The sequence below is a fragment of the Mustela putorius genome, unplaced genomic scaffold (genome assembly GCF_011764305.1).
Source record: "Mustela putorius furo isolate JIRA1106 unplaced genomic scaffold, ASM1176430v1.1 tig00000174_pilon_pilon_pilon, whole genome shotgun sequence".
In the NCBI taxonomy this organism is placed as follows: domain Eukaryota; kingdom Metazoa; phylum Chordata; class Mammalia; order Carnivora; family Mustelidae; genus Mustela; species Mustela putorius.
This window is the reverse complement of record NW_025421304.1, coordinates 37,407,968-37,825,774: the sequence shown is the minus strand read 5'-3', so window position 1 is coordinate 37,825,774 and position 417,807 is coordinate 37,407,968. Positions and strand designations below refer to the sequence as shown.

Below are 417,807 nucleotides of genomic sequence, written 5' to 3'. Positions count from 1 at the left end.
GATGAGCCCCACGGCGGGTGTGCAGGCGGCCGGGGCCCAGGCCAGTCTCCCAGGAGCCCCCAGTAGGCCTCGCCAGGCGATGGGGGCCACACAGTGCCTTGAGGCTGGGTGCTGAGGTAGTACGTGTGGCATCTGGAGCCCCTTCTCTTGGCTCAGCGAGGAGCCTGTGAGGGAGGCGGCCGAGCTGGGCCCCCGCGAGGCTCTTCTTGTCTAGAGCTGGCCATGCCTCAGAGGGGAGGCTCTGGCCCTGAGCTCTACCCAGGAAGGAGCAGGGCGGTCTGGACTCTGGGAAGCTCCCTGGAGCCTGGGGGACAGGTCTGGCTCTCTTGCAGCCAGGGCCAGCTGGCTGTGGAAAGTGCTAGTCACAAAGGCTGGGTTAGGAGCTCCCAGAAGATGCCTTTTCAGTAAATATTTTCAGGCTAACAGGCTGGGAAACAAGAAGAGGGTGTTTTTTTTTTTTTAATTTTATTTATTATTATTATTATTTTTGTTTGTTTTGTTTTCCCCTTTCCCCCCCTTTCTGGGATACATACTTTATATGCAGTTAAAACCCCTAGTTGGGACAGGTGTGGGATGAGGAGCAGAGGCAGGGCGGGAAGGCCAAGCAGAGGGCGTACGTAAGAGGACCCTTGAAAACAAGACCAGAATGACCTCTCCCACCCTGACTGAAGTCCTAACTGGTGCAGAGAGACGTGTCAACTGAGGACGAGCCTGCTTCCTGGAGACCCTCCAGCAGGGTCTTTGGGCAACCACAGTGGGACGTGGGGAGGAAAGCCAACACTGGTTCAAACAGAGCTTATTAGTAAGCCAAGACGACTCGAGAAATCAGAAAATACACCCAAGAGATGGGGGAGCCCAGACAGCCCCCCTCCACCCCTGAGGACCTGGGTGCACACCTTGGCTAATGCTTGGTTCCTCTGTTTTGGGGCAGATCTTCGCCAAGACCGGGGAGGGCCGGAAGAGACACATGGAGTGAGGGGCAGCCTCCCTCCCCTCCAGGACTAAGACTGCCTTGTAGCTTCATAGAAGAGGGAAAGCAAAATCACAAGAGGAATCAGATCCCTTGGAAACTCTTCTCAAAGAACGATAAGACTTCATTGAGCTGGAAAGGGTCTGGAGAGGTTGGCCAGCCAGGGGGCCCAGCATACAAGCCCCCTCGAGAGCATTCCTGGCCTTGGTTACCTAAGTCCTACTTGAAAGAATGCAATTTTTACTTATCAGTTTTCTTACATCTGCAAAGATACCGACAGATTTCAAGCAAAAAGTAGATAAAAAGCAAGAATCGTGGTTCCAGTTAACAATACGGTTTTAGGGAAATCTCTAGAATTGTGCCTATTTCTGAAAGTTCTGCTGAAGAAGGATGTGGCTGTCGGCCAGAGGCCACAGTCAGGAGGCTGTGGACAGGAGGTGGCCAGGGAGGAGAGGAAGAGGGAGCACAGGTTGAAAGGAACAAAGGCTCTTCTCCCCAAAATCAGTGCAGAAGTACAAACTCACCCACCCCAATTTTTTTTTAACTAAGCTGTTTGTCTGCAAGGAGCTTTGGAGACAGTGACCCATATCTAGCCACAAAGCACTCATGCACAGACGTGGTCATGCCGCTGGTCACAGCTGCAAGGGCTCTCCTAGGTGGCATGTTCAAAGACAAGCGCTCAGTGCCACGGAGGGTTCCTACCTTACCGTGAGGCCACTCTGTCTCAATGTCCACTGTTCGCCTGAGCCACGCACACCTGCGTGTTCTAAACAAGTCCTCACAGGCCTGCGTCTCAGGCCTCTCCAATGGTGGCACCTGGAACTGGCGGCTAAATGCCATGGTCCCAGTGTCCATCAGTGCAGCCGGGGGACCAAGTAGTACAGACACTTCCTTTTCTGGCTACCAGTCCCACACACAAACACTATTCTTTTTTTTTTTTCCTTTTAAATTTATTTTTTAAAACTATGCTCTAAGCCCAAAGTGGGGCTTGAGCTCACGACCCTGAGATCAAGAGCCATACGCTCTGCCGACTGAGCCAGCCAGGCGCCCCATTCTTGTTTTTCAATACTTGGCTTATGTTCAAATTATCAGTGATTCCCCGCCCCACCCCTTTTTTCTTTTTCATTTAGGAACTACCTTTTCTAAACCTGGATATGAGACTATTTAGCCATCTATCAGATTGTCACAGCGCTGGGGGAGCCTCACACCCAACAAACACTTAATCCCTCCGAGCACTTTTCTCAGCCTTCTAGGTCTTTAAACACGTCGCTAAGAAAAGTGTCACAAACGGCCAGGGCACCTGTGGCCGTTTGCAGCAGCGCTGTCATGACTGTGTCGTCCACTTCTCAGCCCTGTCAGCCCTGTTCCTCCTTCCTTTGCTTATTCACAGAGAGAGCAGAACGGCTTTACAGAATGCCTCTCATGCTGCCACATCTGCTGGTCCCTGGGTGGGAACCAGAGAGAAAGTGACCGTATGGAAGGGTTTAAGGAGCTCACTTTCTGAATCATCTACTTAAATAGCCCTACTTTATTTGAAGGTGCAAAAGTGCTACACATACACACACACACACTTGTAACACAAATTTTGTTTGTTTAAGTTTCACATGGCATCCAAGTTGAGATAGAACAGGTATACTGATCTGGAGCAGAGATCTAAAATATCTACAATTTATGTGACCAGTGTAGGTCACTACCTGTGACATCTTAGGGGAAAAACAAGAATTAAACTTTGGTAAAGAGTTTTAAGGGTTTCCTTAGGCAAATTCTTAATTGAGGTTTATCTAAAACAACTCTCAATGTTCCAAGCACATATTCTAGGATGGTTCAGCTCTACAGAATCACCCTGAATTCAAATATTAGAGCAGCGGAAGGACAGCAGCGGCAGAGGTCCAGAAAGCAAATCATTTTATCAACACAAATGTTCGTTTACTTATAGACCTCTTGGCAGCAGAGGTTCGAATGGGGAAGTGCGAAGGCCAGGATACACAATGAGGGCAGTGCTGTCCCCCTCCCTGGGGCTCACCATCAGGGACCCGAGGCTGAGGTGAGTGGCCACAGTGGCCATAGCTACGGGTGAAACAGGGGCTGCCAGGTTCTCACCTTCATTATGTGCCTGATCTTCGAAGCAGCCCAAAGAAGTAAACACCCCCGTTTACCCTACATTTGCATGTAAGGAACCGGACTCTAGGGCTGCGGGACTCCTGAAGGTCACAGTCTGCAGTCCTGGTCTTTGAACCCACCCACACCCAGCACCATGGCCTGGATCCTTGCAGCTACTAGGTTTGCCTGGGAAAGTACATCAAGTATTTATACATGTTTTCCTCAAAATAACTGAAATAAAAAGGTTGGGGCTCAAAGGCCCTAAGTCTCGGTTCGCTCGGAAACCACTTGGGGAAAGTCTCACGCCTGCTGCTAGCCCCAGGAGATGTGGATGTCCTGTCATGTGGGGGGAAACTCCGCCTTTCGTTCTAAAAAAGTACAGGCTGGAAAACTAGATCACGTAGAGCACAATGACAGTTCCGTTGTTAGGTCTCACCTGGTCTATAAGTGATTCGTACACTAGGTCTTTAGGAATGGGCGTAACTCTTTTGGGCACTGGGGATGCTGGGTCATTCCCGTGAGAAACTACTCTGGGAAGGGAAGGTCTGACTGCAGGAATCGGTGGACCTCACGGCTCCCCCGAGCTTACGGACCAGGGAAGTTGACAGACACAGGCGAGAACAGAGCCACGTGCAGAAGGCACGTTCCACTGATGCTCAAAGCAAATCCACTCACGCATCATTTTAAGTAGAACACAATTCTGTGTTGTGTGGTCAACCTCAAACCTGTACTTCGGAAACACTTTTAGATTTCATTTTAAAACCCTAGACTGGGGCGCCTGGGTGGCTCAGTGGGTTAAAGCCTCTGCCTTCGGCTCAGGTCATGATCCCAAGGTCCTGGGATTGAGCCCCGAGTTGGGCTCTCTGCTCAGCGGGGAGCCTGCTTCCCCCCGCCGCCCCCCACCCACCTGCCTCTCTGCCTGCTTGTGATCTCTGTCAAATAAATAAATAAAATCTTAAAAAAATAAAAAGAAAACCCTAGACTGTGAGAACCAAAAGAGAAGAGGAATCTACTAATGAACCTCAATTTTTATCAAAATTAAAGATTCTTGGGAAACAAATTTATGGAATTACACTTAAGAGCTCCTTAAGCTGCTCGCAGTAGCACCTTGTAGACAACGGAGCACAACGGCCCCGAGCAAGTCCACTCCAAATGCTGGGTCTGATTCCACAGACACCTTCTCCCGTCTGGTCCTAGCGGGATGGGGCGCAGGCCCTCTGTTTTACACAGCAGTGCTGTTTCAATATACTACTTCTCTACGTTATGAAAACACAGTCTTTTAAAGACTCTTTAAAGTTCAAGTTGAGTTTCAAGTAATCACTTTGCAGCAGCTCTAGGAGAATGATTGTTCCTCCTGATTAAAAGTGCCTATTAAAAAAAAAAAAAAGTAGTAAAATGGAAAATATGCCTTAGAGAATTGTATTCCTCAAGGCCGCCCGCTGCTTGCTTCCAGGCTTTTGTTAAAGGACAGAATGTGTTGAATTCTCCTAAATTGGCAGGGGATCAAGCACAACACTACATAATGAGGTAGCCGAAAACGGAGTTTTTCCTATAAACACAAAGAACAAGGGAGTAAGTGCAGGTAATTCTCATCCCCCTAAACAGGAAACATGATAAAGAGAGCTACGTATAGTCATGTTTATACCAAGTTCACAGGTTTAACTGGAAAAAATGTAACTCAAGCTTCTAACGTTCACTTTATTCGTAATTGATGAGGAGGAAAAATAAAAACAAGGTATTTTCAAATCTATGATTTTTGTGGAAATGCTAAAAATAAAGATCTAATAAATGTAATTTGCTGACCAGAAAGAAGGATGAGCCTGCATCTGCTTGGGATCCGAACGATCTGGAGTGGCCGTGTGTCAGTACGGGTCACGTGAATGGCCGGATCCGAACGAAGCCACGTGTGCACTGACTGCGCGGGCTGCCTCCCCGCTCTGGCTCGTGACTTCTCTAACACAGATCACACTGACGGAAGCATTTACAGCAGCTTCGCTGGGCCATGACGACATCAATATCGAACTCTATAATTAGCCTAAATTTCAGCTGAGCAGCAATTTTAAAGTATTGGTTTTTATCTCAAAAAAGAAAAAGCGAAGGTGACAGTGTTCTGCCACAGGCCATGATGCAAGGCTGTTTTATTTGCAGATATGTGATGTGATGAGGAAGGGGGGGAGTTTAAAGACCCAATCGGATCAGTTAGAGAACTTCGGGGACAGAAGGGAACGCAAACACACTCTCCTCAATTGCGCACACTTACACCAAGGAACAGAGTCGTAACCGAGCTCCTTAGGTGTCACGTAAACACAGGGACGGCCCCGGGACAAAGCTGAGATAGATAGAGTTAGGATTCAAAATAGAATCGCTTCCGAAAAATACACAAATTTTAAATGTTTTACCAGTTGGCTTGCCAAAAAAAATCGCAGAAGTCTCTATTTCCATAGTATTGACTTGACCACCAGCAGGCAGCAAAGCCTCAACCTGATTTCATGTTCTTCTTCCATATGGGCAAATGGGTTACCCCTCACCAGCATACCACACATCTCTCATTCCTGAACCGGCTAGAAGGAGTACTTCAGGCGTTATTAGCAAGCGAGCAAAATACCTTCTCCAACACTCTAAGACACAATCCCTTCTCCCTCGCTGATTTCAGATGTGGTAAGAAAAGTAGTATAAATGACGCTTCAGATCTTTAAAAGGAAAAAGTGCTTCTCTGTCAAACACGAATACTTAGTACTCCTGCTCTTACGACCTTCATAAATTCTTAAATTTCCTCTGGCTAATGGACAAAGAAAACCAAACACCTTTCAGCTTACATCTGGGTAACTTGTGAAGGACATGTTTGGGGGTTTAAGTTATACCACAAAAGATTATTTTACGACTAAAAATACTTGTACACCTAGGGACGCCTGGGTGGCTCAGATGGTTGAGCAGCTGCCTTCGGCTCAGGTCATGATCCCAGCGCCCTGGGATCGAGTCCCATATCGGGCTCTTTGCTCGGCAGGGAGCCTGCTTCTCCCTCTGCCTCTGCCTGCCTCTCTGTCTGCCTGTGCTCACTCGCTCTCTCTCCCTCTATCTCTGACAAATAAATAAATAAAATCTTTTAAAAAAAATACTTGTACACCTAAAAACTAAGTGGGAGTCTCAAAGGCTGAACAGTGAAATGATAATGGTTTCTGCTCACATGTGAGGTGGGGAAAGAGGCTGCATCTACTGGGCCTGAGAGACTGTTCCCTGTCCGAGGGCGGGAGGCGCTGCACCCATCACAGAGATGTGAGGATCCAAGCAGTATGTTCTGGAAAAGGCTTGGAACCACATGTACAAAACAATAACTAAAACCCAACTCTAAGTGTGATAAACGGCATTACGATTGCTGAGGATAGGGTCCCCAAATCCTACAGAACCATATGGACACCAAAGACGTCTGCATCCGTATGTCAGGCACTTTACATTTTTTTTTTTCTTCTGTACTAGGTTCTTACCCTACAACATGAGGCCAGCCCGTCCGTGCACAAAGTTCCAGCGAAATGAGTCGCTCATGGAGAGGACTTCTCAATCCAGTGATAAACATCATTTTGACAACAAGAGTACTGTAACGCAGTGGCCAACCATTTACTGGCTGCCTGGTGTGTGCCAAGCACTGGGATTAGCAGATGGCCAAGAGAGGGTCGCTGCCCACAAGGAGTTGACCATCTAGAGGGAGGGCAGCATGAAAGCTCTCCAGAAATCCCAACAGAATTTTTGGCTGGGGTGCTAGAAGCATTTGCTGATTAAACCCAGGACAGCTTTTCTGTAATAATCGGGAGTCTCCTCTCTCCTTGGCTCCCGAAGGCTCCCCAACTTTGTGAGGGGCAGCCACAGAACAAGGCAGTCTTACCCTTCCCCCTAACCAGGTGCTTAAGGGGGTTCCAGCGCCTTTTAAATCCATGCCAAGTGCCACCTCATTCTTTCCCCAGATAATCAGATGTCTTTATCTGACCACAAGAGACTCTCTGGAATCAAGCAGGCCAGCAAGAAGGCAATACTGCAGTGTTTTCAGCACTCCTTGGAAAACTTTTTGGTTGGGTACAGTGAAGCAGGAATGCACCAAATGGAACTCCAACGGACCAAGGCAGCTAAAGAATGTCTCCAAAAAACCCAATTACTACCACAAGTAATGAGGCACCACGGCAAAGACAGCCCTATCTCTACCAGGTCAGTGTAAGGATGTGCTTCCTGTATGTTGCCTAGGGAACCCCACCCTCCACTTATAAATTATAAAAATGGCACCGTCAAAGCATTGTTGAAGTGGTGACGTAACCAGACCGTTCAGTACAAAGAATATACCATCCATCATTGCCCAAATACTCTTTTTTGGTTGTTGCAGTCTGAGCAAAGCCTACTGTTAGCTATCAATGCCTCACAGCAATGAAATAAAGAACTGATGAAATAAGCAATGAATTTAAAAATTTCTTAGGCCAAATCTTTATAGCCTACCGACTATACCAGTTGGTGAACACTGTTCTTAATCCCACTAAAGAAATGGAAACACCAAGTAAGATTTCCTACCAACTACAACTCTATGAATATTTACACCCAACGTGAGTCTAACTCAGTAGTATAAACTGAAGGGCCATGGGCTCAAGAATTTATCTGAAGCACCAGAAGACAGTAATATATGTAGTCTTGCTACAATTGAAAAAGTAAACATATAGAAACACACTTACCAAGTCACATAACACACACACACATTCTCCCCCTCTCATGCTTCTCCCTCTCCCAGGATACAAGCACTCTCACACACTCACAAAAATAAATCCCAAACAAACCACTTCATCTTAAATTAAACACTTACCTCTTCAAAAAATCTATATTTGGATGCATTAAACAAACAAACGAACAAACAAACAAGCCTACCTTAGACAGCAGCCTAGGAGAGATCCTTTAAATATTCACTGACTCTAACCTGAGACAACTTTCCTTCTGTTGGAGGGATAATGAAAATACATTGCACTTCCCCCAAAGGTATTTTATTTAAAATTTTAAGATCTATCCTCAACTGCCAATTCCAACCTATGCCTGGTACAAGTGCCTTGTGAAAAAGAAGTATTAAAAAATTTGTCAAGAAAAGATGTTTCAAGGCATAAGCGGAATGTTAAACCTGCATGAAATGAGTTAAAATTTATTTCACAATACCGAAGTCACGGTCATTTACAAAAAAAGGTCATAATTAATTTTCGAACATAATAAAATTAAATATATTCCTACACTTCAATGTAGTATTTTAATACATATATTATATATAGGAAAATAACAGTTTGGCACTTAGCAGCTACTGTTGGTGATAGCATCCCATATTATGTGGCAAATTTATTTTAAAAAACATTACCTAATTTCTGCAGCTACTGTGTCAATGAATTGCATAAAAAACTTAAAAAAGAACTGTTTTTATAAAATGAATTGACCAAGTCATGCAGGCACTGAAAGTATTGCAACAGGGACTCATTCACTCCTAAACAATGAACTGTCTCCTTGGAGAGGCCTGGCGTAGACTGGGAAGAATTTTAAGCTTCAGAAATTAAAGAAAGAGAGTTGCTGACTGTCACGGCTTCCATAGGACATCAGTCACTGCTTTAACGTACCCCAGCTGCAGCTTCTGAAGGCCAAGGTTCTGTTCTGTACAGGATATGCTACCAAAGAAAATTCACTTTTTCAGCGATTTGTTTCCCCTAAAAAATGAATCTCTAATTGGAAAAAGAAGTTTGCTTTCTCTGCTGTGGTCGCGTGGCTTGTTTTGATAAAAAGATACCCCAGGCATCACTGGGAAGGTGTGCAGACTACAGCTGACTGGTACACAATACAAAGAAAAAAAGGTCAGCTTTGCTTTATACACTGGATTTGACTGTGTTACAGGAACGTGTGGCAAATCTGGCCTAGTGCCTCTGATACAGAAGATAAACACCGCATGCCTTCTTCTACTAGGATCTCCTGCCACACACAACACTCTTTAGAACCCCCACAGGCAAGGCTTCTCCCGGCAACTTTTATAGCATTGTACTGACTCCTAGTAGGTGTAAGAAAAAAAAATCTGCAGAGATGGGGTAACCCTTTTTTCTATTCATGGTGCTGGGGGAGGGGAACATAAGCCATGTTTCATATGCATGTTGTTAACAGCATACAAGCATTCCATCTAGGAAGTTTCCAGAAGAAACTCCTATTCTCAAATTTGTAACCAAAGGATACATTTATACATTTATTAATTATTAAGACAAAATACTGCTTCTTACAGCCATTTACCAAGAGGCGGGAAAAAGCTGCAGGAAACAATTAGAAATGAAGAGCTCTGTATTAAATTGATTAGAAATCTGATATTGCATAAAATTCAAATTATGATGTCATCAAGCACTTTGAAGTCTCTGATTGCACACTAAGGTGGCATAATTTGAATGGAAAACAAAGTATCTTATAAAATAAGTGCTACTAACAACAGACTTCTTCCCCCAACGGGAAGTGGGGTGACATGGGAGTGGGGGGGGCAGGGAGTGGAGGAAGAGATAATTCGCTCTACTATGAACAGAATGAAATTAAGTTGAGGTAGTTTATTCTACCAGCCAAACTTTACTTATAACATAATTTGTCTAAAACTCTTGCTAGTAAACGGCACTGAGAAAATTCTGCTATAAAGACTAGATTCTTACGCAGGTGTGCGTTCTAAGACAAGTTTTCAATCCTAAACAGTAGTAAACAAGACTTTGTGTGCTTTCGGACAGATTGGTTTTTGATCCCTATATATTTTGTCCGGACAGTTTTTGTAGTCACAGCAGACCTTTATGATGTGTCTGACTTATGTCTTTCTTCTAGAAAATCTCCTACTCTGCTTAATAACCTCGTGTTTATAAAATGGTTCTGATTATTTGCAGGGAGGAACAGCACTGCATGAATCCTTCACAAACTCCAGGAGAACTACCCCAGAAATTATGGCATGATGTATCTGAATTAATACAGAAGTTAGCAACTTCTCTTAAATTCACATGAGGGCTGCAACCTGACTCATGGATTTACTGAAACTTTAGATGACTAAGATAGAATGTCGTAAACGAGAAATTTTATCTTAGTTTCAATTCATGATAATATAGTTTAAAAAAGAGTCTTCGGACACAGTACTAGTAGTAAATGGACACTAACCGGCATACAGTCCAATCTAACATTTTAGGCACAAACCTTGATCGGTCAGGCAGGGTTAGGCATGACATTTCCTTCCAAGTGCAGTAGGAAAGCAATCTTGGTATGTTTGGATATGTTGATTTGCATATATGGATTTTTGTTTGTTTACCAAAGCCAGGTACTCGAACACAGCAGTCACTCAGATATGAGTTCCCTTCAGGGAAAATGCACCTTAGGATTTTAACTTCAATATTTTACATGATATCGATTCCCACTTCCCTTCTCCCTTTGACGGTGACTAGCCTCCGTCTGTCTGCAGACACATCTAAGTGGAGGACAGGATTCCTCCAAGGGAGCTATTTCCACAGTTACGGGTTCTCCCCACCGAGAGCGGAACCTCAGGCTTCTAAGCATGACAGTAAAACCACCAGAGTTACCATACAAAGCCCGGCACACAGAGCAAGTTTCGGCTGCCACCTCTGTTCCCCTCGCAGAAAGCTGTGTCACGGTGCACTTGGTTGGGAGCTTTGCCTCTGCTCCGGCCCCCTCTTCAAGGTGAATGGACACGGATACGGAACAAGCCTTGCTGGAGCTGCAGGCGGAAAAGCTTGCAATTTGCAATGCGTAAGGCTGCGCACCCGGTGCGGCGAAGGTCAGACGGAAGGAGTGGCTTCGTGTGGTGCCAGGTCCCTGTGCTTCTTTTAAACTCACGCACGTAGTCGTAATTGGTACCTAGACCACGAGAAGCAGCAGAGGTGACACAATGTGACTTGGAGTCACTGGGAAACACATCCAGCAACATTACCACGAGGGTCTTACCTGTATCGAGGTCTCCGATAACGTAAATACTGGCTCCTATGGGTACAGCTCCGTACACAAAAGAGGAGCTGGCGGGGATGCACAAGTTCTGGTCGTTAAGATAGATCCATCTGCAAGCGAACACACGGGCAAAACCAAGGACGTCAAGAGGACGACCGCAAGGTCTAGGAAGCTGACAAAACTCGGTGAGCCAACAGTACTAGGCACCGTGCCAGTGAAGCTCAACCCAGGTAACTGCTGAGTTCCTTCCTGCCACTCTGGATACTAGTCTGGCCTGTGCTAGAATGTCACCTGTACTGAAACATAAAGAGCAAGCACTTTTCAACCTGCTTCTTTTGCTCAGCACCATGTTCCTGGGATTCATCTACACAGTTGCTTGCATCGTTAATCTGTTTCTTTTTAAGTGGTATTCCATGACAAGGAGAGACTAGAATTTGTTTATCTGCACACCTGCCCATGTTCATCTGGGGAATTGCCAGTGTCTGGTTATGGTGAATAAAGCTGTTGTGGGCACTGGAGAGTGAATCGTCTTGGTGGATATCATGTCACGGAAGTGACTGGTTATATGGTTTAACGTATATTCCACCGGATAATAAAATGCTGCACTGTTTTCCAAAGGGCTGTGCCATTCTGCCTTCTGATTAGCAGCATCTGGGAATTCCAACCGCTTGGCATCACCTCCTGCTCTCACTCCTGACGGTGTTTCTGACTGTGGCCGTGTTAGTGGTGTGGGCTGAGAAGAGGGAGGCCGGCGGACTCCGTGTGCGCTCCCTGGCCATGACTCCGTGTGTGCTCCCTGGCCATGACTCCGTGTGTGCTCCCTGGCCATGACTCCGTGTGTGCTCCCTGGCCATGACTCCGTGTGCGCTCCCTGGCCATGACTCCGTGTGTGCTCCCTGGCCACTGCATCTGTCTTCTTTTGTGAAACGTCTGCTCAAAGAGTTGCTCATTTTTCAAATTGGGGTTTTGTCTTCCCACTGAACTGTAAGATTCTTTGTCTTTTTTATACAAGTCCTTTGTTAGATACATATATCATGAATATTTTCCTCAGCTTATCAATTATCTTTTCATTTTCTTAGTGGAGCCTTCCAAAGAACAGCTTTTAATTTTGACAAGTTCCATTTTTTGTTGCTGTTGTTGCTGTTGTTTTGTTTTTTAAACAGTTCTTGCTTTCTGTGTCCTTCTAGGAAATCCCTGCCTATCCCAAGGTTGCAAAGGTTTTCCTCCCTATACTTTTTACTGGAGATTTCATAGTTTCGGCTTTTATGTTCAGGTCTTACAATGCATTTCAAGTTGCATTTTGGGTATGGTGTAAGGCAGAAGTTCACTGGTCCTCCACACAGATATCTAGTCACTCTAGCATCATTTGCTGAAGAGATGTTTTTTCCCTCACTAAATTGCCTTGGCACTTCTGCTGAAAATCAATTTAATAAGCCCAAAAAGGATCCAGGGCTCCACAAAGAGGTGGCTGATTCCCCCGCTGAGAGAGAAAACACGAGAGGCGTCTGAAGCATCTTATGCTGCCAGACAGGAAGTGCTTACAGAAGGGTGGTGTGTCCAAGGGACACGGAGCTAATAGGAAGGTGTTCCCAATGGCCAAAGTTGGAACAACTGAGCAACAAAATAAATAATGAGAGTACTGGATTTAAAACTCACAGAATAAAATAAATATTCCTGAGTCTATACTGATACGAGTAAGTAACTGAATACATCAAAAAAATAAACAGGGAGAAGGGACAGGTCTTTTCTTTACAGAATTCCAGTTAACAAATGCAGACAGAATGAGGGAGATAGACTAGCATCAGGAAACCACCACAGTTATAGGGACTGCAGCGTGGGTCCACCGACGGGTGCTTAATTAGTGGTCAAAGTTTGAGAAGAAATGGTGCATATTCTCAATGATCGCTTCCAGGATTTTTGTAAAGTAAAAGGAAAGAACGGCAATGCTATATGTTATGGTGGCAGAACCTGAGAGACCCCACCTTAACCAGGTAATCAACGTTAGTGTCACCAGTACTAAGACATGGAGACAAGCACGTCCTCCTCAACGGCGTGCATCACCTCGGTGGTGTTCCTGCCAAAAATGCCCAACCTCAGCCTGATCATGAGAAATCATCAGACAAATCCAAATGAAGAGATACATACACCCATTATCTTCAAGAATATCGTGGTCATGAAAGGCAGGGAAAGACCAAGGGAACATCACAGGTTAAAAAAGACTAAAGAGGGGCGCCTGGGTGGCTCAGTGGGTTAAGCCTCTGCCTTCGGCTCAGGTCATGATCTCAAGGTCCTGGGATCGAGCTCCGCATCAGGCTCTCTGCTCAGCAAAGATCTGCTTCCTCCTCCTTCACCTCCTCCGCCTGCCTCTCTGCCTACTTGTGATCTCTCTCTCTGTCAAATAAATAAAGAAATAAAATCTTAAAAAAAAAAAAAAAGACTAAAGAAACACAACACAGTGTGTTTTGGGATCCCGCAAGGCATTTCAGAGCAAAGGGAAAAGAGAGCTGAGTGGACGAGCTGGTGTAATTGGAGTAAAGACTAGGGGCACTTGGGTGGCTCAGTCGTTAAGTGTCTGCCTTTGGCTCAGGTCATGATCCCAGAGTCCTGGGATCGAGCCCCGCATCAGGGAGTCTGCTTCTCCCTCTCCCTTCTGCTGTGTTCTCTCTCTCGCTGTGTCTCTCTCTGTCAAATAAATAAATCTTTAAAAAATAAAAAGACTATAGTTTACTTATTAATACTGTACCAACAAATACCTTGGTTTTGATGTTGGCACTATGGTTACACAAGATGTTAACACAAAGAAAAGTTGGGTGAATGGCTTAATCGGGATTTTATTTTTGCAACTTTTAAGTGTAAAAGTGTAAAATTAAAAGTGTAAAATTAAGTGTAAAATTATTCCAAAATTAAAGTGGTTTTTGTTTAAAAAAACAACCTTAACAACCGTAGATTCTGCTTTGTGATTAATGTTCACTTAAGGTAACTGGACCGGGCGCCTGGGTGGCTCAGTGGGTTAAGCCGCTGCCTTCGGCTCAGGTCATGATCTCAGGGTCCTGGGATCGAGGCCCGCATCGGGCTCTCTGCTCAGCAGGGAGCCTGCTTCCTCCTCTCTCTCTGCCTGCTTGTGATCTCTCTCTGTCAAATAAATAAATAAAATCTTTAAAAAAAAAAAAAGGTAACTGGACCAATTTCCTTTTAACAGCTAACAACACAGCTGGGGTATAGCAGCCATCTCAGACTCTGGAATGTATCTAAATCCTCCAGAACTACCAGTGTCCAGGTCTACACTCGGTATTGGAGCAGACAGAATGTGGGCGTTATTCCTGTATCTCTAACTCTGCCATCAAGTGTCCAAGAAGCCAGCGGCTTAGACCCGAATCAACTGGCTGTTAAATATAAATGTGAAACTCTCTTATTAAGCACAGCACTTTGATTTCAAAGAACTCTTGCCAGATTGTTATAAAGTAGCAACTTCCATATTTTGAATTCTAAGAAACATGGAAGCAAAATGATTCGAGATCACATAACAACTCAGAACACAGCTAAGGTACAGCTTCCATATTTGAAACACCTTCACTCAACTTCTGAGTCACATTCCATCTGAATGCTGACTGGTATCCAGCAGTTTGCTGGAACTGGGAATACAGTTTGGCCGCTGGTGTCAAAATGACTCTAAGAAATAGGGGAAGGGAAACATTCCAGAACTATCACTGAAAAATGAAAATAGGGACTTGAAGAGGCCTTTGAAAGAAAATGTTTGAAAATATCAAACTGTAACTGGCTTATTCACATTTTATTTCTTCAGGGCTAAACACAAATATCTAAACCTTGACATTTAAATTCTTCCCAGGTTCTGAATCAAACAAAGCTGATGAGAGTGTCCCACGCCTTGTCTGCTGCTGAACCCTACACCCAGGCCCAACCCCTGTGCAGAGGCACACAGCTCTTCTAGGCAAATCCATGATGGGGCCATGCGTATGCTCATCAGAGTTACTGCCACTTCTAAATGAGCATCTACAACTAGACTGTTTACTGAAAGGCGTATCAGAATACAACAATATTTTGGCATAATTTTGTAGAGTTGAGAATCTCACATTATTCTTCCCTGGAATAATTAAACAATGCTCAAGAAATCAGGCTATGTAGATGATCTACCAAATTTGTTCCAAAGCAGATCAATGACTCAGAGTTCCTGAGTTCCAGAAAAACAATCCTAGATGATCTATTTCATATGACGCTGAAGCTTTGAATGAAATGAAACTAACACAAAAAACTGAATTGCAGCATGTCTTTAGCTGCAGTTTTTGTTTTTTTTTTAAACAGGTATAAAAGGCCTATGGTTTTGCCTTCTTTTTCTGCCATCTATCACCTCGTTGACCTTGGACAATTTAGCTAACCATCATCTGTGAAGTGGGGAGGCCAAACACCACCACTAACATCCAAGGACTTGCAGGGATGGAAGGAAGCGGCCACTGTATATTACATCACATAGCACCCAGCACCTAGGGGACGTCACTAAGTGGCAGTCGCTTTTGTAATGGAGGAAGCAACAGTATGCCTTTAGTTACAATGTTTTCAAACAGAGACTTCTCAGGACTTGAGACTACCAGGATGAGTCCTCTGGTCACTTAGAATTAGCAAGGAAGGAGACTTCAGACTATAGCCTGGCTTGGAGCAGCGAGTTTCAGCAAGAGCAGTGTAGGAGGGAAAGACAGGCAAGGAGAGATGGCACAGGGCGGGGGGCAATCAGCTGGAGAGGAGAAGTAAAGACAGAGGGAGCTTTGGTGAGGTTTCTGTTTCCGGCGGGGGAAAAAGAAGCCCTCCCTTAACAAGCAGATCACCCTGCGAGGAACTCTGGATAAGAGTTCCAGCTACAAACTCTGGGTGAGATACAAAAGACAAGTGCCTGAGGCCTCTGGAGACTGAGCAAAAGCAGGCAGATTTGAGAAAGAAAGGAAAACTAGAACCAGCAACCCAGGAGGAGGAGTTTCTGGATCTTTGGTAGCTTTGGCCAAAGGCGGCATGACTCTGGCAGCTCCAGGGGGCAGAGACCCCATGAGAAGACCTGCCATCTTTGTAGCCGCTAGAATCAGAGCAGCCAGAATTTCCAGAGCGTATGGAAGTCTCAGAAAGACGAGAGGTAGAGAAGGATGCCCAATTTTACATGCATGTGCTGGTCTCAGGTCTTGGACGGACCCTGAACCATGAGTGCTTGTAACTGAGACTGGCTTACAGAACCGGAGACAGGCTTGAGCTGCCGTGCGCTGCAAGCCTGACAGCCTGCCAGGAGCCGAGCCAGGGGCATGGCCTGCTAGAACTCTCAGTGCAACACTGAAGCATGGGAAGAGACTTCGGGTCCCCGACAACACGCCATTCACAATGTTCGGGTGCAACCCCGAATTACTCAACAAAAGAAAAGCCAGAAAAATGAGAACCGATTCTCGAGGTAACAAACCATACACAGACGCCAGCTCCAAGATAACTGAATGCCGGGAGATCCATCAGCTGGGGACCTGAATGTGGCCACTACAACTATGTTCAAAAAAGAAAGGGAAACATGCTTATAATGAAAAGATGAAGGTTTCAGTAAAGAAATGAAGAGATCTAAAATTCTACCTGAAGAAGCTGGAAAACAGAGGGCAGGATAAACCCAAAGAAGGTAAAAGAAGGAAATAATATAGACAAGAGCAGAAACCAATGAAACAGAAAACACAATGGAGAAAATGAACCGCCTTGAAAAGGTAAATGCAGTGGTGGGCTTTGCCAGTAGAGGGCGCTGGAGGGACTACGAGGCTGGCAGCACAAAGGGCTTCTTTGCCAGGGTTGGTGTGCTTTCCTCCTTCCCAAGGGCTTCTGTCTGCAGTGTGCTGGGGACCCAAAGGGGCCTGCCCTCAGCAAGGTCTTCTGCCACCCAACAGGCAGCGTCCTGAACCCAGTCGCCACACCATATCCTTGCAGGGCAGGGAGGTCTCTTCCCAGTTTGCCCCTTCTTAGGGTATTGCCCTCAGCCCTAAAAGGTAGTAGTAGCTGCACTTCCTACAGTAGCTATTTCTGCACTCATTGTTAACCACCTCTTCCTAGTAAATAATTTTGTGAATTCCATTTTCTCTGTTCAGATTACCGGTGTGGTTTCTGTCTCTTGACTGGGCCGTGACTGAAACAGATGTGGTCAGGAGCAGGTTCAGCTCCCCATGACTTGCAAAGGTGTCTGTAGTACTTGTAGCACTCCTAACCGTCAATCCAAACACCACATTGTCAATGGAGTAGACCAACATGATGCTTTCATGGGACACCAAGGTGATCAAGATCTTCCTGGACTAAAATATGGAAACAGCAGAAGTGATACAGCCCTGAAGCCAGACAGTGCAGGGGGCCTGTTGGCCCTGACAGGCAAAAGCAAACTGCTTCTAATGGCCCCTGCAAACTGGTACAAAGAAAAAGCACCAGGGGTCAAAAGCTGTGGACCAAGGCCAGAGTCTGTGTTGCATAAAGATACAATATTTGCAGAAAGACACTACATTCAGGACTAAATCTGTGATCAGTGTAACCACTGAATTATGTTTATGAAAGCACATGGACATTTTCCAAAATCCATCTGACTTTTCTACTTTTTCTAAATGACTTAAGTGGGGATATGAAAGGTAGCTCCATTCCTGCATTTTTCAAGTTCTTGATGGTGGCACTAATTTCTATAAATTCCTCAAGGATGTAGAACTGCTTTTGGTTTTCTGTCTTGGTAGGAAAGTTACAGACACTTCCAAGCAGCCTCTCCTACCATAATGCCCACACCCCTCCACCCCGCAGGCCAGAGAATCAACATGGGGATTCTGCCCATTGTCAAGCATGTCTGCTCAATTACACATTCAGGGACCACAAGATGAAACTGGCAGGTCCTGATTTCAGCAGTCACCATGACTGTTCTAGAGAAACAAAGGCGGGCCATCCAGGCTGAGCATGTGCATGGAGGCAATCAGACACAGGACGGATTAAGAAAGGAGCTGGAGTGCAGGACATGGAGGGAAGAGACTAGGAAAGACTGAACATTTCTCTTAACCTCAGACAATGGAGGACCCCAGCAGCGGGCTACATACTGTTAGCTTTGTTTGGTGAGCAAAGGGGAAATACCAAGAATTCAGAAGGAGAACGAAATGACCAGAGTCAGCTTAATCTTTCAAAAACACAAACAGACCAAATGCACAGGAAAACTAGTTAGAAGGCTAATGCCATTGCACACACAAGGAAGTGAACACGGTAGGGCAGGAGCAGAGAAACGAGGGTGAGTGATCTGGAAAATATTCCAGAGTCTACAAAAGACGACAAGACTTGGCAACCGGTAAGATGTGAAGGATGAGAGAGAATCAGGATAAGCCTCACTGAGTACGGGTAACTGCGAGGATGCTGGTATTAGAAGAGCAGGGACACTGGGAATCGAAACAGAGCTGCCTGTCATTCTGGATAATATTATTAAGTTGTTACTATGACGTGATAGAATTTATGGCAATTTCTTTGCTTTCCTTCAGTTTTGCTTTTCATTAGAAACACAGAAAATAAGGTATGGCATTTTTCCAGGAAAGTTTTAACCTAAAAATAGGGAACAAAGGCAGGAAAGACAAGAGATTACTTAAAAACAATAAATGGTCTCCAATCTAATACAGATTGGTCCTCTGGCAACAGTTTCCACAATACGCAAATGTAACATACTTGGAAACATCTGCTCTTTTGAAAAACAAACTACTGCTATATGTTATTTTCTTCCTATAGATTTTTACAGGGAAGCCTGTATTTCTAATGCAATGTAGAGTGGTGGCTGAAAAGGTGGCCTCTGGGCCAGTGTGCCCAAGTTCAAATTCTAGCTCTGCTACTTGCTATCTGTGTGTCTCTGAACACATTATTTCACCTCTCTGTGTTTTGTTTTAAAAGAGGACTAAAAAGAGCACATAGGGACTGAGAGGGTTATTTTGAAGACTGAATGGCTTACAAATGAGTTAATACAAGGCCCTTAGAGTTATGTATGCCTCTAGAGTCACTCATACAAGTAAGAACCCTATAAGTTATATTGATGAAATAAATTAAGCTTTCCTCATTCTATTATTTAAAAACTAACGTGGGTGGGCTCCTGGTTGGCTCCGTTGGTAGAACATGAGACTCTTGATCTCAGGGCTGCGAGAGCTTACCTTAAAAAAGTAACACTGGACAGCTCAGAAACAAGGAGACTACTGATCCATGAATTTATTTGGAAGTGCTTTTAAATATCAAGGAAGGAGACATATTCTTATGTCTAATACTTATGAACTGAAAGCAAGTACTACACCTACGTTTAAGCTTATTAACTATTAATATAAAACAACCTGACAGAAATAGAAAAGTTCTAGCAATTGATAGCAGACCAAGGGCAAACTGAGAAACTCTGCAGCCAGATTTAAGTCCTATCAACAAACAGGGACAGGGACGGGGGAGACATACATGGCCTTGATTGCCCCACCAAACAAGTGGCAGTCTCTAGCTCACACTGCCCAAGCAGTAACTCATTATGAAGACGGCACAGGTCCATATTTTATCGGAGACCAAACACACTGACCACTGCTTATAAATGAAGTTGAGCAGACAGTCTCGAGAGTCACTTGGGCAGGAATTAACAAGCTACTTTGCACCTTGGATGGTGACCCCCACAATAATCCACGAAGAGAAATGGATAAAAGTCTGAAATGCTGCCCCACTCCCACCATAGCAGACATTCTCTAAACTGTTCTCATACTTTGTCTAATAAATTCTCCTACGGGGGTCTACCCCTGCAATTGAGAGAAAGGCTATGCAAATATCCTCACTTTGAAATACACTAAAAGTTAGGTAACATTTGTATGTATCTCTAAAGTCTCGGTAGCTGCTCATTGTTTGTTCCAATATAAAATAGTATGAAATTAAACGTTGCCTTATGGCACCCCCTTCTGGTAACAGGACTGAACTACTGTAACAAGATGAATTTTCACATGACCATTTCCCTCTATGATTTAGATAGTGCAGTTTAGTGGTTACCATAATAAAATGTGTGGGAGGAGAGGAGGGAAGGAGGTTGGGAGAAGCGCGCCTAGTCTACCAGACCAGTACAGCAACGTGAAACAGATGTTTTGAGACTCTGTGACACCACACTTCATTCACCGACTCAGCCTTCCATTGGGCATCTAACACAGGCCAGCTACGATGCTGAAGTTAAGATCCATGGACAGCTGAGCCCAACCTTGCCCTCAAGAATCTTATGGTTAGGGCGCCTGGGTGTCTCAGTTGGTTGAGTCTGCCTTCAGTTCAGTTCATGATCCCAGGGTCCTGGGATGGAGTTCTGCGTCAAGCTCCCTGCTTAGCGGGAAGTCTGCTTCTCCCTCTGGCCCTCCCCTCTGTGCATGATCTCTCACGATCTCTCTCTCTCTCAAATAAATAAATAAAATCTTACAAAAAAAAAAAAAAAAAAGAATCTCATGGTTAACAATTACAATGCAAGAGACATGACCTGAATGTTATGGGATCACAGATGGAGGAGCCTAAACCAGACTGGGAGGTATGAGGAGGCTTTTTTTAGGCAGTGATAATTACGCACAGTTTTGGAAGAGACTGTATTAACTGGATAAATATTGAAAGGGGATTTTAGGTAAAAGGAATAGTATAAAAGCACAGAGCTGAGATAATCAATAACATGTTTTAGGGAGAAAATTTTGCTCACTGTGACTAAAGTGAAGCATCTGTGTTGACTACAGCAGAAAGAATAGAGAGAGGCCATATCACAGAAGGCCCCACTCTAGGTTAAGGAGTTTAAATTTTCTCCTAAAAGCCATTGGGAGCTAATGAATGATTTTAAACAACCAAACAATCAAGGTCTGATATAGATTTCAGAAACACCATTCTACGGTTTTAAGCTACGAATACTTCTGAAGTCTCTGATAAAATCTCTAGTAAGCACTAGGCATATGTCCCAAATAAACAAGATAATTCAGTCAAGTAGCTTGAAAACAAAACAAAACAAATTGAAGACATGACTCTGAAGGCAGAAAGGAAAAGTTCCACAAGTTATGTGAAACCATTCAAACTCACCGTTTAAACTCGTCATGGTAGAACTCGGACTTGCAAGTGACCATCTCATTCGACCCCTGCATGTCCTCACGACTTCTGACACCCCCAAACACATACAGCTCCATGGCCACGCCACAGGCCACAGCTCCAAATCTGAAAGGCCACACACAGCGTATCAGCTACTGGATTTACAACTCATGGCCCAATTCCCTAGCTCCTCTTCTGCTTGTTTTAACTCTGCAGTGTTCAGGGTTCCATGAATAGGTGGGTCTTCCTTTTCCAGAAATGGGTTTTTTATGTACTTTTATAGAAACCAAATGCCAAGACAAGTGAAAGGTTCATTTGAAAGAAACAGGGCACCTACATGGTCCATGCCCGCATTCTCGTACCTTCTCTCCTTCAGCGGACAGATAGCAGTCCACTGCTGGGTCCTTGGGTCGTAGCATTCCACAGATTCAAAGAGTTTTCCATACGACCCTCCACCCATGGCATAGATTTTCTTTTTCATAGCTGCGTAGCAGCCGATCTGGAAGGAGAAAGCGAGAGGTGAGGAGGCAACACTTACTACTCACGTTAGACAAGTACCCACTTGAGTCTAGAGAGCACCACAGGGTGTGTGGGAAAGGATTTGATTTCTAATAGTAGAACTATGGTATTTTCCAATACTAGGAAGACAGGATTTTAAAAGCAAGTGGAGGAAGCTGTACACGTAGTGTTTGTTAACTCCATCCGATGTGACTGTGCTCAGTGAGATATGTAAATGACCCGAATTTTTAAAGGAACTTTCCAGTCTCTCCATTCTTCCACAACTCTTTGAAGATTCCAAGATTGAGATTCTGTCGAGCAACATGTCATTCAGTTCCTGCTCCAAATGAGTTCAGCATAGAGAGTGGGAGCACAGCACCCAAGGTGTAAATACGCACAAGACTGGAAGCTTCGGTGTGAAGAAGAGCCCTTCCCTCCCAGCCCAGAAAACGGGAATAAGGCAGCCCGTGCTCTGAACGGCTAATGGAAGCCATGTTTTCGCTCTACTCTGGATGCAGTGGCCGTGCTTACCTGCAGGCTGTCCCTCCTCAGGCCTGCCTGATCATTAAGACAAGAGGGTTGGCAGACCTGGCTGCTTCCTAGGTTAGCGTGCTCATGAAGCGTGTGTCAAGCACAGGAGGGGGCACAGCGGTGCATCGCAGAGCCCCCGTCAGGGCGAGCTCTCACACGCACTCCGTCTCCTGTCTGGGTGTAGCGCTGATGGCAATGAAGGCAAGCCACCAAAAGTGACAGAAGTCTGTGACCTTCCCTCTTCCAACACTATCGATTGTAGTGAAAGGTGGATGTGGGAAAGGAAGAAAGGCTAACTTTAAAACCCAATCTGTAATCACAAGAATGGTTCTCACCTTTCTAACCATGGTCAGGTCAGGTTGCTTCGTCCAGGTTTTAGAATAAATGTCGTAACACTCCATGGAAATTAGCTCTTTCTCCCCATCCTCTCCCCCTAAAATGTACAGCATTCCGTCTATCTCCACAATACCAAAATTATGTCGTGGCTGAAAAGACATCAAAGATCTCTTTATATAAAAAGCCGAACACCAGACTGAAAGCAGATATCCACACATTTAATAAAAACTACAGATACCATCACATTCCAGACTCTCAGCAAAGAGGTGTGATGCTCAAAACCATCTCTCTCAGACATGTACGATTTTCCGAGCAGCTCACCTTTCTATCATGAGACAGAACCCAATCTAGGAGTTATTCAAAACAAGGGAATTACATGCGTGATAAATTCACTGGTGGAGTCACCATTTTGTACTCACCATTGCTCACACCAAGAACTATTACCTTCTGGTTCAATAAAACTGTGTTTAGCAATGGGCTAAAGTGCTTCCAAGTTGCTGTGTGAAAGACAAGGAAGAACCCTAGCAAGAGCTCTGCCTTAGAGCCTGGGAGAGGCACGGGGAAGCCCGGCTCCTGCTACGGCCAACTAGAATGACAGAAGCCTAAGGGGAGATTTGTCAACAAATACTTGCTTAGCGTCCTGCTGTCCCCTCTGTGCCCAGTGCTGCTCTAGTACTAAAGACGGAGCCCTCAGCAGCCAGACAAAATCCCCAGCCATCAAGGAGTTTGTGTGAACAATTAAAAAAAATCCAGTATTTGAGAAGGTTATCACGTGATACAAAGAGAAAGTACATGGGCGGAGACAGAAGAGCTGAGGGGCAGGAGGGAAGGCCTCCCTGGAAAGTGCCACATGGACAAACACCAGTGGAAGCAGAGAACAAGCCACAAGGGTATCTGGCAAAGGTTCCAAAGCAAGAGTGTGTGTAGGTTTGAGGAAACACGAGGAGGTCTGATGGACCAAAGAAAGACACCAAGAGAGAAGCTGGGATGGTGGGCAGTGAGCACAGGGTGTGGCAGGGTCACCGTCTCTCTCCTTACATACACACAGATGCAAAATAAATGAAAGTGCTCAAGGGAAGACAGACACTCTACCGAACAAATGAAAAAGAACGTTTTACCTCATTCATTGGTGGCAATGCCGTCCAAGTGTTCGCATCTGGATCGTATTTTTCTCCTGAACTCAGGGTCTGCTTATTTTCATCTTGGCCTCCAAATACGAACAAGAATCCCTCTGTAAAAATCAAATGAGACACACGAGAAAGTTGAAACTTCAGTCTTCAATTCCCATCTCCTGCTGAGTATAAATGGCACAGCTGTAGAGACAGTATCTGGAGGTAACTTCTCTAATGACAACAGTAGATTTGAGGTTTTCATCACAATTCAATCGATCCTTGGTGAGCGAGGCTAATTCACATCTGTGGCTCACTTTGGCCATTTCACCTCACTCAGCATCTGAGTGGATTCCCACTACCCTATAGCGTGCAGCCCAGACTGGCACCACCTACACAGACACCAAGCAGCTCTATCTATCCTCATCCGCCTGTGATTCCCAGACAACCTTTCATCCACAGCCCACATCTGCTCGTTCAAGACCCAGGAGCACTCCGACCGGGGGCACCCGTGCAGTTCATGTTCAATACAGGATCTAAGAGTCACTGTTGAACTTCCTATTTCAGGTAATGGTGGATCAGGTTATTCATACCAACTCTTGTGCAAAACAGCTAAACTGCTGGACAAAATTTTTTTGTTTTATTTTGTCCTTTTGGACAAAACATTTTTGAAATAAAATAATCTTAAAAGAGAAAAAGGCAACAGGGCAATATGGCAAAGCTGAAAGGAAAAGGGGGATCTGGAGAGGTCACCACCCACGGAAACCATTTTGCTTTGAGGGCATTCACCAATCTGGGAAATTTCCAAACTTTCTTATAATGGCTTTGAGGGCATGAAGGGACAAAAATCAAAACCCCAGGCCCACAGGAAGTATGGCTTCTGGCAGGGGAGCCTCTCCAAAGTTTAACCAGCACCAGAAACCAGATTTAAATCTCCTCACTTGTCTAGGAGATCTCCAGGTTTGGGTTTGATTTACAGCAATTCAATTCCAATTGTGCAGTGCTTATAGGCAACTGGAAGAAACAAATGTAAAACTTGTATGGAAGAAAATATCCTTATCTAATCTTTAGATTCTAATATTCTAAACTTTTAAAGCATCAAATTATTCCTACACTTAATTCTTACTAAAATGATCACCACCCAACCAAAGATAGTCGGACACAGAAACTAGACTCCGTGAAGAACTGACAATAGAAATTAGTCTTACAGAGACTTTAAATTTCACATATTGGACTCTCCAGAAAGATGATAAAATGACAATGCCTACTATGTTTAAAAATGGAATGACAAATTTTTTACGAAGATTTTATTTATTTATCTGAGTGTGAGAGAAAACAAGCGAGTGAGCGAGCTTGAGTGTGGAAGAGGGTCCAAGGGAGATGGAGAAGCAGGCTTCTCACTGAGCAGGAAGCCCAAGGTGGAGCTCAATCCCAGGCCCCTGGGATCATGACCCGAGCCAAAGGCAGACACTTAACCAACTGAGCCACCCAGGTGCCTCCTGAAGGACAAAGTTTAAGAGAACTCTTAGAAAAAGGGGACTGTAGAAGAGACACAGCAGATCTGCAAAAGATTTAAAGAGAATCTCTAGGAATAAAATAAGAAAATAAAAACATAGGGGCGCCTGGGTGGCTCAGTGGGTTAAAGCCTCTGCCTTCGGCTCAGGTCATGATCTCAGGGTCCTGGGATCGAGCCCCGCATTGGGCTCTCTGCTCAGCGGGGAGCCTGCTTCCTCTTCTCTCTCTGCCTGCCTCTCTGCCTACTTGTGATATGTCTGTCAAATAAATTAATTAAATCTTTAAAAATAAATAAATAAATGAATAATAAAAACATAAAATTTGAAAAGATTAACAGATGGGTTTAATGGCAGATCTGTCACAGTTAAAGAGAGAACTCATTAAGCGGAGGGTAAATCAAAAGAAATCATAAAGAGGGCAACACACAGAGAGGCAAAAACATGGAAAACAAAACAAAGCAGAGGTAGGAGGCTAAGGACAGAGCAAAAAGGTGTAGCCATGTTTAATCGGACTTCCAAAAAAAGCAGGGGAAAGAGGACAATGGAACAGAGGCAATACCTGAAGATGTAAAAATGAGTAAGAATTTTCCAGATCTGAGGAAAGACCAAGCCACAGAGTCAAGATGCCCTAAAATTCTATATCCAGTACAAGCATCCTTTAAGAATGAAGGCAAAACAATGACATTGTTAGACAAAGAAATCAATGTTTGCTCCCAGTAGACCCACAACAAAGGAAATTCAAAAGAATGGACCTCAGGGGCACCTGGGTGGCTCAGTGGGTTAAAGCCTCTGCCTTCGGCTCAGGTCATGATCCCAGGGTCCTGGGATTGAGCCCCGCATCATCGGGCTCTCTGCTCAGCAGGGAGCCTGCTTCCTCCTCTCTCTCTGCCTGCCTCTCTGCCTACTTGTGATCTCTGTCAAATAAATAAATAAAATCTTTAAAAAAAAAAAAAAGGATGGACCTCAGAGAAGGCAAATAATCCTAGATGGAAGGTCTGAGGAGTAAGAAGGAAAAACAAAGAAAGTGGTAAATATGTGGATAAATCTACACACTTTCCCTCTCTCTCCGTGTGTGTGTGTGTGTGTGTGTGTGTTCAAAACAGATGAATCGAACTCATTTATATGTAGATACTTATTCATAAACAGTCATATATTTTAATACTGCAAGACTGTGAAACAGTAGAAATGCACATATAACTTTTATAACTTGAGAATACAGGCTAGGGTATCTATGATGACTTTCAAAGGAATATAGACAAAGAATGTAACTTCTAACCTGGAAGAGAGGGCACAAAGTGAATGACCGCCCCCCACCCCCAAAAATCCATCAATTAAAAAAAAAAAAAAAAGGCAGGAAAAGAAGAACCACAGTACTGGCTGGACAAATAGGAACCACTCAATCACGTCACAGCTTTGCTCAGTACAACCAGACACGACCCCATCCTCATTGTTCAATGTTTCCGAAGTACCGACCCCTCTAGGAAATCTCAGAAAATCTGTGACATAGGAAACGTTGTGGCAGGTGTGTGTGTGTGAAAATTTTGAATAGGTGTACATATTAAGGGAAGGAAATGTAAGGAAGCTAATTCTGAGAAGAGAGAGCAAGAAAATCAGACACATCCTGTCAGCTCCACTACTGCATTCGCTGCTTATATTATTATTGACAATAGGTTCAACCATCTTGGAACCCCAAAAATGATTCCATTTCTGTACTATAGTATAGCTTTAGCCATTTCTATAATATGGAATGGGATGGTATACCTTTCAAACTCTTTAAAGTAATGTTAGTGAGCAAGCAAAGACTATATGGTATGAAGGATTCCAGGAAGACTGTTGCAAGGTGAAAAGGGAGTAGTCAGAAGGCCACAAATACAACCTCTCCTATCACCTCCTTGAGTGAGAGCTTTGAATAAGGTAGAGCGGTTTTCAAACTCGTGGGGGTCAAGTGAAACACGCATTCTGTAGTAAAGTAACTTAAACCATTTCTAATGTTAAGTACTGTTTTATAAAGTCTCACACGAAATGTCTGCTTTGACAGAACACCTTTATTTTTCATAGTTACTGTAGTTCTAAATTGCATGAATTTAAAAAAAAAAAGGGACTTTTATGGCTCAAGGGAATTCTGTGTTCCGGGTGTGGCCACATAGCTAACGGTGGTAAGAGTCACTGAATGTTGCTCTTCTATCAGTAAGTCATCAAGTGAAATGCTCTTCCACTAAAGTCTTAAAAATAGCTACATATTAAAGATTCAGGAACAATACAGACTGACAGAAGACACTTCTCCTTACAAAGTCTTGAAAGCAAGAGCTACACAGAAGACGTCATCATGGAGATAATAAAATTATCTCTTAAAATTAAATCTCTAAAAGGTTTTGAGTCATTCCGTACAACCCTGAAATCACATATTTACTTGATCTCGTGTTTAAGTAAAATTGACCGCAGAATGGTACCTGCTGAGAGAACTCCGTGGTTAATTCTTGGCATGCTTAAAGGGGCCAGTTCAATCCAAAGCTGCCTATTAGGGTCATAAAGAGGGCACATACATCGCATCGCTGCTGTTGGTTTCCGTGAACTAAGGAAATAAATAATTGATTAGCAGTTAATGTGTTTTATATAGTTCTGCTTATAATAACTATGACTAGTTTTCTGCTCTAAAGAATGCTTAAAACATTAAAAAAAAAAATCTATTGCTATTATGCTTAGACACCAAAAACAATACCACGAATTCCTGTTTACACGGAAAGAGCTCTTCCCTTCTACGACCTTTGAAACGAAGCACATCCATACTTACACTCTCTCTTCTCCGCCAACAGTCACAATGCACTCCGAGTAGCCCCGGGGCTTGAAGTTTGCGAGCATGGCCTCCCCCTGCTGCGGCTGGCTCAGTGGTATGTTGTTGCACTCTCTGACGATTTCTCGTACTAACGGTTCATTGAGCATCTGTTCCCGTAAGTAGCTGGAGTCTAACCCTGAAACCCACAGCGCTGACATCACGTCCTTCATGTGAACCTGCACAGGAGGGTAGGAAGGATGGGGAGAAAAAAATGTAGGACGCAGCACACGGGGTTTTAGAACATGCGCTTTCTGACTCACGGAAAAGCCGAAATTGTTTAAGGATCAGCAGTGGGCAAGTCACCAGCGCCAGCGCAGCCGGACTTTGCATTACCAACCAACCCCTTTCCTTTCTATTTCCCCATGGCCTTGATAAAGACAAGCTTAACTTAAAGAATAATCAGTTCAGATTTATATGTGAGGTATCGCAGGAAAGTTCCAAGCAGCTTTCTTTACACCCAAGAGGGTCACTGGGCTGCAGGGGCCTTATTTCACAGAGTTGGACATGCTAGGAGTTCAATCGCATTTACGGGAACATTATACACAGCAATAGCTTAATTTAGACCGGGATAACAGAAAATCAAAATCCATCAACATTAACATTACAAGAAAAACAGAAAAGCGAGAGTTCAGAAAAATTCTGAGTACTATGTATTTCTTCATTATTATTGTTAAAAAAATACCTAACACATATAACATGAATTATATACCTTCCATGATGGCTCATTAAATTTGATCTCATGGGCTACAGCATTCCACATACACGAGATGAAACTCCTTAGTAGACTAGTTTTTCTTGGTTTTGGAACAGTCATTTGAAGGTATACTGTTCCATGTCCTGAGTGGTAAAGCCAAGAGTCCTTGAGGAATGAGGTTCAGATTGGCCAGAGGTTGGACTGCCTCTAGTTTCTGCGGCAACCTCACCGGGACAGCTAGTGACTGTGGTCTCTCTGAGCAGCAGTGAACTGAGAATTCTCCTATCTCCTCTTCTCATCTACCCAACTAATGTGGAAAACCAAACGCGAACTGTACTGCCTGTCCTGAGATTACAACCACACAGGAGTGTGGATTTCTTTTTCATTCCTGTGTCACAGTTTCCGTCTGTATTCTGTCCACAGTTTCTACATAAGCCTACAGAATTTTAAAAATTACAAGATAGTCACTAAAACCCAAGTCAACAGTTGCTGAGAACCACTAACAATGCGATCAGATTTTTTGAAAACTTCCCTGACACCTAACATGGTTCTTTCTTCACATACAGCAATTGAAGCTGGTGTCTATCAATACTGGTCTTCAAGCTCTGTGATTCTGCTCCCTCCCCCACTGCAGTGACAGTTTGGATCTAAAGCCTGGTATTCTCTGAGACCCTTCCTTCCCAGCTGTTGCTCCCAGAACCTTCCCCTCTGACTGCACTGGCCCACCGCAGAATGCTCTCCGGCTTCCTGCTGAGTGGTGTCGATCACTCCAGGGAGAGCCCACACCACAGACGTTCCTGATGTCCACTCCCCTGCCCCCTCTGCCAGAGCTGTGTGGGCCCCTCTCACTCTGCTGCCCGTGTCAGAGTCCTGAGTCCGCCCAGTCATGGTGCAAAGATGGGTACTGAACAAGAGAGTGGGAACCCTGAATTTCTAAACTCCTCAGCTTAAGCTTGAAATGCATCTTCCTGCTAAAAGGAATGCAGAAAGGATATTATGGTCCTTACAAGTATTAATATTCCCACTGGCATATTATGAGTTTCATAAGCTTTTGTAGTCTGGTCTGAAAGAAACAACCACTTGATCCTACGCAATGGCCCTAAGTAAAGATGTACCACAGACATCTTTTATCTTATTTTTGTTGAAGATTTTATTGGAGAGAGAAAGCAAGAGAGGGCATGGGCGCAGGGGCAGAAGGAAAAGGAGAGAGGGAAGCAGACACTCCTCTGAGCACGGAGCCCGATGTGGGGTTCGATGTCAGGACCCCGAGATCATGAGCTGGGTGGAAATCAAGAGTTGGAGGCCCAACTGACTGCGCCACCCAGGCGCCCCCAGACATCTTTTAGATCACAACTTGGTAAGCCTTTCAAGTGGAAGGGGAAAAAGAAAACACCCACATGGCGGAGCCCATCAATAAATGAATGAGCGAACGGAATCAGGAAGGAAGCAAAAAGGCAGTCAGACCACGCTATAAACCACAGGTACCTTTCTCAGTTCTGTGTCATGTGCTATCCATCGAATTACCGCTTCGAACACGTATCTTTCGTTGCCGACATTTAGCTTCTCGAGAGAAATCACTTCTTTAAGCTTCTGCGGGCTGAGTTCTAAGAACTCTTCTGTGCTGCTGACGTCGCGGAAATGAGTCTCCAGGTACTCCGTGGCCAGGTAGTGGACGTGGTGCAGGCAGTAGTGGAGGGCGAAGTCACGGATGCCGATGCAGTTCTCGGCAGCGATGCAGCCTTCCAGAAACTCACAGCACAGGGTTTTGAGATCCGTCAGCAGGAGCAGGTCTGCTGCTTGTACAACATCTTGGATCGTATCTTCGTTCAGCCGGATCTGCAAGAGTATCATAAATATTTCATGCTTCGATGTATGTATTTAGAGCCCAGACCGCTAACCTCCTGGCTGAACCACATGAAAGCTCCCCTTCTGTGGGCAGTTTCACACACTCTGGCCTGGTGCTTCTTTTTCAAGAGGAGCTTCGGGGCACTGGCGAACAGAATGTGGCTGCTTGACTTTTGCTTGCATGGCCCTTGCCTTACCCACATGAACGATCACGAACCCTTCCCGGGTACACGGTCCACGTTGCACGCTTCTAGAACTAAATGGCTGAAATGCTTGGGAGGTGGACCGTGCTGCCTTCTGGGGTAAACTGAAGAGGGTTTCTTTAAACACCATCAGCCAAACTGTAGCAAATCCCGCCTCCAGATACGCCACGTTCTGTCTTTCGCTGGATGGCACGGCAGACACACCACACCGGCCCCTTGGAGAGGGGAGGGCCCCGTCATTCCGAATGCCAAACATCGCATTTGGTACAACACGTACACCCTGGTCTCACAGCGACTTTCTGGAAGAAATCCCTAAGGTAAGATGGTTTATCATGGTTTATCATGATGAACTTCACTTTTCCTTAATCTTCTGCCGCTTCTTCCTCCCCTGGCTTGCAACACACAGGCGATGTGAAGAACCAAGCCTCAAAAATATGCCACAATCACAACGCCCCAGACTCTCCTCTCCCACAGAACGGGCGCTGGTCCTACACTCGGAAATGAGGAGGGGCTCCAGAGTACAGGACAGCAAGTAAAGTACTGTCCCATTTCGCACACTGTGTACCGCAGATACAGAAAAACAATGTATGACTAACAATCACCTTATAAAGTGAGCAATAAAACTGTGGAAAGAAGTGTGTCGAGTAAGTCACAACTAAGGGAAAATCTCCCGTTTACTTGACATATTAAGTTCAGCCACAGGACAGCAGATGGCTGTACATCGGTCAGATGCAGACATGTGAAAAAAACCCCACATTCCATCCTGATCAAACTGAACTGCCAGGTCAGGAGTCCGTTCTAACTCACATTGCAACTATGGCTGTAAACCATAATTAATTTTTTTTGTCTATTTTTCTTTTCTTAAGCCGTAAGTAATTTTAACTGGGAACTAAACACAGAAGTCAATCTGTAAGTAAGGTTTCAAGATTCAAATCGAAGCCTGAATGGGAGTATGTTCTTACTGGCTTATAACTTGTTATAATTGCTGCTGAATTGATTTTGAAAAGTTAGAGGACAGACTGCTACTCAGCCTGGTTTTATGATGCTTCAAATTTATAGTTTTATGCTGCTTCCAATTATCTTTAATACTTTAAGGACTGTCCCCAAATCAATCTAAATTCATTTATTTTTAACAAGCATACACATAACCGTACATGCACCCCCATCCCCATGTTCAGAGCAAAGAGAAGGGGTAACATCATGAAATTAACCCAAAAACTTCAAAAAGAATGGCCATCACTGAGGTTGACTGAACGAATATAACCAGAGAAGGCAAGCGGCGTGTTCGAAAACAGGGAGGAGGCGGCTCTTACAAACAGGAAAGGTAAACTAAGATGAGGAAGGAATATGGGACAGAGTAAGAAAGAAGCCCTCGAAAAGAGTAAAGATAAAATGCATTCTCACATAACAAAATGTAAGATACACTAACTTCTTCCTGTTAAAAAACTAGAACCAGTTGAACCTATGATTATTCATAAGAGCCCCCATGCTACACTTTAAATCATGAAATCTGGGGTAGGGGCCTTGAGGATGGTAAAGGAAAAGAAAGAAGTCTAATCATTTAACACCTTCTTCCCTGGGCTTCGTTAAACCCCAGGAATGTAAACAGGCAGAGAGGTAAAGGGACATCAGCAAGAGCGGGGTGCGACAGCGACGTCAGTCCTACTGACCCAGGCATCATGAATCCAATGCAAGGGCCTGTCATTGGTGTGAACCTTAAACTCTTTATTTCTATAAAATAATTTCCACTGCCCAAGGAAGCTCCCATTTCCAGGTGATGGGGTACAGAGCAAGATGGGAATTAAGGTTTGAAAACATAAAGACAGCCATGAAAGGAGCATCTCAGGCCCCTCCCATCTCACAATGGAAGGTGGAGATCAGAATGATAAATACAAACCTGGGACTGGGCTAAGATTTTACTCAGTCTGCTCTTCTTTTAAGAGCAAGGCCCCAGAAGAACAGTTGGGCAGCATTCCCAGCAGGAGAGATGCGTCACGCAGACAATGACAGATGAAGAGGACAGTGTTGCTGGGTCATAGAATGGATGACAGAGACCCTCGCCCTGAGCCTGAGCAGCTCAGGGTAGACTAAGTAGACTAAGACTACTTAGTCTTCCTCCCTGTGAGTCTCATCATACCTGCCCACTGAAGATGTAATCCAGGATCTCTCTCATAACCATTACCGATATCCCTTCAAGTTCAATCTTATAGGTTGATCCATCATCTTTTGGAGGATTATAGTTTAACTTTGTCCTAAGAAAGGGAAAAAAATGTAAAATTTCTATGAAAGAACAGAAATAGCTATAAATATTTATGTACTAAAACTCTATAAAGTAGATATTTATCAGCATATGAACCCCACCTAGGAAATGTAATTTGTTAACTTTAGATTAATATACATATACATATATTTATAACTTCTGACTACAAAATACTTCTTCCAGGATTCAGAATGCTATTTCTTAAAAAACAAAAGAGACAACCATAGCTAAGAGTCACCTGAGTAAGGATCTCTACTTCACCCTGGGAGCTCCAGCTCTGTTAGGCTTACATTTTTTTTTCACGTATTTAATTATCCAATTATTTTCAATAACGTAACAAAGACACCATGAACATCGCACCCAAAACACAAGCTAGGATCTTGACAAGAACCTGCTTCTACCCGGATGTTCCTTCTAACCATCCATCCCTCTGTTCTCCCCATCTGAAGTAACTATTGTCCCAAATCCCACGTCAGATTTTCCCTTGCTTCTTTGTTATTCCTGCACCCATTAAACCACTCTGCTTGGGGCTGTGATCTGTACCGCCCTGTCACTCAGGTGTGGAACACCTCTTCATGTCTGTGGCCATATGTGTTCCCTCTTCTGTGAAACACATGTTAAGTTCAAGTCTTTTGTCATTTTTAAAATGGAGTTAATTGTCTTCATATGGAAGTGTAGGAGTTCTTTATTAGATTGATATTAAACCTCTGGCAGACTTGGCATGTTTGTTTAAGGCAATGAATAATTTGAAGAATCATTTTTCATGGTGAATAAGTTTTTTCTGTCTTGTTGAAGAACTGGTACCTTAACCAAGGTATAAACAATGTTTATGATTTAGCAGTGAGGAAAGGTAAGACACAATCTAAACTGCACTTAAGAACCCCCCATCCCTTGAGGCTGGGAATTGGTTAAATGAGGCAGCTGTGGAAGGAGGGCGAGAGATGAGCCAAACACAGACACAGGCTGACAGAGGTAAGAAGGAGCTGAATTCCAAGGTCCTGCCTCCCCATATACACACAATTCCCATTAGGTCCTCCCCACCCAGCTCCAGGGCAAGGTAAGCGATTTACATTGTAAAGAATATAAAACAGAGGGTGGGTCTCTGGACAGGGGGGATATCAGACACATTTGAGGTAAGACTACTGCACAAAACCAGACAGAACAAATAGAATGTTTACATAGTGAATGCTGAGACCATCAATCTTTTTTCCCTCAATTCTGTTCTTAAATGTTGAAAGCCAGAACTACATCCTCCAGGCAAGAAACTAGAAGACTCTTTGGAGGATCTGACCAGCCCTGAAAGGAAAGACCTAAAGCTACGGACATAGGTCTTCCCCGAGAGCACATGATCTCAAACTTCGGGAGGAAAACTATTTCAAATCTAGATTTTGATAACCAGCCAAACTACCAATCCAATGTCAGGACAGAACAGATATTATCAGCTACACATGGTCCCCAAACAAATTATTTCCCTTGCGACCTTTCTCAGTGTGCTGCTGGAAAATGTGCCTCAATAATCAAGGGAGCAGATCAAGAAAGAGGAGGATTTCACTAACTAAGACATTCTCCAACAGGGGAAAAAAGGTAAGTCAATGTAGGGAATGGTACGGAATGTCCCTAAGCCAGCAGCTAGTAGAAGTAGAAGGAAGCCAGTCCACCCTGCTGCCAGGAGGAGGCCGTGGGAGACCCTGAAAAATGAAACTGATGGGATGAAATTGATGGGATAATGCATCTGGAGGTACCAAGAAAGTATTTAGGCAATCTTGTTTCCTTCCTGTACTTGTCTGCTATTCCTGCCTCTACAGTTTGTACTGTACTAAGGAGTTTCACTCAAAAGATATTTCATTTCTGCTCACTGCATCATGGGTTTATCTCTATGCCTGACAGTTAGTAAATGAGGAGCAAAATTTCATCAATTCCCAACCAAGAGAGAAAAACCATTTTAGTGGTACAGCTAAGACCTAATCTGAAGTGCACTGTGTAGTCCTCCTGGCAGCACACGTGGCTCTTTTCACTTCGGATGTCATGACTATCTGAACTTCTCAGTTCGCTGTTGACACACTGCCTCTCAGCTCCAAATTCTCCCTTTTTGTATGCTCTCTGAAAATGGATCTGAGCCTCTTAAATAATTTTCCTTTGTCAGCTGGCATGACGTGAAGCGTTTCGTAGGGAGCGCCGGAAAGACGGTGCTTCCTGGTTCTGGTCTAGCAGCTTGGAAGGCTCCCACAACACAGCCAGACTTCCCAGCATGGAGCGCCTGTGGTGCACGGCTGCTGGCAGCACACGGCAGTCTCCCAGGAGCTCCCACCGGCAGCTCCGACCTCTCATGAGCAGCTGTCCCAGGCACCTGCGAGGACAGACTTCTGGCAAGTTCCAGCTGTGCGGCTTCTGCGCCATGCAGGTAGCTGTGCTGTGTCCTGTCCACAATGTGTGGAGCTCAGCCCAGGCTGGAGCTGTTCCTTCTGTGGGCTGTTCCTGTATTTTTTAGAGTTTTCCTTACCTCTTACTAGCTAATCCCTCTTAACTCCAACCTCTTGCTGCAGTTTTTATTCTTTATATTAGGCTTTCATTTGTGAAGTTACCATGTGGACTTTTTCTCTCTACGAGATCCAGGCTGAGGAAGTTGCTATTCAAAGGCTGCAGGCCTTTGACCGGAGGAACCGCGCATGTTGTGGACGGTGGAAGGAGGAGCGGGACTGGACTGGGGAGAGAAGGGGCTACAAGCAGATCTTTCCTTGCTGCCCCCTTTCAGCGTTCAACCATGCGACTGCATCGTTGCTGTGTTTGTGAAGTTGACTACATTGTCCTATGCTTTCACCATCAGAGCATTGTCTTCTCCCTCAGCGCGAGATGGCTAAGAGGACAGAAAAGGGATTCCTGTAGATACGAGCACTGGCCATTTCGGTCTTCTCTAAAATCAGATCCTTTTCAAAGCCCAGGAAAAAATCAATCATTGTAGATGTTTAGAGACATCTAAACATCTAATTTAAGCCTAAATTACAGAAGTTTAATTATGGTTTAAATTCAGATCCCTACACCTGCCCCCAAACTTTCCCGTCTTCTAGCCCACGTCGGATCTCTCCGGGTACCATCTGTGCACGTTCCGCTCCTACCCATCTTGTCAAGACTGGCGAAAATGACAGTTCCACAAAGAGTTACTCCTTATCACTCCACCCTGCCACAAGCTGCACCTGTACCCTCACCTCCATAGTGCAGGTAAAAATCATTTCTCCTGCTACAGATTTCCCAAGCCCTTTATATTACAAGTTCATCAAGTTCTGCGGTGAGTATGGTATTTAGGTACATATCCCATTCCCTATCCCCTTTATTTAACTGTAAGTTCCTGGAGGCCAGAGTCCTCTTCATCACTGTCACCTGACAATGGAGCCCAGTAGTTCACAAAGAACAGAAGTTCAACAGTTATTTGTAAAGTAAGTGTTGGAAGTGATAATGGTCTTCAAATAGTCACAGTACTGTCACATGAGATTTCCGTCCTACTTGACCTCAGGTACTGTGAAGTGGAACCAGAAGTGATATGAGGAAGAGCGTCTCATAATCGCACCTGTCCAAGGCCGAAAGGACAGAAGTGCAGCGTTTCTCAAACTTTAATGTTCATCAGGGTCATCTAGGGGTCTTGATTCAGAAGGTCTTGGTGGGGCCTGAGTTTCTGCATTTGTAACAAGGTCTCATGCAGCACAGATGCTGCTGGTCTCCAGACCCCTCCGGGCAGCAAGGGGTTAATCGATGCTTCCCAAATAACCCACGGTGTGTTTGGTACTTGTAATCCATCTCAAATGAATACTTTGTAAGATATAATAAAAGTTCATTATAAATAAAGCAGAATGTACCACATGGCCACTCCAGTTATTAAGACTAGACTGTGTATTTGAAAGCTGCCAAGACAGCAGATCTTACAAGTTCTCATCACAAGAAAAAAAGTTGGGTAACTATGTAAGGTGACAGGTGAACTAGACTTACCATGGCGGTCGTTTTGTAATGTATACAAATATCCGAATCGTTATGATGTTGAACACCTGAAGCTAACACAAGGTTATGTTGCTTATACCTCAATTTAAAAATGAAGGAATTATGAGAAAAATGAAATAAAAACACACATAAAATGCAGGCCCCAATCATTTTATCATCAGAGTCAACAGATACAAAATTACTCTGTCAAATTGCTCTAAGTGCCTAAATGCTTAACCTCAGTGGGGCGCCTGGGTGGCTCAGTCGGTTAAGCATCCACCTTCTGCTCAGGTCACGATCCCAGGATCCTGGGATCGGGCTCCACATCGGGCGTCCTGCTCAGAGGGAAGACTGCTTCTCCCTTTCTCTCTGCCTTCTCCCCAGCTCATGCTCTCTCTCTCTAATAAATAAAATCTTAAAAAACAAACAAACAAACAAAACACACTCTCAACCTCCAAGCCTGTACTTGTATTACGGCGGCTTGTTTTTGGAACAACCCCAGTGTGCAGACGTTCCTCGTAGGCTGGCTGATCCCCCATCTGTCAAGAATATGGGGAAGGCTTGTCTCGAGTCTCTTCCAATCCTAGCTGGTAAGAGTCACTCAAATCTGTTTTGAAATAGTCTTGCTTCAGAGGCTCCCGTCACTCGTTACTGCCTTCTCTCAGTTCTTGGAGAGCCGCTATCCCTTTCCAACTCGGTGACCTCAAATGTGTCTTATTCTCCCTCCTTTTGTCTTCCCTTTTTCCTGATTCCCCAGCTAAGTCACTAGATCCCTTTAGTTTTTGTCATTCTATCTTACATTTCTTTCCTTCAGGAAATACCTCAATTTGCCCCAAACTCACCAATTGACTGTCCTCAACCTCCAGCCCAGTTTTCTCCATAACATTTCCCTTTCTATCTAGAATTTTCTCATCTTGCATATCATCTCTCTCTCCTCTGCTGCAGAGAATTTGGTGAACTGGACTGAGGGAGTTAACAAATTTAAAAAAAAAAAGAAAAAAAGCTCATCCAAAGAATTAATAACTGACAGTTCTGTTTTGTAAGTTAGCCCATTAAAAAAAAAAAAACAGGAGGTAAATCAACTGTTTTTTTCAGTTCTTCATTTCTCCCCTAGGAAGCCATATGGTCATACCTAAATTTATTGGAAGTAGCAATATCCTTGTTTTTATTACAACATGATGTCAATGTACAAACTCTCTTCTGGAGAAGGCAGCAGTCTTAAAATACCACTTTGAGAATTTCATCACACGTGGAAAACACTAGAAATAATTGAGAGTATCATAAAATTGGGCCTCGGGTGTTCAGATATAAATATCCATGCCTGTCACATTCTTCCCTGGTTTTGTTTCTGGGGCAAGACATTTCCCCTCTCTGCCTCCATTTTCTCATTTGTAAAAAGAAGAGGTTAGATGAGGTGATCTGAGAGCTCTCCCATCCCCAAACATCTCTGGACAGAACTGCCGAAACAGGCCACTGAGTTTGTGCGCGGACTTGACTTTGGAGGTGTCCTAAGGAGTCCTAGAGGGTGAAGGCTGCCCCACTCAATCAGGGACGGAGGACTGATAACATGTGTGCCTGTGGGGCGATAACACAGGGTGAGTTTATTTTTCCTCCAATCACCTATCCTCTGGGCAGGCAAGCATTTATTTTCTGTCCTATTCAAACTGAACAGATGTGAAACAAAATCAATTTTTCTTTTTCTTGGCAGCAGTGAAGAGAGATTTTATTTAAAAAAAAAAATTGTTGGTTCCTAGCTAATAAAGAAGCTGGTATTATTCAAAATTTTGCATCCATCCAAGAGGCCTACAACCTTTAAGTGAGTGTAACAAAGCCAAAGTAAACTGTTGGTTATAAATAATTCTTTCCTCACCAGCTTCCAATTGCTGACAAAGGTCAATGTGTCTCAATGCCCAGGTAACCAGGCCTGGTTCTACTACTCTTCGAAGAACCACTTCAGACATCACTGAATGAGATTTGATGTGAGGGTGACTGATGCAAAAGCTTGTCTCCAACAAAAGCAAGGGCATGTACTCAAATAGAATGCAAGAGAATGTAAGGTCTAAGTCAAGATTTACAGAAATTCTGGGGTGACGCATGGGCATTACTCACATGGCTTTAAGTGATTCGTGTCGCCTCAAACCGTGTAGCTACTGACAGCAGGCTCTGCGAGATCTGAGCGGAGGGGCTCAGGCTCACCACTGCATTTGCCCATTTAAGCCAAACTCCTAATTCATATTCCTTGGGGGTACTCCTGTCTTACAGATGCTCCTCCCCTCCCCTTTCATCCTCATGAGCTCCTAAAAACCACATCAGAAATGGATGTTCAGGGCAGGGGAACACTCTGTGTGGTCCTACAATGATGGACACCTGTCACTGTACAGTTGCCTTATCCTACAGAATGTACACCACCAAGAACGAACACTACCGTAAGCTAAGGGCTCTGGGTGACAGTGACGGGTCAGCGTGGGTCCAACAACTGTAACAAACGTCCCACTCTGGTGGGGGTACTGATAACGGGGGAGGTTATACGTGGTGGGGGCCTGGGATGGATGGGACATCTCTGTATCTGAACCGAATGGTCAATTTTGCCATGAACCTGAACTGCTCTAAAACATAAATTCTATTTTGAAAGTGTATTGTTTTAGTCCCCATTCAACTTAATGAAATATAAATTGCCGGTAATAATTCCATCAACACAGGCACCCTCCCACGACAAGGCCTTTTTCTGGTCTGCTTTTTTATGGATAGGAAAACAGGAACCTGGCTTTCTAATGGTTCCTGTCACCCAAGAACACCACCTACATGATTTACATGGGTATCTGAGACAGGAGCAAGGGTCCCAGAGGGAAGCCCCACGAAGCCCCAAGGACCGGCGGGCTAGGAACCAGGTGCCACAGACCTTTAGGTGGGCTCCCTTCCCCCAGCCCCGGGACCCACAAAGGCTCCCCAGCCAGCCACTGAGGTGCTCTTCCTATAGGAAGAATAGGATCACACAGAGTGGTCAGGATGCAGTGCGGAGAGGAAACCACCGGAAAACTCGGGCACGATGCCGCAGACATGGCCGGGATCTGCCACCAGCCTGACACTGCACACGGAGAGCAGGGATTTCCAAGTGGGAGTCAGGAAAGAACCAGCAGAGCGGGGACATGACCACATTCCTCATGTTATGATTCTAGGAGACAGCCTCACCCGCCGCGTGGCAATGCTAATGGAGCTTCGGCTTCATTTTTCCTTTTAATCTCCCTCTGTTCCTTTCTCTTCACCTCCACTGGGCTCTTCTTGCCTAGATGGATTAGTTTTCCCTGTCTTACCATCAAAACTCCCCTCCTCACACAGATGCTGCAATGACTCATAATTTGAATGGGTTTTAACAGTAGCTCGTGAATCCGGCTTCCCAGAATTTTCTGGCAAGCTCTTCTAGAAAAGCAGATGCCTGGGTCCCATCCCAGAGCAACTGAGTCAGGTTCCAAGACTGTGTACATTTAAAAGGTTCCCCGCTTACTGGGACACATTCCTTCAGCCCTGGAAGCTTCCCTTTACCCTGCCCTCCCCCTAATCACATGTTTTAATACTTCACTCACTTCAGGTCTCTGCTCTCAAGAGCAGTCCGGGTACCACGCTATCCAAAGTACCACCTCTAGCCCCTCCCTGCTTCAGTTCTCCACTGAACTTAGCACCATCTCATAAACCGCATCTGTGTGATGTCGACACCCGGGAGACAGGACCTGTCTTGTGTAGCATCTGATCCCTCCCCTCATCAACTGCCCATACCGATCGGCTCCTGACAGATGCGCGTGGACTTGAATTAAGCCCAGCACGCAGCCCGGCTGGGGGACCCCCGGATTTCACCAGGGCAATGCCAGTCCCTGAAACAAAAGGAGCGCGCCTGCAGAAACGGCATTACCGACCAGCCCAAGAGTGAGCGCTCCTGAGCGGCGCCCCGCTGGTTCACCCACACTGAGGGGAGCGGATGCTTCCCCAGCATCCAATCCCCATGTGTGTGAGTCAGCAGTTCAAGAACTGACTGTCCCCCAGCTGCAAAGTCACCCAAATGTCCACGGTGCCATCACCTGCCCCCGCGCTGAGGGCAAATGGAGGCTGGCCCGGAAGGCAGGCTGGGGGGGGGGAGGGCTGCGGTCCATGAGCGACCCCGCCTGAGCCTGAACGGCCGGCGGTCCATCCCTGCCTCACGGCCCTCTGCTCACCGTCACTAGCGCACTGCATGGCAAAATGCGAAGATTAGGGAAGGTTTCTGGAAAACCAAGCGTTTACTGCTCAGGTGTCATCCCACCAAGAAGCTTTTTAGCAATGAAGCTGAAGCAGAGCCGCCTCAGGTCTGAAGAGGCCCCGGTCACCGCGCCATCGTCCCCGACAACCTCCCGGCCCCGACAGGCGGCACACACGGGGTCACAGAAACGTCTTCCGTTCTCCTCCTGACAGCACGCCATCCACTCTGAAGATGACAGGCAGTGTTCCTATCTACACCTGCTCTGAGTAAGCATGTCCAGTTACATCAGTATCTGCAAGAAACACAACACAAAGTGTGTGCCTTTGAGTCATGTGATCTGAACGAAGGAACAATTTATCTCAAGGGAGATAATGTTTTCAGATAGGAGAACAGGCGAGTGAGAACTACCTTCCGCAGGAGGAGAGCTTGAGAAAACTACCGCAGGGTGTGCGTCTGGGGGACGGGGGTGGGGTGGGAGGCGGTAGACACGGCACATCCCAGGGCCTGCGGACACGCACAGCTGTAAATGACCTCACTTACTCTCTTACACCTGCACAAGCACGGCGACCCTGAAGGGAGAGAGAGGCAGGGGGACCAAACCCATAAGAACTGTGGTTCTGGGCCACTGACCTTGCCCTGAGTCCCTCTGCTGGTCCAGGCACGGCATCAAGCACTAGGGATGGGTTCAGAAATCAGATCTCAACTAGCTGTTGAGCCCCAGTGTCGAGGAAATGATAAATCATCGCTTCTAACCTTGGGCTTCAGGTCAGTAAAATGCAATGTTACAAGTTGTTTCCGGGAGTCTAAAGCCTCTAGCATTATGTCCCAGAATAAATCTCTTCCCCAGCCCGCTGGAAGTCTGTTCCTCCCCAGGCCGTCCCCATCTCAGGACAGGGTGCTATTCTCCATGCAGCCGCGTGAGCCTGACATCAGGAGTCTAATCAATAACAGTTACAAAGTTACAAAGCTTGATACTCAAACTGGTGAGTGAAAGTTGATGAGGCATGGACTACTTCCATCATCTCCAAGCGTCGCCCTGTAATTGCTAATCACAAAGAAAACCAGTGGATTAAACCAGTGGACGCCATCTTTAACCATGTGATCGACGAACGTCATCTAATGCTGGGACAAACCGTGGTGGGGCTGTGACGGAGTACATGGAGGAGGATGGGACATCACTCCCCTGCTATTCTTGCCGCAGAATGCAGAACCGCAATCTAACTGGAAGAAATCAAACAAACCCAAGTTCCTTAACTGTCTACCAAATAACTGATCAGTACGTGCAAAGGCCAAGAAAAGGGAAAACGTTGGAACTGTCACAGGAGGGACAGAGGAGGAGGCCAAAGGGACAAGGCAAGTGAATCACTATAAATACTGTGCAGTGGGCGATGTGTTAAGCAAAAGGGAGGCAAAAAGTCAGCTCTCTAGGGAGAGAGGTCAGAAAAGGCTTCCCAGAGGTGGCACCTGCATGGGGCCTCAGGTGAGTGTTTTACACCAAGGAGGAGGGACAGCACAGGCAGTGAGGTATGAGGTATTGTACGTCCAAGGAACGACAGGGGCGAGCAGGTTAACAAGGCTGGAGAGAGAAGCACATGGGGAAGGAGGGTGGGGACAAGCCAGCTTCTGGAGGACGTGCACATGTGTGTGCGCGTGCACACACACACACACACACACACACACACAAGGACTTCACCTCAAGGGAAATGGAACTGTGCATGAGGAATTTTAAAAAAATCTTTTTATTCTGAAATAATTTTAAACTTACAGAAAAGGTTTTAATCGTAGAGTTTCTGTATCCCCCCTCAGGTGGCTTCCACTTGTGTTAGGATCGTAAATAATCTTAGTACAACTATCAACACTAAGAACTAAAGACTGGTATAAAACTGTTAAATAAATTATGGACTTTATTCACATTTCACCAGTTTTCTCCTAGTGTCTTCTCTCTGTTCTGGGGTTCCATTTAGGGTTCCAAACTTCAGCTCATGATTATGTCTCTAACTTGTGACAGTCCTTCAAATCTTCACCTTTTAAGGCCTTGACTCTTTGGTGAGTAGTGGTTAATTATTTTGTAAAAGGTCCCTCAGGTTGGGTTTAATTTCTTAGACTGATAACATACTTTTAGCAGGAACCCTACAGAAGTGAGATCATGTCCTTCTGTGCAGCATTTCACAATGCTGATGTGTATGAGGTCAACCTCGGCCATTTGGCTATGATGACGTCCGCTGGGCTTCTCCACGAAGAATTTAAAGTCACTATTTATCCCTTTGTTACTATTAAATCCACCAAAGAAGATAATTTGGAATATACGAATATCCTTTTTTTAAAAGGATTTTATTTATTTATTTGAGAGAAATCATAGAGGGCAGGAAGAGGGAAAAGCAGCCTCCCTGCTGATCAGAGAGCCTGATGCAGGGCTGGATCCCAGGACCCTGAGATCATGACTTAAGCCAAAGGCAGACGCTCAATCAACTGAGCCACCCAGACACTCCCAAATATCCTTTTTCTCCGCCATGTCTTGCCCACTAATTTCAGTATCCACTGGTGGATCTTGCCTTTTACAATTATTATCATGCTCAAATGATGATTTTCTATTCTTTTATTCCATCTATACTTATTAATGGAAATTCTTTTGTAAGGAAGAGCTATCTCAGGACACCTCGGTGGCTGAGTCAGTTAAGTGTCCAGTTCTTGGCTTCAGCTCACGTCATGATTTCAGGGTCGTGAGATCAAGCCTTGTGTCGGGCTCTGTGCTGGACATGGAGTTGGCTTATGATTCTCCTTCTCCCTGGGCTTGGTTGGGCATGTGTGTTCTCTCTCAAAAAAATTTCTTTTATAAAACTGAAAAATAAAAGCTATCTCTTCTCCTACTGATTCACCCATTCATTCATTTACTCGTGCCTACACATGTGGATATGTATTACATTGTACGATTTATGATCCAATGTTACTGACATTCATTTCCTTGTTCAAACTGCCAAAGCTTTGGCCACTGAGAGTTCCTTCCCATTGGCTCTCTCATCTTTTGGGCACCTCCTTACTTTCTGGCAAATACTCTAGGCTCATGGTGTATTTTTCCTGCTCCAGTACCTGCATCAACCTCATCACGGAAGCCATTAGTTCTAGGCATTATCTAATTACATTCTAGAAGCATCAGCGCGGCAGGAGCAGCATGGAGGACTGATGGGGACAGAGCATGGAGGCTCCGTCACCTTTCAGAAGTAGTAACAGCTGGAATGTGAGCAGCAGTGACGGTGAAGAGGAGAAAGGCTGCAGATGTGAGAGGCCAAAACCACTGGCTATGGCATCACGTATGTGTGTAGGGAGGGCACATCCCCAAGGTCTCTGAATTTCTCCCAGGGAGTCTGGCAGTATACTGACCACCCACCTGGGGGAGGAGAGCTGGCCTGGGGGTGGGTGGGGCCGAGCAGCCCCGCAGCAGGCTGTCAGGGATATTAGGCCTGGTGCTCAGGAGAGAGGCCGAGGTAGCTGCATCTCTGGAGCAGATGATGTTGTCAGAGAGCGGAGGGGAGGCCAGAAGCTTGTGCCACATCACGTATAGGGACAGACAGGGCGGAGAGCCAGAAAAGCCAACTGTAGGGGAAATGGGACAAGTCGGGTCACAGAAGCCTGGAGAGACCAAGTGTCAAGAAAATGACCAAGAGTGATAAATACAGCAGATGGGTTGAGCTGGATAAACACTTCCAAGTTTTCACCAGAGCGTTGGTGGTATAGTGGTTAGCATAGCTGCCTTCCAAGTTTTCACCAGATTTGGCAATCCTACTTAGCAATTTGGAAAAACGGGTTTAATGGAGTGATAACATAGGAGAAGAGATAAGGAAAAAGAGGTGGTAAGACCGTGGACAAGATAAATAGACACTCTAGTTTGAAGAATTACGCTCTTCAATTATGTGTGGGGCGCCTGGAGGGCTCAGGTGGTTAAGCGTCTGACTCTTGATCTTAGCTCAGGTCTTGATCTCAAGGTTTTGAGTTCAAGCCCCACGCTGGGCTCCATGCTTGGCATGGAACCTACTTAAAATTAATTAATTAATATTAAATTAGATTTTTTAAAAAAGTCATGCACTTGTTAGCAGAGGACGCAGAGATACATCCGCTGGACATCTGCATGTCTGCCACATAGCAGGCAGTGGAAGCGGCCCAGGCATGTCTCTGAGCCAAGGGAAGGAGCCAGAAGGGAAGGGAAAAAAATAAAAGATACAGAAGGAAGAAGACAATGCGACAGAACAACCATCCAGAAGAAAGAGAAGACGGGAGGGTGGGTCAGGGAGAATCAGCCTGGACTGCGGATCTCTGCTCTACCCAAGGCTGGTCCGCAAAGCATTATTCTATGATTTAGACAGCTTTAAAGGTGATCTTCCAAGTTAGTCTCTATGTGCAAATTCTTTAAAAAATTTAATACTCTAGGGTCAAGAATCAACAAACTACAACCTATAGCCTGTTTCTGGAGGGGCTCTGGGCTAAAAATGGTTTTTATATTTTTAAAAGGTCGTTAGAACAAAAACAAAGAGGACTATGTGACAGAGGCTACCTGTGGTCTAAAAAGCCTAAAACACTGGACTCTACAGAAAAACTTCACCAAACTCTCCTCTAAATATTTTTAGAGTAACAAGCATACAACATTTAAAAAAATCTGGTCTAAAAGATAGGCCAAACAGCAATAACTTTGAGAAAACACTTGCAAGAGTGACAAGGCCACAGTGATAGGCCTGAGGGAAAAAACATCAGATACACTGCCAAGGTCTTTCCGTGATAATCCAGTCTTCCTGGACGGTGATCTGGCTTTATTCTCCAAGAAGAAATCTGTACTAGCTTCAGAAACAGATGTACTGGGCACACAGCCCCCAAAGTAGGCTTACATGTACCCACAAAAAATACAAAGAAAAAAGAAAACACCCCCCTCTTTTTTTCCCCTAATTTGCTTATTATAGAGTTGCTATTCGGAAGGAAAGAAGAACTGGAAATTAACATGTCAAAGGGAAAGGATGAAACGAGTTGCATCATACAGCAAGATGACGTAGTACAACTCGCTATTAAAAAGGATGAACAGGGCGTGAGACTGAGCTGTAAGGAGAGGGAAAGCTCTAGTGCAAGTGACAGGTCTACCTGGGAGACGATGATGATGACGACGACAGCAATTAAGTACACTGTTCAGAACCAGAATAAAGGCGCACATAAATAACTCTCATGCGATCTTCCGTGATTTTTTGTGTTAAAAAAAAAAAAAAGATTCTTAAAATTTAAACCTGGTTCTTGTAATTTTGCAAGTAAAGCAATCCATAAAATTTACTTCTCAGAAGACAAGGTTTGAAAATGCATGTTAAAATTTTAAGATGAGTTCAAAGGCAGAATCATGATGCAGCAAACTTGTGAAGCAAAAAATTCCTCTAGAATGAAACAAGCCTAAGCCCTCACTCCGGTCACACCCTGACCTTCTGGAAACGCACATAAAAGACAGACATTTCATGCCACAACCTGTCAGGAGAGCTCCAGATTTTCTGCTCAGGATGCATTTCTAGATGCTATTTAAGAGAGGCGCCTTCTGCGCCCTTTGAAGACCCCATGCCCGCGGTCCTCCCTTTGGTTTGGGGGCACTTCTGACAAGGATTCTCTACGGGGAAGCTGGCTCCTCTGCCTCTTTTCTGCGACAGGATACGAAGTACCACAGAACTTCTGCTTGTCTACTCACCTTCTGTTCCCTCCTTCCCAATGTTAAGAGTTAGAAGGAGGACTTACACTCCTAAATAATATTCTCCTAAAGGAGAAGTAAGAATTTTTACAACTTGTTATTGTGTTTGTAGTTATCCTTTCAAAGCAGTTTCAAACCAGAGTATGAAGTGAAGGTTGAGAAACGGGGTTTTGGGTTTTGTTTTTTTGTTTTGTTTTGTTTTTCTCTTTTTTGAAGAAGGAGATAGTGGAGGTAGAGAAAACCAGAAGCAAAACACAGCCTCCAACACGGCCCTTCAGCTCCCTTTCATAAAGGGTGGGCTGAGCCCCTCTCCAGCAGCTTCAAGCCGCCTTCTCGCTTCTGGCGCCTCCATAATTTACAATCTACGGTTATAAACTTCACCAAACTACTTGAAGCTCAAAGTGCCTTCCAAAATGTTGTCAAGGGAATGAATGCTTCTCAATGAATTCTTTAGTCATGTCGTAACAAAAGCGCTCTCACTGGAGCTGCTCCTTCTGAATAAAGAATTTGGTCCCTTCTTCTCCAGGTTTCTTGGCACCAGAAATGGCTGGTTGGGTTGACTGTGCATCTAAAATGGGGCAAATTAAAGACTCTCTGGTAGTAACTTCTGTCACAGGACGGTTGATTCTGTCTCTCTACACTATCCCCAGCACACAGTCACTCAGCAAAATGTTACAGGAAAGAGTGTAGCCCTGTCTGGGAGCAGCGTGTCAGCATCCTGGACTCTGACCTTCCACGTCTTCGTCAGGACTTACAGACAGCAGTCAACTCAGTGCTCTCGTGGACGGGCTTTCCGGTAATGAGCTTAGGGCCTCTGGCCCTGGAGATAAAGATGAGGCTCTGAAAGCACCCAGTGCCCCTGTCTATTCTAATTGTCCCCACCGAACGAAAGACAGGCCGCGCTGAAGGCACAGGCGATAGGCTAAAGGAGTCTGTAGGAGGGAGCGACTGCTCGGCCGAACGGGGAGAATGCGAGGAAGGGATACCGGAGCCAGGCCCTGAAGGAGGAATACACATGTTATCTGTCACAAACGAGGAGGTACGGACGGCACAGACAAGAAATGCCGCAAAAATAAACATTCATATTCACAGATCTGTGGAGCACTCGCAGAATTTTCAAGAACCAGAAGAGTATAATGAAGATGTTTATTCAGCAATGTTACCCCAAATTCAACACAAAAACAGAATGTTATGCTTCCCACTTTCTTTACGCAGCCGGGCTTGAAATCTGCTACCTCCTCCTCCTCCGTCCCCACATTCAGAGAACGGCGGGCTGCCTTCTTTCCTAAGCCTGGATACTGGCTTCACCCGGTCCCCAGGATGCTGCCATGGCGAGCCGTCCCCATCAGCCAGCAACTCCAGGGCCCCCCGAGCCCTGTGGATATACAACAACCAAGTCCCCTTCCAAGGCTCCAGTCATCGTACTAGTGCTTAATGAGTGCATGAGATCTAAACTTGTTAGCTGGCGCTCGAGAAGCCCGCTCTCACCTGCCTGTCCATCCACACTTGCCACCATCCCTACCCAAGCCTCCAGTCCAGTCCCATCAGTCTACTGACTGCCTGAGCACACACCTCCTGACGCTGTGCTTAACCTCCCTCCTGCCCCACTCACCTGCTAGTCCTTCTCTTCAAGGCTTTGTCCAAAGGCTTTGTTTTCCTGCATGAAACCTTACATGACAACCCAAGTACTCTTCCTCTGCACAACTCCTAGAGCCACAAGCATCTATCTATACAACTAAAATACAATCCCATACTTTGGGACTTGTCTTTGCACAAGTAAGCTGTGAACTTTGAGAACAGAATCTTTTAAAGTTATTCCCAATTTAATACTCACAGTAAGTGATAAGCATTGTTGACCGGTGAACCTAGCTTCTCTTGAGGCGTCTTCTCACCGACAAGTCCTATCCCCACTACCCCTAACCCAGGCAGTTTACTCTGACTCTGACCAGCCCTAGTCCAGGGAGGGACTCCTTATTTCCCGTCCCAACAACGGCAGCACCCTCCTAAGTAAGAGTACATCTCCTCCTTCTTATAAGCCTCAGTGTCTATCCATTACCTCTAAAACAGCACCTCAACCCCTGCATGGACTAAACTATGTTGGGAGATTATATTGGGTCCTGTCTTCAAACCCCAACACCTCCCCAGTCGGCTCCCAATATACATCCAGCAACTCAGGGAAATGCTACAGTGAAAGTTTCAACTTACCGGAGGGCAGTGTGAGCGCCAACCCAGGACAACAGGGCCCTGCCCACCCCTCTCATCTTGTTTCATGCCGTCCTACCTGCTGCTCACCATCTCGTCCTGCTGGTGTTCTTCTGCCCCACCCCCTGCCCCAATCCAGTGTGCCCGTCTGTTCTGGTCTCTGGACCGCAGCACTTGGTTTCCCGCGCCCGCTGTGTTCCGCACCCCCCCCCAACCCCCTGAGGGGTTTGCTCAGGTCAAATCCTCATCTTCCACCTACAGACCCTCAGAGGGGTGCTCCTTCCACCTGGACCAGCAGCAACCATGTCCATCCCTTACATCTCTCTGTGGCAGATGTCTTCACTGTCCGCCTCCTCAGATGGACTCAGTGGGGGCTGGAGCCCCGGGCGCCCAGGGTACAGCTGTGCTGCACAAAAATGCTCAAGAAAAGTTTAGTGAATGAACGAGCCAATTAGGGAACCTTGACGGAGGATCCATGTTCTCTACTTAAAGACAGTTGTTTTTGTTAAGATGATTAACTGAGGTCACTAATGCAGTACTGAATAATCAGATGAGTCCTTTAAATACACTTTTACAGCATTTTTAGAATGATCTAACCAAAAATGAAGTCAGTCCCTTCTTTCCCCATTCTTGAAATGGACAGTACACGCAACATCAGGATATATTTCATCAGTATTGAAAAATTCAGCAAATGTCAAAAATACTTTGACAAGTCTTTGGTCCTAGGTTTATTTCCTTGACTAGCCCCATAGAGTAGAACAAGTAACTCAAGGGATTAGGTCTCCATGTACTCAGTCTCCATTCTGACACTGTGTGTGGGAGACACACTCAAACAGCAGCCGCACACAAAGAAAACCAAGCCTCTGAAAGTGCTATACCCTGTCAACCAGTGAAATGCAAGCTCCTTGTCTGTCACCTGTCACAGGAGTCTCTGCAGCACCTAGCTGTCACTGAGTATCTTCTGGTGCATTTGATGAACAGACGGCTAAACCCATAATCAAGCCCCTAGACCGTGAACACAAATGACGTTAGGTCCCTTTATGGCCAAGTCTAGTTGCGACGAGTTAACACAGTACATTTCATACTTCAAGACAATGCTAACTTTTTTTCTTTTTACAATGGATTTTCTTTTCTTTTTTTAAAAAATTTATTCATTTGGGGGGGGCCCTGGGTGGCTCAGTGGGTTAAGCCTCTGCCTTTGGCTCAGGTCATGATCCCAGGGTCCTGGGATGGAGCCCCGCATTGGGCTCTCTGCTCAGCAGGGAGCCTGCTTCCTCCTCTCTCTCTGCCTGCCTCTCTGCCTACTTGTGATCTCTCTCTGTCAAATAAATAAGTAAAATCTTCAAAAAAAATTTATTCATTTGGGAGAGCTACAGACACAGAGGGAGAGGGAGAAGCACACTCCCTGCTGAGCAGGGAGCCTGACCCTGGGCTTGAACCCAACCTAGAGATCATGACCTGAGCCAAAGGCAGATGCTTAACCGACCAAGCCACCCAGGTGCCCCTCTTTTCTTTTTGACTTGAGTAGAACTGACACCTCATGTTACCTTAGTTTCAGGTGGACAGCACAGTAACTCACCAAGTGTATACACTATACTGTGCTCACCACAAGCGTGGCCACCATCTGTCCCCATACAGTGCTATGACATATCACTGACTATATTCCTTATGCTGTGCCTTGTATTCCCATGACTTACCCCTTCCATGACTGGAAGCCTGTATCTCTCTCTCTTTTTAACCCATTTTGCCCAAACTGCTCCTGCCCCAGCCCCTCCTGCCAAGGGGGACCATCAGTTTGTCCTCTGTAATTTTAGGTCTGATTTTTTGCTTTTTGTTGTTTACTAATTTGTTGCTTTTATTTTTTTAGATTTTGCTTATGCATGAAATCATATGGTATTTGTCTTTCTCGGTCTGACTTATTTCATTTAGCATAAAACCCTCTCAGTCCTACCATGCTGTCTCGAATGGCATGACCCCATCCCTTCTGTGGTTGTGCAATATTCCACTGCGTGTGTGTGTGTGTATGTGTGTGTATACACACACATATATACTATTGTGTGTATACATATGTGTGTGTATATACACACACACACATCTTCCTTATCCATTCATCTATTGATGGACACTTAGGTTGCTTGCTTATGTATCTATTCTTAATTCCTTTAAGGAACCTCTATACTGTTTTCTGCAGTGACTGCACCAATTTATGTTCCCGGCAATGGTGTATGAGGGTTCCTTCTCTACATCTGTGCCAACACTTGCGATTTCCTGTCTTTTTTATTTTAGCCCTTCTAACAGGTATACAGTGATCGCTCATTGCGGCTTTGATGTGCATTTCCCTGATGGTGAGTGATGTCTGATGTTGTGTTGCCTTCTTTGGGACAAAGGACAAAAAACCTTAACAAGATTTTATTTTCCTTAAGTAGTCTATTTTTCTAAATCTCTGAAAAGAGGGGAAAATATTATAATTTATTCCCACAGAGGAATGGAATCAGCGAATATTAGACCACCGTTTTACAGCTAAGTCACTTTTTGGCAGTCAATACCAAGAAAGAAGACTTCACTCTCTGCTCTTCTGGGCACGGGGGTCAAGAGCTCCGGCTGAGCACCGGAGGGCATTGAGACAGACACGTGACTTTCCCCGCCCAAGAACTACAGATGTCACCTTTACCTCAGCCTTTGATCCCTTCTTTGGACTCAGCCTGTGTCAGGGGATAGAGAACCCAGGCGAAGCACTTGAATTCAAGGTTGCAGCCACGGTCTGCCACTGTCACACCCCACACCTCTGCATCTCCACCTTTAACCTAGAATTCTAACTTACAAATTATTCATTTATATTACAGCTTCCATACACAAAATGATAGACTTGTCTCCTGCCGAAGGATCATATGGCTCCCTGAAGGACTAACCTCACAGTACTCATAAGCCAAACGACTCCTTATTTGTCCTAATTATGTTTTCTTTATGGATTATAAATAGATTTTAACCCTCACTTTGATATCATGAGACACACTGATTAGCAGTTTAAACAATGGATACAGTGGCTTTGTAATCTGTACACTTAGGCTATATTACCCAAATCTACATCCTAAGAACCAGAGTTTGTGGAAATCGCTTTACTTGACTCTCTAAATTGCACAAGAGAAATTACTTTAAAAACACTGAAGAGGACTTACCAGGGAAAATCCAAACTGTGAGAAGAGGCAGAAGTTAAAGGCTATAGGTTAAAGAATGAGAACTTAATCAGTGCTCACAGAGATGTTTTACATCTATCATATACACTATTAATCAAAATAGCAATCCTCAGGAAAGTTCTACTGTAAGTATAAACACTCAATATTTCCCTTATATCAGATCCACTAGTCTAACAAGAATTTCATTGATTTGTTTCACCATTTGAAACCTTCCAAACACCTCTCCAGAATTAGAACACTCACTGCTACTAGCAGGCAGCCACTATCTCAGATGAATAGAAACCTTTAAGCTGAAATGAGCAACCTATGTTGGACTTAGAGCTCCAATTTGCAAGTGCTTAGTTTTCCTTAGAAGCCAGAGAAAAGGCTGCATTGGACCTTCTGAAACAGAACATACTTTAATATCAGTTCTGAAAACCTCACATAAGAAAAGGGTTTCTTTGAACACGACTGCAAACACCAGAAAGGAGGGGAAGGTGAAAGAGAAGGAGGAGAAGGGGAGAAGGAAGAAGGGGAAAAAAAGAAAAAATAATAACTTTGCATTGATGACTGTAAGCCCTCAGGACAGACTGCATCTTGTGAAGTCGTTCGGGATGCCTTACAGCGGCTGGACGAAAACAAGGCCCAGAACCATTAAAAGATACTCAGGCCTGACTTACATCCCCAGCACCATGAAGGAACAGCAAGAGGCAGATGTCATCATTTGAATTTAAGGATGCTCACGTCTCAGCAAGAGTCTCAGAACTGGGAGCTTCTAGCTGAACCCTTAGGCACTAAGGAACTTCACAGGTTACAGTCACCATTCAAAATCCCATGGCAGGAGCGGCCGCACCTAGGGGACCAAAAACCCAAAGCACCAGGGAAAGAAAAGGGACTTGGGCACCAACAGCATGCTCTGCACACAGCAGACAAACTAATGGATATTAGTACCGATCAAGTACAGGACAGGTTTTGGGTGCCCAAAGAAAGGATGTTGACAATATCCACGCTGCTCCGAAACTTGGACTTCCTACCGAGATCATATTAGTCTCCTTAAGTAGTTCATCAGCATCATCTATGAGTCAAAGTTTAGATTTAAATGGCCAAACAGGCTCATCGATAATTAGGCCTTGGAATACACCCAGAGTAACAGCATAGAGTCAATGTTTGTTACAAAATAGCTCTATGGGGCTGGATTCCTAGAACAGAATACCCAACCAAATCATGTGAGAAAGGGCAGAGGAAATGCCTTAAGGTCAATGCACAACAAAGCTTTAAATGATACAATAAAGCTGTAAGAACAGAAACAGACCCCTCTCCACAACATATACACACAAAACAAAATGAAAATAGCATGGAGCCACCCAATTCAGACTTAAAGGGGATTTGCTGTTCATGTGGCCTGGCCAACCTCACTTTGCAGATGAGGAAACCAAGTCCCGGAAAAGGAATCCAAGATGACCTAGATTGGTTTCTGGGCCCAGTGTCTCTACTCCACCTTCCCAAGACCAGCTTTCCCTGAAAAAAAACAAACAAACAAAAAAAAAACAACAACAACAAGGGGGGAAAGCTGCCATTCTTACCATTGGCTGACTCAAGGGATCTAAAAATCTTGAGAATCTTTCTTCCCTTTACTCACCATGACGAAGAGCTAAACAATTAACACTCCAACAGTTCCCCAGAAAAAAAACGAAATTCTCATAAGTGAATAGAGGCTTTTCTGGGCCCACGATGGTGGAGGTGGCAGCAGGTGTGCCCTCAACATGCAGAAGAACACGGGCAAGTTCGTGCACCTGTCTGTGCTGTGGAAATACTCCTCTAGCAACTGCATCATCAGCACCAAGGACCACACATCCATCCAGGTGAACGTGGCTGAGGCTGACAAGGTGACAACAGGCTCAATGGCCAGTTTAAAACCTCTGCTACCTGTGAGGCCATTTGCAGGATGGGTGAGTCAGGGGACTCTATCCCCTGACTGGTCAAGGCCAATGGCATCATTTCAAAGAACTTCTGACTGGAGAGGATCATGGATGTGGAGTATTTGCCATAAATAAATAGCAACTCCACCCCCCCCAAAAGTGACAAGATAGGAACATGCACGTGTTCTTGCAGAATCATACCATTCCTTTTCACATACATAACTCCCAAAGAACCACAGCTCTTAAGAGTCTGAACTCTCTATCAGATCAATGGGAGTGTGCCAGAATCAGAAGAGCCTCAGACATGAAGCAAAGCAAACTTTACAATATTCAAGAGAAAGGGAAATTTCCTATAAGCCTCAGGGAACCTTTCCCAGAAGGTCTCAGGGTTGCTGAGAAAGGAAAGATTCTGTGGGTCGTTATACCAACGAATTCAATTTTGTCGTCAGCTACATTTAGATTTAGTTTTCCCAACAAACTAAAGGAAAAAACATCATTCAGGGATCAGAATGGGAAACAGCCAGAAAGAGGGCACCCTGGGAAAGCAGCATCCCACTTACTGAGCTTAATGGTGGACTGTGAAAGGTCTTGCCCTCCTTCCAGTAGCATCTGTACCCTAAAGCTGCACGACATATACTCTACACAATCTTTTTTCAGGTTATCATTAGGATTCTACTGCTAAAGCTGAGTTTTCTGGTTTCTTCCTTTTATACTGAAAGTCCTCCTAGTGTCTGATAGCCGAGAGTAGCAGGAGGAAAAATAAATGCTAAACCAAAGACAAAGCACAGGAAATGATTAAGCCAATAAGTTAGGTTAAAAGACTTTTCTCTATTAAGTAGAAAGTATGCCAAATGAGTTGCTTTAATTCCTATTCTGACAAAGCTGAATTGGTTCCCTTTTTTGAGCATTCAGAAGCAATGTATAACATTGCTTCTAAACCATACAACTTTACTTTGCTTAGGATAGTTAAACCGGCCAACAAAATTTAATAGACAAAACTAAATTTTTATAAAATATCAGAGACTACTAAACTTTTGAACACCCAGTCCACATATTAATGACATCACAGACCTTAATGCTTAAGCTTCAAAAGGGAAAGAAACATCAAGTGCTAGAACATGCAAATTCATTTTGTTTCAGCAAAACTCTTTACAGTTCCTTTCAAACAAAACAGATACATTATAAAAGCATGAAATCACAGCTATAAAATAACTAAAAAGTTTACTTCTAAGTAGTATTATATATTAGTCAAATTACTTTGAAGTAGACTTGGGCTTCCTCATTTTAAAGGACAACCAAAAACATTCCACCACTTCAACAATCAAATAAACTTAATCAGTCACTGACAAAAATACATGGACTGATTCCTGTTTATCTATAAAATGTCAAAAATATCTGCCCTACCTAGTAAATAAGATGGAAATGAAAATCAAAATGAGACCGTATGTACAAGTATTTGGTAAACATTTAAATTATATTGTGAATCGGTAAGTAGTAGAGCTTACACGAAGAACACTCAGGTACGAGTTAATTTCGTAACATGTATGGTTAGAGTAGGAGAGGAGGTACCATTAACTTGGAGTCTAATCTTAGTTCAACCACTAGGTACTAGTAACTTCATTATAATACAAATCACTAAGGCCCACCAAGCCCCATTTCCTTATTTGAAAAGTGACAGAACTAGACCAGAAAAGATCTGAAGTCCCTTTCAGCTTGGCTACTTTGATGAGTAGTATTTCACCCTAAATTACTGCTACTGTAAGTAGGTAACATTTGACATTACTACATATTCTCCTGATTTGCCACCATGTCCCGAGGGGATACCACATCTTTCTGAACGCGGAAGATATAGCAGCGATGACCACTACCTCTGTAGACTTGTGTGTCAACCTGGAGAAGTTCAAAGCACTATTTCATGTTCCTCTACAGGTCAAAGATTAAATGAGACAAAAACACATTTTATCCCTTATTTATCAGACTAGTGAGCTGAAGTCAAGTATAAGTCATCCGCCAAGAGATCACAGCTATACGAGTAAAAGGTAGAAGGAGAAAGCAGGCCTAGTGCTCTTCTCAATGAGGGATAACTGAGCATCTGAAATGAAATAGAACAGAGCCAGTCATCTCAGGTCCAACCTGCCAGGGAAGAAAGGCGGGCCATCATTCATCCAACACATCTGCTGAACCACTAGGCCCTGTTTTTTCTGGCTGCCAGGGATACAGTAATGGACTAAAGAAAACTCCCTGGCTTCACAGAGCTTACACGGTGGCTAGGGAAGATGGGTAAAGTAAATGAGTGAAACAGAGGGTATATCACAGTGGTAAGCGGTATGGAGAAAATTGAAGCATGGGAAGGGGATAGAGAGCATGTGTTTGGGGATTTGTAATTTTCTTTTCAGTCTGCTGGATGCCACTTACAACAACAATTCATCTATAGTAGTTGTGCTAACTCTCTCCCCAAACAGGGAATACTTTGTATACAGGGAAGACTGTGACCTGCCGATTCCAATTTGATACTGACTGCTCACACCTCCCAACGACCAGGTAGGAGCCGTCTAGCAGACTGGCAATCCAAATTCCATTCTAACAAAGACTCCCTGCACCCCACCTTTAAATCCACAGAGCGTGCAAGCAGATTTACAGAACGCAGTCAGGAGAAGTTACAAGAGCACCTGAATTGCTTCTGAGTTGGCAGAGGTATCTCCTAATGCAAAGGTGAAAATGGAGTTTGGGTGCCCAGCGGAGCTGGGACAAAGCCCGAAGAATACATGCCCATCATTTTGCTTTTTCTGACCTGTCAATTCTAGTGACATTCTCTACTATTAGTCTATATTTAACCCGCTTACTGGGCAGTTCCTCCAGCTTTTCGTATTTTTTTTTTTCCTTTTGCTAAAAGAGCCACCCAGTTTGCAGAAAGTTGCTATAAGAAAATAGAGCCCCTCGCAAGATCGGACACACTTGATTAAGCACCACGTTATCGACCTTAGTTAACCTGGTTAGTTGACTTAGCATATCAGCTTAAGCTTTGTTTTACCTAAGTTTTAAAATGCCCTCTGAGTCTCTGAAATCTCATGATCCTGGCTTGTAACCGCATCCTGAGAATTACAGTAAGTGCTCTAAAATTAGCTACAGCTTACTTTAACGTGTGCCTCTAACGCACAGCCCAGCTTTTACACGGAGCTCCCACCGGGCGTGGAAAAAGACGCGTCTGACAGGAACTTCGGCCTCGGGGGTCGGATGGCGGACCCCGGGGAGAAGGTCCCACGGGCTCTTCCCTCGGCCCGCAGCGGGCGAGGAAGTGTTTGTTCGGCTTCTCCGCGGGAGGGGCGCGCCCGGCTCCGTTCGCCGCGCCCGCCCGGCCCACTGCGCGATTTGGAGGCGAGCGGCCGGCAAACTTCAGCCCGGCTCCGCGGGCCCGGCCCGGGCGAGGCTCCGCCCTGCTCGCGGGTGCGGGTCCCCGGCCGGCCCAGGACGGCGTCCCGGGGCCTCGGCGGCTCGGAGGCCCGTGCGAACGCCGGGCGGTGGGCACCGGAGCAGGGAGAACTGGAGAGCTGCGGCCCAGGCTCCGGGGGTCGACTCCAGGGAGTCGGGGGTCCGCGGGGGACACGGGACTGGCCCGAGGGTGACTGAAGCTAAGGGGCCGTCCCGGGGGTCCGGCAGGCCGTCCGCCCGAGGGACCCCGCGCCGAGCGGTGAGCGGGGAGGAGCGGGGCGGCGGGGGGAGTGGGGACCAGGGGCTCCGGGGACACGCCCGGCCCGGCCCGGCCCACCCCCGAGCTCCGGCAGCGCGGCCCCGCCCGGCCCGCCGCGGCCCCCTCCTCACCTGATGTACGGGCTGGCCGCCGCCAGGATGTTCTTCTGCACGGGGATCTCCTCCCCGTCGAGGACCAGGTGCGCGTCGCAAAAGCGGGACTCCTCGCGGAAAGAGCTGAGCGCTCGCAGCAGACGCGCGGCGTGCTGAGGGTCGGACACAGCGCTGCCTTCGGCCATCTCGGCGCCGCCTCGTCAGCCGTCTGGTCCAGCTGCCTCAGCCGCCCCGCCAGACCCTTGGAGCTGCCCGGCGCGCGCCCCGTGTGCACAGCCCGCGCGCGCGCGCGCCCGTCCACCCCGACTGTCTGTGCTCGGAGAAGGAGCGGGAGCCCCCAGAACGCGCCTGCGCCATCGGCGGCGCAAGGGCCTGGCGCCTTTAAGGAGCCGCGGCGTTGCGTCATTTCTCTGCGACGCCCCCGGGCCCTCGGTCCCTCCCTCTCTCCAATGGTTGCCGGAGGCGACCAATCAGAAGCCTAGTTCCTCTGCGGGATCAGCTGGTCGCGGTTCCCGCGCTGCCTGGGGCTGTCCGCCGCCGAGAGCCGTCGCTGCTGCGGTGGAAGGTGTGCAGGCCCCCGGGACTCCTCTGGCTCTGCCCGGGGCCTCTGGCGCCGCGAGTCTGAATCCGAGCCATGCCTCCTCCCCTGAGTAGCTGCGTGGCCATGGGTAAGGTGCCCATCTGCCATGGCTCCGTCTGCGCAATGAAGGTGATGACTTCGTGTTTTTGCGGACTCGTGGGAGCTCACGCTTGTAAGCGAGGGAGCGGTGGGTGTAGCTTTTCCTATTCCTGAGAGAAGAGGCGCTTCCCGGGTGAGAGCCCAGAGACCCGAGAAAGCAGGCCCGCAGAATGAGCCTTTGTTTGCCGGCTACGGAGGAGATGGAGCGGATGAAGCTGCAGAGCTGACTGACAGGCCTTGTATTTTGCGGAGCCCCCTGGTCGGTGGTAGGGAGGTTGGCTTTTGAACAGCCGCGGGATCCCCCAGCTGCGTGCAGAACGAGGAGGGGTCGTGCTAAAGGCAGAAAGATGCTTGAGTATTACCGTACTTGAAGGAAGGGGCCCGGGACCTAAATCGGAGGATGATGGTGGATGTGGTTAATCGCGGGCGGCTGTAAAGGAACGGACAGAATTGTGAGGGAGAGGGAGTCCGGGACAGTGTTCTGGTCGGGTAACTGCGTGGCTGTTGCAGCCTTTCGTGCAGACAGGAAATGCCAAAGGGCTGGAGGGTGTGTGTAGAGAACCAGATGCTCAGGTGCGTCCAGGTTCCCAACCCAGTGAAGATCGAACCTGTGACAGGAAGCAGCTTTGGGTCGGCTCAGTCAGGGCAAGAGCACATTGAGTCTTGGGTTAAGAGCACATTGGAGGTTAAGGGCACATGCGAGTGTGGAGTGTAGCCACCACTTTGTTCAAACACTACCTTGTTTGTACAAACATCAGTTCATTTGTACCACCCTCCAAAAGCTTCTAAATTCAATTAATTCAATAAGCTTCTAAAGAGTTAGCGGTTTTTCTGAAGAATTAGCGATTGGGACCGAGGACCTGAAGAATGGTCAGCATTTCAGATAGGGCAGGAGGGGATTTTCACTGGATCAGTTCCCATCTTCTTCTTCAACCAACTGAAAGGGTCCAATACAGCCTTGAGTCTCCACCCTGAACCAGCTAAGGCTTCCGATGCGCAGCAGGAATCAGGGTGTGTAACTCCGGCACAGCTGCTGGCAGAGTGGACGGGGGAAAAGGAATTTAATAGTGGAAGGTCTAGACATTTCTAGTCCTTCTTTAAACGCAGCATTTATGGGTGAAATGATAAAGACGTCTCGGACTGGCTTCCAGACAAAATGGAGGGGTGGAGGGAAGCGGCGGAGGGTGCTGATCAATCAGAAGTGAGTATGAGTTACTAATTGTTAAAGCAGGTTGTGAGTACATGGAGTTTCATTGTACGAATCTCAGTATTTTTATGTATGTTGTAAAATGTCACAATGAAAGTAAAACAAAAAACAAAAAAACCTAGATAAGCAGCTCGAACTTATCTTCTCCGTGATACTACCTGCCCAGTGTCCCTGGGAGAGGTCGACACTCGTTTCTCCAAGCTGTTGCTGTACCTTGAATATTGCTCTGTCAGGTAACTTATTATAAATGGGTTTACTTATCCATGTCACCGGCTAGCTTGTACATTTTAGTGGCTCGATTTCCGGGTGCTAAGCACAGTGCAGGGCCGTAGTAACGCACACTGAATGTCAGATGGATGGAGAACAAAAATGTGAATACCAAGCACTTAATAAATGTTTCCTGAATTTTATCTGCTGTTTTTACTTTCTTTGTCTTCGTCTTCATTCCCAACTGGGTTGTTGGGGTCAAAGGTGATGTATGTGACAGAGTTATCTGTATAATATAAATACTTGATAAACACTTACTAATTGCATGGAATGCTGGTCTACTCTTGAACTATCAAGGAGGTTCCAAAACAAAACAAGGCTCAAGTAAGAGAATTACCCTCAGGTAACCAGTTTCCCTGGAATGGGAGTGTTGCCTTAGTTGAAATGACTGGAGGTGACTGGGGATTAGTCAGGTAGGCTCTTCCTGGTAGAGGTGAACCTTCTCTGGCATTTTGACAAAAGGAAGGGGGTAGGCACTGCCCCACAAAGGAAATGGTGCCACACTTTTTCTTTTTCTCCCATGCATCTTTTTCTCCCAAATGGAAGGAAGTACTAATGTTGAAAAACTGGGACATTTGACATGTGGATCTGAATTTTCAGATCTTAAAAAATCACTGGATTTGGCCCCAGTGGGCCCTTGTCCCATGGAGCAGTCTGCTAGAGCTGAAGGGCAGCTTCCTGCTCTGGATGGAGTGTTCCTCAGCTCCCTGTCACCCCCTGGCCCACTGGGTTAGTTACATCCTGCCTGCTGTGCTCATTTACCAGACTTGCTACCTCTAATTATGCAAAAGCACTGGAGCGGCATCTATTAAGCACCAGGCACTATGCAAGTCCCTTGAAACATAAGTGAATGCAACACAGCTCCTACCTTGGAGGAGCTCGCAAACCAGCCTAGAAACCAGTTAATTACAGTGTGGTAAGTTCAGCACAGAAAGCAGGAACGTGGCATAGCACAGGGACTCTGCCCTGGGAGGCTGCTTGGAGACCTTCCTTGAACGTCCTATTTGAGCTTGCTTTTGAAAGATGAATGAGTTACTCAGGCAGGTGGGCTGTTGGGAAATATTGCCAATAACAGGGCCATCTCTGAAAGCATATATATGGTCTTCTGGTCTGCCTGTTGCACAGGTGACCCTCTGAAACTAGCAACTACCTTTTCCCCAATTGATGCAGGTCTCTCTAAAGCCTTCTGCCCAGATGCTCCCTGGTAACCAGAAAACCACCTTTTACTGAGAGGGAAGTTAACAATCAAAAAGATGCTAGGTTTTCAATAAAGTTTTGAGGTCAGCTCAGGTGCCCCAAGAAAACACCTCCTGGTGCTGTAGGGAAGGAAAAGGGCCCAAGCGTGGGAGGAAGGATCTGTGTGGCAGAACCTGCCCTCCTGTCGGCTGCAGGAGCCACTCCTGGTTAGACCTTGGACTCTTTTGTAGGCTTCCTTGTTATTGCTCAAACTGAGCCACCCTTGATACTGTTTACAGCCTTCAGAATGGTGTATTTGGTGTTATTGTTTCCCCACATTCCATAGATTTCAGATCTCAGCTGTTGTGAAACCAGTAATTTGAGATCTGGTAGGCTCCCAGCCATTTCAGTCCCTGGTGACTGTAACCGACCCCTGCTGCCTTAGTGGCTAAACAACCCCCAGAGAAAGGATTTTTTCCTTCTTTCTCCTTCTGTCCATCCTTGCTTCCTTCCTCTTTCTTTCTTCCTTAATTTCTTTTTGACTAAAATTCACAAATACTAGCAGCAGTCATTCATTCAATAAATATTCTACACCTCCCCTATGATACGTTGTAGATACAACAATAGCGTTACCTCAGAGGTATGAGTGTAGAGACTTTTTACTCTCTTTGTGCTTTTCTGATCGTGGATTGTTTTCTTAGAATCAAAAAAAAAATTCCAGTTGCAAAAAGGAAAAAAGCCTGCTTTACTTTGGTTTGAAAGATGAGCCCTCATGGAAGAGAAGAATCACCTTGGAGTTCGGAGTTTTGTTTATTCAAAAATGTTGGAAAGAAGAATGAGAGTCCAGCAAGAGAAATAATGCAAAGAAAGAACTTAATAGTTTGAAGGCTCTTTAGAAAACACTGAAACTTACATTCAATTTATTGAAGAGAAAACTGACTCGGGATGAGTCAAGGACTCAGTCAAGGTCATACATGTGACCTAGTCCAAGCAGAACACACAGGCCCAGAGCTTCTGCCTTCCAGTCCTGTAAGCTTTTCCATTACACCAAGTTGACTCTTTGTAAACATTAATTTGGTTGAGAGACAGTCTCTTCTGATTCATTTTAAGGCAGTCTTCGCATATTTTATGAGTAAATCTGTCATTTGTCCAAATCTATTTATAACTCTTTTCTCTCGGAAAATCTGAGCTCTTCCAAATTGCTGAGTCAGAGAGCATCTCAGTATTTATAACTCTTGAGAGTTGATTCTTTGTATTTACACATTTGGAGAAGTGTCTTAGAAACGAGTGAACTAATTAAGTTGTAATGAAGAGAGTGATGGTTTTTGACCAAATCTGTGCTGTACTCCCCAGCACCCAGTAGAGTGTGTGACACACAGTAGGTACTCAAGAAATATTTACTGAATGAATAAATGTTAATAATTAGGGAGCACTGAGATTTTTCTGTCCATAAGAGATTACTTTAGATGATTTCTTTCTTCTTGTTAATTTTTTTCAGTGTTCCAACATTCATTGTTTATGCACAACACCCAGTGTTCCATACAATATGTGCTCCTTAATACCCACCACCAGGCTCTCCCAATCCCCCCCCCAAAAACCCTCAGTTTGTTTCTCAGAGTCCACAGTCTCTCATGCTTCGTCTCCCCCTTCGATTTCCCCCATCCCACTTCTCCTTTCCATCTCCCCATGTCCTCCATGTTATTCCTTACTCTCCACTAGAAAGTGGAATCATATGATAACTGTCTTTCTCTGCTTGACTTATTTCACTCAGCATAATATCCTCCAGCCCATCCATGTTGATACAAAAGTTGGGTATTCATCCTTTCTGATGGAGGCATAATACTCCATAGTATATATGGACCACATCTTCTTTATCCATTACTTCAGATGGTTTCTATGATTCCCCCACCAAACACCAAGCAACAGCCTGCTAACAGCTCCAAGTGAATACCTAATGGACATCTGCAATAAAACATGTCAGAAATTAACCTCCTGGTTTACCCCTTAAACCTAATCATTCCCCAAATCAGTGGCAGCATCATTCATTTAAGGACTGAAGGACAGAAACTTAAGGACTGAAGGACATCCTCGACCTCTGTCTCTCATACTGTTCTCACCAGCAAACCATGTAGCTCTTCCTGCAGACAGTCTCCTGAATCCAGCTTCAACTTAAAGCCTCTGCCAGTACCATCCTGATACAGTTGCTAATTAACTCCCCCTAGACTCCAGCAGTGGCCTCCTGGTTGCTCTCCTTGCTTATTGTCTTGATCCCTTGTGAGTTCTTTCTCCCCATAAGCCAACAGATCAAGTTGCTTCCCAATAGAAAACCTTCCAATGCCTTCCCTGCGGCTTATAAAGACCTTTTACTTTCCTTGGTGTGCACTAACTAAACTGGCCTTTTTCCTCTTCTCTGACCATGTATGCCCACCTCAGGACCTTTGCACTGGCTGATTTCTGATCTTGGAACTGTCTTTCGCCATGTTCTCATAGCTTGCTCTTTTGTTCTACTTAGATCAAAGCTTAAACATCAACCCCTCAGAAAGGCCTCCACTTGCCAAGATGCCCTTCAACAGACGAACAGATAAAAAAGATGTGGTCCATATATACAGTGGAATATTACTCAGCCATCAGAAAGGATAAATACCCAAAATTTGCATCAACATGGATGGAATTGGAGGCGATTATGCTGAGTGAAATAAGTCAAGTAGAGAAAGAGGTAGTTATCATATGATTTCACTTCTTGTGGAACATAAGGAAGCATGGAGGATATTAGGAGAAGGAAGGGAAAAATGAAAGGGGGGAATCGGAGAAAGGAACTATGAGAGACTATAGACTCTGGGAATCAAACTTAGGGTTTTAAAGGGGAGGGGGTAGGGGGATGGGTAAGCCCAGTGATGGGTAGTAAGGAAGAGCACTGGGTGTTATATGCAAACAATGAATCATGGAACACTACATCAAAAACTAATGATGGACTGTATGGTGACTAACATAACATAATAAAAAAAATTTTTAAAAAGATTAGGGGGCACCTGGGTGGCTTGGTGGGTTGGGGTTCTGTCTTCATGGTCTTAGGGTCCTGGGATCGAGCCCCACATCGGGCTCTCTGCTCCGCGGGAAGTTTGCTTCCCCCACTCTCTCTGCCTGCCTCTCTGCATACTTGTGATCTCTCTCTCTGTCAAATAAATAAATAAAATCTTAAAAAAAAAAGATTAGAAAAATACACATACATACAAAAAAAGAAAGTCTTTCACCTAACTAACTTCATTTTTCCTCACGTGGGTTGGGGTTCTGTCTTCATGGTCTTAGGGTCCTGGGATCGAGCCCCACATCGGGCTCTCTGCTCCGCGGGAAGTTTGCTTCCCCCACTCTCTCTGCCTGCCTCTCTGCATACTTGTGATCTCTCTCTCTGTCAAATAAATAAATAAAATCTTAAAAAAAAAAGATTAGAAAAATACACATACATACAAAAAAAGAAAGTCTTTCACCTAACTAACTTCATTTTTCCTCACTGCATTCAATCACTGCCTGGAATTATGTATGTTTATTTGTGAATTGTGTGTCTCCTCTGGCTTTAATACTGGTTTCATGAGGCCTGGGAGGAACTTTCTATTTTACTCATCACTGTATCCTTAACCTCTAAAATAATGCATGGAATATAATAGGTGTGTAATAAATATATACTTGTGAAAAGAAAGAAACAGAAGAGAGGAAGGTGGGGGGAGAGGGAAGTTTCCTGGCTCTTTCATCCCTTTCTGCCTAACCTGACATTGCATGAAGGAAGACAAATTAGGAAGAGTGACTTGAAGTACATGAAATGAAACTCCCAGATCGTAGGAGGTCACAGTATAACAGCTCTTGGGATAGGTTGCCCCCAATATCTACTTTCAAACCAAGTTCAGTGCAAGAAACTTTACTTTCCCCCTTCAAGCCACACCCTTTTGCACACTGTACCCTTTAAATTTAGTTTGGGTATTATATGCTTATATACCTGAAAGTATAAAAAAATACTCAATTTCTGCTCTTTTCCTAGGATTCTGGTCAGTACGCCGCTGGGTGGACAATGAGCTGGTCATTCCTGCAGAATTTGTATCATGTAAGTAATCTGTCTGCTCCTCAGACCTGTTCAAATGTCTGAAGTCACTTGAAATCCTTTCATTCACTGGCTTTCCTACCTGCCTGCCCTGGGTCTTTCTCTGACCCTCGGAGACCCCAGGGAAGTTACTGCACTCTGTAAACTTGGGGTAACCAGAGTAACTTCACAGAGTGGCCAGAATGATTAAAGGAGATGACTCCAGTGAAGCGCTGACAGCAGGGCCTGGCCTGTAATAGATGCTCAGTACTCCTGTGGAGCGCCAGCAGCAGGGCCTGCCCTATAGTAGATGCTCAGTAAATACTTAGGGTTATGTCAGTCATTGCTTTTTAAAAAATTTTTTAAAATATTTTTTTAAAAGATTTTATTTATTTACTTGACAGAGACAGAGAGATCACAAGTAGGCAGGGAGGCAGGCAGAAAGAGAGGAGGAAGCAGGCTCCCTGCTGAGCAGAGAGCCGGATGCGGGGCTCAATCCCAGGACCCTGAGATCATGACCTGAGCCGAAGGCAGAGGCTTTAACCCACTGAGCCACCCAGCTGCCCTGTTAGTCATTGCTTTTAACACCAATGCTCATTCTGATTTTCAGTTCAGGAAAGATGAGCTGCTGCTTTTTTTTTTTTTTTTTTAATTTAATTATTTAGAGAAAGCATGAGTGAAAGAAGGACAGAGGGAGAGAGAATCCCAAGCAGACTCCACACACAGCACAGAGTCCAAGGCAGGGCTCAGTCTCACAGCCCTAAGATCATGACCTGAGTTGAAATCAAGAGCCAGATGCTCAACTGACTGAGCCAGCAAGGAGCCCCAGGAATGATTAGCTCCTAGCTGACTTCCACGCCAGAATCTAGTCTCTTCCCCTCCTGCCAGGTCCCCGGCAGGTCTGGGCTGATGACCTCTCTGAGGGTTTCTTCCTGGTGCTGGGCTCTAGGGCTTGTAGCCATAGTCAGTTTTTACGTGAACGTGACTATACCATTATTGACTGTGCCCCTCTACGGTTATCCCTTTTCCTGCTGATGGTTGTTTGGACTGTTTCCAGTTTGGGGCTGTTGGAACAGAGCTGTTATGAACAAGTCTTTGGGGGCGCTGTTGGCACTTTTTTCTTGCATTGATGTGCCCAAGAGTTGAACTGTTGAGTCCTAGGGTGGGAATATGTTTAGCATCAGCCAACTTCCGGAAAGTTTTCCAAAGTGGTTGTACCAAATTCTACTCCCACCAGTCATGCATGAGAGTTCCAGTTACTCTGCATCCTTCTGTAATTGGTGGTGTTGGTCTTTTAATCACACCCATTCTGGTGGGTGTGTGGTGGTATATGAACATATGTATGTGGGGGTTTTTCTGTTTGTTTTTTTAAAGATTTTATTTATTTATTTGACAGAGAGAGATCACAAGTACACAGAGAGGCAGGCAGAGAGAGAGGAGGAAGCAGGCTCCCTGCTGAGCAGAGAGCCCAATGTGGGGCTTGATCCCAGGACCCTGGGATCATGACCTGAGCTGAAGGCAGAGGCTTTAACCCACTGAGCCACCGAGGCGCCCCCATATGTATGTGTTTTAAACTATGTATATATGTGTGTATGTGTGAATGTATTTATGGAGCGCATGTGTGTGTATATATTAAATACATGTATTTAAGTGCTTATTTGAGCTGTCCCTCATTTTTAAAAACTGGTTCTTCAAAGCGATAGTTAGGAGTTCTTTATCATATACATGGGAACACACATTTCTTCTCTCTATCTGGGGCTTCCCTTTCACTCTCCAGATAGCATCTTTGATGAACGGACATTCTTAATTTTATTGAAGTTCAGTTTTAATGGAGTTTATTACTCTTTCCTTTTATGGCTAGTGCTTCTCATGTCCTGTTTGAAAATCTTGGCACCCACGATGCTGTTTTCCTATGTTTTCTTCTAGGACTTTTTCTGTTTCCCTTTCACTTTTAGGTTCGCGACCCACCCCAGCTACATGCACTTCCTTAAATCCAGCCCACAACTCCGTTCACAACTTCGGTTCTCCTTTACTCATTCACGCTTGTCATCACTCATCCACCTGATTCTTCAGGCGCCTAGACTTGCCCAGCCCTTGCGGGAGAAGAAAAGCAGTTAGAGTCGACATTTAAGGAACTTACTGGCCAGTAGGGGAGAGGGGAGACTTGCACACACACAATATCTAGAAATTTGTAATTTAGTTGGAAAATGGGATATGGCCTGATGATTCCAATGGAGTACCCAGAGTCATTTCCTCTTTGAACCTAGCAGGTAGGCGCATTCCGTACGTGCCAGTGACCCTGTCTTCCTCATCCTTCATTGGTCCTTCATTTCTTCCAGGTTAAAATTCCATATCCCTATGCCTGGTATCTGAGGTGTCCCCCCTTCATCTTCTCGATCATCCCAAACTCTCTGTGCACAGCCGCCTGAATTCCCGGACAGAAAAATCTGTCCATCCCCCAAGCTGTTTGCAGCTGCCTTTTCCTCCTGCCTTGGGCTCCTTCTCTCATGACTGGTGCCTGAGGAATTGCTCAACATTCTAGTATCAGCTCTGTGAAGCCTCTCCTGACTTCTTTCTCTTTCGCTGTTGTGCCTTGAATTCCTGCTCTAGAGTCTGATTGCTGGGTTCAATCCCTTCTTCTTACCACTCTGCCATGCTGTGCCCCCGGGCCATGTTACTTAAACTACCTCTAAGCCTCACGATGCCCCACTGGGAACAGTTGTGGTTCCTGCTACCCACCGTCTTGTGCAGAATAAATGAGTTTATCCAGCTACAATCATTTAGCACAGTATCTGGCCCACAGTAAGCACTCCGTAAATGCTTACTTCGAAAATCGTCGCACCCATCACACGAATGACATTTAACCCGTTAACATAGTGGTCTTTTCACTAGACCCGAAGTTTCTTGAAATTGGAAATTACTTCCTTAATTTTTCCACAATTGCCTTTTATTTTTTTAGGGTTTTATTAATTTATTTGACAAAGAGAGAGAGAGGGAGAGCGCGCGTGCGCACAAGCAGGGAGCATCGAAGAGGGAGAAGCAGGCTCCTGGCTGAGCAAAGAGCCCAAATGTGGGACTCAATCCCGGGATCATGGTCTGAGCCAAAGGCAGTAGATTAACCAACTGAGCCACCCAGGTGCCCCACAATTGCCACTTATTGTGCCCACCTATGTTCAGTTCCTTATGCAAAGAGCTTTTTGTCCATCACCCCAATAAAACTTTACAACAACCTATAAGATAAGAATTAGGATCTCCATGCTGTGGTTTAAAAAGACAAGGCTCAGAGAACTAAAAACCCCATTCTGCATCCCTCAGCTGATTCATGGAGGAGCCAGGATTTTGACTCCCCGTTTCATTGCCAAGTTTGTGAACCCTTCATCATGTACCCCTGCCTCTCACTGCATGGCCCACACAGACATAGTGAGCTCAGTGACTATGTGAGGAATCAGTTTCAATCTAATAAGGCCAGAATCTACCCATGTTTGTCAGAAAGGAACATAGCTTTATCTGTGCCACTGAAGTTCAGAATATGGCCCTCAAAGGCCAAGCAATCAGAGACTGAGACCCTTCCGGCAGAATAGATAGCATCTAGAGCAGGTGACTGTGCTTTCAACTTTTCCCACTTGGGAAACACTCGTTTCATCATCAATAATTTGTACTTTGCTTCTGCAAGGTGTGCTCTCTAACTGACACAATGCTGCCTTTCCAGAGGAACAGGTTGTCACTTTTCACAGAATTTGTCCTATTTAATGACACTTTTATTTGGTGTCTAATTACCTACCATTTCTTCTATTGCTGCATCACAGTCCCAAGCTTTTAAAATGTGGTGCCAAGAGTCTTGGGAAGATCCTTTCCAGGCAGATTCTGGAAGCCTGGCCTCTCCAACTCAGTTGTAAATGTCTTGAGAGCAGTGATCCGTCTGCCTCTCCCATGGCACCTGAACTTGGTTAGGCAGGCATGCGATAAGTATATGCCAAATTCATGGTCTGTGTGCTTGTTTCATGTTGGATGCTGGACTCGGTCTAAGGAGGGAGAAAGGAAGAATCTGATTCAGCTCTTGCCTTCCAGGAACTTCTAGTCCAATGCAGAAGATAAGTCTCAAAAATAACCAACATCTGACATGGAAAATGGTGTTTGGGGTACAGATTGTAGCAGAGCTTCTCAGAGTTGGGGAAGCCCCTTCCCAGAACATTCATGAGACTTAAAGATTGCTGGGAAATTCTTTGATATTCAGAGGAGCATGGGCATAATATAGAATGTACTATAACACGCACATGCATTGTAAGGTAAAACACAGATTTCAAGGTGCCGTCTTTGGTAGACCTGTCCTCCTCCTGCCTTCGGGGAGGTGGTTCCCCTCCCTTCTGCCTTCGGGAGTGTTTTTGGTGGGTGATGCTGGTGAACATTGCCACTGTAGCAGTCAGAAGTAGGTTTTCAATCAGGTTCTGCTCTTTCTAGGTTTTGAGTGAGTAACCCGAGTTCTCTGAATCTCAGTTTATTCCTGATGGATGGATGGATGGATGGATGGCGGCATAGGAAACAATCCAGTCTATTGCCACATAACAAAATAAGGCACATTATTTTCTTTGTCATTAATATTTCATGATGATTCTACAGCATTTTGTACCCTTGAAGAATTTTCATATTCACATACACACACACACAAAAAAACATCAAAGAAAGTAGAGCAATCCCAATTCTACCATGAGAACAACTGGGGCCTCAAGAAATGCCCAGAGTCTTATGAGAACTGAGACCAGTCAACTTGAGATTTGAACCAGTGCCTGGTTCAGCATCTTTAAACACAATAGTTTGAAGACGTGTTAGGGTTTGGGGTGATGAGAAGGGGGCATGCCTTACCTCCCTGAGCTGTTTGCACAACCTGTTAGTTTGAACTATCTGTCCTGAGTCACAGACTCACAGAAACCTCACAGCTGGAGAAGTGCAGAAGTTCTCCAGTTTTCCTGTTGAGAAGTTGACTCAAGCAATGCACTCTACTCTCCTTAAGAGCAAACACATACACAAGAGTTCACGTGCAGTTTCAGGAAGCTCATGGGCACCCTAAAGCCCTTCCACCATGCCCCCTCCAGTGCTTAAGATCCCTCTACAGCCAACCTCTTACACCTGACCGACTGCAGAAACCACAAACTCATTAACTCCAGGTAGACTAGTTAGAAACAGTCTAACTCAGTATAACCAACCCCAGCGGCTTCCGGCAGGGATCACTTACTCTCCCATCTCTGCATCATCTGAGTTCTCAAAAGTTTATCCTTCAGTAAGTGTCCAAGCCAAATCATCCATCGCCCTCCTAGACTTTCGCAAGTCTTGGTAGAGATAAGAATTGAGGTTATGTGTATTTTAGAGATCAAAATTGCCAGTGTGTTAATGGAATGGGGTGGAGACCGTGAACGGGCTAATGCATAGGTTGCCTAGAATCGATTGGCTTCACCACAGGCAATGCCTTCGTTGTTATGAAAGCCTCGATCAAGCACAGAAGATAAAGAACCAGACTCACAGCTGAGAGAAACTTGATGAGGCCAAGCAGGTCCCGTGTTCATTCAACATTCATGCACTGAGCACCGGCTATTTGCTCAGCACTGCTCCAGACCCCTAGGAGACATGTGAGACTAAAACAGAAAAGTCCTTGCCCCAGAAGTAATCCTCCAGTCTCCATTCGGGTGAGGAAAATGGACAGATACCAAAGCCGTGATAAACAAGTACATTTTGTAGTGCTAGGAAGCCGAAAGTGCTGTGGGGAAAATGAAATTAAAGGGATAGGGGATCAGGAGAGTGTGCAGTGGCGGAGTTAAGCTGCAGTGTTAAACTGGGGTCAGGAAATCCACACCGAAGGTGAGAGTTGAGCGGGACCTGAAGGCGAGGAGGCCACGTGTGCTGCTGTGGTCATTCCTGAAAGGTCCAAGCCTGGGCAATGCTTGGGGTAGGCTGGATAATGGCCCCCAAAGATATCCAAGTCCTAATTCCCGGAGCCTCTGAATGTAACCCAGACGCCAAAGGGACTTTACAGATGGCGTGAAGTTAAGGATTTTAGATAGGAAGGATATTGTCGGTGATCTGGTATGCCCTAAATATAATTAAAAGGGTCCTAATAAGAGGGAGGTGGGCGATCTTGACTGCAGAGGAGGAGTGTTGGGATGCCGAAGCAGGGGCATCATGGGAGAGGTGGGGTGAGACCGAAAACCGGGGGGATAAGGAAGCAGGAAGAGGCAAGGAAACAGACTCTCCCCTGCAGCCCCCAGAGGGAGGCTGCCCTTCTGCATCTTCATTTTAGTCCTATGAGACTCATTTTGCACTTTTGACCTCCAGAACTGGAAGAAGAAACCTGGGTTGCTTACACCGCCATGTCTGTGGTGATTTGTTCCAGCAGCCACAGAAAACCACCCAGTGCTATTTCAGACAAGGGGAGGGTATTGAACCAAACTGACAAAAATCCCTCCCATGTGGCCTTCCTGTTTGTGACCACGCAGGTGTGGTGGCCTGTGGCAGGCGCTGGCCTGTGCCCTTGGTATGTAGTATCCCCTTTAGTTGTCACATCAACTCCAGGAGATGGCTGGTATTCGAACTGAAACCAGGTAACTCAGAGCAACCGTGTTCTGCCTGTGCCCGATGAGACTGTTTGTTGTGCGATGGCTATTTGGGGCGTGGCAACAATCTGCTAATGCCATTTATGATGCCACTGGCCAGTGGGGTGTACTGACCCTTTCCTCTTTCAGCAAAGCAGAAAGAAGGCCGTGCTCAGAGAGAGCAAGACAAGCCTTCATTGACGGCTTGTAAGTAGCATCCTCTGCCTGAACTGCTCAAATAACCTCAGCTAACTCAGATTAGGACTGAGACTTGAGGAACGCTGATTTACTTAATACTCACTGTAGCCCTGTGAGGTGCATTCTGTTACTGTCCTCATTCTACAGAGGAGGAAACAGAGGCACAGAGAAGTTAAATGACTGATCCGCTTTGTCCCAGGCACTGTACTAAGCCCCAAAGGTGGAGAAGTGAGTAAGATTCAGGCAATAAAAGTAGTGGTTAAGAAGTTGGACTTTGGAGTCTCAGGAGCCATCTGTGTGATCTTGGGCAAGTCATTTAACTGTTTTGAGACTCAGTTTTCTCATCCAGCCAATGGGAATGGTACCAGGATCTCCCTCAGGGCATCCTGAGGATTGTGTGGGAACCAGAACATAAAGGGCTAAGCACAGTGCCTGGAGAGCATCAGTTGTCAATACATGTCAGCTGGTGTTACACTGTTAGAGTAAGGAAGCTCAGCTCCTGCCCTTACCAGAGAAGATCCGCAAATGAGGAACATATCACTGTTTCTCCCATGTTCATTCCCACGGTAATTTAACAAACCCCGAACTAGGCTAAGGTCTCTAGCCTGCTCAACCCAATGGCAGACGGAAGACAAAAATCAGGGAACTCCTGCTTTTCACTAGCCCCAAAGCCACCACCAGCTCTCCTTCTACCTGGGATAGGCTAGGATCTCTAGGAAGACTAGTCACTCACAGCCTTCCTGGAACACAGTGGATCTACTCAAAGAAAGAAAATACTGGAAAATCCCACCAGAGCTTGTGATCCAAATTAAGCCCACATATGCTGGACTTACCTGGAACTTTGCCAGGACCCAGTGATGACGATGGAGGAAGATAAGAAGCCATCACCAGGGAGCCATGCACTACTGACTGGGCCTTCCATCTTGGTTTCCTGGTTTCTGAACCAAGGCCTTGCTGGGATCAGCCAAGAGCTGCCTACAGTTTCTTCTTGCTGTTTAAGGAAACATCTAGGAAATGATGGAGGAAAAGCTGATACATTTTTTTCTTCCTGCCTGGAAGATTTATCAACCCTAAAAAGTGACTCTTCTGCTGGGACAACTGGATATACATATCCAAGAGTCAAGTAGGACCCCTACCTCATACTGTAAGTGAAGGTGAACTCAAAATGCATCATGGACCTAAATGTAAGTGCTAACTAAAACCATAAAACTCATAGAAGCAAACGTAGGAGGAGATCTTTGGGACCATAGATTAGGTAATGGTTTCTGGATATGACACTGAAAGTAGAAGAAACTTTAAAAAGTTGCATAAATTGAACTTCATCAAAATTTTAAAACTTTTGTACTTCAAAGGGCACCATCAAGAAAATAAAGACTACAAACAAAATGGGAGAAAATATTGCAAATCATACATTTGATCAGGGATTTACATCTATAATATATAAAGATCCCTTAACAACTCAACAATGAAGAGACAAATACCCGTTCAAAAGTGACAAAAGAGGGTTGCCTGAGTGCCTCAATTGGTTAAGCATCCGACCCTTGATCTCAGCTCAGGTCTTGATCTCAGGGTTGTGACTTTAAGCCCCATTGGCCTCCATGCTGGACGTGGAGCCTATTTCTTTTTAAAGTGCCAAAAGATTGGAGTAGGTATACCTCCACAAAGAAGACATACACATGGCCAATAAGCACGTGGAAGGATGTTCAGCATCATTAGTTATTAGGGAAATGCAAATCAAAACCACAAGATACCACCCCATTGTATCTAGGATGGCTAAAATAAAAACAGCAGACAGTAACATGTCAGGAAGGAAGTGGGAAGATGGAAACTCTCATATATTTCTGGTGCAATGCAAAATGGTGCAGCCACTTCGAAAAGCAGCTTGGCAGTTCCTCAAAATGTGAAACCCACAGTGATCATGTGACACAGCAATTTCACTCCTAGGAATACATGTAAGAGGAATGAAAACACATGTCCACGTGATGTACATAGCAGCATTATTCACAATAGCCCGAGAGAGGCGACAACCCAGATGTCCATCACCTGATGAACAGAGAGACAGAATGTGCATTATTCATAAAAGGGAATATTATTTGGCCACAAAAAGAATGAAGTGTTGACTCTTAACAAACCTTGAAAACATTATGCTACGTGAAAGAAGGCAGTCACAGAAACCTCATACCTTGTGTGATTCAATTTATATGAACTGTCCAGAATAGATAAATCCACGAAGATAGAAAACAGATTTGTGGTTTTCTAGAATTGGGAGGGTGAGGCACAGAAGGAGGAGAGATTGCTCATAGGGACAGGTTTTCTTTTGGGGGTGATGAGAATGCTCTAGTGATTGTTACACAGCACTGAGCATCCTAAACAGCATTGAACTCTATACTTTATATGAGTGAATTTTATGGTGTGTGAATTAGATCTCAAAAACATATTATTAGGGCGCCCAGGTGGCTCAGTCAGTTAAGTGTCTGACTCTTGGTTTTGGCTCAGGTCATGATCTCAAGGTCACTGGATTGAGCCCTGCATCAGGCTCTGTGCGGAGGAGGGTGGAGTCTGCTGGGGAGTCACTCTCCTGATCCCTCTGACCCTCTCCACTTCTATCTAAATAAATAAATGAAATCTTTAAAAATAGAATAAAAAGAGGGGTGCCTGGGTGGCTCAGTGGGTTAAAGCCTCTGCCTTTGGCTCAGGTCATGATCCCAGGATTCTGGGATCGAGCCCATATCTCTGCTCTGCGGAGAGCCCGATATGGGCTCAGCAGAGCCTGCTTCCCCCCCTCTCTGCCTGCCTCTCTGCCTACTTGTGATCTGTCGAATAAATAAATAAAATCTTTTTAAAAAAATAGAATAAAAAGAATGACTATTAGTCCTTGATTGTCCTTGAAGAGGCCACTGGAGAGTTCTTTTGAGCGAGTGCCAATCCCATTTCTTACACGACTACAGATAAATTGGGGATCAAGCTGAAATTTGCCTTTTCTGTCCAGCTTCTTCCCCACAGTTCAGATTTTTTGAATTTACTAACTTCTCCCCTGATTCCAGCCTCAGCCCTGGAATCGCCCATTTCCCCTAGTTCCCTGCTGCCATCCTTCCCCTGGTTTCCAAGGCAGCATTGGGTGTCCCCTGGGGTGTTCCCTTTTCTCACCAGCAATCCACTGAATGGCATTGGTCTGTTTTCCTGGTGCTGTGTCCTTCATGGCGCCCTCCGTTCCCCGAGGACAGCTGAGGTGCTGGTTGTGCTCCCCATTAAATGCCAACCCACTTTTGGTTATCACTGAATGGATGAATGAGTGAGGTGAATATATTCCTGGAAAAGAGCAAGTATCTTCCCAGAATGGAAAGATATGGAGGAGGTGGAATAAGGGAAGAAGAGGGAGGGAAGATTTGGATGGAAGTCATATTACCATGTACCCCCTCTTTTTTCTATTGCCTCCAACCACTTTGACCATGTGAGCCTCTTGGGTTTTCTAATGGTTTCTCAGTTTCCTTTGAATCAAACCCAAACCCTAGGCCTTTCAAAGAATACCCAAAACCTTGTTTTTCTTCTCTTTGGCTCAGAAAAACCAAGTTGGGAATCTAGCCAAAAAAAATTGAAATAATAACTGCTTGAATACAGAGCCAGGGGGAGGGATGAGCTCTAGAAATATGTGTGCAGTTACTGATCTGGCATTACCTATAATAGTAAAAAATTGGGAACAACCTAATGTCCAGCAGTAGGATAGTGTACATCAGGTCATGTCCCAAAGATGAAGTAACATGCTCCTTTTAGAAGAATTTAGTACTTTGAGAAAATACCTGCATTATATGTTCCATGAAAGAAACAGGTTATAAACTGGTGGCTAGGTTATAAACCAATTAATTGCTACTATATACGCTGTGCACAAAAATATTTTAAATACTGAAGAAAAACCACACTAGAATGATTTCAGGGGTTTTCTCTTGATAGTGGGACTATGGGTGTCTTTCTCATTTCTTTTTTAATGTAACCAGGTGCTCTATGATGAACATATATGATTTTTATAATCAGACACACACACACACACACACATATGTGCGCCTGCAAAATTTGCCAAATTCTCACACTCTTTCAACTGCTCTTTCTCGGGGAAATCACTCCCCACCTGTTTTGTTCAGTCAACCCACAACCGTCCCCAAATCCTTTTCCTGAGCTATACTATTAGCCTGTAAGGACCAGCACTTGGCCAGGTCCTCCCTCCAAACACTCAGGCAGCTCCTGAAGGCACACTCTTCTGGGAAGCCTTCCCTGACCACCAGGAGGGAAGAAAGTTGGTTCATCCCTACCCTTCCCAACACAGCGCTTCCATAGCTCTCTTTGCTCACCTGGTCCACGAACATCCCCAGCCTCTCTGCTGGGGCTCGACCTCAAGGGACTGTTTCCTGACATGACCCAGCAGCTTTTGCCGCTGGCTGCGTGTGTATGTGTGTGTTTGTGTTTGTGTGTCTGCACCTGGTGGCCAGGCCAAACACCTAGAAGGAAGTTGAGCTGTAGAGGCCACAGGTCTCATTCCTGTTGTTGAGGAAGCTGGTAATGACTCTTCTGTCTGCGTGTCCTGATTTGCCATGGCAAAGACTTCTCTTGGCCATTTAAAAGCCACCCAAACAGTCTTTAAACAACTTAAGAAGTGATCAAAGGTGTTTGTTCTTAGCCTGGATCAGCAACCTTCTTAATGGAGTCAGCCTGACGCTCCGTAACTTTTGGAGGATGTGAGTGTGAACCAGTAATGCGGATGTTGCTGGAAAGCACTTAGATGTTTCTTGAGTTGATCTGTCCAAGTACACATCCAGCTTATTCCTGAACTGGAATCGAATTAGAAAAACCTTTGGAGGAACAAGTTAGTGGGTCAGCAAACATTTGAGGGCTCCCCGAGTACCTGACACATCTCAGACACTTGTGAAATGCTGTGGCTTTATCAAAGCAATAAACAAATTGAGTGATTGTTCCTGTAGAACTTCCTGGTCATGTGTTACACCCACACGAAGCATAACAAGGAAGGCTCAGAGGGGAAGACACGCTGTCTTGAGGTGCCTGAGAAAGCGCATGCGTCTTAGCTCCTGTGGCCTTTTGAGCTAATTACCCTGGCCTGTGTGTAATGAAACAGGATGGCGTTAAGGATCCAAGATAAATCGGGCATCCTGTCATCGACCTGTGGTGTTTTTGAAACTGAGAAAAAAAGATTTGGTGTGCCAGCCTTCCTCATCAGTCTGCTATCTCACCTGTCATCTCAAATGAGGCAAACAAACCACAGACACATTTTTCTTCCCCGCAGAACTGCACCCTTTTTCGTGAGGAGGTCTGGATCTGTTTGGCAATCAGGACTGAGGAGAATGCGGGTGGGGGAAGCACTTCTTAGTTCCACCCTCTTCTCAAATATCTGAAGAATAATAATAAGTAGGTGAGTGTCACATCTGTCGCCTCTTTTCCACTCCTGCTCTGTGAATGCAGACTTCAGTCACGTTTTTCTTAGGCCACCATAGCTGGCATTTCCTCCCAGTAGATCTCGTGAAGGCTGGAGGTGCTGGGATCCCAAAGGAAGCAGAGATGGTTTTCCTTCTGCCATGTCCAGGGGTCAGGGTTTTGTTTAATGTGCTGTGGAAGCCAAGAGTGAAAAGGAAATGCTGGGACAGGAGAGGGGGTTTGAGGAACTGACAGGGAAAGGGAGAGAGGAGGGATCCGGGATGGCAGGGAGAGGGAACCTGCACGGGGTGTCTTGGCTGCTGTCACTGGGTTCCCTGTGAACTGTCTTCCTTGTCGTCCCAGGAGATCATTAGGAAAATAGCCATTTCTTGTTGGTACACTATTAACCAACAACCAGTTTGTTGAAGGAACCCACTCATGCATTCACTCAACAAATATTTATTGTGAGGATAAATGTGCAGCAGGCAGTGTTCTAGGTGCGGAGGATACAGCAGTGAACAAAACCACCCAACACAGAGCAGGGATGAATCTCCAAGCAGTTCTGCTGGGAAAGGTCAATCCTCAAAGGTGATTCCATTTATAAAACAGCTTTGATAAAATTGCACAGAGCTAAATACACACAGCAATGAGTACCAGATGAGAGATCTGAATGAGAGATCTGAAAAGATCTGTGGACTGAATCAGTGTCCCGGTCGTCCTGCTGTACTATAACGCTGCAGCATTTTCCAGGGAAAACCTGGTAAAGTCCTTGCAGGATCTCTTTTGTATTATTTCTTAGAACTGCACATGAATCTACAATTACGCCACTAAAAATGTCCAAAAAAACCCCACTCCCCCAAACAAAACCCAAACCCCAGACCAGATGGAGCCTACATGTGAGTCGAGCTAAGTATGGCTTCATGGTGGCCAGAGGGCAAAAGCCAAGACTACCCTTGAGAGGGCTGCCCCCTCTGGGGTACTCCATGCAGTGTCCCCGGAGATTCCTTCCTGCCCTCAAGACATGTCACTGAATCCATACCGGTGACCGAATGAAATTCAGACTTACGTCAGGAGGCAGGTGCAGAATAAGGGTAGGCTCCCAGCTCCCCCAATCCTATGACATGGGCATGTTGGAATTATCCAGCCTGCATTTGGGTGTCTAAACCAGGCACCCCCTAGACCACAAAGGTGAGACTCGACTATCTGTGAAGCTCCCGGTGCTCACTTGGACGCTTCTGGGCTTGTTCCCAGCTTCCACCGTCACTACCATCACCTCTGTGCAGACCTAGCCCATCCTGGCAGCGCATTCAGCTTGGGGAACCTCCTTTCCCATACAGACAGTGGGATGGCTCACTGCCCTCGTTCTCAGCTAGGCAAGAACTCCTCATGCCAGCCCAGGCCTGGGCCTCAATCCTGGATTCCAGCCCCCTGGCCATGGCAAGCTGGGTGAGTGTCCAGCCCCTCACCCTTGTCCTGAAGAGGGGGATGCCCACACCAGTCTGCCGTCCCACTGGGTGTACACTGGGTGTACAGCTCCTCTATTTTATTGCCTTAGAAGAACTTCAGAAGAAAGAAGCCATGGAAAAATTAAATAAGGTTAGAGCAGACTTCAAAGTTTTTATTATTTTAAATTATGCCATACCTTGCATGGAATGACCCCAAAGCAATATGCCTTCCTGGCCACATAATTTACTAAAGTCACAGTGGAGAAAGCTACAGCTCCTAGATCCACAAGCTAGTCTACTGGCAAGAGGGCGAGAAGGGGCGGCAGGAAGGAGAAGCGATGGATGTTTACTTGTCTCTCCTCTGAGATGTCAGTGGTTGCTCATTCTAAGATGGTTGACTATGTGACTTAGTACAGTTTCTATTCACTATCATTGTCATAATGAAAAAGGCTTTCTTAGAAGGGCTTGAGCTAATCAATCAATATTTATCCACTTTCAACCAAGGTCTTTATGGCCAAAATAAGTGGAAAGAAGATACTAACAAGCACGATTTCCACACCTTTGTCTCAAAGCAACCACAGAAAGAAGAAGTGCAAACGAAGTGAAGGACCTCCCCTTTACCCAGAGAGGAAGCAAGCCCGCAGTCCCTTCACCCAGAGAGGAAGCAAGCCCGCAGTCCCTTCACCCAGAGAGGAAGCAAGCCCGCAGTCCTGCAGGAGCCTGCCAGTGGGGCCCTTCTGCCCCGGGCCCAGGGCCCAGGCCCCACCCCAGTCAGGCCTGCGGGGCCACACAGCTGTCTGGAGCCCGGTCCCGCTCTTCCTGGGAAAGGGCCGGCTTCCTCGCGTCCCAGTCTGTGTCCGGGATGAATAACCCATGGAGGTCCAGGTGCATCTCTACATCAATGGATGCACGAGCCAATTCTGTAAAACTTTTGGCATCCAGAATAAGCAGAAAAGGCAGCTTTTGGGGATCGGTAGAGACGATGGCTGATAGGATAATCCCTTTGGGGAAACAAAAAGAGACACTTGGTAAAAATGCAGACTGAAATTCCCTCCAGCTGGAGGGGCAAGTTCCTCAGCTGTATCTCCCTGTCCTCTTTGAAGTAAGCATGGAGTCAAAGCAAAAGGACTGCAAATTTGAGATTCTGTGGGAGCAGAAGGGAAAGGTCAGGGAAGTAGGAATCAGAAGACCTGATTCCAGCCCTGCCGGGGCCAGTCCCTTTACCTCTCTGAACCTTAGTCCATTCATCTGCAGAGTAAGGTGAATCCTCCCTGCCCTCCCCGGTTGCTAAGAGAACCTCTTGCATGGTGAGTAATGAGCGCGTTCTGTAAAGTACTGCCTGCATTGGAGGATGGCTATTTGCCTAGGACTTAGAAAGTCTCATTAGGGAGAATCAGTTTTGTGCTGCATTGGGCTAACAAATGACACTTGGCTAAACTCAGACGAGCCACACGCAATGACATTTGAAGGAGCCCAGCCCACTGTACGCACATGCAGCACGCTAGCAGCCTCAGCCTTTCCCTCCGTAAAATGGACATATTCCAAGTACTCGCTCTCAAGGGACAGAGGATTAAATGAAATAATGCCCCTAAACTTCCAGCAACTACTCGTGATGCCTCCCAAAGCCTCCTGGGTCTCAGGGTGGTTGAGCACAGCTGACGTCAGACGGGCTTGGATTAAAATCCTAATTCTGTAGGCACTGGGTATGTGGCTTTAGGGAAGTTGCATTCCCTCGGCCTCTGCTTTGGTGCAATGAAGACGTTGCTACTCCCTGCCCACAAGAGAATGGAGGGGAGGCCCTGGGCCGGCCCAGTGGGAGGCCAGCTTCAGCAGGAGGTGCTGCCAACCATCTCCCACCTCAGAGATGACAGGACCGTGGGGTCTGCCACCTGGCGTGCCATGCCATGTGGGTCCAGTAGGAAGACAGGGTCCAGGCAGAAATCCACTCCATTTCACCTAAGGGAAGCAGCTGGCAGCTCAGTGGGACAGCCCCAGCCACGGTTCTGGTGGCCCTCCTGAGCATCCCAGGAGTATGGGCAGGGATTTTTGGGGGCAGAGACAGAATCAAGGAGGAAAAGGATCATTTGGTCATGTGGAAATCTAGAAAAGGGAGGTGGGCCACAAATACACATTTACAGGTGCTCCATGTAGAAAATACATGTTTAGAGATGGTTAAGAATTCTGCCCCAGCCATTGCAATGAATATTAAAGTAGAAAGGAGGTGGGCTTTTGTGTAGTAAACAATTTAATGTCCCCCAAAGGGAAGTCTGACCTTTGCTCCTAGGAGGTGACCTCTAAGCCCTTATAATGTCCTGCCTCATAAAAAAAAGTATCTTTATTTACCTGGGACCAGCCTGATGGTCTATCCTAGCAAAGTGATTTAGATGTCACTTTGACCTCCAGAGAGGCTGAAGGCCAAAGGTGAACCACATAGCCAACCAACAATGACTATATGACCGATCCCCTAAAAAAGCTCCGACATGAAGGCTTGAGTGAGCTTCGCTGGTTGGTGACATTTCATGGACATTGTTGGAGGAGTTGGGGTTGGCCGTGACCTCCAGGGACAACCAGATACTCCATGAATGAAATTCTCCTGGATTCTGTCCCATGGGTATCTTTTCTTTCAACCTATAGTCCTTTCACTATGACAAACCAGAACCATGAACAGAACAGTTTTCAGTGGGTTCTATGAGTCCTTCTATCGACATTGAGGGTGGTCTTAGAGACCCCTCAACTTGCAGTTGGTGTCAGAAGTGAGGGTGTTTTGAGAGACTCCTTAAACTCACTGCTTTGGACTCAGACAGACCTGGGTTTCAAAGCCTGTTTCCATTAGCTCTGTGATACGGGGGTTGGAGAGGGAGGGTCACACTGCTCCCAGACGATGTCTCTGTTTGAGGAGTGATCGCAAGCAGAGTGCGGCAAGTGGGCTCCCCTTCCTGGGGTCTTACCATCATCCTCGTCCTGGGCACCCAGTGTGGGGACAAAGAGGGGTTCTGCTGGCCAGCAATGCTCCTGTCCCCATTTTAAGGATGACTTTGTGAGAACATCGTATTTCAGTATCTGTATATCCAAAGAGGAGAGACATGGGAGTGACTTGTTGGAGAGCATGTGCATTCCCTGGGAACTGGTGACATCAGTGCCCACAGACAGAGGGGATCCAGCCCCTCCAGCGTAGACTCCAAATGCCATCTACCTAGGGTCAGTGTAGCACCAAAAGTGAAAGCAGCGAGCTTCCTCTTGCATTTTTAAGCAAAGGTCCTCCTGTCATCCAATTTTTAAAAAATAAAATTTTTTACATACTGAAGTTTTAAAAAATAAACTGAGCCACCCAGCATTCCTGGATGATTCAGACTTTTAGGGATGACTTCTTGACTTTAAATATCCTAAGAAACACTCATTAAAAAGACCTTTCACATACTCTTTTATAAAATGTTTTGAATCTTATGGAATAAAAATGGTTGTTCAAACAAACAAAAGCCTGAATGTATCTGGTATTTGGCGCTACACTGCCATTTTTGTATGTGTTGAATAAATGAATGTCTTCAATGCAAACATTTAAAGTGTAATACGATCCTTTTGTTGTTTTAAAAAGTGCAAGTCCCTGGACTTCTCTTAATCCCTAATAGACGTGTTTCCCCTTGGGGTGTGGGATTAGTGGGGAGTGTGTGTGTGAACCCTAATTTTTTTGCTTTGCACATTTCTGCAACGCTTGCATTTTTTAGAAAAGATATTCCATTTATTATTTAAAATGATATTAAAGACAAGTTATGTCTGTACATTTAACATAGTCCTTGGGGTACAGAAAGTGTTCAACAAATAGTAACAAGTAAAAATAACTAAAGGGTCTAAGTTTCAGCTCTCTGCTTGAAAGGGCAAGCTCCTTGGGGGCAGGGACTGGGATCACCCTGTTCACCTCCTTATCCTCACTGCCACCATGCTGTCACGTAACTGGTGCTCAATAAACATGTATTGAATAAAGAAATCAATGTAGGTCAGACCTACAGCTCTGACCTCTTTGCTGAGATCTCTCTGTCCATCAGATAGGGCTGCCTCTCTTGGGATGGCCCATCATCACTTCCATGGTATTCCGTCCAAACGGACTTCACTCTCTGATCTGCCCTCTGCCCCAAAGGGACCTCCTTTTTTCTGATCAAGGTCACCCAGTCTGAGAACCTGGAGTTTAGCTTTGCAGGCAGACACAATCGTCGTAGGGCGCGCCAGCCCAAGTCATGCAGGGATCAGTACCTTGGTTGGGATAGGACTCCACTGAACTTCGGCAGCAAAGACGTAGCGATATCGCTTCCCATTGCGAGCATAATTGATCCGAGGCAGCTCTAAGCCTGGAGAGAATGACACAACCAGTGAAGCCCCCATCGCTGAAGACTGGGAGCCTCCACGCTTCATGCCAGACTCGGCGTCCTGTCCACAAAAACAGCTCCCGATCCAGGATCGCTGAACTTGCTTCAGGGCCTGGATTAGATCAAGGTTGTAACAGTGCAGGGGGAGGGAACCTCTGATAATTACCCTGGCTCTATGAGAAGGTTCAGGAGCAAGGAAAGATAGACCTCGTTTTTTAAGTGTATAAGCATCTTTAATTATCCAAGATAGTAATCAAAAAGAATTGCATGATTAGAATCAGAGGCTACTGCAATTTTTTTAAAGCTCTTGAAAAAAAAAAAAGTGCTCGTGTATGTGTGTGCATGTGTGGGGGTGTGGAAAAAAACTCTGAAGCCATGGAAAGGGGTGTCCATTGGGAATAGTTAAATAAGTCTGGTGAATTCACATAGTCACCTAAGTAAAAATAATGTTTGCAAAGAATTTTAATAACATGGGAAAGTGCCAATATCATAAGACAAACTGTAGAAGGCTGGTTCTAGTATTATCTCCACTATGTTACAAATGTAGAGAAAAGGTTCAGAAACATTACTGGGTTAGTAACTTCCTTATAGTTTGTATTTTATATTGTACACTCTAGGTTTCTCATTACATGAAATTTTCATTGTGTCTATTACTTTTATAATAAAAAAACCTAAAAATGTGTGTGTGTGTGTGTGTGTGTGTGTGTGTGCGCGCGCGCATGTGCGCCTGTGGGGGCAAATTAAATTTCTAAGTCTGAGGGCTCAAATGAAAATCCCCCATCTTATAGAATATTCCAGGCAGTCAGAGCCAACTGCTGGGGAAAATGTAATGTCCAAGAAAAGAGGAAGAAGATGTAGAAAATCTGCCACACAGAAGCCTCCTAAAAAGGAGGCATGAGAGGTTATCAGGCTTGCGGGGAGTGCAGGGGAATGGCCTGTTAAGGCGAGGAGATGTCCAGGCCCTCAGACAAGTAATCATGAGAATTTGCAGAGACAACACAGTGACTGTGAGCTGAAGGGACCACCCACATACTGAAACCAGAAAAAGGTGCCCACAGTTGATCCGAGTACCTCTGAGACTTTCCACGGTGCTCCGGGACCTCAAACCCGGTCTGGGGACCGCCAACCCCCCTTACCTCCACCCTGTCAATGATCAGCCTCAGGTACTTGGTTAAGTAAAATGGGCTTTCTCCCCGTGAATTCTGTGAGGCTGGTGAAACCATGCTCTTGAAGAATATTCAGGATCTGGGAAATTCTCAGGCTATATTCACTCAGTGGAAGAAGCCATTTCAGAATATTCTAGGTGGTACAGTATGTCTGCATTTTATAAAACTGTAAGTGCAGAGGTTAAGGGTTTTTGAGTCCAAGAGACCTAGGTTCAGGTCTTGGCTCTGCTGCCTATCTTTGGGCAAGTTATGGAATTATCCTCAGTTTTGCTGTCCTCAGCTCTAAAACAAAAATGACATGTGCCAACACCTACCTCCCAGAGTTGTTCTGATAACTTCTACCCTGTGCTGGACTCTCACTATGCGCCAGGCCCTTGGTAAAGCACACTATGTGTGCGAACTCATCTAATGTCAAGGTTAATGGGGTGAGACTGGCAGGGTGAGGTCTGGGAAGTTCTAGAAAAGGACTTGACATACGCCAAGCAACCCAGACATGACAGAAACACAACAGGTATTTCCAAAGTGTTGCCATGGGTGGAGGGATTATGAGGGACCCATCTATTGCCATACTTTTCAGCCATTGCCTGAGATTGCCACAATGAGCAAGAATTCTCTTCTTGGATATAAAAAAGACCACAGCATTTTAACCCTTTAACCCTCCATCTGCCCCCACCACGTGGCAAGTGAGTGGAGATGCAAATCATCATCTTAAGGCAGCCAGCCTTAAGAACTGGGACCAGGGGGCAGCTGGGTGGCTCAATCAGTTAAGTGTCTGCCTTAAGCTCAGGTAGTAATCTCAGCGTCCTGGGATCAAGCCCCATGTGGGGCTCTCTGCTTGGCTGGGACCCTGCTTCTCCCTTTCCCTCAGCCTCCCACTCTGCCTGCTGCTGCTCTCTCTCTGCCAAATAAATAAGTAAAACCTTAGGGGGGAATAAAAGTAGGACCAAGACCTACATATTCACTTCCAAATCCTCCCAGTGCTTTGGGTGCCACACGGAACCGGTTATGGGATCCTAGGATGCTGTTTTATAGCAGTGGTTCTTATGGACAAATCTGGGGTTGGTCTAACAAAGTCCCCAGGACAGTTTCCGCCCAGATGCATGAACCAGGCAGCAGCCAACGTGGGAGCAAAGCCGAACCATGCCCAGCCACCCTCTAGCGAGTGTCCTGGACAAGTCCATTCATTCCACACCTGTGCTGAGCAGAGGCTCCTCTAAGCCACACTTTTGTCACATCTGGGGATACACTGAGGCTTATATTCTAGGGCAGTGGTTCTCCATCAGGGTGATGGTGCCTCCACTGGACACCCGCAATGTCTGGACATGATTTTGGTTGTTCTAATTCTGGGTGTGGGTGCTTACAGTCAAGGCCAGGGGTGCTGCTCAGTATCCTATTGTGCCCAGGATGGCCCCCAGCACAGAGCATGACCCAGCCCCGAACGTCAGGGGTGCCCAGATTGAGAAGCCTGCTCTCATGGGTGCAACTCTTATTGGAGGGGTTTATACTCTGTGTGGAGCATAGCCTTTCTGAGCCATCTCCTCCTCCACTGAATGGGGCTGATGGCCCCTGTTCTGGCAGGGTGTTTTGAAGGTATAGAAATGGAAGTGCAGACACACTGTCCCTGTTCAGTAAGTCAGCATTCAATAAATCAGAACGTTTGCAGAGACCAGCCGTGAAAATCACCTGATCCAGCACCCCCCACCCCCCCGCCGACCCCAGTGCCTTCCTGGGAGCTGTCTGAAGATATTTGAAAGAGAACTGTCACTCAATGCTTTCTGCTGGGGCACCCCAAGAGTCTTGCTGCTTGTCCTCAGTTTTGCTGTCTGGGCACAGCTCCTCTTCATCAGAATGAGGTAGAGAGAGGTCTCAGGGGAATTCACAAAAGCCTGCCCCCTCCCTAGGTGTCTTGCAAAGAGGATGTGTTTTACCTTCATAAAGCAACTCTGGCTGGCAGTAGACTTGGTCATCTTTTTCCTTCAGGGCTTTTGCTGTTGTAGATGTCAGTTTGATTAAATTTGAGCCCACTTCTGCATTCTGAGTTAAAAAAAAAAATTGAAAACAGGTTATCCAGAGCAAACACTTGTTTTACTGGGTACATCATAAAACAAATGCTTTAGTGGATGTCATCTTGTTCTGGCCTCACGTGAGCCAAAGGAAGCAGCTATTGCATTGCTGGTGTTTTATTCTTACTCTCTGAGACCTCGTAAACTGATAGCTACCTACTGGTAGGAAGGGGTCCCTAGACTTATGGCTCTTTTCTCCAACTCTGGGCTATCTTATCTTTCCCGGGTGAAATTAATGTATTGGCAGGTTCTCGCTTTTTAAATACTTGCTGATTCCCTTCCTACAGGGAAGGCTGGCTGTATCAGTCATCAGAAGGATGTTTATAAAGCGTTCATAATAACATGGGAAATGCTCATGGTAGAATACCGAAAAAACAGTAGAGTAAATTGCATATGCAGTCTGAGCTCAATCAATCTTAAAAAGAACTTAAACTGAAAAGATCCTGGGGGAGACACCAATTATTAACAAGACAGCAGGCAGTGGAATTATGGGGACTTTATTTTTCTACGCTTATCTGTATTTTCAGGATTTTCTCCTGTGAAAATATACCACTGCTGAAATGAAAACAAATAGGCACTAAGAATGGCTTGGGAGTGAAGGATCTGTGGAGGGCATTCCTTAGTCTCAGCTTATCATCAGACTTTGTTCAGTGTCTTACCATCATCACGGTAACCCAGGAGAAGGATTTAAAACAATTGATTAGATATTTACTGGGGTTCTACTACTCCCTGTTTCCCTACATACCAGCTATGGGGCCTCGAGCAAGTGACTTAGTATCTCTGGAGAGTTCTGTGTCCTCATTTGTATAATAAGTTTCAGTGGATGCATCATGCAAAGAGTAGACACATCTCCAAGTTGTTGTGCAGATTAAATAATCATACAGACGGTTTGCAAGAGGGTCTCCTTAACAGTCAGTGCTAAATAAATGTTAGCGGCAGCAGATAATGTTACTGTTGTTGTTGCTGCTGATTTTAGGATTTATTTATTTCACGGAGAGAGAGAGAGAGAGAGAGCATGAGCAAAGGAGTGGGAGGGGCAGAGGGAGATGGAGAGAATCTCAAGGAGGCTCCGTACTGAGCGAGGAGCCCAGCAAAGGGCTCAGATCTCACAACACTGAGATCACGGACCTGAGCCAAAATCAAGAGTCAGATGCTTAACTGACTGAACCGCCCAGGGGCCCCTACATCGATTTGATGATGATGATGATGATGATAATGATGTTACTACCGTTGGAGCAAGTCCAGGTTAGGCAATGAAGAAGTAAGACTGAGTCCCTGCCTTCATGGAGGGACTTTACAGGCTGAGAATTACTGTTATGGCTGACTTCTTCTCATTTAAATTTCTCTCCACTTTCCAAATTTTTCAAAATGGAATTTTATAATTAAAAGGAACCTATTTGAATGAGAGCAGCTTTTTGCCGGGAAGGGGGACAGATTTGCTGCATCCTAGCAGTTGCAGTGCAGGGGCCCTTTGAGATTTGTTTAGTTCAATCCCTCAGTTGACAGAAGAGGAAAAGAAGGCCCAGAGAAGGAAAGAGGCCTGCCCACAGCCACACAGAGGGAAGGAGAGTCTGGGCCCTTCGCTTCGCAGTTCTTCTGCTTGGAAGCAAGAACACTGTAGGCAAGGCAGGTGCTAAGGCCATGAGGCTGGCCCATTCCCATTCTGGAGGTCTCTGCGCAAATTCTCCTTCCCCAGCAACTCCGTCTGCAATGTTGCCAAGGGATTTGTCCTGAGCTGTCATTATCTCCTGTATGGAGCTTCTTCCTTCTTTTATGTTGTCTTCCCCTTTTAGACTGGGACCAGATTTTGTTTGGTGCATGGCACAGAGCTGAAAGCACACACCGGAAAGTAAGCACTGAATGAATGAGCGAATGCATGACTCAATAAGCTTTCCTTCCACTGTCAAGGTGCAAAACATGTACTGTGCAGGGATGGTTGTAGGAATTAAATGAGATGAAATGCGTGGAAAAAGTCACCCGGCACTCAGCACGTCAGTGGTATCTTGTAAACAGCAGCTCTGAGTGCGTCCACCCGTACGTACCGTATCACAGACCAGAGGAGGCTGCCTTGTGCTTTGCTAAGTCACCTGACAGCAATAGGCCTGTTGTGCATGCCCTGGGCTTGCGTCGCAGGGAGTCCGTCTACAGAGACATCTTCTAATTCCAGCCTGAAACTGGTCAGACTGGTTGAGGGATAAACTGAATTTTTCCACACAGCAGTAATGAACATGACTCGGCTGCTTTTGGTGGCCACGTGTTCAGCTTTGAGAAGAGTTTTCTAGCCCAATGTCAACAAGATCCAAGATCCTACAGTTTGCTTTGAAATCCCTCAACTTGAGGGAACTCCCGGAAGCAGCAGCCATCGTGGTAATTCCCCAAAACACTGGCTTTGGGGTTTGGAAGCCCGGTCTGTGAAATCGGACTCTGCGGGTTTCTGTGTGAGCTTGAGCAGCAGCTCCCCAACCTCAGCCCCTAAGCCTCCCTGAGCCTGTTTCCTGGTTTGTAAAATATGGGGGCAATTCATTACTTTTTGATGGGTGGTGACATAAGTGGGATTGCTTTGGCTGATACCTGAAGATTATGGTTACAATTAAATAATAGTCATGAAAACACCTGGTCCAGGGCCAGGCACATCATAGTCAGTAACTCAGAGCCAGACCGCATGCATTCAAATCCCAACTCAACCTCACAGATGTTCTTGCAATGTTGGGCCACTTACTCTGTAGTCATGTAATAAGCAACACAGAGGGATGTCCTACTAACGAGGTGAGAAGCATACAAAGCATTTAACAGTTCCTAAAATTTGCAGGACCCAGGACAAGAGTGGAGACCCACCAACCCTGCGTCTAAATACACTGAGCACACTGTTAAGTGCGACACCGTTCTCTCCCCCATCTTGATACAGAGACCTTCATAATGTGGAACTGCGCTGTCCCATACGGGAAACACTGACCACATGCGGTTATTTACATTTAACTTAAAATTATACAATTAAACATCCACTTCCTCAGCTGCACTGGCCACAGTTCATTGGCCTGTGTGGCTAGTGGCTACTGCATTAGACAGAGAATGTTCCATCATTGCAATGGATTCTTTTGCACAGTGCTGGTCTGGAAGAATGTGTGAATTTGGAATTCTAGGACTCCTTGGAGTTCCGAGCCAGAATCGGGTGGCAGAATGAGGGCCAGCCTCCTCTGGGCCCAGGTTCTTCCCTGCCCTGTTTCTTCTCACTGCCCAGATTCCCCAGCCAGCACCACCAAGCCAATAGCTAACCCTGGCCACCTCATGGGTCTGAGGCCAGTACACCAGTGGCATAGCCTGCTTTTAGGAAGAGAGAAGCAGGATTTGGAAGGCTATTTGGGCAGAGAATTTAGGGATCCCAGTAGCTGGTTCCTGGTTGAGGCAGGGGAAGGTACCTCTCTGGATGGGCACAGGTCTTGGGCCCTCTGAACTCCTCAATATGTGAGGAAGGGGCACTGCCAAGGAAAGGCTGGATCAGCAGCCCCTCCCCCAAATGTCAAGATCAGAGCAGGGGCAACTCCTGCTGGGGTCTAAGAAGAAAAAAGGCATCTAACACAGGGCCTGACACATAAGGAGCTCTCAGTAAATGGCAGCTTCTTCTATTACTAGATCTTTGTTTTTGAATTTGGGGTCAAGACAAAAACCAAATCTACCGAGCCAGGAATTGAAACTACCTGTTTTAAGTCCTCAGTGCCTCCGCCCATGACGGCCCCTTACACATGGCTAGCTGTTGGAAGGGAAGGCGAGTGCTTATGAACCCACCTAGAGGCAGTGCTCCGAGCCCCGCAGGAGGAGGGCAGGGCAGCCACCCGACCTGTCTGTACACGTCCACGCCCCTCCCAGCCCAGCCCCACCTTAGACAACCCTGTGCCACCCTGCATCAACAGGCCTAGAGTGCCAAGGGGCCCCACCTTCCTTTGACCCCAGCTGGCCCAAACACAAGAGAATCTGGGGCAGCTGGGAGGTCCCAGACTTTTAAATATACTTCACTACTGCGCATTCTATGCGGAAAGCACTTCCACTTGGGAAATGTTCCAAATGCTAGAGAGAGACCCGTGTCCTTTTAGGGAACCCCTGTCACATTTCTCACCCACTTACCACTCGTTCATGGATTTATAGTAGTTAGGAGTTTAATGAGAACCCTCTTGAGTGCCAGGCCCTGTGACGGATTTAAGGGATAAACAGCTGACAAGACCAAGAGCTTGTCCAAGCTTTCCCAGGGCAGATGACTGAACAAGCTCATTTACCTGGGACAAATGTCCAGCAAGGAAATTCAGGTGATATCAGAACTTACAAACTCTTCTAAAGGGAGTGATGATCCTGACACCTAATGGCTGAGCAGGAATTTGCTAGACTTACTGCAAATTAGAAGCCCCTGCAGGCTGAGACCATGCCCCGCCCTTCCCCAATCCCCACGGCCCAGCCCAGGTGTGGTCTCAGAGCCCCCCAAGCTGAGTCCAACCTGAAGCCCAGATGGGAAGCGAGGCCTGATACAAAGAGGACAGTGTTGCAGGCAGAGGGACAGTGACTTGCAAAGGCCCTGGACTGATGGGTGCCAGAGAAACGTGGCGTTTCCCACCATCTGTCCTAAAAAGCCTTTGGATAGGACAGAATTAGAGCTGCCAGATCTGGACATGTCTGCCATCTGTTCAGCTTTTCGATTTCAATATGCAGGAGGGCAACTTGAAAGTGAAGCAAGAAGACGTTTTAAGGGACAATAAATAGCAATTAAACAGCGTGGCCAGAGCTACCCTTCCCAAGGTTCACACTTCTTTGTTAGTTTCAAAGCAGTAGATGGCTCACACGGCAGCTTTTCAAAATATACATGCTGAACTTCTCAGCCTGGTTCCAAGGAAGCGAATCATTTTTCAAGCATGATAAAAGGTTATAAAATCCCTCGGTGTGTGGGCAGTGGGAGGGAGCGTTTCCTTTCTCTGTTTCATCCCTGGGCTGAGGTCAGTGTGAGGCAGGGCCAGGCCTCGGGATTTGCCACCTGTGTGCTCTGTGACACCCCCACTGTTTCCTGGAACCAGGAGACCAAGCAAGGCACTGCAGTATGGTCCAGAGAGCAGGCCACAGAAGGCAGTGCCATGTTATGACTTTATGGAAGGTAGCTATTCATTCAATAGCCCTGAACCACGTGGGGAGGAAGTTCATTCCATTTCTCTTCCAGTCTTTCTGACTGGGTCAAGCAGAGCATCTCAGTGAGGTGCCACTATGTCTTTAACACCTCATACTTCTAGAACTTTCTTTTTAACAAAGAAATTAACTCTTGGCAAGCAACAGTATCTGGCTAGATCTTCAGACCTCTGCTAATCATGGCTCTGTCCCTGGGTGCTGTGTGACTATGTGCATATTCCTTAAGTTCTCTGAGCCTCAGTTGCTTTACCTATAAAATGAGACTCATGTGAGGACCTCTCCCATAGGTTGTTTTGATCCCTAACTGAGGCAAGGAAAATAAAATGCTTAGCAAAGTAGCTGGCACATAGAGTGCATTCAGTAAATAGGAGCCATTAAAATTGAGTTGAATTGAATTTGCTTTCATTTAAATTAATTAAGTCATGAAGTCAGTGAGTTCTGGAGCCAGGAATCTCTGAAGCCTCTGAAACCAAGCCCGGAGCCTTGGTAGCATCACCCTAATTGAGGATAATGTCTGGCCTAGTGGTCATTTTTAATGCAAGAAGGGGACTCATCACCAGCAGGCATTAGGTAGGTGAATAGTGATGAATCCCAGTCTGGAACTGCCATGCAAATGTTTAAAACGATGTTGTAGAAGAATACTGAATGTCACGGAGAGATGTTTGGATATCCACATAAGTGGAAAAAAGCACTGCACAAAACAGTACATGCATATTCCACCATGAAAAGGAAGGAAGGGCTGGTGTGCGCTGTGGCGGAGACGGGCCTCGGAAGCACGGTGTGGAGGGAAGCACCTGGCACGTGTGGGCCGTGACTGGAACAGGCAGGGCCTCTGAGACAGGAAGTGGATGAGTGCTCACCTGGGGCTGCGGGAAGGAGCCAGGAAAGGGGCTAGAGGGAGGCATGCCAGGTTTTTTCCCGGGCTAATAAAAAGGTTTTAAAATCCAGTTGCTGGCACAACTCTGCCAAGTTACTAAAAGCAGCTGTATGGTGCATTTTAAATGTATGGTGTGTGGAATTATCTCTCAATAAAGCTGTTAAAAATTCTCCGTGATTCCCTTCTCTAAAATTAAGCAATATATAAAATATAAATATACATTTCTAAGTTTTAGAGAAGTCCTACTACACAGAATTTTTAACAGCTTTATTGAGACATGTATCCATAGGCAGGTGTATCATATACACATAAACACAGACACATCAACATGTGTGTCAGTATGTCTGTTTGTCTATCTACTGAGAGCAACAGAGAGACAGGTGGGAGGCAACAGAAATATATCCACAATAGGTTAATGGGATTTTTGTTGTTGTTGTTCCTTTTTACCTAATTGGTATTTTCTTAGGTTTCTATGTTGAATATGCACCACTTTAGGAAAAGCAATGAAAGCCTGTTTTTGTCTTCAAGAACAGCTCATTTGGGATTTCAATGTCAATCAAGTGAGTATCAAAGTCACTCCCCACTGGGGCTCACGACTCCCTGGGAATGGCAAGGGTCCCCTTCCGAGCCATTACCTTGTCCACACTGAGGGGCACGGCGAACCTCCTGAGGGTGGGGATGGAGGTGAGCCTGCAGTTCTCCTCAAAGTCCTGGTTCAGGTTGGCCAAGTAGAAGAGCTCGTAAAGGCTGCTGTCCTCGTAGGTGATGACGTCAAACAGAAGGCAGCCATCTTCCTCGTAGGCGTTGACGTGATGAAAGACCACCATTGGGTCCGTGTAAAACTTGGTGGGCAGAGGCTTCCTGGTCCTCTGGTCAATGACATGAATGTAAGTCTGAAAGCAGAGGCACATCCAGGGGTCAGCTCTCCCTGTGCCGACATGGCACAAAGACAGTGGGTCAGGACAAGACCCTCCCATGCCGTCCACTAGCACGTGACCCTGGAGCATCCCCCTCCCCCAGAATTCCCTGCTCTCGCCGGTCCCTGATCACCTCCTTCAGATGGAGCAGAGGGAAGCTTTGCTGCAGGGGCCTCTGCATCCCCAGGAGGACAGAGTCTGGGGGAAGCCCCTGAGGGTACACCGTCCCTCCCTTCCTTCACTTGACTGTGACTCCAGGCTGGGATGAGCTTGGTCCCTGGCAATGGCATGTGGGGGAGAAACTGGCCAGTTCTCTAGACCCCCCTGGGTCTACCCACAGCCAGGGCCCCTAAAACCCTAAAATCACACCAGCCCTTCTGGGGCCTGTCTCCCGGTGTCCACCTACTGCCTGGTTGGCCAGAAAGCAGTTGTCACGGCAAACTCCCTTATCCTGGGGGCTGCGGTGTGGAGAGACCTGTTCTAGTTAAGGGGCCCACATGGGTATCTGCTCACACCTCTGGGTGTCAAGAGGCGGTATCGCTCTGGGTGGTAATTAGCCATATCTGCAACCCCAGTTGCCTCATCTAAAGTATGTGTGGGGTTCTTTCTTTTGGCAGCTCTGGACTAACCACCCTCCTCCTGAAAGGCAGGGAGGGACTACTCCGGGCTTCGGCCACCTCCTCCCAGCTCATGTGCCTCTTTCTCTCCTTCCCCAGAATCCAGCTCTGAACATTACGTGGAATTACAGAGGAGGAAGGCTTTGACAGTGTGGGAGGTAGGGGTGGTGGGCAGGTGAATACAGAATTATTTTAGCTCTTTTCTTCCCCCATGACCCAAATCCCTGGGTTGGGCACAGGGACTTTCCAGAAAGCTCTCTTCTAAACGCGTTCCAAAAGCTTTTCCCAGGGCTTTCTGCCTGCCGCTAGCAAGGAGCTCGGTCTTCTCACTGTGAAATTCTCTGAGGGCCAAGGAATGTCCAGGGCCTGAAGACCAAACCCAACTCCAGCTGGTCTCCCTGCTGACCCCTGACCCCAGCGTTCATTCCACAAATATAGACGGAGGGGCTAGGACACATCAGACAATTTTTCAGGAACATTTTTCCAGGAAACACAGACTAAAACCAAGGCACCTCTTTGATGGAACTTTTAAGTCCGGTGGGGGAGAGGCCAGTAGTCAATGATCAGATAATGTGCCAAGGACAGTGAGTACTACTGAGAAAAATGAAGCCCGGCACGGGGATGGAGAATCCTGAGGCGGGGTCTGTTGGAGATTGGTTTATCACAAAAGGCCTCAGGGATCTGGAGATTTAGCTGGGACGTGGATTAACTGAGGGAGGAAGCCATCTGGGGAAGAACCTTCCAGGTAGAAGGGACAGAAAATGCAAAGGCCCTGAGGCAGGAAGGTGTTAGGCTGGTTTGAGATACAGGAAGTCCAGGAGGAGGCTGAGTGAGCAGGGAGCCAGTGGTTGGGATGTGGGCCTGTGAGGATTTGCAGGCTGGTCAGTGACGTTTTTGGATCTTTTTCTTAGGAAGATGGGAAATCACTAGAATGTTCTGAGCAGAGGAGGGACCTCACTCTCCTCCCTGAGAAGAAAGGAGAGGTCTTAGAGCTGCATAGTGGTGGTTCTCTCTGGAGAGGGGACTGGTGGCAGCAAGGGGGAGGACAGGGGACTGACAGGCGACTTCCTCTTCTTGTATACCTTTCGAATAGAGAACACTAAGAACTGCTTGATATTTATCACAGGTAAAAATTTACTCATTTCAACAGGAGGTAAATATATTCATACACACATATCCAAGCACAGATTCAGCCGTATTCATACATATGTGCATGTGCACACACACACTCGTATACAGAGGCATGCACATACACAGCGGGCACACGCACATAGGCACACATCCACACGTGGAACACTCAGATGTGCCTGAAGATGTTTGGTTGTACCACGTGGTGGAATGTTCTATCACTAGGATGTCTGAATCATCTCTAGCACCCTTCCCTGACATTACCCGTTGGCTGCCGGGACGCCGGAAGGGCCTTGTCCATGGACAGTGCAAGCCGCAAGGAGCCCAGATGTGGGTCAGGACTGGGGAGTAGCCCTTGGCTGCCGGGCTGGTGCCAGTGGCCTGGCTGATGAAAGCCAGCTTGCCCAAGGTCACACGCTTTTCAGACAGGGATAGTCTGCTCTACTGACTCAGTGACTTGGGGTCCCAGCGCCCTCACCCCCACCTGGGACCACTCAGCAGGACCATCCAGTTTCAGAACACTCTGGAAGGCTGGCTGATGAATCTGGGGAGACTACATGGTAGCTCCCACCCTAGCTCCCTAGGAAAACTCCTGCATGCCAACCTCCGTGTCAGTCGGCTTCCTGGGCCATCCTCATGTGGCTGGGGGTCCCAGCCAGGCCTTACCTTGTCCTCCTTGTGGAAGGCCAGGCAGGAGGCCCAGTTTGCTCCCCGGATGTACGCGGTTGACATTTTGAGGATATCCAGCTTGAAAGGCTGCTCAAGGAAAACGATGTGGTTCTCGGTGACTCCGAAGCTGTGGTAATAGCTCGGGGAGAGTAGGGAGCGGGAAGTGATGGAGCAGAACACCTCCGTGTGCTTCAAGGGGTTGGTCCCCTTCTTGTCCTCTAGAGAAAGGCAAGCCTCAGGAGCAGCGCGGGACCTGGCCGGCCCCAGGCCATGCCCCATCACCTGCTGCTGAGCCTTTCAAACTGACCGGATCAGAACCTCTGGGTGAGAGCAGACAAGTTAAACCAGTGAAGGAGTTGCTGCCCGCCTGACACAGGGGCTCTGAGTGTTCCCACTTAGGCCCGCCTGCCCTGCAAGACCTGGTGCTACAATCGGAAACCACCGAGCCCCAGAGCCAGGCCTCCGGGCCAGGAGTCTGCACGACAGCCTGGGCGCCCAACCCCTACCTGTGTTCCGAACAAACCCGCTTTTGCATCAAGGTTTGTTCAGAAAACAGGTAGGGGCTGGAGAAACCTGGGCCTTCTTTATGCGGGGTGCATGGCTGCTGCCGCTCTTGAGCCGCAATGGCTCTGCTGAGGAGTAGCAACAGGGACCACGCGTCTGCAAAGCCTCAGATACTCGCTCTTGGGCCCTTTCCAGAAAAAGCTTGTCGGCCCCTGCTCTGGAACAATACCTCTTCATACCCATGGATCACCAGGGATCATGATCGAAGTGTGGAGTCTGATTCAGTATGTGGGGCTGGGGTGTCAGATTCTGCATTTCTCTCAAGCACCTTTATAGGCCGGCTCCCCAGGTTTCAACTTTGGTATTTTGCTGAGGACCAGAATTTGAGATGTACCTCATCACAGGGTTTCCATGAATTTCTCTTTGTGCTGACCATTCAGAAACACCTAGGGGTGAGACTAAGCACCCACTGTGATAAGGGGCTATTATGCCTCCTGTGACAGTGAAAGGAGACTGTGTGATCTGCATTTTACAGGTCGGAAACAGGTGCAATGGAATATGGTCAGTCGTTATGGCCCAAAGCACACGGTCAAGCTGAGAAGACACAGCCCTCTCAGCCCGGCCACCTCCTCTGTTACTAGGGATAATAGCACTCACAGAGTGGAGAGAGAGAGAACAGAATGAAATCATGAAGTAGTCCACGCAGCTCGTCCTGCTTCCGTGTGGCAAAGAAGTGAAAAGTACTTGTTCCCCGTCAGGATGAGTCACTGCTGGCCAAAAGGCCTCCCCGCCCAGGCCTGGGGCTGGTTCATAATGAGTTATCTGCCAGCGTCCGCACCTTTCTTGTGGCCACCTGTGCGCACCGTAAACAGCTGGCTGGTGGGAGGGATGCTATGGGGTTGTGGGGTGGTTCTTTTCTTCACAAAACAAATGGAGCACAAAGCCAACTGAAATGGAAAGCACCCTGGCCTAGGAGGCAGGACACAGGAGTGAATCCCAGGGAAGCCACCAGGAGGCAGCAGGGGCTCAGTGGGGGAGCTGCTGGCATGGTGCTGGAGGCTCCTGTGAGCTGTGTGACTGTGCGACCTTGGGCCTGTCACCTGATCCCCCTGGGCCTATCCTCTTTTGTAATATGATGTGACAAACTTAAATGCCTAGGCTATCCCCAGATCTGACCTTCTAGGAGTCTGACGGGACCCTCTATTCCTTTATCGGCTTAATTCATGGGAGTTTCATTTAACAAGACTACTCACTGGGCCTTCTGACCTTAGGGGCTCACATCTGCCAATAGAGACTAGTAAGAAGCTCAGGAGGTTCTACAGGACTATGAGGGAGGGGACCAGCAGGGATCCCAGATGGAAGCCAGTTTTCCTGAACTGGCAGGTCAAGCCAAGTACCCTTGTCATTCTGCCCCATCTCCTGAGCCCTGTGCAACCACCCTCAGAGGACTGGTGTCCTGGGTATGGTTCCCAAGAGGTTCCTGGACAAACAAGGGTGAGAAGCCTCCTCCTCTCAGGAACATGAAATCACAATTGACTTGGGCTTTGCGCCAGGTTCCTGGCCTAAATGGGGGAAGGTTCAGAAGGCCCAGAGAATGGGGTGAGGGGTCGGCAAGGTCTGAAGGTCTGAAGAAGGACTGAGCTCCCATAATAGCACTAGGAATCTGGCTTTAGGGGCTGGAGGGAAGTGGGCAGTACAGCTTTAGCATACAAAGTCATGTTAGAAAAGTTAAAAAAAAACGGATGGAAGGAAGGAAGATGGATGGAAGGAAGGATGTCTGATGGGCAGGCAGGCGGATGGATGGACAGATGGAGGGACGGATGGATGGATGGACAGACAGACAGATGGGTGCATAAGTAAATGGTGCACGAATAATGGATAAATGAATGAACCAATGAACTGGAGCCTAAAGAAAAGCAGGTTAGAATAGAGAAGGAATTAGTTCTTTCAAAAGGAAGCCTGGCAGCATCTCTTTTCCCCTGAAGAAGAAAGGTGTGTTCATGGTCATCTGAATCACCCATGAGGGAAAGTGTCAGACTGAGTCTTGTGTCATCAGTAAAAATCAGAACTCTTCGGAGGTAGCCACCCGTGGCATCTGTCCTTCAGGATATGCCCAGCATGACCTACCTGGTACAGCGGCAGGGATCCTAAAGACCACATATCTTGTCTTCCCCTTGTCCATGATGGATGTGCCCATGTTCAGAACATTTCCGGCTGCATCATAATGGGGATGTGCTGTTGCCAGATTTACAGTCACGTAATTGCGATAGTCAACCTGCAAAATGAGAGCCACCTGGTTTTAAAAATGGGGGAAGGGTGAAACATATGAAAAGCACCTGCTTCTAGGTTCAGAGAGATGATGGCGACTTTTGCCTATCTCCTGATGGAAAAATAAGGCAGACTTCACCTTAAAAGAGGATGTTTACCAGTGTGACCTGATATAGCCTCATGGGCAGCCTCCTACAGCACAGAGAGCATAGAGGGGGCAGGGGAGTCTGGGAGCTGCGGGTGTTTTCTGCGTTTGTTGCAACCCTGCCCCCTGGCCCTGCTGGGTGTCCTCAGCATGGTGACAGAATGCCTCACCACAGAGCAATGACCTGCACAGTGGGGCAGCCTTCAAGCTAATCTTAACTGCTGCTTTGTGTCTTTCTGGTTACCTCATTTAAATTCTCCCCCTTTTGCATGCCACAGAGGCATAAATCTCCAGGCCTCTCTTGTAGATTATTCTGAGAACAGAGAGTTACAAAAACACTCCAGTCAAAGCCCACAACAGGGCACAGCCACAGAATAATGCCGGGCTGGGGGACCAACTGCTCTCCCCACCTCCCCCAGAATAGCATGACCTCCAGCCAAAAGTCAGGCAAGGCTTCATTCTCTGCTACTATTTCCTCTCTGTGACTTTGTGGAAAGCATACATCAGTTGGACCTATGCCGCCTAGCTTAAAAGGTGCTGGACATAATTTCACAGCTAAGAAAAGCATTCCCTTTAACAGATCTTTAAAATGTACTGAGAAGACACTGAGGCTTTGATTAGCCAGCTAGAGAAAAAATGCATGGGTCTATTGATTTTCACGAAAATGTTGACTTGATTCTGCCCAGGAAAGGTATCTGCTTGGACGTTTATTTTTGTCTGCTTGCTCTCTGCCTAAGGCCTCCCTCTTCAGGTCAATACAAGGTAGGGCTGCTCCAGTCCGGGCAATCCAGTACATTCATTCAAACTCCTATTAAGATCCCACTCAGTGCCAAGACGGTGGACACTGTTATGAGTTGAATTGTGTCTTCCAAAAAGATATGTTGAAGCCCTAACTCCTGGTACATATATTTGGAAGCAGGGCCTTTGTAGATGTAATCAAGTCAAAATGAGGTCATTCTAGATGGAGGTGGCCCTAATCCAATGATTTATATCTCTAGAAGAGACTGGAGTGATGCATCTATAAGCCAAGGAACGCTGAGGATTCCTGGCAGTCACCTGAGACTGGAAGAAGCCAGCCAGCATCTTCCCCTGGAGCCTTCAGAGACAGCATGGCTCTGAGAACACCCCAATTTCAGATTTGCAGCCTCCAGATTCATGAAAGAATAAATCTCTGTTGTTCTAACCTGCCTAGTGTGTGGCACTTTGGTTTAGTAGCCCTCAGAACAAACACAGACACAGAGATGAAACGACATGGCCCCCACCCCAAGGGAGCTTAGAATCTAGTGCTAAGTGCTGTGCTGGGGAAGCTCAGGATCCAATGGCAGTAAAGGAGAGGCTGTCCCATGAATTCCTGCAGGCTACCTGGCCCAACCCAGGGGTTCCCTCCCAAGAACTAGGAACTGATGTGGTTATAGTAGATTCACTGGTACCTTCTCCAGGGTCTCCAGAGTCTGTGGGTTGATTTTCCTGATGTAATTGGTCTCTGTGGTCGCATAGAAGTCTTCTCCACACTTCATGATGTTAATCAGGCAGTTGTCTGTGAAATCGGGGATGGTATGGGACAAGTAGGAGAAAGCTCTGTGGAGGAAAGCGGATCAAGAGGAAATCAATGTTCTGCTCAAGATGGCTTTAGTTTTAGTCTTCCTATCACTTAAAATGATCTACTTCAATTAAGGGGGAAAAAAGTTCCAAGTCCTAAAGGATCACTTGTGGAATCTGGAGGACTTGGAGATTAGGCTGCCTAAAGATACCACCATACTGAACTAGCTAAGAAGTGAGTCATCTGGGACAAGAGGGCCGCCAACTGAACCCTCTTGAGCGCTCAAAGATCCAAAGGTCTCCCACACCAGAGACACCAAGAGCTAATAGGCTGTTCTGAAGTATTTTAAGGAGTTCCACAGAAATCGTATGTACCCTTCCATAATGCTCCCCTAAGGCTAGCAAAACAGCTAATCCTTGCTTTTGGAAGGAATAAGAGTCCACAGTGGACACTCTGAATTTGTCCAGGAAATTAGTTTAGGGGTTTTTTTGTTTGTTTGTTTTTTGTTTTTTAAAGAAAAGCAAACAAATGGTGAGAGGAAAAACTCATCATTACTTTGATCAGAAGATCCTAGATCCATGTGTTGGTTAGTGCTCCCCCTGCTGGCGAATAGTGAAGCAGCAAAGCCGCCCTACAGGTGGTGGTTTTGCGGTTTCCGCCTGCCCCTCCCTGCCTGGCTCCTCCCCCGCCTGCAAATGTCAGGATCTTGGCACTGGATGCCCTAGCACTGGATCCTGAACTGGAAAGATGACGTCAGTCCAGAAAAGCAGGAGCAATCTTCCATCTCCAGACCAGTCTACTGCTAGCACATTTCCTAACTCGTCGATATCCGAAGAGTATCAGGAAGGAGATTCTGACAGCGGGTCTGATTCCCCCGCCAACTGTTTAATTGTCAAGCTTGTAATACATTCATAGTCATCCTAGCCCAGATGATCTGAAATGTATTCAACTAAAAAACTTTCCTTAACTTTTTCTCTCATTTGCCAGTTTCCCACCTCACAGATCCTCCCACTTTCTCTACGCACATACAAGCAAAAATAAATCCAGATTTCTTCCTGCCTTTTTACACAAAACATAGCTTATCATATGCTCTTTCTGCACCTTATTCCGCCCTGTGTCCCCCACTCAACAAGGTACCAGGGGAATCTCTCCATTCAGCACATAGGGAGCAACCTCATTACCCATCCTGCCTTTTTTTTTGCTCCTGCCTGGTATTTTCTTGTACAGTTTCACTCTTATTTATTTAACTATCCTTCTGTTGATGAACATTTGGGTTGTTTTCAGTTCCTCATTATAACAAATGATGCAGCTGTGGATAACGTTGTACATCTGCCATTCCAGACACAAGCAAGCCTATCTCCAGACTGAAGAGAAGGTGCATTTATAATTTTGGGGGATAATTCCAAATTGCTCTCCTATCAGCCATATGGAAAAATACCTAATAATGTGTCAGATGCCATTTGCTTCTCTTGCTATCAGTGATCAAGAACTGCATGGCATAGAAAGGCAAAGCCTGCGCCAGGTAAATGTTTTCATGCACCCTACAGAAAGGGTTGTCAGATGAGTGGATCCTGGTTGTTTTTACCACTGAGGATATCGAAAAACATGACCAGATTCAAAATGGACAGTTACTTGGAAAATATATTTTTGCAGGGGTCCGGATAGGCCATCGTTCCAAACTCTGACACAACAATCCTGTTGGCCTCGATGTTGGCTTTGTAGGTGTCACTTCTTAGGTATTTGCTCCTGTAACAGACTTCACCTGAAAGAGAAGACACAGAATCAGCCCAGGCTGACAGCTTTACGGAGTTTTAAGGTCGATTTAAGGCATTGTAGGGGTATTACAGAAGGAAAGGTGAATTCACTAGGACAGTCCCCTTTAGTGTATACCGGATACAAAGAGCATTTGCGGTGAGCTCTCACACACATTTCCTCACTGGAGACAATAAATAATATGGCAAGGTAAGTATCCTGATGAGCTCCATTTTACACAGCAGGGGACTGAGGCTCAGGCATGTTCAGTTGCCTTGCCAAGAGGTGCTGACCTGGCCCATTGATCATCTCTTCCATCATGGGTCTCTTCTACCATGGATCATCTCTTCCCTCCAGGGAAGGTCCAGATTTGGAGGACGGGTCCAAAGGCCTCATATTTGGGCTGGGTTTCTCCAGGACCTAGTTCTGCCCTGGAAAACTTCCACTGGTCATTTCAATTCCTGGAGTGACATTTGATACCTACTACAACCAGAGGATGACCTAGCACCCAATTCCCTGTACAGTAGAGGATCAGTATCTTTGTGGATGTCTAATTCATGCAGACAACGAAGAGAATCTAACTCACTGCATAAAAGTTGGACCTCTTGACCAGTTCATCAAGACCAACCTGAAAATGTTTGGAGGGTTCTAGTCCAGTATTAGGTTCCTGTGGTTATTGTAACAAATTGCCACAAACTTAGTGGCTTAAAAATACACCAATTTGTTATCTTAGCGTTCTGGAAGATATAGCCTGAATGGATCTCACAGGGCTAAAGAGCAAGGTGTCAGCAGAGAATCCGTTTCTGACTTTTCTAACTTCTAGAAGTTGCCTCCATTGCTTGGTTTGTGGTCACATCACTCTGACCTCTGATTCTATTGTCATGTCTTTTCTGACCCCCTCTTCCCTTGTGATGACCCCTGTGATTCCACTGAGCTCCCCTGGATAATCTCCCCACCTCAAGGTCCTTAACTTAACCACATCTGCAAAGACTCTTCTACTTTGCAGAGTAACATAATATATTCATGGGCTCCTTCTGGAAGAGAGAGGAGATTAGAGCTGGGGGAGAAGAGAGGAGAGAGCTAAGGACGCCCATCTGGAAGCGGATGGATCAGGAAAGGCTTCCCGGAGAAGGTGGCACTTGAAATAAACCTTGGAAGATGAGTAAAACTATTTGCCTACCATAGATTGGGGAGTTGGCAAGTAGGAGAGAGTAGTGCATTTCCATTCACTCTTCCTTGAAAGTGTGGAAGCAAAGGCCTGGAGGTGGGAGAGGCACCCCACCTCCTACAAGAGTTGAGTGAGATGGCCTTCGGCATGAGGCAAGGGCTTGGGAGCAGTAGGAATGGGATGGGGTTAAGGGGCAGGGGCCTTCTTGGCATATCTGAGGACTTCAAACCATTTGGTGGACAATTTGAAACCTCTAGGTTTTTATTTTTTTATTTTTTTTTTTTAAATTTTATTTATTTATTTGACAGAGAGAGATCACAAGTAGGCAGAGAGGCAGGCAGAGAGAGAGGAGGAGGAGGAAGCAGGCTCCCTGCTGAGCAGAGAGCCCGATGCGGGACTCGATCCCAGGACCCTGAGATCATGACCTGAGCCGAAGGCAGCGGCTTAACCCACTGAGCCACCCAGGCGCCCGAAACCTCTAGGTTTTTAAATTTTTATTTAATTTTGCTGTTAATTAGCAAGTGACATGTTGATTTTTCCCCACTCTAGAATACATTGGTTGCTGTAATATAATATATGCTTCCAATGCTGGGACAACTATAATATGCAAAAAAGTAGTGTCCAGGTCATATTGACATTTCATTCCCATAAAACAAGCTGATAAGAGAAATATCCATCATGTATCTGCTGCCATGACGATGGGCTTAGGAGAGAACACCTTCCCAAGAAATTCTTGTCTGGTGACTTTTTATATTTAAGAAAGGAAACAGAGCTAAGAGCTAATATTTTATTGTGCACATGTGTGCTAAGTACTGTGTGGACACTTTATGTGTATTTTTTCTGGTTAAATTCTAAAATATTAGAAATGTTATCAAATACACCAACCAGAAATATGTTCTTTAGGGGGAAAAATAATCAACCTAATGTAATTTGCTAGTGAAAAGCAAAATAAGACAAAATTTAAACAACAGTTGAAGGTTTCAAATTTCTTACCAAATGAAGTATAAGGGGCTTACACAACTTACGGCCCTGCAACCCATCTCCAGTGAGTAAAATCGAGGCAAAGACAGGTTAAGTACCTTGCTTTAAGCCACACAGCTAGGGAGGGGAAAGCTGGGTTTAAAGCTGACACAGCCACCGCCGTCAGTTTGACCATTCCATCTGATCCTGGTTATTAAAAACGCACCTATGGAAATGTGCTACCATTACTGTGTGGCTTGCTGAAGCTTCACAAACAGAACCAACCCATATGAACTACATCCTCATTTACAGACAGAACATGAGAGCCCCCTGGAGGCCCCTCATAGCTTGTCCAGTCTCCGTCCTGGAGAGCTGCTATCTTGACCTCTAATAGCCTTAAGTAGTTTTGCCCTTGGAACTGCGTTTTCATTTCCAGACCCAAAGGACACAAGCATCCGTTTCATTGGTAAGGACTCTAGTCTGTGCACCTAGATGGAAATAATAGCAATAATGGCGATGCTAGTCTTCATAAAATTGGAAGAGACCATGAAAGACCTCCTAGTTCTTTCTCTAGACTTTGGGAGGTAAACTGTGTGCCCAGGGGCAGATAGCCACCTATCCTCTTCTCAAAAGTCTTTTTGAGGGTGACTGCTGTGAAAATAACTATCACTGAGCTATTTCAGGAGTGGGGGCTCTGTTCTGGGGCTGCAAGAAGAAACCGGGAGGAATGGCTTTGGTTATCCCGGCCCTGGGTTCATGTATTCACCCAGTATCTACTGATCACTTCAGTGGGCCAGAAAGTGGGGGCAAGCAGGGCAGGCACATCTCTACCCCTGAGAGGATTCAAGTCTCCAGGTGGTTATGAATTCTGCTCTATCATCTACCAACCATGCACTAGACCTTGTGTCCGAGTCAAGACTTGGTCCTCTCTGCCATGAGGTAAGGATATGATATGTTCCTTATGGAGTTGCTGTGATGCTTAAGGCCCGTAAAGAAATCAGCACATAATAGGTGCTCAATAAAAGCTATATACGCTATTGAGATGCACTGGGTAGAGTGGGTGGGCTTCGGTTCTGGGGTAAGTCCTAATCCAAGCCATGTGACTCTGTGTGAATCTCTTTACCTCACTGAACCTCAGTTTTCTCAGCTAGATATTAGGGATCCCATAGCCCTCTCCAGTATAGGATTGGCAGTTTTAAATGAGATGGGAAGATACAAGGAGTTTGGCCCATGGGCACATAGCATGTTTGAATTGTCCAACAAAATCTTGGAGGCAGGAAGATGCAGCTGAGGGTTGGTGAGGCCACACACATTGGTCTTTGGTCACAGGCTACACAGACCTTCCTTCACGGCCACCCTGATCTCCCCCTGAGCCAGCCTGTCCTTCTCTGGTCACTCTTTCTGTGGGTCGCCACCTACAAGACACTGGAAAACATGGTTTGCTAAAAATGCTAAATTATGTTCACTTGAAGTGTAAACACCCATCCCAGGCTGGCTGTCAGCAGGTGGCCCATTTCCTATAAACAACCAGTCCCAGAGCACGCATGGAGGGCTCAGGGGCCACAGGAAAACGTGTCTCTGGAATTGCTCAAGGCTGACACTCAGCTCTGAGGCTGAGATTAAAGAAGGCCACCACACATTCCCCAGAACCCTGCTCCCTGCTGAGCCCCAATTAGCTGCATTCCTTCTAAAGGGACATGAGTAAACAGATGTGCTCCTGCCTGGAATCTTCTAGAACTGGGTCAAAGTTTGATATTGGGAGATTTTATATATGTATCTACATCTATCTCCATTTTAAGCAAACTTCTAAAAGGCTAGTTTAGAGCTATAATAATTGAAAAAGCCAGCTTCAGAAAAGGCTAAGTTCTGGAGAGCTCTTTTTGTCTCTAAACTTTGGTGATGCTGGCTCTTAAAATTTACATGTCCGAATCCTTGCGGGACAACTACCTTGCCTCTAAATAAAAAATTATTGACCATACTGCTGAAGGAGCCTTAGGTTCATTCAACTCTCTGCCTGCTTTATAAGAACTTTTAGTTTTGAAGTAATTTTAGGGGCATCTGGGTGGCTCATTTGGTTACATGTCAGACTCTTTCTCGATCCCAGCTCAGGTCTTGATCTCAGGGTGGGGAGTTCAAGCTCTGCACTGGGTTCCATGCTGGGCATAAAGCCTACTTAAAACAAAACAAAACAAAACAAAAACAAAAACAAAACCCCACCCAAACTGAATTGACTTTAGACTTATGAGAAAGAGCACTCCTGTATACCCTTTGTCAGTCCGTCTTCTCCTCCACTCTGTTCCTTTAGTTAAGTCTTTATTGGGTTTTTAAAGCATTTACTTTCCTGGTTTCTGCTGAAGGCCACAAACCATTTTTTATCTTTCTGCTTTCTTATTCCAGTGTTTTCTTACCAGTTTGGCACTGATTCCGGTTCTGTGCTGCACTGTCACCTAGTGCTTTGAAACACTGGCAGAAAAACCTGAGCCCCACCTCCACGGCACACTGATGAACTCGGTCTTAGGTGGGACAGGGCAGAAAGGCTGGAGGTCCACTGTGGAGGTTTTCTGAAACCTGGATGTGCTGAGGGGCCATCTAGGAAATGTGTTAGAAAACACTGATGCTCTGACAGTGTCCTTTAGGATTATGATTCACTCAGCCCTGGGTGGGGTATCAGGATTTGCAACTTTAATCCTAGAGGATTCTGATTAAAGGTACACAAACCATCTTTTGAGAAATAATGGCTTTGTGTTATATGTAAATCAGAGAATCCTGCTCAGCCTTGCTTGTCCTCTTGAATCATGTATGGTAGCACTTAACATTTTTGTTTTTTGCTTCTACTATTGTGGAGTAGAATGGGGAGCCATTGAGAGGTTTGTTTGTTTGTTTTTGAAGATTTTATTTATGGGGCACCTGGGTAGTTCAGTGGGTAAAGCCTCTGCCTTCGGCTCAGGTCATGATCTCAGGGACCTGGGATCGAGCCCCGCCTCGGGCTCTCTGCTCAGCGGGGAGCCTGCTTCCCCTGCTCTCTGCCTACTTGTGATCTCTCTCTCTCAAATAAATAAATAATAAATAATATAAGTATTATAATAATTAATATTACTAGTTACTAATTAATTAATTATTAATAATTAAAAGATTTATTTTTAAATTTTTAAAAAAGATTTTATTTATGTATTTGACCCAGAGAGAGAGGTCACAAGTAGGCAGAGAGGTAGGCAGAGAGCAGGGGAAGCAGACTCCCCGCTGAGCAGACAGCCCGAGGCGGGGCTCGATCCCAGGACCCTGACATCATGACCTGGGCTAAAAGTAGAGGCTTAACCCACTGAGCCACCCAGGCACCCCGCCACTGAGAGTTGTAAAGGAGACGAGAGATGAGACCAGGCTGTGCCACAATAATGTTGGCAATCTGACAACCTCGAAAGGATTGGCTTGGAGAGATGAGGAGAGAGGTAGCCAGCAGGAGGGGGAAGTGGAACAGAACTATGCAATGCTTCTCTCATAAGATTCTGGATGTAGAGAGCTTTGGGTTTATATCTGACCTCCACCACTTCTTAGCTGTGTGCCTTTGGGTAAGTTACTTGGCCTCCCTGGGCTATAAAATTGAGAGGTACCTTCCTTAGGAGCTGTAGTGAGGACTGAGTTGTGGTTGGGTATGAAACACTTGGGCCAGTGGCCAGCAAGCACTCCCTGTAGTGAGCGTTAAAGAGATCAACTGGGAACGTATAGCTTCCTTCTCCCCAAATACCCTTTACCTTGTTTGTGTCATTTGGGCTCCATAAATAGTTTCCTAGTGGTCTCCTAGGCCAGGCCCGGTTCCGGGTGATGAAGACACAATATGAACAGAACAAATATTCTCCTAGGCAGGAGAATGGCAAGCTGATCGTTGTAAAGTAGAGTGTGGCATGTACCTTTGACACAGGCTAGATTCAAGAGCAGAATGGGGAAAGTTGAGAAGACTCTCCATACTTCCCATTTTCCAGCCAGTTCCAGATTATGCATAGAATTGAGTCTTTCATGCTACTGTGTACATATTTTTAAAATTTTCTGTACATTATGTTTTGATATCTTAAAAAAACCTTCCTGCTTGGAGGAGAGACTGTCCTTCCCTGGACTAGTCAATTCTTAGAGGTAGCAAAGGGCCCAGCATATCTTTGAGATGATAACCAATTCAGAGCCAGATCTCCTCCCTCTGGCCCATGTACTCCCAGAGGCAATATTCCGCTGCCTTCATTACCCCAGGGCCAGGTGCCAGGCAACCAGAGACCACCCCCGTAGTCCAAAGCCTGCCAACATGAGCCATCCTGAGCTGTTTACTCTGCCCCGTCTTGTCTTTCCCTCAGAAACCCCAGGACAGGCCATAGCCTATGTGCTTCCCCTGCTCCTGTCTTCTGACTCTGGACCACCCTGGTGCTATCTGCTGTGTGCTGGTGTGACATGCTGTGCCTCCTAAGACCTGTGACTATAAGAGGCTTTGTTCCCAAGCCTCCCTCTGCCTCCTTTTGTGGTCACACCTGACCATCCCATAATAGAAGACAAAACAGCTACTTACCTTGGACAATGAATTTTTAGTTTGAAAATCTACTAGAAACTTTTAGAAAGTCTAAGCAGTGTGGGATAACGTTGGTCACATGCCTGTTTAGCTCACTCAAGGATTTTGGTGGATGGCAGCCATGCTTCTGGAAAGACAGCCATGGCTTGGTCATTCCCTGCTGGTTCTCTCGTCTCCAGAGTCTCTATGGAAGAATGTGGAAGCTGCCAATCAGTAAGCTGTGAGGCTCACTCAAGCCACCTGCCGTTTCTTAGGGGATGAGTTTGGGTGAGAAGATGATCAGGGATGATTGCAAACTTGAACCCTAGACAACACAAGTCAGATCCCAGCCCTACCTCAGCGACCTCGCTTGGATAAGTCACTCAGCCTCTCTAAGTTTCCCATCTCTGCATCTGCAAAGAGAAGACAAGTGTGCCTCCCATGCAGCGCTAATCTGAGCCCCTGAAATGGACCACGAGGGATGTGACAGCCCAGCAAAGCAGGGCCTTATGGAAAAGAAGCCAGTGTACTTTTACCTTCCATGCACACTGTCCAGAACAGTGTTCATTTCCCTAGGAATCACTGGTTAACTTCTGTCTAGGAAAGGAGGGGACTGTTAAGGCTTTGGGCTGTCAGGAAATATGGAACCACCACTCTGTAGCTGAGTTTCAGTAGTATCTGTTAAGTTTTTGCAAACTCAGAGCTCATGGTTTTTACACATGGGGTCTCTATTCATGAAATTTTATAGCAAGACACTGGCCTAAAGTCTGCACTCAAAAAAATAATTGCTGACTGGCTTAGAAGAAATAATAAGCAAATATAATGCTAATGCTTACTGAGCATGTGTTCTGTGCCACGCATTATACCAAGCTCCTTGCATATATTAATGCCTTTAAATTCCATGGCAACTCTGATATCTCCATTTTACAGATGGGAGACAGACACAGAAAGGGTCAGTAACTTGCCCAAGGTCACACATCTGAGGTGCATGTTAGTTAGCTAAGATGAAGATGGGATTCAAACCCAGTGACAATGATGGGGATTTTCAATGTGTTTTGCACCTACCAGGTGCCAGGCCCTTGCTAGATACCCGGCCCTTCAAAGGATCGTGACAGCTCTGCAAAGGGGATCATCAAGCTCTTCTTACTGTGGAGGAAACAGAGGCCAAGGGAGGTGAAGTCACCGACTTGTTGGGCTGGAAGGCGGGGGGTTAAAGAAAAATGTCATCAGGCTGAAGCCCTGGACTCGAACTTCCCCAGCATGTGACCCTGAGCCTGCTAAAGCCCCACGTGACCCTCCCAGACCTCTTTAAGAACTCAGAGTGTGCTGTTGTGACCTACACCAGCACCGTCGCCAACAGCAACGAGTTCACCGTTCACTTCGTGAGCCAGTCACCTGAACCCAGAATTCTGTCTTATTCAGTCATTTCAGTCTCCCCTCTGAGAGAACCAATGAACTGGTTGCTTGAGTGACAGGCTCTCCCTTGCTTGGTGAGCAGTCTCCTCAGCTCTGTGCTCTTCCTGTTTTCATCTGAGGCATGTCTGACTCCAAAGCCAGTAATCTCCTCCTGTTCTCACCCACCTTCATGAGAAGGTGTATCATTTGGCAGGCTGGACTCTCTGAAAGAGCAGCTTGGCACCCTTTCCAGGGAGGTTTGTGTTTGTGCTTGGCTCAAGGATGGCCTCTGCAAGATGTCCATGTCCTAATCCCTGGAATCTGTGGAGCTGTTGACTTAAAGGGCAATGCAGACATGATTATATTAACGATTTTGAGAAGGGAGATGATCCTGGATTATCTGGGTGGGCCCAGTGCCATCACAAAGGTTCTTAGAAGAGGCAGACAGGAGGGTCCGAGAAGGAACTGAGATTATGGAAGCGAAGGAATTGGGGAGAATGAGGGAGAGAGAGCAGGTGTGCAAGAGGCTCTGCTGTTCTTTGCAGATGCAGCTGGGGCCACAAGCCAAGGAAGACAGGCAGCCTCAAGAAACTGGAAAAGGCAAGGAAACGGGCTATCTCCCTGAAGCCTCCAACACCTTGAGTTTAGTCCAGTTTTGACTTCGGAATTCCATAATTGTAAGAATAAATTAGGGCTATTTTGAGCTACTAAATGTGTGGTTGTCTTTACAGCAGCAATCACAAACCAAACCAGTACTCTTACCGTCTCTAATTGTGAAGCTGTGGAGCAAGGCCAGGCCGTCAAACCAATGGTTGTATCTGGTCTCCCCCACTGTGTGCATTCCAGGCCCATTGCGGAGCAGGGTGCCCTGCAGCCATGGGGGAATCCTGCCTGTTAAGAGAAAGAGTGGTTTCCAGTTTTCACATCTCAACCAAAAAGCTATGAGACGTGGCCATGGAAAGGAACTGAGGTCACGATCCCAACATGACTTGTAATACCCACTCATTCCTTCAGCACTCATTTCCAGAAAGGGTAGGATATGCCAGCACTGAGGATACGGAGAAGAACTGACGTCATCTCTGTCCTCAAGTTGCTTACCACCCACAGAGCAGATGGATGAACAGACTCCCCAACCACACCACAATAAAGGAAGGCAATGTGACAGGCTCAGCAAGGGGGCTGCGTGGAACAGAACCTCACCCCCAGGTAGGGTTAGAGCAGGAGGGTGGGGAGGCTGAGTCTTGAGGGGGAGTAGTTATTGGCCTCGCAAAGGCATGAGGAAAGAACATTCTAGAACCGTGCCGTCCAATATGGTAGCCACGTGCCTCATGTGGCTACCGAGGACTTATAACCTGGCCAGTCTGCACAGAGATGTACTGGAGACTTAAAATACACACTGAATTTCAAAGGCTGCTAAGTATGAAAAAATATATAAAATATCTCATCAGCAATTTTTAAAATATTGATTACATGTTGAACCTATAATATTTTGGGTATGTTGCCTTAAATGAAATATACTGTTAAAATTAACTTCACCTGTGTTTGTTTTTGTGTTTGTTTTGTTTTTACTTTTTTTTTTTAGTGTGGCTATTAGAATTTAAAACTATGCATGTGGCCTGCATTTTATCTCTGTGGAATAGCACTGCTCTAGAGGTAGCCTGCTGCAGTAGACACTGTCGATGCCCCACCCTTGTCCTCTTGGCACTGACCTCTCCCTGAAGGTTACTTTCTGCCACTACCTGCAGCTCTCTGCCTGAGGGCTTTGTTTTCATGGCAGGAGCTGCTCTGCCCACACACTAGGCAAGCTAGAACACCTTGGCTTTAATGTCCCTTTAAGTGGCTGTCACCCAATGATGGATGGGGAGTTGGACAGCGCATGTGACCACTTCCTTGCCCCCAGTTGGGACAATATGAAGCATGTGATATACTATGCCCAGAGGGCTCAGGTCTGATGGCTCACTTTATTGGTTTTATTGGTTTCCCTCCCAGTGTTTCTTGGGATCATGTCCCAAATTAAACTACTTACATCTGAATTCTTATCGCTGGGGGAACACGAACGGAGAGATCAAAGACCAGCTCAAAGACCAGCAGATGTGCCAGTTGTTTAGCAAGACTTGTCTGTAATTTTCGAGTGAGGAAGCGTAAGTATTGAGGCTTGAGCTAAGCATGAAGCATGACAAAAGTCAATGAGACCACACCAAAGGTGTGGATTAGAAGGTTAGCAGAATGGCACAGCTTGGCCAGTTAAGATAGGGAATGAGAGGATCAGATTTTTGTGCATGTGCAATTTTTTTCTTGAGAAAAAATTCACATAACAAAAAAAATTACACCATTTAAAAGTATGCAATTCAGGGTTTTTTAAATATATTCACAATGTTATGCAACCATCACCATCTAGTTCTAGAACATTCCATCACCCCGAAACAAAGTCTTGTCCTCCTGACAGCCACTAATCTACTTTCTAAAGATCTACCTCTTCTGGACAGCTCATATTAATGGAATATGCTCCGATTTGGGGTTTCAAAAGTTGTCTCTGTGGTGTAGAGCATGGCAGGAGGAGGAGCCAAGAGGAGGCAGGAAGACCGAGCGAGGATGGAGAGAAACAACAGAGAGCTGGAGGACGCGGAATGGGTAGGACTGGGAGCTTGAGTGAATATGAGGCAGAGGGTCCCACGTTTCTTGTCCTGGGCAACTAAGTGAATAGCGGGGCTCTTCACAGAGACCCAGATGCAGGAGAAGGTGCAGGTGAGGCAGAGCAGAGAGAGGGGAATCTGAACACAAAACCCCAGACAGAAGGATGTGCCAGGCACCGGTGGGGGGTGGGGAGCAGGTGCATTAAATCATATTGTCATTGACCCTATGTGGTAGGTACAGGCAGACTATTTTACACAAGAAGGAAGGAGGCAAGAAATGCTTAATTAACTGGCCAAGGAGGTCTCAGAGCCAACAAAGCACTGTCCAACATGAAGCCTGGACATGGCCTTCATGGGCAAATGTGGGACAATCTTTAGTTAACAAGCAGCCAATGGTTAGATTTGACCCTGGACTGGAGGCCTGGACTGAGGATTGGGAGCACGTCCTTCATGGGCCGCCTGGCCTTGGGCAAGTCACAGCCCCTCTCCAGCCCTCAGCTTTGCTCAAGGAGGAAGGCATGATTTATAGCAGTGGTTCTCACACTTGGAAGCAACCAGAGGGCTTGTAGAAACACACATTGCTGGGCTCCACCTCCAGCGTATCTGATTCCGTGGGTCTGGAGTGGGCCCAGGAATTTGTGATTGTAACAGACGCCCAGGCGATGGGGAGGCTACATACAGGTGTGGGGTGGAGGTGGGGAGAACAACTCATGTGGATCCAGGGGTCCACTCAGATCTGTAGGTTCCAGGATTCCGGCTTTCTAAAATTGCCAATGATTTCCGTGCAGCCATTAAACATAAGGCTTATGGGCAGCATGTTTATGGTGTCCCAGAGCATAAAAGGGTAGGTATTGGAGGCTCTCTTTTCTAAAATAAAATATTAATTGTAAATAAACTTGTGTTTTTGAAAAAAAACATTTGTCGTCTATACAATCTCTTTAAGTAAAAACTTAAAGTGCTCCAGTATTAGGAATGCTTGAGATGGAAATACAGCTGATTTTATTGCCCTGTGCTCCCATTAGCATATCCAAGTTTTTATATACGTGCATATACAAAACACACACACATAGAGATCATACGTTATCTTTGTAATCAGAGAAAAACACACATAAAAGCTATTCTTTCAAAAGCCTTCCAAGGCAATTCCTTGGTTGAAAAGTTCCCATGTGACTTCCTCACAGAGAAATGCTCACTTGGGAAAAGCCTCCAGATCCAGGTATCTGAGGATGAAAGCACCTGCGTGCCTGAGACAGCCACGCGCCCTTCTCAGGGGCAGCACAGAAGGGGAGAGAGCCGGAGGAGTAACAGATGAAGAAAATGAGACACAAAGCCCTCTAAAGGACTGTTCTGGTGGAGGGTCCCACTCTGGGTCTGTTTGACTTACGGCTCTGCGGGTACCCCAAGGCCCCGGTCACACCTGTGAGGACATCAAGGTACGCCCTACATATGCCCCAACCCCGCATGCACACGCAAAAGTGGAAGCCCATGTGCGCCTCTCATGCCATTGATAAGGTAACTTAGGGCGCACAGATTTGCACAAAGGCTCCACCTGCTTGGAACGGGCCATGCTCTGCAGAATCACTCCATTGTCTTCATGCGGTCAGAGCATCCTCAAGTAGTGAGGATGACTCTCCCTCTCCCTAGAAACGGTTTCTGTGTATTAGAAGCACACCTAGATTTTCACAGAGAATACATCTGGATTGTGGATCATTCCCTGCTATAGACTGCATTCCAGATTTTCCAAAAATAATTTACAGTAAATATTACCTTTATAAACTGAAAAAAAAAGTGTATGTCTAAATATATGAGAGCCCGTGTCTGTACGAAATGCTTACCTGTCACTTTGGCCCTCACAGGTTCCAGCTGCTCCTTCTTATTTCTGCCAAATATTATATCCATGGCATGGGGCGCTGAGCAGGGGTGATACGGACAGTGCGCAGACACTCTGCTGTGTTCCAGGCAACCGATCTTCGATCTTTGGTTCCTTCTTTTCTTTCCTTTCTGCTCTCCAGCAGCTTCCTCCTACATCTCCTTCCCTCCTGTCGCCTGGAGAGCCTGGTATCTCTTCTCACACAGCGGGGGCTGTGGGAGGGGGGCGCGGGAGGAGGCACGGGCTGCGCTTTGGCTGCTGTTATTTATCTGTGGTCAAAGGTCAATTCCCTAGCAGGAGTCCTGTCTAATCTTTAACCCTCCTACTGTAACCCCAACTCCCTTTCCAGTTCCACATCTGGCTTAAGCAAGAAGAGCTATTCTTCTGCTGGGTTTAAACTGGCAGGATAATTCGGTGGGTGCATTCTGCGCAGGTATGCAGCCTGAAATAATCCAGCCCAGGAGGTGGAGATGATTTATGATCAGAACAACAGGAGAAACTATCAGGGCCTGGGATTAGGGGGAGCCGAGAGCGTGTCAATCGTGAGAATTCCTTCTGCACGTGGTAGGAACTTCTTCGGCAGAGAGCGCTTTTTGTCTTGTTTTGAATAAAGGTCCCTGAGCCTCCCCCTCCTTAAAATATCATATTCAAGATATTATTGAAGTATACCTAGAGTAAAATGCACAGATCTTAACTGTACTTCTTGATGTACTAGAGAGATGTCTATGTACATGCAACAGTCAACCCAATTCATATTAGAGTGTTCCCATTACCAGAGAGCTCTTTTGTGATTCTTTCTGGTCAATTTCCAAACCCCACCCTCCAGAGTAAACCCCGATCTGATTTCTTTCACTAAAGATGAGTTTTTTTTCTGTTCTTGAACTTCATATAAGTGAACTCATAATAAAACCTTTTACCAAGTTAAAAAAAAAGTCATATTCAAAGAGCAACTTAATTTATTATAGGTTTTTTAGGAGAAGTAAACATAAAATATTTACCCATTTAAACCATAAATATAGGGAACCAAAAACGCTTCTCGGAAACAATTAAGAATTGTAAAAAACAAAAACAAAAACAAGTGTCAGTTGGACTTCCTGGTCTAACAGGAGAGAGAAAGGACGCCGATCTGTGATTTCAGAGTCCCCTGTATTTGTGCCTCTCCGTGTGATGCCATTGCCTAAAATCCATATTCAAGTGGCTTTGAATGTTGGATAATGAGTTAATGGACTCCTCTCTACTCCTCTTGCTTAAAGAAAGCAGCAGCTGTTTCCTCTCCGGGTAGACGAAGACAGGGTGTGGTGCTGGTCTTTACAGCTCCTGTCAGGTCTGGGCTGAGACCGCGTTCCAGGATCTGGGAGCCCAGTCCGGACAGCCGCCTGGTCTGGCTGCCCGCCCACCCCTGGCTGTACACTCCGATCACCCAGCTGCACGTGCTCCTGGGTCCCGTGCTAAGCCTCACTTCACACACCCCGACGTGAGACCTTTCAAGGGGGTGCTCAGCTCTGGGTGGTCTTAACCACGTGTTGGGTGATTCTGCTTCTCGGCAGCTGCTGAGGAGCTCTGGTCCAGGGAAGATGCTGTGTGTTTGGGCTGATGCTAGATTCACATTCTTCCCTTTCCTATGTGTCTGCCTTATCCTCTCTGAGCCTCCATTTCCTTAACTGTAAAATGGGGGTGTAATGATATCGAAGTCCCAAAGTACTGTAAATCAAGGGTTTAGTAAAGGCACCTGGCCCCAAACAGCTACCGATCAACACCCTTTCCTCCCCATTCGCCCAGAAGGTCGTTCCCTTGACCCACATTTTCCATTCAGTCCCGGAACTTGCCAGTTTATTCTTCTGTCTGGTCTAAACATGTGTATCCATGTCAGCGTTATTATTCCTAGATTGTGAAAGCTGTGTCCTTGCGGGGATTAAATGAGAATGTCTGGCATAAATGATGAGCTCAGGGGAAAAAAAATGCACCACCAGAGGCAGGAGCTCTGGTGCCGGGGAGGGGGGAAAAAAAGAGCTCAAGGCTTAGAACTCAGAAGACCTATTTGGATCTCTGAGCTTTTGTCACAACCCCTCTGAACTTCACTTTACTCTGTGAAACAGGGTGGCAATACCTAGGCCACAGGGTTTGTGGAGAGGATGATATTGAAATTACAGAAGGGAAAAAACATGATCGTGTCTCCTTTCTTGTCTGTTTTGTATATCCAGCAAAGCAATGGCCCCCAGCCACATCGAGTGCCTTCTCTGAGTCAAGTGCTTTGCAAGGCAAGCACTCTACATGTGCTAGCTCGCTCCGACTTTATACAATCCTAGGAGATGGGTATTCTTAGCATCATTCTAGAGATGCAGAAAGTCAGGAAGGATAACCAACTTGCCTTAGGTCACACAGTCAATGATTGTCACATAGACAATCTATGACAATTCTACTCAGTGCCGACACATGATGGATGTTTGCTAGATTTCTGCGGAATGAAGTAATGGGTGGATGTGTTGATGGGTGGAGGACACAAGAAGGCCAGTCTTGGGCTGATATCATTGCCCTGTTATATAATACAGAGAAACCCAGGCTAGCTTTCTTTATTCAGGCCCCCACTGCATCCCAGGGACAATTAAATGGTGACGTCAGGATTTTGTGATAATGGGGATAATAATTGATCATAGCAATGGCTATCTGTATTAGTTTTCTAGGGCTACCATAACAAAGTACCAGTGGCTTCAATAGCACAAGTCTGCTTTCTTATACCTCTGGTGGCTGGAAGTCAAGATCAAAGTATCAGCAGAGCTGGCTTCTGAGGCCTCAACCCCGCGCCCCGCCCCCGCTTCCCCCTCCATGGGTAGTCATTTCTCTGGGCACACGCCTCCCTGGTTGTGTGTCCCAATGACCTCTTCTTATAAGGGTACCTGTCGGAGTGCATTAGGGCCACCCTAATGGACTCATTTTAATTTAATCACCTCTCTAAAGGCTCTCTCTCTAAATGCAGTTACATTTCGAGGTGCTGGGTCTCCAACATGTGAATCTTGGGGTGGGGGAGGGGAAGACACAATTCAGCCCATGATGATATCATGAAAGTTCGAGTTAAGGGAAGGTGCTTTGGCTGGAACATAATATCTGCAGAAACTCTGAGGATATGTCTTTGTCTCAGACCTCAGGTCAACTGGGGGTCCTGGGTTGCCTGGAAACTCATCTGGGCCATCTCAACAGGCACTACCAGGCCATCCTCAGGGGGTTGGTTTCTTATCCTTGGGCCTGCTCTGTTTTGCTTATGAGTGATAGCCTTCAACCCAGGAATCATGCCCTTCCATAATAACGTGCTAAAGCAGAGACACAAAGTGCAGGAGGGAGGAGGCATTTCCTTTTTATAGCTCCCTCTCTTTATACCAAGGAAAACCTTTTCAGAACCGTCTGAGCAGATTTTTCTCTCAGTCTCACTGGCTAAATGGCATCACACGACCACCCCTAGACTAATTCCCAGTAAGGAGGAACAGGTGTGCCCTGATTTTCTTAAACCCATCAGGTGACTTCCCCAGGCAGCATGTTGCCCCCAGACTCACACTGGGAATCCATTAGCAAGGAACAAGGAGGGAATGGCTTGGGACAGGCAACCTGCAGTGTTGCTGCAGGCAGTGCAACATTCATTCACCCCCACATTCATTTATTCACTCAACGTGTATTTACTAAGCATCTACTATGTGCTGGAAATACAGCAGTGAATGAAGCAGGAACATAATTCTGTGTCTTCTTCGAACATACACGGACTAGTTGCCAAGCTCTGGAGTTACAGAGGTGGTTACTGAAACTCAGTTCTGCCTTCTTCACTCCCATGTTAGGAGGCAGCGTCTTCATATCCCAAAGGACATACATTTCCCAAAGGGTTAGGGGTCCTGCAGTGGTTCCTGGGATAGCCTTCATGTTGACCATCCAGCCTCCCTTTTCATAAACAGAGATAACAAGCAGCAGCTGCTCTCTGTCAAGAAGCTCTGGCATTGCTCTGGCCCCATGGAAGCCTGACCTCTGCTTTCTAGGTCTTTGCTAAGAAGGGAAGAGTGGGATAAGAGCCTTGTAGGAGTAGGAGCTGTTCTCCAGCCTCTAACCAATGCCATTCCCTGGATGCCTGACACGTACCAAGTAGCATGTAAGGTGTCTGATGAGCAGCATGTCGTTTGATTCCTACACACCCCTGCAAGGAGGTCATTAGCAACTTTATTTTTACAACCTCAGAGATGGGAAGGAGCCCAGTTCTGGCCGAGAGCTCGTCAGTGCATATCCCTCCCCACCATACTGCAGTGCTTGCCGCTTGCTGAAGTCTCTGGCTGAGGATCAGAGGCAGAGAGGAGAGCAAATGTGGGTATGCCACAGACAGGTTTTCTAACGCATCTGCTGCCTTCAGGTGGACTGAACACTGGCCAGTGCATCAGAGAGCAGGACAACGGGAACACAGAAGGAAGTAGCTCACCTTAAACAAGAGCTTTGGTCATTGGTTACCATGAAACAAACCACCCCGAAACATAGCGGTTAAAGCACCTGTCATTGTTCTTACCTCTCTGCGTTCAGTTCTGTGGGCTGATTGGGCTCTGCCGGGCTCTGACTGGTTTCTGCTTTTATCACTTGGGGTTCCTTTTGTGGTTGCAAGTTAGCTGGCTGTTGACTGGCAGGCTAGGAAGACTGGGTCTGGGCCTCTCTCCCTTTCCATGCAGTCTCAGGGCCTGGCCTGACCGTCTCCATGGGATCTCTCCAGCAGGATAGCTGGACTCCTTCCATGACAGCAAAAGCCTCCCAAAAGTGTTTCAAGAGAGAGGCAGCAGGAGCTGCCAGCCTCCTGTAAGGCGAACCCAGGATTGGCATCATTTTACTTCACTGCCTGCTGCTAGTTAGCACAAAGCCCAGAACTAGCCAACGTGGCATGGGAAAGGACTAAGTAAGGGTGTGAACGTGGTGCCTGAGCAGTGTGGTCCCTTGTTGGGCCATCTTTGGCCCTAGCAACCCCAACAGACCTATGTGCACCAGAGGCCCAGCTCTTCTCCTTACTAGCTGAGCACCTGTGCTACTAGCCTAAATCTCAGACCCTCAGCTGCCTCATCTTGAAAAGAGGAATTATAATACCTGTCCCAATAGGTGGCTGCAAAGTTTAAATTAAACTGTAAAAACTCTGATCATGTCCATCATGGGGCTTGGAATAAAGCAGGAGCTTATAGCATGTTCCTTTCCTTTCTTTTCTTGGGCAAGAGAGAAAAATCGGAAAGATCAGCCAATATGATATTCAGAAACTTATTTTTTGACCCCGTACAATGTATACATCTCTGGCCTGTCCCTGAAGGGAAAACAGACATCCATAACCTAGTCTAGGATTTGAAGTTTGCTCTAGGCTGGCTGTGAAGACATGTACACGGTAAGTAATAACTAGTTGCCTATTACAGCTGCTCTAGAAGAGGCCCAGATAGCAAGTATTATGGAGTTCCAGGGAAGGAAAGTGTGCTCAGGCTAGGGAAGGTTAGGACAGAAGGCTTCCTGGAGAAGGGTTGCAGAGCTGAGCTCTTGAGAGTGGGAAGCGTTTGGATAGGCAGAGAGGAGGACCAGTGTGAATGATGGTACAGAGCTGGACAGTTCTGGGGTGGAGAGTGAGGGCAGACTGGCTCTGCCAGGGACAGAGAGAAATAATGACAATTATAGGTGCCATTTATTGAGAGTTTCCTATGTGTCGGGCATTCTTCTAAGCCTTCGGCACACAGGAATGCATGTCCTCCTCACAAAAGCCCTAAGTAGGTATCCAACCCATTTCACAGATAACGAGAGTGACACACAGAGTTAAGTAACTTGCCCAACCATGGAGCTGGGCTTCGAACACTCCAGAGGCCATAGTTGTCATCACAGCTCCTCTCCACTACCACTGAGATGGGGATGGAAAATGGTTTAGGGATTGGATTGTGCACAGATGTACAATTTGGGCTTCATACTGTGGATAACGATGTCCTGAGTCAAGAGATCATGTCCAATGAAGGCATTAATGTGGGAGCTTAACTGTGCTGTCCAGTACCGAAGCCACTAACAGCACATGGCTGTCTATATAGATTTAAAGACAAATTAATTACAATGAAATTAAATTCTTCATTCATACTAACCACATTTCAAAGGCTCCACAGACACGTGTGGCTAATGGCTGTCATACTGGTGTGCGCAGACGAGACATCTCCATCATCAGGGAAAGTTCTTTTGACGGTGCTGAGCTAGCAGGAGAGTTGCTAAGATGGCATTTATATATGACCAAGGTGGACAGAGGTAGCTATGGCTGCATGACAGGACAGTTTACTTGGTACAAGCATCAGAGAATTCTGTGGGTGGCAATGGGAAAAAAGTGGATTAGCCCATGTGTTTGTTCATTCACTCATTCATTCATTTGTCCCTCAAATATGGAGTGCCACCCATCTGATGGGAACAGTTGTACATCAGAGAGAGGGAAGAGGGGAATGATCACAGACTTGGGGCCTGGAAGCCGGGGTTGCTGGGAGACAGACAGGAAGAAGCAGAGAGCCAGGGGAGGACGGGAGTACCATGGAGGTACTGCCTGGCAGGGCTCCTTCTCGAGTCAGGTTGGGTATCTCCCAGGCTTCCTCCCAAGTCACACACACATTTGCCACAAGCTGTCCATGTTGCCCCCAGGAGCGATACAGAGGCTGCAGAAGGGGATTCACTCCCAGAGGGCGGAGGACTAGGTACAGGATCACACACGGTCTGCCCTTCGGAGGGTCCGAGAGGCTCACTGGGCAAGCTGAAAGCCTTCATCTCCGCCCTTTGGTGAGGAAGAGAGGAGTTCATGGATGTGTGCCCCCTCCTCTGTATTTTGGACACACCATATCTTCTAATTCTGGCACAGACCTGGCAGGTACTATATTATCTCCTTTTTTTTTTTTTTTTTTTATTAAGGAAGCAACTGAAGCTCCCTGAGCTTATGCTCATGGGCTGTGGATCACATAACATGCGGCAGAGGTGGGAGATTCGAATGTGGGATCCTCTTACCTTATCATTTGGGGAAGGAGCAAGGAAGAGGAGGCTGCCTTTCCAGAGGCCACCTTTCCCATGGGATGTGTTGCATCCATAATGCAGTCATGAGGTATAGAAGTAAAAACTGAATTTGAAAAGTTTTTGTGCTATAAAAAGCAAAACAAAACAAAACAGCGTTATTTTGCAATTCTGTATCTCCTATTACAAAGTCATTGCCAAAAAAGCGTTAATATTCCCCTTTGTGGAAATAAGGTTATCATATCTAAATTACTTTGCAGCTTTCCAATTAAGTTAGCTTCTAAATGGTGCCTTTAATTAGCTAGGGTGATAAACTGAGCAGATAATGTGGAAATCTTGGTTGGCAGGGTTCAAGGTGACAGGCAAAGTCCAGGAGAGGGGCAGCTGCCTCCCCAAGGGAGAGTGACAGTGGTAAGCTCCAGAATGCCATACTCTCCACAGGCCTGCCTGGCAGGGCAGAAGCAGGGTGTAGGGAGTGGTGGGAGGGCTGCCCTAGGACTCCTGGAGTGCACGCTTCACCACTAAAATGGAAGACCATAATGTACCCCATTAAAACTTAGGAGGGTTCATCAATTCCACAAAGGACTACTAGATGCAGAGACTAGTGTCTGTTGGGTATAAGAGATAGAGAGATGGGACATCGTAACTACTGGACCCAAAGAACTCACAGCCTAACATGGGAGAAAAGAAGGCAAATAAGAAGTATTATAACTATGTGCCACGCCTAAGAGGTAGGAGGGACAAGACTGAAAGGCAGAGGGCATTACTGGTAGAGAAGGAAATGCCCTCTAATGCCTGAGCTGAAACTCTTTAATTTCTACTGTATTGTGCTCAGGCCCAGTCAGTGAAGCTTCACAAAAATTCAACTTAAATAACGGCTGTAGTCCTCATGTTTCAGCCTCCTAACTAATCTTTCCCATAGTTCCTCTTTCCTTCAGTCCCCTAGCCACCGTCCGCCCTATTGCTCACCTCTTGGGAGCAGACTCCTCCTGGCCTTCCTGCCTCCAGTCCCACCCACTCCAGTCCATCCTCTTTGCTGCTACCAGGTGACCTGGCTAAAATGCCAGCCTGATCACATCACTGTCCTATTTAAAATCCAGAGTTTAGCACAGTGTCTGGCATGTAGTAGGTGTTCAACAAATATTTACAGAATGAATGAATGTCCCATGACTGCACTGTGCTGTCACCATCACACTGGTTTGCTAGGGCTGTCGTGACAAAAATACCACGAACATGGTGGTTTAAAGAGAAACTTATTCTGTCACAGTTGTGGAGGTCAGAAGTCCAAAATTAAAGCATCAGGGGAGCCATGATCCTTCTGAAGTCTCTAGGGAAAAACCCCTCCCTGCTCCTTCTGACTTCTGGTGTGGTTCCCAGCAATCCTGGATGGTGCCTGCATCCAGTCTCTGCCTCTCTCTTTAAGTGGCCTTCTCCCTCTGTGTCTATTCCTCTCCGTGCTCAGATTCCCCTCTTCCTTATAAGGACCCCTGTCACTGGATTTGGACCCACCCTACACCAGCACAACCTCATCTTGATTACATCTGCAAAGGCCCTAATTCCAAAGAAGGCACATGCACACGTACCAACGGTTAGGACTCCCAATGTGTCTTTTTGGAAGACACAATTGAACCCACAATAGTCACTGAGTAAAACAACTTAAAAGTAGAAATTTAAAAGGTTATACATGGACTTATTTTTATAGACAAGTTCTCACAGTTTCTCTTTCATTGTCTCTTGCTCTCTTTTTTAAGGGCTAAATACTTTTAAACTGTGCTAACACAGAAGTAGATTAAATCGCTCTGAGGACATGGAAGCCATGGAAGTTAAGTCCTGTAAATGTCTGTAGAAGACTTCAGAGAAGAGGTTTATAGTTGAGCTGTTCTTGAGAAAAGGATGCAGGTATACAGACAAGCATATAAGAGGAGACTTTTTTTTTTTTTTAGGAATTTATTTAGAGAGAGAGCACATGTACATGTAGGCATGGACACTGGGACAGGGAGAGAAATCGTCAAGCAGACTCCCCACTGAGCACGGAGCCCAATGCAGGGCTTGATCCTAGGACCCCAAGATCACAACATGCACCAAAACCAGGAGTTGGACATTCAAGTTGGACTGATCCATCCAGGTGCCCCAAGAAGAGGCATTCTTGGAAAGAAAGTACATGTCCCAAACAGCAGAATACCCCTTGGGGGATGGTGAAGGGGGCTTTAGTTTATCTTGGTTCTGGGATACTGCCAAGAAATAAGGATTTGGTGTTATAGGGCTTCTCCCTGAGATACACTTTCTACTAGTTCTGCCCCCACCCCTATCTCCAACCTCACACCTTTCTTCCTGGCAAGTCCCTCAAGACTTAGGTTACTAGCTACCTTATAGAAGCAAACAACTTAGCATAGGTGAAAACATGGACTCACCTACATACACATCTAAAAAACCAAGAAAATACCACCCACCATCCTATTGCCTGAGGTCATTATGAGATGGTCCCCAAGTATAAAATTGAAACCATCAGGAAAGTGTGCAAGACACAACTCACTTGTGTGAAACATGTTCATGGGATCTGATCTGGAAGTCTGAGTCTTCAAGTGGGATCAACAACATGAAAAACCCAAAGATAACTGATCTGGTTCAAATAAGCACCAAGTCCATGGCAAGAATCAGAAGATGTTAATGTGCTGTGGGCTAGGCAAGGATTCAAGTTCAAGTAGCTTAATTTGGGAGCTGAAGCCAGGAAATGCCAACAAGGGCATGGGGAAGTGAAACAAAGAGGGAAAATGTCAACAGTGCATCTTCAAGGCTGTTCCCATCGTGGGCAACTGAAGCTCGATCTGGGCTGTTGGGCTGTGAGATGGGGTGTGAGCATGCTTTAGAGTTCTCTTAAGGGATCTGGGGGATGGATCCACCAACACTGGCCAATCAAGGGTGAGAGTTTCTCCCAAGAAAAACTCTTGGAGTTTCTTGGAGAAACTCTCCCAAGAGGTGCAAACTTCCAGGCACCATCAACCTGTCCATTGTGAGCAGAAGGGGGCAAAGAACTACAGGAGCTTGCATTTAGAAGCCAAACATGGTAAGTGTGAGGTGTCAAGGTGAGTCCTTGATAATGCCTGCCACAACCCTCAGGAGATAGCTTAGGCTAAATGCCAAGAACAAGAAGAATATCATAGCAGCGTTGACCAGTACTGTAATACTGAACACATAATAAACAGATGAGGAAAACCACACAAAGTATCCAGCACTGTGGGAATGGTGTAGTAAATATCTATTGAGGGAAAGGAAGCACAGCTCCCACCATGCCTATTCCAAAGCCTTCAGCAGCATGGGAAAGGCCTACCATCTAAAGCTAAGTGGGAAGTGTCCTATGAACTAATTATGTGAACACTACAGTTGTGCCTGGCCAAACACCCTTCTCCTAGGCAAGAAGCACTTGAAGGAACCACAAAGAAATAAAACTGTATTGGGGTGAGGGGACCATGGGGATTCTTTTGTTATAATGTCTTTTAGCTGAATGGAGGGCAAAGATTCAATTCAGTTTATGACCAATAAAAACGCCAATTCACATAAAGCAATGTACTCCCCATCTCTCCTGCCACTGTCTCCTGCAATCCCTCTTAAGTAAATTGCTTTCTCTAAATTTCTTGTCTCAGTTAACTTTTAGAAGAACCCAAACTAAAATGGTTCTGTTCCCAGGACTGGGATGGCTGGGCCATAGGACATGAACAACTTTATGGTTCTTTTCATGGCCTTAAGTCCCCATTTAAACCAAATCCACTCTCTCTGTTTTCGCTTGCTGGTCTCAAAAATCAGGGTTTGGAGGCCCAGGCAGCTGGATCAGACACTGGAAACAGGCTCACATGGGTCCAGCCACATCCTGTTTCTGTTCTTCATGTACACAGATGTTAAGGCACACTGGGAGCTGACATCACCAAGATGAATTCCGTGCCCAGGAGTCTGGAATTTATCAGAATGTAAAGAATGAAAAAGTGGAATTTAGCCTGCAGATTTGCGTTTGTTATCAAATGTCTCCAAGCATGTTGCATGAGGGTCATAAATTAAGCCTTTACCCAGGAGATACATTATCGCTGTATGAGGCCTTCCACATAGTTTTCTAATAGAATTCATTAGAACCTTGGCCCTCGGAGATAAGAGAGCAATGTTTTCTGGGTTGCAGGCTATGACTCAGCAATGACATCGAGTCCTGCCCTGGGCTACTGGCAGGGCTACTCCAGAGGGCATGGAAGGGCTTCTGGGAAAGCAATGGGGGCCAAGGGTCAGTCCTGGTGTTGGTTTGAAAACTGGCATCTTTACATGTAGGGCAGGGAGAGACCAAAGAAAGAAGCCAATCAGTCCAGACTGGTAGGCGGCAGATAATAAGCGGGGGACTTAACATAAAATGCTTGTCCTGGGTGCTGCAAGATGAGTTAATCTCTGTCCTCGCTGGCCAAATCTTAGAAGTTTATATGGACGCTTTAACTGGGTTCAATCATGTATACTGTCCAGATGGTTTCAACACCATATCATTATCTTAAGGCTGTGTCCTTGGGACAGCTTCTAGAAGTGGGGAAGGCAAGCAGAATGCACGTTCCAAGGACAGGGAGGGTGTGAGGAGCTTCTAATTGCCTGGGTCCCATTCATAGGTCAACTAGCAGTCACATCCTCTTGACCTCTCCCAATACCCAAGTTCCTGGGAGAAGGGACCAGTCTGACAAAGGTTCATTGAGTCTTACTGTGGCCAGTCATGGGATGGGTAGAGATTAAGAGACTATCCCTTTCCTGCAAGAATAAAATGACCCAAATGTCCATCAGCGGATGAATGGGTAAGGGAAATGTAGTATATCCATACACAAGACATTATTCAGCTATAGAAGGGAATGAATTACTAATATACCCTCCAATGTAGATGACCCTGCAAAATAATTATGCTGAGTGAAAGCAGCTAGACACAAAAGGTCACACTTTTGTATAATTCCATTTACATGAAATGTCCAGAATCCATAAATTCATAGAGACAGAAAGTAGTGGTTGCCAGGGACTGGGGAGGAAAAAAAAGTTGAATTATGTCAGAGCAAGGGAATAATTTAAAGCCAGGTGTTAAACAACTGTGTTCTCTAAAGCCTTTGGCTACACTGCTATAAGAAACTATTAGCCTAATGCCTTTTCTTTTTAAGATGTTATTTATTTATTTGAGAGAGAATTCAAGAGAGAGAGAGCGCACAAGCATGGAAGAAAGGCAGAGGGAGAGGGAGAAGCCAGCTTCCTCCTGAGTAGGGACCCTAGGATCATGACCTGAGAATGATGTGAGCCAAAGGCAGACACCCAACCAACTGAGCCACCCAGGTGCCCCACTTAATATCTTTTTTGAAGGTTCTAGAGTCCTACCACATTGTGTAGTCAGTTCTCCAATCTTGAGCCATTAACGTCTTATGCAGACCAGTCAACCAGCAGTGTGCTTTGTTGTAATAGTGCAAACCATACCCCTGGTGTCTCCCCATCCTAACCCAAATGACCTATCAAGATATTTTCCTAAAGAAAATATCACCAAGAGGAACTCTGGTGTTAGTAGTTAAAACCATTTTCCCACCACCAAAGCAAGTTATTGTGTCAAACTCAGTTAATTTGGAAAGCTATCACGAACAACAAACATTACTCAACAAATAAGGAGCTGAGGTGGAGAATGTAATGGTTCTAGAAAACTCTTCATTTAGTTTTATCCTATAAACTTTTACTGAGTGCAAAAAAAAAAAAAAAAAAAAGAGTAAAGTAGTGAAGTAATGGTCCAAGCTACAAGATGGAGGAACCTTGAAGACCCGACGCTACCGTGAGAGGAGCTGGTCACAAAGACCGCATGTTATGTGATTCTGTTTATATGACATGTGCACAGCAGGCAGACCCACACACCCATAAAGGAGATTAGTGGCTGTCAGGAGCTATAGGAGGGAGGTTTGGGAGTGAATGCCAATGGGTGAAGGTTTTCCTTTCTGGATCATGAAAATGTTCTAAAATTGATCATGGTGAAGGTTGAACAGCTCTGTGAGTATACTAAAAATCACTGACTTGTATATTTTAAATCAATGGATTGTATGCTAGGTGAACTCTACCTTAATTTTTTATTGAAAGAAAGAAAAAGGAATGTCAGGAGAGAAAAGCATATTATATGAGGCAAGTTCTACAAAATACATGAAGGAACTGATGTTTGAGATAAGTCGTTTAGGTGAACAGGGCAGGACTACAGAAAAAACGGCTCCTGGCAGAGGGAACAGCATTGGTACAGAGAGGCATCAAGGAAGGTCACCAGCAGTGAACTATGATAGAGAGAGCTGGCACTTTGAGCTGTTAGGGGGATGATGGACTCATGGAGATGTTTTTAAAAAAGAATTTACTATTTTGAACAGGTAAGACGTTCACATAGTACAAGACAGAAATTTTCAAAAATGTGGCCAATGAAACAAAAAGAGTCTTGCTCCTTCCTTTGTCTCCCAGTCTCTTTGCTCCCTCCACCCCTGACCCAGGCAATCACTACTGCCAGTCTCTTTTAAGTCCTTTGGGAGATATATTCCACAAATACAAATAAATGTTCATAGATATTGTTGCATAAATGGGGTCAAACCATCAGCAATGTCTCATACTTTTTTAAAATTAGCAAAAATCTTAGATATCCCTCTAAATTTCTATAGAAAGAAGCTGCTCATTCTTTTGTGCATTTGGAGAATGTACCAATTTTGTTGACCACTTTCTAATCAATAGACATTTAGGTTATTTCCAATCCTTCCTTCTTTCAAAATTCTGTAATACATAACCTTTAACATACAGCATATTGCACATGTATGAATTTATCTGTAGGTAAAACTTCTAGAAGTTGAGCTCCTGCTTTTAAAATATCGTCAAAATCGATATGGTCCAATTGCCCACGATGGAGGTTGTAGCAATTTACACTCCCATCAGCAATGGGTGAGTCTGTTACCCCATACTTGGGGAATGTGTTTGAAAATATTGTCAGTGGCAAGTTCATACCAAGCATTGTATATAAAACTGAGAAGCTTGAACTTGATCCAGAGGTCATGACACCCACTGGAGGGTTTAGGAAGTGGGTGAGGATGGACAGGTTTGAAGTTTTAAGAACTTGTTTTCATGATGATGTCAGAACAGTTTTGTAGAAAATCTGTTTTCTCCAACAGGCATGACTAGTAATGTGATGAGTCAGAGAGGGAGACAGCCATTAGGATTTAAACCATGCTGGGCAGGATGTGATTATCATTTGGGCACAGCCACCACTCTAGACAATAGCACTGGAGATGAGTGCATCTTGGTTTTTTTGTTTTGTTTTGTTTTTGTTTTTTACCATCCCATCACTCTCCCTTTCCTTCCATTTTTCCTTTATCACATACTTCCCACATGCTAACGGCTTCTGGCAAAAAGAGCAATGAAAATCCAATAGCAAGGAATTCTTATCAGAAGCTAACAGCTGATCGAATGACAAGCAGGCAGGTGAGACAGCAGCTATACGTTTTTCTCAAAGACTGTTTTGCAAACTAATTGGACTTGGAACAGGAATTGAACAAAGATCTGGGCAAAGCAAAAATGCAGACACATTCATCCTGAGGCTTTTGTTTCTTAAACAAGAGGCAGTACTATTATTTGATGACAAGAGAGAAGGAAAGATGGATGACAGATGGCTGTAAGGCAGCAGCATAAGAAGGACGTGAGTGCCAGCTCCATCCAGACACTCCAGCGGTGGCTCAAGGATGAGTGCAGTGGGCTTGGTGCTCTTGGGGCTTGCTCTGAGGTTTAGGGCTACAATCTCTAAGCCAGAGGAGGGCAGCTTTTGCTCGAAAAGTCAAGTGGCCTTCAGAGACTCTTGCTATGAATTTGTGCCTCTCGGACGCACCTTCTATGGTGCCCAGAGCTGGTGTGAGGAGCAAGGGGGCCATTTGGTCTTTATTCACGATGAAGACACCCAGCAGTTTCTGCAGAAGCACATCTCCCAGGACAGGGAATGGTGGATTGGACTCACAGGGAACTTGGTTCAGAACGGAACCACAGAAGGTAGGTCCTGTGAAAGCTGTATTTCATGGGAAGCTTGTGGCTGTGATTCTAACTATTGCTTCTTACACAGAACCTCATGGAACAAATTAATATATCCTAATTTTCATGAGGATACCCTCCTCTTTGACTGTTTTGTGGATCAAATGAAACAGCTCATGCACAGTACCTAGTGCAGAATCTGGCACTTTGCTGACACTCTGCAAACTTTCATTGTTTGAATGTTCCTGAAACTAAGACTAACTATGACTCCTCCAGTTCTTTCTGGAATAGTCCCAGGAACGATCCTTAGTCCTTCTCATCCATTATCACCTTCAATCTCTAAGATAACCAGTGAGATAACATTGTTGCTTCTATTTTACAGATGAGAAAACATCTCAGGAAATAATTAGGAAGCTATTTTCAAAGCACTTCCAGGGGACCCCTGGGTGGCACAGTCAGTAGAGCATCTGACTCTTGGTTTTGGCTCAGGTTGTGATTTTGGGGCTGTGATCTCAGAGTTGTGAGATCGAGCCCCACGTCAGGCTCTGTACTCAGCACAGAGTCTGCTTCAATTTCTCGCTCTCCCTCTGCTCCTCCGGCCACCCTCTCTCTCTCAAATAAATAAATCTTTTTTTTTTTTTTTTTTAAGAAAAAGGCACTCCTACATGCCTTTCCCCATTTCTTAAGCATTAAAGCAGGTTTAGAACTTGGCATCATTCCCTTCACATTAGACAGTTTCATCTTAATGGCTCTCTCAGAAACTCTTCCTTACCTTTTACTTTGTGAGGTGTCCCTCCTCCAACCCCAGTACAGTCGAGTCCTTCTCTCTGCACCTGTAGGGCCTTGTCCACAACCTGTGAGGTTACTTCTGGCATAACTGCAACTTTTTACGTGTCGCCTTCCTTCCCAGACAATGAGTTCTTCGAGGCAAGGAAACATATTCTGGCCATTTTGTTTTCCCAGTGCCTGTACATAGCAGAGAATGGACAAATGAACATTCATATTTAACCCTTGCACCCGCCCACGAGGTACACATTGCTACTTTTATCTTATGGATGAGGAACTTAAAGTCCAGGGGGAGGAAATGGTTTGCTCAAGATGATGCTGCCAGTGAAGGGCAGTGAGGACTCTGCCCGTGTCCCGGCACATCACATTGCCCTTTCAAAGCTACTGGGTTTTAGAAATGAGTCACTCGGTGTGGGCTTCTATATCAGAGTGGATGGAAAGGCTTAATTAGGGAACAGTTGGAGAAGCTTGTTTTAGGAAATTCATAGTCTCGGGATTTGAATTCTAAAATGCATCTTCAGGCAAGATCTATGGAATGGTTTCTTGACTTGTAGATGTAGCAGTTATGGATTTCTGTATATTGAACATCCACTCATGTGCAGTTAGAATTGCGTCTGTTCGAAAATCACCAAGAGCTACCACATGGCTGTTACAGAGCATGAGGTAGCTCTGTGTGGGCTGACATGAAACCACTCCTCTAAGATTTAATGTTATTTAAGAAGACAGGGTGCCGGGTACAATACGATGGCATTTGTGTAAATTGATTTAAGGCACTCATAGATGCTGATAGGTGGATATCAGTCAGTCTGGATCAATTCACAAGAAACACACCAGTAATGGGAGTACCTTGGAGGTTGGGAGAAGGGAGATGTTTTCATTTTATATCCTTTTTCACTTTTAAATTTTTTTAGAAAAAAATTTAAAAATTTTTAAAAAATTAAAAAAAAAATCCATTTGTATGGATTTTTAAAAATGAATAAATACATGTTTGAGTCTTCAGAGTAAATATTTTGTTTGTTTGTTTGTTTGTTTGTTTTTAAAGATTTTATTTATTTGTCAGAGAGAGAGAGGTAGGGGGAAAGAGCGCACACAAGCAGGGGGAGCGGCAGGCCGAAAGGGAAGCGGGCTCCCCACTGAGCAAGGAGCCCAATGTGGGGCTCGATCCCAGGACCCCGGGGATAGTGACCTGAGCTGAAGGCAGACACTTAACCGACTGAGCCACCCAGGCATCCCCGAGTAAATGTTTTATATTTAGTGTTTTCTAGATTCCTAGTGTCCTCGAAATGCCTTTGTACTACACGCACATGCACAGGGCATTTCTTCCAGAGCACACCAAGGTGTTCCAGGGGCTGAAGAGTCTCAGAGTAAGGAAAACTGCTTCCATTTTAACTCAGCATGGCCCAGATATATTTGACAAGGGCCTCTGTCTCTCTACAGAACACCTTTGAACATACTTCTGTGCTCTTTTTTAGATTATGGTGAGACAGAGCTGGAAGCATCATATACTGAATCAAACCACTTTGTTTGCGCTTCCTGATGTGGCACCCTGGTTTGTAGGTTGAGTTCTTCTGCCTGGATGTTGGAAGGTAACAGCTAGCAAAGTCCCTTCATTGGCATGGGAAAGAGAGGTGTTCCGCCTGTCAGCCTTGACTGAGCACCTCGTGCTTCCCAGAGTTGAGCTGAGGCCAGCCCTGTCCATAAAAAAGGGTCAGAGAAACATTTCTAAGTCTTGGTGGTTGTGTTCCCATGCCCAGGGTCAGGGAGCTGGCTGGACACCTCAAATGTGAGCTACAGCCACTGGCGCGGAGGACAGGCCTCTCCTGCCCCAAACACCTGTGGTTACATCCAGAGAGACGCTTCCTTTGGGTGGGCGGCCTCAGACAACTGCACGCAGCCGTTCGCCTTCATCTGCGAGTTTGGTGAGCTGGTCTCTGTTGTGGGTCTCCCTCCTTCTGTCTCTCTGTGTTCTCTATGTGTCTCTGTCACCAACTCTGTCTCTGTCTCTTTGACTTTGTGTCTCTGTCTCTGCTCTGTGTTTCCCTAAATTTCCACCCATCTCTGTCCGGGTGGTGCTCTGTGCCTGTCTCATATCATCTTTCCAGCTCACACCCTGCCTCTCCTTGTCCAGTTACCTGCCTACCTGCTTAACTGATTTCATTCCCGTCCCTTTTCCTCTCAGATACCTGCATCTAGGAGCAAATGCCCAGCCCTATTTACTCTCTTTTTCCACTCTTCCAATGAAGGAGATGTGGTCCCAGGAGGCTGTTCTCACTCACCCTTGATTCCTGCGACCCTGGCCGGCCTGGGTCTGAGTCCTGACCGTCCAGCATCCCAGACTCCTGAATTCTCCCACTCTCCACTCTTGTGTCCTTTCTAGCTGCTGTCCATGGTTGAACCCCTTTGCACCCGGGGCCCCTTCCCTGGGGACTCCGTGTAAGAGCCGGCATGAGAGGCCTATAGTCCCACCCTGTGTGCTGCCTGCCATGTGGGCCCTGGTGTAGGGGCCTGGTCTTAGAGCCTCAGGGCCATGGCCTCCTGACTTTCAAGCCAGGCTTGACAGAAGCTTTCAGGCTTCCTGGCTCAGTCCCCTCCTCCAAGCCCCTCAGTGAAGAATCCTAGCTCCCAGGGCCCACTCTGGGTTTGGGTACTTACAGAGCCCCCTGCCTCACTTCCCCTATGTCTGGGTTTAAATAGGTGTCATGTAGGCCCCTAGCCTGGCTAATTCTGAAAACTTGCAGCTTCGGGGACATGTGGGTCATAAAACGTCCCCATTTATCACAGCCCTGCCAAAGCCTGCTCCCCTTCTGCACCCAACCTGAAACGAGTCTCAGAATCTGCCAGCCCCCAGGATCTGGGAGTCAAGCTCCGAGGTCACACCATGAACAGCTAACACGTATCCAGCGGGACCTCCGGGCACAGAGCTGTGCACTCTGTGTGCATTCACCAGAGGTACTCAGAAGTGCCTCTGCTCTTCTGTTGCAGGCCCATTCTAAAGCTAAGAACAGTGAGGCTCAGAGAGGATAAGCTCCTTGCCCAGGGCCACACATCTGGGAAGTGACAACCTGAGTCTGCCTATTGTCAGAGAGACTGGCAAATGCAGGGTCGCTGGCTTTGGGGATGGAGGAGGGGTCACAATCCAACAAACGTGGATACCTCTAGAAGCTGGAAAAGGCTAGCAAGCACACCCTCCCCTAGAGGGTCCAGAAGGAACCACCCCTTGATACCAGCCTAGTAAGACCCACTTTGGACTTCTGATCTTCATAACTAGAGGATGATCAATCTGTACTGGCTTCAGGCATTAGTTTGGTGGGAATTTGCACAGCAGCCGGAGGAAACAAACACAGATTTTGGTCTCATCCCCTACCCTGTGACGTTCCCACCAGGCAGACAGGACTGAGTACGGATCCAGTTTCCTACTTTCTGGCTCTGCTGGTCTGAGCCAGATTGTTCTTTTCCAAAAAATGTTTACTGAACATGGACCACATGCCAGGACCTAGCCTGGAGTGGGGTCTCAACACAGTGACCCCCATGACCCTGATGTTCTTAGTGAGGAGGACAGTAGCCCAGTTTCTAGGACTGGTATAAAGACTCATTCATTCAGCAAATGCTTGTTTAGCATCTATCATATGCCAGGCGTTGCTTTCAGAAAAGGCTCAAGGAAGGTACCCAAAATAGGAGAATATAGGGCACCTGGGTGGCTCAGTCAGTTAAGCGGCTGTCTTCGGCTTGGGTCGTGATCCCAGGGTCCTGGAATCAAACCCCACATGAAGGTGGGGTCCCTACTCAGTAGGGAGCCTGCTTCTCCCTCTGCCTGCTGCTCCCCCCTGCTTGTGCTTTCTTTCTCCCACTGCCCCATGTCAAATACATAAATAAAATCTTGAAAAAAATAGAATATAGTTGCCAGTGTATAGCCCTTACTCTGCAAGTATAAACTCATTTAATCCTCCTACAGGCCCTATGTGCTGTGGTGCCGACTCTCCCCCATGCTGAGGGGGCACAGAGAAGCGAAATAATTTGCAGAGGGTCACACAGCCAGTGCATGGGTGGTGCAGACCAGAGCCGTGTTCATGCCCACCACGTTCTATTTCTCATCCCTGTGGACCCAGCTCCTGCTGTGTCCCTTCATCACAGCCCTGACCCCGGACACCCTTCCACTTCCCATCAACCTGCCCAGGCATGACCGTGATCCCTCCTAAGGTGTCCCCTTTCCTTTGTCGCAGGTGCTGGCCAGAGTCTAGCCTGTGACGGCCTCAATGTCACCATGCACTGCGGCTCAGGGGAGGTCATCCAGATCCAGGACGCCTTCTACGGGCGCCACACCCCGCATTACTGCACCCAGGGTGCTACGGGCCCGTTGGAGGAGGAATGCAACTGGGCCAGCGTCAAGGACGAAGTGGCAGGTAGGACCCAAGGACAGCTCTGGCTATGGAGGAAGGGCAGTTCCTGGTGTCCCATCCTCAGCAAAAGGGTCTGGAAGGCTTGAACAAGCTTCATATCTGGGCCTCCAACATTAGGAAAATAGGCCAGTCTCTGCCCGTAGCACCATACAGGGAAGCAAGGAAGCCGTGGCTCACCTCCTCACAGGACAGCAAACCCACCTGGATGGGTGAAGGGGGCATTTTGCTCCCCACTCCACTTGCACGCAAGAAACATTACTTTTATAAATTTTTAAAACTTTCTAAGTACTCCAAACATATATCATATGTATTATATACAAATATTTCAGTGAACTCGCACAGATTCACTACTCTTCGTTGTTAAATCTTAACATTATGCCATATTTGCTTAACGTCCCCTCACTACAATAGTGAGTATGGCTTTAAATTTGCTCTTATGCACGTTGATACTTGTACCAGTTTATTCATTTAGTCTGTTGTATAACTATACCATAATGTGTCTCTTTCTCTGTTGAGAGCTGAATGGGTTGTGTCTTAATCCTTGCTATTATGAATAATGCTGAAACACACATCCCTGGGGGTATCTCTTGTTCATATGAGAAGGGCTCTGCATGGCCTTGTTTTTCTAAATTAGATGAAATCTTCCTCTAAGCTACACTTGCCTGGTGATAAGGGCTCAGTTTCAGAGATGATGGGGGTTCCCTGCACCCTCCTGGGGGGTGGTACAAAGTTCTCAGAAACTCTAGACACAGACACAGGGGCCTGCCTACTCTCTGCTGTGGTTAGTAGTGTCGGACCTGCAAGGTGCTAGGAAGGCAGGTGGTCTGTTGCTTCTGGGCCAAGTAAGGACACAGCAGTCTATGCCCAAGCTGAAAGCTCTGGGGCCTCAGGCTGGATCTCAACACACGGGCTTCTCAGCAGTTCGCCAAAGGGCTCTGCCCCTACCCAAAGGCCCTGTGAAGCTTCAGGGTAGAATGCCCTGTACTCCCAGAACTTGGCAAGTAGCCTCGTGCTTGGTTTGGGGAAGTCTGCCGTGTCTCCCTCTCCACGTCTGGTCCACATCATCCCTGGACCCTTAGAGCACATAGCGGGGGAAGGAAATGCTGAAATCTGCCACCTGGCCCCCACCCACTCTCCTTGTTGCTCTCACATTCCTAAGGCCGTGGCCCCTCTTGAGAGGGAAAGGCCTGGGCTGAACGGGCTGAAGGGTGTGCCTCCCTCATGGAGACCTTGAGGGGACTCAGTGAGCTATTTAAGCAAAGGCCCAGAAGCAAGTTCCCAAACCTTGCAGCCCTACCCCAAAGAGCACCTTGGAAAGGAGCCCTGCATCCTTCTGGGAAGGGTCAGAGGAACAGAGCTGGGCAGGATCCCAAGAGAATCTGTTCGTATCTAAGTGCCATGCTCACTCATTCATTGTCAGGTGGCCAATAAACATTCGTTGAGCCCAACATTGTGCCAGGCTCTTTCCTGCGCTCTGTGGATAAAGGGAGGAATCAGTCTGTTTTTCAAAGAGCTCGCAATCTAATGGGGAGACAGATATGGATACAAGCAATTACCTAACACTGTGCTCAATGCCACAAAGAAGGGAGAAAAGGTTTTATGTATTTACTCATGCAAAACTTATTTTGCATCTGCTATGTGCTGGGTACTGTTCTGTGCACTGGAGTAGAGATACAGCAGTGAACAAAAACAAAGCAAAACATTCCTTCTCTCTTGGAGACTGTAGTCTAGGGCTGTGGATGCACATAGTAAGGGCACGGAACTCTGACTAAGGAGTGTATCAAGCTAGGTCCCATTAGGAAAACAGAAACCATGCCAGGCCTTTCAGCAGAGGAAATTCAATGCAGGGAATATATTACCCAGCATGGAAGTGCTGAGAAATCAAACAGGGGATAATGATACCACCCCAAGATTAGCAGCAATGGATAGCCACTGCTACTCCTATGGGCCAGAGGGATGGCTGGAGGGGATGGACTTACCAAAACTGGAAGTCAGGGCCCTCCAGCCACTGCTAGAATCATGGTGGAGGCTGAGGACCACGAGGTGGAGGCGAGGACCACGTGGGAGGACCTGTCCAGAGACAGCTGCGGTCAGAGAGAGGATGAAAAGACAGGATGAAAAGCATTATGCATGAAAAAAGAAAGAGAGAGAGAGAGAGAGGAAGGAAGGAAGGAAGGAAGGAAGGGAAGGGAAGGGAAAGGAAAAGAAAAGAAAAACACTGCCCTCTTATGTATTCCCATCTGGGATAGGCAGGGGTATGGCCCCCGAGATTTGCTACCCTAATCCCTGGAACTCTAGGTATGATGAGATATCATGGCAAAGGGACTTTGCAGATGCATTTATGATTCCTAATCTGGATTATTCACGTGGGCACAATCTAACCACATGATCCCTTAAAAGCCAAGAAGTTTCTCTGGCTTCTAGAGAGAAGAAGGGGCTGATGGAGAAATCAGAGTTCAAGTGTGAGACAGATCCTATAGTACATTGCTGACTGGGAGATAAGAGAGGGCCACACACTAGGACCAGGGAATGGCCTCTAGGAGCTAAGGGGGTTCCCAGCTGACACCCAGCACAGAAGTGGGAGCTCAGTCCTACAACCAGGTACCACCTGCCTGTCCTCTTCCTAGGCTTCTCTGTAGGCATGTAACTCATCTGCCTGGGCAGGAGGGAGAGGTGTTGGGATGACCTGAAGTTTCTGGCCTGGGCTCCCCATGCTTCTGCTTTTTGTGGGCACCTGGACAGGATTCCTGATCTTTCCCCTCTTTGCCAGTTCTCAAAACGTAAGTTCCCACGTTAGGCCATCTGACTGGATGCTACTGGACCGGTGGTTCTAAAAGTGGGGTGCCTGGGCCAGCAACATCAGCATCACCTGAGAGCTTATTAGAAAAGTAAATTCTTACACAGCCTCCCCCCTACCTTCTGACTCAGAAGCACTGGGTGTAGGATCTGGAAATCTGTGCCGACCAGAGCCCTCCAGGAGATGCTGGTGTATCGTAAGATTTGAGAACCCCTGTACTAGACCCCTGAGCTTCTTGAGGGCAAAAATCCTACCTCTCTCTCCACCTAGTACCTAGGTCACTGTCTGGTCTTCTGTGGATGCTTGCAGATATTTCTTGGGCGGATGGTGGGTGAATGAATGAATGAACGAGCGGGAGGTCATCCGTCTCTGTCTGAACCTGTCCCTTTTTGTCTTTGACACTGTGCTCCTGCTGGGATTTGGGCACTTCCCAGGCCAGTGCCAGGGGCTGCAAGTATGCCAGGTGGCAGCAGATGGGACCTACTTTGGAGACCTGTGCCCCACCCAGGGAAGCTACCTGTGGGTGCGGTACCAGTGCCAGGAAGGTGAGTCCTCAGCAAGAAACAAGGAATTCCCTTGTTTCTACACCAGGTCCAGCCCCACTTGGAGCAGAGGGAGGAGCCTCCCATGGGAGCCGATCTGTGTGCTAAGAGACTTCCTGACTCACACCTGATTCCCTGCAGCTGAACCCCCTGAAGTGGCCTAGTGTCATGGGGTAAAGAGTCTGAGGCTATTGTTGCAGAAATGAGCTGTCAAGCCAGAAATAAAAAATGTATAATTTTTAATTCCCAGGACCCTTCCAATGAAATATCATGGGTGACCCAATAAACACGTCAGACAAAACCAGTATTGCATGACTGAAAGAAGTTAAAAGAGGTCTCGCTACCACACCCCATGCCCACTCAACCACCACCCTGCCCATAGGCTGCATTTTAGAACACACAGGGACTTTTAAAAACTACAAATTTCGAAAGCCATAAAAATAGCCCATATTACTACACTTTATAAAAGTTTTATAAATCAAGAAAAAAGAATTCCTCCCTTCAATTCTACAGTCCTACTCTCCTTAAGGAAACCACCGTTAAATGTTTAGTTTAGAGTAAGTTCTTCTCTGCTTTTTAAACTGTTTTCATAGACGTGACTGTGTATGAATATATATACATAAAATGTAATCATGTTAAACATATTAGTTTATAGCTCAACATTTTTTTTTTACTTCATAATATATCCTGGATGTCCTTCCCAGCCACAGCCTTATTCTTTTAATGGCTGTGCAGTATCCCATCATAGGACTGTGTCAGAATTCATTGGACTGGTCCCCTGCTGATGGACATTCAGGTTGCTTCTGATTTTTGCTGTTAAGTGTCACTCTGTAGCGCTCATTCTTGTGCATTTATCTTGACATGTGCCTGGTCATTTTTAGAGGCGAGATCCCTAGTAGAGGAAATGCTGGGTCCTAGGGTATATGCTTTTTAAATGTTAATCGAGATTGCAAATTACACTTCAAAACGGCTGCACTGATTTACATTCCCACTCAAAGTGTACATGAGTACCACTTTCCCCTACGCCATTGTCCAGGGAATTAGTCACAACAGCACCAACAGAAAGGAGAGAGCGTAAGTGATGGTGCAGGGAGCTCTGAAGGGAAGAAGTGACTCAGGGAATGCTGGGGTCCCCAAGGGCCATCCGAGAGAGCAGGGTCCGTGGGTGTAGGAGGGAGGGCCGCAAAGAGATGAGGAGAGGACAGGTTTCACCAGCAACATCAGTTTGCTAGACACGCTTAGGTGGAGTAAGAGCAGGATGTCTTCATTCTATTTTCTGGGAAGAAGAGGCCATGGGGTTTGGCAGTGGTTTCCATTTGGTGGTTTTGCTAATGGACAAAGGGTGCCCTTTGGAGGTCCGCCAGTTGCAGTGTGACTGTCATTGGACCAATGTGTTGCTGCAGCTAGTAGGTATATTAGGTCTAGAGACCTTGGAACAGATTTCCTGCCCCAACTTTGATTTCATATATCCTGCCCCCTTGTGAACTAGTGAGTTCTGATCACAGTGTTTCTGATTTGTAAAAGGAGACTTTATCCAGCATTCCCCCATCCCGTGCCCCCCACCACAGTGCCCAGGAGGGCCTAGCAACAGTCCAAGTTTCCTCAGACAGCTGTGAATCAGGACAGCGACAACTTCCTGAGCAGCTCAGGAAAGTTCTTTTCGCTTACATTCAGCTCCTTCTATCTCTTCCTTCCTCGTTAGTGCTTGGAAACTGAAAGATTATGCTGCACAATTAGCCCAGGCCTGTATGAAACCCTGGCAAACTCTACCTCACTCCCCATCCTCCAAGCTAACTTTGAAAGCTCAGTTTTATAAAATTTAATGTGCACTAAATGGCTTACAATGAATCATCAGCTACCTTAGCCCAGTCAATTTTCCTAAAGGTGCTTGGCCTTTTGTCTTTTTAAACATGATAAAATACATTTAGACAATCAATAGAATCCTGGTTAAATAAATTAGGGTACATTGTGCAGCCATTACAAAGAACAAGGCAGCTCTAACTGAATTCATTCAAAACAATCTCCAAGATATACTAAGTGAAAAAAAAAAAAAAAAAGGAGGGTGTCAAATAGTGAATATACATCATGGACCATTTGTATAAATAGGAAAGCATGGATGTGCTTGGGGGGAATGTGTAGATATCCCGAAAGTGACCCTGGATACTGGTAACAGTGATTGCCTCTGTGTGTGGGGGGGGATATGCTGAAGAATGGAAGGCAGGGTTTCTTTACACATTGAACCCTTTACACATTTCAAATTTTGTAACTTGGTCACCTATTACCTATGAATTCAAAACAAAATTCAAAAGAACTTTAAAAAGTAAAAATAAAATTAAGAAACCTTTGAAAGCCCCACCTAATGATGAAGGACAAGTGGATACGAGAGAGTAGGTTTTAAATAGAAGCATGCAATTTTGATTTCTGATGGCACACAGCATTTCCCTTTTTGATCTGCAGGCCTCCAGCTGATGGTGTCCAAAGAGAGTTTCATCTTTGACAATGTCACCATCTCCCTGACATGGCTCCTCTCTCCCTTCATTGGAAACCTGTCATGTATAATCAGTACAGGAGATGGCCACACTTTCGATCCCTACTACCCCCTCAGGTAAGAGGAATCTGAGACTTAAGTAGGGCTATATCAGTCAGTTTCTGCTGCATAACAAAACATCCCAAACTTAGTAGCTTACAGTATTATTTCTCTGGCTTCTTTGGATAAGCTAAGTGGCTTTGCTTATCTGAGCCAGTTCACCCTGGGGGTGGATGTCCTCAGAATTCCTCACTTGCATGTCTGGTGATTAGCTGAATGTTGGTTATGGGTGTGTGTTTCTCATCACACAACAGGCTAGCTTAGCCTCACTGGCATGGTGTCTGAAGGTTTCTAGCAGTAAGTAAGAACAAGGCCTCATGTGCAAGCATCTTTCAAATCTCTACTTGTGTCATGTTTTCTAATGTCTCATTGGCCAAAGCAAGTTCCATGGCCAAGCCCAGGTTCAACAGATGGAGAAACAGACTCCACCTGTTGATGGAAGGAATGGCACAGCCACAACACCAAGGGGCATACATTCAAGAAGGGGAGGAAGTGGCACTCACAGGTTTTCTCATGATGGAGGCCACATGCACAGTCACGAAGAGCTGGGTCCTTTTGGCTTGGTTCTGGGTAGATTCTCTCCCAAGTGACCATCCAAAGAGTCGGTAATGAGGTGAAGAAGCTCACCTGGGTGTGGGAATGTTTTCTGTTGGCAAGAATGATAAAAAAATAGTAGCAACATTAAAAACAGTCCAGCCAAGCAACTTTCACATATAATCTCACATATAATCTCATTTCACCCTCACTGCAACCCTATCCAATAGAATAGCCACCTGCCACATGCACTATTGAATAGTTGAAATGTGGCAGGTCCTAAGATACACTGTAACTGTTTAATACATGCAGGATTTTGGAGATTTAGTTCCCTCCATCTAAATTCCCATAAAAAATGTAAAATATCTCACTAATTTTTACGTTGGTTGCAGGTTGGAACGAAAGTATTTTAGATATATTGGGTTAAAGAAAATAAATTATTAAACTTAATTTTACCGATTCTTACTTTTTCAATGTGGCTATCAGAACAATACACACCTACACAGTAACACGGCTCACACTGTTTTTCTATTGGATAGCGCTGAGCTAGGTAATCATTAACTTGTTTTTACAGACAAAACCACTAAGGCTCAGAGGGGTAAAGCAGCACTGCCCAAGCCATGCAGCTAGTGAGTGGCAGCATAGTGGTGCAAGACAGGACTGTCGGGCATCAAAGCTGAGGCCCTGAAGCCCCCCCCAAGATGGATTACACAGCATGGGGGCACCAGGGCCTGAAGGGACTGTGCTCTGAATCCTCTAGGGGAGCAGAGCCTCCCCAGCCTGATAAGAGGCTGAATCGAGTTCATAACATTTCCAAGTCTTACCTGGGCCTGGGGTAAGCTCTTTTCTGCTCTGCTGGGTGCCTGAGAATGTTCCAGAATTTTCAGATGCTCATTGGGTTTGGCGGCTCCTTCCAGGAGTCCTGAGTTCAACATGAATCCCCAGGGAAATCCTGAAGGCCCTAACTCCACAACATCTGCAGCTCTACCTTGTGGGAGCTAGAGGTTCTGAATCCATCCCTGTGCATGCTCTGCTTGCAGGAAGCCCTGGGTGGGGCGGGTCCAAGAGGGGCCAGCTCTATCCGTGGCCCAAATCTGTCCCACTGAGTGCCAGTTTCAAACTCAACAGTCCTCAGTGGCCTCAGACATCCTTCTGTGCCATCAAAATAAAATGCCTTCTCCGGAAGGTTCTAATGCCAGCAAGACAATCCCTGGTCTTAGGTTTCTATTTCCTTCCCTGTTGCATTTACATTGATGACTGCCTTGATTGTTTCCTGGAGTGAAATGAGAAATTACATGTGAAGATACTCTGGGGAAGAAAATGTTTAAGTGACATAAATGCCCATGGCCTTGTTCTGCAGGTTTCTTCCTGCTTGCTAACATTTCATTGGTAAAACAACAAATGCTCAGCTACACAATCTTCCAGCCCCCAAATTTTAAACAACTTGCATTTGGCATTAGTCAAAATTGACTGTCAGTAGCTCTCTAAGACGTTTAGTTAAACAAGGACATCCCAGTAATGAGCAAACAGTAGCGAAAAACTGGAGAAAATGGGACAAAATGCTAGTATTTGTCAACTCTGGATGGTGAGGCGAAGGGTGTTTTTATCCTGTTCTCTGGATTCTCTGTGGTTTTTTGATAATTGAAGAGAAACAGTAACCAGTTTTACATTTGCAGTCCCTCTCGGCATTAGCTTGAAGCCAAAGTCACTGAAATTTTCTTTCCGAAAGAAATAGGTGGTGACAGCATCTGCCATCACTCCTCTCAAATAATCCAATTTCATCTATTTTAAAAACTTGTTGGACTTTGAAACTACCTGGCCACCACCTTCTATAATTTTTGTTAAATTTGGGAGATGTATTTCTGATGCTTTTTTAGCACGAGCAGCCTCAGCTAGAATTTTAGGAATGGCATGAAGTGTAAGTACACAGAAGTCACATAACTTGTGTGACCATCACTGTGGTTTTCTCTCATGTGTTTGTACAGAACCCTGCTTCTGCTTAACTCCTTGTTAAGCTAAAACCTAAATCGGACGAGCTCTGTTGTAGACAGCATGAACTGACTGGGGAGAATCCAATCTCAAATAGAAACAGTGTAATAAAAGTCTAAGAATTTCTCTTTTAGAAGCTCCTTTTCACCTTGCATTTCCCATGTCTTGTGTTCATTTGAACCTAAGGCTGTTTTGCTTTACTGTTTGTTGTGGAAAACTTTGTTTCTGAAATTTATTATGCACCTTATGGAACAATTTGTGAAGGTGAAAGTTGTCCTTGTCCAGTGTTGGGTAACTTAGCGCCACCTACTGACATATTCGGAGATTGTCGTCATTTTGGGGTCTATTTAGAGCTGCCTCTGCGCACAGTTGAGTCTGCAGGGGAGACTTCCCGGAAATCGGTAATTCTCAAGACAACATGAAACGTAGAGTGACCTAGATGTACACAGAATGTTGGGAGGCTCAGAGGAATTATGTGGAGGGTGAAGTGATGGTCACAAAGGACTGAAGTCTTTCGGGGGAACCAGGCAGGACCAGAGGAGGTACAGCAAGGGAGGTCATGGATGTGAAGGGGTTGAGGTCTCCTCACGGAACTTAGAGCCCCGTAGTACAACAGGATTTCAGAGGTGTGTGGGAAAAAATGAAAGACAATGCTGGAAAACTCAAAAGGGGTATGCTGATGAACAGCCTTGCTGCCAGCCAGTTTAGAGAAATTGTTTTTGGAGAATATGTAGGTTGGGTACCAGGAAACTGATTTGTGGCACAGGTTTCCTGGGGGGCACCTGGATGGAGAAGGGGCAGAAGTTGGACTGGGATACACTAGCAACACAGGCCCCTCTAAAACCCATAGAGAACTCTAGAGCTAGGACCTGACTTGATTGAGGCAAGAGAGTGGAACCTTTGTATTCTGGCCCTGGGCAGCCATTGAAGGCAAGATGGCATTTTGTGGGAGCCAGCTCCCTTTAGCTAAGGGGAATTCCTGGAGATGGATTCAGCTGTGAGCCCTCCAGCACTAACAGGCCAAAGTGCTGGGGGGATGCAGACCTCGGTCTCGGAGGACAGGCTCTCGGTGACGTGCATCCACTACAGAGGATATATAAGAATCTTTAGGCATTCAGGTACATGATCTGTGATTGTTAATATTATTGCAAATATTGCTAATATCACTTGGTAATTTAAGGACTAAATGGGACTAAAAAGAAGAAAAGAACCGGCACAGAGTTGATTCTCAGAAATGAACAACTGTGGCCATTATATTCACATTACATAGAAGTAGACACTACCTTTATTTCTAAGAGGCTAAGTGGCATAAATGTCATCCTATTATTAAAAAAAAATACAATATTTGAGTCCATTACATGCCAGGTACTTACTCAGCCATGGTCTCATGTAAACCCTAGAATGACCCAGCCGGGAATGGCTCTCGCCTTCTTATATGGACAAGGGCACTGAGACATTAGGTTATGCAGGTGGCCAATGGAGCTCTGGAGACCTCACTTCCAGCTTCTGACCCTCTCCACTCCACCACACTGCCTGATCTGTCCACGAAGCTGGCTAGCAACTTGTGAGTGACATGAACAAAATGACACAGACCTTGGTATTCATAACAATTAGACATTATGAGCAAAGATAAAAAATACGAGCTATCTTCTCCATTTTCTAAAAGCCACATCCCGGGGCACCTGGGTGGCTCAGTGGGTTAAGCCGCTGCCTTCGGCTCAGGTCATGATCTCGGGGTCCTGGGATCAAGCCCCGCATCGGGCTCTCTGCTCAACAGGGAGCCTGCTTCCCTTCCTCTCTCTCTGCCTGCCTCTCTGCTTACTTGTGATCTCTGTCTGTCAAATAAATAAATAAAATCTTTAAAAAAAATAAAATAAAAGCCACATCCCATTAATGTCAACTACTAAGCAGCATGTACAAATCAGTGAGTGGCAGTATCTTAAAGTAATTTTTAAACTTTTTATTGAAGCATAGATACATGCAAAAAAAATGCACACAAAGACACAGCTCAGTTAATTTTTACACAGTGAACACACCCATGTCACTAGCACTCAGATCAAGGAACAAAACAAGACCTGCCTCCCAGGAATCCTCCTCAGGCCCCTAGTAGTACTGATTCCTACCACTATCAATCAGTGCGACCCGTTGAAGCTTCTATAAATGGAATCATAAAGTGTATTCTTTTTTGTGTCTGACATCTGTTCAACAATACCTTTTTGAGATTTGTCCATACTGTTGTGCGTAACCATTATTATTTTTTCTCATTCTTATATAGCATTCCATTGTATGGACAGTCTTCAGTTTACTTATCCATTCTAGTGATGGCAGTCCTTTTGGGTGATTTCCCATTTGGCAATTACAAATTGCGCAGTTGTGAACATTTGAGCACGTGTCTTCTGGTGCATACATGTACATGTTTCTGTTGGGTTTGTACACAGGAGTGGAATTGCTGGCTCATAGCGTCGTAACAGAAATGTTTAGTTGTTGCCTCTGTTGCTTTGTACTCTGAGCATATCTTCTCTTTGTTGGCAGCAGTTTCTAAAACCACTTTGTTGTCTTTTCCCTTGGGTGAGCTCACTGGGAGACAAATTAGGAAAAATCCGTTTCTCTGCCTTTTAGTCCTGGGCAATTTCAGTTGGCAGCAGAGTTCAGAAAATGGAACGAGTTGCTTCTTCCAGGCAGATCCCTGAAAAACAGGCCAGATTTTGCTATTCAAAACCATCCTTCACATTTCTCTAAAGAGTCAGTGTTTTCTTGTTCTGAAATCTACATTGTCTGATATTAATAAAGCATTCTCCATCATTTTTTCATTAGTGTTTGCTGGTGTAGCTTCTATACTTGTACTTTTAACGTATCTTTATCATTGTATTTAAAGTGGGCTTCTTGTAGACAGTCTTTGGTTGTGTCTTGGTTTTTTAAAATCCCATTTGGCACAATAATTGCTGTGTTTAGACTATTTATATGTAATTATTGATATAGTTAGGTTTAGGTCTACTATATTTTGTTACTTGTTTTCTCTTCACCCTTGTTTATTTTTCCCTCTGTTCCTCTCCTTTCTTATCTTCTTTTGGAGTATTTGCATATTTTTAGTATTCCATTTTAACATATATATTATTTGGTTCTCTTTATTACCTTTCTAGTAATTGCTTCAGGGATTACTATATATATATATATACATCTAATCTTTCATTGTCCAAATGGAGTTAGTATTGACTTCAGTAAAATGTTGAAGCCTTACTGGCATATGGGTCCCATTGCTCACCCTCCTTTATAATTGTCCTATGTAGGACACTTATATACATCGAAAACCCTTTCAACAGTCATACACATTTAAAGAACTTAAGGGAGAAAAGTAGCCTATTCATTTACCAAGGTAATTAACCATTACTTGTACTCTCCCTTCATTCCTGAAATTCCAAGTTCCCCTCTGATATTTCCATTAGCTGCAAAAACTCCCTTAACCATTTCTTTTATAGTAGATTTTCTGACAACAAATCCTCTTAGAGGATTTCTTTATTCCTGAGAATGCCTTTATTTTGCTTCACTCCCTGGAGGACTTTTCTGCTGGATATAGAATTAAGTGTTGAAAGTTCTTTTGTTTCAACACTTAAAGATGTTGCCACAGTCTTCTGACCACCATGGGTTTCTGAGGGGAAATCTACTTTCATTCACATGTCTACATGTAATGTGCCATTTTTTCCAGCAGTTTGGTTTTTTGATTTATCTCATTAATCTTTGATTTTTGGCAGTTTGATAACTATATGTGTGGGGATGGTTTTCTTTAACTTTTTTTCCTTTGGTGGGGTCTGAATCTTTAAATGTAGGGTTTTCCCAAATTGAGGAGGTTTTCACCATTATTTCACTTTTTTTTCCTTTGGGGGGGTCTTGAATCTTTAAATGTAGGGTTTTCCCAAATTGAGGAGGTTTTCACCATTATTTCCTCAGTATATTTTTCTACACCAATCTTTCTCTTCTCGTTGGTACTCCAATGACACAAATATTTTATCTTTTCATACTGTCACATGGATTGGTGATGCTCTGCTCATTTTAAACAATTCAATATTTTATTAATATTTAAATGTATTTAACACCTGTTCTTCAACTTGGATACTTTCTCTTGCTCTATGTTCAAGTTCACCAACTTTCCTCTGTTGTCACTATTCAACTATTGCAGGCATCTAGTAAAATTTTTTTATTTCAGGTATTGTGGTTTTCTAAATTTTAATTTTTTAAAAAATAGTTTGTTTCTCTGCTCAGAATGTCTAGCTTTCCATTCATTTAAAGAGGATTTACTTTTATGTCATGGAGCTTGGTTATGATGGTGGATTTCAAGTCTGTCTGATAATTTCCACCCCTGAGTCATCTACAGGCTGACATCTATTATGTTTTCCCTTGAGACTGGATCAAATTTTACTCATTCTTTGTATATCAGGCAATTTTGGATTATTCTGGACATTTTGACAGTAGGTTCTGAGACTCTGGATCCTGTTTAAATCCTCTGGAAAATGGCTTGTTGTTTGTTTTGTTTTAGCTGGCAGCACCCCTGTTAGACTCAGACCACACTTCACGACTTGCCTTCTGTGAGCCGTGTTTCCCATGTCCATTCAGTTTCCAAAGCTGTTTGGGTCTGCCCCACACATGTGGCACTCTGGGTGGTGTTTATGTTGTAGTCTGACTTCAACAAAGCCTTGGCTGTGTGTCTTTGGGGCTGTTTTGCACCTGCATAATTTCTGGGTGAGGTCATGGTTTGTGCTGGGTTGTTCACAGAAGTGGGGGGATCCTCCTCTCCAGATCTCTCCTTTTCAGGGTTTCCCCCACAGTTTCCAGCTCCTACAGGTCTTTCTCCATTGCTCCTCTGGCTAGAAAGATGGGTTTTCTCTTAGGGATTTTGTGTCTGTATCCCCTTAAGTAGTCAATGCAGCTCTGAGGGAGGATAGCCTAGGTCAGGGCCAAGAGAGAAACAAGAGAACACAAAACAGATATTTTCCCTGTGCTTTCAAGCTCATTGGGTCCCTTTTCCTGGTTCTCTGGCTAAACAGAGGGTTTTTCTCTAGAGGTTTTTGTTTTCTTCATCCATTGTGCAGTTTCATGACTCATGCTACCCTATGGACAAAGCCAAGAGAGACAGGAGGTTAAAAAATACACAAAACAGGAAAACCCCATCTTTATGGATAATTCTTAAAGTTTTTACTTTCTTCCCCACCTGTCAGCTGTTGTTTGAAATCTGCCCAGGGTTTTCATGGTAATCAATGGAAGAAATAGGCTCTGGTGGGCTTACACTGTGGTAGCCAGCACCAAAAGTCAGGTCACTGTTTTCCATGCTTTTTCACAAATATGCTCATTTGTCAAATATTTCTCAGCATCCACTCTGTGCTGGGCACTGTGTTGGTGTCAGATTTATAACTGAGAATTAGACAGACACTGTGTGGACAACCTTGCAGAAAGAATGAGAGTGACTGAGCAAGCACACAAGGGATGAGTGTCACCCAGGAGAAGCAACGAAGCTGCAGCATTTCCTTCATAGGGAACCAAAGGAAGGTCTCCTTGAGGAGGCGATGTTTAAGCTGAGAACAGAAGGAACAGCGTGAGTGTGAGCAGAGATGGGCAAGAGCTTTCCCAGCTAAGAACAGCACACTTGCAGGCCTTGAGGCAGACAGGAGGTGGTATATTCCAGGAACTGAAGAGAGGTGGGAGTAGGCATTGAGCTAGGGGGCTGTGGCAGGAGATGGGGATGAGTTCAGGAAGGCAGGTCATGTGGGGCTTTACAGGCCCTGTTAAGAGATTTTTAATTAGTTTCATTGAGAAAATGAGAAGCAAAACATACCCATAATTCTGATACATTTGGGCTAGGGTCCCCTTTTACACATGGGAAAATATGGCTCAGAAAGGTAGACTGGGGCATAGTATTTTACAGATGAAGCAAGGAAGACCCAGAAAGGGGATTTATGTGAGCCACAGAAGAAATAAATAGCAGAAAAAAGACTTGTAACCAAATATTCAACTTCCTGGCTGGTTATTGCTCTTTCTTTCACTTCTACCTGCTCCAGACATTCCCACGTAATCTTCATGAACACCAACAGCTTGGCTGAGTAGCATCTTTTTCTTCATTTATCTTTGCAGAGCAGGGGAGTGTGAGGCGGGTGAGTGCATGGGTACACACATGTGTGAATGTATGTGTGTGTGTGTTCCTAACACTGGTAACACTGACTATTGCCGGCAGTTCATCCAGCAACATCATCCACCAGTTCACGGCCCCCGGGGAATTCACTGTGTTTGCTGAATGCACAACCACTGAGTGGCACGTGATGGCTCAGAAGCATGTGACGATCCGAGACAAGATAGGGCAGCTCAGTGTGACTGGGTGCTCCAGCCTGTCCCAGTCAGGAGCCAGCCCTCTTTGCTGTGCTGTCTTCGGGGACCCATTGTGGATTCAGGTGGTGCTTGATGGAGGTGAGTCTGCAGAAATGGTCAAGGTCAAGGCAACCTTGATTTTCCCCAAATCTATCCATCCAACTCCCAGGCTTTGGCACTCAGGTACCGAGTTAGTTTTTTAGCTCATTTACTTAGCACCTAGTATGTGCCTGTAACTGGTCTAAGTGCTTTATATGTACTAGTTTTATCTCCACATACTGTTACACATTACTACTATCATCTCTATTTTACAGATGAAGAAACAGAGGGAACATTCAGAAATTGGCTCAAAGTCTTAAGCCTAGTAAGCTAGTGAAGCTCTCAGCCTTCTGAATGCCATTTTTGCACGCCCACAGTCCCGTAAGAAGAACTGAATTTCCAAGTCACTCCTTCTTGGGGGAACTTGACTAGGATTGGGAGAGCTACCAGCTGGGCCTGAGGCCATCCCAGTTCAGCCAGCACTGCCCAGCTTGGCACAGTGATGCTGCCCCCAGTCAGGGCTGCTAGTCAGTGACAAGCACTGCTCCAGCCACAGCACCTCTTATGGCTGGCGTCTGCTCTGATTGGCCAGTTTCTTTTCTGATTGGTCACAGAGGCCATTCTAATTGGTCATTGTGTCCATTTTGATTAGGCAAGGTGTCCCTTCTGATCGGTCACAGCATCTATTCCGATTGGTCACAGTGTCCATTCTGATTTATCAAAATATCCATCCTATTTTGTCGGGAGGGACCCACGCAATTTCACCTGTTGAATACTCTTGAATATTATCCCTTTTGTCAATAGAGACCCTACCAGCTAAGACCCATCATCACCGAAGGCAGCATCTTTCCTGCAGGCACAGGTCCAATGTGCGACCTGGACAGAAGCCTGTTGAGGTAAACTGCGTTGACGTGGAGCTGCAGAGGTGAGGACGTGACTCAGTCCGACCTCGCAGCTCCCAGAGCCTCACTCAGCAGGGACTTCACGGAGCCATTACAGGCCCTTAAACGCGGTAGTTGGGGCTCCTCTCTGTTCTGGTGTCCTTGTCGGCTGAAGATGGTGCTCTGTGCACCTGGGAAACCTAAAATAATCCTTCATTCATTTTTCATTCTACAAATATAATTGAGTGCCTGCTCTTCGCCGAGTGTGGGGAGAGGGAGCAGTAAATGGGAGAGTCGGAGGGCTAACATTATTCTCTGCAGCGTTAGCTGCATCGTCCTTGCTCAAACAAGAAAATATACTCACTTGGTTTCTATTGGAGAGAATCATAATTCGGTGGTTTAAATCCGATTTTCAGAGTCAACCACAATATTCCGCTGGACAGCCAGTGCCAGCCTGTAAGGGAGCCTCATCTTAATGGGGACAGGCTGCGTGTTCCTGAGGAGCAGGGTTCCAGGCAGTCTGCTGCAGAGGTGGAAGGAAATGGCTTCAGCTGCTCCTGCCTAGCACAAGACTGGAGGCTAACTGTCATGCATAAAAATCAGCCATGCCTTGGGAGATGCTTCCTTCTTAGCCTTCTTCCAAGGCCAAACCTGTCACCAAAATGTTCTCAAATCTTTATTACAAACCTTTAAGTTTATGGGTAACACATGCATAGTATAAATTAGAATGTACAGATGAGCAGAGAGGACCCAAAAAGAAAAATCCTTCATGTACCCATTACTCAGAGATAACCACAGTTAATACTTGGGGTTGGGACTCACACTTCCACATGTCTTTATGGCTATACCATGCCCCTAGCTATATCCAGAACTTGATCTCAGAGCTAGTCTTGCCTACTTTGGTACAGTCACCAGCATGGTTGCTGCCAACATTCTTAAATATTTCTTATCCCACATAGGAACAGGGGTGACTTACACTGTGCTGTCAGGCAACACAAGCCTGGCTGAGTTCACCACACTGAGCGGCCTGCTGCCCTACAATCTGACCCTGGACCGAGCGGCCCAGCAAAGGATTGGCCCCGGGATGCACCAGCTGGAGATCCGAGCCACCAGCAACACCACCACCTCTGCACCCTCTAGAAACATCACAGTCCACTTCATGGAGCCTCTGTCAGGGTTACAGGCCTCCTGGGGTTCTGACCACTTGGAGCTTGGACAAGACCTACTGGTCAACATCTCGGTGGCTCATGGTATCCCAGAGGGGCTGACCTTTGAAGTGGCAGGACTCAATGCAACCTTCACCCACCAAGAAGAAAGCCTCAAGGCGCCATTTGGGATTTACCATGTGGCAGTTCCTCTTGAAGGTACTTGGGGTTGGCAGACCCCCTTTCCAAACTTCCTTCCTCTTCCCTTCCAGACTCAGGTGTCCAGCATCCTGCCAGCCAGTTTCAGTGTGTCCTGGTCACAAACCTGGTTCACAGCATCCAGCCTATGTCACAAAAATAAGGAAGAGACTTATTATCTGCCTTCATAGAGTTCAGAGTCACGGGAGTTCTCAATTCTGGCCCTTCTGACATTTGGGACTGGGTCATACTTTGTTGTATGACCCAATGGTCATACAACATACAATGGACTGTCTCATACAATGGGCTGTCCTGCCCATTGTAGGATGTTCAGCAGCATCCCTGGCTTCTATCCACTAGATGCCAGCAGCTCCAGGCCCCTAAGTCCCAACAAACAGAAATGCCTCCAAACATTGCCAACTGTCCCCTGGACAGCAAAATCTCCCCCACTGAGAACCACTGAAGGAGGGCTGGAGTAGTCCAATTTTTCCATCATTTCTAGAGGAGTGTGTGGTTCAGGAAACTAGTCCATGCCCTTGGGGGAGAGAAAGAGGTAAAAACAAGAGTGGGAGAGGAAGGGAGAAGAGAGAAAGTGTCACGATGTGGCTGGAACAGAGATAGGGTGACAGACTGGCTGGCACCACCAGGGGCAGAGACCACAGCAGACATTTGCATTTAATCTGGAGAGAACAGAGTCCTTCAGGGCAGTGCGGTGAGGTCAGCAGGCAGGAATGTGATGAGGGTCACAGAGCCTCCAGCCCACCTAGAATCTTGTCCCCAGGGTCCCTAGCCCTGGGTCTCAGAGGTATGTCAGAAAGAGGGGAACACTGAGCAGGTGTGGGGTTATCATGCCCTCAGCAGCAGAGATGGCAAAAGACATAGCAGGTTAAATGACAGATTTGAGAAGAAAAACACTGGAACTCTGCCAGGTATCAGAGGTCCAGCTTGAAACAGGGGGAATCCAGAATGGAATGAAATGACAATGGAAAATACATACAACATATAGGCTATAATTCAAATGCAAATTAATTTTTGTCTTCTATAAAAGTTGTTTGGCAGGGGATAATAGATAAAATCTTTGCAGGCCCTATGAGGTTTTGGCTTACTCTTAGATGACAAGTAGTCTTCTCCCCACAAGAAAAACAGATTTGGATGGCTCCAGGGATGAAGGGGGTGAGGAAGAAGGAGAGGGAACCAGGTAGAACAGAAATCCTCACTACCTGGTGGCATTGGCTCAGTCCTGGCTGGTCTTGCTGTCAGGGCCCAGCAGATGTTTGCAGCTGTCTTATGGGAGCTTCTCTGGGCTTCTGAAGCCTCTGCTGTGTCCCCCAGCTCCCGGGACAGGGGTGATGCCTCTCCCTCAGCTGGCCACAGCTGGCCAGCTGCTGCTGCTTCTGGATCACCAAGAAGGTCATTCTCTGTTCTCATTCTTTTTTTTTTTTTTTAAGATTTTTATTTATTTATTTGATAGACAGAGCGAGATCACAAGTAGGCAGAGAGGCAGGCAGAGAGAGAGGGGGAAGCAGGCTCCCAGCTGAGCAGAGTGCCCAATGCGGGGCTCGATCCCAGGACCCTGAGATCATGACCTGAGCCAAAGGCAGAGGCTTAAACCACTGAGCCACCCAGGCGCCCTCTCTGTTCTCATTCTTGCTGCCCTTTCCAGCACTCCCTTTCCCCTAGACAAACATCTGGTCTGCAGAAAATTCTCACCTTTTCCTTGGCCAGCTACCAGTAGTGACTGTAGTTTTTTCCAAAGGCAGGAATGCAGAACTTTTCCTCCCTCCCTCTCTCCCTCTCACTCCACCCTCTGTCATGACCCCCTGTCATAGACCACCCTCCCAGGGCATGAGTAAGGAACACTTCCATGGGGGTCCTCAACCTCAAAGAGCACACATTCACCTTTCCAAGCGTCCCCTCTCATGAGTTTCCCTCTAGACTTGAGAAGGTAGCACCTACCACCCTTCCCCATGACAGAAGAGGGGTGGGATACATATGTACCCCAAATAAGTCTTACAAATTCTTTTCTGTTTTCTACCCCGCAATCTTTTAAAAGTTCTGTCATGTCTTTCCTTCTGCTGGAATCTCTCCTCAAAGGATGGACACTATTTTTGTCCTTTGAACTTTAGTTTTAACCCCCTCCATGAACCATGATCCATGATCCATGATCCATGAAGTGATCCCCTGCTCCATGTCCACAATGCCCCCATACCAATTTCTGCCATGGTTTGGCACTTGGTCTCCTAAATATCTACTAGACTATAAGGACCTTGAAGACAAAGACCACATTTCATTCATCTCTGTGTCCCCAGAGCTTTGCACCATGTCTGGTATACAACAGGGGTTCATTAAATGCTCAGATGATGAAAGATTCAAATTCTGCCATCAGTGGAACTGAGAAGTACATGCTAAGAGAGCTGTCTTAGCAAAAGTCAAACAATTTATTACAACACCCATAATTGTCTACCCTTTGCATTGCAGGTACCTTTCTGGTCACTGTGACGGTAAGGAATGCCTTCTCAAACCTAAGTTTGGAAGTCGGAAGCATCACTGTCACAGGCAAGGAATTTCGGGAAGTGGGTACAGAACTCATGACCAGAGTCTGGGGCATTGCACTTGCTTGGGATCCAGTGAGGAACTCTTCACAACAAAGCTCTGAAATACTTACCTCGCTCTATAGATGTTAAGGGGCAGTGAAATAAGCAGTAAAACATTCAACCATTGTTAAGAATTCTGAACATCCGAGTTTGTATTCATTATGTTGCTTTAGGCTCCAAGCAACAAAAAGCCCAACAAAGGAGGCTTTCTGCTCAAGGTTTTATTGTTCCACCTACTAAGAATTTAGGAGGTAAGTAATTCCAGGGTTGGTTCAGTGGCTTAGTGTTACCACAAGGACCCGGGCTCATTCTGTTGTCGTGTTCTTTTTTTTTTTTTTTTTTAACAATTTTATGTATTTATTTGACAGAGAGAGAGAGAGAGCATAAGCAGGGAGAGGGGAGCAGGCAGAGTGGGGAGCTGGACTCAGGGCTTGATCCCAGGGTTCTGGGATCATGACCTGAGCTGAAGGCAGACACTTAACAGACTGAGCCATCCAGGTGCCCCTGTTGTCCAGTTCTGCCATCCTGAGAGCTTCTGCTTTGTTCTTAGGCTTGCATCTCATCAACATGGGTGCTGCAGTTCCAGACATCACATGTCAGCCCAGCATTACTCAGCAGCTGCTCAAGCTTTTTTCCCTTTCTGTAGCTCTTGTTACTGGGGTGGGGAGGGAGCATTTCCCCAGCTCATCCCTAGCAATCTTCCTGTCAGATACCATCACTCAGGGTCATGCACCCCAGTTGTAAGGAATGCTGGGAAGCAGGTATCCCGCACCTCCAGCTTTGTGGGAAAAGTAGATTCTGGCAACCGGGAAGAGTGGGGAACTGGCTGCTGGATAGGCAACCAACAGTGGCAGTCACAGAGCTGAAAGTTCATCTCAAATGTGTTTGCCAGGGCTCTTTGAGCAGCAATGGAGAGAAAAACAGGTCAAACTAGCTCAAGTCAGAGGAAGTTTTATCAACTCAGAAAAGGCCAGGGTTTAGTCACAGCTGGATCCAGTCACTCAATCATCAGTCATCAGAAATCTGTCTGTTCCCATCTCTTCATTCTATTCAGGCTTCATTGTGATTCCCTCTTCCCAAGCAGTAGCAGGATGGCCCCAGGCTTCAATCTTTAACCCTAGAGGAGGAGTGCCTCTTTGTGGATATTTCCAGAAGTCCTGAGGTTGCCTCTCCTGGTCCAAGCTTGGTTCATGTTCCCTCCAGGACCCAGTGCTGAGGCCAGGGGAAAGTGGTATTGGGCAGACCAGAATCACATGTTCACCCAGAATATGATGAAGGGTCAGCTTCACCCAAACCAAGGACTGAGAGTGGGGGAAGGAGGGTTCCTCAGGGAAAATGTCACCTGTAAGTGCTCCTACCAAGAGAAGGGGGACCCAAAAACCTGGATGGGGGAAAACGACATCTGTCCTTGCTACTGTCCATGGCCCTCGTTTTCCACATATGGAATCTGAGGCTGAGAGAGTTTAAATGACTTTCCAGAAGTCACTAAGCTAATTCATGGCAGGATCAGAGGTAGCAACTACTTTTCCTGATTTCTTCACTCAGGGTTACTGGACCATCTTCCTTCTTAAGGTTAAGAATGGTGGGGCACCTGGGTGGCTCAGTGGGTTAAGCCTCTGCCTTCGGCTTGGGTCATGATCTCAGGGTCCTGGGATGGAGCCCCGCATCTGGCTCTGCTCGGTGGGGAGCCTGCTTCCCCCCCTCTCTCTGCCTGCCTCTCTGCCTACTTGTGATCTCTCTCTCTCTCTCTCTGCCAATTAAATAGATGAATGAAATCTTATATATAAAAAAGGCTTAAGAACAGCTTCTGTGTCTAGCATCTTAGCTTTGCTTTGTATAATTTTTACAGACCTTCAAAGTTGGAGTTCTCTGAATGGGAATTCACTGGGAGAGAATTTTTTACAGATCAATGGTACTCAGATCTTAAAATAACCAGGTCACTGGGGTCTAGAGATACACATGAATCTGCCAGTGCAGATAAAACACATTCCTATCTTAATCACTACACTTTAACATATTCATTGTTCAGTATTTTCAGAGCATACCAACTGCATGTACATTTTCCATTTTTTAGACTTGATATAATAATACTCTTTACAGATATATACAGATGACAAAGCAATTAAGCACAGCATTCAGCCCTTGAGAAATGGGAATTGCCTTTCTGTAAGGGGTGAGAAACCTAAGACTCAGAATAACTAACATTCCGAGGTTCACACAGCCGGTAAGAGGCCAATAGAAGAACCCAGAAATGTACCATGGTGTGCTGAGGCTGGCTGCCAGCAGCTTGTGAGAGCTGGTTCTGTCCACCTCTTGCTCTACAATCACTGCGGTCAGCTTGGCAGCTTGAAACCTGCCTTAGTGGCAATACAGACACCAAAGAAAGCAGCAAACACTACAAATCAGAGCTCCCCACTCCATCCCTTAACTGGTAGTTAAACATTAACAACATACAGCCACAGGCCTGTCTCCAAATTTTGTGTTATCTGCATTATCAACTGCCTGCCTCTTTCCTAACAACCAAAGAGGTGTCTTTAGTCCAATTTTGGACAAGATGGTTTGAGTTTTTACCCATTTCTATGGCCTAAATGTATGCTAAATTTCTGAGCATACCTCTGCCTCTGCCCTTTGGCAATCTTATCAACACTACCAAAGTCTGATGCCTGTTCCCACTGTGTTTATAGCTCCTTCCAGTCTGCAAGAACCATCTGGAATAAATGCCAAGGAAAAGAATGTGAGTATTTGTTTTTTTAGACACTTAACACCTCACCAGAAAAAGATGTCTAAGAACTCTGCTTTAGTTTTGGTTTTGGGCTTACTGGTGCTAATAGCCAGAAAACTAGGAAGCATAGAAGTTTCTTCCATTTGAAAAGAGATCCAGAAGGAATGGAATCAAACCAAGCATATTCTCCAACCACTACAGTATCACAGTACAAATCAGTAATAAGATATCTGGGATAGGTACATACCTTTTAGACATCTTGGATATTCAAGAGCATATTTGAAAAACATCAAGAGGTCAAAGGAAAAATTCACAAGGAAAATTTTAACATTTTTTGAGTGATGATAGTACAACCTATCCAAATTTGTGGGATGAAGCTAAAGCAGGGCTCAGAGGAAAATTTATAGCTGTTGATGCTTAGAAAACACACCTGGGTTCCTTAGTTTTTACAGCAAGACTAAGTCCTCAACTCCTTGCTATTGACATTGTTTATGCATGTCAATAACAAAAACTGTACATCTACATTATCCAAGGCCTGGTGTTAGGGACTATAGCTACAAAAGTGAATAAACAGCCATGGTCCCCTGCCTTCTTGGAGACTAGTAGGTGAAACTACGGAATAAATTAGCATCTGGTTAGGAGTTGTGATAAGTGTCTAACTAGAAGCAATGGGGTGCAGTGACAGCAACCAACACAGGGTGGCCTAGCAAATGTGATCAGGCCTGTCGGAAGGAGACATTCAAGTTGGAACTTGAAGATAAGATAGTCAGTCATGCTAGAAAGCAGAATAAGAGCTTTCAGGGTGCACAGATATGAAGGCCCTGGGGCTGGAATTTGGCCTGAGGCCAAGGGGGCTGGGTAGGAGGAGCATGTAGGAGATTACAGAGAAATGGACAGAGGCCAGATCCCATGAAGTCTTAGGTACCAAGACAGGGACTTGGGTTTTATTCTTAGGCCATGGGAGACCACTAGGGGCTGAGGTCTGCTATGAGGCTTCCTGCTATACAGGCTGTCCTCACAGGGTGGCCGTTTAATAGGTCCTACTAGAACTTACTCAAGGAGAATATCTTATGCCTCTTGATTTCTCCTCCTAGAACTCACAGGCTCACTTACTCCTCCTCCTTCACAACAGCTCTGTGATCCTGTCCTCTGGAGAAACTTGCCCTGACACCAGCTATCCACTTTGTAGAGGTCACAGCTCTGTGCCTTCCTCTGCACCAGATACAGTAGAAAGCATGTCACAACCTCCCCCTCATTTAATCCACAGCAGCCCAGGAATCGAATGATATCAAATCTTCATAGAAGCAGATGTTTTCAACCTACTGCCTCCCTCTTACACATTCTCATAATCCTCTGGACCCCTTCTCTCCGCAGCAGTTAGCACTCTGTATTTTGTCTGTTTCCTTGTCTGTCTTCCCTCCCAAACTTAAGGGCAAGGCCCAGGTCTCTATTCCTGTATCTCTGGGCATCAAGCATGGGGACTGGTCCAGAGCAGGCTCTGTTAAAGGTGGATGCATGGTGGACCCTTAACACTGAGCCCACATTCAGACTAAAGTTACTTACCCTGTGATTCATCCCTGGAGGTGAGCCAGGTGGGTCCCACAGGGTCTGTTTCCATTCCACACCCTATACTGTGGGTACCCTTGGCACAGATTGCTGTGGGGTGGGAGGTGGCGTGCCAACTGTGGATGGGCATCTCACCAGCCAGCTGCTTTTTCTGCAGAGAGAGAAAGGGAACGTGCAGGTATACATGGAACCTGGTCAGTATGTGGATCCTTTCACGACTGTGACTCTGGGCTGGCCAGACAGTGACAAGGATTTACATTTCCAGTGGTCATGTGGTAGGTGTCTGCAGAGTTCTGGAACTATCCTATCTTGCCACAAAGTAATGGACAGAGGTCAGCTTTGCCATTTTTTAACCTTCACACCGGTATCACTTTTGCCTGACCCTTGCAAGTGCCAGATTAAGAATTCCATGTAAATGGCAGGGTCGGAGGAAGCAGTAGGAAACCAAGGCAGATGTAGCCTTGAAGGCAGGCAACAAGGAGATGCACTATCTGTAAAATATGTGAGAACAGTAATTAGTCCTAAAAGTCAATCTGCTTTATTTTCATCACAAAAGTCAGTAATAAAATAAAAACAACAACTGCCCTCCTTTCACTTCCTTGCCCTTGATACATTGCCAGGAAGAGTCTAGAAGTGAGGAGGCATTTTCAGACAAATCAAGAGAGTAGCACCAGTGCCCATTACTTAGAAATGGTTGTCCTCCTCTCTATAGGGATATAGCCTAGGTGGGCAGTCATTCTTTTGAAAATTAATGCCATCCCTACTGTACATATTATTTTTGTTAACTGTTTTTTCTTTGAACAATATATCCTGTATATTTTAATGTCATGATATCTTCTCCATCTTGATTTCACAATAAGTGTATAATAGACTGTCTAGTTAGTATATGATCATTTATTTACTGGTACCCTATTTTTTGGACATTTAGGTTATTTTGAATTATCTGCCCTTATAAACAACATTGTAATGAACATCCCTATAGTTCTATCTTTATTTGATTCTCTGGTTACTTTCATAAATAAATTTTTAGAAAATAATAAATTTTAAGAAATGGGATAGCTGGGTCAAAAGTCATGGAAAACTTGAAGCCTTTCGATATCCACTGGTAAGTGCTCAGTATACCCTTTTGAATATTAATTCTCATTATCAGGATTCATAGAGGATGCACGTATAGAGTTTGGGTGGTTGAGCTGATGGCCTGACCCTAGATCATGTCTCATGAATGGCACTGGTGGAAATAGCAGATGATTGCAAGCACCCTGAATATTCATCAAGCGGGGAATGCTTCAATAAAATGGGTACATCCAGACAGGGAAGACTACATAGCTGTTAACAAAAATAAGGCAGCTGTATGGCTACAGGATGCTTACTAAGATGCATTAAGAAAGTCCAGAAGGGCATAGAGAATGCTGTGTGTGGAACAATGACACACACACAAACACACATACCTATTTTCCGATGCAGGCAGGGATAGGCTCCGGAAGGACACGCCAGAACTCTGTGCAAGACAAAGATGGGAAGGCAATCACCTCCACTCTGTGCATTTGGTACCTATAGGGAGTTAAACACTGAATCCGAAAGGATACATTCATGTCCTCATCCCCAGAACAATGACCTCTGCAATGAGTCTCTGCAGATATAATTAAGACTCTGCAGATGAGGTCATCGTGGATTACCTGGGTTGGCCCTAAATCCAATAACGAGGGGGACGGGGGGAAGCGAGGTGATTGATGGATAAAGATCCATCAACAGAGATGAAGGGCAAAGGATACAGGGACTTACTGAGATGGTATCATAAAGCCAGAGGGGACATGCGGCCTCTCAGATGGGATACAGGCCCCAGGTCCCCAGGTCCCCAGTGTACCCACAGAAACGTACAGCTGAGGTCAGCCTTCCAGGTGGAGTGAAATTACACCAGGGACAAGAAACTGCCTCGGTGCTCACCCAGGCAGAGCTGTCTATCCTCCTGGCCTCTCTCCTGCTGTATGCCTGGCCGCTCATTCTTCAGCAGTGGCCGGTGCCACATGAAGTAAAAGAAGCTGACATCCCCTGCAGGTGTGCTCAGAGTCAGGGGGAAGCACCACTCATTTCCCCAGGAGCATCCTTCCGCAGCACTGTTGCCACACCCTGCAAGTGGGAGTGCTCCTCAAATTCTCTCTTTGGAGCTCCTTTTCTTATCTATGTCTCTTTTCTTCCCCAAAATGCCAAACCGGAAGGGTCCTTGGATTGGTAACAGCATTTTCCCCCTTCCCCTCAGGACGCTGCTGGGCCCAGTGGAGCTACTGTGTTGAGAGGCAGCTGCTCCGCACAGACCAAAGGGAGCTGGTGCTTCCTCCGTCCTGCCTGCCACCGCCCAACTCCACCGTCACCCTGCGCCTGGCCACCTGGAGAGGCGGGGAGCTGCAGAGCCGGGAGGAGCAGTGCCTCTATGTGTCTGCCCCCCCGGAAGTCGGGCCTCGAGTCAGGTGGGGGCAAGAGAGCAAACTCCTGTGGCATTGCCATCCCTTCAGCCACCATTTACTGAAGACCCAGCTCGGGCTGGCATAGACATAGGGACAAGTCTTATAGGAGTGGCCCAATAGACCTGGTCACAGTTCTCACATGGAGTGCTTCCTGGTGGTCAGCAATGATTGGCCCCAACGAATGCAGGGAGGTAGTGTATCCCAATGACAGCATCCTGGACTTGGGACCAGGGAAGGTTTCCCTTAGCAGAGATGTGAAGGAAGAGGAGCTAGCATGGCAAGAAAAGGGGGCAGGAGAGGAAACTGGATGGCAAAAGGAAGGAGCACAGAATAGCTGGAAGTGAAAGAGACAGGTGTGGCTCAAGTATGGAGGGAGAAAGAGGGGCAAAAAGAAACTGGGAGAAAAGGCAGGGCCTGGCTCTGGTGGAACCTTGTGAGTTATATCATAGACATCATTTTATAGAGTTCTGGAAAAGTCACCCAAGAGTTGCAAGTAGGCCGGGGAGGGGATCGTGCCTTACTTCAAAATTCTGTGGTAACAGGGTGGAGAGTGGGTTGGAGGAGGGCAAGAGAGGGCTCCGGGAGATCACTTGAGTTCTTGCAGGAGTCAAGGTGAGAGCTCAAGGTAGCCTGGTCTATCAAGTGGGTCCGAGCAAGAAGTAGATGTCTCAATTATCATATGATCTCCCTGATATGAGGAATTTGAGAAACAGGGCAGGGGGTCAGAGGGGGAAGGGAGGGAGAAAAAAATGAAACAAGTTGGGACCATGGAGGGAGACAAACCATAAGAGACTCTTAATCTCAGGAGACAAAGTGAGGGTCAATGGGGCGTGGGGGAAGGGACAGGGTGGCCAGATGATGGACACTGGGGAGCCATGTGCTATGGTGAGTGCTGTGAACTGTGTAAGACTGATGATTCACAGACCTGTGCTCCTGAAGCAAATAATACATTATACGTTTAAAAAAGAAAAAGAAGTAGCTGTCTCCCTCAAACTGGGAGTTGATGAGAGTTGGACAAAGGGTCTACGTACAGATGCAGGCAGGGATAAGGGAACAAACTAGGGTTGGCAGTGCAGGACTACAATAGGAGGAAGCCACTTTCCTTCTCAGGATTGCATAGGAAAGGAGGGGGGATGGCATTGCTAGGACCACCGGGAGCTGGGGTCTTGGTTAGAGGAACAGCCATTGCTAACTCCTGCCCACCTGTTAAGGCGCAGGGCCATTGGTAAATAAATACCCACCTCCCCCACCTTCACCATCTGATCCCCAGCCAGTGCCTCCCATTGCTCGACCCAACCAGAAGCCAGAGGCACGGAAACTCAGGTGACACAGTCCATGGAGATTAGAGTCCATGGACATTAGTCTCCTAGTGCCCAGAGCCACAAAGATTTGTAGGAGAATGTCTGGTACACCTGTGCTAGGATGGACATGAAGACAGAAGTAGGGAGATTGAGAGTTGCAAAGAAGTTAAAGCTGAAAGGTCCTGCACATGGACTGGACACACGGCAGGCGCCAGAGTGACCTTTTATTGGCACTAGGGAGGGAGTGGGATGCTAGAGAGAAGGCCCAGTGTCTGAATATAGACGTGTTGGTGCATGTTCCCTTTCCCCACTAAGGAGTTATGTGACCTGGGACAAATCACATTGGCTCCCTGAGCTTGCTTTGCTTGTCTGTGATAGGGGATTCTAATACATTGCTCCTAGGGGCGTGGTAAGCCCTGGATAAGCAAACAATGATGCAAATCATTTATAACCTGTGGCATGCATGCAATAAAACCACAGCATTCCTTTATTATTGTTAGAACTAGAAGGAATCACGGCAATATTGTCTGCTCTTATCCCTCCCACGCCCCCCACCACTTTGCAGGTGAGGAAACTGAGGCTCAGAGAGTTAAAGTGACTCGTGCAAGGTAACCACTCTTACGAGACAGGATCTGAGGACCCTAGGTTTCATGCACTTTCCGCACCATTGTCTTTCATCAGGAATGAAGTGGGAATTCAGTCAGGCACAAATCATTCCACCTCCATGACCAACGCTATGTCCTGGCTTTGGCTGGGGCATGGGTTACTTTTATTTCCTCTTTCACTTGAAAAAAAGCCCTCTGCCACCTTCACAAATGACCTGAGAAGAACCAGACAAAAGACGACGAGGCCACAAGGCTGAAGTGAACTTCCACACTCTGTTCTATCTCCCTCTCAGCTGTGAGAACTGTGGACCAGCGAATGCCAGCGAAGATGTCGTGCTCAGAGTCACCATGGGGGATGACTCCTCAGTAGCCATGTTCAACTGGGACTTAGAGGACGCCTCTCTGGGGAAGGTGAGGACACTGGGGAAGGTGGCAGCCACTCCTGTTTTGGCTGACTGACAGCCACATGTGTCACATGCCCAGGACTGAGCTGGGGGTACGGGGATGGGGTGGTGGTGTTCCCCAGAGGAAAACCAGGGCACTGGGCAGAAGGGAGAATGAACACAAGGGAGCAGAAGCCGTGGGGAAACATCACAGCAAGTGCTGCGGGGGCCCCAGCTCAGTCCCTCTGCCCAGGCTGATACACCCGTCCCAGCCTCTGTGGAGGGACTGCTGGCTGGTCACCGATGGATGTGGGGGTCTAATGCCCCAGCCCCCTGCCTCTGAGTAAGAGAACTTCTGTGGTACAGCTCACACTCACTGTGGGATCAGGCTGAGGCTGGCTGGACACCTCCTGAAACCATTTCTCTGCCCTCTGCTTCCCTCTCCGCTCTGGCTTTCCCAAGAGCCTCCCTCAGTAAATGATCTGCACATGAATCCCAGTCTAGGGGTGTCCTTCAAGGGACACCTTTTGTCTGATCTCAGACAAACACCTACATGGGGCTAGAAATTGGGTATTTGGGCTGACTCAGGAAAGCGTGTGGTGTCTTTGCTCGAAGGCCCCAGGGGTGAGAAGCCACTGCCCTGCTGAGTCCAGGAGCCTGGTTGAAGCCTCAGGGTCTCTTAGCTGCTGCTCTCTTTCAGGCTGAGCCTCTCCCAGCTGCCTGCAGATTCCGGGGATTTGGGCTGAGTGCTTCAACCCTCCCTCAGAGCAACACCTCCACACTGCGGCGGAACAGCTCCTTCTTGCAGACCTGGGGCCAGGCCACCCGGAACAGAGCCACAGGTGTGCAGGCCCCCCGCTCAGTTTCTTGTCATGGGTCCCGTCTGCCACAGAAAGTGAACCAAGACAAACCCAGAAGCCCTGAAATGTGGGACTTCGGTGCAGGGTCAGGGGCCAGACACAGGCTCTGGGGTTCATCCCTTTGCCACCACTTTCTAGCTGGGAGGCGAGGCACTTCAACTCTCTGCACCTCAGTTTCCTGCCTCTGAATTGCATTATGCAGGGTGGAGGAGACAGATTGTTCTGGGGTGGTGCAGTCCGCGTGTCCTGCCAGAAGATTCTCACTTTAAACAAGCCCAGTGCTGTAGGAAATGTAGATTCTCAAAACGACAAATGATGGGTGATTATTCTTTTGGGGATGGATTCACTTGACTCAGTTTCTCTCAAAGTGGCCCACGGACCTCCCATACTGGAACAACCTGAGGTACTAGTTCAAAATGAACACTCTGCGGTGTGCCCCGAACCTTTTGGATTAGGTCTACACTAATCATTTTTTTTTAAGATTTTTTTATTTGTTTGATAGAGGGAGACAAACATCGAGAGAGGGAACACAAGCAGGGCATAGTCAGAGAGGGAGAAGCAGGCTTCCCGCTGAGCAGGGAGCCTGATGCGGGTATAAAGGACTTGAGGGTCATGGCCCAAGCCAAAGGCAGATCCTTAATGACTGAGCTACCCAAGCGCCCCTACACTAATCATTTTGGTTAAAATTGGTTAAAAATTGGTTAGGAATTGGTTAAAATCATATTGGTTAAAATTCTCTTTATGCCCAGCTCTTCCAGGTATATACTCTTTTTGAAATACCAGTGATAAAGGATGCTGGTGCAGATGGAGGCCTGGAAAAAGCAAGGCTTTGGGCAGAATCAGCCTGTTTCTAGATTCTGGGCATGGCCCTTCTGAGCTCGGTGACCTTGAGCAAGTCATTTTGTTTCCCAAATACTTCCTCCTCACCAAAGCTGTGAGGAAGCTATTAATATTAGCCCTTTTTGGGTGCCTGGATGGCTTGGTTATTAAGCGTCTGGCTTCAGCTAAGGTCATGATCCCAAGATGCTGGGATGAACCTCACATCGGGATCCCTGCTCAGCAGGAAGCCTGCTTCTTCCTCTCCCACTTTCCTTGCTTATATTTCTTCCCTTGCTATGTATCTCTCTGTCAAATAAATACATATAATCTTAAAAATATATATAAAAATGTGTGTGTGTGTGTGTGTGTGTGTGTGTGTGTGTGTGTGTGTTTGTATATCAGCCCTGTTTTACAGATGAAGGACTGACTCTCAAAATGTGAGGCCCCGGGGCACTTGGGTGGCTCAGTGGGTTAAGCCTCTGCCTTCGGCTCAGGTCATGATCCCAGGGTCCTGGGATCAAGCCCCGCATCGGGCTCTCTGCTCAGCGGGAAGCCTGCTTCCCCCCACTCTCTCTGCCTGCCTCTCCGCCTACTTATGATCTCTCTCTCTCTGTCAAATAAAATCTTTAAAAAAAAAAAAATGTGAGCCCCCAGGATACCCTGCATCAGGGAGAGCTGTGAGATATGCAGATTTCTGGGCCTCAGTCCAGAACCTCCAGAGAGGTCTGAGGCTCAGGGTCAGGACATGGGCATGGGACTCTGCATGCTTAACAAGCTCCCAGGGCAATCCTGAAGCCTGGTGGTCTGTGTGACCCACAGAACCGCTCAAGCACTCTTCGTCTTCACTCCCCAGCAGTAACCGGGCACGCCCACGGAGAGGACACCCATGTGATCAGCTCTCTGCCTCTCCCTGTGGTGCCCACGTGCGCCATCACCCCGGAGGAGGGTACCATTCTGACGAGCTTCACCATCTTCTGCAATACATCCTCGGCCCTGGCCCCCTTGGAGTACTGCTTCTGCCTGGAGTCAGGTACCGGCCCAGGGCTCCTGCTCTCCCTTCAGCTACTAGGCTCCACTTCTCCTAGAACAGGGAGCTGCAAAAAGTGTGTTGCATGTGTGAAAGAGGTTTGCAGAATAAAGAAGCGCCTACACCTTAACCCCAGCCCCAGGCACACTGACCCAGCCACACACCTGCAGGGAGGGGGTGCTATTTTTAAGGTCTCCTCCTCCCCTCTTCCTCTTCCTCCTCCTTTTTGTAATTTGGTTTGTTACCTTTAATTTTTTTTAAACCTGTAAAGAGGGAAACAATTTTTGAAATTTTTTATGGATTCCAGTAAACTTATTCCAAAGTCCTAGCAGCATATGATTACCTAGGGAGGCCAGCGGATCAGTATAGGTGGCTGTCTTCTCTCTGAAATCATGGGGTCCCTGAGTGCCTGCCATGTCTTCATGAGCTGTGGGTTTTGTGTCCTTGTCAGCAGGCTCTACCTTGGTGGGTTTCCAGTCTCCCTGGAGCCTGGGAATGCCCCCTAACTGTTCAGTTTCCATTTACCAGGTTCCTGTCTACACTGTGGCCCTGAGCCTGCCCTCCCGTCAGTTTATTTGCCACTTGGGAAAGTAAACAATGACTTCATGCTGACAGTGGTCATTTCTGTCTCCGGTCTCGCAGGGGACAAAGAGCAGGCCCACGCAGTGGTGAAGGTGGGTGGTGACGGCCTTTTGTTTCTTCACTGAGAAAACTTGTTGACCCAACTTAACCTCACCAAGTTGGTGACCGGATTGAAGAGAGCCAAGGGCATGACCAGATGAGTCACTGAGCCATTCCTTCCTTCAACGAGTATTTTCAGAGCACCTGCTATGTACCAGGCCCTGGGGACACAGCTGTGAACAAAACAGACATGGTCTCTACCTTCACAGATCCTACCTCTCAGTGGCCAGAACTGGGGTAGGGCCTTGGATGAGACAGACCAGTGCCATCAGAGTCTAGAGGAAGGAGGACCCAAATCAGCCATAATGAGTACATGGCTGAGGCTGGATAAAATCACGGTAAATTTGAAGGGTGAGGGGCCAGGTGGAACAGGAAGGGATTGGGGGCACGATGAGGTGCGTGCGTACCCACGATGAGGGTAGAGCAGAGACTTGCCCAAGGTTTGCTTTTAGTGGCTGTTTGCTGTCTGCCTCCAGTGGGCCCAGCTGCCCTCAGCCTCAGGAGAGACTCCGCACCAGGTACAAAGCCTTCCAGCCTTGCTCTGGTTTGCCTCGAGAGACTGACTTCAGGCTCCAGGTTTTGGAACAAGAACTGGTGAGCTGAGGTCTTCCGTGCACTGAATGTGCTTCTGGTTTCCCTGTTAGGTGGGACTTGGAGACACCAGTGTTGAGAACGTGGCATTCCAGGCTGCAGTGCTGGAGAACATCACCGCCACTCTGCAAAGCGAGGGGGACCCTGAGCGGCTCTTCCAGCTGGCCAGAGCTGTGTCATCCGTGCTAGACCAGGAGTGCCAGGGGCAGGGCTGCAGGCGGCTGCTGAACATGGACGTCAGACAGAAGGTGCTCAAGATGGGCCTCTTTCATGCTGTCCGCTGGGCCCCAGGGTCTATACACAGCCATTCAGGGTGAGGAGTGAAATTCACAGAGCTGGGAAGCCTCGGTATCTGCCGAGTTGATGCCTGTTGACATCAGCTCCCTCTCTGGTCCTTTCAAATGATGGAAACCTGCTTGCCCTGCTCGGCCTCATGGAGTCAAAGGCTTCTATGGCAGGGGAGAATTTAAGAGTATTGCTCCAGGCCTTCCTGTCAAAGATGACAAATCCGAGGCTAGAGGAGAAATGTGGCCTGGCCTCACTCATATAGTTAATGGTCTGGAGTTAGACCCTGGAGGTCATCTCACCTCTGCCACTTGCCATCTGTACTGTCATGGGCTGGTGAATGAACTTCTCTAAGCCTTAATTTCTCCATCTGGAAAATAGGGATAATAAATAGTATTTTTCCTCATAAGGTTAGGTCAAGCCATTTGAAATTACTGACATTCAACCAGTGTTAATCCAAAGAGCGGCCATCTCACGTGTTACAAGCTGACAGGACAAACGGCTATTGCAGAGTGGACGATGACTTCCACTCCTGGTATCCACTGTATGAATATGTGTGGGTGCACACACACACACAGCATCACATATACCTGCTGGGCATGGAGAAGAAAAGAAAGACTTCTCTGGTCCCCTGAAGGGTTGGCATGAAAGTACTTAGCATGGTACAGGACATGTGGAAAGTGATGGCTGTCACAGTAATTACTTAGAGATAAATAACTGACATTTACTGAGCACCTACTATATCCTGCCAGCCCCAAGAGCTTCAGGGATATATAATTCTCACTAAAACCCTACAGGGTAAATGGTGAGATCCCCATCTATGTTACAGAAGAGGAAATAGGGCAAGAGAATTTTAAAAGTCTGCCCAGGCCAACATTTCTAAGAAGGTGGTGAAGATGAGGTTCCGACCCAGATTGGCTCTTCCCCGTCCACCTCCTGCCCTCCTACACCTCTCACCCCTACCCTTGTTTTACATTCGCCCCTCTCTACACCCCCACACATTCCTGGTTCTCAGTCTGGGTTGCATTTACTCTGAACATTACCTATGGCAGACTTCCATTTGGATGTCCTGCGGTCCCCAAGCCCACAGATTATGCAGCTTGACCCAAGGTCTCCTCATGAAATACCGGGGCCCTGACAGGAGGAAGGTATAAAATTCTAATGGAAGCACTAAGAAGAATTTAAAAAGGGCTCTGTTGATAAAAATTGGAGTTCAGCCTGAAGTGACCAGAATCTGGAGGGGGCAACTGCATGGTAGGGGTTCCCTGATGGAAGCAATGGTTGCTGAAGAATGAGGCAGTTGACCCACCAGTGGCCCAGGCACCAGGAGAATAGCTTCTAGCTCTCTCTCTTCCTGCCCTCTCATCTCCCACTGAATGAGCGCACTGGCCAGAGAGGCAGAAGCCATTAGCATCTCCACAGAAGCTGACTCCAGGACAGTGATGAAGGAGGGAGGGAAGAACTGCAGAAGCAAACACAATTTCTCCTACCAGAACATTCTGACCAGAGTCCCCTCATATACTGGCCTATTCTCTCCTCCATCCAAGCCAGAGCCTGTTTGCACCCTAAGCTAACAGCAGACACACCCGAACTCTGCAGATCCAGGAAGGGCGGTCAGACAGGTAGGCTGAGTGAGCAGGCCGGGGGAGGGGGACGGTTCACTCAGATCTGTGCTGTGCCAAAAGGTCGCCACTCGCCACATCTAGGAACTTACATCTGAATTAAACATTAAACATTAAATTGAAATAAAGTTTAAAATTCAGTTCTCCAGTTGCACTGGCCACATTTCATGGGCTCAAAAGTCACATGTGGTGAGTGGACAGTGCAGAGAGAGGGCTCTTTCGTCGCTGGGGAAAGTCCTCCCTGGCAGTGCTGAAATTATATTCTTAGTCTTTCTCTGTGGCTGCCAAGGCCAGCCCCCAGCCAGCCCTTCCTAGGGCTCTGTGGCTTAGGAAGCACGGTCCCCAGAAGCCTCTGTGCTCCTCTCCATCTTCAAAGCCAGCAGCTCAGCACCTCCAGATCCTTCCCCCATTCCCTCCTCCTCTCTCCAACGCCTCCTCCCTCCCCTCCCCCAGCTTACCCTCCTCACTCCCTTTCCCTTCCTCCTCCAGCCTCTTCTTCACCTCTGCCTCCATCCACACATCTTCTCTGACTCTGATCATCCTACCTCCTTCTTACAAAGACCCCTGTGGCTACATTGGTCCCACTTGGTTCATCCAGATCCACTCCCATCTCAGAACCCTTAACTTAATTAAAATTCCAAAACAGGCACCTTTAGATAGCTCAGTAGGAGCATGCGACTCTTGATCTCAGGGTTATTAGTTTCAGGTTATTAGTTTCAGGGCAGAGAGTACATAAAAAAACAAAACAAAACAGAAAACTCCAAAACAATTTGATAAAGTGTCTTTTGCCCTATGAGGTGACATACTGGTGTGTTTCAGGGATTAGGATGTGGACATCTTTGGGAGGCCATCACTCTGCACACCACACATCCAACAAAGCAAACAGAGGTCTCTTGGCTTTGGAAAAGCTTTTGGAAAACCCCAGATGAGCCTAGTCCTTTGCCCTGACTCCAGATCTTTCTGAAAATGGTTTCATCAAGCCACTGGAATTACATTTCCTCTCCCCATCTTCCTCCCTCTGCATCAAGGTCAGAGAGCATGTGCTGGGGTCACTGTCTGCGGTCCCTGCCACCCTGGGGGACATACAGAGGATACAAAGCTTGGCCCAGGTGCTAAGAGAGGTGACCCACCCCCCTGAGGAGCTCACGCCCAAGGCCCAGGTAAGTGAGGCCTATCTGCTGTCTCAGGCCAAGTCATGCAACACATTCTTCCTCAGTGGGTAAATGACAACTCATCCCAGGTCGAAGGTCCCTCAATCACAGGGTCAGCGAGGCTTCAACCTTCTTGTTTCTAAGGGTCCTGCATGGGTGGTGCCAAGGGAGGGATGATGTCCTCCTGCAGCTCCTGTATCTTATTCTGGATGCCATAGCCTGTGTACTCATACACCCACTCCCTCACCTACCAGTGGCACCTCAAAGGAGTAGCTGACTCTTATCACTGAGTGACATTTAAGTGCGTGCCCAGATGCTGCTGCTAACCTGCCCATGTTCCCCGTTTCATATGTTCCCATGTTCCCTAGTACATATCAGACTGATGTCCAGCTGCCAAGTCCTGCCTTTCTTTCTTCTACGACCCTGACTCACCAGTCACTCTGCCAGCCCACATCTTAAATTTGTGGCTCAGGCTCAGCTTCTTGGACGACTCAAACTAAATCACCATGCTCCCAGTGTTATTGTAGCTAAAGGTTAAAAAAAAAGAAGCCCTAAGTCAGTAATAGGGGAGACCTTACCCTGGCTCTGTTCTACCTACTGTCAGCAGGTTGTGCCTTTCAGATTCTCCATCCTGAGGCCAGCAAGGCTGAACTTTATTTCTGGGGCCATGATGCTATTAACGTCACACTTGCCACTGACACACCCATTTGCTCATCCATCCATTCCACGTGCATACATCTATTCAGTGCCTGTGTACACCCATTCCTCCACCCTTCCATTTACTTGTCCGTGCATGAATTTACTCATTCACTCAACAAATGCTTCCTGAATGTCTAGTATATACCAGGTACTGGGCACATACTGTGCATCAAGAATATGCACTCAGCATATACTTGCTGAGTGCTGTGAAGTGTGTAAGCCTGACAATTCACAGACCGGTAATCCAGGGCACATAATACATTATATGCTAATAAAAATAACTAATAAAAAAAGTTTTAAAAAGTCACATTATAAAAAAGAATGCCTGGGGGCACCTGGGATGCTCCGTGGGTTAAAGCCTCTGCCTTCAGCTCAGGTCATGATCCCAGGGTCCTGGGATCAAGCCCCACATCAGGCTCTCTGCTCCACAGGGAGCCTGCTTCCTCCTCTCTCTCTGCCTGCCTCTCAGCCTGCTTGTGATCTCTGTCTGTCAAATAAATACACAAAATCTTAAAAAAAAAAAAAAAAAAAAAAAAAAAAAGGAATGCCTGTAAAGTAGATCGCAATGAAAATATTTCTTTTAGTTAAAAAAAAAAAATTCAGCAAGTAACACAGACATTGTCTCTGCCCTCACGGCTCTTTCAGGGCACTGGGGCAGCAAGGCTTTACACGGTTTCACAAATACAGACAGAATTACAAAACGGGAATAAGCATCTTGTCCATCCATCCTTCCATCTATCCATCCCCCACCCGCCCATCCTGCCGCCCATCTCCTCAGTTAGCGAACGTTTACTGCTGTGGGCTAGGCGTTGTGCAGGGCACCCTGGAAAGCCTCCGAGATGGACGAGGCTACTCTCCTGAAGGAACTTAGTACATTGTAGGGAAGGAGAACCTGACCTCAAGTCAGTGACACAGGCAGCCTGTGCAACGGGCCCAGATTTCCCCTAGTTTGTCTCCCCACCTCGCTCCCCTCTCTTGCAGCCCTTGTCCTCTGAATGGTGCAGGGGATGGTCTATCAGGCAGGGGCTCACGCTGCCTTTCCTTCTCCCTTGGGTGAAACCAGCGGGAGGCCATCTGGGCTCTGCAGCATGCCAGTGAAGCCCTGTTGGCAGTGAGTTCCAAGGTCCAGCCTGAAGACCAGAGGCGCCAGGCGGCCACCAAGGACCTGTTTCAGGCTGTGGGAAGTGTGCTGGAAGCCTCCCTGAGCTTCCAGGGACCAGAAGAGCCTGCAGAGGCCAAGGGCAGCCAGGTAGGTGTCTCAGCCCAGAGGCGGATGACATGCCCACATGCTACCCAGCTACCATATGCGCAGCTCACACCAGCCTTTCTAGATGGATCTTTCTCCTCATCTTGCAGATAAGGAAACTGAGGCTCAGAGGTTAAAGTCCTCTCTGGGGAGCTGGAAGAAAATTTACAGAGACCAGAGCTTCTGGAAGGCAGAGCAAAGGCTCTGGAATGAGGCAGCCTAACTTCTCATCCTGCCTCCATCGCTTTCAAACCTTGAGACTTGGGCAGGGTACATAACTTCCCTCCTTCTCACCCCTTATCTGTAAATTGAGGCATTCCACCTCATCCCAGATAAACTGCCAACTGGAGAGATCACATGCCTAGCCCACAGAGAATGTTTTTAGAAGAGAGGCAGTCCGTAGAGTGAGAACAGATGAGGCATGGTCTTGTGCAGCCCCAGCACTCCTCACGGGGTGCAGTGGGGGGAGGGCCTCTTAGGACGGCATCATGATGGAGCAGGACAACCTTTTCTTGCTGCTCCGGAGTCCTTTAGCATGTGGGGAACACACACACACAGTCACACTCACACACTTAAACCCATGCACTCACACATATCCACAGACACTAACACATTCACTCACACTCATACACTCTTACAAGCTTTCACTTATACTCCCACACGTGCTCTGAAGCACACAGTCTTGCACACACTCACAGAGATGCACGTTTATCTCATATCTTCACAATGGCCACACAGCCACACACACTCACACGAACAGACTCACATATGTGAGTCACATACAAAAAGCACATACACTCATTTATGTTCGAACACTTACTACTCACACGCACCCTCAAACCCACATTCACAGTCAGACACACAATCACACACTTAAGACACGCAGATACTCACGGACACAAGATTCCTTATCTTCACAGGTCACCCTCAAACACGCACATACTCACATTCACTCGATCACACACACACAATCTATGCGGACATCCGGCCCTTCTCAGACACTCACACCAGCCTTGGCTGTGGCAAGGCTGCAGCCTCATCTGGGGGTCTGGGTGTAGTGAGGAGCAGTCTGGGTGACCCTGGAAATGGCTCTGCCTGTGGTTTTTTATCTGCCACAAATAAGACCTGGGTTGTGGCTGGCTGTCAGGGCCAGAGAAAGCACCACAGAGGCACACAGCGGGATAGCTCAGCACAGACTCGGGAGCCAGAGGCCTGGTTGCCTGTGAGTCCTGGAACTTGCCTTTATCAACATGTGACCTCCGCAAGTCACTTAACCTTTGTGTGCCTTTGTTTTCCCATCTGCCAAATGGGTATAGAGATCGCACTCACCTCCCAGAGTTGTTCTGAGGATGAAAAGGGATTCACATTCCAAAAGGGGTTGGAACCTTCATAAATGCTTATTTTTCACTCCCCACTGAGTCTGGCACTCAGTAAACAGCCGTGCTGTCCCTTCCTCTCTCCTCTGCCCTGTCCCCGTCTCTGCTGAAGGTCCCACACTAACATGGTGACAGTAAACAAAGGTGGCATACAGAGACAGGTCTCCAGCAGTATCCCCTGCTTTCTTTTCCAGATGGCCTCCATTCCCCAGCTGCTCAGAGTTGTGGAGCATGTGCAGGATGCCCTCCTTCTGGGGACACTGCCTGGGGACCTCCCAATCACTCTGGCCAACCCCTCTATCTCCATATACACAAAGAGGTAACCAGGTGCACTGAGGTCCCCAAGAAAGCTTGTCCCCTGACCTGGCTCGGTCCACACCCACATCCCAAGACGTTGTGACGAGCAGAGCCCAGAAGACCAGCCTTGGAAGTGGGAGATATGAGGGGAGCTGGAAGTGGGAGGGCTTTTCACTGAAAGAAGGTCTGGGTGTTTGCACAGCGTTGGAAGGGAGCTGGTGAGTGCCAAGTCCCATCTTGGAGCCACCCACAAGTCCTGAAAGATGGGTCAGGTTGGAGCCATGCAGGGAGGGAGGCCGAATGAAGGAGGCCTGCCCATTTTTAACTACGTTCCCAGTGCGCCTGGCCAAACCCATTGTTCCACAGAGCTGTGGGGATTCAGGATGCTCTGGCCTTGGCAATCCTTTACAGAGTGCCTGTCTCTCACTATGCCCTCCAGAACCTGAGGATACCCCCACCCGCATGCCTCCACCTGACAAGCAGGGGCAGGCACTCCTGGGACCCCTGCAGTGAGCACCCTTCTATGATTCCTTGTGCCAGGATTACCCTCTTGGGGGCCAGGGACAGTTTCCCAAACCAGCATTCTTATCAGAGCTAGGGTCTGAGATAGGACCCCAACCTAATCAGATGTAAAACAGCAAGGCCAGAGAAGATGGGTCTAGAAGCCCATGACATCAGAATCAAGTAGGTAGAGGGGATAAGCCTGGAGAAATGTCCACATCAAAGCTCATTTATTCATCCAACAAAGTAGGTGCTGACCACATTACACGCCAGGAGCTCTTCTGGGCATTGGGGGCGCAGCAGTAAACAAAGCTAGCTAACGCCCTGCCCTTGTAGAGCCTCCAACCCGGTGCTGGGGGCGTCAGCTGCCTCTCCTGTGGCTCCTACTGATGCAAACACGCAGAACCATCTAAGGGGACTGAAACAGAGCCACCTACTCCGATAGCAATGCCAGGGTTCCCTGCAGTACAGGAGATTTTCCTCTGACACTGGCTTTCTTTTCTCCCTCGGCACCTCTATTCTCACCCTGTGGCCAGAATACAGCCCAGGAGTTGGCGAGGCTCCTCTGTGCACACTGCAGCTGCCAGCTCTGCAACCTTTATCCTGCCTGCTGCCTCCTATCTTGGCTCCATGGAGGACCGCCCAGAGCCTGTGGACATCAGGGTAACAACAGCAATAACCTCTTTGGGAGCAGCCCTCTACAGCTAATATGGCACTTTCACATGAGTTTGCTCAGTTTCGTTAACAACCCTGTCCGTTCTGTAGTATTACTATACCCATTTTACAGATGAGGTTCAGTGACTCACCCGAGGCCACAAGCGAAGTGACAGAGCTGGGATGCAGATTCAGGCCTTCTGATACCCAAGTCCATCCTTCTTCCACCGCATTGTGGAATTTCTCCAGCAGCCTTGGTTCAATTAGTTACTGGAAATAAAGCTCTTCAGACTTTATTCCATAAGCAGGAAATGGAAAACCCAGTGCTCCTTTCGCTCCCAAGTGAGGGCACATCTGACTGTGATCCTTGAACCCCAGAGAAGGCAGACAAGTATCTCTCTCCTAGAAAATCGTTGCCTTTGTCAAGAAGAAAGGGTTGGAGAGCTTCATGGTCCATTGGCTGCAAAGCTCTATAGGTCTGAGTGGGTCCTCAGCCCTGGAGGGCAGACACACACCAGGAAGGCCAGACACAGCTAACAGCAGTGTCCCTCACTCACCCCATTGGGTCACTTGTCTGTTCTATCTTAGGAAACCTTATCATTCACATAAGGACGCATTCACCTTCCAGCCCTTGGGGGCCTTGGCCAGCACCCCTTGTTCTTGGTTTCAGGTGATGAGTTTCCCAAAGAGCCCCTTCCTGGCCCAGAGTCGCTTTGATGTCAGTGGAACTGTTGGTGGCCTCTGCCTGACCAGCCCTAGTGGACATCTCATAGCCATGAAGAATCTGTCAGAGAATATCGAGGTAGAAGTTGGGGGTGCTGTCAGAAGTCCATGTCACTTCTGTTTTCTTCTTCAACTTGGTTGGGACCAGAAGTTGATTAAAGAGGAGAATCATTAAGAATGGTCATTACGCTATGTGACACACTGTATTTTAACTTAAAACTATAAATGTATATCATTGTCAATCTTTGGGTGTACGATCGAAATGTTTCTTTAAATCTGTTGATTGGAATCTTAATCATCTTCATTATATAAACCATCCTTAAAAGGCAGCCTCTAAAATGCCAGATTTTCTTTAAAATGAAGCAAAAACATAAGCACACCATGGTGCAACAGGAGTTCAGATTCTTTTGAGATTTTAGTGAGTTTTTTAATCTTCCAGTTTCCTCACCAGTGACCACTAACAATGTTTAGGGATTCATCTTTCCTATGTCTTCTCAAAGCATTCGACTTAAGTTCTTATGCAAATAATTCTTTTCACACTACTAATCTGCCACTCTCTGTCACTAAAATGGACCTTTACAAGCACAAGTACAATGAACATAAGCAGCTTTGGGATCAAATGTAAGTGTTGGTTGGTGAGCACACACCTCGGCTGGCAGGGGAGAGCTACCATGGGCTGGATTCTCTGGAAGCAGGTACTGAGGAAGAGCTTGGGGTGCTAGATGTTTGCTAGAAACAGTAAACAACCCTGGCTGTGAAGAGGGGGGAAAGACAGCAGAACTGGGCAGAAGAGGTCAGATTGCAATCCAGACCTCACAAAGACTCAGTCAAGCCAGAGGGAAGCGCTGTAGTAACTATTAGCTATTGGGCCTGTATTAATCAGCTTTTTATTTTTTTGTAACTTTTGATATTCTGATATCTTAAAAATCTTGCTGCTAAGAAAGAAACTGGCCCCTACTGAGGCCAGCCATCCTTTCAGATAGCAAAGGGCTTTCTTTGCCAGGGCACACCTTTCATATGCAGACTAACCAATCCCAAGTCCATACCCTCAACCAGCCCCTTTATCTGACTCTCACACACCAAGGCAACATTTCCTATCCTAAACCATCCTGAGTCCATGTTCCAAGTGACCAGAGACCATCCCTATAGTCCCAACACTGCCAAAATTATTCAAATGGGTTTACTCTGCCCTGCCTTGCTTTTCCCGTGGAGAACCCAGTAACAGCCCTGACCTGAGCGTTCCCCTGGGCCTGCTCCTGCCCCCTAACCAGCTATTTCTCCTCTGGCCCTGCATGGCATTGTGGTCTCCTCCTCTCAGGAAACGTAAGTAATAAATTCTTCTTTCAGTGGCATTGGCCCCTCCATGTCATCACTCAGACATCTCCATAAATTTAAATCCCACAGGTACAAATGAAAAAAGTGTCCCAAAGCAGGTCAGTGTGTCAGAGCCTTGTACCTTCTTCTTGACCACTGGATACAGGTGGCCCCAGGGAGGGTGTGCCTCAGACAAGCTAGGTCTCTGCTGCCAGGGCTGACTCTTAAGGAACTGCCAGCTGGAGCCTGTCTGTTGGTCACACTCCCTGTGACTATGTAGCAGGTCCTTCCTGGAAGGGGAAGCAGGGTGGACCGTGCCCATGTCTAACACAGAAGGCCACCAGGAGTAAACAGTGCATGGTAGGCATCAATCAGTCTATTTTAAAAAGGGAACACAGAGCATCAGTTAATCTGGAAAGCTAATTAAATAGAGAGTGGTTAGGAGAACTTCTAATCTACAAGTAAAAGCAGAATAGTAACAGCTGCTAATTTTTTAGTCTTACTGTGTACCTGGCACTTGGCTAAGTATTTTGTATGTGATACCATTTTTAATACCATCAATGAATGTATGTGTTCTTTTCATGACAAGGAAACTGAGGCTCACAGGGGCTTGTTAATTGGCCAGATGTCCCAGGGCCCACATAGGACAGAGCTGAGATCCCAAAAGAGCTCTCTGCCTCTGGGGCCTGTGCTTCTTACGAACACTTTACTTGCTTGACACTGTCATCAACATGACCGCTAGTTCACAAAGCACCTTTGAGCAAACTAGAAGTCTCCCCTCTTTCTGTGCAGATGCAGCCCCAAACCATGGTACATAGCGTGGTAGGTTAATAACAGCACCTCCAAGGATGTCCATATTCTCATCCCTGAGCCCATGGATTTACCACCTGACATGGCCAAATGGACTCTGCAGGTGTGATTAAGGATCTTGAGATAGATGATCCTGGATGACCTAGGCAGGCCCAATGTCATCATGGGTGCTCACAAGAGACAGACAGAGGAAGAGTTAACTACGGATGAGAAAAGGCTGATTTGATGACAAAAGCAAGAGGTTGGGTGATGTGAGGAGGGGCCATGAGCCAAAGGACATGGGCCCCTCCAGAAACTGGAAAAGGCAAGGAAGGGATTCTTCCCTAGAACATCCAGACAGCATAAGCCTGCCAACATCAGCCCCTGTAAAACCGATTTTGGACTTCCGCCTCCAGAACTGTAAGATAGCAAATCAGTGGTGTTGTAAGCCACCAAGTTTGTGGTCATTACTTAAGCAGTCCCAGGAAACTGACAGAATGAGCACAGCACAGAGTGGATCTCAGTTCCCCAGGTGCTCCCCCTGCCCTGCTCTGTCCAGCAGCCCTGAAGATCACTGGCATTCTCAGCCCCGCACACCCCTGATTTGACAGTTTTTGATAACAGATCCTGCTGCCGAGGCTTTCGGAAGGACATGGTGAGCCAACTGTGTTAAACCTGACCAGTCCTGAAGCTTTGTGGGTGAACCTGACTTCAGATGGGGCAGCTTTGGGGATTCAACTGCACTGGAGACCTGATATCCCACTCATACTCAGCCTGAGCTATGGCTACCACCCCAATGAGACCAGCTATGACGCCAGAGCTCAACTTCCACCAGTGGCTACTGCAGGTATTCCAACAACTGGGCCAGCTTCTTGAACTTCCTGGGGGATGGGGAGAGGGTGACCAACTTAAAACGTGAGAATCAGAAACTATAGAGAAAAAGCAAAATGATTTGTTATATTCAGTGCTGATATTTTTGATGTTATTATTACTGCTACTATTGTTGTCATTATGACTTTTTTGGGCAACATTAAGTGAGCACATACTACATGCCCTGAAGAAACTGACAAGCACTTATAGAACCAACCTCATAATCCTCATTACAGTCCTTGGGATAGGCACTAAGGACATTTCCTCTTGCCAGATAAGAAAAGAGAGGTTAAGTAACCAATACAAACTCACACAGCCAAGAAGAGGCAGAGTGAGTATTTGAGCCCTTATCTATCTGACTTGGCAGGTGTGCTCTGCACACTGACCTGGGAGTGCCTCCGCTCCTCTGCTCCCAAGTCTTGGTGGGGAAAGGGATTTCCTAGGACATCAGAGAGACCGTCAAGATCAGCTTCCCTTCCAGCTCACCTTTGTTCCTCTCTTCCATGCCATTAGCCCCAGTCACCATGAGGCTTCAGGTTGACCTGGATCCCTCTTTTTTGCAGATGGGCAGTCCACTTGGATCCTGAACCCAGAGGACCTGCATTTTGGAGAAGGTGTCTACTATCTGACCGTTGTCCCCGAGTCTGACCTGGAGCTGACCACTGGCAGGGACCTCACAGTTGGCATTACCACCTTCCTGTCCCACTGTGTGTTCTGGGATGAGGTCCATGGGACTTGGGACAACTCTGGGTGCCAGGTAAGGAAAGGACACAAAGGAGAAGATAGAGCAGCTTTTTTGGGTATGTCCAGCTCATATAGGGTCCCCTTTCACTGGCTCTGGTGGCCATTTTGCACCCCTCCAGCAATGTCTTTGTCTACGCTATTCCCTGTGCCCAGAATGCCCCTCCTCCCCAATCTAGTTAACTCCAACTTCAGATCCTGCCACAAGTGTCACTTCCTTGAGGAAAGTGTTACCCTGGCTAAGTCAGATTTCCCACTATAAGCTCTCCTGGTACAAACATCCACTCCTCCATAGCACTAAACACAGCACTATTCATTTCATATCTACTCAGGAGGCCACTGAGACCATGTCTGTTCCTTCAGTGAACTGGGAACCCTACAACTCAAGAACAGTGTGCTGCCATTGGGAACAAATGACCATTAAACAAATGGAAAAATAACTGGGAATCCCTGCTGACTCTGGGCTTCTGGGGAGCCAGGGTGTCCTCTCCAGGGAACCGAACTCAGAGCTGAGCCCTTTATTCTATGCCAGGTGCTGTGTTCCATGCTTTACTTGCATTACCTCATGAGATCTCCACAATAATCTCTAAGATGGTATAGGTTCTACATTCTATAGGTGGTAAAACAAAGGCTCAGGAAAGTCAACACATTTACCCCAAATCCCTTGCCCAGCAGGTGGGAGAGTTGGGACTCAAACCCAAGTCTGTCTGTCTCCAGAGCTCTAGGCACTGTCTCACCAAGTCCCAGGATAGCATATGGCTCTATTAACTGCGATCAGATTACTATCTCAGGTCAGCTCAGCTCAGCTCTACCCATGACATGTCCAGACATTGGTTTAGAGGCCATCAGAGACCATCTCTGGGGCATTATTGTTCCTCTTCCCCCTTCCTCAAATGCTGTTCTCTCCCCCGGGGACAACCTACCCTGCCCAGAAAACTCCTATTCACCCTTTGATCTCCCACTCTGATGCCACCTACTCAGTGTCTCCAGACATCGGGGGTCTCCCTCTGCTGGACTTCCACAGCACTTCACACTGTCCCCAAGAACAGTAAGCTCTGCATCTAGCTGAAATTTATCACACATCTGTCTCCATCTACTAGATCATAAATACCTTCTTCCATTTATTCAAAAAATATTCACATGTGCGAGGCAGTAGCAATACAATGGTTAGAAAAATCAGTGAGCTTTCAGTCTGGCAGGGAGCATAGCCAAGAAGCAAATGGCATACAGGATCAAATGACAGTGATCACAAGTCATGTAAGAAGCCAGGCCCCAGGGGCACCTGGGTGGCTCAGTGGGTTAAGCTGCTGCCTTTGGCTCAGGTCATGATCTCAGGGTCCTGGGATCGAGTCCTGCATCGGGCTCTCTGCTCAGCAGGGAGCCTGCTTCCCTCTCTCTCTCTGCCTGCCTCTCTGTCTACTTGTGATTTCTGTCAAATAAATAAATAAAATCTTTAAAAAAAAAAAAAAGTGCTTTAAAAAATTGAAAAAAAAAAAAAAAAAAAGAAGCCAGGCCCCAGGAGAGCTACAAAAGGGGACTCGAACCAAGCTCCTTTGGGGTTTGATTCTGCCACAGCTTCATCTTCTTTGTCAACTCCTGCCCTGGCTTCTGTCCACCACTCAGAGCTCCCCAAGTGCCTATTAGTGCATTGGGCGCTGGGTGGCTCAGTGGGTTAAGCCTCTGCCTTCGGCTCAGGTCATGATCTCAGGGTCCTGGGATTAAGTCCCACATCCGGCTCTCTGCTTCCTCCTCTCTCTCTCTCTCTCTCTCTCTCTGCCTGCCTCTCTGCCTACTTCTGATCTCTCTGTGTCAAATAAATTAAAAATTTAAAAAAAATAAAAATTAAAAAAATATTGTTAAAAAAAAAAGACATGGGTGCATTAACATGTCCAAGAGACAGCATGTTCCCCACACTTGCAATAGAGGCCTTTGTACCTCATTAACAAGATACTGGATGTGCTGCAACCTTCCAGAGCCTTCACTCCCCGCAGCTGTCTGACGCCCACGCTGCTGGCCTGGGATGTCCTACAAGGCTGTCCTCGGAGACCTGATGTTCAGAAAGGGGGATGGTTCAGCAGCTGGGGCATGGGCTCTGCCATCAGACAGACTGGGTCTAATCGCATTTCATCAATATCAGCCAGATGACCTTGAGTAAGTCACTGGACCTCTCTCAGCATTCCCATCTGAAAATGGGGATAAAGGGTGGCTACCACTTACAGTTGGGACAGGGACTAGACGAGACAGGCAGAGAAAGTAGTTAGTGTGGTGCCTGGCCCACAGTTAAGTGCTCAGCATAAAGTGATTGCTATGTTGAACAATCTGAACATAGAGAAGACAAAACTACATATAAAATGGAAATCAGGGAAATAATGAATGTGGGATTTGGGTGGTGGCTAGGAGGGGGAGGACAGACTGAAGGAGGACCATTTAGCCAGATGTAAGTTATTGGAACGTTTCTAGCTTTTGAATAGATAGGGGGTTTTCAGGTCCTTATTATGTTATTGAAATATACACCTACTAATACTAGCATACATGAATATGGGAGCATGTCAAAGACCAAAAGTTATATGAATCCAACAATATGTATTTGATGCTCATTATACAGACAAAGATACGGATATGGATACAGATATAGATATAGATATAGATATATAAAGATCACTGAGGAACCATAAATAAGTAAATGGGATCATCAAGTTTGGGTGGAAAAGCAGCACCAAATTCTCTAAACGGCCGAAGAAAGCTCCAAATCTATCGTCTATAGGACCTTCTCAGAGGGTAAAGGCAGAATTACTGCTTATATATTTTCTCAAAGATACTAAAGGTACCATTACTGTCACAAGAGAATGAGCAGATTAATTCCCAGTGTTCGAGAGACTCTCATGCTGGAAGGGTTGGGAAAGCCCATAGGCAAACATGTGGGCATAAAATGCCTGGTCCCTGAGTTCACAGCACTGACTTGGGTTTCTTCTCTGAAACCAGCTGGCCCCCTCCAGGTGTGCCAGGTGTTCCCATAAGCCCCATAGCTGCATGCAAAATGCTGACCAGGAATGGGAAATGGAAAAACAATGAAGCAAATAAGGAAATAAAATCTATCAATAAACAGTTGGGCATCTGTAGTGCAAAATTTAAAGAGGGTTTCATTCTTGGGGTCACCTAGGACCTCGCCCTAGACACAGCTGGGTGGTATGTGCTGGGATGGGCAAATCCCCAGGGCCCCCTGACTCTCCATCTTGTGCGGACGGGTGCAGCCTGAGGACAGCTAGAGTGATACTGCTCAAAGAATGAGCCTAGGATAGGGGCCCCTGGTGTGTAGACCTAAGGGGTGAAATTTAGAGAATGCTTTCTTTTTTTTTTTTTTTTAAGATTTTATTTATTTATTTGTCAGAGAGAGAGCGAGCGAGCATACACAGACAGAGTGGAAGGCAGAATCAGAGGGAGAAGCAGGCTCCCTGCGGAGCAAGGAGCCCGATGTGGGACTCGATCCCAGGACGCTGGGACCATGACCCGAGCCAAAGGCAGCTGCTTAACCAACTGAGCCACCCAGGCGTCCCTAGAGAATGCTTTCTTAGTGCTGAGACACTGGCTTAGGATTTAAACATCTGTCTTTCCCATTTCTTTACATGATTCCCCCAGCCTCAGTTTTTTGTGGTTTTTTTTTTTTTTTTTTTTTATTGTGAGATGACCAATCATCCTAGTGTGGCTGACACTGGGGGCGTCTTAGGACACAGGACTTTCATGTTTAGAAGAAGGAAAGTCCCTGGGGAACTGAGATGATCTGATTACCCCAGATTTCCTCTCAGCATCCAGCATGTTGCCTGACCTAGAATTAGCACTTGACATGTATATCTGCCCAGTGAATAAGCATCAGGCAGAGAATATACTGGAGTGATACGTATCAAAGTTGTGATAATGGCTGCTCATGGAGAGTGGGCAAAGGGAACTTCAACTTCACCCATATTAGTTCTTTAAAAGGGTAGAGAAGACTGGCCCACTGAGAATGATGGGTATAAATTGCTCTAGATAACATTTCAGCATTTTAAAATTTTTAGTTAAATAAAAAAGCTCAAGGGAATCCTACAGCTGGTCTTCCCAGTGCCCCCTCACAGCAGCGTCCTCCTCCCCTGGGCTGGAGCATGCCAAAGATATGCTGGCATCCCCACCAGGGCCTCTTTGGGGTTGCAGGTAGGGCCACGGACCACCCACTCTCAGACACACTGCCTCTGCAACCACCTCACCTTCTTTGGAAGCACGTTCCTGGTGATGCCCAACGCCATTGACGTCTGCCAGACTGCCGAGCTCTTTGCCACCTTCGAGGACAACCCTGTGGTTGTGACCACCGTGAGCTGCCTCTGTGTGGCCTACGTGCTGGTGGTGATCTGGGCAAGGAGGAAGGATGCTCAGGATCAGGCCAAGGTGAGGCTGCATGACCTTAGGAAGGGGAGGGGAGGAAGAAGCAAGGTGTTCCCTTCAGAATCTCCAGGGATGGAGCCCAGGTGGGGAGCCAAAGGGCTAGCAGCAAACCCGTGTTGTCCCACGCAAGCCAGTTTGCCAGCCTCAAATGTAAAATGGCGTTTCTTATCAAACTGTCTGGACGATTCTGTTACTGATCCTTCATTGAGGTTTTACTATATGCCAGGGATTATCCCATTTAATGCTCCCCCACAGCTCTAAGAAGAAGGTACTGTGTTGAGAGTCCCCAAGACCCTCCTCAAGTTCAATGATTTGCTGGAAGGACTTACAGAATTCAGAAAAGCTGTTAAACTCATGATTATGGTTTATTACAGTGAACAATGCAGGTTATACTCAGCAAAGGGAAGGGTCCAGGAGAGATCCAGCAAGAGCTTCCAGCTGTACTCTCCCAGTGGGATTGTGTGGACATACTTCATTCTCCTAGCAATGGCGTGTGACAGGACAGACGAGCTGCCAACAGGGGAAGCTCAGCTGCGCCCTGGTGCCCAGGGTTTAAGTGGGGGTCAGTCATATACATTTGGACTGCTCATATGACTCAGTTTGGTTAAGCAAACCACTGACCATCACCACCACCATCCAGAGGTCAGACTGTTTCAGGATGACCCAAAGCCCTCACATTGTCAGCAGAGACTTATCATGCAGGATATTCTAAAGACATAGAGATTATCTTTTTGGAGCTGCCCAAGAGCCAGGGCTTTCTTTGAAATGTGGTGAGTTTGGACAGCCCAGGCCTTCTGAGACCCCCCACTCCCATTTACTGCAGAGTAGAAGAGACCAAAAATCTTCCTACAGATTAAAAGAGACCAAAGACCAGAGAGGGCAAGTAACTGGTCCAAAGCCACCTCCTTGAAGCCAGAATTCAAACCCAGACCTACTTGATGATAAGACAGGTCTCAGAATAGAAGTGAGTTCAAACAGCAAATTGCCAACAACAAAATTCTGATTATTTTTCCAATATAGGCACCATGTCTGACATTTAGTAAGCCTTCAATAAAATGTTGTGTGTCTTGAGTAAGAGTGTACCTTGTGCTCATCAACAAATGCAAGGATGCACTCCCCAAAGCTCTGAAACATTCTCCATTTCCTACCCTCCCCCAACACAGCAACACCTCCTAGGAAGTTAAGGTGGCACGAACCTTAGTAGTAGCTGCAACATTTATACTGCTGTCTTCGATCCACTCAAGGGATTAAACATTCATACTTTAAGTGCCTCACCTGTAGGCTGGTTCCCAAAACGCAGACTCTGCCATGGAGTTGAGCATTCAGTGTTGCACAAAGTGCTTAGGATCAGCCCCTGGAAAGGGAGGGAAGGACACAAGATGAGCAGAGAGAGAATCTGAACTGGGAACTCCAGAGACGCCCTGAGTTGGGTTAAGATGCCCACGTCTTGATACCACCCAGACACCACATCAATTTGCCATTGTGTGTCAGCCTCTCCAGGAGAGCAGGAGGTGGCTCTTGCATGCCTGAATCTGGCGGAACAACCCCTCCATTGGCAGGAGATCTGGGCGGCTCATCAATCTACAGAGTCTGGCTTTGTTTTGCTTTGCTGCTAAATCATCCTTATGTTCATTCCCTTTAGATTCCCTTGGAGTCCCAGTCTGGTCACCAATGTTAGAAATTCTCCATAAACAGAATTTGTGTCATTCACCAGATCAAATATTGAACAGAGTCTCAACTTAATGCCAAGTTCATTTCCAGTTTGACTATTTTGAGCTTTATTTAATATTAGATGCATTTTGTACTTTTTCAAAAAGCTTTTTATTTTACTTGTTCTCACCTAATGGAATGAATAAATAACGTACATAATTTTGCTCTATCCCTTTGTCACGAAGACCAGTCCCCTCTTAACTGTCGTGCAGTGGATGAACCCCCTGAACAGGGCCCTCCTAATGCCATCCTTCTGTCCAGGTGAAGGTCACAGTGCTGGAGGACAATGATCCCTTTGCCCAGTACCACTACCTGGTGACAGTCTACACTGGACACCGGAGAGGGGCAGCTACTTCCTCCAAGGTACGTGACCATGCAAGTTGATCAGTATGTCCCACCTACAAAGCACTTGCTGGTCCACTGTTGAGTTGCCTTAGCACAGTGGATTTAGTGTTGTAAATTGTTTTTTTCATTTCTTTTTGTTTTTGTTTTGTTAAAGGAAAGAATCTTTTGCCAAACAAAACATCCCCTCCAAGTCCCAATATTTAAAAAGATAAAGGAGAACAGGTTAAGGAATAGTTGGGGTCTAGCACCGTGCCACCGGTCATCTCCCTTATCCCTACCAAAGAATAACTCAGTTAGTTGGTAACCTACATGCAAATCTGCTCACATATGAAGAACAGTCAGTAAACTGCTATCAATGAATAAAGAGGAAACAGAATTTTTAAGAGAGAAGGGAGAAAGGAAAGAAAGAAAATATGCGTACCGTTTGAAAGCAATGAGTCTTGAGTTACATTTTTCTAGGCAAACTGATTAGCAGGCATCTAGCTAAGAGATCAGGCTGAGCCATCTATCCTTCAGCAGGATGACTAGAAGTAGTGAAGAAACTATTTCACTCGCTTATAAATTCTCTGAGGTTCTTGAGCATTTAGCTGTGGAACATATAGCAGGTTATCTCTGTAACGTCTCACCATTGTTAGTTAAGTCTGGCCTGTGCCACATCACTCATCAGAATATACTGTCCTCTGCAACAGTTTTCAAGTTTCCTTTACTAAAACTGAGGGCCTCGTGGAACACAGCTGGAGAACCACTGGCACTGTGTATACTAACCTGGAGAAAGCTCTATTTTTTTTTTTTTTAATAACAGTAAGATTCATTAGAGTGGAGCATTTGTCTTTTTACTTTTTAAATCCTATTTTTATTTATGCATTTGTTTTACTTTCATTTTAAAAATTGTTTTATTTTGATTTATTGCTGTGTTTAGGGCCCTCAACCAGCTGTCTAACATAGAGTAAATGCTCAGTAACTACTTGTGGAATAACAATAGGAATTAATTTCATCCATCTAATGAAACATTCTTCTCATTTCCTTTAAACATTCAATAGTCCATCTTAATAGGAAAGGAGTGAAAACTTGCAACCCATAAGCCAATTCTTTTTCTGGAGAGTTGCAGTCACTTTTTAATCTAATATTGTCTTAGTATGGGTATCTGCCAGAGGCTAGGGATGCTGCAAAACATCCTATGGCGCACAAGAAAGCCCCCAGAGCAAGGGATTATTGGGTCCAGAATGTCTATTATGGAGAAACCCTGTGGTGGAAACAGAGTGAAAACAAGGATTTGAGTGTGAGTAGTTGATTTGGCAGGGGGTGGTGTTGGATCCTAGACACCCCAGTAGAGGACTGAGAAGATGACAAGGAAGGGACAGAACTAGTGAAGGATGCCAACCCATTACCTATCTGGGCAGCTGAAGCTAATCCCACAATGGGACTATGGAAAATAGTAAACAGCATGGGCCTCAAAGTCATCTCCATTAATGGCTAAGGGAACTGGCTTATTTACCCACCAATCCCATGAGTTGTTGATGAAGGACAGCTCACAGCACCATTAATTCTCTGGCACTTCCAGTCTCCACTCTGAGCCCAAGAACCTCCAGGAAAGCAATGCAGCTGCTGGCAGCTGGACATGGGTGCAGGGATCACTGCAGCAGTGAGGCTGAGGGATGTGGGCCAAGCACAGGTGACAGAACTGCAACTCTTTGGCTCAGGAAATCAGGCATGTTCATCAGCATCACCTGGATAACTGCAGAAAAGCAGATTCCTGGGCCCTGTTCCCAGCACTTTTAGTTGGTAGGTCTGGAGTGGGGCCTAGAAATATGTATTTATGAAATAATGGGCTCTCATGCATTCATGTCTCAGTGCCAGGCACCCAGGCATGTTGGGAGACCCTGGGAATAGAATTGTTGGGGCAGGGGGAACCAGTTCTTACACTAGAGCCCTTATAAACAAACATGAAAGTTTAAAAAGGTTGCCGAGAAGTGTTTTATAATTCATGCTGAAGACAAAAATGCAGGCAGTGTTATCCTAAATCTTCATATACCTGAAAAATAGCTCAGGCAGGTCCAAGATGGGAAGGGAGGAGAGAATGAAGGGGCCTTGCAAGGTTGGTTTTCACTGGGGTTTGGATCCTTCCAATGAAACACGGCCACCGGGGCTTGGTTATCATGTGGAATTGGCCATTCCTCGTCTCTGAATTTCAGGTGACTGTCACCCTATATGGCCTGGATGGAGAGAGTGAACCCCACCACCTGTCAGACCCTGACATCCCAGTTTTTGAGCGAGGAGGAGTGGATGTCTTCTTACTCTCCACCATGTTCCCCCTGGGGGAACTGAGGAGCCTGCGGCTGTGGCACGACAACTCAGGGGACCAGCCATCCTGGTAAGGGCACACCATGAGAACCCACTATGTGCCACACCAAGGCTGGGCATTGTGCATTTGCTGCCAGGCTAATCCTCACAACCCTTCTCAAACACACAGAATGGATCCCCATTTCACAGAAAGAGACACAAGGGGTTAGAGAGACCCAACCACCCATGAGCCTCACCGCCTGGATCAGTAGCTAGGACAAGGACTAGAGGTTGCAAGCCTGGGGTCCAGTACTAGCTCCACTCTTGGCACATTTGCAGCACTGACCTTCATTTAGGCCCCAGTTCCCCATCTGTAAAATGGGGATAGATGCCCATTTTGAAGGTAAACTTGCCCAAGAAGAGGAGACTAAATGAGACATTGGGCTGGTTATTTAGGAGAAGAGGTGAGAACAACTGCCACTCTGAGCATTAAGCTAAGCCTTCCCGTTTCTGTGCCCTTTTCTCATTGGCTCCTCAAGGGCAAGTATTCTCATTCTTGTTTTACAGGTGGGAAAATTTAAACTTAGGCAAGATAAGTGACTTCCCCAAGGTCACAGAGCCAGCAAACCCGGAGATGAGAATCCACCTGAGGATTATTTGGCTTGTGAGGCCAAAACTAGTGACCTAAATGAGTCGTTTCCAGCCTGACCACCCATCAGTGGCTTGCAACTTTAGAAAAACAGAGCACTTCTATTGATATCTTCAACTTACCTAAGGGATTAAACATTACTACCTTAAGTGCTATATGTTGGTTCCTGGGAAGCAGATCCTGAGATAGAGTTCAGGGTGCAGGGTACCTAGGACCAGCTCCTGGGAAGGGAGAGAAGGAAGCAGGATGAGCAGAGGGAGAAGAGCTTTGATGCAGCACAACAGCTTGGCTGACCTCCATGGGGAGCTCTGGAGCATCCCAAGTTGGGTTGGGATGCCCAGGTCTTGATCATACCCAGGCACTGCACCCATCAGTCGTTGGATGTTGGCCTCCCCAGGAGGGTGTGAGATTCAACAGAGGTGTCTTCCTGGAAATGAGAAAATGCATATCTGGAGCTTTCAAGCATAGTCTCTATTACACAGTAAATACTCAGTAAAGAGGGGCCCTTGATACCGCTGTTCTTTTTTTTTTTTTTTTAATCGCTATTCTTATCAGCCATAAGGCAACTGGGGAAATGGTGGCTCCTGCATCTGACATCCCAGCAAAGGCGAGATCATTCCATTTCTTCCCCAGGTCTCAAAGACCTAAATCAGGTTAGATGACACCCATGAAGTCCTGAGTCTAAACTAGATGGCTCACGCCCTGGGTGTGCGCCTGCAGGAAGACCAGCATTTGTGTACCTGTGTTCGTGCCTCCCTGAATGCCCACAATGTAGACAGCTTGGCTTTTCTCCCAGGCCTCTGGACTCTCTCTGGTCCTGGACTTGCAGGCCTGCAGCCAGACTAATAGTTTCAGAAGGCACCCTCTTGCAGCATACATCTGTGAAAACGTGGCAGCCTCCAAGAGCTGGCTCTCCACACTAGCTGAGCTTCCACGTGAGGCCACTTTGCCCCCTGATTGGGGCATTTTGGTCAAGGCACCAAGAACAAGGAAGAAAAATATAAAATCTGTCTTTTCAGGAGTTCTTGTTCTTAAACTCAGGTTTGCAATGGTGTTAACCCTCACTGTATCCAAAGAAGCCTCACCCCCGCCCTCAACACTGTCCTCAGAAGTGTGGGTCCCTTCCCCAGGTATGTGAGCCGGGTGCTGGTGCATGACTTGGCTAGGGACCAGAAGTGGCATTTCCTCTGCAACTCGTGGCTGTCCATTGATGTTGGAGACTGTGTTCTTGACAAAGTATTTCCAGTGGCCACAGAGCAGGACAGGAAACAATTCAGGTACTTTTTTTTTGGTAAGCAAATGCTATTTATCTTGTTTTTTCGTCTCTAGGGAAGATGCATCACAATCCAGCTGAAGCAGAATAAAGTCACGTTTCAGCTCTCGTGCCTCGGTAGCTTCAAGTGTGTGACATTAATGACCAGTTTCTCTTGTTGGGGCTCTGGAGGGATACAGACCCTCTGACACAGAATTATCTTGGAGGTGGTGAAATGGTTGAACACTTATTCATATTTCCTTACACAGGACATAGAATAATAGAATAATATGTTTCATATGAGTGAACAGAGTGGTTTGAATGGTGATTTCATGTCTGCCCATCTGAGGCTCCTTCTTCAATCAATTTTACTCTACATAGGTGTTTCAGCATGTGTGTCCCTTGGCTTTCCTTCCTTCCTCTTACCTCTGGTCAAACACATCAAAGCAGATACAAATGTACACACACATGCTCATGTGCACACACATAATACCACAGAATGCTGCTTATTTTATATCTTTTAAAATGGTATTACTCTAAATATGTCATCTTATTTCTTTGATGACAGACCATGAACATCCTTCCAGGACAGTATGCTTGGGTCAAATGTGTCCTTACTGACTACAAAATATCCACAGACTGGATGTCCCACAACTAATTCAACCATTCTTCTCTCAATGGACATTTAGTCTGTTCCCAACCAATATTAAAAAAATTTCAAGAGACTCCACAAGAATCTGGCAAGTGTGAAGGTGGTGGGCCAGGGTTCCTGCTTGGTACCAATTTGCTGGAGCAGAGTACCAACATTTTTCTTTGAAGGGCCATGTGCTCTCTATTTTACTACAGTCCTTACCCACCCCTAGTACCTCACTCCCACCCCCCTTCATTTAATTTGACTTATTTACATCTATCCAGGCCCCTTTAGCATTTGAGTTTGTGACCTCTACTTTAAATGGCTTCTGAGTTACGTTCAAAACAAAGTCTGTTTCCAGTGCATTTACTGAAAGGTGTCTTTCCCTCCCAGCTGTCACTGGGAACAGCTCAGCCTGCAAAGGGAAAAAGTCCAAGTCAGAGACACTTGGACCCAAGGGCAGACAGAACACTGATGTGGGCACATGGCTCCCAGTTTCACATGCATGCTTCTGACTTGCTACATGCCCTTGCAAAAGTCAGTTCACCTCTCCAGGTCTCAGCTTCCACATCTGAAAAATGAGCTGTTCAATGTGCCTCCCCCAAGGAGACCTGTGCCGGTCCTGTGAGGTGATGTGGGGAGTATACTCAGCACAGTGAGCGGCTCAGGGTAAGTGCTTTATTACATGAGCAGATATGATCCTCCCAATGCATCAGACTTGTGATACTTGAAAACCAGACAAAGAGCTATCTAAAGGCAGGGCCTTGTCATTCCCTCATGAATCTCGGTGCCCAGCAGGACACCTGGCACACAACACCAGGCTTACCAAATATTTGTGGAACTATCAGCAGAATATTGAGTAGAACAATCACGTGGAAATCACTGTTGTTGACAGCCGACCTCTCTCCTTATGCACCTTTACTGAGTCCAGGCCACTCCCACAGCACAGACTGTGGGACAGTCAAAGTACCATGCAAGTCTGAGGGGTGCTGGCATCAGCCACCAGAATGGGCACCAATCGGGAGTATCAGTTCCACACAATCTCAAGGTGAATGGGGGCCCCTTGTAAGTCCTGTGGTTAGACTAAATTCGGGACCAAAATCCTAGACTAACAGAGATGCCTAAGGAGAATATGGTACCATTTTCAGAAACCCTGTCTTGCAATTTTGATTCTCTTAAACTGAGTCTGAAGCTAAAGCCTGGGATTTTTAACCAATATCATCTAATGCACTAGTTATAATAACCCTAATAATACTATAGTTATAGGATTATATTAAAATTACAACAAAAGTGATAATGGCTAACACTGACACACACTCACATAGATGTTGGCTACTTTGCCAAATGCCATACAAAAATCATCACTTAATCCTTTCAGAAATCACATGAGGCAGGTTCTATTATAACCCCCATTTGACAGATAGTAACTGACGTGCAGAGAGAGAGTAAAGTAACTTGCCCGAGGACACACAGCAGGTAGGAGGGCCGCCTAGGATTCCAACCTCCTCTGTTCAGAACCCCCATCACTAACTAAGTGATGTTAAGATGCTGTATGTTTTCCACATGAGAGAAAACAGAGGATAAATCTAGAAGCAAACACCTCCCTCTTATCCCAAGATTGTTCCAAAGAGACCAGTCTTCTCCCATCTCTGCCCCCTTTCACTGCCTTTTCACAGGCACCTGTTTTTCATGAAGACGTCCACGGGCTTCCAGGATGGACACATCTGGTATTCCATCTTCAGCTGCGCAGCTCGGAGCAACTTCACCCGTGTCCAGAGGGTGTCCTGCTGCTTCTCCCTGCTCCTCTGCACCATGCTGACCAGCATCATGTTCTGGGGTGTTCCCAAGGACCCAGCTGAACAAAAGATGGACTTGGGTAAGTCCCGATGTCATGACAGAGCTAGTGGTCAGTGGGTGTCACACAATTCCAGAGGTCCCAAGACCACCTTCAGGTTCAAGAAGTCTCTAGAACTACTCACAGAAGTCAGAAACACCATTATGCTCATTACAGAAAAAAGGATACAATTAAAATCAGGAAAAGAATGAGGCACATGGGGCAGGGTCCAGGGGAGACCAGGGCAGAAATTCCAGTTGTGTTCTCCCAGGGAAGCAGTGGCAATGGTCAGTCGTCCCAACAATGATGTGTGACAACACACATGGAGTATTGCCAACAAGGGACTCTCCCTAAGCCCTGGTGTCCAGAGTTTTTACTGGGGCTTGATCACATAGACATGGCTGACCCCCGCATGCCTGACCTTAGCCAGTAGCCCCTCCAGAGACTGAGGTGACACCGTGTGGTGAAGGCCCACACCATAAATCACTGTTAACATAGACTATACCGTGTGGCCCAAGACCTCGGGTAAACAAGGTGTATCTATTAGACAGAACATCCCAAGAGCTTAAAGGTCACCTCCCAGGAGCCACTCAAGGGCCAGGCTCATTTGGGCAAGGTCAGTCTTTACTGCACACCCACCTTCTGGAAGTGGTGGAGAAAACGTTTCCATGAACCCCTTTCTTCCTCTGTCCTAGGTAAAATTGAATTCACTTGGCAGGAAGTGATGATTGGACTGGAGAGCTCTCTCCTCATGTTCCCCATCAATCTCTTAATCGTTCAGATCTTTCGAAACACCTGTCCTCGGGTCACTAAGGAGCAGAACACTGAGAAATGGGATAGGGGCTCCCCTAGCCTGGCCTCCTCACAACAGCCCATGGAGAATGGCCTTCTGACACTTGAAGTGGTGACCAAGGCATGTCTTCAACCTTGACGGTGTGGGGGCACTCTGGTCTGGGCAGAAATGAGAAATGGTTGGGGGAGGACTGGGGCTTGAGATCTGGCAACCCCATGATGGATGACAGCCTCAGCCTCCAAGATTCATCAATGACACACACATGTGTGCACGCACACATGCACGCATGTTCAGTTGGGCACATGTGTGCACACATGTATACACACTGTGCAGGTGCATGTGTATATATGCACCCACTTATAGACAGGTATACATGCATGTGCACATACATATACAAAGGCATACACAAACACACATATATATGCCTTTGCACACCTGTACATGTACACAGATACATATGCAAACACACCTACCATAGACATACATACACACACGTGAACACACACATACACACACCTACATATATACACACACTTTTTGGGTACATAGTGTGTACACAATATTATACCTTTATCATAGATCACAGCTGGAAACCCAGAGAAGGGACTCCCTCTGCATTCATGCACTCAGTAAACATTTCCTAAGCACCTACTACATGACGCACTTTGAGAAATACAACCTGGAATGCGTCAGTTCGAATCCTAGAGAGAAATGGCTCAGGGTGATCCAACATCATGTCTGTGGGCAAAGCTGGGATTCAAACCCAGACTGCCAAGCCCCAGAGTGAACGCTCTTAACCACGATACTGCCTCCCTCACCTTTGCTCATGTTCCCCTTACCCTACCTGGGCTGACTGGCAGGATATGTGGAGACTCGTCAGCTCGCTGTTGAAAGCTCTGAAGGTGCCGTCACCTGCCTCCGGCTGGGACTCAGCAGCGCTGATGGACATCAATCACCTTCTGGCCTTGGTGCAGGAAGTCGTCTGTCTGCAGAACATGGCAGGGCCGGAGCTCTGGGAGGAAGCCAGACAGAGAGATGACCCTTTAATGCTCCCTCTTGGGTCTCTACGAGCAAAAGGTAAGTCATTATGTTTCTGAGCTGAGAAAGGGGGCACATCTGGACCAGGTGGATACAGGACTCAGGGCCGGCTCTGTATCACTAGGGAGTGAACATGTCCTACAGGGTCTCGTCTCCTCCCTCATCGACCTCCACTGCAACCACCTGCCATCACTTCCCTCTCTCTGCACACAGGCAACCCGCTCTCTTCACAACACCAAGCTGCCTTCCCACTAAAGACCATCCCACATCTTGTCCTTCCTTCTGGAATGTTCTTAGCATCTCCTAAGCATCTCTTGCATTGCTTTTATGCCACCCTGCCAAATCATGACTCGTGGGAAGAGCTGTTTAAAGTCTGCAGCCAACTTTGCTGGACTGTGAGCTCTGTGAGGTCAAAGCCATCTGACTGTTCTGTCTCCATCGTTTCCCTAGTGCCTGGCCCTGTACAACACACAGAAAGCATGCAGCAAACATGCATGGGGTGATGTCAGCATAGGAGATCATTATGGAAAGCACAAAGCAAAAAGGCAGGCTGGTCTTTCCTATATGGTAAGAACAGCATTGGCCAGCCTGGTAACTCTGGGTACTGGCTCTGCCATTAATGGGCTGTGTGACTTTGGACAGGTTACTTCAGTTCTCTGTGCCTCAGTTTCCTTTTCTGTAAAGCATTGGGGGATGCAACGTCAAACCAGATCCATTTCCAAATGTGAGGGGCAGGACACAAGATGATGGACAGGACAGTAAAAACATTAAAGAACACTGAGTTGTAGAGTGAAAAAGTCCCTCCTCCATTCTGTTCCAGACTTTCCAGGAGCAAATCTCAGTTTGGTACAAGTGTGTCTTTAACACCCTTTTAACACTTGTTCTGTTTGGCAGAAAGATCGCAGGTCTCAAACTTGGAGCTTTTTCAAAGAGCATTCAGCTAGAATTTAGTACCATTATTTCTTTCCTGTCCATCTTCCACCCACATCAATGCCACCAGTGTTCAGACCAGGCTGTCCAACAGAACTGCCCACAGTGCTGGAAATGTTCTGCATCTCTGCACTGCAGTATGAAAGCCACAGGCCCCATGTAGCTCCTGAACACTTGGAATGTGGCTGGTGTGACTGGAAAACTGCAGTGCTCATCTTTTTTTTTTTTTCTTAAAGATTTTTATGAAATTTATTTGAGAGAGAGAGAGAGTGAGAGAGAGAGCATGAGAGGGGAGAACGTCAGAGAGAGAAGCAGACTCCCCGCAGAGCTGGCAGCCCGATGTGGGACTCAATCCTGGGACTCCAGGATCATGACCTGAACCAAAGGCAGTTGCTCAACCAACTGAGTCACCCAGGTGCCCCTGCTGTTCTCTTCTTAATTTCAATCAATTAATGGGGCCAGTGGCTATCATAATGGCTGGTGTGGGTTAAGAATGCTGCCATTTTTGATACACCAGGCTGATCACTGTCTAAATCTTCTTTAGAACACAGACATGGATGAGTTCTACAGAATGGGGAATTTGAATTCATAAACTGTTGGCCACAATGATGTAGTGAATTACATTTCTGGGACCGAGGTCGGGATCTGCAGTTTTAACAAGTCACTCAGGTGACTTTCGAGCACACTTAATGTTGAGAGTCAGTGCCCTCAAAACAAAATCCCACATCCTTATTGGCCAGGGTCATGCTGACCCCGTGGTCAGCCCCATCTTGACCTCCATGATCCAGCCACCCTGGAGGATTTGTCCCAGACAGTTGGACTTGGGCTACCCATGAAGGCTGTCTTGCAGGAGCTCTGCTAATGCCTGGACTGGACTCCTGGCCTTGAGTCTGGGGACTTTGGTGTTCATAGCAGAGGCCTTAAAACAGGGACTCTTGAGTCAGCCAGGCCCTAGGGCTCTCCCTGCTGCAACAGTAGCTGTGCAACTTTGGACAAGTTGCTCAGCCTATGACTCAGCTTCCTGCCCTGTAAAATGGGAGTATTGATCCACTTTGCCTCTTGGCTCATTCTGAGGACTGAATGAGGTCATAAGACACAGGAAAACTTAAACCCAGCCTGGTACAAAGCAGGTTATTCAGTAAGCGGTGTTACAATTGATTGGGAGTGATGGTATCTTCCAGAAACACTGCCAGAGGGCTTGCAGCATGAAAGCTGTTGATGTCAGAACCTGCAGCTGTGGCTTCAGTAAGGAGGGTAAGGGAGGAGGCCTGAGTCAGAGGGAGGCAGAGTTGATGTTGTCCCAGACCTTCACTGTCCTCTAACCCGAGCCCAGTTGCACGCTTCTCCACAGTGCTGGTTACCTTCCCACTCATTCACGTCTCACTAGTGACTGCAGAGGAGCCGTGGGGTGAGTGTGCTCTCTCCTGCCACCTCCCATATCTGGTTTCACATTCCTCTTGCAAACACCGGTCCAATCAGCCTGGACACTGACTGCTCTGGGAGGCAAGCCCAAGCTTCCCCTAGAAGGAATCAGGAATAGTGGATATGTTCAGGGGTTTTTTCTTGCAATGAGTAATTTTGTTTTTTTAAGATTTTATTTATTTATTTGACAGAAAGAGATCACAAGTAGGCAGAGAGGCAGGCAGAGAGAGAGGAGGAAGCAGGGTCCCCGCTGAGCAAAGAGCCTGATGTGGGGCTGGATCCCAAGACCCTGGGATCATGACCTGAGCCGAAGGCAGAGGCTTTAACCCAATGAACCACCCAGATGCCCCACAATGAGTAATTTAAAACAGAAAGACACCTTTGTTTGTTTTAAAACTTTTTAGAAAGCTGAAATTTGAACAAACCACTGTATAAAAACACTCATGAGATATTCGGGGGAAACTTGACCTCTCACTGGGTATTTCATGCTATTCAGGGATTATCGTTACTCATTTTAAATGTTGATAACATCATTATGGTTTTAATTTTAAAAAGAGTCCCTACATTCTCTAGAAGCATATTAAAATTAAAATATCAGTGACATGACCCGGGCCTTGGAATTTGCTTCAAAATCATCCACATGATTGTGGATGCCACAATCATGGGTGGCTGGGTGCCGGGGAAACACAACTGGTCATGAGTAGTGAGTGTGTGTGCAGGTTCGTCTCATTACTCTACTTTTCTAAGTTTAACATTTTTCATAATAAAAAGAAGTTGAAAGCAAAAGATTAAGACTAACACTATCTTTGGCACCAGGCAAATCTTGTGTATATTAAAATAATAATTTATTTGCTGGGCTGCCTGAGTGGCTCAGAAGGTCAAGCGTCTGCCTTCAGCTCAAGTCATGATCCCTGGGATCGGGTCCCATATTGGGCTCCTTGCTCAGCAGGGAGCTGGCTTCTCCTCTGCCTGCCATTCTCCCTGTTTGTGCGTGCACTCTCTCTGACAATAATAAAAATCCTTAAAATAATATTTGCTGATAAGCTAATACCATATCTAGGATTTGCTTTAAGGTATTCCAGAAAAAGAAGAAAGTCAGGGGAGGGGGCAGAGACAAAACAATATTGGCAAAAGGTTGGTGCTTGCAGCAGCAGGTGATAGATACTTATTCTGTTCTCTTCTGTCGATGTGTACAGAAATTTTGAGAATGCCCTTGATAAAAGGTGAAAGAGGAACGTATGAATCCTAACTGGCCATGGAAACCTGGTAACTTTGCCCATCTTACTAGATCTCTCATGCCATGGTGCATAGGAAGTGTTCAATACTGAAAGCTGTTACTAACGTTGTTCAATGGCAGGCAGTCGGCTCTGGCATTCAGCACCAGCTAATGTTCTCTGTCCCGTCCTCCAGAACAAATGCGATGCCTGATGCCAGAGGTGGGCCCAAGTGACCCTCAGAAGGACAATGCCTACAAGCAGTGTCTCTACCTTCAGCTGGAGCACATGGAGCAAGAGCTTCAGCTGGTGGGGCCCTGTGGCTTTCCCCAGAGCCAGAGCCACGCCCAGGCCCTCAGCCAGTTGCAGATGCTGAAGGGCTGTCTGGGGGGACAGCTGGGCACCCCACCCCCAGCATACACCAGGTAATCCTCTCCCCTGGGTGCTGAGTGGGCGCTGCCCCCCAGTGGGGTGCCTGCAGAGAAACTATACCCCTGGCCACCTTGGAAGGATGTTCACCCAGATCACATGTATAATATGAATAATATATTTCCTCAATTCTAAAGATCCTTTTAAAGAGAGATAAGCCAAAGACTATACTTTCAGGGATCATTTCTGACAAACCATAAGAGACTCTTAATGTCGCAAAACAAACTGAGGGGGGCCAGGGGGAGGAGGATAGGGGGAGGGGGGTGGGGTGATGGACACTGGGGAGGGTACGTGCTGTGGTGAGTGCTGTGAAGTGTGTAAACCTGGAGATTCACAGACCTGTACCCCTGGGGCTAATAATACATTATATGTTTATTTAAAAATTTAAAAATTAAAAAAATAGAATAAATATGTGAACATGGCGGGGGGAGTGAGATAGGCCAGCAATTTACAGGAAATTTCCCCTCAGAAAAAAACCCAAACACCAAGTTATTAAAACTGCCCTTTGAGGTGGGTACCAGATACAGAGGTGGGTATGAGAAGCCAGAGAATACAGAATAGCCCTTTGAGTGGGTACGAGGTACAGAATCTGAGAGGTCAAGGAGCTTGGCCACAGTCACACAGCTGGGGAGGGTAAAGTGGGATTTGAACTTGAGCCTGGGAGGTGCTACTCTGATCATACCCATCCTGCATTTCAGCTTCCCGATGGTGAGCAAGCGTCCTCGCGGCCTGCCCTGGTGGTTCGTCGTGGTGGGCTGGCTCCTGGTGGCAGCCACCAGCGGCGTGGCAGCCTTCTTTACCATGCTCTATGGTCTGCACTATGGGAGGGCCAGCTCCCTGAAGTGGCTCATCTCCATGGCCGTCTCCTTCGTAGAGAGTGTGTTTGTCACCCAGCCCCTGAAGGTCAGGCTGCCCTGGACCCCTCCGCCCACACTTTCCCTCCTGCCAGCTTCCCTGTCCTTAGGCTCAGCTGTTCTTTGTCTATTCCTTACAAACATACACAGCACCTTGCTGGAGAGGTGGTGCTGGTAGCAGGGAGGGAATTGTAATGAGCTTAATCACTACGATAATCCAAGTTCTGGGACAGGGGTTCTGGGACAGAGATTCTAGGCCAGGCCGAGTGGCTTATCAAGATGTGGCGGTCAGCATCAGAATCACCCTCAGGAGGGTCCCTGCCTCTGTTCTATATATGACAAGAGGTTAGGAAGGGAAGGTCACAAATATCTTGCCCTAGGTTACATGTATATACCATATTTCCCCAATTAATACCATATTTCCTCAATTCTATATTATATTCTATAATATATAATTATATATAATTATAATATATATATTCCATAATTCCTCAAATAATACCATATTTCCTCAATCCTAAAGATCCTTTTAATTGTGAGATAGGCCAGCAATTTAGAGGAACTTTACCTTCAGAAAAACAAAAACAACAACAACAAAAAACACCAAATCATTAAACCTGTGTGTCATTTGGAAGACACACTCCTATTTCTGAAATGTAAAGTTACTGTTAGAGTTGGAGAAATACTGAGCCCCAGCCTGGAGCTTGGAGCCAGGGCTCCCCCTAGAAGGAGTCAGGTGGTAGGAATATACTGTGTGTGTGTTGGGGTGAGGGGGCAGGGGCTGCAGAAAGGAAGGGGCATTGACATTGAATCTTTACACCTATGAGACTCTCCAAATCCCTAACCCCCATTTTACCTGATAGTCCCCAGTTCTTTCCTAAATATCCTTTATCTGCTGATTTAAACAACTCCCGACATCTCCTCCAATCTAGTCTGAGAATAGTAAGAATGGAGACGTGAACCATTCTGTTCCCAACCAAAGCCCAGACTACTACTAAGCTCGTGCTCTATTGGTGCAGAGGTGAAGGCATGGATGGAATGAAGAAAGGGGGAGGGGAGGAGGGAGAGGGAGGGAGATGTAATTCACACTAGAGATAGTATAAGAAATAAGAGGAGACAATCTTTTTTCCACTGTATATTTTTTCCCGTTTTGTCGAAGATTATTTGACCATAGAGTTGAGGGTCCATATCTGGGGGCTCTCTACTCTGTTCTACTGGTCTATGTGTCTGTTTTTATGCCAGTACCATGCTGTCTTGGTGATCACAGCTTTGTAGTAAAGCTTGAAATCTGGTAACGTGATGCCGCCAGTTTTATTTTTGTTTTTCAACATTTCCTTAGCAATTCGGGGTCTCTTCTGATTCCATACAAATTTTAGGATTATTTGCTCCAGCTCTTTGAAAAATACCTGTGGAATTTTGATCGGAATGGCATTAAAAGTATAGATTGCTCTAGGCAGTACAGACATTTTAACAATGTTTATTCTTCTGATCCAAGAGCATGGAATGGTCTTCCATCTTTTTGTGTCTTCTTCAATTTCTTTCATAAGTGTTATGTAGTTCCTAGAGTACAGATCCTTTAAAAAAAAAAAAAAAAAGAAAGAAAGAAAGAAAGAAAAGAAAAAAGAAAGAAGAGGGAGCTCTATCAGCAGGGGAGTGCAGGTGCGAAAGTGCAATGGGAAAGCTCTGGTATGAGAAGCAGGGGGAGCTCAGGATTCACTGTCTCTGTTTGGTGGCCAGGTGCTCTGGCCCTTTCCCTTCACAGCCACATCCCCTCTTGGCACAGAATGGCCTGGTTCCTACCTTACTTCCTCAGAGCACGGTTCTGTGCCCAGGACACAGATGTGGCCTTGATCCTGACCCCTCTCTGATAAGGAGCTGGCAGTGTCTAACCCAGGCCTGGGGTTCATAGTGGGTGTTTTTCAGGTGCTGGGCTTTGCTGCCTTCTTTGCACTGGTCTTGAAGAGAGTAGAGGATGAGGAAGAGCCGGTGGCCTCCCTCCCAGGACGTCTGTCTGGCCCAGGTAATAGTGCATAGGTGGAGGCAGGGGCCTAAAACCCAATGAAGATGAGATGGCCCTACAAAGCCCAGTTGCTGACTTTTTGCCCCATCATTTCTTCACCCCTGACTGAGGAAGCACCCCCAAACCCTCCAAAACTCTCTAAAGCAACCCTGTTCCTTCTCTACCCCAGCTTTTGTCTCTGGCATCAAAGCACAACCCCTTGGCCAGAAGAGGCCCCTTGGGGGCTGCACTTTGCACGGGCGTCATTCTCTGTGTAATCACAAGCAAGCAGCTTTCTCCTCCTAGGCTCAGGGCCTTGGTCTTTAGAATGAAAACCAAAACCGAAGATGCTTACAGGTGGGCTACAGAGTTCCAGGACAAGGGTCTGTAAACTACAGCCATGAGGCCAAATCTAGCCCACTTTCCATAAATAAAGTTTCCATAAATGAAGTTTTATTAGAACAAAGCCATACTGACCCCTGCTGGATGAGGCCACTGAGCAGCCCCATGTCCCGCAGCCTGGTCTCTCATTTCACAGCCTAAACTCCCGAGAATGCCTATAATAAGGTAATCACAAAACAAGCGAACAGAAAGAGTCAACACTCCAGCAGTGTAGACAGAGATTCTGACATTCGGGGAAAATACAACGGGAATAAACAAAAGGCATAGCCATATTATTGTACTGATATTATTACATAGTGTGGTTTCCTCCTCATGGGCTGGTATTCTTCCACTCTAGGATAGGGTTTGAGCTTGTTTTGTTTTGGCTTTGAGGATCCAAGAGGTCCATTAAAATCTTCCCAAGACAAAAGAGTAATTTTTGTCCCAAGAGACGCCAGCTTCGAGAACAATTAAATATTCATTCAGTCATTCTTTTGGCAGCCACTCAGGGAGTACTCGCTGTGTGCCAGGCAGTTCGATGGCTTAGGACCATGATTTACATAAAACCCACTCATTGTGAGTGTGTAACTCATTGATTTTAGTAAATTTCTAGTTGTGCAACCATCCTCCTAATTTGTCATCCTCAAAGGTTCCCTCTTGACCATTTAAAGCCAATCCCTGCTCTCATCCCTGGCAACAACAGCACAGGATAGAGCAGGTTGCCCTTGGAAAGCACAGCCCACAGGGAGACACACATTAAACAAGTAAACAACACAAGCGCAAAATGTGAGAACTCAGGGAGCACACAGGAGAACGCAGGCCTCTCTGCTCAAGTAGTACCTATGTTGGCTACTGGAGCCTGGCGAAGGGAGGGAATGCACACTGGGCCCTTGCAAAGGCCCTGAGGTGCAACAGAGCTTGTCATTTTACAGTGATTACAGACAGTGTGGACTAAGCAAGGGGAACTAGGGGGAGAATGGTTCAAGGTGACGACCGAGAGGTGGGTGGGGAGCAGAGCCTTGTAGCACCTGGGTGGGTGCTGGGATTCCGGAGTGCTGCAGAGGAGAGAGGCGTGATCTATCTTGTGATTTGAGAAAGATCACTATGGCTGCTCTTAGGAAACCAAAAGTACTGGGTCAAAAGTACCAGTGGGGAAAAGACTACTGGAATGGTCCAGATAAGAGGTGACATGTCCTGGCACTGGGGGTGGAACGGAAGGCATGGATTCAAAAGACATTTGGGGTAATATGCCCCTATCAGAATGGCTCTAAGTAAAACGTAAAGTAAAAAATGCTGACAAGGATGCAGAGAAACTGGAGCGTTCACGCACTGCTGGTGGGAATGGATGCCGTCACTCTGGAAAAGTTTGGCAGTTTCTTTCAAAAGTAAAAATGGACTCACCATATGCTGCAGCAATTGCATTCTTGGGCATTTATCCCAGAGACATGAAGACTTATTTGCATGCAAAAACTTATATATACATGTTCAGAGCAGGTTCATCTAAAAGAGCCAACTGCCGGACGCCTGGGTGGCTCAGTTGGTTAAGCAGCTGCCTTCGGCTCAGGTCATGATCCCAGCGTCCTGGGATCGAGTCCCACATCGGGCTCCTTGCTCGGCAGGGAGCCTGCTTCTCCCTCTGCCTCTGCCTGCCATTTTGTCTGCCTGTGCTCGCTCTCTTTCCCTCTCTCTGACAAATAAATAAAATCTTTAAAAAAATAAAAAAATTTAAAAAAAAATAAAAGAGCCAACTGCTGCTCCTAGGAATCTACCCGAGAGAAATCACCTGTATGTGAATGTTCGTAGCAGTGTTATTCCTAATAGCCAACACTAGTAATGATTTAGATATGAATGCATGACAGGAGTGTACCCATACCAAAAAAGGAACTAAATACTAATTACACAACATGGATGGACTCCAAACCGTTATGCTAAGTGAAAGAAGCCAGACACAAGAAACGATGCACTGTAGGATTCCATTTATATGTAATATCCAGAAAAAAAAAATCTATAGAGACAGAGAGCAAATTAATGAGGCTAAGGGTAGGACAGACTGGGAGTGGGGACTGACTTGACGGGGACGTGAGGGAACTTCCTGGGTTGATGAAAATGTTCTAAAACTGGGTTATGGTGATGGTTGCACAACTCTATAAATGTACTAAAATCATCGTATTGTAGATGTCCAGTGGGAAAATTTATGAAAACTATAGTTCAATAAAGTGGCTTAAAAAATAAGATACTTAGACATGACAGGACTTTGAAATATTAGTGACCCTCCTTCTTCCATCCATTACAGCTTTGGGAACACTGGGCTCTGTCTTAGGGTTCAGGAGCACAGGGAGGGGAGGGTGTTGTACTTTCAGTATGAGGCGAATCCTCCAGCTGGAGTAGGGTCAGAATTTTGAGTATAGGGATGGTGGTGGCAGAGGCATGGAGGGCAGCATTGGGAAGTGGCTCCTGAGGAGTAGGAATGGCGGATCCTGTTGGTCCTGGTGAAGACAGGAGGCTTCTGGTTGCAAAAGTTGAGGCTGGTTCCACTGCCTTTTGGGAGACAGTCCTCATGTCCTTGCTTTCACAGACCCCTCTGCCTTGTTCCGAGCACGACGATGCAGCAGAAAGGACATTTACCAGCCGCCTTTGGCCGCTGACGTCGAGAAGATGAAAACCACCCATCTCAAGGAACAGAAGGCATTTGCCTTCATCAGAGAAATCTTGGGTAGGCAACCAAGGTCACCCACAAGCAGTCTCCTCACTCACTGGTTGTCAGCACAGACTTCAACAGACAACGGTATAATCTTTGACAGACCCACACTGTCTCGCCCCAGCTTCTCCCCTATACTTAAAATCCCTTGGTGGCCCCACATGGCCCTTAGGATAAAATCCAAACTCCCTACTGTGGCTCTGCCCACCCTGGGTCACCTCTTGCAGCCCTTTGTGCTCTGAGCTCTGGACACACCATGTCCTGCTGCTTCTGGGACTCCTTCACTCTCTGGACCCCAGGCCTTTGCCCAGACTAATCTAATCTGCCTGGAATGTGTCTCCTCTCCTCCCCATCTTTTCTTTTGACTAAGTCCTTATTCTTTAATTCTCAGCCCAAAGACTATGTCTTTGGAAAGACTCCCCAAGCCTGCTTTCAAACACCACTGTGTATCTTAGTCTGGGTTCTCCCATAAGCAGATTGGGGTACAAGTAGTTGCTTTGGAGGTGATCCTGGGAAACACTGGTAGAGAAAAGGAAAGTATAGAAGAGAAGGGAGGTGAAAGAAGGTGTGGTGATGAGTGGGTTCCGTGTGAGAACTGGAGCTCAGTCCTGCTGGGGACCTCTGTGGGGGTTTATAGTACATACCTCCAGGTTGTCACACAGGTCACTGGTGAAGGCTGCTCTCGGGGAGGACATGGACCCTGCAGCACTCCTGCCCTGCCCTCCCAATGGTTGAGCACATACAGCCACACAAATGCAGAGAACAGGTGAGCTTGCATAGGAGTAGCAGCATGTTACAGAATGAAGAGAGCCTAGAGGTGTGGGCAGAGCCCCAATTCATCCCAGGGAGGGCTTGCTGGGATGCATATTCCCAGGCCCTGAACCCAGAGATTCTGGGTAATACTCTGCACCCCCCACATTCTGGTGGCTGGCCTCCTAAACTAAATCTTTGTATGTAAGGGGCCCTTACATCACACTCACCTGTCCAGAGGTGAGCTCCACGAGTGCTCAGAACACAACTGTCATTTTCATTGCTCTATCCTCAGCATTATAACATGGCAGAGCCCCATTTTCAGAAGATTCTTTTTAAGAAATGTTCATATAGTGTGAACTCTGGGCAAGCCCTATTTTTAAGTGCTTAATAAATATTAATTTATTATAACCTTATGAAACAGAATTATTATCCCCACTTCACAGATGAGGAGAGTAAAGCAGAGGGGCTAAGTACTAGTTAAGTCACTAGTAAATCTAGTAACTAGGGGTTAACTAGGGGTTAAGCAGAGGGGTTAAGTCACTAGTAAAGCACATAGACAGGAAGTGGCGGAGCCAGAATTTGAACCCAGGTGGCAAGCTCATATCTGCGGATTTAACTCCTTTCCACTGTCTAAGGATTGGTTCCACTGTCACTAGGGGGCAAGAAGCTGGTCTACAAGACCTCAACTATTCTGAGTTGTATGCCATTCTGTTTCCTGCCTTGGGCTTGGTGGGATTTGGGAACCCTGCCTGACCGGGGGTTACACCTCCACTTTCAGCATACCTGGGCTTCCTGTGGATGCTGCTGCTGGTCGCCTATGGGCAGAGGGACCCCAGCACCTACCACTTCAACAGACACCTTGAGCACAGCTTCACCCAAGGCTTTTCAGCTGTATTAAGCTTCAGAGAGTTCTTCGTGTGGGCCAACACCACCCTCCTGAGCAACCTATACAGTTATTACCCAGGTACTTTTCCCTCACCTGAGGACAAATGTCAGCCCCCTTTTGCAGACTGCTTTCTAGGAACAGGAGTGGGTCACATCAGCCTCACAGAGAGCCAATAACCACAGGACCATATGCTTTGAAAGAGAGACCCTCAGAAGGCTGTGTGTGCACAAGAGAGGGGCCCTAAACCTCCCCTGATGCAGAGTGGAGGACATTGTAAGTGAGAGATACATGAGCATGAATCAGCTAGGCAGAAGCAGTATACCGGGTGCAAGGGACAATAGGGGGAAAGGTAAGCCTGAAGTAGCACAGCACGTCCCTGGAATTACAAAGTGCTGAGTGTGGCTGCAGTGTAAGGTATGAGTTGAGGACCAATTAAAAGTAAAGCAAAAGAGGAATAGGGGTCAGATCATCAAGGGTCTCAGAAGTTCTATTTTATGCTTAAGGAAATGAGGCATTGACAGTTTCTTCGGGAGGGAGTAACATAATGGAATTTGCACTTAAGAGGGATCATTCTAGAATCATGTGGAAGTTGGAATAGAGAGTAGTTAGGATGCTAGAAATGATGGGGCTGATGGAGGCATGAGAGGAAGGGGTGAATGGAGAAATGAGCATGGGAGCAGACAACAGTGAAGAGGTAGAGTTGATGAGCCTTGACCATTAGGATATGAGCATTGAGAGAAAGGGCACAAAAGGTCTCCAAGTTGATGACCAGGTGGTGGGGGTACCATTCCTTAAGAGAAGTTATGCAGGAAGTAGACCACACCTAAGCGTGGAAGATGGTGATGAATATAGCCTGTGATTGGCCATGAACCACTTACTCTTGACTGTTTTTACACTGGGTACACTGAAGTTCATGTTAACATCCAGGCCAGGATGCACTAAGACAATTTTGATGGCTAGGCTGACCCACCTGTTTTTCATTTCCAGGCTTTGTCACGGATGGGAATTCTAAGCTGGTGGGCAGTGCCCAGATTCGCCAAGTGAGGGTCCGGGAAAACTCTTGCTCTCTTGCCCCACAGCTGCAGGCTTCTCTCAATGGATGCCATGCACCATACTCTCTGGATATTGAAGATCTGTCAGACTATGGGGAAGGCTGGAATGCCTCCATACCCAATAACAGCAGTGGCTTTTCCCAGGCTTGGCAGTACCAGAGCCAGAGCCAACGCCGAGGGTATCCCATCTGGGGCAAACTCACTATGTACCGGGGAGGAGGTTATGTGGTCCCCTTGGGGACTGATCGCAAAAGCGCATCAAGGTAAGACTCACTTGACTCACGTATACCCAAGGAAAGCCATTTCCTAGGGTCTGGGTCTTATTAGCAGGTGCAGCAAAGCTCATTCATGTCATTGTAGGGAGGAACTGGGGGACACAGAAGTATTCAGATTGTATTTCTGGGTCCCTGGAAACTACAATCTCAAAGTCCCTCTCCAGCACCCTCGGCCTGGTGGCTGAGTCTGGTGGCCTCTGCTAGAGCCAGTGTAGGGATATGGAGCTCTACTACACAAAGACATCTACTACCAGGCAGATAGGAAGTGGCTAAGGCTAGTAATCTTAGCCAAGAATCATGCTTTTATGTGCAGCGAATTATAGTAGCAAGGAAGAACACTGAGTTTGGAGCATTCACTGTTTCTATAGTGACAGAAGCAAACCTGCTCTTTATCTGAAGGACATTACCTTATCCCTCGAGGTTTCTCACTGCAAACACAGCCTTAAGAAATGGCTTGGGTAAAGCCCAGCCAGGAACTTGCATTCCTGGAATACTCAACAAGGTGGAGCAGGGACATCCAGGGCCTATGCAGACTGCCTCTCCCAGCATACTCCAGAGTTAGACAGTCCTAAGTGTGAAACCCTGGCACTGCTCCTGTTAGCTGTGTGGCCCCAGGCAAGTTAGTGAACCCATTTGCACCTCAGGCATCTTGAGGAACACAGGAAACAAAACCCTACAGAGAACAACTGACAGGGGTCAACTGACAGGGGTCCCCTGGGATTCAGGACAGGACAGGAATTGTCAGTTTCCGTGTAAGAAGTGTTTTCCTGCCACTTGCAACAACTGATGTTCTCTCTTCTAAACACAAAGCAGGACACAGACCCAGTGGGCACAGGGCATATCTTAAAACAGGCCCATCACTATTAATGCCAGTAATAACAGCTGTCCCTATTTCACACAGACAAACGACACACTGTTGCATTTTCTCTTCACAATGTTCCCAAAGCACTGGTGTTACCACCACCCTAGGTAAGGAAGCTGAGTCGGCTTGCCTAAGCCCCTGATTTTCTATGTGGCTCCTCTCACACGGGTGGTCCTCAAACTTTAAAAAGTATCACACCCACCTGGAAGGCTCATCAGAACACAGATTTGCAAAACACAGATCCCTTAGAGGAATTTGTTTCCAAAGATCTGGGATGGGGACTGAGAATCTGCATTTTTACTGAGTTTCCAGATGATGCGGATGCTGGCACTATGGGGAGAAAAGGTCCTGTAAGTGTGGCCCCCAATGTTCAGGAGACTATGCGTGGCCCCCAATGTTCAGGAGACTATGCGTGCCAAGACACTGCACCATTGGTGGGAAACTGATCACTCCCAGGAGGAGCCCCCAGGTCCTATGGCCCAGGGGACGGAGCAGAGCCAGAGGGAGAAATTTCTATAGGAAACCCTGGTCTCCTTCCTGGACAGGGGGGCAGGGAGCCACTGTAATTGGAGATGTCCCTAAACAGTCCTTTTCCTACAGAATTCTCCAATACCTCTTTGACAATACCTGGCTGGACAGACTGACCAGAGCTGTTTTTGTGGAGTTCACCGTCTACAATGCCAACGTTAACCTGTTCTGCATCATCACTCTGACCCTGGAGACAAGCGCCCTGGGTGGGCAGCCTCACCTGTGACCCCATCTATAGTGTTCTAGAAGACAGACACCCCTCCCTCTGGGCCCCAGGGCCAGAGTTCTGGGTCCAGTGTTGTTTGGCAGACTCGGGGATGGGTCTTGGTTCTTCCTGGGCACCCAAAGGTCGGGTTCCAGCATTGCTCCAGCCTTATTACTAGTTGCCTCCACTTCTCTCTGGCCCGTCCCCAAGATACCCTGAGGGAACCAAACTGAGAGTCTGAAAACAGCTCATCATCTTCAGCTTCCTACTCTGGGGAAGGCAGGCTGGGGGGCTGGCAGTGAAAGGCTGGAGAAGGGGTGACCTGGTAACAGATAATTTCACCTAAAACAACATTTTACAACTTGTAATGATGCAGAGGATAGGAAGCAGCTCTTCCAGCTATGCTTCCTGCATCCCCTCTAATATGTTCATTGCCTTTGACATCCACTGTGCACCCAGTCCCTTGGGTCTGTGGGTCTGAAGGATATTTACCTTCTCTTCTGCCCTTGCCAGTCCTCGGAAGGGCCCGAGCTTGCATCATGTCACTGATGCCTTCCAGTCAGAAGTGGTGGCTCTGAGCGGGTGGGTGACTGGGTGAACAGAACACGTTTTGCTTCCCAGGAACCTTCCTTACACATGTGAACCTGCAGAGCCTGCACCTGTACCCCTTCACTGACGGCTGGCACCCCTTCGTGGTAGCAGCAGAAGCCATCTACCTCCTGTTCCTCCTCTACTACATGGTTGTGCAGGTGAGGGGTAGATGACAGCTCCATTGGATGGAAGCAGCAGTGTGCCTGTCCCCTCTCGTGGACCTCCCCTGGAGTGAGGGCTGAAGAAGGGAGAGGGGCACATTCTGCTAACCTGTTTGCCATGGCATCCTTTTGGTCCTTCTGCAGTTCTGAGGGCTGACCCAGCTCAGGTACTAGCTTTCAGGACCTCTCAGGAACTGAGACTCAGAGGGTGATCCTTCCTGGGTGGGGAAGGGAGAAGAACTGAGACCCTTCAAAAACATCAAAGGTAGCCAGTGGCTCACCTGTGGTCCCTGGCAATTAGGGAAAAAAATCTCCTTTGCTACCTTTAAATACCACCATGTTGCAAAATGAAGGTGCAGATGTTGATAATGATGGTGGTTTGAGGAAGCTGGGAACTCATTCCAAGCTCGGTATATGCCCCTGCCCCACCAAAAATGCAAATCAGACATCTTGAAAGGGCATCCCCATCCCCTGCTCAACAGTCACAACCACCACTTTAAAGTAAGGACGGTACTTTGAGAGTTTACCACGTGAAAGACATTGTGCGAAGAACTTTTAATACCAGGAGGGGGCGCCTGGGTGGCTCAGTGGGTTAAGCCTTTGCCTTTGGTTCAGGTCATGATCTCAGGGTCCTCAGATGGAGGCCTGCACAGGGCTCTCTGCTCATCGGGGAACCTGCTTCCCCCCCCTTCTCTGCCTACTTGTGATCTCTCTCTCTCTCTCTGTTAAATAAATAAATAAAATCTTAAAAAAAAAAACAGGAGAAAGGTTCTATTGGCTCCACTTCACAGAGTAGGAAGCTGAAGTCCAGAGACATTTAAGGAATTTATTCAAGGCCAAAATTGAATCCAGAGAGTGTGCTCACTGAACTTGACACTCAACACCTCTGTTGCACCTCAGACTTATAAACCTGGATCCCACGGGGCCTCTGGGCATCACCAATGCAAAGGGAACAGGGAACAGTCATCAAATAACAACCTAAGAACACCAAAGGAGGCCCATCCAGTCCCCACCCCACCACACCCCCCAGATCGCTCCTCCCTCTCTGGGTTGCCCTCACCCTCTGCCTGCAGGGGCAGCACAACACTTATCTCCAAAGCCCTTAAATCTTTTTCAAAAACGCCACTTAAGCAGTTCTGAAAATCTTACCCTCCTTCATCCCTTTTTAATGGAGGTAAACTTTAGCCTCTTAGCAGCCAAACACTAATCAGTTCTCCTGAAGAGTAGGGAGGAAGAGGGAAATGTAACAGACCTGGAAGATTCTCTTTAGTGGGAGTGAAACGCATGAGGCTTAGAACTTGCACAACATAATACCTTTGACATGTGACACCTGATGGGGAAAGATGATTAAAACAAAGTCTCCTACCAATCTAGAAAACCTGTCCACAAAGGTAGAAAAAAAAAAAACTACTTTAACAAAATTACCCCATTTTTAAAAAATTTTTAAAAGATTTTTATTTATTTATTTGGCAGAGAGGCAGGCAGAGAGAGAGGAGGAAGCAGGCTCCCTGTTAAGCAGAGAGCCCAATGTGGGGCTCGATCCCCAGACCCTGAGATCATCACCTGAGCTGAAGGCAGAGGCTTAACCCACTAAGCCACCCAGGTGCCCCAAAACTACTCATTTTTAATTGTGGTAGATAAAGATATATAATATAGAAGTTACCCCCCGCAGCCTCTTTAAATGTACAGCTCAGTGACGTTGCGTACATTCACATTGTCACGCAACCATCACTACCACCCATCTCCAGAGTTTTTTTCCTCTTACAGAACTGAAACTGTATCTGTTAAACAGTAACTCCTAACTTCTCCCAAGAAAACAACTTTTCTTATTGAATAAGCATGACGCTAAACTGTGGTATGCGTCCCAGGCAATCCAGTAAGAAATTCCAAAGACAGAAAGGAGTCTCACTTTTGCATACTGCAGAGCTAATGGGATCCATTACACATTCATCCTTAAGATAAATAGTAATGAATCCTCAAGAGGATGCATGGCATCATCTGTCCTACTAGTCCACCCTAAATTCAGCTAGTAATTGGGATGGCCACTTTTGTAACTGCCTTTATCGAAAGGAAAAATAAATGTACATGTTCACACTAGGAGGTAATTGTGCAACCTGGAACCAGGTGCCTACCACTTGAGGCTTAGAACTTGCACAACATAATACCTTTGACCCTCCCAGAGAAACTGCAAATGAAGGGTACTACCTTCCTTCATGTTCACCCTTCAAAGAGAAAGCTCCCAGGTCCTTTAGAAAAACATTCCTGAAGCTAGTTTAACTTTCAAGAAGATTTACATACATCTCAAAGGGGCAGAGAAAGATTTCACAATGATAGGTTTTCTAAAGTAAATGAACGAGTGGGATAATTAAATATTTTTCTTGTTAGATGCTGTTACTCTTATGTGCCCCAATTCTACAAACCATGCTGGTGCTGAAAGCAGATGAGGTGTGTGCACAAGGCTGGGGAGAGGCCCCAGGTACTCTGGGGCTTCTTTATTGAGAAGCTTCTCTAGGAGGGTCATCTTGGGTGCTTTGAAGAGCCATGGTGGAAGGGGTGGGGAGGCACAGTTCTGGCTATAGCATGTGGTAGAACCTCCAGCTCTTCTCCCAGGGCAAGCTCATGAGGAAACAGAGGTGGGGCTATTTCTATAGCAAGTGGAATCTTCTGGAGCTAACCATCATCCTGGCCAGCTGGAGTGCCCTGGCGATGTTTGTGAAGAGGGCCATCCTGGCAGAACGAGACCTCCAGCACTACCGGAACCATGGGGAGGAGTAAGTGGCTCTGCCTCGGGGCCCAACTCCCATATTAGACCTGTTTCCTCCAGCTCTGTGGCCCCAGGGTTGCGGCGGGGGTAGGGAGGGTGGTCTGCGGGTGGTGGTGTGGCTTTTGAAATCTTGTTGATCCTCAGATCAGGTTCACTCTTGAAAAACATAACTATAGCTACCACTTAGATTCAGGTTTGGGGCCTAACACATCTGTAGTTGAGAAAGCTCTTTAAGACAAAATAGAACAGTATCTTACTTTTGAAAATCTTACCAAAACATAAAACCATGTGACACCCTGTGAAGGTCCCTGCCCAGAAGATGTAGCAGCACACCAGTCTGCCTACATCTGATACCATTTACAAAGTGTCCACTCTGCTAGGCAAGAGGCACTAGCCCACCAGATGCTCAGGAGAACCCACAATGGTACATGTTGTTACTACTTGAACGTGAGTTTGCCTCTTGGTGGGTGTCCAGCCAAAACACACCACCAAGCCAAAAGAGTAGGAAAAGGCAGAATTTTGTTTGCAAAAAGTGAAGGAGAACACCAAGGATCTTTTCCAAAGCAGTGTCTCCTCAAACAACAAAACTGGTGGTTTTGAGGTAAGGGGGAATGCATATTCGGAATGGGCTTGCAGGCACGATGGGAAATACACCACAGCCTTGGGGCAGAAGTCATCTTAGGGTAATTGAGTCCAGGTCAAAGTCACTCGGGCTGGCAAAGGTCAGCATTATCAATTCCCTGGCTTTAGTTGGTCTGGTATCTGAGTACTCAAGGAGGTTTAGATCCTGCAAAGAGAACTCAAGAATGCACATCAAGTCAATCTTGCTTTTGTTTCAGGCTGACTGTCCCTGATACGATCAGACTATCTCCTGGCCTGATAATGGCTGTTTTATTCTTACATTCACTCACAAGATGGCTGGGGGCCTAAAATGACTTCCTATTGTCAAGAAAGCTAGGTCTTTCTGTTTCTGGGGACACATAACTCTTTCTGCTTACATTAACACTACTCCATTTTACAAATAAAGAAATTGAAGGGATGCCTGGGTGGCTCAGTCATTTAAGCCTCTGTCTTCAGCTCAGGTCATGATCCCAGGGTCCTGGGATACAGTCCTGCATCCGGCTCCTTGCTCAGCAGGGAGCCTGCTTCTCCCTCTGTCTGCTGCTCCCCGGATTGTGCTGTTTCTCTCTGATAAATAAATAAATAAAAGATTTAAAAAAGAGAGAGAGAGAGAAAGAAACTGAAGCTCAGAGAGCTAACTTCCAAGCCACAGAGTTAAAAGGTGGCAGAGAAGTAATGTAAACCTAGCTTATGAGAGGGGCTCAGTCAGTAGACCATGCAGTTCTTGATCCTGGGGGGTATAAATTCGAGCCTCATGCTTACAAAGTAATTTTAAGATTACTTAAAATTAAAATCCTTAAGGAGTACCTGGCTGGCTAAGTCAGTAGAACATGTGACTCTTAATCTCAAGATCATGAGTTTGAGTCCTATGTAGGGTGTAGAGATTTCTTAAAATCTTAAAACAAAACAAAACAAAACAAACAAAAAACCCCAAAACCTAGCTTGTGTGTCTATAGGATCCCAATCCTTACTTCAAACCATTTTGCGTCTTGACTCATCCACTGATTTTATTGATATGGAAAACATTTATTTATTGTTGGATGCTGTACTCTGTTATAAAAACACTTTAAAAGCATCATCTTATATACTTTAATCTTCCCTAAACTTCTAAAAGATGGAATTATCAACATCCACCCCCTTTTGTTTTTCAGGTAAGAAAGGCAGGCAGGAACAAAGCCCCCCACCCCCCAACCAAAGAGGAAAACAGCCTTAAAAGCATTTTACACCACCCTGGAAAGAGCCCTCCATTCTTTCCCACTGATGGATGACAAAAACCTGATTGAATGACAAATGCATGGAGGGTTTATCAGATTAAAACAACTAAGCAAGCCCATAAAGACCCATAGATTTAGAAACTCCTGGGGCAAGCCCAGAGGTCTCCTCCCTCTTCAGGAGCTTCGAATTATCACTTGACTATTGCTCAGGAAACTTTGCTTTGCTGCCCACCACTCTTTGGTCAAAGTGTTGTGACCCAGAACCACAGGCACCAAAGGAAAAGGAAATCCTGTAACAACAACCTGTTCTCCATCCATGTCACCAGATATAGGTCTACCCCATTTTACTTTTTTTTTTTTTTCTTTTTTCCTTAAGTAGGTTCCATGCTCAGTGTGGAGCCCAGCACAGGGCTTGAACACACAACCCTGAGAACAGAGCTGAGCTGAGATAAAGAGTGGGATGCTTGGCTCACTGAGTTGCTCAGGCATCCTTAGTTCTATGTCATGTTAATGATACAACGACATTAAGACTGAATTAAAAGTCCAAATATAGGAAGAGAAGGGAATGAAGGGCAGAGTGAAATCAGACATGCCTGGATTCCAACTCTCATCCTTCCGCCACTAGTTATGTCACTAGCTCTGTGACCTTGAGCCAATCCTTCATCCTTATCTGTAGAACGGAGACCGTAATACTTACCTCATCCAGTGATCTTGAAGGTCAATTGAGACAATGCAGTTGAGGTTCAACAGGCCCTAACTTAGCAAAGAAACTGAATGGTACTTCCATCCCTCCTTCAAATGCAAGGGCAGGGCAGGCACACACTCAGAAAGTGTGAGGGAGGGCAGGGCATCTAAACCATGGACCCCAAACCAGGAGGGGAGGCTCACGGAATGCCCTTACTTCCATCTTCTTGACACTGGGAGGTTTCCTCCTTTGCTCTTCTTCCATAGCTCTGTAGCCATTAACCAAAAATGCTAGGTACTGGTCCCATGACTACCATCAACATCATCATCCCTATCATAGGCATCATCCTCACCATCATCCCCATCATTATCACCAACATCACTATCGTATTCACATCATAACCATCATCCCACCATCACCATCATCACCAGCTCACCATTACCTGGCTGGGGAAATTGGACCAGTTCTATCTCTCAGACCTATTATGGGAAGTGATGGCCTCTGGGATCATGTTAAATCCAATCCAGCCTCCTACGCTGAGATTCCATAGTCTCTGAGACCTAGTCTCCCCTTTCGGTCCCACAGGGAGATCAGTTTTGGTGAGACAGCAGCAGCTGATGCTGCCCTTGGCTACATCATTGCCTTCCTGGTACTGCTGTCCACAGTGAAGCTTTGGCATCTGCTCAGGTTGAACCCCAAAATGAACATGATCACTTCAGCCCTGCGCCGGGCTTGGGGGGACATTTCAGGCTTCATTGTTGTCATCCTTATCATGCTTCTGGCTTACTCCATTGCGGTGAGTGGTTTCTTCAGTAAAACCTTCAAGGCTGGTCTCCTTGGAAGCAAAGGCTTCTCAGGGGTGGGGGGTTGAGGGTTAGGGTTGAGAAGACTTCAGTACCTGAGGGAGAAGATGGGGCTTCTAAGTCCAGGGCTTTTAAGCTGGGAGCTCATAAACTGGCCAACCCAAATGAAAAAGGCTAGAGACCTCAGATGGGTAAGAGTGAGGAGGTATAGTCTCTACGACTGAAATGGCTAACTACCTCCAACAAAGAATTCCCTTCTGTATCTCGACCCTGTCTGGATGTGTCAGGTCTCCTGACATCCCAACTGCTCAGACATGCACAGAACATTCCCTCTGTGTTGGGGGATGTGGAGATGACTTGCGCAGATGGGGAAGGAAGGACAGACACATCTGCAGACTATGTCACTGCCTGATGCCTCGCACATGAGGCATGAACTTAATGGTGCCGAAAATCATTTCACTCAGTCCCTTGACAGTGAGAGGTGTTTGGCAATCAAATCTCTTTTGTGAATGAAAAAAATGTTGCACTATCAACTCTTTCATTTTCACTTAATGTGAGAAACAAAGACCCTCTGCCACATTTTGATCTCCATCTAAATATGCCCCAACCTCTCCAAGTCCACATTCCCCATAGTACCAGGGCCCCCACTCCTCTCTGACCCTTCACCCAATCCTGACCCACTCACTACCCCAACTCTTCTCCCAGTTCTCGCCTTGGCCCCATCCAGTCTCACATTCCATCATCCCTGACCACCCACTGGTGTTTTCCACGGCCTCTCTAACCCTCTCCCATTCCTCATCCTTTTTCTGTCCCTATTACCTCAACCCTGACTCCCTAGTCTCTGAGCCTACTCCATCTTCCTCTCTCACCCTGAGAAATGGGCGAGGTATGTCGATGCAGTGATGGAGGGTATACGCTAAAAAGCTGGAGTCTGGTTTTATCAAAAATACTCCACCTGACCCTTCAGTTGACATGGATTTATTCAGTCCTCCATCTGAAGTGCAGAAGCTGGAGATACTGCAGTGTTCTCTGGGACCAGAAGTCACCCAACTCAGAGCCAAGGAAGTGTTGGGTCTCTGACACAATAGTGGAAATCTTTGGGGGGAAAGGAGGAGGAAATAACTGTGTGGGGGTGTAAGGCCCAGGCAGAAACCTGGGTTCGGTTTTGTTATGCAACCCAACTCCCCGAGAGCAAAAAGGTTGGGGCCTAAAGGAGCCTAGTTTCATTGTGGATTCTTAGAGCAGTCATCTGAGTGAACATAACAGTGGCTTAATGGGTGATGCCTGAGCCCCAGAAATGCATATTCATTCCTTACAGAACTGGGTATGTACACACACCCACCTGCAGGCCCTTGTAGGAACTGGCATTAGGGGTACAGCTAGGCCAAGGATATGGCTGACCCAGAACACTGACTTTACTGTCAAACAATAGGCGTTGGGGGTGGAGTGGGGAGGTCACTTGGTTTCTTTCTGTGTTCACAAGAACTCTTTCCATAACAGTCAAACTTAATATTTGGTTGGAAACTCCGTTCCTACAAAACTCTCTTTGATGCAGCAGAAACGATGATCAGCCTTCAGCTAGGAATCTTTAACTATGAGGAGGTAATGGGGTGTGGTGGGTTGGGGGTGGGGGACACAGACATTGCCATCTACATAAAGCCTTTATGAGAAAGAAAAAGCGCCCTCCTCAAATGCCTCCTCCTGGGTGGATGTTATCCCTTGAGTCCATGTCAGATAAGCACAGGGTAACTTTGGACAAATAAAATTGTTCCCTTTTCTCTAGGCAGATAGTCCCATACTAGGGCCCATAGCTCACCCTGGGGACACCTGCTTACAGGAGAACATCAGGCACTGGCTATTCAGGAGAGGGCTGTGCTGGTCTCTAGAATGTTCCTGGCCCTAGCCAGAAATGGTAGCCATATTTGGAAATGGTGGCAGTAGGGAGTAAGGGGTGCTGGCTGTCCTTTTTCCTAGCAGCTCTTGAGAACACTGCCCATTTTCTCAGCTGCCAGGCAGAAGCAGACCTTCCTAGTTCCAGGCCCTGTCTCATCTGGGAACCAGTTTTTCCTCTGAGGGTGCCTGGGGGAAGTGGCCACTAGGTCACAGGACTCCTGGGGATGAGTCTTGCTTTCTTCCCCACAGGTCCTGGACTATAGCCCAGTGCTTGGCTCTTTCCTGATCGGGTCTTGCATCATTTTCATGACATTTGTGGTGCTGAATCTATTTATCTCTGTCATCCTGGTAGCCTTCAATGAGGAGCAAAAATATGATCAGGTGAGTCCCTTTGGTCTATTCTTCAACAGTCACTGACCTTGAACTAGGAAGAGATCGAGCAGCATTAGACATTATGGGTATTTGAGAGACCATTGTCGCCCAAAGCCCCTGTTTCATGGGAGGGGAAACAAGTCCAGAAGGAGGAAATTACTTCCCTGAGATTACAAGCAAATGAAGGGCAGACTAGAATTGGGTCTCCTGATTCCCAAGGCGGCACTCCGTTCACAACCCCAGTGATTCTGAGCCCTACTTGTACGTTAGAATCACATGGGGGCTTTTGGGACATCTGCCGCTGCTGCACTGGGACCAATAAACACAGAATCCCTGGATGAATGAGTAGAACACTGGTATTTTTGAAATCTTCCCATGTGATTTTAAAATACAGCCGAGGCTGAGAATCTGTTAAAAGATGATTAAAGCAGAAAACTTAGGCGATACAAACTTTAACACTTCATGAAGTGGACAGTCTCCATTCAGAGAAGTACAAATCGGGCGGAACACAGGAAGCTTTACAGGAGAAATAATAAAGAACAAGGAAGAGAAAAACTAAAAAATATATATATCTGATTGGCTGGAGCCACACAGTCAACCTTGTTTGGGGTAAGACAGAAGTATAGAGCCCAGAGGTGGCTTTGTGTTTGGGGACTGGCCGACCTGATATTCTAGGCAGGGGAGCATTTACAGGGACACCAAAAGTTCTGTAAGCTTCAGTTTGCTGTCATGGCATGCCAGGCAGAAGCAGCTCCATCTTGGGCCTAGAAATGTATTTCAACCAGTCATATGGTAACTGGTTTAAATTTTGAGAAGCCAGCAAACTATTTCCCAAAGCAGCTGCACTGTTTCACATTCCCAGCAGCAATGCACAAGGGTCTTTGCACATACATTCCTAAGAGTCTCTGTTGGGGGTGAAAGAGGGAATTTTACCATTTTCGTCATAAGGGAAGAAGGAACCTCCTCGGGATAAAGGTGGGAAAACACACCCTTGGGATTTGCAGAAGAAGGAGACTCCCAACACAAAGTTGACTAAATACCGAAGTGACTTTGGCAGAGACCGAACTGGACAATTATACCATGGTTTCTCCTTAGAAAGAAAGAGAAGCCTCCAAAGAGGATGGTTCTATGTACGTCACATGGTTCTTTTTCCCTCTTCAGCTGTCGGAGGAAGGAGAGATTGCTGATTTTTTGCTGATGAAAATACTAGGTTTCCTGGGGATTAAATGTAAAACAGAGGAGCCTGGAAACAGCAGTGAGCTGCCCAAGTAGCGGGTCAGAGGCCTGGCCCCCTCCACCTGCACCAGCTGCACCCAGTGGTTAAGCTCTTCATCCAAATATAAGCAGTTATAGAAGGGGAAGGCCAAAGCCTCAGACCTATGTTTACTGGTGATTCTACATTCTCTCTGGATGTTTTCCTGTGTGCATAGAAAAGGCATCACATCCGGCAAATGAAAAAATAAGAAAAATATATAGAGAGATATGTGCAATTGTCATTACTGTGATAGACTGTTTGTTCAAATGTATTTCCTTCTAGAAATAAAACGAATATTGTCTGGAGTTTGGGAAAAATAATGTCTGTGAACTATTTAATCTTCTTGGTTGGTCAGGGATTGTTTCTGAATGATTCTAGTTCAGAGTTTCCCAAACTGTGTTTGGGAAGAGAGGTTAATAGCCGTCATATAAATTGGCTACAGTTGCCAGAACAAAGTGGCACAAACTAGGTGGCTTAAAATAACAGATATTTATAGAAGCTCAAAATCAAGGTGTCAAAGGGGACATGTTCTCTTCTGGCTTTTGGTGTTCTTTGGTGTTCCTTGGCCTGAGGATGAATCATTCTAATCTCTGTGTCATCACATGGCCTTCTTCCTTGTATCTGTCCCTGTGTTTCTTTTCCTCTTATAAGTTCTCTAGCCATACTGGATTGATGGCCCATCCTACTCCATTATGACTTTGTCTTAACTAATTATATCCTCAACAACCCCATTTCCAATTCTGATCTCATTTTGAGTATTGGGCGTTAGGACTCCAGTGTATCTCTGTAGGGAGCACAACTCAACATAACAGGTGTCATTCCCTCAGAAATGTTTCTGAATCAAAGAAATGTGAGAAACACACTTGTATAAAAGGTTATACAAGTTCTCTGGGATGGGAATTGTCATTGTTTTTAATTTGCTAAAAGGGCACTGCTGGGATGAGATGAGCACAAGAGAGAAAGTGTATTGCTACTCCTAAACCTCTCTAACCCAGGGATCCAGTACTGCAGCACCTCAGTCAAAGCTAGTGTTCCTAAAAAAAAAAAAAAAAAAAAAGCTAGTGTTCCTTAGAGGACACTACGGGAATTGTTGATCTACACCAGTGGTTCACAACCTGGGCTACATGCTAGAATCTGAAGACTTCATTCCAATACATGAGAACCTCTGGGCTAGGACTCAGGCAACAATAGTTTTAAAGACCAGGTGATTCCCATGAGCAGTCAGACTTGATAACCAGGCTCTAAATTCTTTGAACCACAGATCTAGACAATAAAAGGGTTGGTTTGTGCGACTAAGGGCACATTATCCTTCCCCCATGCACGGGACACACCTCACATATCCTCTCCAGCTCACATGTCTGGGTCCTCCTCTTCACATACCTGTGATAACAGATCCTCCAGGCTGCCTGCCCCAAATCCATCTCATGCTTTCCTCCTCACTGTTGGAACCCAACTTTGTTCTGGTAGACCTCTACCCTTTTCCCACATGACTCATGGGAAGGTGACCCTGTAGCGACCTAAGGTAAATCCTGATTTGTCTTAATAATCCATTCCCTTGATGTGAGAGAGTTAGGGTAGTCACATGACAAGTTCTAGCCAATGAAAACTGAAGTCTCCAGGATACTGCCTGGAAAGGTTTACTTGCTAATAAAGAGAGACACAGAGACGTGGGGTCTTATGCTGCTAGATATTGTCTAGTCTGATCAAGACTCCTGGAACTTTGGAGGCTACCTTGAAATCATGGGGAGCAATCCGAACATAACAGAGCAGAAAGATGAGAGGAACATGAATGCTTGATGACTGACTTAATCAATCCTGGAGTTGAACTACTGCCTTCTTTCTGGATGAGAACTTAAATGTCTTTTTATGACAGGTGAATCAGGATCCCACCCTGACAATAAAAACAAAACAAACACAAAAATACCCTGGATCCTTTATAAAGAGCCATACAACATGGACACTGGGGATTTCATCATCTTCTATACTACCAAAAGCCCATCATCCATTCTTTATTGTGTCAGGTATGAACACTAGCTTTATGTGCACAGATGTTCATCAAATAACCCATAGCAAGGTGTACACACATTCTCAATAGACTGGTACAGAGACCTACCCAGATAGGTACAGTCTGTTTTTGTATTTTTATTTTTTAAGATTTTATTTATGAGGGCGAGGGGAGAGGGATGTGGGGGAGAGAGAGCATGAGCCAGGGGAGAGAGAGAGTGAGAAGCAGACTCCTTGCTGAGCAGGAAGTCCAACTTTGGGCTCCATCCCAGGACCCCGGTATCATGACCTGAGCTGAAGGAAGATGCTTAATCAACTGAGCCTCCCAGGTGCCCCATACAGTTTGTTTTAAATAGGAAAAGTTCTAAGATCTGGAGAATTTCTAAGTTCTTCATCTCTCTCATCTTTCCCATCTACTCTACAGTCCTAAACTGACTGTAAATATCAAACTGGCAACTTCTTCAGTTGTATTGTTATGAGAGGAAAAAAAAAAGCTTTAAGACATGAGTGGGTCCCTTTTGAGGTGTTTGCAATTTTCAGGTGTCTGTACCAAACATGTTATGAGATGACCTTTCAAATCTCAAGCCATGGATGTTACAAAGGTTATCGGTTATGAAAAACAAATTTTTTTTTGGTTATCCTAATGCTTATTAAAAAAATTGACACATTTCCTACTGTTTTAGTGGAAGGACATGTGATATTGTCCACAGACTGGTATGTGACCTTGTTTTTTCCACCAAATGCATTAATCAAACAAGGAATAAATATTTTAGGGCATGGTTTGCAGTATGCTATGATGGCTTACAAGAAAACAACAATAAAAACAGAATATTGACATTATAGAAGCTAGTCAAGATCTGGACTTTAGAGAAAACCACTGTGAGCCATCAGCTTCCCAAAGGGAGGCACATAGTAACAGAGTTTAAGAGCAGTTGACCTTGAATCCAACTAGAGGTCAAGTTCTGCTACTGCCATCTAATAGCAGCTTGAGCTATAAATGCTTTCCCCATTCCACTCTTGGGCAAGTCATTTAACCTTTCTGAGCCTCCAGTTCCTCACCTGTGAAACAAAAGTAATACCTATCAGAAAGGGGTTTGGAGAGGATTAAAAAGGTAATGTTTACACAGTCCCTGGCACATAGCAAGGGAAAGGAAGATGGAATATGACAGATGCGCTGACAGTGCTTATTTTATGAGTGGGGTAGAAGCTCAGTGCAACAGCATGGGTCTTCTAAACAACCCCCCCCCACCAGACACACACATCACTTTAAGGTGCCCACCCTGTAATAATGAAGATGTGCAGCTTGAGGTGTTTCTCACTCTGGTGTTTCTTTGCTGATTCCTGCCCACTCCATAAAATTTGTGTTGAAGGTAAGGTCTCTCCCAGAACTTAATTATTTTCCCCAGAACTTGATTATTTCGTCTCTTGAATGGGAACATGTCTTCTGTTTTTCTCGAAAGGTCTTGGTCATGGGGCTGGCTACTTAAGCAAGGAACTGACCATGGTAGGTTTCAGCTTTTGATTGCTCCTGCATTAGCTAACTGCCTTCCACGCATCCACCAATGAGACATTTCCGACCCTTAGACAAGTCCTTGCACCTCTATGAGCTTCATGATTCTGTCTGTCCCATTTGGGGTACCTAAGCCTCTTGGGATCTGTAAAGTAATAAAGTTGGGTTCCTGGATTGTTTCCAGTATTTTTAAGTGTCAAAAAGACACTGTGCACGGATGCGCGCCCCGAGATGCCATCTCTATCGGGAACCCTTCTCAATGCCCCCTAGTGTCTCTCACTCTGGCAAAGCTGGAACTGCTGACTTTGCACTTTCACTTGCCGGAAAGCGACTCCCGGGGACGAGGTCCAGTCCCGCCCCACTCGCCCCCTCCAACCAGCTACTGAGCTTAGGCCCCGCCCCTCGCCCCCCCACCCCTTCCGGGCCGCAATTCTTCCGTATATCCCCGCCCCTCTCGCGCTTGTCCCCCTATCCAGGGCCGTGCCTGGCCTGGAATCCCCACCCCTGCCCCTACCAAGCACCACCCTCCTACCAGCCAGCTCGCTCCGGCTCGCTCCGGTCCGGGGCCGCCCCCGCCCCGCCCCTGCCGGGCCGGGGTTCCCGCACGGCTTGCACTACGACCCGCGCGCGTCTGTGAACATGGCGCTGCGAGCCTTGCGGAGCGTGCTGGCTACGGCCTGCAGCTTGCGCGTCACGTCCGCGCCCACCGCACCCTGCCTGCTGCGGCCCTGGGGACTGAGGACCGGTACCGTCCGGACACTGCGCACAGGCTCGGCTCTGCTCTCCGGTAAGTGCAGGCAGGCACGTGGGGAGAGCCGGGCTGCTTGGGGCGACGGAGTTGGGCGCCTCCCTGCCCCCCCGGTCGCTCCTTACCTCGATTCCCCGGTGCTGACCACCTGGGTTAAGCGAGGTGTCCCCTGCCCTCGCTTCTCCTGGGATCCCTAGTCGCGTGGCCGATGCTGCAGCCTTTGTCCTGCGGGTTGGAGAGCCAGGAGGAGGAAGCCTGGAGCACACGCGCGGCAGCCGAGTGCAGGCTTGTTCCAGCGGGAGCTCCGGCCGCTCGCTGCTGGAGAACCGTGCAGTCATCGCTAAACTCCTTGGCAACCTTAGGTTATCTCTTGCGCGTGTGTGTATCGTGGGCCCTAAAATTGGAGACATGGTAGGCTTTAGTTTGCTACATGGACTGTCACTGAGAACTCTGTGAAGTAAAACAAAAGCAAGAGCACTTAATAAAATTAAAGCACTGGAGCTAGATTTTTACTAGCAAAAGTGAGCTTAACTTTGAATGCTCGGCTGTTTCCTAAAAACAGTGAGATAAAGTCTTTTGGACCCTTACATTATGCTAAAGTCTATACTGAGTTATGGATGTGTTGGGACAGAAATGATGCCTCACATAGACATGCAGTTGAAGTAACTGGGGGCCCTGCCCACAAATGTCTTAGTCATCTGTGCTACTTTATACTTTAGCACAATTATTGCAGCGGGAAAAGTTTTCTAACTGCGGGCACAAATGCTTGGGATGCTAACTGGACCTCCAAGAACTCGGGGCTTCTTTCTTAGCGGTGCATAGGCCTGTGATGGCTGTTGTCTCATTAAGTTCACTGTTTCTAGAAACCTGTTTGGAAATGGAAGTCTTGATAACATTGATTTGTTACAGCCTGAAACATAAAGATGCTTTTCTCCTGTTGCTAATGTATTCCTTTAGTTCTGCTGGTGACACGTATCAGTAATTACCTATTTGAATACAAAGGGGAAAGCATGTCTCAGAGAAGAAATGAATTTCAAGGTTTTTTTTTCTTTTTGTTTTTGTTATTCAGTGTGGCGCTACTGCTGGCTTTTTGCAGTTTCCAGTTAGCTAGTTAAATATTGTCCAAAACATCAATACCCCTGATCTGGCTGAAACACCAAGGTTTTTAAGAACAGAGAGAGACCCAAGTTCCCATTTTGATCCTACCTCTAATAAGCTATGTGATCTTGGGCAGCGTCACTTAACTTCTGTTTCCCTCATCAGAAAAATGGAAATGATAATAACCTCTACCACAGAGAGTTGTTGGGAGGATGAAATGAAATAATGTAACCGCTGTACATATAGCCTGACACATAGTAAGTACTTGGTAACCCGCTGTACATATAGCCTGACACATAGTAAGTACTTGGTAAATGTTACTCATTTTTAAATATTATAGAATCAAGTAGGTAAAAATTGGCCAATATTTGTTATCTGACTAGTGATTGGAATAGTTGTGGGTTTTGGTGGGGTTTTGTTTGTTTGTTTTTGTTTTGTTTTTTAAAGATTTTATTTATTTATTTGACAGACAGAGATCACAAGTAGACAGAGAGGCAGGCAGAGAGAGAGAGGGAAGCAGGCTCCCTGCTGAGTAGAGAGCCCGATGCAGGACTTGATCCCAAGACCCTGAGATCAAGTAGCTAGAGGCAGGCAGAGAGAGAGGAGGAAGCTGGCTCCCTGCCAAGCAGAGAGCCGGATGTGGGGCTCGATCCCAAGACCCTGGGATCATGACCTGAGCCTAAGGCAGAGGCTTTAACCCACTGAGCCACCCAGGCGCCCCTGTTGTTTTTTTTTTTAAGTAAGCTCCATGCTTGCTTACCCCATTCAAGTGCGGCTTGAACTCAGGACCCTGAGATCGAGTCGCATGCTCACCTATTGAGCCAGCCAGGTGCCCCTTGACTAATGACTCTGAAAGGAGGAAAATGCATACTTTTCATAAATTACTGAAAACGCTTCATTTTGAAGCAAAAAATGATGTTCTTAAAGACTCAGTAAGAAAGTAATTATTTACCTAATCTGTCCACTTTTTTCCTATTGGGCTTGAGGGTTTAAAGGAGAATTAAAATAATCATTGTCTTTTTTTTTTTTTTTTTTTTTTTTTTTTTTTTTTAAAGATTTTATTTATTTATTTGTCAGAGAGAGAGGGAGAGAGAGCAAGCATAGTAAGACGGAATGGCAGGCAGAGGCAGAGGGAGAAGCAGGCTCCCTGCCGAGCAAGGAGTCCGATGTGGGACTCGATCCCAGGACGCTGGGATCATGACCTGAGTCGAAGGCAGCTGCTTAACCAACTGAGCCACCCAGGTGTCCCAAAATAATCATTGTCTTTAGCCTAAACAGCTTGACCTTGTAAATAGTCTCCCGGACTTTGGAATTAGTTGGACTTAACATGGATTTACCTTATGATGTTGCTGTCTTTCCTCTAAATTTGTGGTTGCTGAATCGTTAAACTGAGTGTGTGTGAGCAGCCAGGTGCCCCTTGACTAATGACTCTGAAAGGAGGAAAATGCATACTCCTAGGATTATCTTTACAATTAGGCAAGATGCCAAGGCCAAAATTGAGACAGTAGTCTCAGAGAAGTCATATTTATTGTTGTCTGCCCCTAGACTAAAGAAAGTTTAAAAAACTTTATTTAAAGTTCTTGTAATTTGTATTGTAATCGGCCAGCTCTAGAGTTGTAACAGAGTGGTAGGGAGAACTGACTGTAGCCAAGTACCTATACAGATTATTTTGCTCAGAATCTACTTAATTAAAACCAAAGAATTACTTCACTCCTTAAACCTCTGAGTGCTTACTGTTTGGTAAGCACTATGTTTGAATGGGAATACAAATGAAAATGAGATAACCCACGCTTTTGCTTGCCTTGTACTTCATCTCCTTGCTGGGGAGAATGGATAAAAGCACTAGCTCCTTCAGTGCTGGGTGTTGTAGGGTCAGGATCTGGGGAGAGTGGTACAGAGTGCTGTGGGAGCCAGCTGGATGGCCTGGGAATCTTGGAGGGCTCCAGAAGGCTTCTGGCAAGAAAGAGCTTTTAAACTTGAAGTAGTCAAGAAAAGGCAGTGCGGGGAGAGAGTTGTAGTTAGAACACAAAGTTAAACTTTATGGAAAGATCAGATTGACCTGAAGCATTTTAGCTATTTGAAGTGGAATGAAGCAAAGCAAGTTCCCTTTGTGAGAGATTTTACAACTTCTTCCAGTGAAGAATATGAAATTAAAGTTTTTTAATGATTAGGAGAAAAAGAAAGCAGTAAGTTACATTCTGCTGTGGATCAGAGCTGTGTAATCAAAGCATTTTAATGCTGTTTTAAGGACAGCTATCTTTGGGGTAAGGTATATGAGTGAACCAGAAAGGCATATTCTAAAACAGCATTTGAACTGATGAACCATTGTCCTATTAACTTCTGAGGCACTGTTTTTGGAAAAATATTTGGCCTCAGAAAGTAATACATATATTTAAGAAGATAGTATATGCTTTTTAAAAAATTATTCTTTAAAGCAGGTACTATGAACATTAAATTCTAAATAGCTTTTTTTCACATGTCTTGAACTTTAATCAGTTTTTTTTTCAGGAATCCTTGACTAGCTTGGCCATGTCTTTGAAGAGAAGACGCTCATAAAGCCAAGGGCTAACCTGTCCATTGAAGGTTGAGCAGAGCTTGACTTTCCAGCAGTTAATGCCTTAGCTCTGAGGTGACTGTTGAGTTCTGGTCTTATAGTTTGCTTCTTTAAATAAATGATAGTAGCCACTTTCTTCAAGGGCAGGCTTAAATTCAATGAAAATTGAATCTTAGTAACTTAATCAAATTATAGTTTTTGGTCAGTTTCATTCATGTAAGATTCCACTTTATAACCAAGTTGCAATGAAACCTCTTAGGTTAACTCTACCTAAAAAGGTACTTTTTTTTTTCTTCAGGTTAAGTAATCTGTGCTCATTTATGAACACTTACAAGCATTATGAGCAAATTTATGCCTCCTCACCCCAAGTCTACATAGGGATAGACTACCTTCTGTAAGACAGACCAGTAATAGATGAGTATACAGTTGAAGTACGCTCCAAAATAGTTTGTATGAGTGATTTAGACTGATGTTGGAATAACCAAATCTCCAAAAGATACAAAAGGCGTTCATTCACATCAAGCCATCTTCGCCTAAATGATGGTACTCGTAAGAAGATGTTCCGTCTTTACATGTGATCTGGTTTTTCCTGGGCAGTGTGTTACTGAAAGGCAGTGTCAGTAAATCAAACACAAATACCGGGAAGGTCTTGCCTTTTGACAGTATTGATATGAAAAGTGCTTTTGAAGAAGTGATACCACTGATTTTCTGAAATATTGGTCTTCTGTTTTAGTGCGTAAATTCACAGACAAGCATGAATGGATAACAACAGAAAATGGTATTGGAACAGTGGGAATCAGCAATTTTGCACAGGTATTGGATTGTCTTGAAATACTTAAAACGGTCTCCTCTTGCCTAAATTGGATTGCTCTACCTTTTAAAAAAAATTGTTTATTCTGTCCCTTGTTATTTTGGGCCCTTTAAAGAACATCAATCAAGTAAACAAGCAAAAGATAAGTTAGGGCAGTATAAGGTGTTTTAAGAGATTATTAAAAGGTTAACACTTAGAAGTAAAAATATACCTTATTCAGGAAAGAAATGTGTTTCATGTTGGGGCAGTTAAGGGAGAAAAAAAGAGCAGGCAGAAGGTGTGGGAGTGTTGGTGGCGTTTGTGGACACTGTGATATGTGCATGACCCTGGGGATAAAGAGGGAAAACCTAGACTGGCACAGATTAGACAAAGGCAAACCATTTATGTAGCCAATATTTTTCTCTTAATTTCGCTATTCCCACTGATCCCATATTGAGAAATTATACAGAAGGAAATGAGAAGCCAGATAGCAAGTATGGACTCATACATGATTTCCCATTGGGGTAGGAAGGGAAACTGTAACTGAAATGAGTATATAGTATTCTTCAGAAGTGTTGGAATATCAGGTATTGAGCATCATTGACAATTGTATCTTCACTGACCTGTCTGTGTACCTACTGAGGCCCAGTACACGGTACTGTGTACAATGCTGTACAAGTGTTGTCTTCCCCTCCTGGAGTTTATCTATGAGGGGAATCATCTACGTGGAAAATGACACACAAAACATTACATGATGGATGACCTGAGTAGTACAGGGGTTGTAACTCACCTAATGGAGAGCTTACTTCTTAACTTGGAGTCAAAGTCTTTCAGAGAGTGCAAGGACTATTATGTACAGATCAGTGGGAAGGATTTCAGCAAATACTGCAGGCAAAAGGGCCTAATAAGCAAAACTGTGGAGGTGGAAAAGCACAAGGTGTGTTTGTTTTCAGAGGAGCTAGTATCTGGGGTGAGGGGAATATGGTTTGTGACACTGCTGCTTGTGGACCAGGCTAGCTGTTCTGCATTTTTTGAAGGGTTGTAAGAAAAACTAAAGAATGTGGCTCCTGGGGTGTAAAATACATACTGTCTGAATTATAGAAGGTTAGCGTTTGATTTGTTTCTATTCACTGGAAGGTTTAATTTGATTTCTTAAAGGTTTGTGTTTTGTTTGTTTTAGGAAGCTTTGGGAGATGTTGTTTACTGTAGTCTGCCTGAGGTCGGGACAAAACTGAACAAACAAGGTGAGTATTTTTCTCATCTTGGTATGTTATTCATGCCATATGTTTCCTTTATCTTGAATAATAACTTATTTGCACCTAGGACCAGTTAGAGTGCTTTTTATCCAAGTAACAGAAAACTCACCTAAAAGATTGCAGTTGGGGTTTATCTCCTTCAAGAAGTCTGGAGATAGGTGGAAACGGGATTAGCTCAGTGGTACAGTGGAGGGTCATCAAGGACAAGACCTCTTTTTCATGCTTTTTCTGCGTCATTGTGTCAGAGGTCTCAAAATGGCAGCAAAATCCTCAAGTATGACTTTGTCATATGGCCATATCCAATAGTAGGATGAGAAGGTAATATTTGTTTTTCTTTGGAGCCAGTAAAGAATCTTTTTCTAAATATCTTGGACAATATTGGCCATGTTTTTTCTACTTAAACTTTCCCCAGTCATTTATCTCGTTTGAACTTTTTCTGCTTTCTGGTTCTCATATTATATTAGGTCATATCTTCCTTTTTGAAGGTCTTCTTAGGAACATTTTCCGTTCATAATAAGACCCTTGTGATTAATAATCTTTATCTGTTCATTTTTCTGTGTTCTGGGCATCAGAGATCAGTTGTTCCTTTCTCATAATGTTTTGTACCCACTCTGCTTCTCTCAAGCAAGAGATCCTGATTTGAACATCTCTTTACAAAAAATGAGCAGCATGAACCTGCTTTCTGTGGTTAAAAAACTTATGTTAACGTAAATATCCCTAAGAAGTACTTTAGACTTCTGACAAAGGCTTTTATAAAATTGATGTAAAATTTACATAGTGAATTCATGAAGTGTATAATCCAATGCGATTAGACAAACACTGTAAACCTTGTCAATTAAAACCCTTCTTGAGACAACCTGTTCTCTGATTTCTGTCACCATAGGTTAGTTTTGTGTATTATTTTTCTTCATTAAAGGCACCACACAGTTTTTATATTACGTCTGGCTTTTTTGGTTCAATATTATGACACTGAGGTTTATGTTGAGTGATCAGTAGTTTACTTTTTTATTGCCGAATATTGTACCATTATGTAATCTTTTCATCTTTTCTCCTGTTGATGGATTTCTGTGTTATTTTTAGTTTTTAGCTATTAGAAATAAAGCTGCTGTAAACTTTTTTGTAGAAGTGGTTTTGGTAGATGTCTTCATTTCTCTTGGGTGGGTATTTATGTATATGTGTATGTGTGTGGAATTTCTGGCTTGTAGTGTAGTAGTTGTATGTTTAGCTTCGTAGGAAACCGCCAGTTTCCCAAAGTAGCTGTACTGTTTTACATTTCACCAGCAATATGAGAGTTCTAGGCACTGCATATCATCCCACTGTGAAATGACAAATTATTCTTGAGCACCCATCCATGTGCTTTGCTACTCATCTTTTTTTGTTTGTTTATAATCTCTAGTCAAGCCTTTACCAAATTTATTTGGGTTGTCTTCTTACCATTGATTTTTAAGCATTCTGTATATTTTTTTAATAGTTTTTGATTTTGCCTTATCATTTTCATAACTTTTTTTATAAGCTTTAATTTTTAACAAGTCCAAGTTATTAGTGTTTTTATTTATGTATAGAACATTGCATCTTTTCCAAGAATCTTTGTCTCCCTGGTTCCCATCCTATATACCCTGCAGCTATGGGATATTTAAAATTTTCAACCTTTTTTGGACACCACACTGATAGCTCAGTAGAGTTAGTTCCAATATTAGATTAGATTAGGTGTTATCTTGAGTAATGTGTCTTTGAAGCAAATACTGCATGAAAGTAAACAAGGATCATAACACAGTGGTTGGTGTTCAGTCTGATTCCCTGATGGAGAAGTTGTAGAGTATGCAGCAGACACACATTATCAGTAAGTAGGTGTAGTTTAAAATGAAAAATATGTTACTAAAATCTTAGGGCAGTATAAACTGAGAAAGTTTGACCAGCTGGGGCATATACCAAGTTTGCAAAGGTACTCTCCATGTTTTTTTCTTAAAACTTGTCATAGTTTTTGCTTTCATTTTGGGCCTTATTAAATTCAATGATTCTTAACATTTTCTAGATTCCTTTGGATCTTCTGTGTCAACAGTACTGTAATCCGTAAATACAGAGCTTTAGGGGTGCCTGGGAGGCTCACTGGGTTAAAGCCTCTGCCTTCGGCTCAGGTCATGATCCCATGTCCTGGGATCAAGCTCCACATGGGGCTCCCTGCTCTGCGGGGAGCCTGTTTCTCCTATCTGCCTGCCTCTCTGCCTACTTGTGATCTCTGTCTGTTAAATAAATAAATAAAATCTTTTTTAAAAAGTAAATAAATTAATAAAAAATAAAGAGCTTTATTTCTTTTCAGTCTTTATGCATTTTCTTTTTCTAGCCTTATATTGCACAGCCCTGAGCTCAGTATGATGTTGTATAGAAGCCGTGAGGTAGACATCATTGCCTTGGCCTTGTTCCTGATCTTGAGAATTCATTAAGATTTCATCATTTAGGCATGATAGTTCAACTGGATGCTCATTATCAGAGGAGGAGGTTCCTTTCCATCTAGTTTGCTGACTGTTTTTAATCATTTATGGATGGTAAATTGTTGAATTTTGTCACATTTGTTTTATCCATCTTACTAACTTCACATAAGGGTTTTCTCCTTTATTTTGTTAATATGATGAATAAGGTTATTTTTAAAATGTTTAATCAGACTTGCCTTCCTGGTAGTTGTGATGCAAAAATTATCTTTAAAAATATACTGCAGGATTTGATTTGCTAATTAATCATTTTTATATTAATATTCATGAGAGATACTGGTCTTTTATAAAGGCTTTGTCAAATTTTGGAATTAGTTATATTGACTTGCTTTTTTTTTTTAAGATTTTTATTTATTTGTTAGAGTGAGAGCGAAAGAGAGAGAGAGCATACTTGCATAAGCAGGGGGGAGCATCAGGCTTTCTGAGAGAATGTGCAAGATTGGTATTATTTCTTCTTTAAATGTTTCATATAATTAACAGTTAAATCTTGAGTCAGATGATTTCTTTCTGGGAAGGTTTTTGATACAAATAAGGTTATTCATATTTTGTACACCATTGTTGGTTTTGTTATGTTTTGGGGGGAATTTTTCCATGGTATGTTGTCAGATTTAGTAGTAAAGATGTGGCAATTTGTGTGTTTTCTCTCTTTTTTAAAATCAGTCTTGTTAGCTATTTATCAATCATACTAATCTTAAAGAAGCAAATTTTTATTTTTTATTTATTTTTTTTTTTAAAAGATTTTATTTATTTATTTGACAGAGAGAAATCACAAGTAGATGGAGAGGCAGGCAGAGAGAGCGAGAGAGGGAAGCAGGCTCCCCACTGAGCAGGGAGCCCGATGTGGGACTCGATCTCAGGACTCTGAGATCATGACCTGAGCCGAAGGCAGCGGCTTAACCCACTGAGCCACCCAGGCGCCCAAGAAGCAAATTTTTACTGGTAATTTTTTTTTTATAGTCCATTTATTTTGTGCTCAAATCTTTGTTTTCTTCCTTCAACTTAGACTGAAGGTGTTCTAATTTTTCTTAAGGTAGAAAATTTAGTAAGTACTTTTTACCCATACTGTAAAATACTGTCTCCCTTGTGGTGGGTAGCAACTACAATCTAAGTTTAATTCTTTTAGCCTTAGGTGGGACACCAGGTGTGCATGCATGGCTCAGGCATCATTCAGAGAGACTTGGATAGAGTTTATGCACAAGATTTGTGGCTCTCCCTTATTTAGTCTCTTTCTTTTTGGAATTTCCCACCTCACTTTCCAGTAGTTACAGTGGCCTCAGCTTGTCTTCTGGTTCCTTATGCCAACTAAGACTGAGATTTTCTCTCAGAATTTTGGCTGCCCCAAATGACAGGTTGGTGCCTGTCTTCAAACCAAAGGCCTTTTTTTTTTTTTTTAAGTCACTATTGTCCCTTTCAAGTATTATCTCCTTCCCATGAACTGACTGCTTTTGTTCATTTTCTAGTGTCTTTAGAACCCAGGTCACTGATTTTTAAGATGTTCTTTGTAAATGAGGCCTAACGAATAATTTCCTTCCAAGCACTATTTTAGCTGTATCCCACATACTTGGGTATATGGTATTCTCAGTATCATTCAGTTCAGATCACTCAGTGTTGTCCCACAGGTGACTAAGTCTCTTAAATTTTCAGTCTTTCATTTCAATCAAAAGGCTGAAATATGGTTGAATTCAGGTGCTCTTTGTTGACATTCACTGACCCTTCTGTTGTTCCTGTCTTCCAGTGAATTTCATTTTAGGTATTACACGTTCCAGTTCTAGGATGTCCATTTTTAAAATTTCCATTTCTTTGCAGGTATTCCCCCATGTGTTCACATGTGATGATCTTTTTAAAGTTATTTTAGGTTCTCTCCTTATTCCATTATGTGGGTCTGTGGTCATTTTGGGATCTGTTAACTACTTTTTCTTAACCATGGCTCCCTTCTTTATAGGATTTCAGCCCTCAATTTCCAGCTACCTTGGCAGAGTCATGTTCCATCCTTCGACCTCTCAAGCAAGCGATACTGGTTTTCTCTGTGTTCTGGTTACACTGTGTGCTTTGAATGGGGCAGTGTTGTCAGTACAAATTCTATAAATGAAGATCACACCCATTTGGGGCTCCTTTTAAGGACCAAAGGACTCTTCCTTTGGTCACTCTTCAGAGCCTTCATATTTGTTTTTTGTTTTATTCAGAGTTTATAATTATTATCTGCAAGAAGGGTGGTCTGATGAGGTAGTTCACCAGTACTAGAATCTCCTAAAATTTTCATTTACTTTTTCAGAGCCATGGTAAATTGAAAGAAAATTGAGTTTTACTGGGTTTCAGAACATCTGCTATTCAGATACATCGCCATTTGTTGTTGACTCTGTCTAAAACAGGTCTACTTTATTGAGAATATTTATACTCTAATCACAGGTGCTATGAGCATGACAAAGTCTATGATTTTTAAAATATATTTGGAATGTTTTGGGGCGCTTGGGTGGCTCAGGTCATGATCTCAGGGTCCTGGGATCAATCCCTGTGTCAGGCTCCCTGCTCAGCGGGAGTTCTGCTTCTACAACCTGCTCATTGCTCTCTCTCGCTATCCCTCTCTCTCACAAATAAATAAGTAAAATCTTTAAAGATATTTAAAATGTGCTATCATGCCTATATTAAGGGTGACCACTTCTCCGTATTTTATATTTTCAGGTCATTGACTTTTGATATTTTTTTAATTTTCTCAATTCAGATGAGTTTGGTGCTTTGGAAAGTGTGAAAGCTGCTAGTGAACTCTATTCTCCTCTGTCAGGAGAAGTAACTGAAATTAATGAAGCTCTTGCAGAAAATCCAGGACTTGTCAACAAATCTTGTTATGAAGATGGTAAGTTGTTGCTAGAAATTTTTTCATAGGATTATTGCTGCAGTTAACATTTAGAGTTTCAAGCGAGCTTTAGCAGATAGTAACTCCATCTTTTTCACTTTTTAATACTAAATAGGGATGTTTTGCTTTAAAAAAGGGAAACACAGAAGCTGAATATGTAAGGTTAGGTTTAGATCTCTGTCAAATAAAGCATTGCCTTATTTATAGAGCTCTTAGTGTTTCAGGTGTAGACTTTTTATGAACACTTGCAAGTATTTATGTCTTCACACATAAAGGTGTCCAATCATATTGTGTGGTATAGGTGGTAATAGAATAAAACTTCGCCATTTTGTACACGAATTGCCAAATTAAGATTAGCTTGTAGTTCTGTGTTGCCTGTCACCTAGCCTTTCTAACTCTAGTAGTGCTTTCTGCTGCCAGCTCCCCTTTACCTCAGCCGTTAGAGTGTCGGTGTTCCTTCTGTTAAAGAAAGATATCCCTGGTCTTGTGTGTTTGGATCCCTCAGTGTTGCTGATAGTTAGGACAACTTGAGGTCTTGTTTTTTGTTTTTTTTTTTAATTTTTTTAAAAAGTTAATTCTAGTATTGTTAACATATAGTGTTTATATCAGTTTCAGGTATACAATACAGTGATTCAGCAGTTGTGCACTTTTTACTCATAGCTTATCATGATAAATATACTCTTTAATCCCGATGCCACATTTCACCCATCCTTCCACCCACCTTGCCCTGATAATCATCAGTTTGTTCTCTAAACTGAAGAGTCTCTTATTTTTTTTCCTTTGTTTTGTTTCATAAATTCCACATATCATGGGTGCCTGGGTGGCTTAGTCGGTTAAGCATCCAACTCTTGACCTCACCTCAGGTCTTGATCGGGGTCATGAGTTCAAGCCCCATGTTGGGCTCCATGCTGGTTGTGGAGCTTACTGTAAAAATTTCACATATGATTAAAATCCTGTGGTATTTGTCTTTCTCTGACTTATTCTGCTTAACATTATACTCTTTAGCTCCATCCATGTTATTGAAAATGGCAAGATTTTATATTTTTCTTTATGGCTGAGTAATAATCCATTCTGTACACATCAACACATATGCATAACCACATCTTCATCCATTCATCTGTTGATGGACACTTCGGCTGATTCCATAATGTGGCTAATTGTAAATAATGGTGCAGTAAACATAAGGGTGCATATAGCATTTTGTATTAGCCTTTGGATCCTTTGGATAAATACTCAGTAATGCAATTACTGGATCGTAGGGTAGCTCTAATTTTTAGCTTTTTGAGGCCACTCCATACTGTCTTACAGTGGCTGCATCACTTTGTATTCCCACCAACAATGCATAAAGGTTCCTTTTTCTCTACATTCTAGTCAACACTTGTTTTTTGTTTTATTTTAGCCATTCTGACAGGTGTGAGGTTAAGAGTTCTTAAACTTTTTTAGAGTAGAATCTATGTACTTGCATTCTTTTCAGTTGTGATATGCAAGGATGTTAACTGAATTCTTAAGGCTAAAATATAAAGCTCCTTAAACAAGTAATGAGTGATTTACATAAAGAATACTAGATTAATTATGAGGCTCAAAAATTTCACATTTTGAATGAACTTTTACTCTTTAAAAAGGTTATTTGGAATATGATACTTTTTTTTGGTTGCAGGTTGGCTGATCAAGATAGCACTCAGTAATCCCTCAGAACTGGATGAATTAATGAGTGAAGAAGCATATGAGAAATACATAAAATCTATTGAGGAGTGAAAATGGAACCCCTAAATAAACTAGTATGAAACAACTTAATCTAGCATAGTTGTCTTAAATTAGTGGTACACAGAGGATTTTAAAATAGCAACTATTGACAATAACAGTAGAAAAAGAAACTACTTGCAACAATGCTAATGGAAGAAAATACCCCTTAACTTTATAATGACTGCAGAAAAACACAGTATGCCTCTGTTTTGCAACACCATATGATTTTTATGCTCCAGTTATGATATGCAGAATCCTGAAATTATCTGTGGTTAAAAACTAGTTTTAAAAATCATGTAATTGAAGGATGACATTGTTACATTAAGCCTTAGGGAATAATGTTTAACTTCCTTACATCTATCCCTGGATGGGGATCAAAATACTTAAATAATCTTTCCAGTGGAAATAATTGGCAGTAGAGAAAGGTTTGTTAGTTGTTCAGTGTCAGATAAAAACAATACTACCTTAATTTTGCAATATACTGCACTTGCTGGTGCTATTTTTATACAGTGAAGCAACAGCTTTGCAGGAAGATAAATCGTTTAATAATAAAACATTCAACTTTCTTCATTAATCATATTTTTTTGTTTTGCACTTAATATTTCATTTAATGACTCTGCTACTATTTGTGAAAATGCTCATTTTAACAAATGCTGATTTTAACTTATAGAAAGTTACTTTTTTTAAAGGAAATTTAAGCCAGAACAATGAAAGTTTCCAAGAAAATGTTTCCTTTTAGTCACAAGTCTGGTTTTTCTTAAAAGACCTAATTGCCTGATAGCATTAAGTACCATTTTTGGTGGTCTTTAATGTAATCAAAAAAGACACTGAATGGTGGTTTTGTTTTATTTTGTTTTTTTTTTTTTTAATACTGCTAAATGAGAAGACAGAAGAGGAAGACAAGGAAAGGTAAAAGTTTGCTAAGCACAACACATGGCATCCTTAAGAAAATAAACCACATTTAGGTTTCTGTTTTAAGTAATGGGAACAGAAATGGACATAGTGGAACTTAAAAGCTCACACATGGACTTAGTGAATATTCTTCACAACTTAAGCAAATTCACAGTGCCTAGTGGTGTTTTTTAAGTAGCTAAATAGCGTATTTTCTAAGCCAAGTATACTCCACTGATATTTTGAAGGAGATATTACATATACACACATAACTATAAATATATAAATACACACATACACATAATAAGAGCAGACATACCTCTTAATGTTTTTCCCAGCTAGTGCAGGAAGAGGGATGTGTTCAGATACTATCACCTTCTGATCGTGAATAAACTGCAAATGTGAAAACCTAGAGGAAATAAGAAGGTAAATAAATTTTTCCTAGTCCTTAGGAGAAAGAAGCCATCTTTTATGGCCATGTCACTGCTGAGCTATATCTTTACACCCTTATCAAGAAAGTATCCAAAACAGTTTGGATGACTGTTTCCTTATTTGTATAATTATTCATCAACTTTTAATTATTAAAATTAATTTACTCTGCTTTGGAAATAAAAAAGAATGAGTAACAATTACATAGACTTACTCTTTTGTGAGGCGAACGTGATAACCACTACACTACGGAAACGAAGCACAGACTTACTCTTTTGTTTTGAAGTACTCTCACACATTACCTTCTTTGATGGTTACAGCAATATCCAGAGGTAGGTGGGACAGATCCATAACTACCATCATTTCAGAGAAAAGAAAGGTGGTGGAGAGGATAAGACACTTAAATATTCCTGTTCCATTCTTTATCAGTTCTTCGCTAATGTTACTATAAAAATACTGAAGTTGGAATGGGGTGGTAGGGAAGGAGGATCAATGCAAGCAAAAATGGCAATTCCAGCATGAAAGGACATCAGTGATTATCATCTGAAAGGAGATGGGCAGTTTATTATTCTCTCATCCTTTCCCAAAGACACACATTTGCTTTGTTAGGATCCCTGTGAGCTTTTTCAAAGAGCCAGTTATATGGCAAGTTGGTCTTTTGCTACTTTGTTAGGATCCCTGTGAGCTTTTTCAAAGAGCCAGTTATATGGCAAGTTGGTCTTTTGCTATTTAGAATATAGAACCATTTCAACCCTCATTTCTACTATAGTGCTGTCAAAAATAACAGGCGTTAGGGGCGCCTGGGTGGCTCAGTGGGTTAAGCCTCTGCCTTCGGCTCAGGTCATGATCCCAGGGTCCTGGGATCGAGCCCCGCATTGGGCTCTCTGCTCAGCGGGAAGCCTGCTTCCTCCTCTCTCTCTCTGCCTGCCTCTCTGCCCACTGCCTACTTGTGATCTCTCTCTGTCAAATAAATAAATAAAATCTTTAAAAAAAAAAAAAAGATTTAAAAAATAAATAAATAAATAAATAACAGGTGTTGAACGGCCTTTCAAATGGTAAATCAGAGAATTTAATTTTTCTGACCTCATATTCCTTTTGAATGGTTTTGGTCTTAACAGTTTAAGAAAGGTTTTTTTTTTTTTTTTTAAGATTTTATTTATTTATTTGACAGAGAGAGATCACAAGTAGATGGAGAGAGAGGCAGGCAGAGAGAGAGAGGGAAGCAGGCTCCCCACCTAGCAGAGAGCCCGATGCGGGACTCGATCCCAGGACCCTGAGATCATGACCTGAGCCAAAGGCAGCGGCTTAACCCACTGAGCCACCCAGGCACCCTAAGAAAGGTTTTAGATAACATTTGCTAATAATTAAAATTCAAGAAATGGAACAGATTACCCTAGAGGTATTGCAAATTTTTATCACCTTAAAAATTTTATCACCTCCCAGAGTAAAGAAATAAATGACATTAAGTTTTAAGAAAGAAACTACTTGGAGCACCTGGGTGGCTCAGTCAGTTGAGCATCTGATTCTTGCGTTCAGCTTGGGTCATGGTTCTGGCATCAGCCTGCATGGGGCTCAGCCCTCATCAGAGAGTCTGCTTGAGGTTCTCACTCTGCCCCTCCCCCTGCTTCTGTGTTCTCTCTAAATAAATTTTTTTTTTTAAGATTTAATTTATTTGAGGGGCGCCTGGGTGGCTCAGTGGGTTAAGCCTCTGCCTTCGGCTCAGGTCATGGTCTCGGTCCTGGGATCGAGCCCCACATCGGGCTCTCTGCTCAGCAGGGAGCCTGCTTCCCCCTGTCTCTGCCTTCCTCTCTGCCTACTTGTGATCTCTGTCAAATAAATCTTTAAAAAAGAGAAAGATTTTATTGAGAGAGCATGAGTGGAGCAAAGAGGCAGAGGGAAAAGGAGCAGCCGACTCCCTGCAGAGCAGGACCCAGGCACCCCTAAATAAATATTTTTTTTTAATTATGCTTACTGTAACTTTCCTCATTACTGCTTAACAATCATGGCATTCGGGATCCCAGGGTGGCTCAGTTGCTTAAGCATCTGCCTTCGGCTCAGGTTATGATCCTAGGGTCCTGGGATGGAGCCTGGCACTAGGCTCTTTGCTCTGCAGGGAGCCTGATTCCCCATTGGTGCTTGCTCGATGGCTCTCTGACAAATAAAACTAAAAGCAAAAACAAAGTAGTCATTCTGTTCTTTCAGACCCAATCACACATGCTTTCCTCAGAAATGATCCTCACTTTACAAGGTGATTAAATTCTTTTCCTTGCAAATGGTTTTATTATTCACTACCTATCACCATCAGTATTTTCCCTTTCTAGGCCAGATTTAGGTTCACAGAAAAATTAAATAAAAAATACAGTTTTCATATATCTCTTGCCTCCATCTTTCTGCTTTTGAAACATTCCTGGGCCAACTCTAGGATTTTATTCTACTAGGGCTTCTCATATCTTGATTCAGTCTATAATGGCTTTTTGTAATAATAACTGAACAGTTGTCCTTCAACGTTTCTGCTCAGTCGTGCTATCTGGTTTTTACCTGCTGAACTTCCAACAGTGATTACCACTAGCCCATTTTAAAGGCCCATTTAGGGGTGCCTGGGTCGCTCAGTGGGTTAAAGCTTTTGCCTTTGGCTCAGGTTATGAATCCAGGGTCCTGGGATCGACCCCCGCATCGGTCTCCCAGCTTAGTGGAGAGCCTGCTTCCTTTCCTCTCTCTGCCTGCTTCTCTGCCCTACCTGTGATCTCTGTCAATGGATAATAAAATCTTTCAAAAAAAAAAAAAAAGCCCATTTAAAAGCAAGGTGTGCAGGCAGTTATTGTTAAGGAAATCAGTTACCACCTTCCAACTTTCTGATGTGCTTAATGCAAACATGGTCACCGTCAAGTTTAAGAGTCATTTAGTAAAACTGTTTGTTAAAATGTTTGGTATACTTCCCAGAAACAGAAAGTAGCTTTAGTGAGTTGGTAACAAAGCCGCCTGCTAGTCAGGTGATTTCAAATTTTGTTTTCAGAAGAAGTGAAGGAGGACCTAGCTGAACTGTCAGTAAAAAAATTTTTAACAGATTTCTGTGTGGAAAGGAGTTTTTAAAAACTTGAGAGACTGCTATAACAGAACCTCTTTCATATGAACAAGTTACCAGATTATACACGTTTTAAAAGAATAAAATTGGGCTGAATCGGTCTCATTCTAGCAACATGTGATACGTATCCACAGATAAAAGAATTGTGGAGGGGAGAACAGTGCCACCCATCTCACTGTGGTAACTTCCAGCAACATTAATAACTATCAACACATGTAATACATTCCTACTGTTTGTCAACTTAGTAGGAATAAGGACATTTCTCCATCTGGAAAAACAAGGCACTGCTTTATATTTTAGCCTTAGGGTCTTGAAGTTTCACTTTCAAGTTAGTTTTCTTTTGCACATCAAACTGACACGAGTACTCAGTAAGTCTTGACCATTTGATCATAAGTATGTTAGAATAAAGTTCTGTGTAGAAAGGAGAATCTGAATACAATTACGAATTTAAGAAGAAAGAAGAATTTGTTTTAATCAGTTCATATTTTTAAATAGATGTTGATGGGTATCAAACTGTCCTTAGATTTCAGTACTTTTCAAAGAGGGTTGTAACATTTTATTTTTAAGATTTTACTTAGAGAGAGAGAACATGAGCAGCAGAAGGGGCAGAGGTAGAGAATATCCAAGCAGACTCCCCGCTGAGCAGAGCCCAGTGCAGAGCTCCTTCTCACAACCCACGAGATCAGGACCAAACCCAGACTGGGACGCTTACCTGCCTAAGCCACCCAAGTCCCCAGGGATGTGACACTTGTAAATGCCAACATCTATGATATTTTGCTACCATTTAAATTTATGAACGTTTTATGTTTTAAAAATGCGCAGTGAAGTAATGCAGTTTTGTACAATTGTTCTTAGAAGTCTGCAGGCATACCATTTCTTCCAGGTTGCGAGATACAAGACCCAAATGTGCATCTTTTAGGTAAAGAAATGACACCTAAAGGTCATATCCAGAAAAGTACGTTGTTCTAACTTCCTGTTAGATGTTAACTGTTACTACTGTTAACAGTAGTTTTTCTGTAGACTTTCCAGGGTAATTACGGGGGGGAGGGGGGCTTGTAAAAAAAAAAAAAAGGTAATATATAGCTATCTTTCCAAATGCTTCTTAATCACAGTGCTATAAAAGACATGCAAATGCTTTTACACAACAGAAATACTCAGACTGAGAGGAAAACAACTGGAAAGCAGACCGGCTTTGGGATCAGACGTGAGTTGGGCCCAGGCTCCACCTGAGGAACTGCCTTGGGCCATGGGTTCCCACCCCCGGCTGCACTTCCGAGGCCTTCCAAAGTGCGAGGGCCAGAGGAGGGGAGGAGTGGGGAGCTTCGCCTCGTCTTCCACCAGTTCGCCCTCTGCCTTAAGGGGGCAGAGGCTACTTCCCTTCAGGGCTGTACCGCCACAGGGCAAGTTCCAGGAGCGCGCCGTGGCGCCGTCAGCGGATTCAAACTACCGCCCCGTCGAACAAGCCGGGAGTGGATTCCACTAGGAGGTTTCGGCCCACAGCCGCTCTCCAGAGTAGGGGTGGTTTGGGAACCGCCGGCAAAGCTGGAGACCTTTGTGGCTGCCGGGCATCTAGAGGGTGGAGGCCACGGCCGCCGCCGAGCACCCTACAACGCGCAGGGCAGCCCCCCCTGTCCCCGCCCCAAGCACCCTCCGGCTCGACGGCAACAGAGCGGGGCGTGGCGCCCCGGGTCTCCGAGGGGAAGCCGGTCCGAGGACCCTCTCCAGCTCCACGGTCCGCGGGGCATCCGGCCGCGGCGTCCGCCTCGCCGCAGCTGGGTCTCTCGCTTACCTCAAACGCGTCTTCCGGCGCCCACCGGAGGCGGCGATTCGTCAGGCGCCGCGGGCAGGTGCGCAGCTGCGCAGAGCCTGCCGGGAGCACGTGCCCACAGCCGTCAGCCAGCGTCGCCGCCCGCGCTCCGGCTTTGTTACGCCAGGCGGGCTCTGCATCACTTCTGCGACAGCCCCCCGCCGGTCCCGCCCCCAGCGCGTCCGTCACCCAGGGCAACTGTCGCCCTCGCCTCCCCGCGGAGACTTAGCTGTCCCGGGGCCTTGCATCCCGTGGGGCCCACAGAAGGGTGTGAGCGGCCGCCGCCGCTTCCCCGCCTCCGGGGCGAGGCCCCAGACCACTCCACAGGCGGCAGAGCGACAGGCCCCGCCGGGTCGGAAAGGAAGCTGCGCTCCGAGGCGGGAAGGCGAAAGCTTGAAGTAGTGTGGACTGGGGCTGGCATAAGAGTGGGCGGGCCCCGGGGAGGAGCGGCGAGGAATGGGTGTGGCAGTGGGAGGGGCTGTTGAAAGGGCGGAGCCCTGGGGGGGAGGAGCCAAGGGAGGAAGGGGAAGGTCTCGTAGGTAAGGGGTTACGTTTCGCGGGAGAGGACAGCTCTTGAAAGAAGGGTAGGCATCTTTTGTGGCACGGCAGGAGCTGCTGGGTGACGAGGAGGAAGGATCTTGAAAGAAGGGAAGGAGCCTCGGGGAAGGGGAGGGGCCATTTTGAGAAAGGGAAGAGCCAGGTGTGAAGCGCCTGGGCTTTAGGAGCAACAGGTGGATTGTGTGTGTTTGATGACTTGTGCTTTCATGTAGACTTGTAAGCTGAGAAGACAGGCATTGCTTTACTATTTTATTACCAGAGCTAGGCATCTGATAGGCACTTAGCGAGGGAACGGGTGTGAGTGGAAAGAGCGGAAGGGTTGGAGACTGGGACTGCAGTAAAAACCCAAGCGGCTGATCTGGAGGGATGGTTGTATGAATCACGCCCATAGGATTCCTTCTATGGGTCGTCGAAGCTGCTGTGCACTGTGGGCGCGAAAGAAGCATAAGGAGCAAGATAATTAACGTAGAGAGATAAGATTTATACTCCTGAAAATGTGAACAGACTGTGCAAATTGAGTGGTGCATGTGCTTAACTTTGAGGCAGATTCAACTCCCTGCGGAGCTGTGTTCCAAAACTGTAAATTAGGTTGAAGCCTTCATATCATTTTCCTTTAGAAACTATATGACCAGTGATCAGCGTGCCCAAGACCCTCTTCAAGACCTCTTTAACCACCTCATATGCCTGAAGCTTAGCTCTGTATTAAGAAACTTCGCTTCTACCATAGCTAACGGTGTTTCTGTTCATTGATTTCCTCACCCAACACATGTTGTTAAGGGTCCACAGGACCGCCCATTCCGTATTCTAGTTGAGACTATGAGAAGCCTCTCTTTCCCAGGCTGAAATTCGGACGTAGATTCAAGATTCTTTTAAACCTGAAGCTTCCAGAAAGAAGTGGGCAGGGTGTAGGGCATGGTATAGAGCCAAGGAGATGGCAAGGAGTTTTAAGGGATCATAGTTTGCTTTTGACTTAAGTGTCCTGGGCTTTTCACCTCTCCTGGCCCATTAACACCCCCTCCTTAATTACCTGAGAATGTGTCAACCAGGTGTAGGAATCTAGAATAAGGCATTTGGAATCTGACTTTTTATATAAGCAATGGCAAATAGGTAGCATGTGTGTTACCACTCTTTATTCTCTAGCAGACATCATTAATCAACCACAGAACTCTTTCCTGCAGTGGCCAAGTCTTAACACCCTTTTCAATGCAGCGCTGTAGTTGTGTTGGGACTGTTTGGAACCAACAATCTTCTTCAAGCCTAAGATAGAGAGTAAATATTTTAAAAATTAATAGACATCAACATAAATGTGAATTTCTAAACTCTTGGTAGTCCTTTTAAAAAAAAAAAAATGAAGTTTACCTAAATCGATGGATCACGAATCCTATAGATGAGATTTATATGCATAGGCCAAATAATTCTATACTGAGGTGAATTTGTAGCCGGTTGATAATTAGTAAATGCCCCAGTACAAGGGATAAACACATGGCATTATCCTTTACCCTCTCCTTGCCAATATTTTATCGGGGACTTAGAGGAAGTTACAGGAGGTATGCCTATCAAATTGCAAGTCTTAAAGTGGGAAGGAATGACCAAGCTGTGGGGAGTCACAGTCAGACTGACAAATATCTAAGCAGATTGGAATGATGTCCAAAACCAACAAGAGGAAATTTTGGAAAGATCCGATCCATCCAGAGGTCTATATCTAGTGAAAAAAAGGGGGGGCGGATAAATTTCTTGCTATTTTTAAAAAGGTTTTATTTATTTATTGGACAGAGATAGCGAGAGAGGGAACACAAGCAGGGGGAGTGGGAGAGGGAGAAACAGGCTTCCCGCTGAGGAGGGAGCCTAGTATGGGGCTTGATTCCAGGACTCTGAGATCATGACCTGAGCTGAAGGCAGATGCTTAACCATCTGAGCCACCCAGGTGCCCCAAAAAGAAAAAAAATTTTTTGAAGAAAATTAACAGCATGGATATGGAGTGAAAAAGGCAAGGATTATTAACAATTCATGTGGGAAAAAAATATAGAAGTTATAGATGACCTCCAGATCAGTGTTAACCAGGATTGAGACATTGCTTTTTTAAAAATGTAGCAATCTGGGGTGTCTGGGTGGCTCAGTGGGTTAAAACCTCAGCCTTCCGCTCAGATTATGATCCCAGGGTCCTGGGATTGAGCCCCACATAGGGTTCTCTGCTCAGCTGGGAGCTGGCTTCTTCCCCTCTCTCTGCCTGCTTCTCTGCCTACTTGTGATCTCTGCCTTCAAATAAATAAAATCTTCAAAAAAAAAATGTAGCAATCTTTGTTCAATTAATAGGTGTAGATTTCAGATCAAAGGGAGTCAGTTTTCAAAATAGGCATTTCTAGCCAGACCACATTTGAAATATTACCCTCATTTCCAGGTACTGTATTTTAATTATCTTTATAATTATACATTATCAGTAATTATACATTCTTAAGATGAGGGAATTTGAGATTCTTTTCTGAAGAAATAATAGCTGTCTTCAATTATTTTCAGGATTATCATGTCACTTTTGGGGGGAACACCAGGAACTGAGGAGCATGAGTTTCGGGGTTGCACGTGTCATTCTAATCTTTAGAGCTACTGGTGGAATGAAACAAGATGCTTGTAAAGTAATAAGCTCTCAGTTATATGATTGTAAAGCTCCACAGAAGTTGGAAAGTGGTATAGGATGACCTATTGATTGACTCCAAATCTGTAAACTAGACATAATTTTACTATCAGAAAATATGACTATTACATCCCTACAGATTTCTGCCTTTCAACAGAAAAGTAAGAATGCATACAAGAAATCACATATCCACTCTTGATATTGTTGATCTTTGATTGTTTCGTGTATACTTCTGTTTGTTGTCTCTTACATGAGCCAGAAGATAAGAATGGGCAATACAACTTGAAGGCATGGTTATTGGAGAAAAATTTTAAATGAAGATTGTTCTTTCCACTAACTCAATTCTTTTCTTTTCTTTTTTTTCTGATTAGGAAAAGACCGCCAACATTCTGTTTTAGTAGTGGAGCGTCTTAATCCAGTTTGAACACCAGTGTTACCGAGGAGCACCTAGCTATCTGGTATGCAGTAATCTGGCCATTTGACTAAGAATAGTCTGTTTACTGACTTCCCAGATGATTTTTTAGTGTTTGGTCATAAGGCATCAATACTGTTCCCATGATCTTCCCTTAAATGAATAAAGTACTTATAAAATGCAGTATTTATAACAAATGTGTGAAGTGCTTATAACAATGCCTGGCGCTCTCACTTTTATTATTTAATATTATCATTACCTGGCTTTCTTTTGGCATTTTGGAGTATAATGTGACTGGAACTTCTTCTGGTTTGGGAGTATAATGTGACTGGAACTTCTTCTGGTTTGGGAGTATAATGTGACTGGAACTTCTTCTGGTACCCTCACAGGGTCCAACTTCTTTCTATTGACTCCAAAATAGGGCCTTCCTCACTACCACATCTTTGGCCTCTGCCGTTTGTCTGTCTTGATACAGAGATTATATTGTCTTCCTCTCACATTTCACATATTCTCACGACATGTGAGAAATAGTTGAAGTTGCTGGAGATAGTTAACCTGACAGACATAAGAGTATGTGGAAACTTTTCATCCATTTCAAAGGGCTGGCTGGGAGCTGAGGCAACAGGCCATCTTCAGATCAATGACTCTTCAACCCTTTGCAGTGACAGACAGCTCTGTACCTCTGATGCAAGCCCTTTTCCTGAGAAAAATGCTTGAGCATTTTTCGAAGTGTCCTAGAGCTCCTCAAGTCCATTCATGGATGGGAAGGCTTCCCATCACAGAGCCTTGCTCTTGAGGGCAAAGTGAGGAGGACATGAGGGTGGAGGATATTGAGGGGGCAGGGAAACCTGTATTGGGGTCAGTATAAGGGAGATCTTCCTAATAGCGCTGCTGGATTATATAGGTTTTGAAAGTTGTGATGGCCAGACTTGGCCCAGACCAGTAAGAATCAGAATCTCTGTGGGTAGGGTTTGTGGCGTTATTCTAAGGTACAGCTAAGTTTGAGACCCAGTAAATTAGAGCCACTAGAACAGGTAGTTAGTTCTGTTAGCACCCTGCCAGCAGAGACGCTTCAAGCCCAGAACTTTTTTCTTATTGACTTGAACATTCTAGCTATACTTAATCCCTCATAAATATTACCTATTTCTTTGCTACATTAACCTCAAGTGCTTATTTATTTTCTTATTTAAATAAATGGCTTTGCTTTTGATTCTCTACTTTTTTTTTTTCCTTTTTAACTGTATACTTGTTAAGGCTTTGGGATTTTGTGGTACAAGCAAATGGGTCATCCAGAAGAGAACACGACTGAGTTAGGAGCTTCTTGGGCCTGAGTAGTGACTGAAGTGAAATTTCACAAGATGAAAGGATCAGGCTAGTTTGTAGTCTAGTCCTTAATCATGCTATTCTTGGTAAACAGAATAGCGCTTCTGGGGGTTTAGCCACTTCTTTTTTTTTTTTTTTTCCTTTTGGTTTAGCCACTTCTGATATCATTTTTTTCCTTTCAGATTTCTTTCATTTCCTCTGATCTCATATTGGAAACGATTAGGATGTCCAAAGATATTTGAACTTCCATAGGTAAATGGAACTTTATTTGCTTCAAAATGCTACTTTAAGCCTATGTGAAAAAGCCAAAATGGTAATTAAACAGATAATATTTTAAGAAGTTACTAATCTGTACCTCAATAGAAAACTTAATAAGTGGGTTTCTGGCTGGGCTCATTAGGGTGAGAGAAAGCCAAGTGTGTGGCCTCTGTGTCATTACAGGCAAGGAATCCTCCAGAAGGCCCTGGCTGCCCATCAGCATGCAGCCGGACCCCTGGAGGTCACTGTCTGGGCCCTGGGATTCATCTCTGTGGCTTGTGGGGTGCTCAGAAGGAGCCTCTGTCTGTAGGAAGGTGCTATAATCGTGCCCTTCTTAGAGATGAGCAAACAGACCCGGAAAATTGACTTGCCCAAGGTCATAGAGCTACTGATAGGATTGGAACTCTGGCTTTTGGGCATCCAAGTCTGTGCTCCTGATCAGGATGATAACCTTCCATGGGTGGTTCAGTCATTTAAGCATCTGACTCTTGATTTCAGCTCAGCTCTTGATCTCAGGGCTGTGAGTTCAGGCCCTGCGTCAGGCTCCATGCTGGGTGTGGAGCCTACTAAAATCAAAAACAAAAATAAAAAGGATGACAACTTTCCTAACTCTTTGGCTGATTATAAATGCCAAGCTGCATTTTTCAACCTGGACAAGCATCAGTGAAGGCTGGACAGTATCGCGTTCATCATCATTCCTGCTGAGACCATTACCACTGTGAACGGTACCAGTGTGCTGGGGCTGCCTTCACATAGGACAACAGACCAAAGACCATGGGGAAGCTTAACCAGCAGAAATGGATTGTTTCACCGTTCTGGAAGCTGGAAGTCTGAAATCAAGGTGTCAGCAGGCTTGGTTTCTTCCAAGGGCTATGAGGGAAGGATCTGCTCTAGGGCCCCTCTCCGTGGCTTACAGTCTTCTCCCTTAGACTCTTCCCATGGCCTCCCTCTCTGCATGTCTGTGCCAGATGTCCATTTTCATAAGGACCCAGTCATCCAGGCTGGACTGGGATGCGCACACTGACCCAGCCTAGACCACATGCTCCCCAGCCTCGACCGGTGTCCAGAGTTGCCAGGAAGGGAAAGAAGAGAAAGTGGCCAGGTCACACATGCCCACCACAGTTCCCATGGTGTTTGCACAGAAGCATCTGGACTTTTTTTGGAATGGAGGACAGGGGTGCTTAAACCTATATTCCTTGCCTCGCTCTACCCCATCACGAGGGATAAAGCCTCCACTAACATCTTCCTGTCCTCTTTTGTTCAATCCCAACTTTGGTCTTTAATTAAATCCATTAGTCTTTCCAAATAGCTGTATCTTTTATAGTATCAATATCTGGCAATGGCTGGTTTTGTAATATTTCTTACAGTCTATTCTGGAATGTGTCTTGTTGTTATTTTGCGTGAGTTATAGATTTAGGTTTTTTTTTCTTTCAGTTTTTAAGAAATGCATATTACAAACTAAGTTCAGCCTGCATTTCATGCTACAGGAAGAAGATGTTAAAAACCTTCAGCCCCAATCACAGTAATGGATCTCTGTCAGAAAAATGAGACGGAATCAGAAAATAGTGAAAATAATGAAATTCACAGCCCAGAAGAAACAGAATTAACCTATACTTGCCTGGATGAAAGAAGTGAAAAGAATCATGTTTGTTGTCTTCTCAGTATCAGTGACATTACGCTTGAACAAGATGAAAAAGCCATGGAATCTGTCATTGGAACGGGGTGGGAAGAAGCTGTGAGTATCTCCTTGACCGAGGTGCCTCGGGCATCTGTGTTTCAATGCCAGCCTTTCCTTTTACTTTTGCCAAAACTAGTTACTACCAAAAAATGTATAATCAACGAAACATAGAAACTCTAGGAATAGAGGTAAAATACACAGAATGGCAATAGCAGTACCTTTAATTGGGTATTTGCGGCCCATTAGTGTTGGCAAGTGCAGGACCAAATGCTTCCCGTACACCAATTCATTCAGCCTCTCAACAGCCCTAGGAGGCAGGTGTTAAGAACAGCCGCGATGTCACACAACTGCAGGTGAGGGAAAGGGGTGCTACTGGCATCTACCGGACAGAGGCCGGGGGTGCTGCTCCACATCCCACAGTGCCCAGGATGCCAGGACACCACAAGGAATGACCCAGCTCTGTCTTAGTTCAGGGATTCTCTAACAATACCATAGACTGGGGACATAAGCAACAGACATTTATTTCTCACAGTCCAGAAGGCGGACCTCTGAGATCGGGGTGCCAGCATGGTTGAGTCCTGGTGGGGGATCCTCTTCCTGTTTTGTGCTCACATGGCCCTCCTTGGTGGTGCAAGTAGACCCTTTATCTCCACCTCCTCTTATAAGGGCACTAATCCCATTTTGAGGGCCCCACCCTCTTGACTTCATTAACCCTAATAACCTCCAAAGGCCCACCTCCAAGTACCATCACTTTGGGGATTTGGGCTTCAAAATAGGAATTTGGGGGGAGACAGTCATGCAATCCATAATGTGTCCCGTGCTGAGAATATGTTTGCTGCTCAGTCTGTTGGGGACGATCGTGCCACGCCACCTGCTCCCGCCTGCTGCCGGTTGCTCTTCACTCTCTGCACACCCGTCCTCCCTGGCTTCTCAGGCCACCTTGTCCCAAGTGTCAGGGGCCTGTCCCACCAAAGCCAGCTTCCTGCCCGGGCTTATGGCGCTTGATATTTCCTGAGCTGCTGCCGGGGACCGGTGGGCCAGCATTTAAATGAGGACAGAGAACACTTTGCTGGGAGCAGTTAGTGAGAGTTTCCTATGTTTGCAGAACCCAGGGGCCTCTCAGGATGGGGTGCCTCAGGACTGCATGTTTTTGACCCAGAGCAACCCAACTAACATTTAGCTTACCCGTGACAGCCCAACTGTGAGAACCAAAAGAGTCAGGGGTCATTGATCCCCATCTCTGGACTCAGATCCCCGCCAGACCACCGGAACACCCTGGAGACATAGATCCTCTATAGAGGCTCACCTGGGGTGTTTTTAAATCCACGTGCCCAGGTCCATCTTGTGAGTATGGTCTTAGTAGGCCATGGTGGGGCTCAGGAGTCTGGATTTTTCGGCAGCAGCTCAAGGTCAAACAAGTAGAGAACATTTGCTGGCTCCTCAGGTCCACCTGTTTAACAGATTAAATAGAACATCTGTAAACATCATAGAAAGATTAAAGTTCCAGAATTTAGATTTCCCTCAATAAGTATCCACCTGAATAAAAGCTGGCATGCTACAAAGCAGAGCCAGGAGACACATCCCCCCTTGTCTGGCCAGAGGAAGATGGTGGGGATGGTGCAGGAATGGCGCTCGGGAGCGTGGGATTTGTCTCGTTCGAAGCCACCTAAGGTAGAGAGGCCGGTTAGCCTGAGGATCTGTCAGTTAATGTGCTGAGACCCTTCTCTGCAAAAGCTGGAAAATCACCTGGAAGTCAGGGTCAAGAGCAGTGAGGTCTGAAGCAAGCAACATGGTCCTCTCGAAGACCCAGCACCAGCTCAACAGCACATGAAGGGACAGAGTTTCAGAACAGAAGGTGGAAGAGTAGGCTGGGAGAGGTGTCCTTAGGCATCTCAAGAGTTCAGCACAGGGCAGCGACCTTACAGCCCCCAAATATAATTGCCATCTAAGAATTAGGACTTGACTACGCCAAAGAAAATAGACGGGTTTTTTATTTGTTTGTTTGTTCGTTTTTGGTTGTCATATATTTGAGGTATCCCTGTGGCTTTGATAAGGGCCAGGACTTTGGAATAAGAAAGATCAGTTTCAGATTCACCACTTACAGACAGCTAACCTTGGGGAGGGCTCCTGTCCCCTAGCACCCAACTTCCTCATCTGTAAATTCTGGCCAGAGGGGTGTACAAGGAGAACAGGAATGCCCGATTCCGTGTCAGGCACTTACTAGCCTTTTTGAAAAAGCGATGCTTCCCATTTCGGAGTTTGGGGGACTGAGCACGTGTAGCAAGAGGGTGCAGAGGTCTGGAGTGAGTGATGATGGAGGGATGTTTTTGTGCAAGATGACTAGAGAGGCTGGCCCTGTGGTTAGGCCCAGGAGACATTGTGGTTCTCACAGCCTCTCACTGTCCCCTGCATGGGAATGCACAGACCTTCTGAATGTGCCAGAACTTACCATTGGCTATAGTAACATTTTGAAGGACAGTTTCCAACTCAGTATCCTGGACATCAGGATACCTAAATTACAGTGCTATGGCATGGGTTAAATGAACGAATGTCAATACCAGTGGATCCTTAGCTTGGTGCCTGAAACATGGTAGAAGCATGGGAAATATGTTTTTTGTTTGTTTGTTTTTTGTTTTTTGTTTTTACATATAAGGTTGCCAGATTTAGCAAACGAAGACACAGGATACCTGATTAAATTTGAATTTCGGTTAACAGTACCTATCATGTTTCCTATTAAGTGAGCCTCAAATGTGATCCTGATTTCTACCTGGCAACTCTGTTTAACTGTGACATTTGTGGCACGCTCAGCCAGGGGACTCTAGGTGTGGATGGATGGGGGGGCAGGTTGCACAGGGGTGCTGGGGGTACCTGCCTCTGCTCCTTGTCTCTCCCTCCGGCCCCTCCACACAGCAGTCTCCTAAGGTGTGGTAACAGCCCGGCGGTCTGAGAGAGCTTAGGGAGATAAGTACAAACAGCTCTGATTTTTTTAAAGAGTCCTAACTTTATTTTTTAAATTTTTTTTTAATTTTTTTAAAGATTTTATTTATCTATTTGACAGAGAGAAATCACAAGTAGATGGAGAGGCAGGCAGAGAGAGAGAGAGAGGGAAGCAGGCTCCCTGCTGAGCAGAGAGCCCGATGCGGGACTCGATCCCAGGACCCTGAGATCATGACCTGAGCCGAAGGCAGCGGCTTAACCCACTGAGCCACCCAGGCGCCCTTACATTTTTTTTAAAAGATTTTATTTACTTATTTGACAGATAGAGATCACAAGTAGGCAGAGAGGCAAGCAGAGAGAGAGGAGGAAGCAGGCTCCCCGCTGAGCAGAGAGTCCGATCCCAGGACCCTGGGATCATGACCTAAGCTGAAGACAGAGGCCTTAACCCACTGAGTCACTCAGGCACCCCTCCTGACTTTATTTTAATGTGCATCTGAAAACATAAAGAGTCAGCACATCAAGATGGCCATTTATAGATGTTTTTGCTTAGTATTTTAGTTTTAAATCCAATTGCTAGTATTTTAGATTAACAGATACTGTTAAAAATGCTATTACTATGAGGCTAAAATAGTATTAAAATTAAAAAAAAAAGGTGAGTCAATTTTAAGAGAAATACCAGTTCAGTTAGAATGGCCAAAATGGGGCTGTGGCCACAGCTGGACAGCTTGAGTTTGAGCAGCTCTGCCAGGAGTAACCTGCTGCTTTATTTGCAGGTCCAAGGCTGGGGAAGGACTTCTCCAACTGCCTGCATCTGGCCCAGGAAGAAGCTTAAAAAGGCGAGGGTGGGAGAAGGTGCCGGTAGCTGCTTACTCTGTGGCAGTCTCTCCCAAGGGAGCGCTGAGGCCAGGCCTCAGGTGGAGGCGGAGAAGTTGGGGTCAGGGGCTCCTGCTGAGGTGGGTCTGGAGAAGGATCAAGGCAGCCCCTGCCAGACTCGGGGAAACTCTCTGGGCTCCACCACCGCCACCTCCAGGGAGGTTAGCAAGATCTGCTTTCCTCGCTGCGGTCAGGGAGAGAAAAAGAGTCTGCAAATAAAGGAGTTTATGTGGTGCAAGGAAGACTGGGCCACCCCTGAGGCTCTTAGGGGCAAGGACCCCAGAAGCCCCAGCAGAGGTCCCTCCATCTCAGACTCCTTGACTTCCAGGGCCCTTTTAGTTCTGCCTCCCCTGAAGGCTTCACTCCCAAATGGCTTGGATGTTCTGGGTAAGAAGAGTAAGAACTTCTTGCAGCCGGAGGAGAAGGTGCTGAGTGTGGAAAAGGATGAGTGTGTGGCTTGTGCATATGGATTGAAAACAGTTGATGGGAAAGGTGAAAAGAGACCCATTGAGCTGGCCAATCACCTCAAGGTCAATGACACACTGCCCTTTCCTCCCCGGGTGGCCCCGACATCCCTGCTGGCGCATCAGGAGCGGTGCTGCCTGCACTGGTCCCTCCTGCCTGAGAAAAACCTGGTGTGCCCTCCTGACCCCAGCAACGTGCGCTATCTCGCCACCGTGCGGCTTTTGCAGAAACACGGAGTACAGAACTACAAAGCCAAATTCAAAGCCAGGGAGCCAAGGCCTCCCGTCAACACTCAAAAGTGCATTCTCACGGAGGCCAAGCAGGAACACAGGCCCCAAACGTTGGAGACCAAAGTGTTCCCGAGAACTCTCTTGCCGTCCCTCACCGTGAGCAGAGTTGTCATTCCTGTCTCTGCTCACAGACTGCTCTGAGTTGCCACAATAGAATTCCCTGGGAATCAGCACTGTTTGAATTCATTGATCCTCTCCCTGTCTCTTCCCTGCCCTGTCCCATCCTTTCTTTTCTTCTCTTCTTCCATACTCTTACCACGCACCCACCCTCCCCTTGCCTTTTTTTTTTTTTTTTCCAGTAGAACCAGGGGAAATGGAACTTCATGGTCTGAGTTTTGATTTATTCTCAAAACCCTCATATTTATGTGCCCTGCTTCCGTTGCTGAGCCATTTACAAAATGCAAACTGTAGAGCCAGTGTCAGCCTCTGCCTGCCTTATCTCTCTACTCCCCCTAGAAGCCAAGTGCATGGTGGGGACTCTGAAGGGCCTCCCTCAGTGATGCCCTTGGCAGCCCCGTGCCAGTTGGCAGGGGCTCGCTCTGCCCCACTCTGGTGCCCTAAGCTAAGTGTAAGTGCTTATTTTCGATCAAATTGTATCCTGATCTTTTGAACCAGGCAAATATCTGTCTGTTGATTTCTTTTCTCTTGCAACAAAGATCTGAAACATTGTTTTAATAGAAAACTCCAGCCTGTGTCCAAATAAATATCCTTCTGTCCGAGGCATCATATGCTGATACCCATGGATATATCATATCCACTACTTGCTACATATCTCAGGGTTTCATATGCTTATGTGATAGCCTCATGCTAGTCTCCAGGTCTGCAAAAGTTTTAGCTACAGCTCTATAAGGTCCATCCTGGGAAGCAGGTTAAGAATAATTATTTGAACAGAAAAGTCAGTGTAATTATAACTGTCACCCCACAAGCTTCCTCCAGCCTTACTTTACATCTAATTTCTGGGAACTTACAACCCCACACAGACACTTGTGGAATAGGGGTGTCACTTTCTCCTTCTGCCCTTCTTCTTCTCTCATTTTACCTATTCAATGCCTATTTCCTGAATTTGTATATAAACATTTGTAAATGAGTTATGTTTTAAGTGCCAAGTAAAAATGCTATGTAGAGAAGTGCTCTGAAAAACCATTTTGTAATATGAATAACCATTTAGCCACTCTGTAATTACATAGTTTGCATTTGCTTAAGTAGGTTGTACTTGAACTCTGGACTTCCTGTCCCCTAAATGATGGGTAGACAGAATATATGACTGTATTTCTAAACACCTGCTTTCCACAATTGGTCTTTGTAATGCCTTTTCTCTTAGTTTTAGATTTCTTTATTGTTTTGTGATTTATTTACAAAACACCAGAAATGCAGAAATGATAATAGTACAATGGTCATTAAAAAGGTGTGTTTTGCCTGTTGAGGTTGGTTACTTTTTTATAGTCTAGAAGTAATTTTTAGGTTCTACCCACCTCTTCTTCTCCGAGTGAAGAAACGATCTGGATTTTGCCTACAAGAAACTCTGACTTCAAGGCGCCTGGGAGGCTCAGTGGGTTAAAACCTCTGCCTTCGGCTCAGGTCATGATCTCAGGGTCCTGGGATTGAGCCCCACATTGGACTCTCTGCTCAGCAGGGAGCCTGCTTCCCTCTCTCTCTCTCTGCCTGCCTCTCTGCCTACTTGTGACCTCTGTCTGTCAAATAAATAAAATCTTAAAAAAAAAAAAAAAGAAGCTCTGATTTCCCACTGTATCTGGACCATGAGGTGTTGGATCCCATGCTGTGTGAGGACCCTCCAGCTCTGGCAGCCTGCCCACCTAAGTCAGTGGTTCTTCACGCCCCCTCTTATGAATAGCAAGATCAAGACTAAGCTCAACATGTAAAACAAGCTAGAGTGTCAACCAGCATGAGCGAGGGACAGAGCCCATGAACTCACCCCAGAGGCGCTTACATTTTGAGATCTTGAGGCAGTCTGAAAACACTAAGTTAAAACAAAATATTTTTGTCTTTTTTAAAAGATTTATTTATTTTACAGAGAACGAGAGAGAGAGAGAGAGCAAAAGTAAGGAGAGGGAGCCAGAGGGAGAGGGAAGGGGTGAAGCAGACCCTCCACTGAGCAAGGACCCCTATAAGGGACTCAATCCCAGGACCCTGGGATCATGACTTGAGCCAAAGGTAGATATTTAACCGACTGAACCACCCAGACACCCCCAAAATATTTCTTTCTTTCTTTCTTTCTTTACTTTTTTTTTTAAAGATTTTATTTATTTATTTGACAGATCACAAGTAGGCAGAGAGGCAGGCAGAAAGAGAGGGGGAAGCAGGCTCCCCGCCGAGCAGAGAGGCTGATGCGGGGCTTCATCCCAGGACCCTGGGACCATGACCTGAGCCGAAGGCAGAGGTTTTAACCCACTGAGCCACCCAGGTGCCCCCCAAAATATTTCTTTCTTAAGAAAAACCTTTTTGTTGAGATAAGGGTTATAAATTCTATAGATTTTAGTGTAAACATAATGATTTTGAATTAAGAGGAAGGCTGGTCTGAACAAAGGAACTACCCAAATTTCAAGATGTGTAGTATCCTTTTTTTTGAGCAAATAATTAGTTTGGCTAGCAAAATATTGACTAAGAGTCCTCTATGAATAGATAGATATGAGGGTTTTGCCTTGGGCATCTCTTTTGTTAGTTTTTCAGTTAACCTGATTAAGCCCCGCTGGGATCTTATTTCCATCAGCCTGGGTTTAGCTTCTTTTCTGTTGATAAAATCACTCTAGGTTTTGCCCATTTCCATTCAGATTAAATCAGGATGTCCTTTCAGACGAAATTCTGCCACTGAAGGGCAGTAAGCATGTTATAACGATGGCAACAGCCCTCTTCCTACCTCAGGGTGATGGTCTTAGTTAGGTTTTGGATCCTTTAGTCCTCTCTAAACCAAGCATGGAGAGCTATCTCTCATCTCTCATTCTATTAGTTTTGGATGTCTCATTAATCAAATTTTCCAAACCCCTATTTTTCTCAAAACTTTAAAAAATCATCAAGTGGAACTGTGGCAGCACCTGACACAGGGCTTCTGCAGGGCCTGAGGTCACCTTCTGGGTGAGGTTGGGTTGAGGCCTGGGGGTGCTGCTGGGGGTTTGGGTGATGGCGGGAGGACCTGAGGGGCAGGAAACCTGGATAGACAGAATGTTTCCTGACAGAGATGCGGGGGTTGCACTTCTGAAGGGCAAGAGGAAGACTAAATCGGAAATAAGGTCGGGCTATGTTTGGACAAGTACGTAAGACTCTGGCTACTCAGGGAGACATTCCCTAATTTTTAGCTGTACTCTCTTTATTCTGGACATGGCCCCCTTTCATAAAATTTACCTGTACTTGAAGGACCGTGCTATAAAATGATTGGAACCCAGAATCAAATGGGCTTTCTCTTCCTGCCTCCAAGTTGAAGAGCTTTAGGACCTGGAGAGATCACAGAAGCCCAGCCCATCTCTCTGGGAATCCCCAACTGGCCAAGGCCAAATGCACAACTGGAGAAGGTCTCACATCTAGGGATTTTTGGGGTGTCTGGGTTTGGGTCAGGTTCAACCTTGGTGCTGCAGTTTAGGGGCTACTGAGAAGCAAGGTGGGGAATAAACAGAGGGGCTCCTGTGGCTATGACTGAGGGTGTATCAGGGCAGTCGCTGGTACCCCAGGGAATACTCTACCAGTCGGCCAAACTTACTGGCACGCTGGTGCCAGGAGACTCAGTGCTGGGCTCCTGATGTCCAGACTCAGCTCTGCCCCAAACTCTACTACCAGCCACACAATACAACAATGCCTTTAAAGTTACAAGACACTAAGAGTGCTAGGCCCCTTCTGGGAATTAATTATTCTCTTTATCCTGGGCAAATGCACGAGTGTCAAAGAAAGATCTTTTTCTCCTTCCTTTGTAACAGGACTGAATAATTCTTTGTAGGGACTGTTTTGTACAGGGTAGGATACTTAGCAGCATCTCTGGCCTCTATCTGATAGCTGCCAATAGTATCCCTTAGTCGTGACAATCAAGAATGCTTCCATACATTACCAAGTGCCACAAGGGCAAAATCAGCCTAGTAGAGAACCAATGTTCTAGGGAATTCAATCTCTGTGTTTGCAGCTTCTCTGACAGTTTTACTTACCGAACACAAGCCTTGGCACAGGGACAAAGGAAAAGTGGGCGATGCCTGGATTGCGGCCTCCTGGAAAGCACAGGTGCTCTGAATTTAAAGCCCTCTGGTGCTCTCCGTGTTGTCTTGGTTCTTCAAGGTCTTCTGGTGGTGCCTGCCTAGGTTCCCCATAAAAGGAAGCAACCACAAGCTTTTTCTCCGAGATGATCTCATAATGACAGCGGGCCCACTTAGCCAGTGTCCAGAAAAGTCGTCAATATTCCCATATTCTGTCTTTTGAGAACATGCATTATTGCTTTGGCAAGGTTTTCAAGGGAATTCTATGATGATAAGCTGATGTATTTACACATGCTATTATTCAGAATTCCCTACTATTTAAGCAATACTCTCAACATTCACTGTTTATGCTAAACCAGCATGAGTATTATATATGTATATGCTAATAGCGCATATACCACTCTTTTGCCACTGGCAAACTGATACATCACACATATATATGAATATAGTTCTTGTTCTCGGTTTAGCTCAAACTAGAGAGGTTTCTTCCCTGTGTATTTTTAAAAATGAAACAATCTCTGCTTATGAAAACTTTGTTAACTTAAAAACATACCATGAACTAGTCATATTTTTAATACCATAGGACTGTTTACCAATTTTATTTTAGGCTGCATGTATTCTAAAGAAAGCCAGAAATCAAACATTTATTCAAGATAAATACCACCAGTTCTGATACTGTTCCTGACTCTATGAAGGCTTAGTTTCACTCCTCATGACTGATTTCTCTCATGTAATTCCAAGAAAATGGAAAGTCAGATCCTTATTGTGATAGCTAGAGAACATTAAATCTGAAGACTTACGATTTAGGCACCTATCTCGTTAGAGAACAGTGATTTAAATGGTTTTAAAATAGAACATGTCTTACCAAAAAGGTAAAAAGAACAAACAGCAGCTTACAATTAATAGCACTACACTTTCAAATTTAGCAAAACAAATATTGTTCCCATGAACTGAATGAAGTAAGGCAATATAAATAATCCCATATTAATCCCAAAGCATGGCTGGCTTAAGTTTGGATGGTTTCTAAAAAGTGTACTTTAAGGGGTGCCTGGGTGACTCAGTCAGTTGTGTCTCACTCTTAATTTTGGCTGGAGATCAAGCCCTGTAGGGCCCAGCAGAGTCATCTTCTCGCCCTCTCCCTCTGTGTCCTCCCCCTCCTCACGCTAGTGCGCTAAGTATTTTTTTTTAAGTGTACCATAAAATCTTAATTTCTGAAGGCTCACTTTTTATTTTTTTTATTTTTTTTATTTTTTAAAGATTTTATTTATTTATTTAACAGGGAGAGATCACAAGTGGACAGAGAAAGAAGGGGAAGCAGGCTCCCCGCTGAGCAGAGAGCCCGATGCCTTGATCCCAGGACCCTGAGATCATAAAGCGAGCTGAAGGCAGAGGCTCAACCCCCTGGGCTGCCCAGGTGCTCCTCCTGAAGGCTCACTTTCAATAGGGAGAGGTTACTGCAGGGCACTGGAAGGTTAAATACCCTTTGTGATTACTTAAGATATTTTGACTTCTGCCACGTTTTTATTACAGTACAAGCTCTACATTTTCTGAAGTCACTGAATTTCTCGTTACAGCACAGGATAAAGAAGATAAAGAGGGGGATGACTTTCAAATTCAATCCTAAACACAAACATGTTTGAGAGGCAATCATAAAACCAAACAAGGGATGGAAAAAGCAATGGAGCACCAGAAAGCAGAGAGTAAAAAGCTTCCAGCAAAAGCAGTAAAAGATGCCACGCTTGGAATAACGTCTGACACATGCCATGCGAAGAAGGTCATGCCTTTATGACAAAAACACAAAAACAAAAACAAAAAACCCAAAACAGCAAAACAACTTTGTTCACATTGAAATGGCATATATACTTTTGAGAATGACAAAGTCACCATGGAGATATATTTTTTCAAAAAATATTTCTCAAATATTTGATCACTTCACTGATAAACTAAAAATGAGTATCACTTTTTACGATTGTTTTCTTGTTTCGTTTTTGTAGCCTTCTGTCCCTTAATAGTAACTTTCTTGATAGTCACCATCCAAGTCAGTGGCAGGGCCTAGGCAATGTTTCTGTTATGCCAGCCCTCACTATTTTGACTTTGTGGACTTAGCACAGAGTTACAAATGTGTGTATTTTGTTATTAGTAAGGCAATACAAAATTTAGAGTTTTTTCCGCTGCAGTTTGTTGAAAGGAATGAATATTGGTACTCTTCCAGTTCAAGGGTTACAGACAATGCTTGAATTTATTCACATAGTTTGGATATTTGCTCCTTTCACACACACAGGTTATCAAATGTAGGGCCACAGACGTTAGTCTGGGAACACTGACAACCTAGGAATCCCCTTCATCTTTAGCCTGCCTCTCCCGCTATGTAAGCTAAAACATCAGCGTGTCCGCTCATCAACACTGTTGATACAACTGAGAGAACCCTTCGGGTTGAAACACTGCAAAGCAAGCACATTTACTGGACTACTTCTTGGCCGTAACTACATTATACTAGCCAACATCTTGATGAAACTCCATGTCTTTTGACAGTCTGTTAGATGTTGGGAGTATGAAGCCAGAAGATCGACATGCTCTTTCCCAGAACCAAATCTTACCAAGCGACACTTGAAAGCACTTCCAATGGGAATGAATACTTGAGACTACAAAGCCTTTGTCCCTAAATCCCCAAAGGTATACGTTTCCTCTCCTCTTTAAGAGGCTTCTGAGGACCAGAGTGAGAAGCATTGCTTGAAATAAAGCAGAGTAAATGCTTAGAGTCAATATTAGATGGCAAGTTTTGGTGAGGTTTGGACTGGAATTAAGGTAAACCTTCTAAAACTGAGGCCATAAAATATTACTTGAAAGCATCACCCTGTCAATTTGCCACTACTAAGACTACAGCTTCACAACTGGACTGACATGGATATATTTTCTTCTGATAAAAAGAAGCTTCAAACCTTACTCAGCCTCTTTCAGGTAAGTCTACAAAAAATTTGTTTTTATTTCCCCTTTATATCAAGGAATCAGAAATACATTGACTAAGGAACTACTCATATTCTAACCCTCTTATTTTTGCTCTTAAGCTAGAATTATATTATTTACGAAGATAAACGGCATCGTGTTATAAAATGGTCGCCTTCGGCAAATGCATGAAGTGGAGTCATCTCCTTTGAAATCCTTCCAAAACTTTAAAACCGTAAGGTGTGTTACTTTTATCAGATAAAAACTTCACATCAAAATAGAAAGTTTAGTAATGGCATGTCTTTTCATTTTCTTCTACTAGGAAAATTATTCGTATATTTTCATGAACACAGGTAAAACAGTTATGAAAATAACTAGGCACAACCATTGCATCCTGTGACTATCAGCAGATGATGGGTTTGTGAAAGTCAAGGCAACAAAACAGGTCACATTATGAGTATGTCGAAGAATTCACACACAAAAAAGGTAGAATTCTCACTTCTCTTTAATCACTGAATTTCAGTTATTACGAATAATCTTAGGACAATTCAGGTAACTAAGGTTTTTGGGAGGGAAAACAATTCTTGTACATAAAGAACTATGACATGCGCAATTTTTCTGTAAATAACTCTACTGGCTGGATTAATTAACAAACATTTTTACAGGAACGAATTTTTTAAAGCCAAAGATCACTGCATTTATATTTACAAAAAAGCCATAAACAAACATGCACTTCTCCTTTGCTTGGAGAATTTAAATCAATGTTCAAACATTAAGGCAGTGACAATTCTAAAACAATGAAATTCTAGTTAAGGCTTTATGTTTGTTTTGAAACCCATAGTCATAGGCCACTGTGACCAAAGCAAACTCTTATCTACCAGGTTGGGTTCATCTCTCCAGGATATGTTTATTCACTACCAACTATTCTTCTATGGGACAGGAATTAGTAGTAATATCATCTATTTACTTGGGGTTATTAGTCCACTCCTTAAGTTTTATTTTGAGGATTTAGCCTTCAGCAGCATAAGTGTGCCACAGAAGGAACTTTCTTAACAAACTTTGAAAATGTACAGGCTGCACTGATTTTTTCCTTGGCTGAAAGTTGGACAACAATCCTAAATACAGTTAACCTCCAAAGCAGGTATGACCATGCTCCTATCTAAAAACATGGATGTCCTCGATCACTGACATAACTGGTCTTCACCTCCTTTTCTTTGAAGACTGGTCTTGCCGTCTAAACAAAGCAACAAAATGCAGAATACCATCTCTTAGGTGGATCTCTTCTGTACTTGCTCTCCTCAAGGCACAGGTAACATCCTTGCTAGCTCAATGCCTTTCCTTATTCAAGGAAAAGATGAGAAGTGGAAGGGAAGATTCACTTTAGAGTAACTGTTGATTGCACTCTTGCCCTATCACCTTACACTGAAATTTAGCTGGGGGGGGGGGATGTCCTTTTTCTCTTTCCCTTATTTTTTTTTAAACATTTAGAGAGACAAAACTCAGATCCAGCCTATGGGTACATTTTGAGAAGCAGCTGTGGAGTACCACCCTTGCCTACCGGGGAGAGCAGGAGGGATGTTCCCAGGGCACACTCCAGAATGAGTTTCCACGGCTGGAATGACGTACAGTTACTTGGACTAGGAGGATTGCTATTTACACTAAGTGCTTGCCGCTACTTCTTGAAGCAGTAATTGTACAGCAGCAAGTCTTGTGAGGAAGTACTGTACATGTGGGTTGGTCTCAGTTCATGTAAAGGAAGAATGGCACTGACTACATGGAGATGGTCTCAGAAGCTAAAGACGGCTGTAGTTCTCCTTTGTCTTCAAGTCAGAAAAAAGCGAGATGTCAAAGCAGATGAAGCCGTAGGCAGCATGAGTCCCACACCATCTGAGCGCCGGCTTTTACATCTGATGTGTGGTATCTGATTTCTTTAGACTCACTATCAGGAAACAGGAATTTCTAACAAGCACTGTCAAATATTTTAGGAGCAATTTAAGTTAAGCAAGACACATTTCCACTGAAGTGTTTTGAAGGTCTGAAAAGTCTGTACCCTAGTACCTGGTAAGCTTGGCTTCAGCTAATGCTAGATGGGTTTGAAAGGCATGAAATACACTTGTGTTTTGAAGATGGGAAGACTAACCATGACAGGGCAAATGTAGGCAACACAGAAACAGTATTATTTAGACCAACATCTTACACTTTATCATACACTCACATTTATACACAAATTTCATGTTTACAAGTACAAAAGGCAAAGACCCTCCAAGAACTGAAGTAAATGCATCAGTAACTACATTCAATAGCGTTAACACTGTTGTCTCGCTCTCCATTTTCCAAACGCAGAAGAAAATCGTCAATGCCGTTGCACGCTCGGACTTCACTTTTAGAAGTCAGAGACCCTGTGTAGTTCTGCACATGTCTGGGTTTCTACAGAGCTGAACTGAGACTCCATTGTGTTCCAGGCCAAATCGGCCAGAAGAAAGTCATCCATTGCTGTTTGAGTTTCGTTGCTGGTGAAGAACAAGCTCCCCAGGGTTTCGAAGCCAGAATTCATGGTCTGTGTCTCTGTACTGTTCAACTGAACTTTGCTCTCTACAGCAGGTATGTTTTTAGCAGCGGAGATTCCTTCAGTCTGGGTCTCTGTGTCAGATGAATCAGTACTCATGGAAAAGCTGGAGTGTTTCAGAATACTTCCCAGAGGCAGGTGGGGGCTACTGTCTAAAAAGAAGTTGAAGTCTGTCTGTGTCTGCGTGTCAAACATTTCAAGGCCCAAGAAGTTAGAATTTCCCCTACAACTATAGGACTGGGCAGATGTGTCTGCAAGGAAGAAGTCCGTCTGGGTCTCTATGTCCAGCGATTCCAAGACAGGCTCGGTGGTCATGGTGTTAAGCTCACTCTCTTCAGTTTGAGTCTGGATATTTGAGGCAGACAAGAACTCTTCAATATCAAAATCAATTGCGGGATTCTGGGTCGGGCCAGATGGGAGCTGGGGGTCAGGTCCGGTACTTGTGTCAGACAAAAGACCACGATTGTCCAGTGTCTGACTGGGGAGATTACTTGACAAGATGTTTTCTAAATCGCTTAATAAATCTATAGTTTGGGTCTGATTATCTGTCATGTTCTGTGAAGGAAGCATGCTGTGCTGTGCACTGAAGGTTATAATTGGTGCTGATTTCTCAAGATCTTGATTTAAAGTCTTAGGGTGGGTCTGAGGTAACAAATCATGAGCGACGGTCTCTGCTACTAAGCTGCTGCTTATAATACTATCTGTAGAAACACCGAAGGATGAATGGACGCTCTCAAAAATGTCCCCACCCATAACAGCTTGGTCCATTGGTACTCCGTCATCTGTCAGACTTTGCATCCCACTCGTCTGGGTTTCTCTGGAGATCCCACCTGACTGGTAACAGGCATCCATAAACGCATCAGTCTGAGCAGCAATGGACGAGGTCACCTTGGAACTGGGCAAAAACGTTTGCGTATGAACACTAATGGGAAGGGAGACTTGAGAACCAAACGTCAAATCTGTTTGAGAACAAGAAGATACAGAGGAATCAGGCCCAGCCCACGGCGTGGAAGGTATGAAGTGCTGCGTGGCGTAAGACAAGTCTGTCTGTACGTTGATTGAAGAAATACTGTTCTTCTGACATGTGTTCCCTAGTTCTTGTAAAGGATTAGACAGACTCTTACCCAAGTTCACTTGAACGCCTGTACTAATTGGCTCCATGGCAACAGGACTTACAATTTTTGGAAGAGGGAGACTTTCCTTCAGACAGCCAGCCTCCGAATCGAGGCCGAGGATCAGGGTTCCAATTGACAAGGGCAGTATGTGCACAGCGCCAGGGGCAGAACCCTGGTGATCGACACCCAACACCACAGGCTGGGCCAAGGAGTCAGCTGTAGGCACGAAGATAGGCATGGGAGAAAACTGCATAACAGGAAGTTTCACCACAGCCACTTTGGGCTTGGGTAAAAGCAACTTCTGAGGGTATCTTGGAGGTGTTGTAAGCGTCTGCTTTCCGGCATTAGAGCTGCAAGAGTCTTCAAAAGAAGTGACCAGCTTTATATCTGAAGTTTCCAGTTCTTGAGTGTCTGGTCTTGCAGCTGGTTGGGTGCTCAAGGCCTCAGTGGTCTTACTGGACAACTTTTGGCTGTGCAAGCAGCTCTCCATTTTCCTTTTCTTACTAGGTGGATCCCTGAAACCAAGGACAGAGTTAACAGGAGAAAAACAAGAGTTTAGGCTGCAGCTTTCTTCAACCCTGGTGCAGTCTCTTCAAGTATTTACAAATGCTGTTCCCCACATCTAGAGCAGAGATCAGAATCCACCAGGGGAGGGGAGATCCATCCTTCTGTGCCTCTATGACAACTGGGACTACTATATGGTGGGCAGAAGTGGAGGAGCATGCAGGCAGGGAAGGAGGAAGCCCATCTTTTTCGGGGCATACCTCTAAGTACTCTAGTACTCAGCTTAGCTCTATAAGCACGAGGGAGCTAACAGATTATATAATGCAACTTTTACTGTTCCTAAAGTGGGAAGCTATTACTCCAAATATAAATTTGACCTTTAAGATGAAGTACAGTTTCATGATAAAACTTAACTCTTTAGCAATTTAATAACATCCCTCTGATGGAAAATGCTTCAAGCTGGGCTTTTCAATTGGGAAGAAATAAGGAAGAACTGCTGGGTTAGACAAATGTGGACCCTTTGCTAGTACCGTTCGCCTTTCCGAAAGTTCCCCCCTTTCACGTCCTGTTTTCCGCTGTGAGTCCTTTCTCCCTGCACTAATGGCTTTCCAGGAGTTTCGTCTGAAATTCTTCCCACAGCGACTGACTCCTGGGCCACCGTTTCTTCCCCTTTACCTGTGCTCTGCCGGGATCTCATGGCCAGTGCGGTAGACGTGAGACTGTAACGCAGTTCTGCTGGCGTAGGGACAGCCGCACGTGCACTGGAAGGTCTTGCCGCAGTCCTCGGCGTGCCTTTTCAAGTCCCACTCCGTGCCATAGGAATTGCTGCACTTACTGCACTTATGCTTCTTTTCGGCGTGCATCTTCATGAAGTGCTAGGAAGAACACAGAAGACCAAAGTGGAAAACCACATTGCTCAGAACATTTGAAAAAACCATCCCTGTACGTGCATTAAAAATGAGTCTACAGGACAAGCGAGAGCGGTCTACACATCAAAAGAATGGAAAAGCAGGCAAACTGCAGTTTACCACACGCCCCTTCTCCCTGTCACTGCCGCTTTGTGAAAAGTGAGAACCCTGTTTTGGTGGCAATTCATGGCACCCACTTGGGTTTACAAACTAGTGCTGCAGACAGGAGAAAGTCCGCCAGGCTTTTCTCAGGACCCCTTGAGCCAGCCCTCGGGAGAGTAGTTCAGCTGCCAGTCCCTGCCAGTCCCACGTGACCGCCTTCCCCACTCACTGGGCCCCTCCCTCCTCCGAAGGCAGCTGCTTCCGGAACTCTTCCTGACTTCTGCGGCTTGTCCTTCCTTAAGAGAATTCCTCCTCTGTGCCTTTGCTCCTCGGGCCTTGGAGGCACACAGTCACACAAGAGACGTGGAGCACACATTTCTCATTTGCTGTGGAACCGGTCTTCTCGCCCTTCTCTCCAAACCCACTTCTGGACATCTTCTCCAGAACAAGCCACTTCTCCTTCACTCTTGTTAAACCCCACTCCCGTCTTCCCCAACACGGAGACGCCCGGGTAGGGCTATCCTCACAGGCAGAATTTGAGAATTCTCCAGTTATGGTTTCGTAAGTGATTAGAATGCACATTAGGTTTGTATCACCTGCATTTCACCTTCAGAGAAGTCTACTTAAATAAAATACCTGTTTTACGAGAGAAAATTGAGAAAATGGTCTGTCAGGGCCTCTAGGACATCCTTCAATGGGACAACAGTAGAATTTCGGTACAGTTTTCAAATCCTTTCTTATTGTTGGATTTACTATGCCATCCTGCAAAAGAAAAAATTATTTTACATAATTATTAAAAAACAAAACAAAACAAAACAAACCAGTGGAACTGGCTGGGACCAGAAACAAGGAATGACTAAAGATGGGCATAAGAGATCTTTTAGGGTAGATAAAAATGTTCTAAAATGATTGTCGTGCTGCTGGCACAACTATGTGGATCTCTTGAATAATTAAATTTTTCACTTAAAATGGGTAGATGTTAAGGTGAATCAAACTGTAGCTCAATAAATCTATAAAAATTTTTCAAAAGAGGGGCACCTGGGTGGCTCGGTGGGTTAATCGACTGCCTTCGGCTCAGGTCATGATCCTGGAGTCCAGGGATAGAATCCCACATCAGGCTCCCTGCTGACCAACCCCCTTCTCATGCTCGCTCGCTCTCTTTCTCTCTCTCATTCTCGCTCTCCCTCAAATAAATAAAATCTTAAAAAAAATTTTTTTTTCCAAAACCAAAAACCCCTCCATGTTGTTTAAAAGTTTCTATCCATTCCTTTAAAACTCCTCCTTCTAAACTTAAAATTTCTGTCCTTAAAGCCAGCTTTCTTTGTTTGTAAGTGGTATATTCCATTTCTCAGGCTCAACATTTTGGTACCACCCTAATTCTTCCCTTCCCTTCTACCCCACCCTCAATTATTGGGAGCCCCTAAAAAACCCCTCCTTTGACTCTGTTCTTCAGGCCTTCCTCCTGGCACCCTGACTTCCTCTGATCCTTAAACCCCTGAAGTAGGTGAAGGCAGTCGACACAACTTATATATATATATATATATATACACACATATATAATATTAACTCATATAATCCTAATCATCCTTTGTTATTAAGTATGTGATTGTCTTTTTGGCTGGGAGTTTAAAATACCTCGTGACTTCATTTAGCTTGGAGTGCTCTGTCCTGGTGCCCCTGATAAGCTCACATACTGCAGGTGTGACACACCTATGACCTCCAGCGTAATTCCTGTCTGGCCCTAAAGGGGGGTGGGGTGGGCTGGGGAAGGACCTCTTGACAGGTCACTGGAAACAACTGGAGATGTATTCATGTAACCAGGGCTCAAGGGTAGAAGAGCGCCTGGTTCCGGGGATCCCAAAAGAGACCAACTTTGGCCACTCACCACAAAGGTAGTGAGACAAGTGGTGGTGACACAAGAAAAGGGATTTATTTCAGTGAATCCAGTACCAGGAAGATAGTGGACTAACTTCTCTACGACTGTCTCCAAAGTGCTGAAAATACTTTCAGGTTTATGTAAGGAAAATGTAGGACAAAGGTCAGTGGATACGGGCAGGCAGGCAGAAAAGGTCAGGTCAGTCGCTCTCTTGGGGTCAACCATGCGGGGTTCTTGCTGGTGTAAAGGGAATCCCTGTTGCTGGAGGGAATAGTTTTGGGTCCCTATCATGGGATGCCCCTCCCCTGGATCTTTTGCCTGAGTTAAGAGATGAGCTGGAAAGAAGAACATAATCAGAAAATACAGACTGAGGTCTAAGTGGAAGGGGTAGAACTTCCCTTTGACTCAGGCCTCAGCTGTTGCTGCAGCGCTCAGGCAGGTATCCTGGTCATCTAGTGTTCTGATTAGCGAGGATTCAATACTGTTGGAACATGTCCACTTCCCTCTCTACCAGTAGTGCTTCTGGAGAAGTGAGAAATGAATAATCACGTGGCTAAGACTCCTTCCCTTTGCCTTCCCAGTGGATCTCAAGAGGAACATGTTGACCTTGTTGAGTTTGTGTCCACTCATTTAGAGGGAAAAGAAGCTGTTCTTGTTTTATTTTTAAACAACATAATTTATCTTTCCATATCAAATTCAATTAGTCCTCCATGTCTTCCACACTGGTCCATTCTTTTACAATCCTACTGCGCCATACTGCCCAGATATTCATATTCATTTGGGCTATTTACATGGTCTCTTACATAATTTTCCTTCCTCTTCTAATGTTATAACAAATGTGACATTCTGAAAACTTATTTGTATGTATCACCTAACTGTGTTATGCCTCAAATCTCCCATTATAGCCGTATCTTTTTCTGTTCCCTTTTCATACACCACCCTACTCAGCCTCACATTCTTCCCACTTCCAATTGCACAGTCTATGAAGGCCCAATTTGCCCTACATTCTCCTGGCTCTCTTCAGGCAGACTGTGATGGTGGAAAAAGCACCTGGCATTGAAAAACCTACAAACCACTTCTACCAGTTAGGGTTGTTGCCTTAACCTCTCTGAGTCAGTTTACTCATTTCAGAGATAGATACAGTAGTTAACTCTCAAGATGATCTTGTATTGGATTAGCATAAAGCCAAGCCCAGATCATAGCCTCAATAAACAACACTCCCTTGTTCTGCTCACCACCACCCAGACACAGAGATCTGTTTCCTGTTTGAATTCTGAGATAATGAAACTTAAGCTATTTTAAATATTACCATTTTTTCCCCAGAATTCTTTCTCTCCAACTAACTTTCTTAAAGGGCAGAGACTATTCTGTACACCTCTTGGTATTGTCTTAATGCTTAAAGAAGAGAGCATTTGCCTGCTAACTGGCATTTTTTGAAAGGCAGTCCAGCGTAGGGTGGTGGTTTTCAACCCTAGAGTCTGAAAAATCACAGGAGACACTTTAGTTTGGAGTGGGGGGGATTAGGGATCCATACTTGGTTTTTAAGTCTCCCCACATAATCCGAAAATACAGTCTAGCTTTGGAACCCCTTGCATAGAGGTTAAACCCCTGGGTTCTGGAATGTGGACTGCCGTAGTTTGAATTCTCTACTTTGCCACTTTCTTGTGACCTTGAGAAAATGAATTGCCTTGGTTTCCTTACCTGTGAAGAAGGTAAAACAGGATCTACTTCATGGTTGTTGTGGGGATTTAGTCATTAACACAGTGCTTATCATGTGATCACTCAATTAGTTATTATTGCTATTTGTTATAGAGAGTTTTGTTTCTTCTTTTGCTTTCTGCCAACCAACTTAATGCCAAACCAGAACTTTACATTAAATTACTGTCCTTGTGAAAGTCAGACTGAAAGGCTCTCTGTTAAAATACTGGTAGCTACTAGCTTTAATGACAACTGACATGGTCTCTTATCACCAAACTCATTCCTACTCACCAGTTTACCTAGTGTTTTGTTTCTTTTTAATGAAATACTTTGTTAACTTGATATTTTTCCATCTAGTGTTATTAGCAAGAAAAAACGACATGTGGGGAGAATATTAAGACTGAGAAATTCTTCATTCACCTGACAATCATCAAATTCCTCTTAGTGATACGCCAGGGACATGGCTCCTGTGTATGTTCCAGGCTGTTCAGATGCTCCACAAAATTGCCTACAAGGTCACTACAAAATTCATGCTCACTTCTAATATACTCTCAACTCTGCTTTGCATGCCTTTTTAAAAACTTAATTTTTATTTTTAAGTGTTTTATTTATTTATTCATGAGAGACACAGAGAGAGAGAGAGAGACAGAGGGAAAAGCAGGTTCCCCGCAGAGCAGGGAGCCAGATGTGGGACTCAATCCTAGGACCCTGGAATCATGACCTGAGCCAAAGCAGACACTTAGACTGAGCCAACCAGGTGCCCTAACATGCCCCCCCCCATTTTAAAAATATTTTATTTATTTATTTGACAGATCACAAGTAGGCAGAGAGGCAGGCAGAGAGAGAGGAGGAAGCAGGGTCCTTGCTGAGCAGAGAGCCTTATGTGGGGCTTGATCCCAGGACCCTGGGATCATGACCTGAGCTGAAGGCAGAGGCCTTAACCCACTGAGTCACCCGGGCACCCCTACCATGCCCTTTTATTATCCCCTTTTAAACTCCCAATCATGTTCTCAAAGACATGTTCACTTCACTTTTTAAAAAAAGTTAACGTTTTAGAGATGTTTTAGGTTCACAGCAAAATTGAGCAGAAAGCACAGAGATTTCCCATATATCCCTCCCTCCCCAAATGTGAATAGCCTGTTCCGCTATTAACATTATCCCCTACCAGAGTGGTACATTTGTTCCAATCAATGAACCTAAATTGGCACATCAGTATCACCAAAAATCCACAGTTTATATTAGAGTTCATTGTTGCTGTTGTATATTCTGTGGCTTTTGACAAGTGTGTAATGATAAACATCCACTGTTACACAATCACACAGTATTTTCACTGCCCTAAAAATCCTCTGTGCTTACACCTATTCCTAATATTCCCTTAAACCCACATGACAAGGACTAATCTTTTTTGCCTTCTCCAGAAAGTTATACAGTTGGAATGATGCAGTAGGTACCCTCTTCATATTAGCTGCTTTCATCGAGTATACTCCTGACCTGAATTTCTGCCACGTCGTTTCATGGCTTGATAGCTCATTTCTTTTTAGTGCTGAGTAATATGCCATTCTCTGGAGGTACCACAGTTCATCTATCCATTCACCTACTGGTGAACATCCTGCTAGATTCCGAATTTTGGCAATTAGTCCCTTCTCTTTACGGGTCTTCCACCACCTCCCTCAACTTTCCGTTTTCACTGTTACATCATTAGTTCAAGTCATGATGACTCTGTTTGGACTTTAATCATTAGCCTCTTGACTCATTTCTAGAACTTCAATCTTTTTTTCATTCACTTTGCCAGATTCATTTTTCTAAAGTATAGCTCTGATCATGCCATTACCTCACTTGAACATTTTTAGTGGCACCTCATATCTTGCTGGGTCCAAATTGCTCTAGCTTGAGACATTCAAGTCCCTTACTATAAATACTTCGAATTGCCTTTCTCTTCTGTTACTTACCTGTTTTGTCTAATGGAACTACTTGAAATCCCCCAAACCTTTTCAAGGGGAAGAAAGTATTTGTATCATCTGTTGCATTTGGCAATGTCTGGACAGAGTAAATGTTCAATAAAAACTGGGAGCATTATACTGAACATGTTCACGTGGCCATCAAAGCCAAAACTGTATCATGCACTAGGATGAAACACTAAAGACAGCTGTAATGGACACCAACCATCCCCTGGTGGCCTTTATTACAGGAATGGCAACAATCTGAGAGCGTTCACTTTCCTGCTTTCTGAGGGCCAACTCCTCACCCTCCTTATCACCATCTCCCCATCCCAATTCCAGGGCCTTCCTGTCCTGAGACAATAAACTCAAAAGACAGGATGGCTGGAGGGGGCGCCTGGGTGGCTCAGTGGGAAGCCTCTGCCTTCAGCTCAGGTTTGTGATTCAGGGGTCCTGGGATGAAGCCCCGCATTGGACTCTCTGCTTGGCGGGGAGCCTGCTTCCTCCTCTCTCTCTGCCTGCTGCTCTGCCTACTTGTGATCTCTGTCAAATAAATAAGTAAAATCTTAAAAAAAAAAAAAAAAAGACAGGATGGCTGAGATGAGGATGGGGGAGATAAGAAATGGGGGTGGCACAACACCACATGAACCGCAGTGAGAGTCATGTTTTGTTCTGGCATCCTCTATCTATGTTCAAAAACAAAATTCACCAGACTTCTTGTACTTCATCTTTTGTATGCATGACTAAAAGGAGAACACAAAAAATACTTCATGTTTTGCATTCCTTTTTTGGGTACCTGTTACACAAAACATTTTAAAGTAAAAAAAAAAAAAAAAGCATTTCAAAAATGTTTATGAAACATTTTAACTAAAAGAATTTGGGGGGAAAAATCTGTGAGAGGGAATAATAAAAAACAAGATGGAAAAAAGTAAACACATGGAAGAAGAGAAAACCAGGAGTAAGGACGCACTTTAAGGAGAAAGGGTAAAAGGAAAAGATTTTAAGAACAGTGGCAAAAACTGGTGGGGAAAAAAAAGGCACTTTAACTACACCAGCACCTGACTGCCTTCACAGAAAGCATCCAAGAAGAAAATCAGTTCGCTCTGTTGTCTTCTTACTGTAAATTTAAAAATTGCAGGTCTTTGTATAATATGGCCTGCAGAATGACCTGGAAACTTTCTTTTCCTTTGTTTTTTCCTTAAAACAATTTCCTTGCAAATCATTAAAAGCAAACCCTGGACCGAACATATCCTTTAAGCCAGGTTTCAAAAATAAAAATGCTGCTGGGTTAGAGGTTCTTTAAGGGCCCACCTGTCCCCTTCACTGCTTTCAAACAAGAAATAAAAGAATCTCTGAGAAATGTCCATTTACTCCTACTCTTCCTTTTCCTTAATCCCCAGCTTTCATTTCCTCAGGAATCCCCCTGTAGGCAACGGAAATTTCCTAGGAGGAGATTTCCTACTAGGAGATGAAATAGAGACACGTATCTTAAGAACCCGCATAACACCAAAACACAGCTGTCCCTACACCTTACAATCCAATCCCTATTCTTAACCACTATCCTTCAGAAGGGTTGGTTAATTATTTACATTAAGAAGGGAATATTTGGGGGCGTCTGGGTGGCTCAGTGGGTTAAAGCCTCTGCCTTTGGCTCGGGTCGTGGTCCCAGGGTCCTGGGATCGAGCCCCACATAGGGCTCTCTGCTCAGCAGGGAGCCTGCTTCCCTTCCTCTCTGCCTGCCTGCCTCTCTGCCTACTTGTGATCTTTGTCAAATAAATAAATAAATAAATAATCTTAAAAAAAAAAAGAAGGGAATATTTGTTTGGGGACAGGGTACCCTGTGAAGAAAGTCTAGAATAAAATAAGGACCATACAGCAACTAATGGGGAAGGGGATAAAAGAGTATCATACCCCCCCCCCAAAAAAAAACTAGAAAAGGAACTAGAATTTTACAAGTGCCGGTAACCAAGAGAACGAGCAGGAAAAATTCCCACTGAATCTTAAGCAAACCTGCCAAGCAGCTAAACTCAGACTACCTTCAGAGCAGTAAGTAGGCAGGCACTTGATTGGTACCCGAGTAGCTCCAAAAAGCTTTCAAAACCACAGGGAGCTCCCAGGCAGCTCTTCTCCCCAGGCCGCCTCCTCCCCCCTCCCTCCTCCCAATACTTTGAAAACAACAAGTGTCAAGAGTAATGTTTGAACTCAAGAGCCTTCTCCTCAGGATGCAGACGGTGAGTAAGAGATTCACCCCATTGGGGCACCTCTGTAAAGGTACACAAAGGCTGCTGTGTCACATAGGTCACGCTCGTCAAAGAAAATGAACCCCTTTCCTCCCATATAGCAGATGCTCATGGTTGGCTGAGTGCTGTGGTTAGAAAGGCAGAACAAGGCAGCAAAGTGAGCCTCTCCGACAAGAAAAAGATAAAAAACAAAAATAATGATGGTTCTGGGTGAGATTCCTTTAATTCCTCCTGAAACAGGTCTCCTTAATGATCTATGAAGGAAAATCAGGAGAGTCCACTTTTCCCTTCAACATTTTTAGTTCAGAAAGGGATCTGGAGGGCACTGTCCTGGGTTTAGACAAGAGACATCTGAAAACCCGCTTAGAATTGGGAGAATGACTTCACATAGGTTCTAAGCAAGGGAGGATACTGCCGCTCTGAAAAGTTTGGGTAAAAATTTGACTATCAAAATTTTTATCTGCCTCAAACATACGCCTCCTTCTTAATCTCATTATACTTTGTATGTGCACTATATATTGTACGTTTGTGCATTTTGTAAATGTACGGGTATCTCTAGATATTCCTAAACTTAACGTCTTTTAAAAACATAATTAGAAATAGACCTCCTATGCTATCACGCTCGTCCTGAAGAGTAAATGGTATCTTTGTGCTCAACAGATGCTTCGCAAAGTCTTGAGAGTGAAAGAGCTCCAGACAGGAACTCCAGACAAAAGGACAATAAAACTGTGAGAGTCAATCTCTGGACCAATCCAGTCCTGGCCAGACGGGCAGCTTCTCTTGGGCTCAGAGATGTGAAGTGTCCTGGCTGGTTCTCAGTGAGGACACGGTAGGAGAGGTGGGCGACGGCCGCTGTCTGTGAGCCGAGAGAATCAAGGCATGTAGAATTTCTGCAAACATGTGGTTCACCCACTCAAAATAAAAAGGAAGGATTTCGTTGAAATTTAGTATGATAGAGAAAGCACAAGGTCGAAGACCATTCCCAAAGACCACGGAAGAGGTACTGCACTCGAGGCCTGGAAGAAACGGCCTCGGTTCTGAGGAAAACCGCAGCCCCACCTGCAGGGTCCCCCCCCAGCACACCTCCTGGCCCGGCTCCCTCATCTTCACGGGGGACCCGTGCTGCATCTGTCCAGCTGGTGCCCGACGGGGTCGGCCTCTCATGGGCACCAATGTCTGGGCCACTAGAAACTACAACCTCTGATAAATTCTCCCCGGAAGCCCGATTCTAAGGAGGTCTCCAAGGAGGATCTCCGGGAAGGGCAGACAGAACCTGCAACACGTACTCCCGGGGGCGTTCAGACCATCCACAGCTACATTCACAAAACTGCTGTGAGTGTCACGCTTCGGAATTCCGTCACTGTCGACACGGAGCGAAGCGAGTAAGGAGCGGGGGGAGGAGACTGCCCCTTGTAACGACGGGGAAATTGGGACTTCACAGGTGTCGGGTGGGGCCGGACCTCTGGATTTTCGGGGAGCCGGGCTCTCCACAGACGCGCACTGAGGGGTATAAGTCACGGCCCCACTTCACAGACCGAGGAAGGGACGGTCCCACGACTGTCATGTTAACGTACGGGCTCCCTTTTTAAGAGAAGTCCTGCGGGCAATGCCCCTTACGTCTCCCTCCTGGGCACAGCCGATTCTACCGCACTGGGAAAGCGAGGCAGAGCTGCAGCGCCCTTTTAGAAGCCGGGCAGAAGCCGAAGGCCTCACGCAGGTACGGTGGGTGTGGTGGAAAGCGCTCGGGCTGGACAGGCGGACACCGGGTTTCAACTGCTGCTCCGGTCCGGCTGCGCAATCCGCTCCCCAGCAGCAGGATGAGGACGCGACCGGCCTCCGCAAGTTACTGGAACTACCGAGGTCCCTGCGTCGAATGCCCGGGCCGCGAAGCCAGAGGCCGGCAGTCCCGGCTCGTCCGAGCCCCACCGCGGAGGGGCATGACACAGTGTTTTCTACTGGGTGTCCCTGCGTGCTGGCGCCCACTCTGCCCCGCCGGGACTCCCTGGCCCGTGTGGCCCGTTTTGTGGGTGGACGCCAGCCGGCGAGGCTCCACGCGCGCGCGCGCGCGCGCACACACACACACACACACACACGGCGCAATCCCGGGCGCGGGCCGGGATCCCGCACGCCCCGCACGCCCGAGCCCGCGCCCAAGCCCCGGAGCGCCAGGCCCGGGGAGGCGCCGTTCCGCGGCGGGCTCACCTGCAGGCGGTGGCTCTTGACCAGGTGCATGTTGAGCGCCGGGCTGTTGGGCAGGATCTTGCCGCAGCCGCGCACGGTGCACAGGATGTTGGTCCGCACGGCCCGGGACAGCTCGCTCACCGACGGCTGGATCAGCTCCCGGGCCGGAGGCGCGGGACCCGCCGGCTGCTGTCTCGCCGCCGCGGGCCGCGGCCGGCTGCCCCTCAGCCGTCCGGGGGGCCCCCACGGGCCCGAGGCGGCGGCGGCGGCTCCCCTCGCGGCCGTCGGGGCGGTCGGGACACCCGAGGCCAGAGCCGCGGACCCCGCCGCCGCCGCCTCAGACGCCGCCATAGCTCCCGCACGGCAGAAGAACCGAACGAACAGGCCCCGCCTCCCGCCGCAGCCACTTCCGGCAGGGGGCGGGGCCGCCGGCCTCATTAGCATCCGGCGGGACCGGGACGGCCGCGGCGCCCCCTGCCGGCGATGGAAGGCGTGTCTGCGGGAAGCCGCCGCCTTCTGCGCCTCGTCTGCGGTGAGGCAAGAGGGTTATAAAACTTCACAGGGGTTCTTGGGAACAGGTGGAAGGTATTGGTCCCACTGATTCATTTTCATCTTCCCAGAAAACTTAACATTGGGCATTAATTGTATAGAAGAAAAAGCAATACGCTCAGGAACTTTATTTCCCCAAATATTAGAAACAACCCAAATATTCAATGGCAGGAGAGGCAATAGTATGTTAATTACATCTATTGTTCATTGAGGGTTTACCATGTGCTAGACTTCGGGGAAGGCACTTTTCACTTTGTATCTCATTTTGTCCTCAAAACAGGTGTCACGGGTAAGTACTGTAAGTTTTACCCCATTTTGCAGAGAAGAAACTAGCCCCAGGTCGCATTGTAAAAATAAGTAAGTTGCTATGGTTGAGTTAATCATTTTAAGGGAGACTGGATTTACTTGCCTGTTATCTTTTTTGTTTTTGCCTCTTCACTGCTGAAGACATACTACTACTTAGGAGACAGTATGACTCAGGGCAGGGTTCCAAAACCTAAATACTTGGACGGACTAGCTAGACCAAGGAGATGAGCACAGGAGGCCATGTGTAGACAAAGGAGAAAGTGAGGACTGGTGAAATGAAAAATCCATCCTTTGTTTAAAGGATGCTACTCATCTTTGGTGTTGCTAGATTTATTTTTCAAGGTTTTTATGTGAAAACTGCTAACTTGCATGTATCAGAAGCCGTACTAGTTTTCTATTGCTGTTGTTACAAGTTTCCACCACCTTAGTGCTTAAGTCAACACAGATTATGGCAGAGTTCTGACACAAGTACTACCCTAAGATCAAAGTGTGGGCAGGGCGGCATTTCTCCTGGAGGCTCTACAGAAGAATCTGCTTACTTGCCTTTTCCAGCTTCTCAGAGTCAGTAATGGTGAGTTGAGTATTCATCGTATCACGGACGTGTTCTCCCTCAGATCTCTCCTATTTCTGTTCCACATTTTCCCCTGCTGTTCCACTTTTGAAGATCCTTCTGATTACAGTGACTTCATTCAGGAAGTCCAGAATAATCTCCCCTTTGCAAGTCCCTTTGCCTTCTAATGTATTTACAGATTTCAGGGATTAGGAATATGGACAGCTTTAAGTAGGGGGCATTATTCTGCCTATCACAGAAATTACTTTTGCTTTTAAAAGTACTGGGGGACAAACAAACAAACTCTACAGCTATGTGTGTGGGGGATAGCACCTACAGGCTCTTGTTTCTTTTGGCATGTCTCAGAGTGCAAGCTCTCAAATTGGAATGCCCGGGGTTAATGTGAGCTCAGCCACTTACTAGCATCGGCTTTGGCATTCACTAGAGTGGAATAAGACAAGTAATGCTGCCTGACTTACAGGATTGTGGTGAAAATAAGATAATGCACATAAAATACTTAGGACCGACATAGCAAGTACTCCAAAAAGGTTAGCTATTCATTTTTGGAGACCCTACCTAATGTGCCATAAAGTCCTTTGGCAGTAGAGGTCTTTGAGTCTACACTTACTGATCCATCTGTCCCCAAGGCTGCATCTGAATGCAGTATGTGTCCCTGGATTATCAAGTACATAACAGAAGTTCCTGTGCAAGACTGTGGCCTAAGAAGAAACTGAACTCACCTCCTCCATGGAATACACCAAATTGTATTTAAAGAATCATTCCTCCTAAAGAAGAACTGAGGGCCGACTGAACATCAAGTACATAACAGATAAAGAGTTCCATGTATTCTCATTTCCTTAAGTAGGTACCTCTGTCTGAGAGGGCCGTAGGGTACAGCCTCAAATGATTCTACTATGGCTGGATATTACGATTAGTGTCTTCCTTTTCAGGCTCTAACTGCATATCACTGCCAAGCATCAAGGAGGGCTATGAGCCTGTGAGAATCCATCTAGGAACCTGCAGAGCCTCTGTGCAGACCTAATAGAGGGCTTCAGGTGCCAAGCAAAAATGCCTACCACATGTGTGCACATGGGGACAGATGCTTGATACCATGTCTACGTCTTCAAAGAAATTAGCATTACTGAGTCCCTGCGGACCCAGTGCCTCACTCTGAGATAATGGAAGTATCAATGCTGTTTTTCTAATCATGTCTAAAAATGTATCCTTCCCATATCTGTAATCTATAGACAATACCATTACATTATAGAGCACTGTTCAGCCCTGCTTCTCTGACTATATTTACATATCTGTATTTTAAGCTGGTTTTGATTTTCATCAAAAGTAACAAATGTACCAGTTTTTAAATATCTTCATTCACAAATTGGTGTTCTCTTCTCTGTTTTTTTTTTTTTTTTTAAGAATTTATTTATTTATTTGACAGGCAGAGATCACAAGCAGGCAGAGAGGCAGGCAGAGAGAGAGAGGAGGAAGCAGGCTCCCTGCTGAGCAGAGAGCCCGATACGGGGCTCGATCCCAGGACCCTGGGATCATGACCCGAGCCGAAGGCAGAGGCTTTAACCCACTGAGCCACCCAGGCGCCCCTCTCTTCTCTGTTTTGACCACTGGCTGACTTCAGTCTAACTGTTCAACTTTCTAGCAGCTGGAGGCACCTGACCTGTGTGTTGTTACATGGCTATTTTATCTCTGGCTTTATTCTGTCTTCCTTGTTTTTTGTTTGCTTTCCTATTTGCCCAGAGTGCTTCACCTTTTATCATCATTGTAATACATGTTTTTGTACCCCAAATCTTTTGTGGAACAAAATAGGAACTATATTTTGAAATGTTATTAAAAAAGGACACATTATTTAGAGATGATCACTGAAAAATTTCTGTCAAAAGTAACTGATACACCAGTTTTGCAATCTTTATTCACAAATCAGATAGTATGTGAGTCTGAATATATCATAAAACAGATTACAGAACGTATCATATTTACAATGAAACTATTATTTTATATTACTGAATCATCTGATATGCTACCTCCTGCAATAACCTCATGGACCCAACTCTACCTTTGAATGGACCAATTTTATGATCTTCCTAGAAAGTTTTGAGTTGAGGATGGTTCCTTGATGCTGCTCTCCAGGATCCAAGGTTTCAGACAAAATCCTTGGAAACAAGCAATTAGAACCTGATCTCTCCATGACAGAGGAGAGACAGGAGTGAGAAAAAGGACATGTCACTCTTTAAAGGCCCAGCTATGCTTTGCAGGATATGGGGGAGACGGTACATAGTGGAGGAGGAAAGAATCAGTCCCAACAATTATACTGAATGTTTCTGAACTGTCAATTTCAAGAATTAATTCCTAAAACAAAAGTTCATAAACAGAAACTATCCAGCTAGCTGTTGACTGAAATTCCTAGGAAAGAGTCAAAGAGGTGCTGTGCTTTCAAAACCACATATATCTTATTTATCTCTAATTTTAAAATAATTCATTCCCTTATTGGGTATGCAAGTAAGCAATGGAGAAAGCGGTGCATCTGCAATACCTGAAATTAAAAAAAAAAAAAAAAGAAAAGGAGTCAGTTTAACAATGGCCGAGATTCGAGGGTGGATCACGGACCCCCATGATGTGTGGAAGCCAAACACGAAAAATAGGGCAAGAAGGGATAGTGGACCGGAGCCAGGTGAAAGCTCAGAGGTAATCAGCCAGCAAAAACAGAAGATCGAATGTAGTGTGTTGTTAATTCTGTAAGATAAGCTGACTACTTACCAGCTGGTGCTAAGGCTTTCAAAGCTTCCAGGAGATGCGGGCTGGAAAACTTTATTAGGCACCGGAGGGGCTCTTTTCTCTCTGCCAAGATGTCTCCATTGAGTTCACTTTTGAATTTTGTTTCAAGCTGTCAACACATACATTTACAAATAATTACTAAATATATCAGCTGGAATGGTAAACTATAATGAAATGAGGTTTGCATTTTGTTAATTCTTGTTATCAAGAAATACAGAGATGGGGGGGTGCGGGCCATTTAATTTGCAAAACTGCAAATGCACAAGGCAACCAGTATGTCAAACAGTATCACACACAAAACACGTTGGTGCTTGACACACAGGGACCTGGGAAGGGACCTTTATCTGAGCGTTTAGTTTGTAGTCCCTGTTTGTTTGTTTGTTTTAAGATTTTATTCATTTATTTGAGACAGAGAGTGCCAGCATGCAACCATGAATGGAGGGAGGGGCTAAGGGAGGAGAGAGGCAGACTCCCCGCTGAGCCGGGAGCCTGATGCCTACTCCGAGCAGGGGGGGGCTCAATTTCAGGAACTGAACCAGAGGAAGACGCCAGACCCAGGCACCCCCTAGTTTGCATTCTTCTTTTTTCAATTCAATTCAATTAGCCAACATAAAGTATATACTTAGTTTCAGATGTACTGTTGTTCAACAATTTATCATTTGCGCCTAATACCCAGTGCTCATCGCATCCTGTTGCATTCTTAATGGCAAATTACCACTGTCTATTGTAATCTGTCATTTTGATGTAAAAATGTCACGTCTTCTGAGTCAGGACCATGATTTCTTTTTACCTTATTATGGAAGATTTCAGAAGTACACAAAAATAAGGAGCACAGTATAATGACAGCCTGTGTGCACATCCCCCAGCTGAAACCACGATCAGTTCACAGTTAGTCTTGTTTCAACTATGACCCCACATCCCTGCTCCTTACGGGCCACCACCGCTGGATTATTCCAAAGTAAGTGCAAGACACGATACTATTCCAAAGGCGAATATTTCAGCATGTATCTCAAAAAGACCTAAGAAGACCTCTTTTTTAAAAACTTTACCCCCATAACCTTATCACATCTAAAAAAATTAGTAACAATTTACCAATCCTTTAATATCATAAAATAGCCAAGTATTGATGCTTTAATAGGTATTTGAGTCTTAGATTTTAATTTCATTTTTCTTTTTAACTTAAAGGGACTCTTAAAATTTAGAGGCAATATGCTGAAATATTTAGAGGGTTAGTAATGTCTGTGACTGTTGCAAATGGTGCAGAATAAATCAACAAAAAGTAAGTAAATGTGGCAAAACGTTAACAGGTGGGGAACTGAAGCAAAGGGGAAGTGGGTGTTCATTGTGATATCCTTCCAGGTGTTCTGAAGGTTTGGCATTTTTCTAAATAGAAAAGGTAGGGAGAATTCGTAGAAGGTATGAATCAATGTGTACCTTGGCTTACAGAGTAGCGGTATTCTAAACTGTATATATGGGGAGATTCTTGCATATTCTTATTCCCAATCAGTGGTTCTCTTTAGCGGGCAGAATCACCCAGAGGGCTTGTAAGAACAGATGGGTGGGTCCCATCTCCAGAGTCCCTGATCCAGTAGGACACTGGTGGGGCCAAGAATCTGCATTTCTTACCCGTTCTCAAGCGATGCTGATATGGTGGGACCAGAGACCACATTAAGGAACCAGTGACTTAGAGTATGGGCTGTTCAAAGGAACTGGGTCAAAACTGCCATGTAGGGAGCCCAAAGTGAAAGATACCAACTTTTCCCACTAAAAGAACCAATCAAAGAAAAGAGGTATTGGGCCTGAGTGATCAAATCAATGATGGATTTAAAGCATTGCCTGTGGCTATAGGGGCTACTAAGCAGAAATGATTTTATGGGGGGCGGATGTTAGGAGTATGAGCACAAATATTAAATTAGGTAATCGTGATATAAACCTTGAATTCTTCTAATGGGGGGAGTGGGCTTGCCCCCAAGCTGGGCCTCCTGGAGGGCAGCAGCATACTTCTGGAGTGAGGTAGGTTTGTAGGATTGACTAGGCTACTGGTTTTTCTCCTAGGATGCTGACTGGGCTATGCTATGACATGTTTATTTACTCACTCTTTTATTCAACAAGTATTTGTGCGCGCTGACTATGTTAAGTGTCACTCTAGGTGTCGATGGACTAGAGGTATAGCCTGCAATTTTCTCCCCTCAAAAATACAGATTGTGGCCAGTTCCGCATAACTGAATTAATATGTAAGATAAAATAAAAAGGCAAAGTCGTGATTTCTAAAAGTCTCCTTTGTTAACAGAGGCACTTAATCAATATGATAAAGAAGTCCATTCTAACTCATAAATTCATCATACAAAATTAAAGTGATACTGACTACGCTTATTGTGGTGAGCCCGGACTAATGTACAGAATTGCTGTATGCCCGAAACTACCATAACATCGTGTGTCAACTCTATTCAATAATTAGGAAAGGAATTAAAAAAAGAAAAGAGTGATAAAGGAAGATAAGATAAGTTTCTCATAATTGTTTTCCACTTAAAGTTTTAAAAACATAGGGATAACTCGTAGTTCACATTTATAGCAATGTCCCACCTTATACTGTGCGAATTCTAGTCTTGGTTGAGGATAGTCTCCAAAAGTTTCTTGAGTCACTCTCTGGACTCTCTCTTTTTCTATTCTGTTTTCATGAATGATCCGTGAATCCACTATAAATGGAAGATTTCAAAAGAAAACAGGTATTAGAAATGTATTTCAGCCATAAAATATCCTCTTCTCATTCCTAAGCTTTCAATTTGCTGGCCTCATTTAAAAATAATGCTTACTGTTTCTTCTCTTGATTGCAGTAATTCCTTTTTTTTTTTTAAAAGATTTTATTTATTTATTTGACAGAGAGAGAGATCACAAGCAGGTAGAGAGGCAGGCAGAGAGAGATGAAGGGAAGCAGGCCCCCTGCTGAGCAGAGAGCCCCATGCGGGACTTGATCCCAGGACCCCGAGATCATGACCCCAGCTGAAGGCAGTGGCTTAACCCACTGAGCCACCCAGGCGCCCCCAGTAATTCCTTTTGTAGGAAAGTTGCAAAGTGCAGGCTGATAAATAAAATAAAAATCCTGCATAATTCTACCAAGGCAGAGAAAACACTTAACATTTTAATAAATTTCTGTCTAAATTATGATATGATCTCCATGGGATGCCTGGGTGGCTCAGTGGGTTAAAACCTCTGCCTTCTGTTCAGGTCATAATCCCAGGGTCCTGGGATTAAGCCCCACATCAGCTCTCTGCTTGGCAGGGAGCCTGCTTCCTTCTCTCTCTCTCTCTCTCTCTGCCTGCCTCTCTGCCTACTTGTGATCGATCTTTATCAAATAAATAAATAAAATCTTAAATTGTCATATGATTTCCCTGATATGAAGCATTTGAGAGGCAACATAGAAGGTTTGGGGGGGTAGGGAAGGAAAAATGAAACAAGATGGGGCCAGGAGGGAGACAAACCATAAGAGACTCTTAATCTCACAAAACAAACTGAGGGTTGTTCGGGGGGAGGGGAGTAGGAAGAGGGTGGTTGGGTTATGGACATTAGGGAGGGTATGTGCTATGGTGAGTGCTGTGAAGTGTGTAAAACTGGCGATTCGCAGACGTGTACCCCTGGGGCTAATAATATATATTAATAAAAAATCAAAAATAAAAAAAAATAAATTTCTGTCTAGCCTTTTTCTTAATGAATAGAAAGATATATATTTTCTAAACTGGGATTATAAAATACACACAATTTTGTATTTTGCTCTCTTAAGGTGAAATCACTGGCAGTTCTTGCAACCATCGGAAGGTCATAAAAATGTTTACTCATAATTGCTGTGCCATTTCATTCGATTGCCAGATCACTGCTGAGAGATAGAAAAATGTTCATTTCTAGAAATCTAGATTGTACCCTACCACTCTTCTCAACTTTCTGGTCCGCTACAGCAGTTTTTAGTTTCTTCTCCTGGGTTTTCCACGGAGAGACTCCTGCCATCTGCGGGTAAGAACACAGTCCCAACTCTGATTATTCAAGAAGGAGTTTATCCAGTGGATTCAGAGCTGGGGCTCCAGACTCCCGACAGATTGGAATTTTATGCCTGGCTTTGGCAATTCCTAGATGTGTAACTTCGCCTAGCGAGTTACTAAACTGTTCTGAAACCCAGCTGTCGGCTAAACAGGGATTTTTCAGGGGCCGATGATGAAGAGGAAGGAAGTGATACCTGTAAGTGTTTGATTGTGGTGCTTGGCACACCAGTAATGCTTGACTATTAGTTAATTTTTGTTTTTAAGGGTTATTATTTGATGCTCTCATAAATTCTAAAAGGAACCTATGGTAGCTTATTATCCCTTTTCTTAAAAAAAAAAATTTTTTTTTAAGATTTTATTCAAAAGAGGGACACCTGGGTGGCTCAGTTCATTAAGCATCTGCCTTCAGCTTAGGTCATGATCCCAGGGTCCTGGGACTGAGCACAGCATCAGGCTTCTTACTCAGCGGAGAGCCTGCTTCTCCCTCTGCTTGCCATTCCTTGCTTGTGCGGACTCTCTCTCTGACAGATAAAAACATTTTTAAAAAAAATCTAAAAAAAAAAAAAAGATTTTATTTGAGACAGAGATAGTGAGAGAGCGAGCACAGTGGAAGGAGGCAGAGGAAGTGGGAGAAGGAGACTCCCTGCTGAGCAGAGAGCCCACGTGGGACTTGATCCCAGGAGCCCGAGATCATGACCGGAGCAGAAGGCAGTTGCTTAACCCACTGAGCCACCCAGGAGACCCTTAGTTTATCTTTTCAACAGAAAGTTAATTTTCAATTTTTCTGAAAGCAGTGGATAGTTCTGAATCTGGCTCCAAGTGATTAAATGATTTACCAAGTAACGGAAACCTAGAAAGGAATGATTTTGGTTTTATCTTAAAATACACATACTGTGTATATCCAGCTCCAGCGTTCTGTCCTGCAGAGGTACAGTGGAGTTGTGAGTTTCAAAGGTCTAAAAAACAAAAAAAAAGGAAAGAAAGAAAAAAAAAAGTGAAACTTTGCCTGATTTTAACATCTTAAAACATGAGTAATAAATGGTTTTAGTACCTAACAGTGTGTTGAATCTTTATTTTTTTCAAGCAAAAGAGATTTGAGGCCACATCCAGGCTGAGTTAAGCACTTCTCCCAGACAGGAGACTGGCAGAGACTGCTGGGCCAGCAACATGCCTGTTTCGAATGAGGAGCTCTGTCCTTTGTTAGCATAAAAATGGATCTGGATGAAGCCCGGGTGGTGAATGCAAAAGCTAAAGGAATCCTGGGCAGGATCTGCAATGTGTTGCTTCAGCTTTATAGCTCCGTCTTCATCACTGTGAAATACTCCCCAAGGCTCCTTCTGGAAAAATCACTTTCCTACTGAAGTCCATCAATTGTTTTTCCCTTTGCGGCCGATGTTTTTATAATTAAGTGCGTGACAGTGTGAATTATCCTAGGGATGCAAATGTCACAGCAGAACAGGTGGAAGGGTGGTGGGTAAGAGTGGTGGTTGCTGTGGGCGAAAACCACTAACTTTATGTTAGATTTTTATCTTTAAAGAGTGGCTGGCAGAGAGCTGTCACTTCTTTCTACTTAGAACAGATGAAAATACATAAGTGTAACATACCTAAGGGCTCAAAGTTAGAACCAGAGCATTAACAATCCACCTACAGAAGTCTTAACATGTAAGCACACTGTTGCCATGCATAGGAAAAAATTACCGAGTCTGTAAGGTCATATCCCCTCTTATCATTAAAGGAAATAATGCATTCATTATTTTAAACCAACATTAATTTAAACCAACAGATTAATTATGGGACTTCGTAATAAGCCAGTGCTTTCTCCTTTCCTTCTAACTCTTGTATCACTTGTATGACTGACAGGACAAAAATGAAATCGACTTTTCTCTTGCATAATCGAATAATATAATTAGCTTCGAAAGATAGTGTCGAGTTACTCTAAAGATAAAATAAATTCTAATTGGAATAGCTGACTTGGAAATGGGGATCTGTAACATAAACTCTAACGACTAGGGAACAGTATAAAACAATGCGATCATAACAAGAGGAAAGTGAGGCACTATGATTTCCTTTCATGTTAACTCACTGAAAGCCTTCTCCACTTCAGTAATATCTGGAATGATCTTCTGTCCGAGGTGGACTTTTCCACCTGCTCAGACACGTCTAAGTCAATCAAGTGTGAACCAGAAAATGGAGGTGTAACTTGAAAGAGCATCACTGATAGGCTCACCCGATTATACTGTTTAAAAACAATAGCCTTCAGAGAGTCCAGATACCGGCTTCTGAGGTCCATTTTCACAATCTTATGGTGATTGCTGGCAACTGTCAGCGCCTGGAAGTGAAAATTTGCAAAGACTATTAGGATTACCCAATATTTATAGTATTACAGCCTGATATTTATAGTATCTATAATATTTGGTTGAATTTTTGCATTAAGTACACATTACTTCTAGATGAAAAGACAGTAACAGAGAGCTCCAAACCAATGCTGTGCCATGCTCAGTTTCTAGTAGAACAGTTTCTGCTCCTTATTTTAGGAAATTAAGAATTACATGTGGCATTTTATATAAAATGCTTACTGAGCAGTTTAACCCTATGCAAACCTCTGGGATAAGAATAATAAAAATATTATAGCCTAGGGTACTTGGTTCCCTACCTGACCCAGAAGGGGCATATTGCTTTTCAGAGGACAAAAGGAAGTGAAGGCATAGGGAGTCTGGGAGTAATACACCACATAGACAGGTTTGTACTGGTTTGGCTTTCTATACTGTGTTCCCCAAGCAATTCGAATCCATACGGCATTCTCCTCAGCATCTCGGAAACTGACCGTCACCTTAAAAAAAAAAAAAAAAAACAAAAAACAAGAGTTAAGTTTCCTAACTGAAGTCTGTGGCACCAGGGGCCTTCGCTGACTCAGTTGGTAGAGCATGGGAGTCTTGACCTCAGGGTCAGGAGTTTGAGCCCCACATTTGGTGGAGAGATTACTTAAAGAAAAAGAAAATTCACTTTAAGAAAAAATATATGGCACCAGCAAGTGTTCCTTAGGGGTGAAGGATGTCGCTGTAACCTTGGACATAGACTGAGACCCAGCAGTCTTTCTACTTTTTATTACAGTGTTTGGGGGATCTTTGGGAGAAGATTTTGTGGTTGCTTTGGAAAGACACATTTATGCCTTGCAGAGTCTTTTGGAGGGAAAACACAAATTTTAAATCCTACAATCAGGGTATCACAATTTTTCAACAATTTCTTGGGCTTGTTTCTAAAGAACTCTTCTCTGATACGTATGATTTTATGAAATAAGGCAGCCTAACAAATGACATATCTGTTTAATAATGAAGGTTTTTTAGCATCAAACACAGACCTATTGTGCACTGTAAATTTAATAGTAAGATTTCTATGTAGTAATGGACTCAAATATATTATCTTAATGCTTGTATGCATTTAACTCAGATGCTAACAATTTAAAGTAATATGGCAAGCATATAGAAAATTCTATTTCATGGATAAAACACAGATCTTTCTCAACTAAATGTGACTGCCAGTTGGTTTTGGATTCTTAGATTCTTAGCTTCCCCTTGATTCAGCTTCCCCCAGGGAGGTCAGAACCTGGATGGGAGGCATCTGAGACAGGTGCATTTGGCTTGCCCACACGTCTTGACTTCCTCTCCTTGTACCTGACTCCAGAAAAAGCAGGCTGCAGTGTAGCTTCCAGCATTAGCAAAGAAGGCAGTTATTCCAACGCTGCCCACTGTTTATCTGGCTGCTTTCCCACATTCCCTCAGGGTTCAAGACAATGAACCCTCCCCAGTCCGGGGTGCAGGCTGCTCGGAGTGCTTGCTGTGCGTGGAGCTGTCTGACCTTCCCAAGTGAGCAGCATAGCCCTTGGCCCCAACAGGCACTCAGTGGACCTTTGCTGGCTTGAATGGAAGAGGGCAGGGTCTGATTCTGAATAGCCTCTTTGTGTCACATTATAAAAGCAAAGCCCGACCAATCGAGATTGAATGTGGTATGTGGAGGGCACAATTTTACCAGAGGGAGAAAACTGGTTGCACTCAACATATTCAGGTAATCTCTGTAGCCCATTCTGAGGATAGCTGAAGTAAAGCCTCATGGAGAAGCTTAAAGAGCTCTGTGTCCTCTTTATATTGGATGCAGAGTTGGGCACACATGTCTAAGTGTATACTTGCCCGGAGAGAGGTGCCGTACCACTTATCAAAATTTTCATAAGGCTCTATGATCTAAAAAAGGTCAAATTAAAAAAAAAAATCAATGGGCTAAGAGAAAAGGATATTCACAGAGTTAGTATAATCCTGGCTCAGATGGCTTTCAGATTCTGTCTCACATTCTTCTAGTAAAGATGACATTCAGATCCCCTAAGAGGCAGGGCCCAAATGCAGACCTTGACTATTTTCCCAAGAAACTATCTTAATAGATATCATCCTTCAGTAGCCAGGAGAAAGCATTTTTCATTGAGGATAGCTCAGATAAATACTGTTCAAGCTTAACTGGGACACTTGCTGGCCAAGAGTCCTAAGAGGTTTGGTTAACTTGGGACTGTCCTGCTGGCCAAGGTACTCTGGCCATAAATTGGTTAGAACTGGCCATGACCCACAAGCTACTGACATACCACAAACAAGTTTAGTGTGGGAATCAAATGAAGCTTACAACGAACAGAATTGCTACATATTTAACCAAACTAATATATTTAGTACAGACTATCATATGAAACTACATGATATATAAGTAGAAAAAGGAGAGTAAATGTACTACCTTTTTGCAATTGAAACATATTTTTTAGCTTGTATTTTCTTTCCCTGTAAGTTTTACTTTCTTTTTAAAGATTTTATTTATTTGTTTGACAGAGAGAGAGAGAGTGAGAGCAGGAACACAAGCAGGGGAAGTGGGAGAGGGAGAAGTATGCTTCCTGCTGAGCAGGGAGCCCGATGCAGGGCTCGATCCCAGGACCCTGGGATCATGACCTGAACTGAAGGAAGACATTTAACCACTGAGCCACCCTCTCTGTAAGTTTTCTAAGAACACTGTATTTTGAATAGTTTAGAGTGGTAAGATATACGGTTAGTCTCTTTCTTTCTTGAGTGCAGAGACACACACACACTCAAAGGCTCTGGATCCCATTCCTTGTAGCGGCTCAGACCATGGCTCCCCGGGCAGGCTCTCAGCTCCCTCTCAGACCAGCTTCTCTACCCAGGTGGCTCAAGGGCAGGAAGTTCTTAACCTGTAGTCCCTGCTTAGAATTCAGGGTGTCTCTGAACTAACTGAAATGGAGCATCTCCTTCAGTTGTGAAGGTAGGCAATAAAACAGTAGAATGTTAGGGCCTGTTACTTTATTATCTGTAGAAATCCCAAATATTTTCTTGACACATAACTGTTGAGCCTGCCTCAAAAATACCATTTATGCCCATCACTACTTTGAGACCAGTCGTTTTTAGACCTACTGTGAGATCATTTACTGTTATTAAAGAAGCACATGAATTAGCACAACTTGGTATTTTAATATCTTCATAATGGTATTTTAATATAGTTGGTTTTCCTTACAATTCTATGTATTTCATTATAGCATTTAAAATACTCTTGTAAGAAGGTGTCTGTAACTTTCACTAACAGCAAAAGGGGTCCTTGGCATAGAGAGGTGAAGATGTCTATCCTATAGCAGCAGGCAAGTCACTTTTCAGTCCTGGAGACTCAACGTGGCCTGAAATCACCAGCATCAGCTTTTGGGCTGCTAGTTATGAGGAAAGTGAAGTCGAGCTGGGAGTCCCCGGTCAACTGAGAAATGGGGTTAGCACATGTGGGCCAGCTCTGAGCAGGGGAGACAGAGAAGACACAGGGAGGCGGGCCTTTGTGGCCTTTCAAGACAGAGAAGACACGGGGAGGTGGGCCTTTGTGGCCTTTCAAGCAGGAAGACGTGACTAATAAAAAAAAGCTCCTTTGTTCTCCCAGGCTTTCCCACTCACTAGTCTGCCTGAAATTCATTCAGGAGGCAAAAGCTTTTAGAACACAGCGGTGATAAAAGAGGAAATCTCACAACTGAAAGACGTGGCCATTGAAGCAGGAGGATGTGGGAGCATTTCACTCTTCTCCTAGAATGGCTGGGGCAGGAGGCGTGGGGTTCATACAAAAGAAGTTCCCGGTGCCAAAGAGAAGGGCAGGAAAGACTGTCGAGGAGGAAGAGGGCACTGAAAGCGAGCAGGTCTCTCTAGGCTTCTGATGCGGGGTGAACAGGGCGGGAACACGGTTGCGGGTGTTTCTCAGGAGGAGTTAGCCAGTCATGTTTGGCTTCTACGGAGGCTGCTTCCACAAGGGTCCAGACCACCTATCCCCATTTATGGACAGCTGGCTTGGGATTCTGTGCCAGTAAGGCTCTTTGTTCAAAAAAAAAGCAGGGGCACATGCCATACCCACAGTCCGGATGGGACTCTCCTTTAATCTCCGAAAAGTGTGTAATTTCATGGTAAGAATATTTTTCAAATAATATAATAAAAAATATCAACTTAGGAACAGAGTAGCAAAGAGTGCTTATTCATAAAAGAGAAAAACAAACAAACAAAAAACAAAAAACAAAAACAACCCAAAAAAGGAGAGGCATACCTTCTCTTGGCTCATAATAACCCTTGAATTAATTTACAGATCAAAGTGGACCCACACTCAAAATGATGAAGTTTTTGTTTTGTTTTGTAAACTTGATAAAAATGATTCTAAGGTTCATCTTGAAGAATAGTCAGGACATTTTTGGTAAAGAAGAGTAATTGTGGGTAGGGACAGGGTTGCCTTGCCTTAATGGTTATTAAAATATTTTACAAACTACAGCATTAAAGGGATAAGGACTTTGCAAAGAATGTATCCAATCCATTCATTCCCAGCATTTGTTCCGCCCTCACTCACTTGTGTCAGAGGGGAGCAGGACAGTCGGCTTCCTCTCAGGGAGACTAGGGGGAGGGAGGAAGGCTGACCATAAAAGCAGGAAGTGGCAGGAGTATGGTGACAGGGGAAATGCCATCTGGGTGGGTCACGGAGACTCCCTGAGGGAGACCTAGTTAAGTGGAGGGAGGAGGGAGGAAGAAATGAGCTGTGCAAAGGCCAGGTGGCGGACGTTGTTCCAAGGAGAGGGAACAGCCTATGGCAAGTTCAAGAACTTGAAGATTGGTTCAGTTTGACTGGAGCTTCAGATTAACGCCCGAGAGGCAAGCAGTGGATCAGGAGTGCATGAGCAGAAATGAGGAGAAACAGATCAGGAGGAGAACATAGACTCTAAGAGCATGAACAAATCAGAAGGATCCAATGATGATAAAGCAGTGGAAAAAGCTACACCAGTCAGCAAATGGTGTTGGGACAACTCATTTGGTTCTGGAAGGGAAGAGGGGAATGACTCTCTCTCCTCCTCCCTCCTCTCTCCCACTAAAGTTAAGTTCCCAGAGCTGAAACTCATGGGGGGAAGACTGCAGAAGCTTGGGGAAATGCTCTAGCAAAGGGCAGAAGGAAAGGAAAGGAGCTGGTCGTGGAGACAATGAAGAGCAGTTCAGGATGGCCAGAAGACAAATATTCGGGATCAAGGGGTCCAATGGCCGATTCTCTGACGGCGTGACCTTCCTGAGCATGAGAAACTGATGTTATGTGACTGGTGCATGGCAGTGCCTAAGCCGCGAAGAGCCAGTCAGTGTAGATGTGAAGAGCATGAGCTCAAGCCACCTGCCTGGATTTCGACCCTGGCTCTGACGCGCACCACTGCGGGACCCACCCTGCTTTATCAGTAGGGTTCACTGAGTTAGTGACCGGCAAGGGCTTAGCCCCGGGCCTGGCATGCACAGGTGTTTGCAATCAGCGCTACTGTTGAAAGAGAACCATCCACGGGATTTTGTGACGTCACAGGTCCCTCTGAACAGGGAGGTTCTCACGCTTGAGCAGGCATTAGCATCACCTAGAGGGCTCTGGCCCACTCCTACTGTGTCTGAGGGAGCCCAAGTATTTGCCCGTCTAACATGTTCCCAGGTGATGTTGATGCTGCTGCTCTGGGGATGACACAAGAACCACCGTCTTTCCCAGCTCCGTTTCGATACAGAGGTGAGAGCAGTAGCCTGAATACGAGGGGCTTAAGCATGAAGCTGGCAAGGACGCATCACCCTTTTAAAGAGTCTTTCTGAAAAGGTTTTTGAGGGGGCCAATCTCTCTCCTGTCCTTCTGGGCCCACCGAGAAATAAGGCAAAAGAGTTGGTAGGCGGAGGCCAACGCATATTACAGAGACACTGGTGGTGGCTCCTCCCTGCAGGCAAGTGACCCTCCAGGTGGGAGAATCCAGTCAGGCAGAGCTGCTCATATGGTCACTGACAGAATGACTCCGGGTAGCCTCCTGTGCAGGGGCTGAGCCGGGCCCGGGGCAGGAGCGAAGAATAGGTGTCCCAGTGGGCATGACGGCTCTTCTTCAGGCCAAGTTAGTGGTCCTGCCAGAAAAAGGTTCACGGGATGGTAAGGGGGGGGGGGCAGCGCCACTGTGCCAGTGGACATATCAGGAGCAAGAGAAGAATATTTCCCTCCAAGAGTGTTGTAGAAAAGACAGAGCTGAGGATGAGGACAGGGAGGGGCTGTCCTTCCACCGAGACTTGAGCACGGTTATAAGCAGCAGAGAAGAGACCGCGAGTGTGAAACAGAACAGAGAACGGCAAACAGGGGCCTTATGGGGGCGCAGGGGACGGACTCCAGCTCCACACTGAAGGGACACTGTGAGAAAGGAGATGGGGGAATAGGCCAGGGACAAGGGGTAGGTAGAGGTATGGCAGAAGTCATAGACGGTGAGCTGAAGAGATGGGAAGCCCCCGTCAGGGGGTTTGTGTGTGGAGGGGGAACGCTACTATTCTGCAGAGGATGGCTAGAGCACGGTGACTGGGACAGGTTTTTGGGAGCGTCTTGCTCTGCAAGGAGGACTAAGGCAGACCAGAGTGGGAAGAGAATGAAGTAAGGGAGCTCTTAAAAAAAATGATTGCCTGAACCTACAACAAGATATTTGGTGGTGGGGCGTCTGGGTGGCTCAGGCAGTTAAGCATCTGACTCCTCTTGATTTCGGCTCAGGTCAAAACTCAGGATCGTGAGATTGAGCCTCGCGTCAGGCTCTGTGCTGGGCGTGGTGCCTGCTTAAGATTCTCTCCCTCCCTCTCCCTCTGCCCCTCTCCTCACTCTCCCTCAAAAGGGAAAAAACAAGATACTCGGTGGTACTGTGGAAGTGGAGCGGCAGCTGAAGGTACTAGGGGTGCACCAGGCTGCACTGACCGGTCCTGGAGCCACCTGCCACCCGTGGCTACTGCACGAAAATTCACTACAGTTACCAAAGATTAGCATTCCAGTTCCTCCGTCACACTGTCCACGTTTCAAGTGCTCCGCAGCCACGTGCGGTTACTAGCCGGTGTCCCAGACAGTGTGGATGCAGGACACTTCCATCACGGCGGAGGGCACACAGAATATTAGTAACAAAAATTCTTACACATTAAAAAAAAAAAAACAAAACTGCGCAGATGCCTTGACATTGAATTTCATGGAAATGCAGGTAAATTGTGTTCTTACGTTTTTTAATGCTCTCTGAAGAATTTTCACAAATGAACTTTTGAATTGTTCCATATCAAAAAGGTCAATGTCTTCACCTGTCAGAATGAAAAGAAAAATAAAAGCAAATCAAGGGAGTACAATGTTCAAGAAATACATCTGCAAAGACACCGAAGGTGAGCATTTTATGTGACCTCAAAGAGCTACGGTGATCAAGTCTCACCAACCGATACCTCAGACAGAGCATCACCAAATATATTTCTCATTTTTCCCACAAAAGAGCAATTTTGAAATTACTCATTTGAAATAAGAGACATTTAAGAGGAACATATTGCTTTTCATTTTAAAATTCCCAGAATATCAAATACATAAAATGGAGAACACGGGGGCGCCTCGCTGGCTCAGCTGGAAAAGCATGCGACTCTTGATCTTGGGGTTGCGAGTTCGAGCCCTATGCTGGGTATAGAGATTACTAAAAAATTAGGAAAAAAAAAAAAATGGAAAGCATTACCTGGTTCTTTACTCATCTGAAAAACATCCCAAACTTTCTGGTGCCGATGAAACTGAGTATCTGAGAGAGAGGGGAAGAGTGGATTACTATTATATCCTAGAACTCCCGAGGAAAGAACTTATGAAACATATTTTAAGCATGTATTCAATATAATATAACACCAGCGAAAATACTAGTAGTTTACAAATTAAGTCGTGTACATTTTTATTCAAAACATAACTTTTATATGGATTTAATTTTCTGCAGACAACTAAAATAAATCATGAAGAATTAGTGATATAGTCAAGATTTGGCATTTACTCACACTTTGACCACTTCTCCTTCCACATGACTCTACTCCCCAGACCGTGGCACTCTCCCAGCATGGCAGGGAGGACGCGTTCCCCACGACTGGCCTTGGCACTGGCTGTTCCCTCTGTCAGGAGCCCTCGTCTTCCAGCTGGTGGTACACCTCCATTCTGGTCTTTACTGACAGGCGCCCTATGCGGACTGGCCTATCCCAATCCCCTGCCCAAACCCGCCCGCCCTTCTCCCTGCTTTGGTTTCCTCTGTAGCACTTACAGAGCACTTACTACCTGAAGCCAGCCGTGTTCCTCCCACTCACTCCACCATGACCAAGCCACCAGCAAATCGGGTCCACTATAATCCTTGCAGTTCTTGGTCCCATTCGGCTCTCTCCGTTCCACCCCCCGCATCACCGTCTCACCCAGGCTACATCCCCGTCTTGCTCAGATGCTCTAACAGACTCCTGTAGGGCACTCCCACCCTCCCTGGTCTCTGTCTCTGCACCGTGAGCTCTGGAAAAACAAGAGCCTGATTCTTTCTTGCTCAAGATCTTTAGAAGGCTTTGCATTATTCTTAGAATAAAGGCTGAAATCCTTTGAGAGGCCTCTAAGTCTCCATAGCATCTGCCTGCCTATGCCTCATTTGGTTTGACCCCTCTGGCATCACTGAGCTCCCCATTCCCCGCCTTCTTTCCACTCCTCTACTTAGCCCTCCTACTCCAAGACTTCCAGCTCTGTGCCCTTTGCCCTCCTGCTTCTTAACCTCCCTTCTCCTCTCTGCCTAATTAATGGCACTCATCCTCTGGCTCTCAGCTCATGTCCTCGAGGAAGCCTTCCCCAAACCCTCAGTGTGGCAGATCCCACTCCTATGCTCTCCTTCACAGCCCCTGCTACCGTCTGCAAGAAGGCATTTGTGTGATTAAGCAACCTGTCTCCTCCATCAGATGGTGACCTCTTTATTTATTTATTTATTTTTAAAGATCGTGACCTCTTAAGAGAGAATGAATCAACCTGTTGGAGCCACCAGCACCTAGCACACAGCCTGCCACAGAGTGGTGCTCAATGAACATTTGAACAAACATGTGAGAAATGGGAATTACGTGGATCCACCTTATATGGTCTAGGTATAATCCAATCCCTGAAAATTAGACTTAACCAGAGGCAGATGTGTAAATGAATTCAGTTATTTCATAGTTGGAGCAAAACATAAAGCTGACTTTTGTTACACACCAGGTCACAGAAAGTAGTTAATATAAATTGATTATCATTAGTAAACACCAGGCTTTGTTCTAAGAACTTGACCAGGAGTCTTATTTCATCATCATAACCTTATGCAATATCATCATTATGACATAGGTTTGTCAAATGACAATACTGAGGCACAGAGATGTCAACAGCCTCCCTGAGGACTCACAGGGAGACAATGATAGAGCCACGAACTGAATCCAAGAAATCTGGCCTTGGGGCCTGTGTTCTTAGACCCTATACTCTGGTGCCTCCTGAGGAGGAGAGTAGACGTCTTAAAAAAAAAAAATACAGAAAAGAAAACTAGGACACAAAAGAAAAAACCCAAAGAAAGGGAAGGGGAGGGGAGATAACAAACAATGTAATAAGAAAAAATTCTTGTAAATATATTTTCAAGTTCTGTTAATAACAAAACAAAGCCTAACAAATACCTACTAAGTACATCCAGTAGCCAGCAACTGTGCTAAGAGCTTTCCAAGCATTATCTTAAGCCTCTGAGCTTCCCTATGAAGTAGGTATGACTGCTTTCTCCTTTTACTTAGGAGGAGTCTAGGCTCAGCAAGGTGATGGGACTCAGGCCAAGGACACGGGACTGGTAAGTGACACAGGAGGGAGTGAAACTAGGTCCACCTGACTGAAGAATCAGCCCTTACGTACAGAACGACCTCACTTATGAAACAGGGCTGGGGTCTTCAGGGCACCTGGGTGGCTCAGCTAGTTAAGTGTCTGCCTTTGGTTCAGGTCATGATCCCAAGTTCCCGGGATCGAGTGCCACATGGGGCTCCCTGCTCAGTGGGGAGTTCCGCCTCTCCCTCTTCCTCTGTTCCTTTCTCTGCTCTGCCCCCTGTTCCGTCTCTCTCACTTGTTCACTCTCTCAAATAAATAAGTAAAATCTTAAAAAAAAAAAAGGAAGAAGCGGGACTGGGGAAGTGTAACTACAAAGCACCAACACTCACAAATGATGTCTAGAAGGGCAGCGTCATGGATACTTGCACGCCTCTCCTGAAAGAAGAGAGAAAATACTCCGTGAGCGTGGTGATGGTTTGGTTCTGCTCCATTCACAGTAATCTTAGGGTTGCTTGAGCAACTGGGTACAGTCTATGCTGTCTTGCCGAGTGTCTCGGTCCAGGCACTCCCCACTCTCCCCCCAAAGTCTACACCGCGTTCATCTCTTTCGTTTTCCATCAGCGGTACCCTTCTAAACTTCCTCTGCATCAGGGGCTCCCAACTGGGCACGACTGACATTTAGTCGGACAACTCTGTGTGTTGGAGGGCTGTCCTAGGATGTTAAGGAACGTTCTGGCCTCTACCCACTACAAGCCAGGAGCATTCCCACAGGTCTCACAACTGAAAACATCTCCAGACATTGTGTTCTCCGGGAGACAAAACCGTCCTAATTGAGAACCGCTGCCCTATGACATACATTTATACATTTTCAGGTATACAGTGTTTCTCAATGTTGTACATAAAGTTCTAGTTTATGCATTTTAACGTCTGAAGAATATTTTGTTATATGGATGTGTCATTATTTATTCTCCAACATAGAGCTGTTTCTAATTTTTTGTTTTTTTTTAAAAAAGGCTAACATCTTTATTTATATATAAATATTTATACGTTTGTATCTAGGTATATAAATGTTTATCAATTATAATACATATATATACCTCCTAGTTTTTTATTAACTTTTTTAATATAAATTTCCCGCAGTGGAATTGCTGGGTCATAAAGCGGATTTACTTAAAAGTGAATGAAGGAAGAGTGTACACGAATATGAAAGTTCCATATTGGAGCGCCTGGGTGGCTCAGTGGATTAAGCCTCTGCTTTCAGCTCAGGTCATGATCTCAGGGTACTGGCATCAAGCCCTGCATGGGGCTCTCTGCTCAGCAGGGAGCCTGCTTCCCCCCCACCCCATCTGCCTGCCTCTCTGCCTACTTGTGATCTCTGTCAAATAAATAAATAAAATCTTAAAAAAAAAGAAAGAAAGTTCCATACCACACTTGCTACTTTTCTGGAAATCTGAAATAATTTTAAATTAAAAAGCAAATAAGTTAAAAAAGAAAGTGAAAGATGGGGTCTCTTTCCATATAACTTTACCAACCCATTTGAATATTATTTTTTCATCTTTGACAATCTAATAGGTAAAAAAAAGAATACTGCTCATTCTTTTAACTTGTATTAATTATTTTTTCTCCCATGGTGTTCACTATCTTACTGATTCTTAAGGCTTCTATGGAAGTTGCAAAGGCTAATCAAAAATTAGTTTCTTCCTCACTGGAGTAGTACATAACCCGCATTCCTTCATGGCTTAGCAGCTGCCTTAAATCTCTTTTGGGCTCAAAAAAGGAAGAAAGAAAAAAACCAAAGGGGGAGTATTGTACTTAAGGTTTATCATTTTGATCACTGTTACCTCACAGAGCAGAACCAAGTCCTGAACAAGAGATTCCTTTCTCTGTCGGAAGTTTACAGTCTGCAGCTGCTTTTCAGACAAAAAGTCCCAGGCTTTGAGGATTGGCATCATTTCAGTTATTGGAATTTTCATGATGGTCCTCTTGATAAACTCGACAAGGGTTTCATCCATCTCTTTGGCACTTTAATAAAAACAAAAACAGCACAACAAAGTATGAACCAAACACAAAAGTTTAACTTAACTGAATTTTTCAGCCTATTTTTAGCCAGGATTTTGATTTGTAGGTCAAACACCCAAATGTTTACCTTTTTTTAGGTACTCTGCAAAGAGTGTTTCAACAGGAAGATTTTAACTATTTTATCCTTAAGCTGTATACTTATCTTACTTAAAATTTAAAAAAAAATTTTTTTATTTGACAGAGAGAGTGCACAAGCAGGCGGAGTAGAAGGCAGAGGAAGAAGCAAGTTCCCTGCTGAGCAGAGAGCTGTACATTGGACTCAATCCCAGGACCCTGGGATCATGACTTGAGCCAGAGGCAGACGCTTAACTAACTAAGCCACCTAGGTGCCCTATGCTGTATACTTAAATATGCTTTGGAGGTTTTAAAAATTAGTCTTCTCTCTCCTTGATTGGCTAGAGTATTTTGATCTTTTGATGGTAATGGTAAGTAAATCATTCGTTCATGGACTGACTCGCATAAAAAATCTGAGCACCTGTGTGTACCAGGCACTTTGGTGGGCACTGGGGACAGTGACATCTTTAACCGCAAAGTCTAAACTCCCTCGTGGTATGGAGCATCCATTCTAGTGGGGAGAGAGAGGGAATAGGAGAATCATAAAATGTGATTAAATGCTGCAGAGAGAATGGAATAGAGATAGGAAACTAATAATATTTAAAATGAGCAGGCTGGGAATGATATGGGGGTGGAGTGAGCAGTTCTCATAAAGAAGGGAACATTTGGAGGACAGAGTAAGCCACATGGCTAGCTCGTGGAAGAACTTGCTAGACAGTGGGAATAGTAAGTGCAAAAGCCCTGGGGCTTTCAAGGAACAGGGTGAAGGATGCCTCTAGCACCCCTCTACAAGAATCCAGGGTGTGACTTATTTTTACCATTTGAGTGTTTGTTGAACACTGCATATAATCTATTACCACTGCCCACTTCCAAAAAAGATAATGATAGTCAACAAGATTTTAAGGTACTGAAAGAGCAGTTAGAACAAAAATCAACTATAACGAGTTGTGAAGAAGGAGTAAAACAATTGAATTAAGAACATGAGAAGATAATCAAGATCATGAAAACTGAGACTGATTTATTTTCTTATCCAGATACAGGACCAACTTCCCTTAATGTCAAACTAAAATCCTTACCACACTCTACAAAGCCCTGCATTTGCTTCTTGCATCCTTCCCCATACCTACCGCTTTCTCCCTGGCTTTCTGAGCTCTAGCTACATTGGCCTTGAGTTCCTCTAGTACAAAAGGATCCTTCCAGAGACAGGTCATTGTCCCTGCAGTTACCCCCGGCCTAGAAGTTTCTTCTCGCACATATTCACATGTGTGGCTCTTGTAAGTGAGTTCTTAGCTTAAATGCCTTCTAGTCTGAGAGACTTACTCTGACCACCCATTCTAAAGGTAACTCCCCACCTTGCATTACTTATTGTCTTTACAGAACTACCTAAAATTATCTTGTTTATTGATTACTGTATTGCTTTACAATATTGAGCCACTAGAGTAGGAACTACGTTTGGGTTATTCATGGCTATATCCCGAAGTGTGCCTGAGGACTTAAGCACCCTGGTGAGAATTAGGGCCCAGCAGCGATATATTAAACCAACGTCTGTCATTGAAAACACTGGATTTGGGGGAAAGCTTATAAAAATGCAGATTCCCGGACCGCATCTATTTGAACTGGGAGGTGGGCGGGCACCAGGTAGGGCGTTACACCTTGCCTTTTTTTTTTTTTTAAGATTTTATTTATTTATTTGACAGACAGAGATCACAAGCAGGCAGAGAGACAGGCAGAAAGAGAGGAGGAAGCAGTCTCCCCGCGGAGCCCTGGGATCATGACCAGAGCGGAAGGCAGAGGCTTTAACCCACCGAGCCACCCAGGCGCCCCTAGACCTTTAAAAAAAAAAAAATGGAGATCTTGCATTTTTAGAATGCTTTAGAAGATTCTTAATTCCGGGTAAAGTTTGCGAAATGCCTTTCTACAGACTTCTGGTAGGAGCACTCAATCTCACCAATAAGGCTGGTAAACCCCTGCGTAAACCCAGCTGATTCCCCGTGACTATCTAATTTCTTTTTACTTCTGGCTCTTCGTAGGACAGCGCTTGGCACGTATCAGGTGCTCAAGACCTCTGCTGAGTGAACGAACGCATGACAAAACAGAACTCTTTCAGGATACTTTTCTGTAGCTCTCCTCTTACACTGAGGATCTGCCAATGGACCATAAGTAAGAACACGAGAACCGCACGTACGGAAAAAATACGGAAGCTAAGCCCGATTTAAAAAAAGAAAAAAAAATCAAAACATCCAACTCTGGGGATAGCCTCAAGCCCTGCATCGGAAAGCACAGCAGCCCGTCACGTGACAGCGGGGTGGGGGCTCCGGAGAGGACGTAATCCAGTTAAGGCTCCGCCCCACTGAGGGCGGATATGGCGTCATGTGCAAGCGTCGCTACGCCTTCTTAGCCCGGCCTCAACTGTCGTCCGCCACCCCTCACCTGAGGCCAAGCGCCAAATCCGTACCTTGGAACGTGTGGCAGTCGCGGAAAAGTCACCCCACAGGTCTGGGATGTGGCTTCCTCAAGGCTTCCGCCACATTCAGGGGCCCGATCCCACGCCGCGCGCGGGTCTCTTGCAGTCAGTCATCGCCGGCAGTGTCTTGTCAGCCGCTCTTCCCGCCCGCTGCGCCTTCAAAGCCACCAATTGCAGTTCCCGCCGCCCTCCAGCCCCGCCCCGCGGAGCGCTCTCCTTGGACTGTACCCTGGGCACGGGGGCCGCGTGGGAGAGCGGCAGCAGTGAAACTCGCCGGGTCTTCGCATCACCCTCGTTAGCGGAGAACGTTAGTTAAATACAGTCACTCTCGGCCCCTTTAATCTCGCTTGTCCGTTCGGGTTGCTGTTTTTAGGCCCCACCGGGCCTCGGGACCCTCGCTCTCCCTCCCCGACAGCCCCCGGAAATGGGCTCGTCCAGGCCGGGTGGCGCATGCGCCTCAGAGGCCAGGAGCGGCGGGGGCTGGTCAAGCCGTGCGAGGTCAGCCGTGGAGGGCGTGAGAGCCTTCGCCACCCGGCGGTGGCTCAGCTCCGGCGTCCTGACTGCCGCCTTTTGAATGGGGAGTCTTCGCTGGTGACTGTCGCTTCAGCCCTCCTGTTGTGGCCGCGAGTCCGGTGAGTCTCGGCAGTCCGGGCCGTTCCGAGGACCCCGCGGTGTCCGGGGAGGCCGCGGGACACGCACCCGCCCCTCCTCCCGTCCCCTGCTGGCGCGCGCCCCGCCGTTGCCACCCGCCCCCCCCTGCCGCTCTCCGAGGTGGGGACCTGGAAGGTCCGGCCGTAGGTCTTCAGGGGGGTGGTGGCTCTCGGCTCGCCGGCAGTCCGCGGCGCGGGCGCCTGGAGGTCTTGTGCGGGGCTCTCGGCCCTCAGGCACTTGCTGAGGACGCGCGGGTCGGTTTAGGGCACGCTTGGCCCAGACCTTTCACTCTGCTGCAGTCTGTCCCGCCACTCGCGAGCCTAGTGATCCCGGGCGGGCTGCTCCCCTGCCTGAGCCTCGGCTTCCACGCCGCTAAAACGGTCGAACCCCACGGCATCGATGGTGAGAAGGGAAGCGCTTCCCAGCGTTTGGTACGGTGAGCGCTCAAGGAACTGGAGGATTATTATTGTTACCAGCTGGGGGTTTAGCATTTGTTTGTAGACGGTGGGGGGCTTGTTCCGGCACATCTCAGCTGCAGAGTGGCCCCCAGTCCGTCTTGCGAAGTGGGAATCCGGGGAGATCCTCATCAGTACACCTTTTTTTTTTTTTTTTTTTTAAAGATTTTATTTTCATCAGTACACTTCTGAAGAAAAGGAGACATTCAGATCCCATTCACTGGGTTTAAAAATCACCGTGCCTGTAGGCTCACAGTAGGTGCTGGTAAACCGAGTTCTGGAAACCTAAAATCTTAAGTGCTTAAAAGAAGTTCGCACTGGCCGACTTGTGTTGTGACGCCCCTTGTAGCTCCTTTCCATACATACAGGCTTCTGCACTTGCTTAGTTTATTTCAAATGAGCCTTATTTTCGTCTTTTTTTTTTTTTTTTTTAACTATGTTGAGGTGTGAACCAATTCTCAGATCTATAATAATCCTAAATTCAAGATTTGGCAAACATTAATTGGGCATTTACTGTGTGTATTTAGAAGAATATTCCTTCACTAGCCTGTGTGTTCTTTGGGGGGTATATGGACTGGTTTTATATGGCCTGGTCTGTATTTGGGAGCACTAGTCACTCAAGAGCATATGTTTAGATTTGGTCACTTTGCACCTGCAGATAAAAAGGTAAGGTAGGTATACCCTGCTATGTCTGCTGCCTCTGCTGAATGTGGTGCGTAGTTTGACATAGTTGCAGAAATACTATTTTAACTAATTCCAGTGCTTTCTGAGAAGTACACTTTAAAAAAGATAGGTTTTACAAAGCATTAAGCCTTAAGTGTTAAGTGCACAGTTTTTCCTAGAGAACAGCTTCTTCAGACTTTGCACAAGAGACTTTTCTGGACTTGTTTTTTGTTTGTTTTAAAATGACATCAGAAATTGCAGCGTAGTGTAAATTTCTTTCTGGTGCAGACACCAAACAGCAGAATCTTTTGAAAGAAAACCCAAGTGGCATTAAAATAAGGGGTTTCCTCCTTGTGACTAAAGATTTGCTGAAGTGTTATTAGAATGCTTCCTGCTTTTTCTCTACCAGGGTTAATGTCTTGGTTACTCTTGGTTTATTTTCTAAAATTGTGCCACCTGGTGGTTGAAATCTGTCTATCATGGAATACTCATTAGGAAGATTTTAGCTCAGTGTTGGTAGAATAGGGTGAAGGAGTGATTAAATAAGCCTGTAATTTTTATGCCTTTAGTGAGAGTAACATACTGCTTCTTTTCTCCCAGCTCACCCCCAAATATCAGTTCAGATTGCTTTGCAGAGACCTGTCACCCAGTTACAGAACGATAAGCTTGTCCCAGCTGAACATCTTTTAGAGTTTCAGTGGCTCTTTTGGTATAAATGTGTGCACACTTAATTCAGGCAATGGGTGGAGTTGAGGTGGCGAGGGAGGCATTGTAACTGTGACAAGTTAACCCTTCTGATGTTTTCTAAATGCCGAAGTAAAGGTGGGACTGAAGTTTTGTGTTTAAATGATAACATTTTGAACGGAATTTATCCCTTTTTCTTAATACAAACACCCATGCATGAGGTCTTAGTACAAATGAATGTTCCCTTCACCTTTGTTCAGCAGCTCGCCCGGTGTTAATTAGTTTGTTACTACCCTTTTAGAATTGTTCCTTGTATTTTTAGTGGTGACAAGTTTTTTATCCATTGACTGAATTTTATTTTTGGAAATAGGTTGAAATCATTTAGTTATGAGCTTAGGCTTGAGAAGAAACTTAATGCAATGCAAGAATATGCTGCGGCATCCATAATTGATGTAGCCAGTCTCCTTGGGGTACATGAGGACAGATAACTGAGAACTTCACATAGCAGCCTGTTTCCTTGTTGGACAGCTCCAGGAAGAGGACACCTGCCTTTGTTAACATCCACCCTTTGGTTTCCAGTCCTGTCCTGGAAAGTGCCTTGGAAACACTACTGTAAATTCAGTTCGGGCTTTCCCATCATGTGACAAGAGTATTTCAGATATACAAATAATACTTTACAGATGTCACACTCACTGCTCACTATTTCAGATTCTCCCACATATGTTATCTTAAACCTCAGGACCACCCAGAGATACAGGTCAAGAGCTAATTCCAATTTATGGAAGAAGAGACTTAGTCTCAGATTAAGTAACCAAAGTGTTATAACTTATGGACTGATAAGTCTACAACTTTTGATTGTAAATCCATTGTTTGTTTTACTGAACCAGGTTGTTTATCTGTCTCCTCTGATGTGCACTTCCCTAAATTGGCAAATATTCCCAGTTTCATTAATGGCTTCCTGTTTAAACCTAGAGTCAAAGCCATCTTAATCCTGAGCACTCTCTCCAGATATTTACTTTGTCAATATTTGGACCGATCAGGACAAACATAGTACTGTTTTTTTCTTGAGGGAGACAGACAGGATAATATTACATTGACTTCTTTGGAAGATAGGCCTAGAATTATTGTCTGTTGAACTTGTAACCCACCAGAGTGTCTTTGGGAAATAGTTTTTACTCTCTGTATTTATTTCTTACACAAACTGCTGGGAAGGCATGTCTTTCCTATTTTGAACATGGGAATTATCTGTCCTGATGAGAGATTGCATTGGGTAGTAACTCTACCACTTAATATGTGATCTGGGGCTTAGTTTTACTATGAAAATGTGAGTAATGCATATTTGAACTATAAAAAGGCAATTTCTTATGGTTTCACTAAATTTATAAAGGTACTTACTTGCTACAGTTCTGGAAGGATTGTAAGACTTGTGCCTAGTGTGTGGTAAATGTTTAACAAATTATTTTCAACACTAATAATATAGATATTTTCTTATGGCTTTGAAGGAATCTTAAAAGAATATGGAATATACATTTCGTTTTCTTCAGTTCGTAAGTTACTTCGAGTTATAATAATGCTGATTAGAATAGGCTTTTAAAGATGACTACTGGAAGATACCAGCACTCACATCCTTGTGTTCTAAGAGCGGTGCCATCATTTTATAGCTGTGCTTTGTAGATTAACTCCCGAGAGTCCGGGAGTACACCTGTGTGTGCACCAATGGTTACAAGAAACCAGAGGACATTGGGTGCCGTTAGTGTGGGTACAGGGTCAATTGAGGGAAAGAAGAAAAGCATATATCACTAAAAAGATAGAGTGAAGGAAAGAAGGGAATGATTGGTAAGGCAAGGAATTTGTTAGATAAGGAATTTGGCCAGTGTTTAGAACTGTAAGTTAAGTAGTAGCTTAGTTTTTTACCAAGAAGACTAGGAAAAGGAAACCTTATGAAACCCATTTTCTTCTTGGACGTAGTTATTATGTTGGATAAGTACGTAGAAGGGAAGACGTCTTATTGGTGCCCTGGCTGGGTCTATAGTGACATAAACTTTTGTAATAGAGGGAGGAAAAATATACATCGTGATACGTTTGCATTTATACTTGTATGCCATGTGCAGTATTTATCCTACCAGCCAAGTGTCTTCTAGAGTATTTAATTTACCAATTAACGAGGTCATTTTAGTACATTGTGAGTTCATTTCCAAACTGTAAAAGTGTACATTTGAGGGTTGGTTGATAGAAATATGCAAAAATTTTTTGTCAAATATATTTACAAAATATAAAGACATTTTCTAGGTGGCTAAGCCAGTATACATCTTCCTTCAGAAAAAAGGGAGGCAGAAATCAGATAACCAGATAACTAATAGGTGTAAATGTGATATATTGGTATAATATTAAATGGTTTAAATTGCTAGACTATGTGAGATCTTGTTTTTCTGAGGCAAAAACATTATGTCATTAAAAAGATTTTGTAGTTAGTGGCAGGCAAACCAAACTTGAACTTGGCTGCATTTCCAGTTTCCATTTCAAACACTTAACTGGCCCAACAGCCCTATGTGGGATCTTCATCTGTGGTATGCTGTGTGTGCGTGTGTGTGCACGTGTGTCCTTGAGTGGATGTGCTCAGTTGGAAGTCACTCAATGGAATAGTGATCTATTGATGTTTTTATTAATTGAGTTCTGCAATAGTAGGAATACTGTAATTCTCTGGAATTAATTTGTTTAGATATTTTTAAGGATTTTACTTGTGAGTAGAAGGTAGATAGGCCTTTTGAACTTCCTGAACTTTTTGGTATTAGTTCTATTAAGGTACAATTTACGTATCATAAAATTCACCCATTCAGTGATTTTAGTGAACTGCAATTGTGCAACCATTACCTCAATCCTATTCTAAATCATTTTTATCATGTAGAAATACTACTTTGTGCCCAAAGGCAAATAATCCTCACTCTCACTTTCAGGCCCAGGGAGCCCATCAGCTTTTTTTTTTTTCTCTACAATTTTGCCTTTTCTGGACATTGCACATAAATGGAATCATATAGTCTTTTGAATCTGGCTTCTTTCATTTAGCTTGGTGCTTTTGAGGTTACCCCATGTTGGTGCCTGTATCAGTGCATTCCTTTTCCTCTCCAAGTAGTATTCCATTGTCTAGATACACCATATTTGTGTGTCCAGTTACCAGGTTATTGTATATTTGGGTTGTTTCCAGTATTAGTTATAATGAATAATGCTGTGAATATTCGGATACATGTCTTTGTGTGCCTATGTGTTCTCATTTCTTTTGGGTAGATTCTTAAGAGTGCAGTTTCCGAGGTCCGGGTCATTTGGTAAGTTTGTGTTTAAGTCCTTTAAGACACTGCCAAATTGCTTTCCTAAGTGTGTACTATTTTTTGTTTCCACTAGCAATGCAATGAGGCCTGTTTTCTCTGCATCCTAACTAATGCTTGTTATTGTCTGACTTGTTGATTGTAGCTTTTCTGGCAGATGTGTAGCTACCATCTCATTGTGGTTTTAGTTTGCCTTTCCCTGTGACTAATGGTGTTTAGCATTTTCTCATGTGCTGAATTAACCATTCCTGTCTCATCTTCTATGAAGTATTTATTCAAGTCTTTTGGCTGTTTTTTGGGTCCACTTTTAAATGTTGGGTTGTTTATAAGCATTCTTTATATATTTTAGATAACAAATCCTTTTTCATATATGATTTGCAAATATTTTCTCCTAGTCTGTAGCTTGTAGGTTATTTATTTTTTAGAGCAGTTTTCGGTTCACAGCAAAACTGAACAGAAAGTACAGAGATCCCACTTGCCCCCTGCCCTACACATGTGCGGCCTTCCCCACTGTCAGCATCCCCCACCAGAGTCATGTGTTTTTATAACTGATGAACCTGCATTGACATGTCATTATCACCCAAAGTGTGGCTTGTCTTTTTTTTCCATTTTAAAAAATTTATATACATTATGAAATGCTCACCACAATAAATCTATTACAGTATTATTGATTACATTTCCTATGCTGTGCTTTTCATCCCTGAGTCTTTTCACTTTCTTAATGATGTATTTTGAAGTGAGAAAGTTTTTTTAAGTTTGTAAGTTTGTACCAATTCTTTTCTTTTATGAATTATGCTTTTGACCTATATAAAGAACTCTTTGCCCAACTAAGGTCATTATTTTCCCTTAGGTTTTCTTTCTTGAAACTTGTAGATTAAAAGAATTAATTGTTTTTTTTTGTTGTTGTTGTTAATGTTTTCCAAGTTAAAAACAGTAGGTTAAAGGAAGGAATAGGTAAATAGTACTACATAACTGTGGCAGACATTTCAAAATAATGTTTTTCCTTTGACGTTGGCTTCTGATTTTCTACTTTGTGATAAATTTAATTTCTGGAATTCAGCTTCTTCCTTTCATTGTAATAATTGCATTTTATGGCTATCTCTGCTAAAATGAAAAACTTTTTTCCCCATCTGCTTTTTGTTTCTCTTCATTGTCTAGTTGGATTTTTCTCAGCCAGATGTTCGGAATAAGAAAGCAGTCCATATGAACTGACATTAACATGAGATTGGCTAATGTGGCTTTAGCCCTCTCCCTCAGGAATATGCATTTTAAAAGGATTAATAAACCAATTCTCTTATTTCATAGAATTTCATCTGAACAAAAGGAGTTGTAGTTAGTTTCAGGTATGTGAGGAAAATAATTGAGATTAGGCTTGTTAATATAGGCTAGCTGTTTCTACTGGAGCACTTATTTCCAGGATTGGGTCTCTTGAGGACTTCTGCTTTTTTCTGAACCTGCAGGTTCTCCAAACAACACCTGATGGCTTGCTGAATCTGTGAAATTGTTGGATAAGGAAGCTGAGGCTCAGGTTTAATAATCTGCCAGAGGTCAACATTGTTTTCTGATAAAACTCACTGCACGTTTTTACTGAAATAGTTTTAGGTCGCATTAACAAATAGAGTCACACATATTCAAGACACTCTTGTATCCACAGGTTGCTCTGCTGTGCTCCGTCACCTCCTAAAGATGCATCCTGACTTATCTCCACACTTGCACACTGAAGAATGCAACGTCTTGATTAACTTACTTAAGGAATGTCACAAAAATGTAAGAGTTCAGAAAAATGACATTAAAGCAAAAATGAAACTTAAGTACAACACACTGATATAAAATGTTATCTCCACTATTGGAAAGGAATGTTAATATAGTGGATCTTAGTTTACCAAAGATTAGTAACTGATGCTTGTGATTTTCAAGGCACCATCTCATTTCTTGATTAGTAAAAATCAAGCATGGTGGTTCATTAGGGAACTTCTGAGATAATATATAATAGTTAGAATTCATGTTCTTACCATAAAATACTGTTTTTTTTTTTATTATTATAGGGCACTAGAACAGTTATGTTAAATTCTAACTCTTCTGATCATATTGGAATTATTTTAAGATTTTTCTAAGATTTTCCTTGATGTCTACCATTCTGTGTTTAAAGGAGATTGAAACATTTTTTATAATAGATGTTAGCTCGATTTAAATTATGATTGGCCTAATTTGGCAGATTTGCTCACTTGTTAGTGTAATGGGAGTAAAATTCTGTGGTTTAAACCAAAAATAGAAAGGAAGCACATTTTTGGAAATCATTAAATTAAGCTGATATTTTTACAGATGTTAACTGTTTACCTTTTTTCATATACTTGATATGTGAGATGGTTATAAGGAGAATGTCTGTTTTTTCTTTAACTTTTCATGATGTGTTATTTTCCTCATGATATTCATATACTGTAGATATATCAAATTATACTAATAAGTATTATTTAAATGAGTAAAATTTGAAGACTAATGGTAAGGTAATGAGTAATACCTATGACCTTTGAAGTTAGATATTTTTGTTGGTTCGATGAATGTTGTTGTTTGACTGTATACTTTAGGCAGATTCTTTTCAGCATACATCTAGATCAAGAATTGATACTGTCTTTCTAACGTTAATCATTATATGGGTATGCAGTAGTGTCTCATTTGGTTTTAGATTTACTTCCCTGATGGCTAGTTTTTGAGCATCTTTTCATGTGCTTATTGGCCATTCATATAAAGTCTTTTGGCCATTCATATAAAGTCATATTTTATTTTATTTTTTTTTAAAGATTTTATTTATTTGTTAGAGAGAGAGAGAGATACAGAGCGCAAAGACAGGCAGACAGAGTGGCAGGCTAGAGGCAGAGGAAGAAGCAGGCTCCTTGCCAAGCAAGGAGCCCGATGTGGGACTCCATCCCAGGATGCTGGGATCATGACCTGAGCCGAAGGCAGCCGCTCAACCAACTGAGCCATCCAGGCATCCCCATATTTTATTTTTTTAATTTTAATTTTTTTTTAAGATTTTATTTATTTATTTGACAGAGAGAGATCACAAGCAGGCAGAGAGGCAGGCAGAGAGAGAGGAGGAAGCAGGCTCCCTGCTGAGCAGAGAGCCCGATGCGGGCCTAGATCCCAGGACCCTGAGATCGTGACCTGAGCCGAAGGCAGCGGCTTAACCTACTGAGCCACCCAGGCGCCCTTTTAATTTAAATTTTATCTATTTATTATTTTTTCTCTTTTGCCGATGTTTTAAAATTGGGTTGTTTGCTTTATTATTTAATTTTAAGAATTTTTTTTTCATTCGATATGCAAGTCCTTTGATGAGTGTATTGTGAATATGTTCTCCTAGTCTGTGGCATCATTTTTCATTTTCTTAAGGTTGTCTTTCAAAGAGCAGTTTTTAAGTTTGATGAGCCCTGATAACCAGGTTTTTTCTCTTACGGTTTGTAGGTTTGTGGGAGGGTTTTTTGCCTTTTAAAGATCTTTGTATGTTTCCTGGTCATGGAGATTTCCTCCTAGAAGTTGTAGAGTTTTAACTTTTTTACATCCTAGGGCTGTGATTCATTTCAGGTTAATTTTTGTGTACTGTGTGAGATATGAGCCAGTATTTCTTTCTCTATGGATATTGTTGTTCCAGCACCATTGGTTGCAAAGACCATCCTTTCCGTACTGAATTATCGAGCTGTCTTGGTCAAAAATCAATTGACCATATGTGGCTGGGTCTGTTTCTGGGCTCTGTAGTCTCTTCTACTGATTTATGTGTCTGTTCTTAACACCAGTTAATTCCGGTGTTATCTTACTGGGGCCACCCTGGCCCCCTGGCCATTTTGTCCTCTTCTCTGTCCCCTTCCACTTGACTGGAGTGATCTTCAAATGTGAGCTGAATCGTTGTATCCCTCTAATGGCTCCCTTTGCCTGCAAGTTATCAAATCTGAATTTCTTATTTTGTGTTGTTTCAGGGCCTTCATGGACTTGTCCCCTACTTACCCTGTGGGCCTTACCACCCTCCTGCACCTCTTCTGCTTGCTCCTGTGTGCTCCTGTGTGCAGTTGTGTGGCAACACACTTCCCTCTTCTAAGCCTTTGAGCTTGCTTTCTCCTTGCTGGTCTCAGAGCCCTCCCCACTGTCTCACTTCCTGTGTGCTAGACCAGATTTCCTCCTCCTTCAGGTTTGCTTCAGCGTCACTTGTTACTTCCTCTTCCTTTTCTCCTTTCCTGGCCTGCATTCTCTTAGTGTAGTCACTCTGTACTCCAATAACCCCACACATCACATGGTTCCTACTTTAAGATAGTTTTCATACTTTTTGGTTTCATGACTCCTTTACGCTTTATTAAAGACCCCAAATAACTTTCGTGTATGTAGGCTATAGCTACTAATATTCACTGAATTAGAAATTAAAACAGGAATTAATAATATGTTTATATAAAAATATAAGAATAACTCCAATATGTTAATGTAGTAAGTTTTCATAAAAAACCTTATTTTCCAGGGACGCCTGGGTGGCTCAGTTGATTAAGTGGCTGCCTTCGGCTCAGGTCATGATCCCAGCGTCCTGGGATCGAGTCCCACATCGGGCTCCTTGCTCGGCAGGGAGCCTGCTTCTCCCTCTGCCTCTGCCTGCCTCTCGGTCTGCCTGTGCTCGCTCGCTCTCTCTCCCTCTATCCCTGACAAATAAATAAAATCTTTAAAAAAAAACCAAACACCTTATTTTCCAAAACAGAGTGAAAAGAGTGGCATTAGTTTTGCATTTTTGCAGTTCTCTCATACCTGGCTTAATGGAATATAGCCAGATCCTCCTATCTGCCTTATGTTCAGTCTTTGGTGATATTGCCCTTTGTGCAGCCTCTGGAAAATTCCACAGTAGCCTTGTGAGAGAATGCAAATGAACAAAACAAATAAGATCTTTGATTATCGGGATAATAGTTTTTACCGTGTTTATGTACATGCCTGGAAAGGTCTTGGGAACTCGTGGGTGTCCTTGGACTACACTTGGAAAACTATTACCGTATAGCAATCTCTTTGTTAGTTGGCTCTTCCGTCTGACCATGTACTGTGAGTAGGGCCCAGGTGCACCTTCCTCTTTGCTATATCCCTGCTGCTTGGTACATTGTCTTCAAGTTATCAATTGATTGATTCATTTATTCAATCAATTGCTCAGTTAGTTTGGTTCTCTAGACATAGACATCACACACTAGACGCTTATGCCATGTGTGTACAAGAGAAATGTAGACCCCAGGCATTTCATAAAGCAATTCCAATGGAGCACTTTGGGTTTGTTTTTCATGTAATGTCACAAGAGTATAATTCTTCTTTGGGTTTAAATGTTGGGAAAGAAAAAAAAGAGCTTCTGTCTTGGATTTAAAAATAAGATGTCTGTTTATAGATGATATGAGTCAATGTAAACCAAACTATGAAATACTGCCTTACATTCTGAAAGTCTAATCCTTTCTGTTCTGCTTCACCAGAAGGTGTGTGAAAATGCATGGTTCCTGTTCATTTGTTGCCAAGGAAATAGTTTAGGAAAAATACATAGGAAATAGTTATTCTGAAAAGGTCCTTAGGAGACCAGTAGTAGATCTTAGTTTACCGTAAATGCTTGCCAGAAAAAAATGACCCATTTTTCCACTGTGGACCAGAAAAGGACATTTACAGTGGCAGGGAAAGAAAGGATTAGCATGAGGCACAGCTTATTAATTACGCGTTGTCTGGTTTCCATGAAAGCCTTAATTAGAAAGAAAAGGAGAAGGTGCTTATTATTACAAGTTCAGCACTTGTGGCATGTCATTATAGGACATCACCATGCTGTCTTACCCATTCCTTAAAAATCGTGATATGCAAACACACTAATTATAGCCCGACTAAAATTCGTGTTCTTGACTTCATTCTTCATCTTAATCTGCTTCAGAGCATTCATACTTTTTGCTGTGCTAATTGTCATAGGCCTTGAATTCACTAGGAGATTTTTATTTTTCTTGGCAAAGAAAGCAGACTTTGAACTTTAGATCTAGGTTTTCTTACATTTTGGATTAGTGGCTTACTTACATGGCCCATATAGGCCATTTAGTAACGGTGTTATGTGTTTCTGATATATTTTGATGACATTTTGGATGGAGGCAAATGAGAAAATTAGTCTTGGCCCTGAGCATTTATTGGGTAATTCTTCAAAGGGACAGAATGTTTGCTAGTGAAGAAGTCACTGGTCATGTTAATATGGCCACACCACACTTTGACATTGCTTCCTGTGATAGATGATGGTTGTCCTGTGATTTTCACCTGCCCTTAAAAGGGTATTAGAAAACAGAATTGTTTATATTCTGTCATTGTGAGGTTTGGGCAGGTTAATAGACTTCCATTTTATCAAGGAGAGGTCTTTTTAGTTTTCATTTCTATCTATAGAGCATTTATCCCTTCTTTTAAGAAGGCCAGGATAAGTCCATTTATTTGTATGTTTAATACCTGTGATGGGACGCCTGGGTGGCTCAGTTGGTTAAGCAGCTGCCTTCGGCTCAGGTCATGGTCCCAGCGTCCTGGGATCGAGTCCCACATCGGGCTCCTTGCTCTGCAGGGAGCCTGCTTCTCCCTCTGACTCTGCCTTCCACTCTGTCTGCCTGTGCTCTCTCTCGCTCGTTCTCTCTCTGACAAATAAATAAATAAAATTAAAAAAAAAATACCTGTGATTTAACTCTTTGCTTATTAACAAGGTGGTAACACATTAAATTCATTTCTGTAAATATTACCAAAATATTCCATTTATTTCTAGAATAAGTATTTAAATTCTATGTGCCAGAGACCTTAGTATATTATGGGATGAAATATTTTACCCCTCTTCTTCCTTTTAGCACAACATTCTGAAATTTTTTGGTCATTGCAATGATCTTGATCGGGAGATGAGAAAATGCTTGAAGAATGAGGTAAGAAAAGTGTTAGAGGATGAAAGTGGTTGAACAGTAGAATAGAACCTTTCTGAGCAATATTTAGAATACCCCCATTACTAATTTTTATTCCAAATTTTAGTATAACAGAGAGAATTGACACTTTATATGTATGTCCTCTCCTAAAACCAAATGGAGAAATGAAAGACATTACTTTTTTATTTTTTCCATGCACGTAAATGAAAACAGTTTCCTTATAATCATTGTAACTCCTCTGGATGAATTGTAAGGGCTAGGAAACTGGGTTTGAATAGTAGAAAGACTTCGGTAAACCATCTCTCAGCTATAGCAGGTAACTAACAGGGCCTCTCTTTCCTCGTAGAACATGGTGGGACCTGGACTTGGGCTCCTTACTGGTCTAAAATTATGAATTTCTTCATAACCATGGCATGTACGAGCCATGCGGATCTAGCTTGACTTGGTTGGAAAGACTCATTTCCTGGACCTGGTTTTAGACCATGACTTTGACTTGGGCATATAGCAGAGTGCTTTTGAAAAGAAAGTTAACTCCATTTCTGTTCTGTTCATCCATTGTTTTATGTCTCAAACCTTTAAAAATCTATACTAAAAACCGGCCTTCCTGTTTTCTTTCCTTTTCTGTATTTTTGAATTTTTTCCCTATTAGCCTCATATTGAAAGGTATTAGTTATAATATTTGAAGCTGTGCAGCAATTATCTATCTTCAACTTTTGTATTTTTAAATCAAGCTTTTTTTACCCCTCCATTCCCAGAATCCCTTTCCAATGTCTTTACCGTTTGAAGAACTTTCTAGAGTTCTGAATTCAGAGTTATAATTTTCTTTGCACAAATGTGTACATATAAAAGTGATTTTTTAAAAAAGATTTTATTTATTTATTTATTTGACAGAGATCACAAGCAGTCAGAGAGGCAGGCAGAGAGAGAGAGAGAGAGGAAGAGGAGGAAGCAAGGAAGCAGGCTCCCTGCTGAGTGGAGAGCCAGATGCAATGCGTGACTTGATCCCAGGGCTCCGGGATCATGACCTGAGCTTAAGGCAGAGGCTTTAACCCACTGAGCCACCCAGGCGCCCCATCTAGAAATGTTTTAAATAGATTTTTAAAGAGTTTTTCTTCATATTTACATGTAAAGCTAGTTTGTATGAAAACTGAACCTAGGGCTTTGTTCCCCTTTTAACAGAGGATGAGAAAATGAAGCCCACACTACTTTATTCAGTACAAATGTTTATTTCTCATGTGCTTTCAGTTGTGTTAGATTGCTTTTTTCCTAAGTTTAGATTTTTTTTTTTCTTTTTACAGTTTGCTAATTTTTGCCATTGGTTTGATGATTAGATCTTTATTCAGAATCCCCCCCCCCCCCCCCCCCCCCCCCCCGGTGGTCCTGAGCTCTTAGCAACTGTTTGGTAGAATGCTGTATATCTTTTTCTTACTTTGAGTTTGTTTTCATATAAATTTTGGATTTTCTCCTTGATGTATTTTCTAAGAACTCAATGTGGTTTTTATGTCACCTTATTACCTGATTTATAGATGTTTTTGTCTGTTCTTTCTTCCTCTGGTCCTCTGAACCTATGCTCACGTATTTCCTGTCTGCCTTTAATGCTTTCTACTTGACCATTTCCTGCCTCTCACGTGCTCCTCTAACCATCCCCTTCACCTGCCGTTTGAGTACTTCATTCCTTGGTGCTTTCAACTAGAAAAAGGGTCTGGCCAGTTCCCTTACTAGCCTCTCTTTGCTGCTGTGTCGCTGCTTTTGTTCTTTCTATGGAAATAATCACTAATTCTATTTCATCCCTCTTAATTTTTTTTTTTAAAGATTTATTTATTTATTTATTTGACAGACAGAGATCACAAACAGGCAGAGAGGCAGGCAGAGAGAGAGAGGAGGAAGCAGGCTCCCCGCAGAGCAGAGAGCCCGATGCAATGCGAGGCTTGATCCCAGGACCCTGGGATCATGACCTGAGCTGAAGGCAGAGGCTTTAACCCACTGAGCCACCCAGGCGCCCCTCATCCCTCTTAATTTTTTGATTCAGTTTGGTTTGGTTTTGTTATTCAGTGAAGTTTTGTGAATAACATCTTATTCATCCTTTTTTTTTCTTCTTTTATTCAAAGGCCATCTGGACTCCCTTTGAGAATATTTTAACATACATTTTAACAGATTATATTTAATTTGCTCTTTAACTTATTTTTTTTTGTCTGCCTCTAACATATCATCTTCTGAAGATTTACCCTTAAGACCCTCCTCCCAGCCTGATTACTGGAGGCAGTCTGATATATGTGATTCAAGATCGATACCAAATATTTTTCTCAGAGTAGGTATCCCATTACGTTTTAGAACAGTGCCTTTAAAAAAAAATGGTTTTTAAAATGATGAATGCGGGGCGCCTGGGTGGCTCAGTGGATTAAGCCGCTTCCTTCGGCTCGGGTCGTGATCTCGGGGTCCTGAGATCGAGCCCCGCATCGGGCTTTCTGCTCGGCAGGGAGCCTGCTTCCCTCTCTTTCTCTGCCTGCCTCTCTGCCTACTTGTGATCTCTCTCTGTCAAATAAATAAATCTTTAAAATAAAATAAAATAAAATGACAAATGCCCTTTCCCCCAACAATCTTAGGAGGGAAATTAATGAGTGACAGATAAAAGGGACCTGGTGTTTCATCTGCAATTTGAAGTGGCCTTTTGATGAAGAAGAAAAAAAAGTTTGAAAACTATCATTCCAGAGGCTGTTAGAACTTTTCAGTCAAAACTTTAGATCTAGAAATATTCTTAGAGATGATCTAGTTTAGCTCCCCTTATTTGAGGTTACGAGACCCGAAGATGCAATAAACACAAACCTTCCCAGCATTGCCTCCGGTGTCTGGGCAGGGGGCCCGGTCAAGTTCCTGCTCAGCTCTCTGTTACTGCTTTTCATTTCTTTGGCCTTTTCCCATATCTCTGGCTCCTAAAAGATTTTGATGTCTAGCTGTTCACATATACTTAGTTTTTTCAACTTGAATTTACTTTTATTTTTTTTCCTTTTTCCATAGGATTCCTTCATTCCCTAGTGAATAGTTCCTTTTTTCGTAGTGATTCCTTCATTCACCTTTAAAATATGTCTGTCGGTGTATATAAGTCTGTACATATATCCATACAAAAGCTCTTATATTCACGTTTCTCTGCTTTAAACAAGTGCTTTTTCTAAGTACCAGGCTGTGTATTTCCCGTTACTTATAATCTTCTTTGGCCAGATCCAAATACAAGGCTGGAAACCTCTAAGGCGAAAACTGCACTTAGATCCAACTGACTGCAGAAATGTAGGATTTGGAGAGAATCCTGTTTGATGGCTATTCATAATGAAAAAATCCTGGGAAGTTCAGCCGAATATAGATTTCCGTGTAAACTAATAGGATAATGTGGTTGCCAAGAGCCAGTTACTCTTGATAATATTTATAGATATAAAATGCGTAGGTCATAAGAACTAGAAGGTCCTCTGTAGTCCACATCTGTCAGACTGCATGGAGCACTGTATTTAATTCTGGTTGTGATAGTTTTTTTTTTTTTTTAAGATTTTATTTATTTGACAGACAGAGATCACAAGTAGGCAGAGAGGCAGGCAGAGAGAGAGGAGGAAGCAGGCTCCCTGCTGAGCAGAGAGCCCGATGCGGGACTCGATCCCAGGACCCCGGGATCATGACCTGAGCCGAAGGCAGAGGCTTTAACCACTGAGCCAACCAGGCGCCCCGGTTGTGATAGTTTTTATAAGTTTTTATAAGGGATATTAAAGTACCTTACAAATGGTACGTGGTAGCAATTAGAAGGTAGAGCCTTGTTCTGTGGTCCTTTGTAGAAACCAGCAATGCTCGGCCTAAAAGCAGAGGTAGTAAGTGGGTTTTTTGTAATCAGATATTTGCATGAAGAAATGGAGGGCAGTAGGAGAATTTACAGGGAAACACTTACTGGTTCAACATTAAAAAAACCTTTGGAACAAGTAGAAGTGTCTGACAAACAGCCTACCTCAGGTAGTGAGCTGCTCATTACTAGAAGTGTTCAAGCAGAGATTAGATGACTTCGATAGATTGTGAGTTCCTGCAGAAGAGGGATAAAACTCACTCATCTTAAATATTTACTGAATTCATGGGAGAAAATATGAATTCAGTAAATATTTGTACACCTGTTAGGATGTAGATGCTGTACTGTGTTTGCAGTTTCAGATTCAGTGAAATAAAAGACAAATGAGAATTTTACCAGCAAAAACTATTTTGCAAATATTTTAAAATATTTAACTCAGCTGATACTAATGGTAATATAATCTGCTGTCTCTTTTCTCCCCCCTTCCTTTTATTTTCCAGTACATGGAAAAGAGGACCAAGAGCAGGGAGCGTGGCAATGCGATGAGAAAAAGACTTTTTAATCCCGCAGAGGAATCTGAAAAATAAATTAGAGGCATACCTCGCTTTATTGTGCTTCGTTTTACTGAGCTTCACAGATAATGCATTTTTTCAAATTGAAGGTTTGTGGCAACCCTGCGTCGAGCAAGTCTATTGGCGCGTTTTCCAACAGATTTGTCACCTTGTGTCTCTGTATCACATTTTGGTAATTCTCACAGTATTTCAAACTTTATAATCACTATCATATTTCTTATGGTGATCTGTGATGTTACTATTGTAATCGTTTTAGAGTGCCACAAGCGTGCCCATATAAGACCGTGAACTTAACGTATGTATTCTGACTGCTTACCAACCAGCCGTTCCCTCATCTCTCCCTGTCCTTGGGCCTCCCTCTCCCCTGAGACTCAACATATTGAAATTAGGCCAGTTAGTAATCCTATGATGATGGTCTCTCAGTGTTCAAGTAAAAGGAAGAGTCCGCCATCTCTCACTCTTAGTCTAAAGCTCGACGTGATTAAGCTCGGTGAGAAAGGCACCGAGAAAGCTGAGATAGGCTGGAGCCAGGCCTCTTGCACCAGTCAGCGGAGTTGTGAATGCAAAGGGAAAGTACTTGAAGGATATTACAAGTGCTACTCCGGTGAGCACACAAAAACGTTAAGAAAGCGAAACAGCCTTGTTTCAGTGTTCTGGACAGAAGATCAAACACCCCCTTAGGCCAAAGCTTAATCCAGAGCAAAGTCCTAACTCTTCAATTCTGTGAGGGTTAACAGGTGAGAAAGCTGCAGAAGAAAAGTTTGAAGACATTGGTTTGTGAGGTTTAAAGGAAAGAAGCCATCCCTAGGACCTACAAGTGCATGGTGAAGCAGCAAGGGCTGGTGTAGAAGCTGCAGCAACGTTGAGGCAAGACCCTCCACCAGCAAAGGATTATGACTTGCTGAAAGCTCAGATGACACGGTTAGCACTTTTTAGCAATAAAATATTTTTTAAGTAAGGCATGAATGTTGTTCTTTAGACATAATGCTACTGTACATGTAATAAACTACAATATTATATAAACATAACTTTTATATGTGTTGGGAAGCTAAAGAATTCATTTGACTTGTTCTGTTGCGGTACTTGCTTTATTTTGGTGGTCTGGAAAAAAATCTGTGGTATCTCTGAGGTTTGCTTGTATCCTTTCTCTGGATGCCGTGGCTGAGAGAAGACCTAAAGACTCTTGGTCTTAACCTGCAAGAATCTTACCTCATTTGGTCTCCAGAATCTTTTGAATGGGAAGTGACCCACGGAGAAAGACAGAAACCCTGATTCTGAATATTTGTTGGGTGGAACCTTAGATACGCTCTCTCATCTGCCAACATACCTGACTCCCAACACGTTTCTTCCCTTTGCCAGCAGTCAGTTAATATTTGTGTAACTTTCTCCTTCAACAAAATAATTGACTTTAATTATATTTTCTCTGTTCTCTTAGACTTTCCTGGAATTAGGGCAAAATGGTCCCATTAGACTCTGCTTTTTGACAATGTGGTGATTCTGGAGCTTTAAACATTGAAGACAGAAGTTGGGCAAAAAGAGTTTGGAGAAGTCCTAGCTATGTTAACGATATGAAAATGACCCAACTTTATTTTTCCCAGACTCATTTCCAGCAGGCACCTTCACCCCTTCCCCCAGTGCTCTTTCTGCTAGGTGTTTCTGAAACCAGTGATAATCTGGAAGTCAGCAGCTTCCCTCCACAGCCACAGCAGGAACTTGATCTTGTCAGATGAGGTGTCAACAGACTGTGAGCTGTGAGCTCCTTCTAATGAATTCTGCGTGCATGTCCAGAATGAGGCCTTGCTGACGTCGGTGTTTAATAAGTGACTTCCCCATCATCAGTGGTGTTCAAGAGGCTGGACATTCCCTTAGCAGTTGGTTACACAGGATAACAGGCGTTCAATGAAGGGATGAAGGAAGAAATAGAGTTAATTCTGAGGGCCTTTTCGAGACTGAGATTTATAAATATTTATTTAGCCCCTTCCTCCATGTCCGTATAGGTACAGAAATGAGACATTTTGCCTTTAGAAGCTTGTAGTAAACTGACGAGTTGACTATTACAGTACTGTTGTAGCCCCATCATGAGGTAGCTATCATGGGAAACGCAGAAAGGGTATCCTTGCCCGGCCTTCAGGAAGAAGGAGACATTCTAGGAAAGCTACTTTAGCAAGGGAACCTTTGACAGACAGTGAAAACAGAATACATTCTGGGGAGCTTCAGAGTTGTTTAGCATGACTGGAATGAGAGGGCTGGTGGTGGAGGAAGATAAATGGCTTTGTGAGGCGCCTGGGTGGCTCAGTGGGTTAAAACCTCTGCCTTGGGCTCAGGTCATGATCCCGGGGGCCTGGGATTGAGCCCCACATCAGGCTCTCTGCTCAGCTGGGAGTCTGCTTCCCCCTCTCTCTGCCTGCATCTCTGCCTATTTGTTATCTCTGTCAAATAAATAAATAAAATTTAAAAAGAAAAAAAGAAATGGCTCTGAAATCAGTTGGAGTTTGTCTTTTTTTTTTTTTTTAAGATTTTATTTATTTATTTGACAGAGAGAGATTACAAGCAGGGGGAGGAGCAGAGAGAGAGGGGGAAGCAGGCTCCCAGCTGAGCAGAGCGCCTGATGTGGGGTTCGATCCCAGGACCCTGGGATCATAACCTGAGCCAAAGGCAGAGGCTTAACCCACTGAGTCACCCAGGCGTCCCCAGTTGGAGTTTTTCTTCAATGCTGTTGTGACTCGTTGCAGATTTAATATGGTGATTAGGGATTTGTGGAGGGCTCTTAGTTGGAAGGGTGATATGTTATGATTTGTATTTTAGTAAGATTTTTCTGGTTATAGTTTGGGGGATAGATTGGAGAAGGGAAATTACACCCGGGGAGTCCCCTTTGATTTTTGCCTTAACTTAGGTGGTAAATGAAGGCCTGGAACAGAGGAATGCTTGAGGATCCAGACGAGTGGCTTGATTTGAGGGGAATTTGGACACAGAATCAGCATGGCTGATAGGCGGTCTAAGGCCCCTGTGTCTGCATGCTTTTGGGGCCCTGCCTCGATTGGGAGGGGGTGTAGCAGAGGGGCGGGGTAAAGTGCTGGTTTGAGGTGTGTGCAGAAGACCCTGGGTGGAGGTGGCTTTCCAGCTTCAGAGGATGCAGATCTAGAACGTAGTAGCCTGGACGAGAACGGAGTTGGGAGACCACAGCTTGCATGTGACCCCAGCACCCTGTGGGCCAGTGTTGACAGTGGGCCACCAGAGTTTTATAGAGCAGGATGAAACTTTGGGGTCACTTGATTTTTTAGAATTCCACATTTTGGTGGAACATGTGGACAATCTGTAAGTTTTATAGACTTTGCACCCTCAGCCCCTCAGCAGGATCGATAGCTGCCAGTTGGGTGGGTCTTCTATGTATTTATATCACTGTTTCAGGACAGGAAAAGGAACCCCGTATACGGAGAAGGATGAGGCATAGAGAGAGAGGGCAAACCGCAGAGAATGGGGCCACGGAGTTCCAAGAGGCGTCCAGAGGAGGGAGTGTCACTGGATCAGATAAGGACTGAGGTGCCTTTGAGGCTTTGGTACCTCCGTCATCCCTGACCTGAGAGTTGCTTTCTGTGGTGAGGAGTGGGCGGGAGCTTACGGAGAGCTGGGGGACACAAGTGTATTTGGAAAGGCTCGGCTCTGAAGGGGAGGACAATGTAAGGTCGAGAGAGGGTCTTACAAAATCAAAAGGAAATGGTGAGTGGCACTTGGGGATGGACAGATTTGAAAAGAATGCCGGAAAGGAGGGAGGGATTGTTTTGTGGAGTGAACTGGATGCAGAAGTGAGTGAGACTCGGGGCCCTTGCTGATAAGGATGCCACTTTTTTCCAGAAAACTAATGAGAAACGGAAAACTTGAAGCACCATAGGAAATGGACAGCGTTCCTTTCAGAGAGCAGTTAAGTGCCAGTCAGCATGGGATGCACTGGACCCAAGTCTGAGACGTGCCAACAGGGTTACCAATAACTAGTTCTATGCAGGTGACTGTATAATAACTCACCCTGAGAAACGAACTTAAAAGGCGCCGCTTTGTGGCCTTTGCCATTGTCTGTGGTGTACACCTCCTGCCAAGGCAGGTAGCTGACAACCAAGCTGACGTCACCCCAGTGGAGCTGGGAAGACATGCCCATGGGAGGCTTTCCTGAGCTGGTCCCAGCTGCCTCCAGCCCTCCCGTGGCACACCACCCTGTGACAAGGAATGCAAGGGATCATCACTGGTTGCCCACCGATGGCCACCTCTCCTGCTTTCTGGCATTTTGTCAGTTGGAAGTACCTGTCGCCGAAGATGTGTGCTAACGCGAGACTGCCGTGCCTCCTGCGACAGAGCACCTGCAGGCCACGACGGCTGGTTTCCGGAGTCTGCAGGGCCATGCCTTTTTGTGCAAGAGAGGAACCTTATGCCAGGTGGACTAGGGAGGAAATGGGACCTGCCTGTGCCTTTGTGGCTGGATTTGTGTGCCAGCATTTGACTGTCTGCATTTGTTTCTGTTGCGATACCATGTATGACCTTCTGGTTCAGGACATGTCACCAGTTGCCTGCTTTTCTCAGCTTTCTATGGATCAGTGTGAAATCTCATAATTTTCTCCTTTGCGGGGCAAGTGCACTTTCCTCCTGGGGATTTCTGGGTGGTAGTGGCTGTTGTTTTTAATTTTAATTTTTTTTTTTTTTATTGCCACTTGTAGGAACCTAAGCGGCTAGAGGGAGATGGGGTGGGAAGGAGAAGAGGTCCTGTGTCCTCTCGCCTTTATTGATTTTAAAGATTTTATTTATTTGACAGAGAGAGAGATCACAAGTAGGCAGAGGGGCAGAGAAAGAGAGAGAGGGGGAAGCAGACTCCTTGCTGAGCAGAGAGCCTGATGCAGGGCTCGATCCCAGGACCCCGAGATCATGACCTGAGCTGAAGGCAGAGGCCTAACCCACTGAGTCACCCAGGCACTCCTCCTCTCGCCTTTATCAGGCACCTGGTACTGCATTGAGTGCTGATGTTACAGGGATGAACGAGCTGGACCTAGTCCAGGTGAGGGCTTGGGTCACCAAGGACCACCTAAGTCCCGGTAAATTTCGGTTTCCTTTCAAGGGCTCTGGGGAGACATTGTCAGGTCTAGGCAGGATGGAGAGTGAAATGATAGAAGTACTTCACTGAGTGTGGATTTCTAGTGGCTTTGGGTCATAAAGGACCATCTCTTGAAGAGCTCAGGCCAAGGTTTTCCTGAGAAATCTAATTTTATAGACCGCCGTGAGCCCTGATTCTCTGTTCACAACAAATTTATTAACGTTTTGCTGCAAGAAACAGGACACCGTTTTACTTAAGAGTGAGTATAGAAAGTCGAACCTTTTCTGACCATAAATGGAGTTTAAAATGACTTTAATCTCCATGGGGTTTTTGGCTCAAAGCACAGAGTTTGTTTCCTGAGAAAGAGTTTGGGGTAAACTAATAAAGGTAATGTCATTGGCTTGCCAGGGGGACACACCAGAGAGCTTTCTGCGCTCAGCAGAAGAACAAGTCCGTAAGTCCCAGGTGAGCTGCCTTTGACACCACCCTCAGATGGAAGTTGGTGCCCTTTAAATGATGTTACACCTGGGGGCTCACATGTGCCAGATCCTGCTTTCTGCCATGGTCATGGCTGCTTTCCCCAGTGAAGTCACTGAAGGAGGTGGTCCACAGTGGAGGGCACAAGAGGCGGCAAGAAGAAGGCTTGTTGTCATCAGTCTCGTGTCTTGGTGGCATTCCAGGTGGGGCAGGTGGCCTAGGCTGGAGGCCTGTGGGTACAGAGTACCACTCTTAAGTGGTACTCTAAGCACAGCTGGTCACCTGGGAAGATGGGACATGGGACACGAGGGTTATGGTAGAGAGGCAGGGTGGGAGAGCAAGCTGGCTGTGCTGCTCTCCCTCGTGGAAGACTCTGGCTCAGTGTGAACCTCCTCTGACAGCATGAAGACAAGAGTGCCGCACGCATGTGAGTCACTTTTGCTAAGCTCGCTAACATTGCCATTCTCTTTGTAAAGGAAACATCTCATGTTTGCAGAAGTATACAGACTTGATGAACACCCACATACCCACCCTCGAGCTTTATTAACTTCGACGTTTTTGCTGTGTTCGTTTCGGGTTATTTTTTTAAATAAAACATTACAAATGTGGGTGAAGCCTTCTTGTGTGTCTCACCCCAATCCTATTCTCCTTCCTTTATCAGAGGGAACGCCCACTCTGATATAGTTCATGTCCGTGTATGATTTTGTACTTGTAGTATACATGTAATTTTGTACTTCTAGTATACATGTACTGGTATACATACTTCTAGTATACATATACTTCTAGTATACATGTAAGTATCCATAATCTATTCTTTTGCATGCCTAAATATTTTATTTAGAAGTTGTCATGTGTTTTGCCTTCTGTAGCTTGCTTTTTTTCACAGTTATGTTGATAAATGAAGCTCTTTATTCATTTTAACTGCCATGTAATATTCCATTGTATAACTGTGCCACAGTTTATGGAATTTTCCTGTTGAGGGTCATTTTAGGTAGTGAGTTTTTGCTGCTATTAAAGCACTTCCATTAGTATTCTCACATGTCGTCTTATGCAGTCTGTGACCGTGTCTCTTGATTAGAAACCTTAGATTTTGTTGAGCTGTAAGAACACATTTTCAACTGTACTAGAAGTTTCTAAATTAAACTGCCAATAGTTGCAGACATATAATTAATCCACCTTACCTGATACTGAGTTGTTTAAATCTATGAACATGGTCTATCTTGTCCAGCTTTTCAGGTCTTTTATGTTTCTCAATAAATTTTTATGATTTTTAAGTGACAGTCTTAGGCATCTTTTGCTAGATTTGCTCTTAAGTGGTACTTTAAAAATTGCATGTTTTACGTTACTATTATTGGTATAATGTGGTTGATGTCTTTATATTGATCTTATATTCAGAAGGCTTGCTGAGTTTTCTTAATTCTAATAGTTTGTGGATTATTTTGGATATTTCTGTGTAGACGGTCATGTTGCTTGTGAATATATGAACAGTATTGCCTCTTCTAATGCTTATGCTTTTTAAAAAAATTGCACTTAGTTCAGGCATCTGGTACAATGTTTAATGGAAAGATCAGACTGTTTTTGATCCTGACCTGCGATCCTAACATTTCACCAATATGTACCGTGTTTGCAGTAGGTTTCTGAAGGATGCCTATGCCTGGTTAAGGAAGTTCTCTATGTGGTTGGTTATGTAATACTTGGTAGTAAAAACCTTGCTGCCATTACATGCGTGATATGTGTCACACTCTTTCCCTTTTGGCTTCTATCACTTTACGTCTCTTGCATTGCCTTCTTGGTGATTTTTTCAAATCTGTTTTCCAGTGTATTAGCTTTTCTGCTGTGTCTTCTCTGCTGTTTCAATGACTATCAAGTTTTTACTTTCAAGGACTGTTAAAATACCTTTTTAGAAGTTTTATTTGATTCATTTTCAAATCAACCTATTTTTGTAAAGATTTTAAAAATATTTTTAATTCTTTGTTTTATTTTTCATTAATTTTCCTTAAGGGTTTTTAGAAACAGTTACAGTATTTGAAGTTTTTGGCATCTTACACTTCTTGTTTGATGTCTCTTCCTTAGAGCAGATGATTTCCTTATGTGTTTTTCTTGACTGTTAGGTATCTCTAGTGGGTTTATTTAACTGGACTTTGTGCAGTGCAACTCGAAAGTCTGTCTCTATGCCCTTGAGAGCTCTTGCATTTGACTCTGCTAGGTACCCCAGGGGTATTACTGACTCAGAGCCACCTTTTGTGCTAATTGTGTTTAAGGATTCTTGGACAACTTGAGTAATTACTCAAGTTTAGGTGTGGGAAGATTCATGGTTATGAATTCTGGGTGAACAATTTTTTTTCTCAGAGCCCAAGATAAGTCAGGTTTTACTGTGGTCTCCCTATGCTGGTGAGTAGATGGCTGTTTTCTAGTTACCTTTTCTTAGAGGGGTACCCTTTGGTGGTCCTGGCATGTGTGGCATTCTTATTTCTTGTACCGCACCTCCTACAGACCCCGTGTCTTTCATCTTTGTCCTGTGTGTGAATGAAAATCTCAGTTTCTAGGTTTACTGGGACTGGTCTAGGGTGTCCAGTCTCTGCAGACGCTTTTACCTTTTTGGTTCATAGTTTTCTGGGTTCAGCCTCCAAAGATTTTCTGTAATTTCCTCTGTTGTCAGCTGTGCCTTAAAACTTTCATTTGAAATATGTTCTTTAGGGACACGTGGGTGGCTCAGTGGGTTAAAGCCTCTGCCTTCGGTTCAGGTCATGATCTCAGGGTCCTGGGATCAAGCCCTACATCGGACTCTGCTCAACAGGGAGCCTGCTTCTCCCCACCCCACCCCTCCTGCCTCTCTGCCTACTTGTGATCTCTGTCTGTGAAATAAATAAATAAAATCTTAAAAAAAAAAAACAAAAACTTGTTCTTTAGTGTTTTCAAGTACTTGTTATTAGGAAAGTTTTCAGATAACCCGATCAGCCACATTTTCAGGAGCAGATGTCCTGTGCTTAAAATTTGAACCTACAGAGATGGCCGCTTGTAAGGACTGGTTGTGCTTTGAACAGTTAGAGGTCTAGGTCTTCATTCCTAGAGGACAAGTGGGGAGTGAAAGGAGTTGGGAGGATGTGGGGAAGTGGGAAAGGCATGGCAGAGAGGGGAGTTATAAGGGAACATTCTCTTTTCATAGGTCTTCATCTGAATCTGAACTCTGGCTGGCTGCCCAAACTGTGGTCCATGAACCAGCAATTTCTTCATCAAATGGGAGCTTGTTAGAGATGCAGAAACCCAGGCCCTGCCCCAAACTTACTGAGAATCTGTATTTTATTTATTTAAATTCAGTTAGCCAACACATAGTACATCATTAGTTTCCAATGTTGTGTTCAACAATTCATCAGTGGCTTTTAATAAAATCCCCAGGAGAGAAGTATCTTAAAAATTTGACTTATGGGACACCTGGGTGACTCCATCAGTTAAACATCTGCCTTCAGCTCGGGTCATGATCCCAGGGTCCTGGGATCAAGTCCTGCATCGACCCCTCGCTCAGTGGGAGCCTGCTTCCCCCTCCGCCTGCCACCCACCCCCACTTGTGTGCACAGATGCTCTCTCTGCCCCCCCAATAAATAAAATTGACATAAACTATCTCTGATAGTTTAAACTACCTTCCGTAAAGTGACTACTTCTTTGAGGGTAAGGACCTTCCTCCTGTCTTCTTGGCCACTTCTCTAGCTTAGTTCTCTTTTTCCAGTTCATTTTTTAAAAAAAGATTTATTTGAGAGGGAGAGAGCGTCAGTGGGAGTGGCAGAGGGAAAGGGAGAGAGAATCTCAAGTAGAATCTGTGCTGAGGTAAACTTCACCCTGAGACTGTGATCTGAACCCAAACCGAGGTGGATGCCCCACTGGCTGGGCTGCCCACGCATCCCCTTTCTCTCTCTCTCTCTTTTAAAAAAAAAGATTTTATTTATTTATTTGACAGACAGAGATCACAGTAGGCAGAGAGGCAGGCAGAGAGAGGGGGAAGCAGGCTCCCCGCTGAGCAGAGATCCCGATGCGGGGCTCGATCCCAGGACCCTGGGATCATGACCTGAGCCAAAGGCAGAAGTTTTAACCCACTGAGCCACCCAGGCGCCCCAATTTTTAAGCATTTTTAAGCACTTTTCTGAAGTGGCTTTTGTACCAAAGTTTTTTTTTTCTTTAAACTGTTATTTATTTTATTTTTTATGTTTTAAAAATACTTGAATTTTAAGTAATTTCTGCACTCAACATGCAGCTCACACTAACTACTCTGAGATCAAGAGTCGCGCATTCCACCGCCTGAGCCAGCGGGGTGCCCCACGCTGAAGGTTTTGTTGTTCTGTTTTTCTTACTGACGCTTTTGAGAACAGTTCCAATTGGTAATAACATTGAGGGAGTGTTAATACGACATACTGGCATATTGAATATGACAGCAAGATCTTAACTGGAGAGCAGAGCCATTATGAAACTCTAAGGGCATTTGCTTTCTATTCAGCTCTTCTTGGCAGGGAACAGAGACGCTGAGGCATTCCATGTGGAGAGCTTTAGACCCACCTGACCTGGAGCGTTTGCTCCACACAGACCATTCGTAATTCCCAATATCCCCAAGTGCCAACATCCCATTTTGTCCCCGTCCTACCCCACACTTACTGTCTCTTGTCTTTTTGATGATGACCAATCTAACAGGTGTGAGGCGATGTCTCCTTGTTTTGGTTTGCATTTCTCTGAAAACTGGTGACAGTACCTGTCCACCATTTGTATGTACGTCTTTGGAAAAATGTCTGTTCAGGTCCTCAGCTCGTTTTTTACCTCCATTGTTTTTGGGTTTTTTGCTTTCAAATTGTCTAAATTCCTTCTATGTTTTGGATAGTAACCCTTTGTCACATATGGCTTGCAAATATTTTTTCCCACTCTGTAGGTTGCCTTTTCATTTTGTTGATTGTTTCTTTTGCTGTGCAGAATCTTACCAGTTCAATTTAGTCCCACTTGTTTATTTTTGCTTATTATTGCTCGTGCTTTTGCTTTCGTCTGCAGAAAATTGTTGCCAAGGCCATCGTCAAAAGCTTTTTCCTAATTTTTTTTTCTAGGAGTTTTAGTTTTCAGGTCTTATGTTTAAGTTTTAAATCCATTTTGTGTTCAGGTTTGAGGGTGGGGTAAAATTAAGAGACTCCAGAAACTCAATGAAATGCAATATATTAACCTTGCTTGGATTCTGATGGGAACAAAGTAACTGCAAAAAAGACATTTTGGGGGACAATTGGAGAAATTTGAGTATAATTTGGTTTCGGATGATAAGAGATTACTGTAATTTTGTTAAGTGTGATAATGGATTATGATTACCTTGAAAAAGATGTCCTTATCAGTTAAAGATGCATTATGGAAGTATTCACGGCGCGGGGGGGGGGGGGAGTGGTAGATACGTGGGATTTACTTTAAAATACCAGCAAACAAAGTGAGTGCAGAGGGGATTCGATGAAACAAGATCGGCCATGAGTGGATAACTGTAGAAAATAAAAGGTGGAGTCCTAAGGGTGTATGACACTTTTCTCTCTAATGAATGCTTGAAATTTCCATAAAAAATTTTTTTTGAAAGCGTCTTAGATTTTTTCAGTCAAGAAGCAGTTCATCTAGAAATACAGTGTATCATCAATATGTACTTTTCTGAGAAAAAGACAATACTGTAGCTTCTTCTTTTCCTAGGTAGGATTTATTTTTGTTTTGTTTGATTCTGATGGGTTCTGGGTTTTTCTGCTAAAGGCAGAGGGCAGCCTGGGGAAAAAAATAACAGGAAGATGTTGACGATGGAAACACCGAGTGTGGAATTAGGAATATGTTCAAAATATTATATCTATATCTATATCTATATTTATATCTATATCTATATCCTCATAGAACCCTACTCGTAACTATTTTCAAGGCTTTTTTTCTCCCCAGGACTTATTTTCCATGACAGATTCCTATAAGTCCAAAATGTCTATTTTATACTTTGTTGACAGCCAGAGTACTGCCGTGGTGGGAAGGACTTTAGAGTCAGACCGACCTGCGTTCGGTCCCAGCTCTGTCGCCGATGAGCTGTAGTGGTGGAGGGCAAACTGACCTAAACTCTCTGAACCTTGGTTCCTTCAGCTGTGAAGTGGGACTGATTCTTGTACCCACTGCACGGAGTTGAGGTGAAGATTGAATGGTCGCATTTCAGGCGTGGTGTGCTTTAAGTCATATTCTTGGAATACCACAAATCCTAGCATGGGTCGGGCACCTGGGTGCCTCAGTTGGTTAAGTGACTGCCTTCGGCTCAGGTCATGGTCCTGGATTCCTGGGATGGAGACCTGCAACGGGCTCCCAGCTCCGGGGGGAGTCTGCTTCTCACTCCGACCTTCTTCCCTCTTATGCTCTCTCTCACTGTCTCTCTCTGTCTCTCAAATAAATATATAGAATCTTAAAAAAAAAAAAAAAAAGAATCCTAGCACATGTTTATATATGTTAGAAAAACCCCCAGAACATGGCCTTCGGGACCCGAATGCCTGCTGTCTGCCCTAAAAACCCTTTCTCAATTGTGGCACATAGCTTTCTGTGTCAGTATAACAAACTCGCTTCTCTGAAGTGAATTTGAGCAGCATTCCTCTGTTTCTGGAGTTGACTACCGAGAAGTGCATTTCCAAGTATTTGTTTCACTTCCCTTTGGACTTGATTTGTCTTCTTAACTTCTCCTTGGGGAAAAGAGTGAGATGGGAAAACCAACCTTAAGCATTATTTGATTGATTGAAGAAGGTACAGCTAGATTTCACGGGGGCTACACCAGTGAGCAGGACTCAGCCTGGGTTCTCGAGAAGGAAGAAGAGTTGGTCGTGTGAACAGCAAGTTTCTCGAGTCAGAATTTTTCACTAGAGTCTTGGCTTCTCCGCATATCTTCGGCAAGTCATCTCTCTTTACTTCTTTGAATCTCAGTTTTCTCAGTCATAAAGTGGAGACCTCTGCTTCACTAGTTGTGTGGATCAAAGGAGACCGTGGCATTGCTTTTGAACTTTGAAGGGCCGCACATACACTCTAGAGGGGGTGTGTCAGCCTTCTCTGGGCATCCCAAGAGCATCAGAACAAGTTAGGAGCAGCCCCGGAATGTGCTCTAGACTCTTCTGGGACATAGCTGGGTCTGAAACAGTCTAGCCCCCTTGTCTTATTCTTGAGCTCCCTGTGCTGCTCCCGGGCCTAGTCAGGAAGGCGCACAGGGTGTGGTCCTTGGCCCATGTTGCAGGATCCCTCTAAGCCAGCAGAAAAGCCCTATTCAGCAAAGAGAAGGTGTCAGGGGTAACAACCCCTGTTGTCACTCTGCACCTTCTTATAAGTCCTTGTGGGATTCCCAGGGAAGGCCAGCTAGTGTGCTGGGTGTTGGAAATACAGTATGAACAAACAGACACGGAGTTATTAAGTTTAGTGAGAAGTTGGCTGGGTGTTCCGTGTGTCTGATGTAGCACTGTCCAGTAGAAATTCCCGTCATGATGGAAATGTTTACCTGTGCTGCATAATTCAGTAGCCACTGGCTGTCTGTGAGTGTGGGGCTCTCGAAATGTGGCTTGTGTGACTGAGGGACTGAATTTTAAATTTAATTTTAAGGAATTTAAATTTAAATAGCCACAGGCAGCTAGTGGCTACCATATTGGACAATATTGGAATTGGACAGTGCTGGAAATATTCTGAGAAGGTTAAAAGAGCACCCAAGCAGGCCAGAGGCTTGATTTCCTTTCTTTAAAAAGTGCTTTGAGACAGAAAACCAGGCTCTTAGCTCTGCCTCCCACTGCCTGCCACCTCTTCTCTGGTGTAGTTTCCTGGTCCGTAAAACGGGAACAGAGGGAGGATTGGATTAAATTTTTCCCCGTGTTAAATTTTGACTCTCTTATGATGTACCTTTTATTTTTATAGTACATTAGTATCCTGTGGCCACTGCAGCAAAATGCCACAGACATAGTGGCTTAAAACAACAAAAATTTATTCTCTCGGTTGTGAAGGCCAGAATTCCAAAATTGGTTTCGTTGGCCTGAAATGATGGTGTCGGCAGGACTGTGTTCCCCCCTGAAGCTCTAGGGAAGAATCCATTCCTTGCCTCTATGAGCTTCTGGTGGCTGCTGGCATTCTTCGGCTGGTGGCTGCGCCCCTCCAGGCCCTGCCTCCGTGGCCACGTGGCCTCTTCTGATGGATCTTCATATGCCTCCTTCTGATAAGGGACCCCTGTGATGGCATGTAGAGCCCGCCAGCTAATCCAGGATTAAAGTAGGAAATCGGGGCTTTCCCCATCTCGAGACCTTCCATTTAATTACGTCTGCAAAGACCCCTTTTCCAAATAATGTAACGTGTATAGGTCCCAGGTTTTGGGACCTGATCTCTTTGGGGGCCATTCATTATTTAGCCTCCGATACATAGTAATATTTAGTGATAGTGGGTTTGCTTTAAACCTATGTGATTTCATGTGTGAAAGTTGCTGCCTGCCCACATGTTCTCCCAGGGAGAATTTTCCTCAGCTTTCTGAATAGGGAGTTGAATTTGATTAAAAAAAATTAAAGCCAGCCTTCCCTGCTCCTACCTTGATTTGTTTATGCCAGAGCATCTTCAATAAAAAAGTCAGTTAACTTATGAATGTGCCCCTTTGCCTACACTGTCGCCATTGAGATACTCCCCACAGCGCCCCCAGTCTCCAAAACGTGTGGAAACGGGCTTTGACTGGGATTGGAGTCAGGAAGATCGAGACTATTGCGTGTGCACCAGAGGAGAGAGCATTTGTTGGATCAGCTGGGTAAGTGATGTTTCTCTCATAGCATACTCATAAATTGGAAAATATAAAGGATTGGCCCTGACACAGCCCCAGAACAGCTTGTTACTCTGATTTGGAATGTCATGTTTTAGTGTTACTTAATCAAATCTGAGAGCAGTGGTTGGGGAAGAAGACTTTGTAAATATTGCTCTGAAGCTTTCACATTTCAACAGAAAACAGATGCCAAGTGTTTTCGTTATTATCAATGTTCAGAGTTATTGGAATAAAGCACAGATCTACTCCTTCGTATACAGCAAACTGCCAGCAATGGCCTGGGCTAGGGGGCAGGTGGAGGATGGGGAGAGAAAAATGAACTTGTGAAGTTTGAATGAGGAATAAGTTGGCTGGAAGACCTGCATTTTTTTGAAAATAGACCTAAAAGTGAAATATTTATCACCAGAGGGATATAAAAACGCAATTATAATTTACTGTGAGTCACAAACACTGTTGTTCAACCAGGGAAGAAAATGACTTGGAGGCAGAATAAAGTTAATTCATCTGTGTCTTTTAAGAACAGGGTGTTCTCTTGGTCTGCTCATGTCCTTGGGTTAAATGGCTAAATGTCTGTTTTGTTCTGCAAGGCAGTCATTGGCTTTATTACTGGCTATTTGATGTTGCTTCAAATAATGAATAATAATAATAAAGTAATAATGTGTTAATATATTAAGTGCCAGGCCCTGTGCTTTGTGCCTTATGGACTCTTTCATTGAACCCTCATGTTACCCTATAGGGTAAATATCATTATCCCCATTTTATAGATGAGGAAACAGGCTTGAAGAAGTCTGACACCTTACCCGATGTGTCTCAGCTACTGGGCATCACAGCTGAAGTTTGAACCCTTTGCCTTCTGATCTAGAGCCCAGCACTGCGTTACTTGCTCTCCCCTCTCCAAGTAAGGCGGGCTTAGGAATTCCTTTTACTTTCTCTGGAAAGCCCATGTAACTGCTCTGGCGAATTTTGCTGTGTGGTGTCCATTCATGGTCATTGTCATATGGCGGTGAGGGTACTGTGGTGCGGGGAAATTGATTTACGTATGGCTGCTTTGTAATGTCAGAGCCTATATGCTCGCTCTTTTTCTTTCTTTCTTTCTTTCTTTCTTTCTTTCTTTGCTTGCTTTCCTGTGACTGTATCTTTTCGACTCCCTCATAATTCTTAGTGGGAGAAGAGATAGGATTGTATAGCTTTCTGGGAATAGAGAACAAAATCTTTTCCCCACATCTAAAGACTATTTCACTTACTTCCTGGCAGAGAGGATATTTCCCCTTCAGATTCCTAGTCAGTTTCTGATGGATGAGTTAACACTCTGGTTGTCAGCGTGTGCTTGGAGCGGGCACTTGAGTTCTGTGAGCTGGTGCCATACAAGACTGCATTCACCCATTCTTTCTCTCAAGCTTCCACCATGTGCCAGGCTCCCTTGGGGAGACACTTGTGAATATGGCAGGTCTCGTTCTCAGCCTCCCAGAGCCCACAGCATTTTTACTGGGGGTAGTACTGGCATTTTAGGTCAGAGAGTTCCTTACTGTGCAGCTCTGACCTGTTCATTGTGGGCATCCTTGGCCCTGGCCCACTAAATTCCCAAGCAGGGGGATCGCTGAAAACGCCGGCACATATTTCCATGTGCCTCCAGAGGGCGCTGCAGCCCCTGGTTGAGAGCCACGGCTGGGGAAGCTGGATGCGGACCAAACAAGAAGTTTGGATGCAGTCCCCACTGTCTTGGGTGTGGTGCACATTTGTCTTTTTCTAGGAATTTGGCCCAGACTAAATTAGGACAGTAGAAGGAGGTATTTGAAAGAGGAAAAACCAAATCCATTTATGAGCTCAGAAATTTGTTGGTGCGCCCCCCACCAAGATGGGACCAGGAAAGCGGCTTTTCTCTTTCATCCGTTCCTCCCCACTCCCCCATCCACTTCCCAACCCCCATCGCCAGCAAGGGGTAGGCAGGATGGACCTGAACAACTGGACCTAAGCCAGAGCCTGATGGAGGCCCTGACCAGGAGGCTTAGTGTGGGTGAAGGTACTCAGAGCCCCATGGGAGAAGGAGAGAAGAGAGGAGGACTCCTGACTGATAGATAACTTGAGGGCAAAGGTAGAGACAGCTCTTCTCCACACTCCAGATCCCATGAGTGTGCTGAGTCAGCACGACAGGAAAATCAGTAGGATTTTCCCAGTAACTAGACTATACCCTCCCTCCCTTCTTACTGTTAACAGCCCACAGCAAAGGGTTTATGCAGAGAAGAATGAGGCTAGGAATCTGCCCTAAAAAAAAAGCTCAGCGTCTGCCCCATCCCTTCGTCACAAAACCTTCCAAGTGCTAAGCATTGTCTGGGGTTCGGGAGTGAATGGAGTAAACACAGTGGCTGGTTGCCCATCCGTGTAGAGTTTGGAGACTAGCAAGAATGACAGAGCATTTAAACAAGATTTAGAAGACTCACAAATTTTAAAGTAAGGCTCAGCATGTGTTGGCAAGGGTACAGAGGGGCAAAACTCTCATCCCTAGCTGGTGGATAGAATTTGGTGTAGCCTGTGTGAGAACAGTGAAAGTTAACGGTTTACACACCTTATAACTCAGTGATGCTACTTTTATTCTATCCCCAAAAGAAACTCTCCCAGGAATACAGAGTCACACACTGAGAATGTTCACAGCAGCTTTCTTTGTAGTAGTTAAAGGAAAAAACGTCAACCTAAACATTCGCGGCCAGGAGAATTAATCCATTCATTGGAATGCATCCATGAAAATGTGAGAACTGGAACCTCACATATTCCTGTAGGCGTGACTCACAAATGGCGATGATGATCTGTAAAAGCGAGTTGCAGAATAGTATGTACACATCCCATTTATATTAAGTTTAAAAACATACAAGAGGGTGAAACATATTGCTTCGGCACACAAATGTATAAAAACAGAATGAGAACCATGGGAATGACAAACCCTAAATTTACAATGGCAGGTAACTCTACAGAGGAGGAAGGGATGGAATTGTGCCAGGGGGTGCAGAGATGGTCAACCGTAGCTGTGTTTTGTATTTTAAAGTAGACGGGATAGCGGGCACGTTGGTATTGTTGCACCATCATTTATATACAATGCCTAAACATCAGTGTTCCCTTCCCTGTCCTTCCTCCCGGACCTCCATCTTGGTTAGGTATCTACCTCCCATTTAATGCATTCTGGGGAGGCCATGGGGAACCTGACCCACCTAGGGTGCGGGGCCTCATTAGTTTGAGCATGACCCATCATTCTTATGGTTGGTTCAAAAAAAGGGTGGGCATGTAGTCTAGTTCTGGCCAATGAACTTGGAGAGATTTGCTCAAGTCATCTGGAAAGTACCTTCTTTAAGGAGAGAGCTACAGAAAGTATCTGTCTCTGTCTCTGTCTTCACATTCTCTGACTCTCTTCCTGGATCTAGAAGAGGAAGCATGGAGCCCTGCTTGCCTAGGACAGCCTTCTTCCCACAGTGAAGGGAACACCCTTGGGGAGTAACCAGTGCTGTAAATGGCAGAGTAGAGAGATAATTAAATCTGTCATCTTGATCAGGCTGGCTCTGAAGTCCATCCCAGCTCTGCTCTTCCAGAATGTGAGCCAGTAAGCGTTGAGGTTTAAGGCACTTTGGTTTGGGTTCTCCATCATCCTGCAGTTGAAAGCATTCTCACTGACCACCTTGATTGCTGTGGAAGCACACAATAATCACGTCCTAATCAGCAGAAAAATGAGGTGTTTCTGAATTTCTCAATTTTAAGTTTTTCCCCTGTTTTGACTTAAACATTTGTAGTCTGCTCTGATGGTAGGCTGTCGGTAGTAGAAAGTGTTAGGCATCGAAGAAACCCATCAACAAGAAGGAAACCGAATGTTAATGGACAAGATCTTGAAAAATCTGGTGTGGTGTGTCAAATTGCTTTTTTCTGCGAATATGTATATTAGTGTCCTGTGTCCACTGTAACAACTTACTACAAACTAGGTGTCTTAAAACAACAAAAATTTAGTCTCCAGAGGTGTGAAATCAATGTTTCAGCAAGGCAGTGCTCCCTCCGAAGGCTCCAGAGGGGATTCTCTTCCTTGACTCTTCTATGCTCTCGGGCCGTTGGCATCACTCCAATCTCAACCTCCATCTTCATGTGGTCTCCTCCTTGTGTTACTGTGTCTCTCCTCTACAGCATCCTATAAGGACAGTTGTCACTGGATTTAGGACCACCTGGATACCCAGAATGACCTCAACTCAAGATCCTTAATTATATCTGAAAGACCAGTTTCCCAAATTAAGTCACATTCACAGGTTTTGGTGGTTTGAACATATATGTACATGTGGATGGATAGATGGATAGAGTGATTTCTCGATTTTTCTTTTTTATTTTTCTGTTCAGCCCACTACAATGTAGTTGCTTTTTGTTGTGATTTTGTAGTGCAAACAGATAATGTGGTTCTGTGGTTCCTAATTCATAAAAACAGGAATAAATAGACCAGTATTCACTGGTGTTCTGCAGAAAGCATTCAGTCTTCTCTTTCCCAAGTTGGATAGCTGCTTAGTTAATGGTTGAAAGATTTTTTTCCCCCAAATTTTTATTTATTTATTTGACAGGCAGAGAGGCAGGTAGAGAGAGAGAGAGGTGGAAGCTGGCTCCCCACTGAGCAGAGAGCCCGATGCGGGGCTCGATCCCAGGACCCTGACATCATGACCTGAGCTGAAGGCAGAGGCTTAACCCACTGAGCCACCCAGGCGCCCCTGATTGAGAGATTTTAAAAGAAGATTTTAACAGGAGGGGTACCCGTCTGGCTTAGTTTGTAGAACATGTAACTCAATATTGGGGTTGTGAGTTTAAGCCCCACGTTTGGTATAGAGATTACTTTAAACTAAAAAAAGTCTTTAAAAGACTTTAACAGAAAATAAAGTTGTATGATATTAATGTTGGAAAACATTTTCTTGACAGTGTAAGTTCCTGGATCCTTGGGAGAGAGGCAGTGTTCAGCCTCAGATATGTCCCAGGACAAATGTGGACAAAGAGGCCTAGCACCAGATGTGGATATGCCAGTAAAGGAAAGTATGAATGAAATTAGCAGAGAGCAGATGGGTGTGAGAAGGGAAAAACCAGTCACGTTATAAGGCCATTTAATCTCCTCTGAGAGGTGGTGGATAGATCCCAGGAAGACAGCTGCAGACGCTGGAAAGGAAAGAAAGGAAACCAGACTTGGACTTGGAGAGAACCCACTCATGTTTCTAATGTGTTCCCATATGATCCCTTGATCTGTTTTATCTCCCCTCCATTTGAGGAAAATTGCATTTCCTGACCCAAGTTTATGCATAAAAAATGGGGGAGACGATGCACGCCTCTCAGGGGTTTTATGCAGATGAGTCCAGGGAACCTCGTCCACGTGAGAGCTCGGTTCATGTCTGTTGAATGAGAATCTGAACTAGAAATGTCTTCAGTGAGTGGCTAATTGGGGCCACCTTTGGTGGGTGTTACCATAATTCTTCAGATTCACTAGTTCCTGCAAGGTTTTGATTAGAAATGGAAAGGCCAAGGTAAACACACTGGACTTCACTTTCTAGCCACAATGGAGTCACGGTACAGATTAGCCCTCTCACCACAAACAACAAGGCCTGACAAACTATGTGCGGCAACTTTGGTCAGCCAGTGGACAATAGGTGTAGCAAGATTGATCCCTGAAAGGAAGGAAACTTGAATCGAGTCCTATAATCATTCAGCTCCCTGCTTGGGGATGGTGTTCTAACCGTGGCATCAGGAACTGGAATTCGAGCAGAGCACCATGGTCCCACTGACTGCAGGAGGCATAGGTCAGAGTTGAGGGCAACTGAAGAAGCTAGAATCCATGTGGGGGGGGGGGGCTGTGTGTGGTGGTCCCCTCTGAGTCTGGCTGAGAGACATGTGCAAGCAAGACTACTGGAGGTTCACCAGAGAGTGGCTGCTCCAGGTCAGAAAGGAGAGGATAGGTACTAGAGGACCAGCAGTGCTGGTCTGGGGCTCATTGCATTTTCAGTCCTGCCAGAGTGGAGAGAGCTAATTGATGACTTGTTAATGGCTCCTTAATGGCATCTGGCTGAGGTGCTAGGAAGGTTGTGCCTTAGGAGGAAGGACTGTCCTAGAGCAGGGTTTCTCAACCTTGGTTCTGTTGCTGTTTTGGACAAGAGAGTTCTTTGTTGGGGATGGGGGGCGAGGGGAGCAGTGGGGAGACTGCCTGGTGCATTGTAGGATAGCTAGCATCCTGGTCTCCATCTCCCAGATACGAGTAGTGCCACACCACCGACTTGTGAAAGCCAAAAAATGTCTCCAGCCATTGTCAAATGTCCTCTTGAGGCAGATTCACCCCAGTTGAGAGCTGCTGCCCTTGGGCAAAACCCAATTTGTACCTCCCCTGGCAGAACCCAAAACAAAGTCATGATATGATGTGCAGTAGACAGGTGGCTGGTTGTCTCAGTTGGTTAAGCATCTGCTGTCAGCTCAGGCCGAGATCGAGCCCCACATCAGGCTCCCTGTCCAGTAGGGAACCTGCTTCTCCTTCTCCCTCTGCCCTTCCCCCCAACTCGTGCACTGCCTCTCTCATTCTCTCTCAAATAGATAAATAAAAATTCTAAAAAAAGAAAAAATGAGATTTGCAGTAGAGGCAGAATTTTGCATGCTCATGGTTGAGTCCTACCAGTTGGATGAGGTTGGGAAGCACTGGGCTTTCCACAGATCTACACTAATAGCTCCTAAAACTAAACCTAAAACCAGTTCAAGATGATCCACCAGAACTGAACAGTGGAAGCAGTGCCTTTGAGGAGAAGATAACGAAATCCAGATGTGTTGACAGTCTTGTGTACTCTACGTGCGGATTAATCACGACACCCAGTGTTTAGTCAAGACATGCTAGTGTACAAGCAAACAGGAAATTGTACTGTTTAGTCAAGAAAAAAAGCAGGCTTGGCCCAGATGTTGGGCCTAGAAAAGGAAAACTCTAGGGCAGCTATTATAAATGCATTCTGAGAACTAAAGGAGTGAGCAGGTGATCTGTGCTAAGAAGTGAAGAACACAAGAGCAAGTGGATGTTCTAGCAGAGGAAGTGAGAAGTGAAATGAATACTACCTGAACGTTCTTAGTGCCAGATGTGAGAGAGCAGAAGGCATGATCCAGGAACTGGACGGCAGATGAGTAATAGTCGTCCGCTCTGAAGAACAGAGAGTGAAAAGATGTCCGAAAGTGAACTCAACCTCAGGGGCTTATGGGACAACATCTGGTGGTCTTTTGTGTGTGTCCGTAGAGTCCCAGAACCAGAAGGAGGCCAAGAGAACTCACCTGCGGCAGACCTATATTAGAGGAAATGCTAACGGGTATCATTCAGGCATAAGGGAAATGATACTGAAATGTAAAAACCAACCCAGGGACCCCATCATATTAAAGCAACAACAATAAAAAATTTCATGATCAAGGCAAAAAATATTCCAAGCTTTGTCCCCCAATAATATTCATGGGAATCAAAGTCACAGTCCACAGTGATACACCCCTAAATCCTTCCAGTGATTTTAAAATATGTCCACGAATTCTTCTGTGTTCCCCCCTTTCAAAAAATGGAGGCCAGTTCCCTTCCCCTTGAGAGTGGGCTGGACTCGGTGGCTCGCTCCTAGTGGACAGAATAGAGTGGAAGTGACGGTGGGGCATTTCCAGGGCTGGGTCATGTCCCTCCCGTTCCCTCAGCTGGCCCACTTGCCCTGGGGAAGGCGACTGCCACGTTGCAAAGACACCCTAACAGCCCTCTGGGGAGCCCTGTGGTGAGGAGCTGAGGCCTCCTGCCCACAGCCATGTGAGGGGGGCTTCTAGTCGTCTCATCTTGAGGTGACTTTAACCTCGCCTGGTGTGGTAACTGCACTCTCATGAGAAGCCTTGGGCCAGAATAACTCAGTCTCCCCAGTTCCTGACCCACAGAAACCATGAGATGATACATTTGTATTGCTATGAGCTGCTGAATTTGGGGAAAATTTAGGCAGCAATAGAGAGCTAATTCATCCCCTTTCCTTGGCGCCTCTCGGTTAGCCACTCTCACGCTATCCAAACGGCCCCAGAGTCATCCCAATTTTTGTTTTCCTCTCTTCAAAACTTTCACAGATCCCTCGCTGTTCAGGCCCTCTTCTCTCCTTTCTTTCTCTCTCTCTTCTTGTTTACTGTTTGCTTATTTTTGTTTAGCCTTTTCCACAGCAAATCTCTATCCCCATTTCTTTTGTTCTTCTCCTGCCATTAGCTGATTTTCCCCTAAGTGGGGAAGACCCCTAAGTGGAGGCGAGCTGGGAGATGGGGCAGAAGGAGGAAATGGTGACCAGGTAGCACCAGCTTTTCTTACACATACGTCCATCATTTTGTCTCTATTACATTAGTTATTTCTATCTGAATTCTGTTATTTGCCTACGGTCTGTCACGTGAGGTGCAATTCTCGGAATTTTAGATGTGTGTACTTTATCCCCAAAACACATCCCAATGAAGTAGATGCTATACTGTCCCATTTTTCAAGGAGAAAACTGAGGCACAGAGAGTAAACGACCTGCCAAGTGTTGCAGAGTGGTCATGCAACAGGGCCAGGATTTGAAGGTCTGTGTAACTCGGAAGCCCAGCACTGAGGTCTCTGTGCACATTACACCAAACTGGGCTCAAATCAGCTCAAACTCATTGTTAACGTCCATAAAATCCCAGGGCTGACTGTCTTACACATTCAGTGCAAACTAAGACGTTTTTAAGCCCCTGTGACCTAACTTCCTACCTTGGGCCAGAAGGGAACCCAGGATGTCCAACTCATACTGAACTCCTGGTCGCCTTTCTCTTTCTTCAACTTCAAGTGGGATCTGAGCAGAAAATTCCTGGAACATCTTGGTTGGGGACACACACACACACAGACACACACACCGTTCCCAAGGAAAAAATTCCTGACCATTACCTTTCCATTTGTTAGTCATTACCGTAGGTGGCATTTGCCCCATGGGATTGAATTTACATACCCTTGGTGCATCACCTAACTTTCATACCTCCCTCCACACCATGTGGTTTGGCATTGGAAGCAGTTGCCTCTGCTGTCCATACCCCATTAGTCTTCAGGAAGGGCTCATGGCTTTAAAAAAAAAAAAAAAAGATTGCTTACTTTTAAAATTTATTATTTATTTATTTATTTATTTTAAAGATTTTATTTATTTATTTGACAGAGAGAGATCACAAGTAGGCAGAGAGGCAGGCAGAGAGAGAGAGAGGAGGAAGCAGGCTCCCTGCTGAGCAGAGAGCCCGATGCGGGACTTGATCCCAGGACCCCGAGATCATGACCTGAGCCGAAGGCAGCGGCTTAACCCACTGAGCCACCCAGGCGCCCCACTTATTTTTTTTATAATTAAGAAAATAGCACAATGACTATAGACGGGAAAAGTTCTCAAAACCCAAGGCCCAGAGACAATGATTATCCTTATGGCACACTTACAGGCATTCCGTTGGGCCACTGTATTCTGGTCTTTGGGGAGTTCTCTCTTTGGGTACCAGATATTGAAAGCTTTAGCTCTCAGGACTTTCTGTTTTTGCCACTGAAACCTGGCCTGTCTGCTGCTGGGTCTCTGTCCTTGTTCAAGTCACAAGTCCAATCGCTTTGTGTCCTCTTCCCAACGGCCCTGCTGGAGGGTTCCCTCTGATGAACGGTGGATTTGTCATATGTTCTGTTGTTCCAGCCCATGCTTGTTTCTTGGTCTAATTGATGGTGTTATTGTTTTCAGCCCTCTTCTTCCTCCCTCCCAGGGTTTTGTGTATCCATACCATTTGCCACATGATTTTTAGGAGCGGTTCCAGTGAGCAGAGTAGGTTTCTCCCAGGAGTTATGCCAGTTGGTGGAATATATTGTCAGGCTTGGCCATGGGACTTGTTTTGCCAGTGTGACGTGAGGGGATGTGACTTTATGCCACATCAAAGCAGAAGCTTTTAAAGATATTAGATAGTTTGGGTTGGCCTCTTGCCTCGCTGCCTTCTGCAGTACGACGGGCATGTCGTCGATGGCGGCTGCTCCTTCAGCCTGAGCCCTGGAGTGAGAAGCCGCAGGGAGCAGAGTGGGGCAGAGATGCGGCAGAGTGCAAATCCGAGTGCAAGAAACAAACCTTGTTGTGGGAAGCCGTGGAGATTCTTGGGGTCTTTTGCTGCAGCAGAACACTGACTAATACTTTGGTTCTCTGGGTAAGCTAGGAAATGTCCGTCTTCCGGGGCAAACTTTCTTCGTTGGAAGCATCTAAACCACTTGCAGCTCCGTCTCCAGACTGAGGCACGACATCACTCTGCTTTCACTCATGGGGGTCAAACGCTGCCACACACTTTCGTCATGTTGACGGAAAGAAATGCAACTTGGTGGCTGAGTTGGAGCCCTGCCCCCTTGGTTCTGCTCTGCCTCTCACCTCTGTGTGATCTTGCCAATCTGCTGAACCACTTGGTTCCTTTATGTGGCTCATTTCGTTAAAATGAATAGCACCTACTTGAGAGTTTTGATGTGAAGAACACATGCAGTTAAAGGTGGCTGTGAAGCTTGTTGTTACGGCACTTCCTGTTCACCGACTCTGTCCAGACTGTTATGAGAGAAGATCATAGAATGCAAAGAACTTACGGAACTGGAACTGGGCCTCCAGCTGCTGGAGCTCCTGCTACTTGTCTCTCATCTCTTCTGGTTTCTGGCTGATGTTATTCTCTCCTCTTGAAGATTGGTTTTCTCCAGAACTCAAGAGGCAAAGGGCCTTCCGTGCTGTCTCCATTTACGTAGTCCAGGGAAGATGGCACGGACTTGGGTCATGTTTCTGTCCCTAAATCAGCCTGTCTATCCAGAGCATGTCCCGGGTAGCTCTGTGCCTGGGTTCACATTCCCTGTGGCTTGGGGCAAAGGCAGGGGTCCACTGCTAGAAGCAAGTCACGGGTTGTGGTGGGGGGGATCAAGACGGTAGCGCCACAAGTGAAGTTACCGCAAAGTCCAGTGTGTGGTTACCAGCACTTGGACGTGGTTTGTGGTGGTTGTTGGCAGCACGGAAAAGACATGTCTTGGACGTCAGGGAGCTGTGTGACCCTGTGGAAATTTCTTAACCTCTGTAAACCTCGATCTCATATAAAAACGGGGATGATCATTTCTGTCTCATGTTTTTATGATTAAGTGAGATAACATTTAGGAAAGTGCCTGGAACATCTGCTCAACAGATACTAGTGACTCCTCCCCAGGTCCTGCTGGGGACCCTCAGATAATGTGACTCTCCCCTCCCCTGAAGTAGTTTCTCTTACTACATTGGCAATCTGTAATCTACTTGGTGTAATGAACCCTCCATGAGAATCCGAATGAGGCTATGGATGTATTTCCCTGAAAGATGTACGATTGTACATACAATTTCAGGAGGTTTACAAGACTCCAGGAAGCCCAGCCGTAGGACCCCCCCCCACCCAACCAGGTGCAGAGCCCCTGCACTACATGGGGAATCTTGCCCAAGGGAGCTCTGATACTACCTGTTAACCTGTATGATGCTTGGATGGGTACTGCCAACTCTTCCTCCTCAACCCTCTTTGTCCAGGCACGCATGTCTAACCCACCCTGAGAAGCATTTTCAATGTCAGGTAACTGGGACTCTAGTCACAACATCTGCCCTCAATAAGGCTTTGTTCAACTAGGTTGCAGTCAAGTCTTGCCAGCCCCAGGGCCATTCTGCCTCTTTGAGTTGATCCCATACTTCTATCTTGTGGATTTTGAAGTTTATCTCCCAATGGGTATTCTTATTTCAGTGTTCTTTGGGGCTATCCGGACCCTTCCGCTTGTGATAGCTGGAAAATCCACGTTTAAAATGGCTTAAGCAAAAGGAGGGAATGGCTTACACAGCTGTTCAAGAGTCATGTCTGACTTCAGGCACGGCTGCATCTAGGGGCTCCGGTATCACCAGGGAGACATGGTCTCTTGGGCAAACTGTCTTCCTTTGTGTCAGCTCCCTGCCCAGGCAATGTTTTCTATGTAGCGGTAGCATGGCTGCTAGCCGTTTAAGGCTTATATCTTCGTCACTCTCAGACATGTAAACCAGCTTCCCACAGTCTGCCTGGGAAAAAAGCAAATGCAAGACTATCTCCTTCCCCCATCTCCAACCAGAATCTACTCATTCCCTTATCCTACCCTGTTTGAGATGATGTGGTCGTTAGAGGGGCCAGAGTGAGAGCAGACTTGCAGGATAAATGCAGTGCAGTTTAGCATGTGGCTGGAGTGGACCTGGGGAGCAGTGAAAGTGTAAAAAAGCAAAGAATGTCCTGGAGTCAGTGAAAACTTTCATATGGATGGAGGAAGGTGCTTGGGTAGGAGTGTTGAGAGAGAAGAAATGGGACAGCGTGGCAAGGGATACGAGACCTTGTTTACTATGATAAGGAGCCTGGGCTCTTGGAGGATCAAAAGGCAGGGTCTCGAAGAGCTTCAAGCTCCTGACACAACCACGTGGAAGATTCCAGAAAAATCGCCCTGACTGCAGAGTGAAAGATGAGTTGGAGGAGGAAGGCCCCAACCTAAGAGGTGTCTTCCTGGAGAAGCTGTTGCCATCTTCCAAGAGACAAAGGGTGGAGGCCTGAACCGAGGCAGATGAAGGAAGAATGGGTTTCCAAGCTTTTAGAAGGCAGAGTTGATAGAGCTGGAGACCAGATGGCCGGGGATAAGGTGGGAGGGTCTAGGGTAATCCCTAGGAAACTGGAAGGACGGTGGTGGCCTGCACAGAGACAGGAACGTGGGGGAAGAGTGGGTGGCGGGGTGACAGGGAGACGGTGCATTCCCTCCTAAACCCGTTAGTGCCCTTGGGTCATCATGTTGCGCCGTCCAGCTGTTAGCTGGGGTCCTGCATCTAGAGCTCTACATGGGCAGACATGAAGGTTGTGGGTGGTGAGTGGTGGTGGGAGCATTGAGAATCTAGATGTGGCATCACCAGCACGAAGAAAATGCCCCACTGTTGCTATAGTTTTACGTTTTTATTAGTGTTTTCTTCTGTCTCTGTGTCTTCCCTTTGTGATTCCAAGTCCTGGCGGGGAGGGAGAGTCCCCTTGGCCACATCGGGTCATGGAAATACACCTTAATGTGGGGAGGGCAGGAGACTTCGATTTTCAGCCACTCATGATGGCACAGAGCAGGTGAGATAGTTTTCCCAGAAGGAAACAAGATGATATTAAGCATAAAAAGGGGGGAACAGATGCCACAGGACCCCCAAAATGACAAATACCCATTTATAACTCTGCCACTTACTTCAACCCATTTTCCTCCTGGCGATTGCTGCCGAGGTGCGAAGAGGTATTTCACTTAAAGCGCTGCCACCCTCACTGGCCTTGTGGCAGTTTATTATTTTTTATACCAATGATCCAAAACAGTTCTGTAGGTAGTGGGCGCAGGACCAAAGAAGTTCGTAGGAAATATTTCAGGAAGAACACATTTCCTCAAGCACTTGGTTACTTATACTCTCAGGGCACAAGTGACTATGACACAGACCACTCCTGACCCGTGCGGACCAGCACCTGAGGCCATCAGTGGTGCCCCCTACAAAGCACTTCCTAATGAGTGGATCAACTAACATTTTATAGGGAGCCCTTGGCACCAGTCCCGGTCAGCCCAGGTGGTCACGACCACCTTTTTTATTTACTCCTCACCCCGACCTTGGGATGTAAATGGCGTTTTCTGCAACTTAAAAACAAGAAGGATGAGAGCCAGAGGGGAGGCATCGGGTGACGTGCCCAAGGACATCGTGCGGAAGGTGGCAGAGCTGAGCTGATAACCCTGAGCCCGTCATTCTACAAGTTCTGGGCAGGAGCTGGGAGGCCAGATGGAGCAGCAGGAACTCTATGCGAGTCACCACGTAGGGCTCCCGGCGGCCTGGAGTGGGGGGACACCAGCCAGAGGCTCGGGTCCCAGAGCACGGGGCGGGGAGAAGGGCCCCTTCTCTCTGGCCGCAGATCCCACGGAGCGACTCGGCTTTAATAGACAAGCCGGCTGATCTCTTCCAATAAGGCTGGCCGCACTGTCCGCGTGGGGATCCCCCCTTCCAGGGGGTGCCGGCGGGGGGTGAATCTGACAGCTGCGGGCGCGGAGGAGGCGGCCGCGGCCGGTCCAGGTTGGCCTCTTCCGGAGCCCGTGCGTGTCTCCGAGGCTCCGGACTGGCTCAGCAGGAGCTCTGGACACAAACGGATGGGCTGGAGGAAAGTAGGTCAGCCTGGGGCCGCGCGGTGCTTGCTGCGGGCGCTGGCGCCTCCCGCCTCCCGCGCTGGCTGGGCTCCTCCTCCCGGAGCACCGCCCGCTGCTCTCCGAGCGCTTTGCTCTTCTCCCTGGGCTCCCCCTCTTGCAGCTCCAGGTCCTGCCCCTTCTCTTTGTGGGGGGGGGGCACCCTGTCCACCTGACGCCCTGCCCCTCCCTCTCCTGCACCACCTCGCACGTTCACTTCTGCTGTCCCTGCCTCTTAATACAGCCCATCTAGAGTCTTTCTGAACAGACAACGTGCTTGTTCTAAACGGATCAAAAGATGCACAGAAGTTGACGCAGGAGCAAAGGAAAAATCGCACCGCTCAGAAGTTATCATCGCCGACACTGGGCGAACAACGAACTGTTCCAGATATATTTTTATGGGTTTTTAAAAAATTATTTTTAAGAGGAATGAAAGGAGGAGAGGGAGGGACAGAGGTGGGGCGGGGAGAGAATGAAAATTAAGTGATTGGAGATTTTATTTATTATTTTATTTTATCTTATTTTGGAAAGAGCACAGAGGAGCAGGGGGAGAGGGAAAAGGAGAGAGAGAATCCCAAGCAGGCTCATCACTCAGTGGGAGCCAGACATAGGGCCTGATCACACCACTCCATGACCAGATCTGAAACCAAGAGTCCTACACTTAACAGACTGAGCCACCCAGGCACCCCTATTTATTTATTTATATTTTTTTATCGAGCGGTTGGAGATTTTAAAAAAATACATGTTCCGGTTTTTAGCCAGTAGAATTACTCTTGCTAAGAAACATGAGACCATTAACATGTAGGAGTTTCCTCCTATCACTTCTTTTGTTTCTTGATTTTTAACACTATTTTAAAATTTTCCAGGTTTGTAACATTCACATTCAGTTATTTAAATATATTTTCCCATCGTTCTTTACTCTTAGTTCCCTATTGAAATGGATTCAGTGCTCATAATCACAAGTCTTTTGCATCCCTGAGTTATTTATTTAAGGTCGTCTCTCAGTTGTCTGGATTTCCATGGAGGTCATTGTTTTCAGAATGATTTATAGGTCCTGTATTCCTTGAGCAGCATCCTGAACTGGATATAACATTCTCAGGATACACTTTCTTCCATTTAGAACCTTGTAGACATTATTCCGTTGTCTCCTGGCATTGAATCCTGCAGTGGACCTGTCTGAGGATAGCTAGGAGTTTTCTTCTTCCTTTTAGGAAGTGTTGTTTTTGTTCCTGGGTATGAGAGGAATTCTTTCTGATTCTATATAATCCCAGCTTAACTGGAATATATTTGGTATTGAGCATTTCAACAAAATTTTCCTGCACTAGAGTGTGCCTTTTAGAACTGAAAAGTCATCATCATTTTTTTTTTAATCAGGACAGTTTTTTGATACTATATCTGTAAATACATCTTCCTAAATCTTTTTTGGATTAACAGTTTAAGGATCAAATATCCATATGTTGGAGAATTTTTGTCTTCCATGTCTGTTAGCTTCTCTCAAACAGTTTTAAGATGTTTGTCATTATAATTGTAATGCAAGACTTTCGTTTCACTAATTCAGTTTTCCATACAAGATCAGTTCCTTGCTTGCTGTCTTGAATTATTTAGTGTTCCATAAATTGTCATTTCGGTTCTCAGTTTGTTTCCTTAGTTCTTAAAACTCCATTCAGAAAAATCTCATTCTATTGTTTTTATTCCCATGTTTGGAGCTCTCGCTTTTCTTTTGTATTTATTTATTTATTTATTTATTTATTTCAGAGAGAGAGATCATGAGTAGTGGGGGAAGGGTAGAGGGAGAAGCAGACTCCCCAGGGAGCAGGGAGCCCGATTCCGGGACTTGATCCCAGGACCCTGGGATTATGACCTGAGCTGAAGGCAGACAGTTAATACACTGAGCCATTCAGGCGCCCCTGGAACTGTTGCTTTATTGAGATTTATGTTCTTAATTGTTGCTGGTATGAAGTAGCAATAAGGGATTTCCTCCTCTCTTTTGAGTCATGTTTTCTTCTTGCTCAAGTTCTTTGTTTTATATTTACATGTCCCTCCCTCCCTCCCTCCCTTCTTCCTTCCTCCTTTTTTTTTTTTTTTTTAAATTCAGTAAGTCTGCATAGTTTCTGTGACATTTCTGTCCATCTTTCTTATACTTGGGCAGGTCTGACCAGACATTCTGTTTGCAATTATATAGTGTGGATGACTTCTTGACTCTCTTCCTACCCTATCTGAAACCAGATTGTTTCCTCTGCAAGCTCTATTTCAAGGGCTAAGTATTTTGTACTCCATCCACTTATCTGTGACTTGGGGGAATGGTGAAGGGAGAGAGAGAGAACTAGGGAAAAGGACTAGGTTGCTTTATCCTGCAAGGGCAAAAATGCTGTCTGTTATAATTGGCTGGGCTCTATTCCCTCTTCTAAATTATACCAAATATCCTGGATCAAGGTTCACCCCACTCAGTGGGGCGGGGGTTGGTGAATACTCATCTCCCTAGAGGTTGGAATAAACCTGGTGTTTTTGTTTAGGTTTGGGTGTTCCCTTTTCTCTGTTGTACCTGTGTAAGGACCTATTTAGCCACAGCGATGCCATCCGGTTAAACAGTGATTTTGTTGTTTATGCAGTAAAACTTAAACTGACCCTGCCCCCTGCTTCCCAGGGGACTTACTTAAAAGCAAGTCCAGGAAACCAGTCCCAGGTAACAGAGGCCAAATACAAGGGCGGGTCAGGCCAGAGGGAGACATCCAATCAGTGGGGCATGCATACTGTCTTCCTAGCTACCAAGGAGAGTGGGCCCCGCCTTTTCGGCACCAATTCTGACCAAGGTGATAGGCTAGTTCAAATAGCTACTATGGGGTGAATTGTAATTCAATTGGCCACCCATGTGTGACCTACCATGACTATGCAGCTTTCTCTGTGTGTTACAATCTCATTGGCCACCTGTGTGTGGCCAGGCCCAACCACAAGGCCTTTGCTCTATAAAAGTTAGTCTGTGAGGCAGGGAGGGGTTGCATCTCTCTGTAAGAGGTGACCCTGACCCGTTGGTTTGATTTTTGATGCTTGGCGTGAAATAAAGCTTTGCTTGAGCTTCCCTTTGTATCAGTCTTGCTCCTTTGATTACGGACCTAACACCTGTGCTCTCCCTGTTTCTTTCCAGCAGCCCTTTCCCCTATTTCTCTATCAGACCAGAAAAGGGAAGAGTTGGGAGATTAAGTAAAACTTTCCTGGATTTTGTTGATTTAAAGGGACAGCTTCTGGGGGATGAGGGTGGTTTGAGCGCTGCGCTGTGTTGTACCTCTTGCTTTCCTCCAGAATTTTTTGTTCCTTCCTTTAGTTGATTTTTCATTAGTTTACCTTTTTGGTGTTTGATTGCTGTTGATGACTCTTTTTTAAAAAAAAATTCTTTTTAAAAAAGATTTTGTTTATTTATTTGAGAGACAGAGATCACAAGTAGGCAGAGAGGCAGGCAGTGAGTGAGAGGAGGAATCAGGCTCCCTACTGAGCAGAGAGCCCAATGTGGGGCTGGATCCCAGGACCCTGAGACCATGACCTGAGCCAAAGGCAGAGGCTTAACCTACTGAGCCACCCAGGCGCCCCGACTCTTTGGTTTTATACTGGTTTACCTGTTTTGCTCATTGTGTTAGGTGTTGGGAATGGGGAATTTTGAAATGGAATTTCAGTCACTGTCTCCAACCTCTTAACCTGGCATTTCTGATGTTGTGTTCTGCATGTGACCACCAATTGCCCACAGGCTCACGCTTTCATTTAAAAAAAAGAAATCCTTCCTGGTCCTTGTCGGTACTCATTCAGGGGATCATTCATTCAACAATAGTTATGTTTAAGACACTGGTAATTATACTCTTTTTTACTATTGCTTCCAAATCACACATACTGTACATTCCCACACATCACATTGCTCCAAACAACCTAAATGAGTTGAGAACATTTCCATGTCATGTAAGAGCTACCAAAAAGAAAAGAAAAGAAAAGGAAAGGAAAGAAAGAAAGAAGAAAAATTTAAGAAACATTTTCCAATTTATTAAAAGGTAGCTTAATTTTTAAACACATTCTTTCAATTTTAAAACGTCTCCTGGCAATGTTCACTGTAGAACCAGCTCCTAAACAGACACATGCACCAAAAACAAAAAAACAGAAAACAAAAAACCCTGGAGTTGTTTAAAACTTTCTGTCATCAGTCCTGCTATTTATTAGTCTTCCAACTTCCTGTTGAGCCAATGCCTTAAGTTTTTGCTATTTCCTGATACTTTTGCAACATCTTGTTTATATGGTACGTTATACTTTAGAAAGTATTTTCCATTGCTTTTTTTTTTTTTTTTTTAAACTCAACACTCATTATTTACCTCAACTTACTAATGAAGGAACCAAGTCTTAGAAGGTGTGATTTTCCAATACTGCTGGTAAGGGAGACGCAAAATAGAAATGGAATTTGACATGATCCCTGTCCTTGTTTTCCAAATAGTTCTGCCTCCTGGTGTCTTGAAATACACGGGGGATGTTTCTGCTTACAGGAAATATAATTTAGAACTTGCTTATGGTGAAAAGCCATTATACATACAATTCTGTACATTTTTTTAACTCCAAGACTACATCGTTAGCATTTTTTAATTCTCCTCAGTGTTTCAGACATCATTTTTAGTGGCCATGTCATAATTTACAATGCAGTAGTCTCCTGTTGGACATTTAATTTCTAGTTGTTATTTTCCTGTAATAGCTGAAAAAGTAATCAACATATTTGTGACATGTAGCTCTTTGCTTTTGTTGAGTTATTTCTTTAGTATAAGTTTCCCGGAATGAAGTTATTGGGAATGTTTTATAATGCTGCTTTCCAGAGAGGTCATCTTGATTGATAATGGCATCTGTAATGAACAAGGTTCTAGTTTCGCTCCAACTTGGCCTGCGTTACATATGGTTTATTTTGTGAAATGTTGCCAAATTGGGTAGGTTTAAAATGATATGTCCAGGTTGCTTTAGCCTGCATTAAAATTTAACAGCATGGATATTTCCCCCCCATGCTTCTTTATGATTTCTACTGGCCCATGCAAATTACCTATTTATATTCTTTACCTATTTATTATTGGGTCTTGAAGTGTTCATATAAATCTGAATTACCTGGGGTTTGACATGTTTATTCTAAGTATTTTCCCCTGTTTATTTTTTCCACAGTTAAATTTTTAAAACTTGAGGCACAATTTGCATATAGCAAAAATCCATCTTCTTTAGGGGTTTTGATAAATGCACACAATTGGGTCACCACCACAACAGTCAAGATAAATTCCATGGCCCCCCAAATCCCCTTGGGGCCCTTTGTAGTGAACCTCTCCCCAGACGGTGGGGAGACAACAGACCACTGATCTGTTTTCCGCCCCCAGTTTTGCCTTTTCTAGAACGCCAGATAAATGGAAACACGCACTATGTAGGTAGCCTTTTGAATCTGGTTGCTCTCCCTTGAATGGGCTGTGTTCCTCCTCCTCGCTGAGCCCTACTCCATTCTGTGGCTGGAGCAGCTTGTTCCTACCCCGTTTCTGCTTTAACCCTTCTGTTTTTAGTTCTGTGACAGCTCCCTTTCTAAAATTTTTGACTTTTCAATACTTACCTGTCAGCCAGCCCTTTCCTTTTGCTATCACTTCTGTTGAGATTTTACTTCAACAATTTCTTTGCAAATAGGAGAATTCTAGGAAGACTAATCCATACATTTGTCCGCTGTCCTTTCCCAGAGGGGCTGACAGTTTGTGGACGCCTCCACTTCCACCACCGTGGGCCAATTCATCTTGGATAAAATGGCACAATCCTGGGGCTCCCTTGCTGTGAGCTTTCAATTTCAGTGGAATTTTAATTGTTAGTGGCAGACATGAAAATGCCAGAAATAAAACATGTTCTCCTGGAGGCAAGGGTAGATGCCTGGCCCAGCAGGGATGCGGTAGCACCGAGGAGTGTGAGGAAGCCAGGTGACATCTCACCTGGTTGGGATACTTGGGCACGCTGAGAGTAAGCATCAATTTAAATTCAAGGAAATGGTTTCTTTTTTACAGCTGTTGAATAGTCAAGTAATCAAACATTCTCCTTGGCAACTTCTCTCTCTCTTTTTTTTAAAGATTTTATTTATTTGAGAGAGAGAGCGAGAGAGCTAGAGAGAGAGAGAGCACAAGCTGGGGGAGCAGCAGAGGGAGAGTAAGAAGTAGGTAGACTCCCCGCTGAGCAGGGAGCCCAAGTGAGGCTTGATACCAGACCCTGAGGTCATGACCTGTACTGAAGGCAGAGGCTCAACCGACTGAGCCACCCTGATGCCCCTCTCCTTGGCAACTTCGTAGAGCATCTCACAGATTGCTTCCAGTTCCTTACATGGGCCATTATAGGAATCTAAGCTTTTGGAGCTTCCTTGGAGATATGTGGGAAAAGAAGAAAGCCAATGGGACCTGGTTAGCATGAGGATTCTTGTACCCTATGGGAAGCGGTCCACGTGGCAAAGAATCTGGGGTTTTTCCAGATCTCTGGTCATGGCCGGAGATGCATGAAACACCTTGTGTTCCCTTCGGTAGGTGACCTTGCTGAATAGGAGCAGCCTTTCTGAGTCCCGGGATGAATGCCTGTTGCCACCACTGGACTGTGACCTCCAGGAGGGCAAGGCCATGTCTGTTTTTGTTGCTTTTATATCCTCAGAACACAGTGCTTCCTGAATGTTTTATTAAGTAGATGGATGGATGAATGGATGAATTAATAAACTGAAAACTTTCTTTCTGGCCCATTTCCCAAAGCAACAAAGGCATGCATCGCATAAATCCATTCAGGAAGCTGACCATGTTCCCCTGCTGGGGCGGTTGGAAACGAGTCAGCAAGGCAGACCTTGAGATGGGGCCAGGGGAGCCACCTGAAGGCTTTTGGCTATAGCTTCCGAGAGGCCGAAGATCTGGATGAAAAGGGAACCCACACACCTGTGCTGGGGGGAGCTCAGAAACGTCCAGATTCTCCGTGCAGAGCTAACTCAGCAGCCTGGGGAGCGTCTGTTCATGGTACAGTTTGGCAGTCGAGGCTAGAAGGGCAGGGCTCAGTCTAATGGAGGATCTCTGCCACTTTCAGGGAGCTGGGACAGCGGAGATTCACAAGAGTCGACAAAAGACAGCTCCTTGGCACAAGAGGGTGCCAACACTGGGCTATTGAGTAAAATACTAGCACATTTTCGGAGACTGTTTCCTGAGCCCCGACAGCCTCTGTTCACATCCTGTCTTCCTTTCTTCTAAAGATACCTTGTAACCTCCACCAGGAGGTGAGTCCTGGGACGGCTGTCCTCATGGATTGTTATTCTCAGCCTCACCCTGAGCCCCAGTGGAATGCACACCTGGTGACGTGGGTCCCTTTGATAAGGATATTGGCATGTCCTTGGGTTGGCAGTGCTGTGGTGGAGACCTTACAAACCCAAACACCTCTGTGAATCTACTGGTGACTTTCTATTTGCGCGTTTGTTTTCAGTATTGATACTCTGTCGACAAAACAAGTAGTTTAACTTTTTATTTTTGCAGATCTTAGGGTTACACAGTCCAAAACCCTGTATTTGAGTAGAGTCTACCAATGCGGAGAAGTTTGATAGAGACAGAAGCTATGCAGGGAACCTGAAAACCAGCCACAAATGACAGAAACACAGGCTACAAACACCTCCCCACTGTTCAGCTCCAGCCGAGTATCCCATAGAAACCTGGAGCTCTGTGAGTCAGAACTGAGTACATTCCATGTCCCAGTGACCTCTCTGACCTACAACACCGTGAATATATCCGCTCGTTCATGCGGATACCCATGAGTCACTTTTGACTTCCGTCTTCCTTCACCCGCATATCCAGTCACCCACCAAGTCCTGATGATTCTTCTTCCTAAATGTCTCCCTAGGCTGTGTACTTCTCTTCTCCACCCTTCCTCTAGCATGTCCAAGCAGGGCTACTCAGAGAAGAACCTTCTGACCAGTCTCCCTGACTTCGTTATAAGCTCTCCTCAAATCAGAGCTTACCCCAGGCCATGGATGTTCTGTGTTCTCTTAGGAGAAAGGTCCTTTGTGAACTCACCTTTTCGACGTAGCCTGGCTTTATGCCCTTCTTGCAATCCAGGCTCCTGCCACACAAAGCCTCTCTCAGTTCCTGCAGTGTGTGGACCACTCTCTGTACTTCCCTCCATCCTGGCCCCAACATCTTATTCTTGCTGCATGGCTAATTCCTACCCATCCCTTAAACCAAGTTAGACATCTCTCCTTGGCGTCCCAACATGGCAGAACTGGGAACCTTCCCACGCAACCCTCTAATGCCCTCCCCCCACCCCCGCCATGGCAGACATCAGGCTCTATCATAGTTGCCTGTTCATTGTCGCAGTTTTGTTGTCCACGACAGAGCGTGGCGCATAGTAGGTGCTTAATAAATGTTCGTACAATGAATGAATGAACAAACACAAGAGAGAGATTAGCTTGGCAAAAAAATAAGCATATTAGGACCTAATAGGTAGGGTACCTGGGTGGCGTAATCACTTGGGCATCCAACTCTTGGTTTCAGCTCAGGTCATGATCTCGGGGTCCTGAGATCGAGTCCTGCATCAGTCTCCATGCTCAGTGCGGAGTCTGCCCCTCCCCTCCCTGCTCTCTTCTGTCTCTCTAAAATAAATAAATCTTAAAAAAAAAAAAAAAAAGAAGAAGATCCAATAGGTTACCAGGATGTACTGATGAGAGATGATGACTTTGTGGGGGATGATAGTGGTTGTTTCCAACTTCTTCCCTCTCTTTCCATTTCTCCACCTGCTCCTTCTTTTGGCTACACGCTTTCTAAAATTTCACAATCAACATGTATTTCTTTTCTAGTAATATAAGAAATAAATGATTCATTCATTTTATTGTCCCAAAGAATGAATTTTGCATTCTAGACTTTGAATTTTGCATCAAAAGTGGAGTCACTGAACCGTGGGCGCTGCTCCTCGAAGGTCAGCGGCGGCCCGTGACTCTGGATGCATTTTTCTCATTTAGCTGCATTTCAGCATTTCAAGGACTTTCAGCCAATTAAGATGGAGGCATTAAGATGAAATGGCTTAAAAAAAAATCTTTAAGATGCAAAAACAGGCAAAATAGCAAACCACATTTAAACAGAAGCAAAAACACCAAAGGAATGAAATGCTACGTATCATGGAAAAAAGAATAAATTCTGACCCATGATTGCTACAGATATAAAATTAAGGCAGACATGTCCTTGGACGAACGAGCTGAATGGCTCAAGAGTGCATGCAGGGAACGGATTCCCCCGTGTGTGCGCCACGCAAGGTCATCTGGGTGACTGCACTGTGTTCTGTGTATTCTAGACGGTCCTTTACCGTGAGGCTCTGCCCATCCCACCTGCGGGTAGGTGGCCCTTGGCTGGAGGAAGCCATTCTTCCCCAGGTCAGTCACCTGGGTGCCAGGGAGTTCTCAGACAGGAAAAGGGCGCTGGAAGATTTATCAGGTAGGGGAGAAGGAAGCGTCTTGCTCTTTGGACGTAGACTTCAGGGAATCAAAATGTCCAGGAAAGGGCGTGCATTCTGCATCTGCCTCCTGGCTGGTTCCTGCCCCACATGACCATTTGTCCCAGTTACTCAGGTGCGTGGTGCATTCTGCAGTGCCTAGTGCTGTCAGACAAACAGTGTCTGCATTCGTGCATTCTGTGGGGGAGCAACGCCAACAGGACACAGTGGGCACGGCTCTCTGGGCACCAGTGTTTGGGGCCTCAGCTGGGACAGCTCCGCAAGGCTGGAGGCTGGAGTCAGCAGAAGCTTCTTGACTCTTCTTGTCTTGTGGTTGATGTCAGCTCTTGGCTGGGGGCCTCAGTTTCTCTCCACATCATTCTCTCCATGTGAGCTTGTACCTGGGCTAGTTTGGTCATCCTCTTAGCATGACTCAGGCTTCCCCCAGGGCAAGCATCCCAGAAGGACGAGCCAGGCAGAAGCTGTATCCTTTGGATGACCTGTCTTCCAGAGTCACATGGCACTGGCTCCAATGGGGAGACCATTCCCAGCCCCTATCCTGACTTGGAGGAGGCACAGTGCCCAGCACATGCTATTCTCCCAGTGGAGATGGGTTACATGAATAAATGCCCCAAGGTGCTTGGATCAGTGAGGCTGGCTGGGAGCTGGAATCTAGGGCTGGAGGTGATCCTATTTCCAGTAGGTCCCTGTGTTTAGTTCCCCTTTGCTCTCCCTAGGTATTTGCAAACCCTGATAACGTGCTTCAGCCTTGACCAGACTGAACCAAGGTTCCTCATTAAGTCTGGGGAGGGTGTTAAGTGGGAAGCAGCGCCGCCTAGTGTCCAGGGTGCTGCTGGCAGTGACAGATCCCCAAAGGAAGGCAGCTGTCTGGGCAGAAGAGCTGAGATGCCCACAAGAGCTGCCCCTGCCCACAAGGAGATGCATTGAGATTCATTTCCCGGTTGTACCCTTGGGGAATCTGGGTTTTACTGGTATTCGTGAAGGTCACTTTTGATTATAATTGGAAAGACCCCTTCACATAAATGTGCTTACCAAGGGCTGTTGTGTCATATGTTAAACGTTGCAATTCTTTAAAATGGGACTTTTAGCAGCCATCACTAGGTGAGGTGACTTACAACAACTGTGGCTTACCTTTGGCTTATAACTTCCATTAATAAAAAACCACGTAATTATGCCCTGACCTCATTGCTAATCCTCTTCCCTTTGCACACTCTGCCCTGGCCCAGTCTCCTCTTTGCTAATCTTCAATCCCCTGCGAAATGCCCCATGTCAGGGCCTTTGTGTACATGGGTACATGGCTCACTCGTCATCTCCTTCAAGTCTTTGTTCAAAGAACATCACCACCTTCTCTATTAACAATTGCAAACTTCCCGCCAAAGCCGGCCCCATCACCTCTCCAAAAACCTAAGCTGCTTTTAATGTCATGTAATAATGCTAATAGTCTGACTGTTTCCACTAGACTTTAAACTCTAGGAAGGCAGAAATTTTTGTTTCCCTTCTTCACTGTTGAAGTTCCTAGCACAAGCCTCTATCATGCTCAGTAAATACTTGTTAAATTAATGATTAAACAACTCAGTTAATAACTATTCTTTATGCTGGGCATTTAACAAGTCATTTTTAAAAATTTTATTTTAGGGTACCTGGGTGGCTCAGTGGGTTAAAGCCTCCTCCTTCAGCTCAGGTCATGAACCCAGGGTCCTGGGATCAAGTCCCCGGCGAGCTCTCTGCTCATCAGGGAGCCTGCTTCCCTTCCTCTCTCTCTTTCTTCCTGCCTCTCTGCCTACTTGTGATCTCTGTCTGTCAAATAAACAAATAAATAAAATCTTTAAAAAATAAAAAAATTTTCTTTTATTATGTCATGTTAGTCACCATGCAGTACATCATTAGTTTTTGATGTAGCGTTCTATGATTCCTTGTTTGCTTGGAACTCCCAGTGCTCCATGCGATACGTACCCTCCTTAAGACCCATCACCCGGCTCTCCCCTCCCCCCATCCCCCTCCCCTCTAAAACCCTCAGTTTGTCTCTCAGAGTCCATAGTCTCTCATGGTTCGTCTCCCCCTCCGATGTCCCCCCCTTCAGTTTTCCCTTCCTTCCCCCAATGTCCTCCATGCTAGTCCTTATGTTCCACAAATAAGTGAAACCATATGATAATTGACCTTTTTTTGCTTGACTTACTTCACTCAGCATAATCTTCTCCAGTTCCGTCCATGTTGATGCAAATTTGAGTAGTCATCCTTTCTGATGGCTGCATAATATTCCATTATGTCTATGGACCACATCTTCTTTATCCGTTCCTCTGTTGAAGGGCATCTCTGCCCCTTCCACAGTTTGGCTGTTGTGGATATTGCTGCTGTGAACTTACAATGAATTGTTTTGATGATTTACTCCAGCAATCTATCAGATACTTCTTTTTGTGTCTGTTCCATAGACGAAGAAACAGTCTCAGGGAGGTCAAGTAATTTGCTTGGGGGAACACAGCTACTACCTGGCTGAGTTTGGAGTCAAGTTCATGTGTGTCTGATTTCAAAGCCAATGCTGCATTCGGTCATGGTTTCTCCCTTACCGATACAGACACCCCAAAGAGACCCAGCCCTGTTCTGTGTCTGGGTGACGAGGGGCAGGATCAAGAAGAGCAGACCTACAGTTCCAGGGTCAGGAAGTACAGTCTGGGCAGAAAATGTGTAGGATGTGGGTTGTTCCCCACACCGTTCCATAGATGCTGCATGTCAGAGGAAATGGCCGTGAGTTTCAGGAGAGCCCTGTCTGTCGCAATCTGACCTGAAGGCACTGGGGAGACCTATTCCACCCCGATTACACACAGATCAGACTTCCTCTTAATGTTTCCGAAATAGTGGTATTGAATTCCACGTCTCGTGTTGACAATCATGATTATAAATGATTACAGGTTCTGTGATGATAAGTATGGGGAGTTTTTTTTTTTTTTAAAATCAAGACGTTTTCCTTAGCACAAGGCATTTTAAACTAAGTGCCTGCCTTGTGACTACCCAGTGCACGGTCTCAGTAGTGATTCAAAAGAAAAGGTTGGAGGAGTCTGCTGCTGTGAGCTTCCCTCTGGTAGCTTGGAGATAAGCTGGACGAGAGATCTCAGTTTGGAATGGGGCTCTTCAGGCACCCCAAGCCTGAGCAAGGAAGTGTGATGGTATAAATCCATGGTCCTCAAAGTGTCGTCCCTGGACCAATGGTGTCAGTATTATCCCTGGAACTCGTCAGAAGTGCAGACTTTCCCCTCTCCTGTACCCATGTTGATCTGGGGTCCAGCAGCCTGGTTTTAACAAGCTGTCCATGCGGTTCTGAAGTTTGAGAACCCCTGGTGCATATATTAATGCAAAAGTAGGGCCTCACTCATTCTGGTGGTTCCCGCACCAACATTTGTCACCCCACCGCTGTGGTATAGGACCAAGGGCCAGTTCTGGGTTTGAATGCCACTTTGAATGCAAGGGTGGTTAATTTCTCTGGGCCTCAGTTTCTTTCTCATTAAAACGGGGATAAAGAACACCTGCTTTGTAGGGTTATTACAGTTAAAGCGGAAGGAGACCGTGTGTACGACGTTCCTGGCAGTAGCGTGTATTCAGTACCTTCCTCTGGTATTTGCGTCCTGCCTCCGTCCTCCGTTAGTCTGGACATTTTTGGTATGAGCAACAGAAGGCCGCTCACAGTGGCTTAAGGAAAAGTAAATATTTGATGGGTTCGAGGAATTCCTTGAATAACTGTCCGTACTTGCTGCCTCCAGTTTCTCTCATCCCACTCATTTTGAACCCACCCCCATCCCCCCATCGGGGTTTTGTGCCTCCGCTCTCCCACTGAACGTGCATTCCGGGTTGGCAGGGATGACCTTGAGGCTCAGTCCAGTGGCCCTTTCTGAGTCCTTATCTGATGTGTCTTATCAGGACTACTGGAGACTGTTGGTCACGTTCTCCTTGACAGGCTTTCTTCTCCGGCTTTGGGGACAACCTGCCCCGGTCCTCCTTCCACTGCTGGCTGACCGCTCTTCTCTGCCGAGTGTCCCTTGTTCCTTGACTCTCTAAAGGCCGAAGTCCCGCCGAGCTCAGGACTTGGACCTCTTCTCTTTTCTACCCATACTCTCTTCCTAGGGCATCTCATTCAGCTTCATAGTTCCGATCCGACCCACATGCTGCTGCCACCTTGCCAATGTATATCCCCAGCCTGGACCTCTGCCCCGGACTCTATTCCAGAATATCCACCGGCCTTTGCCACAGAGATGTCTAACAGGTTTCTCAAACACTGACCCGTCCAAACACAGCTCCCGTTAGCTCCCATTCCCTGCCTCCCACCAAATCCCGCTCTGCCACATTTTTTCCATCTTGCTGGGATTGGTCAGACCAGTGTCACATGTTCATTTCTGGAAATGGACAGTGGGTTGGGGGGTGGTGGAAGTTACCGGCTTCCCTACTCGCTGCATGGAAAATCAGAGAAGCGTATCCTTCCAAAGGAAAATTGGGGTTGTTCTTACAGCGAGAGAGTGAATGGGTGTTGGGAAAACAAAACCACAACTGTATTAGTCCCTCTGATTTTAGACTTATCTGAGATATCTGACAGGTGGAAGTCTCGGGAAGCAGAGAGCAGCTTGCAGCCAGGCACAGAAGCTGTGGCCCTTGGTGTGGGAGTCTGAAAACAGTTCCTTGTCTAGGATGTGATGAAAGGAGAATCCATGGGCCACCTCAAACCAGAATCAAGGTGTTGCCAAGCTTCTATCCCTTCTGGAGGTGCCAGTGGGGAATCTGTTTCCTGGCTTTTTCCAGCTGCTAGAGGCTGCACACATTCCTCGGCTCGGGGCTCCCTTTCATCTTCAGAGCCAGCACCGAGCATCTCTCAGACCCTGTGACCCTGTGTTCATCCTCACATCTCCATCTCTAACTGCCTCCCTCTGCCATTTTTAAGAACACTTGTGGTTACATGGAGCCCACCTAGATCGTCCAGGTCACTGTCCACGCCGGAAGGCTGGCTAATTAGCAGCCCCAACACCACCTGCAACCTTTATTCTTCCTTGCCTTCTGAGGTCACATGTTCACAGGTTCTGGGGCTTGGGATGTGGCTCCTTGGGGAGGTCATTGCTCTGCCCACCACAAATAGGACAGATGGTTGGCTCAGCCTGGTTCACCTGGCAGGCGGGGCAGGGCACCATGACTGACAAACCCACAAACCCCCTCATGGGTTGGCGGCAGAAGAGTTTCCCAAAGAAACAGTGAGTGGCATGAGAAGAGAAGAGCACACTCCCATCTCTTGTTCTCCATGAGGGTCTAGGCAAGCTTTAGCAAGCATCTGGTGGTGCTGAACAGGACGCTCATATGCCCGCATCGAAGCTGCTTTACATTGATAGTCTTCTGGTTCCAAAGTGGAAGTGCCCCATTGTGATGGTTAATTTTTCATGTCCTCCGCTACTCTGGGGAGCCCTGACTGATGCAGTCCTGGGAAGAGAGTCAGGAGCCCTCGGTCTGCCTGTGTTCCTTGCTGAAACAAGTTTGAAGTTTCCGTCAGGTGTGGGAATTCTAGAATCTTCAGGCTTCACCTGGATGGGGTTGGAGAGAAGCCATCCTAGAGGGAGGAGTCAGCCTGAGAACCTTCTGACTGGCTTTTTTCCTCAGAGGGCGGCAGATCCTCCAGAGCTGGAAGTAATTCTCATTGTACAAAAGAGAGCCCTGGGTCACAATCCAACACAGCAGAACCTTTTCTCTGTCACCTGCAGGAAGCAAACAAGGTGACGCGGATGTTGGCTGGGAGCCCAGTGCTCCCTGGGGCTTTGCAGAAGAGGCAGACACTCCCATTAACCACCCCCCCACCCCCCGAGTTCTTCTGTGGTCTGGTCTGCACTGGATGGGGAGAGGCAGGCTTCCAGCCCCAAGCAGATCTGTGTCCCCAGCCTCATTTGCCTGGGCAGGCACCCACCCACGAGTCTTGAGGTTCATGGCACTGCTTTGATGTGGTGACAGAGCTGGCAGGGGACTAGGTCAGGATGCTTTCAGAGCACAGATAGACAGACACTGCCTGTAAGGAACTGAATGTTTGTTACCCATCCCCGCCAATTCATCTGTTGGAACCCTAATCCCAGTGTGATGGTGTCTGCTAGGACCTTTGGGAGGTGATTCGGTCATGAGGTAGAGCCCTCATGAATGGGAGTGGCACCTTTGGGAGAAGAGGCTAGAGAGTTAGGAAGTTCTCTTTCTCCTATGTGAGGATCCAAGAAGACTGTCATCCGTGAACCAGGAAGCAGGTCCTCACCAGCCACAGAATCTGCTGGTGCCTTGATCTTGGGCTTCTCAGCCCGCAGACTGTGAGAAGTACATTGCTTGTTGTTTAATTTTGTGGTATTTATTATAATGGATTAAGACAATGTCCTTGATAGTCTTCCAGGGCCTGGAAGCACAAGAAGGACTATGTATTACTAATCAGCCCAGGGCAACCTCAGCTCCCCATTTCTTAAGTTTGGAGTTGGTTGGAGTCCAAAACTTAGAGGAAATATATATATATATATATATATATATATATATATATATATATATATATGGACAGGGACCAGTGGCAGGAAGAGGAGTTCTGTATATATATATGTATATGTATGTATATATATATATATATATATATATATATATATATATACCTATTTGTGTTAAGATATTTCCCCTTTCTTTTGTCGAAACCCTGGAGGAAGAGTAACCATGGAAATTAGAAATTAGGAGGGCACCTGGGTGGCTCAGTTGGTTGGGCGGCTGTCTTCTGCTCATGTCATGATTCCAGGGTCCTGGGATCAAGCCCCGCATCAGGCTCACTGCTCAGCAGAGAGCCTGCTTCTCTCTCTCCCTCTGCCTGCCACTCTGCTTACTTGTGCTATCTCTCTGTCAAATAAATAAATAAAATCTTTAGGGGAAAAAAAAAAAGAAGGAAAATGGGATATTTCTTTCTGAGAGGCTGAAAACAAGTCCCGAAGTCTACTTGAGTTTATTTATAGAGAGGAAAGTTTGGACAGAGCTCTTTAAAAACTGGTCGATGGATTATAACCTTCAAGATGAACACCTAGGCAAGCGAGAGAACATTCTCAAGCTTCCGGGTGGCTCACGAAGAGAAACTGTGGTAAATCTTGGGAAAACAAAAATAGGCTAACAAGGTTGGGAGCAATGGAAGGCTAGTTAGAAAGGTGGCTCTTGACCCTGGACATGGGTCTCTGCATATCCTGAAATCCTGTCCTGAAGATTTCAACCAGGAAATGCAGTTCTGTGTATCTTACTAAGGTTTTTCTGTTTTGATAAATTAAAAATTAGAGTTACCTTTTTGAAGCCTTCTTATTTCTTCATTTCTCCTCCAACACCCCCCGTGAATTTGCCGTTGTTGCCGAATGGATCATTTGAGTTGGACACAGGAGTTAATTCAGGTAAATGAACGTCCACTTAATGTACGTGAAGCTTAGTCTTATCAGGCAAATAGCACCTCAAAGAAGGGTAGTGGGTATCATCTACAAGATTAGAAACTGTTCTGCTTTGATTTGTTGATGTAAATTTTCTTTATTTAACAGAATAGAAAATTTAGTGTAAACATGTACTGGACAGTGAAGCCATCTCGGTAGGTTGTTGTAAACCAGGATTTCCCAAGTGCCACGTAGCTATCACCTGGGTAACTTGGTAAAATACACTTGCCTGGGTTTTAACCCCAGGGATTCTAACTTAGTGCCTCATGGGTGAGGTCTGTAGATCTGTGTTTTAAAAGCCTTCCTTCAGGTAAAATGACAATCCACCATCATCCAGGCCGCACGTCCACCCGAGGGCAGAGGAGTCAGGAGGGAAGCCACAGAGTCCTGGGCGTTAGCCTCAGAGAACTATATCCATACATTGTCAGGAATGTCCCAGATGGAAATTAGCAACATGGGACAGGGCCCAGTGGCAGGAAGAGGAGTTCTGTTGGGAGGTGGTGAGGGCCCTGGATTGCTGGGTAGAGAGGACCCATGGGCAGGTACAGACAGGACTCTGAGCGGCCAGGGTCTTGAGCTCATGGATAATGACATGTGATGAAAGCCTGTGTGAGGCAGGACGGGGTCAGTCCATCAGGGAGGCACCCAGATGGACAAGGAACAAAGATACAGGTGAAGTTTCTTATCTCAGACTCCAGAGGTAGAGCTGACGTTGCCAGGGGAGCCAGAGGCTGGGACTGAGAAATAGGGTGTCCCAAATGACCCTCAGTGGGGAAACTCCAGGAGCTTGCAGGGAGGAGAAGACACCAGATTCAGAGACACAGCGTGCATGTGTCTGCAGATCACTTGCTTAAAAAGGTCTATGGCATAGGGAGGGAAGAAATAGAGTGGTATTTTTAGGTGATCGAAAGGTCATTGTAAGTTTGGGGAAATCCGAGCTGGTTTGTGGGCAGAGGAGGAGAGGCAGGTATTATTGATGTGGAGGGAAACAAATCATGGAGCAACAGTGTTTTAAAGATGGCTTAAGGAAAGATCCTAGCAGGAAACAGTCCACGTCAAAAGGCTTAAGATTCTTTATTAACCATCCATTCTCAGAAGTGTTGTTTGGGTTCAGAAAATCAAGGGATGCTGAGGCACCCAATGACTAGCAACAGCTGACAGCCATTACCACCCATGGCTTTGAAAGGGCAAGAGGAGAGAGTGGGGTGTGGGAACCCCATGAAAGCTGAGGCTCTGGGCCAGATGGAGGAGCTGTGGTCAACCAGGAAATGCCGCCACACCCAAACCCGGTCTGGCAGAGGGGCACTAGGGAGAGAGGAGCTCTCTCCCCTACCCTGTGATCACCTGCAGGTGCCTTCTTTTGGTTGAACGCACCTAACAACTACAGGGGAGAGAGAATCATGGCCTAATCCTTATAACCCGGGAAGAGGTTAGCTTACATGGTAAAAGAAACTTTGCAGATGGGATTACGCTCAGCATCTTGAGCTGGAGAGAGTAAACTGGAGTTTCTGGGTAGGCCCAGTGTGTTCACAGGTGTTCTTATCAGAGAAAGAGGAAGGCAGGAGACCAGTCGTCAGAGAAGGAGATGTGGCCGTGGGAGTAGTCAGGAGTCAAGGAATACCAGTGGTCTCTGGAATTTGGAAGAGGCAAGGGATGGATTCTCCCCAGGAGCCTCCAGAAGGAGCAAGAGCTGCGGACACTTTGATTCTAGCCCCACGAGACTCACTGTGGACATCTGACCTCCGGAACTATAAAAGAGTAGGTCAGTGTTGTTTTGAGCCCGTCAGTGTGTGGTCATTTGCTGCAGCAGCACCAGGAGACTAATTCAGTAAGGGAGCTCCGATGACACATTCCAGAGAAGTCAGCTTCGGGGACACGCAGGACAGAGAGAGTGAGGAATGGAGCAGAAAGGACAGATGGCAGAGGAACAGGTGTCCACATCTAGAAATCAGATTTCTCTGGAAAGCTGCCTTCCCTCTGCTGAAGGGTATTGGGAAGAGTGGAGGAGGACCGGCTGGGGACATATTTTACGCTGTGAAGGGGGATAACGGCACACATTACTAGGCGGAGGTACTTGGTTTTGAGTGTAGTAGATGAGGTAGGGCCCAAATCACGTGAGGCTAGAATAAGAAGCCAAGGCAAGGGCTGGTGAGGGGACACCCCCTCAACCCCGCCAACCAGCATCATTGCTCTACAGTAGTCCCTGATTTCTCTTTGGGTTTCACCTTATTCCCCATTCTCATTCCATGTCTTTGGGGGATCTGTCTCCTTCCTGTCAGTGATGGGCATGCAGTCTAGGACTACCCAAGCAGCATAGCTCTGTCCTTCTGGTCAACTGATGGGTTGGAAAATAAGCACGTGATTCAAGCTGGTCAATCAGAGTGAAGCCCAGGACTTGCCCAGTCATTCCCTGGAAGAGAATTTCTCTCTTTTCTGCTGGACTTGAACCTGGGAGGGCATGAGGGCAGAGTCGGTCTGAGTCACAACCAACGCAGATGAAGTACAAGATGGATAGACGTTGGTGACATTGTTCAAGTCCCTGAATCCAGGCACACCACAGTCTTCCATACCTCTGGTCTTTTCTGTTTTATGTCAACGAATTTTCTTTTTTGCCTAACTGTTTGCAGTCCTCTCTAATTGAAATGCTGCCCTTCTGACACCAGTCCTATGCTTGGGACCAACCCCGCCCTTCACTTGGCCTCTTTTGATCCCATTGTGCATGGAACATTTGCTCCCCTGTGGCTTCAACACCTGTGTAATTTATCAAAGAGGACTATAGACAAGGTGACAGGTCATTGATGACAGGTTTTCTGAGAGGAGAAAACTGTCCCCAAAATAGGATACTTTGTGCTGTTCTTGAAATGGTTTCACCATCAAGTCACAAAGGGAGGTTTTTGTCCCCTACCTATGTAGCAATGTAACATTCAACAAAGGCCCAAGAAACAATTTCTCTTTTTTGGAATGAATAAATATAGAACTAGCCATTGCCAGAAAGCAATGTGCTAGATAAATGTACTCTCCTAAGAGAATGATTTTCCTTATAAGTGTACCAACTGAACCAGCATTGTTTTAGTCCTTTACCCTTTGCAAAGTAGCATCTGCCTGAATCAACCCAAATTAAAACCACCCCAAGAAGTGGGTATTACAATCCCCGTTTTATGGATCTGGAAGTTGAAGCTTAAGAGGTTAAAACAGGTCCCTTGAGTTCCCTAATGATTGAGGGTCAAAGATGGAAGTGGAACCCTGGTCTCTGGGATTCCATGATCCCATGTAATTAACATCACACCTAGCTGGCCAGGGGAGAGTTCATGGCAGTGTCAGGAGGATTTGGACTTGGAGTCCATCTCATACTCTCGGATGCTAGTACAACCTCTACGGCTTCCTCAGATCATTGAGTAAGGGTCAGAGAAAAATCAGAATGTCCTTAATGGAAAACAAGGGCAAGAGTTCAGAGCTTACCAACTCGGTCTTTCTCCTTGATCTTTTATCAAGTCCTGTTGATTTTGCTTCTCAGGCAGATCTGCATATTTCTGACCATCTACAATCCCCCAGGTTTGTTTGCCTGGACAGCAGCTGTTTTCGGAGGACTCTTGTTTCCACTCTTGTCAACTCCAGCCTATTCTCCAAAATGTGCAGGAGTGAAAGAAACAGAAGTGAAGTTATGTTCCTTCTCTACTTAAGACCATTCAAGATTTCATCTTCTCTTAGGATGAAAACCAAATAACTCAAGAAGGCTTTTCCTGAATGACCTGGCTCCCTCTGACCCCTCACCTCCATAACTCTGCTCCCATCTCTGGGCTCCAGCCACACAGGAGCTCTCCATCTCCCTTCAGTGTCATGATCCCTTTGGTCCCAGAACCTGTTCCTACTCCTGGGATGCTCTAACCATTCTAAGGACATTCAGAAGAAAGGAGAGCTGTGACCATTGCAGAAAAACCAAGACAGAGGGATTCTTACCCTTTAATGAGGTTATGTTAAAGATGATGTCCGAATTCAAACGTTACTCCAGTTAGTTCAGGTAATTTCTAGGGTGGATATGTTTCTCATAGGTGCTGGAACAAATCATTCTTGTTCATTCTCTTTGGCTGCCTTCTCCTCATGTGACCCTTTTCTATCTTTATTGATAGAGTCCTGGCAGGTTGTTCTCCACTCTTTTTTGCATCCACACCTTTGCAATGGCTTCATCATGGGTGGAGTGCCTTGCATTGTTCAGTGGTATATGTGTGGAAGTGAGGGGGCTCACCCTTTCCACTTGTACTCTTGCTTCTCTGCCATCATCATGCTGGGAACATGCCCTGGCTAGTCAGGTGTTACAAGGAAGAAGAGAGATAACATGAAGCAGAAGTGCCTCAGTGGATCCTAGCCTAGATTAGCTAAATTCTACCTGACTTGAAGACACATGATGATAATTAATGATTGTTGTTTGAAGATAATAGATAATTGGGGGTGTTGAGGATTTTTATACAGCAATAGCTAATTGATACAATTTTCCATGACAATGTCGACCCGTTGGGCATAGCCAGTTCTGCTGGTGCCCTGTGGTCTGTGGCCAATGGTGTAGGTGACTATCCCTCCCCCCCCCCCAAACTCTACCACATTTAGTTGTATGGATCTCGCAGTAGGATGGCTTGTGCTCAACTTATTGGTCTCTCCCGAACATAACTCCTTCAACTTTTGGCCATCACCCCTTCTTCTATGAGGCTCAAAACCAACTCCTAGGATTGGGTAAAGAGACAGTATGCCACCCCCTCCACTAGCTTTGCTTTTCCCAGTCCCTAAACTCTAAATCTCATCATCTGCTTTCATAAAAAATAAAATGAGTAAAATAAACAAAAGCATTCTTGCATTGACAGCCCTGCAAACTCAAGCAAACACCTGCCCTTAGACATCAGTAGCCTATTTAATTTGGCCAACTGCCAGTTTCTCTGTGCCAGTTTTGGTCTGTAAGAAGCAGACATTAAGATGGGATTAGACAAGTGGAAGATTTATTGGGGGATTGGCATGATAAGGGGGAAGAGGCAGGACAAGGCTTCAGATTAAATCCATACCTGGCACCTGTGAAGGGAGAGTAGGAAGGAAGGAGAACAGGAAAGGAAGAGCCTCAGACCAGACCACAACACAGATATAAACACATTTTGGCCAGGCTGCGAAGGAGTCCTGATGCTAATGTCACCCCTAGAGGACTCCCCTGCTCCCTGGGATTGGGCTGGCACTGTACTGTGCTGTTCTCAACCATTGGGTGGAGTAGCCTGAGAGAAGGTCAGCCTCAGTATGAAAGTGATGTAGCCAGACAGGTGGCAGCTGGGGCTGTCCATCAACCGTGTACCCACAGTGGGGGAGATCCGAGTGATCCATTTTCATGGCTACCATACTCTGAATCCTAGATTGGTTCTCACTGGCTGTGTATGCCCTGGATAGCGAAATGTGTTCAAATAAAATATTGAGAGAATAGGAAGTGGAGGAGGGGAAGAAATCAGATCTCCCCAAGGAGAGAATCTGGCCTCTTTAGAGCATATTCTTATGGAGCAGACATATGGACTAGCTGTCCCCGAGAGAGGCACCCAAGGCAAGGCAGAACACCAACCAGCTGGCTTTGGGGCAGGTAGCAGGTCCCGTGGTTGTTCACCAAAATGGTATTGATTATCAAAGGGCACATTGTAGCAAGACAGGAGTATGAGAATCATTTATGCTTTCTCCCCTTCAAGGCAGAGGAGGAGGGAACACAGAATCCTTAAGTCCTAACTCCTACAGCCAAACTCGAAGCACAGGCGAGGAGGTTCAAGGATCACGGTGGTCATCGACTTTAACAAATACTGATTTCACACTTGTGCTCAGAACTGTACCTGGGACTAGGGGAATGCTCCAGAGAGCCTCCCGTGGTCCCTTCAGCCCCACTCCAACCTTCTCCAGTTTGCTCTGGACCCAGTAGGCTGACTTGTATGCATGAGGCCCCAGTGTTCTCTGGTTCCTGTTTGGGCCAACAGGGTGCCCCGGCAGGAGATCCGGAGGTAGAAGGAGGGTGGAGTCAATTGCTTTTTCCTCTGGCTTCCTCCTTGTGGTTGCCTCACATCTCCATGATTGGCTCTCACTGTTTCTCTCAAGGGGGCTGATTGGAGACAACTCTCTCCTTTGTGGCTTCCCTAATGAGTCCTCCCTTCCTCTGTTCAAGCCTAGGGTAGTAAGTCCTGGGTTTCTGTCCCTACACCTACTCCTTTGTTTAAATAAACTCTCGTCCACTTCCCCAGCTCAGATGTGCCCTCCATGTCCCATGAGGCTGGGAGGGATGAAAGAGCAATTAACAAGACAGACTTGGTCTGTCTGGGGCAGCAGACATTAACTTGATCGGGTCCGGCTGCCACAGCAAAATACCATACACTGAGTGACTTAAGCGGCAGGCACTTAGTTCTCCCAGTTTGGAGGCTGGAAGTCCAATATCAAGGTGCTGGCAGATCCAGTTCCTGGTGAGGACTCTCTTCTTGCCACTTCTTGCTGTGGCAGAGGGCACACACTAAGAGCACTCGCGTCTCTCTTCCTTTTATGGGAAGGACACTGACCCCATCACAGGTGCCCCATACTCATGACATATCCATTACCTTCCCAAGACCCCATCTCCAGATACCATCACATGGGGGAATAGGGCTTCCATATATGAATTTGGGGTGGGGGATGCCATTTAAGCAATAGTAGACATCAAACACATTATTCCACAAATATTTTAAATTGTAATACAAGAAAGTTTATGATGGAAAAGTGCTTAGTGCCCCCTATCTTTGGTCAGGTGGGCATCAGAAAGGGCTCCTCTGAGGAAGTGACGTGTTTCATGCCTTCTGTGCTGGGCATGGAAGGAAAGTTTCAAGCAGAGCAATAGCACACATGAAAGCCTGAGGTGGGAAGAAGCTGGGGGTGTTTCAGGAACTCAGAGACGGCTTGGCAACAAGGGGAAGCAGCCTAGTGATGGCGCTGGGGAGAATGGCTGAGAGGAGGCTCTGGAGGAGGGTGGGGATCATTGGGGACCCCCCCAGAAGATGGGTAAGGAGTCTGCACGAGAAGACAAGCTCAGCCTTCCACATCCCTTTGTTCTGACCCCTTAATGGGATACACCATTTCTATCTAGCTATTCTCTTGTTTTACCTTCTCACGTCCTGGGATTTGAGGGTCCTTTGAACTTATTTTTCAATTCATACTTAATCAGTTTATGCAATTCTCAGTTTCTCTCTCTCTCTCTTAAAGATTTTATTTATTTCTTTGACAGAAAGAGAGGTGTCACAACTAGGCAGATAGGCAGGTGGGGGGCGGGGGGGGGGAGCAGGCTCCCTGCTGAGCAGAGAGCCTGACTCGGGGCTTGATCCAAGGACCCTGAGATCATGACCTGAGTTGAAGGCAGAGGTAACCCACTTAGCCACCCAGGCTCCCCTTCCCTCTCTCTCTTAAAAAAAAAGAAAAAATAGGCTTTAAAAGACCAAGGTCACCTACTGACCTTGAGAAGGATATGGGGTTCGGGGCATCCTGGCTGAGCCAGTGGACTAATCCCCAGGTCAAAACTGCTGAGTAAAGGCTGGGCTATTGTCTTCTGCTCTTCTCATTTTTCTCTGGGCTTGAGGGTGGATGGGAAGATTAACTCCTTGTGGCTTGAGCGATGAGGGGGGTCCAAATGACTCAGAAGCAAAACCAGCCTAATGTGTAGGGGGCTGGTTATGAAACATTCCCAGATGCCAGGGCATGTAAAACAAAGTGCACTTGGCAGAACACTGTGGGATCTCATTTATTGGGTCCATTATCTGAATTATGAGCAATTTGAAATTAGGGCCATGAGATAGAAATAAAAGATAAGAGTGTTTGCAGTCATCCTTGTCCCTGCTTGTCTGTGTTGTGGGCATCGCGGGGCCTCGCTTACTGTTCTCATGTTTCAGATCATTTAATTAAATTTAATTAGTTCTCCTGGACCCCAGAAAGGGAAGGAGGGAGCCAGCATTTACTATGGGCTAGGTATACATGAAGCATTTTGATCCTGGAAGCCACACACAGCCATTCACTTCATCATTTGGTCTTCCCAGAAGCCTTCCATAGAAGGTATTATTATCCACATGCTGTGGGAGGCAGTATGCTGGAGCTTAGAAAGATTAGATAACTTAATTGAAATCCCTTATTAGAGTTATATGCCCATCTGTCCATCCATGCAACTGTGCATCTAGCCATCTGTCTGTCTATGCATCCATCCATCTTCAGAAATACTCACTGACCATGTTTTATATATTCTCCCCTGGGCACTGAGGTATCATCAGGGAAGGACCACCGGGTCTCTTGCCTTTATGGAGCTCATAGTCTAGTGGGGTGGGTGCTCAGACCTCTCTGGATCCCTTGAGTGAGATGTCTCAAAGATCTTCTTATCCATAGCCCCATTTCCAAGGTATCTTACACAGTTGAGCTCTGAACTTGGGTGTCTGGAAGAACTAAAGGCTTTTCAGTAACACATGAGCTACCTTCAGCCTTCAAACTGAATGTGTTTTAGGTGAGTGGTGATGTCAGTTGCCAAAAACTAAAGGGGTTTCCCAGGATATGGGACTTTTAATGCTAAAACCAGAAAGTCCTGGGCAAACTTGGATGGTTGGTCACCATAGTTCAGTGGTTCTCAACAGGAGAATGATTTTGTTCTCCCTCTCAAGGAATAAGGCAATGTCTGGAGACAGGTTTGGTGACACAGGGGAGGGGGAGCTGCTCCTGGCATTTGTGGGTAGTAGTCAAGAATGCTGCTAAACATCCCACAGTGCACAGGGAATCCCCCTTCACAAAGAACCCTTGAGTCTAAAATGTCAACAGTGCCGCTGACTCTAAAATGTCAGTAGTGCCGTGGCCAAGAAGTGCTGCCCTGTTTGGGTACAGTGGCATGGGAGGGATGAGTATCTAACCAGCAGATGGGTTGATCTGGGCTAAAGTGAAAACTGAATGGCCTGTGGGCTACCAGGTGGTTTAGGATCAGCCCCACCCTCTTTCATGATCCATGCTTCTGCTGGGTCATTGTTTCTCAGCCTTGCTCCGTTGCAAGAATTACTCAGTTTTAAGTTAACAACCAAGTTACTAGGACCAGTCCAGTCCTGTTGAATCAGAATCTGCAGGAGAGAAGACTGGGAATCTCAATTTTTGTTGAGTTTGGGAAACACTGTTCTGAGTCTCCAGTGGAGTCAATCAAAGCTGAGGTTATGGAGGCACTTGCTGTTGGCTTCCTCAGTGGTTTGGTGGTGGCCCTGCCACACTGTGGGACCTGGTCAAGTCCTCATGCTCTCATCCATGGATTACTTGAGCCATGGGAGGCTAATTGGCCATCTTCTCTATGAAGTCATTCTGAGTGGATGTTCACTCAGCTGGAAAGGCCCTTGAGGTCAAATGTGGACCCCAGCTTGAGGAAATGAAGGCCCTGAGGTCCAGGAAACACTTGTCACAGAGGGAGAAGGAGTGGGGCCATGACTGAGACCTTGAGAACCTTCTCTGAGGAGATGATTGCTGAGGCCCTATAGGTAGGGGAAGCAGGCAGCCTCCTGAGGACTGACCGTAAACCCACAGTGGAATTCTCTCTACTAGTAGAGTAGGAAACCGTTATCTCTTTGTCAGATTTTGTTTATATCCTGCCGTGTTCTATAAAGGATTTTGAATCAGCTTACAAAAAACCTTACATGGATTAACTTAGGAAAATATACATAAGAATTAAAAAATTCACACCCAGAGGAATTATGCATAAGTTGGGGGAATCATCCTCAAATTTGACTTTGAGCTTCCTACCAAAGAATTTGCTATAGCATTAATTAATTCATTCCTTAAATATGTCTTGATTATTTCTATGGTGACAGGTTGTATTCTAGGTATGGGCGTCCGCTGGTGATCTCAAAGGTCAATGATCTATAGTGTAGTCTAGTGGCTTTGTTCTTATTAATGACATGTCATTGACCTTGACATAGGCAAACACAAGTGTGTCTCTGTGTGTCGTAGTAGTCGTCGTAGTAGTAATAGTAGTAGAAGCCCTAGCATATGACAGTATTGCACCAACAGTTAGTTAATTTAATAGTTAATAGTTAATAGTTAACATGGATAACCAATGCAGCTCACTCACTTGGGCTAACCAAGATGAGACAACTGATGGAGGTAGAAGTATGTGGGCACAGCAGGAAGTACCATGTTAGCCCTAAGGGTTTAATTATCAGAATGATGTGCAGAAGGGTTGGGGAACACCGGTTAAACCGGAGAGTGGTAGGTGAAGGTGGATAAAAGTTCTCTCACACGTGAGGCAAATGCCGCCAATGCCCTGTCCATATCCCTTGGCCTGACCACACGCCAGAGGCACTGTATTGAAGTACCCATGCCTCTCCATCTGAGCGCCTTCTCTGGCCCGCGCACAGGGGCCTGGCTAGAAGCTGAAGAGTTACCTGTGTCAGGAGTAGCATTCAGCCGGTGGTGGGGGAAGTACCGGGTAATTACCCTGCTTTGCTACCTCTTAGGTGGGAAAACTCTGGCATGTAGTCTGCACTCTGTCCAGACTTCCCCAGTGGAGCCGAGCCCTGCGTCGCCCATGGCAGCTGCCTTCTCAGTCACATGGTGCTTCTTTCCTTGACTCGTGCTCCCACTTTCCTGCAGATGCTGTCCCCAAAACTACTTGCTCTCAGGTTCTTAGCCCCAGTCAGCTTCCAGAAGAACCCAGTTGTCCTTATAAACAGAAAATCAAACACAATCTATCTTATTTATTTATTTATTTATTATTATTATTTTTAAAGATTTTATTTATTTATTTGACAGAGAGAGATCACAAGTAGGCAGAGAGGCAGGCAGAGAGGAGGAAGCAGGCTCCCTGCTGAGCAGAGAGCCCGATGTGGGACTCGATCCCAGAACCCTGAGATCATGACCTGAGCCGAAGGCAGCGGCTTAACCCACTGAGCCACCCAGGTGCCCCAATCTATCTTATTTAAAAGACAACAGTGGTTTGGCCACTTTGAAACGCTGCCTCTCAAACTCAATTCCAGGGTCCTGCTGTGTAGCCAGATGCAGACACGTGAGAGTGGGTGGCCACGTGGTGCCACGCACCTGCTCATGCAGAAGCCCTTTTTGGGCAGCCTCAGGTGCACACAGATTTGCCCAAAGGGCCGTGGGAAGGGGGTGGGGGTGTTGAGGAGAGACATGAGAACGGAGAATAGAAGCAGTCAGGCAGGCTAGGCTTCGCTGGCCTTGCCTCATTGACAGGAGGCACTCATGTCTGGCCTCGTGACTGTACATTGAGGCTTTTTGTAGCCCCAGTGATGGGGTTTAGTATATCAGGGTGGGCCACGTTCCAGGCTCTAGATCCAGCCGAGGTGGGCTTAAACCTGGAGCTGGCATTCAGTAGCTCTTTGACTTTGGATGATGACTTACTTAGTCCCTTGGCTTGTGTGATTTTCATGAAATGAAATGATAACATGCACAAAGAATTGTATGCATTGTACCTGACGTGCCAGAGAGCGTAACTGTAGCATTTATAATATGGTGACTATGTGTGTCCACATGACATGCGTGTGTGTGTGTGTGTGTGTATCTCTAAAATATAATTAGAGCCTAGAATATGTGGCTGGTTTGTGCTCCAAAGTATATATCTGCACAGAGGTCCGATCCATCCATGCAGAATAAAGACCCATTTTCTTTATAAATTGTTCTCGGTATTAGAATTCCCAAATCTCCCCAGAAGTGGAAAAAATAATGTAAGGAACCCCCAAATATCCATCAGCCAGCTTCAGCAACTATCAACATGTCCCTCATCTCTCTTTATCGTGTCCCCAGCGTTTGTGTCCTGGAGCACTTTGAAGAACTTTCCAGCGACCAGTCACAACAGCTGGCATCTCCAGGTTGCACTGGGCTGGGTTTAGCCCCATTCTTCCTCGCCCAGGGCTGGGGACCCTGCCTGGAGCCCCACGAGTTGGCTGTCTGCCCAGGGCCACAGGGTCTCCGTCATGGTCCCTCCCCACAGTCCCGAGGACCGATGTCCCCGCCCTCCACCTGCATGATTTTTCCTCCCAGGTGGCGGTTTGTACCCCTGGTTTCGAGGCCGTATCTCATTTATAGCCAGGTTCCTGCTGCCTGCTTCTCTAGGCTTAGCCGGTATCATTCATGCTGAGCGTCTATCTCGATTCTGGGAAGGCGCCGCTGCATCCACATTTCACAATAAATATCTTTTTAAACGGCCTGGTGTTCAGGCTCGTTTTTCATTGCCAAGGAGGCTTTTGACTGATGACCTAAAGAATTGCTTCCCTCTGACTGACAGGGGAATACAGCATCGCAGCCTCCTCTCCTCTCCCTGCAGGAAGCTGGGTGAGAGCTGTGGCTTGAAGTGCCACAGGCTGCCTCCAGCAGAGACATTTACCCCAGTTACTGCCCGGCTTCCTTACCCCCCCACAGGGCAACTGGCTGCCAGCCAGGGAGGCAAGTCCATTTTGGGTGTGCGCCAATGGGACGCTTTTTCACAGCAAAGGCCTCCAGGGACGAGGTGAAGTAGGGCTCCCTGCTCACTAGGCTCTGTGAATGCCCTTGCTTGAGTCTGCAGGTGGCCCATAAAGGCAGGGTTTCATAGCCACCTTGAACTCCCCTGAACACAGAGGTCTGCCAGGAAGAGCGCTGTGGTTATGATTCTCTCCGGCACGGAGGCCCCAGGCTGCAAAGGCTGGTCATTTTGAGGTCGCCCAGGCCCTGGGTTCTCTAACTTCATGAAGCACCTTCTTCCATCACATCCCTCATAATAAAATGAGCCCACGTCCTGCGTGAAATGTAATTCCCACATAAACGCCCAGTGGCAGTTAACTGGAGGCCTGGGGCACGTTCTTTCCTCGAGCCCTCAGTGAGAGCATGGCCTTGTGAACATGAGGAGGACTTGAAGACCCGTGGTACAGAACCATGACGGGCCAGAAGAGGTCGCCTACATTTTTCAGTTGTATTTTCCTGTGTTTTCTGGAGGAATCTATTGCCCAATTCTGGAGTTTTGTGATTAAACAAACAAACAAACAAACAAAAAAAGATCTTACAGCTCCAGGTGACTCACTGCAATGGCAAATGCAAGCAGACCTTTTGTTTTCTAGGCGATCTGGGAGTGGAATCCAGTTTCGAGAGACCCGGATTACTTCTGCTTTAATGATTCATGATGCTTCAAAGCCCCAACCAAGTCCGTCTCAGAAGTCAGTTGATAACAAATAAAAGTGCCATAACAGAGAGGGGCCCCTGCAGGGCACCAGGAGGCTCCTCAGTGACTCTGACCTCTTCGCTCCGAGATTCATCCTCAGGTGGTCCTGCTTCCCACAGTTTGGTTCTCTGGGTCCCTCCGAATGCACGTTGGAATTTTAACCCCCAGCCCCACAACATGTGAATGTATTTGGAGAGAATGTCTTTAAAGAGGTAATTTACATTAAAACGAGGCCATTAGGGTGGTCTTTCATCCAAACTGAACGTTATCCTTGTGAGAAGTGGGGGTTCGGACACAGATCCAGGTAGAGGGAAGATTAAGTGAAGACACAGGGAGAAGACACGGGGAGAAGCCTCAGAAGAACCAACCTTGAACATGGACTTCCAGCCTTCAGAACTGTGAGCCAACGGGTTTCTGTCCTTGAAGCCCCCTACTGGGCAGTACTTTGTTATGGCCCCGCTAGCAAAGCAGTACAGTTCCAGTTGTGTTACTGAATGTCTGCCTCAGTCCCTCGGACGGGGAGTCACCCTCCCCTACTCCCGCCCAGGTCAGTCCTCCCAACCCCCTGCCAGGGCTGGTGTCTGAACTCCACTACACTTTTCTGAAGCTCGCTCTCGTGACCTGCGACCGTCACGCTCCCGGATCCCTTGCTGAGATGCTGTTGTGGATCTTGCTTGCCCATCATCCTTCTTTCGGGAGAACTCCCCGTCTTCCATGCCTTGTGTTCCAAGTTAGGGCAGTCAGTCATAGCGATTTATCGGCCTTTCCTCCACTGAGCCACTTGTCTGGTGCACGCCCTGCACCATTAGTCTTGGCCAAGAAACATCTCAGAAGGAGAATCAAACAGTTTTGGCACCAGATGAGGAGAGACCGTGGAAGGTGACAGCAGCTGTTTTGGGCATCTGGATGGATGGTTGCGAGGCTGGTAACATGGAAGGAAGAGCAGCTTTGGGGGGAGGCGATGAGCTTTGGTTTTCAGCAGCTTTGAAGTGAGCTGAAGAAGGGCTGTCTTAGGAGGGCTGGTTTAGGACAGAAGGGGACCAGGGAAGAGATAATAATGGATCCTGGTGTGAGAGAGAAAAACAATATATATTTTTGAAAGACCTATCTGAGAGCGAGCGAGCATGTAGGGGTAGGGCAGAGGGAGGAGAGAGAATCTGACGGGGTGGAGAAGGAGAGAATGGAGCTAGCAGGGGCCCCATCTCAGGAGCCTGAGAGCACGACCAGAGCCGAAACCAAGAGCCAGACATTTCACCGACTGAGCCGCCCAGGCACCCTGGAAAATGACATTATGAACAGCCACTTCTGGATCCCAGCGAATGCCAGGTTCCGCTGAGCCTGGTTTTCAGAGGTGGGCCCGGAGCCATGCTGGGGAGTGGAAATCGGGCAGGGCTCAGGCACCCCTCATGAGATGAGGGGTGAGCGAGGAAGCTGGAAGGAGGAGACAGCAGGAGGCAAGAAGCCCGGAGACCCGCGGCAGCCGGGAGTGTCCCATGCGGAGCAGGGTGACAGATGGAGAGGCCCTGCCGAGGCAGAGGCTCAGGAAGGGGCAGCACGAGACCAACGACTCCCTGCCTTGCTCCCAAGCACACAGACTGAGCACAGTTTGTTTGGTTTTGTTTCTGGAAGGAAATCGAGGAAGGGTCTGAGTGTTGGTATTTTCAGCCAAGTGAGAGCGTCGGAGATGTGGTTATGAAGCGTGCACGAAGGGGCCCCAGCTGACGGCGGCTCTCACGGGCACGTCGTGGGCCTCAAGTCTCAGCTCAGCGGCGGCTGGCTCGGAGGCCTCCTTCCAGACCGCTGTGTGCCACCTCGTGGGGGAGCGCTTCGTGCATGTGTAGTTTGGCCCGTCGCCTTGAGAAGGCTCCCCCACGGGAAGTCCCCAAATGACCCACCTTCCACTTCTGTCCAGTGGCCTGGCCTTGGCGATGCTGGTCCAAAGATAGCACAGAAATTGCCCGTTGCCACTTTGAGATCATAGTCGGGGAATTGGCTGCATGTAAAGAGGCAAGGTTCACTCAGCAGCTTCAAAAACATTTTTTTTCCCCCAGCCAAGTTTCTGTTCTGCTAGCAGTTCTTGCTTGTGACCTAGAAGCGGCCAGTGCCCCAGGGAACGATGCTGTCTACACTTCCTCCTATTTACTGGCCTCCCCTCCCCCTCCCATTACCACTGGGCACTTGGGCTTCCCAGCAGCCTTTGCAGGCCAGCCCTTCCTGCACCCCACAGTCTGGCTCGGACCCTCGTCCTATCAGGAGCAGGCCCGCAGCTGGATGGCGGCCAGTCGCAGCCATGAACGTTGGCACCGGGCTTAAATCCACACCGGCCTCCCTCCTTCCTGCAGCGGGTCCAGCCTGGTCTTCCTGTTCTGACTTCTCTCTCTGTTCTGGCCAAGGTGCGTGTGCAGCCTCTCCTGGTCCAAATCGTACTCGAACAGCTGGGATTTCTGTTTCTACATGCATTCTGAGCGTTGCGCATATGAACCCGGAAAATGTTGTCTGTAAATTAATTTCTCTTTTGCACACCGGGTTTGTTGGTTAACATATGTACTTCCCCTCTGCCCACCCCCAACTTCAAGAAATTCCAGAGTCCTTTTTTTCCTTGTCTTTGAACAGAAGTGATTACCTGTCTGGTTGCCCAGATCTGCTAAGGAGTAGGGCCAAGGATCCCGTCTTAGACACACCACTCGGTGCCCACACCCATCCGTAATCCTCTTAAAGGCTCAGACTCATCCCCTTTATCACCATCATTGATTCATTTGCAAGAATACTGAAACCCGCTGTGTGCCAGGGACTATGGTGGGTGCTAAGGGCAGGATGCTGAAACCAAGAAGAACGGCCCCACGTCTGGAGCTTGCTTCTAGCAGGAGACAGAAAGAAGTAAACAATTGAATCAACTGATGTAATAGGAAAAGACGAGAACACCCAATGCCGGCTGGGGCATTCAGGGAAAGATTCAGGAAGAAACGCCATATGCATGGGCCCCACAAAATGTTGACATTAGGCAGGGAGGGTGGGTTGGTATTGGCCTTAACTATGGCCTTAAGCCAGGCTGCACGTCTGTCACGCAGGTAAATACCATAACAGCACCAGACATAGTGGTTTTCCCATTTCTTGGTTCAAAAGCTCTTCCTCGGCAGCCTCTCAAAATAGTATCACAGTGAACTGCTCGTCACTTTTTCGCCCGGAGAGCCTGTGTTTGGTAGAGTCGAGACTTCGGAGTCTAAAGAGTCAAGGCTTCTTCGGCATCCTAGTGGATACGCTTATCAATCCTGCACAGCTCCCGTTGGAACCCCCCAAGGTCAGCCTCATCCCTGAGCTCCACTTTCTGGACCACTGACCGTGAACTTCCCCTAGGAGTAGTGCCTTAAAAGTACTTGCTGAAGGTGAGCCGACAGGGAAAGAGCAGTATTATTTCATACGCGTGAAACCAAATCAGCCAGTAACTTCGGGAAATTCAGTTAAATCTGGAGTCATTTCAGGTGGCTCAGAGCAGGAGCATTTATTGAATGCTTGCTGGGTGCTAGGTGCTAAGTACCTGCTATGTATGATCTCCTCTCATCCTATAACCGCCCGGGTGAGTGGGGACTACTGGCTCTCCAGTGTAGACGTGCAGAAAATCCAGCCAGGCACCGGGACTTGACATGACCTGTGTCTCATGGTCAATCATGAGGCAGGGTTGAGGCTGGGCTCCTGCCCCTGCTCACTCTCAAGAGTACTACTTTCTCTTTGTTTTTTTCCTGCATAGAACGGAGCTCTCTTCTAGGTCCCTGGGTTGATTCTTCAGGTTAAGGTTTGGTCTGGGGAATCCAGGCATGCCGTGACAAGGAGGGAAGAGAGTGTGCACAAACTGAGTTGTCCTTGCTGGACAAGGCTACAGACCCATCCTCACAGCTTCTGCGCTCCCTCAGGGCCGCCCCAGGGTGGGTGGATGGAAGCAGAAATCCAGCACAGCTGCCCGTGTCAAGCCCAGAGGGGGAGCTTTTCTTTCCCGTGTTCTGCAAAGGTGCCAGAACTAGCCCTGGCCCGCTCCCCTGCATGCCGGCGCTGCACAACCGCCCCTCCCTCCTGGACGCGCCACTGGGTCTTGCCTATCCTCGGGGGCAGACTCAGCTCCTCAGAGCCCATTTTTGCTTCCCCACCTGCCACGTTTAGATTTGAGACTTTGTAGGGCCACCGTGGTCCTTGCCATACTCCAGACGCACACCCAGCTGCCGGAATCTGACATCAGGACGAGGATTCGGGTTTCCGACTTTCCAGGGAGGGGATTCCAACAAAGCCGAGCAGTAGGGAAGATGGAAGAACAGAAAGAGAGGAAGACAGAGGAAGAAATAGCATGGACTGGCCATTTGAGGTCACTAAATGAAGGCTTAAGAGAAAGGGGCCACACGTCTCAGCCTGGGGACGAGATCCCTGCCCCTCAACCCTTTCCATCTTATGTGGGTGATAAACTGGACCTGTGGAACTAGCAGATGTTTCCAAATAGACATACAACATTGGGTTTTTTCGATGTCCCCCAGGTTAACTGAAAAAAATGTTAGATGACAGATATGAGAATAATTAAATATATCTTTGGAAAGCCAACTTCTCTAGCCAGATAAGAAATAAGATGACTTGTTTTTCTTTTAAGGATTTTATTTATTTATTAGGGAGAGAGAGAGCATGAGAAGGGGGAGCTGCAGAGGGAGAGGCAGGTCCCTGCTGAGCAGGGAGCCTGATGTGGGGCTCGATCCCAGGACTCTGGGATTGTGACCTGCGCCGAAGGCAGATGCTTAACAGACTGAGCCACCCAAGTGCCCTGTCATTTGTTTCTTTTTAAAAGATTTGCGTGTTCCCATAATATAGGGGATACGTGTCTGGGTTTGTGCGTATGTGTTTCTAGGCGCGCCTGCTGACGTGTGTGTACCGGTGTGTGACCGTGTGCGTTTGCGTGTGTGCTCCTGAGGCTCTCTGCCTGCAGCGTTAGTAACACACAATGTCACCGTTGCTTTGGAAACAGCATTCTTGTCCTGGCACTCTTGGGGACAAGGGGGCATGACAGGCTGTGACATGACTCCGTGTGGTTTGTGATTCTCTCAAGGATGCGGAGGCTCTCGGGCATTCGGTTCCCTCTCTGTAGTCTGTGAATACACAGGGCCACGTGGGGAGGTCCCATTCAAGAAAGTTATTTTCGCTTCATTTGGAAGCGAATCTGGGAAAGAGAGCTGACTGGCTGTGTAGACATGCTCTTGGATCTTTGTTTTCTGCTCCCTGAAGAATGGCTCGGATTTCTTCTCAGAGAGGTCTCTTGACGCAGGGGTGGTGTGGTGATACCCCTTTCCGGCCACTGGGGGGCACTATATAGGGCATCCTGTAGTTTTACCTAATGGAATGTTAGCTGCCACGTCATATTTCTGGGATAGAGAGGGCTTTTGTGATTCCTGCTGGTCAGTGAGGAACCATCCGGTTAGAGTGCGGGCCTTTTGGCAAAGCTTTAATTTAAGTACAGGCTTAGATTTATACACAGTACATGTGCCGATGTGCTTTTTATTTTATTTATTTATTTATTTATAGATTTTATTTATTTGACACACAGAGAGAGATCACAAGTAGGCAGAGAGGCAGAGAGAGAGGGGGAAGTAGGTTCCCTGCTGAGCAGGAGCCCGATGCAGGGCTCGATCCCAGGACCCTGAGATCATGACCTGAGCCGAAGGCAGAGGCTTAGCCCACTGAGCCACTCAGGTGCCCCCCAATGTGCTTTCTAAATAAGGTGCTTCTACTCGTGTCTCAATATATAATGTCATTACATCATTTAAGAAATCTAGGAGCTAGACGGTAAAGATCCAGGCATGAGAGATCCAGCCCGTGTTCCAAAGGAGTTCACGGAGAAAGTGATTAATTCAAGAGATAATTGCAGCAAAGTGTGATTCGTGCTAAGGAGAGATTAGCACCTGCTGGGGCAGCAGGTACCAGGTGTGTGTGAGGGAGGGTGAAGCCAGCAGCAGTGAGGGGTGGCGGGTTCTCCCCGCCTCTCCCCAAGCTCGATCTTGATTCACACCAGCTTGGGAACTCGCTGTTCCCAGCCAGCGAATCCGTTGAGAGGAGAATGGTAATGAGAGAAGGAATGTCAACGTCAGTGTGACTTGGGGGAAAAAACCCACACCAACTAGCTCTGCTGGGTTGTAATCTGACAGATAAAAGCACTGACTGCAAATTGGTGTGGCTGTTAGTGAATTTTAAAGCCGCTTCGCCAGTGATCACCGAATGGGAGTGAGAACATGGTACGAACGATCTGGACAAGAACAGATGTCGTTTATTTGGTCCCCAGGATGGCGGGCACCGTGGGAAGAACTTGGCAACCCTTGTCTCCTTGCGTCCCCCACTCATCCTTGGTCCCAGGGTTTAGTTGAGAAAACTGCCCCTCGGCGGGCTTAACAGGTGGTGAAGCTGTTCCTGTCTCTGTGTCTCAAAGGCCTGAGTCATTTCCTCTGTCCCCCCCCCACACCCGTGGCAGACAGACAGATGGACTTACAGTTGTAACAGGCTTCTTGCTGGGCGATCAAAATCAACTTCTCTCCTCCTCCCCTCTGCCCACTCCTACGCACAAAATAGGACACCTTCTTGTCTTGCCCCTGGTGGAAGCCGAGATGGGCCTGATAGCTTCCACCAGGCACCCTTAGATAATACAAAATACTCTGTCCTCTTTATATCCCAAAGGGTTCTCATTGTGGTAATGGGTATGTTCCATGCAATGTAAGGGTCCAAACTCCAGGCATCCCTAAGTTTCTCGCGTGCCCTCCCCTGGCTGGGTCTGCTGCTACCAGCAAGCCGGTAGTGGGAGAGGCTGTGCCAATAGCTTCACGCCCATTTCTCTGCCTTTTGCCTCACCCAGCTTGGTAAGTGGTTTCTGATCCGTCCAGGGTCCAAGTGGTGGAGGGCGGAGGGAGAAAGTAGTCACGAAAGGTCCTACTTATGAAGTCCTGTCTTGAACTTGCTGCCATATCATAGGTTGCATGAAGAGAATATCATTTTAGCACCCCCCCTCCCAAAAGAGGCAGGTCTGTTTAGTTTTGGAAGACCAGGATCACTGAGAACTAGTAATGATCGCTAAAACTTAACTGAGTTTTATGTGCTGTGCAAACACATAGACAATCCGAAGGAACTACAATTACTTTTCCCCATTTTATGGGAAACTGGGGCTCCAAGAGATGAGTTCTCTGTCAAGGTCAGATAGGTGATTACATGGGAGACCAGGGATTGGGGCCCAGAGAGTCTGAGTTCAGAGCCTGGCCTCCTAACCTCCCTGCTATCTGAATTGGAGAGCTATCAGAGAGAAAGGCACTACTCCTTACCATCTTGACCATTTGTCTTCTTTCTTATTCTAGGAAATATTATTAGACTCGATAGTATTTCCTTTTAATAGCTGGTGCTGAAGCAAATCTAATGAAAACGAGTAACCCGGAAAAAAAAAACCTCACTTTCTGAAATTGTACTAATTTATGATCATAAAGAGAACTCTCGTGTTTGAAAATAACGAACAACTCAATTGGATGGTATGTAAAGAATTAGGAAAACAGAACAAATCTCAAGGGAAGTAATTTGTGTAACTAGAAACTATCTCAAGAAATTATTTCTTGCATTGCCTGATAGTTGGGAACATATTTCCTACAGTCAACATTTTCATACAGGCAATAATCTTATATGTATTTGCACCCAGAAATAATTTGTGGTGGGAAATAAGACACCCTCCCCCCCTCCAACACATGGCTCGGAGGGAGAGAAGAATATATCCTTGACTGTGGGTCTCACATGTAAAGTTGTTATGTCATTTGCTGCAATTTGTCCCTTTCCTGATGCTGGAGTTTATTGGTACTCACAAGAGCATCGAAACACTCTTTACATATTACAATTTCCAGAAAGCATTTTTGTTCAATAGATTGGGATATTTTGGGTAGAAGTGAGCATTTTGGAGTAAGTGACTGGCATACGTCAGTCTTCACCCCTTTGTCCAAGTCACCCCCTCTGTACGGTCCATCTTCACTGTCTATCTGTTGAACTCCTACTCATCACACAAAGCCCACACAGATTGTCACCTCTTTGTGGAAGCCTTCCTAATGACCGCAACCAGATGTGCTGTCTGCCTCAGTTGGGCCACAGAGAGTTTTATAATTCACCTTTGTAACATTTTACCTTATAAGAGAGTTGCCTGCCTTTGTGTCATGTGTTAACTAGCGAGTTCACACTTAGGTAGCTCGGTCCAGCTCTGGTGGACAGGGTGCCAAACCAAGGCCCACAGCCCAAATTCATTTTTTTTTTTTTTTTGGTCTAGCCTTTGGGATAAGAATTATTTTTATATTTTTTAATGCTTGAAAAAAAGTCAAAAGAATGCTACTTCATGACATATGAAAATGATACACAATTCAGATTTCATTGTCCATAATTTAATTTTTATTGGAACACATCTGTGCTCATTTGCTTATGTATTATCTGTGGCTGCTTTTGTGTTAATACACCAGGGCCGAGTAGTTATGACACAGACTGGCCCGCGGAGCCTAGAATATTTTCCATGTGGTCCTTTACTTTTGTTGACTTTTGTCCTGGAGTAGGTGCTCTCAAATTTTCATGTGTATCAGCATAACCTGGAAGGCTTGTTAAACCACAGAATGTTGCCCCTCCCCCCTTATAGTTTCTGATTCAGAAGGTCTGAGGTGGGTCTTAAGAATCTGCATCTTTGGTGCGCCTGGGTGGCTCAGTGGGTTAAAGCCTCTGCCTTCGGCTCGGGTCATGATCTCAGGGTCCTGGGATCGAGCCCCGCATCGGGCTCTCTGCTCTGCGGGGAGCCTACTTCCCTCTCTCTCTCTGCCTGCCTCTCTGCCTACTTGTGATCTCTGTCAAATAAATAAATAACTCTTAAAAAAAAAAAAAGAATCTGCATCTTTAACAAGTTCCCAGGTGACCCTTCTGCTGCTGCTGGTTGGGACCCACACTTTGAGAACTAGTGGTCTAGTGGTCAAGGAAGGTCTTTGAAATCACAGATACATCTTTAACTAGTCTGTTATTTGTCATCTTCTCTGGAGCTAAGATTTTCCATCTGTGAGATGGGGTTCGTGACAACCCGGTCAGGTTATAGGGAGTCGGTCCAAGTTTCTTGAACACGTAGTAGGGATTCAGGAAATATCCATTTCTTTCTTCCTCTCCTTTCTTCTGTTCTCGCTCCCTGCCTTCCCCTCTGAAAAGGCGCTGACTCTGAATCGCCTTTCTTCGTGAGGCTGCTTGGGAATTCCACAGCATTGGACAACAAGGGATGTGTCTCCCCCCATATGGTGCTTGTCATGGAACTCAAACAAATCAGCCTGGGAAGACCGTCCTCACCAAATTTGCGTAAGCCCGTACTGTGTATATGTTTCTTCACTAAGGAACAAAATTAACGTCAAGGACTAAAAAAAAGGGATCGTCTGTCTACTTCACAGAAGTTTTCCTGATAAAGGCAGAGGACAGGGCTTAAAAAATTAATGGCTGCCCTTTAGTTAATTGTAATCAGGTGGTTTTGTCTTCCTTCCCGGGAAGAATGATAAAGGGCAAGTGCTTTAGAAACAAAATCAAGCTGAAATCTTCAAGGAAACTGATGGGAGTGCCGTCACACAACTATAGGTGATGTGAAAGGCGGGTTTTTCTTGAGCCTGGTTTTAAAACCATGGTTCAATTAAGCACACAAAAACACTAAGTTTTCCCCAGGAATGTTTTTCTTTAAAACTTAGCTATTCCTGTGTCCTAAAACTGTGATGAGAATCAAGTGAGATAATTAATATAATTGTATTTGAAAATTATAAAGTACTGTTTAAATGCGAGGGAAATCAGGATTAGCACATGAAGTCACAATGTAATTAGGCGAGAAAGAGCTTAATGTATTGCATGAATAGCAGGGACTGCAGAGATTAGGGGGGTGCTGGAGGACCCCACTGCTTTCCGTCTTGGCCCCCGGGGAACCTCTGCACCTTAATTTACCTGTTAAGCTAATTATAGAGAAGGCGTTCTAACCTTCTAGCTCTCAAATTTCTTACTTTGTTTCTCTACATGTGGCAGAACGTGAAAGATGAATTAACCTCATGGGTTCCCTCCACTAGGGCACAAAACCTCTGTAGTTGGCTGCCCTGAGTGCCAGTTAAAAAGAAGTACATTTTCCCCTCACCTTTACATTTGTGCTTGAGTGCCCCCCGCCCACGAACTCTTTGACTTCTTCAGCTGTGCCTACATTTGCAAATCAGGTTTATCTTAGTAACCTCCTTTTACTGAGAAAAATGTGTTTTTAGGCAGTGGTGTGCTGAAAAATGCCTAACAGCTCTCTGGGGACATGTATGGAAGTTTATTATCAGTATGACAGATTTATTTATTTATTTATTTTTTTTTTTTTTAGCAGGCTCCCCGCTGAGCGGAGAGCCCGACGCGGGGCTCGATCTCAGGACCCTGAGATCATGACCTGAGCCGAAGGCAGAGGCCCCAACCCACTGAGCCACCCAAGCGCCCCAGTATGACAGATTTAAAGGATGCACAGCACACGATTTACAAATGATCAACTCCACTGTACTCCTCATTGTAAAGCCCACATAGCTGATTGATTGCCACTGGATGCTTTTATTGATTTGTGTCCGTAGCCAACCTATGGTTGCTGCTGACCAGCAAGTATAGTTTTGACATGAATCCAAAATTGGTTGGTTGATACTTTCCTGTATGTTTCCTAGTAAGATGAAACTGACACAACCAAAGACAGATTTAGGGATGTTTGTCCATGATATGAGCGACTCCCTTGCTGAACTGGTTAATAACATTGAATAATAGAAGAATTTTTCCTTAATTTTTTGTGAGATTATGACTGCAGACACAACATACATTTAATTTTAATTTGCATTATATTATTATTTGTGTGTTCTCCATCATTTTCTTTTAAAAAAATTGTGTTTTTTTTAAGGGGAGCCCAGCATGAGACTTCAACTCACAACCCTGAGGTCAAGACCTGAGCTAAGCTCAAGAATTGGACACTTGGGGCACCTGGGTGGCTCAGTGGGTGAAAACCTCCACCTTCGGCTCGGGTCATGATCTCAGGGTCCTGGGATCGAGCCTCACATCGGGCTCTCTGCTCAGCGGGGAGCCTGCTTCCTCCTCTCTCTCTGCCTGCCTCTCTGCCTACTTGTGATCTCTGTGTCAAATAAATAAATAAAAATCTTAAAAAAAAATAAAAAAAAAAAGAATTGGACACTTAACTGACTGAGCCATCCAGGCACCCCCTCTCCATTACTTTCTTATTTATTTATTTATTCGACAGATAGAAATCACAAGTAGGCAGAGAGAGAGAGGAGGAAGCAGGCTCCCTGCTGAGCAGAGAGCAAAGAGTCCGATGTGGGGCTCGATCCCAGGACCCTGGGATCATGACCCGAGCCGAAGGCAGAGGCTTTAACCCACTGAGCCACCCAGGCACCCCTCTCCATTACTTTTTTAAGCCTAGATGATCAACAAAAAAATGAATTGAATCCTGATTTGTAACATTTTTCTCTTTCTGTGGTGTAAATTCTCCTGTTGCTATGTACTTGGGTGCTGACTTGGGACTTAGGCCCTGTTCATCATTGTGGGGGAAGGGCCTTCAGATGGGGTATCCCTGGCTCCCCTTGTCCTTCCCTCCAAGTTGGGAGCATCTGCTAAATTTTCAATGCTCACTACCCATTCTTTGCTAATTTTACTTCTTTTTGCTTATTTCTTTCAACTTAAGGGATGGAATTTTGGAGATCTGCTCTTTAGCTATCATTTTTAGGGGTTTCTCATATTTTAAACATTGCAGAGAATTTTGAATGTTATACAGAGGAAGAAAATGAAAAGCAGCCATAATCCAATTTCTCGAGATGTTGATGTAGTTCTCTTGGTTGCTTTTTTGATGCACTCAGATATACGATCTCACACTTTCTTTCTCTAACCAAATTAGGACCATAGTATACATTCATTTTTAAAGCATTTTTTATCTAAGTGTGACATATAACCTGAAAAATGCACAAATCAATAAATTATTGCTACATGAAAATACCCATATCCCCACCACCCAGGTAAGGTAGTGGGATATTATTAGACTCTCTGAGGCCCCTTCTTAAGCCCCCTACAAATTTGTATTCTCTCCCTTTACCCCAAAGTTAAAGGCTATCATCTATCACAAATTAATTTTGTGATTATTCGGCTTCTACTTATAATTAGAAGCCTATGGAATATACTCTTATGTCTGGTTTCTCTTCCTTAGCATTAGGTTTATGAGATTCATCTCTGTTGGTGTGTGTAGAATTTATGCATTTGGACTGAAGACTTTTTCCCATTATATGACTCTACTGTAATGTATTTATCCTTCTACTTCTGATGGATGTTTGGGTTATTTCCAGTTTGGGCCTATTTTGAATAATGCTTTTATGAACTTTTTTTTTTTTTTTAAAGATTTTATTTATTTATTTGTCAGAGAGAGAGCGAGCGAGAGCGAGCACAGGCAGACAGAGTGGAAGGCAGAGTCAGAGGGAGAAGCAGGCTCCCTGCGGAGCAAGGAGCCCGATGTGGGACTCGATCCCAGGACGCTGGGATCATGACCTGAGCCGAAGGCAGCCGCTTAACCAACTGAGCCACCCAGGCGTCCCTTTTATGAACATTTTAAAAAATATGTCTGTTAGCGTACCCATGGCCTTATTTCCATTGGGTAACCACTAGCAGTGAAGTTTCTGTGTAGACATGAACTTGCAGACATGAGTTGTAAGGTTGGATACCTACAGGTTGCGGGGGTAATGCCGAGCTGCTTTCCTCAGTGCTCATTTCCATTTACACCCCCATTAGCAGCGTAGGACACTTCCTGTTACATCACATTCTCACCAACACTTGGCATTGTCCTTGTGTTTTACACCCTTTTAAACACAACATCATACTGTGAACATTTCCATGCCTCATCATTATTTGTTTCATTATTTTTGGTGGCCATATGCAGTTTATTGAATAGAGAAGGGATCGGCAAACCTTCTCTGTAAAGGGCCAGAGAGTAAATATCTTCAGCTTTCTAGACCCCTTGTCTATTGCAACTATGCAGCTCTGTCACTGCAGCACAAAGGCAGCTATAGACAACCTGTTAATGAATGAGTGTGGGTGGCTGTGTCCCAATAAAACTTTATTTATAAAAACAAGTGGTGGGCCAGTGCTGGCCCTCGGGCTGTAGTTTGTCAAAATCTGATATTTATTTAGTTTCCTAATTATAATACCATCCATACTTGTTTTTAATCAGGGAAAAAACACTTAAACCTACAATTACTTGACAATTACTATCCCTGCCCGCCTGCCTTTCCTCCCACCCCCCAAAGTGAATCTTAACTGAAACTTAGTATGTAAAACAGATAAAAGCAGAACTGTTTGACTCAAAAATATCTAACTCAGAGTCCTAACAACCTGACCACTTTCTGGTCCCAGTAGTTCTCCTCTGTTTAACAGTAGGTCTCTACTGATCACAGCTTGAAAATCATGACCAGACTATCAATTGTAGCATGTCGACAGTCTTTTGTTATTATGTCACTGCTTTGAATGTTCTCATACATAAATCTTTGATCACGTTATTTTCCGCAATAGATTTCTAGCACAGAATTTATGAGGTTAAAGGATGTAACTATTTTGAAGACTCTTGCTCTATTTTGCCAAAACATTTTTTCAGTTTGTGCTACCAGTATTACCTGAGTTGTATGTCAAATTTGCCAATATCCAGTATTGACATTTAAAAAGCATTTGCAAATTTGGTAGGTGAAAAATACTACCTTGTTGTTTCAATTTACATTTCTTTGATTAGTTGAGTGCTGAGAATTTTTTCGTATTTATTAGTCATTTGCATATTTTCCCTCTCAATTGATGAGAATAGGACATTTTGAGCATCATTGAAATAGAGTTTTGGAAAGAAATTTACAAATCACCTCCCCCCCTCCACCCGCCAGATACCACATTTTGAATTGGAAAGAGGTCATGGCCAAAAAAAGAAGATTTCTGTTGAATCCTCTTGGGTGTCCAGGCTTGTATTTTATTCTGGACATATTACTATTCTTAATTTGATAAAAATATAATTTTTTTCCAAAGGTTGAAAAAACTATTTGACATTTTACAGGTATGGACTGAAGTGTAAGAGAGAGACATCATGGTGTCCAAGATGGCAAAACGTGAACCTAGATGTAATAGAAGTAACTAGGTGTGTGTGATGTCCTGAATGTTTGTGTCCCCTCTCCCCCTTCCAAATTAATGTGCTGAAGCCTGAACCCCCAGAATGATGGTATTTGGAGGTGGGACATTTAAGAGGTAATTAGTTCATGGGGGTGGACATACACGAATAGGGTTAGAGCCCTTTTAGAAGAGATAGGAGAGAGATGGTCTCTCTCTGCTCTTCACTGTCAGAGGATTCAAGGTGCATCTTGTTCTGCAAGAGGAATTGCCCTCACCAGACAGTGGATCTGCTTATACCTTGTTATTGGACTAACCAGCTGCCCAAACCATATGATATAAATTTTTGTTTTTTAAGCCATCCAGGCTATAGTATTCTGACTGAGATGGAAATCTGTATTCATCAGGGTTCTCCAGGAATAGAACCAATAAGATATATAACTCTGTATATATCTTTCTAGATACATATTTATTATAAGGTATTAGCTTATAATAAAAAAGCTAAGCAAGAGATTTATCTTAAGATATTAGCTCCCATATTACGGAGACAGCGAAGTCCTACAATCTGCTGTCTATAAGCTGGAGACCCGGGAGAGCTGGTTGTGTACACTGAATGCCTAAGAGCCAGAGAGCGAAGAGTGGAGGTTCCAGCCCAGATCTAAAGGCCTAAGAACCAGGAGCACTGAGGCAGGAGAAGATGGATGTTTCGGCTCCAGCAGTCAGGCAGAGAGGGAATTCGCCCTTCCTCCACCTTTTTGTTCTATTTGCGCTGTTAATGGATCGGTGGTGCCCATGCACAGCAGGGAGGGCCATCTGCTTTACCACAGTCTATGCACGGGCTCTCCCTCCTTCCAAGTCACCTGGCTTGTTTCATTCCTGTTTGCAGTTAAGAGTTTTTGAAGGTCCTCAGAGAAGCCTCACCTGAACCCTGAGATTAGGTCAGAGTCCCAGTTCTGTGAACCCCCTGACTCTACTTCTCTGGCATCATCACAGAGGTAATTAAATAACCGGTTGTGTAATTCAGCCTTTGATGTCTGCATTATAGTTTCCATGTCAATCAGAGTAGAAACAATTGAAAGGCGGAATCAGAGCAGTTTTATTGGCCATATGTCACACCTCATGCCATACCTGTCAGGTAACATCCCAGTGCAAATACTGAGGGGGAGAGAGAGAGAGAGAGAAAGGAGATAGGGAGAGATACTTATGTATATATTTTTAAGTTGCATTTCTCTTCCGTCCTCTCATTGATTCTGACCCCGATGGAGAAAATGTTATCAAGGGGGACAGGATACATTACCTTGTTATTGCTCCCTTTGTCCTTAGTTCTGGGAGATCTCCGCCCTGCATCTTCTTGTGAGCTCTTGGCTTTCTGTCTTCAGCATCTGCCCTCAAATGCTGAAGAACATGGGTTTTCAACATCCTAGTGCTTGATTACCTCCCACCCATTATTTCCAAAAGTTGTGCAGGAAACTACCTGAAGTTTACCATCATCAAGGGAAAGGTAAGGATTATCACCTGGTGGCTGTGTTCACCAGATAAAAGAAACACAAGGTCAATGGTGGAGTAGTGAAACATTACCTAACCCTGGGGTTGCTCTGACCAGACCCCTGATACCTAATGCAGGAATATTTCCCCAGTTGCCCTGAAATCATCAGCACATACCATTAGGCCAGAGATAGGCTATAAATCCCATGAGTATGGGGACCTTGTGGGTGTTGCTCGCTGCTCTGTCCTTGTGACCTCACAGTCGTACAGCACGTAAATTTGTGCACAGTAAGCATTTGCTAGATGTGCGGAGGAATTAAGCTCTTGATTCCATTTAGATTTTATTTTAGTGTATACTGTGATTTAGAGCACTAGCCTTATTTTCCCCACCAATGATCAGTCTGTAACTTCAATGGCAAATGTCAAATAATTTATCCTTTTCCTATTGACTTAAAACACTACACTCACTGTATACAAAATTACATACATACTTGGTGCTCTTTGGTCCCTTTTATTGTGCTTGTGAGTCTGTTGGTCTATTTGATCCCATCACCATCATCCTTTTAGAAACTGTCCTTGAGGGGCTCCTGGGTGGCTCAGTGGGTTAAGCCGCTGCCTTTGGCTCAGGTCATGATCTCAGGGTCCTGGGATCAAGTCCTGCATCGGGCTCTCTACTCAGCAGGGAGCCTGCTTCCCTCTCTCTCTCTGCCTGCCTCTCTGTCTACTTGTGATCTCTCTCTGTCAAATAAATAAATAAAATCTTTAAAAAAAAAAAGAAACTGTCCTTGATTGTGTTCTTCTAATGGCCAATAATAAATTTATTTATTTTTATAGAAGGATCTTACTTTCCTAGATGGTGCAAGAAGATAGTACTTGAATATCCTTGAGGCTCAGAGCCAATCACAGCATATCATAATACTGCATTCTGTTAACACCCTTCAGCTAATATATACAGCACAGCTAGTCATTTTATTTCCAATTGTGGTGTCCTATTTTAAAATTAAGAATACAGAATATATTAAAAGTACGTTCTACTGAAGGTGCCTGTTTACTACGTTAAAGGAACATTGAGCAGCTCGCAACAATGTCCTTTTCTCTCTCTGGACAGTTGTGAGTGAGCAGGAAGACTGTCTTGAACTTCCGGGCTTTGCGAAAAGAGTAGGAAGTAAAAGACATTGTAGAACACATTATGCGTTTCTGGAACTGCTCCTCCTCCTTTATTACTAATTTTCAAAATCTTCTTGGCTATTCTTACCCCTTTATTATTCCTGATAAACCTTACAATTATCATGCCAAATTCTGAAAGGGAAATCCTGCTGATATTTTGACTGGAATAGAGCTACATTCAACGATTAATTTGGGGGAATTTTCAGGTCTTTGAAATATTGAATGTTTTCATCTGGGAGCACGATATGCTTTTCCCTCCACTCTTTCTCTGTTGTCTTTGCTGCCCCTTAATAAACATTTTCAGCTTCATATGTGTCCCACGTCCTCCCTCTGTGGCTACTTCTCTTCTTCCCTCTTCTTCCTGCTTTCCTCCCCTCTTCCCTTCCTCTCTCCCTTTCTTCTCTTTCTCTCTCTCTCTCATCTCAATTGTGAATGGATGTTTTTCCCCACTAACTTCTCAAAACTGGTCACTTATTTAAAAAATAATTATTGAGTATGTGAATCGTGCCAGTTTTATTCCAAGTAATCTAAGCCAATTAATTGTTGTCATGGTAAAATAAATATAATGTAAATTTTACCATTTGAAGCTTTGTTAAGTGTACAGTTTAGTGGAATTAAGTACGTTAACATTGTTGTCCAGCCGCCACCGCTAACCATCTTCATAACTTTCTCAGTGGCCCAAACTGAAACTCTGCATCAAGCCATTGTCTTTTGAGTAACCAGTGTGATCAGACATTTCAGAAAAATCTGCTGTTATTCTGAATTGTTTTGCAATAGATATTTGTTTGCTTTGAAGACATATACTTGTGTTGTATGAAAATACAGATAACTTATCTCCTTTTTAGTAGATGCCTCATTTGCTTTTCTTGCATTATTGCAATGGTACATGGAACTTCCACCATAATCCTAAATAACGGAAATGATTATGGGCATCTTTGTCTTATTGTCTATTTTAATGAGATTGCCTTTAGCTTTTTTTTTTTTTAAAGAAATTTTAAGATTTTATTTATTTATTTGACAGAGAGAGATCACAAGTAGGCAGAGAGGCAGGCAGGGAGAAAGGTGGAAGCAGGCTGCCTGCTGAGCAGAGAGCCTGATGTGGGGCTTGATCCCAGGACCCTGGGATCATGACCTGAGCCGAAGGCAGAGTCTTTAACACACTGAGCCACCCAGGTGCCCCATGCCTTTAGCTTTTTTTTTTAAAAAATGATAGGTATTCTGTTATTTAGTGGCTTACCATTTGATATGGATATTCTTTGCTAAATTATAAAAGTATATTTCAATCCCTATTTTGTTGGGGGTTTTTATTAATCAGGGATGGATGTCCTATTTTATAAAATAATTTTCTGCCTTCACTGAATTAGACAAAATTTCTACTACTTAGTTCCTAGTAATGTGGAACTCTTTTTGCATTCTTAAACTCCATTTTGTTGTAGCTATGGATCTCTTAATATGCTGCTTTGTTAGGCTTGTTTAAATGTTATTTGGATCTTTATGGAAGTGCTTAGAAGTGAGAGTTCTGAGAGAGGAATTTTGCTTTTTTATCCTTCAAGGTTCCTATTTGTATTTTTTCTCTTTCATTTCTTTTTTTTCTTATTAAATTCACTAAATGTTATCTTCTGCTTAATTAGCCATTTCAAAGAACTACTTCTTAGATATGTGAGTTCTACTATATTTTCTAGTGTGTTAATTTCTCCTTTATTGTGATTAGTTCTTTTCTGTAGGTTTTGGACTTCCTGTCTTGAATCTTTTCATTATTTTTTATTTAATAGTAAAAGCACTTAAGACTATGAATATTCTTCTGAATGCAGCTTTGACTGATTTCTGTGAAATGTGCCATCTATTGTGGTTAGACCAATTTTCTAAAGTGTCTCAATGTATAGATTTCACTTCCACCTTGACCCAAGAACTACTTCAGGAAGTGTTTAAAATTTTCTCGTTACAGAATGGCAAGAACACTTGGTCTGTACAAATTCTTTTTTCAAACATTTTCTGAGATTTTCTTTGTAGACAAATAGAAAATGGATATTTTCTAGATATATCTAGTTTATTTACCATGTCAAATGTGTTAATTTACCTTTTTTGTAAGTTCTTCCTTGAAATTTTTACAGCAATTTCTCTACGTATTTTGATACCAGTACATAAAATGTCTTGACCATTGGTTCTGCCTTGACCAGGTGGTTGCCTTTTTGTGTGAGGGAGGTGTTCCTGAAGACGTTGCAAATCCACGACTGATTTCTCATTGGAATAAATGTGTAGTTTGTAGGAGAGGACATTTTTGGTGTGCATAAATCTTCAAGCACTACAGTGTATTTTTGCTTTAATGATTAGTCTTTGTTTTTCCATTTTCTTCTGCTATGTTTTTCAAAAGCCATTGTTTATCATAACACCTTTTAAAAATTTTTCTTATAATATTGTATCATATCTAACTATTTAAGTTTTTGGAGTTACCATTAAGCAATAATAGTTATGTTATTATTTAGTAAACATTTCTATAAATATGCAAATAGTTTAACATTCAGTTTTAACAATTATATTTTATTACAGACTTCTTATTACTGTATACTATAATAAAATAATAAGTACCCACCAAAATCATCTGCAGAAGTTCTAGCATTTAGCAGCAATATGGGTCCCAGGATAATGACAAAAGATGGTGGGTATATTTGTTTTCTGCTAACACGGTGCCATCATTTGGCAAATCAATCATTATCATCACCATCATCATTGTCACAACAAACACTATGTAATACATGTGCAAGGTTGTGTTCCAAGTACTTTAAATATATTTACTCATTTAATTCTCTTAAGTTCATATAAAATGGTGATTATTACTATCCCCACTTCATAGATGAAGTAACCAAGACACAAAGAGATAAAATACACAGCTTATAAGTGTTACAGCTTGTAAATGACAGGAATAAAAGACAGACAGCCTGGCTCTGGAGTCCACACTCCTAAGTAATCATGCTATGTGGTCTCTTCACAATTTACAATTCACTTGGTTGGACTGTAATTTTGCTGTGTTTTTCAAGAACTAAAAATGCTGGGCTTTGCATGATTTCAAAATTTGCACATAAGGTACAGTTTTCTTAAGATATTTATATCCTACTATTTAGCTTACCTAATTCAAAATCACACACGATGTTAACTATACTGTTTTGCTAAATTACATTATAGAAAGCTTCCTGAATTTGTATCTATATTATGATCCTACTACCATGATTAGAAAGAGATCCTTGGGGGCACCTGGGTGGCTCAGTGGGTTAAGCCTCTGCCTTTGGCTCGGGTTGTGATCTCAGGTCCTGGGATCGAGTCCCACGTTGGGCTCTCTGCTCAGCAGGGATCCTGCTTCCCCCCCTCTCTCTGCCTGCCTCTCTGCCTAATTGTGATCTCTCTGTCAAATAAATAAATAAAATCTTAGAAAAAAAAAAGAGAGAGAGATCCTTGTCGACAAAGGGTAATGTAAAATGACCTGTTGTTTTCATTGCAACTTTTATTGAATTAAAAATTACTTTATTGACCTTAAGTGACTCCTCTGTATATTTCCTGCCTATGTCAATTTTTCTTCTGGGTTTGAGTGTTTTTCTCTTTGATGTCTGAATTCTTTGCGTTTTATTTATTTATTTATTTATTTATTTATGTTAGTCACCATACGGTACATCATTAGTTTTTGATGTAGTGCTCCATGATTCATTGTTTGCATATAACACATTGTATTTTAAAGATATCAACTAATCTTCCAAATTTAAAGCCTTTTGATAGTACAAATAGTACAGTTGCATTCAGTACGATTCTGAATTATGTCTGTTGTAAATTTTTTGTTTGCCTTTGTGTCCTAATTTTCTTTCTGAGTTTTTATGCAGTTGATAGAAAATTTACACTTTCATGTTATCAAGTCAGTTGCTGATTCCCTTTGTGATTTATTATACAGGGATTCCTTTTACCTCAGAAATATGATAGATGTTTTGTAATATTTGTTCTATTTTTTTAAAAGATTTTATTTGTTCATTTGACTGACAGAGATCACAGTAGGCGGGGGAGGGGGCAGGGGGTGGAAAGCAGGCTCCCTGCTGAGCAGAGAACCCAGTGTGGGGCTCGATCCCAGAACCCTGGGATCATGACCTGAGCCGAAGGCAGAGGGTTTAACCCACTGAGCCACCCAGGTGCCCCTGTTCTATTTTTTTAATGTACAGTTTTGTTTCCTTTAACTCTTTGTTCCAGCTGGGATTTCTGTTTGTGTGTGGCAAAATGAGAAGTTCTTATAGTGGATATTTACACTCCCCTTGCAGTTGTTAGCTAACATTATTAATTAAAATCATGATCTCTGATTTTAGATGCACCTTTAATTAATTTGATACACATGGTAGATGCTCTTTCTCAATTATTAGTTCTGTTCTACCAATTCCCTTTGTCTATTTTCATATCCTATCACACTGTTTATTGCACACTGAGTTAGCTGGGAGGGCTAGTCCAACTCCATTGGTATTATTCTTTGACAGCCATATCTATCTATTCTTCCAGCTTCATTTAAAAAGAGGTTACAGAGGCATTTAAAGCCTGGGCTCTGGAGCTGGACTTCTCAAGTTCAAATCCTGAGTTAGCCTACTTGCCTGAAAACCTTGGGCAGCTTGCTTAACCTCTCTCTGTGCCTCTGCTTTCTCACTTGCGAATAGTAGTATCTTCCATGAGAACAAAAGGAGTATCTTCTTCTTGGGGCTCTGGAGAAGGTTAATGGAGTCACAACAACTCTGGAGCACATTAGAACTGCACACCTGCTCCAGTGAGAGGTAGGTGCTTTCGAATCACCACCAGCGCTCCTAGGCTTGCGACCTCGGATACAGGGATTAACTTGTACACACTGTTTACTCCTGGCACCACTTTCTAGGACCACTTACTGACTCATATCCTTTATCTATTCAGTCAGAGTTTGATGCGTGAGAAACTACAGCACTTTGAAAAGCTTGCAGACCAGCACAAGGTGGTTACTTTTTAAAGAAAAATTTTTTTAAATTTATTTTCCACATAACAGTATTCATTGTTTTTGCACCACACCCAGTGCTCCATTTGCTTCCTTATCAAGCACATTCTGTTTGTGAGCAAATTTGGAACTTGCTCTTCTTTCCTTATCTTTCAAGGCTAGATAACTATTAACATAACTTATTGGGTAATAAGTACTTGTAGTTTTCTTCATATGCCACACATAGTTTTCATGTAGACGCTTTATAGATCTTGTAATTCTTTTGTTATTATGAATTGGATTACTTTACAAAATGTTTTCTGATTCATTATTACTAGTGCTAAAGTTATGATTTTTTGGAATACATGTTTTAGCAAGCCACATTACTCTTTTACTTTTCCTTTTATAACTTCTACTGAGTTATTATTATCACTCCCCAATGTTTGTCTGGTTTAGAAACTATACTTTCTTTTTCTATTCTTTTAGCACCTCCCTTAAATTTTTAATGACATGTTTAACTTAGGTTTAAAATTAGGGAATGTCTTTGTCTTCTTCCCCAAAATATGAAGGCCTTAAAATAGGTTTAACTTTTATTTCCCCCTGCCATCTTCCATCTTTTTATTATTTGGTGGCTCTACCTTAGGTTTTTTTTTTTTTTTAAACATTCTCTTTTGAAATTATTATTGAGCCACAGGAAGTTGCAAAGATAATAGAGAGAGGTCCCTTCCACAGCATTCCCTGTAAAAGTTATATTTTATGTAACTATAGTGCAATATCAAAACCAGGAAGTTGACACTGGTACAGTGTCTGTTTACAGTTCTGGGTCATTTTATCACATGTGTAGATTTCTGTGACCACCTCCACAATCCAGATGTGGACCTGACCCAGCACCATAAGTATTTCCCTTATGATATTCCTTTTAGCCTGACTCTGACCCCTGTTCTTCCACTAACCCCTGGCAACCACTAATCTCTTCTCCATCTCAACAACAGTCTCACTTTGAGAATATCATGTAAGTGGGATCATACAGCATGTGACCTTTTTTTTTTTTTAACATCTTATTTATTTTTTGACAGAGAGAGAGAGAGATCACAAGTAGGCAGAGAGGCAGGCAGAGAGAGAGGAGGAAGCAGGCTCCCTGCTGAGCAGAGAGCCCATGCAGGGCTCGCTCCCAGGACCCTGGGATCATGACCTGGGCTGAAGGCAGAGGCTTAACCCACTGAGCCACCCAGGCACCCCAGCATGTGACCTTCTGAAATTGACTCTTTTCACATAGCACAATGTCTTTGAGATCTATCTGTGTTGTTGAGTGTATCAGTAGTTCATTCCTCTTTGTCGCTCAGTAGCGTAACACCATTTTCATTCAATTCCCCTAACATTTGTGGTTATTATTGTTACTACACTTAGATTTTTTTGAGATGTTTAACAGTTTCTCTAGTTACCATTATTTCTTACATCCCTCTGTTTCCATCTGAGTTCAAATTCCTACTTTGTAAAAATACTACAGCCTTTAGTATGTCTTTCAGTGGGGTTTTGTTAGTGCTAAATTATTTCCATCTTTGTTCATCCATCTTTATTTATTTTTTATCCCACTTACTCTGAATGTAGTTCAGTTTGATAGATTTTTCTAGATTTAAAGTTATTTTTTCACAAAACTTTGAGGATATCATACCTGACTTCCATGTTGTCAAAAAGTCCCATCAATCTATTTTTTATTTACAGGTCATTTTGTTGACTCTTCTTTGCTGAATACCCATTCCCTGCTCCTCCTACAGCTTTCTAAGATTTTCTTACTGCCTTTGCATTCCCACAGTTTCATCAACAATGCTTTTAATTGCAGATTTATTTTTATTTATTCTATTCCCATCTCAGAACAAATTTCCAAAATAAAGATACATGATTTTTTTTTTTCAAAGTACAGAAAATTCCTAGCAAACACTGGTTTAGTGTTATCCTCTTTTCCATATTCTTTCTCTAAAGTCAGGAACAAATGATGTACAGTAAAATTTCCCTAAATAGGCATAATGTTTGGTGAATATTAACATCCATAGTCATGTAACCACCATGTACGATGTACAGTCTACGATGTAATGCAGACTATTTCCATTGTCCCAGGAAGTTCCCTGGTTTCCCTTACAGTTGATGCCCTATTTCCATCCATCCCCTGACAACCATTCATCTAACTGATGTCTACAGTTTCACCTTTTCCAGAGCATCACATAAGTGGAGTCATACTACGTAGAACCTTTGTGTCTGGCCTTTTTTTCTTTCTCTCAGCATAATGCACTTGGGGTTTGTTGATAATGTAGTAGTCGTTCCTCCCTTTTTATTCCTGTGTAGTATTTCATCACAGGGCTAAACCACCATTTGTTTATGCATGCACTAGTTGATGGACATTTGGGTTGTTTCCTGGTTTGTGCAGTTATGAGTAAGGCTGCTGTAAACATTTGTGAACAGATCTTTAAGAGACCTATGTTTCATTTCTCTTGGGTAAATATCCAGGATTGAAATTGCTGGGTCATATGGTAATTGTGTGTGTAACTTTATAAGAAGCTGCCAGACTGTTTTCCAAAGTGGCCATGGCATTTTCTCTTCCCACCATCACCTATGTGTAGAGGTATATTTACTCCATATCCTCCCTTGCACTTAATGCTGACAGCTAAAAAAAATTGTCCATTCTAATAATGTAGTGGCATCTCACTGTAGTTTTAATGTACATTTCCCTAGTGACCTATTGAGCATTTCTAATGTACCTATTTTATCATCTATATATCTTCTTTGGTAGAGCATTTGTTCAAATTTTTTGCTCAGTTTTTAAAATTAGATGTTTAAAACTATTTATTTTGAGAGTTTTAAAATATTATGAATATGAGTCCTTTATCAGATATATGTTTCGCAAATATTTCTCCTAGTTTGTGGCTCATCTTATCTTTTCCTTAACTGTCTTTCGAGAAGCAGATGTTTTTAATCTTGATGAAACCTATCTTTTTATGTTCTCTCGTGGTCTGTAATTTTTGTTTCCTGTGTAAGAAATCTTATCGTTCCCATGATCACAAAGATTTTCTCTTATGATTTATTCCAGAAGTTTTGTAGTTTAGATTTTATATTTAGGACTGTGACCCAATTTTTGCACTTGTGGTGAGGTAAGTAAGCCTTCAAGTTCCTTTTCCCACTTCTAACAAATTTTGATATGCTACATTTTCATTTCCATTTACTTCAAAACTTATAATTTATAATTTTATAATTCCCAGATTTCTTCTTTGAGTCATGTATTATTTTAGAAGTGTTTTATTTTGTTTTCACATATTTGGAGGATTTTCCAGATACCTTTCTGTTACTGATTTCTTTCTTTTTTTTTTAATTTAAAAATGTTTTTATCATGGTAATTTTCAAACAAAGCTAGAAAATTGATTTCTAATTTAATTCTATTGTGGTCAAAGAATGTGTTTTATACGACACATATTTTAAATTTATTGAACCTTATTTCATTGCTCAGAATATGAACTATTTGGTTAAGTGGAAGGACTTAAAAAGAATGTAAAATCTTGCTGTTTTTTCCAGAATGTTCTGAGGGTGTCAGTTACATCAAGTTGATTTATATTCTTTTTTTTTTTTTTTTTTTTTTTAAAAGGTTTTATTTATTTATTTGACAGAGAGAAATCACAAGTAGATGGAGAGGCAGGCAGAGAGAGAGAGAGAGAGAGAGAGAGAAGCAGGCTCCCTGCCGAGCAGAGAGCCCGATGCGGGACTCGATCCCAGGACCCTGAGATCATGACCTGAGCCGAAGGCAGCGGCTTAACCCACTGAGCCACCCAGGCGCCCAAGTTGATTTATATTCTTGTTCACATCTTCCATATATTAGCTGATTTTCTTTTTCTTGTATAAGTTATTTAATTGAGTTTTGAAATAAATTCTAACTGTGGATTTGTGTATTTCTCCTTGTGGCTTGATTATACTTTTTGTCTCATGAATTTTGAAGATCAGTTATTAGGTGCATACTGTTTAGGATTGTCATGTGCTTTTCCTGAAATGACCCCTTTATCATTATGAAATGATTTTATCTACCCTTGATAATATTCTTTGTTCTAAAATACACTCTGTCTGATTTTAGTGTATCCACCCTAGATTTCTTTTCATTAGTGATAGTATCCTTCTACTTTTACCTATTTATGTCTTAATATTTGAAGTGCTTTTCTTGTAGGCAGCAAACATGAGTTTTGATTTTTAAAATATGAGTGTCTGTATTTTTAAATTGGTCTATATAGGCAGTTTACATTTAATATGATTACTAATTATGGTTAAATTTAAACTGATAATCTTGCTATTTTCTCTTCATCTCATCTATATTTTGTTCCCTGTTTTCTTTCAGATTGAAGAAGTGTGTGTGTTTGATTCCGTTTTCTCTCCTTTGTTAGTTTATAATATTTAACTCTTCGTTTTGTTATTTCTATATTAGGGTTTATAATATAGATCTTTAACTTACTACAGACTACTTTCAATTAATATTATACCATTTTACATATGAGAGCTTTACAATAGTATACTTCCATTTCTTTTCTCCCTACCCTTGTGCTATTGTGAGATACATTTTATTTTTTACATATGTTATAAACCCTATTGCACATTGTCAAATTTTATAAAGCCAATTATACTTTTTGAAAAACAGCTTTACTTAGGCATAATTTACCCACTGGAAACATACAACTGGATGGTTCTCTGTAAGTTTATAGAGTTGTGCAATTATTACCACAATCCATTCCTGCCATCCCGCAAAAGTCCCTCATACTCATTTTCAGTTAATCCCCATTACAAATTCAGCTCTAGGCAATAAGTAACTCGCTATCTCTCTCTATAAACTACATTTTCTGGCATTTCACAACATGTCATCTTTGTGTCTAGCTTTTTCACTAAACAATGCTCTTGAGATCCATCCATGATGTTGCATGAATCTTTGGATTGTTACTTTTATTGCTGAGTAATATTGCATTGTCTGGATGTATGTAATTCATTTTTCTATGTGTCCACTGAAGAACACTTAGATTGTTTCAGTTTCAGGCTATTACAAGTAAAGCTGTTGTGAACATTCATGTCGATTCTTGTGTGAACATGTTTTTAATTTTTGATGATAAACACCCAGGAGTATAATTTCTCAATTGTATGGTTATATATGTTCAACTTTCTAAGAAACTGCCATACCTTTTTTTCAGAGTGGCTCTCCCATTTTTGTATTCCAGCCAACAATATATAAGAGGTCCAATTGCTCCACATTTTTGTCAGCACTTAGTATGGTCAACATTAATGTTAGCCATCCTAATAGGGATACAGTGGTATCTCATTCTGGCTTTAGTTTGTATTTGCCCAATGGCTAGTGAAGTTGAACATGTGGTTACTTGTTGTTTATCCATTTTTATGGAGTTTCTGTTTAAATCATTGCCCATTTTCTCTTTGGATTTTATTGTTTTCTTATTGTTGAATTTAGAGAATTCTCTCTATATTTTAGGTAACACCTACTTTCTAGGATGTGTGACTTGCCAATATTTTCTCCTAGTCTGTAGTTTGTATTTTCATTCCATTCACAGGTTCTTTCATAGAACAAAAGTTTTTAATGTTCAGCTTACCAAATTATTTTTAGTGGATCTTGCTTTGGAAATCATGTAGAAGAACTCTGCATAAATCTGAGTCACAAAGATTTTCTCCAATATTTTCTTCTAAAAAATTATAGTTTAACATTTGTTATATAAATGACCAAAAGATGGCTTCTGTTTATTGACTCTCTAGGTTATTTCTTCACTTCAGGCTGAGACTTACTAGATCCAAAGCCCATTGCTGCCAAATCCATTAGTGTAAGTTTTTGCATGTCCTAATATTTAAAAAAGTAGCCCTAAGCAAGCATATGTAGAGCCCGTTGGCTGTGCATACCCTGTGAAACCTCACCCAGCATCTGTTGTACATTAGTAAGATTATAAAACCACAAGGAGCTCTCTGACCAAGAGACTTTCTGCTGTGTGGCCGAGTGACAGCACCTAGACATGCAAGCCCCCTCTCTGATTCTCCCCTTCCACAGGGTCCCCTTGCCTTCCTCCCCTATGATTGACAGCCTCCTTACTGTAAACCGCTGGCTGGTTTCGTGTTGTAAGAGAGTTCCCCATATCCAACCTCGACCCAATAAAGCGTGTGTCATGTCTTTTCATGGTCATGTCTTTTTTATTAATTAACCCCCAAATTCCTTTATGTCATACAGCAGTTTACATTTAGATCTATGATCCCCACTGAGTTAATTATTCTTGTATAACTGTGATTTATTTATTTATTTATTTATTGCTTTTAGTTCTGTTATTCTGATGCTATTCATTTTAGAGTATCCCTTCTCCATTTATTAATTTTTTTTAAAAGATTTTATTTATTTATTTGACAGAGAGAAATCACAAGTAGGCAGAGAGGCAGGCAGAGAGAGAGAGAGGAGGAAGCAGGCTCCCTGCTGAGCAGAGAGCCCGATGCGGGACTCGATCCCAGGACCCTGAGATCATGACCTGAGCCAAAGGCAGCGGCTTAACCACTTAGCCACCCAGGCGCCCTCCCTTCTCCATTTAATTACTTTTGCATCTTTGTTGACAATCAGGGGCCATACTTGTTTGGGTCTATTTCTGGACTCCATATTCTATTCCATTATTTTATTCTATTTGATTACTATTGTGAATGGAATTGTTTTCTTAATTTCATTTTTGAATTCTTCATCAGTAGTACATAGAAATACAACTGATATTTGTATGCTGATCTTAGATCCCATGACCTTGTTATATATTATATTGTATTACAATGTTATGATTTCTTTTTTATTACTTGTTATTTTTTACATGTATTATCATGTCATTTTTAATAAAAACAGTTAAATTTCTTTCTTTCTAATTTAAATGCCTTTCTTTTCTTTTATTCTTTTTTTTGGATGCTTTATTTTACTGTCAAGACAGTTTGATGTTGAATAGATGTACTGAAAGCAAGACAGTCATGCCTAGTTCATGAGAATCAGTCTTTCCCCCTTCAATATGATGCAAGGTATATATATATATTTTTTTATATATTCTCTTTATTGCATTCCTGGGTAAACCACAAGATAAGAAAACACTTGATGTAGTATATAATTTGTTGATATGTTGGTAAATTCAATTTGATAATATTATGTTTAATATTTTTGTATTTATATTTATGATGGATATTGGTCTGTACTTTTCTTTTGTTGTAATGTCTTTGCCTTTGTTATCAGAGTAATTCTGACCTCAAGGAATGAGCTGGGGAATGCTTTCTTTTCTATTATCTTGGGAAAAATTTGTGAAGAATTGGTAATATTTTTTCTTTAGATATTTGATAATATTCTCTAGTGAAGCCAACTTGGCCTTTGGTTTTCTTTGGGTGAAGATTTTAATTATTAATCTAATTTCTTTAGTTTTGTGTTTCTATTCAGATTTTTTTTCTTTTTGAAAGAGTTTTTGGAATATCTTTCTAGGAATATGTTAATTTCATCCAGCTTATCTATTTTTTTTTTGGCCTAAACTTGCTCATAATATTATAATTCTCTTGTTTTTTGTAGAGTTAGTAATATGTTCCCTCTTTGGTCTTGATTTTGCTTGTTTCCTCTTTCTCCATTCTTTTCTAGATTGGTTATTCTAAAGATTGTCAATTTTCTTTTCTTTTCAAAATAATGGTTTCATTATTTTTCTGTTTCCTGTCATTTATTTTGCTCTTCTTTTCCTAGTTTCTTAATGTAGATGTCATTTATTCATTTGAGACTTTTTTCTTTTCTGTTTTAGGTTTTTAATGCCAGCTCTAACTGTATTCCATAAACTTAAATATATTGTGTTTTTGTTTTCATTCAATTCCAAATATTTTATAGTTACCCTCATGCCTTTTTCTTTGAGTCGTCAATTATATGGAAGTATATATGGAAGTATATTATTCAAATTCCACATAACGGGTTTTCCTAGATTACTTTCTGTTGTTGATTTCTAATTTAGTTCCATTGTGGTTAGAGAATACACTTTGTATAATTTTAACCTTTTGAATTTATTGAACCTTGTTTTATGCCTAACATATAGGCCATCCTGGAGAATGTTCCATGTCTGCTTGAAAAGAATGTGCATTCTTTAGCAATTGGATGATGTGTTCTAATTATTAATCATACACATAACATCAGTATGTATTAAAATGCAACAATACAATGTTATAATCACTGCTTTATGCAATGTAATATAAATTCTCAAACAATAGAAGATAACTATATATTTGTACATGTAATTAATAAATATGTTAATCTTTTATATTGAGCTACATACTTACCATTTTTAGTGATTTTCATCTCATCTGTGTATTCAAATAACTGACATCATTTCCTTTTAGCCTGAAAGACTTTCTTTATTATTACTCGTAATATAGGTCTGCTAGCAACACATGCTCTCAATCTTTGTTTATCTGGTAGTATCTTTCTTTCATATTCATTTTCTAAAGGGTAGTTTTGCTGAATAAAGCTATTGGTTGGCAGCTTTTTCTTTCTTTCAGCACTTTATATGTCACCCCTCTGCTTTCTGGCCTCCACTGTTTCCCATGAGTAGTTTATTGTTAATCTATGTCATTGTTCTGAGGGCAACTGCTTTTTCGGTAGCATAGGGTGTGGCCAGGGCGGTTCTGTCTTCACTGCCAGCCTCTTGGAATTCTGCCTCAAGCCTCAGAGTATGATCCCAAGCTGCTGGTAACCTGGAGCTTGAAGGAAATAATATAAAAGCAGCCTACACATGGTAAGCTGCAGCCAACATGACTGATACCAGGACTAGAGTGTCTCTGGATCACCAAGCCCATGACACTTCTTGGGTTACCTGGACACCTGGCCTCCTACTGGTCTCCCTTGATATCATGCCATTTTCCCCTTACTACTTTTAAGATTTTCTTTTTGTCCTTGGTTTTCTAGAATTGGACTATGATGTTTCTATGGACTATGACTTTTCTAGAATTGGACAATGATGTGGAACTCTTTGTTTTCAATATACTTAGAGTTTGTTCATCTTCTTAGTATATTAGTGTATACTAGTGTATACATATTAGTGTTTCAATAAAAGCTGGGAAGTGTTCAATCATTATTTCTTCAAAAGAAATTGTCTGCACCCCTCTGTCTTCTATTATATGCATTTTGGTATGTTTGACCATGTATTTTTGAGGCTCTATTTCTTTTTCTTCAACTTTTGCTTCTCTATCTTTCAGATTGGATAATTTCTACTGACATATATATTTTTAAAGATTTTTATTTATTTATTTATTTGACAGAGAGAGAGAGAGACCACAAGTAGGCAGAGCAGCAGGCAGAGAGAGAGAGGGGGAAGCAGGCTCCCTGCTGTGCAGAGAGCCCGATGCAGGGCTCAGTCCCAGGGCCCTGAGATCATGACCCAAGTTGAAGGCAGAGGCTTAACCCACTGAGCCACCCAGGCACCCTTGATCTATTTTCAAGTTCACTTTTTCTTTGTTCTACATTGTCTGGGTTAGTATGAATATATAATGACATATATTCATCATTATAATATCACAGAACATATTTTCTGCGCCCTACAAATTCTGTGTCCCACTTACTTATTCCTCCCACCTCCCAACCCCTGACAACCACTGATTTTTTTTTATTGTTTCTATAGATTTTCATTTTTCTGAAAGCATTCAGATGATATTGTTGATATCATCTGATATTGTATGATATTGTTGAAATCATATATTATGTAGCCTTTTCAAATTGGTTTCTTTCCTTTAGTAATTGCTTAATTGCTAAATCCTTAGGATTACTCATGGCTTCATAGTTCATTTCTTTATTTTAAAATATTATTTATTTATTTGACAGAGATCACAAGTAGGCAGAGAGGCAGGCAGAGAGAGAGGTGGAAGCAGGCTCCCTGCTGAGCAGAGAGCCTGATGTGGGGCTTGATCCCAGGACCCTGTGACCATGACCTGAGTTGAAGGCAGAGGCTTTAACCCACTGAGCCACCCAGACGCCCCTATGTGCAAGTTTTTGATGGCTATATTTTCAACTCCTTTGGTAAATACTAAGGAGGACGACTGCTGAATTATATAGTAAGGATATATGTAGTTTTATAGAAATCGCCAAGCAGTCTTCTATAGTCCCTGTTCCATCTTTCATTCCCATCAACAGTGAATGAGAATTCCTATTGCTCTATGTCCTTGCCATCCTTGGGCATTGTCAGTGTTTCAGATTTTGGACATTTTAATAGGAGTTTAGTGGTATTTCATTGTTTTAAGTTGCATTTTCCTGATGATATATGATGAGGAACATGTTTTCATTTGCTTATTTGCCATCTGTTTATATTCTTTTTTTTAATTTTTTATTTTTATTTATTTGACAGACAGAGATCACAAGTAGGCAGAGAGGCAGGCAGAGAGAGAGAGAGAGGGAAGCAGGCTCCCTGCTCAGCAGGGAGCCTGATGCGGGACTCGATCCCAGGACCCTGAGATCATGACCTGAGCCGAAGGCAGCGGCTTAACCCACTGAGCCACCCAGGTGCCCTGTTTATATTCTTTTTTTCAAAGATTTTATTTATTTGACAGAGAGCACAAACAGGGGGAGAAGCAGGCAGGAGGAGAGGGAGAAGCAGGCTCACTGAGTGGGGAGCCCAATTCGGGGCTTGATCCCATGACCCTAGGATCATGCTTAATGACTGAGCCACCCAGGTGCCTCACCATCTGTATATATTCTTGGTGAGGTGTCTGTTAAGCATTTTGGCCTATTTTTAAATTGGATTGTTTATTTTCTGGCTAGAATTTAACCTAGCTATGGAGGAAAAAGAAGCTTCACTGAGATCGCCATAAGCCAAAAGAAGAAACTTGAATGATGAGTCATAGTTGGATAGGTCAAGAGAGAAGAGGTGGGAAGGAGAGAGAAATATATAGACAAAAGGAAATAACTCCAGTTCAAGGAATTAAGAAACAGGTGCCACATTTGAGGAAGACTGGAGGATGATCAAGTAAAGAGGAGAATAATGCCTAAAATATACAGGTTCTAGAGTCCTCTACAGTTATTTGAGATTTGAGATATTTTTCCTAAAAGAAGAACCAAAATGAAAAGTTTTAAGTAGCTATAAGTAGTGGGTAGGTCGGTAACATGAAAGATCTCTCATATTGCAGAATAGTGAATGAATGTAGGTGTGGGATACAAGACTTCTTGCTGAGAATCTGGATTTGAGGCTGTTATAGAGTCTAGTTAAGAGATAACTGTGCCTTCAAGAAGGGTGGGAGTGGTGGAGGTGGAGAGAGATATACAGACATGAAAAATGCTTAACATGTTGTATCAAAAGTACTCGATGTTTGGGTGAAAGTAAGAGAGAGAGAGAGAGAGAAGAGTAGCAAATAGCTTTGAGATTTCTGGCATGAGAAGCAGAATAGATTATGATGCCAGTTTACTGATTTAGGGAATAATGGCACTGGAACATGACTGGGAGTAGAGAGAGAAGTTGTGAAGGCAGCCCAGGCCATATTCAGGAGATAAAACATGTGAATCTGGAGCTCATGGGAAAGGAGATGTGGAAACATGGATATGGGAATTGCTGGCATATCCATGGTAATGGAAGCTGTGTAGATGGTATCAAGAAGAAAGAGCCTAGATGATTACCCGACTTTAAGGATGGATAAAAGGTGGAAGCAGAAAAGGAGAATGAGTAAAAATACTTCAGAATGATGGGGAAGGAAACTTCAAAAGCTTGATACCTTTAAAACCAAGGAAAAAGATATTTCTCAAAAAGAGTAGATGGTGTCCAATGTTGCAGACAAGTCAAACAAGATGAGAGCTGTAAAGTGTCCTTTGGATTTAGTTAAAAAAAAAAAAAGCATGAAGCTTTCTTGGTGAGAGCAGTTTCTTGGTGACAAAGTGGAACAGGTGGAAGTCAGAATAAGTTGGTTGAGGACTGTGTTGGAGATCAGGAAAAGAGGTCATGAGAATAGACTGTTCTTTCGGGAAGTTTGACTATTACCCTGATTTCTGGATTGCCTAATCCAAAGGCTACTTCCAGTTCTTTATTTTTCTTTGAAAACTTGACCATTATGTGTCCTGGGAAGGCTGTTTATTTGTCAGTTTTGTCTGAAATATAGCTGGTTATCTCATTCTCTAAAGTTAAATTTTCTCTTAACCATACTTCTGAATATTTCTTTGATCTACTTGCTCCTTCTCTGCCCAAAGGTCCACTCATTAGTTGACTCTTTGTAATCTATCCACTTTATCTGCCAACCTTGCTAATATTTTCATTTTCATTCAATGTTGCCTTAATGGTTGATTTTTTTTAAAAAATGCTGTGTTTCTCAAATTTATCTTCTGCATGATTTAATCAAGCTTTGAAAGCATTGAGTTTTGTTTTTCATATTTTAATCACAGTCTTTTAAATTGATTGTTGGTTTATGTCAGATGGTTCTTAGCTCATAGAAAATGTATCCCTTGTATCTTACCGAAATAAGAGATGGGTCTTCTTTGAACTATTATTTCATGAAGTTTACTATAAGATCATTTGTCTAGGAGTACAAACATAAGACTGTATGATGAAATTATTTTATGCTTGCTCTATTTTTAAAAATTTTTATTTATTTTTAAAATTTCTTTTCAGTGTAACAGAATTCATTGTTTATGCACCACACCCAGTGCTCCATGCAATATGTTCCCTCCATTAACACCCACCACCAGGCTCACCCAACCTCCCACCCTCTGCCCCTCCAAAACCCTCAGATTGTTTTTCAGGGTCCACAGTCTCTCATGGTTCATCTTCCCCTCCAATATCCTTATATTTTCAAAAGAAAAACCATTGCCTGCTTTTAAAAATCATTTATTATAATAACTGAAGAATGATTTCCTGATGATGGTGAGCTCCACTGAGCTGGGTCTGTGATGGTAAGAGTGGTATTGGACGGATGAAGAATACCTTTATCTGATGCTATTTTATGCTGTGAAAAGCTCATAAATTTCATGGGACCAGTGTCATTTATTACTGAGCAGGAGATGGCTCACATGTAGAGGCTGAAAGAGAAACCTGAAAAAGAAAAGCAGAGGAAGTGAAAGCAGATGATGGATCTTTTCATCAATGCTGTACCACTGTTCCATTCTTCAGCTTCTGTGCTGCCACTGTGACATCAAATCCTGCTGAGAAGGGACATTTGTACATCCCGCTCTTCAGATTAACAAGGATTTCCTGGAAAATGAAAACTTCATTAAAAAAAGAAATTAATGATTTTTACATATGTGTCAGTTTTTTTTTAAATTTTTTATTTTTTATAAACATATATTTTTATCCCCAGGGGTACAGGTCTGTGAATCGCCAGGTTTACACACTTCACAGATATGTGTCAGTTTTTTAAGGAAATGAGTGCAAAGCAAATTCTGTATATGACAATTGATCAGTAAAATGTATTTGCTCTTTCCATCATTAGATATTTAGATCTATGTTTTTTTTTTTCCCATCTTCCTGGCACAGAAGTTAATCCAGCTACTTCTCATGGGTGCAAAATGGTAACTTGTGTTCAACACATTCTTCAATTACTTTGCATGAAGCATTCATATGAGATAAAACTGTTCCAGGATACACATCTCTTTAAAACTAATTTATTTTTTCTATGCCATAGGTCCCACATAATATTCTAAAATGCATTAAAAAAAACCCTGTGCTTGCTTGAAGCTAACATATCTAAATCTGGAAATACCACTTTATTCTGTAACAGGTCAAATCATGGACATGCTGGCCCAATGATCTTCCTTTATAAAACCATTTTACAGAAAAATCTTCTTTGAACCTTTCTTGAACTTTACTCCTTTCTGTTGAGCTTCAGAACATTTTATGATCCCCCTTGACTTGTATCCTCTCCAGGTGGACTATGCTATTTTTGGTGTGGCAAGGGACAGGAAGAGCAATTGATTGTGGGCACAAAAGCTGGCATCACTAGTCAACATTCAAAAACTGTCAGACAAGTAATTTAATCATATTATTATCTTTTTTTTTTTTTGCTCCCAGCACAGCTTTTAAGCCAGAGAGGTGAGTCAGCCTAGCTGGTTTCATGCTTGCAGTGTTGCAAGCACAAAGATGGAGAAGGATGGCAGGATGATACCAGACTAAGATGCTCTCAAGCATATAGGTTCAATATATCTGTTTTACTCAACCAAAAAGTTCATTATCTGTCAGCTGCAAACATGCTTCTCCAAGTAGATCCTACTTCTCTCCACCTCTCTCTATCATTTACACTGATATTCTTCATCAGGTGCACAGGGTCAGGTCTTGGAGGCATGATTTTTTTTTTTTAAGATTTTTTATTTATGTATTTGACAGAGAGAAATAACAAGTAGATGGAGAGGCAGGCAGAGAGAGAGAGAGAGGGAAGCAGGCTCCCTGCGGAGCAGAGAGCCCGATGCGGGACTCGATCCCAGGACCCTGAGATCATGACCTGAGCCGAAGGCAGCGGCCCAACCCACTGAGCCACCCAGGCGCCCTGCATGATTTTTTTTAAAAACTGAGATGTTTGTTTAATTATGATCAGTAAATCCTGTTCAGTTATTACAACATTACATTCTAAGTAATCCCCGCATTTACCATGCACATACCATGACCACACTCTAGATGTGATGTTTAACCAGATGCAAATGTCTTCATATTTAATGTACTGCTTCTTCCGTCTTGATCCTTATGACCCATCAGACTCTACATTGATTTCTATTTTCTGTCTGTTCCTTGAAGGTGTGATAACAGTTCAATAATAAGTATTGGAGAATAATTAGTATCGTTCTCACCCTCTCAACCATAAGGGATATGGATGTTGATTGATACTCTCTCCCATACCTGAGGTTGACAGTTGTTTTCTGTGTTACTCATGAATAGTAGAAGTTTAATAAAATTTCCCAAACATCTGAACAATCTAGGTGAGATTAAAGACCTTTGTAAAAAATGGAATTGTGTTTTAGGAAAAGGAAGAACTGTGAGACCAATGGCTTTTGAAGATCTGATTGTGAGATTATGGAGGTCCTAGATCAAAGAGGGTGGAAGGAAATAACAGATGAGAGAATTTTCCCCCTTTGCTTGTTTTAGTGCCAACTACAGACATGGCCATGGATATTATTGCTGCCGTCAAAGATGGTGGAATGACTAGAGTCATTATTTTGCAGACATGACAGATTGTCTATAATGTGCTAGTTCACAGCGGGAATGACCCCACATGCACACTGCCCATGGGAATTTCACTTCCTGGTGAGTGAGTGGGGGATGGGGCAAAGAACAGACATGCCAACAAGTGATTATGGTGCAGAGTAGTAAAAGCTGTCCTCTAGGTTTTTATAAACTGCTATGAGATATACAAATGTTCCTACTAGCATTATTTATGACAGCCAAAAAGTGGAAACAACCCAAATGTCCACCAACTGATGAGTGGAACAAAACAGAGATTATTTGGTGATGAAAAACAACTAGTAGTTACTAGTTGTTACTTAGAGTTACTAATTCATGCTACAACATGGATGAACCTTGAAAACATTATGCCAAGTGAAAGAAGTCAGACACAAAAGACCACATAGTGTATGGCTCCATTTATGTGAAATGTTTAGAGTTGACAAATTTATAGAGGCAGAAAGCAAATTAGTGGTTGTCTTGTGCTGGGATGGGGAAGGATGGAGGAATGATGGCTAAGGGGAGCAGATTTCTTTTTTTTCTTTTTTAAAGCTTTTATTTGTTTATTTATCAGAGAGAGTAGAGAGCAAGCACAAAGAGGGGAAGCAGCAGGCAGAGGAAGAAGGCTCCCCCCGAGCAAGGAGCCCAATGTGAGACTCAGTCCTAGGACCCTGGGATCATGACCCAAGCCAAAGGCAGATGCTTAACCAACTGAGCTACCCAGGTGTCCCAGGAAGCAGGTTTCTTTTTGGAGTTAAAAAGTGTTCTTATGTCAACTGTGGTGATGGGTGCACAACTCTCAGTATGCCAAAAGTCATTGAGTTATACACCTTAAATAGGTGAATTATATGGTATGTCAGTGATGTCTCAATAAAGATGTTAGAAAATGGTGTAAGAGGAGCACCTGGGTGGTTCAGTCATTAAGTGTCTGACTATAGCTCAGGTCATGATCCTGGGGTCCTGGGATGGAGCCCTGAACTGGGCTCCTCAGTCAGTGAGGAGCCTGCTTCTCCCTCTTCCTCTAACTGCTCCCCCTACTTTTGCTCTCTCTATGTCAAATAAATAAATAAAATCTTAAAAAAAAAAAAAAGAAAATGGCATAGGAGCAGGAGTGCCTTGGTGGCTCAGTTGGTCAAGCATCTGACTTTTGATTTTGAGTTAGGGTCCTGAGATTGAGCCCCAAGTTGGGCTTCCTACTCAGTGGGGAGACTGCTTGAGATTCTCTCTTCTCCTCTCCCTCTGGCCCTACCTGTATGCTCTGTCTCTCAAACAAATAAGTAAGTTGAAAAAAGAAAATGGTATAGAGCAAAGAAAATACATGGATTGCTGCCAATGTCATGAGGATGGGAACTAGCATTTATAGGGTGCATAATCCTCATGATAGCCTGGAGGGGGGTGAGCACCATCATCTCCATTTACATCAGAGATGGATGTAACTTGTCCTTGGTTACAGAGCAGAGCCAGGACTTGGTCCTCAGTCTGTAGGTCTCCAGTCAGCACTGTTTCTTATTTACTTCAGAGATGATACCTACTTTCCTCCAAAAAGTACCAGCAGGAGCCCATGAGGCAGAAACGGCCTGAGAGGGGCATTCAGGTGGAGAGAAGTATTTGGTCAGGGTCCTGGGAGGAAACAGATGGCACATGCAATGTGGATAATTTGAAGCAAGATCAGTATAGTGACTACTTCGGGTATGGGCAGAGTTTAAGGGAATCAAACTGGGGATAGTGACAGCCCAAAGCATTACCATCCCAGGCCAGAAGAAGAAAGGGGGGAAGCCATGGGTAGGGTGTACATGGGGCTGCCTTCTGTAGGGAAGCACAACAGAGCTACCTGGCATGGGAGGAGCCCAGGGACTAACTTCCCCATTCTCCTTCCCTCTGATCTCTTCTGGTCTTTATCACTGGCTGCACCTAAAAAAAAGCCAGATGGCGAGAGAACCCATTGATGTAATCCACACAGGCCTTCCTTGTGGTGACAGAGAAAGGCATGCAAGGTAAACCTGAAGGATAGCACAGGTATGGAGAGTAACATTAATGGCATGTTGTAGGAACGGTAATTACTTCAAAATTATTTATTTTAATCGTTTAATCATTAATTCCTTATAATTCCCTTTATTTTGGCTGATTCCATCAGATTGTTAATCATTCTATTTTTGTTTCATTCTGTTTTCTCCTTCTTGTGAATTTGGATGTTCTATTGAACTTTTCAGTTTCATTCTGTTTCCTTTTCTTGAGTTTACAAGACATCTACTTTTAGATCCAACTATTTTCTCAGGAAAGGCATACCCTTTTCCCAATATGGTGTTCTGCTTCCTGCACATCCCAATCCTGAAGGATATGAAACCTCTAGAATGTTCCCTTTTCCCCTCTCCTCCTCACCACCGCTTCCCACTCCCTGAGGTGAGATCTTTGGGACATCTTGCCTCCTTTCTCCTTCTCCATTTCTAACTCCTAAGTTTGCCTGGGATTATCTTGGACTTTAGTACTGGTTATTATGAGAATCTCCTTTGTCATATGTCCCTTCTGTTTCCAAAGGACTGAAGTAGCATTTACATTGTACAGTGCCCAATAGTCCATTAATATCCACTTACCTTTACCTGTCTATATTGAGTTCACTGTTCATCACTGTTTTTTCTCTTCTCCATCTTCCTGTATTTTAAAGTCTCTAATAAATTCTTTCTTTTTTTTCCTTTAAAGATTTTATTTGTTTTTTGAGAGAGAGAGAGAGAGAGAGAACAAGTGGTGTGGAGGGGCAGAGAGAGAGGGACAAGCAGACTCCCCCTTTGGCAGGGAGGGCACTGCAGGGCTCAATTCTAGGACCCTGGGATCATGATCTGAGTGGAAGGCAGACACTTAATTGACTGAGCCACCCTGGCAGCCCTCAAAGTCTTTCCTTTTGAAGCCTTTCCTCAGATGGGAGTTATAGGTGGTGTAATCTCCAAATTCTTACATGTCCGCAAGTCTCCTTTCACCTTAGCTGGTGAATGCCATCTTGACTGGGCAGAGGATTCCCCCAATTGATTTTAGTTGGTCATTGGCAACTGTTATTCCATCGTCTTCTAGCCTCCAGTGTTAACAGTAATAAGTCAGAGAGAAATTGTATGCTTTCCCATTCACAGGTAACTTGTTCTTTCTATCCAGGAGCTTGTCAGATTTTTGCTTTTTAATTTCATTCAGGAATTTTACCAAGACATACCCACATGAATGTTTTTCTTCATCAGTCAAGTTTAGAACTCCAGGAGTCCTTTCAGTCTCCAGAATCTGGAGTCTCTTCAGCTTAGTAAGGATTTTCTTCTATTACGTACTTTTACTTATTATTTTTAAAATTTTTTTTATTCAAGTATAATTAACACACAGTGTTATATTACTTTCAGGTCTACAGTGTAATGATTCAACAATTCTATGCATTACTTAGTGTTCATCATGATAAGTGTACTCTTAATCCTCCCATCCCCCCACCACCTTCCCTCTGGTAACCACCACTTTGTTCTCTGTATTTCAGAGTCTGGGTTTTTTTGTTTGTCTCTTTTTAAAATTTTCTTTTCTTTTCTTTTTTTTTTTTTTTTTTTACTATTTTATTTCAACTCCCAGA

The 417,807-nt window shown here is 44.9% G+C and overlaps 8 protein-coding genes, 3 long non-coding RNA genes and 1 pseudogene across 32 annotated transcripts; 6 read left to right on the top strand and 6 right to left on the bottom strand.

Annotated features, from left to right (window-relative positions):
- Window positions 1-4,757: 4,757 nt before the first annotated feature.
- On the bottom strand, window positions 4,758-58,296 carry GAN (gigaxonin). Of its 2 annotated transcripts, XM_004753935.3 has the most exons (11): window positions 57,950-58,296; window positions 32,816-32,930; window positions 30,116-30,466; window positions 27,895-28,112; window positions 27,554-27,675; window positions 23,599-23,711; window positions 22,480-22,629; window positions 21,478-21,614; window positions 21,110-21,241; window positions 11,033-11,142; window positions 4,758-10,945 (listed from the first exon to the last, which is right to left on the bottom strand). In XM_004753935.3, the coding sequence occupies exons 1-11, from the start codon at window positions 58,114-58,116 to the stop codon at window positions 10,764-10,766; spliced, it is 1,797 nt and encodes a 598-aa protein (XP_004753992.1). In that variant the 5' UTR covers window positions 58,117-58,296; the 3' UTR covers window positions 4,758-10,763. The 2 variants fall into 2 exon arrangements, with proteins under 2 accessions (XP_004753992.1, XP_044932273.1); XM_045076338.1 differs by lacking the exon at window positions 32,816-32,930 and having other exon boundaries at window positions 57,950-58,078.
- Window positions 53,975-54,225, top strand: LOC123390994 (annotated as a pseudogene).
- A 30-nt stretch (window positions 58,297-58,326) lies between the features above and the next one.
- On the top strand, window positions 58,327-100,026 carry LOC123390995. 3 transcript variants are annotated; one of them, XR_006605625.1, is made up of 4 exons: window positions 58,327-58,640; window positions 65,291-65,353; window positions 93,062-93,155; window positions 99,842-100,026. It is a non-coding gene; the product is annotated as an uncharacterized LOC123390995 (long non-coding RNA). The 3 variants fall into 3 exon arrangements; XR_006605624.1 differs by lacking the exons at window positions 93,062-93,155; window positions 99,842-100,026 and adding exons at window positions 77,399-77,524; window positions 79,544-79,650; XR_006605626.1 differs by lacking the exon at window positions 93,062-93,155.
- Window positions 79,119-115,053, bottom strand: BCO1 (beta-carotene oxygenase 1). Of its 3 annotated transcripts, XM_004753931.3 has the most exons (11): window positions 114,652-115,053; window positions 110,946-111,074; window positions 102,016-102,145; window positions 100,274-100,421; window positions 98,558-98,705; window positions 95,924-96,144; window positions 93,231-93,488; window positions 86,424-86,529; window positions 83,217-83,311; window positions 81,920-82,031; window positions 79,119-79,972 (listed from the first exon to the last, which is right to left on the bottom strand). In XM_004753931.3, exons 1-11 carry the CDS (start codon window positions 114,713-114,715, stop codon window positions 79,743-79,745), a joined length of 1,641 nt encoding a protein of 546 aa, XP_004753988.2. In that variant the 5' UTR covers window positions 114,716-115,053; the 3' UTR covers window positions 79,119-79,742. The 3 variants fall into 3 exon arrangements, with proteins under 3 accessions (XP_004753988.2, XP_004753987.2, XP_004753990.2); XM_004753930.3 differs by lacking the exon at window positions 114,652-115,053 and having other exon boundaries at window positions 110,946-111,244; XM_004753933.3 differs by lacking the exons at window positions 81,920-82,031; window positions 114,652-115,053 and having other exon boundaries at window positions 79,851-79,972; window positions 110,946-111,244.
- A 593-nt stretch (window positions 115,054-115,646) lies between these two features.
- Window positions 115,647-143,314, bottom strand: LOC106005948. Its single transcript, XR_001179710.2, has 5 exons — window positions 142,178-143,314; window positions 141,323-141,465; window positions 130,483-130,676; window positions 121,692-121,822; window positions 115,647-121,006 (listed from the first exon to the last, which is right to left on the bottom strand). It is a non-coding gene; the product is annotated as an uncharacterized LOC106005948 (long non-coding RNA).
- On the top strand, window positions 129,366-219,973 carry PKD1L2 (polycystin 1 like 2). 2 transcript variants are annotated; one of them, XM_004753929.3, is made up of 43 exons: window positions 129,366-129,731; window positions 132,251-132,415; window positions 134,717-134,896; window positions 138,125-138,235; window positions 140,690-140,837; window positions 149,563-149,792; window positions 151,573-151,977; window positions 154,435-154,512; window positions 157,235-157,284; window positions 158,996-159,113; window positions 161,096-161,303; window positions 163,500-163,617; window positions 164,290-164,431; window positions 166,122-166,298; window positions 166,824-166,969; window positions 167,621-167,815; window positions 170,503-170,634; window positions 172,388-172,573; window positions 174,141-174,265; window positions 175,281-175,407; window positions 176,069-176,200; window positions 178,849-179,071; window positions 179,658-179,851; window positions 184,021-184,251; window positions 186,220-186,321; window positions 188,496-188,674; window positions 190,363-190,509; window positions 192,792-192,991; window positions 193,645-193,862; window positions 194,603-194,819; window positions 198,543-198,771; window positions 199,474-199,678; window positions 201,553-201,649; window positions 204,585-204,722; window positions 206,239-206,424; window positions 207,334-207,661; window positions 209,136-209,269; window positions 209,890-210,017; window positions 212,631-212,791; window positions 215,890-216,100; window positions 217,608-217,709; window positions 218,250-218,381; window positions 219,534-219,973. In XM_004753929.3, the coding sequence occupies exons 1-43, from the start codon at window positions 129,431-129,433 to the stop codon at window positions 219,642-219,644; spliced, it is 7,347 nt and encodes a 2,448-aa protein (XP_004753986.1). In that variant the 5' UTR covers window positions 129,366-129,430; the 3' UTR covers window positions 219,645-219,973. The 2 variants fall into 2 exon arrangements, with proteins under 2 accessions (XP_004753986.1, XP_044932270.1); XM_045076335.1 differs by lacking the exons at window positions 129,366-129,731; window positions 132,251-132,415; window positions 134,717-134,896; ... (23 more) ...; window positions 218,250-218,381; window positions 219,534-219,973 and adding an exon at window positions 180,168-181,140 and having other exon boundaries at window positions 156,356-157,284.
- Window positions 145,288-242,946, bottom strand: LOC106005947. 6 transcript variants are annotated; one of them, XR_006605620.1, is made up of 14 exons: window positions 242,859-242,946; window positions 237,878-237,967; window positions 224,015-224,283; window positions 194,587-194,754; window positions 192,796-192,970; window positions 185,524-189,453; window positions 184,074-184,266; window positions 166,460-168,222; window positions 166,219-166,362; window positions 160,287-160,336; window positions 158,836-158,989; window positions 151,956-152,102; window positions 150,978-151,136; window positions 145,288-148,445 (listed from the first exon to the last, which is right to left on the bottom strand). It is a non-coding gene; the product is annotated as an uncharacterized LOC106005947 (long non-coding RNA). The 6 variants fall into 6 exon arrangements; XR_006605619.1 differs by lacking the exons at window positions 166,219-166,362; window positions 166,460-168,222 and having other exon boundaries at window positions 185,524-185,602; window positions 187,803-189,453; XR_006605621.1 differs by lacking the exons at window positions 166,219-166,362; window positions 166,460-168,222 and having other exon boundaries at window positions 185,524-185,602; window positions 188,336-189,453.
- Window positions 223,550-236,718, top strand: GCSH (glycine cleavage system protein H). Its single transcript, XM_004753928.3, has 5 exons — window positions 223,550-223,928; window positions 228,275-228,354; window positions 229,512-229,575; window positions 234,793-234,924; window positions 236,582-236,718. Exons 1-5 carry the CDS (start codon window positions 223,781-223,783, stop codon window positions 236,677-236,679), a joined length of 522 nt encoding a protein of 173 aa, XP_004753985.1. The 5' UTR covers window positions 223,550-223,780; the 3' UTR covers window positions 236,680-236,718.
- A 211-nt stretch (window positions 242,947-243,157) lies between the features above and the next one.
- CUNH16orf46 (chromosome unknown C16orf46 homolog) lies at window positions 243,158-255,720 on the top strand. Of its 5 annotated transcripts, XM_013056999.2 has the most exons (6): window positions 243,158-243,274; window positions 246,435-246,521; window positions 247,981-248,050; window positions 248,555-248,897; window positions 249,544-249,791; window positions 253,445-255,720. In XM_013056999.2, the coding sequence occupies exons 5-6, from the start codon at window positions 249,582-249,584 to the stop codon at window positions 254,438-254,440; spliced, it is 1,206 nt and encodes a 401-aa protein (XP_012912453.1). In that variant the 5' UTR covers window positions 243,158-243,274; window positions 246,435-246,521; window positions 247,981-248,050; window positions 248,555-248,897; window positions 249,544-249,581; the 3' UTR covers window positions 254,441-255,720. The 5 variants fall into 5 exon arrangements, with proteins under 5 accessions (XP_012912453.1, XP_044932272.1, XP_004753980.1 ...); XM_045076337.1 differs by lacking the exon at window positions 248,555-248,897 and having other exon boundaries at window positions 249,719-249,791; XM_004753923.3 differs by lacking the exon at window positions 248,555-248,897.
- Window positions 255,721-261,919: 6,199 nt separating this feature from the next.
- ATMIN (ATM interactor) lies at window positions 261,920-276,945 on the bottom strand. Of its 2 annotated transcripts, XM_045076334.1 has the most exons (5): window positions 276,581-276,655; window positions 274,984-275,290; window positions 267,264-267,389; window positions 266,293-266,492; window positions 261,920-265,628 (listed from the first exon to the last, which is right to left on the bottom strand). In XM_045076334.1, exons 4-5 carry the CDS (start codon window positions 266,484-266,486, stop codon window positions 263,816-263,818), a joined length of 2,007 nt encoding a protein of 668 aa, XP_044932269.1. In that variant the 5' UTR covers window positions 266,487-266,492; window positions 267,264-267,389; window positions 274,984-275,290; window positions 276,581-276,655; the 3' UTR covers window positions 261,920-263,815. The 2 variants fall into 2 exon arrangements, with proteins under 2 accessions (XP_044932269.1, XP_012912452.2); XM_013056998.2 differs by lacking the exon at window positions 274,984-275,290 and having other exon boundaries at window positions 276,581-276,945.
- A 2,904-nt stretch (window positions 276,946-279,849) lies between these two features.
- CENPN (centromere protein N) lies at window positions 279,850-301,950 on the bottom strand. The gene is made up of 11 exons (XM_004753941.3): window positions 301,527-301,950; window positions 298,780-298,960; window positions 297,328-297,373; window positions 294,843-294,902; window positions 294,353-294,429; window positions 287,439-287,615; window positions 287,013-287,114; window positions 285,678-285,741; window positions 283,338-283,450; window positions 280,737-280,863; window positions 279,850-280,512 (listed from the first exon to the last, which is right to left on the bottom strand). Exons 2-11 carry the CDS (start codon window positions 298,948-298,950, stop codon window positions 280,430-280,432), a joined length of 1,020 nt encoding a protein of 339 aa, XP_004753998.1. The 5' UTR covers window positions 298,951-298,960; window positions 301,527-301,950; the 3' UTR covers window positions 279,850-280,429.
- Window positions 301,951-301,971: 21 nt separating this feature from the next.
- CMC2 (C-X9-C motif containing 2) lies at window positions 301,972-319,642 on the top strand. Of its 6 annotated transcripts, XM_013057002.2 has the most exons (5): window positions 301,982-302,167; window positions 307,271-307,308; window positions 308,963-309,075; window positions 314,157-314,228; window positions 318,543-319,642. In XM_013057002.2, exons 1-5 carry the CDS (start codon window positions 301,986-301,988, stop codon window positions 318,627-318,629), a joined length of 492 nt encoding a protein of 163 aa, XP_012912456.1. In that variant the 5' UTR covers window positions 301,982-301,985; the 3' UTR covers window positions 318,630-319,642. The 6 variants fall into 6 exon arrangements, with proteins under 6 accessions (XP_012912457.1, XP_012912456.1, XP_004753994.1 ...); XM_013057003.2 differs by lacking the exon at window positions 314,157-314,228 and having other exon boundaries at window positions 301,972-302,167; XM_004753937.3 differs by lacking the exon at window positions 307,271-307,308 and having other exon boundaries at window positions 302,030-302,167.
- The last annotated feature ends 98,165 nt before the right edge of the window (window positions 319,643-417,807 follow it).

Bases quoted from the DNA above. Each gene is read 5' to 3' on its own strand.
- GAN (XM_004753935.3), bottom strand. From the start codon at position 58,116: ATGGCCGAAGGCAGCGCTGTGTCCGACCCTCAGCACGCCGCGCGTCTG. The intron at 22,630-23,598 runs GTAAAACGTTCT...ATGTCTTTTCAG, and splicing joins CATTGCCACCAATGAATGAG to CCACGACATAATTTTGGTAT. The intron at 21,615-22,479 runs GTGAGAACCATT...TTCTCCTTCCAG, and splicing joins ACCTGACCATGGTTAGAAAG to ATCGGCTGCTACGCAGCTAT.
- BCO1 (XM_004753930.3), bottom strand. From the start codon at position 111,204: ATGAGTGCTGAAGGAATGAGTGGGTATTACAAGTCATGTTGGGATCGT. The intron at 102,146-110,945 runs GTAAGAGTACTG...CTTCTCTTTCAG, and splicing joins CAGCTTCACAATTAGAGACG to GTGAAGTCTGTTACAGGAGC. The intron at 83,312-86,423 runs GTAAAACACATC...CATTCTCTCCAG, and splicing joins GCCAGAGTTGCTTTATGAAG to GCTTAGAGCTGCCTCGGATC.
- PKD1L2 (XM_004753929.3), top strand. From the start codon at position 129,431: ATGAGTGCAGTGGGCTTGGTGCTCTTGGGGCTTGCTCTGAGGTTTAGG. The intron at 154,513-157,234 runs GCAAGGAATTTC...CTGTGTTTATAG, and splicing joins CGGAAGCATCACTGTCACAG to CTCCTTCCAGTCTGCAAGAA. The intron at 204,723-206,238 runs GTAGGCAACCAA...CTCCACTTTCAG, and splicing joins CTTCATCAGAGAAATCTTGG to CATACCTGGGCTTCCTGTGG.
- GCSH (XM_004753928.3), top strand. From the start codon at position 223,781: ATGGCGCTGCGAGCCTTGCGGAGCGTGCTGGCTACGGCCTGCAGCTTG. The intron at 229,576-234,792 runs GTGAGTATTTTT...TTCTCAATTCAG, and splicing joins GACAAAACTGAACAAACAAG to ATGAGTTTGGTGCTTTGGAA. The intron at 234,925-236,581 runs GTAAGTTGTTGC...TTTTGGTTGCAG, and splicing joins CAAATCTTGTTATGAAGATG to GTTGGCTGATCAAGATAGCA.
- CUNH16orf46 (XM_004753923.3), top strand. From the start codon at position 249,582: ATGGATCTCTGTCAGAAAAATGAGACGGAATCAGAAAATAGTGAAAAT. The intron at 249,792-253,444 runs GTGAGTATCTCC...CTTTATTTGCAG, and splicing joins GAACGGGGTGGGAAGAAGCT to GTCCAAGGCTGGGGAAGGAC.
- ATMIN (XM_013056998.2), bottom strand. From the start codon at position 276,910: ATGGCGGCGTCTGAGGCGGCGGCGGCGGGGTCCGCGGCTCTGGCCTCG. The intron at 266,493-267,263 runs GTATTTTATTTA...TGTTCTTCCTAG, and splicing joins AATTTTCTCTCGTAAAACAG to CACTTCATGAAGATGCACGC. The intron at 265,629-266,292 runs GTAAAGGGGAAG...CCTTGGTTTCAG, and splicing joins GAGATCCCGGCAGAGCACAG to GGATCCACCTAGTAAGAAAA.
- CENPN (XM_004753941.3), bottom strand. From the start codon at position 298,950: ATGGATGAAACCCTTGTCGAGTTTATCAAGAGGACCATCATGAAAATT. The intron at 287,115-287,438 runs GTAGGGAACCAA...TTTCACTTCCAG, and splicing joins ATATGCCCCTTCTGGGTCAG to GCGCTGACAGTTGCCAGCAA. The intron at 285,742-287,012 runs GTGAGCCTATCA...TTTGTTTTTTAG, and splicing joins TTTTTAAACAGTATAATCGG to ACCTTTGAAACTCACAACTC.
- CMC2 (XM_013057002.2), top strand. From the start codon at position 301,986: ATGCGCCTCAGAGGCCAGGAGCGGCGGGGGCTGGTCAAGCCGTGCGAG. The intron at 302,168-307,270 runs GTGAGTCTCGGC...TCTTTTGGGTAG, and splicing joins CTGTTGTGGCCGCGAGTCCG to ATTCTTAAGAGTGCAGTTTC. The intron at 309,076-314,156 runs GTAAGAGTTCAG...TCTTCCTTTTAG, and splicing joins TTAAGGAATGTCACAAAAAT to CACAACATTCTGAAATTTTT.